Genomic DNA, 576716 nt, shown 5'->3' on the forward strand with positions numbered 1-576716 from the left:
GCAAGGGAGATGAGATATAGAACCAAATAACTATAAATTAAGATGGCCTGTGATAGTTGCTATTAGAGAGATACAATTAAAGTGTTATTAGCATTTAGTGTTTTCCTGGATAAGAGATGAAGGAAAGTGAATATAGTGGTCCATTTGTTCTTTGAAGATTTGTATAGAGGGAGATGTAAGAAGGGAGTCAGATGGGAGATAGAGAGGAGAGAGTTTGGAGCAGTTTAAGTAAAGTAAGAAGTGGGAAAACAAGTCAGTATAGGAAGGTTAAGAGACAAATATCTTATTCTGCGAATGAGGATGAATTCCAAATTTCCACTCCTACACCCTGCTTCTCACTTTAACTTAATGTACGTATCTCCAACCACCTTCTGAACAATTAACTTCATACTGAGTCAGATCCAAGATCATCTCTGCAAACCAACAGAAGGTGGCTGAAGATTTGGAATTTGTTCTCATTCAAATAAATGCTGAAGCCATAGAAGACAGAGATATTGCTCCATAAGCCTGGAGATAAGGAGGATAAGAGTGTCAAGCTCAGAGCACCACGGCAAGTCAATGCTGAGGAGATGGGAGGAAGAGCAGAAACCAATGGTGGACACAGAGAGGACCAGAGGGCTAGGATGAAAACCAGAATGGGCTGCTTCTCCATCATAAGTTTAGGTTAATCTCCATGAGGCTGAAGAACAAGAAAAAAGGGGGGGTTGAATTTTGTAACAAGAAGTTCATTGAAATCTTGCCATAGAATACTTTCAATAGAGTGGTAGTGTGATGCCCAATTTTAAAATTCAGTTCATGAACACTAGATGAGGAAGTAAAAAAAGGAAGACTAGCCTTTTGAGAAGTTTGGAAGTGAAAAAAATAAATGGAGATAGTACATGAATTTGAGAATCTAATTGGATTGAGAGATTTGTTTTTCAAGATTGTTGTAAGATTTGTTTTTAGAGAAGCTACTAGGCAGGTGTGTGTAAGAAATTAAAGATGCAACAGACAGAAGTATTATTGGCTGGAGTGGAACTTAGAAGAGGTTAGAGGGTGGGTGCCAGAGACAGGGAGTGAGGATGGAAAAGATGAATGAGGGCAGAAGAAATTTAAAGTAGAGAGAATTTACATAATAATTCATAAATTAGATATCTTTTCTTAGTAGCATGATAGGAGAGACTGCCTGTTGCAATAGAGTAGATAAAATGATAGGCAAAATGAAAAATAAATTTAACAAACACTTGGAGAATATGACATGGAATTAACATTGGAGAAATAAAAAGATGCCCAAGCTGTGTAGGGTTCTGGTGAGATTAAATGGGTCAAGTTTGTGCTCTTCAGCATCAGTTTAAGACTTTGGAGATGGAAGGAAAGAAGAAGACATTGCTGGTGACAGTACTGTTGATTCGGTGAACATGGGGTTAGACCAAAGAGGGAAGTACATGAAGTCAGAGGATTTTATGAACCAGAACAACAGAGGGAGCTTGAAGGAAAGTTGGTAAGATACAGAAAATGCAAGGTTGTGGCCAGAAAGGGAATTTCATAGTTTTATCTGAAATAATTCTCAAAAGAAGAAATCTAGGGCTGGTCATTATGTGGAAAGCTGAATCTCTGCAGTGTTATTAAAAATAATATAATGGGTAATATCTTGGATGCACACCCTGAAACAAGAAAACATTAAATCTGCATGGATAAATATTCTAATTTATACACAGCTATTTATAGATACATACTACATACATTGAAATATTTTATACTTTTGTGTTCATATATTATATAAACATAATATACGCCATTTTAAAATCTTTTATATTCTTCACAGCACCAGCCCAGGGCATAGTATATTCTCAATAAACATTGGTTTAATTTAACTAACATATTTAACTATGTTAAAGAGCTTTTATTTTTTCCCCTCCTACATAGTATAGGAATCTGCTCCCCTCCCTAAAGTGCAATGCTCAAATAATTACAAATAAAGAGAATTCTGATTTAAAAATGTGGAGTAACAGTTTTATAGTGGGCTTAGTGTTGTGCTTTTAATTTATCCTAACTCTTAGACTGAGTTCCATTTACTTTACCTTTGCCAAAATACAGATTCTATCCACCAGTCTCAAGGCTAAGGGAAATCTGCTCATCCACTCTGCTTTCCACCTTCAGTTCTCATCAGGAGTCCTCACCCTCCAACTTACACTGGCAATTATGTTTAGAAGTATGGAACAGTGCCAGAAACTCTCTCTGATGAGTCTGAGATGGATGCAAATGGCCACACTGGCAGAGAAGGGTTAATGATTTCTAACTTCCTCACTTATTCCAGCACTGCTATCCTAACTCATCACTCTTTGGGCAAAATTCATTTTCCTTGCTTCAGTATTATAAATGAGAGGCCCCAAACTTCACTAACCTACTTCTCTTTCTCCAAGGCATGGAAATAGTACTGACTTTAAGGTGATTTTTTGACAGGGTTCTAGGCCATGAGAATAGATAGATCTATATACTTGAAGTCATAGAACCCATAAGATATGATTGAGCCGTGGCTGTAAAGATATGGAGATGGGATGTATTCTGTTATCATGTGATTATATGTAATACTGGAATCTCCAAATTAGAATGAAATCTTCCATCTAGATTAGTAGCAGTTCTCAGAATGACAAATCTACATTTCAGTAACACCCCAAATATCTGATAGGTCTAAAAAAGAATTGCCCACTGGTAAGTAGCACATGGTAGTCCAGTAGCTCCTTAACAGTTAGTTAAGTGTGTGTTGGGATCATTGGGCACCCTCTTTGGAGTTTGGGAAGTAAAATATACAGAGCAACTCAGCAAAATTGGAAGATTAATTGAACTGGAACAGAGAACAGATAATTACAGTAACTTTTTATTATCATAACATTAATTCAATTGATTTCTCTAGCTGCCCACTCAGTAACCTGTAATGGAGGAGAAGCATCTGTCTTCCATTTTCTGTTGAAAAAGTCATAGTCCTTAACCCACCCTATAAGGTACTGAATTTATAAATTCATAAATTACATATTCATGTGACTGCTTATTGAAAATTATTCCTAGCTAGGAGTCCTAATCCCATGTCACATGAACCTTAAGTAAAAGCAGATGGAAGATGGGAGGGTTTAAATGTGCTTATACTCTAGAACCTATGTCTTTACTCTCTACTCTGTTACTCTCAATGATCTTTGCTCTCTCTGTCTTCTTCTATATCATTAATTTATTCCCAGGAAAATAAATGAGAAACCTAATGCACACTAGGTATTTCAGTGTATAAATCCCTAATATGGCTTAATATATCACCCTTCCTGGTTTCATTTAAATGACAGATGAGCAGCTCAGTGATAAAGGAGTAAATCTGTGTGAGAAGCCAGTATTTGGAGAAGGATGGGGAATGAAAAGTGAAGGTCTTCTCAGGACCTCTGAAATCATACCATGGACCATATACCATTTGTAAGGCCAGACACATTCCAGTATAACTATCTACTCTTAACTGCTTCTCATCCATGTAGAGTTTCTTAGACAGGAAGGATAGTCTCTGACACTCAAGCGAAGAAAGCAAATGCTCTACCAAAGTATTTGGCAGTCTACTGAGCACACATTTTTTATATGGCTTTGGGCTCAGAGAGCACATAATTTATGGCCATAATACCTGGAAACACCGAATGCATTCATCAATAGCACTGCAGCTGCATTATTTATGCACACATCTAAATCATTCCTAACACACCAAGCAGACACATACAGGTGTTAAGCAATGACTAGGATTTTTATAGAGAGTTTGGGATTAAAAGAATAAAGTAATTTTAGAATAGCTTTCTCCAAAGGCTATTGCCCAAACCATCTGGTTATTCTGTCCATAAATCTTGAACTAACTAACTAAACCAACCAACCAAACAAACAACAAACAAAATCCCAAAGAAACTCTAGTTCTTAAATGAGATGCGCAGGTGACCAGCACACTGCAGTTTTGGTTACACATTTCTTCACCTCTCATGCAGAGAGTTTCCCCTTGGGCAACTTTAGATGCAAAGAGAGACTGGGTGAGTGATATTCACTTAATTATAGATGACTCTCATTTAATCACAGTATACATGCATTTTGGCACTACTGACACCACCAACATTTAATGGAATCATTTGGGATTTTCTCCCCCAATCACAACATGGGTGGCTGGCTCAGGGGAATCCACAGCGAGAATGTTTCCTGCACCTGGCTGAGAATACACAGTGAAATACTTTGAAATTACAAGACCCACTAGACATGCATCACTCTGAAGTGTATGCACACTCTTGACTCAGGCAAACTCAAGGGCCAGATTATTTGAGGTCAGTAGAAATGCTGAGATTTAAGCAGCCCACTGAAAGGAATGATACAGGACCATACCCACGAACCCACTGCCACAGTGGAAGGAAATGATAGAGCACACAAAGATGGGAAACATGGACTCTGAAGAAAATTGGAACAACTATTGCTCTAATAGTGTCTGTGGAATCTCACCGTTTTGAATAGACTGGGTCTCTGTCCATCTGTGGAATAGATGAGGTTTACTGCTGAATTCATTCTCATGCATTTTACTGGTTTGTTATTTTGGAATGAAGTAACACCTAGAACTTAACAATGCTTAGCCATCCTTTCTTTATGCTTTCTTGAGCAGGCCATGAAAATTTTACTTGGTCCTAATTCAAACATCCAGTTGGAGAGAGATGACCAACTGGGGCCAAAGAAGGGGTTAAGGAAAATAAAATGACTCAGCTGACAGATTTGATAATAGAAGATAGGAAAAAAAGTAACGTAATATCGCAGGTAAATGGATTTAGAAATTTCACCCTCTGGTAAACAGAGAGAGGCTGCTGTCATTCACAAAGCCAGAAGTCCAGTGAAAGAAATTCAATTTATCTGGCTCTAACCCAAGGTCAGGTTAAGAATACCTGGCTTGAGGCAAACAGCCCCCTCGCAATGGCAGAAATGAGGGTAGACAAATATAAAGTCACTGTTGGCATCATCCTTTACATACGTGCCCTTCTACCTCTAAAACCAACTTCTGCAACCTAAGAGAATGATATGGCCACTGAGTTTTGAGCATATCTGGTAATCCTTTCAGAAAAGCATGTGAATTTGTAAGACAGGCACCCAGTGCTGCCTCCCTGCAACCAGATATCACGTTTTCAAAAGTAGATCTAGTGGGAATTTTCTAGGTATGATTTCCATGGAGGGAGGGAGGGGACAGTGAGAGGGTGGGTGCCCAGGTACTATAAAGAAGAGTCCCAGTGACTGAGATGGTTGTTAAACATCAGAGGGGGCTGCTGGGAGAGTCCTTAGGACTGAGCTTCCTGAAATCTCTCAGCCACACCAGAAATGATAGGTTAACTTGACCTCCATTCTGCTTTAAGCCCTCTTGAGTATCTTCCCTATCCTAGATACTGGCAGGTAAAATATGGTGCCACCAGCTTGACTTTGCATGGAATGCTGGTGATCTACAGTATATCTACCTAGAAGTTAGGAGCTGGACCTGGGGTTTGCTTAGAGCCAAACTGGACCCTGTGCTAAGTAAGCCCAGGCCGACAGGCATGAACACTTCTCACAGACCAATAAGACCGGAGAGGCGGGGAAACATGGACACAAATGACTCTCCCTGGCTTTCTCACCACAGTGGCCTCCACTCGCATTCACTTTTTTCCAGACACCCTGAAGCAAAAGCCATACAAACAATCTCCCCAATGGAAAATGAAAACCCGTAACAGAACACTTTCCCCCTTCATTCCCAGCCCCACCCCACCCCCTCCAGCCCAACACCCTGAATACTCACAAGAGAACACTTTATCTATACAAAATTAATTAGAAAACAAAATATTTACATATGAAATAAACACCATCTTGATTTCTGTCACCAGTGGAGACCAACAGAGCCCCCTTTGTTCTAGATTGCTGTTCGCTAGGTTAGTTGGTTTGGTTTTTGATTTGAACGGGGTGAGGTAAGAGGAAGAGTGAGGGAGGAGCCCCTGACCTTGGACAGAGTCAGGGTGAAGCAATGTTTATATGGCCCTTCTCCTTCTTCCTCCTGGAGACGTCTCACACCCTCTGTCCTCTCTCTCAAAGTCTTTCCTTGAATCTAAAGTAAAGCACTCCGTGCTCCTCTCTCCAAATTTGTGAGAGGTTCAGCCCCTTGCCCCCAGGTTCATTTTAGAAAGAAAACAAAGCTTTACAAGGCCTTCAGTTGGCTTTAAAATGAAAGATACTGAGGTAAAAAATCAAGGAGGAGGGTGGGGATAGCAGTCAAGGATGGGGAATGAGGAAGGGTGGTGAGTCAGGGCAAACAGAAGGCAAAGAGCAGCCCTGGAGGGTGTGACTTGAAGAGACATGGCAGCTTCCTTCCAGAGGAGGATGAGCACCTTTCTGGTTTGTGTGTCCTGTGTGCAACATGGAGGTCCTGCAGTCAAGGTTCCAAACAGACCCGGGCTCTGTGGCTTCCACCTGTGTAAGGGGAAGGTGGCAGGACAGCGGAACCGACCCAGAGTTTCAGGACCGGCAGTGACAAATATTCAGTTCCCTTCTCAAGTTTCCGACTTTCAGTGAAAGGGGCATCACATCTGCCAGTACCCTCATTCTTGGAATTTTTCTACATGTATATATTTTATTCTTGCATGGTATACTCTGGGAGAGAAAGGAGGTGTTGCAAGAAGGTGGAAGGGCTTCTACCGAGAGTGTTCACATTGGGCTCAATGTCACCTTCTCAGGGAGCCAGACCCAATGGCTAGTAGGGGTGTACCCCTCTCCTCCTCACTTCCAAATCTCTTCCCTTCCCTCCATGCCTCCTGAGCTATACTCATGAGCGAGCTCATACCTCTTACCTATTACCTACCAGTTGTGATCGATTCTGAGGGAACAAGCCTGCTCTCCTAGCTCCAGGTTAAGTAAGAAGGGATCAAAGCATTGAAAACATCCCCCTCTCTCACTTACCCTACCACAAACTACTCCCCTATTTTCCAAAGCCTTACTTAGCTCCTCCCCAAGCCCTGACCAGCTGAGGGTCTAAAGCTCAAGAGAGCTTTATAGAATCTTTTGCTCTCTAGAGGATCATGGCTACTTCTACTTCCCTTTAGCCTTCCTGGAAAGTTCTTGGCCAAAACCAGTTGAAAGTATTGGCAGCTGGAGAAATCACTTTTGTACCTTGCTCTTGTAGGATTGTTTACCACCTTTTTGTCTAGACCACAGAATCTTCTCTAACAAGAACTTCCATTCTCTTCATTCAGGAAGGGTGAAGGGAGGAGACAGCCAACATTCAGGTAACATATGACCATCTCTGTTTGTATATAAGCCAAACAAGCACACTGCTGAGAAATATTGAAAGAAACATGAGGCTTGGTTGCCTTCTCTACATTTATAGGCCCCTGACTCTGTGTGTGTACACATCACATATGTGCAAGTGTATTTGCACACACATGCACACGCAGTCAGTCCACCCTCTCTTGCCTCTAAGGCACCATGAAAGATTGCTATGATGTACTTTCCATCATCCACCAATGACCTTTGTTCACCACTAATGAGTCTTATGGAATTGAAGCAAACATTTTGGCTTATATACCAACACACATGGCCTCCCCGCCTCTGTTTGGCACATGATCCCTAAACAGATGCCATCAAAGCCACAAGAATTTAGCAAAAGCCTCTCTTCATGATTCACAGGCAAGTATGCTAAATGGTCTTATTTGAATGCTTTTGCTGCCTCATCTAAACATAAAGATCAGTTTGGGAAGAGCTATCCTGTGCTCCCGTGGCCTCCTTTTGCTTCTCCTTGCTTCACTCGAAGTGGGTGACAGAGTCCTTCCATGCTAGGAGGAAGCTCACAAGCAGCCACTTCCTTTCTCCACTTTGGCCTCCCTTGCTGAGCGAACCTGCTGCATCCTCTCTTGGGAACGGGAATGACTGACAGGTGGGGAAAGGAGGAGCGAACTGGAAAGGGAGGTGAGATGGTGCTGGTCACCAGGGTTGCCCTCCGAAAAATCAGAACTCCAGGATCCCATAAATAAATTAAAACAAGAAAGGAGCAAATGGGAACCAAGTTCACCCCCGTCACCCTCCGTGACATGCCCACCACCGCAGGCCCACAGCCCAACCCTCCCATACCCACCTTAACCTCTCTCTTCCCTCACTCAGACATCAGACTCAATACTAGAAAGTTTCTCATAAACATGACCATTGCTGGAGCCATTGAAAGCCCTGGGGTTTTTGTTGTTAGGCACACAGGGGTTGGACTGGTTCCCTATACAGATGTCTTTCTGGAAACGGCCTGGCACAGCCCCATGAAGGGCCGAGACCACTGGCTTGGTGGTGACAAGGGCGCGGAAGTCCGGCCTGGCTTTTGGCGCCCCTGGCACCGAGGGCTGCCTGAAGAAGTAGGATTTGCTGCCATGGAGCAAGCACTGGTCGTCCCCAAAAGTGGGGATGAAAGGGTTTTGCGTGACCCGGTCAGGGTAGAGCGACTTGCTGAGCATGTAGCCGCCGCCGGGGTTGTTGTGGTGGTGTCCGGCAGTGGGCACTGAGGACTTGTTGTTGGCAAAGGTGCTCTCGCCAGCTGGCATCTCAAACATGTGGGCGTAGGGACTCCCATCCACGAACCGGCCCTTGTCTTTCAGGCTCACACTGCGTGGGGCCAAGGCGGCTTCTTCCTTCTGCAGATCCACGAAGGTGTCGTAGGAGTGCTGCCGGCGGAGCTTGTTCCGGTTCTTCTTCTGGGCCTTGGAGTTGGTGGGGCTCTGGGGGTACTTGGTGGTGGAGGCGTTGGACGTCACGGCCACCGGGGCCGCCGGCTGGTCCAGCTCCTGCAGGGAGTTGTCCTCGCTGATGTCATACAGATTGCCCGCTTTCTTGCAAGCCTCGCAGCGGATGCACGCCTGCCGCCCCGAGTTCTGCCCTCCCACCGACGAGGAGTAGTTGTGCAGCTTCGAGGGGCAGCTGCGGCAGAAGTTGCCCCCGGAGCGGTCCTCCCACTCCACGTTGGTCAGGTTCTTCTCCCAAGGCGCCGGGACCCCGCCGACCACGCCGTGTTTGTCCCCGGCCCCGTGTTTGAGGTGAGACCTGTTGGTACAGGGCCCGCCTCCGCTGACCGAGTCGCTCCGCTCCTTGTAGATGTCGGTCAGGTCCACGTGCTCCCAGTGAGGCGAGTTCTCCTTGGTGCGGAACTGGTCCAGGTAGAAGTCCCGTAGCCCTTCCTTGTCCCTGAAGTAGCGCTTGTGGTCCGGGGAGCGGGGCGGCCGGCGGCGGTAGGCCAGCTCGATCTCGTCGAACTCCCGGCGGGACTTGGCCGAGGCCGGCCGCTTCTTCAGGCTGTCCTTGTACTGCTGCTTGCGCCTCTTGGCCGCGTTGCCCTCGATGTTGCCGTAGGTGACGGTGTGGGTGGAGATGTCGGACACGTCGGAGCGGATCAGGTCGTCGTGGCCACCGTAGCGGTCACCCTTGAAGGAGAACTTGCCGTACAGGTCACTGAGCTGGCTGTGCTTGGAGGAGGGGAGGCCGATGTCCAGGGGCTTCTTGCTGACGGAGCGCGGCTGGGCGGTGAAGGGCGGGTTGTCACAGTCGTAGAGCCCGTCGATGGAGCTGGTGCTGCCGATGCTGTGGGGCCGGTGGTGGTGGTGATAGTGGTCCTGGTACACGTTGCTGTCCTTCAGCTGCAGGTTGCCGAAAGTCCTCTCCACCTCGCTGATGTAGTCGCTGAAGAGGTTCTCCTCGCAGGGCGGGTTGTTGTAGGACTTGCAGTCGGAATGCGTGAAGCTGCGGCGGTGCTCGGAGATGTCGTAGACGGAGGACTCGCGGCGGATGAAGTCCAGGGCGCTCTGCGGCGAGCCGTTCACCCCGGACAGGTTGGCCATGTTCTTGGCCGTGCGAAGCAGGCGCAGGATGTTGGAGTGGGTGTTATTCATGGTCGCGGTCGGGGAATTCATCACGGATTGACGCTCCTCGATAGCCACTCCATGGATGCAGCTGTAGATACCCTGCAGAACAGTCAGGATGGGAAGGATTAGGTCTCCAGTGAGGCTAAAACATGACTGTAAAGAATCCTCCCGCCCCCACTACTAATTGCCCAATGATAAGAAAAGTCAGGGAAAATATGAAACGGATAGCCTTATATACTCGTAAAAAGATGTGGCTAGCTAGAAGCTTGCAAGATTTATCTCCTTGCATTTAGAAGTAGCATATTAGGAGCTAAGCTCGTGGCCTAGCTGGCTATCTGAGAGGGTGCACGACTACAACAAGTGACTTGAGCAAATAGGATAAAATCACAAGACATTCTTGCCCTGACTCCCTCAGTGACTTGCACTGATGTTCCATTTTATGCCCAGGGTTCACATCTTAAAGCTGATACATGGTATTGGTCAATAGCAGAAAATATTGTCAGCCTTCTGGAAATCAGTAGCAACGCTCCACAGATGTTGAGCCTGCTCTGCCCTGGCTGGCCACACTGGCTGGCAGGAAAGCACAGGGGAGCTCAGTAGCTCACAATTGCCTTTCTTTTCCAGCTCTGACAAATTTTGAGCAGCTTTTAGAATTTTGATCACCAAATAACAGCTAAGCAGTTCTCTTCTTGAGCCAAGCATGAACTAAATTCAAAGAGAGAATTAGGCAGCCCTTGGGTCAAAGACAGATTTTTCTCCTGCTGCGTCCCACACCATGGGAGGGAAGAATTGGGACAGAGATCTACTACCAAATAGGAATAAATAATTTCCTTGTTGAATTCTTTTATTTGTTCTCTCTTTAGCTCCTGCTTTTATTCTTATATTTTTTCATTCAATCTTATAAATAATTAATTAATATCTCAGCAAATTAGTATTGATTGAGAACTCCCTGTATGCAGGACCTTAAACACCACTGCCCAGGAGAAGGAATGGGTTGGGTTCAAGTCTAAAAGTCAGGCCAACTTCCTGCTAATATCTTGCTCCCTGCCTTGAAAGGTGGACAAATTTGGAACTTTTCTCCCTGGCAAGGGAATGTATTTGAAGAGGAGGTTGTTTGAATTGTGTCTTTAAAAGAAGGGGGATAATTTGAAAAGGGAAGTTGTCCCAATGGATGGAGATGGGAGGAGAGGAGGTTTTGGAAGGAGGATGATAACTAAATAGCAAAGAAGAAAGGTTTAGATGAGCTGAGCCTCACTGTCCCAGAGGACACAGCAACATAGGTCAAGGTAAGGTTACTCTACTTTCTTTGTCAGGTCTCCTTCTAACCATTTTTAATCATGGCCAGGAGAAAATGCCAAGCATTTTTCCATGACAGAGGCATTGATTATGTAGAAGGGCTATGAATGGGGTTTCTATTCCAGGTTACCAGTTCTGATTGTTTCTGCCATCACCCTATCTAGGACCTTAGGGAAGGGCCACACAAGGAATCAACATGACTCATGGGCCACAAGTTCTGTCATCCTGGTCCAATGTTACTGAATAGCCTGAATCAACTAATAGCCAAGAGGAAATTGTTCTCTATCAGTGAAATACTACGGAAAACGATCAAAAGATGGAACAATTTAATGAGAAGTCCACTTTCCTCCTTTTTTCTTACTCTTCCTTGTGACATGTTCATATTAAAAATGTTATAAATCCTTAGCTTGGACTAGAAACATAGAAGTTTAAATAAAGAGCAACTTCAGAGTTATACTTTGCTCCAATTAAGGACATTTCTGGAATGTAAATTTCTTATGGGTCAGGACTTATTTCTGAAGGTTCTGTTAAGTTCTTTAACTCCCCATAACTCACACATGGTTAAAACACAGAGGGGAACAATAAAACAATAATATACGTATGTATGTTAGAATAAGAGAGACATATTATATTTCTCTATCTGAATAGGAATATCATTTTTTAAAAAGGATTAATTTATTATGGCAGCCTATACAGAATTAACTAATGGTGATGAAAGGCATTTGGTAAAAGGCCAACTTTTTTATTCTGATAGATCTGCCAGTTCTCATTGAAAACCAAATGTCCAAACCCTACACAGAAAGCTGTTTCTTGAAGGAAAAAAAGTAGCAGCACCTGTTTTTTTTTTCTTTTTTAAAAAAATATATTTATTGATTTCAGAAAGAAAGGGAGAAGGAAAGAGAGAGAGAGAGAGAGAGAGAGAGAGAGAGAGAGAGAGAGAGAGAGAGAGAGAGAGAGAGAGAGAGAGAGAGAGAGAGAGAGAGAGAGAGAGAGAGAAACATCCATGATGAGGAGAATCATTGATCAGCTGCCTCCTGCACACCCCCCACTGGGGATCAAGCCCGCAAACCAGGCATGTGCCCTTGGCCGGAATCGAACCGGGGACCCTTCAGTCCGCAGTCTGATGCTCTATCCACTGAGCCAAGCCGGCTAGGGCAGCACCTGTTTTTTAAGCCCCTGGAAATTATGTCATGCAACCCCACTGGGGAGACATACATGATGTGGTTTCTGGCTTCAACAGCACAGGCTGGAGTCAGTGCCCTCCTGGGTCTCTCGGTTTTGCACAATGCTAGACTAAGCTGTCTTTTATAGGCTCCAGGCACCTAAATCAGCCCACTTACTCTGCTGATGGAGAAGACCATGCCAGGCTTGCCGGAACAGACACCCATAAAGCAGTGCCGGAACTGCCAATAGAAAAGGTGTTCACAGATGAAGGTGATAAGGCTGAGAGCCATGGCTGCTCCCAACATGTAGAAGACTCCTGCCATGTTATCAATGTCCAACTGGCTGCTCATGACCTCGTTCTTCTCATTGTGGCAAATGCCAGTGAGCCAGAGAGCTTCCAGCTCCTCCATCTCCCCTGGAAACAGGGCAGGAAGAACAGGTAAAGAGTAAAGAGCAGAAGAGTAAAAACAAGGAAGAAAGAGGGGTGTTGGGGAAGAGAGAGAGAAAAACATGAGAGAGAAAGAGACAGGGAGACATAAAAAAAATTAATAGTTAACAGTAATTTTATTAATACTATTATAGTCAATAAATATTCATTGTATTCAATGAAAACTTAATAAAGGTACCGTAGAAAATACAAAGATATGAGACATTAACTGCTCTCCATTATCTATCCAGTGTAAATTAGTATATACATAATCAATATGATAAACTATATGCAAGTAACAAGAGTTCAAATTAGTGCAAGTAATTTTGTGGGTCAGTGGCCAGTAGGTGTTCATGAGAGAGATAATACTTGGAGGTGGGCATGGTGAGTGGGTGTATTTTAATGTGTATTGTATGAAAATGCACTCCAGGCAGCAAAAATAGCAGGATCAATGGAAGGAAGGTGGAAAATTGAAGGCTTGTTTAGGGAAAGGCATGCGGAACAGTTCAAACAGAGTACAAGTAGGCAAAGAAAGCTGAATAAAAAAGGTTGGTGCAGGATTGCTGAGGGCTTGTGCATCAGACTAAGCATTTGGCACTTTATTTTGTAGACAGTGAGGAATAACATCATCAAACAAGTGATTCAGAAAATTGCTCTTAAACAAATGTGCAAAGCAATTGTGTTAAGAGAGGAAAGACAGAGATTAGCAGAGAGATTGACTGATTCCCTAGGGACCCTCAGACTTACTGGTCTTTTGTTGCCAAGGAAAATACAAACATTAAGAGTAAAGGGAAGTGAGCTTGAATAAAATGAGACCACCAAATTCAGACCTGCCTCCTTTTAACACTGCTTAAAGGAGCTTTGATGGACTCAATTCATGTCAGGTTTCAATAATCTTTATCCATTTCACTACATACTAGGACTCAGAAATGTAGAGAACCTAAACAAAAGGGAAATGAAAGAAACCATGTGCCCTGGAATGCATCTAATTCTAGATGAGCAACATTCTGAAAATCTCATGAAAGGAATTGCCTGTTCCAATAGTTCTGGTTTGGCTAAAAATCTGAACTTTGTGCAATCCGACTAGAGCTTTGGTCACTTTTTCAAATCAGATTTATTGCTGTTCTTCCTCAGAGGTAGATCTCTGTTATTACTAAAATCATAGAAGCTCTCACACCAAAATGTCCAGTTAACAGCCCAGCTGTAATCCCTCCTCTTTCCAACATCAATCAAATCATCTTATATTCATTTCTTTGCCCAAACTGTGATTCTCCTAACTAGTGGAGCAACCACTGCACCTGAGTCTGAAATCCAGTTGTACTCTTCTGCCTCTTATCTCATCCCTAACAGCAAGGATTCTGCAGACATAATTTAGAGAACTGCTTTGCTGATGGCCCGTGGGGCCAAGTAGAGTCAAGTTGCTCAACCGTAACTGGATTAGCTTCTCTGAGACCAATAGGAGGAGGAGGTACTTTGGACAATAAAATGAAAAGGGATGCAGAAAACATGCTATAATGAAATAGGAGATGCAATTTTTTTCAAAGCAAGTTGGCTGCTCAGTCTGCTGCCAGAATGGCACTGGGGAATACCTTATGGTGTCTGCCTCCTACCTCTTCCAGTTGAAAGAACATGATAGGAGAAAGGGAAGAATGAGTAGATGGACACAAGTTGATTTCTCTACCCTTCCTCTGGATACACACAGAGCAGAGACTTTCCAAAGTTCCATCCACTTTGCCCACATGTGAGATAATTGTTTGGGACATCTTATATCAGCCTCTCCTACTCCCTGGAGGTTTGATCATAGCCTGCAATTCTGAAATATACCTCCTTGATCAACTACTTTAATCTTATGTCCTGTCTTTCACCCTGTCATAGCTTGAGTTGTGTCTCCTGAATTCACACATTGAAGACCTAACCCTAGTACCTTGGGATGTGAACTTCATTTGGAAACAGGGTCATTGCAGATGTAATTAGTTAAAATGAGGTCATTCTGGAATAGAGTGGACCCCTAATCTAATGTAACTAATGCTCTGAAAAAGGGGGAAATTGGACACATGCATGTAAAGGAAAAAACATGCACAAAGGGAAAAGCCACCGGAACTTGACAGCAGAAATGCAATAATTCTCCCTGGCAGCCCTCAGAAGAAACCAACGAACACTTTCATCCTGAACTTCTGGCCTCCAGTACTGTAGGTCAATATATTTCTGTTGTTTAAGCCACTCTGTGGTTCTTTGTTATGGCAGCCTTAGGAAACTAATACAAACCCCCAAATCTCATAGTGTATTGTGACATGCTTTCCTGGAGATGCAGGGATTAGCAGAATGGAGAAATCAGGTTGATGTTTTGGACTGGCCATCAGAAGAGGCTAAGAAGGCACTTTCCTTTTGTTAACTTACCATCTCCAAAGAGTTGCAGGATAGCAAGGTCCACCTGGCGTTTCCACCCAGAATCTTTTTGGATGGCAATGCCATACCCAGTGGAAGCAAAGACCTTCCCGCTGCCAATGGTCACCAGCTTGCAGCCTTCGTCTCTGCCTGCCATGTAGTTGAGCACTGCTGCATCATAGATGAAGGCATCCAGTTTCCTGTGCAAGAAAGAAACCCAATACAGTGGAGGAATTTTAGTACAGAACTACCTATGGGGACATTAACATGAAGCAGTAGGGTTCCAGAAAACTGTGGGGAGAATTGGTTCAAAGAAAGGCTCAAGTTGGAACTCAGCCAGAATCTACCCCAGGTTATTCTTTATGTGATTTCAAGTTGAAAGGAGGAGTTCTTTCCCTCCTACTGGGAATGATGAGAATGTAAGTTTGGCCTGAAGCCAACTCATAAGCTGGGTCTGAAAGGAAGAGGAAGTAAAAAGGAATCAATAAAAATAATAACAGAAATAATGAAAAGTAACCATCACAATGATAACAACAAATAGCATGGGTTAGATTTATATAACATTTTTCATTTTCCAGTTCATTACAGTCCAGAGTGGGCATAAGTGTAGGTGTATGTATTTCAATAGATGTGCAGTGCTATTTTTGTGGTCAGAAAGGTCTCAATATTCTGCTTTGCCGCACAAGGAAAAAGGAATAGTTGGGGTGATGGCAGCACAGGCTTGTGTTAAGAGAAAATGTGTGAAATTAACAAGAGATTGCAACATAGAGAACTCAGATCTCTCGAATTCCTAAGCATATATAAGAACCTCCTCTTACAGGGCGGAAAAAAGTAGGTTTGCAGTTGTTTGTATGGTAAATAATACAAGAATAAACAAATAATACAAGAATAAACTCTGTATTTTGTATACTCATAACTATAAACCTACTTTTACCTACCCCTTCATATTGTATTTTGCAAGAAGGGAATATGTAGGGACGTGAGTAGACTAGGAGTAAGAGCGGGAAGGCATAAATCAATATTTGAAAGCAACTTTCAAGCACATAAAAGGTAGAGGAAGAAATTCAGACATAACCATATGGATAATAGAGAGGTCTTCAAGAAAAGCATCCATTATCCTTTACTTATGTAAGAAAAGCTAGCTTTATTACCCCTCAGGAAAAAATAAGCCCTTTCTGGTGTGATAAGCCTTGCATCATATTTAAAAAGGCCCCTGAGGACCCTATAGAAAGCTTTGATATGATTAATAACTGTGGTGTACCAAGGGCCAGACCAATCAACCCAGTCCTATCCCCAAGCTCAAATCCCATCTTCTAAAATCTGCTGTGACTTTATGGTGATAAGATAGAGTCATTTGAAGGTGGGGTAAGTGAGTGGGAAGAGCTTAACCAAAGAACTTATATGCATATATGCATAACCCATGGACACAGACAATAGTGTGGTGAAGGCCTAGGGCAGGGGGCAGGTGAGGGTGGGCTAGAAGGGGTTAATGGGGGGAAAAGGATACATTTGTATTATTTTCAACAATAAAGATAAATTTTTAAAAAGAGAGAGTCATATTATAACATACCAAAATACTTAAATAACAGTATTTAGGTAACCATGCATCTGGTGGCTCTTCCAGAACTGAAGCCACCAGAAGGTCCAACTATTGCTATTTATCATACAATACAGGAAATTAGCTACAGGACCCCTTGACCCCCCAAACCCCAACATCTATAATGCTCAACTGTCTGTCTTATTCGACAGCTGTGGTTTCAGGAGGCCAAATGAGTAAAGAGATCAATGTGGCTGGGATTATGCAAGCCAACACATTTGCAGATCATGAGCTCCTTTTAATGAACAAATATTTCCTAGAGTATAGGGCTGGATCAAAGAATAACAACAACAAAAACAGAATGAGAGATCAGTCAACATATTCTTATTGTTTGTTGTCTAAAAATGTTTACCCTTTTTGTTTTATTTCTCCCTTGTCTATGAGATACTAGAACCATCATTTTCACCTCTTGTTCAACAGGTCTTTATATGATGTGTAACACATGAACCTTATCATTGACTCTTCACTTCTACTTTTATATCTATTCAAATTCTTGTTTCATGGTTACATTGATGCAAATTGTAAAACATACACATAGAAGCAATAATAGCATAGGAATCCTTGTGCACTGGCCTGAATTATACTGTCAAATTTAACTTGGAAATCCATGAAGAGCAAGTGAAGTATTCCCTGCTGTAACTTTGTGTGGCACCCCAACATAGTACATCTGATTCAATGTATGTTTAATAATGTGAGAAACATACCACAGACTCTGAGCTTGGAAGCAGTTCTTACCCTGTTTTCAGGGAGAGCAATGCATCATCCACATCCCTCTGGTTGAACTTTCCCATGTAGGCATGCATTTCTGCGTAGTTATTGCGAATATTCCTCTCTGTGCTGCCATTGGGCACCGTCCCAAAGCGAAAAGGGGGTGAGAAGTCATTAGGTCTCTGGAACTGGAGAGATAGAAAGGGAGAGAAAGAGAAAGAAAATGCTTCAGAAAGTGTGAAGAAATATTGTTAGTATTAGTGGATTTATAAAGGAGCAGACCCAACTACAGTTCACCAAATACACTAACCCTCACCCAGGAGTCACCCAAAAGTGGACTTCAATTCAACTCAATTTGAGAATTATTTGCCTGACTAATCTATAACCCCTGTGTGCTCCTTTTATGCATACTGCACAATACCAATGACAATGGAAACAAGCCGTGGCACACTAATCGCCTTTATTTCTGAACATTGTGTAAAATCTGCTTCCAGGCCTCTTATTTGGGGGCTAAATATATTGTCCCTGCACTATTATGGCCATAGGACCTTGATGAGGCAAGCTGCATAGTATTCCTGAAAATAATTTGCTGGGTATCAAATACATTTTACTAAGGAATTTTCTCTTGACCTTCCCTGATGCATTTAAAGCTCATATTCATCCTACATAAGTTGTAGGATATATTTTAAAATAAAATACAGTTTTAATTAGGTATCCTCCCTTGCTTAAGAACTGAGAGTGGCTCGCTAGTGCCTACCATAATAAAGTGAAATCTCTTGGATTTTCACTCCATGGCATCAGTTTTATTTCTGGCTCTTGCCCTGCAATGACTGAGTCTGTGTGTTGCTCCCTAAACATATCATTTGTTCATTTGTATCTTTATAATAGGTCCCCTAAGCATGAACTCACCTTTCTCTCTAGGCCAACTCATACTCTTCGTCTCAAAATATAACTCAAAGCAATTTCTCAGGGAACCTTGTATGAGTTCTTTTTTCCATTAAGCCTACCCCATCGCAAACCATCAGTCCTCGGTGTTCTTTGTTTAGAAGATCATTCTAATTCATACTACAAATTCTATTACTCTCTAAATGAGCTGGTTAAGTTATGAGAGATAGTTTCTGATGTAGTCACTAAGAATTTAAGCTCCATGACTGATACAGATATAGATTGATGACCAACTTTGCCACTTACTACTGTGTGACCTTGTGCAAGGAACATGAACTCTCTGAGTTTTTGAGATTGTTGGGAGGATTAAATGATATAAAATATAATAAATTCTTCATACAGCACCTTGCATCCAATAAGTGCTCAATAAATAGACTCAATAAGTGTTCCTTTTATTACTAGTATTTTAATTCATAGTTATATTCTGTATTCTCTAGCAAACTTAATGCTCTTGGAGCTTCTCATTCTATTAGTACAGCATGTCCCAAAAATGTATGCACACTTTAACAGCTGATAGTTCAATTTTGAAAATGAAATGTATTTTAATAAACATTGCCGTTATAATTATTCAAAGTGTGTGTATACATTTTTGGGGGCCATCTTATATCGCAATGAACAGATAGGATATGACAAGAGTAGCTCTCTTATGCTTTGGCATAGGAAATGATGTAGATATTTTTTAAAGTCTTCTTGGTTTCAATACTATGTCATGTACTTGGGAGATACATTTGAAACTCTAACCTGCCAATTAAGGAGTACACTGAACCTTTGGAGTAGCCTTGGCTTAGAGTCATTCTCTTAGGGCCATTCTCTTAGAGCCATTCTTTCTCCTTTCCTTAATCTGAGAAGCTAAAGAGCATCTCAGAATATGGGTTTCAAGGACCACAACAGGACACAGTACCAGGAACCATAAATGCCATCCTACTTTCTCAGAGTTGGCCATAGTTAAAAGTAGAATCATGCAGTGGTATTAGGCTATCTGTAATATATCAAATATCACTACTTTCTGACTTAAAAAGCTCCCGGTCTGACTTACCACAGTGCTTTCTGCCATTAAGAGTTTTTGTTTAATTATTTTGAAAAGGATTGCGATTTTTAAGTCAATGAAGTTACTACAAAAAAGTCAAAGAATTATTGGAGTTGGATGAGCCACTCAAGGTTAGCTAATTCAAACCTTTTATTTTACAATGAAGAAACTGAGGCCCAAAGAGAACAAGTAGTTTGCCAACTGTCACACTGTGGCAGTGGTAGCTAACATTATCAGGGATCAATTAATACTACAACTCATTGTCTTCAGCAAATTTAAAGAGAACAAGTATGTTCTTTATTGAAAGCGACGGATACTAAAATGCTATGCACATCACTCTCAATTATAACACTTCAGATATCTGAAAAAAGGTTTCCTCCAAGTCACAAGTAGAATAGATACCATTGCAGGCAGCAATGTAACCAAATAAACTCCCCTTTTTTTTATTTTAAAAATATATTTTATTGATTTTTTACAGAGAGAAAGGGAGAGAGATAGAGAGTCAGAAACATCGAAGAGAGAGAAACATCGATCAGCTGCCTCCTGCACATCTCCCACTGGGGATGTGCCCCTCCTGCACATCTCCTACTGGGGATATGCCCGCAACCCAGGTACATGCCCTTGACCGGAATCGAACCTGGGACCCTTCAGTCTACAGGCCGACGCTCTATCCACTGAGCCAAACCGGTTTTGGCAAATAAACTCCCTTTAATCAGTAATTCTCCACTTTGCCAGGACATCGACAACCAGTGCTCACTGTGACTAAGATACTTTAGGGTCCAAGGTATCTTCTGAAATATTAATTATGATATAAATTTTTATATTCTCTTTTTTAAAATTGGCAATCCACGAAAGGTATATGGAACAATTTTGATTAGCCAAATGGAATCTGGAGTACCTAGAGTACCTCATTTCCTGATGAAGCTGGATTATGGAAAGTTTCCAGATTACTCTTTAATAACTTTGAATTTTAAGTTATGTTTAGATTTCTAGATGCTGTTTTATAACCATATGCCTGAATAACTAAAAGCTAAAGAAATGATAAAGGACCTCAACAGACAATAGAACTTTGGAAAAGAACAAAGCTGGAGGACTTACGTTATCCGACTTCACGACTTATTTTAGTACATGACAGTGTGACATTAGAATAGAAATAGTAAAGAGATCACTGTAAAAGAATAATCCAACACAAGCCTACCAACAGACCAACACATGTATATTGCAAAGGAAATTCAGTGGAGATAGGACAATCTTCAACAAATGGTGTTGGAACAATTGGATACCCATATGCTATAAACAGAACTTCATTCCATACTTCACAAGATATATAGAAATTAACTCAAAGTGGGCTGTATATCTAAATATAATTACTAAAATTATAACATTTTTAGGAGAAAAATCTTTGTAACCTTGAGTTAGACAACGATTTTTTAAATATAATACCATAAGCACAACACACACACACCAAAGATAACCTGGTTTTCATCAAATTAAGGATTTCTCTTTGAGGAACCCAGGATCATGAAAAGAAAAGCCAGTGACTGGGAGAAAATATTTGAAAATGAATTAAAGCAATTAAAACACTGAAGGAATTAAATAAGAACATAGCAAGGCTCTTACAGTTAAAGCACCTTCCCTAAGAAAACAATCAGAGAATCAGTCAGCCCTGGAAGAATGCAAAGGCAAAGTCCTGTGGAAGGCAGACAATTTGGAGGCAGATGACATAGATTTGAATCCCAGCTCTGCTTCTGATCAGCTGTGTGTACAAGGGCAAGTTACTATATTCATGAAGCCCCATTTTCCTCTAAGTATTATTTTTCATGAATAATAAGGTAATGTATAGGAAACCACTTAATACAGTATCTGGCACATGGTGAAGTCTCAAAATTATTAACTGCTTTTACAAGGATGAAGTTCTAATCTTTAAAATTGTCTTATGGTAGGCAATGTTCCCTAAGATTGAAAACTCTTATTCTCTAATTTGTTCCTTAAACTAGGCCAGTCTGGGGACCAACAGGGAGAGAGTGCATCACTCCAGAATTAGCCAAAGCAGAAGCAGAACTGAGTTGGCCTTTTCCTTTGAAAATTCTTGTCCTAGCTTGGTGAGGTTTAAATAAAACAGGTTTTTAAAAATAATATTCCAAATACCTGGTGCTTCCAGTAAATGCCGTGTAATAAAACACCCTAAGCCGTGAGGCATTATGTAGCACTTCTTTAACCTGAGAGGCAATCAATGCTCTCTGGGGCTTGGGAAAGACAAAAATTTAGTACTGTCAAGACCCAGGAGTCTTAAAATATATTTCTTGGACCCCAAGAAACAATTTTTTATAAAAATTTAAAAATCTAATACATCAAGGAGACCAGTATTGGGTTAAAAAGCCCAGTCTTATTTTAAAGTAGGGAATTTTATACAGCACTTCTTCTTTATTTTACTTTATTACATTTATGGGGTGACATTGGTTAATAAGATTATATAAGTGGCCCTAGCTGGTTTGGCTCAGTGGATAGAGTGCTGGCCTGCGGACTGAAGAGTCCCGGGTTCAATTCCAGTCAAGGGCACATGCCTGGTTGCAGGCTCAATCCCCCATGAGGGGTGTGCAGGAGGCAGCTGATTAATGATTCCCATCATTGATGTCTCAATCTCTCTCTCCCTTTCCCTTCCTCTGTGAAATCAATAAAAGTATATTTTTTAAAAGCTTATATAAGTGTATGTTTCTATGATTCATGATCTGAATATTGCATTGTGTGCCCACCACCCAAAGTCAAATCACCTTCTGTCCCATATGTCTGGTCCCCTTCACCCTTTATTGCCTCCTCACCCTCTTCCCTCTGACTCACAGATATATGGAAAGATTCTCAACTTCACTAGCTATTTGCCGGAAGCCGGTCCATCCTTGCTGCTTGACACAGTCGCTGCAGGAAAGAAACATCTGCACAGCATATGTTTCAAGGGACCTGGCGTATATAGCATACTGTTCTTAATATGTTTGCTCCCCTTAACGCTGTGTGTTTTAACCAAGGTCACCTCTCTGAGAAAGGTTGTTTCCCCAGGTAGGAATTTTTCCCTGAAGTCAGGGAGGGGATGCCTCTCCTAGAAAGGTTGTTTCCCCAGGTAGGAATTTTTCCCTGAAGTCAGGGAGGGGATGAAACTCCTTAACTAAGTGCCAGGCGGGTAGTTAATCACTACAAACAATCATGCTTAAGCTACATAATCTTTACTCCCTGGAATGGAGATAAGAAACGCCCTAGCCTTTGTAATAGAAATTGACAGGATTAAAATCAACTGGTATAAATACGGATGTAACAAGACAATAAACAGCAGAACCTCTCTGGAGATCCAGACCAGAACTTGGCTGGAGATCCGGGCTAGAGATCCTGGCTAGGCTGCTGATCAACTGAACGCTGTCTCCGTGTCATTCCTTCTTCGCCGACTCCGTCTACGCCTTTGGGAACCCCTGGACCTGCTGGGGTTGGACCCTGGCAGCTATTAGGGAAATGCAAATGAAAACCACAATTGGATACTACCTCACACCTTTAGAATGGCTATGATAAACAAGACAAGTAATAACAATTGTTGGAGAGGTTGTGGAAAAAAGGAACCCTCATTCACTGCTGGTGGGAATGTAAACTGGCACAGCCAATATGGAAAAGTCTGGAGATCTACCTGAAAATTTTGAAAACATTTATTCACAAAAATATATGCACCCCTATACTCATAGCAGCATTATTCACAGTGGCCAAGACATGGAAACAACCCAAGTGTCCTTTGATGGAGAACTACATAAAGATGTGGTACATATATACAATGGCATACTACTCAGCCATAAGAAAGGAAGAAATAGTGCCATTTGCAACAACATGAATCTTGAAAATAATATCATGCTAAGAGAAATAAGCCAGGCAGAAAAAACTAGGAACCATATGATTTCACTCATATGTGGGATATAAAACTGAAGCTCATATACAATACTTCTTTCTTACTAGTCACCTGTGGTCAAAACAGGGCTTCCTTAAACTTGGAATTTTTTTCTAGAGTTGCCCAGATTAGGATTGTAAAACAAAACAACACACACACACACACACACACCAGTTTCAGATAGGGAAATAAAAACACAAAATGGAAGGTACCTGAAGCCCTGAAGAGTTCAAGTAAATTGTCTGAGGCCATGTGGTGAAGGAGGAGGACTTGTCCCCCAGGAGCTGAGCCTTTTCTAGGCGGGCTCAAACGCTAGCCCACAAGTCCCATTCCTGCTTACTGGGGAGTGATGGCATGTCAAATGCCAACTCCCACTCCCTCTCTGGATCCAACACATGGCTTTCAGTACTTCCTGCAAGCACACACTTGTGCAAGGGCAAAACAATACCAGAATGTTATGAGAGCTGTAATCTCACTTGCTCCTCCTTGAGAGGGTCAAGGAGTCAGAATCCAGCCTTCTGAGCTGTTCAGATCATCATCTCAGCCTCATCGTAATGACCTCAAAGTGAATTAGACTTGGAAGTCATGCAAGGAGAAAGGTGCCAGGAGTAAGGGCCCTGCCCCCACCCAAAGATGATCAGACTGGAAGGTTCTGTTATGGCTGCTGCCTTCTCCCTAGAGAGCCTCTTACACAGCCTGTTACAGAGAGAAAGGGAAAGGGAAGAAGTCAGGGAAGTGGGAATTTGATCCATTTCATTTTTACTTATTAAATAAATATACAAATTGATTTTCCTATGTATAAGGCATTATTAATTCAACACCTATGTATGTGCTTGGAATAAGTCATTTTATCTCCTTTAACGATAATAATTAAAATGCATTAATTCATTTGGCAAATATTTACCGAGCATCTATTAGTGCAGATGACTGTATCAGGAACTGAGGATAAAAGATGAAAAATAAATCAGAATCTGTTTTTTAAGACATTTCCATACCAGAGTGTCAGAAATCTAAATACTTATTCAATTTTTAATCATTTACTTTTTCATTAATTCATTTGCCTATTCATTTATTCTTTCATTTATACAGAAATTCAGCAAGTATCTGTTGGCATCTACCATGTGCAGATACTTTTCTGGGTGCTGAGGATACAGTATTACAGAAGACTAAGATCCTGCCTTCAAAGAATTGACATTGTAAAGAAGTGGGGCAGATAAGCCTATTTTTTCACTTCTTTTTAAAAAATTTAATGTAGTGGACTAATGTTAGCCACAAATTCTTTGCCACTCCTTGCATCAAGAGGTGAGGTCTATGTCCCCTCCCCTTGATTCTGACCTGGCCTTGGTGACTTCTTTGACCAATAGAATGTGCAGAAATAACACGCTGGGACATCTGGGACTAGGTCACATGAAGCTTTGCAGTTTCCACCTGGGCCTCTTGGAACCTCATTGTGAGAGAAGCAATCCCCCCCTCTAAGAAGTTCAACAACTCCAAGGCCACCATGTTGGAGTCACCACATGGAAATCCTTCTGCCTACAGTCCCAGCTGAACCCAGCCTTACAGTCCTTCCAGCTGGGGCACCAGACATTAGAGTGAAGCCATCTTGGACCTTTCAGCCCAGCCCAGCCCAGCCACTAGCTGAACACTGAGTGACCTCAGTTGATGCCACACAAAACTTAGAATCACTCAGTCAAGTTTTGCCCACATATCTGACCCACAAAATTGTGAAATACAATGAAATGGTTCTTGCTTTCAGCAACTAAGTTGGAGTAGTTTGCTGTGCAGCAATAGATAACTGGAACACAGATAATTTCAAGTAGTGAAAATGAAGTGCTATGAAGAAATGGAGACAGCTATTATATGGAATAGAGAGTGATTGGTAGGAGAACAAGTTTAGACTCGCTGTCCTGAAAAGGCCTCTCTGAGAAGGTGACATCTGCACAGAAAGCTGAACAATGAGAAGCAAGCAGACATGCAAAGATCAGGGAATATGTATCGAGCCCAGGGAACAGGAAACACAGAGACCTGACAAGGGGACAAGCTTGGTGTGGCCAGGGCATAACGAATGACGTAATGGGTGCTATGGAGCAACCTGTCCATTCAGCAGTGGGTGCACAGAGCAAAGGGTACTGTCTGGAACAGGGTCACAGAGGCTGTAGCATGGGTATAAGATTTGAAAGGAGAGTTTTCCAGATAGACAAGAGGAGCAAAGAGGTTTCCAGATGGAGGCAACAGTCTGTGCAGACAGAACAGTGAGAGAGCCTGGGCATGATCACAGACCACGAGAGCTTATCATTGCAAGAGCCTAATGAGGCTTAAGAAGGGGGCAGGGCTGGATCATGAAGGGAGATGAATTCTGTACAAATGAGTTCAGCATTCATGCTAGAAGGGATAAGAGACAGCAGAATCTCTGGATCCAACTTCCTGAGATCCAGTTCTAGCCCCCTACTTGAGAGCTGAGTGACCTGAAGCAACACATTTAACTTCCCTTTGCCCCAGTTTCCACATTTGTACATTGAGGCTAATAATAGTGCCTATGTAATAAGGTTCATAGTATTCAACCAGTTAATCTGGGCAAAGAGTTAACACAGTGCTGGGCACATGAAAAGTATACTAGGTTAGCTGTTGTTACTACCATTATCATTATTAATGTCATTGTCAACATCATCATCATCATTATCAGAAGCAAATGAAAAATTCTGGTCCTGTAAAGACTGAGTTTTTGTGTTAGAAAGAGCCTGGAGAAAGAGCAGGTTCTGAAAACAGAACAAAAGCTCTTCTTAACGTTGAGGGCATCCAGAGTCTTGTACTGACCACCAGGTCCTTACGAGGTCAATCAGAGTTAGATCTCGTGAATGACAGCACACAAATGAAAGCAGCTCTACTACAATGAAGAGGGCGAGCAAATGCCTTCATGGGTAGTTGACTTCTCTGAAAAATGGCTCTTCTCATTCAGTCAGAGTCTGATCAGCACATGCAGATTAGGACAAACGAGCACTGTGACCTTGCAGAGATGGATATTGTACGTCCTATTTGCAGGGTCCATCCACATGAGACACTGAATTGGGGGACTTTTGTCTTTAAAGCTTGACAATCCAACACATAAATATTCATTCCATTACTCCTGATTTTACATTTGAATCGCAAAAAGAATCAATGCCCAAATGCCACTCAATTCTCTGAGGCACCCAAGAGAAAAAGGGGGGAGGCTTAGGATGCAAGGCCCGCTTTTGGCCTGTGCTACCAATTATGAGGGGTGGCATAACATCAGAACTCTGAAGGGACCACTTTTTTACCTCCTCAGTACCCTCCCTTATCCCTGTGATCACCGTCAGTACCTTCTGCTTTCAGAGTACTTTTTAAGTATTTGACTTACTATTTTTTTTTTTATTGCTTAAAGGGTATTACATATGTGTCCTTCCCCCCCCCCCCGCCCTTGACAGTCCCCTAGCCTCCCCTATCCCCCAGTGTCTTATGTCCATTGGTTATGCTTATATGCATGCATACAAGTCCTTTGGTTGATCTCTTACCCCCCTCCCTCTTGCCCTCCAACCCTCCCCGGCCTTCCTGCTGCAGTTTGACAATCTGTTTGAGGCAGCTCTGCCTCTGTATCTATTATTGTTCAAAAGTTTATAATAGTCTCTATTATCCATGAATGAGTGAGATCATGTGGTATTTTTCCTTTATTGACTGGCTTATTTCACTTAGCATAATGCTCTTCAGTTCCATCCATGCCATTGCAAATGGTAAGAGTTCCTTCCTTTTTACAGCAGCATAGTATTGACTTACTATTTTTAAAATATATTTTTATTGATTTCAGAGAGGAAGGGAAGGGGAAAGAGAGATAGAAACATCAATTATGAGAGCGAATCATCTATCAGCTGCCTCCTGCATGCCCCCTACTAGGGATTGAGCCTGCAACCCCTGGCATGTGCCCTTGACTGGAATTGACTCTGGGACCCTTCAGTCCGCAGGCCAATGCTCTATCCACTGAGCCAAACCCACTAGGGCTGACTTACTATTTTTTTGTATAGTTCTATGAATTTTGTTATTCTATCTATCTATTCATTCATTTATTCGTTCATTCACTTATTTAAATTGTGATAATGTAAACATAACATAAAATTTACCATTTTAACGATTTTGAAGTATACATCTCTGTGGCATTGAGCACATTCACATTATTATGCAACCATCACTGCTATCCAACTCCAGGACTTTTATCTTCCCCAACTGAACCTATGTATTTATTAAATATGACACCCCCGTCAGTTCTATGAATTTTAACCATATATGGAATCTTGTAACCACTACCACAACCAGGACACAAAACAATTCCTTCACCCCCAAAACTCTCTTAAGCTACTCCTTTTTTTTTTTTTTAAATATATTTTATTGATTTTTTACAGAGAGGAAGGGAGAGAGATAGAGAGTTAGAAACATCAATGAGAGAGAAACATCGATCAGCTGCCTCCTGCACATCTCCTACTGGGGATATGCCCGCAACCCAGGTACATGCCCTTGACCGGAATCGAACCTGGGACCTTTCAGTCCGCAGGGCGACGCTCTATCCACTGAGCCAAACCGGTTTCGGCTTAAGCTACTCCTTTATAATCACCTTCCCCTGACCATTAACCTCTGAGCTGTTCTCTAGCCCCACCATTTTGTCTTTTCCAGAGTGTCATATAAATGAAATTGTGCAGTATGTGACCTTTTGAGATGGCCTTTTTCACTTATAAAGCCTTTGAGATGCATCCATGCTCTGCTTGTATCTGTAGTAAAATCCCATTGTAGGAATGTATCAGTTTGTGTATCCATTTAACTGGCAAGACATTTAGGTTACTTTCAGTTTGGGGTAAATATGAATAGAGCAGCTATAACATTCAGGTATAATGTTTTGTGTGAACATAAATTTTCACTTCCTTAAGGTAATACCCAGGAGTGGGAGTGCTGGGTCATATGTTCCCTACCCCGCCCCAAAGTGCATCGTGTTTTGTATTTCTTCTCTCTTTAGATCTTCTCGTTTTCCCCATGAACTCCAAAGTAAGTACAGCATCTATTATGATTCTGTTTGCTACTCAATCTTCCCATACAATATCCTCAGCCTAACTAGGATGCAGTAGGTATGTGTGTGTGTGACTTCAGACTCTGAGCAATGTCTGAAGACAGGAGGAGGTGGCAGGAGGAAGTGGCCTCCTCCCTCTCCCATCACGATCCCTTATTTGCCCAAAGAGGGAAGAAGAAGGTCAGACCAGGACACAAGAGCAGGCTTTTTGAAGGCAGTATCTTCTTCACTGTTTTATCGCCATAAATGCTTGGAACAGATGGCTAAAAGGAAGCAGTCTATACTTACATTGAAAAGGCAATTTAATGATAAAATAGTGAATAAACACATGAGTTATGGGCTTAAAAGATCTAAGCTCAAATCAAAGCTCCATCATTTATTAAATGAGTGACTTAAACTTTGAAACTGAATGTCAACAATGTTCTAAGAGGAGAAATAAGGTATGGCATTTCATTACAAATCCTCCATTTTAAAACCTGGGGCCAAGTGTAGGCACCCAGAATCCTACCCATGGAACAACCTAGCTGTGAATACAGCAACAGATTAGAAAGTCAGACTCACTTTCATGAAAGTTTTAATTGGGGATGTTGTGCTAGCTAACTGAGCTTTGGTCCCTGAGCTACTAGAGCAAGTGGGTTTATTCCTATATTAACTTTACTAAAATAACCTGTACCTTAAGTCTTAGGTGTTTTTGCAAAGTCTTATGTCTGACCATAAAACATTATCATCAACATATATTTAATGGGTAAAATCTATGCATAAGTTACTGAGCTCTGAAATGAATACCTCAAGTGAAATGAGGCAACAGATATAACCCCTAAGTTACAGTTCAGTTGGAAATAACAATGATAATATAATAACAGCAGCAGCTAACAGGTCTCTGTTAATGTATCACACATTAAGTAACTCATCAATCTTCCCATTAACCCTATGAAGTAGGTATTACTAACTCCATTTAACAGACAAGGAAACTGATGCAGAGAGGTATGCAGTATGAATAAGGCCAAACAGCTAGAAATGAGCAGAGCAAGGATTCAAAGGCAGAATCCTGACACTTAACTGTAAAACACATCAGAGTTCTATGTTCATAGAACAGATGCTCAACCAACATATGTAGAATAGAAAAATCCCACGACTAAATGAGTATGCCAAGTTCCAAATAGGATGTAAGGAAAGTAAAGGCAATGGGAGTCTAGAGGGAGTGGAGATTATCATGGGAGGACGGTGATAGGGAAGCTATAGGGAGGATGCAGAGATGGAGATTGGAGATTATAGAAGCAGAGGTGTGGGCAGGGCACTCAGGGCAAGAAAAATGGCACAAGCTAAGATGCAGAAGGACCCGAGCACCATGTCTTAACCAAAGTTGAAAAGAATGTTTGTACATGTACGTGGAACACAGTTGGTGCATAGAGAGAAGCCATACTATAGAGCATGCTGAATGGTCAGGCTGGGGAAGGATGAGGTGTGCACATCACAACATTTAGGTATCATTACTCAGCTCAAGCATATGGCTTGAAGAATAGAGAGACTAGAGGAGGGAGATTCACTGGGAAATACTAAGGGTCTGGCCTATTTTCAGAAAAAAAATATAATGGGAGGAATATATGAACAAGATATCAAAATGAAAGCCTTGGCAGAATCCAATTCAGAAGAAGACAGGAGAGGAAATGGCAGGGTCAAGTTCATCCCCACCCCTTCATCTCCCACTACGCTCCCTCACCGCCCCTCAGTAGCCACGCTGGCCTCCTCATTCCTAGAAAACACCAGGCAAACTCCTGTCTTAGTCTGTCCTTCTCTCTACTTGGAAAGCCCCAGATACCCATCACTCCTTCACTACCTTCAGGTCAGACTTGATGGTCTTCTCACTGAGGCCTTTGCTGACCACACAATTTATAGTTGCAAGTCCTCTGCTAACACTCACTATATCCCTTCTCTGCTTTACCTCTTTCTGTAGCAATTGTATATAATATTGTATATAATTGCCTTTCTAACTTGTTTTCTTTGTTCCACCTCCTTTAAAATGTAAGTGATATGAAGGACAATATCTTTATCTGTTTTGATCACTGCTGTCTCTCTTTTGCCTAGAATAGTACCTGGCACTTAGTAAGCTCTCAATATGAATGAATGAATGAATGAATGAATGAATGAATGAATGAATTTCATAGCACAAATGTAGATGCATTTATTATATTAAAAAATTCAAGGTATCCTCCTTATTGGTTAATGCATTATCATGCAACACACAGCTGAGCATTAATATTTCTCAGATCTAGTGTTATTCTGGCATCCCTGGTGAATAAGGAGTTAATATGTCTTCATGCCAGCTGAGGACATCTTTCCTGGCACTTTCTCCATTTTCCCTTCAAAAAATATATCAGATCTGAGATCCCAAAAGAGCTTGTCAAATTTAGGACTTGACAAAGCATATGAATATTTCTTTGGCACCAAAAATGTGACAGAGTTGGAGATAATTATGCTAACATGGAGATGGAATGAAACAGAGGCTTAAGGACTAAGGCATCTGAGTTTTATCCTTAAGTCATCCTGTGCATTACAGGTAGCCTTGGGTGTGCTCCCTCAACTTAGCCTTAGGTGAGACTGTTACAAAGATGTGTGGTTGCCACCACTCCACAGACTGACCTGTGAGAATGCAGGGATGGTCACAGGTATTTTATAAAAGCTGTGGGTGCTAGAAAGGAGAAAAGGCCTTAAAAGAAGATTTTAAGTGAAGATTACAGATGGATTCACTATGGAAACTGAGATTCCAGAACTTCACTATAAGCCCCAACAGCTTATATACAGTTTTGAGGGGAATACTGAAGGTGACTTTCAGGGTTTCAATATGCAAGATGACCCAATGAATTTAGGGGTGCTACAGTTGTTAGCATGATAACCTGAGGTTCCTATCACAGTGGCAATATTCTTCAGAGTCGTGAAGCTGGAGTTGGGGTTGGACGGCCAAAGGTCTATGCCAGGCAAGGCCTGGGGTGAGTGAGGATCCAGGGAGAGGCATGTCAGGGCAACAGGCAGAGTTCTGATCTGCTGTCAATCAATTGGATCAGTCAATTCCATCCTGAGAAATGAAAATGCCAGCATGTGCATACACGGTCACATTGTGACCCATTTTCAGCACAGCAGAACTTCCTGCTTTGGTCAATAAAGTCAGCCCTATGTGGGGGCACTCCAACTGACAGAATATCACCCCTGGGAGGGACCCCCCGGGATCCTACTGTGCAAACTGCATCTCCTTTGGGGGCTCACAATGGATCCTCACAGGAGAGGGCCCTGACAAATCCTTTGGGGGAAAAAACAAACTTATTTAACATTGACATAGTATTTCCTCAACAAACTTTACCATACATTTTTCTAAGAATTTTGTGTCTCTAAGATAGTGAAACCAAATTTGAGAAAGCTGATTGATCAAATTCCTCCCTGCATGGAGCAGGAAGCAGAGGCCTGAGCAGTTCATTGGCTATCCAAGCCCAAACAGACATTCTCTGTTCCTGTCCCCTCTATCTCTGCCTCCATCCGGTCACCACATAGGTTCTGAGTACCCACTCGGCACCAGGCACTGCACTAGAGCCAATGGCAAGGGAAGGCAGATGCCTCCACCCCCCACCACTCCTTTTGGGGTCACGAAAGTCCAACGTGCCTATGTCATCCTTAATAGGACTCCAATTACAAAGCTAACATAATTATTACAAAGTGATTGCTACAAAAGTTAAAGATCAACAACCCTATTAGTAGAGGAATGGGACTCAATTTTTCCAGTTGACTAAGTGTAAAGTCCAAAAGCCCTTTTACCTTTAACCCTTCTGTTGGAAATCATTCTAAACTAATTCATATTCCTCTTTAGGGTTACCCTCACCTGCTATATACATTATGATACTTAGATGTGAATACTATGCAGGCATTTAGATACAAAAGATCATAGATGGTTTAAGAGATTGTGTTTAATATGTTCTTATTCCAGGAAGATCTTAAAAACTGTTTTTACTTTTAGTCATTCCTTTATATAAGCTTCTTTTGTTATATCTTTTCCCCTCTGAAAGTGGAAGTGGCATGGTGACAGTTATTCTATCTCTTGTTAAATGAGGGAATGGAAAGGAGAAAGCACTCAGTCAACACTCATTGAGAAGCTGAGGTCTCATTCAGAGAATAGTGCAGGCTTGGCTCATGGACACACATAGGGCCCTACTGTACTCTTCTCACACAAGATAAGGAGCAATCAAGGGCTTCAAAGAAAGCAAGTATCTTGCCAAATAAGCCCTGAAATCACTTTATAATTTAAGATCTGATAAGCTACAATAGTAGTACAGTTGGATACCTCACTCACTATTCTTTTTAAATAACTGCTCAATTTAGATGATTTTATAGCAGAAACTACAAGATGAGCAAATTTTATCTGAGACTATGAATGTAAAATATTTCTTATCTATATTACCTCTCTCTCCCCAACCATTAGTTATGAAACTATCTTTTGTTTGTCAAGTTCAAATGGCTAATAAAGAAAGAAAAGTATCAGTTTATACTATGAATACGATATAAATTATATAACTATCTTCTCATCCAGTCACTTATTCATTCATTGACTAAATGGTTCATTAGTTCATTCTTTAACAAATATCTGAGCACTTATATTTGCCAGTTACTGAAGATACATGAGTAAACAAAGACAAAAATTCTTATCCCAAGTTACAGTCCAGTAGGAAGAGGCAAATAAACATTGTAAATATGTTAAATATTAGTATGTCACACCATATATCAATTTCCATTCATGTAAAACAAGAGAAAAACAGACAGGATGAGATAAAGCTATTTTAGGGCTTCTTCCAGATTTTAGATCAGATGCTTAAACTTTGGCCGTAAGACTTGTCCTGTGTCCTTTCATCTCTTACAGGATGTGCTGAGCTTAGACTGTCTTTAAGGACACGATGCCACTGTTCTCTGGAAACTCTTGTCTCTAACAATGTACTACCTCTACATGCCTTCCTCTTTGAAGCTAGCCCCATTAGCTTGGTCTGATACAAATTTTCAGTGGGACAACTTCAAGTTAGCATCAGATAAACATATTAAAATTTATTTTTCCACTTAAAACAAAAACTAAGGTTTGTTTCATCCCAGGCTTAGAAAAGATACTTTTTCTAGAATAAGGAAATGGCTAAAGAGCTGGGATTACTGGCACACTTAATTTGGAAAATAATCTAGGTAAGTCCATTTCACACTGACATTTTTAAAATCTTTGTCTAGGTGGACATAGTTAGAAGGAAATATGCATACTAATGGGGCTATTTTCTCAGCTACCTAGTAGGGCATTATTCAAAGGCTCCCATAGTGAGCTATATGATGATTGTTTTAAGATACCAGGCTGCTGGATCCTTCTGCTGGTCAAGTACATATGTCATGTTTACTTTGTCAATGGGTTATAAAGAAGTTAGTCTACTTTAGGATAGTTTATAGAATAGAAAACTATTCTATAATTCCAAACCAGGAACCAATTAACAAAATGCAAAAACATCTGTAGCCAATGCCAAAGTAAGATGCAAAGAAAGAAGTGTCTCTTTATCAAACCAGACGCCTCTCTGACGAGGCAGGTGGGACACTTGGTGAAAGGGTGGACATGACCAGCTTGAGTTGGGAGTCTGGGGTAAACTTAAGAAACACACAGGGAAATGCTTCATCTTAAACAATCAGCGGTTCTCAACCTGTGGGTCGCGACCCCTTTGGTGGTCGAACGACCCTTTCACAGGGGTCGCCTAAGACCATCCTGCATATCAGATATTTACATTACGATTCATAACAGTAGCAACATTACAGTTATGAAGTAGCAACGAAATAATTTTATGGTTGGGTCACAACATGAGGAACTATATTTAAAGGGTCATAAGGTTGAGAACCACTGACTTAGATGATAGGATGGAAAACTTTCTCTTTAAATCTGCTTATGACACTAAATTGGATCGGGTAGCTGGCCATTTGGGAAATAGAACTAAACATCAAAACAATAGGTCTAGCATGATGAGGGGAATATTAAGAGGATGAAGTTCATTAGGAAGCATACAAAGTAACTCTCACAGGATGTAACATCACGCAGCCCTAGAGTAAGAAGAGACAGGAACTGACTTTGTCAACAGCATGGTAGAAAGGCTGCGGAGCCTTAGTGGAGCACGGCTGCCCGGGTGAACATTGTGCTGCTGTTTAAACAGGAGCCTCTCAGGGGAAGCTAAGGAGCAACGTGGCAGGTGGGACGGCCGTGGGCAGGCCCGTACCAGTGGGAGGACTTGACATTGACTGTGTTTATTTCACCCTGAAAGGAGCCCTGAGAAAATTCCTCTATCACTGGATCTGCCATCTTACATTTTAAGAACCCTGTCTGCCTCCCGCACTGGACTATGACCCTGAGACCTCCTCAGCACACCTTCAGCACCTCATAGTAGGGTGTCCTTGAAGTTGCAGGACATACTTTATACTAACATTATGTTCATGGTTTATCAGAAATTCAAATTTAAGTGGGTGCTCTCTGTTTTTACTTGTTAAATCTGGCAACCCTACTCACAGGGTAACTAGCAACCATCCAATAAACAGGTGTTGAATTAATTGCCCTTATGTGCTAAGTATTAAGCTAAGTGCAGAAAATATAACAATTTAAATAAAAAGCCAGGCAGATGATACAACAGATGCCTTAATTAATCTAAAGAACTGTGGAGAGAGACAGGATTCTGTAAGGAAGCAGAATCCAAGATGAACAGAGGGTTAACCACAAAGGGCAGGAGGGGGTTTCTGGAGGGACTATTGGTCTTTCTAATCCCAGGGCCTCTAGGCCTTAGCCATGGACAGTGTGGCAGCTGCTAGGACTCTGAGATGAAGTGTGTGGTTGGACTCTGAGTTCAGTGCTGACAGAAAGTTTAGAGATAATGTGCTTGCACAGCATTGTCTGATCTTCCCATCTCCTGTCTTAGTAAATGGTGTATGGTAGCTGTTTATTAAGGCCTATGTGTTGAAAGAATAAATGACGATGAGGTGATGAAACTGAAAAGCAATGAAACTGATTATTCAGAGCAGGGGTGGGGAACATATGGCCTTATACAGCCTGATACATTATTTGGTCTGGTCCTGCCAAGGCATTTAGGATGAATTAATTAAATGTTTGACCAAATATAGTAGGCTAATTTTTAAGTTGATAATCTTGTATGGCCCATGAATGATGATATAAATATCCAAATGGCCTTAGCAGAAAAAAAGATTCCCCACCCCTGATTTAGAGAGTACCATTACATACACAAGTTAAGGCTCTTTAAAATACTGTGTGTTAAGTGGGATTTGGCCAGTAGAGACCCTAAACGGTGTGGAGGATGGAAGAGAGCTCCCTGGGCTGGGCAGCGAACAGAGGAGCTTCAGGGACTGAAACCATCGCATCTCAGGTTCTCCCAAACCCACATCAAACTTGACATTCTTGAAATTTTTCAAGTCATGGGGTCATTAGGGAGCCTCAGTGTTTCCTTCATCAGTGAATAAATGATGACAGAGTAGCAACTATTTATGACAATAACAACATATTTTCTATGGTTAAACTAGTCAAAATGGGCATTAATGATAAACTTGGGAATGTTATAAATTCCCTGATTCATCAATAATTTGCAGCAAAGCTAAAGCTCTTTTCTTTTTTTTAAAAAAGTATATATTTTTATTTCAGAGAGAAAGGGAAAGGGAGAGAGAGAGATAGAAACATCCATGATGAGAATCATTGATCAGCTGCCTCCTGCATGCCTCCTACTGGGGATCGAACCCACAATCCAGGCATGTGCCCTTGACCGGAATCGAACCCAGGACCCTTCAGTCTGCAGGCCAATGCTCTATCCACTGAGACAAACTAGCTAGAGCTAAAGCTCTTTTCTAAGTTTCCAAGAGAGCAGGAGGTAGGAGTAGTTAGGCTTACTTTTCCTGGGAGTCTGAAAGGACAGACAATTCTTTGTCAATACAGACATGAAAGCAGGGAAGACTTTAAGACAAACCCAGTTCTCTATTTTCCCCACTCTTGGAAGAAACTATTTGGGGGAGGACCCAATAGTAGTCCAATAAAAACATAATTAAAGTAATTGTGGTTTTTTAAAAAAATATATTTTTATTGATTTCAGGGAGGAAGGGAGAGGGAGAGAGAGATAGAAACATCAATGATGAGAAAGAATCATCGATCAGCTGCCTGCTGCACACCCCTTATTGAGCCCACAACCCAGGCATGTGCCCTGACCACGGAATTGAACCATGACCTCCTTGTTTATAGGTGGATGCTCAACTACTAAACCACACCAGCTGGGCTGAAGTAATTGTTTCCTATCACAGCAATGAGTGACAGACACAGATTTAGAAACATTAACTAAGCTCTTACTCTGCACCTAGGAGGATGCTAAGTGCTTTCTCTCAAAAGACCCATAAGGATGACTGCAGAGAGGTACCTGGCACCTGGCAGATATCCTTCTTCCAGCATCGTTGGATCCAGAGCTACTTTCGGATAGTCTAAGAACTGAGAGCGACTCTTCCATTCTCCCTTGCACACCTTCACAGCCCTCACATATTCACATTTCTTGTCCTCCACACCCCACCCCTTCCTGGAATCTCACTGAAACAGACAAGTACAGGGAGCAGGGTGGGTGGAGGGAGGACCACATGTGGGCTCTAGAGTAGATTAGTAGCAGTTTTTCCATGGCTTTCAAAGTACATGTTAATCACTAACTAGAAACAGTATGGGCTTTGTGAGAAGGATTTAGGCACAAACCCTGGATCTGCAGAAGGATCTGAGCCCTAACATTTAATGAGGGATTAGTATGCAAGGGAACAGTTTCTAAGCACTGTATGGATATTATAAGTCTTTAATCAGCACAACCTATAACATAAGCAACATATTTATTCCCATGTTATAATTAGGAAACTGAGGCAGTGGAGGGGTTTAGGAGCCCAGCCATCTCATGTACTTTGAAGTGACTGAGTCTTAGAGAAACAGAAATATATTTCCCCAGAGAAACAATACTGTAAATGGTTAGCTCATTAAAGGCAATTTTATCCATAAGAGGGCATAACTTTCATGTCAATATGGTTAGTTCATGTTCTGGGGACATTCATTCACTTAACACACTTCTATGATATAACAGGCACTGTCCCAGGAGCTGAATAGATAGTTATTGAAAGCATGTCTGCTGTCTCAGGGAGCTTACAGTGCACTGAAGGAAATGGACATCTGATCAATGATTCCAGTGGAGGGTGACAGAGGTGGGTTCTGGCTGTTGTAGGAGGACAGGGTGGGTAACTGGAGACCGGGGAGGGGCAGGAGATGGTTGATGAAGTATCGGAGAAAAGGAGAAGGAATTTCCTGGCTTGGGTTTAGGACTGGCCCTTGCACTTCACTCTCCATATTCATACTCTACTTCTGGCCCTTCTCCTTTCCTAAGCTTCTCTCCAGGGCATCCAAACCTGGCAGTCCCTATTTTTTCTACACGATCCATTTTCACAAAATCAAATGCCCCATTTTTCCCATCCAAAGTGATCACATCTATGGATACAACCTTAAAATAAATGTCTCACTGATAGAACCATCATTCAGTGCCCCCAAGATGTATACATTTTAAGAAGAAGATATCTTATTTTTGTTTTTTGTTCTTATATAAATGTTTAAACTAGAAACAGAAGCACAGGAAAGCATCCTAAAAAAGTAGTGGCCATGCAGACCAATCGGCCCAGCTGTGGACTGCCTTGGGAGTCATTTTCTTTCTGTGATTTCTCCTTCTTCACTGAACCACACAACCTTCAGAGGGTGCAAGGAAGTCATATTGTTCCTTTCATGTGTACATAGTAAGCCACCTGGAGTGCTGGTACCAACAACAATGGGGTGGTGTTAGAATGGCCACTCATATCCTGGAGAGACTCATCATGGAGTGTGTTAGGTGATGTGCGATTTCACCACACTCAAACCCAAACTGAAGTCATCATCTGTTGACTCTTCAGGAAGAGCTGGAAAACTGCCTAGCTTCCCAACACTAAACACCTCCTAGCCCTACTCCATGTCACCGAGACCACAGCTGCCAAGCACAAATGCCCACACAGCTATGTGCTCTGTCTGGCTTGCAACATGCCCAGGAGAGAGGACCGGGGTGACAATTACATAATCTTATTAAAAGCTTCTTTTTGATTACTTTAGTTTGAGTCAGAGGCAAGATTGTAATTTAAATTCAAGAGGAGATTTTGAAGTGCTAGGACAAGGTAACAAGGTGGGGCAGGCAAGAGAAAGATAAGTCCTCACAACTGTGATGACTGAGAAGTGAAATAACTCTTTCTCTGTACATAGTAGCTCCTGAATGAACAAATGGCTGAATGTTACAAGTCTTTTCCAAATAAAATAATCTCATAATAAGAAATATCAGTGTTCATTGATTTCTGCCTCTGTGCTTGTGTGTGCATGTGCATGTGTGTTGATTGTTTCTGTGCATGATGGATCATGCTTGTCTGCAGATAGTCTAAGTATGGGTTCATTTATGGCCACACCTGACCCATACTTACAGATGAGAACACAAGGGTATTTAAAGAATCAAGCTATTCTGTCTAGACTATTTGGACTCCAAATCATCCTGAATCTTGCCTGATCTCATGGTGACCTTCCATGTCAGGGCCCAATTCACATCAGGTAACTGGTACTTGGACTCTGCCTCCATCACCACTTGAAGCCCTCTCATCATCATCAGAGAGTTAAACTAACTCCTCTCCCAGCAGCTTCTTCTTAGCATCCCCAAATCACTGCTGTGCTGAAGTCTGCATTGTTCTTCAGCCTTTGAATATCAATTTGCATAATGAAGTAGGTGAGAGCACCTCTTTCCCATCAAACAGGCCTGATTGGCAGACAGAAAGGGATTTGTATGTAATTGGCTGTAATTAATTTGACTTGCTTTTAGATGGAGAAAAGGAGAAAAGCAAAAAAGTGCTCAGTGTTCCCAGTCAGAGCTGCATCTGCACACTCTGTGGTGTGTGCATGTGATTTTGGGAATGGGTGTGTGTGTCATGTAAAGGCCTGTGTGTAGATAACCTTGTGTGTTCAAGTACGATTTTTTTCTGGGAGCAATAAAAGGCTCACTCCCCAGAGGCTCCTCTGCCTGGGAGGTCCGTGGCTGCAGTGTCCTTCATATTGTAATGCTGTTAGGCAGCTTGTTCAATTTGTATTTGAGGCCACTAGGAGACATCAATGGACATCACAGCATTCTTTCTTCAGTGCCAGGATGACACCCAGCTCAACATCTCTTTTGGACTCAGTCCAACAAAGGCTGAGTCCCAGACATCTCAGGGCCTACTGGCAATCAGTTATTGCAAGAAACGGAACTGGCTTATACTTAACTCAGAACGTACTGTGATGCTAGTGATAAGCTGAGAGATGTGTGAGGAAGTTTTAAGGATTTAAGCATTTAGCAAATTTAATATCAAGATGGTTTTTAGATTTAAGCTATGCCTGGTTTCCTTGCCGGAAGTACTTGGAAAATAATCAATACTGTTCTTGCTTTATTTTCCTCCTAAGATGAGATGGAGAGATAGAGTAGGGTGCATTTCCCTCCTCTCCAATTCCTTCCTCTCTGTCTTCCTTACTTTCCCCTTAAGGGAAGGCTCCTGAGAGGCATCTTGTTCTTTCTAGTTGGATTCAGTATAATTCTATTGGTTATTTCCTAGAAGAGAGAAAGCATGGCACCTGACAACATTCCACATCTCTTGGATCCATTCATCCTGTCAACCTTCATTAAATAAGTGGTTTGTAATGTACAGAAATGAAGACAACAGAGCCCTTGTTGAAGATACTCCTAGATTCCAGTGAACAAAAGTCTCTTCTAGGTTCCTGTGCACTCACAGCTGGGTAGAGAGTGGCCTAAGGGCCTATGGGGGTTCATAAGCACTCCCTTGAGAATCCAGAAGCCAGGACAGAGAGAGTCCCTATTGCAGGGGACTTGATTGGGTTCTGCTGCATCAGGCCAATGCCTCTAGAATAGGGGTGGGGAACATTTGGCCCATAGGCCATATAAGGCCCGTGAAATCATTTGGTCTGACCCTGCCAATGCATTAGGGGTGAGTTAATTAAATGTTTGACCAAATGTAGCAGGCTAATTTTTAAGTTGATAATTTCGTGTGGCCCATGAATTATAAGTATCCAAATGCCCCTTGGCAGAAAAAAGATTTCCCACTGCTCTAGAACCATGCACCTCCTTCCTGTGTTCACCTAAAGACACAGGGCTATAGCAGTGCAGTATAACAGGATAGCTGTGGGCTGTGGAGTCAGCTCTCCCGGGATCAAATTCTGTCACCCTCACTTCCTAGTTGTGTGACTTCAGGGAATTTGCTTAACACTTATATGTATCACCTCATCTGTAAAATGAGGTTAATAATATCCATCTCAAAGGATGGGCATGAGGATTAAAAGTAGTAACAGATAGGATGAGTGTAACAGTAGGCCTGGCACATAGTTTATGTTCATTAAATAGTTCAATACATGTTCAATGATAAGGGAAGAGAAAACCGGGCAGATATGGCCCCAAGAATCCCAGTGGCAATCATCTAGCCAAGAAATAAAAACCAAAGTGAAGCTCTTCTAGATTCTGTATTCTAGCTGCTTTCTTCCCATTCTCTGGGGTAGGATGAAAGACCGTGGGGGCAGGACAAGGAGGAGTCATAAGGGGCGGAAAGCACTCATTTGGGTGACACAGTAGTAATCCAGTACTGCTGCTCTCTAGGCATAGCTGGTGTTCAAAGAAGATTCTTCTCCTTGTCAGGCAAGTTCATAGGTTCCCCAGGGTCTCTCAGTTAGAACCTTGGTCTGCACTCTCTCAGTGCAGCTGGTTGCTTACATCAGTCCCTTCAGCTTCTCCATTGAGTGACACCCCTCCAGAAAAATTCCTGTTTCCCACGCCTCATCCTGAGCAGAAAGTCCTTTGGGCAGGGTACCTTTAAAAATGCGTCCCTGCACTCCAGGCTCACACTGACTCCCTCCGTCCCATGTGGCCTAATCTGGTCTTTAAAAACACAGACCTTTCCTGTCACTGGTCATAGTCTGGCCCACCTACTAGGTGATCTGCTCTAGCCAAGAACTGCCAGCCTTGGTTTTCCCAGGTATGGGTCAAATGCTATCCTCTCTCCATTCCAACTGCAGGGGATGAATACTAAGGTTTCCAAATGGTCTCCTCAAAGCCCCTTTGGTAGGTTTTAAGGCAGTGAGAGAAAGGGGGGATGTCACATCCCTTCAATAACCTCCCCTCAAAGTACCAAAAGGATTCTCAAAACACATTTTTTAGTTTGGGTTTTTCTGGCTTCTTCCTGACAGGCCCTGCTTGGTGGGGGTTTTACCACCTGCACCTATATTTCCAGCCAGCTGGACAGAGGCCTATTTAATCTGAAAGGGTTCCCCAAGTGACTTCAATGTCAACACTCTGCTCTACCCCAACCCTTCCTAGGTAGCCACTCCTCCTTGGGTCCCCACAACAGAAAGAACTAGTCATATAGACTAACCCTGTAATTTTTAAAGGGGAGACCTGAGACCCTAATATTCCTCGCCCTGACTCTTCCTCCTGAAAGTTTAAGCTGACTGCATCTGAGGGAGCTTGCCTGCCTGCTTGTTTTTTTCTTCCCACAAGGGCAGCTCTCAGGATACCGTTGGCCTGAAGCTCATGCCCTTGACACTAGAAGCCCCCGAATAGAAGTGGAATAAAATACCAGAGGAGATGTCCAAGACGACAGTGTTTACAGAGTGTGAGTGGCCCTGCCATGGTCCTCGGTGACCTGTGCTGGAAGGGAAAACTTGGTTGCAAATTGCAAACTAAATGGTTGGGTTTCTCCAGGCCTTAGGCACTCTCAGACCCCACTGGCCCTAGCATGTACCCAGCTATGCAGAAAACTTCCAAAAATATAACAGGCTGCACACAATCCACTGAGACCTTTGTCTACTCTTGCCATCATAGCAAGGGGACATTGGAAGGGCAAAAAGGCTGAAATATTCACAAAAGCCCAGATCCAGCCCAGGCCACAATTTTCACTGTAAATATAATTCTGACATCTCCCAAATCTGATTCATTTTAGGCCTGATAGCTTTGGCCACATATAAATTATCTTGGCTGCATTAATGTGTCTCAAAGGACTCAAACTTAGTTGTCCAGAAGGGAAACACTAATTCTTAAAAAAAATCCTTAATCCATAAATCAATATTTAGTGAACATATAAAAGATTAGCCCCCTTAGACTAAACCACTTATTTCTTTTTTAAAAAATATATTTTTATTTATTTCAGATAAGAAGGGAGAAGGAGAGAGAGAGAGAGAGAAACATCGATGATGAGAGGGAATCACTGATCAGCTGCCTCTTGCATGCTCCCCAATGGGGATCAAGCCAACAACCTGAGCATGTGCCCTTGACCGGAACTGAACCTGGGACCCTTCAGTTCACAGGCTGACACTCTATCCACTGAGCCAAACCAGCTAGGGCTAAACCACTTATTTCTAATTTTTGTTTTTAAGGAGAGGAAACGGTGTTGAGGATCTCTCTCTCTCTCTCTCTCTCTCTCTCTCTCTCTCTCTCTCTTTCTCTCTCTCTCTCTCTCTCTCTCTCTCTCTCTCTCTCTCTCTCTCTCTCATGTAAATAAACTTCAGAATTGCCGGGGTCCAACCCCAGCAGGTCCAGGGGTCCCCAAAGGTGTGGACGGAGTCGGCGAAGAAGGAATGACATGGAGACAGCGTTCAGTTGATCAGCAGCCTAGCCAGGATCCCCAGCCAGGATCTCCAGCCAGGATCTCCAGCCAAGTTCTGGTCTGGATCTCCAGAGAGGTTCTGCTTAGGATCTCCAGGGAAGTTCTGTGGCCATGTTCCCTCGCTAGGCTCTCCAGCCAGGCTCTGTCCAGGTTCTCCAGTCAGGTTCAGTGTCCAGGTTCCAGTCAGGTTCTCCTGCCAATCTCTGTAGTCAGGTTCAGTCCAGGATCCCTGCCATGCTCTCTCACCAGGCTCCGCCTCCAGGCTCCGAGGCCAGTCCCTGTCCAGGATCCTCCGGCATGCTCTCTCCAGCGAAGTTCTTCTGTCTCTAGAGAACGTTCTGTGTAGGTTCTGTGCCTAGGCTCTGTCTCTCTTGGTCCTGTCTTCCAAGCCCTGTGTCCTTAGTTCTGTGTTCTGAGTTCTGTGTGTTTCTGTCTTGTTACAACTGTATTTATACCAGTTGATTCAATCCTATCAATCTCTATTACAAAGGTTAGGGCGTTTCTTATCTCCATTCCAGGGAGAAAAGATTATGTAGTTTAAGCATGATTGTTCGTAGTTAAAGGGATTAATTACCCACCTGGCACTTAGTTGAGGGGTTTTATTCCCTCCCTAACTTCAGGGGAAAATCCCTACCTGGGGATTCAACCTTTCTCAGAGAGGTGACCTTGGTTAAAACACAGCACCAAGAAGGTGAGCAAACATATTAAGAACCGTATGCCATATATGCCAGGTCCCTTGAAACAGCAAGGATGGACCGGCTCCCGGTACAGAATGAAGAATCTGCCTTCAATAGTCAGCTAAATGGAATAGCTCTCTTATCTTAAAACCAGAGACTTGGCTGTGAGACTTCGGTGGCAGTTCCCAGAGCCACTTGCCCTTCCTGATATGGGAGAGATGGCCTGGAGGGGAGAGGCCTCATAGGGAAGCCACACAGAAAAGTCCAACAAACTGGCCAGTTTAAAGACAATCTCACCAGCTTCTCCTATTCTCAGAGCATCTGAAGTTCAACTGCACATGCCATGCTATATGTCGTTAATAACAATTATTTGCTGCCTATTGCTGGCTTTCATTTGGGACCCAGGTGGGGGAAATTGTGAATTAATACTCATGCTAGTTTTTATAATTACATTTAAAACTATTTTATGGTTCCATGAAGTTTTCCATTCTGCTGGGGTCCAGCCCCAGCGGGTCCAGGGGTTCCCCAAAGGCGTGGACGGAGTCGGCGAAGAAGGAATGACACGGAGACAGTGTTCAGTTGATCAGCAGCCTAGCCAGGATCTCCAGCCAAGTTCTGGTCTCGATCTCCAGAGAGGTTCTGCTTCCATGTTCTCTTGCTAGGTTCTCCAGCCAGGTTCAGTCACCAGGTTCTAGTCAGGCTCTCTTGCCAACCTCTGCAGTCAGGTTCAGTCCAGGATCCCTTGCCATGTTCTCTCCAGCGAAGTTCTTCTGTCTGTAGGTTCTGTGTAGGTTCTGTCTTCTTGGCTCTGTGTTCTAAGTTCTGTCTCTCTCTGTCTTGTTACATCTGTATTTATACCAGTTTTTTCAATCCCATCAATCTCTATTCCAAAGGTTAGGGCGTTTCTTATCTCCATTCCAGGGAGTAAAGATTATGTAGCTTAAGCATGATTGTTTGTAGTTAAAGTGATTAATTACCCGCCTGGCACTTAGTTAAGGGGTTTTATTCCCTCCCTAACTTCAGGGGAAAATCCCTACCTGGGGAAACAACCTTTCTCAGAGGTGACCTTGGTTAAAACACATAGTGCCAAGAAGGTGAGCAAACATATTAAGAAAAGTATGCCATATATGCCAGGTCCCTTGAAACAGCAAGCATGGACCGGCTCCCGGCACCATTCCCCTAATATTTTGCATAATAGCACCTTTCTAAAAAGAGTTATACAGAGTAGATCAAACCTAGGATTGGGTTTTGATGCTATTCTTTCTTCTTCCCTCCCTTACTTTTCACTTTGTTTTATTTCACAAAGATGGTTCTTCTAGTGTCAGCAGAATGAACCAAAATTTCTTCTTTTTCCAGGTAAGAAAGACAACCTTTCTGAAATCCACTTTGTAAAATTTATGTTCCATGCACATCAGAAACTGGTGTTCCTTACACAGCTTTGCAAGTACCAAGTTCTTAGTTACCCAGTTATCTCATTATCTTTATGTAGTTTTGGAGGATAGAGTTACACGTGCACAGAAGCATATGCTGAGTGTGCATTCCTGTGCAACATGTTCATCTACATGGAGAGGACACCTGGTCGTCTTTGATGACAAAAAGTATCAACTGTGCCTGGTAATCAGCTAAAGTCCCTTCCAGTTCTGTGATTTGAACACCACAGAACAATCCAGAATGTGAAAGGGATGCATTAATAATATTTTCCCCAGAAAAGAGTTATGAAAAAAATACATCTTTTTTTCTGTGTGTGTGTGTGTGTGTGTGTGTGTGTGTGTGTGTGTGTGTGTGTAAGGTTTACTTCTTTTATTATATCCTCAGAGAGTTTGTCTCATTTATTGATTTAGATTCTTTTAAGCTTCTTGGTCACATTTTTATGTCCAAACTTTTTCATGGTTTTGACATCTAATGATTTCTTACTATTATTATTATTACATCAATTTATTTTTTTATTATCTGAAGTTTTACATATGTCTCCTTTTTCCCCAATTGACCCCTCCCCCCAGCCATTCCCACCCCAGGCAAGCCCCCACTGCCCCAGTGTCTGTGTCCATTGGTTATACTAATATGCATGCATTCAAGTCCTTTAGTTGCTCTCTAAACCCTACTCCCCTACCATTTGTCTCTAGATCGATCTATTCTTATAAAAGAAAATCTTAAAAAACATGTTCTTGATCCCCTTGGCCAGCGATATTACTACTAAGAAGTCTAGAAGGTTGTGTGGGAAGTGTGCACACAGATGCCACACTGCATACTCTGAGAAACTATCATTAATCAAGCTCAAGGACAGAGCAGAAGGAGCACACAATGGCATTTAGGTTTTTCACCCTCTCCCTAAAATTAACCTGCATGCAGAAGAATCTTTCTGCATGTAAAACATGTCTCTGCAAATCTTCAGTGTAGATCAGTTCTTCTAAGCAAAGGAGATTAGTGAGGAGAGGAATGGAACTGGATCCTGCTGTAAGAGATACCCACTTTGGAAGGATAGGACTGGGGGGCTGGTGAAGGAGACTGAGATGAGTAGGAGAAGCACCGGGTGCACCAAGTCTAAAGGGTGCACCAAGCTCAAAGTACGGGTTATAAAAGGAGTCAGTATTAGTTAGTGTGCTAGTTTCCTATGGCTGCCACAACAAATCACCACAGACTGGTGGCTATACACATTTATTCTCTCAGAGTTCCGGAGGCCAGAAATCCAAAATCAAGGTGTCGGCAGGGCTGTGCTCCCTCCAGAGGCTAAAGGGCAGAATCCATTCCTTTCTCTCCCAACTTCCAGTGGCTCCAGGCATTCACTGTAGCCACAACAACCCAATCTCTGCTTCTGCCTTCTCAGGGCCTTCTCCTTTTAGATGTCAAATCTCTCTCTGCCTTTCTCTTATAAAGACCCTTGCCACTGATTTAGCATCAACCTAAATAATCCAGGATGATCTTATCTTGAGTCTTTAACTTAAATACATCTGCAAATACCTTTTTTTCCTAATAAGTCCCACATTCAAAGGTTCCAGGGGTCAGGATGTGGATGTATCATTTTGGGGGGGCCATCATTCAACCCACTACTGCCCCCAACAGCATAGGAGAGCTGGGAGGTGAGGAATCCTGTGTGGGAAACATGGAATTTCAGAGAGCAAGGAGAAGAGAACTAAGTGAAGCCGGATGCTGTGAAGGAGGAAAAGAGGACAATGGCATCTGCACAGTAGTCAATGCCAGGGCGTCTGCATCCTGGGACAAGGAGTAACCACTGCTAAGCCATTGGATGCTGAGCCGAGGGTAAGGATTTCCTGCCTTAGTCAAAACAGACTTAGGAATTAGGATCCATAGGGCTTGTTGAAGAGTTATATGCAGTTTTGTTCTCAAATAAAACAGAGAAGAGGTGATAGGTAACCTGATTGACAGACATGGGACTGGCCAAGCACAGGGCTTTGTTCTGGATCTATATGGATGGAGGCCACCTTGGCAAGAATGAAGGAGCCACAGTATGTGGGGCAGAGTCCATGCATAGTGTCAGATTGGCTCTGATAATTAATAGACAAAGGGGCAGGTGTCCCTTGCCCCACCCGTGCATGTAGTGTACTCCATATACTGGCAGGGTTTGGGAAGTTTTCTTCTCTTGTCACTTCCTCCACACCTACTCTTGACCAGCAGTTACGAGATGACCAGTTGCTTGATAGTAACAATGAATCACAGTCTTTCATTTTGCTCAGCTACCAGGAGGTCCTTCCCAGGCCCTCATTTCTAGCTCCCTGGCTAGTTAGTCATGCCTGTCACTTTCCCTAGTAAGCTGTTTTTAGGCCAGTATTGTGTGGTCTGACCAAGATGGTCTGGGCCAAAACCGGGTTGTGACAGATCAGGCGCGAGGTCAGCTGTCTCCCACTGGCTTTCAGCCTAAAGTTAATAGGGTGGAAAGCATGGCCCATTTCCTCACACATGCTCAGACACCATCCCAACATTTCACTGTAGTTGTGGTGTAAAATGCTGATTTTCTTCCAAAAATGCCTCTTTATTTGTTTGCATGTTGACTAATCAAAGCCATACCCTGCCTTTATCCCGAAAGGATAGGAGGTGACTTCCAGATTCTATGGGACTTCTCAGAAACTCTGAATCACCGTTACCTGGAAAAGCCAGGGGGTTCTCATTTAGTTGTTAGTAGGCCATCCTAATCATACCTCCAATGATGCAGGCAGATAATGCTGCCCTCATTAGCCAGATGAGCACCTCTGTGACAAGCTGAAGTTAATAAAGTTCCACTAGTTCCTTATGGAACAGAACTGCAAAATATGATGTGGGTGTACATCAGACTGACAGTAGGAATGTGTGAAGCAGGACAGAGCCACATACCCTCAGGAGCCCGGTGGCCAGATGGCGGCCCCCAGTGACCTTCGCAGCCTTTGCCTCCCTGCAGGCTTTCTTCACCCTTGACTTCATAACCGACCTCTCTCTCCCCTGCTGCCAACCTCTCCCACCCTCCAACAGCGACATAAACCTCAGGGTCACAATGGGACCACACTAAAGTCAATTTGAAGGCCATTAGCTTGCCCAATTACTAGAAATCATCGTTATTGTCTGTTTAAAGTAAAACCTCTGAAAGATATATTATAGAAAGTGCAAATGTTAAAATACTATCTACTTATTATGGACCTGTTAATCAGATAGCTACTTTTTAGGAGAGGAAAAGGATCTAACTTGGTAAACTTGTCATGACAAGGTAGATGGGAGAATAGGAAGGAAGGTGATTAAAACCATGGGTATCTGAACAGGATGGCACACTGTTTAGGGGCTATAGGCAGCCAGGAACATCAGAAGGGCAAATTACCTAACCGCTCCAAGCTTCAGTTTCCTCATGTACAAATGAAGATATTAATAGCACCATTACATAAGGTAATCTATGTAATGTATTTGGCATTATGCCTGACTCATAAAAGCTGAAGAAATGTCAGCAGGGATATTATTGTTGAGGTTATGTTAACTGTTATTATTATTACCAGTCATGGCAGTAGTAGTAGAAGTAGAAATACTAGTCTTGGTAGTGGTAGTGTACTATGCCCTGAGAAGGGTTGGGTTAAGTGGAGCTGATACAGAAAGTCCTTAAAGGAGAGTGTAAGCAATGAAATGAGAAAGTGGGGGTAGGGTTGTCAATCCCAATCCTTAGCTATGTCATAGCTTTGTCTGGGATTAGCTATAAGGGAGACATCCTGGCAAAGTGATTTTAGAGCCAAACACACAGGGGCTCAAACCTTGGCTCTGTCACTTGGTAATGTGTGATTTTAGGGAATTCACTAAACTTCCCAGAGTCTCAGTGTCCTTATTGATAAAATGGGACTAATCATACCTGTATGAAGATTATACATATAACCTATCTGTGACATACTTAATGTGCCCAGTGCCCAGCAAATATGTCTCATCTTTCACCTGGCCAAGCTCTTTCCCCTCCCCACTGTGGCTGGCAGACTGCGAAAGGAGAAATCCATCTAGATAGGCGAGAAACATGAGAATTTGTACTGTGGGCTCTTTGTTAGGAGAAGAAAGATGTCACCAGCTCCCTTCCATTGTCCTCCCACGGGGGAGCTGATGGAATGTACAGCAAGGCTGCTATATGTTAGCACTTGCACCCATATTTAGTTATAGCAAGTAGTGGGTAATTCTGAATTCACTGATGTCATGCGCTATTGCAAAATGGAAGCCATCCAGTAAAAAGAAGCCCCGAAATATATTTTCACGGAAATTTAACTCTGAGCATTCTGACTTTGTGCCTTACCATGCATGGGATATGGGAACATGTCTCTGCCATAAAGTTGAAGATAATTTTAAAAAAATATATAAATGTAATGGCTACAAATATCTTCCCATCATAACCTAAGCTATTTATCATTTGATCTGAGTTAACAGAAGATATGTCATTTGTGATAGAGTAAGTTTAGAAATCTTTCTTCATTTTAACTGTTACTTTCCTTGATGAAACTTTAATTACACTGAAAAAATCTTCAAAATCACCTCATTTCTATTCTGAATATTGTTTTGATGACTTTATTCTTTTCTTTTTCTAAATTCACAGAATACACTTCCTTTCATGCAAAGTTAGTCCCAAGTCTATGTTTTCTTTAGGTGTTCTAAGTAAAAAAACAATAAGAATTTCGACATTTTCAGTGTACTTTCAAAAAACTCTCCAATTTATATTACTGCTCCGGACACCAATATATAGTTATATGTCATTAGTTACTAAATGTTTTCTATAATTATGTAAATTATGTTGACACTTTCTGGTAGGATGCTCACACTTTACTATTTTGTCATTTGCAAAGTTCTGAAATGTATCAGAGATAACCATTTTGCAGCATTTTCAAATTAAACAGCCGTTAAAGGGTTCTGGCTCTCTTGCTGCTTTCTTTGCCTATAATGTTTAGTAACTCGGCTCTGCACAAGAGGCTCTTCTGTAAATATACCCTCTCTCCCTATCTACCTCCCTCCCAACAGACTTAAAAAAATGTTAACCAAGTTATGATCACTGACCTTTTGGAGCTCATGACCAGATAGAAGGAGATACAGTCAAGTACAGACCTGCAGGTTACTACAGTACAATGTGGAAGACAAGAGTTATGATAAAGGTATGAATGCCATGATAGATGAGAACAGATGAGAGAATGAATAACTGCCCAGATGAGCTAAGGAAAGCTCCACAAATGAAGTGATCTCTAATCTGGGTCCTGAAGTTCCAATAGGAGTTTGGTGAATGAAGTGAGGAGAAGAACATTTTAGGCAGATGCATAGATAGAGGCATACTTGGGGAGGATAAGGAGTGGAGTACGCCTAGAATTGTAGGATGCAAGAATCTAAGCATTGGCTAATGAGACACATGGGGAATCATCCGTAAAAGCTTTGAAAGCCACATGTGAAAAAAATCTTCTTTATTCTGTAAGTAGTGGAGCCACTGAAGATCTTTAAGCAAAGAACTGACGAGATCCAACATTTTAGATCATAAACAACATGGTGTGGAAGACAGACAGGTGAAGTCTTTCTGGTTCCAGTAGCCTAGAATGATATGTCTTTCAAAGCCACAGAAGGGAAAACAATCCCCCTCCATCCCAATTATGCTTAGTTCAAATAGATTATTCCATTGCTGGATAGCCCATGAGGGTCTGAGAAAGAAAAATATAGTGTCCTAAGCAATTCTCAGACACTTGAAGAAAACAAGGTGATAAATATGGTGGATTCCCTACTTTACAGCCCAGAGCCCCAGGCGGGTGACCCACCACACCTCTACCATGCTGTCTCCTGCATGGAAACAGGGTGCTGCCATACTCTATGTGGGGACACGATCCACCACATCTCAGCCATATCCTGGTGTGAGGACATGCCGGCCTTACCTCTGAAAAACCCACACATAGACACATGATCTGTCATGCTTCACATCCCCACCCCAGCCACGCCACATCCCAGCATGGAGCCCTGAAGAAGCAGCTGTGTGTAGCCCCACTACTGCCCAGGTTACAGAAAGAGGCACAAAGAGTAGTGGTTGTAACAGGGGATAGGGGAGAAAATGATGAAGGAAGAATGTAGACAAAGGAACAATGAGAAAAAGGTTTAAAAATAAATGAATAAATATATGAATGAATGCATGATAAATCATGAGTTAGAAGAGAGAAGTAAACAAATCTTAAAAATAAGGGAGAAAGAAATACCAGAGAGGAAATATTTTTTTAAAATAAGAAAGAAAAATAAAGTAAAAAGGAAGACTAATCAGAGAATGAAATAACATGATGAAGTAAACATAGTGAAATATATATATATAGTTTTTTTCATTCCCCTAAGAAGCTTATTTATCTTTCTCACATGCTTTTGAATATTCTTAGTGAGTAGTGTTGAGCAGATGGAGAAATCAGAATAGAGCCCCTGAAGAGAATATTTCCTCTTTTCCACTCTTCTCAAACCATTTGCTAAGTGTTTTATCTTTGGGAAACCACACCCATGTGATAAATCATTCACTGTCTGACCTAGCTGGTCTAAACACACATCTCTATATTTCATGACTTCATCATGGTGGAAGGGGTGGGAAATCAACATTTTCCACATTTTAAGACAACAGAGTAGAAAATTTGTTGTAAGTACAAGTCTCCAGAATCATTTTGGGGTCACCCAGGAGCTTTACTGGATACACCGTGAAGGTAACTCCTATTACTGGTCGTGGACCATCTGGTCATCACAGTTTCAGAAGACAGAGCTGCCATGGAAGCTGTGATGCTTCTGGCAGACCTAGAGAGTCAGATGCATTCAGAATGGGTTGTGCACATCTGCACCCAGAAAAGTTGGAAACCAGCAGACACTTTCCTTCCTGTCTCAACTGCACAGGCCAGCAGGGAGGCCTGCAATTGGTATGGGGGCAGCCCATTCATCAGCATCACACAGGGCAATCAAGTTAAATAGAAGTTACTTCTCTTCAGGACACAAGGAGAACAACCCTCCTGCTCAGCCATAGGAACACACGAGTATGCAGGGGAACAAAGAGAGAGCCCCACAGCCAAACCCCACTGGGAGGAAAATGAAGGCCACAATGGGCCAGTGCCCTCAGCGTGGGTGCATGGGGCAGCCCTCTAATAACACCAAACAGAAGCCCCGTGTGGATAGGCCACCCAAGCGTATCCAACAACAAGTACCACGTACTCAGAAAGCTGCTAACGTACCAAGCCCCTTATTTGCAACACCGGGTGTACTTATAACAACAACCTTTCACAAAATCAGAAGGCAAATGTGAAGTAATATTATTTCAGTAGGGATATTGTTTTCTGCTCCCATTTCAGACCTCCTCCAATTGAAGGAAACATAAGAAAGAACTGTAGATTCTAAAGAGTTAGAAAAATTAACAGGTATGTGAAAACTTTGAGTATGGTTCAGAATGAGATTGAGAGAAACATAGAATGTTTTAAATGGTCCTCTTACCTTTTTGTCACTCAGGCCAGAAACCTGGTCTACATACTCCTCTTGGATCATGAAGGCAGCTAAGTTGGCAGTGTAGCTGGCCAGGAAGATGACAGCGAAGAAGGCCCATACTGACACCATGATCTTGGAGGTGGTCCCCTTTGGGTTCTGCACCGGGACGGAGTTGTTAAACACCAGGCCCCACAGTAACCAAATAGCTTTGCCAATGGTAAAAGATGGGCCCCCTGGCTCTGAAATGAACAAAAGACAAAGACAGAAAGTTAAGACAGTGTCACTGGTTCTGTTGAAACCTACAAGCACACAGAGCTGGTAAGTTCCTGCTCAGAGCAGGAAATCCTCCAACCAAGACCCAGCCCTTTCACAGAAAGCTTTTTAAGTAGAGAGCTTGTGTCTCTCTTCTCCTGGGAGGGACCCCCTGAGGGCATAAGAAAGTTTCTGGGAGAAAAAGCAGAGGCTTGGGTGCATATGGGATCTTGCTCCCACTAATGGTCATGACTCAGTCAGAGCACTGGAGGGGCCAGCTTTCTTCCCCTAAGATCAAGACCCTCAAGATCATATCAAATCCGAATAACAAAGGCAACCACCCCATTATCATCACACACATGTCCCTATTCCTGTTGTTCCTAAAATTTACATTACTATCTACCAAGAAAATATTTCAACTTCAAAAAGATCATCAAGAACTGTGTGGGGTCTTTTTCCACCATTGTCATAGACCTCCTCCAATTTTATTCACACTGATGCTAAATGGCTTTCAGTGCACTTTATCCTGGTTTTTTCTTACCGTCTAGCACCAAGCACTGAATGTTTCAAGGACAACTCTGACCCCTCTCCAATGCCAACACTTTCCAAATGGTTTCCTACAGTAGCAGCTCCTGCACGGAAGAATGTCAGGAAGCCCAGGCAGGTAGCCATGAACCCCTAGCTGTGCCACATGTAGCTGTGGGCACTGAGGCAGGCTATCCTCAACCTTCCTTCCCCTGATCTTCACACAGACAGTGTCAGGACTTCTGCTGATAATCTTCTTGTGACTTTACTGCTTTCTCTGCTTGACAATGATGAGATTTTGCCTGATGCCTAGGTCTGCGTGTAGCCCCTCCACTGTAGAAATGAACATCTGTCTGCACAGTTTTACAACACATTAGCTCAGGTCTTACGATATTACCTGTGATCCTACAGCATCTGCTCAGCCAACTAAATCACCGGTGACTACCCATGTCGTGCCTAATATCTAACTGTGCACACACATCTGTGCATACAGACCTGATTTCATGGAACAGATGTGTAACTAAAAAGATGTTTATAAATAAAAGTTTTATACATTGTAAAATGCCTCAAGGAGTCTTAATATTTAAAGTGGCCCCGTGTTGAATGCCTTTGTGAAGACAAAGCATTGTTTGGTAAAGTAATTGTAAAGTAAGTCCTTGTTCTGAATATTATATCTGAATTTTTGCCTCCTTGATTTTCTTCCAGTGTAGGGGAGGAGGCACACTAACTTAAGCTCTTGACATGGTCAACCTATGTATGTAGTCATGTGCTTCTCAGATGTTTCACTTGTTAGCAATGCCCATTGGGATGGGGAGCAGGTCAAGCTTCTGGATGACCCTCTGGCAGAGATGGAAAGCCCGGACTGTACCATGCTGTGGAGGCAGCCAAACTTCCACCCAGAGTTCACACAACAGATAAGAAGGTAGGTCGGCACCTGGAAATACTTCAGTGCAGTGGTGGGTGACAGCACGGACTGTGAAGTCAACAGAAGCACTAGGCAGCTATTTCAGAATACAGCAGCCTAGCACCCATCTCCAGAGATTCTTATTTAACTGGTATGGTCTGGGATTATTATTCTAATATGCAACCAAGGTAAAGAACCACTATTTTGAAACATGCTATGCTCCAAGCCCCACTCTGGACTTAGTGAATCAGAATATTCGAAAATGAGGTCACGCACCTTTGTTTTTTAAGTGTCCCACAGATAATTTTTATGTATATCCAGGGTTAAGAACCTAAGAATCTTTCATCTTGAAGGTCTAACTTCAGGATAAAACTCTCAGAAAAGGTGTAATATTTTCTAACCCTAGAGTGTCAGAAACTTTTAGAAGAGCTATTTATAAGGACCCCATCTCCCCCTTCCTAAATGCTTCAAACACAAAGGCAGCCCTCACATCTCTGGACTTACCTAGCCAGGAAACTGGGCTTCCCCCAGTAGTAGCTATGGGTGAGAACTGTAATCTCCTGGCCATTGTATTTCAAATATCCAACTCTTATATTTCCTGGCAGAGGGATAGAGCAGGACACGTGCTTTGGAGATGTTGTACCTCAGTGGCGGTCCTTTGGCTATGGAGAACTCTTTCAGCCACAACTACTCTCATAGCCTGCTCTTAGCCTAAGGTTATCAAAATAGCTTCCTCTTATATGGCTATGCTACAAGTATCTCCTGCCAGCTTTCCTCTCATTTCCCTTACGAGTGGAACTGGGTTTGGGATCAGACTTGAGCCAGGGTGGGGACATATAGATTCAAACTAACATCTTAATTGGGTTATTTCTAATGAGTCTTCAAGCTGGTGACATAGAAAGCTGAGGGTTCATTTTCAGAAATGGGTAAGTTAAGGAGAAGAAAGCAAATAAAGGGGTCAGAGGTTCGAAATTGAGAGCTAGAAAAATGCAGAAATGCAGCAGTTTTAAAGGACTTACCTCTACCATCAGCGAGGCACCTGTTATAACCCACAGGGCTGAAGTACTCAAAGACAAAGACAGCCACAGCTGAGACAATGAGCAGCATCACAAACATCATCACCCAGACGTCAGCACTGAAGGGCTCTGGGGAAGGAAGAAAAAATCAGTGCTGATGGTTAAAACAGAGAACAAAGAGATTCTAATTAATTTACCTATTTATTCACTTATCAAACATGCACTTTTGGGGGAAAACAAAAGAGAGGTGTGTACATTCCTTCAGACAACCAAGGCCTGGACTGGGAAGAAGTAAGAGGCTATGCCTGACCATCTCCATTTATTTGATGGGCAAGCCAAGGTTTATTTTCTTTCAAGTACATAAAAAGGACAGCATCTTGCCTATGAAATTTTGAGACTACAGAGATAGTTTCTGCATTGGACCAGTATGTGGGTCTTTCAGTAAATGGTACAACTGGAAGACATACCAGATATGGAGTAAATGGATCATATTGGACTGATTCTTGGTTTGTGGTGTCATCTACATGGCCACGCCACACAGTAGAGACCTAGGAAAAGTCTTCACCAATGCTTGCAAGCCTAAGAGCCAAATTCATTCTCAACAGACTTAGCTACTATTTCAGGCTTGAACTGATTCTATAATCATTACATACAACAAATAGCTCCCTCCCCCCACTTCTCTTAAACTTTCATAGACTTACATTTTTTAACCCAATTTGATGTATATATTTTATTAGACATCATTAGGGTGTGAGAATATAAGTCAGTGTTAAAAAACACATCCACATTGAATAGCAGTATCTACAACAGTGGGGATTTAGCAGATGACAAGGAACATGCTTCATCTATAATTAAGCAGACAGCTACAAGCCAGGCTCTATCATCAGGTCACATAGTTGATGGGACAAGGTCAGGCAAGAGGGCAATAATGATCCACTACACTTTCTTTAATCGCTTTTGCTGAGTTTCTTCCAGTTGTATTACATCTTTCTGGCTTACAGGTGTCTAGAAATTGAATACTACCTTCCAGTAGCCGTCTCTCTGAAGGCCTGTAAGAAGGGACACTCTTTGGTCCCATGATACACTGCTCCCTCAATTGTGTCTCAAAATAGTTCTGGCCTTTTTAGCTAACACATCACATTGTAAACTCATAACTATGTGAATTAATATGCTGCTTTCTCCATCTTCCAAATCATTAATAAAGATGAAGTTAAAAAAAGGGAAAAATGGCTGGAAATTAGAAAATATTTTCTTACTTGAAACCTTTACTTGTGAACTCTCAAGGGAATTATAAAAGCCTGGCCACTTAATCAATTTGAAAAGGACTTTTATAAGGGCCATGCCAGCTATGAAATGCAAAACCTTTTTGTGGCAGCCAGAGATGGAGGTAGAAGGTACAATTCAAAGCCTCTAAGCAGTGGAGTAGAGAACATCTCTTCCCATTGGTTCCAATTGATTGCAATACTACCCTGATTTCACTTTTGTTTAAAATTAGGGAATAACTGAGTAAAAAGTACTTTCTCTATGCTTTCTCTGCCCCTCCTCCCCCATTAAGCTTAGGGAAATTTTCTGTATAAAACAACAACAATCATATTTGTATTGGTCTTTACAATTTTTTTTTTAAAAGTTTCTTATGTTACAGTTTTTTTTAAAATATATTTTATTGATTTTTTACAGAGAGGAAGGGAGAGAGATAGAGAGTTAGAAATATCGATGAGAGAGAAACATCGATTAGCTGCCTCCTGCACATCTCCTACTGGGGATGTGCCCACAACCCAGGTACATGCCCTTGACCGGAATCGAACCCGGGACCTTTCAGTCCGCAGGCTGACGCTCTATCCACTGAGCCAAACCGGTTTCGGCAGGTCTTTACAATTTAGAAAGTGATTTCTCCACATACTTTATCCAGTCCTTATAATGGCTCTTTCATTTTGGGTTTACCATATTCATTTTACAGAGCAGTGAACTAGATTCAGAGGTCATGGTCCTCTCAGGACCAGTTTATGAAGTGAGGTCAGTGAGGGCAAAGGTCTGTGCTTTCCCATTGTATTATCTCACATCTTAGTCTCTGGCCACCACATTTTATTTTTTAAATATAGTTTATTGATTTTTTTTTACAGAGAAGAAGGGAGAGGGATAGAGAGTTAAAAACATCGATGAGAGAGAAATATCAATCAGCTGCCTCCTGCATACCCCCCACTGGGGATGTGCCCGCAACCAAGGTACATGCCCTTGACTAGAATGGAACCTGGGACCTTTCAGTCCGCAGGGTGACACTCTATCCACTGAGCCAAACTGGTTAGGGCAGACCACCACATTTTAGAGCTCAAACTGTGTGTTAGAACACAGGCTCTGAAGGCAGCCGTATCTGGATCTGCCCATTACTAGCTGAGAGACTCTTGGAAAATTGCTTTACCTGAGACTCAGTTCTTAAGCCAAAAAAATGGGTATAATGATAGTATCAATGAGATAATATAGTCACAGTTTGTACAATAATTCCTGGCATATCACATAGTAGGTGTTCAATAAATATTGGGTTCTCTCACCGCTGCAATTAACTTACTGCTACCACACACACACACACACACACACACACACACACACACACACACACCCTGTGTGGCATTCCTATGTCATTCTAGGGCTATCCCAATGTATCACTGGCTCTTCTAGTTTAGAAGCTAATTAAGGTTAGTTCTATGCTGACAGGGTTAGAATTAGAATGTGGTGTGTGTTTTTTGTGTGCGTTTGTTTGTTTTTATTGATTTCAGAGAGGAAAGGAGAGGGACAAAGAGATAGAAACATCAATGATGAGAGAGAATCATTGATCGGCTGCCTTCTGCATGCCCCACACTGGGGATAGAGCCCACAACCTGAGCATATGGCCTGACTGGGAACTGAACCTGGACCTCCTAATTCACAGGTCAACACTCAACCACTGAGCTATGCCGGCTGGGCCTAAACTGTAGTTTTGTTTGTATATCTTAATGTTCAAATTATCCTTGTAAAGGAAAAAGCAAATAAAATACATAAAGCTACTATAAGGATTAATGCATACATAGAGTGTGTGCTATCTAATAACATTTCATATAAAATTGGAAGAGCCAGAATTGGCTTGACTGCGAGTAAGAAGGTTGGCTGGGAAACTTGAGTAATTTAGAGAAAAGTATAGAACCTCTAACACCACTTTGCAGTGCCTTAATTGAATACCACTCCTCCCCCATAGATCCTAAGGAAATATTAGTCATGGTTTATTCCAACATCCTCATAAAAAAAGTTGATGTCCATTAGAGAGACCGTGACTTGTCCAAGGGCTTACATCTTATATCCAAACTAGGCTTCCTGTCTCCTATCCCAGTGTTCTGTTTTCAAGGTGACACATTATTTTTCAACCCCTTGTTCTCACAGCTCTTGCCAAAAATATAGGGTATGAGCTCATAAGAGAGTTCATTTAATTGAAACCCTGGTCTTACCTAGTCTTATATCTAAAGCATTTAACACCTAAGTGATGCTGGAGAGTGGGGAAGCACTGAATGCTACGAGGAAGCTTGGAGTGAGATGGGGAGGAGAATCAGATCAGCTTTATATGACAAAGCCTCAGAAAATTCATGTGGAAACAGAAAACCTTTTTAGGTAGCACTGAGCTCAATTCTTGAAGAAAATTTAGAATCATTGGTATTTCATCCTGCTGGGTAGCTCAGTTGGTTAGAGCATCATCCTGATATGGCAAGGTTGCTGTTCAATCCCCAATCAGGGCACATACAAGAACCACCAATGAATGCCTAAATAAGTGGAACAACAAATCTCTCTCTCTCTCTCTCTCTCTCTCTCTCTCTCTCTCTCAATCAATCAATCAATATATTTTTAGAAATAATATGTATTTCAATGATATTCACAATTAGAAATTATTAAAGCAGGAAGCAGCTTCAAGGATCTGCTAGTTGAAATGTCTTCTATGGTTGAGGAAGCTGAGTCCGAGGATAAAGAAAATTTGCTCAAAGTCAAATGATGATTAAGAAGCAGGAATGGGACTAAAGTAGGACCCTTGATTACCACTCCAGCACTGTTATCTTATAACCCTTTCTATTTTTTTTTTGGGGGGGGAGTGTTCTTCAGTTTTCATGTTAGAGAATAATCAATTTTGAAACCCCCCAAAATGAAATCCTGGTTGAGCTAAGCTTCCAGCAAACCACCTCCTGGCTGAAAGAGCCTGGCCACCTGCCCTTCACTGTGCCTCATTCCATCTACCTGCCCTTGTGTCTATATCCTTCACATCAGCAAGCTCATCACCTACCTAAGAAGGCAGATGGTGAGACAGTCCCATTGCTGCGTGACACCATGACACTGATGCCGGTCTCTATGAAGGGCACAGAGAAGTCGACCACCTCAGATCGCTCCTCGTTGATGGTGAGTGACCCCACCGCCATGTAGGCCCTCTTCATGACCACCTGGGAAGAAAGACCCAATGCTCCAATTAGAACATTCAGGAAGGGAACATTCACATGGGAAATAACTCATCACCCATAGTGGTTTTCTTTGTGCAGTGGGAAGAGTATATACTCTATTTACTAGTTTATATTTTCTAAGATTTGTAAAATGAGTGTTTTTGATATCTAAATGAAACAGTGTAAACTGAATCTCCATCAACTGGAGGTCCTAGTCATTGAGATCAGGCAAGGCCAAAGAAACATTAGTACAGTTAGCTGAAATTTTCCCAGGTCATGATCTGGAAATGACTCTTGATTCCTGATACTCACCTCTCCAATCATACCATTCCAGGTTCCATTGATTTTCTTCCCATGCTTGCCATTGGTGACCAGGTAAAGGTCATAGGTGAACTTCACAGATTTGGAAATTTTCTTAAGGATGTCAATACAGAAGCCCTTGCAGCATTTTTTGATGTAACCTGGCTCCTCATCTGTTTTATTCCTAAGCAGTTAAAGAAACAAAGCAACACAAAAACAAGGCTTTATGTAAGAAGCAAAATATTACCCTTTGCCATTACAACCCCAACCCCGTTCATAGCTCAGCACAATTTACATCAGGCCTAAACGAGGGAATGAATCAGACCACAGAGCTGCAATTCGCTCATTAACTCAAGGCAGCAAACTAGATTTTCTGACAATTTTTAATGCTCCTTTGAAGTATAATATACATCAGGGAAGTGCACCTGTCCTAAGGGTTCAGTTGGATGAATTTTCACACAATAAATGCACCAATTTAACCAGCACCCAAATCCAGATACAGAGAAGCTGCCAGCACCTTAGAGGCCTCTTTTATTTTGGGAGTTATATTTTTATTTTCTCCCCCACCCTAATCACCATTTATTCCCCCTATACCCTCTTTCACCTGAACCCAACCCCTTCTCTCCCTACAATCACCACACTGTTGTCCATGTTCATGAGTTCTTTCTCTTTTTTTCTTTATTGCTAAATCCCATTATCTCCCCCCATCCTTACCACCACCAGAGCTGTCTGCCTGCTCTCTTAGAGGCCTCTTATTCTCCCTTTCAGGCACTTCCCACCATCATCAAAGGGAACCATTATCCTGATTTCTAAAATGTTTCTAAATCTCAAAATTTTAGGACTTGTTGGCTCCCCCAAATATATTTCATCATCAATGTAAACTTGAATTTCCACAAACTGGAGATTCTAGTCACTGAGATCAGACAAGGCCAAAAAAACATTAGTATAGCTGGCAGAAATTCTCCCAGGTCATGATCTGGACAGAACCAGACATCAGACCACAGGGCTGCCAGTAATCCTATTGCTCAATGGTAAATGGATATCAGGCATGGTGCTCAATTCATTCTATGCTTCAAGTCCCAGGCAGGCCAAGTGCCAACAGCTGGGTTAAATCTGACTATCCCATGCCATCTGAAGCCACTGGGGAAGGTGCCGTACTCGGAGACGATGCGTTTTTGGCAGGGGACTGTGTTCCTCATGCAGGTTCCACTCAGAGGGTCCACACTCTCCACAATAACAAACGGAGCCTCCTCCAGCGTTACGATGCTCAGATGGTCATCCTCCTGCTCTTCCGTCTCAGGACACATTCGGGGCCACAAATAGTACTTCATCTGCAGGGACTTGTCTTTCCACTTCCCCACCTGCACAGGGATAAACAAAAGACCCAGAAACCATTGGTGGAGACATAGCAATGTCTTCTAGCCTCACCCAGGAAGATTTAAACAAAGGCCATTGTACATAATAGAGAGAAGAATCATCTTTAAGCCATATGCTCAAAATGAGACTACTGTGTCCAAATCTAAGAAAGGTAATCTATTCATTTACTCATCTACTTACCAAACATTACTAGAGGACCTACTATGTGCTGACACCCACTAAGAACTGTGGCTCAAAGGAGCATCATTCTGCTTTTCATTCACCTTACACTGAGTGAAGGAGTCAGACATGTAAATAAATGTTTATGGTGCTGTGGGGGTAAGTGCTAAAACCGAAGCCTGCACCAAGTGCTGGGAAGATGCCAGTTTCCTGCTTATATGACTGTTGTTTTTTTCTATTTAACTATGACAATGCGCATGATAGTGAGAGCAGCAAATCGCTTTGAAAAGGTCAACAGAATGACTGAAACAAATGAGCCAGAAGGATGTGTTTTGGCTTGTAACAGAGGTCCAGTGGGAAGCCATGAGGGAACTGAATAGATCTGAACTGATATAAAATGATAAGTCAGGATTAAAGAATACTGACTCAGCTTGGCTGGGAAGGGAGTGTGGCTAGGCTGGTGATGAATGCCACAGGTCAATGCAGATATGCACCTGCCGGGCTGGGTGAAAGCCCCAGGATGAATCATATAGGCCCCTCTGTGAGCCACCACAGATGGCCACACAGGCTGTGTACCCAACTTCAGGGAGCACCATTCACACATACTCCAATGTGAAATGTTGTTGCCCCCTGGAATCATGCTCTTGGTGGACTTGCTGCCAATCATCAGGAGAAAGGTGTGGGTTCCATTATCTTTTAGAAGTGCCATTCTTTCCTGTTTTCATAATAGAATCTGCACGACTGTGTTGGTGGGTTTTTGTTCTCACTCTGTCATTAAGTTTATTGAAGAAAGAGGGAACACCTTTTAATTTTCTATAACTAAAAATCTTGGATTATCACATGGAATTATGGATTGCAAGCTCTTGCATTTTCCCAAGCTATAATTTCCTCCATACCACAATGCAAATTAGCTGCACAGGTAAAGCGCTAGGACTACAAAACTACTTAATGTATTAACACAATAAGATGCATTAAATCAATAAGGAGCAAAAAAATGGGCAGAGATTCATGAATTTTCAAGCAGGCTTAGATTAATGGATTTAAATGTCCATATTTATACAAAACCCAAATTCTCTCCTTTGTTGCTGCTTGTTCTACACTTTGGTTTTACCTAGTGCCTCCCTAGGTGTGGTTTGTGCTCCCCTCCAACCTGTCTAGAAGGTGCTGCCCACTTCCCGGCACAATTAGGCCTACACAGCCATTGCCCTTGTCTAATTGTGTCACTGTAACATAGGCAACGGCTTACTGTCCTGGGCCATCTTGTTTGGAATGAACCCTACTGCTGGTTAGTTTTCTCCCAATTGTGTTAGCCTTATGTCACTTCTGGGTTCAGAATTAGGCAGAACCAAGGGTTTGCTTTCTTGTATATTTTTAAATCTTATTGGTACTATTGGTCCTCATTTTAATGAAAGTTTGTTTGCCCTCATATTGCTAAGACTACTTATTTCTAAAGCAGAAATGTCCAAATAGCTTCTAAGCCATGTGAAGATATCAATGTCTTCTGCCTGTGGTTGGGGGGTGGGAACTTGAAGGAGAGGGTCTTCTCTGCCCTGCCCTGTAGACCCATGATGTTGGGTCACCTCCAACCAGCCCTATTTACCCCAGTGGCCACTCTGATATTATTTTCTGCACATTCAATGACGTGAAAAAGATTGGGAAGTTCTAAAATACCTATTTTTCTGTCATTTTTTTCTACTGCTAACTTTCTCCTCCAATAATCCTTTAGCATTTTTTCCCTTTTAAATCCACTTTTATTCTCTTCCATCCTTATTGCTACTAGCCCAGTAGCCCAGAAGCTCAATCTGGGATTATTGAAGGCAACTTCAAACATCCCATAAAGCTCCTCCTGGTGTCCATTGTGGACACTGCTGCCGGATGGCTCTTCTTAAACATCACTTCATCATAGGACACCTACTCAAAAACTTCAACAACTTTCCATCACCCTAAGGATTGTGTCTACACTTCTTATCCAGGTATGTGCATTAAGGCCTAATCTACCTTGATAAGGTTAACTTCACTGTTTTGAAACATGGATCCTTTGTTCCTGTTGGAAAAGGCAGTTGTTGGTATTGGGAGCTAACATGGTTTGTAAATCGGGAACAGGCTTCAATAAGCTAGCTGCATTTTCTTTTCCGATAGATTCCCTATATCTGTGACTCAAAAAATGCTGCAGACATAGCATTCTGGTAAACTTTTTCATGGCACCCTTATAAACGAGATGAAATATAATATAGATTATTAAATACTTTGCTAGATTTGAAAGGAATGTAAAATCCATATTTAAAAATATATATTTTAATGAATCAGTGCCAACATTTAAAGAGGTCTCTAGTGACATGTCAGAGAGCTCTGTTCTTAGAAGTGGCCTGTACAGTGATTCAAAAAACAAAATAGAAGTCATAAGGTAGCCATAACACTATAGATACAGAGCTAGACAGAGTAGAAGATACCCTGTATTGGAGAATTAAGGTTGGAAGCAATGTGACTTAATTGGCATAATGGAGTGAAACAAATGGAATGAAATCTAGCAGTATTTATACTTAAAGTCTAGCATTTAGATTTTTTAAAAGCAACTGCACAGTACTGAAAATGAGATACTGAAGTTTACAGCAAACTATATAAGCTATTGCAGTAACAAATGATATGTTTATAGACGGAATATCAAGCACATGGGATGAGGGGAGGGCATAGAGCAGTGGTTCTCAACCTTGGCTGCACATTAGAATCACCTGGGAATCTTTTTTAAATCCTGTTTTCTGAGCCTCATCCTCCGGAAATTCTGTTTCTTTGTTACTAATGTTGTGGCCTCACCCCATAACAAAGAAACAATTTCCAGAGGATGAGGCCCAGAAATCAGGATTTTAAAAAGATTCCCAGGTGATTCTAAAGTGCAGCCAAGGTTGAGAACCACTGGCATAGAGGATCCCACTCTGCTCAGTGTTCATCATGCCACAGCTGGAAAACTAGGTTCTGATCTTAAAATTCTATGATCAGCTGATTCTTGTTTACAATATCATTTTCATTTACCCAACAATAATCTGTTCATCTAGTCCCCTCTAGCACACTCTCTCCCAACTTCCTGTCAAACTAGCTGGGTCACATCCTTGCTTCACTTTAATGAAAGTCAACCACCAACAACTACACACCAATTCTGTGCCACGCACTGGGCAATATGCTAGAGATAACAATAACAGGCAACATTAATTGAAGGTTTAGTATGTGCTAGACACTGAATGCACCTAGTAATCTCCTTAATCATCATAGCATACTTGTCAGATGGAGATCACTGCCTAATTTCCAATTTTTGCAGATGAGAACCGAGGGTGTTGATGACTTGCTCACAGTTTCAAGGTGAGTGAGTGCAGTGTCAGGATTTGAAGCTGAACAGGCTGGCTCCAGAGCTTGGGATCTGACCCACCACACAGTACTGCTTCTCAGGCAATGAAAGAGTAAGAGTCCCTGTCCTCCAAGGACAGTCTAGTGGGGAAATATAACATCCATGGACAATAATATCAAGTTAGGTTTTGGTAATTGCTCTAATAAAAGATTCAGAGTAGAAATGATTATGACAGAAAGGATCAGGGATAAGCTTGGTAAAGATCCTTATCTTTGATCTGGGCCTTGAAATGTAAGTGATGGCTCATCAGGTGAAGGGCTATCACTTTATCCACTGAGACCAAGGCAAGAGCCAGGGTTGCTTTCCCACAGCTGCTTGCTGGAGAGACTAGCGATAGTCCTTCCTAGCTGAAAGATACGCCGTGTGAGGAGGAATGGTCTAGCCCAGTTCTCCTCCTCTTTAAAGGCCTGATCACGCTAGCCAGGCATTATCTATCACTCTCAAGAACCAATTGAATTGCACTTATCTCTTCCCAACTTGTTGCTGTCTGGTGGGTAGTTTCAAATTGGCCCTGGGCAACCTGAAATTGGAAACAGAACGAATCAGGGCTTCCTCTCTCCACCCCTGCCTCCAATTGTTAAACATTCACCAGCTCACCTCTATCCAGAGCAACCACATCATTCATTATTTCATGCTATTTCATACTTTATTTAGTGACTTTAAATTTCAGGTGTCTTGTCTCCTAAACTAAATTGTAAACATGCCCTAAATGTTTCTGTGATTATGGACACATTTTTAACATTCTGTGAGCTCTGTTTCGACATCTGTCAAATAGGAAGTGATTTCTAAGGTGTCTCCCACACACTCTCATGATCCCAGGATCTCTTTAGGACAAAGGCTCTCTACTCTACTTCCCTCTGATTAGGCCCCAGTAAAAAGAAAGGTGTTCATGGTGTTTAATTCCTGAAGGAAGGGGAGTATCTGTTTGTTTATACGAAAGACTAACTTGTCATAAAGTCATTATTCTTCTGTTGTTGTTTCTTCATGGATTTTTGCAGTGAGAAGGCAAGTTAACAAATCCTTTGAGGACTAAAAGGAGAAAACAGTTTGGAAAAATAATCTGCTAGGAATAAGAGATTCACAATGCCAATACACAGTGCTCACATTAAAGAACATGTTTAGCTACTTCAAATGAGTTACTTCATCTTTTTTTAAGTAATAAGATAGAAATAAGAGAATAACTACAATAAAATAGGGACTGTTTATGTAGAAGAATAAGGTGTGTTTTAAGCAATTCTTCTTTTAAGGAGGAAGTAAAGTGAAAATATTATAGATGGCAAAGTTTTTAAGAGTGACAAAGAATAGTAAATAGAAAAAGAGAAGCCTGAGACACTAAAATAAAAAATCTTGATGTTTTTCTAGGATGTCTGAACTGGTGTGAGTATATGATACTGGAAATTCAGAGAGTAGTAGGAAATGAGGTTAATGGGAGAGCTTTCAGAGAAAATCCAATGAGAAAAACTGAATGAAGAAGTTATAGTCACAATTAAAATATGATCAGGAAAAAGATAAACCTTAAGAAATAATGAAGAAAGTGGCTATAAAGTGCCCTGAATTCCTTAGAGATAAGCACTAAACAAACATCATTACCACAAGCACATTTAACAGCAACATCTGTCTATAAAAATGCAGTTCTCAGCCACACTAACGTTTAAAAAGATCTCTTGGGGACCAAAATCATCTTTCTCAAGAGAAACAAAAATATCGCTGATTAGTTTTCTCAGAAAAACATGGAGTCATTTTAGGGTTTCTGGTTTGCTTCTGTCAGTACAAGCTGAGCACCTGCTCGGCTGGGAATTTCTCCTCGGAAGGAAGTCTACCTCGCAAACCCACAGCACATCATTCCAGAAGCCTTCTCTGATGAAAATCCTAGAGAACCAATCTGTGCTGATTTTAGACTCCAAAGTCTCCCTTCTCCTAACAGATTTCCTCCATTAGTGGCAGTGAATTTGGCACCAATTAGCACCCGGACAAGGCCACCCATAAGAAAAGACAACAGGGACAGGAAGCCTGCTGAAAGCCACCGTGTTTGTCCGTCCCTCCCATGACCCTCCCATCACCAAGGAGAGAGAGGGGATCCCAGCAGGGCAAGGGTGCTGTGAATGCCAATGCAGTCCCTGCCCAGAGAGCAAAGGGTGCCCGTCTCCCGGGGCTGCCTCTCTGGTCTGCACAGGAAGTCATGGTTTGAGATCCTGGAACGAAAGCATTTATTAGAGCCTTTTTAGGCATCAAAGGTTATTTTCAAAAATCAAAGCATTTCTGTTTCTTGCTTGAGATGACATCTGAGATCCAACACTAAACACTTGCCGCTTGTTTTAAGCCTTCATCTGGCTTTTAAAATGCAAAATTTAAAACTATGTGCCATTTCCCGGGGCAAACTGAGGGGACAGGCAGTCTCTGCAGGGCATCCGGAGTCTGCATCCCCTTCATCTCAAAGCTGCTAACTCTGGCTGGCATGTGTTGGTCCTTCCCCTGCACAGGCCTGAGACTCCGAACAGCAGAGATCGCAGGATAGGGGGCGCTCCCATCTCTCTTCCCCCAAAGCTGCGCAACTTAGCTCTGAGGACTCTGAAAGGTTGGGGGTCTGATAGTAACTTCATTTTGCTCCATCTTTTTTTTTTTTTTATCCACCCCCACCCCATCCTTTGAATGGCTGATTCTCTATATTCATACAAAATGTGTAAGTGTATATATATGTCTGTTTTCCCAAAATCAGATCGTAATATACATGTCTCTGCAGCTTGCTTTTCCCACTTAAGTGTACATCATAGGCTTTCTTCCAATTCAACAGATGGCAGATCTAACTCTTTTTAAGAGTTGCATGGTAGTCCATAATAATGAGTGTGCCTCAATTTATTTAGTCCTAATCCTATTGATAAATATTTACGATATTTCCAAAAATAATTAACCAAAGTACATAAGACATATCTTGTTATTTCCAATTCCTAATAATGAAAAGGCAGAAAAAGATATTTATGTTTTTAAATGCCCTGGATGTTTCCAGAACACTTCACGAAAGATGGACAGCAACTGAAATTCCTATCAGCAAAGCACGAGAGGGCTCCTTGCTCACATGCTCACACTCTCACCAGCACCAGACGTTTATCACTGTTAAACATATGCCAATCTGAGGAATAAAAGATGGCATGTAATGGCTCTCATTTTCATCTCCTTGACTCGCAGTGAGCTGGAGCACCTTCGCGCATCTGTTCACCACTTAGATTTCCTCTTTTACCCTCTAGTCACATCCCTCACCCATTTTCTATTGAGCTGTTTGTCTTTCTTATCTCCTCCGAGGGAGCTCCTGGTGGAGCATGATAGGAACACTGTACCTGTCAGATATGCTGGAAATATTGTTCTCACTCAGAGATTCATCTCCTGACTATTTTTTTGTATCTTTTATGCACAAAATATTATTTTTACCTCTTTTCTTGTGAAGTAAAATGTCTTTTTATATAGAATATTTGGTTTTCTACCTCACTTTAAAAGAAAGGTCTACCCGTCTCCCAGACTGCTCTTCATTCATACTTGCATGTAGAGCTGTTTCTTACGTGCAGCTTCACTTTCTGGGCGCACAGTCTCCCCTCTGTCAGCCCCTCCCATGTTTTTCAAATGCTCTGCCCTCTGCTCAGTTTCTCTCAGGCCTCATCACCTCCATGATGCCGCCCCTGGTCACTGCTGCCCAGAGAAAAAAGCTCCATTTGCTCTCCTGTAATAATTATGTGGGTCAAGCGCTCCCTTTGGCTCTCATACTAAAATGTTAGTTATACCTAATACACAAATCCTGTCTCTGGATGGCTTTAAGCACTCCAGGGCAGGGACTATATTATTTTACCTCTTTGTGTCCCTTCTATGGGCTTGAACAAGTGTGTTCTCAGTAATTATCGACTGATGTCACTGGAGGGGAAAATACATCATACCCTCCACAAAGTCTCCACTAGACATTGCTCAAGTGTTCTTTCAAGAAGAGGCCACAAGAGGTAAAGTCAGCCTCACTTCCTGCCTCTCGTCATTCTGTCTCTTCAGCCATCCGATGGTAAGTGGCCATGGACGGACTCAGTTCCATGTGGACTGTGTAAGTACAATGGTGCAATCTGCTACACCGATCATCCAACAAGGCCAGTGGAGCAGCCAGATGCTCCTTCTCCTAATCATCGCTAACTCTGTGACCTTTGAAAATAATTTCCATATTCAAATTTGATCCCGGACTGCCTTGGCCTATTTGTGCTTCTGCACTTACTGAGCTGGGGACTTATGGCTCTGGGCTCACAGGCCGAAGGGAGGCCCAGCCAGCCAGCCTGGCACCTGTGTGGCTCTCCCAGTGATGCTAAGACATCGGCTGTCATCTCAGGCCTCAGCTGCTATCTCTGGCTGACCCCTGCCTCTGCAAGAGAGCCTGGGGCTCCCTGGGGACTGTGCATTCCCCACTCAGAGTGATCCCTGTTCTCCACTGTTTCTTCCTCCACACCTCCTGCTCAGCAGAGTGAGGGGATGGGAAAGCGGTGAGTTGGAGTAGGATCTGGTGCCAAGTACCGAAGTGGCTGATTCCCTCGGCACAGAGAAAAGTTACAGTAATTTCAGAAAACACCATGAACTGACCTATGATATTATTAGAGGAGCGGTAGCTATTATGGGCCAGGCTCTGGGCCAGGCATGTCACATAGGATTATGGTATTTCATTGTCACTAACTTCCCAAAAGGTAGATATTGTTATGCCCACAATATAGGCAAATGAAACGGAGGCTCGCTGAGAGCCAGGATTTTATCTCTGATCTGTTTGCCTCTAAAAGCCATCCCATGTTTCTTTCTCACACCATGTTGTTAAGAGAATATTTCTGACCCCTTTATTCCTTAGCTTACTGTGATATGAGAGAGAAAAGCCTGTCTTAGCCATACAGCCTCACACCCTCACCTTAGCCTCCCAGAAACTATGATGGATGATTGTGTCCAAAGGCTGCATGGCAAGTGACAACTGAAGTCCATGTGGGAGCCAGACTGGCGGGGTGCTAGCAGGTGGCAGCAGCAGGCAGGGTGCTGATGAGGTGTGTGACGCAGGTGAGTTATTTCATCTCTGTGCCTGGTAAATATTGCTTTTATGCAGGTTGGTGCTATTTTTTCTCCTCCTTCCCCTCTCCTGGTTATGACCATCACTCCTACCATTGAGAACATCGGTGCAATGCCTATGTGCCTCACTTCCTCCCAGAAACATAGTTTTTTGTTTGCCAGTGGCAAGGGGGAAATACTGAGCAAACTCCAACTCCTCAAACTTTCAACTCAATTTGTTTCAAAATGTCAGGGTAAGCTTCACACAATCCTTTCAGTTTTGTGCCTTCTATCTCCTTTTCTACCCCCATGGACCCCTTCACAAATCCTTTCCCAAGATTAAGAGCTCAGAAGGTTCCTATAAAATCCCCATGTAAGAAGCTCCCCAAGTCAAGCAAGTGATATGAAGCCAGGCAGTGTGACATCAGAGCCTTTGCTTTCTGCCACTCCTCTTATTGCCTCAAATATTAGATAAGACACGTAAGGGCAGTGTCAGGAAAGTAGTAATTCTCAGCAAATGATCCAGAATAGTCCACCTGTCCTGTTCTCCTTAGGCAGCCCCACATGCCTTGGGCCTGCCATAGCACTAGAGATCCATGGATCCAGAGCAGCAGGAGGATGAAAAGCATGAAATGGAAGCAGTGCCACAATCTAGAAGGCACCACGTTATCATGGAAGACCCTTGGGAGCCAGAGACAATCATCTTGCTCCTCAAACAATGCCGACTGGGCTGATCCCAGCTCACTCTGACCTTTGTCTCCTGATGAGTTTCATCACATCCTCCTCACCATCCTCTCTACATTTTAAAGGTATGTAATATGTTTAAAAACAAGGTTATCTCCAAAAATTCAGGAATCTATGTATAAATCTTAAACACACTAGGCTATTATCTCTCAAGTACATCTCAGGACACTAAGAAAAATGATGCCAATGGATGCACATTCAGTAAATCAACCATCCCAACAAGCAAAGTCAGGTTCTCAAGCAAATTTTTAGGAGCTAGAATAACTGGCCAAGCTGGGAGCAGGACCTCATCAGGTGAGATTGTGGAGAGCTGTTTTTAGCATTGCAGGGTGTTCAGGCACAAAGGCCAAACAGAAAAGTAATGGGAGACATTCTGAAAAAGGAACATATTGCGTAACTATAATGACAGTGTTTTCCAGGCCACAAATCTGAATGTAAACTCGAATGATTGTGAATGTGTTTTCAGGGACAACAAAACGGCATAGTTGAGAGCATGATCACTCAGGAAACCCAAGGCATAAGACTGCAAATATATATGAAAAGAAACAAGGCATAAACACTGAAAATACACATAAAAATTACTGAGGCAACTAGGGAGCACAAAAAGAAGAGGTCAAAGTCATTGAAAATACATCATAATTTTAAAAGACTAGACCACAGAGAAAAGAACAAAAATCATAAAAGATCTGATCTGTGTCCAAGAAGGCACCTCATAGAATTCATGACATAGATTCCTCACACCTTGCTAAGGACATGCAAAAGTGCACTAAATCCCTAATAATAACAGTCATTCTAAGATTGGTTGGTATCTACCACTCCTCCTTAGCCAGAAAATTTTATGGACAAGGATACCTGTTAAGTATGTAGTAAATAGTTTTTCTGGAATATTCAAGATTATACTGTCATAAAGTAGGATTACAAAGTCATTCCATTCTTCACTGAAATTCCTTCCCCTAGCCTTGGAGAGTGGAAATGACAGAAAAGAATGGCATGCTGGCTTTTGTTCACAGATATTCTATCTCTTTCCTGGATTTCTCTAATAGGTTTCCCCACCTGCAGTATTATCTTTCTCCAGTTCATCCTCCACTTGGCCTCAAGAATGATCTCTTAAAAATACAAATCTGCCCTGTGCAGTGTGGCTCAGTTGCTTGAGCATCGTCTGATGCCAATTTGATTCCCGGTCAGAGCACATGCCCAATTTTTGGGTTTTGTCCCCAGTCAGGGTGCATACAGGAGGCAACCAATAGATGTTTCTCTCTCATATTGATATTTCTCTCTCCCTCTTTTTCTTCTCCCCGAGTCCTCCATCTCTTATTTTCCTCTCGTCTCTTGTCTTCATGCTTTCTTTTTGTCTTATCTCTTAAGGACTCCTAGACTTTAACTGATAACAACACACTATGCTGTTTCTTCCCTGAATGCCTTAACTCATGCTGGAATTCCCTATTTTAAACCCCTACTCTTCTGGATGACACCCACTCACCCTTTAAGATTAACACATGTAAGATCTATTCCAAGTAGCCTTTCCTCACCTACCCCCAGGCTGGGCTAAGGAGTTAGGTGTCCTTCTTTGGTGCTCTCCAAACACCTTGTGCATAGCTCAGACACTGAACCTGGCATAGTACATGTATTTAACTGCTTATGTGTGTGGTTTCCTCCAATAGACTATGAGCTCCTCAAGGGCAGGAATTGGGTATTATTATCATTTTTTTTTATTCCCAATGACTAGCATTGGGAATAATAGTACCACAGTGGACACTTAGTAAATGTTAAACAAATGAGTGACTAGGGTTTCAAAAGGAGAATCTGCTCTTGGCAGATAATAATATATATAGTGATTCTATTAATAATACCAGCTAGTATTTATTGAACATTTACTATGTGTTTGCCAAGAACCCTGCTAAGCAATACACATACCTTATCAAATTTATCAGAAGTCTTATAAGGCAGATATTAGTTTTATATCCATTGATAGTAGATTATATTAGTGGTACCCAAAGAATCATATATCCCAGTATTCATGCCCTTGTGTAATCCCTTCTTCAGTGGCTCTAGATTTGGCCTTGTGACTTGTTCTGACCAACAGGATAGCAAAAAATGTGACATATGTAGAGACTTGATGAATGACAATGTAATGGACCTGGCCTTCCTGGGATGCTGCTGACAACTCTGAAAAGACTTTGGCCATCCTCTTTGAAGATGAGCAAACATGCTGATGAGGCCCAGCTGATATCCAATACCAGCAGCTAGACACAGGAGTGAGGCCATTTTGGATTACCCACCCTTGGTTGAGCCACCAGATGACTGCAGCAGATGAGTGACCCCATGTGAGATGAACCCAAGAACCACCAAGCTTATCCCAATTCACATTGCCTACCCAAAGAATTATGAATGACAATATGATAGTGGTTTCAAGTCACTAAATTTTGAGGTGGTTTTACATAGCAGAGGTTAACTAAAGTATATACACTTTGGAAAAAGGCTACATATATTGGGCCAAACCAATGAAGAAGATAAGAAGCAAGAAGAAAGACAAACAGAGATAAAATTAATAGACAAAATAGCACCAAGTTCTTTAGAGCTCTTTAATATAAATAAGTACAGTGCTGACATAAGTCCTTCTTAATTGCAATGCTGTTGAAATAGTGCTAAACATAGAGCAAGAGGTTCTATAGTGCAGCCTTGGCCCTACCACTGACAAGCCCTGTGGATGTGACAAATCACTTTACTTCTTGGAATCTGAGTTTATCAGCAAAGAGGGAAGATATATATATATATATATATATATATATATATATATATATATATATATATATGAATGTACTTGTCTATGTATTGTATGTCTGCACATTTTACTACTCCTAGTCTTATAGAGAATCAAATGTACATCACACTGTCCACATATAAGTATTGATGTTATTGATATTGGTTAATAAGTTTGGGTTACAGAATACTAATGATTTACCTATGAACCAACAAAGGCCGATGGATCAGTAAGGGGGATGCTATAGAATGGAGAGCCAGAAGTGACACTGTCACCATGTTTCTGTGTATCAAATCATGTTTCTCTAATAGTTGTTTTAACACCTTTAGCTTCAATTATATTTTATCATTTTCTTTTATAAGATGCTCTTGGGACATCTTGTGTAACTTTTTTTTCAGTGTTTATAATCTATTTTTACATCACCATTAAAGGTCAGGGGAATATCCTGGTCTCAAAACAAGAATACTAAGTCAGGAGTGTGAAGACTAGGTCAGGCTCTGCCTCTAACCCGCCATGGGACCATGTCCCTTAATCTCGATGGACCTGATTCTTTACCTGTAAATCACAAGGGTAACAACATGTACCAAAATTACCCATTAGGGTTCATGAGTGACATGCGGTAATGTATGTGAAAGTATCTTGAAAAGGGAAGTATCTACTCCTTGCACAAATCAAGATAATATAAGTGCTCCCATTCAGCAAAAAATACCCAGTGTTTAGAGGTATTTATTTATTTAGTGGTATTTATACTGATGATGAGTCAGACACTGGGATAAGTGGTAGGTTCTGCAGGGGAAAATGGGGAATGACATTTTGAGATGTGACGCCATTTGCCTGTGGTCATATAATTAATAAATGGCTAAGTTGGATTCAAATCCTTATCTACCTCCCTCCAAAGCCTGAGCTTCTCTTATGATGCTGAGAGGCCTCCAAACGGAACCTCTTCAGGCCATAAGAGAGCAAAATTATTGGCCAGGTAGTTTACCATTAAAAAGGGTCAACAGCTTGTGGCTAAAGAAACAGATGATGAAAAAAGTGCTGGAGGAGAAAATGTCTGTTTATAAACACAGCTTAATTAATTAGTCAACTCAGATGAGGCCGAAAAGGCGGGTTTCCAGATCCCTGACATGGAGAATTAATTAGCAGAAAAGCACCCGTCCCTGGCCTGGGATGCCTCTTCAGACTCATGGTAGAATTAAATTGCTAAATTTCTTCAGTGCCCTCCCCCCCCTCCCCCGCCTTCACTAAATTGCCCCTGAACTTAACTAAAGCCATTTTATTGGGGAAGAGATTAACTAAAACCATATTGAGAATGACAACTGAACTGAAAAGGATCCACCAATGAAAGCTTCAAGTGCAGTCCAGAAAAGAAGGAGAAGAAGATTCCAGTGTTTCTAGCTCAAGTTAGGAAGGGTCAGACTAAAGTGAAAGTGAAGTTAGGTTATAGCCCACTCACACCTGGAAATTACCAATGTGCACCCACTAAGGTAAATGCAGTAGAAAACCCAAGCAACACTCAAATTCCCACCCGGCAGAGCCACCGCGTTCACTCCCATTTTGATCACGGCTGTCGCAAAAGTGTTCTGGAAAGCCAAAGCGTCCATACCACGGCCTCCATTTTCTCATTAATTCTGTTTTTTAATAGATAAAAGGTTATTTAGGAAATAGACAAGCCCTTTCACCTGAGTTACTTGCTATAGATGTGAAGCATGTGCAAAATCTGTAGGCATCATAACAAAATGGGGTTGGGCCAACCTAGGAGAATGAATTACTTGGAGTCAGCATTAAATGAGACGTGTATTGTTCCAGCTCTTGTGTGACTTTGCATCAAAGTGACTCTCCAGGGATGGGTACCTTCTCAGCTTCCACAGTTAACATTTTCAGGGGGTGCTCAGAGTGCTCCTAAATTGCTGTGTAATTTTTTATCTGTGAATTTCCATGTATGCTGCAGTTGTTTGGGACCTGTCCTCTGCCTAATGAAGCAGAGGAAGCTAATGAGGTATGAAGTGACTTTGTGCCACACAGCAAACAGAATACAATGTGCACAGAGAGAAATGAGTGAGGGGTCAGGGCAAAGAGTCAAGTGTGTCTTGAGGGCTGGGGACTGAGGGCTGGGAGCTGGGCAGAGGGTAGAGGGACAGCATACAAGGTCAGATTCCACTAGGGTGGGGGGCCAAACATAGACTCTCAGGTCTGAAGTGATCCAGAGAGCCTCAATGGTTTTCCAACCAGGATTTATACTAGAATCATCTGTAAAGCAACTAGAATGTTCATTCCTGGGCCCTGGGCCAGACTAGTTATGTTGGCATTCCTAAGCAGGATGTAGTATAAACCACAAAATATAGGGATTTATTTGGTGATTATAATGGACAGCAGGATTGAGGACCATTCAGACCCATCTCTTCATTTTACATTTTACTAATGGGAAAATGAGAGAACAGATTTGGTGACACACAAGACAGAGTGTGGGACAATGATGTTAGGTGACATTTCACTGAATGGCCCTGAGCAAATCTACTCTTCATTCGCAGCTGCAAGCTGGCTGTATGGGTAAGGGGATCTCACTGCAGGATCCTTTGCCTTGCCAGGCTTTACACTTGTGCATGCTGGTAGACTCCTCCATCAACGTGGAGTGAGGCTGAAGGGGTTTAGACCAGGGGTGCTCACAGTGTGATCCTAAGACCACCAGCAGCAGCATCCCTGGGAAACTTGTAAGAAATGCAAATTCTCAGGCTTCACTCCAGACTTACTGAATCAGCAACTGTGGGGGTGGAACCCAGAAATCTGGGTTTAACAAGCCTGGTATATGCCAAAGCTTGAGAAGCACTGGTTCAGACCACCATTTTTCAATGGTGGGCCTTCAGAGACAGGGAGCAGAGTGGGAGGTCATGGCAGTAGGAGCTTCATGAGGACACTGGCCCCTGATTCTGAGGGTGAAGGCTGGCAGGGTTTTCTGGAGTAATCAAGGACCACAGGGTAAAAACCATCTATAATGAGGATTTTCGTATTTACCATGTGTCACCTGCCTGACCTACAGCTAGCTGGTGGAAATAAATTGTCTTCGTTCCCTTAAAGGGATCTGGTGCCAAACAGATAAGTGCCTGCTTTGAAAAAGTTCCAGGTTTTTCCTATGATGGGGGTTTATTCGGTACCCTGCCTGGTATTAACTTAACTATTCCTACCATCAACTCTTGGTTATGCCTCAGATAATAAGAAAGATGCATAGAATAGTAAAACAGATAAAATTTTGTTTGCAGAATGTATTCACTACTCATACCCAGGCAGTGACACAAGCACCCACCCCCAAACCCACCCCCACCTGTTCTCATTCTTACTTGGCTCTGGGCCCTTCTCAGTGCCTACCATACAGCTGTTGACTAGAGGACTGTGCCAAAAGGATGGAAGAGTGGGTCACAGCAGATAATACATTTATAGATAACAAAAAATTCATGTCACACTTTGCTGACCATGTCAGTTCTGAGCTGCTACACATACATAAGGAATTCTTCATACTCAAGATGGATTTAAAAGCAAAACGAAAAACCCAAGTATGATTTGGCTATGTTCCTAACTCATCTTTTAACTCACCCTGGAATAGAAGGTAGAAATAAATTCTCTGACCAGTAACTACTATGTGTCCTGTGCTGGACTCTGAGTGAGGCCTGCGGGGGCTACAGAAGGCAGTAACACAGATTATGGTTTCAAGATGCTTATAAGCTAATGGATAAAAAATAAATACACATACTTGAAAACAACTTATAACATCTGATGTATTAATATGACAGGGTACCTGCTGTAAAATGTATTATAATTCCAACACAACAGAATTTCATTTCTAGTTCAAGAAACTGCATGAGATTGGCAGGGCAGCCTCCTCCATGCAATTATTTGGGACCCAGGTCACTGGAGAATTGGTCTCCAAGGAGGTGTCTCCATTCCAGCTACCCAGAAACAAAAGGAGTGTAGTTGAGCTTGTGTGTGGGGTTTTATGGGCCAGGCCTGCAAATGACACCCATCACATTGTATTGGCCATGCCCAACTGAAGAGAAGCTGGAGAATAGAGTCCAGCTATTTACTTAGGAAGAAAAGCAAACACGTTTGGGTAAAAAGCTACAGTCTCTGTCATACCAGGCATAGTTGGGGAGGGTATGTGAGGCCCAGGGGAAAGTCAGTTATTTTGTTTCATTGTTTCCCATTATCATGTATTCTGTAATTTCTGAGAATCCTACTACCTATACTTATATACTCCTTGATTTTTCCTTGAGTTCAGTGGGATACTACACAGTATAGCCCACTCCAGACATTAGTGTTATTGGGAGGTTCTGGAAAAATTCAGCAAAAGAGGGGCCTTCGAATGATGCTCCTTTGGTCTCTTTAAGTCCCACCTTTTAGCCAATATCACTGATTAATACCAATGCATGAAAACCACTTATCAGGAAGTGATCAATTTTGTTCTGCTGCCTGGACCAAGGGAGGATCCAGTAAGGTAGGACACCAACTGGTTTACTTAGTGTGAATACTTGTTCGGGGATCTGATGGGATATTACTACTAACAGAAGGTTTAAAAGAATTTTAGGATGTAGAGGACTATGGGGAGATTCCTCTTCACATTAAGAAGAGCAGGATGGTGAAACAAAGTCAGGAGTACTAAAGAGGGACTGGAAATAGAGAGAGCCATTTGCATTTTTTCCTCTTCTTCTATATAGAAGGGGACTCAAAAAACCCTCTTTAAGAGCTCCCTCTGGGTGAAGAATAGTCACCTATCTCATTTCTTCATTTCACTACCCTGCCAGCACTTTCCCAGACATTTTATTAGTTCAGGGAGGAGCAGGGGAAGATGGAAAAGCATCACACATCTGGGCTTACAACCCCCTGCTGCTTTTCCACAAAGATAACTTTCTAATTGGGATCAACAGACACTCAGTGTCTGTTGGAAACAACAGACATAGGTAGTAATCAAGAAGTTGAGTGTGAGCACAGAAGGATAAGCAAATACGTGAAGCTGGGATCTCTAACTTGGTGCCTGAATCTAGCCATTTGCTTGCCTTAAGCAAGACATTCTACTTCATTTAGGCAGTTGGATGCAGTGAGGAAATGAGTATATGTTTGAGTTTCCACACATTATGCTTGAAAAAGTATTTTACACCTTGGGCATTTTATGGTGGAGGTGTAAGTGCAGGAAGAACTTTCATGTACTGATACCTGTAATTAGAATACAAATTTGTTCTTTAATCCATTCATTTATTCACTCAACAAGTATTATTATTATACACCCATCACTTTTATACACTTTTCTGGGTTCCAGGGATAGAGATGAACAATCCAGGCCCCACCCTCCAGAAGTTTACAGGCTAATGAGGGAGAAAGGGAATAAGAAGATACATATGAAAATGTCAGCTAGTGAGAGCTGCTATTAAGAAAATTAAACATGGGAAAAGAAGGTGTGTGATGGGATTTACTCTGGGTGCTCGGTGAAGTCTTCTCTAAAGAGGGGACAGGAGAGCAGAGATTTGAATGAGGGAGAGTCATGTGAGTATCTGAAGGAGGAAGATTTCAGGCGGAAGACTCTATAAAGGCAAAAATCTTGCTGTGGGACCTTCCTGGGAGTGTGCAAGGAATAGCACGTCATCTAGTAAGGCTGGAGGTGGGAATCTGAGAGAAGAACAGCAGGAGATGAGTCTGGAGAGGGAGGGAGGAGACATGTCATATAGTAAGGCTTTAAATTGTTGTGTTTGCTGGAGGAGCCATTGCAGGATTTTGAGTAAATAACTGACATGAAGAGTTAGTTTTGAAAGTAGCACTTTGGCTGCTACATGAAGAATTGTCTCTGGCAGTGGTCGGCAAACTGCGGCTCGCGAGCCACATGCGGCTCTTTGGCCCCTTGAGTGTGGCTCTTCCACAAAATACCATGTGCGGGCACGCACATACAGTGCAATTGAAACTTCGTGCCCCATGCGCAGCAGTCTGTACTTTGTGGAAGAGCCACACTCAAGGGGCCAAAGAGCCGCATGTGGCTCTCGAGCCACAGTTTGCTGACCACTGATCTATGGGGAGCAAGTGTAGATGCAGAAAGGTGAGTGAGGAGACGGTACTTTGTCCATCATGGTAAGTAATAGGGAAAGTATGAATTTGGTATTTCCAGGATATATTTGGAGGATAAAGATGACAGAATTGCTGGTGATTTTGATATTGAGTGGAGAGAAAAAGAGGAAACAAAGATGAACCTTAGTCACTGGGTGAATGGTGGTGCCATCTACTGAGACCCTGTGCAAAGCAATGAACAGACTGTGGCCAGTGCGAACATGGATGCCAGGCGGTCTGAGGTTGATGCCCAGATATGCTACTTATGAGCCCTGTGACCCCAGGCAAGTTCTCTCTGTATCTCAGTTTCATCCGTTGTGAAGTGGAGATATTAGTAATATCTATCTCACGAAGATGAAAGAAGTTAATAAGTGTAAAGCACTTAGAACAGGGTGTAGGAAGCACTCAGTAAATATTGGCTGAAATGGGGAATGTGGAGAGTGGGAGCAGACCTGCAGAGAAAATCAAGAGCTTGATTTGAAGTAGGCTAAGTCTGAATTGCCTATTGGATATCCCAATAGAAATGTCAATAAGCAGATGGCCATTAATTCAGGGGAGAGTGCCAGACTAGAGATACAGTTTTGGGAAATATCCATACATAAAGATGTTGCAAGTAAAGGGATTGGATAGTATAATCTTGCCTTTATTAAGCAAATACAGACAATGAACAATAAATTTACATAATCTGAAAGCTAAGAAGGAAAGGCAGGGTGGCAGAGCAAGGTAAAGAAGAGCTAACGTAGACTGAAGGACAAGGAGGCTTTCTTGAGCAACTGATGTTTAAATTGAAACCTGAAGGAAGAATTTCCACTCATAGTTATGCTCAGGGCTCCTCTTTGTATATTTTTAGTTATAACACTCATGGCCCATATTGGACACGTTGAAAAATCTGAGTATAGAAAAGGAAAATGAGAAATTAATTGTGCACTGTGTACATTTCCTTAAGAAAGACATCAGTTGGTCTTCTTACATGAGATGCCCTGTCTCCAGTAAAGTTTTGGTATCTACTAGTGAAAGGAAATGTCAGAATTTCCATATATTTTGCATTTTCAAGAATGCAAAGAAATAATGCATGGTTTAGTCAGCATTTTCTCAAAATGATCATAATCATGATACAGGGCCTTACCTAAGCTAACAAATCATTATCCTTCATAACCTAAGTGTTAACACACCCCTGATGAAAAGGTGTTCTTTGGTGTTCAGGACATTAGACCTGTGATCTATACATAGAGGCTGTGTATGTTAAGATGCCTATTCATACAGTCCACCTAATATTTTTACACTCTTTTCCCTTTACCTTCTACTTTGTTTACCAAATAAATAAAGCCCATGCTGCATCAACAAATTGCTGCAATAACTCAAACAGAGCTTGGTTAAGAGTCTAGGCCAAAATGATGCCGCTGAACTGTAAATAAGTGGGCAGGTCTGACTGGCAAAGGGGATTTAAAAAACACAGATTAGATTTCCCACTGAAGTGGAAAGGAAGGTTTCTAATCTTCAGAAAGACCTGCTGTCATTTCTACTGTCCCAGATGGTGAAAGTTCTGCACTCCTTGACCTGAGCCAAAGATAATATAAAAGAAAACAAAGCGACAAATAAGATCTGCTCAATAAACCAAGCAAAAGCCCATTTCCAATGGCTTTAAATACAGAAGATGTAACTTCCCAGACAAGGACACTTCCCCTGGCCTTATTTTTTGCACTATGGTTTGCAAGGTAACTAAAAAGACCTCCTAAGAGACTAGTCCAAGGTATCCCACAATACCTGGACACAACAGTAATATATTTAAAGGACTCTGAATTTTGGGGGGGTTTTTTGCAAGGAGTAAACCCAGGCCAAGATATGTCCATATGCATGCTTAAATGTATGCTAAGCGACGTGAATGGACAAGTACATGCAGGCAGAAGGAGGTTATTAGCAGAGGCAATCACTGGGAACCAGGCACTGAACTGGGGGAAAGTAATATCTGGAGAAAAGCCATGTGTTCCTCCTGAAGAAAGTCAAAATTGGAGTTCATAGTTTTCAGTCTGACTCTCAGTCAAATGCACAAGAAAGGGACTTTTGTTAAATTTGCAAGTTAAACACATCTCCAGAGTGTAGAATTCCGTCTCCATTTATGGGAGGGCACTTGAACTCTCATTTCAAAATGGTCTGTCTTAATAATGTAAGAATCAGAGCACAGATATCAGCCTTTAATGCTGAAGAACCACTTGGCAAATGTGGATGGAGGGGTCTTTTAGCAAGTCAGAACTCTCAGAGAACTGTGTACTCCTAGTGACCTTACTACCACAAGCCCCGTCCTTTTCTGGCTATGAAATGCAAATGGGTCTGAATTTTCTGGACATAGGACATTACCCCTCTTACACCACTCTTGGTTCCTGTACATATGACAACCCATGGTGAAGATGAGACATTCTCTTCACCTTTGTTGTACCCCATGGGAAGGAAAAAGGAAATGAAACATAACATTTAGGGAATACCTCCCATCTTCCAAGCCCTGACGAAGGTCTACATACACAGTGAGATGTTATATTTTCTCCATTATACTGAGGAAGGAATAATGTTCAGGAAAGTTGAGTAACTTGCCCAAGATCATCGAGCCAATAAGTTGCAGTGTCAAAATTGAAACGCAAAGCCATGTGCTTTCCAGGGAAGAGAGTCTGGTTCTGATCATGCCTATCCTACGAAAGGTCCCAGCAAAATTTCAGTAACAATGCTTCTTGATTCATACACTGTGACAACCGGTCAATAGCAGACCTTACTGCAGCTAATGCCTTGGATCACTAAAATAAAAAAGATTTTGCAGTGGTAGAGGCAGTAAAAGCTGTCACAGTGTTCACACATTGAGGTCTATTCTACTACCAGGTAAATTCTGCCATTTTCAGCAGCCAGTGTTAATAGCTTTTTCATACCTGAAGACCATTAATAGGTCACTTCTCAATGTTCAATCTCCCATTTCCTTTAAAGTTCCCACGTGTGCTCCATTTACTGCCCTTTTAATCATTCTCTTGTTATCCAATAGACGCTCACCAGGTTCTCTTTAATTTCTGTGAATTCTGCAATTCTCAAGGAGACCCAGCATTCCAGGAAGATTGGAAAAGTACAGTATGTCTTGGAAGAAAGATGTCTCGATCAACACTCAGAACACTCTTGTCAGAAGCATACTGTGTCCTCTGCTGGGATTTCACAATTCCTTTCCTTCATTTCACTGCAGCCTTTTTATTTCCTCTGTTTCTTACCTAGTACTCCCTGTCATTGTTCCTTCCTTTCTTTCCTTCTATCTTGACTCTACTCATATTGTCTTTTCACCTGTCTCTCCCTTTTACTTCTTAAATTTCCCATGTTATTTTTTTCTTTACACTCTCCATCTCTTATTCTTCATATTTTCTTCCTCTTTTATATTTTAGAGACAAATTGAGTTGAAGTCATCCAACCCTGGTTCCAATACTGACTCTTCCACTTAGTGTGCCCTTAGATGATTAACCATCCTGTTCCTTCCCTCAGTGTTCCCATCCATGAAATATAGATGTCAATTGTATTTATGTTTAGGTTTGAATATTAAATGAGATAACCTGGTATAAATCAGTTCAGGACTTCATATGGAAGTAGAACATCAAAAAAAATCATTGTCCTGCTATTGTTAATCCTACCTTTTCTCTGTTACTCCTCACAGCTGTTGTGTTTGGTTCTGGCTCAGCATCCAGCTTATGTATCCTCACTATGTCATGGTATTAGAATGAATTCACATCACGGCCTATGCTCCTCCATTCCACTTTATGTGGAAATAATTAGACATTACAGCATTTTGGATATAGACAAAATGTTCAAGCATCTCAGTGATGTGCTGATTTTAAAGAGTGGTCACAACAACAAGATAAGGTGTGGCCAAAGCAGGTTTACAGTTGTGAGTACATGAAACACAGCGTTTATTCCTATATTATTATTTATTAATTATTGTATTATTTTTCATATGGACAGCTGTAAACCTCCTTTTGCCCCATCCTGTATTACATACTTCCAGACCATTCTGAACCACCTTTTAAGAATGAAGAGCTTAGGGTCGAGAAATGGCCAGGTTGCCCTGCACCTCCAGGAACAAAATGTGGACTGAGAGGGAGCCTACCTAATAGGTAAGGACCTCACTTGTTACCTACCCAGACAGCCAGAAGATTATGAAGTTTGTTTTAATTGGAAGTTTTAAAAAAATTGTGAGCAATATTAACTACTATCTCTTATACCAGATTAGTTTTTGGTGGACATAATTCAATTATAAGGAAACTATTTAAGAGGGAAACCTTCCACAAAAACTCCAGTAGTTTTCCTTACCATAAAATTTAAGACCCCAAATATATACATTGACCTGCATTGTTGCAAACTGCATCCTCTGCTATATACTTGCCTCATGTTTGCTTTGAAGTCCACTGTAACCCACATATCTCTTGGTAGTTCTCAGCCTGACCTGCCATTTCCATGTCTCAGACTTTTCTTGTCTTTATTTTCTTTGAGTTTTCGACTTCCTATTGCCCTTGTCTTTACTGAACTTCATCCTGTTGGTTTCTGATTACTTGTCCAATTTGTTGAGGTCATTTCCAATTCTAACTGCATCCCCCAAGGCTTTAGCCTCCACTTTAAATTCAGTCTCGTCTATGAACTTAATGAGTATGCTGTTGTGCTATCCTAGTCATTGATGACAATCTCAACAAGAAGTGAATCCAGGACTGAGCCCTGTGCAACACCATTTTTATGTGTTTACTTGTCAAAAGAAATGTATGTGTTTTTAACAAAGTTCAGTTTTGAAAATATATGCCTCTCTCTTCAGAATCTGGAGTCATCCAGGTAGAATTTGTGACATTTTTGGCAATTCAAGGTTGTAGTTCCATACAAATAAAATTAAATAACTTCATTGCTCAACAATGTAACATTCTTTCTTTTAAAATAAAATCTCACTAGTTGGAATGTAAGAATCAGTAACTATTTTCACCTTTCTTCCCTGGGAATCACTCATATGCACACTATGCCCCACTGAGGGGGCACTCGGTGGGGAGAGTAGGGCCCTGGCTTTAAGGTCCACCTCTGCCAGTCAGTGTATGTCCTTGGGTGACTCACCTAACCTCCATGAGCTGAGACCTTAATAAATTAGGGGTCTAATAAGATGATCACAAATGTGCCTTCCAGATCTGAGAGTCTGTGATTCTCTCGATTAAGAACCTAATTATTCTCAGTAGCAAATTACTACATACACTCTCTATTATAAGCTTTTCCCATGATACTTACATTTAATATTATAACTTTGAACACATTTAAGAAGTGACAGTTAGACTAGCTCTGCACACTGCCTAGAATTTATTTGCCAAAAATACATATTCATTTGCTTATGTAATCCTTCTCCATGTATTCCCACATATTTGAATGGTAGCTATGTGCAAGGTGCTCCGATGCATGTCATTCCCTTGTGATAACAATAACAACCAATAATCTATTTCAGAATCTCCCCCCAAAATGAGGAAATAGAGGTCCAGACTGGTTTAGTAACTGCCCCGGGTCACAGAGCTCGCTTGTGGCAGAGTTGGAGCTTGAAGTTCGGTTTCTGGGCACAGAGTTCTGAGCTCTTTCCATGTAGCATGCACCCCTGGCCAACTAACTTATTGTTCAAACTCAGTATAGCATATGCTATAAAAGAAAATACTATCAATGATATCAACAATCAACTAAAGTGCCTAGTCACACAATGAAGGACCATCTCTTTTTTCAATAATGAAGGACCATCAACACTGTCCTTAGAGACAAAAGTAGTTCTAAATTTTCTTACACGGGGATATGTAAATAATTTTCCTTAAGAAATATATAAAGCCTATTTTCTAAAGATACTTGGCTCTAAGTCTGGAAAATAATCATAATTTTGCACAAAAATAAATAATTTCCTCCTCCTTCTCTTGCTTCTCTTGTCTCTCCTCCTTCGCTTCCACCCCCAAGTCTTAATTTTTCATTTTCTTTCCCACTTGATATTGAATTAGGCCTCCAGGTAGGAGGAATGATGTCAAATAGCTCCCTTCCCTGAACTTCCTTAACATCTCTATCCTCCAATTCACTGATTTCTCTTATTCACTTGAATTTTCCTGCAAGGCAAGATCTACACAAATAAATGTTTAAACAGCAGGAGGAAAAAAAGGGCAGAATCTGAAAAGCTAGTTGAGAAATCTGGGGAAGAGTAAAAAGAAAGACATATATTTGAAACAAATGATTTGAAGAAACTCAAAAGCATCATTTCACCTCAGAAATTTGTTTAACAAATTAAGACACTGAAAGCTTTTTTATTTTTTTTCTTTTTAAACTCCCCAGACAATGCTCACTAATAAACAAGGGAACAGTTTGCAATAGCTGCTACATGGAGCAAAAACAAGAACCTGACACAGAGTAAATCATAGGAGGTTAATGATCAGAAGTTCCTCTTCCTGAAATTACAAAAACAAAAAACAAAAAAAAAGGATCCGAAGAGATATATGTAATGTTTCTAATGACATGCTCATGAACTGAACCATCTACCCTCTCCTTCCTGAGTTGTTCCTTTATTACGCATTTGTCTTCCTCCAACTCTAGCCATTGATTTTGTCTCCTTTAATATTCTCAGAACACCTGCCTTAGTGTCTCTTCCAGATAGGAAGAAACTCATATTTGTTATATGTTTTACATAGATTATCTCCTGGAATCCTCCTGTAACTGAACATGGTAGACATTCTTATGGTGAATAAGCCCTACAGTGATCCCCACTGAGTTACTACTACCTTGTACAATCTCCTAACCTTGTGACTTATTTCTAACAAATAGAATATGGCAAAGATGACAGAATGCCACTCCTTAGATTAGGTAATGCTAATAGCAAAGGTGATGTGATTATCACTCGTATGATTATGCTATTTTATAAAATTTCTTAAGATACTGGAGGGAGAAATTATCTTTTTGGCCTTGAAGAAGCAAATAGCCATATTGTCCACTGCATATGGAAAGGGCCACATGGCCAAGAGTTCAATGTGGCCGCTTGCCAACACCCAGTAAGAAGTCAAATAGCTACCAACAAGTGAATTCTGCCAACAAAACAGAATAAGCTTGGAAGTGAAAGTCTTCCTCATCCATGAGAACACAGCATGGCCAACCCTTTCACTGCAACCTTGTAAGACCCTGGGTAGAACACCCAGTTAAAGACATGCCTGAATCCTGACCCCCAGAAACTGTGAGGCAATAAATGTGCACTGCTAAAGCCACCAGGTTTGTGAAAATTAGTTATGTAGAAATAGAAAACTTAAACAACTGTTATCTATATTTCATGGAAGGGGAAAGCAAGCTTTGGAGAACATAAGTGTGCAAGCTTTGGAGAACTTAAGTGACTTTGTTCAAGGTCCCATAACCCATAAGCAAAAGGATGTATGTGTAAACTTAGGTCTCTTTAAAGCACAAAGGTCCAATGCTCTCCAATACATTATGTTGCCTTTCCACATTTCCCTTCTTATTGCCTGACATTATTGATGACATATTACCAGGTATGGGTCACACTATGACTTCTGGCAGTTATGAACCTATACTGTACATGGTCTTGAAGTTAAAAATTGAAGAACTCAAGTCATGTGTTCCTCACCCCCTCCATGGCCATCCTGTTGAAGAAGGCTGCCCACTCCTGACCCTGAAAGAGGGGAGGGAGGACAGGTAAAAGGCAGAGTAGAATGGAGGGAGCCATGTTGGAGAGAGGTTCTCACCCACTCAAAAGGGATATTAAGTGAATGTCCTTCAAAACAGAACTACACCACCTAGGATAAAGTTCTGAGGATATAATAAGACTCCCACCAGGAATACCCAGAGGCAGAAGCCCGAAACTGATTTATATGGCTCCATACTTTGAGTTGATCCTGGGCAACAATTAATCCTGCAGCTTTGCTTCAATACAATTGGTTTGGGTTGGGTGAAAGAACACTGACTTTGAGCTTGAAAAGTTAAGGGTATCTTAGGGGCTTATGTTTGATGTGGCTTATAGAGGCTGAAATTTCTCTGGTTAGGCTTGTCAGCTGTCAGGCAGAGTTGGACTGTTACTTCATATGCGCCTCAGTTAAATTACTGGAACAGAAATAAACTAGGCGTGTCAAAATTTTGACATGCCACTTTACATGGCAGCATATCTAGGAAGTAGTATAAACCTTAGCTCTACTGAGTCCATCATAATTCTCAATTTCTAAAGCACAGCTTCAGAAAAAAATTCAACAAACCGTTGTGACCCTATTCCATGCCAGGCCCAGGGCTAAGAGCTAGGAGGAAAACAGGTAAGATGTAGTCCACAGCCTCCCAGAGTCTATAATCCTCTAAGACAGAGAAGCATGCACATCAATAACTAAACAGCCTCCCAGATATTTGGAGAAGACCAGGCGACAGGTGGAAAAGGCCGAAGAGAAAGATTGTCGTTTGCTCTAAGAATTTCTAGAATTTCAAATCCCTCCCACTGCTTTTCCTTTGATGAAAGACATCATTGCAGTTACCTCCTATGATAACAGGCAGGGTCCAGTGGAAAAGGGGTATGAGATCGATGAACAGTTTTCCACTTAATCATCTTCACCTTCAAGTAAAAGGCATGTATAGACAGTGTGGAATGAGTACTTAAGAATACAGATAACTAGACCCTGTGATCTAGTTAAAGAAAACTAAATTACATGCCAAATTAAATACCTAAGAGGCACAGGAGATGTAGAAGTCTTGTTGCATCTCCTTTAGAGCCCAGTATCTCCTTTAACTTATTAGGATATTGGTTTTAATGTTTATACCTGGTTGGCACTGCAAGGAAGAGAAGGAACAAGGAAAGGGATAAGAAGAAATAACCTGGGGACTATAGCATGAGAGTCAAAAATGCTAGCTTTAATCAAACACTGGTTTGAATCTGGGCTCTGCCACTAATTTCCTTGTTTTATCTTGGGCAAGTTACCTTCTATATCTGAGCTCAGTTTCCTCATTTGGGCCTTCCAGATAGCTGTTAAAAACAAGTAAGATGATATATGTAAAGCATGTATGTGGTCCATAGATAGTGAACACTCAAAGGTTATTTTTTGAAGGAAGGAATGAAGATAGGAAGGCAGGCAGAGAAGACAGAAAACAGAGGGAAGATCACTGGCTCTTCTTTGATTCTCTTATTTTCCTTGATTACCTTAAGGCTTTCCTCTGAAACCTCTCATTTATCTACCTTCCTCTTTTAACAAGAGACCAACTAGTGCTGAGGACTGATTGCTCATGGTTTCCGGAGGCAGTTCCATAGGATTCAAGGTGATTAGTGGAGGGGGACCCCAAAAATAAAAAACCATGACAAAATATGGCATATTTGAAGAAATACTACAGAAAAATTAAACCATTTTCTTTACTATAAGCATTTTTAGGTCCTCTTTCCGCCATTTTTCCATGCTGCCATAATGGTGCACATAAATGTCTTGGCTGAGACTCTCAAGTATCAACAATGCTGAAAATAGAGGGAAATGCCAGGTTCTTATTAGGCTGTGCTCCAAAGTCATCATCTGGTTTCTAACTGTGATGAACACATTGGTAAATGTGAAATTACTGATGACCACAGAGCTGGGAAAATTGTTGTGAACAAGTGTGGAGTAATCAGCCCTAGATTTGATGTGCAACTCTAAGATCTAGAAAAATGGCAGGACAACCTGCCTGCATCCCATCAGTTTGGTTTCATTATACTGACAATCTCAGCAGGCATTATGGACCATGAAGAAGCAAGATGGAAACACACAGGAGGGAAAATACTGGGATTCTTTTTCTAGGGATATAATACATATACGTGCAAATAAAATGCCTCAATGGGCAAAATATTTTTCACTATTTTTTTCCTAATGTACATTTTAACTCTTCCAGATGATAATATAGTAGATAGCATCTCCCAAGTTAACTTGCAAGAAACCAATTTTTCATAGTGTATCACATGAGGCTAGGGTTTCATGGCATACCCTCTTGAGGAATACTGTTGTATGTCAAGATAGAATACCAGTGGGCATCACACTGTCTGTCTGAGGGACAAAGTCCCCAAAAAAGACTGTTAATAAAATAATCTAGAAGAAGAACCCCATGTTCCCCATCAACTAAGCTATACTAATCATTCAAACCTCTCTGGCCCTCTGTTTCTCATTTGTAAAGTAAGAGGTTTAAGATACATATTCTAAGTACCTTTCTCACTTTAATAGTTGAACACTTGCACATGAGCATGAACTACATAATTCAAAAACTGTTCACATTACTATTTTACTTCTTAGATAACCAGCAATTCACTTCTAGGAAGCCTTCATGATGTTCCCTGAGCACCCACCACAATCTGTGCTCTGTGATAGATGCTCCACACTCTTCAGGTTCTTTCAATTGATTACTAATGCAAGGACTCTCCTTATGAACAAGATAGAAATGAAAAAAAAATCACTTTAAATCAGCGGTCAAGACTTTCCAGAGCCTAGCCATTTTATATTCTTCATCTCTCAATAATCCTATGTCAACCTTGGGCACCCAAGGCAGGGGCACTACCCCAGGCCAGGGTGGCATGTGGTAGAAAAGAGAAAGAATGACAAGACCTGATTTTCTTATAAGAAGGAAAGGTAATATGGATCCAGAAATGTGAAAAGGAACCAGACAGTATTCTGAATAGCTAGAAGCACAGCAACTCTGACCTCCATTCAAATGAGGCATATGATCAAGAAAATTAGTCATCAATCATGTGTAAATAGATAGAGCTCCATATTTCCCCAAACCCAGTAGGGAGAGGGACCTAGGAAGAAGTTTAATTTCCTTTGAGAGAAAGATAAAAATTAGAAGAGAGGGGGAAGAAAAATATCCCAACGCAGACTTCTTCAAGAAATAGCTATCCTACCCTAGTCAGTTTGGCTCAGGGATTGATGGGTCCCAGGTTCGATTCTGGTCAAGTGCACATAGCTCAGTTTAGACTTGATCCCTAGCCCTGGTCAAAGCATATGTGGAAGGCAACCAATGGATGTGTCTCTCTCATATTGATGTTTCTCTCTTTGTGTCTCTTCCCCTCTCTTCTACTCTCTTTAAAAATTAATGATAAAATATCTTCCGGTGAGGATTAAGAAAAAAAAAAGGCTATCCTAGTTTTATATTCTCCAAAGCCAAGCATATAATGATGGTTCAATGAATGTTAGCTGATTGTTTGACTAGTGTTGATTTTCTGGCATTTGTAGAAATTCTGGGACAAAAATAGAGGCCAACATAAAATCCGTCTGTTTCATTGGACGTTAGGACCTATTGCTGATTTTCCTGTTGGCCTCATGTTGACCCTACACTTCTTAATATGAACTCTGCCTAACACTTTCCTAACCATGCTTGGCACTGTTCTACATCAGAGGTTGTTTCAGAGTACCAATAGATAAAGTTAGTCCACCAGCCCAACCAAAACCCCATGATGTTCAGATGAACCCATGTTGCTCTGTGACTTAATATTTGTGTGATTCTGAACAAGTTATGTAACCTCTGCAGATCTGGGTTTTCTCATCTATAAAATTGGAATACTGTTTATCCAATGGGAAGTGATGTGGATTAAATAAGAAAATTTAGGGTTTCATTTATTCATTCATTTAACATTTATTGAAACTTCACCATGTTCCAGGCTGCATTATACACTAAGGATATACTAGTAAGTAAAAGACTCAATTTCTACTCTTCCGGAACTCAGAGTCAGGAGAAAAGAGATGTGTAAAAATGAGCATGTACAAGTGTATGGATGAACGTATGTGTTAGTTGTTTCAGGAATACACATACTCAGTTTCTAATTCAATGAGGCCAGGAAAAGCTCACCAAAGCTGGCAACATCTGAACTGAGCCTTGAAGAGTCATTAAGAGTAGCCAAGTAGAAAGGTTAGCGGTGGGAAGACAAAAAGCTGACCATTAGAGACAAAGGGAAAAGCATATATAAATGCAGGGTGGTAAGATATGGTAGATTCAGAGAACCATACAGTTTCCTATGGACAGAACTTTGGGTTTAAGTTGAGGAATGATAGAAAATGAGAATGAAGAGGAAGGCAGGAGTCTTCAGCCAGAAAATAAAAATCAAAGCTCTTTGGTGTGTTTTTTCAGTTTTCATCTTGATATCACTAGAGAGCTATTGCAGATTTTTAGTCAGGTAACTGACATGAATAATTTTATATTCTAGGAGGATCCCTCTGATAGTGTGAAGGACAGATTAGAATAGGGCTAGATCATGGTCAGGGAAAGGAGACAATTGCAGTAATTCACATAATAAATGACAAAGGCAATAAGAGAGGAAATAAAGATAAGTAGGTACATAAAGGAGATAAATGAGAAAGAGAATCACTCCCAGGTTTCTACCTTGGAACACTGGGTAGATGGTGATGGCAAGGTTAATATAAGAAGAGAAGAACATTGAAAAGAGAGGGGAGAAGATGGGAGTTTAGTTTTGAGTTTGGTGAACTTGTGGTATCTTTGGGACATAAAAGTAAAGATTTTAAGAAGGTGGTTGGGCACATCAGTCCAAGGGTCAGGATAAAAATCTGGGTATAGAGATTTGGAAATCATCGCTTTTAGGCATGGATGTTCTATAAAGTCTATGTAGGTGGGTCCTTGAGAAGATCAAGAATGGAACTCTGGAGCACACCAATAAACAAGCGTAGGTGGAGTGAGAAGAAGGGTGAAAGGAAGGAGAGACAAACAAAACTGAGAGGATGCTGCCAGAAGAAAAGAGGGGTCACTCATGTCAACTGTCAAAGAGAGGTCAGGAGGTAATAAATCAATTTCTTGGACTGAGAGCTAGGATGTCACAGTGACAGTAGGAAGGGCAATGATAATGGAAGCACTTTGTACAGTGTTAACAGACAACTTCCATTCTGTTTCTCCAGTATACAGTGTGACCCTATATTAACCACCTGAAATAAGTTTGTCTCTTAAAACCTTTTTAATCTTTAAATTTAAAAAAAAATATTATATTGTGGTAAGAATACTTAACATGAGATCAAGTCTTTTAACACATTTTTAAGTGCACAATACAGTATTGTGAACTATAGGTACCATGTTGCACAGCAGATCTGGAACTTACTCATCCTGCACAACAGAAACTTTACGCCCAATGATTTGCAATTGCTCATTTCCCACTATCCCCTAGCACCTGGCAACCACCATTCCACATTTTGAATCTATGAATTTGACTATTTAAAGTATCTCATATTCGTGGATTCATACAATGTTTGTCCTTCTGTGACTGGCTTATTTTCCTTATCATATGTCCTCCAGGTTTGTACATATTGTTGAATATTGCAGACATTCCTTCGTTTGTAAAGTTGAATAATAATCCATTGTTTCAAGTAAATATGTCTCCATCCATTTACAGTGGCAAGTTGTGTCTCTCACCATTAATTGGTCATCTTTCCCCTTTTCTGCAATAGAGGCCTACGGTTCCTTTACCCCAGAATTTCTATTTGTTGAGCCAGACATAGAACTAAGTATCTGATTTTGTTTAAAAAATTACCTCAAAAATGGTTGCACAACTCTGCTACCTCCCTCCTGTACTCCCCTCTGGCTCTCAAAGTGTATGTTTCCAGTACTTTCCCTTTGTGACCCAAAAGCAGAGGAATGCTACAGGAGACATGGGGTTGCTGACCAGCCCTCACTGCTAGAGGGGCTCAGTGGGAATCCTCAGATAAAAGGCAGGAGAGAAAAGATAGATGTTATTTCTGGAATGATCATGATGAGAGATGTAAAGAGAAGCTTGCTCCAGGGCTAGATAGAAAGGTGAACCAGAAGGTGGCAAGAGAAAGAAAAGCTTCCTTGGTGTCTTTGCAAAGAAGCTGTAGGAAAATATTTAGAATGTGTGAATATTGAGAAGTCCGAAACCGAAGAATGAAAGACCTCAGCGATGGTTAACTAATGCCATGTGCTTGTTTGCATATAAAAGACCAAGTGAGACTCTTTTGCTGACTCATAGGCAGACTGGTGGTTGCCAGAGGGGAGAAGGGTTGAGGGACTGGGTGAAAAAGGTGAAGGGATGAAGAAATGCAAATTGGTAGTTACAAAATAGTCACAGGGATATAAGTACAGCAGAAGGAATATGATTGATGAGATTGTAATAACTATGTATGTGCCAGGTGGGTACTGGAAATATTGGGGGGAACACTTTGTAAAGTATATGATTGTCTAACCATGAAGCTGTACACCTGAAACGAATACAAAATATAAAATGCAATTAAAAAGTAAAATGGAAGTAAAGAAATCTGTTGCTGATGCTTTATATCTGACGGTCTCTGCTTAAACTTTTAGATAATAGCCTTGCAGAGTGATGCCAATTCGAGGATGTACAGGGCATTCCCAGCACTGGCTCCCTGAAACTGCCTGCTGCCAGTGAGTCAACTGGTTCTGTTTCTGACAGTTTATTTTCGTTTTTGCCGAGTTTCTCTATACAAGTGCTGACTCTGTTCTCTTTTGTAGCTGAAACTGTAAAAGATCTGGAATCCAGTTCTGGGCTGGTCCCGTCCAGATAAATAAGGTCCTGACATCTCCTGTCCGCCGTTGGCCATTAAGAGGAGGTACAGCTAGCTTTGCCTCCAGTTCTGCAAAGCCCAGCCAGAGGCTTAAGAAGAGTTCTCAGGTTGAAGATGAATATCTGGCCCCAAGTTCTGGCTACTTCCGTACAAACTAGAGAAACAGAGGCTCCCAGATAGGGTAGGAACAATAAGAAACAATATTTCCACTGAGACATGGAACTGAAACCCTCAGGCTTCCACAGCCTTCCCCTCACCACCCCTGAGTATAAAAAATAAATTGGCAATTACCTAAATTAGGCCAGTTTTATTACTTGTTTAGTTGCACTACACTTTTGAGACATGTGGAAAGATTAGAAATTAGTGGGCAGTTAGTTGCATGTCATTTTGAGGGAATCACCATTCAATCAAGAAAACCACCTGGTACAAGACATCCAAGGTATTCGAATGCCACATAATGCTCGTATCTCTTTCTGCGAACCAGCAAACCTGCAGGCCAAGTGCCACGGCTTTGCTCAGGCTTGTTCTTCTAACCTGCCTCGGCTCAGAGAGAACCACAAATCCTGACCAGCGATGACTGTACTCAACTGCCGGAGGCAAAAGCAAAAAAAGCTGGACACATTTGACAAACACTGTGCATGAAGCTTACATTTCAGAGCAGCAAGAATTGATGGTAAAGGGAAGCAGGCATCAGGACACTCAGGAGCCAGTGCACATGAATCCACACTGCACCCCCTACAGAACCGGCACCGGAGCAGATCTTTCCCTACCCTTCGTTCAGTGGCATGGCGTGGTCAGTAGGGTCTCTGGAATCTGAGTGCGCAGTCTAAATCCTGGATCCTACACCTCCTAGCTGCGTGACCTTCAGAAAACCACTAAACTTCTCTGGTCTTCGTGAGTGAGTGAGTGAGTGAGTGAGTGAGTGAGTGAGGTTTGTTTTTCGTCTTAAATAGCAACACCATAGGGATGTTATGAAAATTACTGTGAGTTAATACAAGTAATCTGCTTAGAACAGTGCCTGACTTATAAACATTGACCCATTGTAAAAGTGGTAGATAGCTATTACTAACACTTTATTATCTGTCAGTCAGGGCTCCCACTGCTTTAGAGAATCTTCTGCAGAAGAAGAATTGGTGCAAACTAGGGTTGTGACTCCCTACATCTTCTGAGGCTTTTCCTTTCCCCTGCTTTCTGCCCTGGGTGGAGTCTTCACTGTTCCTTACCCCCTTTGAGAAATGTCTTCCTTTTATTTTCTAGTTTCTCTTAGAGTATCTAATTTCTAATTTCCCTTTCCTAATTTCTCTCTTTCTTTCTCCATCTATCTGTCAATTTTCCCTCACACTCCTTTCCTGGCAAACAAAATCCAGAACACCGCAGGCACTAATTTAAAACGTGTTGAACAAATGGTAAGCCAGAGCATGAACATACATACAATTTAGCCCCTGAATACAATAATGACTTCAAATTATAAAAAGGAAAAAACAAAGCCCTATAAATCATTTCCAATTTTGAAGAAGGGCACCACAGAGGAAGAGATAAGTAGTCACTTACAAAACAATATCCAGAAACACAGAATAAAATAATAATAATACTTTACAGTGGGGACTTCAGTGGTCTATGTGTGCACCTGTGACACAGTCTCTGACTCCAATCACCAATGTCTCTTTCATGAAGGAGTCACAAATGATCCTATTGTATAAGGGGAAGGCAGTCAGAGGTTTCTCTCTGATTGCTCAGTAGCAAGGTCCCAAAGAAGGCTGCTCTGGGTCCTTAGTGCTGCAAATTACTAAGGCAAGAGGCAAGAGAAGCGTGACAGTGGAGGAATTCAACTTCCTTCCTAACCCCCTTCCTGGAAGGTAGCTGTGAATAAAGCCCAAGGAACCAAATGGCTGAGCTTCCCATCTACAAAAGAAAGTTCTAAAAATAAACAATTCTTATAACTAACTAATGAATAAATAGTAGTCACTAAAAATATGCCATAGAACAGTGTGGCAAATCCAAAAGGGAACTTGTAACTACAGATGGTCTGAACTAGGAGGGACCTTAGGGATTGAACACAACCCTCTTATTTTATACATGGAAACTGAAGCTCAGGGTTAGTAAGTAGCTTGCCCAAGGTCACTCTGTAGATTGATGGCAGAGCCAAGACTTGACAAGCCCAGGGGAATGGACTCCCCATTTCTCCGATACTAGAACCAAATTGAGTTGTGCAGCAGCGAGGGGAGGCAGCACAGAGAAAGAAGGCAGAGAAGGGGATGGGGAACATCCCTGCCAGCAGACTGGTTATAGAGATTTAGTGGAAGTTGAGTCCAAGATTGAAAAAGCAACCCGAAGAGGAAATGGAGCAACAAGACCCACCAGGCAAACCGCTGCTGTCCTGGAGTGCGTGGTTATTAAAATGGTGTCCTGGGGAATTGGGGATGTTCCAAGAATTAGCTCCAAATGGCCAAATAGGCTTTTCATGTTCTAAAAATGGCCTGAGCTCTCCCTGGTGAAGAAGGGCCCAGGTGCTCATCTGTTATTGAGCATGTTTAAAAAGGCATTTGGGAAAGAGCACCCAGAGACAAATTTGCAATGACAACGTCAGTCCCAGGAGAGCTGTGCTTGCTTAGGAAGGGAGCAGAGCTCATGTTCAGCGATATGGGAACAGCCAACACAGCCAGGTGTGCTGGCATCATCCAAAACACCTGTTGGCATCTGTTCCCCCTCCAGCAGTTCCCTGGGAAATGAAAGATACAGACCACAAATGCCAACAATGACAGACCTTCCAATTGTCAACACACTCAGATCAATGAGCCATAGCCAATACTTTACACCTTGTGCATGAGGGTGGGAGTTGGGGGATGAATTTTGTAACTTATATACATACAGATACAGTTTCTAAATAATGGGATAATATATAACACTAACAATTATGTAAAAAATAGATGAAGAGAAATAGATAAATAGGTAGACGCATATTTAATGATACATTTTATGTCCTACTTATATTTTTATATTTTAATGATATATATTTATAATATACCATTCACAGCATATTGTTAAAGGAAATGTAGATTACAAAACAGCATGTATAATACCATCTCAATTTTATAAAAATATACCTTTATATTAATAACGTACATTTATAATGGATATGAAAACAGAAGGAAAAAGACTGAATGATAGGGACCAAAATGTAAACAGAAATTATCTCTAGGTGGTAGACTTTGAGGTGAATTTTATTTTCTTCTTTATGTCATACTGTATTTTATTAGCTTTTCCCTTAATGAAAAATTACTATACTTTTGGAATCAGACACAAATGAAAAATAATTATTACATAAAAGGGAGGTTTATTACTCCAGATGAAAAAGGAGTCCTCTGGTTCTGAAAAAGAGACTCAGAACTTTGTGTGCAATACATTTAAAACCACTGTTTCGTCATAGCTGGTTTGGCTCAGTGAAATACATACTAGTAGATTGCTTGCCTCCTGCATGCATCCTAACCAAGGGCCTGGACTGGGAGGAGTCTGCAACCAAGGTACTTGCCCTTGACTAGAATCAAACCTGGGACCCTTTGGTCCCCAGGCAGATGCTCTATCCACTGAGCCAAACTGGCTAGGGCTATTGTTCTAATGCTTATTGTTGAAAGTATTACATATGTCCCCTTTTTTTCTCCATTGATCCCTTCTAGCCTTCACCATCCTATTGCCTGTGTTCATGAATTATGCATATATGATACAAGTTCTTTGGTTGATCTCTTCCCACCCACTCTCGCCTTCCCTCAGAGATTCAACAGTCTGTGCCCTATTTCTATATCTCTGTATCTATTTTATGTATAAGTTTATTTTGTTCATTAGATTCCACATATGAGTGAGATCATGTGATACTTGTCTCTCTGACTGGCATATTTCGCTTAGCATAATACTCTCTAGGTTCCTCCATGCTGTCTTAAAGGGTAAGAGATCCTTCTTTTGTACTGCTGCATAGTATTCCATGGTGTAAATGTACCAATGTACCACAGCTTTTTTATCCACTCATCTACTGATGGGCACTTAGGCTGTTTTCAGATCTTAGCTATTGTAAATTGCACTCCTATGAATATAGGAGTGCATACATTCTTTCTGATTGGTGTTTCGGGTTTCTTAGGATATATTCCTAGAAATGGGATCACTGGGTCAAATGGCAATCCCATATTTAATTTTTTTGAGGAAACTATACAGTTTTCCATAATGGTTATACCAGTCTGCATTCCCACCAGCAGTGTACTAGGGTTCCCGTTTTTCCATATCCTCATGGTAGTTCTCTGGGTATAGGAAATTCCATTCCGAGATGGAGTGGTTCAAATTAATAGAGTTGGGGTAGCGGGGATTGGGGGGTGGCTGAGATCTAAAATACCTTGTCTTTCGAACAAAAAAAGACCCAGCACTCCCCTTACATCCTTATTAGCATTTGCACAAAGAAAAAGATGCACATGCCATTACTTTCATTATTAACTCTCCTTTCCTTCCATCCTGAATGCTCAAAATCTCATCTGAGTATGGCTCTTCTGCCTGGACAACTTCGACCTCCTCTCTTCTCCCTCTGCTTCTTCCCTTTCTTTCTGCTTTATTTAATCAGACTAGTGTGAATGAAATCATCTTGTCCACTCTCTCCACTCAGACTCTGCCACTATCTCTTTAATTGCTATCAGCAATCAGCTTTCTGTTCCTAAGACGTGGCATTTGTCCTGCCTTCACTTCTAATTTCAGTTTTTCCTACTCCGCGTCTCTTTCCTTTCATTTGCCCACCCCCTTTCTTTCATTTTTCTGATCTCCTGGCTGAGTTTTTCATCTGCTGATGCCTTCCTTTCTTTGCCAGGTAAATGCCCTTGAATCACTGATATTCCCCTTGAAAGCTCATGCCTATGAAGCCTTCCCAGGATATTCCCCCACTAAAGAATAATTTGTTACTTTGTGAAGAAAAAAGACAAATTCACACCCTCCATATGCCAAACACCTTTTAAGGCATGAAATGTTTATATTTCTGTATTTCACTGTCCGACAAATAGAAAGCTCTTTGGATATGTAGTGTCTTTTGCCTTCTACCATTCTAGGGTGAACTGGAGGATTCAGTATAATACAGAACTAATTTCCCTGTGTCCTGATGCATGGAGACAGCACTCAGAACTCTCAGAGGTCTCCTAGAGCAGTGGTTCTCAACCTTCCTAATGCCGCAACCCTTTAATACAGTTCCTCATGTTGTGGTGACCCCCAATTTCATTGTTACAAATTGAACATAATGAAAGCATAGTGATTAATCACAAAAACAATATGTAATTACATATGTGTTTTCTGATGGTCTTAGGCGACCCCTGTGAAAGAGTCGTTCGACCCCCAAAGGGGTCACGACCGACAGGTTGAGAACCGCTGTCCTAGCGGCTCCAAGGTGAACTGCAGCCAGCAATCAAAAGGCTGTGTCAGCTCCATAAATACCCAACTCCCCATGCCTGAATGTACTCATTTCCAAGGTATACATTTTAGATTTTAAGGAGGGACAAAATCTTTCTGAACTCATTGCTATTCTGGGAGTTGCAAAGTCCAGTCTATAAGAACAGGTAGATAATTAACAAAAGGGTTGGGACACCTGGGGTCTGTGTTGAACTGGAGGGCATGTATTCCATCAAAGAAGGCCATCCCTCTCCCCCACGCCCCCCCCCCCCCCGCCCCTCCGCAGCCCCTGCAGAATGTGAGCCAGTGTTGTTGCCACTCTTCTGATTTTCATGAAGTCCAGAAATATGCATTTCTAATGGAATTTCTAAATGTCTAAGTGCTAAATGACAATTTATTCTCAGGCCACATATAACATGTCAATGATCCAAAAGTAGTTTATGCACTGCTAATTATGACTTTTCCTAAACACCCTCACCAGGTCCTTACAGTGTGACTACAGGGTCCAATGGAGACAACTGAGGAAGTACAGTAATTGCCACAATAGCTGCATGTGTCATGCTCACTTAAAACAGCAGGTTAGGGTAGGTAACTTACTAAATGCAGTCAGTTTTTAGTAAATAAATGAAAGTTAATGCTTCTTGATTGTCTGAGAAAATGAAATATAAATATTGGAATGCTCATACCCTGATGTGTCAAGTTATAAAAATCCATATTCCCAAGTTCTAAAACCCAGTAGAAATGGGAAAAATGGAAGATAAAATATACACACATTTCCCCTGTGGCTCAGAAGTAGATCTATCTATGTAAAGTGTAAGCAGAGAACCTATGGGAATAACTTGAAATTTTTTTACCATAAATAAATAAGTTACCAGTTAAAGTTCTAACAGCAGCCATTGGACAAACTCCTTAGAAATTTAACTGGCAACTTATTTAAAACAATAAAGGCATTTCCAAAAGCCCCTGTGGGGGGCTGGCAGGCTGTGGCTGAGAGCCACTGTATCCTATCTGACCACCTTAACAGCACTTGGTACCATCTGAAATGATCATATTTATTTATTTGTTGATATGCTTGTTGTCTGACTCTCCTCACCACTCCTTGAGGGCAGGAAACTTGTTAGTCTTATGCAGTTCTGTTCCTCCAATACCCAGAACAGTACCTAGCACCTCGCAGGGGCTCAGGGGATATTTGCTGGATGAATAAACCCAGACAGTCAGCCTAATCAGAGAGTTTCTATGGCAATTGTCGAAGACCTCAGGTAATTCAGAATCTCCTGTAGTGAGTGGGACAGGCTTTAACTCTTTCTTGCAGGGATTCTGGCTCTGTCCTCCACTTTTGGAGAGAGAAAGATTCAGTTTTATTTTAAAGTCAATGGCTGGGAAATAAAATGAGAACAGAGAACAATGACAGGGTGGCAGTTTTAAATATCCATTAAATAGATACTTCTCTTTGTGAAAGGGAAATGACTGTGATAAACTACCCCTGTGCTTTATATGTCAAAACTCATATTGCTGACCCTCAACCCTAGACTGTCTGGGGTGGGACCGGAGAATTGACTTTTCACATAAATTTCCAGGTATGCTGATGCTGTCAGTCCAGGGATTACACTTTGAGAACCACACACAAACTGTAAAACACTATTTAGATGTCAATTGTTACTATCATTCACTCTCCATTTCACCACCATTTCCTTTAAATTCGACACAGACTGTGACATATCTTTTGGCATAAGCCACTTTCCCTTGTGGAAGGAATTCCTTTAATGGTTATCTGCCAATCTACCAACCACACAATAAGGAAGTAATAAAGGGGAGATGGGCAGTTCTTTATTTTCAACCACAAAGTTGCAGTTTATTAGAATGAAACGAACCCAAGGAGATCGAATGGCATAAGGACGCACTGCAAGGTTTCATAAACTGTCATTATTGCTTAATGTGTGTTTGGTTGATCCTTAATGGTTACTGAGAAACCACAATGTACTAAATCTAAGCTGAGGTTTTTAATTCCCTGATTTCTGGGGGATGGGCCCTAGCACAGACTGCTGTGCTGTGTCATAGACTTTGCCATCATTTTCTTATTAGAAGACTTAATTTTTTTTAATCCAGCTATGCAAAAAGTTGTTCATATATAGAGGAAGAAAGTTTGTTCATTGCCTATTTATCACCAAGCACATCAAGAATTCTATTTGCTGTTCCTAGCTCCTTCCTTTTAGTAGCTTGAGGCCGAACCAATTCTGTTCTATTTTGTTTTGTGGTCCATTTTCCTCCACTTTCTTATTTCTAAACACAATGTTGATTGTATTATCATTGGTTTAAAATACATTCAGGTGAGCTAATTGAACAACTGCATAACACTTGCTACATGCTAGATATTGTACTAAGAGTTTTACATGAATTAAAACGTATTTGATTCTTATAGCAACATTTTGAGGTAGACAGTATTATCCTTCCTATTTTATAGATGAGGAAACTGAGGCACAGAAAGGGAGAGCAACATTTATCTACACTTCTTCAGATAAATCACTGTGTTAAGCAGAGGTGAGTAAGATAGGAAGCCTCTTGGCTTTTAAACTATGCCTCACTGAACAGTTTAATAATCCAAGGTTAAAGGGAGAGCATAAGCCAAGGCCTGTAGGCACAAAAGTACAAGAGGTGTTAGAGAAGGGTTGGTTGCAGTTACACTGGTGTGTTAAGCTAAAAGCAGAGGTGAAGGGGGGAAAGATGGGAGGGTAGGTTTGAATGCCGTGTCTTGAGAGCCTGCGTTGAAAGCACACTTTGTCCTGTGGAAGTATTTTCCAAATTTCACTCATTCAATTTTTTTGTTACCACTGTAACAATTTTTTGCCACATCTGTGTATCACCTGCACTATTTTTTTGTTACTATTTTTATTTTAACATTTATATAGGATTTTACAGAGATTTTAAACTAAAGGTCATGCAAGTAATTTTAGGAAAAAGATTTTAAAATTTTATTTTATTTTTTCCATCACCATTTATCCCCTCTATGCCCTCCTTCACCTCCCTCCGCCCCCACTCAGCCCCTGCAATCACCACACTGTTGTCTGTGTCCATGAGTTCCCTCTTTTTACTTTTTTCTTTTTTGCTCAATCCCTCCACCCCTCCATCCCCCCACCCGCTTCCTTCAGAGCTGTCTGCCTGCTCTCTATCTATGAGTTGGTCTCTATTTTGCTTGGTAGTTCAATTTGTTAATTGAATTTCACATATGAGTAAAATTGTATGGTAGTTGTCATTCTCTGACTGGCGTATTTCACTTAGCATAATTTTCTCCAGGTCTATCGACACAGTTGCAAAGAGTAAATTTCCTTCCTTTTTTTTTTTTACAGCAGAGTAGTATTCCATTCTGTAAATGTACCACACCTTTTTTATCCACTCATCTATTGATAGACACTTGGGCTGCCTCCAAATCTTGATTACTGTAAATAATGCTGCAATGAACATAGAGGTACAGTGCACAATGGTCACTAATCATCAGATAAATATAAATTAAAACCATAATGAGATATCATTTCACACTTATCAGAATCAACAAACCACAAGTGTTGGCTAAGATGTGGGGAAAAGGGAACCCTCATGCACCGTTGGTGGGAATGCAGACTGTGGAAAGCAGTATGGAGTTACTTCAAAAAATTAAAAATGGAACTGCCTTATGACCCAATGATTTACTTCTGGGAATTCATCTAAAGAAACCCAAAATACTAATTAAAAATATATATATATATATACCACCTATACTATTTTTAACTTAATATATGAAATAACCTTCCTTTTAAAAATAAATTTATTTAAAAAATCGCTGTAAATATGAGATGTGACACTAGCCAAAAACAGAAAATAACTATAAAAGTAAATAGATAGTTATTTAAATAAAAGATACGTATCCCTCTTAAATGAACTCATACATCACAGTGAAACCCACAATCACACTTGGAGAAACATGAAGTGACAATGATGAATCGCAGAAGATCAGTGTTCTTATTTGTTGAGTTTTGCTCCTTCTCTATCATAAATATATAAATGAACCTTCACCTAGTTTTATGAAATCCCAAAACTCCTCTCTTTTAGGTAGCTGAGTTCACAAAATATTTGGCTGGTTGTGTTTTATGAAAAACAAAGTTAAAATTTCACATCACTCTCCTCCTCAGATTTAGTGACTGTTTTGTAGGTCAACTATTTTAAATTCCCCCTGGTGATTCCGCATTTCTCTGCACTTCCAGCAGATGTCTGATCAACGGGGCTATATGGCTACAGTGGCTGCCTTGGTGGCTGCATTTTAGAGGAGCTTTAGGACAGAAGATAACTCTTTCCTAGAGTTATTGTTCTGTGCAATCAGGACCTAGACAGCTGTTTTTATAGGTAGTTACGGCCTTTGTTATTGAAAGAAAGATCTTCTTTCCTCACCATTTGAGGAGAGAGGTTCTTGTTCTCAACTGAAAAGAGTGTGTGTGTTTAATAAAAGATAGTGAGGGGTATAGGGTTGTAGGGGATACAGAAAAGCTTTTTTGTTGTCTTTATCTTTCTTGCCTCCCTCCCTCCTTCATTTTCATTTTTGTTAATCTCAGGAAAATGTTACACTGAAACAGCCAATAACTAACTGGGCTAACTACTCCCCTTGCCCTGTCAGGACCATTTCTTAATACAGTGGGGCCTTGACTTACGAGTGTCCCGAATAACGAGTTTTTTGAGATACCAGCTGTCTCTCGGCTGATTTTTTGCATTGAATTGATAAGAGTAATTTGAGTTAACGAGCTTGGTCTCGGAACGAATTAAACTCGTAAGTCAAGGCCCCACTGTACTTAGTTTAAAAACTCTTAAGTGACGGGGCCCACATGTTTCCACGGTGTTTTGTCTTGTAGTCTACAAACTTATTCCACTGAGATTGTTGTACTTTGAGCCCATTAGTCTCGTTGTGCTCTCAGACTCTGTGTGTTAAGGCACAAAGTATCCTGGACTAAAATGGAGCTAGGTGTAAATGACTCCACCCAGCTCTGCCAGCCCTTAGCTAAGTGAATTTCAGCAAATCATGAGAGCTCTCTGAACCTCAGTTTACTTTTGTATACAATATTTCCCAAAGATAGGAATCAAAACAAGATCATATATACTAAAGTTCTTCACCATATTATTAGTAAGGTGTTATATAAATGTCAGATGTGATAATGGCCAAATCCCTTTTAAAATCTCTTAATCTCAAGCTAGATAGACTGTTCTAGAATAGTACCTCTTTCCCAGCTCCTATTGGGAAAACATAATTTTTTTCACTAGTCTATAAAGAGAATGCTGAGGTGGCTTAACTATCCACCAGAAATTCTACCTGAGAGTTGGTATTCTGTTCCTTTGCCAGCAAGTTCCCTTTCCTATGGGCTGAATAAAGAAAACTGGCACACATTATTCCAAGAATAGCCGAAAACAACGATCTTAGGAGATATCTCACCCCAAACTGTTGAAGTAGAAGAATGTGGTAGGATACCTAGAGGAGGCTGGTGTTAACAGCAATGCTGTGCACCTGGCAAGTATGGTATGAAGAATGGTTTCCCTCCCCCTAAAGCAGCGGTTCTCAACCTGTGGGTCATGACCCCTTTGGGGGTCGAACGGCCCTTTCACAGCAGTCGCCTAAGACCATTGAAAAACACATATATAATTACATATTGTTTTTGTGATTAATCACTATGCTTTAATTATGTTCAATTTGTAACAATGAAATTGGGGGTCACCACAACATGAGGAACTGTATTAAAGGGTTGCGGCATTAGGAAAGTTGAGAACCACTGCCCGAAAGTCTCTTACTCTCTGGACCACTGCCCTCTATGTGTGCCCTTCTCCTCTTTATTTGCCTCCCCAGGATCACACTTTCCCTCTCACTGCTCCCTGGCACAGATTCACTCTACATTTAAACCTTCTGAACATTTAGCTGATGGAGCTGTGACCTTAAATGCCTTTAGAAGCAGCAGTGGGATGTCTTCATGGGCAGGGAACACCTAGACCCTGGATCACAGGTGAGGTGAGAGCTTCCAATCTACCTTAAGATTTTCTTTCTTTCTTTCTTTCTTTCTTTCTTTCTTTCTTTCTTTCTTTCTTTCTTTCTTTCTTTCTTTCTTTCTTTCTTTCTTTCTTTCTTTTTCTTTCTTCCTTCCTTCCTTCCTTCCTTCCTTCCTTCCTTCCTTCCTTCCTTCCTTCCTTCCTTCCTTCCTTCCTTCCTTTCTCCCTCCCTCCCTCCCTCCCTCCCTCCTTCTTCTTCTTCTTCTTCTTCTTCTTCTTCTTCTTCTTCTTCTTCTTCTTCTTCTTCTTCTTCTTCTTCTTCTTCTTCTTCTTCTTCTTCTTCTTCTTCTTCTTCTTCTCTCTCTCTCTCTCTCTCTCTCTCTCTCTCTCTCTCTCTCTCTCTCTCTCTCTTTCTCTCGCTCTCTCCTGAATGTGGGGTGGGGTGTGTGTGTGTGTGTGTGTGTGTGTGTGTGTGTTATGAACAGAAGTAAGCTAACAGAGGAAATAATAAAATTGCCCTGAATAATCTGAGATCTATGGTTATTGTGGGAGATTTGTATCCATGTTTTTTATTAATAGCTTTAATTCATAAAGACAATTTATTGTCTTAAGTGGCCAACACTTCCTTTCAAATCTTGTTCTGCGGTCCTATTAACAGAGTTAACATGCCAAGGTCAGAGCCTCTCTCCCTAGTACATGAATTTCTTTTATCCTATTCCTGGCCAGCTCTCATAAACAGGAATTATGGAGACAGACTGTGCATTGACTAGTACAAATCCATCGTCACTGTAGGAAAACCTCACAGTGGGAGATCTCCTGGTGCTAGGTCAACAGAGGCTTGCTTGTATATGAAGGACAGTCAGATATTATACTTTAATGTAAAACTTGAGATCTCAGAAAATGTCAATATTATATTAATATATGCACAGAGTAGCTTGTTTAGTGGGGAATACATAAAGGTATGAAAAGAGTAGTACCTGCTATCAAATCCCAGTCAGTCTTTAGGCACATCAACCTGTGGGTATGTGAGTTAGCCACATGCCATACCCACTGGTGAGAGAAGGGGATTGCTCTCCCTTCTTCCTGAGTCACTTGCAGTAGAAATAATAGAAATAGCATCAGAAAGCCTTGCCACTGTGGCTCAGTGGTTGAGCATCAACCTATGAACAAACCAGGAGGTCACGGTTCAATTCCTGGTCAGGGCACATGCCCGGGTTGTGGGCTTGATCCCCAGTGTGGAGCATGCAGGAGGCAGCTGATCAATGATTCTTTCTCATCATTGATGTTTCTATCTCTCTTTCCCTCTCCCTTCGTCTCTCTGAAGTCAATAAAAAATATTTTTAAAAAGAAAGAAAAAAGAAATAGCACCAGAAGGAATGTCACATCAAACATGAGCCCTACTAGTTTCTTGGGAACACTAGCCTGAATTTTACAAGCCTCTGACCCTCAAGAAAATAGCCCCATATGATAAAAATTGCAGACACAGAACACATAACCAATCCCTTTCTCTGTGTGATGTAACTACCAAAGAGAAAATATTGTTATTAGCGAAGTTAGAGGACAGCACATCCAATCAAAAGATCACAAAGGGAAAACTCTCTGTGACTTCTTGAAGACCAGGAATCACAGAGGAGCGCCTTCCCCACCAACTGCATGTGTCCACTGGTTGCTAGTGACTGAGTATAACCTAAGTAATTATCAAATTAAAGGCTGTCTTTTTAACATTCAGGGCTGTTAGATAACAAAGAAAGTGGCCAAACTTTATTGCCTTGAAAAGCAGTCTTATGGCATCAAAGTTAGACTATCCAAAACTCAGAAATTGTTTTCATATGAGAAGCAGAGTATCTGTTTAACAAACATGTGAATATCTAATAATGAGGGATCAGCTTGGAGAAGCATGATCTATCCTAATAATGGACTGTTAGGTAGTCATTAAGTTTCATGCTTTTGGATAATATTCATAAATGAGGAAAAGGTCTATCATATCATAGTAAGAGAAAAAAAAGCAGATTACAAACTGTTCACATACAGGGTGGGGCAAAAGTAGGTTTATAGCTCTTTGTATAGAAAATAACACAAAAATTAATAAATAATAATACAAGAATAAACTCTGTGTTTCATGTACTCAGAACTCTAAACCTACTTATTCCTCACCTTGTATTACGTTCCCAGTTATATTGCATCACATTGAATTCACACATAAATACAACATGCACAGCCCTAGCTGATTTGGCTCAGTGGATAGAGCATCAACTTGTGGACCAAAGGGTCCCAGGTTTGATTCCAGTTAAGGGAACATACCTTGGTTGCAGGCTCCTCCTTGATCCAGGCCCTGGTCAGGGTTCGTGCAGGAGGCAACCAATCAATATGTCTTTCTTAAATTGATGTTTCTCTCTGTCTTTCCCTCTCTCTTCCTCTCTCTAAAAAATCAAAAAAATATCCTTGGGTGAGGATTAACAACAACAACATGCACAGAAATGAAACACCAGTAAGAAATAGAATAAATGTAAATGCTAATTCTTTGTAGGTGTGTATGCATGTAAATTTTATTTTATCCTTCATAATGTCTTTAATAAGCATCAATTACCTTCGTAATAAGAAAATCATAAATGTGTTTTTTCCTCTATATTAACACAAGAATCCTGTAACCTCTACACTACTATTTCTTTCAATACCACTACTGACAAAACATTATCGCCTAGGAATTAGAAAGATAGTGCAGAGGACTTGGGAGCCAACCATAGACAATTGTCATGAAATAAAAATCTCAATAAAATTTAAACAAGATGGATGAAAGTCATATTTGTGCTCTGGAGACATATTCCTCTTTACCGTGTTTCCTTAAGTCAAGGTTAAGTCAGAACTCCAGTCTCTGGGTTCAACTCTGTTTTTTCTCCCCATCAGCATGTGCAGGTTTCAAAAGTAGAGTCAACCAATATTATCTTGTTGTTTTATTCCTTCATTCAGTGGCTCATGACAAGCATACAAAGACAGCCAGCATTCCTGAAATGACATTTCTGAAGTCTATTCCCTCATTACATGCTGCTCTTCTCTTTGAATTATTTTACAAACGTACATGGGGGTAGAAGCTTCACTTTGTGGATTAAGTCTAACAGCAGTGCTGAAAGTTTGTGGGTTAAGGGCACACCTCCTACTCCCAGGCGGTTGCCCCCAGTTATCTCTTTCTGGCACCCCAAAACCAGAGTAGGCAATGAGGATGGGCTCGGCTCTTGGAGCTCAGGGAACAAGAGAATGGGACTCTTGGATGTGAGAACCTATGATAACCACAACTCAGAAAGATAGCCAAAAATACATTATCTTGTACCCTGTCTGTAAGTCATCATCATAAAGAAAATGTTTATGAGCAGAGCCTTACTAGTCAAACAATATGAAACATCCACCCAATTATTATTTCATACCAAATAATAAAATTCAACAATCAACATAGGTTATAGAAATGTTAAGTGTCACAATAAGCACTCTTCTCCTTGTAGTGTCTTTTCCCCCTGCCCTCAGACACTAGAAAAACTACAACATTAATCTGATGGTGGCTCATGGTAGGAGCTCAATAATTACATGTGAGAAGAAAGGAAATGGAAGGAAAGGGAGGAAGGAAAACTTTCAACGTTGAGTAGTTCATGTATTGGTTTGGGGGCAGGACTGCACATTACAGAGCGGTAAGAACATATTCTGTGTCATTCCTCCTGTTGTTAACAGTTATGATACTCAACACATCTCTCTGTTAAGAAACTTTCCCTACAGTTCACATAAATCCTCTCTGCTTGATCTTAAGTCCACTTACTCTGATTCTGTCTCAGCGGAGAAAGTGAACAGCTGATCCCAACCTTTGGAACAATAATTCTTCATACACTTAAAGAGAGTAAGTCATCACTTCAGTGCCTTTTCTTCTCCCCCTTACGGACCCCAATTCCCACAGACTTTCTCCAAAGATCCTGTTTTCTAATCCCTTAATCCAATGATGCATATTAGTACTCAGTTCTAAATCAGCAAAAATAGCATGTTGTCAAATGGCAGTATCAGGAGATCCAGAACAAACACGTCGAGAAGCTTCTTTTTCACCTCCTCAGACACCTCCCACTGAGTCTGGAGAGAGCAGGGGTATTCTCTGGCCTCTCCTATGAGGCTGGGAGCAAAACATGGCTTGTACAGGTGTGTTTGAGCATCACCAAATACTTACTGGCCTACTTTACAGTCTTGCACTGTGCTGGGCACAGACGCATAGTGGAAAACCAAACAGATGTGGTCCCTGTGTTCATGAGCAGTCTCCATTTGTATATGAGTGAGTCTGTGTTTGTGTGTGTGTGTGTGTGTGTGTGTGTGCAGTCATGTCAGCGCAGATAGAGAGGCTATTTTATTTTGTCAGTCAATGGCTTTCAAGTGGAATATGTCATAGTAGTAATTGACTTCAATTGTATTATCAGCAAATGGGTCACCCTAGGCCTTCGGTGCTAGTATCACAGAGCACCCATACCTAGAGTTAGTGCTGTCTCCTGGGTATCACAAGCCTAAAATGATACCTTGGGCTTGGGGAGCCCAAAGAATGACACAAACATGACCTATGTAAGGAAGGCCATCTTCTGGTAGGTGGAGGCAGGGAAGAGGGAGTGGGCTTCTAAAGTACATACTTTGCCTCTTTGGGGCAAAGACAAGCAGAGATGAAAACCTTCTGCTATTCTGGCCCAGACAGTCCCTTTAAGGCCTGTTTACATCTTATAGTCTGAAAATGCACCATCATCATTTCTTGAAGTCATTACTCAGAACACACCCCTACTGCATTTCATTTTTATTATCCCCATTTTAGGATCATTTAAATGGAAGCAGAGAGCAGTAGCAATGAAGCAAATCATGAGAGGCTCTGATAAAGACAGAAGCCTGAATGCTTGTTGGAACTGCTTCTTGGTGCCAGACTACTTTTAATGCAAGTTTATGAAGCCATTCCCCACTTACAAATGAACCTACCCTGTACACAATTAATTTTCACCACTCCAACTTACCGTGTATGCCTCTGTGTGTGTGTGTGTGTGTGTGTGTGTATACATTCCTTTTTAAATGTTCTTCTCCACATTCTTACATACCAGAGTGAGGTATCCTTACATAGTATCCCATCAAAAGTTCCCAAGAGCAGGTACTACTTGTTTTAAAAAAGGAGGTCAGTGAGTTAATATATAAAATGTGTATGTGCTTGGAGTGTTTTCAGAGTGAATACATGAGACATTGGAAATAATAATTTCCTGGAGGAACCAACAATCACAGATGATAAGAAGACATTATATATATATATGTGTGTGTGTGTGTGTACGTATATATATATATATATATATATATATATATATATATATATATGATTGATGTCAGAGAGGAATGGAGAGGGAGAGGGAGAGAGAGAGAGAGACAGAAACATCAATGATGAGAGAGAATCATCAATTGGCTGCCTCTTGCACACCCCCTACTAGGGATTGAGCTCACAACCTGGAATGTGCTCTGACCGGGAATCAAACTGTGACCTCCTGGTTCATGTGTTAATGCTCAATCACTGAGGCACACCGGTTGGGCCATTTGACTTTTTTTTTTAAATACCATTTGACTTTATACCATGAGCAAATATTACCTTAAAAATTACACTAGGAGGGTAGGAACTACCAAATGATATTTGCTGGATACTGTCTGTATTTCAGTCACTACTAACTGTTGGTTCACTATAAAGTCTCCTTTAATCTTTATAACAGCCTTACATAAAGCCCTATTTTACAAGATGGAAAGAGACTCAGGTAATATCAGTGGCTTGGTTTATACAGCTGATAAATGTCCACATGCACTGGGCTCTTTCTGATTTCCAAAGCCATGCTCAGTCCCATAGACTATGTTGCCAGGACTTCATGTCTTTTGAAAATAAACCACATTTATAATATCGTACCTTTGAGACTACTTTTAAAAATCCTGAAGGAACCCTATGAAATCCCATCGTATGTTTCACCAACAACTCAATGAGCCTTCCTGGACCTGCTTGCTAACCCTGGTCAGGCCTGTGTCCACTGGACAGTGAGCTCACTACAGATTGTCACCAGTCCTCTGTTGGCACTCAGAGCACTCACTCTGAAGGCGGACACTGTACCTGCTCTCACGCTCCCTTAAGTAAACCACTCTATCTAAACGGGAGACTTTCGGGTAGAAGTGAAGTGGCTGGCCAATACTCTAAATCTCCTATGCCTATGGGTTCTTCATCTATTTAACAATTATCTCTCAAGTGTCCACTCTTCTTAGTGTAAGAACTAGAGGAAGCAAAAACAAGGTCCTTGTTCCCATCGAGTGTTCATCCTGGTGTGAAGAGACAGGCAATAAACAAATAGCAATCAAATGAGCAAACATCAGATAATAAGTATATTGAAGAAAATTAAAATAAACTGTTGTGATAGAGTGACTGGGTGGCTACTTTGTCTCAAGCCAACAGGGAAGGCCTTCTGAGGAGGTGATGTTTACTTAAATGGCAAGAATGACACATTTGTCCTCAGAGCTACTGTCCTTAAAAACAGACTCCAGTTTCTTTTGTATGCTCCAGCTCTCACCTGATTTTCATTCCAAGTGCCTGTTTACAATGTGGATTTTTAATCCCAGAAGTTAGAGCTGGAAAGAACCCTACAAATCTTCCTAATCTCATGCCTCAATTTTAGACACCAGGAAAGAAAGATCTAGAAAAGTGAAAAGAGTGGGTCACACAGCCAGTTAGGAACATGACTGAGAGTCCAGTCTCCTAGCCAATATTTCTTCCACAAACCTAGATTCCTTTCCAGCTTATCTTCTCTCCTCCACTTTCTTTGAATTTATTGGAGTGACACTGGTAAACATAACATCTGAACACTGTATTGTGCGTTCACCACCCCAAGTTATCTTCCCAGTATCCATTTCCTCACTGTAAGATTCTACCCTGGTGCCTGCCTCTCTAGAGTCCACAGATACTAAGTCTCCCCTGGACCACAAGGAGGGACCTGCAGGAGTGGTATCAGGAATCCTGAGAATGCAGGATGATGCTGGGGCTTGGGTTACTGTGGAAGAAACAGTACAACTTCCCACAGTGTGATGTGTGATTTCACCACATCTCAGACATGCCCTGGAGCTGTGCCTGGCTCCTGCCACCCCTTCCTGCCCACTAGAGAGCCCTAAGGAGAACTTCCTACTTTAGAAATTGCGTGGCTCTGTGAACTCAGTGAACACTAAAGTTCGTTCTCCAGCAGTGTTCCCTGATTTAACCAAGTCGATATGAAAATGTTCTATTTTGTTATTTCAACCCCTCTCTGAATGCTTTACAAAATGATTAACCACAGAATTTCTTTAAATAATAAGTTCCATTAGTACATTTAAAGTATGATCTATGAAAACTCAGCCTACACACAGATCTTATTTCCCACCACCAGAAACAACAACAACAAAAACCTAGCTACTGTATCAAGGGCAATAGCATAAACTTGGATTCCTAATGATGGATTTTAGACTCTTGTATTATGTAATGGTTCTCATTCATTAGACAAATATTTATTGAACAACTCAGTGTAACACACTCTTCCAGGCTGCTCTGAGGACACAATAAAAGACGCATCCTCTGGCCGCCGGAAGCATGCATGCAGGCACACAGCCCTAACACAGGCTACAACAGAGGTATGGGCAAATGCTACAAGGGATGAGGGAGTAAGATTAAATTTAGGTCAAAGATCAGGGAAGGATACAGCAACATTTTAATTGGGTTTCAAAGGCTGGTTATTATTTGTAGAATTGTACAACTCATCCCAGGAAAAGGAAACCTCATGACATGTTGTATACTCTCAGGACAGAGAGGAGTCCAGTATAGCTTGATGGTGAGACCGAAAACAAAGAAGAGAAAGACAGGAGTTGAAAGGTAGACCAGAGCCTTGAATGAAAGAGTAAAGTTTAGACCCAATCCATAAACCACAGAAAGTTTGAGTGGGTTTTGGGCAAACAAAAAACATAATCAGATTTATGCCTTAGGAAGCCTATTCTGCATCCATGTTTAAGGGCTGATCTGAATGGACAAATGTGGGAATCAAGAGGCAAGAAGGCATACATATCACAGTCACATTGTTCCTGGATAATAGAAAAAGTAAGGAATACATTCAAGAGCTAGAATAAAGGTAGAAGTGATAAAAAAAAAAAAGGGAGAGGATCCAAATTCCAGGGTAGAGAATCTAGTTTTAGAAATGGGTGGGAACCGCAGGCCTCAGATTTCAGCCTAAGGAGGAGAAGTCAGCACCAGTGATAGTAAGTGGTATCTCTTTAAGAAAGTACAGTTTGAGATGCCCCATACTTGAGAGAGTAATCATGAGTTTACCTCACAAAAGCTACCCCAGCTGGACGTCTTCTGATCCATGCCTGAAGCCTCAGTTATTAATAACTCCTCTTCTGGAGATGTACAGAAGTGCCTATTACACACGAGGGTCCCAGCACACTTCTTAAATTATTTTGTCTCTACAGCAGCAGTGAAAATCAGCTTGATTGGGATGAAGAGCAGGAGCCCAGGGAACAACCATTTCTGAACAAATGATAACTCAGAGGAGGGAGGGCAACTTTAATCAAGAACACCAGGCATAATGTAAGCCTTATACTGTGCACTGAAATGAGGAAAAACATGACAGATGGAGGTCTTTCAATTTGAAGAATAAGGTCCTAGGTTCCACTACCTGAGCCACATATGCCCAGTTTCACAGGTGAGCAGTCATATACTATCTGTCCAGGGCTCTCTGTAACAAGACCATGAATTTCAAGTTGAGCTCTGGCCTCTTTTCCTGGCTACTCAGTTGAAATATAGAGTTTGGTTTCCATCCTAGTCAGAGTCACGCTGACATCTTAAAGCCTGTTCTCAGCCAATCAGTCCATGGAGTCTGTAGAAATTGCCTTAAATCAATGTTTCCCAAGGTGTTTCACAGAATATGAATTTCAGGAACAAAAGGGTGTTGTGTTAAAATAATTTTGGGAAATGCCAAGTTAAATAGTAGAAAATATGTGTGTGTTTTTTTGCTAAAAGATACCTCTGAACTTTCAAATGCTAATATGTTCTGAGAATCTCTCAGGGTGAGAAAGAGTAGGTAGCATCTCCCAACCTTATTTATCTGCAGAACCATTTTTCAGTAAAGCATCTCAAGGAACCAGGGTCCTGCAGAACACACTCTGAGAAATACCACTGATGGCATTACTCTCAGGACCCTTTGTATTTGACTAGGAATCAGGAACAATAATAAAAACTAATACCTATGGAGTGCCACCTATGTGCCAGGCACCTTTTCAAGTCATTTACGTATAATAATATTTAATCCTCATAACAACCCTTTAATAATGGTGGGTGCTATTATTATTCCCATTTTACAGATGATGAAGTGGAGGTACAAGTGGTGAAGAGATCTTTACAAGGTCCCTAAGTAGATAAGACGGTTAGTAGAGGGCATGGGAATTAAACCTAGGCCATAATTTCTAATGGTAGAATTTTAGACATTGTGACTAGCTGGCAGAGGGAGAGAGCCTGAGAAAAGACTTGCATGGCAGGCCTCCCAGCACTGTAAATCCACACCTGCCTGCTCATAAATTAGGCCTCCCTAGTGTACCATGTAGGACATGACTTCTAAATTGTACCAGACACAGTTTCTTCACCAAATTGTGTTACATGCATAATCTTCCATTAATACAAAGTCATGATTCATACAGCACTATAACTAATAAAAAGGGAAATCCATAAAGAAAATAATCGTTTGATTAACCAACAGAGCAAGAAAATGAAGATACAAGTTTAAGAAATAGCTTCTTCTGTGTTCTCAAAGTATTGATTTCTTGTTCCCTGCCTCAGAGAGCAAAACCAAGAAACTGCTTTCATTTAATGTTTTGCAAACTTTCCACCCCTTCCTCTCTAGTGTGCTTGAGAATTGCCAAAGACATGTCCTACCCTCTCCCACTTCCTCTCCTTGTTCAGAAGGATTATCACCAGTTTCGGGTGCATCTGGTAGCCATCTTCACTGAAGGACAGATTTCTCCCCTCAAAAGTGACATTGATCAGATACCTGTGAAGATAAAATAAAAGAAAGGTTAAAAGTATGAAGAACGTATGTCAAGAACATGATAGCTAGAAAGAAAGAGACAAAGGTGGATGGAGATAAACACATAGATAGATATATAAATACCATGTGGAAACGTGGTACCCCTGGAACTTTTGATTACTCAATAGAGTCATCAACTTTTCACATCATAGGAATAATACGAGAAGTTAATAATCTGAAATAAGGGCACCATGTTTGAATTTAGTTTATAGCTATGACTTTGAGCAAATCACTTAGCCTTTTGAACATCACTCTTCTTTTTTACCTACAAAAATGGGGTAATAAAGAAATCTACTTTATTAGGTTTACACAGCTTAAATGAGATAACTCACCATGGGACCTGGTGCATAGTGAACCCTCATTATGTTAACAATTATTTTTAAAAGCAGTGGATTAAAGGTGGCAGAAACAAGAAAAGAAAATGGGAATGTGCCATGGCAACTTTCTGCTAAGAAAGGTGGCATATTGGAGCTTAGGCTCTCTCCCCCTACCAGAGATATTCATAGGCTTTTGAACTCCTGCTAAGATCCAGCCTAGCCCATACTTCTAAGAGATGTGAGATGAGTCTAGTAGTCCAGGATCTTGTTCCACAAGATGCACCTGGGGACCAGGGCTATTGTACTGTACACAATGAACAGAAAATGCTGGGGGCAAAGGGGGAATGAGGGAGAGGCATTTCACAGAGAGTTTTAGGCACAGGCTCATAAATTAGCAGAAACTCTGGAAATAACTAGAGTCAGACCAATGAAATTGTCTTTCTCTCCAACACCTGCACCTACACTCACGCCATCTACCCTGTTGGCCACTCTGATCTGTTGAAGAGTTCCCTCATTGGAAATTTCCATAGGCATGCTCATTACAACCAAATTAGTTCAACCGTGCTGACAGTAATTCATGTCCCTTTACCATAAGGGCCCAAGGAATCAATAATGATTAGCTCTGTGTGTCCACAAGACATGCTACTCTGGAGCCTCAGCCTGATGCTACTGTGAGATGTGTCTCTGCTAAGAAGCAAAGAGGGTATCTTATCACTGACATGAGGTCCTAAAGGGCTTTGGAGATATGGCCAACAATGACTTCCTAATATTACACTGAAGGGGAGAAGAAGAAAGCATCAGGAGGCAACTTAAAGTTGTATTAATTGAATTATCTTAAGCCAATGATGTTATAAATATCTAAAGGGTCCTTGGCAGAAAAGAGGTTCCACATCCCTGGCTTAGGCAATGGTAAAGATGATTAGGCATCATAAGCCAAACTCTCATGTATTTCTTCTCACTTTTAGGGCTGCCTGGGATCTTTTAAGCCTCTCATTCTCTGGTCTTGTGTAGCTTCACAATGTAACCAGGAGGAACCCCTAAGATAGATCCTAGAATCTCAGAATTCAAAGAAACATACATCAACTAGCTCACCACTTCTTGCAGTTTATACTTCCTGTGTATAGCATCATAAACTTGGGCCTCACAGCTCTTTTTGAATACTCCCACAGATGGGGAGTTCATCACTACACTCCACCCTCAAGGTAGCCATCTCACTGCTGCCCTGCAAGCCCTTGAGCCTGGTCTCCTCCTTAGATATTATACCATTTTGTTCTACTCCTTCTTTCACATGAGAGCTCTTGAAGTATTTGAAGACATTTCTCATGCATCCCTAATAAAATAATATTAATCTTTGAAGAAAGCTTACGCTCATTTAAGTTGCACACTTTTAATGAGATCGGTAAGAGAGTCTGGATTATTTGTCCAATGTTCCACAGCTAATTGGAAGCAGAAATAACATTTTAAGCCACATTCCCAGTCCCATGTCCTCTCTCCCGTACCATCCTGATTCTCATATGCCACATTGGGTTTAGTATCCCCAGATCCTTCATGTAGTTATCATATGCTATGACTTCAAGTTCCCTCCATTATCCCTTGGCTGCTCTCTCTGGGCATTTCCAATTGATAAAAGTGTAGCACCCCTAATTCAATCCAGTGCTCCACATGGCATGCTTCCCCTCCATACCCTGCACTGCTCCTCATCTCTTACTCAGTGATGCTTGCTCAAGCCCATCACTAGTTAGAAGATAAGAGTCATGTCTCCTAAAGTTTTCAATAATTTCAACCAAATCCCTATATCATTCATTTCAGGGAATATAATTACAAAGGTATAAAATAAAATATTTTAACAAACCAGAATCTGAGTACACAACATAATTTACTTGTGAAATATGTTGTTACTACAACAACACTGCATTGGTTAGAATAATTTCTAGAAATATTCAGAGGTTTATAAGATGTAACAAATTTACTTTCATTTCTTTTTTAGAAGAAAACAATAAAGGGGAAGACAAAGGAGGAAAGAAGAATAGGAAGGAAGAAGGGGAAAGAGAGAAGGGAGGGAGGAAAGGATAACTGGGGGGGAGGGAGAAAGGGAAAGAGGGAATAAGAGAGGGAGGGAGATAAATAAATTACTTCTATCACTCTGATAATTCTGAATTTATCTAAAACAGCACTGAGAGTATTTAAAAGAAAGTGTCCACTTCAGAAGGCAATTATAAAAGTGAAATTCAAGAAAGAATTCAAGTAATAGGCAGCATGAATGGAATAAGTAAATAGCCTCTCATTATAATTTATTTGAAGGGGACAGCATTGAATTCAGTGTATAAGTTGAGAAACTCAAACTTTGAGAAAATAAACCGCTAACAAGCAATATAATTGACCTTCAGTTAAATTTCTTTAGTTATTTTTGCTCCAGATCCTCTGATTTTCCTTATAAATTTTTCTCTTTCTGAGATATTCATCTTCTTCCATCTCAACAGGTTTGTTTTATTTTATCTAGGTATTTCTTGCATATTTTACACTTATCAAAAATATTTAAAATTGTATGATAATATAGAAAATATTCTTCACCAAAGTATTCTTTAATCATTAATATCTGTTAGTACTACTTAGATTAATCATTTACATTGTGTTTTTTCTGAGTAACTCCCTCTGACATGCCAACATTTAGTTATTAGTGAGGAGCTTACAAATATTCACCCGCCTTGCATAAGAATTCCCACTGGTAATGAAAATTGTGGTCATTTCTAGACATGTGACCTTGGCACCTGAACCTCAGCTTTTCTTCTTTAAATGGAAATACCATTTTTACTTCCAGTTTATCAGATACGGCTATTGTGATGATCACATGAAATAGTGAATAAGAAGACTATGTAAAATATGATATAAATAAAGCTTATACAATAAAAAGACATTCAGAAAAAGAATACAGTGGCATGATTTGACTACCTATCTTATTTTAGACTTCAGGAAAAGTGTGATGATTGCATTTAACAAGACTCAATTATCAACGGAACACAGTGGAGGAATGGAGATTGCATTCCACATATGGAAGATACACTAGGTCAAGTGGTGATATTAATCAATTTAACTTTCCATAAAACATGAAATCTCCCATCTTTGCATCTGACTGCACTTTGTCAATTTTGAATATGACTTAAAGCCTTAACAGTTCCAGGTGCAACCCTCGCTAAAGGGCTAAACTATAAGATTTAGAGATACCATTGCTATTTTGTCTTACTTTAAATGTGTTGTCCTCAGTATGCAATCAGAAAGCCTTGCTTCAAGTGGCAGCCAAATTCAGATGCTCTGCCTATAAGACTCTAATCTGCTGAAAGCCTTATCAAGGTTTGGTATTTAAAAACTAGTGCTTGATTTGTCTCCGGGATGTAGTTTGACCAACAAGAACCCTGATGGCCTGTCTCAAAAGTTCGAACATTACATAAATCTCAAATTGCTAGAAATAGAAGAAAACTCAGAAATTATCCATTGATAACTCTACTTTTAGAAAGGAGAAAATAGGTCCTAAGTTGCTACCCAACTTTCCGAGGTGAACTTGACCTGCTTGTTCAGGACTTCTGATAGTCAGTTCATGGTTCTCTCTGCTGCATCACCAAGTGAAGTGAAAGCAGGTTTGCAGAGCCCCAGATGTGCATTTTAGTATTCTCATGTCACATGTGCCCTAGACTAGATAGATCCCTAATATGGATTGCATAAAATAAAATCCATCTCATTTCCCCCTTGACTCCTGCTTGTAAAGAACTTCAGAACCCTGAAGGGCTCAGAGCCAATATATTTGCTTTTTATTGCCAAAGTCATACTCCAGTAGGTTTAACAGGGTCAAGCTGAGGTGAAAAGCCCTTGTGTCTCTTTGACTTTGACCATGACACTCAGAGCTCATCCACTGCACCACGTTGATACCTAAAGCAATGATTTAGCAGTATGCCCCATGTGGGAGGTGTCCCAAAGGGCTCAGCTAGAATTTTCACAGCAAACCAAAGTCCTGGCACCAACAATGCTCATTTTGCCTTCCATTGGTACAAGGCTCTAGATTTTTTGTTGTTGTTAATGTACATTAATGTGATAATAAGATAAGTAAGTTACTTATCTCATCCAATCCTTTCATTTTCAGATAAAGTCCAGAAGTGTTTGGTGGCTTTGCTGGAGACAGGATCCAGGGGTCCTCACCCCCCACTGCAGCACTCTGTCCACTCACCACCATGCCTCAAAAATGTTGAAATCATTCACAGCTCTGAGTTTCCATTCTCCAGTTATTATGAGAGAGCAATAAAGGAACACAGTTCCAAGCAGGAGACTTGAATTCTTGAGCCCTTGTTTATAATGTTCCTGCTCTGAAAAATCTACAACTATAATCATGTCTTTGGTGTGTCACTTACCTTTTAAAGCCATCAGCTCTATCACCTATAAAATACCATAGTACCTACCTGATGAGGGAAGTTCAGGGATGCTCCTTTGACATGCTCTCTGTCTCTACATTTCATCTGATTAATGCTGTGGCTATATATACTAATAAAAGGATAATTAGACCAGGTTGACCGGATGTCTGACTTTCTTCTGGACAAAGCCATGGTGGTGGGGGCTGAGGCAGAGGCAGTTAAGAGTGATCAGGCCAGTAGGGGAGGGCAGTTGGGGCCTCGATCAGGCCATCAGGGGGTTAGGGGCGATCAGGCAGGCAGGGAAGGGCAGTTAGGGGTGGACAGGCAGGTAGGCAGGCAGAGGTGATTAGGGGCAATCAGGCAGGCAGGCAGAGGCAGTAAAGGGTGATCAGGTAGGCAGGCAGAGAGTTTAGGGTGACCAGGCAGACAGGCAGAGGGGTTAGGGGCAGTTAGGCAGGCAGGCAAGTGAGGAGGTAGGAGCCAGCAGTCCAGATTGCAAGAGAAATGTCCAACTGCTGGTTTAAACCAGCAGTCGGACATCCCCTAAGGGGTCCCCAATTGGAGAGGGTACAGGCTAGGCTGAGGGAACCCCCTCCCACTTCACGAATTTCATGCACCAGGCCTCTAGTTACATTATTAAACTCCACCAATGGCAAAACTGCAGATTTTCAAAAACTCTTTCCCTGGTCTCTTTTTAGAAATTACTATTTTTGCCCTGGCTGGGTGGCTCAGTTGGTTGGAGTGACATGCCATACACCAAAAGGTGGTGGCTTCAATTCCAGGTCCAGGCACAATTCCAGGTTTTGGGTTCCATCCCCAGTTGGAGTGCATTCAGGAGGCAACTGGTTGATGTTTCTCTCTCTCCCTTCCTCTGTCTCTAAAATTAATTTTTAAAATAACATATCCTTGGTTGAGTATTGAAAAAATAGAGATTGCCATTTTTGTGGACATGTCTTCTCTTGAAAGAGTAGAAAACAATTTCCAAAAGGATTAGAAATAGTGAACTTTAAATCATTTAAAAGCTCCCTAATTAGAGACCAGTACTGAGAGAAAAAGGTAAGGATATTTAAAAAGTAGATGTTTGATGTTACAGTTTGGTAGACTAAATAGAAATTTCTGACTTTCCCCCCCAACTTGAAAATTCATAATTATTAAAATGAACCCCAAACAACAAATCCAGTGTAATGCTGTCACTGTGGCAGACCACATTCAAGAAACAATTCTCCTCTGGCCTTACCAATGGGACCTTCTGGGTCAAACCCATAGAAATATCTCATTAGTAAGATATCCTAAACTCAAATGACTGACATAGGCAATGCCCCAAAATGCTGGTAGAAAGAAAATAAGGAAAAAATAGTCATTGGAAGAGGAAAGGAATGCAGTATGCAACACACACACACACACACACACACACACACACACACACACACACACACCATCATCCCACCACCACCAGCAGTAGCAACAGTCAGTTCACGGTGGTATTTAAGAACAAGGATAGTGCATTCAGACCATCTCTACTCATATCCTAGATCCACAAGTTCCTAAGTTATGTGTCAGTGTTTTCAAGGCACATGAATTATTCTTGCCAACAATAGTTTTCTTCTTAAGGAAAAGGGATTTGCAGAAGTTTTAAAGGTTTCCTTTCACATATAATGTCATATATAAAAATATTAAATTATGCTGTTCTACAAAATAATTAGAAATAACAGTTTCCTAAGCTGTCAAATTCAGTCCTTTTCTCTTATTTCTGCAAAGTGATACCTAGTAGAGAACCTCAAGAAAAACGATTTTAAAGAGCAGATTGTAATATTAATTTATAATTACTTGAGACAGGTTAAAAATAGTTTGTCTTCCAGTAGATTACAATTTTTCTCTGAAATGCTATTTATACCATTAATTTATTTTGGTATAAAATAATTTATTTCAAATCATAAAAGGTTCAAGTCCAGATAGTCCACATCTTAGTTATTTAAATTCTAAATTCATAGTATTAAATGAATGAGATATTTAAATATCTTGAAGACTGACTTATACATTTAATAAACTTCCTCTCTCCTGCTGGTGGTGAGATTGTGCTTTGGCCTTTTAGCAATCTAGATTGAACTGCTGTCATTGAGGGGGAAATGGTGATGTGTCAATTCACCACCTACTGCAATGGAAAAGTCTTCTCATGCCCCTATGCCTAACAATGAAAAATTTCTGGGAGGTATTACCTGAATTCTGCATCATGACTGAATGCCATAAATTACTTTTTAAGAATGTATTTTTTTTATTGATTTCAGAGAGGAAGGGAGAGGGAGAGAGTTAGAAGCCTCAAGGACGAGAGAAAAGCTTTGACTGGCTGTCTCCTGCACACCCCCTACTGGGGATCGAGCCCGCAACCCCAGCATGTGTCCTGACTGGGAATCAAACCATGACCTCCTGATTCATAGGTCCACCCTCAACCACTGAGCAACACTGTCTGGGCTGAATTACTTTTATCTGAAATGCAAGAACATACAGAAGTATTGTGGGGCAGTGCCCAACAATCTCTGCTCTAATATAAGAAAGTAGAGTACATTAACCTTCCTCCAGAAAGATGGTAATCATTGAGTGGCCCTGCCACCAGCTGTGACAGCCTTGTATCTACCCATTTGTACCCTTTCACCAAATGGACTCAATGTGGAAGGCCACAGCCAGAGGACAATTCTCCTCTGAGCTTACTGATAGGTCCAACTGGTAGTATCAAGCCCAAAAGCTTATTCTCATTCGTAAGATATGTACTACACTGAACTGAATGAAAAGGCCTGGATAATGCCTCAAAATGCTTAGTGGTGAGAAATGAGTAGAAAGAAAATAAAAGCGAAAACAAAATAAGTGAAGCAAGAGGAAAGTAATACAGTATCACTCAGCAACAATAATAATAGGCCATGAAATATGGTAAGTAAGAGCAAGGACACTGCACTCCGATGATCAAGTCTTTCATCTACCAATTTGGAAACTGTGTTACCTAGAAATCATTTAAACTCTCTTTGCCTTTGTTTCTTCACCATAAAAATGTGACATAATAGTACCTATCTCATAGGATTATTGTGAGGATTAAATGATTCTGTACTCAGAAGACTTTGAACTGCACTTATCTGCCCCTGTACACATGAGCCTTATGTTTGAATTGATGTTGTTGTTACTATTATGATTACCTTTTTAATATATCACCTGGATATTAGAGAATGCAACAGTTTGCAGGAACTTTTGAATCACAGTCTAACCTTTCATATTTAGAGCTAAATACACTAAGGCCTGGGGAGATGCTGCCAAATCCTTGGTACATTAAATTCAAGTCTCCCAATTCATGGGCCTCCCAATTCAGGCATTCACAGGGGGTCTTGAAATATATCCCCTGCAGGTAAGGGGGGCCACTGAACCATCAGGATAGTACATGTCCCCTCATTCCCACAATATTCCAAACTACTAAGGCTTGGGAACATTTGTTTTTTCTACCATGATTAGTGACCTCTGTAAGGTATTTTGCAGTGGGGAATCACTTAATCATACTACTTCAATATAAAGCTCACTTCCCAAGGAAGGCAAAAGATGAGCTCATATCCCCATCATTTTAGTCTACAATAAATGACTCCTCAAAATGACCCCCATCTGACCTCCCAGAATCCAGCTTTAACACTATGTAATTCTCTTTAAAATTCCTTTGCAGGAGGCACACTCATCTTGAGTGTTCCTTAGAGAACTTAGCAATGCCACATTTTTATTCCAATTAATTAAGTGTGCTAAAGCTGTTTCTCATTCAGGGAACTGTGTATAGAACTCAGTAATGAAAAAGAAATCCTCCTTGTCCTCACCCACAACCCTTAGACACCTTTGCTATGAGCAAGACCTGCTAAGGTGCTACGGGAAACGCACTTTCTAGAGGCAGACAAGTGCAACTACCCAGTGGGAAGGAACCAAGTAATTCTTCTGGATAATGTTATTGCCGCTGGAGGTTTTTTCCTTTTAAGTTAATATTTCCCTGCTATGCATAAGTTAAAAATCACTTTTTGTTTTAAAAGCACTGAATAAAATTCCTTTCCTATAGATTACGTGTTCAGTATGCTGCAATACAGCCCGGTGCAGGCCATCCAAAGTCAGTGGTGGGACATTCCCAGAGAAAATGCCATAACAGCTCCAAGGCTAGCTGATCACTGAGTACATTGCTATTTCTTTTTTATGCCTAGGAATGATTTTAAGGTAAAGACTTGCCTTTCTGACACCCATTTTAGTTCACGAGCTAGCAATGCTATTCAGGGTCTAAGCCACAACCAGCTGAACAACGACTGGCAAAGAGTTCTCTAGGACATTCAACTTTGCCCTGAAGCCTCTTCCGTCTGGTGAGCTTTCCAACTTATTGAAAGAAACCCTGGGCAGGGAGAGCAAAAGTAGGTTTACAATTGTTCATATGGAAAATAACACAATGATTAATAAATAATAACACAAGAATAAGCTCTGTGTTTTGCATACTTGCAGCTGTAAACCTACTTTTGCCCCTCTATGCCCAAGAAGCCCTTGGTCTAGAATCCAAAGTGACCTGAGCATGATATCAAGGGAAATGAATAAGGAGGCCTTTCTCTTCCTTTTGGCCTTTCTCCAATGTTCTTAATTTGTTCTTCCCTGTACTGGAGTCCCTCTCTACTCTTTCTTATACCTTAAGCGGTCAACAAAATCAACACATTGGCAATACCTCCATACTCTCCCCTCCTACACCCTCTGTAGCTACCATATGCTTAATTTCACAACTCCCTCCAACAGCTCTACTACAGGGTGCAAAAGAGGTGAACAAACAAATTACTGAGAGGGCTTCAGTTGCAGGACTGAGAGTGGATGTTGTGAGGAATTAACATTCATGGGAAAAGGGTGCTATGGGAAAATCCTCCAGTAATTGTTGGCAGGGGATTTCTAGAAAGTCATATAATTGAATGTAAGGGGTAGAGGGTCAAAAGAGGAAGGGTATGCCAGAGACAGTGTATGGTTTCCAATAGACAGTACATGCATGATGCCTGGGTGAAGATTATGTCTTTAAGGGTCATGGGCATTCCATAATTATGTCATGCTACAATGACAAAGAGTGGTGAAGGCTATTGACTCATTCAGAACCACATCTCTGTTTTCAAAAGAGCCAGTTATGAACAACACCTGCCATGGGATAAAGTCCTTTCACATAGGACTTAAAATGATTTTTCCCTGGCCAGTGAGGCTCAGTAGTAGAGCATTAGCCCAAGGACCAAATGGTCTCAGGTTCAATTCCAGGTCAAGGACACAGGCCTGGGTTCTCTGGCCCAAGTCAGAGTACACTAATCAATGTGTTTCTCTCACATCTCTCTCTCTCTGTGTCTTTCTCTCTTTTTCTCTCTCCACCTCACTGCCCTCTACTCTCTCTGAAAATCAGTGGAAAAAATACCCTCAGGTTAAGATTAACTAAAAAATGAATTCTTGAGTCTAGGGTCCAAGGAAAGACCAGCAGAAAAAAACACACCCACATCCCAGCTGCAAAGTGGGATATAATATGGGAGTAGAGAAAGTGAAGTGTCAGGAAAATTAGCAACGAGGAATTTATTAGCGGGACTCCTATACCACAGTTTAAGACACAGCTTTCTGGGGCTAAAGTTAGTGGGAGGAGCCATCCCTAAAAGTATGACTGGGTTTGAAGATGCAGGAAATGTATACTAGTCAATAGTAAAAGGGATATCATAGACCTGAAAACAGTGAGATGAAGTGTGTAAATAAGAAGAATACACCAAGCTGAAACCGGTTTGGCTCAGTGGATAGAGTGTCAGCCTGCGGACTGAGAGGTCCCGGGTTCGATTCCGGTCAAGGGCATGTACCTGGGTTGCGGGCACATCCCCGGTGGGGGATGTGCAAGAGGCAGCTGATCGATGTTTCTCTCTCATCGATGTTTCTAACTCTATCTCTCTCCCTTCCTCTCTGTGAAAAATCAATAAAATATATTTTAAAAAAAGAAAAGAAGAATACACCAAGATGAAAACCATAATGGGAAGGTGCTGGTCAAACACCTGTGTTGTTTAGGAGTTGCTCTAACTCACAATCCTTTATGGCACTGTTTCTAGACCAGGTTAGAATACAGAGGTTGGGGGAAGATCAAACATGTTTAGTTAGTTAGTTAATTTTAGCTAGTGACTTAGTTAGACACCCGTTGGTCTTTTCGAGTATTCTAAAATGGGCTTGACCTTTGAGTCAGGTTTTAAAGCAAGGTGAGATCAAGAATGTTTCAAACCAAACTCATTTCCCTCTTCCCTCATCCTCAACAGGACAGCACCATGAACCCCAACTGCACCTTCCCAGGGAAGCTGAAAGAAACGTGTAATCATCTCTCCCTGCTGTACTGTGTGGGGGACAGAACTCTGCTGTTCCTCCTTTGTCAGGGAATCCTAGCTCTTTCTCTCTCTGTAGGGTGCTGTTTCCATGGAAACAGGATCTTTAATGCCTCTGAAATTACTGTGCATTTATACCATTAACTATTTGTTGACTAGGGCAGGTCACAAAGAGATTTATTTTCCAACCTGTGAAAGGTAATTCCAGTTTTTACATCTTTTTACTGCAATTACTTTTTAAAAAAGTAATTGACACCGATGCCCCTATTTCCTCACCAGAGCCCACTCCTTTTGCTTCTATCATTCTACTAAAACTGTTATTACAATGTATGTCATCAATAATCAAGGAAAAGTCAACAAAAATAAAATCAAATCAGTAGACTTTGCCTCATTGGCATTCTCCTTGACATTATAGAGTTTCTAAGAGTTGACACACCCAAGTTTTCAGCAACCCTTCTTTCACTTGTGTATTCTCTCTCCTTTTTCATATATTTTCACTTGAAACTCCCTAATTTCAGGGCCAAGACTTTTTACTCCTGTTCTCTCCCTCTGAGCATATTATCCATCAACACTCACCTCCACACCAAGGCCTCCAAAGTTGCTATCAGAGGCCCGTTTCTCTCTTGATCTTCAGTCTGATATTTCTGATTAGACCATTCTACCTGAGTGTTCTTATATCAGGTCAGACTTCACATAGCCCACACCAAGCCAGGTTGCTTTGTCTTTTGGCAACAAGTTACCACTCTTAGAGCTTTAAAATTCTGGCATAGCTTTGACTTCGCCCTCTCAGTTATAATTTCATCTTTACAATATGAAAAAGCTGGCTGTTCTTATGAGCTGCATTTTTACAACTAGTCAAATCAGTTAAGATGTCAGGTGTAGGTTAGCATTATATACAAAATAAGCTAATTGATATTTTCCCCCTTTTCAGAGTTTTGTATCCTTGAAGTACATAAATCTCATAGCTTTCTGGCCTATAAGCAATGTGAAACTGTTTGGAAGTCATATTTCTGCTCTGAGTCACTCAAAACCAACAACATAAAACTCTAACAATGTTACCATTCATTGAGCACATGCTAAGCTCTGTTCTAGATGTTTTGCATTATTTTAAATTCTCACAGCAGTGCTACAAAATAGTGGATCATATTATAATGAATGTCTAGGTTGGTGGCACTGGGAGTTGATCCCATTCAATTCTGAGTGAATCTAAAACCCATATTCCTTCTACTGCCTCACACTAAGAATAATGTTGTCCAGAGAAATAGTCAGCAGAGAGGGAAACAAAGAAGTCCAAGACCTCTAACTAGATATAACTAAAATCTAAACCCAGATCTGAATGGTTCCAGAGCCTGGGCTCTTAGTCACTATTTATACCACTAATCAGTAGTCCATCATTTGTTCTTAACTACCCCTAAGGCTAGCATCATAAGAGAGGTCTACAGGGAATAGAGCGAAACACTTAGTTTCTCTACAGACCTAAGAAAGACTAGAGCCACATTGGTGGTAGGAGACACATTCATAGAATAACCATAGAACTCCTGTTTCTAAGGGCTGTCGATCTGTCATATTTCACAAGGACTAACCCCAAAAAAGTGAAGAAATTGAATTAATTTGCCTTATAAGAAAACAGGAGACAAACCATAAAGCAGTCAGCTTGACTAGACTTATGGAGGAATTAATTCTTAGATCATGCTCTGGGAGGAAGTCAGTATAAAGGTCTACGACTATATTCTTGGAATTCTTGTCAGAAGCAGACAAGAGTTAGAATATTTATTTAGCTTAGTTAAGACTGGAAGAAAGTTTATCCTGGTTTGGCATAGAATATCCAAGCTCTCCCTGAACTTAAAATACAGTGTTAAAATATTTCTTTGGAGCTACAATCAACTCTCAATTACCCTCAATAAGGGATGCAGAACCATACTGATGATCTGGACAATCAAATACATAGATTATTCTTGGTGCATATCCCGCTGATCTCTTCATGGGTTTAAATTGTAGAACAGCCCCTTCCTCAGGCAATGCTTTCGTTACAGGTCCCATCAGACTACATTATCTCAGTTATTCTCCTTATCTATGATTTGCCTTCAATGCCTTCTTTGCTGGCTGCTTTTATTTACCTTTTCCCTTCTTTGAGGTGTTTTAGGAAATTCAGTACAGATCTCTATTCATTTCAGCCATTCTCAGGAGACCAACTCTTCCTGGAAGGGGGTGAGTCCCAATTCTATGCCTGTAGCCCTGACCTCTTTCTCATCTCCCACTTCCATCCCATGCTGGCCATTTCTACTTGCATTTCCGTTACAAACTCTTAGTGCTGGGAATGGATTTGTTTCATCCTTCCCCTCAAAACAGATGACTTTCTAATTTCCTCTCTCATTGAGTTAATATTTATCAAGTACATAGTAGAGATTCAAGTACATATTTAGCTTTATTCCTTTAGCTTTGAAATTTCCCAGGTAGCCCTGACATCTTCTTTTTCTTAGTTTCCCACACCCAACAAGTCCTTCCAAACACTCCTGCTTTTATAAAACAATTCTTGCATTTGTCCCTTCCTTCCTAGTCCAACTTTCATCCTCCTAGGTTAGGCCTTTGTCCCTTCATACCCAGATACCTCGGCCGTCTGCCTTATAGCAACTGCCTTCCACATTCTAAATGCCACTTGCACTTCATCTTACTCTAAGACTTCTCATTGCTATGTGACTTTTGTTCAAAAATCTCTAAGATTCAGTTAGATTAAACACCTGCCCTTATTCAAAGCATTCTACATCCTGGCCCCATCTCTGTTTAAGTTCTCTTGTCCTCTATATGAATCCTTGATAAAGACAGGTGGTTTTTCTTCACTGTCCCCTGAACATTACTTGTACTTTCCTGCCTCTTCCATTTTCTCTCAGTTGAGTGTAATTCAAATTTTGCTCATGCCTATGGACTCAGATAAATGTTTAGCCTTTCTCTACACCTTGACCATTCAAGGTCCCTTTCTCCTCTTCTCTACCCCTGCCCTTTCGAGCCTCCAGTCTACATTTCAGCATTTCATTTATTGTTGACCTGTCCTTTTTGCTCCAATTGTTACCTAACATATACTAGTATATGTGTCTGTATCCTGTCTTCCATGCTAGACAATATTCTATTAGAAGGTAAGAATCAAATATTGCCCTTCTATTATCCTTTACAGAATATAAATTAATGCCTTTCTTGTGGTAAGTTTTCAATAAATGCTTACTGATTTGTTTCGAACTTCCAGGAGACTAGTCTTAAAAGCCTTTCCTCTGTTTTCTCACTTCCCATTCCCACATCCACTCTTCTATGTCACTCTTCCTTTCTCTCCTCTCATTCTCTTACATACATATATACACACACACACAACTGACATTGCGAATTGATACCAGCACTGACTATAAATTCCCTGTGAAAAAAATTGACTATTTTGATAATTGATTTTTAAAAATAATAACTTCTAAAGGCTACATACTTATAATCTTTCTCTCTTTTCTAAAAAATGTATAAAACAAAATGTTGGGCTGACTTCAATCTTACAAGAGCTCTTTTTAAATTACTCCCCTTTGAATGTTCTTCTCATTATATTATCTATAAAAACATGTCTGCAACTTATTCAAATCTTATTCTATATGAAAAAAAGAATTAATATTGGTATTTCTGGCAATGATTTTTTTGGTTTGAAAAATAAAAACATTGGGGAATTCTAAAATATATGTAAAAAATAATATTTAGATGTTTTTTTACCCATGTAAATTCACTTTGTAAGTTTAGAAGCAGAGAAAAATAAAACTCATTTTGCTTATAACACTGAAATGAGAATATCTTTTAAAAAGAAACCAGAGAAAAATGGAGATTTAATTTGTTATTTGTTTTCTAGTATTTTTCAATTTAAAAAAAATATTTTTACTGATTTCAGAAAGGAAGGGAGAGGGGGAGAGAGATAGAAACATCAATGATGACACAGAATCATTGACTGGCTATCTCCCGCACGCCCCACACTGGAGATCAAGCCCACAACCTGGACACGTGTCGTGTCCTTACTGGAAACTAAACCATGACCTCCTGATTCACAGGTCAATGCTCAGCCACTGAACCACACCGGCCAGCCATATTTTTTCGATTTTTGAGAAAAATGAAAATATTCTCAGGGAGGGGGAGATACTTTTTCCTCAATGTTCATATGGTTAGGCACACACAAAATCCCTTTCTCACCCTTTCCCATTTTCCAGCTCCCCCCACACACAGCAAGAGCAGAAAACAAGGTCTGGTGAATATCAGATATTCACACTAAGATATTGTCTTCATTTGGCCCAACTCTTGATAACCCAGCATATCAATATCTGCAGAGATGTCTATGGGTCAGTGCAGATAATGAACAACGTGATTATTTCATGGATGGGAAATTAAGGGTTGAGAACAGTTCAGACTCTCTCCTTTGTAAATAACATGAGGACACAAAGGTTTAATCCCTGTGAAAAGCAGAGAGAAGTTAATTTGATTAACAGTTGCCTGAATTCCCTCAAATCATTGAGCACCCTAGCATAAGTTAGAGGAATTTAGTATTTGAGTGAATTTCCTTTCCTCTCTTCCAATTATTACCAGGTTGCTCTGATTATATGAAGTTAATATACATTCAATGTGCCTAGGGGAGAGAAGCAAAACAACTTGAATATGTTTGATTTTTCTATTACAAAAAGGGGGTTAGGGTGGGTGTATAAGACTGGAAAGAAATTGAGAGGAAGAGAAGATGAAACATGCAGCATGCAGGATAACATTTCCATGGCAACCACAGTACATGCATAGGGAACTGCCAAAATAAGTCATGATCCAAGATCCAAGTAAGTAGGTGTTGGTGGGAAGAGGAAATAAGAACTCAGCAATGGTCAGAAAGCTCCTAGAAGAGATGAATTATCTTTTCAAGTTTAACTCTTCTTCCCATTCCTTTTTCTAACCATACCCAAAGCTCCAGTTTAAGTGAGAATGCAACTCAACTGTGTCTGCTGCCAAACTCAAATTTTATCCCGGAGTGTCTTGGGATGATAGGAATGATGCCTAAGAGCCCTTAGTAAAGCCAAAAGAGAAAAATCTTGAGAGAGGTAAATAATTTCCCTGTAGCCATTAGTTTGATTTCCCAACTTTTTTCAGCAATTTTCACAGAAAAAAAATGTTTTAATTTTTTATAGGTGGCTTAAAGGGGGAAAATAAGATTGATGGAAATATTGTGGGATGTATAAAGATAGGTACAAAGTTTCTCTACATCAGTGGTCTAGGCTGCCTACCCATTGGTGAAACACAGGCAGAAGCTATTCGTAGACATAGTAAATATGTCTCTGGAACAATTAGATATTTGAAAAGATCTTTTCCTGAGACATTTAAAATTACCCAGAAAATAATATATAGTTCTTCCTTAACTTTAGGGGGTCACATGTAAGAATGATCAAGAAAGCCAGGATTTTTGTGCCCTCCCACTGCATGTGCACTACACTGGCTTCCCCACAGAGGTCTACATCAGGAGGCTGAACTGGGTCTCTGACACTTACTTGGGGAACCTGTTAACAATAAGGGTCTCTGGGCCACACCTCAGAGACAGGTATTCAGTATGCAGGAAGAGGGCCTGAGAGTATGCATTTTAAAGCTCCGTGGTGGTTATGCCATGAAGACAGACATGGAACTATCCATGAGGCACACTCCCCTCTTCCTGCTCTCTGGGACTCTCTGCCTCACTGAAGAGTGAGGAGGTGGGGAGCCTTTCCTCACTCCCAGGAGTGAAAGAATGATCCAGCCTGGCAGATAGGTGCCCCTCACACACTAACCAGGCCAGGAAAGTGTTATTCTGCAGTGAAAAATGAGTCGGAGGCCAGCACTGGTCACCAACTATTCCTGCTTAGGAGAGTTTGCTCTTAGAATTGCTTTCCTCTAAATGTTGGGGCGAGCAGAGAAAGAGGTGAACCAAGGAGAAAAAGAACATCATTCACCACAGTGAGCATAGATAGTTGTGAGATTAAAGATTATTAAAATAAATAGCAAAATTTTGAGTGAGAAATAAAAGCACTATTTTTTTTTTATTTTCCTATCAATCCACAGAGGTCCTTCCCTGAATTATAACGGTACCACAGAAACAACAGAAGGTTTGAGGCACCCTTGATATCACTGACCTTAAACTTAGTTCTCTTACCTTTCAATAACACCATCCTTCTTCTGATTCAGATTTATGGAACAAATATGAAGAATCTCTTCCCAAACTAACTAAATAATGTCTATAAAAATGTAAAATATACTTAGGCGAGGCATCTCACAAGAACAATGTCAAGTTTATGCAACACGTGATCATTAAGCCCTATTATATGTCAGGTACTGAGACTGGTCATTAAAATTGAGGTCTGTCTGATCTCCAAATTATTTTGTTGTTGTTGTTATTAATTCTCACCTCAGGATACTTTTCTTTCCATTGATTTTTAGAGAGAGTGGAAGGGAGGGAGGATGAGGGGGGGAGAGAGACACACATCAATTGATTGCCTCCTGCACACCCCGCAACCAGGACTGGGATAAAATCTGCAACCCAAGTACTTGCCCTTGACCTGTAATCAAACCTGTGGCCCTTCAGTGCACAGCTGGCACTCTAACCACACTGGCCAGGGCCAAATTATTCTTTTTAAACCTACTATGCTAACTCTTTCCCACAGTTTGGGGTTATTAAAAAATTAATACTGCTGACTACACGTCTTCTCTTGCCCTCTATTTCAATCCCCAAGTAGGCCCCAAGGACACATGGCATTATCACAGGGAAAAAACAAATGTCCTCTTCTGAGAAGATTTGAGAAACTTCTCCATTCCTTTGTCCAGAGGTGGGGAAGTGGGGAAAGTGAAGAAAGCCTTTACATGAGTTCAGTAAAGGATTATCTAATATATATATATATGAAGGGAGGGGGGGAGAGAGAGAGAGAGAGAGAGAGAGAGAGAGAGAGAGAGAGAGAGAGAGATTGCCTTTCCTTTTACTCTTATCCTTTCAAAAGATGTATGGATCCTTTTACTTAAAGAATGAAGAGTCTTTGAAGTGATTTTGAAGGCAAGGAACAAGGAGCTTGGTGTTTTGTGAAAAGCTGCAAAGGGATCTCTGAGATTTCCACATCGACCCCACTCAACTCACCAAGAGGAGACAACAGATAAGAAATAAGCATTTACTAAGAAAATAAAAGAACCTATATTTTCTGGGTGTGTCCCAACAGTCATATACATAGGACAGAAAACCACTGTATGAAATGTACATCACTTCCGCTCACCTATCTGCCCTTCCCTCCTCTCTGCCTTTCCAAATTTTGGCCTGGCACTGATATATCTCTCAGGAACATAACATAGTGAAAGGGGACCCAATATGGGGCACCGCTGAGAAGAGGAACACCCCAAAAATACAACGTGTTAAGTACTCTAACAGTCTTACAAGAAAACAAGAGCACAGAGGACACAAAGAAGCTGTGGGGGAAGGGCTTCACACAGGGGAGCTATTTTAGTGGGGTCTCAAAGAATGAGCTGTTTACTTAGGAGAGAAAAGAGAGATGAAGCTATAGCTGCAGGAGAGGCTGGAGAATAGGGAACAAGGTCACTGGAGTGGGGAAAAGCAGCAGCAAGTTTTAAGGGTGAAGAGAGAGACTGGGCCATTTGTGAATGTCTTAACACGATGCTCTATCCCAGCATTTTTCAACCTTTCTCATCTCATGGCACACATAAACTAATTACTAAAATTCTGCAGCACACCAAGAAAACATTTTTTTCCAATCTGACAAAATAACAGGTATAATTTTGAGTCATTCAGACTGGATGGCTATTGTTGTGTTGGCTATTGTCATTTTTTAATTTGACAATCTGAGGGAAGAGAGGTCAGTGCCCCTAACTAAACAGTCAGGTATTGCCTGTTTTAAAAATTTTTGTGGCACACCAGTGTGCCCTAGCATACTAGTTGAAAATCGCTGCTATATCATATCCTTATGAATACATATCCAAGAAAAGTTTTCAAACAGGGAAGATAAATTATACAATTAGTTTTTCTAATTAATTTTTTTATTATGAAAAAAATAATATTTGGCATGAAGACAAGTTAAAGGGGCCCCAGTATAGATAAGAGAAATAATGTGAATTTGAGACATAGTATTAGAAATGCTGATTGAATGCAGGACAATCTAAGGGACTATTGTGAACAGGGTGGATGGTTATGGAATGTGAAATGCAGTGAATATAACTGCACAAATTGCTCCCTCTCATAACAGGGAGAAGAGGTATAGCTCTGAGTTCTGTATGACACCTTGCATTTCTGACCTTTCTGATTTAACCACAACCTCCTTAGGATTTCGAGGTCAGTGGTGAACTGACTGGTTCTTATTATAACTGGAAGAGGATGGAGAAGGAAGCCTGGGAGAGTCAAGAAGGAAAGCGATCTTGGAGAATTAAGAAACACTTAGATGCAGCATAACCATTTTGTTTGCTTGAAGATCATGCTGGCAGGAGTGTGGAGAATGACCTGAGGGAGCCAGCATCCCAGGAATAACCTTTGACATGTCTGACAGAAGAGTGATTTAATACTTTGGGAACCCTCCTTTCTTTGGGTTTGAGAATTCTAATTCCTTTCACCTCTTGGAGTCCCTTTAACCATATCCGTTATTCTCACTCAGGCACTCTCAGAATCACTGCCATCTCTTTCATCTGGTGGGATATAAAATTACATGGTTGCCTCAGTAATTTTCCCCAAAGTCCACACCCTGACCTCCTTTCAAATGTTATCATGCAGAAATATCTGTGCATATAATTTGAAAACGTTGTCCAGGTGATTCTAAACTCTATCCCACCACACAGCTGCACTCCCACTGAAAATGTCTACTTTAATATGTGCCTGACCTACCCCGAATGAGAAGAAAGATTGCACACCAATTTGACACTTCAATGAACTCATATGGAGTCGGCTCCCTCTCATTACAGCATCATATTACAGGACCATGTTTAAGTCATGGCTCACTGCGATTCTCGGCTCTATTTGCAGTCCCCTTCCACCCTGTTTTTCTGCAAGTCAACTCTTCATTATCAGCACTAATGGAGGACAGGGAGGGCATACGTAACCAAAATCAACAGATAACTCTGAACCGTATTAGAGGCAAAGGGTTCAAAATTCTCCCCCATTGAGTCTTCTGCAGAGCTCCCATGATAAAGCAAAACTTAATAATGCTCTAGTTTTTCTCTTTGCTCCTCCACACCTGCTGATGGAAGTCCTAACAAGCTGCAAAATGACTGAATCTCAGCAGGAGGTAAAAGGGTGAAAAGCAAAAGACCTAGAAACTTCACAAAGTGGGTAATAAGTGACTGAATGACAGGCTCTTGGAAAATCAGGCTCTGGTTGATGAGGCTTATTTTTCCCCCAAAATGCAATGAGGAAGAATCATCAAGCAAGCTTGCTCCATGATGTAAATTCTGAGTTGCCATGAATTACTCGCACAAGTCAGGAGAGAGGCAAAGAATGAGAAAAGCCTCCATTTTCACTTCTTAAATGTGCAACCATAACCTTAAAACTCATCCAATTCAGGAAGCAGCTTGTCTCTAAATGTGAGGGGGGGGAGGGAAATACAGTCTATTGAGTCTATAAGGGCTTCTGACACACTCACAGATGGTGCAGTTAACATTTAGTTGAGCCCATGTCCCTACCCTTTCCCCCTTGTTACTCTACTGGCTTTGGGTAAAACCTGATTGCATCTTTCCTTTTATTCTAACCCGTTTTCTCTTCTGTGGGTGCTGCAGTCAATAGGGGGACTTTGTTTCATTTGACAGTGACATTCTGAGAATAGGAACTAGGGTGGGGAAGCCCTCATCCTCAAGTTTTTTCCCCCCAAGATTGTATTGAGGGTGGATGGTCAATGTTAACATTCATTAAATCTGTGCAGAAAGTATTTTCAGTACTTTCCTGGACATTAAAATAATTTCCTATGTTTCACTCTATAGAACAACAACAACAACAAACAGTTAACCTGCACCAACTCTATTGTTCTATAGTTAATTAAAGAAGTGAATGTTGATCCTAGAAAATGCATTTGGCTATGTTATACAGTATTTACTACTATTGGAAACTAAGAAGCTTCCGTACCCAACTCAACACATGCCTTTGAAATATGCACCAAACTTAACAGGTAAGAATCACTTCTCATCTCACATGTAGGATGATAAATAGACTCTAGCCACTCTCTCTCCTTAGGTATATAACAGTCCTAAACAAGAGCCTGGGGCAATATTCAGAAGTAACTGCAGTTACACAGAATAGCACCATTTCTTCCAGCTTCAGTGTTTAGCTGGAGGTCGCCTCCCCACATCAGTATCAGTCTTGCTCCATGGATTATGAGGCAATGAACGCACAATGTGTGCTGCTAAGTCTGCACATGCATGCTGTTCTGTACTGTTGGGGACTGATATGGGAAGAGGTAATTTTACATCCAGGAATGTCTCAAATTCCCAAAGAATTCCTACCTTGTGGAAACAATGTAACCTCCCAAAAGGAGAGTCTCTGTAGAAAAGCAAGGCATCAGGAAAAGAATTCCTTTGTGGAGACATACAAATAGTAGCTGAGGGCATTGTTTTGATAGCATGATCCTACTTTTGCATACAATAAATGACATGTGTGTCCATATAAAGAAAATATATTTACAACATATCTTTAAGCCTACAAGAAAATACCTCCAAATATTATCTCTGAGTGATAAAAATCTTTATATTCTTCCTATGCTCTATAAATTTCCAAATGTTTCTATAATGTACATGTATTACTTTTATATACAAAAAATTATATTTAAGAAAAAATATCTACTTTGGTCATCTGCACAGAATAATACATTTCAAATAAAAATTATTGTTGTAATATGTAGACACTTGGGAAAATATCTATACATCAAAATGTTGTCTGAAAAATATAATGAAAAATTTGGTACATGTTGTGATGGCAGTTGTATCAAAATAGGTAGGCACTGGTGAAAGGTTACCATAAAATTAAAGTATTTGTGCTATGGTGGTTGAGATATAAATTAATTTTCTTTTGTTTTCAATGTTTCTATCTATCTATCTTTTTTTAAATATATGTTCTATTGATTTTTTTACAGAGTGGAAGGGAGAGGGATAGAGAGTTAGAAACATCGATGAGAGAGAAACATTGATCAGCTGCCTCCTGCACACCCCCTACTGGGAATGTGCCCACAACCAAGGTACATGCCCTTGCCCAGAATCGAACCTGGGACCCTTTAGTCCATAGGCCGACTCTCTATCCACTGAGCCAAACCGGTTAGGGCAGTGGTTCTCAACCTTGGCTGCACATTAGAATCACCTGGGAATCTTTATAAATCCTGATTTCTGGGCCTCATCCTCCGGAAATTCTGTTTCTTTGTTATGGGGTGGGTCCACAACATTAGTAACAAAGAAACAGAATTTCCAGAGGATGAGGCCCAGAAATCAGAATTTTAAAAAGATTCCCAGGTGATTCTAATGTGCAGCCAAGGTTGAGAACCACTGGGTTAGGGCTATCTATCTTCTTTTTTTTTTAATGCAATTGGTACCATGGCTCATTTAGTCAGCTCTTAGAGACTAGAACCAAGTGCCTCAAGGAATGAAGGTAAGTGGCTCTGAGAGGTAAACTGGCAAAATTCAATGTATCATGGCTGACATGGGCTTGCATAGGACAATGAGGAGACAGTAGAGTTAAGAAGACCTAAGCTCAGACCCTACCTGTAGGACAGCACTTATTATGCAAACCTGGGGCAAGCTGGCCCTCTCTCCCAAACACCCATCAGTGCGGTGTTGTGCTAAGGGCTGTGGACAGAGTAACACATATATACTGTCTGGCACTAATAGGTAATTAATAAAAGGTTGCTACTAGGATCTCCTAAGTCTAAGTAGAGTAAGCATAACCTGGAGCTTTTATCAAGGTAATTTTTATGGATAAGAAATCTTTGAAAGAATCAAATAAATTAACATATACGAGTTGTTTAACAAAGAAAACTTTCTGTCTAAAGCCTATAAAAGAATAACAAATGTATATGAAGAACCAGTGACTTTTCTATCACTGTAGAGGTAAGAAATTCACCCGGAAGAACATGAAGAAAAGAAAACAAACAATTTTTTATCCAAATACATTTGGCAGGTAACACTATAGTTGATATCAATAATCATAACTTTAGTGACACCAGTACCTCCAACCACATAATTCACTCCTTTTTCTATGTTTCCAAATGTACCAGGGAATCTGTTTGTAACTGAACGGTGACAGCTCCAGCATTTCAATAGAAGAGCAAGAACAGCAGTCTGCCTGTGGGGCAGGTGGAGGGGGGAGGGATATAGCACACTCAGACTTTTCTTTTTCAATCTCCACCCAAGGTTATGTTTATTGATTTTAGAGAGAGAAAGGGTAGAGGGAGGGAGAGAGAGAGAGAGAGAGAGAGAGAGAGAGAGAGAGAAACATTGATGTGTTGCCTCTCATACATGACCTGATCAGGATAGAACTCACAGCTTAGGTATGTGCACTGACTGGGAATGGAACCCACAACCTTTTGTGTATGGAATGATACCCAACTAACTGAGCCACCCGCCAGGCTGGGACTTTTCTTAAAGTATCATCTGTATAATAAGTACACTGGTTTTACTTAGATTGTATATCAATTTGCTGGGGTTTAGAAGGGAACTGACTGGAATTTCAAGAAAGCCAAATACCATTCCCCTCCTCTTGGCCAATGTAATTTGGCCAACTGTGCAATTTTTTAGAAGGAAAAGAATATAATGAACAATCAACTTCACTGCTACATCTTTTTAATAGATATTTTTTCAGTGAATATTTGGAGTTAGTTGAAACTGGCCAAAAATTCTTTATCACTTCTGCCATCAAGAGGTAATTTATTCTTATACCCCACTCCCTCTCTAAATCAAAGCTGGGCCTGTGTCTGCTTTGACCAGGAGAATACAGTAGAAGTGACACTGTGCCAGGTGAAACCAGCCACCATGCTTTGAGGAAGCCCAAGTAGACAAGAGGCGAGGCCCACTTGAAGGAGAATTGAGTCCTGGTGCCTCCCAGCTGACAGTGAGCACCATTTAGCCAGTCTTATGAGTGAGCCACTTTAATGTGCGATCCTGCAGCTCTAGTCAAACACTAACTGATGTCACTTGGAGCTCAAATAAGCTGCTCCTACCTAGTCCTTTCCAAACTGCAAAACTATTAGCTACATGATTGTTGTTATTTTAAACCAGAAAGTTTGGAGGTGATTTGTTATGGAACCATTGATAACAGAAACTATATTAGTAATTGGCAATAGTTTATACTTCACTCTCTTAGGAGGTTGATTAGGATGGCTTATTGCCTTTATTCTGATCAACTCTGAGGGAAATAAAAAAATTGAGATTTGGGGTCTAAAAATTCACAGGTCACCATAATTCCATCAAAGTAATAACTTCTGTTCACATTCTGCTCAAATACCCCACTGGCCTTCCTCTATAATATTATTTATTTTTTAATTAATATCAAGCAATATTATGTGGGAGGCTCTGGGCATTCAGTGGCAAACAAAATAGATACAGTTTCCCTCCTTGATCTTGAAAGCATCTAAGTTCATCTCTCCAACTGCAGCAGCAGTGCCTGATCTTACTGAATTTACTACAACTGCACTGTCCAGGCCAGATCGCAATGGAGGTTCTGCTTTGGAGGTGAAGGCTAGTCTGCCAAAGAAGCCCAGACAGCACAGCTGAAATGCACATTGAACTGCTGTCACCCATTCCTGTGGCTTTTCCTCAAACCCAGTGTTCAAAGATCTGGCAAGAACTCTTCCTATCCTCCTGATCACAACCTCAGTTCAGTGGTCTGTGGATGAAAGACAAAGCAGAGGTTTACAGGAGCTGTGAGAAGAATCCTTGAAGACTCCTGAAAATTGATATGCAGCTCCTCTACCAAGTAAATGTAGAGTCTTTGCTATACAAACCAATACTGGTCAATTCAAACTCCAAGATTTTTTTTTTCAATTTGAATAATCTCTGCAATAACAGAATCACAGCAATTTGCCAACGAATAATCACATTAATTAAGATTTGTTTAATGAGTGTTTTATAATTCATGGATCTCTTTCATGTGTATCATAGTTCTTCCATTATCCTCAGGAACTATTTCCCATAGGACCTTAGCCCCATTACTCCTCAGCTACAACCATCACACCCAGGGTAATTGTTAAAATGTCTATAAGTTTACTATTTCAAAAATATGTTCCTCAAGATCTTTCCCTTTAAGAGAGAATATCAAGGTATTTTCTTTATATTTGATAACTTTATGTATTGGTAACAATAAGAAATGTTTAGAGCCATCCAGTCAGTATGGCTCAGTGGTTAAATATCAACCTATAAACTAGGAAGTCATGGTTAGATTTCTGGTCAGAGCACATGCCCAGGTTGCTGGCTCAATCTCAGGAGAGGGTGTGCAGGAGGCAGCCGATCAGTGATTCTTATCACTGATGTTTCTATCTCTCTCTCCCTTTCCCTTCCTCTCTGAAATCAATATATGTATATAAATACACTAGAGGCCCGGTGCATGAAATTCATGCACTGGGGGCAGGGGGAGGGGGGATATCCCTCAGCCCAGCCTGCACCCTCTCCAATCTGGGACACCTCGGGGGATGTCCTAAACCTGCAGTTGGACATCCCTCTCACAATCCAGGACTGCTGGCTCCCAACCACTCACCTGCATGCCTGCCTGCCTGATTGCCCTAACCATTTCTGCCTGCCAGCCTGATCACCCCCTAACCACTCCCCTGCAGGCCTGATCGCCCTAACTGCCCTGCTCTGCCAGCCACCTTGTGGTGGCCATCTTGTGACCACATGGGGGAGGCCATCTTGTGCGAGGGCTTGATGGTCAATTTGCGTAGTACCTCTTTATTATATAGGATATAAATGCTTAGAGCCAAGAAGACCTTCATCATATGACAAAACAGCCAGAGCATACAGATAGTGTCTGTTTGCTCAGATTTTTAGCAGTTTCCTGGTCTGCTCTATGCTCTTGACTTCAGTACATCAGAAATGTGTCTGCATCAGTGATAGATGAAAATATCTGGAATGAAAATCATCATAGGTGGCAATAAAATAAACCAAGAAGTACAGCTGTTAAATGATCATTGTGATTTGAACACAGGAATAGATCCCATTAATCTGCCCTCCATAGGGGTCCACACATCATTAGCACAAGTCTATCTGTCCCTGGGAAGCAGCTCCATTATAAACCAGGGATTTAGCTCACTTCTAAGGCCACATGAGGAGGAGCCTCACCAAATTTAAAGGATGGCTTCCCATGTTCTCATTAACACAGGAGACCAAAGGCCAGCATTAAGAATTTGAAGTACAATTTTTGGATTTCCATCTCTTTCCTTTCTACTACTCTCTTATGCTCTGGCCTCTCAGGTTCCTCTTTTCACCTGGTTTGATGCCCTATTATTTCAGCTGCCCCAAGTTTCTGGATTCAGAGCTTTATCAGACATCTTTTGCAAGGTGTTCCAAATTCACTGTTTGCTCCTTCTTTCCTGTCATATCACATAATCAAAATTCCCATTCCTTAGAGCTAAGGTCTAAGCCAGACTAGGAAGAAAGCAACCTACATGCTACTAATTCACACAATGGTAAAGAAATGTTGTTCATGAATGTGCAAGAAGGGCACTGTTCAAATTTAGAGGATCATTATAGTATGAATATTGTTTATTAATGTTTTCATTACAATTTTCCAGCACATAGTAGTATAGTCTTTTGAGGAATGGATGTATTTTTCTAATTTTCCCAAAGGTGACTTGTGGGCTAAAATATTCTGTGCATGATTGGTAAATCTTTGCCCTCCCAGGGTATTTGTTTATTATTTTGAATCAACTTCTATTTTAGCAGAACTTTTAGGAAGAGATTTGTGCAGCGGGTGAGCTTTTCTTTAAGCAATCCTATACACTGAAGACCAGCTGGAGGAGGAGGGAAGAACGGCTAATAGGCCTCAAAACCCTCCCTTCTTTCCTGTGCGTCCACTCTTTGTACTTGTTACTCATAAAACATTGTTGTTGTCTCATAGCTTCATATATTTTTATTATTTACATACAACATGTTCACTGTGGCAAATCAGAAAATGCCGTTTAGAAAACAATTTCACTTTTCAGAGGTAAACACATTATTATTTTAGCAATTTTCTCATTTTTGTGCAAGCATAAATATGTAAATGCATTGAAAAATAAAACATCATACACAACTGCTCTAACCTGTTTTCACTTAATATTTTCATCTCTTTCTCTACACACACATGCAAGAAGTATGCAATATATTTCTGTAACTCATACTATTTCATTAAATGGTTAACCAAAATTTAATCAATCTCTTCAAAATGGAAATTTAGGATATCTGCAATTTACAAAAACTGGATAATCACCCTCCCTTGCATATCTTTTATTAGTTAACCTTTTCTTTATTTTAAGTAAGGTTGACCAGACCATCCTTTTGACTTTAATCACTTTACTCTGGCTGCCTCTTCCAACCCAGGGAACACATATACACATATATAAATGAACACAAATATACTCGTAAATGTGTATGTCCTTTACACTGTCACTTCCATTCACAATCACATTTAGATTCATATAGAAATCCACTGAGTATATAGGTTCATGTATCCACTTGTCTCCGTCATCTGAATAGATGGGGAAGGCAGGATGAGTGAAGATGGGAATGGGTTAAGAAAGACATTCTGAAGGCTTGGGAGAAATGAAAGTCAGGTTGAGATTCATCAGAGACATAAGAAAGTAATAATGGGTTTATGAGAGTGGCATCTCCAGTTATGGGAAAAGAAAAAGGTATTGCAGTCATCAGCTAGGAAAGATAGGAGGCTGAGACTGGGCGGCTGGCAGTGATATTTAAGCTCCAAGGGTACGATGCAGTTAGGAGGATTTGAGCCAGATAGGCAGCTACATCATAGCCTTGCAGAGCCAAGGCTGGGGCTAGGAGTAAACGGTCTCTGAGAGGTCTTAAAGGAGAACAGAATACTAGATGGGAAAAGAGAAAGAATGGGGGAGAAGAGTCCAGGCTGCTGAAGAGAGACAGACCTGATCCCTGTAAGCTACATTGCTCAGATGGCCAATCCCTACACACGCTGCTGCTCCCTAGCATCTCTCCATGACTCAAACCGAATCCTGACACAACCGATATTTCTTATCCTGCACTCACCTATTTTCAGACATGTGCTCTAATAATGTCAGCAGCATCCCAGTCCTTCTTGGTTATCACACCATCCCCCAGTGCCATCCCAACCCCTGAGAAGCATTCATACACCCACCTAATCTAGCTTCTCCAAGTGAACTCCTTCCCTGCCACTGCATGTATCCCCATGAGATTTCTTTTTTTTATTCATCTCTATATCCGTATCTCTGTTAAATGGTGATAAGACAGTGTGTGCCTCGTAGCACTGTTATGAGGGCTAAATGAATGACTACATGTACAAGGACTTAGAACTTTGAGTATAGTAAAAGCTCAAAAATATTAATCATTATTACAATGATTTCCTCATTTATAAATAAAATGCACATCACTGATGCTTCAGGTCTCATCTCTTACTTAGCTCCAAATTTTGAGAAGCCAGTTTCCTCTGCCTGACAAATAGTACCAAGTGTCTAATTTCAATGGGTATCTCCACAACTGAAACCTTCTCAGATTGTTCCTTCTCCAACGCCCAGGTACCCTACAGGGTCATCACATGAACATATCTTGATTTGACCATCCTATCTATTATTTTACCTTTCCCATAATGGTAATATGCTGCCTGTACCCACCTTTATATAATCACAATACCTAGCCTAGTGCTTTACACATGGGAGGTACCTAATGAATGTTGAATTGTATTCTCTTGTTCTCCTACCTTAGCTTATCTCCATTACCTATTTTCTCCTTAACCTCTCCATAAATCACAAAGCCAGTTCATGAGGAAATAAATGCCATATATTCTATTTGTAGTAATCATTGTGTCTGTTATTTTAGCTTCTTTGGACAAAGTACTCTAAAATACATTAAAAAAAACACTCCCAAATTCATCAGACAAAGAAGAAATGGACAATACAAGGCATAGTGCCTTGCCTTCTCTGGGTTTATAATTTAAAAGTAATTTCATGACAGAAAGTCACAGGATGATAAATGTCCATAAATATTCTAAAGGAATGTAGGTAAATCATAGTGATATTAAGTTTGTTGTGGCCAATTGCCCTAAGTAAACCTGATCCTACCACCAGTCATTTTTATTTTCACTGAAAATGGCCCATGACCTTCTTCCAATTGAAAGTCATCAATGAAATCTCCCAACGTTATTATGCACTCAGTTTAAATTTCTGTTCACTATAGCAATTATTTTAAAATAATATAGAGAAACTCAAGAGTTCAGAGAACTTTAATAAAGATAGCTAAGTATATGAAAATAAAACCTTTGGTGAACAGTGTGAAAAACTAGAGTTATTTAGTCTAAAAGGGGTGGGCGGCGTAGAAAGGTGATGAGATTCTGTCTTCAAATTCATGAAGTGTTGTCATTAGTGGGGTACTAATTATTAGCAATACATGCCCCAGTGGATGAAACAGGAGAAAATATATCAAATTACATCAGGAAGAATTTCAATTAGACACAAGGAAGAACCTTCCAGCTTTTTCATTATTAAAATGAACTACTTTGGGGAAGCTGTCAGTCTCCATCTCCAGAGTGCTGCAAGAAGACAAGAAACAACTCTATCTTTGTGGGCTTTGGATAACAGCAACCCATAGGCACAATGACCTCTAGAGGTCCCTTCCAACTATTTGGTTTAATGACTTTCACAGTGTTTACTGGTTATCTCATTTATCACATAAGTATATTGAAACTGGCAAAAGGCTGGGGATCAATAAGGCTGAGGGAAAGGGGGGATTAGCGGTAGAATTAAGCACTGAATAGACATCCGAAGTGCCATCCTCCAATACGATCATATTCTAGCACTAAGATCAAAAGAAAAATGCATAAACTCATACTTTCCCAGTGGGAGACTAAATGGTCAGAAATGAAATAAAGTTTCTTCTAGTGACCTAAGCAGAACTCAATTAGTAGAGAAAATAAAAAAGGTCAAAGTAGACTCATATTTAACCATATTTTCCAATATACCAATATGCCTCCCACAGATCTAAAGCCCAGCATTATGCTATACTGCTATGCGGATAGCTGTATTCCCCAAAGAAGTCTCAAATGTTTCTTCCTCTAGCCTGATCTCAGCATTCCCTCCCCTAAATCCCATGACAGACTATCAAATTTCTAATCACCTTTAATATCCAAACTCAGATGCAACTTCCCTAAGATTTACCAGACCCCCCAAACCAGAATATATCTCCTCTGCATATCACTGCATTTGTATCTGTATCACTGTATCCATCAGAGCTCTGTGATCCCTGCTTGCCTCAACTCCAGATAGCTACAGAGACAAAAGACTGGCAGTTAACTACAGTAAGAAGAAATTTTGGCCAGCCTCTTCCTAGACTCGGACAGCTCCCATGCTGTCTTCTCTCCCTCTGAGGTAGGTTCCTTTCCCCTCCTCTCAGGAGGAACACATTCAGTATTCCTTGTGAAACCTCTTCACTGAAGCCTGGCTAGAGTGGAAATCAGTCTCTCCAACCCTTCGTTTCTTGCTGTTCATGAAGGCCAGAATATAGCTTCTTTCTGTTCAAAGATCTTTTTCTTAGTCACTAGGGGCTTACACATAAGTGGGAATAATTTTTTAAAACACAAGATTATAATAAAAATGAAAATGTTCTTACGGTTTTGCTTTGGCTCCTTAGCCTTAATTCCCTTCTGAGATGGTAAATGGAAGTCTCATTTTGCTTTCATTCCAGAAGACTCTACCAAATATCAATCCTGTCACCTCTCAACCTATTAATGAAGGTTTTGTAGTCCCCTTTTCATCCTACAGAGTCATTCAAAGGAGAGCATCAGATCTATCCCAGGATTGGATGGCATCACAGATCTCCATACCAGATAACACCCAGTTAAGTAGGTCTTCTCACTTTTTAAAGAATATATTTTAAACAATGGCCTGTAACAGTGGAGGAGCATTCGATATCCTTTCATATTCAATCCCTACATCCTCTCCATGAATTCAACAGCTATGATGCCACAGAGCAATAAACAGTGCTGATAATACTCAAAGAGATTCCCATTTTTTATATATTTATATAATTTACAAGATATTAATATCATCTTCCCATAATCTTTAGGATGTTGTGGGAGTCTAAAGAAAAGTTGAAGTGTTGTGTAAATGAGCAATTAATTCGAGGCAGTCAAGGCATATTTTCTGAACACTTACCAGACCTCTTATGTCTGTGCACAGCAGTCATAAAGTCTGTAATTGCCATTTAGCACCAATTTAATGCTGGTCATGGGCTAGATGGAGAATATGAGGATGTATAAAATATTGATGCTTGGTGGATAGTAGAATGAAAAAACTGGACTAATTTACGTTTTTGAAAATGTTATTGAGGAGATTTCTATTCAATTCCTGAACAAAAGAAATGAAAGAGACAAAAACTCTTGGATTGGGAAATGATGCATTGAGAATTAGGAAGAGGTAAAACAGGGTTATTGGGCACCAATGATTAAGAGGAACAAGTTTCTTGGTCTCCCATAGAGCTCTGGTACAGACTTGCTCTGGTGTGAATCCAAGCTGACTTTCCAAGCAAAGCTAGAAGTCTGATGGATGTGGTGTTTTGGTCAGCAGGCACCAAGAAAGTCATAGGCTTTATGCAGTAAGAGTAAGGTGGAGCAGGCTGTGACTCAGCAGACAGAGAGTTGTGTCAAACTTAGCCCAGCTATCCTGGACAAAAAGGTCAACAGAGCAAAAATGATATGGCTGCCAATTTACCATTAGAATTGGTTTGGGAATTGAGCTGGCAGTTATAAGATTCTCTTTTGTTTTTGTTTTGTTTTTAATCCTCACCTAAAGATATTTTTCCATTATTTTTAGAGAGAGTGGAAGGGAGGGGGAGAATCAGAGAGAAAGCTGGGATTGAGCCTGCAACCAAGATACATGCCCTTGACCAGAATCGAACCCAGAGCCCTTCAGTCCACAAGCCAATGTCCTATTCATTGAGCCAACCCAGCTAGGGTTAAAACAAGCAATCTTAAACACTCTTGAAACAAAAGTTAAAGTAGTAAGTAAATGGGAATTTTAGAAATGAAAAATATAATGGCCAAAACAAACAAAAAAATAGAGTCAGTGACTTTAATAAGAGAGACGAGCAGTACCTACTTCTTGGAGCTCTAAGTATCACACCAGATTCATGGGGCACCATAAATACACACGTTCCTTGAATCTTCTAAATTCCGGTAACTAAAGCCCTAGTTTTAGGAATTACAGCTATTCCTGCTGGTATTACTGGTATTTCTCAGTAGTTCTTTTTTGTTCTTCCAGCCTTCCAATTTCCTACATTGCAGTCACTCTTGACGGAAACATTCACACATTTATGGTGAAATGATATAACCACTTTGAAAAATGGCTTGGCCCTAACTTAAAAAGTTAAACATATACCTATTCTATTTCTGGATATTTACCCAAGAGAAATGAAAGTATATACCTACAAAAGAACATGAACAAAAATATTCAAGGCATTTTTATCCATAATAGCCCCAAACTAGAAACAAATCAAATTCTCATCAATAGAAAACAAATTCTAGCATATTCACACAATGGAATATTACTTAAATTTTTATAAAGGAACACACTGATAAATGCAACCACACGGATGAATCTGAAAAAATTATATTGAGCAAGGGAAGTCTGACACAAAATAATACATAATGTATAATTGCACTTAATGAAGTTCTAAAACAGGTATAATAAATCTTTGGGAAATAAATCAGATAGTGGTTACCTTTCAGGGGAGGTAGAGGTAATGGAGGATTGACTGGGAAGAGGCATGAGGCAACATTTGATGACTTGAGCTAACCCATGAAAGCATTTGTCAAAACTCACTGAATACATACCTAAAATATATGTTGAACTGATTAGTGTGCTTTGTTTACATTATAATTTTATATTTCAAGGATATTTTAGAGTGTAAACATCAGTCTAGGCCAATCTTTTCTATCAGCTTTTGAACTATCTATAATAATAAAAGCGTAATGTGCTAATTAGATCAGACGTCTCTGGACGTCCTTCTGGATGACCTTCTGGACAAAGCTGGGGCTGTAAGGGTAGCCCGGGTCCCGGTTGCAGGAGGGAAACCAGTGCTGGCAGCCAGGGGAAGGAAGGCCTACTCTTGCACAAATTTCCTGCATTGGGCCTCTAATCTTTCCATAAAGTATAACTCATTTGTATGTTTTATTGTTTTGTTTGTTTATTGATTTCAGAGAGGGAGAGAGAGATAGAAACATCAACGATGAGACAATCATTGATAGGCTGCCTCCTGCAAGCCCCCTACTTGGGATTAAGCCCACAACCTGGGCATGTGCCCTGACCAGGAATGCAATTGTGACCTCCTGGTTCATAGATCGACGCTCAACCACTGAGCCACACTGGCCAGGCAAGTCATGCGTTTTTTAACTTCAAAATTTTAAAGCCTAATCTAATACAGTCAATATCTCCTAAGGGTCCAGTCACCTTCACATCTCCAAGGAGTTCTTGAACATAGCTTCTCTTGGTGCTTAATTAAAATTTAGACTATGTTACAGTGTAAATATTTCTTCATTTCAATGTATTCATTTCAATAATATTAACTAAGCATATCTGTAAGTCAAGGTGCTAAACAATATAAGAAATCTAAGACAGATAGCATATAGTCCTCCCTTTAAGATACCATGTAGAGTAAAGTAATGAAATACCAAACAACTAAAACAGATAGAATATAGGTAATTTTAAAAAGTATAAGAGGTAACAGGAAGTCAACAAGATATGAAACTTCTATAACATTTGAGAAATGTTAGGTACTTCTTTTAACATCCTTGGTTGAAAGCCATTCAAAGTTAATGACATGACTTTTTACTACCACTCCTCATTCATTTGATATGTTACTTTTATGATCCTAGCAAACATATAATTAGCAGACATTGATGATTTTATTGCACCAAAACCTCCATTCCCATTAGTCCTAATAATTTTAGCAAGTAATCTTCAAAGAACATTGGTCTTAGTGGCTTAAACCTCACACATCCAAGAGATCCCCAATTACACAAGACAGCCAGTGTGATTTTCTCCTAAAGAAGCACCAACTTCTTCCCAAACAAATGACAAAATCTAAATGTCCTGAAAATTATCTAGGCAGAAATCAGTATTCATATTTTTCCAAAGAAAGAGCAGCCATCAATTACTTCTTTCCTAGGACTGAGCCATCAGTGTTTCTAACAGAAGAAGAAAGCACATGCATTTATATTTCATTCCACAAGTGAACAACTCAGAACCTGATTATAGTTTTGCCTTGTTTGTTTGTTTGTTTGTTTGTAATAAGTGTCATAAATGCTTAAGAAATAACGGCAGGGAGAGGATAGGACAAAGTTGCTACTATATAGCTTACATATTTGGATAGGTAGCTTTATAAGATCTCTCCTTCTTCTGAATAAAAGCTTGCCATCATTACCCATAACATAGGGCTGTCAGGATGCCTGGCTTAGAAAAATACAGAGTGTTTAAGATGCTCTGTCACTAGTGTTTTGTAAGGATATTTTTTTTCCTTCCTCCAGATAATCCATACTTACAGCTCCTTTGTGACCTAAAGGGCATGTAATTTTTAGTTTCTGTCTAGCACTGACAAGGTGGGTATTGTTTCTAGCCTTATATTCCAAAAGCAAAATGGCTGAAACTCCGACTCAGAAATGAAATCGATTTCTAAAAATGGACCCTACATCACTCGTCCAAAGTCTGCCTCTCAAAATGTGGGTGGGAATAAGATTCTCTCCTTCCCATTGTCCCTCCCCACCCATCACTGTTGATGGATAAGAGATGTCAGCTTGTCAAGTCTTATTGGGTGCTACCTGATGTAAGTCCACACTGAGACAGTAAAAATCTGTTTGTAGTCAGCTCTTTTAATAAGCCCCAGTAACAGGAGAAAAGCAGATCTATTCAGTAAGATGTTTCTTCTGGTATAATGTGTGTGTGTGGGGGGGGGGGCAGTCTTGATATGGAGGAGAGTTTTAAACAACGAACAGTTCTTTCTTTAGAGCAACTGTGGAGAAATAGCTTCCCTAGGTATTTTGTGATTCTAATAAATATTGTTTCCATGCTTATGACTTAAACCTAACCTAGACTCCAAGCTCTTTATAAAGGAAGTCAGACCTTCTCTGTAAAATGCCTCCATCCACAGAGTCCTGCTGGGTTCTAAGCATTCTGTGGGTTCTGAACTTTAATGAATAATATTGATGCTGCCTCTTAATCACAAGCTCCAGGGAAAACTCTAGAAGGGTGCCCAACCTTCCACCTATCCCAAAAACGATAGAGTGAAAAGATCAAATGTTCTGAGAATATATTTTATGAAACAAAGTAATTCTTTAGAGAACCAAAGTAAACAGTTTTGCCAAGGGAATTCAGAATTCTAAGAAATATGTTTCTATGCATTATAACCACATTATTAAGATAAATTGGTTGCCAAGTGCCTGAAGACAGTGATCCAGACTTTCCTATTCATAGTATCTAGTGCATTGCTGGTGTGCCATGAGCCTCATGGATGATGGTCGAGGTGGAGGTTATGATAGTAACTAGAGGCCCAGTGCACAAAATTCATGCACAGAGGTGGGGGGTGGTTCCCTCACCCCAAACTGCACCCACTCCAATTGGGGATCCCTTGGAGGATGTCCGACCACCGGTTGGACACCCCTCTCACAATCTGGGACCGTTGGCTCCTAACCACTCACCTGCCTGACTGCCTGATTGCCCCTAACCCCTCTACCTGCCTGCCTGATTGTCCTTAACTACCTCTGCCTGCCTGATCACCCCTAACTGCCCTCCCCTGCTGGCCTGATCTCACCCCCAACTGCCTTCCTCCCCTGGCCAATTTGGTTCTGATTGGTCAGTTTCTATGCCAGTCAGCGTCAAAAGCTCCACCTCCTAGGCAGCCATTGGCTCCTCACAGTTGACCCAGATTTGGTTCTGATTGGTCAGTTTCTATGCCAGTCAGTGTCAAAAGCTCCACCTCCTAGGAAGCCATTGGCTCCTTACATTCACCCAGATTTGGTTCTGATTGGTCAGTTTCTATGCCAGTCAGCGTCTTTGGGTCTATCAACTGGGCCTAATCAGAAAGGCACAGCTAATCAGCAGCCCTGGTGGAGGCCTGGAGAGAAATGGAGGCGGGGCTGTTGGCCAGGCAGCGAGAAAAAGAGAGGCAAGTTATGATCAGTGACTGCCACAGAGTCTACAGATCAGACCCTGCCTCTCTCTCTCTCTGCAGGCCTCTCTCTGTGCCTGATCCACAGCCCCCTAGGCTTGTGGTCGGCAAACTGCAGCTCGCGAGCCACATGCGGCTCTTTGGCCCCTTGAGTGTGGCTCTCCCACAAAATACTACAAAATACCATGTGCGGGCAGGCACATACAGTGCGATTGAAACTTCTTCGCTCATGCGCAGAAGTCGGTATTTTGTGGAAGAGCCAAACTCAAGGGACCAAAGAGCAACATGTGGCTCGCGTGGAGCAGTTTGCCGAGCCGCAGTTTGCTGACCACTGCCCTAGGAAGTCAGTGCTGGGTCCAGGGCCTGCAGAGGCCCCAGTCAGTGCTGGGTCACCACGGCAACCCAGCAGGGCCAATCAGGGGGTTGGGGCACCACACCCTGTCACACACAGAGCCGCAGGGTGATCAGGGGGTTGGGGCGCTCCCCCCTATCATGCTGATCCCGGTGCCGGGAGGCATATTACCCTTTTACTATATAGGGTAGAGGCCTGGTGCATGGGTGGGGCCGGCTGGTTTGCCCTGAAGGGTGTCCTGGATCAGGGTGGGGGTCCCCACTGGGGTGCCTGGCCAGCCTGGGTGAGGGGATGATGGCTGTTTGCAGCTGGTCACACACCCTTCAGGGTGGGGGTCCCCACTGGGGTGCCTGGCCAGTCTGGGTGAGGGGCTGAGGGCTGTTTTCAGGCTGGGACTGAAGCTCCCAACTGCTCCTTTTTTTCTTTTTTTTTTTTTTATTCTGGGCCAGCTTTAGCCTGGCTCCAGCTCTGAGGCCTCAGCTGCTGAAAGCAGGTATCTGGTTTGTTTAGGTTTTATAATCGAAACTCTGTATCAACTCCAGCTCTGAGATCCCAGCTCGCTGAAAGCTGGTTTCTGGGGTTTTGTTTAGTTTCTATATTTGTAACTATGTTTCAAACTGCAGGCTCAGAGGCCGGCAAGGCAGGCGGGGAACGTTGCAGTCCTCCGTCACTGAAGCAAGCAAGCCTCATGTTCAGTTTAAGCTGCCTAGCTGCCGGCAGCCATCTTGGCTGGCAATTAATTTGCATATCGCCCTGATTAGCCAATGGGAAGGGTAGCGGTCGTACGCCAATTACCATGTTTCTCTTTTATTAGATAGGATAGTAATGAGAAAGACAATGATGCTCAGTAACAAGACTGAGCCAAAATGTTACAAAATAATCTGACAAGGTAAACTATTCTGAAAATAATTATTATGTGTGCATTCATTCAGTTTTCTGAAGCCTCTCAGTTATCATCCTCCATGTCATACTCCCTTCTCCTAAAATAATACAAATAAGGCAGAAAGTGAATTCCAGGAGTCTGGCTAACAGCATTTAGGTTAAATTTATTCATTGTTAGACTGAGGAATAGTTTTCTTCCTGGTTGGAATTAATAAAATAATAATGATAAGGGTTCTTAGTTGTTATTTTTAGGTTCTTTTTAGGGATAGTCCTGCATAGAAAGTTAAAGAATTGTCTCTAATCCCCACCCTCTAAAACAAGCAATATGCAATAAATACCTAGTAAATGTTTAGAATGAATGAATGCATGCTTGTAAAATGAATGAATAAATGCATGACTGAGTAAATTAATAAATGCTTCTGAAACTGTATTTCTATGATTATTAGAATACTTACTTATTGTACATTTCTTATTGTTTTAAGAAATGTGGGACGTGCTCTGTAAGAATGATCTCAGGGAAGCTGACTCTGATATTGCAAATGAACAATTCAAGATTATATCATCTCCAAAAGCATATTGCAAAACATGACCCCTTGGTGACAAAGCAAAACAAAACGGTCATAATGATGTTATAAGAGCAAGTTCTTTTTTAAGCCATTATAATATTTCATGTCAATATCCACAGAATTTGAAGCAGAAGATATGTAGAAGCAAAATAATTTGATTCCCCCTGCAAAACGGTAACAAAGGTGTAATTCTTCCCATATTTGCTTACTTCCTTCATAATACTTATTCCCAAATAATTACACCGTCTATAATTTTCTGAGTTCAAAATGACTGAGCTAACAAGCACAAAATCCTTTCTGTAGGATTAAATAAAAACACTTTATAACTAAAATATCAATGAATAGTTGATTAGCTAAACCATGACCTGATTGAAAAACCCTTGAGGATAATAATATATCTAATTTACCTCTGTAACTACAGGAAACTTAATATAAAGTTTTAAATGAAACTACCTTTTTAATGAACATGCATTGATTAAATGTGGAAGTGGGACTAGGGTGATACAACAGGCAATAAATACAGTGTAAGTTTAGAGATAGGAGAGCACAGTGTGGGGAGGTGAAGTCAGAGCTGACTTCATGGAGGACAAAGGACCTAAATAATATATTGAAATTAATGGCTATGCCATGATCCAGCGCCTACTATGAAAAAGCCCTTAGCTCTCATGGTCCATAGCAGTCTCATAGTGGCACCTTACCCAAGGTTTTACTGATGATCAATATCTCTCACTCTTTCATGAGGACCTTGCGTTACTGGGTCATCGACTTCATTGTCGCAGTGGACCATGGCAGACGAAGTGCGAGATGTGTTTGAAACAATGCAGTGAGACGCATCATCATATAAGAGATTGACGCTGACTTTTTCAAGAAGGATAAAAGGTAGGGTGGGATGAAGATGAAAAAGAAAAGGAGAAAGACATGTAGAAAGAAATAAATGCTTTCAATGACAGAAATTCTCTCCTCTCCCCTCCCCCCCAATTTCAGTTGAAGGATTAATCTGCCCTTTTGGAATAAATATCATAATATTCTTCAGGAGAGCACAGAATAAGGGGATTTAGACTGCCAAGTATCCCTGTCACTATTTCTGCCCTGTCCACACATTGTGGTTTTAGTTCTACAATCTTTGGTCTCTGTGACTGACAAACTCCTATTCATCACCTCTGTATACTACACCTACCCTGTTATAACTAAATATATAATGGCTTGGTTCTTCTGACATAAGAATAAGAACTATAGAAAACCACTAAATTTTGTGCAACCACATAAAATAAGAAGAATGGATTCTCAACAGAAAGGGGAATAAAGAAAAGAGGACTAGTATTTCCTAATCAATAAGTGTGTTATGCACTAGGTGATCTATCTATCTATCTATCTATCTATCTATCTATCTATCTATCTATCTATCTATCATCTATATCTATCTATCTATCTATCTATCTATCTATCTATCTATCTATCTATCTATCTACTCATTCATCACAGAAACCCTAAAAATTAGGCATTAATATCTCCTCTATATAGTTGGTAAAGGTGAAGTGCAGACAGTTTTTACAAATTATTATTTTTTATTAAATTCCTTGGGGTGGCATTGGTTTCCAGGATCATTTGGGTTTCAAGTATACATTTCTATGATACAAGATATGTATATTGCATTGTGTGCCCAGCACCAATAGCCAAACCATCTTCCTACGCAAATTAAATAGCTAGGTGTGCTGGTATATTGGGATTCATAACCAGGTTTGGCTAACTCCAAAATATATTGCAGTTTAAAAATCAAGCAGAGCATAGCAATTCCAGGTTTTAAAACAAAATTTTGATTTGAAATAAAAGCAAGGCAGTGGGGAAAAAAAGAGAAGATAACTAGACTGAAACTCAGAAAGACCTGCTTGGAATACTATCTCTATTACCAACCATTGAACACATGACTCTGTTAACCTCAGTTTTCTGTTCTGTACAATGATATAGTAACAACTGCCCAACAATATGGTGTCACAAACTCAGTATGTTATGGTACCTCTGTAAACGTGCCCAACTCTGTGGCTGGTAGAGTAGGATTCCTGGCACAGAATCTTTGCCCAGTAAAAACTTGTTGAATGATAAGAAAGTAAAAGTCAAAAAACCCACCAGAGCCATCTCCTTTTTGCCAACCATAACAAATGGTCACCTTATTCTTAAGGATTTCCAATGCCTCACCACCCTCAAACCACTCTACCTATGCCTTCACTGTCATAAATCAAAAGTGAAAAATAGCAAAGCAATGGAGCTAGAGGTGAAAGCATAGCCTAAGGATGAATGGGGGCGGGGGGGTGTTCAAAATGGAAAACCGTCTCCTCTTTTTTCTGCAAATCACAATACCTTTTTCTCTTTGTCCCCTGAGGTAGCTTCCTATGGCCACAGTTTCCCTTAGAAGAAGAAACAGGCAAACAAACTCTAGAGGGAGCACAGGAGCTTATGGTCAGATACAGAGGCACCGCCCTCAACCAGGGAGGACACACCTGGGCACTTCTCTCCCATTTCTTCTGTAACACCCTTCCCCTTCTCTCTCCTCCATGATCCCCTTTGTCTCTTGAATCTATAATAATGAATTTTTGCTTCTCCTTATGGTGGAAAGAAACTCTTTGCCTGTTATGAGCAACTAGTTCTTAATTTTGCTTGACATGGTAACCCCAGCCTCCTCTCCTGGGACTCCCCCAGAACACACACACACACACACACACACACACACACACACACACACACACACACACACACACACACACACACACACTATCTCTGCCCTTTAGTGGGGATTCAGCTGCAGCAGCTCCTGTACAATTGTCCAGAAGGGTGTGGGAGAACTTCAGTTCCCAGAACAGCACCCTGTTGCCTGTGTGCCACATACAGTGCTACTCCTCCTCTTCCTTTTCCCCTTCTAAGAGGAGGAGACAAAATCCCTCAGGCTGATCATTCAAGAAATTCAACTGAGAGTATTTTAAAAGAGAATCACAGCTGTGAAAGTCCACACAAGTGCTCACATGCTAGGAAGAATGTTCCAAGGAAAGAAGGGCAAACACCTGGACTGAGGCAGTTTCACAGATGAATGGGTGGGGAGAGGGGGAGAGCAGGCGTTGTTGCTGGCTTATACCCAAGTGTAAATTGCTTGCTTTGCCCTACAGCAGTTTATGGTGTTGGGAAGCTTCTCCAGGAAACTCCTGTGGGACTGGAGATGATAAAAATGTAAATAAGAGAAACTATAATGCTGCCTCACACAGCAGCTTCTAAAGGGGGACTGGAAGTCCCTTTAGCCAATCACGTGATTTCCCTGGTAGGCAAACTCTGTTACATGAGGTTAAGCTTAGTGGAGATGAGAAAGTTAATTCGCCATGGGGCTATCACTGATGATGTGGCTTCGGTGTATTTAATTTTCAAAAAGGTACAATTACTGGTTTCCTTCAGCCATTGATGGAAACACAGAGGAGAAAATATGCCTCAATGAGTACCTCTCTCCAACTAGCCACATGAATAATGACTAAAGATGCCCTTCTCTACCAAGGCTCCTATTCTAAAATATACAAGAGCACTGCCCCTACCTACTCAGACACATGTTAAGTCTTAACTAAGTCACAGTGTTGGCTAGAGGCCACCATCCACCCACCCACCCACATACCTGCTCTCAAACACAAATCCTTCCCTACAGCCCCTCTCACACTGGAATTGCTTACATACACTCACCCCCACCCATCATCGCTCACCTTCTTCCATTTCCAGAGGCCAGAAGCTGACCTATGCCCACCACCCAATAGCAGAGACTGCTGCTCCTGCATACAACCCAACACTCATACCTCCCTCCTGCACTGATCCACCCATCCCTTCCTGGATCAATCCCCTGTATAAATACGTGCACAGGGTATCCTGTCACTCATTTGTGTTTGTTTTTTCCCATTTGAATGAATGTTCAAGTGTAGACCTACTCCTTATTTCACTTACGCACACTAATTAGACAAATGTCAATAAATCACTCCTGTACTTCATTGTAAATTCCAAAGCATGCACATAGTTTCTGTTCAGGAAAATGTTGACATTCACCAATAAATTTTAACAAATAATTGTTCTGTATGGAATGTCAGCCAAGGGACATCCTTCCAAAACAAGAGTCTGGAACTCCAGGTTACTACAAGAAGCTACACAGAGGCACCTGAACAGGATACTGTCACTGTACAGTGTGCAGGGATTTCAGTAAAGCCACACCAACATTTCTATTCATTGTCACAGGGTTTCTTTTTCACGCATAAAAACTTGTGATAAGTCCAAATCATAGACATCAAGTTCACATGGCTGCTTTTGACACGTTTACATCACATCTGTTTCAAAAATCCATTCTCGTGCTAACCTGTCCCTTTTGACATGTTGCTGTCTTAGGGCCACAGAGTGAGAGACAATTCTTTTGTTACTCCATGTAAGTGAAGACAGTTTGATAGGGCACTCACTCTCATAACTGAGGCTCCTGTCCATTAAAATGCTACAGCCTCTGTGTGCAAGTACTCTAACTGGTTAATCACAACTCTACCTCATGAGCTGTGGAGAAGTTCCAGTTCAACTCCCTTCTGCACCTTTGAATGGACAGAAAGGACCATTAACCCAAACCATGGGTTCCCATGTGATGCTGGGAAAGAGCCAGCCACAAGGATGGTGTAATTCATTTATAGTGTGGAGGAAGAAGCGACAAAGGAAGGAAGGAAGGAAGGAAGGAAGGAAGGAAGGAAGGAAGGAAGGAAGGAAGGAAGGAAGGAAGGAAGGAAGACAAGTCTGAGTCTCAGTCCCTGAGATTAATGGAGATATAGGTAAATGTTGAGTGAGGCTGTTTTATCTAATTTATAAAATGACCTTCTCATGTGGATAATCCCGACTTATGTCACTTCCCAGGCACCTATGGCCTGGCATCTGTCACAGAGCATCTGGCTCCTCAGTGCTGGCATAGTTAACTGAGCAGTTTCTTTTCTTACATCACCAATACAAACTGGCATGCCCTTTCTACTGTGTCAGACTGTCTACACCAGTGAACAGGACTTACACCAGAAAAAGGGAGAGGCACTAAGGTACCTGAAAAGTAAAATAGACTATAGCCAAAGTCATCCTGAAGGTCTTTAAGAAAAGCATTTAATTTGGGGCAGAATTATTTGCTTGTGAATATTCACCAACAGGACAATTAAAGTTTCACACTGTTGTCAGAAAGTAAGTTGTTGAAGGAAAGACAAGTCCCTGATTCCCTTCCTTCCACCAGCAGATTTCTGAAGGGCTAGAAAAACCTGGGATAAGCCCTCAACATTATGGCAATTCTATTACTGTTCTTCAAAGACCCTTTATCCCCTGAAGTTTGTTTTGGTAAAGTAATAAATAAACACACACACACACACACACACACACACACACACACACACACACACACACACACTGAACAACTTACTCAGAGTAAGGGCTCCCAGAATTTCCACATAAGAAGAGCAGCAATCTGGTCATAAGGAGAAAGACTAAAGGATTTGTCTTAAAGTTGCCCTTGCTAAGTAACTGCACAATTTTTACCTATTTACTCTTTAACATGTATTGTCTATGTATTGAGATAAGTGCTTCAGAAACAGATATAATCAAATTAGACATGGACCGTGGACTCATGAAAATAAAGTCTAAAGAGACAGACAGATAATAAATAAACAACCCCCATAAAATTGAGACAATAAAATAGTAACTAATGAGAGAAGCTATTTGGAGAATTGAAGCCATACTATAGAGTGAACAGAGTAGGCGGGAAAGGTCACTGAGCAAATAACAGTTAAGCTGAGCTCTCAATGGCAGGAGTGAGCTGACTAAATGAAAATACCAAGAGGAGGCAGCGTGTTCAAGAACTCTCAGGCAAAGAAGCCTGACGTATATGAGGAAAAGAAAGGAAGCTGTGGAGCAGGAACACACCAACCAAAGAATGAGAGTAACAGACAAAGTACTCAAGGTAAGGTGTTGGATTTTTAACGCCTTATTATATGTGTCAAAGGAGGTCATGGAAGGATTTTTAAATGACATCATCTGGTTTCTTGTTAAAATTCATTCTGGATGCTGTGTGGAGAGGGTGACTAGGAGTCTCTTGCAGTAATCCAGGAAAAGGATGCTGGCATCTTGCAGAGGGTGATTGGTGGGAAGGAGAGCAGAGCCATTTATATGATGAGAGGCAGGCTCAACAGCTGCTGCTTATGTGTGGATGTGGGAGTGAGAAAAAGTAGTAGTTTAAGGAAACCTTGAGCACTGGGATGTACTTGGCTGCCCATTTACTGATGTGGAAGAAGACTAAAGAGAGAGCAGTTTGTAAGGGGAGAGAGATTTGTGTTTTGGCCATGTGAAGTTTGAGGTGCATTCCAGACACAGTGAAGAAATGTCTGGTAGGTAACTATATAGTCTTGTTTACAGTTCTGAGTAGTCTGAGTTGAAGATGAATATTTGAAAGTCATTGTGTATAGAGTACATATAAAGTCGTCAACTTCATGAAGTCACCAATGAAACCTATGTACATTTAAAGATAAAAAATTAAATAACAATAATAAGGGAGTCCCAAACAGGGCCCTTTGGACAGCCAACAATATAGGCTGGGAGTTAACAAAGAAGATCAAAAGGAACTAGCCATTGAGATGGGAGGAAAATCACAAGGGTGGCTTCATGAAAAACAAGGAAAGTATTTCAAAAAGAGGGCTTCATTTGCGTCACATGTTGCCGAGAGGACAAGATGACAATGAACTAATAACTGTATTTGGCAACATGGTGATCACTGGTGACTCTGGCAAGAGCCTCAGGAGCCATTCCAATAGTGGGGTATGAATGGAAACCCAAATGGAATGAATTCGGAGAGCATGGGAGGAAAGGAAGTAGAGAGTGGAGAGAGGGATTACAGACAACTCTTTCAATAGGTTTTGCTATTAAGGGGAACAGAAAAATGAGGAGGTAGACAGAAGCAGATGCGTTGTCAAGAATTTTGGTTTTGTTTTATTTTAATACTAGAGGCCCGGTGCACAAAAATTTGTGCACTGGGGGGGGGGGGGGAGGGGGGTTTCCTCAGCCCGGCCTGTGCCCTCTCTCAGTCTGGGACCCCTCAGGAGATAACGACCTGCTGGCTTAGGCCTGCTCCCGGGTGGCAGAGAGCAGGCCCAATCCCTAGGTGCAGCCCCTGGTCGGGCTCAGAGCAGGGCCGATTGGGGAGTTGGGGCGCCGCCCTGTCATGCACAGAGCAGGGAGATTGGGAGGTTGTGATGCCACCCTCAGTCATGATCAGGGTAGGGCCGATTGGGGTGTTGGAGCACCGTCCCCTATCACACTCAAGGCAGGGTCGATGGGGATGTTGCGGCGCCACCCCCTGTCATGCACAGAGCAGGCCCATCAGGGGGTTGGGGCACTGCCTCCTGTCACTCACAGAGCAGGGCCCATCAGAGGGTTGGGGTGCCGCCACTCTCACACTCAGGGCAGGGCCGATGGGGAGGTTATGGCTCTACCCGTCACATACAGAGCAGGGCCCGTGGGGGGGGGGGAGTTCCCCCCTATCAGGCACAGAGCAGGGCTGCTCAGGGGGTTGGAGCGCCTTCCCCTGTCACGAACAGAGCAGGATGGATAGGGAGGTTGTGGCCCCGCCCCCTGTCACACACAGAGCCACAGGGCGATCAGGGGGTTTGGGCGCTGCCCCCTGTCACGCTGATCCCGGTGCCGGGAGGCATATTACCCTTTTACTATATAGGGTAGAGGCCTGGTGCATGGGTGGGGCCAGCTGGTTTGCCCTGAAGGGTGTCCTGGATCAGGGTGGGGGTCCCCACTGGGGTGCCTGGCCAGTCTGGGTGAGGGGATGATGGCTGTTTGCAGCTGGTCACACACCCTTCAGGGTGGGGGTCCCCACTGGGGTGCCTGGCCAGTCTGGGTGAGGGGCTGAGGGCTGTTTTCAGGCTGGGACTGAAGTTCCCAACCGCTCCTTTTTTTCTTTTTATTCTGGGCCAGCTTTAGCTTGAGGCTTGGCTGAAAGTAGGTTTCTGGCCTTTGCATACAATGTTGCGAATCTGCTGGCTAAAGTCCCGTGTTATCTGTTACAATGTTTGAAACTGCAGGCTCAGAGGCCAGCAGCTGCAGGCGGGGAACGTTGGTTTCCTCCATCACTGAAGCAAGTAAGCCTCATGTTAGTTTCAAGCTGCCTGGCTGCCGGCCGCCATCTTGGCTGACAGTTAATTTGCATATCTCGCTGATTAGCCAATGAAAAGGATAGCGGTCGTACGCCAATTACCATGTTTCTCTTTTATTAGTGTAGATAGGAGGTATTTTAGCTTGTTTGTGCCTTGTGAAAATAGTATAGTAGAGAGGGAGAAATAACAAAGCCCTTGAGAAAACAAAAGGCTAAGAATTCCAGAGATCTGAATTCAAGCTCTTTTGCTTTCTCAAAACTATGCTACCTGTAAAGAGTCGGTCTCTAATAGACAGAGGGATGTCATCCACAGTGCCTGAGATGAAGGCAGAGGGCATGGATACTGATGCGGGTAGGCTGGTAGGTCTGGTGGTACCAAAATGAGGAAATTCCCGGCAGAATAATTCCATTATCTCAATGAATGATGAGGCAGATTTATCAGCAGAAAGTGCCAGTTAGAGAAAGAGGAGGTGTCATAGGTTTAACGTGAGAATTAAGAGTGTGCAGTGACTTTGGAGTGGAAGAAAGTGAAAATGATAGGAAGCTCAGCAGCAGTGCTTGGCAGGACAAGTCACAGCTTGAGACCTGTGGCTCTGTCATCATGGTTGTGCCTCCCCAGCTTGGAGGAGAAGCTACAGGTGGTCAACCGCTTCAACTCAGGCATGAAATAGGCAGTTTGTTTAACGGGCTGTGTATCAAATACCACTTGGTGCACCCCTTCCAATCGTCTCACCTGCCCTGCTCTGGGGACGTGGTAACCATTTGTGCCCAGGCTTCAGCCAGCTTCCTGAAGTACCTCCTCTCAGGCACATCCTGTCCTGCTCTGGCTTCTTGCCCTCAGGCCTCTCTGCTACCATGATGTGCTATATTAGTCAAGGAACTGCTATATGCAACCCGGAAGTGTGGGAGAGTGAATGGGAGCCTATAAATAAATGTTTCCTTCTTTTGTTTTTCAGCACACAGTTCTAAGGCACATTTTTTAAGACTCCCGAGAGGATTCAGGCTGGATAAAGAACCACTTGCCCTCAGCAATGCTCAAACCAAGTATGACTGCATCAATTTTCTCTCCTCCCCTATCTCATTCTTCTGGTCCCTACTTCCTGCTTCCTGGAATCACTTTTTAAAAAACTGCCTACATATAAGTCTTTCCCTAAGGATCTGCCTTAAAGGGAACTCAAGGTAAGATTACTGGTGTCAGGAGTGGCTCCTGATGGATTTGTGGCATTCAACAAAGACCCCACTGCTGGGGGTAAGTGGGGTAGTGGAACTATTGGCATACACTAGCATCACAAATACTAAGATTCTCACCTGTGGCCCAGCCGGGTGTGACTCAGTGGTTGAGCGTCGACCCAGGAACCAAGAGGTCACTGGTTCGATTCCCGGTCAGGGCATATGCCCGGGTTGCAGACTTGATCCCCAATGTGGGGCGTGCAGGAGGCAGCCAATCAATGATTCTCTCATCATTGATGTGCCTGTCTCTCTCTTCCTCTCCCTTCCTCTCTGAAATCAATAAAAATATATTTAAAAAAAGATTCTCACCTGTGGTGGGTTGGGATAAGGTGGAGGTAGAGGGTGACGTATTGGGTTGTATGGTGGCTCTAGTATTTGAGCAACATGTGGGCAGTTGACTGGCTCTGTCAACATATTTGTAAGTATTAAAAAAAGAAACTGGAAGGGTCAAGTCAGCCAACTAGCCACTCAAGGTAATCTGTGAAATATAGAAAGCCTTTCAGGCCATTGGTGGTTTTTGTTGCTGTTGTTTTAATCCTCACCCAAGCATACGTTTTTAATGATTTTAGAGAAAAAGAGAGAGAAAGAACATCGATCTGTTGCCTCCTGTGCATGCCTGACTGGGGGTCAAACCCGCAAAATAGCTATGTGCCCTGAATGGGAATCAAATCCACAACCTTTTGGTGCATGAGACAATGCTCCAACCAACTGAGCCACCTGGCCAGGGCCAGGCCATATTTAAGGAGACTCGCATCTCCTGTAGCCACAGGGCAGACACCTAAAAATCATACCAGGAACTAACTGTAACAGTGACAATGCTATAAGAGAGACTAAATGCAAAACCCTGGAATGTCTCCTATGTGAAAATTCTAATACAAAAGAATGGGACCCTGAGACCCACATGGAGACATTTGGGTGGAGAGTGAGGGAGGATTTTCCTGAAGCCTTAGAAGGCAAGAGAAGCTCCTGTCCTCTGCCCTCATCCCCCACATGCCCCGCCATTGCCAGAAGAAGGAAACCTGACCTTGAAGACTCTCATCTAAGGCAGGTGCCTTTCAATAGGATGCATGTCCTCCCAGATATGTGCCCCTGTCTGCCTCCATCCCTTACAGGCCAAAAACTAGAGTCAGGCCATGCACAAGTACAGCTGGAAAACACAGTTCCTAGATAGGGTTGATAGCTAAGAGGAAACAGCTTACATCCTGCAGGAACTGTAGTATGTAATACAGATCTTCAGAAAGCAAGGAACACAAGTGGGAGTGGATTGGGGAGCAGGGAGAGTTAGAGTGGGTAAGGGAAGAATGTAGAATTTACTGACATGGCAGCACTCCTGGTAAAAACCCCAAGAGGCACCCATAATATGCCCCTGAGCTGGTGACCTAGTGAATGAAGTATTAGATAATGAAATGACTTTGGCAAGATATTGAAAAAGGGGTCCGAAGATTAGGGAGGTGGGTATGCTACACTGGAAGGACTATTGATAATTGACTATTAGACTCTGTTCTGATATGCATTTCATAAGGCTCTCCTAGAAAGTGCTGGTGGGATCAAGCTGCAGCCACCAGAGGCGTTATCAGCTCCATAAAGCTCTTTTTAGTGGATTTCCCTCCTGCCCTCTCACTCTTCTAGTCCTTAATTTCTGCTCCAAAAGATTGTTTGCCACATAAACTCTGCACAGAGGCTCAGACAAGTTGCTTCTGAGGAGCAGAAATGAAAGCAAGCTAAAGAATCCTGAGGCTGCGCCTGGCCCTACCACTGAGTCCAAAAATCATTGCCTGATGCTTTCTAACATAGTGTCTAGGACACAGTGGGTCCTTAAGAGATGATAATTCCTCCTTTCCTTCTTCGTCTCCCTTCACTTCAATCAGTAAATTCACATGGCAGTTAAGGGCAAACAAATCCCTGAGACAGAACTATAATGCACTTATATCAGTTGCAATCTCTTGTTCTGTGCCTACCAAAGCCCCTTCTGAACCCACTCTTCCTTGGGCATGACTCTGTTTCTCATTTTCTAGAACACTGGTTTCCTCTCTTGACACGATCTAGCCTCAGGATAATTCCCCTGGAGGAATGATCTCTCCTTCTGGGGAAATCAAAGGCAGGTCAGAAATTAGTCACCAGACTATGACTTTGAATACAACAGAAGAAAAGAAGAATGAGAGGGAGGAGGGTGATAGGGGAAGGGTGAAGGAGGGTGGGCAGGTGAGAGGGAAGGGGAGGTATAAGGCAGGAGATTGGGAGTGCTGTAGTTAGTGAGTTCACACACTTTATTTTATTCAAGCATCACAATACACATGCAAGGTGCTCTTGTGTCACACAGATCAGGAGGCCAAGGAAGGCTTAGGAACTCTGTTTTAAACAACTGATTCTTCAGTTAAACTAGCAGCTAGGAATTGCAGGTTGCACGATAGGATGAGCAAGAGACAGGGTTTGATCAAGGAGGAAGAAAGCCAAGATCACAGACACAGATACCATTAGGCTTCTGCCTCCATATAGTGTGGACTTATTTACATATACCAGTTTATGGGGGAACTTCATAGAACTGGAATGCAGGCAACCAGACTATTTTCTTTTTCCCTCTGCTGAACAAGTAAGAGTTACCAAACAAGTATATGCGGAACAATTTCCAAGGAAGAAGGACCAAAGGTTTGTGAGAAGAAGCACCAACTTTTGTGACAGTGCCAGGATGAGGGAACCCAGAACCAGGGCAGCTATGGGAACAGGTAGAGGAGCAAGCCAGGTGCTATTAACCAAAAAATGAACTTGACAATGACACCCCAGGCAACTGGACCAGACCCAAATTCCCAGCACATCTTCAATTGTTCTGCTTTGTCTCTGGAAGGTCCAAAGCATTACGCCACCTCCCTTTGCTTCCCTATTAAGATCTTTGCCCATTAATTTCCACCTGTACCAATGAAACAGCTGATTTCTTATTATACTATATCCTTTTCTCCAGTTTCCTGCTGAAGTCATCATAACTCTTTGCCATTTCAGTATTCATTCTTTAAACCAGGTCCTTTGTATTTTGTACCTTCTTTCTCCATTCCAGTAATAACTAAGCTTCAAAGACTCATAACACCCTAGAGTGGAAGAGACCAATTTTTTTTAAATTCAAGAAACAATTATATAGTATTTACCCTAAGTCACACCTGTCAAATCACCTAAAATTATTAACTTATTTAATATTCATAACAATTCTATAAGTTAAGTACTATAGTTCTATAGTTAGTTATTATCCTAATTTTTTTCAAATGAGAAAACTGAGGCTCAAAAAAAAAAAAAAAAGAAATAACTTGCTTCAAGCCACACAACTAGAGAGCAGCAGAGCCATGATTTGAATCAAGCAACCCAGCTCCACAATCTGTGCTCTTAACCATAGGGACCATTTGAACACATTTCCTTCATTATACAGAGGAGAAAACTAAGACAACAAGTAGCTACATGACCCAAGTAAGGGCTGGTATGCAGGTCTTTTGATTTCCAGTTCAATGTTTCTGTTGCTATAGACAGATCATGGCCATGGTTCCACAAAGCAGTCTTCACATCTAGGCTATATTTTAATGGTAGCTCCCCATGAATTCTTCAAATGATCTGTCAATTTATTCATAATATCAAAGCAGATCTTGAATTACCAAGGCTGTATAGAAAAACATTTGAGTTATAAGGATCTACACCTAGTCCTTTGGGGCTTTAGGATTGGATGACCCAGGTTCCAGGGCTTCCTCATTCTCTGTGAGGCCACAGCATGCTCCTTCACCTCTCTGAAAGATCTAGTTGGTTAATGGGAGGCAGTGTCCTGCAAACTATAAGAAGCATATAAATCCTATATTGCAATAATAATGATGATTAATCCTCATCAAAACTGTGAAAAGAACACAGTTTTACCCATTATTTCTGCGGAGGTTGTGGAATAGTGATAAGGATATAGGCTCAGATGGTCATTGTTTCTCCAGGTGGGAGGAGCTGGTGCTGAGATCACTGCTGGATAGGGGAAGCTATGGGTGAACCTAGGAGATGCAAACCACGCTCTTATTATTAACATCTCTGGATAATAGTTTTGTGGGACAAAATGTAAGGCTGTTGCCCTAACCAGTTTGGCTCAGTGGATAGAGCGTCGGCCTGTGGAGTGAAGGGTCCCAGGTTCAATTCCGGTCAAGGGCATGTACCTTGGTTGTGGGCACATCCCCAGTAGGGGGTGTGCAAAAGGCAGTTGATCAATTTTTCTCTCTCATCAATGTTTCTAACTCTCTATCCCTCTCCCTTCCTCTCTGTAAAAAATCAATAAAATATATTTTTTTAAAAAGTAAGGCTGTTAACAATGGAGAAACTGGGGATCATGGAAACATAACTCCAAATGTTCCCCCTTTCCCTGGGCATAGAGAAGCATGCCTTCACCTACTCTTTCACATCAGCCCTTACTGTAGCATCACAGTCAAATCTCATGCAAAATGATCATATCTGGTATTTTGGCTGTTTTCTCAGTCACCTCTGTCACTGGAAATTGTGAGCTTTTCAAGAGCAGTAACCCCTGTCTTATGTCTCAATATTCGCAAAGCCAGTATCATGGTTGGCACTCAGAAAATGGTGACTGAATAGTGAATGAGTAAATGACTTTGCCATCTCCTTGAACTACAATCATTTTTCTTTCATTCAGGAGCCTGGGACTCAGGTTGTCCTCTAATAACGACACAGTAAGTAGCCCTCTCAGGATTGTGTTTTGAGCAGGACAGTTACTAAAGTACAGAAGTCTCTGCAATTTTTGGGAAGAGTGGGAAGAGATACTAAAGGCTGGAGCTTTTTTAGATATAATTTTTGAGAACCACTGTCTGATAGTTCTCCAACGTTTTATCACCCACAACTTCCTATGCACTAGAATGTTTTCTACTACATATTAAAAAATACAAACTAAATCAAAATTTTAAGAATCTCAAGCAAACATTTCTTGTGGAACTTTAATCCCCAAGAAGACACCCAGAGAGCTATAGTTTTTAATTCAAAGATAAGTTTAAGAAAGGGAGCATAGATAAATGGCCCAAAATGAGATGCTGATTCATACATTCTTTGTGTGTGCTTCAATATTGAGAATATTGAGAATTCTTTAACGGCAGGAAGCAAGTGTAAATTTGGTAAATTTTCACAGCCCCTAGCATTGGTTATGTACACAGCAAATGCTCAATAAAAATTAGGTAGATGAATAAATGAATGGACAGAATACAATGTTCTATTGCCACCTTTAGCAACAGTCACCTATAAACTAGTGTTACTCTGATCAGATTATCAAAATAACCTACCACATTCTTACCTATGAATTCTCTCTTTGGACTCTTCTTTGCACAAAACTTATTTTCAATTCTTTATTCAGTCATTCAGAATAAAACCCTGTCTCCCTCATCATCTCATAGTAAACTGCTCTCCATACACAAGTGTCTTCTCACACAAATCAAACAGCATAATACAATGGTATTTTCATTCAGGGCATTCATTGTGTCTCCATCTGAGAAAGAGATGAAGTCAGAGATGTAGTTAAAGTCTAAGACAGATGTTTTGTCTTTTTCTGTAATTTATTTGGCACTAGCTTCTCTGTGCTTCAAAACAAGGAACCAAAATATGCTAACAATAACCTAACATTCACTCCCTGCATCAGGGTGGGGATGGGGCCTAATGTAAATTAGTCCCTGTGAGTCATGTCATCTATCATTATTCCTTGTGCCAAATAATTTGCTGCCATCCCTCTAGCTGCATCTCGCTGTTCCAGTAATCTTTATCCATGTCCAAACTTATTCTCAGAGACATTTATTTCTTCTGTCCCTCCCATTTCTGTGTAGTTCTCTGTCTGCCCTAGCTTTTGAATGATGGAGATAAGGCCAGATAAGTCTTGAGCTGGGAAGGGCAGATTCACAAGAGAAAGTCTTGGAGGAGGAGGAAGGAAGAGCTCTTGGGGATGAAACTTGGGGAAGATGGAGAGAGAAGATGATGTCCAGTGAGTTGTCAGAGGAAAAAGAAAGATGGGAGAAACACAATAGAATTATGCAAAGAAGACTCTTTCCCAGATAGCTAGCTCATTGCAGAACTTTCAGAAAAGCGATAGAGGAAGTGATGGAGAGTGGGTTTGGAAAGCAATCCTCTGGTCTATCACAGGATTCATTTTGTTATTGAAGGGAAACAACCTGCAAGAGAAGAGAGAGACAGAAAGAAACCAGGAGTAGGGTGGGCGCCACAAAAAGGAAGACATATGGGGAGGGGGGTGGGAGGAGAAGAGAGAGGAGGATAGAACATGGTATGCAGTGGGAACACTGTTGGAAACATAAGAACCGCCCCCAGAAAGAAAATGCCAGCATCTCTGGGCAAAAATCTAAATTGTCAGCACATGTATCTTTGCTTTCAGAAATATACACTTTTTTTTTCTCTTTCAGGATGATTCTTCATTCCGACATCAGAACACTTCAAACTGAGAGACTAAGAGAATTTCATTCCTCTACCATGCGGCATTTCCAGGCCCCTTTCCCAGCATTCCACACAAATGTGCTATCACCACGCTTTAGACAAACCAATCCTGGGAGCCCATGGCAGAGAAGAGTCAGGAGCAAATAATTAGATTTTATTAGATTTGTGTCTTACAAAACTAGAGTGCAGCAAATCTGTCCTTCTTGGAAAAATAAGGAAAAAAATACAATGTTTAATGCTTACACTTTCTAAATACAGTTTTCTATTTAATTCTAGTTGTTAGTGTCAATATGAGCAGAAAGAGTCCCCAACCCCACCCCCCCTAAAGTAAGTAAAATAAGATAATAGTAACAAAACAATTACCATGTTTTTTGAGCACTTTCTTTGTATTCAGCCTCTGCTAAACACTTTGTCTACATTGCCATTTAAGCAGCATGAAAACAATAGAACACAGTTACTGTTATCTCCGTTTTTATAGATGAAGATGTAAACTCAGAGAGGTTGGGTAACTGGGTCAAGGCAACTCAGTTAACAAGCATAGGATGTTAAGAGACCCCTCTGGTTTCCAATATTGTGCAAAGGGCCAAAATTTTACTTTACCAACAGTGAGTATTAAGGTCCTTCCCCATTAACCTTTTCCTATACCTTGTAATAGGGAGCAAAAATGATGGAATCTTCCCTTCCCTTTAATTATTTCCCTATGCTGTTTAAAAATAATAATACAATGATGAAATAATTAGGCAACTGACCTGAATAATAAACAAAATTAAGTAACCAACTCCTGATCAATGGTAGTTAATGGTATAAAAGAAAAAATAAAGATATGCATGGTCTACCAATGTCTGCCCTCTCTACTATATTTGACACTATTTACTCCTTTTCTTTTCTTAAAAGTCATTTCTTTTCAGCTTTAATCCCCTGGCTCTTATAGAGCTGAATACCACACGCTTTCTCCCTGTCTCTTCCAGGGGGGAACCTGGGACCTGGGCTGAATATTCTGCCTCCTCCAACTGAGTGTTCAAGGCTCAGTCTACATCGCAGTTAACTTTTCTCCATACACTCTTTTCCTGAGAGAACTGATATTTTCTCAGCTGGTCACTGACAGTTGCATCACTGATGAATTTCAAATCTGTAACTTTACATTCCACACTGTATAATAGGCACTTCAAGAAATCCTCACTAACATGGCCAGCCCTCAGCTCAGAATTTAATGCAGATTCTGTGACAAACAGGTTCCCATTTCAACTTCTCAATTTCTATTGATCCATTATCATCTTTGCCATCTCAAAACCTAGAATCCAGTCCTATTTTATTTTCCATATTATCTCTATATAGGACATCACCATATCCTAAAGAAGTATTCTTCAAAATTATCTTGCAATACTGGAGACCACCAAAATTTTGGCTCTTGTAACCCTGCATTTAGAGTAGGTCCCACTTGTCTTCCCATCTTGTGTAATTTTCCCCCCATTCTCTTATACAGTGGTACAAGATTAATCTTCTTAAAATAACCATTTCATCAAATCTCTCCTATGGCTACCTCCCAGGATAAACTCCAGCGATGTTAGTATACTTGTCAAGGTATACTAATGACCTATTAGTTGGCAGTGACACTTATCAGCCCCAGCCAGAGACTGAAGAACTAAACAGACTATTCCATACACAGAAGATTACAAAGCAGAAAGGTATCTCAGTGGTGTCTATTTCAACTCCTTTATAGAAACATAACATTTACTAGCTAAAAGTTGATGTAATCCTACCTTTTCTGCTGCATGCTCTTTACCACACTTTTAAAATGAGATTTGGACAGAGTCAATGACTTGATTAAGTTTGCACAATGAGATGCCAACTCAATATGGTGCCTTTCCAACTATAGCATGTTGCCTTTAAAAAAACAACCATCTCACTGTAACTCCACACTTATTTCCCATTACTTACCTAAAATTCCATTCAGATTAAGTTGATCCCAATATAACCCATATCTGAACATTCAGTGTCAAGTGTCAAATCCAAATCTTTGTTCATCCTATCACTGCCACTTAGATAAATGTCACCTTGGACCTCTCATTCTTTATTCTTTAAAGTCTAGGTCAAGTTTCACTGCCTCCAATCCCTCCACGATGTTTCAAGGCTGCAACTTCAGCCTACAGAGCCAGCACTCCTTGACTATAGCATATAAATTGCACTACCCATTTGAGGAACTTACTCATATTCTGTTTCATACTTCTACTCAATATTTTTGTATGTGCAGGCTTTGCTTCTTCAACTGAACTCAAGTTCTGGAAAATATTAGAACATGTATTTTCTGTTTTGTTGTCCCTCACACCAAGTACAACTTTGTGCACTGATCAGGAGCTGAACTATTTATTGAAAATATAAAGAATCAAAGAACAGAACCTGAAACAAAGTCTTAAACAGATAATCCAAAGGCCCAGAGGAAATCAAGTCCGCAGATAATTCAAAGCTTCATTTTACAGTTAGCTTAAGTTAATTCACTCATTCAACAAATATTAATTGAGTACCTGCTCTGAGCCTATTAAAGTGCTAAAACTAAAATGCAATGGTAAGTAAAACAGACACATCACTGGCAACATGGAGTTAATAGTCTAGCCAGAGGTAGACACAAACATTAAACAAGTAATCACATATATATTTTACGTGTGTGTGCAAGTGGCGTATATGTAATTTAACTAGGACTGTAGAGAAAATTAAAAAAAGAGGTGGATAGGTTTAAAATATATTTTGCTAGGGAACTAGTAAAATTAGAAAAGCGATTAGGTGAAGGGAATGAGGGAGAGAAAAGAATCCAGGATGACTTGCAAATTTCTGACACATGCAACCAGAAGGATAACTATGACGTTTTCGTAAAATGGAGAAGCGTAGTAGAGGGCAAGGTTTATGGAATATTATCATGAAAATCCAACCTCGGGCATGCTGAGCAATTCCATTAGTAGAACCCTATCAAATAAAAGTTGACAAGAAGCAGTTTGAGGCTCACATCCTGACCTTTATTCTTGTTCATCTTCAGGTGGTATTTCTGAAAAAGCAAATGCTCTACCAAAAACTGGGCCTGAGAAGAGGAAAACAGAATCAAGGAACTCAGCCCAGAATTGGGTAACTAGACTGTGAATAACAGCAGGTTAGTGTTCGCTGAGGCAGGAGAAATATAAAATAAATCTTTTCAATCAAAGAAAATCAAATCTGACCCATTTATTTTCCTTTATTAAGTGAATCAAAAGCTTGGCTGAATGAAAAACTAAAACTTACCTGAAAAAGGACGGCCTCGGGTGTTGTATATATCCATATAAAAGGCAGGCTTAACATAGAGGTCCTTACTCTTCATACCCTTTTTGGTGCGTGGTCAGCTGCTGTATAATAGTGTGCTAGTAATGAGGCCACGGTTCTGGATTCAAAACCTACTCATGCTACTTCAGTCATTATTGGGTTGGAAGGGATCATAGAAGTTTAATACCTCATAAAATCAAAGAATCAAAGAACTTTAGAATCAGAAGGAATATAGGGCTCATCTCTTCCAAATTCTTTCTAAGCAAGCATCTTTCCCGAGACATCATTTTGCAGATGAGAAAATGAAAGTCTGAAAATGTAAAGTGAGCTATACCACAGGTGATAGTAACAAAGCTTGGAACTGAACCATGCTCTCTGCCTCTCAGTAGAGTACCCCTTCCACTCTACACTCCACATTGTCTGGGGTATTGAGAGAGGTGTGGCTAGAAAAGAAATTCCTGTTGTAAAGTAATTTGAGAACCAGTTTTGAGATCAGTAAGTTAATATTTGGGGAGGATGACTACCATGCTAGTTTTCAATTTGGCTAAAATAAGTCTCCCTAGAGCATAATCACGAGTGAAATGTTCCAAACGATATTTTAAAAATACAAACCTGATAAGTAGGTAATATAATATTTGTGATATTAAAGATTAGGAACACAGATCAGCTTACTATAGAAATCTAGACACAAGCTAACAGACAGTGACTATGCAAGTAGAGAGGAGAGCATGGCTTAACTTAGAGAAACAGTACAAGAATTGCTAGAGTCTGACAGTATATAAAAGGAGTGAAGAGCAGCAAGGAATTATTTCTAAGTACATTGCTGATTAAAAGGCAAAAGTGACCATGTGAACATTCTCTGAACATAAAGCAAATGTGGAAAACTAGTTGAAAGCCCACATTTTACTGCCAATTAATCAGAAAAATTACCTTCACACATGAAGGATGGCATATTTAATTTTTAAAAGAATAATCACTTTCCATTCCACATGCCTAAGCCCCACCTTTCATCTTTACTGATTCACTCAGATTTTCATTCAATAAAAAAAATGTGTGAGTGTTCTGTGCAATGAGTCCTGGGGTGGCTACAAAAATGAATGAGACATTTCCAGCCTTAGACACTCCCAGATATACTTTTAATTTAAAGTGTTTGTACTTGTAAGTGTTATAATAGAGGTATGAGCGCAGGCTGTGCAAGGACAAAGACAGGAATGACTAATTCTGCCTGGAACTGTTAGAGAAAGCCTCATAGAGGAGGTGACATTCATATGTTCACCTAGGGAACTGAAAGAGGAGCATCAGAGAGTGCAGCCCTTGCAGAGGTTTGGAGTAGTAAAACAAAAAAATAACTGTCATATTTAGAGAATGCCAGTCATGCCATTTGACATTACTAGATCATAGTATATATTAAGGGCAAAGTGGGGAGTTGGAAGAGGGAGGCAGATAAGACAGGCTCAAATCATGAAAGTGAGGCCCAGTTATATGCAAGGGTCTTTTATAGCTTGCTGACCAGTGGGAAAAAGGGAGCCATCAGAGATTTGTGGGGAAATTACCTTTCTGCTCTAGACAGCCAATCCTTATTATTTTCAGCATCGTGAAATCTCATTTAATCCAATAAGGCATGATAGGTTACAATTTCCTCCTCATCCCCCACTTAATTTGAGAAAGACTACGTAAGCCACTTTGAGGTCTTCAAATGACAATGTCTCCATCTAAAAAAAGTAGCGACAGATGCCAAGGCAACGGATTTTTCATCATCCAGTGGAAGATGCTTGCTGAGGCCTTCGTCATGCTTTTGGAATTGATGTGTGATCAGGCCCTGATTCTTTCTCTTTTGTGAAGGACAGCACAATATATTGGAGGAATCTTGAGCACACACCCCTCCAGGGGGACCACCTCTTCACCCCTGAATTAGATTCGCAGAAGCAGGGTTTTCATTTTCTCATCAATGCATGATGCTATGGTAAGGCAGACTACTCTCCTGCCATGATGCCGCCCCTCCTTCAGCAGCATCTGCTGTATCACCACGGGCCAATGCAGCCTGGACCAACAGCATCCTGCGGGGTGCTGTGACCCAGGGCTCAGTACCTAGGCATTATAGGATCATGCCCTACTGTTATTGCTCCAGTGTCTTTTCCCTCAGATCTGTCCTGTGCCTTCTTTTTATCTACTGTCAATTTCTTTTTTTACAGACATATTTCCTTGATGCTCACTAATAACCAGAGTGACTCACTCGACAGCTGGTACAACCAAGTATGGAGAAGTAGGATTCTTTCCCAGTGCTCAGAAGAAATGAAGAGACAGGCATTTTTTTTTTTTTTTGGAAGAAAAAATAAGCCTCACAATCTGAAGCACGTGTCATCACCAGGGCTGACAGACTTAGCATGTGTGTCCTTTACACGGGACCAAAAGACTTCAAAGGCTGAATCAAATGCTGCACTTGCTTTCTTTTCCCACTTTCCAATCTTACCTTTGAAACAGAAAAAGAAATACATTTCAATCTTCCTACCCTGAGATATATGAACTATCATCTCCCACAGAAAAAGGGGTAAAACACCAGGCAGCCACTCAACTCTCGCATATACCTTCGGCTCCTCCAGGAGAGCGTGTGGAGTTTCTAGGTCACCTGTTTTAGACAACGTGTAAGTATGGTGGACAGCACGGTGAGGTGTGCTGTGAAGATGAACTATGCACGCCTTTCTCTTAAGACAATACTAAATATATAGGATGAAATGAAGTCAATATCACTTCAGGAAAGAGGAAAACAATGCCAGCAATGGAAAGGAAATCCCTATACAGTACAAGGGACATTAAGAATGGCTACAGCTCTCAGTCGCTAAGATTCACAAGTCCATAATTATTTGAGGTTTGCAGTGTAGTAGTTACACTTTCTTTCACCTCCAGACCCCAATGTTGTCTTGTCCCTGATATTAAATCTGGAAAAATCTATATATACGTAAAAACAAACAACTAAACACATAATCCTTCTTAAAGCACCAGTTATTGACATATGCAAAATAAGGATTTGACTGCCTGAATAGGCATTTTCATTTCAACCTTGAGGAGCCAACTCAATATTAGAACATGCCTGGTTGAGCCCCAAAGCAGAACACACATGGTGTGGCAATGAATAAATGCTTATTTACAGCAATTTAGTTCCTCCCTTATGTTATGCTATTGGTGAACAAATACCAGAAAGTTCCATGCCATAGCCTAGATCTGGAACCTGAATTTTGGGGAAGAACAAGTGTCCTGGATTCATTCCTTCCTGCTCCCTCAAGGAAGCCCAAGTCTGAAGGCCCTACAGCACCTTCATGAGAAGTGCAGGGGAGATAGCTGGGTGGGTGGAAGATAGGAGTTAAAGGCAATGATAGCAATCACCTAGTAATCAAATACTGTACATGGTAAATGTTTCTGGAGACTGTCATGGTTCTCGCATACAAATCACAAAAAGCTTTAACAATAATGTAGTGTTTCCTTCTCTTATTATTCCTTAGGACAAACATAAGGTTTCCTGTGCCAGGCAGTCTTTAATCAAATAGATAGCATTACTCTATTTTGAAATATTATGCCCTCCCTTAATACAATTCCAAAGCTATGCCTTGACCCAGCTTTCTTGTTTGCTCATAACAGTCAGAACCACAATAATGCCACACATTATGAAATCACCTGCAAACTCCTGCCAGAACATTGTCAAGCCCGACTTAATCGATTTCCCTATAGGTCTCTCCCAGACTTCAGGTAAGAGTTGTGAGATCAAGATGGCCCACCATTAATGTTTTTACTTTGGCCCTCACCCCATGTCTTCCAGATTCTAAACTCTGTTTTTCCTTTCATTCTGTAATGCCTTAGGGGCAATTTCATTAAATGTAATAACAGTGTAGTAATACAAAGAACATCATTTCCTAGTGCTAATAACTTTCATTTCAAAACCACTTGTGCACTCCAAAATTTAGCAAAGCATAAATTACTCATCAGGGTCAGCAGACACTGAATCTAAAGCTTTTAAAATTCTGTTTCTTTTGGGTTTGTAATCGGTCTATGTATAGGGGAATTAAAAATGCCATTTAAAGTCAGATTTCTTTTGATGCTCATGCTGCCAGCCTTACTGACAAAAACTCATCACTCTGCATAGAATAGACACGTGGAGTGCCAGCAAATGGACTGAAATCCATGTTAGAACATCCTGACCACCCAAAAGAGGATCACCACTGCTGAAATATCCACATCCTGTATCCATTACAGAATTTGAATTTCATAGCACTAACAGGGTTCACAGTTTTTAGACTGGTCATCAAGAGAGAATCAAAGGAAGGAATTGTTTCATTAGCACCAAGTTCAAATTCATACAAATTATATCATTGCCCTTCACCTTATTGTGATCACTGGGCCCACAAAAATGACAGCAGAGTTGAGCATAGTGATGGGCAACTCTGGCTGCCCTTGAAGATCAATTTGGGAGGTTTCAATGCATGTTTGTTCCCAGGACCCTATCCCCTTCCTATCCAACTAAATCTGCATTTCTCAGGGTGGGACCTTGAGCTCCGTATATGGTTTCTTAAGGCTTCCAAGGAAATTCTAAAACACAGTCAGTACTGAGAAGCACAGACACAAGGAACTCAAAACACAGGGAACTAAAGATAATATGGGAACAAGTCACAAATCAACTCTTCCCTGAGGCTGTGGAATCAGCATCAGGTGATACATTTGAGAAGACTCCTTTATCTGAAGAAGGAAAATGTTAACTTTTGATGATCAGAGCACACATATTTCATTTGAATTACTTCATTCGCCATTGTACTTCCACCACCCAGTTTCCCTGCTGTCTCTCTCCGTGTTTTGGGGGCGCAGGTCTCATTTCCACAGCAACACAGTGAACTCCTGGATGGTTGGCCAGAGTTTTGAGTACACAGTAAGTACCACCTAGTTTGTTACTCATAGTCGATGAGAAAGATTCTGCAAAAAGCTGATCACGTGGAGAGAACAGTTCATTACACGGAAGTGTTCAACTTGGCTGGTATGGGTTAATTTTGGAATTGGGCTGAATATTCCAGGAAGGAAGAACTTCCCTAAGGATTGAGCCGCTAGAGGCCGCTCTGAGCCAGGTCCTTGCTAAATCGTGTTCAGAAGTGAAATCACATCCAAGGGAAAGAGAGGCTGCAGAGTAGCACTGGGAGTCATGGCAACACTATGGTTCCTATTTTTAAACTTGTTGGTGAGTGAGCACACAGAGTGCGTGTGTGCACGTGGGGGAGGGAATTCTGATGTATTTCAAAAGAATATTCTTTTATGAGGTTTTTTGAGTTTGGGGGTGGCTAATAATCTGTGACAATGAGATCACAAAGAATTAAGCTAGAATCAGCTGTATCAGAATGGAGAATGGTCCTTTTCTCCTTAAGTCCACTGTCTTGTTCTCCATTAGAAGGGACCCTTCATGGCCTTCTGTCAGATGTACCAGGAAATTCTAGGTACTTTTAACCAATGTATTCTGAAATTCTGATCTTCATTTCTTAGGCTCATTCTGCTAGCCTCTTAGGCAATTTGCTTTGGATTACAAGAAAAATAAGTCCAAATTAGAAAATCAGAAGAACTTTCTGTGGATGCCACACTCCTCATAAAGCCAACTAAATGGATGATGTGTATTGTCTATATGCCCAACATCTAATACAGGGGTCAATATCTCATAGGGGATCAAAATACCAACTGAATGTGTCACCAAGTCAACCATCGGTAAATATAATATTGTGAGGTACAGAAAAGCAGCCCTCTACACATCACATTTTCTTTACTTTCAATAACACCATTTTTACTTTTCTCCGATCTCTGGCCGAGTGTCAGCCTTAAACAAATCCATACTCATCCAACCTGTCACAAAGGAACAGTGGCCCTGGAGGACCTTTGCAAATCATGATGGAGACCAAGGTCTTGTTTAGTTTTATGACATGTCCCTGACATTATTTCCAGTATCTCCGTAACCTCCAGGAGCTTCCACAAATTTTAGAACAGAAAGCCTGCTCTCACTTCAGTTCCAAGGACTCTCAGGTCTACAGAAACAACAAGTTGTTATTTTTCCCTGTGTAAGCTAAAGGATTTTTGGAATGTACAGGAATAAAATAAGAAAAAATAATCATCCTTTCCAAACAGAAAAGGAAGTATAGTGAGATTACAGCTGGGCCAGTAACTAGAGATGAGACACACTTCAGGACGGAGGGGGAAATGAAGAGGCTCAGTTTGGGACATCCCTAACATGGGTGCACTGATGCTGCTCCTGGGCTGGACTTACCATGGCTTCAGAACAAGAATTCAGCACAGAGGCTAAGAAAAGAAATCCTTCACTAAAACCACTTTGTCCGCAAATTAATAATGTCTTCATACACATCAGAGTTATGCCTAATTGACTCAGCTACAGAGATAGTTCTCAAAAGATGGACAATGGGGGCAAAGTACACCTGGAATTCATGAAAACGTGGATTTGAAACCCAGCTTTATCTGTAAGTAAAGTAGGCAAGTGACTTAACCATTCTGGATCTGTTTCTTCCCCCTGAGAAATGGAAGTAATAATGCCTCTGGACAGTACTTTTTGAGATTAAATAAGGCTCTATAAAGAACTTGGCACAAAGTAGTCACTTAATAACCTTTCTTAAGATAAATTTTCTAAATTGCTGAAGTTTAGTATTTTTAAGTACCAAGCTTTTTCTTGATTATAGGAAGCATTTTAAATGGAAATTTTCAGAAAGTTATTGTGGAGTTCTTTGACTTCTTAAATCAAAATTGTCAATAAAATTTAAGCTCTTACTGATGACCTAACAATGACTATGTTATCTTGCCTTGAGGGAGGCTTTAAAAGGGATATAGGCTTTGTGGGGAGAATATGGAAGTTTGCTTAAATGGTCTTAGATGAATGTTCCCTTCAAGGTATTTTGCTAGGTTTTCCTAGTACTTTCTGCACTTTACCATTCTGTTTGTTATTTCTTAATGCTGTCAGTTTACCTACCCATTTCCCATCATGTTTGTTATTTCTAAGCTGTTGTCATCTGGAAAATCAGATAAGCAAGTATCTTAGACACTACTGGCTGCCTACCAAAGATACAGCCTTGACTCTCACTAGCTAACAGAACTTTGATTTTTAACTGGGCATATTACTGCCCCCATCAAAAACTAAAATAAAATCAATTTCCAGCTTCCCTTGCAGCTAGCTGTGGCCATGGACTGATTTCTGATTAACGGGCTATAAGCAAAGTGTGGGATTTCTGGGTAATTTCCTTAAAAGGAAAAGTGTTTGTCTTCCTTTCTTTCTAACTTCAATTTGCTGCTTGACACTGGCGTCCAGCAGCCCTCTTGAGCTTGGGGATATAGGCTACACCTTATAAACAAAAAAGTAGAAAGCTAGCAGAAGTCTGGGTCCTAATGATCATGCAGGTACCAAGCCAACTGTAGACAGACCACTTAAATATGTTTATGTATCATGTTTAAACTGAGTTACTAATTCTCTATGCCATATACACTCCAACTGTCCACAAACTTCTTAGAAATATGTGTAAAATTAGAATAGATGAACTCTTAGTTCAAATAAACTACGTTCATTTTAGGACAAGACTTTTGTGTCAGTGATTTTTGTTCAAAGCCCTTTTCCGCTTTCTTCGTGGTTCTTGGCTATGTTCCAGATACATCAGACTGTTGAATATGTGACCTCCCCTCTTCCAGGTAAAACAAGGAAGTCTGTGTTGTGAACACACTTGAGATGTGGCAACAGAGCAGTGAGAATAATGACACGGTGTGGCCTGTGGTTACTCATAATTTTGAGTTACAGTCTATAACATATACCTGGCTTTTCCTCTATATTCAAAAATGAGAGAAATTTGACATGGTAAAGTCTACGTTAATAAACTATATTCTACTGTTGATTAAACAAAAGTTCCTAGATTGTTGTTCAAGGAGGGGGAAAATGGGTGTGAGTGTCTGGAAATGCTGCTGAAAAATTAAAGGAAGAAAGAATCTAAGTTTTCTCTGATGATATCTAGAACCAATCCATACAGTGAATAGAAGTCCTCACGAGTCTGTTGTAATGTCTCAGTGAGATGACAGACATGAGGATTCCCTGTATGAAAATGGCCACTTTTATTATCCTCTTTATTAGCCCTAATACTGACCAACTTGAAGTTTTTGATCATCGACTTTTATGTCAAACACTAAATGTATTTTGACACATATCCTCATCTGGACTCCATCTGTGATCCTTTTAGGGGAATTCTGAAAAAGACCACTTAGAATGAATATGATATTATTTTATGATATGATACGATATGATATGATATTCACAGTGTGGTTTCCATGGATATTTCTGTTGTGTTGACACAGAAAATCTTTCCTTTAGAAAAAGAAAACATTAAGGGATTCTTGAAAGTATATAGAACAACTTGACTGCTGTGCCTTCCTCTTTTGCCCAAACAATAAATGTGATAGGGTTACTTAGCAACCATCCTTACAGCCATCAAGACTTTAAAAATGGAATCAGATTGGAAGGAAATACCTTGTGGATAATCACCAAAGCTAATTCCAGACAAGCCATTTTAAAGGATTCCTCCCAACTTTTATCCCACACTCAACTTTTCTCGTGCCATCAAATTTAATATGGAAAAGTGTTTTAATCCAGTTCTGTCAATAATGCTCTACACAATTTGACAAATGTAAATGTACATACATAAAGACGTGCTGTATGGATATATACTGCATGCACACATGAGTATGTATATGTGCAAGAATCCCACACATGGTCATTTATGAACACAGCTAAAATCAGGAAAATTTTAAATAAAAACTGGTGAAGAGAGGAAAGGGGCAGCAAAAGATCAATGAACAAAACACCCTATAGGGAAAGAGATGGGAGAGAAGAAAGAAAAAAGGTGGGGGCGGCGGGGAGGGCGGTGTGAATCAGTAATGAATGAGAAACAGAAAAGGCCTGAGCAGCGAGGGAGGCAGCAGGCAGCCCCCGGCCGGCTGCTGCTGCTGGAAGCTGGACAAGAGGGAACAGATTTCAGCAGCAGGGAGCTCTAATCTGTCAGCAGCAGTTCCTTCATGTGTGACCAGCCAGCCCAGCTTGGGGACCAGTGCCAGTCTGGGCGCACTAACCCCACCAGGGCCTCCCGGAAGAGAATGAGCCACTGATAAAAGCCTGAAAGTCAAGGGACGGTTCCTCTACCCAGATCCTGCTGCCACCCTCTTGCCAGCTTCTACATGTGCCTCTGTCTGCAGTGCTGGTTCAGATCCCTTAGCAACCACTTCTGAAAACCAGGCAGGCTGAAACCCTGCTTCTTCCAAATCTTTATCAGCCACATCAGGTCTTGGAGATTCCTTCCAGCAGACGACCACCTATGCACCCCTGACGGATCCAGTGGAGAGGAAACAAAGAGAAAGGTTGAAACCATTATTTATTTAAAATATGTGAGGTCGTATATGTAGGTGCAAAAGCCAGAACACCATCTCTGCTCTCAAGAAGCTCCTGTTAGTTAAGCTGACCTTGGCCGGTGGCGGTCCAGCCCTCACTCAAGCTTCCAGCCCATGTCAGTAACCATAAATGACAGCACTCTAGCTTCTTGGCAGCTCGCCCCCACTCCTATCCCCACCCAGCCAGCCTTTATCCTCTGGTGGGAAGAGAGAGCAGATGGAGAAATGATCCCACTCAATTCCTAAATAACACCACCTTCAATTCCTATTAACTGTGAAATTGCACCCTTGTCTGGGTAAGAACCAAGGGAGCAAGAATCATGGGGACATTGCCAGACCAGAGCAAAGGCTAACAGGAAAACCCTGGCTGCCTGCCAGTCCTTCTGAGGACATGGTCAAGTCGTTAAGAGGCAGCATGCTCTGTGAGAACACTGCTCCTGCCATAAGGACACCTGGTTCTGTGCCCACCCAGCCTTGAACAGATGAGTGACCACTCTGAGGTTTTGCTTTCAAAAAGTTATAAATCCATTCATCATTCTATCGTCTATTCTGTGAAAGGGTTGGATGAGGTGAGCAGCAAAAGACTCTTCCAACTCTGATGCTTTGATTTTAAAGGAAGCCTAGATTTCTTTACTTTTAAAATATTTTTATTGATTTCAGACAGGGAGAGGAGAGAGAGAGATAGAAACATCAATGATGAGAGGAGAATCACTGATCAGCTGCCTCCTACATGCCCCACACTGAGGATCAAGCCCACAACCCGGACACATGACCAGGAATTGAACCATGAACTCCCAGTTCATAGGTCGATGCTCAACCACTGAGCCACACCAGCCAGGCTTATATTTCTTTAAAGCTTGGCTAATATGCAGCCCAGTAAGGGACTGAAATCCTGGTTCCCCAGGCTGACCCAGGCCAAATCCTGACACCATCACACAGCCTAAGCTAGAGGGTCTCAGTTTTCTTAGAAACATATAAATGGGATAATGATTCCTATCTTCACTTATGCTTTTATCAAACAAATATTTATCAAGGTTCTACAACCTATCAGTCACTGTGCTGGGAACACAAAGGTTAAAAAATGTCCTGCTCTCATGGAGCTTGAATTCAACCAAGAGGAGTGAGCCAACAATGTATTTAAAAGTAAAATATATGCAGTGTGTCACATAAGAGGTACAGAGAAAATAAAGCAGGGGGTGGGCATAGGGCGTGCTTTGGAGGGAGGGATCAGGGAATCCTGAGGACATTTGCATGGATCAGGATTTTTGCAAGGATCAAATTAGATCACTCACAATTCTGGTGTGCGGTGAGTATTCAGAAAGGTAACTAATGCCGGAGTTAATAACTTCCTCTGACTGCTGACAAAGGGGCTGCTTCTGAGCATACACCTCATGACCCTCTTCGTCACCCTTCCCATTGCCACCGACCCACATCCTTTGTGACCTGTCTGCTTTCTCCACTGAGAGTCACTGATCTACTCTGATCTTGCTTCTTTCCTCTTTGAGACCATCCTATCCCTACAGACAATGCACCACCTGTGTCTTCTCTCCCAGCACTATGTACCTCTCCCTCTCCCAAAAAGTTATTCTAAGTGAAACAGAATTCTTTTCCCACTTACTCCCCCTCTTTGTCATCTGCCCTCTCCTCCAAATTGTAAATATTTTTAAAGAAAGAAGAAGAAGGGGATGTAAAAAAGTGGGGAGGAAGTAGAAGAGACAGAAAATGGAAGAAAAAACCCCACCAAATATGGCATGGATAACTTTAAAATTCTACAATTCAGCCACAGAATTAAATAGCAATTAAAGAAAGAATCATGTAGGGCTCTCTGCGTTAAACATTGAGAATGCTCTTCACGGGTTTGAATTTAAAGGAAAGAAGCAAAGACTACTTAATGAAATGACCATCTATGTATCTGATATGGAAAATGTGAAAGATTGGAAGAAAACAGAAGAGTTTGAAAATCCTTACATTCTGTCATTCTTCCATGCACAGTTAAAGCTTTCTTTGCCTGAATTACAATAAGCATTGAATATGTCTTTTAGGATAGTGATTAGATTCTCTGGTTATTTCCCCCAATTTATATTTCCTTCCACACATCTCTCTCTATATATATATATAAACAGGTGTGTCTTTACATTTCGTATGAAAACATAGCTTTCATTAGATTCCAATGGACTTCTTTAATCAGATGAAGGGCCACTGTGCCTGATGGTCTCCTTATAACTATGCATTCACAGAGCCTTTGATTGGTTCACATGTAAATTACATTAAGTTCACCTATAATATATATTTGTCTTACCGTAAGTCTGCCTATGCTGGGCATTCCATGAACATTAATAACAACCAGAGATGGGTACTAACCAAGCAAATTTTGCCCATAGTGTCTAAAAACTAATGGACTCAATTCCTCATTTATTTCTTACCTTCTCAGCACTTTCCAGGCCAAGAGAGTCAAGTGGGCACCCCATGGGAGCAATCCAGCTGATCCAACTGTTCCAAGGATGGCAAGGCTGCCTCAAGGATAATGAAAGATCTGTTCATCACAGCTCCTTTAATGAGAACCTAGAAAGCACCTTTCTTCATATCACTTATCCCCATCTCTCAAAAGCTAGGCCAGGGGAGGATTCTGGCCTCTTGAGATGGTCACTTCAAAGGGGAAGGAAGAATTGGGATGGGTGGGTGCAAAGCATGTGCTGAGGAGAAAAACTGAGGACACTGGGGAAAATAATTAGGCAAGACTCATAAGAGGTTCTATGTTTACGATCCAGCCATTTGAAAGAGCATCTGCTTTTTCTACAAGTTCAAAAGTTGTGCTGAATGAAGAGCAGGAACACTGGGTCCTCAGGACAGAAAGAGAGCCTAGAGGTGAGCGGCAGGTGCACCATCACCTGAGTGACAGAAACAGACCAGCGGGGTGCTGAAGAGCACATTGCAAAGGAAAATAACCATTAACTACCACCCACCCCAGGGAGTGATAAAGGAAAAATATAGATGTATGCCTACTAACAGCTAACAATTCTTCTCTAGCTCAGGGAGATAAAGAAGGGTTTGGACGACTGGCCAAATCCCTTTCTCAACCCTTTCAGATCATCTGAAACCAAAGGGTTTTCAGATTTTTCTCAGAAACTAAGAAAGTCCTTCACTTAGAGAATGCACACATAAGAAAGTCTCTAACTCTTTCAATCAAATCAAGTTCCCAGTTGGAATAAAACTCCCTCAGCATGTCTCAGGCTATGGTATAGGGCAGTCATTTTCAACCAGTGTGCTGTAAGAATGTTTAAAACATGCAATACCTGACTATTTAGTCAGGGTAGACTGTTAAATAAAAATAAAAAAAATGTCAACAGCCAATACAACAATAGCTGTCCAGTGTGAATGAATCAAAATTATGCCCTTTTTTTTTTTATCAGATCAACAAAAAATATATTTTGTGTGCCACAGAATTTTATAAGGGTTGAAAATTGCTAGTATAGAACACTGCAGTCCATTTACCAATAAGGCATAAGTGAAAGCTACAAAATTCCAACAGCAAGTTCATTTTTATTAGTGTACAAAATAGGGTTGTTATATTTAGCAACAAATACAGGAGCCCTGTTAAATCTGGATTTCAGATGAACAACAAATTATCCTTTAGTATCAGCATGACCCATGCAATATTTGTGACAGATGCTAAAAAAAAAAAAATGATCTATTGTTTATCTGAAATTTAAATTTAACTGAATTTCTGTATTTTTCTTGTTACTCAGGTCAAAAGCCTTGGCCAGCAGTCTAAGGCCTATCTGGAAACAGTCACCACGTCTAGCCGAAGGAGCTTCAAGAGCTAAGAAATAACCAGTAAGGAATTTGGATTGACGTGTGATAAATAACATTTATTTAATAGTGAACTAAAATAGCCCATTTTAAGGATCCTCTCTGAGAATGCTTACATGTCATTAAAAAAAAAAAAAGTCTTCCTTCAGTAACAAGTGAATCACTTCAAATATGTGTCTCTTTTTGGCACTCAGGGGTATCACAGGGCCTCCTGTCCCTGTTCCCTAAGTCTAGACTTAGGAACTTGCCTCACGTGAAAGGAACGCCACAGGCTGGTCAGGTATAAAGGAAGGCTTTACCTCCCCTTATAGTGCTTCTGAGAGGACAGGCCTGTTGATGCTTCTGGGTGTTCAGAAGGTCAGAGGACAACAGTAACCCTTTCCCAAATCTGTCTTCCTAGGGCCGGGTCACTCCCAGATACCTCCTGAGGGGCTTCCTCCCACTGCTGTTACAGGGGGGTGAGCAGCAGGCCCACAGGGGCCCATCCTCACAAAACAACCAACCATTTGCAACAATATTATTTTGCAAAGATTTCCTGCTGTGCCTAAATGGTGTGGCTGCTTGGTTTGTTATTTAAAAGAGTAACCCTAGTGAGACCAAACTCTGAAGGGAGGAAGAGTCTGATTTCAGACCAGGATAAGTAGAAGGAATAAGTAGATGATTTTGAGTGCTGTGCCTGGTGATAACAGCTCAGACTTTAAGAATAGCACCTTCTTGTCCCTGTTAGTCAGCATCAATCCTTTCTGGATCCTGATAGAAAAACAGATTAATATATTTCTAAGAGAGGCTAGGGATTGGATTCAAGAACCATGAGAAGCTGCATTTGGGAGGAAGGGAAGAAAAAGACAGTGGAAATGAGTGAGGGATGCAGGGATAAGGACAGGGAGAGAGCACAGAGAAGATGTCCCACATTGTTAGATACAGACCTCTAGAGAAATCATGGAACTAGGGCAGGAGAGAGAGTTCACAGAGGAAATGCCTCAGTAGAGAAGGATGTTGAAAAGTCGGAAGACACGGGAAATTAAGTGATGGTGGACCTTTTCTCTCTCCTCCACACTGGGACTCAAGGAATTTATGAATAACCTGCACGGTGTAGACTGCTGTACTTGAGAAGATGGAGGCGGGCATGTGTGGCTATCTTGACAATAATCTCTAAGGAAGAAGCATAGAGAACCCAGGAGAGCTACCTTCCCAGTGGCCAGAAGAGACGGTAACAAAGGTTCAAACCAACTATGGTTTTAGTATAGTGGTTAGAGGCCAGGCTTGAGAAATCACATTTACATTCTAATGTAAAGAAGCCAAATGGGAAATAATATGTACAGATCCCTGTTTATACAGAGGAGCTTTTAAGATAAAAGCAGACATTCCTGGACCATATTTATGGACTTTAAGGTAACACCCACTTGATTGCTTTGTGCTGTTTAGCAAATGTTTTATTCACTCATTGTTAGCATTTTTTTAAAGAACAAACATTTGGTAAAATAATCTAAATCAGATTTAAATTTAACACTAAAAACAATGGGACAAAACATGAATATAAAGAAAAGAATACACAGGGAGTTTTTATTATCTTGCAGAGAGGAGCAGAATGAGAAAGCTCCTGTAGGGTGGGTATGCACTGGACAGCTCAGCATCTTGGAGGATGTCACTCATTCACTCCAAGTGTCTTCCTTGGGACTCACACTATGCTAGGAGTGGGTGACATAGACATGAGTAAGACAGAAAGGTCACCGCTTTCCCAGAATTACAGGGAGGAGAGATAATAAAGCATGTAATTATAACATTCTGAAGAGTGGCTTTATTGGAAAAGCACAAGATGCAGTGAAGGCATGTTACAGGCTGATGTTAGTCCAGGGCTCAGGAAAGCCTTCCCAGTGGAAGCGATGCCAAGACTGAAACCTGAAGCATGGAGAATCTGAGACAGGTAAAGGAGCATCTGCATTTGTGTATTGGTAGGAAGGGATTACACAGAGCACACTGACTGGAAGTGAGGGAGAAGAGGGTATTCTCAAAGAACTGAAGTAAGGCCAGTATTGTGGGAATGCAGTGCTTAAGGCACAGAGCAGCATGGGACCATTTTGGAAAGACAGGAGGGACCATGCTGTGGATGACTCTGTAAACCATATTACGGAGATGGGACTTTATCACAGGGGCAATAAAGACCTTTTGAAAGGTAGTGAGCAGGAGAGGGATGACATCACATATTCACTTCAGACCACTTGGCTACAATGCAGATTGAAAAGAGGCAGAATGGGGAGCCAGAGGATATTTAAGAGGCCCTGCAGCAATGCAGGTAAGAAGAGATGGGCTGGGGTATGGTATGAATATGAAAATAAGGGAAAGCACTCCAGAAAAAATCCACAGAAAATGGCATGATTGGCTATTAGGTGTCAGGGATATAGAATCAAGGACACTGAAAATATTTATTTTAGGCAACTGGGCAATAGGATGCCCCCTTTATAGGTGGTGCAGATTTGGCTCTAAGAAGTAGGAGGAGAAAGCAGGACAGCTTCGGCTATGGCATGTTCTCAAGAAACATATCTAGTCACAGTTAGAGATACAGACTTGGGGCTCAAGTGAAAGATTGCAGCCAGAGATTTGGGGGGACTTATAGACATTAAGTGTATCTTTGGCAATGGATAAGAAAAGAAAGGGTTTAGGACAGAGTCCTGAGAAGCACTAGTATTTAAGAGACGTGTAAAGGAAGAAGAGCATGCCAATGAGCCTGAGACAGAATTACCAGAGGTAGAAAGAAAACTAAGACAGTCACTACCGACAGTAGTGATAACTAGGGAGGCAGGAAGAGCAAAGTTCAAGGTGAGAGAATATTGGGACTGGATCACAGATGCAGCTACATTAATACCAGTTTTAGTTTCAACTCTAAATTTAGGAGTTTAGCTAAAAGGCAACAGTCCAACTCCCTTCCAAGGATAAGCAGGTACACATTCAACCACCACTAAATGTATGTCAACCTCCCCAGATACACTTTCTAATATTTTATTTCTTAAGCTGAATGGTGGGTACCTGAGCATGTATTAAGCTTTTCTGAATACCTTGCTATGTGTCTGATATAACTGATAAATTTACAATGGATGCCCAAAACATATTGTTGAGTAAAAGAAAGTTGGGTTATTGAAGAGCATGTATACATTTCCATTTATATAAAATTATAGATTTATATCCATATAGGTATCCATGCACAGGGAGATGTCTAGAATGATGGTCACTAATTCTTTCAACCATGCTTATCTCTCATTAGTTGGATTTAAGGTAATTTTTACTTTCTTCTTTGTGCTCTTCTATGTTGCTTGATTTTTTTTATAATTGCACATGTAACAGTTTTATACAAATAACTAAACCATAAAAGCATCCTATAGAGTTTTCTGCCCTACATCGTTACATAATTACCCTTTGAGAATAGGCTGCAGTTATGCCTGTGTTATGAGGTGAGGTCAGGGGAGCAGAACTCCACCACCCTTATGTTCTTACTGAATAAATCAGACTAAGAGACACCATAAAAGACACCTCTATTGCAGCATCCTCACTCTTAAAGGTAGAGAGAGGAGAAGCAAAGGAGAGAAAAACCAAGGAAAGCATCCTCTTCATGTCCTACACACCCATTAACTCATTCTCCATTTCCTCCCAGTACAGCAGCACTCCAGGGGTAAGTGGGCTGGTCCTCCCTTGTCTCGGTGCCTGTGGTGTCTTTCAGAGTGATCAAGTATGTGGTGACCAGAGAGGGTTCAACTCCAAACAAATCTCTCGCTTGGATAATTTACACCTACAGGCCTTATTTTCTTATATTGTAAAATGAAAACAATTTTTAAAACCTGCTTCCTAAAGTTGTTGCTTTGAGTATTAAATGAGGTAAAAAATGCAATACACGTAGAGTAATACCTATCACATAGCAAATGCTCAATAAGTGAGAGCAGTTTTATATTTCTCAGAACAAAAACACAGAAACAGCCAGCTTTGGATCGGAAACACTCACACCGTCATGAATAACTGCCATCCACTGGCTAGCCTTCAACACTGATAGCTTGAACTGTTTTTCCTACTGTTTCTGAATGTCCAGCCCCAGCTTTGGAAGCTAAACTCTGACCTCCACTGACAGTGTGTGCTCTGTGCCATACTCACCTATTCAGCATATTGGACTGGTAGATCCTCTTCTCATGGGTGTTGTAACAACTGCTCTTGGGCTCCGGGATGAAGCTGTGCTCAGACAGCATGTCAGAAGCAGCGGTGGTGATTATGGCAATTCCATCCCTCACTCTGGCAGGGAGGCCATAGTCCCATTCATCATAGGACACAGAGATGAGCCCGGTGGGGAACTCCGAGGGCACTGTGTCTGTATCCCCTGCCACCAGACTAGGCACAATCCACGTGTAGCCACAGCCAGTCAGCCCTACTGAGTTAGCCACTTCAAAGATGTAGGTGGCCTCTTCCTTAGTACAATAAAGAAGAATGATGGGGCTTTGAAGTTTCTTGAGCTGGTTCTGAATCTTGGAATCTCCATCATCCAGGGACATGTCCAGCAAGAGGACTTCCTCTAGCTCCCAGCCCACAAAGCTGTTCTCAATGGTGCTGCGAATCTTGTTCACAAAGTCCTGGTAGCCAGGGAAGTAGGTGGTGACGATAGAAAAGATGTACCAGTCATACTCCTCCATGATGTTGAGCATCACGGAAGCTTGCTGTTCAATAGATGGGCCAAACTGGAAGAACATGGAGGATTCATCCTAGAATAGTAAAAATGTAAAAAAGAGAGAGAGAGAGAGAGAAATCAAACCAAAGATGGTAAGGGAAAATTTGAATCAACTGGACAGAAATGTTTGTGTCCATTGTTTTACTTTTTAAAATTAAATATGTTTAAATTGTAAACATTTTTAATACCTTTCTTCCTAAAACTATGTCCTAAACTCCAGAGAAATTCAACATTGGTCTATACCAGGGGTGGGCAAACTTTTTGACTCAAGGGCCACAATGGGTTCTTAAACTGGACCGGAGGGCCGGAACAAAAGCATGGATGGAGTGTTTGTGTGAACTAATATAAATTCAAAGTAAACATCATTACATAAAAGGGTACAGTCTTTGTTTTTTTTTAGTTTTATTCATTTCAAACGGGCCGGATCCGGCCTGCGGGCCGTAGTTTGCCCACGGCTGGTCTATACTCTCCTTGTCTGAAATATTTTAGGGCTATTGCCAGGGCCCAAGGCAGCTTCCTAAAATCAAATATGAAGTGGGGTAGACTATAAATGGGGGGCAGGGGTGGGCTATAAGGGGTCAATGGGAGAAAAAGGGGGGACATATGTAATACTTTCAATAATAAAGATATTGTTAAGCCTATAAATGGCCTCATTTCAGCTCAGGTCAGGTTTATGTTCATGCACACACACTTCCCACTTTTCAAGCCTCTTGGGCTCTCAGTTGTGGATGTGTATCACTCAGTCAGAGTGAATGGTCCAAAAGCCCATCTATCTACACGTAAGCCTACCTATGAAGGTGGGATAGGCACCCTCAGTGTGGGTATTAGGGAGAAGCACGTATAGTACAAGATTTGCTCAGTATATTTTCTATAAAGATATATCTGCTAAATCAATTGCACAGTTAGTTTTCTCTCTATCTTCTACTCTGATCATGAGACATGCAAGTTAGAGGAAGGCTCAAACAGTATATCTAAGACACAAGTTAGAATGACTTGTATTCACGCTCCTATGTGATTAAGCTTTATTTAGAGCAACATACAGAAGATTACTCTTTCTCTTACAGATATAACGCTGCAGGTCTTGGTCTGACCTATGCATCACACACACAGCCCTCTGTCAATTCTGAGCATCTTCTTTCTTGCCTTTTGAGGAAGAAGCCACTTTAAATGTCTGCCATCTAAAGCTGTATTTCTCTTGTCCTGAGATGTCAAGCCCTGCATTTTATCCACCTTTCAGCTGGAAGAATCTGAACCCACAAAACGAAGACCCCTGTCCTCCTCTGTCAGTCCATTCTCCTCTGACCTCCTCCTGAGTGGTGGCATCCCTTTTCTTGGTCAGTGGCCCTAACATCCCTTCTATCTGATGGCTCGTTTCCATTTTATAACAATCCAGGCTAACAAAACAGTCTTTGTCAAAGTGGCAGTTTTTTACCTCCCAGACTAGAGCTTCCAAGTGCAATTACAAGAGACCAGGCTTTTAATATATATATATATATATATATATATATATATATATATATATATATATATATATATATATTTCTTAGTTTGGGAACATATTGTTGTACAGCTGAGAGATTGCTGAGAATTTTGGCAGCACCCACTACTGAAAGAAAAATGCAGGTGAGAAAGATCTACCTGGTGTCCAAAGACCCTGGTTTGGCAATGAAATCTGCCAGCTCCTCTGCTCTGCTAGCACTCCTGATGCTTTGTGTGGCATGAACTTTTCACATTTCACACAGGCTATCCAGAATGAAACAGTAGATGCTTAGTCATTGGGCGCGATTCTTTCTGCTAAGGGTGAAATGATGCTTATCATGGCTTTCTCCCCTGGCTTAACCATGTGGTCAAAGAGGAACCCCACTGGACCCTATAATTCAGAAATGTAGAGAGTGTGGGCACCAAGATTGGGTGGATAGGAGAGTGGGAATAATATGGAATAAAGTAATAATATCATGTGTGTACATTCCAAACTGTGGCCAGCCCTTGCTCCTGGTTTTCTCCCACTGCAATACAAGAATTGCTCTTCTGGTGAAGCTGACCTTATCCTTAGTTACAGAATATGCTAGGGGCCCGGTGCACGAAGATTCGTCAACGGGCAGGGGGTGGGGGGGAGGGTTCCCCTCAGCCCGACCTGCACCCTCTCCAATCTGGGAGCCCTCAGGGGAGCCATCTCCAATCCGGGAGTTTCTGTCTGTCTTTGCAATCATATGAGCGAATTGTCTGAGACCCCCCAACCCAGTTTGGTTTGTTGCTCACAAAATAATAGAGGTTTTTTTTTTTTTTGCTTTGCTTCATTGGTGGAGATTTCCTGGAAGTTTTAGGATATTTTCCCTTTAATTTTTCCTAGACACTCTGATTTTACTTATGTCTCTCACCTTTGCTTTCCTTCCATCCCCCACCGCAACAGTAACTTGCTCCAGGCTTACTTTGCTCTAGTGTCTAGGAGATCCACCTGCCACCAGAACTATGATTCCCAGCATTCCTGGTGCTCCCCGCTCTCTGGGCTTCCATTTCCGGTCCTGGGGCTGCCATCAGAACTACTATTCCCAGAATTCCTGGTGCTCCCCACACTGGGAGCAACCCAGGGAGCCACAGCCCCCCAAGCCTCCTGCTCTCCTGCTCTGCTCTCCGCCTGGCAACCGAGGTAGCCACAGCCCTCCAAGGGAGCAACTGAGGGAGCAACCGAGGGAGTCACGTCCGTCCCCCCAAGCTGCTGGCTCTCCACTTCTGCTCTCCACCTGGCGCCTGTGTATGCAAATTAACCCACAATCTTTGTCAGGTTAATTTGCATATTAACCCTGATTGGTTGGTGAGCATAGCGAAGGGATGGTCAATTTACATGTTTCTCTTTTATTATATACGATTGGGAATCCAAAACAATAATGCTTAATTATTCCAAGACTTGTCAGGGGGCTTACAGAGATGCACAACAACATGACAGGAAGGAGACTAAGAGAACAACCCTTCCAGAATGACTATCACTTTAAAAAAGTAGCCACTTGTTTTTCCTGTTATTCTCTCAGCTCAAGGGAATTCGGGTGATTCTCAAATGAGATACATTATCACTTGAGTTTTCACAAGCCTAGTAGATATAACAAAGTGGCAAAGGCTTCCAAATATACCTTAAAATGTACAGGCTTAGGATGAAAGGGATCCCACTGTAAACAAAGTCTATCCATTCTATGATAAATGAACATGTCCTATCACCAACATAGTTCCATCTACAGTGAAACCATTGCTGGTTCAAATACACATGGAGAGTTAGCCTTGAGAGTAAATGTCCATAGTAAATGAGCCTATGCTAATGAGATTGAATTGAAAAGAAAACCAATCTATTACATACCAACCTGGCCCTCTCCTCTCTTAGTCTTCTGTTAAAACTCTCTCACAATTATAAATGAGTTCCTAAAGAAACTGCCAGCTACTATGTGAAGAAAGCCAATGTACGGGGAAAGTAAGAAAAGAGAAAAAATAATGTAGCTCCATCTCACCCCTACCACGTCTTCACCTTACTTCTTTCTAATTCTATCATCCTCTACAATCATCCTTTTTCTGAATCTTCTGTTCCCATCAATGTCCAGTTCCACCATTTTATCTTGACAATCTTCATTAAATAAGAATTATTTATTATGACAATGTTATCTGTAGCATCAAGAGGAGATGAATGAAGCCAAACAGAAATCAAGAGACAGAGTTATAGCTTGGGAAAATGTTTCCTGGTGTAATACGTGGCCCCTTGTTATTAACACATTGTTTGCGGGTAGCTTTTATCGCGCGCTAACAGGTGGCGCAGGCCATTTTTGCTAATTTTTTACACAAATGGCAACATTCAGTAAAATTATGATAACTTTAGTTTACATATTTATACGTTACCCGCATTCTACCGCTAGTCTATAAAAAACGTATTAATACATGTCCCGCGCCGCTCTACTACCAGTCAACATAAAACGTATAAATACATTTCCTGCATACAATGTGTTAATTTAGTTGACACAGCAATCTGGTGTACAATAATCTGGAATGGGACAGCCCTTTTTAAACAAAGCTTTGGGCTAACTATAACTTGCAAGCAGTGACAAGCTTTGCAAATTATGGCCACAGCCACAAATCAAACAGCAATCTTCATGTATGCAGGGAGTGGAAAGGACTGCTGGTCACACATCCATCTTTGCAGACATCCAGCATGCATTGTGATCACCACGGGAAGTGTCATCTTCTGGGATGAAGGACAAGAATATAATTCAGTTTGCAGCTCACTATGCTTCCCCACTTACATTTTATCTCCTAATATTACAAAACTAGAGGCCCAGTGCATGAATTTCGTGCATGGGAGGGGTCCCTCAGCCCAGCCTGCACCCTCTCAATCCGGGACCCCTTGGGTTATGTCCAACTGCCTTTCGCAATCCAGGACCGCTGGCTCCTAACCACTCACCTTCCTGCCTGCCTGATAGCCCCTAACCATCTCTGCTTGCCTGCCTGATTGCCCCTAACTGCTCCCCTACCAGCCTGATCGCCCCTAACCACCTCTGCCTCACCCCACATCTGGAACCCGGGATTCCCTCCTCAGACTGGTCGCAGGCACCCTGGACCTGGGCTTCTCTCCCTCTGGCTGGCTACAGGCACCCAGAACCCAGGCCAGCTTTGCCCGGGCCAGCAGCAGCCACAGGGGAACTTGGGCAGGCGGCTTTGCCCAGGCCACAGCCGCAGGCACCCGGGACCATGGGGCGGGCGGCTTGTCCCTCTCCCGGGCCACAGGTGCAGGCACAGCCACTGGTGCCTGGGACCATGGGGCGGGTGGATTGTCCCTCTCCCAGGCCACAGGCGCAGGCACAGCTGCTGGTGCCTGGGACCACGGGGCATGCAGCTTGTTCCTCTCCGGGCCACAGCCTGGCTGATCCCCAGTCCTCTCTCACGAGCTCATTTGTGCCTGGCTGGTCCCCATTCTTCTCTCCCCAGTGTTGAGTGTCTGAGACGTTACAGCATGATTGTGTGAGGGCATGACAACAATTTGCATATTAGCTCTTTATTACATAGGATGGTGTGTGCTTGAATCCTAGTCATATTTTTTACATAGATGTACTTCAACTTGCCTTGAGAGTACTTTAAAAGCATCTACACTAATAAAAGACAAAGATGCAAATTGACCTACCTTTGCTATGCCTTAAGCCACGCCCACCAGCCAATCAGAGCAACTGTATGCAAATTAACCAAACCAAGATGGCGGCCGGCAGCCATGGAGCTGGAGTGAGCAGGAGAGTTGGTTGCCCCAATGATGGAAGAAGCCAAGCTTCCCGGCCGGCTGCTGCCTCCTCTCAAGGCAACAAAGTTTCAAGTATAGAAGGTAAATAAACCCCAGATACCTGCTTCCAGTCACCACGGCCATGGAGCTGGAGCGAATAAAAACAAAAACAAAATATGGAAAGACTGGGAGCTTCAGTCGCTGGGGGGCTTGGTCAGTCTGAAAACAGCCATCAGCCCCTCACCCAGGCTGGCCAGGCACCCCAGTAGGGACCCCCACCCTGAAGTGTGTTTGGGCAGCCTGAAAATGGCCCTCAGCCCCTCACCCAGGCTGGCCAAACCTCCATGGGGTGAGGGTCCCCACTGGGGGGGCTTGACCAGCCTGCAAACACCATCAGCCCCTCACCCAGGCTGGCCAGGCACCCCAGCGGGACCCCCACCCTGATCCAGGACACCCTTCAGGGCAAACCAGTCGGGCCCCACCCATGCACCAGGCCTCTATTGTATATAATAAAAGGGTAATATGCAAATTGACCCTAACAGCAGAATGACTGGGAATGACTGGTCACTAGGACACACATTGATCACCAGGGGGCAGATGCTCAATGCAGGAGCTTCCCTCTGGTGGTAAGTGCGCTCCCACAGGGGGAGTTCTGCTCAGCCACAAGCCAGGCTGATGGCTGCCAGCACAGTGGTGGTGGCAGGAGCCTCTCCTGCCTCCTCAGCAGCACTAAGGATGTCTGACTGCAGCTTAGGTCTGCTCCCTGCTGGTAAGTGGACATCCCCCAAGGGCTGCCAGGCTGCCAGAGGGATGTCTGACTGCCAACTTGGGCCTGCTCCCCCAGGCAGCAGGTCTAAGCCAGCAGGTGGACATCCTCCGAGAGGTCCCAGGCTGCAAGAGGGCATAGGCCGGGCTGAGGGACTCCCCCGAGTGTACAAATTTTTGTGCACTGGGCCTCTAGTTCCTGCATAAAGGGCCATCATGACTGAGATGAGCAATTGGCACAGGAAAGGTTCAATTGCACAATTAGACCTCATCATTCTGGAACCATTATCTTGAACCCCCATCGCTTTGATGTTCATGGTGTTTGATTTCTAATAAGAAGAAACAAAAAGTACAGGTACCTTTTCATTGTATTATCTGTTTCAGAAAATGAGCACCAAAAGAATTAGCAGTACATTATATTCTTTTTCTGCATCACCCAAATCCCTTAAAGACCCACTTCAGAAATAAAGGACTAATGATTCCAGCTGCTAAGAATGTCCTGGCAATGGGTTTCAGCCACCAGCCCACTTTGGGGACTGCATCAGCAGAGAGAACCATCTTGCCCAAAATCATGCCTTCAGGCTGGAGTAAACTAGCCCAATGACTGGTTGTCATGGAATTAAAGACCTGGTCCTTGCTCTAACTCTGGACAGCTCTGAAGGATGAGTCTATCCTCAGAACTCCCATCAGGGTTGGCTTGAGCTCCCATTAAAACTGCACTGCTTCTCCACCTTTCCTCTGCCCACTCCTGCCCATCTTCCCTTCTCTTTCATAGCACTGATCTCAAATGCACTCCCTAATGAACTACCTGTCCACCCACCTCGGTCCCAGAGTCTCCTTCCCAGGGAACCCAACCTCAGACTATTCATTTCCCTTTTTTCAACATGGAAAGAGATGACTGAAAAGAGAACATAATATCTATTTTCAAATACAGAAATGATCTATATGGAGAAAGGTAAGTCTTTGACCATCAATTCCAGAGGAGGACACTGTGACTAATGAGTAGGAATATTGGAAAGCATTATTTGGCTCAATATAAGAAATGGATTTGCAACTACTATAGCTATTTAAAATGGAATTGGCCTCATAATGTAGTGAGCTCTCTGTAGCTATAAGCATTCAAACAGAAGCTAGATTATCATCTAAGAAAGGGATTCTCTCCAGCACTCTGTCTGGAAAATGTCAGCTCATCTTTAATATCTAGTTTAGATGTCAGCTTTTTATGCATATTGTCTTTCCTAACTTTCCCAAGTCAAGTTCGTTTTCTTTCCCCTGTGCTTTCAAAATATTTTGCATGTGCCTCTATCATAACATGTATCACACAGGAAGCATATATGCCTGCTTCCTCCCACTAAAAATATATGTTTCTCAGGAGCAGGAATCATGCTTTATTCATCTCTGGGTCCCTAAATAGTATATAAAAAGTGTTTTATTAGTATTATGAGCAAGATTCCTTTATTAGGTGGAAGATTAACTGAAATGACCTTGACAATCTCATCTGGTTCCAAAGTTCTATGCTGATAGTACAAATCTACTTCATAAAAATACAGTATGCCTGAATAGTTATATTTTAACTGCACTTGTATAAAATGCGAGGGGCTTCTCCTTGAAGCCAGCCAGAGAGGCAGAAAATGGTACTGGCCGCTCCTCGACTCTTCTTTGTAGCAAATCCCTTAGAAGAATCATTTGTACTTACTTCCTCTTCTCCCATTCTCTCTTACACTAATTTTAACCACACTTATGACCCCACTACTCCACTAAAACTCCTCTTGTGAAAGGCAAGGTTACCCTGACGCTGCCAGCTCCAGCACCCTTCTGCAGTCCTTACCTATAAGCAGCATTTGGCACGGCTGAAGCATCGCACCTAGGTATGCTTTCTTCCCCCGGTTTCCAGGGCTTCCCATTTCTTGACTTTCCTCCTACCTTACTGGCCGCTGTCCCTCTGTCTTCTTTGCTGGTTTCTCCTCTTCCTTCTAAGCTTTTGAAGCTAGAGTGCCCAGGGCCAATCCTTGGCCCTGAAATTGTTCCTATCCACATTCACCTCCTCAAATATCTCATCCAGTCTCCTCATTTGAATCCTATTTATATGCCAAACACTTCCATGCTTTCTCCAAAACTTCAGACTTCTATATCACACTGCCTATTCTGCGTGCCCACTCAGATATCTTTAGAAACATGTCCAACATTTCCAAGACGGAACTCGGCCTTTCCCATTGCAGTTAAAGGCAATGCTCTCCCTCCAGTTCCAACTCCTCTCTTTCTCTGGAACCCTCTATCCAATCACTTAACCTTGACTACTGACCTTCAGAATGTATCTAGAATTCAACCTTTTTTCACAAAACTTTGTCTGAGCCACCGTCATCCTTTACCCAACCACTACAAGAGCCTCCTAACTGTCCTCCCTGCCTCAGCCCCAGCCCCCTACAGTCCATGTCAACAAAGAAGCAGGATGATCCTTTTAAAACTTAAGTCATAAGATGTTATTCTCTGCCTTGATGGTTGCCCACTTCACTAAAAAGAAAAGCCAGGGCCCTTCCTTTGGACCCCCATTGCCCCACAGAGCCCACATCCTCCCTCTCTCCCCTGCCCCCCTCTGCTCCATGCACTCTGACCTCTATTGAACATATTCACACATTCCTGCTCCAAACCTTTAGTCTAGCAATTTCCTCCCTCTGAAACACTCTTCCTCCAGCTAGCCAGGAATCCTCAGGGCTAATATGTGCACCTGCTTCAAGTCTTTGCTAAAACCTCGCCTTCTCAGCAAAGACAAACCCTGACCCTGCAGTGGAATACTAATGCCCTTAACCTGGTCCACTTTTTCTTATTGCCATAGTAGTTATCACTATCTAACCGACTACACAAGTACGTATTTGATAATTTATTATGAACATACTGCTTCTCCCCAAATAGAGCTTAAACACCAAGAGGGCAGGGATCATTATTTGTTTGCACATTATTATATCTCAGCACCTAGAATGAGGCCTGGCCTGGCCCATAGTGGGCTCTCAGCAGCAATTAAATAATGTGGTAATTGATGTTGCAACTAGATAATCCTCAAATCTGATTTATCTTGGTTATCCAATTGAGATTATATCTTTCCAGTATCATAAAGTCTTTCACATTATTCAAATGTTGGTACTTTATAACATCAGAGGGATTATGATCCTGCTAGGACATTGATGTAGATTTAGATGAAATAAATCTGGTTTTCTTTCTAGACTCTTCTCTTAGTACATGAGTAAAGAAAATCCGTGTGTTCTTCTAACTTCAGTTAGAGGAGGATCTGTGTGTCTGATTCAAGGCTAGAACTGATAGGCTTTTGCTGAAAACTTTCTCCACTACCACCAGATTCAGAAGACAAGTGTGGAAATGATGGGGTGAGAGGGCAGGGTTACCCTGGCTGCCCTCAGAGAAGTCCTGCGTACTTCTTTAGTTCTCTCACACTGAGCACAGAGTAGAAGCAGAATATGGAAGACAAAATCTTTTTCCTCTCCCCAAATAAGGAAAGGTTTTTCCCTCCCCACTTAATTCCAAGAGACTCCCTTTTTGGTAATTATAAATCCTCACTCCACACGGTCACTTTTCCAGGTGACTAAGGCTGGTGTTAGCTATTTCTGCTGGTTTTGAATCGTGTCTGACTTTTGTAAGCAATGCTTTGCAAGACAGAGAAAATGCCTGATGTTCTCCAGCCTCGTCATTAATCAGAAATATCCTGACTGAAACACTCAATGGAAGCTTCCTGGTGGAGAATCGTGATCTTTCCTACCTGTTAAATGCCAGACCCTTTAAAAAAAATACACCTTTAAATACAAAGGAAAACACACTGGATTTTCAAAAGCCCATGAACAGAAATTCAAGCAGATTGGGCTAGTTTAAGAGCCATTCTGGGATGACTAACAAACTCCCAGCAGAAGCCAGCATTCCTTTTCATATTTGTTCTTTCAGAAGATAAATTTGCTTTCTCCTTGAATTTGCCCCATTTTCCTCGCTGACTGAGTCTCCCTTTTGGATGTGCTTCAATCACCAACTTTAAGCCACAGCTGAGAAACAATCTAAAGGTATTCACTTTGAGAATGCCTACAAGGCTCTTCCTATTCTGGGTCTCAGAGACAATTTTACAGCAAGAAGAAAGCTTATAAGTAACAGGGCAGTAAGAGGGGAAGAATAAAAAGGCAGATCCCCTCTCACTAGGATACCCAAATGAATTATAGAATTAAAGTCAGGGAACAAAGGGCCGAGAAAATACCAAGAGAACTTCTGAAATGAGTTTGTGCTCCTCTGTAAGGTACTGGGACTGCCAAAACCCTAACAAGGCTATTTCATTTCATCTTAAATTAAATGGCCCGCTCCATTATGCATATCAAAACAACTCTCAGAAGGATTGACTTGTATTTTCATTAAGAGGTTCTTTTCTATAAAACAGCAAGCTGTCAAGTTCACCAACAATCAAGTCTGTGACTGAATAAATGTATTTTTAAGTAAACACAAGGGAACAAGGTAGGGGAATAGAGGCAGCTGGGAAAAAATGAAATGGATCGAGAAAAATAATGTAAAAATGAAACTAGCAGAATTAATTAGGCCGTAGGATTATCAACATCAAATCAAGTTTATTTAGACAAGTTTACAAAGTTGAGTGTCTTCAACACTAATACAGATCTGGGCATTTTCTAGGATAAAAAGAAAGCCATCATAAAATTAAACCATATCATCTAGGGACAACAAAACTTTTTTTTTTTTGCTGTGTGTGAAATATGAAATCCAAAACTGCTTATGCCATAAAAAATACTTCCATTTAACTTAGGCTGAGAGGGTAGAGATTACAGAAGAATGGTGATAATTATCAAGGAACAGGGTTAAATACAAGCTCGTGATGGGACTTGATGTACTAGCAGCATGTTTCAAAGTAGAGATGTTTATATTTGTCTCCAATAAATTAACCTTCCCATCTCTTCATACGTATTTGATCAGAACATCACGTTCATATACCGATGGGAATAGAGAAGTGAGGAGGTGCCAGCAGAAAGGGTAGAAAAGGCACTTTATATTTGATTAACTATGAGTGCTAGCACCTCATTTGCTGCTAAAAATAACAAAAGCCCTGTTTCTAGATACTGATTCATATACATGGGTCTCCGGAAAACAAAGATCTCTTTGTCGTTCTGTTCCTGCTCTACACAGAAAGACGAAGCATCACTGAATTTTTACAGTTTGGATCAATCCTGCTCGGGGGGGCGGGGGGGGGGGGCACAGGTTAACAAGCCATTGTCTTCAATAGCAAAAGGAAGTTTCTAAGAAGGTTTTTCTCACCAAACATGCAGGGGTCGGTTTTCCTAAGTCCCTAGACTGGAAAACTGATCACTACTTCCCCACAGACAGCAAAGTGTGGCTGTTACAATCAGCACGGCTTTGAATGTATTCATATGTCCTAAACCAATTTTGGTCCTCAGTTAAAAGAGGCAACACATTTTGAAGGACTCCAGAAATGAAAACAAAATTGCACACAGGCAGATGAAAAACACACATATACACATCTTCAAGAGCTTGTTAGCCCTGCCTGTCTTGGCCTCGCACCATTGTAGGACTTAGAACTGGCATGCCCTCCAATCTTTAAACCAGGACTGGCCAGGACTCACCAACAACATCCAAAGCTGGATTTCCTCCTATCCTATAAAATGCCCACATCTCTATTAGTGTTTATCTAAGCCCAGTATTTGATATACCTGCTATGAGTCTGGCTGGTGCAAACATGCCCACCCAGAACCCTTCCTTCCTAACAGCCTGGCCATGTGCCCAATCCAAAGGACTAAGGTTCCTCCTCACGTCCTGTTTCATTCCATCTGTCGGATGGATGAGGAACCCTACTCAAAACTTGTAACTATTCCGCACAGTCTCTGACAAACTGCGAGCACCCTTGATGCAGGGTCCTGCCTCCCTATATCTGCAGGTGCCAGCTGAGACCTGACACTCCTTTCCTGCCTTATCTATGAGGTGATTAGCATGTTACTAGTGCCAACTGGTTTATGTTGCTTTGTCCACTAGTATATCAAACTCCAATCTGAATCATGCCAAGTGGGTCACCTGGTTTAAAATTGGTTTCTCATAGCTTGCTGGCCCCCGCTTTGTGGCAGGCAGCCTCATGGCAAGGTTACGTCCAGTCTTCCCCAGCCTTCTGACCCCCGCTATGCTCACTGTTAGATATCACTATGCCTCCAGTATTTGACTGGTTGCATCCAAGGTTGATATTTTCTTTGTTCATTTTATACTGAAAATTGATCCCCTTTTTCAGAATTATTAAACTCTTACTTTTGCTATGTTTCACTTATGGCTGTTGGCTATTAGCACTAGAAATGAATCTTCAAGAGTTCAGAGTTCCCATTGTTTACCCTTTGTTTTCTCTCCCTGACGCTCTGGGGTCATGAGTGGGTGAAGTCTCATTATTGAGAGTAAAATACAATCTACTAGAACTGCTACCCAGCTCCTAGCCTGACACAGGGAAACACTAAAACTATTTTTATCATACAATTTTGACCATATTCCTAGAAAACAGCATATTCATTTCTTTATCCATACAAAGAAGGAATAGTTGGTTTAGAACAGGTGTGAGGAAGCTTTTTTCTGCCAAGGGCCATTTGAATATTTATAACATCATTCGAAGGCCATCCAACATTATCAACTTAAACAGAGCCTGCCATATTTGGTCAAACATTTATTTAATTTGCCCCTAATGCCTTGGCCAGGCCAGACCAAATGATTTTGCAGGCCATATATGACCTGCAGCCAGGAAGTTCCCACCCCTGGTTTAGAAGGTACAGAATACCAGGGATCAAGCTTCTAACACAGTCAAGGCTCTCTCTGAGGCCCGGCCTGTCCCCTCTGACTTAGCAGTACCAACCCCACCAACATTCCTGGGAAGCGTGTGCTCACTGCTGTCATCAGCCCTGCAGCCCAGGCTTGGGCTTCTTCCTTCTGTCCTCCCTTTTCCCATAGTCCTCATTCCACAGATAAAGACCCCATTGGAATGTCCTAACTGGCCTCCACCCTTAGCCCAACCAGTGTTTCCATTCTCCCCTCTGGGGCTTGGGGAACTGAAATACTGTCAATATCTCAGCTTGATTCTGGAAACAGCCAAGCAGGGATGAGCAATGGCCATCACTCAAGGGAGATATCAAAGTTGGCAAGATCTTTCCTGCAAATAAGAACATGACAAGTTAAGGGATGACCCATGTATTCTTTCTTATTTTGAAGTTTGTTTAAGTATTTGTTTTTAAACCACATTCAGTAGTCTCCAACACTTCTATAGCTCACAGAATTTCCCTTCAATATTTTTCCTCTGATGGAAGCATGCAAGCAGAAAAAAAGAGCTCTTTAAAGGGAAATGCCAATTGGCATTTCAAACACAAAGGAGCTCAGCGCTTATCCTTTCGCCCACCTTCAGCAGACTCTCTGGAGGACAGAGCTACGTTACAATCAGATGTAGCATTTATTAATCTCTAATCTGGATCCTTCACAGCGGGGCCTCTGCCTGTAGATGAATCATCCCAGACAAGTATGTGTCTTAGACACAGTCTCATTCTGTTTAGGACTGGTGGTAAAAACGCAGCTGAAGCTATCAGACTCACATTAGCTGGCTGGGAATTCTGATCTCTGCTAACTGAACAAAATGGGGGCATCCTTATGGCTCAGCAATGACATTTTGATGTTAGCTGGTTATTACTGAAAAGTGCCGATATGTTGATCTTTCATAGGCACAGTTTAAACCAGGGGTGGGCAAACTTTTTGACTTGAGGGCCACAATGGGTTCTTAAACTGGACCGGAGGGCCGGAACAAAAGCATGGATGGAGTGTTTGTGTGAACTAATATAAATTCAAAGTAAACATCATTACATAAAAGGATACAGTCCTTTTTTTTTTTTTTTTTAGTTTTATTCATTTCAAACAGGCCGGATCCGGCCAGCGGGCCGTAGTTTGCCCACGGCTGGTTTAAACTGTTAAGTAATGACAGCTCAAGATCTCAAAGAATAGACAGTACCCAGAGGGTCTTGAGATGATACCGATCTAGTTCATAACAGCACAACAATTAAACACGTTTGGGAGAATGTGAGGTGGAACTAGGTTATTTTCCAAGTCCTCGAGGAAAATTCCACAACTTTCCTCAGACACATAGGCCAATGGGTCCAGCAATCCTGACTTGTAGGAACCCTTCCCTGTGTGCATCTTGATTCCATTAATGCCCTTTAGCCCTCTTGATTTCCTTCGTGAAAGACACATAATAGGCACTCAAAACTTTTATGGAACTAAACCAAACTGATGGTTTGTCATAATCTTGTGTAAAACAACTCCCCTTTTTCCTCATTCAGTATGCTTCCTATTACAATATTAAGTTGCTTAAAGCATGCAAGGTGCTATAGATGCATTATGTCAATTGATTCTCATATCCCTATGAAGTAAACCCTATTACTCCATTTCACCAATAGAGAAAGTGAGCTTTAGAGAAGTTAAGCAACTCACAGGAGGTCACTGCTGGTTTGAGAATCTAGCTAGGTCTGACTTCAGAGTGCACACACTCAGCCACTGTATACCACACACCCTCAAGCTTCCTTTGGTCACCGCCACAGCTCCCATCTGAACCATCTACTCCTCCTGTTCAATTGTGAACCACAGTCATCTAGTAAAAGTCGAACCCCTGCCTAGTAGTACAGAGATCATTTCCATGAGTTCCTTAAGCTTCACTCCTGAAGCATCCCTCCATTAGCACACTGGCGCAGCTAACTAGTAATGGACTTGGTACATACTGTTGCAATACAGTATTTTTCTATTGGACATCATACAACCAGTTCTTTATGATCTTATTGATTGCTTATTAATCAATCAAATAGTTATTAAATGCCTATCAGGTGCTATAGGAGGTAGAGATGAAGTGTAAGTCATCCTCAGGCTGAGCTAATTGGAAAATAAGACCAAATTATACAAAGTAATTGATGACTTTTCTAAGTTAAATGATAAGATGAGGTTTAGAATATGTGTCATAGAAATGATGAGAACAAAGGGAAGTATGGCTGGGAAGCTATATATTTGAAGCTGCTTTCTTTGCTGGTTCTCTCATCAGCTCTATGCAGTGAGCAAATGAAGCTCCCATGCATTTCAATCCAAGTATCAGGCTTTGGATAGAAATATAAGTGATACTGGTCTTGAACTCAGACTGATATCTGTCCTCAGGTGGACAATGAGCCGTTGATGCCCACTATCTCAGGCATTCCACAGTCTAAATGAAATTATATATAAATCTTTCTTCTTGATATACCCAGGCTTTCATTTTCATCTCAAAGGATTAGATTAGTAGGACAGGACTGTCCTTTATGAAGTCAAACTACCCAGTTAAAAAACCTTCTCTTCAAGTGATTGCAAATTGATTTTGTTAAGATTTCTTTTCCATGTTCCCTCAGAAAAGCTAGGGGAATGACAATTCCTAGTCTTTCCCTTCTCTCAATTTATTTGATTTCTTTACATTGGCCTTTTCACTTTGGCCCTCCAACAGTTTTCAATAATGGGACAGGAGATCAATCAATTATTTTAGCACTCTTATAAAGAGATGACCTGGGATTGCAATGTCAACCCAAGCATCTCACAAAAATGGCCTGATGCCACATTTTATCCAGCCCAATGTATTAGTCCCACTGCCCCATTTATTAAAATACTAGAGGCCCGGTGCACAAAAATTTGTGCACTCGGGGGGGGGGGGGGAGGGAGGGGTCCCTCAGCCAGGCCTGTGCCCTCTCCCAGTCTGGGACCCCTCGGGAGATAACAACCTGCTGGCTTGGGCCTGCTCCCGGGTGGCAGAGGGCAGGCCTAATCCCTAGGTGCAGCCCCTGGTCGGGCTCAGAGCAGGGCCAATTGGGGAGTTGGGGCGCTGCCCCCTGTCATGCACAGAGCAGGGCAGATTGGGAGGTTGCGATGCCACCCTCAGTCATGCTCAGGGTAGGGTCGATTGGGGGGTTGGGGCACTGCCCCCTGTCACACTCAAGGCAGGGTCGATGGGGAGGTTGTGGCGCCACCCCGTCACGCACACAGCAGGGCCCATCAGGGGGTTGGAGAGCTCCCCCCTGTCACTCACAGAGTAGGGCCGATCAGGGGGTTGGGGCGCCGCCCTCTATCACCCACAGAGCAGGGCCAATCAGGGGGTTGGGGAGCTCCCCCCTGTCATGCACAGAGCAGGGCCCATTAGGGGGTTGGGGAGCTCCCCCGTCACTCACAGAGTAGGGCCAATAGGGGAGTTGGGGCACCGTCCCCTGTCACACACAGAGCAGGGCGGATCAGGGGGTTGGGGCGCCACCCTCTATCACCCACAGAGCAGGGCCGATGGGGAGGTTATGGTTCTACCCCGTCACACACAGAGCAGGGCCCGTGGGGGGGGGGGGCGGGGGGTGTTGGGGCACCGCCCTCTATCACCCACAGAGCAGGGCCGATCAGGGGGTTGGGGCGCCGCCACTCTCACACTCAGGGCAGGGCCGATGGGGAGGTTATGGCTCTACCCTGTCACACACAGAGCAGGGCCCGTGGGGGGGGGGGTGTTGGGGCACCGCCCTCTATCACCCACAGAGCAGGGCCGATCAGGGGGTTGGGGCGCCGAAACTCTCACACTCAGGGCAGGGCCGATGGGGAGGTTATGGCTCTACCCCGTCACACACAGAGCGGGGCCTGGGGGGGCGGGGGTTGGGGTGCCGCACCCTGTCACACACAGAGCAGGGCCGATCAGGGGGTTTGGGTGCTGCCCCCTGTCACGCTAATCCCAGTTCCGGGAGGCCTCGCGGCTCCGCTGATCCCAGTGCTGGGAGGCATATTACCCTTTTACTATATAGAATAGAGGCCTGGTGCATGGGTGGGGCCAGCTGGTTTGCCCTGAAGGGTGTCCTGGATCAGGGTGGGGGTCCCCACTGGGGCGCCTGGCCAGTCTGGGTGAGGGTCTGAGGGCTGTTTTCAGGCTGGGGGTGACTGAAGCTCCCAACTGCTCCTTTTTTCCTTTTTTTTATTTTTATTTTGCTCCAGCTTTAGCTTGAGGCTTGGCTCCAGCTCTTAGGCCTCAGGCTGAAAGTAGGTTTCTGGCCTTTGCTTACAATGTTGCGAATCTGCTGGCTGAAGTCCAGTGGTATTCGTTACAATGTTTCTTAAACTGCCTGCTCAGAGGCCTGCAGCCTCAGACGGGAACGTTGGTTTCCTCCGTCACTGAGGCAAGCAAGCCTCATGTTAGTTTCAAGCTGCCTGGCTGCCGGCCGCCATCTTGGCTGACAGTTAATTTGCATATCTCGCTGATTAGCCAATGAAAAGGGTAGCGGTCGTACGCCAATTACCATGTTTCTCTTTTATTAGTGTAGATATATATATATATAGATAACTACCTAAATACTATCAGTTCTCAAAACTGCAGCCGTGTATATTAAAGAAACATAATGTTCTTCCTTTCTTATTTTCTTACTGAAAAATCAAGGGTATAGTTTAAGATCTGTTTATATTCTTGGCCCCATGAAATTAAGTTACCATATAGTAGCAATGAACTCCCTGAGTATTAACACAGTAACACAGTTTCTCACATTTTGCCCAAGAAAAGCAGACACTATCTGAACCAGAGGTGCTTCCAGGTGTAAATGGGGTGGGACACAATATCTGTGTCTGTATGTTGATGCCTATGTTAGTGACACATATAACAACTTACTAACAAAGTTAGTCAAATCAGTCACCTTTTTACAGCAAATTTTTAATATTCAGATTTTCAGTCACAAAGGATAAGTTCATATCCTTAATTCTCTCAACTTCTTAATTCTTTTCTACTGTAAGGTAGAATAACTCCCAGATCTGCCCCTCATTTCCCTCATGAATACAGGTCAAGGTTCTCCTGCTTTGGCCACAGTAAAAATCTTCAGATACCAAATTGGCTTTATTTATTAAATATGTTCTGGAAGAGGGTTTCCATCTTGCTCAGTGAATGATTTCTAAAGGCAGAATCAGTTAAGCTTCCTTCTTTGAGATGTCAAATAATCACATCCATCATGCCCAATTTTCTCTTAGATTAACCTCCCCTGCCCACAGGCTCAGCCCCTTTTTGCACAGCACAGGTACTGTTACCCACCAGTAGGCACCTAAACAAAGCAGCTATCCTTAAACTGGCTAGTGCCTGAACTCTGGGCCAACTAGAAAAAAGAGAGCCCAGCTCATCAAACCTCTCTCAGGAATCTGAACCAAAAACAATGAAAGGATGGGCAGGTCTTTCTTCTATAATGTGAAACTGACTGGAGGCCATGGCAACCCAATGTCATGAACACTGTGAAATAATGATAAAGCAGGAGCTACGGGATGGCAGACAAAGCCTAACGTAGAAGTCTTCAGAGGTACAGGAAACATGGAAGGGCTTTAAAATACGACCAAGATATCCTTGAGAAAGACCAGCAGGTAGCCAGCCGTGGGGCCCGCGGAAGGGTCTTAGTTCCTCCTCACAGCTTTCTAGCTCTCTCCAGACACATCTCATAATAAATTGCCTGGTATTTTGTTTTTGTTTTGTGGTTTGTTTGTTTGTAACAACTTAGTTGGTGTTTGCTCCTACCAAGAAAAAGAGCCTAATAAAGCCCAGCTGATGTGGCATAGTGGCTGAGTATCGACCTATGAACCAGGAGGTCACGGTTCGATTCCCGGTTGGGGGTTGGGGGCTCAATTCCCAGTGTGGAGCATGCAGGAGACAGTCAATCAATGATTCTCTCTCATCATTGATGTTTCTATTTCTCGCTCCCTCTACCCTTCCTCTCTGAAATCAATAAAAATATATACATACTAGAGGCCCGGAGCACGGGATTCATGCACTGGTGGGGGGTGGGGGGGCCTGCGGGGATCAGCCCGCTATGGGAGTGCTGCTCATCCTGCGGCTGTAGACCTGCCTTCTGAGCAGCTGCTCCCTGGTCCAGCATCTTCCATGGAGCCAGAGCACACGCCTCTCCAGGGGACCCGGTTGGAGCCAGGCCCAGGGACAATAGCACTGAGAGGTGACAGATTAGGCCTCAGTCCTGCAGCAACCATGAACTTGCCTCCCAGCCTCTGGGGTCAGCTCTGCAAGCCCAGCAGCAGCAGCAGCACTGCACAGCCTGTGGGCATCCAGACAAGGTGGCACGGAGTGAGGAGGAGGAGCCTGGGGTAAGGAGGCTACATTCACAGCCAGGGTTCCTGCCTGTTGGCCCAGGGTTCGCAGCAGGAGCAGCCGCTCATCCTGGTCAGTTGAGCGCGCTCCCACTGTGGTAGTGCACTGACCACCAGGGGGCAGCTCCAGTGTTGAGCATCTGCCCCCTGGTGGTCAATGTGCATCATAGTGACTGGTCAACTGGTCATTCTGATCATTCCACTGTAAGGTCACTGGGCTTTTATTATATAGGATTTTTAAAAGAGCCTAATAAAAATAAAAAGGCTACCATGAGTTGCCTGTACTATTTTCTTGATTTATAGCATCATCATTGGAAATTACTCTACAGCTCCCAGTTTTCATGAGGAAAATGTCCTCTTAGATTGATTTCACCTTGGAGAGTATCGGGCTCCGTCCCTGGCCAGAGACTGTTGGGGCAAAAGGGTGGCTGGACCAATCCTTTCAAGTAACACAAAGCCATTCACACAAGACCCTCTCTGCCAAGGCCCTTCACTTATTTCCCATTCAGTTCTCATCCACTAGCTGATTGTGATATTCATTCAAGTGTGGCTTGTTTTCAAGCAGTCCTAAAGATGGATGGCAAGCTGGCTGCACTGATACCCCAGAACTCAGGACACACCGTCCCATGTTCTCAGGCACATCCCGAAAGGGCAAGATTACACACTGACAGCAGCCCTCCATCTGTCCTTCCGTCTATCCAGCCATCGGTATTTATTCAGTACACAACCCTGGTTAACGCAGAACTGGGCACGGCAAGTAGGTACACTTTACTTGGAGATAACATCAAATAATTTACTTGATGATTTACAGTTTACCTGGAGAAAAGCCTGTTTGCTTTAGCAAGCTATGTCATAGATGCTAACAAAACCACATCCCTTTCACAGGCATTAATCTGAAGATGCTGGCAATTGTGTGCCAAAGTAAAATAAATAAATAAATAAATAAATAAATAAATAAATAAATAAATAAATAAATAAATAAATAAAGCTGGTGGATGACGTCAGGTATCTCAGATTGCACGCGGACTGCACATGTACAGGAAATAATGAGAAGCAGAGCCACGTAACACACAGTAATGAGACAGCTGCGTCCATGTGCTCTGAGGCTCCCAGAACCCACACCAACCTCTATTCAGCCCTGAGGAAGGTTGTTCCTGTAGCATGAGGCCAACATCGAACAGTGCAGAAAGTGAGCAATTTGTTTTTTCTGAACGCCTATTTTGTTTGAATTTCTGCTATTCTAAATGTGGACACCAGTTTCTAAAATTTTTAACTAGTATTCATTGTCCACAATGAAAGAATGAATGGGCAGGTACTTCATCTACAATGTGAAACTGACTGGCAGCCATGGCAAACCAATGCCATGAGCACTGTGATACAACGATGAACAGAACTGGATGGCAGAGGACGCCGAAAGTAGAAGTCTTCAGATGTGCAGGAAACACGAAGGACTTTAACATACAGACCAAGATATCCTTGAGAGAGACCCAGTTGCAAGAAATAAAATTTCTCCCATCCTGTTCTGCTATTTCAAGTACTTTATCAATATGCCCTGAACGAAGCCAAATTCATTCCAGTCTTCAACTTTTTCAAGTTGCACATAATGCTGATCTGCATCTGTTCAAATCGTTTCCCCTATTCTTCAGAATTAGGATGGGAAAACTGGCTCTGCCCGTCAAAGTGAGAGTTCTGTTTCTTCTGAATTGCCAGGCATTTCACACTGACCTGTTTGTCCTCCAAAAGAACTTAATGTATCTGAATATAAAAAGGTAAAATATTAAGTGTACTCTCTGTAAAATGGTGGCTGAGTGGTTGTCAAAAGGTTAGATTTAGAGTATTTAATAGATTTCACTGAAATTTGGTATGTAGAAGGAGCTTACATAAAATTATTTGTTAGTATAAAAAAGTAAAAGTCAAAGAAAAATTTAGCCCTTGGGATTAGCACATACCAAACACTCCCCTATTTTAACCACACACAGAGGTAGATATGTGTTATTGATTCCTGAGAATGGTCTAAAGAAATTCTGTGATGGGTTTCTGTCTGATAAAAATAAGGGGCACTGGCCTCGAGACATTTATACAAACTTTTACTCACTGAGTTTCATCCTCAGGTGCCTCAACCTTCTTTGTGATTTTGATAAGTTGTTTCCTTTAGCCACTTCATAATGGCCGCCAAGTAAAAATCTAAAATTTAGATTTGGCTCTTTATAAACTCACATGGTTTTTAAAGAAAGATTTATAAGATAGCAAAATAGTAAGCATTAAAAAAGAAGAATACTATGGTTATGGAAGAAGAACTGGATTTGGAATCAGAAACTAAATTCAAATCTGAACATTTTTTAGCGGTGTGATTTTCAGACAAGTTATTTAAATTAACCCTTATTTTTCTTTAGAAAACAAAAGTGCTAATTCTTAATATTTATAGTTGTAAAGAGGATCCGATGAGAAAACAATATGAGGGTGCCAAATACAGTGCCTGACACACAGTAAATTCTGAGATTCATTAAGTGTGAATCTACTTACTACATATTATGACCAAATATATAAGCAAGGAAAAGTTTTATTTTATACATATTTATAAACTGGTTAAGCTGACAAATTCACCATCATTTTTATGGTCCTCACTGTTGAAACATCTGTTGTATTTGATCAAACATAGCTTTCAAGTTGGGCTCCCAAGATGTCGCTTTCTGAGTATGTGAAAACACTCTACCTTCTGAGGTCTTGACATGGTTCCCACTGATTTTTCCCATGACAAAATGTCATTCACTTAATTGAATAGTTGCTACAATTTCAGGCCTAAGAGGCATATGCTTGCCTCCTTCATCTTTCCTACTGTCCAATCATATGTCTGAAGAACATTCACCAACTCAGCATTACCTCATTATTGATGATACTGGTTCTATTGTCTCAAAAATGTCATCTTCTTCAGTTATTGTTCCCAGCCACCATCAGGTCTCAGATGCAAGAGTTTCCATTGAGTCTGTTTGGAAGGTGCCATTTTGATGGCTCTTTACCATCAAGCTACCTTACTTTACCAGACACAATTCCTCTTCATTATGTTAGGGAAAACCAATCCTTTCTTCCCATGTAATTATCATGAATATTTTTATCTAGGCTAACCCCAATCTGAGTTCTTCTCCCAAATTTAGGAATACCATTAGCTTTTGGCTCATCCTATATAATAAAAGCCTAATATGCAAATCTACCAAACAGTGGAACAACTGGAGGAATGACCAGTTGCTATGACATACATTGACCACCAGGGGACAATGCAGGAGCTTCCTCCAGCCCGTAGGCCCCAGGCCAGCCAAGGTGTGTGCCAGCAGGGCACCCCCCGCCCCCGATCTCCCTGTGGGTCACCCCACAGATCAGCCCTGATTGCCAGCCAGGCCTAGAGACCCTACCTGTGCACAAATTTTGCGCACTGGGCCTCTAGTTTGCATATAATGGTTTTTTCTGAGCATTAAAAGAGACTAAAGCTACCCAACTCTCACTCCAATTTATGTCCAGGCCACTAGCCCCGCCCACTTTCCATAATTCTCTTTGTTGACTCATCAGCCAGTGTGTACCCACTTAAGTATCCATTTAATGTCAGCAATCAAAATTTTAGGATATAAAATTCTCTAGGTACACATACAGAGTATGCAAAATAATTCTTACTGAGAAAGAAGCAGTATTTAAACCATGTCTGCACAGAGTAAATGCCTTAAGTAAGAGCAAGAAGTAATAAGGCAGAAGTAATCCTATCTAATAAAAGAGAAACATGGTAATTGGCGTACGACCGATACCCTTTTCATTGGCTAATCAGCGAGTTATGCAAATTAACTGACAGCCAAGATGGCGGCCGGCAGCCAGGCAGCTTGAAACTAACATGAGGCTTGGTTGCCTCAGTGACGGAGGAAACCAACGTTCCCCGCCTGCCGCTGCAGGCCTCTGAGCTGGCAGTTTAAGAAACTCTGTAACAAATACGCCCAACTTCAGCCAGCAGATTTGCAACATTGTAAGCAAAGGCCAGAAACCTACTTTCAGCCAGAGGCCTAAGAGCTGGAGCCAAGCCTCAAGGTAAAGCTGGCCCAGAATTAAAAAAAAAAAAAAAAAAAAAAAAAAAAAAGGAAAAAAGGAGCGTTTGGGAGTTCAGTCACCCCCAGCCTGAAAACAGCCCTCAGCCCCTCACCCAGGCTGGCCAGGCGCCCCAGTGGGGACCCCCACCCTGATCCAGAACACCCTTCAGGGCAAACCAGCCGGCCCCACCCATGCACCAGGCCTCTACCCTATATAGTAAAAGGGTAATATGCCTCCCAGCACCGGGATCAGCGGAGCCGTGAGGCCTCCCGGCACTGGAATCAACGTGACAGGGGGAAGCACCCAAACCCCCTGATCGCCCTGCGGCTCTGTGTGTGACAGGGGGCGGGGCCACAACCTCCCTATCCACCCTGCTCTGTGCCTGATAGGGGGGAGCTCCCCCCCCCCCACGGGCCCTGCTCTGTGTGTGACGGGGTAGAGCCATAACCTCCCCATCAGCCCTGCCCTGAGTGTGAGAGTGGCGGCGCCCCAACCCCCTGATCCGCCCTGCTTTGTGGGTGATAGAGGGCAACACCCCAACCCCCTGATGGGCCCTGCTCTGTGCGTGACAGGGTACAGAGCCCCAACCCCCCTGATGGGCCCTGCTGTGTGTGTGACAGGGGGTTGCTCCACAACCTCCCCATCGACCCTGCCTTGAGTGTGACAGGGGGCGGCGCCCCAACTCCCCAGTCGGCCCTGCTCTGAGCCCGACCAGGGGCTGCACCTAGGGATTGGGCCTGCCCTCTGCCACCCGGGAGCAGGCCTAAGCCAGCAGGTCGTTATCTCCCGAGGGGTCCCAGACTGCTAGAGGGCACAGGCCAGGCTGAGGGATCCCCCCTCCCCCCCGAGTGCACAAATTTTTGTGCACCGGGCCTCTAGTCTCTATATATATAAAAGGCTAAGTGATCGGCTGACCATCCAGTAGCTATGACACACACTGACCACCAGGGCCAGATGCTCAGAAACCACAGGCATGTAAACATGGAGCAGACTGATGAATCTCAGAGGTAAGGGGGAGGGTGGAAGGTTGAAAGAGATTAACCAAGGATCTTATATACATACTAGAGGCTTGGTACATGGATTCTGCATTAGTGGGGTCCTTGGCCTGGCCTGCACCCTTTCACAATCCAGGACCCCTCAGGGGATGTTGGACTGACGATTTCAGCCTGATCCCCACAGGCCAGACCGAGGGACCCCACCGGTGCACAAATCCATGCACTGGGCCTCTAGTAAATTATAATTCTAAATGTCTGAATCACTTAAAACACAGTACATTTCTATCACAGGCAACAAAATGGCCTTGAAACAGATAGATTTTCCTTTGACAAATCAAATATCTTCACAGATGTATAAAAATAATCAAATTTTCCAATGCTGTTCCTCAACATCAAAGCCACCCCCAGTTCTCTAACGTTTTCTCATTTAGCAATGTTTCAACTTTTATTCTTACCTACACCACTCAATGGTGTAATACATGCTCTAAGGTCTGTTCTCTGGAAGGGCCTAGTTATGCCATGGTTACAGTTGTGGGTAAATTTCATACTCAAATACTCTTGAACAACTAGAGTCCACTGGATGTTAGGTTGAAAGGGATGTTTAGAACTTCAGAAGTGACCAGTGCCCATCCAAGGGCTTACAGACACAGACTTGGTGAGTTCCTTCCAAACCAGCCATGTAGAAACTATATAGTTCTATTGAAGAGACAAATGTTTCTCTATTTACTAGTAGAGGCCTATATTTTCCTTATTTTTCTACAATTTTATTTTTATATTATCTAAAATAGCTAACGATGGCTTGTAAATACACACACTTGCACAGAAAGATCTACTAGTATACATTCAGAGTACCCATCTGTTAAATACACATGAGGAGTGTCATGGTGACATGGAATATAACATTGTTTAGTAAAAGAGAAACATTGGGGGGAAAATCTGCTTCTTCCCAGAAATTCCCAAAAGCATTACGTCTCTTCGGGGAGACGTAAAAGAAGACTTTAGGAGCATACAAAAGTATCCTCTTGATATGAACAACATTGATCCCTGGAGAAGAAGTGGGGGAAAGTAATGCGTCAAGGATTCTATTGAGAGAAAAGAGATCGATGCCCCCAAACTCCTTCAAAATTACTAGAAACTCTTCTGTAGTTTTATATAGAAAAAAGGGAAATGGTAGGTCACTCCATGAGACCATGGGGAATCTGCTACATGAACCTAGCTCCACATAAGGAACTAGAGGTCATGGAGGAGGACCAGTTTCAACACATTAAGTTAAATATGGAGGTACTTCCAGATGTACATCCTGGAGCAATGGTCCTATCTTGAGAACAGTGGATGAGCAAATGAATGTAACCTGAAACATTACAAGCTCAAAACAATCTAGAAAAAAAGTCAGTGTCTACTAGTACAGATGCTGTACTAGTTTTATTTTATACATATTTATAAACTGGTTAAACCAGAGAGACTCCTGGTTCTCTCTCCATCTGAGGTCTAGAAATCAGGCTGATCCATGTCTTAAGTAAACTTCAAGAATTATTGAATAATCTAGCATGGATATTAGAAAGACCTTCAGAGGGTGACACTGCTTTTCCTGCTATATGGGTAGAACAGAGATTTTTAATAGTAAATTTTTAAAAAAGTATAACCCTCCTTTTTACCTCAGCTGACTACTGGTATAAATGGGTATAAAACCAGTGATACATATTAGATAAAGACAGAACTGCTTTGGGTCCAATTTAGTTAGCTTTGCCAGAGGTTTTGTATTTAAAAATAGGGGAGTGGGGTGTGTAATGAGGTGAAAGGTGAAAATCCAGATAGTTAATTATAACTCATTTGCCCAATACTCAGAAACCGATATGATTCCAAGCCAACTTTATCAGAGACGCTCATCCCAGGGATGTAAAGTAGAGTAATATGAATGGGAGTAGTAGATTTGTTGAGTCTAGAACAGACATTTAATCTGCTCTTGTTACAGGCCTTAACTGGAACATAGCAAAATGGATTAACAGCCTCCGGGTTACTATTCTTGCCCATTCAAATGCAGAAAGTAAGAGTAAATAGAATTTTTTAAATGGTGCCATAATAGTGCAGAGCTTTACTAAAGTTTTTTTGTTGTGTTTTGTTCATATCAAGAATTCAAGTTGGGAGACATATGTTGTGAATATCCTAGCCTTATACAGGGTATCCCAAAAAAATGTATACACACTTCAACAGCCGATAGCTCAATTTTGAAAATGAAATGTATTTTAACAAACACTACCTTTATACCGGGAATTACTCAAAGTGTATATATATATTTTTTGGGACACCCTATATTTACCTCTACAAACATAACATGCATTTAATCACTTCTGAGCACACACCACATGAAAGACCCTGTCCTAGGCACTAAGGAGGATGCAAAAAATAATGGGAAATTATCCCTAATCAAAAAGAGTCTATAGTTCTGACACCCAGAATATACATGTGACAATAATTTGATTATCACAAAATGAATGAAAAAAAGTTATGGGGCTTAGAGGGAGAAAATGGGATCATACATGATCAGTAATCAGAAATTTTCATGGAGAAGTAAGATGATGGTGGCAATGGTAGGGGTGGTGTTGGTGATTATTATTGCCAGGTATTAAAAAGGTGAGAGGCCAATTGGAGTGGTGGGAGCAGTTCAAAAGAAGTGAGGAGTTGGTTTAGATGATAATAAAGGGTTAAACTATTCCTTCAGCAGATATTTAGGAAGTACCTAAATAACACCAGACACTGGGTTTGGAAAATGGGAACAGATACAGAAGATTCTTGCCTATGCTTTCATGGGGTCTAGCAGAGGAGCAATAGGTAAACAAACAAAAAATGATACACTAGGTAAGCACTATACTGCACTGAGCATGGCAGGTTAAGAGCAGGAGCTCTGTGGTAAGACTGTCTATGTTGGAATGGACTTTACTTACCATCGATAGGCTGTTTGTTACCTTAGACAAGTTACTTAGCCTCTCTGGGTCACTACAATGTGTAAGTCATGCACCTGTCTCACGGGGTAAATGAGATGATGCCTGAGAAGTACTTAGTGTAGTGGTGGAGTAAGTGCTCTGAAAATAGTATATATATATTTGTTTGCACTTCTCTGTCTGCACATCTGATGTCACAAAGACAGTCTCTTAGAAGTAGAATTAGAGGAGAATCAGTCAAGGATAACTTTTTAAAGTTATTAATACATTCTTACACATTGTTTCCCAAAAAATGTCAGATCATTTCAGGTCTTATAGCAGTGTAAGAAAGTGCTGATCTCACTACACTCCATAGTTAATATAGTCTTTAAAATTTTTGCCAATTCAGTAGGTGAAAACTGTAATGTCATTGTTTTAATTTCCATATCTTTCATTATGGTGATGCCAAACATCTTTCATGTTTATTCTCCATGTATATTTTTCTTCCCATTTTGAAAATGGGAAAACTGGGGATTTTGGTTGCCAAAATTTGGACTTAAACAGGTGGGAAGTGTGAAATTACTGAGAGGGAACAAATTAATACAAGCTTAAACTACTGTGCACATGTGCTACTTCATTTCTTGTCATTTTATTGGGAAAGAACTAAAATGAACTAGACTAATACTAATAAAGGTTTATGGTTTGGGGAGCAGGAATTAATATATAGTAAACTAGGGAGAAGAAAATAAACAGAAAACTTAAGGTTAGAAAGATGAATGGGGAACAACATAAAGAGAAGTAAAAGACAATGAGAGCAACAAGATTATCAAAGCAAGAAAAGGAGATGACAAATGAGACCCCCAAACTTCTTAAAATTGACATATTCAGTTTCATATACTTTCATCCCCTACCTGTGTACTTGAACAAATAGGGCTTTAGTTCTACTGTTTGTTCTGCAAGATGCATGATGATGTGGAGGGCAGGGTGGGGGAGGTAAGAATGGAAGGAGAGAGCAAGGGTACACTAATGGGAGCCCCAAAGGGGACTCAAAGCCAAGATCACCCTGAGCCCCATTCCATTAACCTAGTGGCCCTGTCTCTGCCCTGACCTGGAGGGAGAGGAGAAGAACCTGAGTGAGAATGGCTTCTGGGTATGGGTGCGTCAGCCCCAGTCACCTCTGGAATGCCCCCTTTAGTTCAAAGAATAGGGAATCAACACAGAGATAACCGACTAAAAAATGAGGCCAAGAATAGGAGTGAAGTGGAGCCAACAGCTTCCTCTCATCAACTTTGTTAAGAACGCTTCTTTTTCTCAAGTGATCACCTACCACACGTTTGTCCACATCCTGGCCACTCAATAGTTTCCAGCCTCCTTTCTTTTCCATGCCAATGTTGGCCCACCTCACCTGTGCCAGGACACTGCAGGAATGGCAAGTCAAGTTGGGAAAAGGAAAGGTGGAAGTCACTATCCCAGTGACTCGAACAGTTCCACAATACCCTCAGCCCTCTGCAGAACAAGAACAATCATGGCTGCAAGATCCACGGTGACTGGGATAAAAGACCCCTAAATAAGAGATGGTACCGCATCATTTGTTATCTTTCTATCACTAGCACCTGGGGCAATTTCTCTTCTAAAACCTTAGGATTCATTAGCCTTTCTCCTTTGTTCCTCTTCTAAAGAACACTGATACTCAGAACATATGTAATGGGTACTTAAGGTGCTTAGTATGTGTGTATAGCCTCATGTCAGGTTGTACTCCCCACTCCTGGGCAGTACCATTAATTTTGGTCCAAATAGCAATTCTTTATTGATTTCAGAGAGGAAGGGAGAGGGAGAGAAAGATAGAAACATCAATGATGAGAGTGAATCATTGATTGGCTGCCTCCTGCACGCCCCCAACTGGGGATCGAGCCCGCAACCCAAGCATGTGCCCTTAACCAGAATCAAACCTGGGACCCTTCAGTCCAAAGGCTGATGCTCTATCCACTGAGCAAAACTGGCTAGGGCTTAGACTGACAGAGTCAAAAATCTTTCCTAAACTTTTTACAACTTCTGTGTTTCTTTCTCTTAGTCTCTCTCTGAGTCCTTATGTTTGCCCTGATTGCTACTATTCTACCCAGATAATTAAAATTTGAAGTCTAGCCATGACTTCCACCTGTCCATTTATCCTGCAGACCTAGAAATTGTATATATGATTTGAGCAGGGGCCACATTATAGATGTAGTGGACCTGGACCATCTCCATGGCTGTTGTACAACCTTGTTCTTCCCCCTCTTCCTTATGGTCCTCCTATTCTTGAACACTAGATAGATGATAGATAGATAGATAGATAGATAGATAGATAGATAGATAGATAGATAGATAGATGATAGATATAGATAGATGATAGATAATAGATAGATAATAGATGATTGATAGATGTATACAGATGTGTATAGATGCATATAGACATATGGGTATATGTTTTTATTTATACCTTACTCATGTAATTCTTCCTATATCAGCAGAATAGTTTCTACTATACTGAAGTCCCTCAAACTCAGCTTCTACCCCAGGTGGATTTTTCAAGTTGTTTCTTCTGAAGAATATCTTACTCTCTCTGAAAGGTATTCTGGAGAATACAACTCTCTCTATTCACAGTACATGACAGCGCAAATTATATAAAATTAGAGAAGTTATAAGTTATAGTTTCATGTAAGCATGGATAATGTGCAAAATATTTAATAACTGGCACCTTTGCCAGCCAATCAGAACTGATGGTATGGAGCAAGGTCTCAGACACCTGTTCTGTTAGGCATTAGCCCTTTAGGTCCTGACTCATGGGAAAGCCTGGAGGAAAGACTGGGTGTACTCACCAGCTTCAGAGCAGCCACTATTTACTGACTAGTATAAAAGTACAGTTGGCCCTTAAACAATGCAGAGGTTAGGGGTACTGACCCCCTGTCCAATAAAAAAATCTAAGAATGGCTCAGCCAGCATGGCTCAGTGATTGAGCATCCACCTGAGGGTAGAGTTGTCCCTAAGTACCCTCGGAGCATTGACTCTAGCACTCCCTGTGGACACCAAAATCTGTGGATGCTCAAGTCCCTTATATAAAACAGAACAATGCAGACAGTGGCCCTCTGCATCCATGTTTTCCCAACCACGGGAGAAATACCGGTTTTTGACCCATGATTGGTTGAATCCATGGATGTGAAATGGGGACTACAATTGGCCAACCATTAATTTATTGAAAAAAAATCCAAGTATAAGTGGACCCATGCAATGCACACCCATGTTGTTCAAGGGCCAACTGTAGTTTAACAACTACATAACCACACTGTGCTCACCTGATGAACCTCAGGCTGGCATTTCATCAGGAATGATTTTACTTGATCCCATTTACTTGATTAAAAATATCTTTCCATCTTTCCCCAGTCCTCCCTGTTGTGAAATCACCTAAAACCCATTATTTTAAGTCATCCTTTACTTGACTATTCACTTTTGGTTTTAAATATTGGCCCAAGATCAATGCTCTGAGATTTCTGTTGATCTCTAGAAAACCAACTCATCATTGATCAAATATTTTTCTCTTAATTTCCAGTAGAAATGAATGACTTCAAAGTTGCCCCAAATTGACTCTGTGGCTTTTTAAGGTTCCAGGTGTTACATACCCTATAAATAGGCTCCTTTCCTTACCCAGCTCAGTTCACCAAGCTGCTCTGTTCTGTAACTTTCTTCATTGCTTTTTAACTTTATGGATGTTACCAAAACTGAAGTTTGCTTGTCTGTTTGTTTCCAAACAAGAAGTTAATCTCTAGAATAGCACTATCCAACAGAAATAGAATGTGAACCAGTTATGTAATTTTAAATTGTCGAGCAAAACATTAAAATAAATAGAAAAATAGGTGACCTAATTTTTATATTTTATTTAACTCAATATATTCAAAATATCAATGTATAATCAATATAAAAATTATTAATGGGATGATTCACAGTCTTCTGTTCATATGAAATCTTCAGTTCCCAGTATGTATTTTGTACTTATAACACACCTCAATTCAGACTAGTAACATTTAAAGTGCTCAATTGCCACATGTGGTCAGTGGCTACTGTACTGGCCAGTGCATCTCTAGAGCCAGACTCCCTAACTCAGCTACTTATAGCTCTACCACTTCTTAGCTGCTTGATCTTGAGTAAATAACCTCGCTGTGCCTCAGTTTCTCATCTGTCAAAGGGTGATAATAACAGTACACACCTCATAAGATTGTTAGGAAAATTTAATGAGAAAGCACAACTCCTAGAATATAATAAGACTTAAATAAACATTAGCTATTGTCATCAACAGCATTATTTTGCCATTTTATCTCTCAATACTAGTATCTGTTTTCAATTTTTTGTTCAGTATCTAAAAAGAACTGATGTTATCACATCAAAAAACTTCTCTTTCTAGGAACTTGTTGCCCAGCCACTGCCTTTACTCACTTGGAGAAAGAATGACCTAGAACAGTCCTGGATCTTTAACTAATTAGATAATGCCTATCCTGGTCTAGACGGATCAAAGATAACACACAAATGTGCATTTAGCCAAGTACAGCCCAAGTACATACACAATGAGAAGTACAATTTTTATCTACCTGGTGTCTAATTCCTTATTCACCAAAGAGCTATTTTTTAAAAAACTAGTCTCCTCATTTATGTAACTTCTATCTATACGCCTGAATTCTAGCCAATATTTCATAAAGGTTCAGTCAAAGAAAAGCATTCACCATGACTTACCCCTCCAAATATTACAGAACGTTATTTATATGACCTTTAAGCAGGTGTGTATCCATCCCCAGTCATAGCTTCATTTCAACTACAAGAAATAGCAGTTGCACCATGGTTCCCAAAACTCCTTTCAAAAAAACCCTGTAGATACTGGGAGAACTGGGAATATTAAGGACTGGAGAGAGGGAATTAATGGATGATGCAGAATGGTTCTATTAAGAATAAAATTGTTTACAGAGCACAAGAATTTACACAGCTACATGGCAGGAGAATTTATAGAGAACAAAGTCAAGAGTCAGAAATAATCTAAGAGCAAAAATATTTTCAGAGCTACGTTGTATAATATTATCTGTAGAGGAAAATAAATTTTTAGAGCTCAGAAAAGGTGTTCTAAGAGCAGGTTTTACCAAGAAATATAAGTGGCACAGTGCATGAAACTTGCAAAAAAAGAGGGGGAAAAAGCAATTTTGTGCACATAGTGTATGCCTATATTTTATTTTTCTCAGAGAAGAATATTTTCTGATCACAGATGTGGCCAAATATTTCAGCAGGATGCTCAACAAAGATCCTTATGAAATCCTGATGAAAGGGTGGGAAAAAAAAGAAAACCTTAATCCTGACTAAATCCTGTTTAATTCAGCATTTTTATCAACAACATAGAAAAGAAGAGTTCAACCAATTTACAAAATATGAACATGAAAGAAAGTTGGGAAGAATAGCAAAGATGTTGGGAGGGAGTTGGAAATCAAACTTCAAAAATATATGGAAAGGCTAGAAAGATTAAATCAGCCTAAACAAATACTGAACTGGGTTAAATTCAATGCCAATTGCACAAGGAGAGTACAGAGAAGGCTTGGATTACTTTGGATCTTAGATAATTGTAAACTTGGGAAACCAGTTGCCAAAGCAGCGAATGCAAACTTAACCTACTTTAATAGAAGGATATCATGCTCAACAAGGGAGATGATAATTCTATTGCATTCAACAGTAAACAGAACACAACGATAAACTGATCATTGGTAGCTTGATCAAATATCTGAAAACCACTGAACTGGAGAACCAGCTGAAGAAATTTAGGCTGCTTCGTTTGAAAAAGAAAACTCAAGAACTTCCTGAGAGTCATCATAATGCACCTGGAGGCAGTCACAGGAAGAACAAAATAGTTAAAAATAAAATCAGAGTATAGAATATGACTCTCACAGTGGCAGCTATAGCACAGTAGGTTTTGTCTCAATATAAAGACAACCTTTCACAATCTGAATGGAATGGATTCTCTTGGCCATCCAAGAAAGTTCCCTGTCACCAGAAATGTTCCGACAGAATGGGTCTCAGGGCCACGAGTCAGGGATTCCTGTGATGAGTGAGATGTTGAACTAAACGACCTCTAAGGTTCCCTCTAAGACCCTATCAATATGATATTTGTGTAATAAAATATGAACAACGTGAATCAGTTCTCCCTACACTCTAACATAAATCTGAGATGACTACACGTACATTCCCCCCTCACGGAGTATGTGTGTTATTACTAGAGTCAAACCTTAGCTCTTCAGTGCCTGTAGATCAATTATGTCAACAGAGCTATGTGCTGGAGTTTGATCTAGTGAGGAGAACATAAAATAGGATCAGAATTTATTTGAGTTGATAAAATAGGCTTCACTTTTTCTATAATTAGAAAACATAGTCAATCAGCAGGCCTGTCAAGGGAAGGAAACAGACTACAAAGAAAAAATGAACAGTTTTCAGCTCTTCTGGCTATTTTGGTGACACAGGGGAAAAGGAAGGGAAAGCTGATTCATATTTTCTCTCTCTCTCTCTCTCTCTCTCTCTCTCTCTCTCTCTCTCTCTCTCTTTCTAATACACATACACCCCTCCCTCTTGCTCTCTCCTGGAAGCAGCCAGAGACTAGGCTTTTATGACTGTCACCATCTCTCAGCAGCTTGAGAGCAAATATTCCTCTTCTATATCCAGATTATCTTTGCCATTGAGGTTAAGAACAGTATTATACTTTTCCTCTTCTCGAAGGATACATTTGTCAGATTGTAAGATATCACTTTTGTCTTTGACTTGAGGCTACAATAAAATACAGAAAGATTTCCAGATTACTTCTCAGCTCTTCTTGCATTAAAACTTATGATTCAATATGGCTCCCTTTCTGACAATAACATAATGAAACAATAACATAATGAGACTTATTTCTTGCAGATCTGATAAAAGAAAGAACTCTAACTACTTTATAGTTCTACTTTGTGCATCATCCTTGAGCTATCTTTCATTTTGGTGGATCAAACTTAGGAGGCTCTTTGCTCAAGCATGTCAAACTCAAAGGCTAACACGGGCCAAATAAACAAGGTTTAAGTTTATGTGGGCCACAAAAAACAAAAGCTTCAATTTTCAAAGAAACGTAGGCTTATTTCGATAGAGACATGCTGAATACAAAGGGTTGTAATAAATGAGCAATTGTTAACATAAAAATAATAGAACACTTTAATAAAAATTAGTATTTTTTGAACATTAACTTACCAGACACTGAATAACTGCACAAATTAATAAGCATAACGCAAATAAACCTATTTTTCTTGTTCTCTGAAAGCGAAATATTTCCTGTTGTGCACACCAAACAAGTCAGTGCATGATTAATGATGTGGCAATCGGCTGCTAAAATATTATCTGCTAGTATTAGTGGAGAGAAATGGTGCCCCTGCACGTAAGGCGCATAAGGGAAATGAATACCACACAATTATAGTAATCAGTCATTAATGAATGTTGTAGTTCGTTATTAATAATTATGTATAGCAGGATATTGTAAAAATTAAGTTATGGAATTTTTATTAAAATGTTTCTTACATATCGCTATATTGGCTAGGCCACAAAAATATTTATTGTGGGCCACATGCCACCCGCAGGCCACGAGTTTGACATGCTTGCTCTACCAGGGGTGGGCAAACTTTTTGACTCGAAGGCCACAATGGGTTCTTAAACTAGACCGGAGGGCCGGAACAAAAGCATGGATAGAGTGTTTGTGTGAACTAATATAAATTCAAAGTAAACATCATTACATAAAAGGGTACGGTCTTTTTTTTTTTTTTTTTTAGTTTTATTCATTTCAAACGGGCCGGATCCGGCCCGCAAGCCGTAGTTTGTCCACGGCTGCTCTATACCCATCTATATATTTTACCTCCCATCACACTCTAGCTTCACCTTGCCTCTCCACTAAAGGTCAAACCTTCAGCTCAGCAGTGGGTCAGGAATTCTGAAGGTAGAGATATGGAAGGAGTTCGTTCTTTAGTCTATGGAGATGTGGAGGATCTGTCCAGTCTTCATCAGAAGGGGCATATACTGTGTGAGGACCCAGAGTCCTCCCACATTTAGAGAGTATCAATGATTTGACCCAAGGGTACTGTTGTCCCCAAAAGAAATCCAATTTTTCCAAAGACCAAGTAGGAAATTTTTTAAATCTACTAACATAAAGAACTATAATTTATATACTCAAGGTCAAGTTTACGTAATACAAAGGTGAAAAATAGGAATAGCTTCACTTTACTCAATACCTTTACTGAAAATGCATTTAGGTCTTCCATAATCAAAGGGCTTTTACACCAGTGATAAAGAAGAAAATAAGTTGGTAATTCCATGTACAATATCTACTTTCTGCTTATAAGCAACAGGATTCCCATGTATGAGTTGCAAACATTCTGTTGATTTCCAAAATGTAGGACAAGAGGAATACTAATATGAATGGATTTTTAGAAAACCACAGGCAGTAGGTTGAAATGTAGCTCTTTGTTCCAAGCAAAAGGCAGAGTTAGGTGGGTGTTAACAGGAAATATTTCAAAAGCTAAAACAGCATGGTACTAAAGACACCATGATTTAGGCATTAAAAATCTGGGGCACATGGACAAAGGTAGCTGACTGAAGATTGTGAATACCTGAAGTGACTGATGAAGGATTTTGAACTCTTCCCTGGGACAAAATATTTCCCATTGTAATGAAGTAAATGATCAGAGAAAAAGAGTAAAATGAAATTATTTTAAATAAACAAAGAGGCCCATTCCACGTAGCAGAACTCTAGAAACTTCCTGCTGCACAGAATTGATATAGATTAGTTCAAAGATGAGGAGAGGCTGAGTCTGAGGGTTCAGTGTCTTTACTGAAGGTCAGGGGAAGGCAGGAATGAATGTATAACTAACGTAGAACATATTCCTTTGTGTCCTAGTTAGCTAGCTACAGGTGTCTGTCTCCCTACTTAATAGGAAGCTTCTTAGAGGCAAAAAAATACTTGGAATAGTGACTTGAGTATAGTTAGTGCAGAATAAATACTTGTCAAGTGAATAAGTAGTTCAATATGAGCTGTCCCCATGTGATAGACTACATGTGTTCATGACTTTGATCGATAGCCTCTCTGGATTGACTTCTTTGCAATGTGACTTTGCAGTTCCTCCCATCAAGAGGTATAGTCTATTTCCCTACCCCTGGATATGAACTTGCCTAACTTATTTTAGCCAATATGATGCAGCAGAAGTGACACTGGGCTAGTTTCAAGTTTAGGCCTCAAGAGCAATCTCTCGTGGAAACCTGTCATGATTTGATAATAAGCCCAGGCTTATTATAATGAAAAGCACAGCTCTCCCAGCTGAGGTCATCCTAGATCAGCCTATAGCCAGCCAACACTCAAAAATGAGAGAACTCAGCCAAGCTGTTCAGAAAGGCCAACCAAAGCCTACCACAGATGCATGAGTGAGTCCAGCTAAGTCCAGAACTGTCCAGTTGACTCCAAGGCTCATGAGAAATTAAAATGGGTACTGTTTTAAGCCACTAAGTCCTAGATATTGGTATTAATACCAAAATAGAAAACTGACATACTTCACTAAATGATGGTTTTATGTTCTTTATTATGACCTTATATTTAAATGTTATGATGTATTTTAGCTTCTACTAATTTAATTAAAAATTTCAAAAAAAACCTCATAAATTCAGTAATAATTTATGGCTAAATGCATCCTTTTTCTTTTCCCTTTACTTGCCACTACTTCTTTAAGTCTTTGTTTATGCCCCAGTTTTTCTATTAAAATCAATCCCTAGATGGTCCTCAAGCATCTCTCTTTGTTCTAACTCATCTGTATAATATGTAAGAGTTATCATCATAAAACATATATGTGATCCTGTCACTCCCCTCGTCAAAACGTTTAAAGCTTTCACATGTGCACAGAACAGAATAAAGTGTGAACCACTCCTATGGTCAATCATACCTGTCATACTTTTACCTGAACACTCCTTCCCAGTCTGGCCTCAAATCACAATCCCACATGTCTTATGTCCCAGCCACACAAGCCTGCCTCCTCCATACACCAAACATACCTTCATATTTCTGTCCAATTTGTTTCATATGCTTGCAATTTCCCACCAATCAAAATCTTATTTGGGTGTCAGATTGGTGTGAGATTTATCAGGATGATCACTTAGTAAGTTATGTAATGTCTAATCCTTGGGGTATAGACCTGAAACTAATATAATAACGTGTTTCAACTCTAATTGAAAAACAAAAATGATTTTTTAAAAATCTCATTCAAAACCACCCACTCTAGGAAGTGATCCTAATCCTCCACTATATTTTTGTGTAATAAAAATGATAAAATAACAATACCACCATCAATAATAATATTCATTAAGCATGTACTATTTTAAGTACAATTTTAAGTACTCTACGTGCATTCTTTTTTAATTACACATCAATCCTATGTCATAGGTAGTACTACTATTCACATGTTACAAATGAGTCAACTGAGATTCAGAAAGGTAACCAGTCTAGTGTCAAATATCTATTAAGTGGCCAAGCTAAAATGTGAATCTAGTCTCCAGGAGTAAATATATAGTAAGCTATGTTATGTTTTAATTTGAATTTCCTATATTTATTGTAATAAATTAAACTAGAGCACAAAGTAGTTAAATGATTTGCCCAACATCACAGTTATCAGCAGTACTATATCATAAATCAAATATTTGAATGTTCCAATTTTATGCTACTTTTGTGCCACCCAGGAAAATATAATTGCTGAGAGTTTTGCCTTTGCCCATTTTTGTCAGTAAGAATGGCTAAACGAAACAAAGTAAGTAAATTTCATTTTCTCCTTCTGCTGTAATCATCCATAGCTATTCAGCCAATATGCCAAGATTAGAGGAAGAAAATATGTCTAAAACCAAATAAATTTTTGGCTTCATTTGATTCAAATGTCATGAAAAGTCCACCTACTTTTAATATACAACTGAACTAAATTCCTCATACTTCCAACTGTGTTCAATTCAGTTGGGACCACATATGTAGAACTGATGCTTTAAACATACTAATCTCATTCTGCTCTATTTTATGGACTTGTCTCCCAAAGAGCACCATATAGCTGAACTCACTTGCTTTTGAAAAACTGCACGCCCCCTTAATTACATACAACGTCAACCAGGGTAGACCCTAGTCCTGGTGGACCCACTTACACACTTAAGAAAGCAGGCCTGCAATCGGCCTGTGTTTATTAGTCTCAGAAGCTAGGGGCAAAGAAAGGAATAGTGAGCCAGGAATAGACCAGATTTGCCCACAAGTATCAGGGATGGGAGAAAAGAAAAAAAAAAAAGAAAGAATTCCCTGGTTGAATACAAACCCAGGTAAACCGTGTAAGCTTAGAAATAGCTCTTTTACTAACTCAAAGGGAAAGAGAGGGAAACTGACACAGCTTGTCTTGCCGCTGTGCCTGTTGTCCATTCCCTTTCTTTGTCGATTCAGCTGCGCAGTGGGTGGGGGCCATCACGGAGAGCAGCAGGGGCTGCAGAGGGAGCTAGAGAAAGGGCCTATTCAAGAGCCCTTAGTTCTCCCAGTTTGAGACTCTCCACAAAAGACAGATAACAAATACAGACTTCAAAGGAGAAAAGAAACTGTTACAGTGATCCACCTCCTCCAAGAAACCTTTGATAGACAGCTCTTCCCTGCTGCTTTATGTTCATCCGCTACCTCCCCAAATTCTGATTCATCTAAGAGGTGTTATTTTTAAGATCTATAAGACAGGCATAACAAGTAATTGGATGAAACACAAGGTCAGGCCTGACCTAAGCTGGAAAAGTATCCATCCCTGACTATTATTTGAAAAACTTTCTTGAGTTTATGAGAAGCCCCTTGTATAAAAGTTGAATCCCTCACTACTTATCTCACATGTGTCACAAGAAAAGGTAAAGATGCTATTTTATACAATCTAGGAGAGAGGGAGGTAATACAACTAAGATGGGTCTTTGTTGCTAGAAATGCCCTTAAATAAAAGAAGTCTTCAAATTCTAGGGCTGTGCATCTACTGGCCAGAAACATCTGTATTATTTTAGACTAGAGGCCCGGTGCATGGATTCGTGCACAGGTGGGATCTCTCAGCCTGGCCTGTGCCCTCTAGCAACCGGGGACCCCTTGGGGAATGTAGCAGTGTGCGAAACAGGCAGGAGGCCAGAGAGGAGCCTGAGCCAGGCCAGGCGCCACGCCACTTCCGCTCATCCCAGCCCTCCTGCGCAGCTTGATAGCGCTGCCATGGAGGTGGGAGAGGCTTGCACCGCTTCAGCTGCACTCACAATTGTGAGCCCAGTGGTGCTCCCACTGTGGGAGCACAATGACTACCAGGGGGCAGCTCCTACATTGAGCATCTGACCCCTGATGGTCAGTGCGCGTCATAGTGACCAGTTTCGGTTGACCGATCCTTGGTTGCTTAGGCTTTTATATATATAGACTAGTGGCCCGGTGCATGAAACTTGTGCATAGTGGGGGGTCCCCCTTGGCCTGGCCTGCACCCTCTCCAATCTGAGACCCCTTGGGGGATGTCTGACTGCCGGATGTCTAAACCGGCAGTTGGACATCCCTCTCGCAATCCAGGACTGCTGGCTCCTAACCGCTCACTTCCTGCCTGATTGCCCCTAACCATTCTGCCTGCCTGCCTGATCATCCCTAACTGCCTCTGCCTGCCTGCCTGATCGCCTCTAACTGTCTCTGCCTGCCTGCCTGATTGCCTCTGCCTCTGCCTGCCTGCCTGATCACCACCAACCGCCTCTGCCTGCCTGCGTGATGGCCTCTGTCTCTGCCTGCCTACCTGCCTGATTGCCCCTAACTGCTCTGCCTGCATGCCTGATTGCCCCCTAACTGCCTCTGCCTTGGCCCCTGCCACTGTGGCTTTGTCTGAAAGGATGTCCTGTCTATCCAGTCTAATTAGCATATTACCCTTTTATTAGTATAGATCAGCCGTGGGCAAACTACGGCCTGGGGGCAGGATCCAGCCCGTTTGAAATGAATAAAACTAAAAAAAAAAAAAGACCATACCCTTTTATGTAATGATGTTTACTTTGAATTTATATTAGTTCACACAAACACTCCATCCATGCTTTTGTTCCGGCCCTCCGGTCCAGTTTAAGAACCCACTGTGGCCCTCGAGTCAAAAAGTTTGCCCACCCCTGGTATAGATGCTCTTCCCCCAAAGGCTGACTGAGAGCCATTGCTTCTGTCTCAGCCCTTACCCACTGTACACCTCTGCCAAAGGGAAGTCAGTATCAGTGAAATTAAACACAAATAATAGCCAACTCAGTTAGAAAAAGATCTCTGGGGAAGGGGAAAGAGCAAGAAATATGAGCTTTTGTAACACTTGCAAATTATCTAAGGATTTCATATATCCTATTATTCCCCTAAGGCCTATCACTAAGACTACTAACTCTAACACATGTAACAGAACCATAAACATATTTGAAGATACAATTTAGGCTGGTGGGAGCAATCTTTGTAAGTAAGGTGACAAACATCCTTTAATTTGCTCTAGATATGAAAGAGAAAAGGGGAAGGTGGACAATTGGGATAAACACATTTCTAACAATAAAGATCTCACCTTCTAGGTTGATCAGTCCCCAATTTACAAATAAATCACATTCTAAAAAATCAACTCGTAAGTTATCACTTAGAATTCCAAAACCATTCTCCAAATGACCCAGGGTAATAAGTGGGGATTGCAATCTCAGGCCAGCCAGAAAATAAGAACTTATCACATTACACTAGAAAGAGTCCTGCCCCAGGCCTATCTAAGCTATACGCCCTTGGAGTCCCCTTGAATCTTAAGTCCTCTTGGGACTAATAGCCTGACTTCTCAGAGCCAAGGGAAGTGAAGGTTGCCTCTGGGTCATTGTTGAGGCAGTTTGGCAGCTGGAAAGAGGCTCAGGTAGAAGAGGTGAAAAGATAATATTTCTCCCAAAGTCAGGGGACATGAGAGGAAGGAAGATGGTGTGTGATGAAGCTTTCTACTTTGTTCCTAAGAAAAAATGCTGAATTTAGAGGACAGAACTGCATTCTTTGTGATGCTGTTGTAATAATTGGTTATTATTTAACAGGAAAGGAGTGAAAGGGAAGACCAAATAATATAGGTGTGCCATTTACACAGCTTTGCCAAAAAGCTGCATTTAACACTCTTCAAATCTATTCCCCACTGAATAATGGGGAAGGGACTTACTAGACAAAGGCAGTTTAGATGCATGCCCAGTAAGATCCCAGGGACATGGAAAATGCTTGCCCACCAATCACACCTGGAAACAGGACAGGATGGGCATGGCCACTGCAAGAACTTGAAATCTAAATACATAAACTTCTAGACAAAGGGGCCACTCTCTCTTGGCTCCAGGGCACTGGGCTCCTGTGAATCCCGTTGCAGGGCATGTTCTCCCCACACCCACCTGGCTCATGGTTATGCAGAGCTCCACACATGTACTAATGGACTTTAACCTGACATGAATGCTGAACAACACCACAGCTGCAACATGGAGTGGAAGCTCTGGACACTGGCCTCGTTTCTGGCTTCTGCTAAACTCCCAGCTGCCCCTCTTTCAGTACTGGCTTGGGGGAAATGGGGCATTGACACTAGAGAAATGTAACTCCACACCAGTAAAATTTAAAGGAGTTTTTAGGGGTAAAATAGGCAGGTTTTAGGAAATTTTAGGAATTAAGGGGTCTATGAAAAAAACATAGGGCTACAGAGCTGTACATATAATAAGGAGCTGGGAACTGCAGAAGGTACATTTCCATAGAATAAGGGAGCTGAGAGCAGAAGGTACACATTTCCAAAGAATAAGGGAGCTGAGAGCTGCAAAAGGTATACATTTACAGAATAAAGGGAAGGAAGCCCCTCAATCAGAGAGGGAAGAGGAAAGCCCAAAGGGAATAGGAGAACAATAAGGGAGAAGAAGAGGACAACCTCCTGTACCTCAAGTGAGTTTTGAGCTCTGAAGTTGCTATAGTGATCAAATCAGAGGGGACAGTGACTTATCAGAGGGGATGTGAGGGCACAAAGAATTGCAGCCTTTATAAACCGTGGAAGAAGGGGACTTAGTGGGACTCTCTCCCCATCCCCATGTGGGAGTCTGTGCTTGTTTCTCAATAAATTTCCATCTTTTACTATACCACCTTTTGTCTGTGGTTTCCTTCTTCAACTACACCAGACACCGACTCAGGAATCATCCTGCCCAGAGGAACATCACGCATTCCAGTTCACGTTTCAAAATCTTCCACTACCATCCTCCTTTGGGGGCTTCTGAAAATGATTCTTTCAGAGGTGCCCCAAGAACCTCCACCTCACTCTCACGAGTGACCCGATAACATTAGAAAGACCATTATAGTGTTCAAAAATGTTAACCCTGCGCAGAATCCTGGAGGAAAGGTGGGGGAGGGTGGGTGGGTGGGAGGTGATTAACCAAAGAACACATATACCCAACTATGGACCCAGACAATAGAGTGGTGAAGGCCTGGGGTGGATGGCAGGGCGGACTGGAAGAGGTCAGTGGGGAAACAAGGGAGCCGTATGTATTATTTTCAACAATAAAGTTGTGTTGTTGTTCTTCCAATCAAGGAGAAAAAAATAGCATTTAAATTTAAATAAATAAAATGTTAACTGTGTAGAAAAGAAAAATTTTCAACCCAAAATGTGCATCATTGACAAAGAAAATATTTTCAGCTGAAAAGAAGCAAGGTTCCAAAGACTCAGAAAGAACCTTTGACTTTCCCTCTCACTGCCTAAATGAATTTAGATAGAGGATCTGCTCGAGGAAGGGAGTGATCATCACAGGTAACTATAGTTTAAAATGAACTAGTGTGTGATAGGGAATAACGAGTAAACCCAGTTTGATCAAAGTCCTCTCTGTGTCCCATTGTTTATGTATGGCCCAGCAAACATTAGTTTACCAAACATTAACTCTTTTCATCTTCCTGTGAATTGCCTTACTTCCCTCTGAAGTTCCAAACTTCATCCTCCTTCTTCTTAGTCTAGAATGACATATATACCTTATTTTGCCTGTCTTCCAGATCTTTCTCATTTTCCCGTATGTATGCAATTACATTGGTTTTTTATTTCTCCTATTAATCTGTCTCATATCAATTTAATTCTTAGACCAGACAGAAGAACTTAGAAGGGTAGAGGAAATGGTTTTTCTCCTTGACAGTTGCAAATATAACTATTTTAATCCAATATAACTATTAAAATAATAATGCATTTCTATGAATTATAACCATTATACTAGTATACTAATTTCAGAAAGATATAATTTTTAAATCTTAGTATAAAAACTTTATCAATACAATCACTCTTGCCAAAAATTTTCTAGAACCATAGAGTTTCTGCACTTAAAAACCTTTGAAATCATCTACCCTCTAACACCTTCATTTTAAAAATGAGGTCACAAAGGGATAGGAAAGTTGAGTGATTTCCAGAAAGCACTCAGCATTTTAGAAACAGAAATCTCCTGGTGCCCATTGGAAACACTATTTCATGTGCCTCTTCTAAAACTTTGGTTTCCCTTCTTTGAGGGGCCTTTAATTTCTCTGTATTGATGCTTCCTGTGAGAGTCAAACCCTTCTCCCAGCCAGAGAGGCTGTTTATCTGAGGGAAAGTATCCATAGCTTCATCCCCATCATCTCCCTTTGAACTCTGAGGACTCTGCTGGAACTCACTTCGCTGCCAGGAGAGACCATTTCCCTTCTCTCCAAGGAAGGCTGTCCTTGGCCCTATCAGGCCTTTTGTGCTCCCTTTCTTCAAGCAAGTGGAAGATGAAACTGACAACAGAGCAATAAACCTTCTGCAAATGTTGAACTCATTTCATTTGCTGGCCAACTGATTAATAGCTCATCTTCGCATTTCAAGTCAGTCCCAGCTCAACCTCTGGAGCTTCTTGCCAAAGGCTTCTTAAAGAGTCGTGATTTCCCCCCCTTTATACATTTAAAATCCTCATTAAACAAGAGAGAATGTTTTTAAAACAGTCAAATAGTGTTTTATTCAGAGTCTCACATGCCGAACTCCTATAATCAACAACAGCCTCTATAACCAGGGTAACAGGAGATAAACCACTGACAGCAATGCAATAATGGTATCTTGTAATTGAGATCTTAAGTGGCAATAACTGAAAAGGATGTTACTATTAAATTAAGTGTGCACCTTCCTTCCATATTCAAGCAAAAGGATTTTGGAAGACGGCTAAAGCTCAAAGTAGTTGGTGAGGACAGCTTAGGATGTCCACTTCCTTGCATCCCCTGGCCCTGTCCTTCTCAAATCTCAAGAGACCCTAAAGTGAAAAAGAATATTTTGATGGTAAATACCTTGGTGTGATCATGTGTGTCAGCCAAGAACAGCTTTTTAGCTGCTCTGAATATTTGAAGAAATTGACCACTATTAGCCTGAGTTCCCTCAGTTGTAAACTGGTGATAATAATAATAATAATAATAATCCTATATAAAAAAGGGTAATATGCAAATTGACCCTAAAGGTGGAATGATCAGAATGACTGCTGGACCAGTCACTATGAGGCACACTGACTACCTCTCGGTTCCTTTCCCCCGGCCAGCAGGCTCCAATCGTCTGATAGCGAACGGGGAGCCAGGGGTGGGTGGCAGGGGATGCTGGCAGTGCCAGGCCAAGGCCTCTGCCCCGCTGGTCACCTCACATACAGAGGGCAATCCATGATGTGGGCGGGGCCGGCGAGTGGATGGTAACAGCCAACCTCTCAGTCCCTTCCCCTGGCCATCAGGCACTTGATCACCCTATGGCGAAAAGGGAATGGGGTAGGTGGCAGCGTGGGGCGGGGCGGCTGTGGGCAGCTGGGGAAGATGGCCCTGATCACAGGCCAGGCCCAGGAACCGTACCTGCGCACAAATTTCATAAGCCGAGCCTCTAGTAATAAAAATAATAATTCCTTGTTCAAGAATTAAATAGTTCTGGGCTATGCCTTAGAGTTTGACAAAGCAATGAATACAAGTAAGTGCTCAATAAATCTTAGCTATTATTTTTTAAATCTGATTAAACAGGATGCCTTTCAGCATTCCCCAAAACCAGTGGTATCAATTGAAATCAACTTGCTATTACTATCACCCAGAAGTAAAATCAGGGAGAGGGGTCCCAGTGGCGGCTGGGGAGGCTGTAAGTGAGAGAAGCTATCTTTCTCCTCTTCCACAGAACTCATTCCATCTTCAGGCCACAGAGCTCCTGATGCAATGCATTTATGTGCACAACTGTTACTTTTTTCTAAAATGTGGAGGGGCACCAGAACACACATGACCATAGAGGCAAATCAGAAGTAGAGTTTCATTTAGTTAGTTTGTCATGAGTTTCAATCGTGAAGATGCCCTCCATTCTCTTCACAGAGTGCCTGATACACTCAGTACTTCAGGTATCAGCTGGGGACAGCTCCTCATTTGAGACATCTGCCCAGCTTTCAAATTTCTGAGCTCACATGGAACTGGGCCTTGCAAAGTACTGTCGAGTCCAGGTGCAAATCTATCTTCAGCTCTACTGGCTTCCACCTACCTGCCCATCACAGACAGTCCCTCTGCAGTAAATCTCTCTAACCTGCAGCTTGCAGGGCCTCTGATCCCTTGTTCATTATCCCTGCAGGGATCTGCCCCCTTGGCTGCACCCCCAATTTTCTGAACTAACCTTTGCCCCTCCTCTGTCTTCCTGTCTCCTCTAGTCCTGGCTCCTCAGGCCTTGCTATCCTATTCATCCTCAACCCCTTCTGATATGAATTATTTATCTCTGAGACTTAATTTTTAACACTGTTCCCTAATTACAAGTCCTCCTGAACCAGATGAAAATGTTTTTATTTCCATTTTGAAAGATCCACACAGATATCTACAGTTAAAGACAGCACCAGCAGGGCCACAGAGGTCTCCCATTCTTTTTGCCATAATTTGCAGGGTTATTACATTCTATAATGTCATCTCCCATTAACTCTCTGTGGAGAATCATTTCGTTTTCTTTATTTTTTTTTTTCCCTTTGGAAAGGGGTGGCATGGTCACTTCCCATCTTTGCTAGGCAGTGATTTTACTAAATATGTAGTAGGAGCTTTGGACCTAGAGAAGATGCCAGCTCCTATTCAAGCTGATAAAGTGAAATTAGAACCGTTCTTAGGACTCTAGTCAGTGCTGAAAGCAGGACCTAAGGTGGGCAGTTTGGTCTGGGCAAGGCTAAAGTTGAAATAAGGACCCAGAGACGGGGGGGCCAAGGAGCAAAAGCAGAGCAAAGCCAGGGGTTGGTGCTGCAGCAGGAGTGGCAAGGCTAGAGCTCCGGCCCCAGACACAGAAACCGGCTCCAAAAGGACATAGGGGTTAGAGCCCGGGCCCCACGTCAAGGAAGGAGAAGGTGGCTCGGGGGCACCCTTTATAATAGGTACAGAAAAATCACGACAGTGCAGAGAGGATGAAGGGACTTCATGGACTCTGTTCACGACAATAGGGGTAACATTGCACCTCTTGTGAAAGAATCACAGATTTTTTTTTTTTTTTTTTTTTTTTTTTAAATCTTTTACTTTACTTTTGGTCATTCATATTCTTATGTATTTATTTATTTATTTATTTATTTTTTTAATTAAATCTTTATTGTTCAGATTATTACATTTGTTCCTTTTTTTTCCCCCCCATAACTCCCCTCCTCCCAGTTCCCGCCCCACCCTCCGCCCTCACTCCCCACCCACTGTCCTCATCCATAGGTGCACGATTTTTGTCCAGTCTCTTCCCACATCTCCCACATCCCTTTCCCCCCCAAGAATAGTCAGTCCATTCCCTTTCTATGTCCCTGATTCTATTATAATCAACAGTTCATTCTGTTCATCAGATTATTTATTCACTTGATTCTTAGATTCACTTGTTGATAGATGCATATTTGTTGTTCATAATTTGTATCTTTACCTTTTTCTTCCTCTTCCTCTTCTTAAAGGATACCTTTCAGCATTTCATATAATCCTGGTTTGGTGGTGATGAACTCCTTTAGCTTTTCCTTATCTGTGAAGCTCTTTATCTGACCTTCAATTCTGAATGATAGCTTTGCTGGATAAAGTAATCTTGGTTGTAGGTTCTTGGTATTCATCACTTTGAATATTTCTTGCCACTCCCTTCTGGCCTGCAAAGTTTCTGTTGGGAAATCAGCTGACAGTCCTATGGGTATTCCCTTGTAGGTAACTGAGTTTCTTTCTCTTGCTGTTTTTAAGATTCTCTCTTTATCTTTTGCTCTTGGCATTTTAATGATGATGTGTCTTGGTGTGGTCCTCTTTGGATTCCTTTTGTTTGGGGTTCTCCGAGCTTCTTGGACCTGTAAGTCCATTTCTTTCACCAGGTGGGGGAAGTTTTCTGTCATTATTTCTTCAAATAGGTTTTCAATATCTTGCTCTCTCTCATCTTCTGGCACCCCTATAATTCTGATGTTGGTACGTTTGAAGCTGTCCCAGAGGCTCCTTACACTATCCTCGCATTTTTGGATTCTTTTTTCATTTTGCTTTTCCGGTTGGATGTTTTTTGCTTCCTCGCATTTCAAATCATTGACTTGATTCTTGCGCTCCTCTGGTCTGCTGTCGGGCGTCTGTATAATATTCGTTATTTCAGTCTGTGTGTGCTTAATTTCTAGTTGGTTCCCCAATATAAGATCGAGGGTCTTATTAGTTTTCGTGTAGATCTCATTAAGTTTATCGGCAGCTTCTAAACAGTTCTTGAGAGACCTTAAAAGTGTGGTTCTGAACTCTATTTCTTCCATTGACAATTTTGTCCTGTTTCTTTGTCTCCGCATTTTGTTATGCTTCCTTGGTGCACCCCCTAGTGGTCTTTGTTCGCAGTCTTATAGATAAATCTTGATTGTTGTAGCTAATTCCAGGGAGGGTTTGACCTCCAGGCCAAGTGGCTATGAGAATCAGCTGTGTCAGCAGTGAGAGAACTTCTGTCCTCTAGGGAGGTGCTAATCTAGCCTTTGCCTGCGGCTATCCGGCAAATGCCTCTATGCAGGGCTTGGGCGGGGCGGGTCGCACAGGATCAACAGGGTGGGCCGGAGAGAGCAGTTATGGCGGCTCTCAGTCCTGTCCCCAGGGGCTCTGCCTCTCTGAGTCCCAGCACCCGCTGCAAAGCTCGGAGAGAAAGCTGCACTCGCTCTGACCGAAGCCAGACAGTCCCGCCTCTCCGGTCTGAGTCTGGGTCCCTAAAGGCTCGCCGGGATCTGGAGCTCAGAGTCTGCGACTCCCTCCCGATTGAAAACGCCAACCGCGCCCTCCGCCGCCAGCCCGCTCCGCGCACTCCGCACCTCAGAATTTGATTTCACCACTGCGCCTCCTCTGAGTGTCCGTATGCGTTTCTCTTTCCTCCTAGTTGTAGGACTTCCACTCAGCCAGCGTTCCTGTGGTTCTGGGTGATGTCCCTTCCGTTTTTTGGTTTCACTTTTGAAGTAGTTGTTCAAAGCAGCAAACTCCGGCGTTAACCTATGCCGCCATCTTGGTTCTCCTTGAATCACAGATTTTTTAATGACAAAATGAACCACAAGATTGTACTATGAACTCTATACTGCACTCTCTTTCCTATTAGGGAGCCTATAATTTTCTTACAATTGTCTGAGTTAACTATAAGAATACCACTCTTGCCCTTGCTGGTTTGGCTCAGTGGATAGAGCACTGGACTGCGGACTAGAAGGTCCCATGTTCGATTCGGGTCAGGGCACTTGCTCAGTTGCGGGCTCATCCCCAGTAGGGGGCGTGCAGGATACTTTCTCATCATTGATGTTTCTCTCTTTCCCTCTCCCTTCCTGTCTGAAATCAATAAAAAAAACAAATTTTTTTAAAAAAATACCACTATTAGCTTTTTCATTTTCTCAACAGCTTTGTGAGGTAGAAGTTTTTAACTAAAATATAAAGATGAGGAAACTGAAGCCCATGCTGATAGAGTTGGTAGGTGTCAGAGTTGCGATTAGAACGTACATTCTGACTCCATCCTGGTGCTCTTTTCAATGAGTCCCAGCTGCCCACCACAATTGAAGGCAAACTCTCACTTCCTGAGCGAGAGCCATTGGCCTGGACCCCTGAAGGTTATGTCCCAGAGGGAGCCAGCACTGGCGTTTGCAATGCTTGGGCATTTCTTGGAAACTGAAGGGGTGGGCTCTGCAGAAGACTATTTTCATGAAAAATAAAGGAACAGCCTGGGGGAGAATTTATCACAAGGAAAGAAGGGATCAAGTAAGTTCAATCCATTAACAAAGCCATAGTCAGAGGATGGGAGGAGCCAGTGGTTTAAACCTCTTCCCAGCTTGACCTGTGGATCCCTCAGAGAATGAGGAAGAAGGGGATGGAAGTAAATATTGAAAAGCTGTTTCATTCTATTCCCAGTCTGGGCACATGCTCAAGTTGCAGGCCTGATTCCCAGCCGGTCAATGATTCTGTCTCATCATTGATGTTTCTGTCTCTCTCTACCTCTCCCTTCCTCTCTGGCATCAATAAAAATACATTTTTAAAACTTTTGAAGAAATTATGTCACAAAACCCAGCCTTGGTATCAGTGAGTAACATAATGGAGAATAAGAATCTGCCTCTCAGACATTTCACACAGATCATATTGAAGTTTTAGCATCATGATGGCTCCAGTGCACTTGAGGCAGGTGCTTACTGGGAAACTGTAATAGACAGAGTGAGACTGTGGTCTCAATGGGAGAAGACAACATGAAAAAAAAAAAGAGGAAATAACAGTGATACTGAAGTAAAACCCAAAAACTCACCAAGTGGCAGCCATTCCAGCAAATATGGCTCCAGAACTGATTGTGAACCTGTGGCACACCCACCTGAAAATTCCCCAGATGATGACTTTGTCAGGTATTGTGATCTTAAATCAGGAGAAGGAAGCAAGTGCCAATGTGATCTGGACTCTTTCTGATATTACACATGCACAAAGTGGTGAGGCCTGGGGAAATCAGTGTTAGGTGTAATATTTCTAACTGCATTTGTGACATCTATAACACAAATGAATCCCAAAGTGCACCTGAATACTCTGGATCGAGTTATAAAACACATATCTTTAGTTCTCAAGAAAATTTCAGGGCATAATTGTCCTCCAATAAAAAATGTCTGGTACCCTCCCTCCTTTCTAAACAAAATGAACTTCGCAACGAGGACCTTGCCAACTGTGGTTCTGTTTCGCTCACACTCTTCTTTGGCTCATATTTTCTTATGTGAATCCACTCCTCACCAATCCCAAGGACTCCAGTTACCAGCCTTGGCACCTTTCCTCCTTGACAACAGCAGGTTGGATAAGCCCTTTCTGACCTTAGCTTTCTCCATGGTTTGACCCCTTATTTGACTGGAGTGTTCCAATGAATGGCCTCTTCAAAACCCATCATAGCATCCCAGCACAATCAGTAAGTTCCTCTTCACCATCAGACTTTTTGGGAGGTGGAAATGGAGGGAGGCCGTTTTTTTAATTCCTCTGAAGTCTATGCCTTCAGCTCCTTAATGAAAGTGGGGAAAAGATAAAGCAAAGGAAAGGAGAGCAGTTTACATACTTATATGTCCCTAAGTAGAGACCCCTCCGTTTCTATGGCAACAGGCCAGTAGATGCCTCTACAGCAGCAGGTCCATTTCAGTGCATCTGCAAAGGAAACTCTCTACTAAATTAAACACTGAACTAGGATGAGCTATCACCAGAACAAACTATCATCTCTTAGCAAATTCCATTATTGTGACACCTCCCCCTCCCAAACCCAAGAGGTCACACAGATTCGGTGGCATCCAGGAAAATGAAATATTTTTATATCAGTACAGCTCCAGCAAGAAATTCCTCTATAACAGTCTGACAGAGATGTCATTTTTCTCACGAAGTTGTTCAAGACAATTGAGTAATCAGAAGAAATGAGGCTAAAAATAAATAATGTTATCCATGGAGTAGGAAGATATAACTCAGCAAAATGCTGGCAAGTGCTTCTCTAGTCGCCACGCCTCAGAATACACAAGTGCCTTTTTCTGTTCAGCAGTGACAAGCTAATTCAGGCTCTGTCCTCCCAGGAGGTGATCACTGAGTCCAGATGGACACTAAGCCACCTCGTCTTCTTGGGCACAGAAGCCAGACTGCACTGCAGGTACACACTCCACTTCTCCACTGCCAGCTCGCCTGGCCAGGAGCGGAGCCACCCTAAGCCTGGAGCCAGCTCCTGGGAGGGCTGGGTAAGGCCACAGAGCCCTAGAATTCCTTGGGCCATTCTGATGTTTTTGGACTTAAAGGAGCAATTAGAATTCATCTCTACTCACCCACCAGAATTCGAAATGACTGTAGCACATAATCATGACATGGCTAGAACCAAGAGAATGAAGTTAACAGAAACAAGTACTGTTTAGTACAAAGAAGCTGAGCCAATATGTATCGAACAGAGAAAAAATATATAGGAACATTTAGTGGATAATAAGCTAAGTTAGTGATGTAACAAGGTGATATCTAAATTTAAGAATGCAAGGTGGACATAAGGAGTTGGTTATCATCATTAAAACATGGATTGGAACTTTTCATGAGAAAGAAATCAGGTTGGTGCAGTAGCAAAAAAATAAAATAAACAAACACAAAACTAAAAAAAACACACAGAGGTTTTACACTCAGAAGAACTGGATTTGACCTTCCTATGTACTTCCACTATACCCCCTAGCATAAACTCTCTGAACCCCAATTTTCCCCCCTGTAAAATGAACATAACAATATATAATCCATTAGGTAAGGATTTAATGAGATAATGCATATAAAGTATTTTACAGTACAGGACAAGGATTAAGAATTCAATAAATGTTAGCTATTAATGGAACGTCTATTTCTGATATTGCCAAAGAAAGATAAATGGGAATGTAGAAGTTCTTGGGGCACAATAAATGGTTTAAATGTAAAATTGTCCTTTTCTAAAAACTTGACCAGCTAGACCAGAAGGTAAGGACCAGAACCTAAGACTTTGAGTCCCAACCCCATTTGTTCCAGAGTCTTCTGGAAATCCTCGAGGAGTCCTCAGCCAGACTCCTTGGCTTTCTTTCTCTTTAACTTCACTTTGTTAGTGGAGGAAATAAGGCCAAAGGGGAGCATAATTGTGACCACAGGGCACAGGCATGGATCAACTGCAGCTGGGCTTGCAAATGACCAGACAAGCCCTTCCCTAATTCAGAAAAGCTTTTAGGGACAATTTGAAATTGAAATGTCCATTAACCTTGAAAGCAGGCAATTAGTAATGCAAATATTAAGTCACCTATAAAGGAAAAGAAAGATCAATTTATTTTAAAAACTTGTGAGATAAATAGGCTTTCTGCAGCAGTCCAGTCTCTCCCATTTGGTCAGCTACTCCTTCCCACCCATCACTCTACCATGAGATTGGCCATTTCCCCTGCAGGTGTGGAAGCAGGAACCAGAAAGACCTGAAAGTCCTCCCAGTCCAAACTCCTCATTTTCACAGATGAGGAACTGAGACCTGAAGAAACTGAGGTGTTTTCCAAGAACACAAGTTTAGTGGCAAAACTGGTACAAAAAGACCCTAGTTTTCCTAATTACCTGTCATACCTGTCTAGTTCACTCGCTCCTCAAAGATGTTATTATGACAAGGCATATGATGTCTTCACTCCTCTCTATTTAGACAGCAAGCTCCTTAAAGGAGGATTCAGCAGCCAGCTTTTGTATTTCTCACTTGCAGACATAAATAGATGATTAAAAATAGGTATCAATTGTACCTTTCCTAAAATGACAGCAAAAAGTAGAAACCAGTTGCCATTTGGACAAGGATTGGTTTAGTCTGCTACACTCATGTTAGACATAATTATACCAATAATTTTTTAAAAATCCCTAATGGTCCCCAGAATATGGGTAGGACCTATCTAGCCATTTCCAAATAAGCTCAGAGCCATGCAGGAAGGTAGAAAACTATATATTATGAGTGAAGTGACAGATGATTGGTCTCTATCCCATAGAGCATTAAAAGCTATTAAATAAACTGAAATGACAGTTTCATGACACAGAGGTAATGTCCTTTCTTAATGGGCATGAAATGGTAAAATAAATGACTTGGTGTGATCTTTATTCTTAGAAATCTTATAAAATAATGCTGTCCAACTTGAATGGTTTAGCTGCACTCCCGCATGAAGGCACAAGCTGGATATAAGCCCTCCTGTGATCCTTTCTGTCCTCTCTGACTTTCTGCTACTTTATTACAACAATATTCTGGCAGTGCTTAATTCTTTACCATCATCCTATCTCCTACCTCCAACAACTTTCAGATTTCAGTTGGTAAAATGTCTCCCTACTCAAACACATCCAACTCATCCTTTAAGGCATAGCTATGATTCAGAAGGTCTGGCATGGAGCCCAAGATTTTACATTTCTAACAAGTTCCCTGAAAATATTGATGCTACGATCAACTCCAACCTTGACCTGGGATGTCTCCCATATTCCCAGTTGTGACTACTATGACTTGGGATGAATCTCTAATGACCAAGGTATGTCTAACTTCTTCCTTTAATAGCACACATGTATCGACTGTAACCCACTAAGTCTACGTAGTAACCCATGTTATTCCTAACTCACCCCCCTTCCTCAGTAACTTCTCTACTAAAATGTTTAAAATGCTTTTTGTGTGTTTATTGTAAAATGAATATATGAGCCCTGGCCTGGTGGCTCAATTGGTTGGAGCATCATCCCCTATACCAAAAATTTGCGGGATCCATTCCCAGTTAGGGCACATACCTAGGTTGTGGGTTAAATTCCAGTTGGGGCACATATGGGAGGCAAGCAATTGATGTTTCTCACATCAATGTTTCCCTCTTTCCATTCCCCTCTCTCTAAAACTCAATAAAAACATATTCTTGGGTGAGAGTTTAAGTAAATAAATAAAATTAATATCTTATTGCAATGTTATGGAAAAGAATGAATGGTGTTTTTCATTCATTCAGTTAAAAAAGAGTATCAATTTTGCAATGTGGCATGCATCATACCAGCCCATAGGGATTCAAAGATGAAAAATACACAATCTTATTTAGAGATAGATATCTTGGTTCCACCATTTACTACATGGTTGATTCTGGGAAAACTACTAAATCTGTTTGCGTTAGTTTTTTGTTTGTTTGTTTGTGTGTGTTTTTTGTTTTGTTTTGTTTACAAAATGAGGATAACAATGTCCATCGCACAGGGTGGTATAAGTATAAAATAGAACTATGTATGTGAATGCCCAACAAACTCCAACATATACTATAAAAATATTTGATGGGCTTATTATTATCTGTTCAAGCTCCCCTCTTATACTGTAAACTATCTTAAGATAATAATTATCACCTTATTTTTTCTACCTAAACTAAGAGGTCAGCATAGTTCTTTACAATTTATGAAATTTAAATTCGCTTTCATTAACTGACTTCCCTGTTTTATTCCCATCTGGGATGAGGAGTACAACCTAGACCAGGGGTGGGCAAACTTTTTGACTCGAGGGCCACAATGGGTTCTTAAACTGGACCGGAGGGCCGGAACAAAAGCATGGATGGAGTGTTTGTGTGAACTAATATAAATTCAAAGTAAACATCATTACATAAAAGGGTACGGTCTTTTTTTTTTTTTTTTAGTTTTATTCATTTCAAACGGGCCGTAGTTTGCCCATGGCTGACCTAGAATATTTCAATAGGAAAAAAACTGAACCAGATCGCTATTAGGACACATACTGCAAAAAACCTCAATTTTTAACAGTTTATCATTCCAATAATAAGGTCTTCATTGCTAGCCCCTTTCTTCCATTGATCTCAGAACATTCCCACAATCACTGGTATTCAATAAATATTGACTGAATGACCGAATTAGTATTAGGGTTTGACATTTGTTAAATCCAAGAAGATATTGACAAATGTGGGGACTGGAGCCAGAATCTGTAGCTTTCTTTCCTTCATGAACAACTTCATCACCTTGGGTCAGGGCAGCCACCCCATCACATCCCCTGGAAGTTGTCTGAGGCCTGTATACTGTGCTTGGAAGCGCCTATGACTTAGACACCTGTTCCTTAAGAATCATGGCCACTCAAGTAATTGACACTAATTAGCCCTTCCCACTTCAGGTTTCCCACACAGGGCAGAAGCTAAAGAAGACCAAACACATTCTGCCTCTGAGGGTGGGGAGGGTGAGTGACCTGGGCAGAGTGGGAGAGGAATTTCAGGCTTTTGCCATGGTTTGCCCAGTCTCTTTCCCTCTGGTATTACACTGTGCTTACATTTCTAGGGACTGTCAATCCAGCACCAAATCCACTTAGGCTGAGGTATAGCCACCATGAGGCTGAGTCCAAAAGCTTTCAGATCTTAGGGCACCTGAGAGATTGCTAAACCGTGATCTCAGGGTAGACCCAGAGCATCTCTAGCCCATTGCCTTCTCCAGGTGCTGTCCTGTTGCTGCACAGACAAGATTAACAAGAAGGTTATATTTAAACTTCCAAGAGGAGCTGCTGTGCCATTATGGGTCTATTTAAAATCCTTAGGGCAGCTGCAGTACATAATAACAAATCAGCAGGAGGGAGGGAGGAAAGGGAGGAGATGGGAAGGAGGAGGGGCAGTGGTCAGGAGCATCCTGGATTGTTTTTTCGAAAAGTTAACTATCAAAAGATGGAAGAGGGTGCAAGCAAGTTAAAAATCCACCCTCCCCCCCCCCACCCCCGTGGTGAGAGAGCTAGAATAAGCATGCATCAGGGGAATGTGCTAAGCAGGGATGGGAAGGAAGTTAGGATCCTAATAAAAAAATCTGCCAGACCTGAGAACTTGCTGTCGCCTCCAGAACACTTATTTCTCCCAGGGAACCCTACTGAACAATACTAGCCATTCATTCAATGGTGATGAAAGATCACCATCAGAATATAAGAGTTCTGATAACAGGAACACAAAGCAGCTCCCTCAAACTAACCAATCATGCCATTTTGCTCCTCGATTCAGCCTTCAATACTTCACCCAGTGGAAGGTCCAAGTTATGGTCCCTTAAAGAACATTTCACTATTGCAACAACTTTAGGACCAAATGACTTACCTACAGCTGGGCTCAATTTGACCTTGAAGACCCACCCCACTTTCTGCTGCCTTTTTAGCCTCTACTTTCCTTCTTCTGTCAAAGTCCTGTCGGTACAATGGTATATTTACAATATTCATTGAGCACAATAATATACATTTTCTTATCCCAGCTCTATCTTCATCAATGGTATTTGTTAACCTTAGTTTGACTCACATTATCCAGACATATGATCATTTTATATCAGTCTTTGCTAAAGCTGCTTCAAAGTTGCCCTGGCAGGATGGCTCAGTTGGTTGGAGTATTGTCCCGTACACCAAAAGGTTGCAAGTTTGATTTCTGGTCAGGGAACATACCTAGTTGTGCATTCAATCCCTGGTTGGGGCACATATGGAGGTAACTAATGGATGTTTCTCTCTCACACTGATGTTTCTCTCTCTCTCTCTCCTCTCTCTAAAATAAAATTTATAAGCAAAACATGTTTTTGGGTGAGGTTTTTTAAAAAATAAAAATAAAGTTGCTTCAAAGTTATTAATATTTGTCCTGACATTTCTTCATGTACAAGTTTATTTAAATCTCCACTAATTGTCTAAACTATCACTCTATGCCCACTCCTGGGGCCTCCATATGGTATAAACATCTCTGGTGTCAAAAGCACAGAAATCACAAGATGAAACCAACATGGTATTCCTGAGCATCACATTCTTAAACTGAAAAAATAAACAGTTATTACCTAATGAATTGTGCTTCTATGGGTGACCAAACTGGATGTCACAGGTTCAAAAAACATTTACCATGAACATAAGTCATAAGACTTGGAAGTCCACAATGATCCAATAAATTAAATGGCAAAAATTCACTTGGTACTGCATAGGCATATTTTAAATGACTTGTTATATTCTGGTGTAAATATGTAATTAAATGATGTAAGATGGTAAGGTCTCTAAATACTATTTATCTCAAAGAGAATATTCTAATAGATCTGCAAATGTTAACAGTTAATACAAATTAAGAATGCATTCCTCAAGGGACTTGATCTTTTTCTTTTGTTTCTGGTTGAATGCCTAAAATAAGTGGGAGATTTATAAAATGATATGTCCCTACTTAAGTAACAATTGGCAAAAAATACATACAATTTGTAATAAACCAAAATCTGTCATGCCAACATATGCTTGATAGCAAATACAGATTCAGAACTAAGTTCTATATAAAAATGTAGTCAATGTTTATTAAGCACCAGTGGAATATATTGTGCAAATATTACCAACATACAAAAAACTGTACAAAACACTCTTCCATAATATGTTCAGAACACAATTTGTGACCCATATATCAAAACTCTATAAGAATCTATAAATGACTCATTATCTAGAGTCATTGTCCTTCCTTCTTTTCACTCCTATAACTTTTCCTATAAATATGGGGAGCTCCAAAGACTTCCAAGAGAGAAGCAAGAAACCAAGTGAATACCACTAGGAGGTACTACACAACCAGGTCCAGCCCCTCAAATGACTAAAGGGACAACATCCCAGTGAAGCATGTAGAAATAGCTCCACCATCCAACATGAAAACAAATGGTCTTGGCCAAATGAAAATGACCTTTTCAATTATAAATACAGCACAGACCCTTTATACTCTGAAGAGTTCCTTCTGGGTGAGATTATCAATGAGGAAATCAGATATAACAATCTGAAGGTGTCATACATATAAAACATTGACAAAACAAAGGAAAAGTAGCCCTGATGACAAGTTGTCCCTCATTCGACCTCCCCCTGAACCTGCACTGACCACTCTGCCCATTATCAGAATTCCTGTCCTCTTTATCTTATATGTCATTTACTTTTTGTCAGAGAAAGCCTTTTAGTCTGGTCCCTGGAAGCAGCTCTGAGCTTTGCTCAGGAGCATGGCTTAGACAAGACCGGTTACCTACACTTGCTGACTCCGCTGAGTCTGGGTGACCATACAGGGAGGGCTCAGCTCAGTTTCATATAGTTCCATCTACCCTTCCATTTGCTTGACCCATCTATTCACTAATGCCTACTAGATGCTTACTGAGCCCTGCTTAGACTGGGTGCTCAGGACAGAAGAAAAATAAGATATGATGCTGCCCTGAAAGAGCTTGAAGTCTAGCTGAAAACACAAACATGTAAACAAAGAATAATACTTGAAATAAAAATCATGAAGACAGACACAGGGAGGGCAAAAAAGCTGCCATTTTAATGTACCCATCAGAATAACAGACAATTCAAAAAAGCAAACTAAAAATCAAGTGGCTAGAAAGCATATTTTAAAAGTTCAACTTCACTAATAAATCAACAAAATATAAATTTAAACAATAACATTTTACCTTCTTAAATATGCCCAAATGTTTTCTTCATTGCAGAAGTCAGAGCAATGGATATTCTTCATACATCCATACATATACAAGCACAGGTACTAGTTTAAAATTTCTAGAGATCAATTTGATAAAATATATCCAAACTAAAAAAATATATGCTGATATTATTTGACCAAGTAAATCCAGTTCTACAAATTTATACTAAAGAAATAATTAAGGATAGACAAGAGGATTTATCTGCAAGGATACCCATCATTGTATTATTTGTAAAATCCTTCAATTTGAAAATAATGTAAAATGTTGGATAGGGAATTAAATTAAGAATTCTACATAGCCATAATTTAGAAATGATGTAGAGGGATGTGTTGACAGGAAAGAATGATCATTTTATATTAATAAACAGAAAAAAACTGGATACAAAACAATATGCATAGTGTGACCTCATTTTTATTTCACATAACACACATTAGGAGATGTTTATAGTGCTACTATCTGGAGAGATGATGTCTGCTTTAATTTTTCCCTTCTCTTTCAGTTTTTCACTGCTGTGCATGTATTGCTTTTATAATAAAAAACAATTAAAGTTGCACTTAATTTCAGAAGAAAATAAGGTGCATGTCCTGTGCTAGACATGGGGCTGGTTGGGCTCTGTTCATACACCATCTCTAATTGTCATGTTCTTGCAGAGGATGATAGATTAAGTGGCTCGCCTTGTCCAAAACACTAGTAACTAGCTAAATTGAGATTAGAAACCATTTCCAAAACCCTTGTAGCCCTCCCTATTGTCTAGTCCCGTGGTCGGCAAACTGGCTCGCGAGCCACATGCTACTCTTTGGCCCTTTGAGTGTGGCTCTTCCTAAGCCTTAGGAGTGCCCTAATTAAGTTAATAACAATGTACCTATCTATATAGTTTAAGTTTAAAAAATTTGGCTCTCAAAAGAAATTTCAATCGTCGTACTGTTGATATTTGGCTCTGTTGACTAATGAGTTTGCCGACCACTGGTCTAGTCCATAATGTGCCTGTTCTCTAAAATTAGACTTTTTTTAAAAATCAATCTTATTATGCTATTTTAAAAAAAGAAAAAAGGAAGGCAGGGGAGGGTGGAGGGTGGGTGGGTGGGAAGAGATCAACCAAAGAACTTGTATGCATATATGCATAACCCATGGACACAGACAATAAGGAGTGAGGGTAGAGGCGGGCTGGAAGAGGTTAATGGGGGAAAGTGGGGAACACGTGTAATACTTCCAACAATAAAGATTAAATAAATAAATAAATAAATTCTTCATTTATGAACCAAACCAAAATATTTTTGAACCAATGCAAAAATTGAAATAAAACTTGAGAGATTGTGAACAGGTACAAAAATACTTTTAAACATTTCTTTCACTCTGTATCTGAGTACACAGTAAAGCACCCTAAAACCTAATGAGAGAGGAAGGGGGTAGGGACACTGGGGAGCCAAAAATGAAGACACACTCATATGGGAACAACAATTCACACAGGATTACCCTCTGCCAAGTCTCAACTGAGAGAAAAAGTAAAGCCAGATGGGCCTTTGCCTTGCTGCTTGTGAACCTACAGTTATGTTTGTCCCAACCAGTCATTTATGTCCTCTGCATCTGTGTAAAGTACAGTACATGGAATTACATTGTGCTCAATACGACCTGTCATTTCACTAAGTGCTTTATTCATTATTTACCCATTTTCTTCTTTCTCTGAACCTGCAAATTATATCTTTTTACTGGAACATGCATTCAAGTATGAACCTGTCAAACTTCTGCCTCTTCTTTTTAATCTCACTGTATCTTATAGTTTCTTCAGATTGTTTTTTATTAGAGACATATTATATTTAGACTAGAGGCTCAGTGCATGAAATTCGTGCACTTGGGGAGGTCCCTCAGCCCAGCCTGCACCTTCTCACAGTCCATGAGCCCTCAGGGGAGCTGACAGGGGAAAAGGCACGGAGAGCGGGCCTAAGCCGTCAGACATCCTTAGCAGTTCCGCGGAGGCAGGAGAGGCTCCCACCGCCACCACCGCACTCACCAGTCATAAGCCTGGCTCAGGACTTCTGGCTGAGCAGCGCTCCCCCTGTGGAAGCGCACTGACCACCAGGGTGCAGCTCCTACATTGACGATCTTCCCCCTGGTGGTCAGTGCACATCATAGAGACTGGTCATTCCACCATTCAGTCAATTTGCATATTAGCCTTTTATTGTATAGGACACGACATCTTAAATGCTGCTTTAATCCTCAATAGCCTATTCTGTCCAACCTATACTGTGCATTACTTAGATTTTATTAAATAGATTCTCACTCTCTGCTGTTATCACATCCCAGGAAAATCAGTGCTTTGTTAGAGTTTGGGGTTATTATTCCTAAACTTTTTACTTTTATATATGCTTATGCCTTTAAAACTCTCCACAATCAGGTAGCGTTTTCCACAATCTACTCCCACCTATTTTTTAGTCCTTTCTCTTCCACCCTTCAACACAAACTCAAAGAAAGACATCTGAACTCCTCATTCTTGAAGATGATTACACTTCATATTTGGTCATGCTGGTCCCTCCACCTAGCCTGCCTTCCTCCTTGCCTTTGCCCTTACCAATGGAAACCCCTGGAATTCAAATACCACCTCCTTCAGTGTGCTTTCTCCAATCACACTAACACTTCCCCCTGCATTCATATATAACATTTAGTTTCACAGCACCTACAGTGTTTCTCCTACCTAGAGACTAACATATATACTCTTGGATAGTTCTTATCACCTTCAATAAGTTCTAAACTCAATGAGGTCTTGTACAGTGTCTTGAAGAAATAATGCTTTGCTTATAATAGGCGCTCAGTAAAAATTTTTAAATGAATGAATAAATGAACCCAATCACGTTCCTCTAAAATACTGGTCATAAAGGCTAGAGCTCAGTGCACAGCAGTGTCTCCATCCATGAGCACCTCACTGTGCTAAGCTAGTGTTCATGGGTTTACAGGGCGTTAAGATTCCCCCTCTCTTATTCCCAACACACACAGCCTTGCGTCTTGCGGTGAGTTTCAGTCTCTTCTGGCCTTGATTTTATTTTCCCTATATACATGTTATTTAGGTGTCAACTGATCTCACCTTTTAGTATTTATTTAGTACTTTGTGTTTGGGAAGAGCATTATATACATTTGTTAGCTATTCTTCTGTGAGGCAGATCAGTATTAGAATCTTTATTTTACGATTAAGAAACTGAAGCCTAGAAAGATTCAAGGACTCACAGAGGATTAAAGGCAATGTCGATGTTAAATCCACAGCTAATTTAGCTTCTTGCCAACAGATTTGCCCACCTGGCCACATTTACCACCAGAAACCAGGCTCATGGATCAGCATACAATAACCTCATAACCTAAACAAGATTGGATCTAGAAAAGCCTAAAGGTAAGAATTCCAAACCGCTACCCCAAAATACAGGATTGGTGCATTTTTTTTTCTTCCTTGAAAGTAATACTCTCTTGCTCAGCCAGGGTGGGTCAGTGGTTGAGCACTGACCTATGAACCAGGAGGTCATAGTTCAATTCCCAGTCAGGGCACATGCCTGGGTTGCAGACTCGATCCCCAGTGTGAGGCATGCAGGAGGCAGCCTATCAATGATGCTCTCTCATCATTGATGTTTCTATCTCTCTTCCCCTTCCTCCCTCTCTAAAATCAATGAAAATATATTTTTTAAAAGGAAAGTAATACTTTTCAATGCTAACTACAGCACAAGAGAAAAAAAGATGCTTGAATTCCCATTGTGAGGTGTTTGCTTTACTAAGAAACAATAAGCATTCAGGTCATTATCATATGTTATTAAAAGTCTAAAAATAACTTTAAGTAATAAAAATAAATAAATAAATAAATAAACAAACAAACATAGAGACAAGTAAAAAAAAAAATGTCTAAAAATATTCAGTTCAAACTCTAATTTGAGCAATATAGGCCTGTCACTTAAATGTGCTAAAGGTGCCCTCATCTCCTCTCTGACCACAGTCACCTTGCCTCCCCTCTTCTAGCCCCAGTAAGTAAGCTTTCCTAGGCCAGGATAGAGTCTCACCACAGCAAAATTTGCCTCAATTTCAATCAGCAACACAGAGGGGGGAAAATGTCCAAACGTCTAAATTAAGCTGCTTGATTACGGAAATTAATCTTGTCATTTAGCGTCCCTGTTCTGCAGAACAGGGCCTTTGATTAGCCTCCTTGTTTCAGAATATTACAAGCAGACGTTTATTAAGCAGAAGGCTTCTTTTTTTTCTTTTCTTTTTTTTTGTAGTCAGGCAAGTCAGATGGAAAGTAAAGATGCCAAGAGGCACCTGAAACAAGGCACCAAGCCGAGGACCCCCAGCCTGCTTCCTCACCCATGTCCTCCCAGAGAAAGACAGCCATAGAATAAGGGCTTCCACCAATTCACCCAGTGGAGGACTGCTCCTCTTGTTACAGGGTAGGAGACGGGGTCGTCTCCCTTGGTTGCTCATGGAAGTGGGGTTCTTAGGGTATTGCTGGAATAAGCATTTCTGGAGGCCCCCATGGGAGGATGACATGGTGGAAAGTTTTATTTCCATGGAATTACAGCCCTGGGTTTCCAGTCCCATTTCCCAGTCATAAAAAAAAAAGTGCAGCTGGCGTTTCAGTAGAGCTAAGCAGAGCCAGTGTCTAGTTTCCTTTCCATGTTGGAGGTGGTTCCAGTCCACCGTGGCTAACTTAGCTTGTGTTTCCCCACTACAGTCCATTAGTCCATTGCATGTGGGGTCCATAGGGACGAATGCAAGAAAGCAGGAGCAAAGGAGCCCCATAAACCGAGAGTCAAGCACAAAAGCCCAAGACCTCAAACTCCAAACTTTAGGGGATTATGTATTCCCAGATGTTCCAGTGCTTGCAGTGGACACGCCCATTCTGGCCGACCATCTCTGCTCCCAGGTGTGATTCACAGGCAAGTACCTCCCCTATGTCGCCCCAGCTTTACTGGAGATATGTCTATCTTTCCTATATAATTCCCTGGGGAATACAAAATTACAGCTTTCTGCTGCAACTGCCCAAATGACATGTCTGTCTATGATGTCTGGCCTTTCCTTTGTTCCTTTTCTATTATTAATAACTAGCTAATTGAAATAATATCATTCTGATAGGAAGATTAGGAAGCAGAAAAAAATAATGTATAATATTTTATCTGTTAAGTATTTAATGAGCCTCTTGACCCAGTGAGACAAATAATGCCTATGGATGACTTTATATATAGTAAAGTTAAAATCAAATGTGTGGAGAACTTGCTACTTATGTAGGACCATACACTGCAGCAGCTCTTAACTATGGTAGTGTCTAGATTGAGAAAGCCATAAAAATTGTATGTGCACTTTTGGGGGAGGAGCATGGGGACAGTCTGTCCTCCTATCAGTGTGCATCATCATTTTTAAACTTTGATGGCATGCTATCTGGTAGGAGACTATTTGCTTAGTAGACCATGTTCCAAATCTCAGAGCTATTAGGCTCACTTTGAGTTTGGTAGCATGGGGGAGTTCGGGTTGAGCTGCTCCCAATTCCCACAACATTCTGGTAGAAGGCTTTTTCCAGTGCTGATATCCTGACCTACCCCGCTCCAAAGGAAGCCCAGCAGGAAGCAGTGTGGTAGTTCAGTGCAGAAGCCAGAATTCCACTAGACTGGAATCAGAGCCTAGGCTACCATCAGCCAGTAGATAAAATGGTGCTAGGAGACAACAATTCACTGTCCAAAAAAGAAAAAAGAAAAAAACAACTTGACAACAGAAGTCTTTCTTTTTTAGTTGGATCCTAATTTCTCCTTAGAACAACAGCAAAAGTATATATATATATAATTTGAGTGATGATTGATGACCTAGGAGATGTATACTAATTAAAGTTATGGACAGATCAGAAATGCAGAAAAATAACTCTAGAACAGGATTTCTGACTCTTGGCACTGCTGGCATTTTGGGCAAGATCATTCATTCATTCATCTGGGGGCTGTCCTGTGGACTGTAGATGCTAAGCAGTATCCCTGGCTACTACCCACAAGATGCCAGTAGCACTCCCTACCCCAACTTGTAACAACCAAAAATGTCACCAGATGTTTCCAAATGTTGCCTAGATACAAAGTCACCCTCCATTGAGAACAACTGCTCTTAAATAACACCAGTCTCAGAAAAACCAATTTCCTAACTTTCCCAAACATGCTCCTCATGTCCTTCAACTCTAAGACACAGCATGATGTGGTAGAAAGACCATGAGATTTGAGGCCAAGAGGGCTATGATCAATTCCCAGCAACCACGTACTAGTGTGTGGCAATGACTGAGGCACTTCATCTCTCTGAACTTTAGTGTCCTCATTTGTCAAATAAGAGTAATAATAATCTCATTACAGAACCCTTTTTGTAAGTGTTAAAACAGATAATAATATATGCCTGGCATCTGGTTATATAGGAGATATTTTAAAATAGTGACAATTATTACTCAAAAATCCTAAAATCCTAATTTTATTTTATTTTATTTATTTATTTTTTTTTATTGCTTAAAGTATTACAAAGGGTATTACATATGTATCCATTTTATCCCCTGCCCTAGACAGTCCCCTAGCCTCCCCTATCACCCAGTGTCTTATGTCCATTGGTTATGCTTATATGCATGCATACAAGTCCTTTAGTTGATCTCTTACCCCACTACCCCCTGCCCCCCAACCCTCCCCGGCCTTCCCGCTGCAGTTTGACAATCTGTTTGAGGCAGCTCTGCCTCTGTATCTATTATTGTTCAAAAGTTTATAATGGTCTCTATTGTCCATGAATAAGTGAGATCATGTGGTATTTTTCCTTTATTGACTGGCTTATTTCACTTAGCATAATGCTCTCCAGTTCCATCCATGAAGTTGCAAATGGTAAGAGTTCCTTCCTTCTAAAATCCTAATTTTAGAGGGAACCACGTGCCAAAGATGAAGAAAGAGTTCATAAGGTAAAATATCAGCCACCATAGTTGGTCACCATAAAGGTTTGTTTAAAAAGGGTTTAAGGAGAGAAAGAAGAGAGAAATAAGCAAGGCCCACTAGCAGTTGAAACCTCAAATACAAGGGATCAGTTATGATGTAGTCATACTACAGGAATCCTGAATCAATGAGTGAATTTGCCTAATTTGGCCATCTATTCTACTGTTTGTGCCCCCACCTTCACCACCTAGTATTCATCCAGCACTCAGAGTACTTTTTTAACAACGTAAAGCCCTCCACTTCTTTCTCTGTACACTTAGAACACGATGCAGGCTTTTTGATCTGGTCTGTGGGCCCAGCCTACCTCCCTGACCTTATCCCCTAACCCCTCCCCCGCTTTGCTCCAGCCAAGAGGTCTTCTCAGTCTTTTTCCAACTGCCAAACTCATTCCCGCTTCAGGGTTTCTCTTAACTTAGAAAGCTCCTCATTTCTTCTCACTTCTGAGGTCTTTGCTCAAATGCCATCTCTTCAAAGAGACCTTCCTTACCCATCTTCTCTAAATGAATTCCCTCCCCATCCTCCATTATTCTTTATCCTTTAGCTTGCTTTAATTTCTTCATAATACTTAATCCTGTCACAGATTATATTGTTGTATTGTCTGTTTTCTGTCTGTCCCCCTCATGAAAATGTAACTTTCATCAATTCGGTATTATCCAGTCAGTAGCCCCAAGGTGTAGCCTACAATGGGCACTCAGTACATATTTGTTGAATAATTATAGTTGAATGAACATATGGTCATTCTAGAGGGTTTTCTTATTGGAGTGTGGAGCCTGCATACTTTTCCAGCACCCTGCTCCCTTCACACTGGCCCTTGGGAAATGAAATAATCCTCCTTACTACTAAATAAACAATCTGTTTGTATGTCTTTATCCCATTCTTGGCTATAAGAACCTGAAAGGCAAATTCTGTGGCTTTATTAAGAGTTTTTATTTTCCTAACTCTTGTACAGTGGCTGGCACACAGTAAACACTCAAAAATATCGATTGTTCCAACTACCAGATGAAATCAGAGGAACAAAAAATAATACTCTTTTTCTGAAGTGCCAATATATCCAAATTCTTGGCCATTTGCTCATACTGTATGAGAAAGTCTGTCTTCTCCTTCCCAGAACCCCTAAAACATTTCCACAAATAACAGTCTCCTGATGTATAGGGAAGTCTGACTACATAAACTGGATTAAGGTACCAGTGGGCAACAAAACATTAGCTATCTGTCACACTGAGTAGGGTAATTTATCAGATCCAGCAGTAAGATATATTTATATAATCATTAGCCATTGCCAGCTACAGTAATGTGCCAAAAACAGTGGCCTAACTTCAGTAAATGGAAATTGGACATGTATAACTAGAGAAGGAGATAATGAGGAATATGTAGAAGAAAAATAGAGCTGGCAGTATAAAAAGCAAATCCTCCCTGTTGCCCCACTCCCATTTACAGATAACCCACTTCTTTAAAAAAAATATGGTCAATATTGCTACAGAAACATCGAGTCTCCTTATGCCTGCACAATGACATTCTAGACCAGGGGTCCTCAAACGTTTTAAACAGGGGGCCAGTTCACTGTCCCTCAGACCGTTGGCGGGCTGGACTATAGTTTTAAAAAAAGCTATGAACAAATTCCTATGCACACTGCACATCTCTTATTTTGAAGTAAAAAACAAAACGGGAACAAATACAATATTTATATTTGCATGTGGCCGTAGTTTGAGGACCCCTGTTCTAGACAATATTACTTACCTGAGTGCTACAACAGGCATTTTCCTTCATAAAATATGTGAAGCTGCAAGATCTTGGAACTAGAACACTAGCCTGCCTGGAGGACAGAGAGTGGATAATGACACTAAGACTTCTGGTTTGGAATCAGGCACTGAGGTCATCTTTGAATGAAGAAAAGGTGGGAAGACCATCAAGGAAAATATATAAATACTAGAGGCCCAGTGCACGAAATTCGTGCACTTGGGATGGGGGGTCCCTCAGCCCGGCCTGCGCTCTCTCGCAGTCTGGGAACCCTTGGGGGATGTCTGACTGACAGCTTAGGCCCACTCAGGGAGCAGGTCTAAGCTGTCAGACATCCTTAGCGTTGCTGCGAAGGTGGAAGAGGCTCCCACTACCGCAGCTGCACTCGCCAGCTGTGAGCCTGGCTCAGGGCTTCTGGCTGAGTGGTACTCCCCTGCGGGAGCACACTAACCACCAGGGGGCAACTCCTGCATTGAGCATCTGCCCCCTAGTGGTCAGTACACGTCATAGTGGCTGGTTGTTCCACTGTACAGTTGATTTGCATATTAGCCTTTTATTATATAGGATGGAGTGGGGATGCTAAACCTGGGATTCATGAATGAGCCTCAAAGGGATCCATGAATTTCCTAAAACTGGGTGCAGAATTTGGTATGTGGGTACTTTTCTGAATACAGGATATACAGCGTTCTTTAGATTCTTTAAAGACTCCATGAGTCATGGCCACTGTTTTATAGAAGTCTTAACAGAAAAAAGCAAATATGTCTTGTGACTCTTAAGCTACAGTGGTATTCATAGTCAGAGTTAAATTTTTCAGTTAATCAACCTGTCCAACCATAAATATCAATTCAGCAAATATCTGCTAAGCCTCAAACTGTGTGCAAGACACTGTAGCACCATTTTGAGAGGTCTGCTCAGCAGAAGAAATTACAAGACAATGTTAGCATTCTTTTCTTCTATGTGGGGACAAAATTCTTAGCAAAAAATGATGACTGAAATAATCTCTGGGGTCAGGCACTTGTATTGAATTTTATTCATCTATTATATTGCATTTCCCTCTACTTACTCTTCCCAAGCTCTATTATTATCTGTACATATCTTTTCTTTTTCACTTTTCCCCTTCTTACCTGCTACTAAATCTATTTCAACTTAGCACATTTTCCATGAGCAAAATTCTTCTACAATGGTTTTCATTCAATAAAAGAAGAGTATAGAATCCAACAAATAAAAAGTGCCAATAAAATAAAGAATTCTGTGTTTTCTCTATTAAATCCACGGCAGCTGCAAGAGATTAAATCACACTGTCTGAAAGAAATGGAAGTGAGGAAGCAAACTAAGGAAATTAATAGTAAGATAGATATGCTGATCAAGGTGTCCATCATGGACACTTGGTATTTAAAACCATGAACCCATTTGCATTAGACATGGAAAGATAATGTGCTTGCCCTGAAAGTGACCATGGTGGAGATTAATAAAGGCATTTCTTGAAGCATGGAAAACTGGGATCCAGACTATGAGGTAAGCAATTGAGAAGTTTGGGGAAATTTTATGTAAAACTGGAAATCAAGAAAAGTAAAAACCAAGCAATAAAGCTATTTAAAGAGTCATCCATTTGAATACTGAATATAAGAATTATGATATAAGGATAGAGTAAGAGTGGGCAAAAATGAGAACCAGATGGCAAAACAAGCATGTGAGAATGTTGTAGATCCCAAACATTACTATATTCCTGGGACTCTGGGTATCAGGAATTGGAAATTAGGTGAGGACAAAAAGTTTGGTGGCAGCAATAACAACAACAGCAGCAACAAAATAAGAGTAATAAGAATAGCTAAAATTAAATAGAACCTATTATTTCTAGTGCTTTACACATATTCTTACTTCATTCTAATGACCACTCTACAAGTTTCCATAACAAATGAGGAAACTGAAAGTCATAAATAATAAGGCACTTACCAGAGGTCATATATAAGACTTAGACCCAAACCTGCCTAACTCCAAAATGCCAATTTATTTAATAAGGTATACAGTAAATGGAGTAAAGAATTTAGAATGTATTGCTTTTTTAAAATATATATTTTATTGATTTTTTACAGGGAGGAAGGGAGAGGGATAGAGAGTTAGAAACATCTATGAGAGAGAAACATTAATCAGCTGCCTCCTGCACACCCCCTACTGGGGATGCACCCACAACCAAGGTACATACTCTTGACTGGAATTGAACCCAGGATCCTTCAGTCTGCAGGCCAACGCTCTATCCACTGAGCCAAACCGGTCTGGGAATGTATTGCTTTTTTAAAAATATTTTTTTCATTGATTTCAGAGAGGCAGAGAGAGATAGAAACATCCTATCTAATAAAGACAGGATATGCAAATTGACCATCACTTCGCAACAAAGATGGCAGCACCCACAGTCAAAAAGGAGGGAATATGCAAATTAACGCAACAAAGATGAAGGCTCCCGGCCCCAGAGCGAAGGCGGGAGGCAGCAGCCAGAGCAAAGGCCCAGGTCCTGGGTGCTGAAGGGAAACCAAGGCCAGCAGCCAGGGGAAGGAAGGCCTATTCTTACACAAATCTTCGTGCATTGGGCCGCTAGTCAAAGATAAGAAAGAATCATTGATCAGCTGCCTCCTGCACGCCCCACACTGGGGATCGAGCAAACAACGCAGGCATGTGCCCTGATCGGGAATTGCCTGGGAATCAAACCATGACCTCCTGGTTCATAGGTCAAAGCGCTCAACCACTGAGCCACGCCATACTGGCCAAATATATTTCTTTTTTTCTTTTAAGTTAATCCTCAACCGAGGATATTTTTCCATAGACTTTTAGGGAGAGTAGAAGAGAGAGAGAAAGGAAGAGAGAAACGTCAATGTGAGAGAAACACATCCATTGGTTGCCTCCTGCCTGAGCGCGACCAGGGCCCAGGCTAGAGAGGAGCCTGCAACCAAGGCATGTGCCCTTGACCGGAATCAAACCTAGGACCCTTTGGTCTACAGGCTGATGCTCTATCCACTGAGAAAAACTGGCTAGGGTTATATTCCTTTTTTGATGTGATTACATCCAATTTAGTAAAGGTGTGTCTAATTTCATAGAATAGGTAACGACATCTTCTCAAGATGTTTTCTGTTTTTTCTCAGCCTTGCTCTAATTAAGTGGTACAGCCTCACTTTTGGGGATATTTGAAAATGACGAGGTTGACAGTGTTTTTGCTTCTGTCTACATGTGTTCTCATGCACCATCAGTTGACTCAGAGTCGAAAATGATGGAATGTGTCACCATTTGAGGATTCCCCAAAATGGTTCTTTTCAGATGAAATAAGAAACCTACCACAGATAAATATCACAAGAAAGGAGACAGCCAAGATACAGAGCTGGGATCAAACATTTGAGTTTCTAGGCATCCTGGGAAGTGTTTAGATTTAGAAACTTAATGCCTAAAGTACAAAACTCTTTCAAAAGATGATTGCAAATGACAGCTTTCTTCTTCTGCGCATTCCTCGGTGTGCACTAACGCTCAGCTAGAGGGACAATAAGGAGAGCCAAGAGCCAAGCCAGACCACCAATGTTACATTTAGCCATATAAAATAAGCGTCATATTAAAGAAAACACTTGCCTTGTAGTAATTCTCTCCTTGCTGGCCATTTCAGCCATTTTATATGTTCTGGGATTTGTGACCAATTTCACTGGGGCCACTAACAGTTATGTAACAGCCACAAGGCTTAATACCTAAGAAGAGAACTAATGAATTTCAGTGAATAACCAGAGCCTCCCCCAAGTCACCAAACCTTTTCCCTATCATTACAGATATTAATTCCTAAGGAAGTTTACGTTCTCTCAATCTCTTTTTTTCTTCCATGATCAATTTCCTCTCTGCCTTGCAGCACTGTTCAATAGAATTTTGGGTGATGACAGGAATGTTCTCTATCTGTGCTGTCCAGTATGATAAACACTAGCCACATGTGACTATTGAGCACTCAAAACATGGCTCATATTTCTAAGGAACTGAATTTTTAATTTTATTTAATTTTAACTAATTGAAATTGAAATAGCCACATGTGACAAACTGAGAAGGTCGGGACTCTTATTTTTTAGTTCCTCCTGTCTCTGAACATTATTTTCAACTCTTCTGTTAACCTTCACCTCTTTGATTTTTTTTTTTTTTGTAAATCTATCTTTAAATGTCAGTCTTGTTTTTCTAACTCTTTTTATACTGTACCTTTATCTTAGGTTAAAGTATATAAACTTGCCCTTTTCCAGGTCAAACACAGTACTAGACTTTCAGAAACCTCATATGGTTCAGCTTGATATAAGGTATCTTCGGCTTCTTTGGTATGACTGATACATGGCACAATGCTATGCACAGCAAAGCCAGCTGTGGTTGAGTGAATGAGAAAGGATCAATGAGTGAACAAACAAATGAACGAATACTGGTTGAATAAATGAGGGATAACGTTAGGTGGGCAGCAAATATTTAAGCATTACTCAAGGTACCGTTCCTCAGATCAATGAGCAAATATAGTGATACTGATGTTAAACCACAAAGCAAAAATCTCTCAAACAAAAAACACATGACAAGAATATTTCAGCACTGATCTAATATTAGGCACGATACAGAACAGAGATATATATATATATATATATATATATATATATATATATATATATATATATATATAAACTTCTGACACCATAAGAATAAAACAAACACAGTATCCAGAGATTCACAAATTCCTTGAGCAGAAAATGATTAAAAATGATTAAGGGTGGATTGTTTATTAGGAGGGAAGTGGAGTCATTAGAGAAGGGAGATTTGGGGATATGTACTAGAAAAATTTAAAGATGTTGTAGAAAAGACGTATTCAGTCTAGTAATGGGCCTTTGAGAATATTTCTGTATAATCTGAGAGCTGGAGAAGTAAAGCAAACAAACAAACAAAAAAAAGCCTTTTTTTAAAAGTCTAACAAAACAAGCTCTCATTGCAAACCACCTTGCCCGGTGGTGTTCATTAAAGTCCACTATGCCTGTGTGTGAAGCAGAAAGGTGGTTTAAAATAGTCGTGTATTTTCTGTCTTCTCTTCTAAAAATGGTCTGTAGATGTTAGCATTTTTTCTTTGCTACTTGGATTCATGGGCTTCATTTGACGTCACTCCTTACACAATAATCTTTCCATTAAACGAACACAAGCAGGTGATAATTGAAAGTATAAATCAACAACCTATGTCAGGAGACCCAACTCACATTCAAACACACACACTCACACACTGCAGTTCTCCATGTATGAAATGATGCCACAAACCCACTGCCAGGAGTGCACATACTCCAGAGGTGCTTGCAGAGTAAAGAATCATCATCCATGTCTTTCATCTGCTCACCACTTGTGATAATCAGCACATACCTACAAGTCGTATGAAGGATAAGACCACCATGTGTTCTTAATATAAGAGCTGTCTGGTCCCTTAAGGGTCGGATGCTGTACCCTTAGTCCTACAGATTATGGAGGAAAAAATGGTACAAGAAACTGGGATCTTTAATACTATGGGATTTGACAATGCTATGAAATGAAACCCAGAAAAATGGATACATATGGAAATGACAATTGATATACAGTAAAACTAATTTCTCTCTCCATCCTACTGGAAAATGCACAGAAAGATTTAAGGTTTAGAGTTCCTACCAGGGTTTTGAAGTAGGTTCCTATTTTTTTTTCCATTTCCTCCCACTTATAAGAGGCCAGGATGATAGGTTACAATGAGGTCACGACAATAAAGTCCTAGTTCATATAAAACACCAGCAGGCTTTTTGAGAGCCCATGCTATACAAAGCATGGAAATTCTACTCTGGGAAAGAGTGAGCAGCAGAACCTGGTTTCCATAGCACTGCCATGGAAACAGCTCTCTGTGACTGCCTCCAGGCCCTCTGAAACTGAAGCATCTCTCCCTTTTTCACTCTCACACCCACCTCCACATCACATGCCCCCAACCCCTCACAAATGATTAAAGGCTATGTCAAGAAAGTTGGGCCCTAACCAGGCTTTTGCCTGTTTATATTAATATACATTAATGTCCGGGAAAGAAGGGGGGATAAAATCAAATGTTTGTTCTTCTTTGACTGAGGGTGGGAGAGAGGTAGTGGATAAAGAGAAAAATAAAAATATAAAGGCCCCAAACCCTAAACTTGAAATTGCAAAAATAAAAACCTTGCCACATAGTATATTAAAGAGATGAGCCTACTAACCCCATGCATGGATTCTTTTATCCTCTTTTGTCTTCCTGGAATGCCATTATACAAATATGAAGAATTTAATTAATCATTAGAATGTACAAGAAATTCTTCCCTCATCCTTATCATTGATGGCCAATTGGAGGTTTGATTAAAAAAAAAAATTCTATCAATTTCCAATCCTTGGTCATGATTTTGAAAGTAGAATAAAAGTTTGGAAATGGCCTCAAATCAGGTAGAAAATTCCAACTGAAGGAAGCGTGTGTTATTTAGCAAGCTGTGTACCCCCAGTGCCTCTTTCTCAAATCCCTCCAAGGGGATGAGTGACAGCCAGCCAGTGGTGTACTTGTACTGGCTCTGCATCGTACACTCGAGCCAAGCTGGAGCCATGCCCACTGACTGGGAGCAAGCAAAAGGTCAGGAAGCCTGTTAGCCAAGAGATGCCCGAGAATTTGACAGGGTGTATCAGAAAGGCTCCTGGTGCAGCCAGGGAATTGCTGTTAGGACCCTCAGAATCCCATTCCTGCTTTCAAATAGAATGAATTCAGGATGTTGACCCTACCACATATGTAATGCACAAATGCACAATAGCATTAGACATGAGAAGAACCTGAAGCTACAGTTGCTGGTTAAATTGTTGAGGAAAAAAATAATAATAAAGGGGGCTTCAAAAACTGCTGATTAGAAAAATGACTGTGGTTTTTTAGCCTCCTCAGAATAATGTGATGATGGATAGAGAGTAAGTAGAGCCCACATATATAAGCAAAGTGAATTAAAGTCAGCCCAAGAGTTTCTGGCAGTTCAGGAATGGGTTGTTCTGGGGCAAACAACTAAAATTCTCCATGTCTTTATTTCTATACCTGAAAATTCTCCTCTGCTTGCCTTACTGAGCACTGTGAAATGGAAATCAACGTCGGATCAGTCAGTCAGACAGGGGGAGGAAAATAAGACAGGCATTCTGAATTATTCATTTTTATTTTTATATTGTAGTGGCAATTGTTACAGTTTTTGTTTCTCCTGGATGTCAAAATTGTAAAAAAAAGACTGAATAATGCAGCATGACTCAAGAAAACATAAATGGAGTACTGTCTGGGCAGTGAATGCCTGTGAAACAGATACATTTTGTAGTTATTCTTAACATCTGTGTGCGGCACTGGTTTATAATGTCATTAACAACCGAAGGCAGCTCTAATGAATATGATGATGTTTGGAAAGCATTTCAATGTTCTAAACATGAAAGGGACTGAATATCCCCACTCCCTTCATGTTTACCAAAGAGCAGGAAGGAGCAAGGGGCCCAGTGGGAAAGAGGGGACGTGCTGGAACCACAGGCCGTTCCAGGAAGAGCCCATACCTGCCCGAGGCACATTTCTGGGTACTAATTTGTGCCCTGGTTGTTTGAGTTCTTGTCTCAGCTCTGCATGCAATTTTATTTCATACCACTGTAAGCCTGGAGGCAAGGCAGGATTTATTTTTAAAAGGGGGTGTTATTTTAGTCAAAGAGTCTAAGGTGAGTTGGGGAAACATCGAAAGTGTAAATTTCTCAATTTTCCTAGAGACTGAGGAGCCAGAACTCCAATGCAAACCTCATGTACTTAAATCTATTTTTTTATTACATCTGCTTCACAGAGTCCAGGAATGCTGCCTGAGGGAACTAACTGAAAAGTGAGTGAAGAGGGAGAGTGGGAAGTTGCTTTAAGAAGAGAACATTCATTACCTAAATATCGCCAGGCCTCAGCTTTCCATCAAAGACGGACCATCATGACAAACCCCATGCCCAGGACTGTTCTAAGTCCTTTGGATGCTCCCTCTGGGTTTCACACCAGAGGAATTATTGGCCTTCAGGGCAGACCATTCTTTAGCATGCAGGGCTCACTCTTACACTACAGACTAGCAACTCTGGCCCCTATCCATCAAGTGAGAGTAACACTCTCAACAGTCGTTAGAACCTCTAAAAAATACATTCACATGTTTTCAATTGTGTCCCTCTAAAACTCATATGTTGAAGCCCTAATCCCAGAACTTCAGAGTGAGACTATTTGGAGGTAGGGCCTTTAAAGATTGAGTTAAAATGAGGCCCTTTGAGTGGGCCTTAATCCAATCTGACCAGTGTCCTTTCAGGAAGAGAATAGTTGGACACACAGAGACACCAGGGGCATGCACAAACATGAGGGGCATGCACAGACAGAGGAAATACCATGGGAGGACACAGCAAGAAGGCAGCCTTCTGCAAGACAGGAAGAAGCCTCAAGAAAAACCAAAAATGCCGACACCTTGATCTTGGTTTTCTAACCTCCAGAATTTTCATTAAAAAAAAATTTCTGGCCCAGACAGCACGGCTCAGTGGTTGAGCACTGACCTATGAACCAAGAGGTCATGGTTCAATTCCTGGTCAGGGCACATGCCTGGGTTGCAGGCTCGATCCCCAGTAGGGGGCATGCAGGAGGCAGCCAATTATTGATTCTCTCTCATCATTGATGCTTCTATCTCTTTCTCCCTCTTCCTTCCTCTCTGAAATAAATAAAAATATATTTTCAAATTTTCCTGTTGTTTAGGCCACCCAGTCAGTGGCATTTACTATATCAGTCCTAGCAAACTAATACAGGGGATAATACTACCTCCAGCTGGGAAGCAAAATAAAATTCTATGCATCCTCAAAACTGAACTCCCACCTATCTTGTTCAAAAGCCTTTACTCATCTCTGAAAGAAAATATAAATCTACAATCCTTTACCCACAACTCTAGGAGAAGGGATATGCCTGATAATTTTAAAATTTTCAGATTTAAAAAAGTAATATGGGGTGCATAATATTTAGTAAATGCACCCGAGGGATGTCTCTATAATCAAACACATAAATGTTTCTCTGACAAAACAAAAAAAATAGAAACGCTTTTATGATTACATTAAGACTATTAAGTAGTTTCACATCCCTTTAGGTCAGATTTTGCTGCCAAATGAATTCATATTAAGTCAGTTTTTAACAATAATTGAACAACAACAAAATGTTTGGTTTATCAGAATTTGCTGGACTTCTTAGTTGCAATTAAGAGACAATGGACTCAATATACCTCCCTTAATAAAATGAAGTCCAGAACTTCTAGCGTTGATAATTAAATGGAGATTCTTCCGGTGAACTGGACAAATCAATAAGCAACATAAACAACCTGCCCTGAAATTTCACCTTCCTCATAGGATTCTCCTACTTAGGTTTCTGGTCCTGGGTAGATACTTCACTCCTTAATCTCTAGCCCATATTTGGACACAGCCTCTCCCTTAGAGAGTCCTTATCTTTTATACAATAAGCAGGAACGTTCCAAACCACTAGCTAAATCCCAAAGGCTAACAAAGGGGAAACAAATAGTTATTCTGACCCTACTCTGGGGAGCTAGCTACAACCCCCAATATAATCCACACAAGACCCAAGATAAAAGAGAAAACAAGATACATAACCAAGTACCTACTGCTATCCTAAGCCTCACCACCTAGAGACAATCCTATATACATATATTTTTAATTTATTTATTAAATTGATTGGGATGATACTGGTCAATATGAACATATAGGTTTCAGGTGTTGGTTTCTATGTTACAAGATCTGTATATTGCACTGTGTGCCCACCACCCAAAGTCAAATCTTCTCCTGTCACCTTATATTAGACCCCTTCCCTCTGGCAATCACCACATTGCTTTTTGTATTTATGAGTTTCAATTTTATATCCCATATAGGAATAAAATCATATAATTCTTAGTTTTATCTGACTGACTTATTTCACTCAGCATAATGTTCTCAAGGTCCATCCATGTTGTTCCAATGGCAGTATTTCATCCTTCCTTGTGGCTGAGTAGTATTCCATTGCATATATGTACCACATCTTCTTTATCCTATATATTTTGAACCATCCATTTTCAAAAAACAAGAGAAAGATTCCTTCTCTAATATACAATAAAGTGAAAAAACTGCCATTCTCCTGCCTTTATGCCCGCCTACCCAAGCTCAAATATTTATTCAATACATTTTCATTAAGCACCTGGTAGATTCCTTAACTCTACTACATGATAGGGATGTAACCATGAGTTCAACACTGAATTTACCTTCATAGAGCTTCTTAGAACCTTTTTTTCCCTCTGTAATTTAACAGCACACATTGCTTATCTCTACTATAGTACACACTGCATTGCATTTCAATTATTAATTGTCAATTTTCTTTACTAAACTTTGAGCTTGTTATGGAAAGGAGCCATGCCTTTTTTGTTTCTCAAGTATTTTGTACAACGGTTGGCCTACATTGAGAGCCAGATAAATGATGATTGAATTAATGAATAAATGAGCTGGTATGAGGATGAGAACTTGGTCACTAAATGCTATCCATTCTATATTTTAGTTATCTAAAAGGCAATCGCTTTTTCCCTTTTTCCTCATTACTATGCCTTTACTATCTCTTGGCTGATTAATAAACTGGTAACTGGTCTCCTTGCCCACAAAAATGGACTGAGTAGTATTCTATTGTATATATGTACCACATCTTCACTGGAAAAACTCATTGTTCACATTCAGGGCCCAGCCCAAATGTCGTTTCTTACATGGAGCTTATCCCACTCCTCAAGCAAACCATCCTCTTTCTCTGAAACCAAGCACTAAAGTAAAGAAGGAAAGGATCTGCCCATCCTTATACACTTTACCATACAGCGTATACTTGGTGAAGGCCATTCCTGGCCTCAAACTTGAACTTTGAATTACATCCCTCTGGCCTCAAGAGGATGTTGTTAAAATGCAAACATCTGAAAGATGCATCACATCCAAAGACTAACCTAATGATCAGTTCATTGTTATCAAGGATTAGTTAATGGCCCTGAGCAACTGGAAGGGACTGTGCCAGGGAAGAAAGCAGACTTCAGAAAAGAAGAAAGATGCTACATGAAAAGAGTGGAAGGAAGGAGCATAAAATCAACGTTCCCTTGTTTTATCATTTGCCTGGGATCAATGCTGGCCCCTATAGTAACCAGAGACCCTTAATTATTTCACTATTTAAGAAAAATTTAGTGCACACCACTGTGAAATGTTTCTTTGGAGCCATATATGACTAAGAGATAGCCACTAGCCTCAAACAGCTTACAATCAAGTGAGCTATTGAATCCACGGGAATTGTAAGCCTACCATCCTCTTCAGAGCCAGATTTTCTCTACTAACTAAACTTAACATGAAGGAAATATATTCCTTGGAGTTTCCAAGACTTCTAAGTGTTCCTAACTTTCTCCATTACACTGAATAAATATGGGAGGCAATGAAGCAGTTAGGAGCTGCCCATAAATATTGTCAATCCTAGGTATGAAATATGTCTTAACTCGTAATATGTATAAGATAACAAGTCAAATGAAAATTGGGGTATGAGATTCAATTAAATTAACTGTTTTTTGTCTCTCTATTTTTCTTTCAGTATTATATTTCTTAAAGGGCTAAGCCTAAAATCTTATGAATTATTAACACAGGAGCTTCAGAAGGGAATTTGGATGTGCAAAAAGAGAGGAGGGAAAAACACTTGTAACATATTTGGTTAAAAATAATGGTACCACCCTTCTAACATATTTGGTCAAAAGGAGCCAATCTAATAGATTCTGAAAGATGTATGTAAGGTAGTTCCACCCTTTCAGTCAGTCAAGCAGTAGTCAAAGCTCTAAATCAGGGTTGGGTAACTTTTTTCTGCCAAGGGCCATTTGGATATTTATACATTTTGTAAGATTTCAATCAGTTTAAGTTTTTTGAGACTTGTTTCATGGCCCAGAATATTGTCCATTTTGTAAATATTACATATGTACTAGAAAATAATGTATTTTCCACTATTATTGAACTAAATATTCTATAATCAATTAGGTAAAGGTGGTAGATAAGTCACCTGTATCTTAAATACGTTTTGCCATACTTCTTTTATAAGTGGCTGAAGAGGACTGTTGAAATTTCACATAAATATAGATCTGTTTACTTACTTACTTACTTTTCTTTTCCATCAGTGTTCCATCAGTTTTCACTTCATGTATTTTGAAGTGATTAGATGTATGCCTTTTTGAAAAAAATAGGCCATTTTCATTATGACCTATTCCTCTTCATACCTAGTAATATTCCTTGTCCTGAAGTCTACTTTGTCTGATATTAGTATAGCCTATTCAAATTTCATTTGATTAGCACTTACATAGTATATCTTGTTCATCTTTTTACTTTTATCTAAATCTTTATATTTAAATTGGGTTTCTTATAGATAGCATATAGTTGGGTCTTAGATTTTATCCAATATGACAAGTTGTGCCTTTCAATGGAGTATTTAGATCTTTTACATTTAGTATTATCACTAATATTTCTGGATCTAAATCTATCATCTTTCTATTTGTTTTCTATTTTTTATGTCTATTCTTTGCTTCTTTTTTGTTTTAGACTTTTCTTGGATTTACTGTTTTTTATAATGCTGTGTTATCTCCACCATTGGCTTATTAGCTATATTCTTTGCCATTGTTTTGATGGTTTCTTTAGGATTTACTATATACATCTTTAAATCATTACACTCTTTCTCCAAATCATGTTATATCACTACACAGTATAAGAAGTTTACAACAGTAACTTTCACCCTTCTCCATTCCTAAGGCTATTGTTATCATATTTTTTTGTTTCAACGTATATCATAAACTCCATAACACATTATTTTTGCTTTACACAATCAAATATATTCTTAAATATATACTATTTATAATGTTTTTCACAAATTTCTATTTATAATGTTCTTCAATCCATTGTCTAGATTCACATTCCATCTGATACTATTTTTCTTTTGTCTGAAAAACTTTCTTTAATATCTCTTAAGAACAAGTATCCCACTGATTAATTACCCCAGCTTTTGTTTCTGTAAAAGTCATTATTTTAAAGATATTTAAAAGATATTTTTAATTAGTATTGGATTCTTAGGTGAGGATTTTCAATCAGCATTTTAAAGTCATTGATCTATCTCTCCTGGCTTGCATACTTCTGATGAAAAGTTGCTATTACTCATATTTGTTCCTCTGAGTGTAATACGCCTTTTTTCTCTGATTGTGTCTAAAATTTTTTCCTTTATCACTAGTTTTCAGAAATTTTATTATGATGTAGCTTATTGTGGTTTTCTTCTTGTTTATTCTGTTTGAGATTTACTGAAACACTTGAGTCTTTGGATTTATAACTTTCATAAATTATGTTAATCAAATACTTTCATATAGTTTTTATCAAATATGAAATTCTATTTTAGGCATTAATTCTGTCAATATCTTTTCTTTGATTTTCTCTTCTAGACCTCAAATTATATACATGTTGGACTGAGTGATATGATATAAATCACTGAAACTTTTCATATTTTTCTCTTTTTTCTCTCTGTGCTTAATTTTGAATAGTTTCTATTCCCATTTCTTCTAGTTCCTTTATATTTTGTTACAATGTCTATTCTACTGTTAATCCCAACCAGTTTATTTTTTAATTCAAATATTAAGAATTCCCCCCTCTCAATTCCATTGCGTCTTTTAAATATATCTTCCATTTTTTCTTCCTCACTATGTTCATGTCTTCCTTTACAACTTTGAACATATTTATAATAGCTCTTTTAGTATCCTCTACTTATATTTTGAACATCTTTGTTACTTCTGCATCTGTTTCTACCATTTTATTGTAGGGTTTTTTTTCTGTGTATAGTATATATGTCCCTGTTATATATATAGTAATTATTTTAAAATTCTTTTAAAATGTAGGATTTTTTATAGCAAGGAGTTACTTGCAGGTTAGTTTGTTTCTTTTATAGCATTTTTGGATAACCTTTATTTTAGCACTAATTTAACCTTGCTTCTAAGACACAGCCCTTCTGAGATCTCTATTGAATGCCCCATGTATTCAACGAAAAGAAGACAGGAAGAAAATTAAGCCCTAAAGGATGCTGAAATCCTTTCTCTCCAATTGTTCTTTCAATACTCCCACTCCTGCTTCATTATCTGCAGTCCTGACCTATGACAAATTTGAGAGAAGACCTAATGATAATGCAGATTTTACCAAGTTTTGATTCAATATTTGAGACTTAATCTTTATCCAAATCAAAATTTACATCCTCTGTGATGTCAGTCTCTAAGAGGGATGTGTAGGAGGTAAGAGAATGCCAGCCCTGATAACCTGTTCAGATTTCAGAAACCTTTCTCTTTGTTTCTCAGATGAGGATACCCCTACATTCAGTGGGCAGAATAGGAAGATCACCTTTACAGAAGTAGCTGTTCCATGCTTATACTGTGGAGTCCCTGTGACATAGCTCTCCATCTTGAAGAAAGGAGCCACCTCAAATAAAGTGTCTTCTCCTTCTCTTCCCAATATGTTGTGAGAAGGTAAAGGAATGAGAAAGTGGTGTTGTGTGCTGGTGGGTGAGGGGGTGAGGGGGTGAGGTGAGAGATGAGACAAGACTATGGGTGACAGTTCTAATTGAGTCTATAAAGCACCTGAGACCCACTATCTGGACAACAAAGATGGTGAAACTGTCACTGTGTCATAAAAAATGTTTGAGGTCTATCAACAAGCCAGTCCTTTTAAACTCCAAAAAACAAGGCATTTGACAAAAGGAGAGGCCCTTGTAGAGGGAAGTATCTAATAATATAAGGGATTATCTAATAATAACTTAGGGAGAGGTCCAAAATCAAAGCAGGACAAAGCAAGTAAACTCATTCTTATACCTTCTCTTATGAGCAAATTATATTATTTTTGTGACTTGGATTATAACTCATTAAGACTATCAGCATTGCAAAAACTAACATAAGTAAGGTTAACTTACTCATGTTCTATCTTAAGGAATAATTTTGTTTTGGTTGTTTTTTTGACATATGGCTTCTAGCTTTATGATGCTATAAAACACCCAAAGATACCACTTCTTTCATTTTCTAATAAAAATGAGAACTGTAGAGAAACTACAGAGAATATCATTGGAGAAAAAAAAAATGCCCTAATCTTCTCTGAAGCAAATAGAAGCATTAGCTCATCTTCACAACATCTTATCAAAGAAAGAAGGTGAAAGAATTTAAATATAAATATAATATAGTATGTTATATGTAATAGATTGTTATATAATACTAGAGGCCCGGTGCACAGGTTCGTGCACCGGTGGGGTCTCTCAGCATAGCCTGCAGGGATCTGGCCAAAACTGGCAGTACAACGCTACCTGCCACTCCTGCCTGCCGCTCCTTTTCATCCTGGTCCTGCTGAGCCTGCCCTGCATTGAGTGTCTGCCCCCTGGTGGTCAGTGCGCATCATAGTGACCGGTCGACGGGTCCTTTGGTCCTTCAGTCATTTAGGCTTTTATATAGAGAGATATGTAATATATACTACATAATATATATAACAAGCATTACATATTCTATCCCCCCCGGCTAAGGAACTAAGCCTCAGGACAGTATAAATCCTATAGATTGAAAGCCTCTTCCCTATTGAGGCAGGCTTAAATGAATGTCCCTTTTAGAGAATCTTTCCTTTTCTTTCTTTTCTTTTTTTTTTTTTTAGCAAGAGGAGGAGAATGAGACCTAGCAGGGAAGTCCTAATGCATATAACACTGTGGTCATCACCACCTCCACACCCACCCATCACAGCTCTATAGTGAAAAACACAGGTAAGTAAGTTGATTTTCTGGTTCCCTGTCAAGCCAGTGCATGTAAATTCTAAATAGTCCCAATGACAATGTCAGAGGTGGGAGAATTCTGTATTTGCTAATTGTTGGTGATCCTCTCTCTCTTCTAGATCAGGAGCCATACGTCTTCTGGCCACTGGAGATGCCAGTTCAGGCCCAACAGATATGAAAGCACAGAAGAGGTAAGCAAAGCCAGGGATGGGGAGAGCTAAAACTTACAATATGTTGAAGCACAGCAACACTTGATAAATGGGATAGATTTAAAAGAATTGAAATTGAGTAGGTGAAAGACAACAAACTGCAAACAGGCAAGGAGAAGAGAAAGGGAAAAAAGAGACTCATATGGGGGAACCCGGTGGCTGCTCCCCACAATTCCTTCTAGACCCAGTCAGCAGACCAATATAATAAGCCCCTCTCTCTGCACAAGGCCAGGCAAGGACACGCCATTTCCTTGATTAAATATTTTTAGTCGTTTTTCTTAGTCAACATTATAAAGACTGTGTGCTGACATATCCAGAAACAAAACGTAATCTGACTGGGCTTAAGAGAAACAAGTCAGCAGGCCCCAAATAAATTTAATAAGCAATACTCTGCTTTTCATTTGATTTTTATAAGGTTTTCAGGAGAATCTGTCTTTTTTGGAAAAGGCTTTCATGCATTGCTTCTAAAATATAGGCTTCTATATAAAGAGGTGGGGTATTTTTTGAGGGGGGACATGTTTTTGTTAGCTTATTTTTATTTGTGTGGCCAGTAGATGCAGAAGGACAAACTTAAAAAGAGGTAGTGTTACAAATGAAAATGAAGTCCATAAAAATTTAGCAATTTTCCTAAGATCTTTGTGTTCCTTTTTTATAACTTTTATCCTTGTAAGAGTCTTACAATATCTAGTAATTATGGGAACTTGGGGAATTATAAAGAATATACAGAACACTTAAAACATCTGTATTACCTTCATTCAGGCATAATAACTTTCCGCTTTTGTTGTCTATAGATCAACCTTTTTAAATGTTCATATCTCCACAGTATTCATTTTTACAAACACACACTGCACTGGGTATCATCTTGCAGAGTGTATACCCCACCACAACTACTACTGGATAAAACCTTCAGATTGCACCCCCCCCCCCATCTCTACTGGATATATAAGCTTCTAGAGTAGAGTCTATCAATCTATTTATACTGACCCTAGTACCTAAAACAATGTTCTAACCATAGTAGAAACTCAATAAGCATTTGTTGACTAATTATTATACTGCTCTTTTCATGTATTTATAGAATGATATTTTCCCATTTAATTATTCTTTTCTTCTGTAATGTGATTTTTAGTGGCTATTTATCTTCCATACCATAATTTAATCGAAGCAGTCCATCACTGAACATGTAAAAATGTTTCAAATTACTCACTATGATAAATAATATTATGATGGCCATCTTTCAGATAAATCTTTTGGCAATGTCATAGGATCAGTTTCCTTAAGTAGAATAGCTGTAATGGGTATACATATTTTTGAGGCTTTTATTGTCAAACTGTCTTACACAAAGGTTATTCCAATTTATATTTTTATCCTGAATTTATGAGAGTGTCTATTTCCCCATACTCTCACCAACACTTAGTATTTTAATTTTAAAAAATTGTCATTCTGATGGATAAAATATAGTCTCTCATTATTGTATGAATTTAGATTTTTTTGATGTCAGTGAAATTAAGCTTTCTGCATTCTTCTGCAAAGGTTGGAAAATGCACTGCTGCCCAAAGAATAAAGTCAATTCTCCACCTTATCATCTTTATAATCTGTTACTACCCCATATCTAACTTACAAGAGAGCCAAAATGGATAGCTGCTGACCCTCCCAGGCTTTGTAGCCTCTACTCCTCCTTCTGCCTGTTTCCCCTCCACTCCATCTCCACTTACAGAAAGCCTATCCCTCCTTCAACGCCCTTCTTCAAAAATACTACGTTTATCCACTCAAGTGGCACTCAAGAAGAGGTTCCTTGCTGTTCTCCACCAGCTGGGGTCTCTCCATCACAGAACTCTGAAAGCACTCTGCAGGTAGTGATCACCTCCTGCTCTGTGCTGTGGTTACTTGTATCCTTGATTTCCGGCTCCAGCCACACTGGCCTTCTTCGAACTCTCATGCTTGACCTCCTATGCACCCTCCCCCAACATGTCCACTGCACATACTATTTCTTCTGTCTAGAACAGCCGTGGGCAAACTACGGCCCACGGGCCGGATCCGGCCCGTTTGAAATGAATAAAACTAAAAAAAAAAAGACCGTATCCTTTTATGTAATGATGTTTACTTTGAATTTATATTAGTTCACACAAACACTCCATCCATGCTTTTGTTCCGGCTCTCCGGTCCAGTTTAAGAACCCATTGTGGCCCTCGAGTCAAAAAGTTTGCCCACCCCTGGTCTAGAATGTTCTTTTCTCTTCTCTGTGACCAGCTGGCACTACTCATCCTGACACCTCTTGACCTTTGTGACTAGGTCATCCTATCCCTCCCATTCCTAGTTCTTATTTCAGTTGAAATTTTAGGTTTACTGGTGATTCTCTAATGACCTGCTCAGCTGCAAACTACATTAAGAAAGTGACTTTTTGCATTCACTATTGTGGTGCCTGAGCACTCATAACAGGCGCTCAGTGAATAATTATTACATGAATGACTGGATAGTATGGGGAACAAATGGAAAAATTGCCTTTTTTCTACTATATGGTGTATAAATGGTCATTGTTAATGTTGTAGTTATTAGTGGAAAAAATGCCTAGCAAAGTATTTTGCATATGGTATGGTGTTAAAAATTATCTCTTGAACTGAAAGTAGAGAGGAAATGTGGATCTATATTGACCCATGAGCATAATACCATAAACCTGGACTTGGAAGATGGCTGACTGCTAATATATCTCACAATTTCAATCAATCCATTCAAAGAGTTGTAGGCACTCAAATATAAGAATTACTAGAGGCCCTTTGTCCAGGCCTGCTCCTCACAAGAGGATAAATACACTAGAACCTACCTTAGGACAGCCATAATGGGCCTGGGAAACTTCTATCTTTCTTTTCAGATCCTTGTCCTTTTTTACCCTAATTTTACTCTACAGCTTTTCCCTGATTCCTAGGTCTGGTTCGTAAGCTAACAGAGAATGTGTTCTGTATAAATTGAGTTTTCTTAAATAACTGCTGAACCCAAGAGTCTCCAAATTGGGAATCCTCTCATTTGGTTTATCTCCAATCCTGATCTGAACAGGGGCTGCCACTATGTTACCACCTGTTAGGTAACTTACAACAAACGGTAGGAAATAACATCCTTACAACTAAAGAGACCCCAGTGGCTCCACGGCATCCCATTCCCACTCCATTTTATAGATGAAGGAATGACGTTCTGACAAAGCAGGTATCAGGCCCTCCCTACATCTCCGTGATTCCTCCCTCATGGAAATCATAAAGAAAAAAAATAACAGATGGTCATTCTAGTGATGTTTCCTCAATGTGATCAAAACTCTATTATTTGAAGGTTCACTACCTTTGGCTATGCCTGTTCCCACTTCCCACAGGAAAAGGCAAGAAAAAAGCAACTGAAAATAGACCTTCCCTATCGGATAATATCTAGAACTAGAAAATACCCTCCTTAGGAAGTTCCATCACAGCTTTAGGTCAAGCTCCAGAAGCAAATAAAAAATTCCAAGTCTTGTTTCTTTCAGGCTTACCACTAAGGGCATCGTCTTTTGACCTCAGTGTGACTACAACAGCACTTATTTCCCTCTGCTTGCCCTCAAGTTAACCACCCTGACACTGCCTGGGTCCCCACCCCCCATCTGCTGGTAGACCTTGGCCCTGTGACAGTGCCCACCTATATACCTAGTTAAATGTGTGATGACCTCCCTTCACCTTTCACAGGTCAAAGAACGGTCATGTTCATGAGGACCTCTCATTCTCTAAAACTGATATGCAGGCAAGGGAGGGGGAGGTCTGAACTAACAAAATCTGAGAATTATGTACCCCTCTTCCCCAAGGACTTCAGAGATGGCTACTCTATAGCCAAGTGTGTAGAAGCCATGATTACTACCTTCCAAAACCAATCGCCACCTAAGCCAGTAAACCTCAACTTCCCTTTACATTATCATCACTCAGAGAGCTTTTTGTTTTAAAAAAAATTACAATTGAGTGCATCCAAGAAAAATTACATCAGTCTTTCTGTGGGTGGGACCCAGGCATCTGCATTTTTAACTCCTCACATGATTCATAAACAAATGTACCTCTGCTTAAAGCCCGGGCCAAAGGAACGCTTTCTAATTGACCTTCATGTGCCAAGGACAGAGCACCAGGAATAAAAGTGAGAGAAAGGAGAGTTGAATCTGTCTCATTCTTTATTCTCTTTCTTCCTCCATTTTCATCACAGACTATAATTCAAGTGGCTCAAAGCTATCTATAACCTAGAAAACAGAAATAATCCTGAAGGAAGGGAACACCTCCAACTCCTACCCTATTTTTCTTTTTTAAGCACTGAAAAATTTCTGTCCTTAAACTCAGATTATAGAGCTTTCTTGACTTGAAGCTCCTATTTTCCTAAGACCCTAAAATGAGTTGTAAGGGAAAAGGCAAGGTGCATGCACCCTCGTTTATCATATGCACATACCCCTAAATGGCTATACCTAAGATGTTTCTGAGAAATAATACTTAACATCCAAGCAATAGCCATCCCTCCCTTCCTCTTCCTTCCTTCCTTCCTTCCTTCCTTCCTTCCTTCCTTCCTTCCTTCCTTCCTTCCTTCCACTCACAACAGGTTTTCCTGTAAAACATAAGTTCATGTGCTATTAGCCCCACCCAGACAGAAGAGCAGACAGGAGCAAACCTAGCAGAAAGGTCTTTCTGAAGACCTTTCAAACAGCACCTGTGCAAGCACAGTCCCACAGGGAGGGGACAGGGGAGCGAGTGTGCAGGTGAACCCTCAGGAAAGTGCCTCCTTAGGCTGAGGAACTGTCCAGTTCTAGGGACAAGCACTTAAATTAGCATTCGGGGAGAGGGGTGGGAGAAGAAAGACAAGGATTTAAAGAGGTAAAGGAATTACGTGAGAGAGAAAACAGATCACATTTTTTAAAAAAAGGCAGCAGGAATATGTCCTAATTTGGAGAAACAGGCCACATTACCATGGCAACTCTGAATCTCCATAAGGCAGCCATGCATGCCTTTAAACATCATGTTAAATAGTTCAACTATGAAGAAGAAGAAAGAAGACTATAGGGCAGTGACGGTAAACCTTTTGAGCTTGGCGTGTCAGCATTTTGAAAAACCCTAACTTAACTCTTGTGCCGTGTCACATATAGAAATTTTTTGATATTTGCAACCATAGTAAAACAAAGACTTAAATTTTTGATATTTATTTTATAGATTTAAATGCCATTTAACAAAGAAAAATCAACCAAAAAAATGAGTTCGCGTGTCATCTCTGACACGCATGTCATAGGTTCGCCATCACTGATATAGGGGCTTGAGAGAGAAAGAGGAGACCTGGAGCTTGCCCTGGGCCACAGGTAGATGCTGCCCAAGGCCTGGCCATTCTTCAAGGGGGATTTCAAACAGCGAAGCTGCAAGTTCTGAACTGGATCATTCCTCTCTGATTGGGGCAGGTTGGCGACTGTATTTGCATATAGTTAACCTGTATCTTAAGAAATATTGTCCCAAAGGCATACAGATGCTAACCCAGTACTTCTCCACCTTCTTCCTCAGCTCTGCCTGCCAGCCCAACATCAAACCTGCCTGCTGTGAAAGGCCTCCTCCCAGGACCCCAGCGGGATGTGGGCTTGTGACACAGGGCAGCTCTGAGTGATGAGGAGAATGATAATTTGGCCACACCTGTAACCCACTGGATGGGAATTCTGACCTAAATAAAACTTCTTAAGAAAACAAAACATTTCATTTATAAACAAGTTTAAAAGCCACCTGGAAACCATGTCTAAATGAAGTTATACCATGTGCTGTACTTTGGGATCAAGCCAGTGATGACAGGAATTCAGGAAACAGTTTACTGAGTAGCTCTGAACCTTTGAAGAATATGAATAAGAATGTAAAACTGTTCTCCCATCTGGACCATTAATTACTCAAATTATGCACTTAATGTTCAGCATTTATTTTACCTTGCAACTAATTTTCAACCATATTGCCTCCCACATTACTTTGCATCCTTTCCTTTTAAAAAGTCTCTCTCCTGATCTCTGTGGCCTTCCTGACCACCCTGCCTGTGCCCAGTCCTCCTCTGTTAGGGCTACAGGCTCTCCTTAGACAACAGAGTTCCTGCAGGCGAGGGTCAAGCCAAAAAGGGGGAAGGAGAAGTGAATGGTCCATGCCCCAGGTCCACCCAGAGGCCAAGGTGGGAGTGGTGTGTGTCACAGGTAACCTGATCAGAATGCATTTTCCTCCTAACTTAACAACAATAAAAATATAAAAGCAGATGTATATTGTTATTCTCAGGCCTACCCTCTTTCCCTTTTTAGTTTAGCAGCTTACATTAAATCACTGTCTCTAGATTTATTCTCAGCCTATGAAGCTCAAATTTCCACTTGCTCTCCTGAGCCCTATCAAAAAGTTTCCTATTCCATATACACCCCACAGCCCCAAATGGGCTCCACCTTGTATGGCCATGCCTCAAGGCAGAGGCCTCGAAGTCCTTACAAGGTATCACTAGATCCCAAGATCAAGGAAACCATGCCTCTCCCATTATAAGCACCCTCTCCCCACCCTGCCCCTCCACCTTAGAACATATCTTTCTCTGAGATATGTCCTCCTCCACAATTCACACATGCATGGCCTGGCTCTAGCCACACTCCCTGAGGCCTAAATCTCTTCACTTGTACGATCATCTCCACCTCTCAGGATTATGAGGACTGAAGGAGATATATGTGGAGGAGTGAGGGCCTGGCCCATCAGCAGGCTGAAATTAAAAGGGTTTCCATCTGTCCGGCCAACATGGCTTAGTGGTTGAGCGTCAACCTATGAACCAGGAGATCACAGTTCAATTCTCAGTCAGGGCACATGCCCGGGTTGTGGGCTCAATCCCCAGTGTGGGGCATGCAGGAGGCAGCCAATCAATGATTCTTTCTCATCATTGATGCTCTCCCTCTCTCTTCCCCTTTGAAATCAATAAAAATATATTGGGGGATAGGGGGAAGAACTATGAGCCATTTCCTCTCTGTCAACCCCACAAGGTTGGTATTATTACCCTGATTTAAAATGAGGAGCCTGAGGTTGAGCGGTTGTGTAACTGCCTAACTTCCAAAGGCAGAACCCAGTTTTGATTTCAAAGTCACCACACATAAGCACCAGCCTCCTCCCAAGGGCGGCTCAGGATTTCCACACAAAGGGGCTAGGGCTGGCAGTCTGGCTGGAAGGCAGGGCTCGGTGCTGAGTGTGCTGAGGATGTGCTTCAGAGCAAACAGTTTCTGCATTTATTATGTATGCCTATTTGGGGGAAGCTATTTGCAGTGAGGGGGTGTAGCTGATGGAGATCAGCTCACCCTAGTCTCTCCTGGTGCTGCTGCGAGCACTGCCTTTCTCACAATGTAAGTATTTATTTAATGGAAGACACACCATGTATTCCTTGACTGTAATTCTGCTTTTTTTCCAGCTGAATCTCCATGAATTACCAAGGGATTTAAAAATTTAGGAGGAGGATACAAGAGGAGAACTGAAACCATTCATTTTTATGAAAATTAAACAAGTTAAAGGTGCATATCAGAGGGGTGAGAATAGGAAAGAATGAGATAAATGTTAAATGCGAGGGGGAAAAAAGAAAAATCAGAAGTGTTTAACAAATTCACTAAATTCCACTTAGAAGCAAACCTGAACATAGCCAGCGCCTGTGTGGTACATTGTCCACCCTTAAAACCCCTGATATTCCTTCCTTCCCTCAGGTGCCTCCCTCTCTGAGAAAAAGACTCCCAGTCTGAGTCCATCTGATCCAGAGAATTTCCATATCAGGAACACCCAGCCCCCCAGACCTCAGACTGTTCTTCTTACCTGACTCTTATTCTTCCTTTCTTACCTTTCTAGATCTCTCTCCATTCCTCCGTTGAAATGAGCTGCATTTTTAAACTAATTGAATTATCCATGCATTGTTTCATCACAGCACTCAAACGGCCTCTTGTGATTGCACTTCCACCCTTTGGCCCCCACACTCTGTGAGGTTCATGCCTGTCTCTTCTCCCTCCTACCTATTCCCTCTCCTGTCACCTCTTTAAGAATTAATAGGGTCAACACACTCTTTCAACCAGTCGTCACTGATGAGCGAGTGTGACACAGGAGAATTTCTAACATGGCCTCAATGCTGTGTAACAGACAAGACGTGGAGGGGGGGGGTGGTTGGAGAAGCCAGATGTTATGCTCAGGAGAGGAGTCTATTTCAGGGGAGTCATATGGAGGGAGATGCCAGCTTGCTCCTGGCACACTGCTCAGGCAAGGAGGCATAAAGCCTGTCTCTTTGCCCCCTTCGGTGTTATTCCAGGGACCCCAGCACTCACATATTCTCCTTCATTGACAACCTGACTTTCTAGGAGGCACCCCTCTGGAGAGCTCATCGAATCTGCAGTCACTTAGCAAGGCCCGCAAATGCCTGAGCCACGTTTTTGTCAGCCTTTCACCCATCAACTCTGCCAATTGTGGCAGAAAAGGTGCCACCAAGGGCTCTGTTCATAACATTTACTCATCGCACTCCGAGGTGAAGTCAGCTCTGGCACGGTAAAGCATGCACGTGCAAAACGGTGAATGAATCTACAAAAGAAGCAACAAAAAATCCAGCAGTTTATACAGTAACTGGATCTTCCATCCTTTAAAGTTAATTACATGGCATAATAGGCACAGACATCCATGAAACAAGAGACACAGATTGGATAAGGGCTAAGAAGTAACTGCGTGAGAGTGACAGGCCCAGGAGCAGCTTTACCATGATTTATTAACTCAGAGGAAAGGTGTGGGCTAAAGCCATTTCCAGATGATGAAAATATGAAAGTGGTTCAACCAGGCAAAATAGAACCAAGCGTATAATCATCACGGTGAATGTCCCTGAGTCTTTCCAATTCTTTCTAATGACAGTAATAACATCTAGACCTCATAGAGTGCTTGCAACTACAAAGCATCCTCATGTATATTATATCATTTTAATTACTGCATCATTCATTATCGTTTTATGAACAAAGAAACCTTGGCTCAGAGAGATTCAGTGATCTGCTCAAGGTCATGCAGCTGGCGAGAAGCAGAGCCAAATGGAACACCCAGGTGTCAGACAAAGGTCTTTTGACGACATGCCTCAGATTTATGCCACTGTTGTCCACTCTCCTCAGAGAAACAAGGACAGGCAAAATAAAAGCCTAAGAACCAAGAATAATGTGCTTACTAAAAGCCACCCAACAACATCAATTAGCTATTGGAAATTCACCTTCTTTGGTGAGTAACAACCAGGACAAAGCTTTGACTTTATTGAATGAACCAGTACAGCTCATTCAATGAATATAAAACATAAAAAATCTAAAGTGAAGGAGATGGGGGGCGGGGGTGGATATCTGCATATATAGGTATATATATTATATAGAAATCATGGAATATTTTTACACTTGAATCTATGTAAGAAATGTAATTCATCTCCCCATCTCGCCAGAGAAAGAACTCATTTTTCCTCTAATCAAGGACCAGACCACTTATAATTCAAATAGCGAGGTATGTTTCACTTCAGTTCTGAGAGGACATTCTGAAAGCTACCATAATGCATAGCGCACACCTCTATTTCATTCAGAACCTTCAGTTATGCCCACTTCACACACCCCCAACCCCCTCGTTACGAAACCTGCTCCCTCTGGAACCTGCTCATTTGGTAAGAATCTAGGCATTCTAGAAAAATACAGCTGGAAAGGAACTCAAGATCATGTCATTGGAAAGGAGAAAGAAAAAAGCAGAGTAAGATAGGTAGGGAATTCTAGGGCTAAGAAAAGTGCCCTGGACATTTCCTCTGCATTGGGAAGTGGCAGTAAGAGAATGTGTCAATGAGGGGCAGTCTTGTGACTGGGAGTCAAAGATGCCTGGTTAAATCTCGGCTGTACCTCTTTCCTGATGTGCAACCTTGACAACCACTTAATATTTCTTGGCCTGTCTTCTCCAGTAGAAACTATGGGTAATAATATCTCATAGGATAACAGTAAAATTAAAGTGATGTAATAAGGTAATATGTTAAATAATATCTACACTAATAAAAGAGAAACATGGTAATTGGCATACGACCACTACACTTTTCATTGGCTAATCAGGGAGATATGCAAATTAACTGTCAGCCAAGATGGCGGCCGGCAGCCAGGCAGCTTGAAACTAACATGAGGCTTGCTTGCCTCAGTGATGGAGGATCACTGGAGGAAACCAACGTTCCCCGCCTGCGGCTGCAGGCCTCTGAGCAGACAGTTTAAGAAACATTGTAACAAATACCGCCGGACTTCAGCCACCAGATTCGCAACATTGTAAGCAAAGGCCAGAAACCTACTTTCAGCGGCGGAGGCCTAAGAGATGGAGCCAAGCCTCAAGGTAAAGCTGGCCCAGAATAAAAAAAAAAAAAAAAAAAAAAAGGAGCGGTTGGGAACTTCAGTCACTCCCAGCTGAAAACAGCCCTCAGCGCCTCACCCAGACTGTCCAGGCACCCCAGTGGGGACCCCCACCCTGATTCAGGACACCCTTCAGGGCAAACCAGCCAGCCCCACACATGCACCAGGCCTCTACCCTATATAGTAAAAGGGTAATATGCCTCCCGGCACCAGGATCAGCGTGACAGGGGGCAGCGCCCAAACCCCCTGATTGCCCTGCGGCTCTGTGTGTGACAGGGGGCGGGGCCCCAACCCCCTGAGCAGCCCTGCCCTGTGCCTGATAGGGGGGAGCTTCCCAACCCTCTCCCCCATGGGCCCTGCTCTGTGTGTGATGGGGTAGAGCCATAACCTCCCCATCGGCCCTGCCCTGAGTGTGAGAGTGGCGGCGCCCCAACCCCCTGATCGGCCCTGCTCTGTGGTGATAGAGGGCGGTGCCCCAACCCCCTGATGGGCTCTGCTCTGTGTGTGACGGGGGCAGCGCCCCAGCCCCGATTGGCCCTGCTCTGTGCATGACAGGGGGTGGCGCCGCAACCTCCCCATCGACCCTACCTTGAGTGTGACAGGGGATGGTGCCCCAACCCCCCAATTGGCCCTACCCTGAGCGTGACTGAGGGTGGCATCGCAACCTCCCAATCTGCCCTGCTCTGTGCATAATGGGGCAGTGCCCCAACTCCCCAATCGGCCCTGCTCTGAGCCCGACCAGGGGCTGCACCTAGGGATTGGGCCTGCCCTCTGCCACCCTTGAGCAGGCCTAAGCCAGCAGGTCGTTATCTCCCGAGGGGTCCCAGACTGCGAGAGGGCACAGGCCGGGCTGAGGGGCCCCCTTCTCCCCCCCGAGTGCACAAATTTTTGTGCACCGAGCCTCTAGTAGTATAATGAAATAATATAATCAGATGTAGTAAAATAAAATATAAAGCAACCGGCAAAGTCCCTGTTCAGTTCAAGTGAGATCATTTTCCACCTCTGTCTACAAATTACTGGGTATTTCTGAGGTAATTTAATTTTAAAATAATACTACATAGCTCCTTGTATCTTCAATATATTACATTTTCTGTTTTATGGGGGTTTTTCCCTCTCTGAGACTTGAATTGTTTGTCCTGTCATTTTTTTAGACCTTTCTAAAAAAAGTAAATCTATGATTAACCCCTTGATTCTTTAGGGGCCAGAAGCAGGAAAAAGTAAAGGAAAATCATTCCTCACTATGTGTATGACATAATACCCTATATCCAGGTGTTAAGTCATCATAGTTTTCCTCTTTTTATTAATAGGTATGGGAGCAGCATGAGATAACCCTACATCAATGAGCTGATGTAATGTTAACTCAAAGCAAAGAAACCTATTTTTCTTAACCTAAGCTGTCAGTTGTGGGTAAATGGAAAGTTACTATTGGTTGTGTGAACAGAAAAGATAACTTGGTGAGTCCCAGGGGATATAATTCTCATTGTATGTATGAGGAAACTAGACCCAATGAAGGACGCGACTAGTCCTAGAGCACACAGCTGGCCGGGACAGAGCCAGAACTCTAACTCAAAATGTCCCTTTCTCCTCTACCCCACAATTTTGAAGTAACCTTCCAACCAGAAAACTGTGTATAGATTGTATTTTCCCAGATTATTGATGAATATGTCACACAGGATAGAAATAAAAGGCTTGCTAAAGTGAAGACAGAATACATCGATCACTCTCCCCAGTGCCTTGGCTTCATCAGTCAGTCACCAAAGGGGATTATGATATCCCAGGGAACCTCCTTGCAACACTCTTTGTTGCAATTTCTGTCAGAAAGACAGGATGTGAGCCGAACCCCCAACCTGTCAGGCTCCAGACCAACAGTTCAGGGCACGTGTCTAGAGCCACAGCTCTTAGAAGTCATTTCCTTGGCAACGCTGCCTCAAGCAATAATATCTGCACCAGTGCTTCCTAAATACTGGTCTGCAGATCAATGACAATCCATGATCAAGTTATCATGGGCCCACACAGCAATGAGAAGAATAAGAATAATGCGGTGATTGTTTATACAGCTAAATATATTCAATTTAAAGGACTGTCCTTTATTTCCTACTTTTGTTTAGTTTTCAATGTCCATGTCCTTTCTTTTTGTTTAAAAAAATGTGGTATTGCCTTTTTAAATATATTTGACTGGGAAAATAAAAATTCACCATGCTACATCATGCCACCGCTGAAATCAAGGAATCAGGAAACTGGATTTGAAGATGGCGGCTTAGGTAAACGCCTATACTCGCCACCTCCCACAACCACATCAAATTACAACTAAAATACAGAAATCCACCATCCAGAACTGCTGGAAAGCTGGATGAATGGAAGTCCTACAACTAGAGAAGTAAAGAAGAAAGCACACTGAGACTGGTAGGAGGTTCGGAGGGACAGCACAGGTGGGAACTGTGTAGAGGAGGGCAAAGGGAGGGAAAAAGAGGTACATCTGTAATAATCTCAACAATAAAGATTTTTTTAAAATGAAACCTCTCCTCTAAGCAATAGGAACCAGAGGCTCCGGATGGACTGTCACTGGGGGAGTTTCATAAAATCATACTCCAACACGACACTCACCACTCAAGTATATTCTAAATTCAGTCACATTCAATTTTCACACTGTTATACTTGAGATTTTTGTTTTCATTTTTTGCTTCTTTTTTCATATCCAACTAACATTGGTGGTAACCACCTACTAAGTGCCAACATCTATATCAGCAGTTTTACAGACATTGTTTTTCTTAACCCTGTGCTGCAAGCCTTAAAGTGATCTAGCCCTTACTGCGCCTGGTTTTTGTAGCTTGCTGCTGCACACTTTTCATGATAGCCTCTCAGTTTAGTCTCTCAAAATCTGTCTTCCTCACCTAATTTTTGTGCCATTTTATCCTTTGGTAAAACATCCTGCATGTTACTATTGATTAAAATCCTACCAATGTCCATGTATTCCTTCAACTTCACTACTGTACTCTTGGTGATTTGTATGAGGTCTGACACATAGTGGAGGCTCAATTATATTTATTGAATGAATAAATTAATCCTAGACCACTTTCCAAGAGCTAAACATTAGGTAATTAGATAAAACTATCAAAGTGTTAACATTTTTTGTGAAAATGGACCTTGAAAGAAAGCTAGCTTCTTCTACAGTGCCCTATGGAAATATGGTAAAAGTGAGGCCTGGGGAAGCGATGGGTTTTTACCAGCAAAAATAATTAAGAGAATTACAATAAGATAATACATATAAAGCTCTTACACATACCAAGTGTTCCATAAATGTTAATTTTCCTTTTCCAACACCTCTTCTGATTGGTGACATTTTTCCTTTTATAGGAAACTAGAGGCCCGGTGCACAAAAATTTGTGCACTCAGGGGGTCCCTCAGATGGCCTGTGCCCTCTTGCAGTCTGGGACCCCTCGGGGGATTTCCACATGCTGGCTTAGGCCCTCTCCCAGGGGGATAAGGCCTAAGTTGGCAGTCAGACATCCCTCTGGCAGCCTGGGAGCTCTCAGGGGATGTCCACTTGCCAGCGGGGAGCAGGTCTAAACTGCAGTTGGACATCCGTAGTGCTGCTGAGGAGGCAGAAGAGGTTCCCACCACCACCGCTGTGCTGGCAGCCATCAGCCTGGCTTGTGGCTGAGCAGAGCTCCCCCTGTGGGAGCGCACTGACCACCACGGGGCAGCTCCTGCATTAAGCGTCTGCCCCCTGGTGGTCAGTGTGTGTCCTAGTGACCAGTCATTCCCAGTCATTCTGCTGTTAGGGTCAATTTGCATATTACCCTTTTATTATATAGGATAGAGGCCTGGTGCACAGGTGGGGGCTGGTTGGTTTGCTCTGAAGGGTGTCCTGAATCAGGGTGGGGGTCCCGCTGGGGTGCCTGGCCAGCCTGGGTGAGGGGCTGAGGACTGTTTTCAGGCTGGCCACACCCCCTTCAGGGTGGGGGTCCCCACTGGGGTGCCTGGCCAGCCTGAGTGAGGGGCTGATGGCTGTTTTTAGGCTGGCCACAGCCCCGGGCTGGAAGCAGGTATCTGGGATTTAGTTAACTTCTATAATTGAAACTTTGTAGCCTTGAGAAGAGCCCAGGTCCTGGAAGCCTGGGTTGCCCCTGGCAACTGAGGCTCTCAGTCCCTCCTTGAGTGGAGGCCACAGCAGCTGGAAGCAGGTATTATCTTCTATAATTGAAACTTTGTAGCCTAGAGTGGAGCTCAGGGCCGGCAGGGCAGGTGGGAAGCTTGGCTTCCTCCATTGCCGGGGGCAATGCTCCAGCTCCATGGTCACCACCATCTTAGTTGGGTTAATTTGCATATTTTCTCCTGATTGGCTGGTGGATGTGGCTTGTGGGCATGGCTTGTGGTGTAGTGGAGGTATGGTCAATTTGCATGTTTCTCTTTTATTAGACTAGATTTTTTTTTTTTTTTTAGTCACACACTGTTTTTTTTTTTTTTTTTACAAAACTACATAGTATCAACACTGGGCCAAGTAAAAACACCTTGAAAACACCATATTACATTATCCAGCACACACACACACACACACACACACACACACACACACACACACCAGTTTGCTGATTACTCTGAGTATAATCATCCAGCTAACTGGGTCCACATCAGATATTTCCAGAGGCTATTCACATTTAATCCAGTTTTTACATTTTTCCAATTTTTTGGAGCTCATCAAATCAAACGTTTCTTCAAAGTAAAGATTAAATATACGTGTTTCTTTCCTCTTAAATTGTCTGCACTGTCAGGCTTTCATAATACATTAAATCAGTGTGACAGGACTTTTAGGAACACTAGGAAGCTATTAGAAAGTGAGCACTATTTAATTCTAAGAACACACTGTACTTAATAAATAGTAAATAGCCAGAAGACATCGATTAGGGCCAGAAGCACCAGTTTCCCGAGAGAGTCACAGAGATTATTATGTCTGTTTTTGAAAGAGGCATTTTTTAAAGATAATAGGTATAAGCTGCAAATCTATGGAGAGCCTATCATTTTTGAAATCCAACACATCTCGGATTTTTATCATCCATTTGCAGCAAATCACCAAATCTCTCTGAAATGTGTCATGTTATACTGACGTACATATCTCTTTCCATTTGTGCCTATGTATTCTGTTTACACTGCTCAGCATAAAATGATGTTTAATATCCATTTTACAGCCAATGTTATCAAATATATTTTAGTCTACATTCAACAACTCTGGAGTAGGCCAGAACCGAGTACATTTTCTCCTCATTATCACCTCGGTGAGAGTACCTTGCCAGGATCTGGCTAGGAGGCTTGTATCTGACAAAGCTTAATGAAGTGTTAATGAAGGGAAAATGTCCCAACATACTCTGGTTTATGTGTACCCTGGTAAGAAACTTTAATAGTGGCTCTTTTTCTCCCCAGGAGAGGGTAGATAAGGTAAGAGGTTGTAGAGTTGGGATTACCATCTTTTACTTGAATAGTGTTGCCTTTTGCTCACTAATGCTGAGCTTTAATTCTCATGTCCTTAATTAAAAATTCCTCTATATGGGTCTTTACCTATGAATTTCCCAGCCTACGTTCTTCAGCATATAGACTTAATACAACCACAGCCCCTTTTCCTTCCCTATAAGTAACTTCTTGATCTCCAGTCCCATGGGAGCTCTTCAGTCAACTTAAATGTCATCAGCCAATATCTACAAAGAATTTCCGTGGCTAAACCCTCTGCAGTCTGTTTGACTTCCCTGACCTGACCTGACACCATAGATTGCTCATTGCCCCTAAACCCTCTTCAGGGTGCTTTACCTGGTTCTCTCTTATAGATTAGGGACCAGAAGACCTAGACTCTATACTTAGACCTGCCACTCATAATTTCTCAGTCTTTGACATGTCATTTAACTTCTCAGAGTCTTTGTTTTCTTATCTGGAGAATGGGGAAGATAATTACAATTACCTTCACTTTTCAGAGAGACAATCTCAGGCTCTATTTCCCATCTTGCACAGTTATATTGAATTAAGACAGAGTACATAAATTCACTTTAAAAACTGCCAAACATCATAGAAGTTGAGGCTTGGTTACATACATTTTTTATCTCCAACCACATATACTGTGGTGTTTCTTTCTGATCTCTCTCCTGCATCCCCTCTCTGTTCTTTCTGGAAGCCTTCTGCTCTTCCAGTATGAATCCCCAGTTGCAGACAAATTTCCATGCGTAACTGAGTCCTTCTGAACTCAGCATCTCAGTTAGAGAAATGCATCAAGATAAGAGGTAAAAGGGGTCATCTCAGGGCATTTTTGGAGAAAAGGAAAGACTTGTCTGTAGCCTGTAGGTAGGTGGGAGACACTAGTTTCTAAAGCTTTTTTTGATCACTGTAGAGTCTCAACCAGATAGAATTTACTTTATCCAAATCTGCTTTCCATCTGCCTGCCTGTGATTATCATAAATTCATATAACCGCCAATATATAGGTCTTCTATCTTATATAGTCCAAAAATTCACCTAATGATATTTACTTTTATCCATATCTAACAGATTTATTAAAATGCTTTAAACCCATTATCTCAGACCACATTTAATGTTAGTACAAGAGAACCAGGTTTTTGTTTTTGTTTTTTAAAAAAGCATTCTCTCCCTCTCCACCTAATTTCAATTAGCTCCTGTCACTCACCTCTAGTCAAAAGAGAGGAGAGATAGCAATTCATTATATCATATTATCTGTTGGACTGTGAACTACTACACAGAATTGGTATTTTGTTGAGGTGAAAGTCCTACCAGAAACTGACCTGGAAATCTGGAAAATTAGGCCAACTCCAGGAGAGAAATGAGGTGTGGCTTCAGGCAAATCACTTAATCTTTCTTGGCCTTGGTGTCCTCTACCATGAAATAAGAGCATTACATTCATCTCTGTGACCCATTCCAGGCCGAATGGTCTTTGACAGGTATAACAAGGTCACACATTCATCGGACTTCTGTGAAGAGGTAAGGACTCAGATAGGGCGAGGATGAGAGTAGGGTGAGGTGCTCCTTCTCAGGAATTCCCAATCCCTTCTTCGCTGCATGTGAAGAGCTACAACATTCTCTCAGCAACCCACTGCATGCCAAGCCTCACAATTTGTCAGAAAGGATGTAGCTTAAAAACTCAAAATTTGACGAACATTTTCACACTGTGCTACTGTTCCTCATTTGCTTTGTTTACTTTTAATCTACTCCTGTACCTTTCTTTGGCTTCCTCTTATCCAATTGCTCACCTTACCTCAATCAATACCTTTTTTGCTTAGACATCATATAAGAAAATTCTAGAATGGATTGCCTACAAAAGCTCATTGCTGCAAACTTTCCATGATGGCCTCCCATATCTTGTTCTTCCTCATCTGATTTATCTGCCATTTTCTCTTTCGGTGAAGTATTCTTCATGTTATAAATCCCAATCCCTTCACTTTTTAGATGAATAAAGTGAAACTCAGAGAGATTAAGGGACTAGACCAGTCAAACAGCTATGGTTGGTTATAAAGCAAGGATGAGCACAGGCTTCCTGACATTGTAGTTCAACCTCGGTGCTATCGTGACCCCAGTTGATACTAAATGAGTATCTCCATTCAATACCTAGAGTAGCCAAAAGAAGAATAAAGTCTCTCCCTACCTCCACCGCCAAAATTAGCAGCAGTATTCCATCATAATACTATCTATGTGATCCAAACTAATTTTTTTTTTACTTAGTACTATCCCTCTTCCTTGATTCTGATATTGGTGACATGTAGCTCCCATTTTATATAATCATAGCTGTATATAATTGTCTGTTGTGGGTGTGTTTTTTTAATTTAACAAATGAGATTAAATCTTCTGTATACTCTATAGTTGCATCCCCACCTCAAACCCACTCAATCCAACCTCATATCAAATGTTCCTGCTTTTATGCTCCAAATTCACCATTATCTAGCCCAGCCAGTGTTGTTAGGATCTATGTTTAAAAAGTAATTAAATCATTTCTGTAATTATTCTCTCATGCTTATAAATAATTAAGAGCTGCACATTCTCCCAGAAGCCACCAAAGGCCCAGGAACAGTGAGTGGCAGGGGGAAATGGATCAGGAAACGTGCCTTGGGAAGGAAGTAAAAATTCAATGAGAGGCTGATAAAAAAAAAAAAAAAAAAAAAAAAAAAGCAAGAAACTAAGAATGAGTGACAGGCTAAGAGTCACAAAAACGTTTAGAGAAGCACAAAACAGGGAGAAGAGAGAATGGGAGGGGAGGAGAAGAGAGAAAGGAGGGTGGATTTCTAGAGACATTGGTAAAAATAAAAGGACTATTAACAAGAAAACAGTGTAACAGAATAGACCTAGTAACTAAAGAGAAAGAGAAAGGAGTGCAGGCAAAGAGAGACGGAAAGAAACCAAACCTGTGTTGTGTTGTGTTGTGTTGTGTTGTGTTGTTATTCTTGCTTCACACTAAGGAAACAAAGGCACAGAAAAACTAACTAACCAGGCTAGGGCCACAGAATTAATAAGCAAAAGAGCAAGAATTAAGTGGTGGTGACTGTAGTGGCTTCAAAAATTTTGGTGGTCACAGGGATTATGGACCCATACCAAATGCTGATTAAGAATCTGATAATTCAGATAACAAACACAATCTTTGGGCACAGATTTGGGGAGGGTGTGTCTACAGATCAAGTAGGGGAGTTCTTTATGAATAGGAATTATCAAGACAAAAAAGAAGACCTAAACAGATGATAAATCTGTACACAGACAAGGAAACAGGGAAGCCAAAAGAGGAGAAAACAGAGTATTTGATAACTCTCCTTCAGCTAAGGCGGCCATTAACCTGTCTGATGGAAAAGAATTTCATGGTAACATCATTAAAGTGTCCTGCCACCAGAAGACCTGAATTTATGAGAGAAGGTGGAAGTGGAAGTGGGTGGTAAGGCCATGGGGGATATAGAGGTCTGGAGGCTTTTAGGGAGAGGTGGAGACCCCAAAAGTGGGGACTGGGTTTGCCCTAATCAGTCATATGGAAATATGAACTTCGAAAGAATTCCTCCAATCAGTGCAATGAGCCCAGACCAGAGGATGCTTGTCCCTCAGTAGGAGATTTCAGCAATATTGAGATCAAACTTTTTAAACCTTTAAAAGTATAAAACGTGAATCTATGATAATCTCAAAATAAAATTTTAACAAAAAATATGTATAATGTTAATGCTGATGTCCCTTATCAATAAGCTAGCATTGTTCCAGCCACAGCTCCTTAGCCACACCCCTCGTGACCAAGGGCTGGAGGTCATCTCTGCCATGAGATGGAAGAGAACTAGCAGGGTCCTACAGAATGAGGACATATATCCTTGATTGGCCTCATTCAATGTCAGTTCTAACCAACTGAACCAACATGCCGCAGACTATAAAGCTAATGTGTGATAGCCCCAAAAGTCAAGAGCAGACCACCTGGGAACTTTTAACTATGCCAGGTCCAAAGGTAGGCCATTGCGGGACCTCAAACTGACAAGATGGAGCATGAAGATGCCTGCATGTACCACATAAAGTGTAAGTCACAGCGAAGAGTAGGTCACAGGAGACAAGGGAGAGGACAAGGTGAAAGAAGAAGAGAGAAATGTGAACCAGAAATGAGATGATGTGGGAGCAGCAAGTAGGGACAGAAGGGAATGGAGGACAGAGAGGAGAAATCAGGGAACCTAAGAGAGGGAGTAAACCAAGGACCTAGACACAGACAGGTTAGGAGTTGAGTCTCTGTGGGCAGTAAAAGGCAGCTAAGAGTTCTTAGTTCAGAAAGCAGGATTTGAGCCCTCTCTATATTACGGAAAATTAAAGCAGTCTAGAGTGCATTAATTAATCTAGAATTCCCACTTCTACTTGATTCTGTTCTACTCCCAAAAGGAGCTCCAAAAGGCCTCTGCCTGAGTAGCTGTAATTGTTAGGTTTGATCCAGCAATTGAGTTGATACCCCTACCCCAGGAAATGGCTTTTCAGGTCACTTCACTATGGACATTCCCTTTGCTGAAGACCACATTTCACTTGCGGTGACTACATTCCATTCTCTCCCTTCTGGGTATGCATAAAGAAGTCTCCACCCAGGGGAAAGCCCGCCAAAAGTCCTTTAACAGCCGCTGACTCCCCTCACTGGTGCTGGAGCCATCCAGGCTCAGCCACCTGGTCTGCGGATGATCGAATAAATTCGTAATCCCTCACCACTCTGGCCTTTGTGTTCCTCCTTTAGCGACCTAACAGTAATAGTCTCCAAGACTCCAGGGCAGGTCCTGTGATGTCCCTTGCTTGGCCAGAAATAACCAAGACCCTTCTTAAGTGGCTGCCCTCCAGTGTTTCTGTTTACAGCAAGGTCTTCCAGTGGACCCTAGCCTCAAGCTAGGACTGATTGAGGCTCCCTGTGAATGGTATGATTTGTGGGAGTCAGGAAACTACCTTCTGTTTTAAATATATATTTCCCTTATGGCCCAATGCGGTATCTAAAATTCCACCAGTACAAATTTCTCCCTCTGAGTTAAAATATAAATGCCCTAGGAAGCGGTCAAATAGTTACTCTTGTCTTATTTAGATTCTTGCAGGACTTAATTTTATAAACTGTCTCCCAATTTGAAATGAAACAGGGACATGTAAGGAGGACATACTGGGGGGGGGGGGGAGCGAGGGGAGGGGAAGTGAGGGGGGTTTCTATGGAGGACAAACCCAGGATTGAATCACATAGTGCTTCTTCAGGAAGTCCCATCACTGGGTAATGCAGGAGGTTGGGTAAAGTCAAGAGGCAGAAAAAAAGAGCTCTGGAAGACTAAAGCATGTGGCAGTTGTCAAATAGAAGACAGCAATATAAGGAAAAGGAATTTTTTAAAAAATTAAAAATACATTCTTTTCCAATTGCATAACTTTTCCCAGGACTAATCATAGAGATCAGGATGGCAAAGGTGTCCATGGTTGCTGCTTGGAAGTCCCAGAAACACAGAGGGAAAATCCTATTCAAGTGCTAATGCTAACTCCCAGCAACAGGAAACCAGCTCCAGATAATCTGCAATTCCTAGAAGCTCAGAGGCCTCTACAGTAATGACTGGGAGCCTCTCAACTGGATCAAAAGGAGCACAAGAGTGGAATATGTGGAAGAGGAAGTGCCCTTCCACTAGAGCAGTGGTTCTCAACCTTCCTAATGCTGCAACCCTTTAATACAGTTCCTCATGTTGTGGTGACCCCCCAACCATAAAATTATTTTCATTGCTACTTCATAACTGTAATTTTGCTACTGTTATGAATCATAATGTAAATAACTGATATGCAGGATGTATTTTCATTGTTACAAATTGAACATAATTAAAGCATAGTGATTAATCACAAAAACAATATGTAATTATATATGTGTTTTCCGATGGTCTTAGGAGACCCCTGTGAAAGGGTCGTTTGACCCCCAAGGGAGTCACGACCCACAGGTTGAGAACCACTGCACTAGAGCATGTAGAGAGCTAAACCATGTCTGAGTCCCCCTCTCTGCATAACAGGCTAGTTTTCATAATAATCACTGAACTGGTCTCCAAAAAGAACAGGAATGATACCTTCACTACTCTATGTTAGGTCCCTCTCATTGACCAATGAGACTTCTGCTTGGGCACAGAAACTACAAGGACAAATGGGAGAAATTAGAGAACCCTAAAGGCCACATTACTTTCCCTGGTAAAAGTAGCCCCCAATTTAGTCTGAGAGAGCAATAACAATCAGAGACCACGGCATTCACCAGCAAAATATTTCTCTCTCTTAGCTTGTCTCTGGGAAAAGGCTGCTGCCCTCATTCTCTACCCTGCAGAGCAGCCCTGTCCTGGGTCCTGCTGCTCAGCCTGTGCCCCTATTTGGCCTGAGAAAAGCTTCCAGGGGCTACCTCAGTACAACTGGAGCTGTTGTTCTTGCTGCTTTGGACAACTTCAGCTGATGTGGGTCTGAGCCATTCCCTACTCCTCTCCCACCCAGTTCTGAGAATTGTTCACTCACACTTTCCACCCAAATTCCCATATCCCTGTCTCCAAGCCCAGGATACAGATCTTCTTTCCTGCTTTCAATATCAACTTTGGCTTCCAGAGCTATCCATCCAGAGAAGAAGACCCTCTGTGATCTCCATTCAGAGGAGCTGGGGCAGAGGAGGTGTCTGGCAGAGATTCCAGGCAAGCGGCCAGCTGGGGCCACGGGGAGGGAATTATTCACAGGATCACAGATGTTACAGATAAAAAGAACTTGCAAAAACACATCTCACTCATCCATCCCACCTTGCAATGTAGGCCCTTTTCCAAGAGCATATGGTATATTCCCATCTGATTTCAAAGGATCTATCATTACCAACAAATATGTACTGAGTGTGCCGTGTGCGCTCTGTGCTGTCCCAATCACGAGAGGAGGAAACAAAGGGGCTCTCTTCCTTTGGAAAGGGCTCTCACAATGGGAGATAAATTTGCCTCTCACATTCATTGCCTGAGTCCATCTAGATATCTGTCCCTCTACCCTGACACAGAAAACTTTCACACACCTGAACACCATGCTTGCACATAAACAAGCCTCTGATCATCTGGTCATTGGGGAAACTGACAAGGAGAGTAAGTGCTTAAGGCCCAGTAACAAGAGAAGTATGAGCAGGAAAGGGCGGAGGAGGGGGCCAGTTGAAGCAGCCTTTGGGTACTACCTCTAGGAACTGATAAGTGGGCAAGCTAATGACAGTTACAGCTGATTTTCTGAGACTCTTCAAGAAGTAAAAAGAGACAGTGTGCTCCAAGAGCTACAACCATCGGGACCATGAGGCAAGGATACTATTCCTTCTTTGTCAACTGCTCAACTGAGATGTAATCTTAGATTGAAGTATAATTGATTCCACTTTCTCTGAAACTAGGAAAAAATATCCCCCTAACTCCAGAAATGTGACTGAAGAGTTTGTTCTAATCCAGGAATCAAACTCAGGGCAACTACCTGGATGGGGACAATACTGGAAGTAGAGGGCCTTGGGGGTGTTAGGTCCATTCTTGGACCTTGGGAAGGAATTAGAGCTTCTGTGCAGCTTCAGTCCAGACCCCCCCCCCCAGACTAGGAATCAGCCCCACAGTTCTGCTCACACCCCTGTGTCCTTTTCTCTTCAAATGCTCTTTCCCTTTCTACTTCTTGTCTCTCATCTCACTCTCTTTTCTCCTTCAGAGCTGTGATCTTGTGCTGAATATTTAGGTCCTTTTCAAGATCCACTGGGAGAGGGAGGAATCCACTTCACTCAAGGCCAGTTGGCCACTGTTTGAACAGTTGGGATATTCCCTTCCCAGGCTAAGTGAGATGCCCCCAAGAAGACCATGTAAATGAAAGTGTTCAAGAGGAAGTGCGTACTGCTGAAGTCCATGGATATTACTGTCGTCACACAAGGGCTCCCACTTCCACACTGCCACTACTGGTATGTGGGCCATAACTTCCCCTTCCAAGCTTCAGCTTCCTCATCTATAAAAGAATGTTCCTACTGCCCACATCTGGGCTCCTTGGAGGGTTACATTGGCTAAGGGCAGATAAAGCAATGTCCCACATAAAGTGTAGAACTACCACATAGAGGGCACTTGTTTTTTTAAGGGGATAACAGAATAGCCCTAACTAATTCTAAAATCCTAGATCTAAGCCACCCTGATCTCTCAGGAACCTGGAAACTCAGGATTCAAAAGACAACAAAAAGAGCATGCTAATCTACTCTATGCCAAGACTCTTAGCCTGCATTCCAACTGCAAGTCACAGCCAACACGGTCCTTGAACCTGACATCTGGTGGTTGACTGTCCCCATCCCCAACTCTATGGCCTCTAGTTATTATCACACTACCCCCTCCCTTCTGGTTTCCTTTGCTCTCTTCTGCATTGCCTTTAGCTTCTTCTCATCTCTCTCCTACTCCTTTTCCACCTTCTTAATCATTCTTAAGCAGCCACATGAATGCACTGCACTGGGGACCATAAAAAGAAAGCCCAACAAATAAATCTTCAGAATCCCTTGGGAGAACTTTGTGAAAACAGCAATTGCTGGGGCTTTACTCCCAACCTATCAAATTAGAATCCTTGATAATGGGACCAGAGGATCTATATTTTTAAAAAAATAATAATAATTTTAAACTTCTCTGATGATTCTAAGGTCCACTCAATTTAAGAACCACAGCCATACAACCCAACTATAGAAACTATATCAAGCTCCTTTCACCCTTTCTTGATGTTTTTGAACTCCTTCATTCTCATCATCCCTTCAATTTATTATGTCATGAAGCTTCATTATTTGAGAATTTACAGTATTTGCTTTTATATAAGCAATGAGAACACTAGAATGGTAAAAGAATTAAAGGCAAAGGAGTTGGAAGGAGCTGAAAGTTTTATACTCAAATGGATCTATGGAGTCAAAAGAAGAAAGGATACAGATGGAAGGCAGTTGGAATAAGGATAGGCAGGAGGAGGAGTAGGAGAGAGGGGTGGGTGGCAACAGCATACAGAAACTGCATACAGAAAGTACAGTGAAGCCTGGCTTCCCATGGAGTCTGTTGTCCTAGCAACGTGATATTGAAAAGTTGAAGGCTGCTACTCGCTACAATTCTGGATCTCATGTTGTCAAGGCAACAGAATACATCCAAGACACATGGTGGCAGGCCATGAGGACCTGAAGGTATGCCAGGAATTTTCAGTTCAAGGCAGGCTACACTGACTGGCTGTACCATTACACTACCTCCCACTGTCAATGCCCACACCCCTCACCCCAAAAGCTTACCCCAGCTGCTCCATTCCCTCTGCAGTCTTCTCAATGCAATCACCCCCTTTTGGAAAGAGGGGAAATTGTAACAGGCTGCAACTATGTAGACATAGGTCTGGGAACTGGCCACCAGACCCTAGTGCCTGGGAATTCCAAGAACTCAAAAGGAAAGGAAGATATTTAGTTAGAGTAATGTCAATCACATTGCCTCTACCTTCCTATATTGCTTTGCTAATTTGTTTGCAAGTTTATGAACAAATTTTGTAAAACCAACAAAGTCAAAAAACTGCATAGTTCATAGACATATAAAAGGAAATGATGCCTGATTCAAGAGGAATTTGTATTTCAACACTACTAGAAATAATAATGGCAGCCATTTATTCAAACCCAGATATGTGCCTGAAAGAGTAATGAGTCCCTACAAGGTTATTTCATTTTATCTCCTAATAGTTCTCCAAGGTTGAAGAGTATTGACCCCATCATATAAATGAGGAAAAAACAGATCACACAATTCACACAACATGGCAAGAGGTTATCCAGCTGCTAAAAGGTGGAGCCAAGAGTCAAAATGGCTCCACAGTATATATTCCATCAACTATACTAACTTCCATCTAAAGAGATGCTAAATCAAGTTACATCACTTAGGCCTTCTAGGATGAAATTTTAAAATGTCCAATTCTGCAAGACTCACAGGCTCCACCTGACCTGGCCCTAGAGTACCTTTCCACCTTACCTTCTGTCATTGCCCACATGGCCCGCCACACTCCAACTCTACTGACCTTCCTGCTACTCATCAAAAACAACATACATGCCCCCACTTCAAGGCCTTAGCATTGCTGTTCTCTCTGACAAGATGCTGCTGCTCCTCAGATCTTCACAAGTCTTGATCCTTCTCATCGTACAAATCTCAAGTGCTACCTCCTCTGAGACCATCCCTGAAGGCCTTATCTAAGATAGTGGCTTCCTGCTCTTTTTATTAAAGCATTTACCACCACCTCAAATAATACTGTTTGATTTATGTGTTCCTTTATTGTCAGTCAAGGCACCACGAGGACATGCCTCTCATATTGACTACAACTCCAGGACCTTAAGCAATTCCTGACACCCAGGAGATGCATAATAGATATTTTTGAATAAATGAATATGTAAATGAGCAGGAATGTTGTTTGCTAAAGCAAGTTTCAAAATCTCTTTCTACTACCTTTGGAAACTTAATTGCATTGATTAAATTAGTTGGTGATATCTTGCTAATTAGCATGTGGATAAATTGCATATTTTGTCTTTTAAAATTTTTGTAAAAGTTTCTTTCTTTCTGCTTCCTCCTTGGAAAGAGGGCTAATGAAGTCAAGATTATCACTGGCGCCCGAGTGCTTTGCATGAAAGAAATTTCTTTTGCTGCCTCAGACTGCACTCCTAACCTGAGATAGCTCTTTTGCCATTTCTGCCTGCTAGAAAGTGGACCTGAGATATGAGTGTTGCTGACTGCTGGTATCAGGCAGGTGTGAAGAAGGAAAGGGTTATAGAGATAGGAGACTAGAGGGAGATAAGGAATATATTTGCCTATAACCAAAGAGAAAGCCTACCAACCATTTTTATTTGAGATTAAAGTACTATTCTCTTCATTGCAACTGACATGTGCTGACATGTGAAAGAATTAATCCATGTACACATTTAATAAATATATAGTAAGGGCTCACTATGTGCCAAGCTATATGTTAGGATCTAAGGGAACAAAAATGAAAAAGACATAGTCCCTGCCCTATGAAACTTGGAGTCTAGTGGGGCAGACAGCTAGTAAATAACCTATTATGATTAATTTCAGTGGTGACAAGAACTCTGAAAAGTATGGAATGAAAGGGAATAGAAGAAAAATGAACAGAAGTTCTGCTCTGAGAGTGAAGAAAAAACCCTGACAGCATGAGAACTCTGGATCGGGAGGGCAGCCTCAGGACTGGGAGAGGCACCATCCTGGGCACTGGAAAGGATAAAGGTACTGACAACCACATGTGAAAACACATGCATATGCACACAAAACAAAGAAGCAAACACAAAACAAGGATAGAAAAGTGCAGAAAGGGAAGAACTAGCACTAAAGACAGACTTCACTACACGGTAATTCCATAGAACAGCTAAACAGAACATCAACACTTCCCCTTTCAGCATGTCCCAGGCCTGGGCGGGGCCAGAATTTCAGAGCACCTGCCATCTTTGCAGAGAGCTCCCAAAGAGCAGGCCCAATTACCACAGAACCAGGTGACATGAGATCATCCTGTTGATGGCCTGTGTTTCTGTTTACATCACCCTCCTCATCCATTCCTTTATCCACTGAGACTTACTGAATACCTCCCACAGATGCACACTTACTGATTCCTACTATTTGCCAGGCCTTTTCTAAGCACTTTTAGTAACTTTACTTCATAACCCTAAGAAATAGAGTCTACTTTTATCACTATTTTATAGATGAGGAACCTAAGGCTCAGAGAAGGTAAGTAATTTGCCAAAGGTCACACAGTAAATGGTGGAGCCCGGAAACAACCTAGTCAGTGAGATCCCAGAGATCCTCCTCTTAACTCTGATGTGTATGTTATGTTCCTAGGGCTGCCATAACAAATTACCACACATTTGGTGGCTTAAGATAACAGAAGTTTATTTTCTCACAGGTCTGGAGGCCAGAAGCCTGAAATCCAGGTTGGTGGAATCCTGTTTCCTCTGAAGGCTCTAAGGGAGAATCTTTGATTCTTCTAGCTTCTGGTGGCTTCCTTGGCTTGTGGCTAAATAACTCCCACCGCTGCCTCTGCAAGGACTTCTTTTATGTCTATGTCTTCCCCTGTTCTATCTCTTATAAGGACATTTGGATTTAAGGTCCACCCAGCCAAGCTGGCTAATCTAAGATGACCTCAACCTAAAATCCTTAATTTAATTCCATCTACAAAGACCCTTTTTCCAAATAAAGTCCCATCTATGAGTTCTGGTTCTTGGTTTCTATACTGCCCTCTCTCCTGCTTCTTGGTTTCTATACTGCCCTCTCTCCTGCTTCTTGGTTTCTATACTGCCCTCTCTCCTGCTTCTTGGTTTCTATACTGCCCTCTCTCCTGCTTCTTGGTTTCTATACTGCCCTCTCTCCTGCTTCTTGGTTTCTATACTGCCCCTCTTTCCTGTTTCTTCTGGTTCTCTTCTTACCTCTCTAATAATTCCATCTGAGCTCCTTTATTCTCTCCACTTCCTCTGGCCATCCCTCAATTGATGGGGTTTGATTTTATGGTTTAGAATAAAAAAATAGGTTTTGTCCTTGACACACTTTTCTCCTCAATTCACATGTCAGTTCTGAGGCATCTCACCCACCCTCCTTGTTTCAACTACCCCCTCCTTGCTAAATGAGGCTCATATCTTTATTTCTAGCCCAAATCACTCTCTTCCAGGCTCAAATCCAACTGCTTACTTAGACAGTTCCACTTATATGACCCACCCATATTCTAAATTTTACTTTTTCTCATTCTCACTGTCACCAAATTTGTGACAAATATAATTACTCTTGTCATCAAAATTGTTAGAATAGCACTAAAAGGGTCATCAGTGTTCAATGCTACAGGAGGTCAAGAAAGACTTAAAAAGTCCATTGGATTTGGAATTTTGTAAAAAATGAGAGATGAGGAAGTGAAAACAGCAATTTCAGACTACCTTTTAAACAGCTGAACTGTGAAATGAAGGAGAGGAAGGAGGGAGAACCCACATCAAGGAAAGCTTTTGTGTTTGTTTGTTTGTTTGCCTATTAACTCAGAGAGATTTGAGCATGTTTAGTAGGGCAAAATTGATATTTTGGGTAAAACTACTCTTGACTGTTAAGTACTATCACACATACTGCAAGACACTTAACATGCCTGATTTACAGGCTCCAAGTGCCAGTAGCACACAAACAGACACACAGACACACATGCAAAACCAGTCATTATGACATAAAAGGGGGGAAAAAAGACCTTCCCAATACATTCCAAACATCTCCTGTGGACCACTAAGCTAGAGAGAAGATGCCAGCAGGGAGGAATAAATTGATAATTAAGGGAAAAAAGCAAAAAGTGAATGAATCAAGTTCTGGAGGACCCGTGAGGAGATTGGGGCAAGGGCACAAAAGCAGGGTTTGGTGTGAAGCAGGGCAAGTAAGAGATGAGAGATATGTGGAATTTAGAATCACATGAATATTGATTGAATTTCCAAGCTGCCACTTACTTCCTTTGAGAGACACTGCTTACTAACCCCTGTTCCAAACCCTTGCCCACTTTCTGCCTCCACCAGAAAGCCCCGCACCCTCTCTCTCCAGGGTTGGCCACCTAAATACTGAGCTCATGCAATCAAAGATATGGGGAAGACTTTTCTGATCTAATACCCAGCCCCAGGCGTGACCTTCTTTGAGTGTTGACAGGATGTCTAGAGCTAGGCAGACACCATGACAAAAATGCCAAGAGAACCCTAGAAGTCAGGCTTGACATCATTGCATCACTGAACTACCCCAGGAGTCTCCATCTCCAGGCACCTTGTTCTGAGATATCAATAAGCACCTATTTGTTTAAGCTGCTGTGAGTGAATCACTACCTAAATGCCGGGAGCCGGTCCATCCTTGCTGTTTCAAGGGACCTGGCATATATGGCATACGGTTCTTGATATGTTTGCTCACCTTCTTGGCGCTGTGTTTTAGCCAAGGTCACCTCTCCGAGAAGGGTTGAATCCCCAGGTAGGGATTTTCCCCTGAAGTTAGGGAGGGAATAAAGCCCCTCAACTGGGTGCCAGGCGGGTAATTAATCCCTTTAACTACGAACAATCATGCTTAAACTACATAATCTTTTCTCCCTGGAATGGAGATAAGAAACGCCCTAACCTTTGTAATAGAGATTGATAGGATTGAATCAACTGGTATAAATACAGTTGTAACAAGACAGAAAGACTCAGAACTCAGGAGACAGAATTCAGAAGACAGAACCTACACGGAGCCTAGAGACAGAAGAACTTCGCTGGCGAGAGCATGCCAGAGGATCCTGGACCAGGACTGGCCTCGGAGCCTAGAGACAGAGCCTAGCGGGAGAACATGGCAAGGGATCCTGGACTGAACCTGACTACAGAGATTGGCAGGAGAACCTGACTGGAACCTGGACACTGAACCTGACTGGAGAGCCTGGACAGAACCTGGCTGGAGAACCTAGCGAGGGAACATGGCTACAGAACCTCGCTGGAGATCCGAAGCAGAACCTCTCTGGAGATCCGGGCTGGAGATCCTGGCTAGGCTGCTGATCAACTGAACGCTGTCTCCATGTCATTCCTTCTTCACCGACTCCGTCCACACCTTTGGGGACCCCTGGACCCGCTGGGGCTGGACCCCGGCACCTAAAGATCTTGGGCAAAACACTTAACGTCTCTGATCTACAATTTCCTCATCTGCAAAATGGAGGCAAAATACATGCCTCATAAATTCGATGAAAGAATTGAATGAAACAACATATGTAAGCTCATGTAAAATGACTAGCTCAGAGCTTGACAAAAATAAATGATCAATCAATGTTAGTTCCCTTTCTCATTTTAACTTTATAATGGCCCATGATAATTTGGGTATTCTTTGTCCCTGTAAAGCAGAACAGCATCAATAAACTATTTTTGTCCTCAAAAAAAATGAAATAAAAATTGGCTCCAATATTACTCTCATGCATGCTGGATGCTTAGAATCAAATATAATTTTTTGAGATTTTATTTGTTTCCTTTTGATTGAATTTATTGAGGTGACACTGGTTAACAAAATTATACAGGTTTCGGGTGCACAATTTTATAACACATCATCTGTGCACTGCACTGTGTGTTCACCACTTCAAGTCCAGTTTCCTTTTATCACCATTTATCCCCTCTATACCCTCTCCTACCTCCCTTCACCCGCTCTGCCTCTGGAAATCAAGTGTTGTCTGTGTCCATGAGTTTTTTTCTCTATTTTTTCTTCTTTGCTCAATCCCTCTACCCCGCCCACCTAGCTCCTCTCCCCCCGACAGCTGTCAGCCTACTCTATCTAAGAGTCTGTAACTATTTTGCTTGTTAGTTCATTTTGTTCATTAGATTCCACATCTGAGTGAAATCATATGGCACTTATCTTTCTCTGACTTGCATATTTCACTTAGCATAATGTTCTCCAAGTCCATCCATGCTGTCGCAAAGGGTAAGATTTCCTTCTTTTTTACAAATCATCTACTGATGGACATTTGGGCTGCTTCCAAATCTTGGCTATTGTAAATAATGCTACAATGAACATAGGGAATGCAGATTGGTGCAGCCACTATGGAAAAAAGTATGGAATTACCTCAAAAAATTCAAAATGGAACTGTCTTATGACCGAGCGATTCATTCCACTTCTGGGAACTTATCCAAAAAACCCAAAACACTAATTCAAAAAAATATATGCACCACTGTGTTCAAATATAATTGTGATGCCATATTTTTAAGTCTATCACAAAATAAAAACATAATTTTGAATAAAATAACAATATCTAATATTTTATTCTAAACCATAAAATCAAAATATAATTTTGAATAAACTGTAGATCTAATATCTATAAATAAGGCAAAAGAATCACAGAAGTCTCAGAAAGGGGAATAAAAATATACTAGTGGCATAGAAATCATAATCCATCGAGTTTTTCAACATCAGAGTCATCTATTAAAAATTGGCTGATGACATTTAACAAATTAACTGCCTTCCCATGCCTATAATATAGTACCACTTCTTACCTAGAACCTTCATATCTCTCTCATTTAATAGTTCACTTTTTCTTATATATCAACACTTCCAAATCTATGAGTGACCTGGATTCAGACACTATTTTACTTTGCTATGCTTTCTTTGCTAATCCTCTTGACTTATCTTCATTGCTTATACCCTATGTGGATCCGTTTATTGAAATCACTGTATGTCTCTGCTTTGAGAACCTCCATAAGTCCTGATCATGTGACCATCAGTAATTGCATCATCATAGAGGTGAAACCCACTGAGCCGCTATTCATGCATCAGGCCTAATATATGGGTATTATCATCACAAACTCTTCTCTTTCAGTCAACAGGAAAACATTAGGACACCATTTTCCTCAGTCTGGTATATGAAAATATAAGATAGTGTGCACTAAGGGCCCACTGCTTGCCAAGCTCTGGAGACAATGTTTCATAAGGCTCACTACAAACCAGGTGTTATTTTGTCCCCATTTTACAAATGAAAAATTTGAGGCTAAATGTTTAAAAGCACAACTAAGGTCACATGGCTGGGAATGCATGTAGCTCAAGCCTATTGGCTTCAAGGCTGCCTGTTCTTCCCACTGTGCCACAACCTTCCTCTTCACCTTCCTGGGGGATGCATGAGAAGTGACGGCTCAGGTGTTACTTTCTAGCATCAAGCATCCTTATTTCTATGAATGCCTAAAGCAATTTCTGGGGCCTTAGTTTTTTTAAGCATTAAAACTGTACCTGAACTTCAAGTAGCCAGTCTCTTGAAAGCAACCCTGGCTGCAATTTTAAAAGAAAGGAGATGTTGGCCAAGGAGAAACACATTCCACAGAAGCAGGTGGAAAGACTGAAATTCAGGCCGACTTGAGGGCTGCAGCACTGCAATGTCTACAGCCTGTTAGAGAGAACTGCCCACCCATCTTCCCCCAAAGTACAGTTCAAGGAAGTAGGGACAATGGGTGAGGAGTACCAGACCTCCAGGCAGGCCATTCTATCCTAGGTTTTTCTGATTGCCTCAGGGTGTGGACTGGGACGTGAAAAGTCAACCAAAAAAGTTTTAAGGTCAAACATCCCTGGAATCAGATCCTAGTCCCACACTAACTCTAGCTATGTGACTTTGGCCAGGTACATAAACTCTCTGATTTAGTTTCCCCATCAACCAAAGAAATACTACTACTTACCTCACAGCATTGCATAAGAATTAAAATGGTCATTAACATCGTGCCTGGCACAATTTGAGAATAAGTGTTTTAAGTTGGCATACTTTATTAGCTTCTTTATCCTCTTGCCTTTCCCACCTCTATGTCTTAACTCTCTTCATCCAAGAAATACCCAAACACCACAGTTTGTCCCAAGGAATACCATCTGACAAACAACTAAAAGCATGGTAATCCTAAAAACACCAAAATTGGCCCAGAGGCACAGAGTAACGTATGAGTAGCACAGCTCTCTTGGTTTCAAGATTGTGTTGGAGGAAACCCACATGAGCAATGAGAAGGCCAGAGACTATTTACAGTGTCACACACTACTGCTAGCTCTTCTACTCTCTGCAAATACTTTGCCACTTGGTGTGTGTGAGGTGAAGGGTGGGGAGAGAGATGTGGGGAGGTCAGGAAAAGATGGGGTCAGTTGGATTCCAAAATATGGCTCTCTGCACAGTGCTATTCAAAGCAGCAAGTCTCAGTCAAGCAAGTGAGAATCAGAGCAATAGATTTTTTGAGTAAGATTATTTTAACATGTCCATCAATGAGGAACAAGGTTTGGAGTCTGGTGGGTATTTTAGCTACTGTACTGCACTCTAATCTAGTTCCAGGCCCTGACTCCTACTCAGCATGCCCTTTCCTCTCCCATTCTTGCAGGTTATTTTTCTTTAATCTTTATTGTTGGAAGTATTACATAGGTCCTCCTTTTTCTCCCATTAAACTTTTCCAGCCCTCTCCCGCCCTCCCCCCACCCCCAGGCCCTCTTTTAAAAATGGTTCTTATATCCTGTTGTCTAATCCCGTGGTTGGCAAACTGCGGATTGCGAGCCACATGCGGCTCTTTGGCCCCTTGAGTGTGGCACTTCCACAAAATACCACGTGCGGGCGCGCGTACAGTGTGATTGAAACTTCGTGGCCCATGCGCAGAAGTTGTTTTTCGGCTTGGGTGAGTCTATTTTGAAGAAGTACTGTTGATATTTGGCTCTGTTGACTAATGAGTTTGCCGACCACTGGTCTAATCCTACTGTACCTTCCACTTTCTGTTTTCCTGCCTACCTCCTGCCCAAGCCATTTTCATTGGTCTTAATACCAGTAACAATGAAAGGTCAATAAGCCAACCTTTCTCCATCACCATTCCTTATTTCTCTCACCGAAAGTATATGTTTGAACAGTGTTTCTCCATAATTTTTTCACATATTTTATTTCATTTTCTCTTCAAAATGTTGTGAAGTGGGTAGAGCAGAAAACAAAATTTAAATCTTATAAACTGTAAACTAAGTATCATGTAGCTTAAGTGCTTTGTTTACCTAAATTTCCAAAGTTCATGAAATTGGAATCTAAAACTCAGGACTTACAATACTTATTATAATGTTTTTGAGGCAGAATTATATAAATAGAAAGCACAGGCTTCAAAATGGGTACTCTGGGATTCGATTCCCAGTCCCATTGCTCATAAGCTGTGATATCCCAGATTAGTTACTTAACCTCTCTGAGCTAAAATCTGAAAACCCAAGAAAAACTTCAGCAAGTCAGCAAGGAACCTCCTGGAAAGAAATGGAAATACGTCCAGCTTTAGTTTGTTACTTGGATTCAGATAGGCATCCTAAGTCCAGAATCTCAGGAAGAATAGAAACAATTATAACAAGAAAAATAAAACAGACTCCCTATATTCAGGTGAGGAACTGTCAAAAATCACCTCATTCATTTATAAACCGTCTCTGTTACTACTGAAAAAGTCTTTTTGTTACAAACGGCAGCAGTTCGTTCTTCATTAGAGCTTGTCTCTAACGGAACATGTCCTTGGGGTAGCAGTGTGGCTGTATCACCGATGAGCCTCAGCTGCCCTGGCGGGGCAGGCCCATGGCTCCCACCCATACTTCACAGCCATTGTAGGAGACAGGTAGTTGATCTCCAGTTCAGAAATGTCTCTACAGTTGGCTGTGATGCTGTTCAATTCCCATTATTTTCCTGTATCATGAAACCTTCTCCCTTTCTTCAAACTGCTCCATACAACCTTCAGCTTAGCCTACTGAATGTTATGCTGGATACTTAGTGAAGCATTTACTATGCACTTACTATGTATTATCTCATTAAATCTTCACAAACCCTATGATGAATATGTTATTATCCTCATTATACAGGCAAGGAAACCGTTTACAGTGGTTGGTGAATAGTCCAGATCCCCACATCTAGGAAGTGATGGTTGAAACCCACGGACTACAAATTCTGAGCTTTGAACAGCTCTGCTCTCTGGTTCCCATGCTTCTTCTGGCCATGGCAGAAGGTGTGCTTCCTCTTCGGGAAAGCAGAGCATTAATCAACGTTTGTACAGATTCATCAACATATACGAAAAAGTGGGCACATGCTATTTGACCAGATGCTGAACCTGTGTCTCACTATTTTTGTCAAAAAGCTTTATAATCATGCTGTCTTTCTTCCATCACCAATCCCTTGAATCAGGGACTTCATCCCTGTAATGCAATCTTCCGCAAGGACACTTAATAAGTGCATACTACCTCAGACAAACAAACAAACAAATGAACAAACAAAAGCTAAGTTAAAATGGAGAGGTAAGCCTTGGCCAGTGTTGCTCAGCAGTTAGAGTGCCAACCCACACACTGAAGGGTCCCAGGTTCAACTGCCATTCAAGGGCATGCACCTTGGTTGCAGGTTAGAGCCCAGCCCCATCAGGGTGCATGTGTGAGGAAACCAATCGATGTCTCTCTCACATTGATGTTTCTCTCTCTCTTCTGTCTCTTTCCCCCCTCCCTCTTTCCCACTCTCTCTGAAAAGCAATGGGAAAATATCCGCTGATGAGGATTAACAACAAAAAAAATGGAGAGGCAATTACCTATCTTCTAGAAGGGGGAAGCAAAATGGAAGGCTGACTTCTCATCTTTTGGATGGCAGCTATACCTTAAAGTAAACTGTGTTTCTCAGAATTTCTGCATCAGTTCCACTTTCAAATGTTTTATCCTGTTGCCTCATAGTTGATTCATAGTTGTGGAACTCTGTGTCCTCATTCTATGTTTGTGGAATGTGGTCACGGTACTTAAAAATAAACTTCTATTTTTAAAAACTGACCTTAGAATTTGAGGTGTTTCATTTTTGAAACTTGACCCAAAACCTTATTTCTCTGAAATCTGGGAGGTACTTTTTATTACCTTCATGCAAATTGCTTGAGCATGCGAACGTTCCTTAGCACAGCTCCCTGGAATCGTGGCCCCACTGCCTTCTCGGGCCGGGGGTTCCTGCTGCGCCCTTCTCTGCAGCCACCAGCCACCCCGTCAGGCATGTGACCCCTTGTGACTGAGCCTTCAGCTTTCTGGCTTCCATGCTATCGGACCTTCTCCCTTCTTCTTTTTCCTCTTCCTACCTATTTTTCAGAAACTCTTCTTGTTAGGTCAAAAATCAGACATTATTTAGGCTCTTTTAGGAAACTGCCTAAAAATCGTTGCCTATCTCCCTTTTATGATGGAGAAAAAAGATAAGGCGGGCTATTTGGGTTGGTTGCAAAGGTGGGAGGGCTCAGGGGAAAGAGATCAGAGGGGGATCTCACTACAGTGACCTGAAAGAATCCACCTCTGGACCCTGGCCTCACTCCTCCCTTTCCCCCTAGAAGGAGTAACCAATGGGCCCTCAATGGAAGTGTGCTACCCCTAAGTGCTAGTCACATTCTCACTCATTCTCTCCTCTAGTCAGATTCCACTATTGCCATTATGAATCAAGGGGTGAATTGCATGTAGGCAGATAACATCCACCACAGAGGAGAAAGTAAAGAGTAGGACGTTATGTGAGATGCTAATCAACCTCTCCATTTTCTTGAGAGGAGACGGAGCACTTGAAGTCAGCAACTGATTTACAGTCCTGGCTGCCAGTTACTAGCTATGTCATTTTGGATATGTTAGGTAACCTCTCTGAGCCTCAGTTTCCCCAGGTGTCATATGGAGATAAATAATACCATTTAGCTCACTGGGTTATAAGAATATTAAATAAAATAATGCATGCAAAGCACTATGTGCCCAGCATATGATAGATATTCTAAAGCACCTAGGATACATCAGTGGACAAAAGAGCCCAGTCTGTCCCCATGATCTGCATCTTAGTTCATATTATCATGTTATTATTAAGCATTTGTAGGAGACACAATGGAGAAGCAACCAATTGATTTAACCAATAACCACTTTTGCTAGGGCTGGGGGTGAGGTGAGGTGGACCTAAAATAACATAGGTTGCACAATAGCCCATGTAAGAAAAAAAATCATTTTTACCTTCTTGCTCTCAAAATAAATGAGCACTTATTTATGTTTCAAAAATTTGGATCATTCACCTTGGCATTATTCAGTGCCATATTGTGCCCTCAAAATGCTACTGCTAATAATATATTACATATGTAATACTTTCAACAATAAAAATTTAATTTCAAAAAAATAAGAAGACGAAACACTGCTGCAAAAATATAACTTGCTGAGGAAAATGTTAACAAAACATTCTACCTGAAGCAAAAACTCAGTAGGTTTTGCCATAGTCAGTCTATATTTTCCATTCTGCTTAAGTTTATCTCCATTCTCTTACCAAGGGCATCTCTTGCCAGCATTTGAATCTAACATCTTTCCCTTTCAATGTCTTTCTCAGATACCACCGAAGTTCCTCCACTTAGTGCTTTCCACTTGACCTTTCCTGGATTGAATAAAGGAAGCTCCAAACAGATGCTCATCATCTATGCCTGCTGCCAACAGATGGCAATAGTGATCATGCAAGATTACTTTACTCTGGTAAGCCCTGCACTGTAATGGGTCTCAACTGGCCAAGGAGCACACTTGTGCTAGGTGTCTGTGCTAGGTTTCAAGGTGTTTGCAAATATCATTAACGTTACAGCATGTCTTTTAAGTAAAAAACTAATGGCGGTTTTGAAAGTGATTTTAAAAAGTGTAAATGACAACGAAAAGGTAGAAACAATTTAAAAAACCCCAAATGATAAAAAATATATATATATTGTACTTGTAAAATGAATCCACCTGAGATAGAGATAACTGTGAAGGACAATATATAGTGAGAAGTGCTGTACCTCAGCAATAAGCAATCAAGGAAGGGAAAAAATAACTGAATAAGTTTAAAATTTGAAAACAAAACATAACCACAACAAAACTTGTGGTTAGAGAATAAGCGTCAATGTCAGAGAACAATATCATATGACAATCCAGTATTAATGTAGGAGCAACTAGATATATTTGAGGCCTGAAAGCAGTGGTCCTCAGCCTTAGTCAACAGGGGAGCTTTTAAAAATCCTAAACCTCAGGCAGTACCCGAGGCCAATAATCAGAATTTTGGGGGCGGAACCAGGCATTGGTGGTGTTTAAGGCTGTTTAGGTGATTCCAACGTGCAAGCAAGGTTACAGACCTATTGCCTTCAAATGTAAGCATGAGGAAATGAAGCTGCTACTGGTTCCATGGGTTAAAATCCACTCAAATACATAGACTGATGTGTGATGAGCATGGACACCTTAGCAAGAAGTACTTCTCTATGATATTTTTATCCTCAAGGAAAATAACTACCCACCTCAAAGGAGATTTTGTTTCATATTCTTGAAACTGATATGGGTAAACAATATGTATTATGAAGGAAGAATGGAGCACACCTTATTTTAAAATTTTGAAGGAGCACCCCAGCCTGTTTGGCTCAGTAGCTAGAGTGTTGGCCTGCAGACCCAAGGGTCCTGGGTTCAATTCTGGTCAAGGGCACATACCTCGGTTGCAGGCTCCTCCCCGGCCCAAGCCCTGGTAGGGGCGCATGTAGGAGGCAACCAATTGATGCATTTCTCTCACATTGATATTTCCCTCTGTCTTTCCCTCTCTCTTCTATTTTCTCTAAAAATCAATGGAAAAAATATCTTCAGGTGAAGATTTAAAAAATAAAATTTTGAAGGAGCTATTCATATACGTATTTGAAGAAAATGGATCACAGAGCTACAAGTTTCTCTATCTCCTTTTACAAAGAAATGGACACACAAAGCTGTGCAAAACTCTATGCATAACTAGATGACATCATCTTTCCCTCCCTTTCATCTCCAAGCAATTAGACTAATCCCTGGTCTATCTACTCAGTGCATTCTGGTTAACAACCTTCCATCTTTCATAACTCAGTTTTGCATCAAAACAAATGGATCATTTAGTTCTTCATTCAAACCAGCCAGACTCTTCTCACTGCAGCCCGCTTTTACCTTGTCTGCCATGATCATAGAGGATCCCCCGTGGATGCCCAGGATGGGGGTGAGAGTCTGGGCTGAAATGAAGTCAAGGATCTGGGCGATGGCTTCCTGGTCAGTGTCGTCAGCAAACACCACCCCCTGGATCTTTCGGTCCGACATGAGGTCACAGATACGGGTGATGATGCTCTTTGGATCGGTCTCATTCATGGCTACTAGCTCCACACGGGGCACCACAGAGAGATGATGGAAGTCATCTTTCTCGTGGGCATCCTTGATGGCCACCTCGTCTGAAGTGCCCACGAGGATGACAGCGATGCCAATGCTGGGGGGGCTCTTCTGAGAACGCGCTCTGCTGCCTGACACGGCCAGGACAGCCAACACCAGCCAAAACTTGGGTGAACAGCACTCTGCTCTGGGCTTCATCTTCAACTCGTCGACTCCCTGGAAATGCAAAGACAGCGTGGTTAAGTCACAACCCACACCACAGGACCTGTCTTTGAAGAGACTGGATACTGCAAGTCGAGGGCCTTTGCTGGTCATCAAACCCTACTTCTGTCTTTTCGCCTAGTCTCTTGAAATCTCATGTTTTCTCAGCAGCGTGAGAGAAAAAAGCTTTCAGAAGCATCTGACATCCCTGAGCAAGAAAATAAAAGATGCTATTGCTAGAGCCATTAGCAGCAAACAGACAGAGACAAATGAGGCAACGAGGATGCAAGTGGTCCAGGCAGTAATGCCAAGTGCACAAACGCAGGAGTCTCCAAGAGGGGGGTCTTGCTGTTGCTGCATGATCCTTGGCACTCCTATCCCAATTCACCCTTGAACTGCTCTTGGGCTGAGGGGATGGTGTAGGCCAGGCAAAGGGAGCAGTAAAATGGGCTTAGCAGAGGCTAGCAGAAAAACATGGTCTGGATAAGCTAGATATAGAGAGCTGCACATACATAAACCCCATATTCTTGCTGCCTTTACTCCATGTTCACCTCAAAGAGGACAAGAGCCTGAAAATTCTTCAGCAACACTTTTAGTATCTGGCTCTTAATACTAAATAAATAATAATAAAAAAAACAGCCAATATGTAGGCAGTACTTTAAAAAAATCTCAGTTAATCCTTACAATAAACCAGTGGGAGGAAAATAAGAAAGGTACTGTTTCCCCATTTTATAGATGCTGAAGCTAAGGCTCAAAAAAGCTCAGAAATCCAAAACCATGAACCACTTCTGTGAAACAAATATGAATCCAGATCTTCTGATTTCTAGGCCAATTGTATTCCATTGTATTACATCACACTGCTTCTCAAATCACCCATTACCACAAGAAGTCATTTTATTTTGATTTGTTCATGCATCAAAGTACTATGATTTCAACAAATACTACTGATAACTGCTATAGTGTTAGAGCCACTATTTTTTTCTTCACCCAAGGTATTTTTCAGAGAGAGAGGAAGGGCGGGGGGGGGGGGGAGAGAGAGAGAGAGAGAGAGAGAGGAAGAGAAAGAAAGAATGATCAGTTGCCTCCCATACACATCACATTGAACCCATAACCTAAGTATGTGCCCTGACCAGAAATTGAACACCCAACCTTTTGGTGTATGGGACAACACTCCAACCAACTGTGCACCAGGCCCAGGGCGGGCAAGTTAGAGGCACTTCTGAAAAATTTTTCATGCCATCCTATAGTAGTGACTTCCCTGAAATGACTTCCCATGTTTCCATACAATTCACCACCTTTTACCTACAACAAACTCCTACTTTTTACTTCCCTATTTGCCCCTAAATCTTACACTGTGCACAAGACTGAGGACACAGTTCTATATACAGCTTTGCGATTTATCTTTATATTTCTCACTGTTTTCCAACAGCTCCTTTTATTTCAGTAGAACTGGTCCTGCTTCAGTTGTTTTGCTTTGTTTTAAATAATAATTTATTGTACCTCTATTATGTCCTGTGTACTGTGTTAGGCATTTCCTCATATGGAGTCTCTTTGGTCCTCACTGAAACCCTATAAACTAGTCATTTTATCCCCATTTATCAAATGGAGAAACTGAAGCTTAAAACAGTTATGTAATGTTCCCAAGGTCAATAAATGCCAGCATGCCAATACATAAACTTAGCATTTTTATACACCAAGGAAATATTCTACAAACTGCACCCAAAACCAGAATCAGCAATTCTCATTCTTCTCCAAAGAGAGAGAGGGAGTGTAATCAAGGATAAAAATGCCACCTAATATCTCTTACTTGTTTGGAAAAAAAAAAACATTAATATATTAGGGATCTATAAACTTTGAGAGTTTAGCTAGCAAAAGAAAACAATAATGATGGTGCTGAGTAAAGAGAGATAAGGATGTTCAGGCTGAGCAGACTGACTGCAAAGGGCATTAATGATTTGGGAGTAAGATGCTGGGGACATTTTGTGGCTGAAGAAGCACAAAATTCAATCCAGTTCTTGGCAGAAAGAACCTTGGAACTCTTGTCATTGTAGCCATCCTTCCACACTGCCAAGATGGAGACCTGTATCTATCGCCTTGTCTATCTCTTGCAAATAAGATGAATAGCTCAGTGGTTCACACCTGAGCAAAGTTGACTCCTGACAGTTTTCTGGTCTATGTGTCTCTGTGGAAACAGGGAATGACCACAGGAGCCCTGGAAGCCTATGCTGATTAGCTGGTCCCAATCAAGCATTAGAGCCAGGGCCTGAATTCCTCCTCCTCAACTCTATGTATCAGAGCAGTGCTATACAGTGTTGAGCAGCACTGAATATTCAAAGTAAGACCAATGGGTTTAACAGCCGTGAGCAAACTACGGCCCGCAGGCCGGACCGTACTCTTTTATGTAATGATGTTTACTTTGAATTTATATTAGTTCACACAAACACTCCATCCATGCTTTTGTTCCGGCCCTCCAGTCCAGTTTAAGAACCCATTGTGGCCCTCGAGTCAAAAAGTTTGCCCACCCCTTTAGCATCTCAAAGATTTATTGACAAAATAATAATAATAATCTGTTCAATTTCAAGGACTGGTTCTCAAAGAACACTAAAAGATTTAGAATTTGGCAAGACTAGCAGTGGGAGGAAAATAAGAAAGGTACTGGCAAAGGGAGCAGTAAATGGGCTTAGCAGCTAACTTCATTCCAGTGGATTCTAATCATTTAGATACCAGTCGCTAAATCAGCTTCCTTCACATTGAAAAGTGGTCCACTCTGCCATGACAATTCATTAACTTTAATGCACTCTACACACTCCCGTTTTGATGTTTTATTTATTCTCTTTAAAACATCTCTGTGTTCCTCTATTTCTTCTCACACAATGTATTGCACTTTGTTATGCAATGGCTAGTTGTGACACTCAGAGAATAGAATCAGGTTTTCCTGAGCATCTCTTTTATACTCAGAATAGAGCAAAGCACTTTACAAAGCAATACATTATGGGAGATACCAGTAAGAGAGGGACTGTGAGACAAACAAAGAAGCTTCTTTGAATACAAACTCAATTGCACACGTTAGAAGGGGCTTCTTTGAGAGAAAGTATGTAGTTCAAGATAAGCAAATTGGTTTTGCTTCTTTCCACAGACAGACCACGGTTAATCACGGCACCTGCTCTATGATGCTTTGCCCCCTCCTCTCCACTGTGCTTCACACTCCCCCAGTAGAATTGAGCATTGTTTCATTTTCACTATTACCACAGCCTGTATGTGTCTATCTAAATACCTGTAAAAGTTTTCTATAATTATATGACTATGTAATTAACTAGTTGGTAATCTCCTGGTAGGCAGGGAACTTTTCACTTCAGAAAGCGTTTATTGAGCACCCACTACCTAGCAGACATTGTTGTTAGTGTTGGGGATGCTACTAAAACAGGCTCTACCCTCCACAACCACAGTCTAGTACAGTGATGGCGAACCTATGACATGCATGTCAGAGGTGACACATGAACTCATTTTTTGGTTGATTTTTCTTTGTTAAATGGCATTTAAATATATGAAATAAATATCAAAAATATAAGTCTTTGTTTTACTATGGTTGCAAATATCAAAAAATTTCTATATGTGACACGGCACCAGAGGTAAGTTAGGGTTTTTCAAAATGCTGACAAGCTGAGCTCAAAAGGTTCACCATCACTGGTCTAATAGAAGATACAGAAACACAAAGACCTTGTCTCATTTCTATTTGCATTTTGGGGGTATAGCTGGGCCTCATATACAAAAGGGAAGGACTCAATAAATTGTAGCCACTGAGTTTCTACCATTATAAAATTGTCAATATTTGACCATTTTTAAACTATAATAACCTATTTTACATATTATATACTTACAGTAACATTTTACCTATAGCCTACAATATGCCAGATGCTATGATTGCTAGGTAATTTTCATGCAGTGCTAAATCACATATAAAGATTATAAGTCATAATTTTTCCTTATATTACAAAGAAGAAAACAACTTCTGAGAGGGTAAGTATATGACCAAGGTCACCCAGCTAATAAGAGATGTCATCAAGTTTCAAACCAAAGTTTGTCTGTCTCCAAAACCCTTGATCTTTCCATTTTGCTGCCTCTCACTATGAATATATAAATGAACAAAAGAAATTAAGAAAAGAATGAATGAAATCACCAACAAAAACAAACTGTGTCCTAATACCAGTTCCACTTTAACTAAGCGCCTGAGGATGGGCAAATCACTTAATCACTGTCTCTATCTCTTCGCTGATGAAATCAGGATAATGTACTAACCTACATACCTGAAAGACTTTTTGTGAGGATCAAATAATAATATGGAAGTGCTTTGAAGAAAAGGATGTTACCTTTAAGCTTTTATAGAAGTTGTTCAAGGATGCTAGCTATTTATGAAAGCACAAAGTCAGCATGTGGGAGGTGGGGGTGATGGAATGGTAGACAGAGGCTAAGAGAAATGTAAAGAGGAGCCTCACAGGAGGAAGAGATATCAGCTCCCTGATGGTTATAACGCCCTAGAGAATATGTCATATAATGGCCTCAGAGTAGCAGCAAACTCTACTGACAGTTTTCCAGTTTTGTAGCAGAATTGAATAGTCATTCAGGCCAGGGTCTATAATGGGAATCAGTGAAGCTCAAGACCCCCAAACCAGGCCTTGAATTCAGGTATTAGGGTGTACAAACAGAGCCAAGAACAAAGCAGCCAGATCAGAGAGTCAGATGTTCACCTCCCGGCCCTCTGCCTCCTTGAGGCTTGAGCTGAGTGGGCCCCAGATCTACAGCAAGCAAAAGACCACAGTAGCCTACATTCATGCCTATAGTTGGTGCATGGTAACTATAGCAGGAACCAGTCTACACTTTGCTGTCCACAGTAGATTCCAAAGGAAGACATATCTGAATGAGAATCTGAACCAACCCTGTCCTCAGGAAAAACAAACAAACAAACAAAACAAAAAAACACTGAGTCCTGGGGCAACCCCAACAGAAAGAATAAAATGTGATTTAAATGGATGATTAAGTGAAATTTTCCAAGTACTACCTTTTCATGCAGTCAGGACACCATTTGGAGTAACACAATTAAGGAGATTGTGGTTAAGATATGATAGGCAGTGAGTAAAATGAAGATTAAAAGTTCCAGAACTATGCATTAGGTCCAGTTCCCCAAGTTACCAATAAAGACAGAAAGCTAGGATGCAAAGGCCTAAAATTTATCACTTCAGAAAATAGGGGAAAACAAGGAGTCTCATATAGTATATGTTAAGTGAAGTAGAAAGAGCATAACCTTTTTGGAGGACAATGTAGGAATATCTATCAAATTTTTAATATTAAGACAATATAAATTCAAAGGTAAAAACATCAAAAGTGACAATGAGCCCTAACCAGTTTGGCTCAGTGGATAGAGCATCAGTCTGCAGACTGAAGGGTCCCAGATTCGATTCCGGTCAAGGGCATGTACTTTGGTTGCGGGCATATCCCCAATGGGGGGTGTGCAGGAGGCAGCTGATTGATGTTTCTCTCTCATCGATGTTTCTAACTCTCTATCCTTCTCCCTTTCTCTCTGTAAAAAATCAATAAAATATATATATTTTTAAGAAGTGACAATGAGAGATGTCAAATTTAGTACCAAGAAGACACAAAAATCATACTAATAATAGCATAGGTGGTTGTCACGCCCTCATGCATCACGCCCTAATGTCATCACAAGATGGCCATCACAAGATGAAGGCAGGGCCCAGTGGAGGAGGCAGGTCACGGCAGGGGAGGGCAGTTGCAGGCCATCAGGCTGGCAGGAGAGGGCAGTTGCAGGCCATCAGACCAGCAGGGGAGGGCAGTTGGGGGTTATCAGGGGAGGGCAGTTGGGGGTGATCAGGCCAACAGGGGAAGGGAGTTGGGGGTGATCAGGCCAGTAGGGGAGGGCAGTTGGGGGTGATCAGGCCAGTAGGGGAGGGCAGTTGGGGGTGATCAGGCCAGCAGGGGAGGGCAGTTGGGGGTTATCAGGGGAGGGCAGTTGGGGGCGATCAGGCCAACAGGGGAAGGGAGTTGGGGGTGATCAGGTCAGTAAGGGAGGGCAGTTGGGGGTGATCAGGCCAGCAGGGGAGGGCAGTTGGGGGCGATCAGGCTGGCAGGGGAGCAGTTAGGCATCAATCAGGCTGGCAGGGGAGCGGTTAGGGGGTGATCAGGTTGGCAGGCCGAGGTGGTCAGGGGCAATCAGGCAGGCAGGCAGGCAAATGGTTAGGAGCCAGCGGTCCTGAATTGTGAGATCAGGCCTAAACCGGCAGTTGGACATCCCCCGAGGAGTCCCAGATTGTAAGAGGTTGCAGGATGGGCTGAGGGACACCCCCACCCCTGTGCATGAATTTCATGCACCAGGCCTCTAGTATGAATATAAAAATATAGGCTTAATGTGTGTAAAGCAATACTTAAAATTACCATGGGAAGTAACAAATAAATCCAATAGACAAAATATAAACAAAGGCATAAATAATTTTTTAAAAAACACAGCATGAGTAATAAGTTTGAACTAGTTCAGATATCTAGAAATTCACATACAATACAGACTACATATTCTTTTAAGTATGTAAAAAAATACTGTATATACAAAAATGCCTCAGTAAATTCCAAAGAATCAATATAAAACAATTGTCATTTTTTATAACGTAATTAAATCACAAATAAATTTTTTAAAGTAGCTAAAAATATCACATATCCAAAACTTTTAAAAAAACCTTTCTATTAAACAACCAAGGTTAAGAAAGGAATCAAAAGAGAAACTAAAACATCCTTTGAAAGAAAGACAATAAAATATTAAATATGAAAATGTCTAGTGTACAACTAAAACAGTTTAAAAAGAAATCTATGCCTTTAAATTCACTTATACGAAAAATTTTAAATACAAAATAATTAATTGTAACTAAATTTTCACTTATTGAACAATTAACAGAGTCAACCCTAATAAGGAATTAAATAATGAAGTACAGAAATTAATGAAACAGAAGGCAAAGAAGGGAAGAAAAAAGGTGATTCTTTGAAAGACTACAATAGCCCTAACCCATTTGGCTAGGTGGATAGAGTGTCGGCCTGCGGACTGAAGGGTCCCAAGTTCTATTCCAGTCAAGGGCATGTACCTTGGTTGTAGGCACATCCCCAATAGGGGGTGTGCAGGAGGCAGCTGATTGATGTTTCTCTCTCATCGATGTTTCTAACTCTCTGTCCCTCTCCCTTCCTCTTTGTAAAAAAATAAAATATATATATTTTAAAAAACTACAATAAAGTTCTGACAAGATGACTCAAGGTAAAACAGAAAAAATGCAAATGAAATTCATAATAAAAACGGAAAAATAGCATCGTATACAATAAGATTTTTAAAATAAAATAATATCATGAAAAATTGTTACTTTTTAAAGTGATGTATAAATATACAATAAAAATAGCAAAAAGGGGTTCAAAAGAAAATTTGAATATAACATTAACCATTAAAGAAAATAAAATGGTTATTCAAGGCCCCCAATCCTAATCCACCAATAACCACCTCCCATCTCTACTCCCCACTCAACCAACCCACCTCTGTCAAAATAAAAGGAAGTAAAACAAGTGCACATAGTTTTATAAAGGAAATCCTAACTTTTAAGAGAAGAAATATGCCTTGCTCATACAAGTTGAATAAAATAGAAAAAGAAGAAGATCCAGATAACTGTAGTACAAGAAAAGATTACCATAGTTCCCCTTCACTTATGAACATAAAGAGGGGGGGAAACCTAAAAAAAAAAATATTGGCTAGTCAAAATAAACAGCATCTTTTAAAAATAACATGATCAAATATGACATACCAGGAATGCAAGGATGGCTGAATTGTAGACTATACATCAAAATAAATCACCACATTAATGAACTAAAGGAGATATTTACACAGATATCTCAAAAACATGACAGAAACACATTTAATTAAGGGGGAAAATATCTATTCATGATGTAAACGTTTTTTTAAAAAATGCAATAACAGGAAATGAAGGAGATCATCAGTCTTTACCTGGTTTAGAGTATACACCAAAAACTCCTGATCACATTCTTTTTGACATTGAGAAAAAGGCAAGGTTTGTGCTGCCACTGCTATTGGAGGCTATGGTAAATAAAATAAGTCAAGAAAATAAAAGTTTTAAGAATGGGAAGAAAACTGGAGAGCATTATGCTAAGTGAAATAAGCCAGTCAATGAAGGAAAAATACCACATAATCTCACTCATTCGTGGATAATAGAGACCATTATAAACTTTTAAACAATAATAGATACAGAGGCAGAGCTGCCTCAAACAGATTGTCAAACTGCAGCGGGAAGGCCGGGGAGGGGTGGGGGGCAGGAGGTAGGGGGTAAGAGATCAACCGAAGGACTTGTATGCATGCATATAAGCATAACCAATGGACATAGGACACTGGGGGATAGGGGAGGCTAGGGGACTGTCTAGGGCGGGGGGGGGGGGGAGAATGGACACATATGTAATACCCTTTGTAATACTTTAAGCAATAAAAAATAAATAAAATAAAATAAAAAGAATGGGAAGAAAAAAGAAAACAACTAGCATTATCTGAAGATAATATGGTTATCTACATAGAAAATCCAATAGAATTTAAAAACAATTAGTATTCTCTTTTTTAATACTTTTTACTGATAATAAATAAGGAATTAAATAATAAGGAATTAAATAATGAAGTGCAGAAATTAATGAAACAGATGGCAAAGAAAGGAAGAAAAAAGCTGATTCTTTAAAAGAATCATAGAGGAAGGGAGAGGAAGAGACAGATAGAAACATCAATGATGAGTTTCCTGAATGCCCCTACTGGGGATCAAGCCGCAACAGGGCATGTGCCCTTGACTGTAATCGAACCTGGGACCCTTCAGTCCCCAGGCCAACACTTAGTATTAATATGAGTGGAGCAAGGTTGCTAGATAAATGATACTCTTAGAAAACATTAATAGCTCTCTTTTAACCAACTAAAAAATATAAACTCATAATAGCACAAGCAACTAAAGAATGCATAAGACATCTAACAGAGCAAATATGAAACTCCATTAAAGGCTATGAAAGAAGACCTGAACAATGTAATCATATACCACATTCACAGGTATGATAACATAGTATCTTAGAGTTCTATTTTCCTCTGAATTCATCTATAACTTCAAGGCAATTGCTGTCATTAATAATAGCTGGATGTTTAAAAGAATTTTATTAACTTATTCTAAAATGCATACAGAAGAATAAAGATACACAAAGAACTAAATCAATAAACAAGATGTCCTTATGTGAACCAATAATGAAAATGTGCCATGAACTAAGAAGTATGATGAACTCAACTCCGCATAACAGATCCAAAGTACATTTTTTAATTAACTTTTTTTTTAATTTTAAGTTCCATGTCAATTTTGGGTTTTAAGTTATACTTTCTAAATTAAAATTTATAGGCTCAGAGCAAATGTTGAACCGAAGAAGTGCTTTTAAGTCATAATGCTTAGCTTAGGCAACGCATGTGTTCAACAACCACTTGAAGCAGGAGGGTATTACAGATGTCAAACATCTACTATTTAATGTCATTTTGATGTATAAGACCAATATCTATTTCTAGCAAATGAAATACATCTATACATGCAGGATTTTTGGAAACCCAATTTCACTCCTCCAAATGCACTGAGGATATGCTAAACATCATCTCAATATTATCTAAATCTGTAAAAATAACATATAAAAGGTACCAACCTTTCATTTCAGTTGACTTAGAACCTAAAACTTCTCTCTGCACTGTTATTCTCCTCCTTCTTATAATATTACCATCATCCATTACTCTTTTAGAGCTCTGAGCTCCCTTGCCCCTGCTCTTTCTTCAGAAAGGAACAAAGAAATCCTGGGAGTGTGGGGAGTGAAGGCAGGTGCTGAGCCTGTGTACCTATAAAACCAGTAAAGAAAGAAAAGTCCACCTGGACATCTTACAAACATGCTAACTCCATTTTTAATGTAGTGATTGACATGGCAATAAACAGTGCTCCTTGGTCCTGCTGGGGCATTTACTTATCTAAATGCACTCTTGTGCAAGGCCAACCACAAATGCATTTCAACATACCACAGCCACAACAAATAATGTCAAGACAAGGTCAAAGAAAACAGAGCCTTAGTTAAGGCACTTATGGCAAAGTATCTGATCAGAGAAGAATAGGTGAAATGGGAGAGAGGGAAAAGATACAGGTAAAAATGATCCAAACCCTTGACCATCAAGTCCTCCTATGCGGTGCAGGTAGAGATGCCCTTCCAATGACCATAGTCCTTTAGACGCCTAGAAGCTGCTGCAAAGGTCAATGGGGCATTTAATTTCTTGACTTAGAACCTAAAACTTATTTCAGCAGATAAATTATTCTGCTGAAATAAGAGCCTTCTGTTTATACTGGGTCCACACAGACCTGAACTCCTTCCTTGTTCTACACTTCCAGTGGTAAAAGCAGTCTGTTCTCTCTCACTTGTTCTTTTCTGCCGTCTGTGAAAAGCAGAAATATCACTTCTACAGTCACCCAAGTTCCTGATACAAGAGCTGTACAGATAACTAGTAAAGGATTATGAAATCACTTCATATGTGTACACTTTAATAGAAGTTTGCAATACAAACATCAATGATTATCTGTATTCTCACCAGGAACAGCCACTCATGTTTCCCTTAATATCTGCAAGAGCAGACACCAAAATTGTTCAAAGTTTCTCTCCTAACATCTGCACACGGTTCTTAATTACAATTAATTTATATGCCTCAAAGGACAGTGTGGGCAGCCCTGCTGAAATCCAAACCTTTTGAAACCAGATTCTGATTATCGCCATTTGGCAGCAGATTAGGGCAATTTATTGGTTTAACAGCAAAATAACAATTTCAAGTGTTAACAAAAATTATTGGCTTGACTCTGATTATTAAGTGGGGGAGGGTGAGTAGTGAAAATGGGTGGTGGGTCAGAAAAAGAGAAGCACAGGAACAGAGCAGCAGGAAAATCTCACCTGGGGAAAAGGCACAACAAGGAAGATATTGGGAGGGCAACAGTAAGCCAAGGATGGGACAGGGACCACCAGAGCTACCCATAAAACACTGGTGTTCTGAGTAAAAGGCCATGTCCAAGTCCCCCCAAGTAATCTGCTCTACTGCCTAAGTATACTCCAAGCCACTGCAACCATCCACGAAACCTCTTCTGCAGATCCAACAATGATTATCGTGCTGTGTTTGGTGGAGAGAGCAAAGCTTTGGAGTTGAAAACACGGGCTTTATATTTACTCTTAATTTGCTGTGTGATCTTAGATTAGTTTCTTTACTTCTCTGACCCTCAGGCCCCTCTTCTGTAAAACAGGAGATAATAACTGCTTTCACAGGATTGCTGTGAAGATTGACTCACTTGATAAATGTTTATTGACTGTTTTCCATGTGCCAGGGAATGTGATAGGAGGTGGGATCCAACACTGAACTGGATCCAATCTACAAGCAGCCTTGAACCTAGTGGCCAAGGCAGACAAACAGGAAATTACAGTACGAAGTGATGCATTATAACAGAGCATGCCCAGTGCTCCATAGGAGGCCCCCTAATCCTGTCTGGGAGAGAAGGAGAGTAACAAGTAAGTGCTAATAGATGAGCACGAAATGTAATGAAAACGATAGACTGAAATTGTCACAATGATAAATTATTAATTACAGTAAAGGAGGCAAGGACCTAGAAGTCAAAAGACCTAGGATTGAAACTTGACTTTAACACTTACTTCCATTAAAGAGAGGGGAGCCAGTAACTTAAATTATCTGGACCTCATTTTCTTCATTATAAAATGCAGATTATTATCCTCACCTCACAGAATTAAACAATTTATTTGAAAGCATCTAGCAAATAGCAAGGACCTGATATTTTTTCGTTGAATGTGAACAGACTTTGTCCAAAGGCAGATAAGGAGCTCCTCTTGCCTCAAATTACTTAGAAGAGTCAGACTCCTTCCCTCTCATCTCCATCTCTAACTTTAGTACCATTCTACTGACCTTAGAAATTAGTTGTTTTAAAAAGTTAGTCTATAAGTAACAACCTGATATTCAATATAAACAATTATTAAAATAGATTTTAAATCCTAAAGCCAGCCAGCATCTACTCACCTTTCCCCCCTTTCCCCACTAGCCACCAAATTTGCCCTGGCCAGTGTGCTCAATTGTTAGTGTCTGGAAGGGTCCCAGGTTCAATTTCCAGTCAAGGGCACATCTGTGCTGCAGATTTGATCCCTGGCCCATTTGGGGTGTGGCAGAAGGCAACCAATTGATGTGTATCTCTCACATCAATGTTTCTCTCTCTTCTCTCTTCTTTCTTCTCTTCTATCTTCTCTCTCTCTTCCCTCTCTTTCTCTCTCTCTCCCTCTGCTTCCCCCCGTCCCTTCCACTCTCTCTAAAAATAAAAATCAATGGAAAAAAATGCCATCGGGGAGGATTAACAAACAACAACAAATAGTAGGTGCTGGCTGAATTTAGGATTTAAAATCTATTTTAATAATTTTGTGCAAAGTAATATGACAACTTCAATTACATCAAAATAGTCATTTATTATCTTTGAAATCCACATCTTCACTCACCAATTGTGATTCTCCCTGCATGGAATATAAGAAAGGAGAACCCACCCTCACTATGTTGGCTAGTAAGATAGCTTTTCTTGGAAACTCTGATGAAGGGCAAGGATTACATCTGTTTTCTTTATCTCAAGTACTTAGCAGAGTGTCTGGCATATGATAGGTACTCAATGAACATTTCTTGGTGACATTAGTGAATGAACCAATGATTAAGTACCTCAGAAGACCAATAATGAGCTACCTCTCTCCATCTCTGTTGACACATAAATGAAGGTATTGTTTTAGGTCCTTCACTCCCAAGGGTTATAACATAAAGGGAAATACCATAAACAGCAAAGCCATTTCCAATTTCTTGATATTATGTAGGGATCATTCCTATGTCAATGTTATTAGCTGATAATTGCCTGTATATCTGAGTATTTATTTGCACCTGTACATATGTGTGTAAATCAATGCCTATACAAGTGACATATGTTAATGTGTACAAATTAGCCCTCTTTCCCTTGGTCTCTGAGTTCTAAGGAGGTTCTGATGATGAAGCATAAACATGATTCAACCTTCAACTCAGAGCCTAGATCTATAACAAGATTCTGAGGCCATAAGAGACCTCACAGAGAGCATGGTAGCAAGGCCAGAATCAATAGGGAACAAAAGCCACACCATTTGAGCTGCCTGGTTATCAGGCCAAGTCTAGATGCAGTCATGCATTCCTTGCTATAAAATGCCATCTTTATTATTGCCATCAATATGCATATCTGTTCATCACAAACCAATCCTACCTGAATTCTGAACTCACTTAAACCCTGCTAAGAACACATGTGAAATTGAGCACCTACTCAGAGAATTAATCACAAGTTGAAACATAACCTCGTTAATTTCCTTGCCCTTCCTCCTCTCCCCCCCCTTCTCTCATATCCTCCTATCTAATAAAAGAGAAACATGGTAATTGGCGTACGACCACTACCCTTCCCATTGGCTAATCAAGGCGATATGCAAATTAACTGCCAGCCAAGATGGCTGCCAGCAGCCAGGCAGCTGGAAGCTAACATGAGGCTTACTTGCTTCAGTGACTGAGGACTACAACATTCCCCCCTGCCGCTGCCGGCCTCTGAGTTGCAACTCTAAGCAACTATGTTACAAATATAGAAGCTAAACAAAACTCCAGAAACCTGCTTTAGTCGCCGGGCTTCAGCCAGCAGGATCGCAACATTTTTTCAAATACAGAAGGTAAACAAAGGCCAGAAACCAGCTTTCAGCAGCGGAGGCCTAAGAGCTGGAGCCTCAGAGCTAAAGCTGGCCCAGAATTAAAAAAGAAAAAAAGAAAAAAAGGAGTGGTTGGGAGCTTCAGTCACCTGCCAGGCTGAAAACAGCCCTCAGCCCCTCACCCAGACTGGCCAGGCACCCCAGTGGGGACCCCCACCCTGATCCAGGACACCCTTCAGGGCAAACCAGCCGGCCCCACCCATGCACCAGGCCTCTACCCTATATAGTAAAAGGGTAATATGCCTCCCGGCACCGGGATCAGCATGACAGGGGGCAGCGCCCAAACCCCCTGATCGCCCTGTGGCTCTGTGTGTGACAGGGGGCGGGGCCACAACCTCCCTATCGGCCCTGTTCTGTTCGTGACAGGGGAAGGTGCCCCAACCCCCTGATCAGCCCTGCCCTGTGCCTGATAGGGGGGAGCTCCCCAACCCCCTGATCGCCCTGCGGCTCTGTGTGTGACAGGGTGCGGCACCCCAACCCCCTGATCGGCCCTGCTCTGTGTGTGACAGGGTGTGGCACCCCAAACCCCCCGCCCCCACAGGCCCTGCTCTGTGTGTGATGGGGTAGAGCCATAACCTCCCCATCTGCCCTGCCCTGAGTGTGAGAGTGGCGGCACCCCAACCCCTGATCGGCCCTGCTCTGTGGGTGATAGAGGGCGACGCCCCAACCACCCCCCACGGGCCCTGCTCTGTGTGTGATGGGGTAGAGCCATAACTTCCCCATCGGCCCTGCCCTGAGTGTGACAGGGTGCGGTGCCCCAACCCCCTGATCTTCCCTGCTCTGTGTGTGACAGAGGGCGGTGCCCCAACTCCCCTATCGGCCCTACTCTGAGTGACAGGGGGGAGCTCCCCAACCCCCTGATTGGCCCTGCTCTGTGCATGACAGGGGGAGCTCCCCAACCCCCTGATGGGCCCTGCTCTGTGCGTGACAGGGGGGAGCTCCCCAACCCCCTAATGGGCCCTGCTCTGTGGGTGACAGGGGAGAGCTCCCCAACCCCCTGATGGGCCCTGCTCTGTGCGTGACAGGGTAAGGAGCCCCAACCCCCCTGATGGGCCCTGCTCTGTGAGTGACAGGGGGCAGCGCCCCAACCCCCTGATTGGCCCTGCTCTGTGCGTGACAGAGGGTGGCACCACAACCTCCCCATCGACCCTGCCTTGAGTGTGACAGGGGGCGATGCCCCAACCCCCCAATCAGCCGTACCCTGAGCGTGACTGAGGGTGGCATCGCAACCTCCCAATCCGCCCTGCTCTGTGCATGACAGGGGCGGTGCCCCAACTCCCCTATCGGCCCTGCTCTGAGCCCAACCAGGGACTGCACCCTAGGGATTGGGCCTGCCCTCTGCCACCCGGGAGCAGACCTAAGCCAGCAGGTTGTTATCTTCCGATGGGTCCCAGACTGCAAGAGGGCACAGGCCGGGCTGAGGGACCCCCTCTTCCCCCCGAGTGCACAAATTTTTGTGCACTGGGCCTCTAGTTACTATACAAGAAGACAAGGGACAGAACTGAGGGCCAGGAAACCTCCGGCCCTGTTACATCCCCACACTGACAAGCCACAGGACTCAGAATTACTCAACCTCTCTGTGGCTGTGAAATAAGAGCAATGAACTGGTTGTTCTCAAAGTTTCTTCCAACTTTAAAATTCTGTGGATCTTTCTGTCTTCCGTTCCCCACTCCAGATCACCTCTCTCCTCTACTCTGAATGCCAGGAGGCAAGTCTGTTTGGAGCACATCAATGGACTTCCTAGTCCTTTGGCCTCCAGGTGGGTTTGACTAATAAAGAGCATAAGAAGGAGCTCAGAGGGAACAAGAAGGCTGAGACTGGGGTATCTACTCTCCGTGCTTCCTCCCTGTGGGTCCACTACAGGTTGGATGTATCGCTTGACTAAAGATCATAGCTTCCATGAAACATCCCTCTCCTTGCTCTCTCCACAGAGTTCCGCCTACAGATTCCAAAAATTGCTCCCACTTTCCTCCTCTGTTACTATAGGTGGTGGTGACTCCACCAAGTTGCTTCTAGCTCCAGGACACCTCTACTTGTGGTTTCTATACATTGCCCACAACCTGGTAGTCTTTTTTCTAAACTTTCTTCAAGTTAAACAAATTGAGGGTGCCATCTGTTTCCTGCTCTGACCATAAATGATACAGATTCCTCCTGCATTCCACAATAATGCCTAGGAGCCTCTGGGGTTCCCAATGGCAAAAGCAGGACCTGAATTCTACCACCACTCGCCACTGAATAAGGTATGGCCCCTCCTGACAATGCTCCCTGCTTGTCCTCAGATCCTGGTGAGCAGCATTATAAGGAGTGATGCTCTCCAGGTGCCCGGCCCTCTGCAAAGAAGGAATTAACGTCGGTATCATACTTCAAGAGAAAAGCTTTGGGAAGCCAGCATTTTGAGAGTGAGGAATGTAGTATTGGGGATCAGAAAAAATACACCAAGCAATTATCAGAATGACTACAAAGCACAATCCAGAGAAAGGCAGAGCATTTCATGAAGGAAATGTGTTCACTAAATAGGACTTTAGATGGCCAAAGAAACAAACTGGCAACAAAGCCCTTATTTCCTTTGTCTTTTCTCTTTGATATGGGCAGAACCCGCTTCAGGAAAAAATAAAGTTTTAGAATCAATTTTCACTATCAAATTATAAGCCAAAGTATAAATGAAGAAATACAGCAGCACAAGAAAGCATAAAAGTTACATTTCTAGGAAATAATATGACAATTAACTTTGTATTTTTTTAATATGTGGAAAAAATTATGCCTTGGCTGGTGTTCTCAGTGGTTAGAGCACCAACCTTCATACCGAGGGGTCTCAGGTTTGATTCCCGGTCAAGGGCACATATCTGGGTTGCGGGTTCCATCCCCAGCTCTGGGCCTCTAGTCAGGGCACATGCGGGAGGCAACCAATCAATGTGTCTCTCTCACATTGATGTTTCTCTCCCTTTCATTCTCTCTCTAAAAAGCGATAAAAAAAAATATCCTCAGGTGAGGATTAACAACAACAAAAAAGTAGTGAAAAAGGATGAAAAAATATTTGTGAACCCCTTGCTGTAGTGATAATAATATAGTTACAGTTTGGCCATCCTTTACATTTTATATTGTTTTTAAAAAGCAAGTAGCTGCTCTCTGAACCCAGCATGCTTACATTGTTAGAAGAGAATGTACATCAGGCCTAAATTGCCATGTTCATATCACCAAAGAAATGGCAGGGCAGGGGGCAGCTGGCACAGCCTGCACCTCCTTCCCATGCCCCACGGGGGGGGGGCGGGGAGCAGATGAAGCTCCTCCCCAACTCAGTTCAGCCCCAGGCCAGGCCAGCACACAGGGCAGGGATCTGCACTTCCAGCTGCAGAAAGTACACTCAAGGGCTCTGCAACTTTCCTACTTTAAGTTAGAGTTTGATATTTGAAATGATGGATGTTAACTTATGTGGTAATCATTTTGCAATATAAGTGAAGTCATTATGCTATACATCTTAAATGTATACAGGGCTGTATGTCAATTATATCTCAGTAAACCTGGGAAAAAATTACATTTTGAAAGCAAAAAACCCAAGCTACAACCTCACACCAGCTCCTATCCCTTTCCTCTCAGAAGTCCAAATCCTTACTGAGGTCCCATCATGCAAATCACAGCCAAGTGTCCCAGGGAGAGAAGGTCAGGCATCTGTCCACAGGACTGTCCACTCAGCATGGAGAGAGGGCATCCGCACCCAATGCTGGACCTTCAGATGGCATGAAGGAGCTCAAGGGTATGTAGACGCTCAGAGAGAAACTGCTCTGAGCTTGAAAGTGAGGACAACTTTATCTGGGCTAAAAGCTCTGAGGGCATCTAAGGTGAAGGCGCTGGTTTGAGCAGAGGCTCAGAAATGACAGCACTAAGGTGGAAAAGCAGTGAGGCACAACGCTGATTTAAAAAAATGGTACACAGCGCGGCCCGCCCAAAGTAAGAGTTCATGGAAAGGGTAGCTGTGAGATAAAGCTGAAAAGATACGCAGAGGAATCTGGGTGCTTAGCTAAGGCACTTGGACAGTGAGTGGTGACAAGAAATGATGGAAGGACGGGAGGGGAAGGAACAGATCTCTGACCACTAAATCCCATTATTTTCAACTTCCAAGGTGAATGAGACGGCAGCTGTCTTCAAAAGCTGTTTGGGAAATCAACAAGGCTAGCTGATTACAGCAGGGAAATTCCTTGTCTACCTCCTGATAACAGCTGCCACTGCTGGGAAGTTAAGACCCCAGTTTTATAATGATAAAGAAACAGAAGTGCTTATGAAACACCATTCACAGAAGTGTTTTTGATTGAAATAGTATTCATGAAGACCATGCTCTTCGCAATGTGAACATTTCCCAGTGGTAATGAACCTAAATACAATGACCCTGGACTCCTGCCTGTCTCCTCTCAGCTCTATCTTAAGTCTACTCCCGCGCTCTTCCTGTTTATTACTTTCACTTGCTCATTCAAAGGGTGTCCCTTCTAACAGCGGTCAGTCTGTTCTCTGTATCAGAGACTAGACTTTGGGTCGTAGCACACAATAAAATATACAGGTGATGCATTATAGCATTATACACTTGAATCCTATATCATTTTATTAACCAATGCAACCCCAATAAATTCAATAAAAATATATTTTTTAAGAAAACAAAGGTTATACCAAAGCCTCATTGAAAACCTTCATCCTTAGGTAGCCTTTTTCCAATTTTCAAATTCTTCCTTGCCTCACTTTGCCTAATGAATAAGTATAAGGTTTTGTGTGAGTATGGATGGGTACACACATGCATGTGCGTGTGTGTGTGTGTGTGTGTGTGTGTGTGTGTGTATTAAAGACAAAGAGAACATATCTCATTTTCATTCATTTTGCCTCTTGTACTCTATCCTCTTCATTCCATTCCTCACCTTGCTTCTTAAACCTATCTTCTCCTTTCCTGAAAATTTCCTCTTCTAGAATTCCCTTTGAGTGACTTCACACTTTCATCCATGCCATCTTACTCAAACTACCTTGACACAAGTCACTAACAATATGTTCATGAACAGCTCCAGTTGCCTCCCTTTTTCTGCTGCTCTAATCTTTCCTGGCTGTGCTTGACAAGATTTATCACCTATTTCTTTCCCATTTTACCATCTCTCTCAACGCTTAACCTCTCTGCATTTCCTTGGTCTTGGGGCCTCTTCATCTATTCTCTCACTTTCTCTGGACCATTCTTTTTCTTTCCTCATCTTATCTCTTCAGAGGGTTTCATTTATGCCCAGAATTTAACCACAACCCCTACACTTTCCTGTCCCCCAACTGAGCCAGTGATTCAAATCTTATTCATCCCTAACCTTTAAAGAAAGGTCTAGTTTTACACTTTTATGCATCTGTTTAGTTGTCTAGTGTCACTTCAAGGTTAACATGTCTTAACATTTTCACAGCTCTTCATGTGCCCTTGTCATTTTCCTTTGTCCAATTTACATTCAGGTCTAAGTCACACCCACAACTCCCTCTATTTTAGCACCAAATTCTTTCTGTATCAACTGATGCAAAGTCCTAATGTTTTTATACAACCATCTTCCCTCTGGCTTTTTCTCTGATTCCCACATTAAAATATTCCCCATCAGAAATTTCTTCTCCTGCACCAAACTACATTTTTCTTTCTTTAAAACCTGACATATTCATTCCTAGTCTCCTCTTCCCTTAAGGTTCTACATAGAGCCCTAGCTGGTTTAGCTCAGTGGATAAAGCATTGGCCTGTGGACTGAAGGGTCCGAGGTTCAGTTCTGGTCAAGGGCATGTACCTGGGTTGTAGGCACATCTCCAGTACAGGGTGTGTAGGAGGCAGCTGATCAATGTTTCTCTCTCATTGATGTTTCTAACTCTCTATTCCTCTCCCTTTCTTGATTTAAAAAATCAATAAAATATATTTTTTTAAAATAAGAATCTACATAGAGCTCTGCAGTAATGGCTCATTTGGGTGAGTGTCGACCTATGCTCCAAAGGATTGCTTGTTCAGTTCCCGGTCAGGGCACATTCCTGGTTTGTGGGTTTGATCCCTGGTTGGGGTGCAGATAGAAGACAACCAATCCATGTTTCTCTCTCTCACATTAGTGATGTAATTTGACAGAAACATAACTGATCCACTTTGAGTTACACAGAGATTAATGAAAGGAGATGCTAAACCTTTACCCCTGCACCTAATTAATCCTTCACACCTTGAAATTCACTCATTCTTCTACCAGCCACACTCTCCTTGATTCCCATACCAATTCCACAAATTTCCATTTGTCTCCTCATCCAAAGTCAATGCTTTCTTACACAAATCTCTCCAACAGTTTGATGAAAAAAAATGTAGAGATCAACTAGTTACATACAACACAAACTATAGGATGTATAACATTTGCCAGGAGGAAGGAGACATAATGAGTAGCCTAGGTGATTCTGGGCTTGTCAAGAGCATATTCCCAGGAGAGCTATACTTTGGAGAAAATGGAACAGCTCTGGCAGAGGGTATGTAAGGGGGCAGGGACTGCGTGAAGCACCAGGAAGCTCCCAGGAATTGTTCTGGACCAAAGCAGGAACTCCCTGCTAAACAAGGGGAAGAAAGAGCACCCAAGTCATCCATAAGCAAAATCAACAATTTTTTTTTTCAAAATTGGCAAATGTAATCTATTTTTTAAAGGTGTTAACAATGGAAAAAGCCCTGGATTTCTAGAGTGCAGAAGAGCCAACTGCTCCCCAGTCCAATCCCCAGTACACACATATCTCAGAGCAGTGTTTTCCAAACCACGGTCACAACTAGCATATTTTAAGGGAATAAAACAGAATAGATCAGTTCATCTCATGCACAACTCTTCTTTTTACACGTGTTCAATTTTATTAGATTTTAAATCTAACTTTTTACTTTCACATGAATAACAAAATCAGGTTAGTTTATATATGCTGCCCTAAGAGCTAAAAGACTTCTACTTTAACAAAGCCTAATGAACTGTACATTCGTATCAAAACAAGGATAGGTTATAACTTAAAGCACTAAATTTTTATGTTTTACAGATCTCTGCTTCCCACAAATAGAAGTTTAGAGTGTTGTTGTTGTTTTTTTCATGCAGAACTCTTCAAAATCAGTTCATCTCATGGCTTTGAAAAGCCACAGAGAAATTCGTATTGACGCTGCCTCAGAAGAAACACACAATATATCACCTCTCCCCACAGCACCACAGCACCATGCTTACTCGGCTCACTGGACCAGGGCTGGATCCCTGACCAATTATGAAACTTGCCTTGAGGCAAAAGACAAAGGGAGAATCTTAAAAGCAGTAAGAGAAAAGCAGTTAGTTACCTACAAGGGAGTGCCCATACAACTGTCTGCTGATGTCACAACAGAAACTATGCAGGCCAAAAGGGAGTGGCAAGAAATATTCAAAGTGATGAATAGCAAGAACCTACAACCAACCTTACTTTACCCAGCATAGCTATCATTTAGAATTGAAGGTCAGGTAAAGGGCTTCACAAACAAGAAAAAGCTAAAGGAGTTCATCACCACCAAACCAGTATTATATGAAATGCTGAAGGGTATTCTTTAAGAAGAGGAAGAAAATGAAAAAGGCAAAGATAAAAAATATGAACAACAAAGTGGCAACAAATACCTATCTATCAACAATTGTATCTAAAACTCAGACGAATAAAGAATCTGATGAACAGAAAAAAAAATATTCAAATTGGAAAATTATTACCAAAAAAGTTAAAATGCTTTTGAAAAATCTTTCAGGGCTACAGAAGAAATAAAAATACGAATAGATAAGAAAACATTAAAGAATTTGAATAAGTCACTTTTTAAAAACTATTTTAAAAAAACAGGTAACATTTACACAGACACATAAATACATTATAAGTGTATATGCAGCTCAATGAACTTTGATAAAATAAATTACTGATGTTTTAAATGCCTTCATAATTAAGTACAGAGAAATCTTCATGAAAATAAAAAGAGTGCTTATTCTCTCTAAAACTAAATTTTTAAATAAACTAACATATAAGGGCACAAGGCACAGAATTTAAAAGAACTCTTAAAAAATATCAGCAAAAGATAGCATGAATGGAAGCAGAAAAAATAATTAAATAAAAAGAGTAATTCAATTCTTAGTCAATGTGACCTGTTTCAAAAACACTTTGGGGATTTATTTCAGTCTTACTTACACTTACCCACTCATCTAGGACAAGTAATAATTATGCAAAATGAGTAATGATTATCAAAGTGAGTAATGAAGACTGGGGGTTTGTAGAACTCATGTATTTTATATCTTTGGAGCAATCTTGAAAAGGAGAGAGGGCCAATAAATGCTTCCCTGGACCAATAGCTCTTAGGCATTTACTTCTGAAGCCTGCTTTGTGGCTCAGTATCATATTTATATAGCACCTTCTCTCTGAAATGTGAAGGAAATCATGTCATGTCCTCAAATGCCTGATGTCTTTGGCCCTCTGAGTGACTGTGGACATAGCCTCTGACTGATGAAGTTCACAGTCCATCTTCATTCACTTTTACAAGCCTGTTAACTCCATTGTCCCAATTCCAAGTCAGTTGAGCAAACAATAAAACAGCTGAATTGGCATTGGAAAGAAAAGGCAGACAAAAGAGAGAGGAAGAGGAAATAAGTAAAATGAATATAAAAAGAGATCCAAAATGAATCTATATAACATCTCTAGCAAAGAAAAGGGTATGAAAAACCTTTGGTATTTGAGTCTGCTGAGGAAATTTTAGGTAAGCACAGTGTAATTACCCAACTTAACATTTCATGTATCTTCCAACTACTTTATAACCTTTACCTAATTAATTTTCACAAAACTGTGTAAAATATATATATATAAAACATCCATTTTATAAATGGACAAACCAAGAGAAGAGGGTAAGTGACTTAGCTAAAAATGAAGAGAGAGGCTGGAATGTGAAACTGGAATGTGAATAGCAATTAAGTATTTCTATTCCCCAAGACCATGCCAATCCCGTATTTTCCAAATTGCTTATGTTATCAACCTCCTGGAGCTTATGGAATAGCACCAAGGATGGATTTGGACACTGGCAAATGGGAATACACCTAGCTTTCATTCACAGGACAAAAAAAGAAGTGCATTTCTCACAATATGAGCCTGGGAAGCTAAAACACTCAGCAGTAACAGGCACAAAGATGTACAATCAGGAGAACAAAGCTCACCATCACTCACTGTCATTCTTCAGCCTTGTTGGTCAGCAGACTTCATCCTTTCCAAGCTTCTAAGTAAAGCCTGATTAAGGCAATAGTCTGGGACTCTCCATTTAGCACTGAAATGGTCCTCCTACCCTAACTCTGTACTCGCAGCCTGACAGGAACTGAGACCCTGCAGTCCACCAGCAGCCCCTGCTGGGCTGATCCTGACCATATGGCTGGCCTACCTTGACTTTCTGATCTTTATTCTCCTACTACAACTGGAAGCTTGCCTTAAACCCCAGGCCACCAACTAGATCCCTGATCCTCTGCTTGACTCTTGCCAGTTTTCTCCTTCTAAGAGGACACAAGGCTCTCCAAATTCTCAGTAAGGGACAGGTCCAGACCTGAGTTCCTTGTACCTATTTGGATCCTGTGATTTGGTGCATCCTCTATCCCATCTCTTTATGAAACTACCTCTACGGCTGGATTGGTTCTACTTTCCCTGACCTTACCCACCATCTTCATCCCCCATTTTACTCAATGCCTACTCCACTAAGATCCTATGACATCTTAAAGTCAATTTTCAAGGACTATGGACATTAAACATTAAGGACATTGTTTCAATACTGATTAAGAATGGATGTCCTTTCCTGGATATTTTGCCATTCCTTGTCACCAGTGTATCCCTGCCTCTTCCAGTAACTTCCTCTTGTCCCATCTGTCTGTTCAGACCCTTTTGGTTTTAACATCCTGTGAAGTTTGCCCACCTGCCTATCACTTCTAGAAAGCAAAATATGTCAGGAACTTGTGCACTCTGAATCTCCTACACATTACTCTATAGCTGCTGAAGGCCTTATTGGGGATTTGTAAACTGCAGATCCTAAACTGGGTCTTTTAATCTAACTGTCTGTTACTAACTAGTTGGTGGGTGCCATCACTGCCACTCCATCTGCCCAGCGGCAGCATCAGAATGTCCATTTAGGAGAAGCTGAGGGGCACCAATCTGGTTGGGAAAGAAGCTAAGGGAACTTGTCATAAAGAAACATTTATATAGCAAACACTGGAGTACTTAGTATTTTACCTAGAGTACATGTTTATTGAAGAGAGGGGCACTGTAGGAAGGCTTGTATATATTACGGGATTTTGTTTCCCCCACATCACTCCTTATCTCATTGGTGTCACCTGAATCAGCTTAAGTATTTAGGTCTCTCTAACTTAACTGGAAGAGCTGGTGAAATCCAGTGAATGGCGGGTGTCTGGTGTACAGCCCTGCTCACCAATACCCTATACACAATGTGACCCCTACCCAGCTCTATTAGTGTTTAAGAGAAGATAGTGCTATTTAAGCACCATGAAGATTTTCCAATATGGCAGGGAGGCAGTGCCCTGGGCAGTACCCTGGGCACCATCGTCTCTAAAGCTGCAAACTCCATGGGTCTAGTCCCCACCCAAGCAGGCTTCCTCCGTAGGTGAGGACACGAGGGCAGTGGCTTTCCCAATCTTGCAATGTAGCCAAGCCAGACAACCTCTGCTCCCTGTCAATATTACTGATGTGCAGTCACCTGTAGCTGATTGACATCTTTTATCTTCTGAAATGTGATTTTAAACATGTTATGTATTTTACTTGCGCAATGCCCTGGAGACTGGATTGGAACCACACAATTGCAGCAGATTACACTATTTATTTTACATACTTGAAGACAGCCTCTTGAACCCAATATGCAAATGCATGTGAATAATATGCAAATCAGTGTTTTCTGCCAAGACTCTGGCATTTTTCTTTTTTTAAACATATTTTTTATTGATTACAGAGAGGAAAGGAGAAGGCAGAGAGAGATAGAAACATCCATGATGAGAGAGAATCATTGATCAGCTGCCTCTTGTATGCCCACCCCCCACCCCACTGGGGATCAGGCCCACAACCTAGGCATGTGCCCTTGACCAAAATCGAACCCAGGACCCTTCAGTCGACAGGCTGATACTCCATCCACTGAGCCAAACTGGCTACGGCTGGTGTTTTTCTTTTAATGGGACTGTGATTCCTATTCAAGAAGGAAAAATAGGAATCACAGTCCTTGCATCCCCTGCATCCATGCTCTCCACTTCCTCCATTCAAGGTCCTGACCAGCTTGTAACTTCACTAAGCTTCAAAGCCCTGAGAAAATTACTGGCTCCACTGAATTGCATTTAAACTTATAATGGTCATTCCAAAACATTATGTAGTGCCTTTCAACAGGTGTGTTACAAATGCAATGAGGGTCGCACTACTTCACTGCCAATTTGAATTTTATCCTTAACCTCATGGAATCTGACAGTCTCTTTAGTAATTCAAATTTAAACGTTATCATGTACTGTGCAGACAGATGTAGCCACACAACCTTTCTAAAGAAAAAAATGCAGTTTACGAAGCTTTGTAAAGTAAAAGGTATCAGACTGGCTCCTGAAAAATAGGATCCTCTATTTAGCCTCAGAATAGTAAATTACATGTATCTTACACATGTGGCCAGAGCCAACACCATCATCACCATAATCATCAGTTACAAGGAAAGACATACTTGGACCCAAGACAACCTAATTAAGAAACTAAATCAAACCCAATTATTGGCCTACCATGTACAAGGAAAGGAAGCCATACCTCCCATTCTCTCTACTCTGCAACAATTTTTTCATCCCTCTTGGTTCTGCAGAAGTGGTAGAGGCAAGGCAGAGAGCACCACGTTGGATGAAGATATTTCTCTTGGTAAACACAACACACTCTCAAAAGCCTTGTGGTACATGAAAATATAGTGGGGCACCAGAGCTTCCAACAAGAGTTCCAACTATGGCCCACACTAATCATAGAGTTAGTCATCTTGAAGACCCTATGTGAGTGAAGGTTATCTCATTAGATCCCCAGGAAGACATAATATGGCTAAAATTTAAGAGGATGAACCCTAAAACTTGATCCAAACTATTCGCTTAACATTCTGAAAGTATATTCTCTTTCATGTAACTAGTGGATTCAACGCTCAGAGCAACAGCCATCAGGGATCAGTGAGTCGAGCTGTGACCTGACCAAAACCACCCCATCCCCATCCCCTGAGAATCATTCAAGTTTGTTCTAGGCTTTGTTCAATATTCAAATGACCTGATCAACCTTGATCAATGACTAGCACTTGGCACATATCTAAGTGCTTTTGTACAAATAAACTTGATGAAATTGTTTCAAACAGCTTTTGAATTACATCTGAGCAGCCATATTTGAAAAGAGTGAGCACACTCTATTTCACCACTATTATCAATAAAATATTCATGCAGCCTGTGCACACACTGATTTCTAATCACATGGCCAACTACCAAAGAAATATGTGCTCTTGTTTTTCCTATGCTGGTGAAGAATGCACAGAAAAAAGGTGGTGGAAGATGGAAAGTGGGAACAGAACCATTAAAAATTATATTTCCAAAGAGTGTTTAGTAACATGGAAAAATCCTTAACTTGTGAGGTTAATGAAAGAAGCAACATGAAATTTCAAATCAAATAATCCATAGAAATAAAGAAATATAAGAAATTAGTAGATAATTAAATTATTTGTTTAATCATTATTAATTAATGCTAACTTGCAAAAACTTAAGAAAGTTTCAGACTCCAAACATGAGCCTACCTGGAAATCTGTGAAATGAGCTGCATAAGCATATCTCACTTTATTTAGTAGACATGTACCTGGAAATCTACACATAAAACTCAGTTCTATAATTTATTCCACAAATATCTGAAAGCCATCTACTCAGAAGCACATCATGACAGCTTGCTATTTAAAACTATGATTTTGAGAAACTAATGATCAATCAAAAAAATCAACAAGAACAAACAAAAAAAGCAGCTTAATATGACATTTTTAAAGGAAGAAGGAAGTTTGCATCATCTGATTTATATACTGATAACACAAAATTATGTTCATATATATAATAAACTTAAAATATACTACAGATGTGAGCACAAATTTCACAAAAGAGAGGCTACAGATGATTAACAAGCATGAAAATTTACTAATATCACCAGTAATTACAGAAATAAAAATTAACACTGCAGTGGGGTACAATTTTTATCTACCAAGAAGAGTTTTTATTTAGCGTTTAGAGAGGATATGATAGAAAAAGGCACTCTCACATATTGCTACAGGGAGTGTAAAGTGATTTAAAAAAACATTTTAGAAAAGTCATTTGGCATTATAGATCAAGAGCCTTAAAAATGTTGATACCTTTGACCCTGTAATTCAATTTCTGGGAATCTATCCTAAAGAAATAATGTAAAATACAGACAGAAATGCTTTATACACCAGAATGTTCACTGCAGAATCATTTATAATGTGAAAAATTAAAAATAATTAAGTGGCTGACAGTAAGAAGGTGGTTAAGTAAATTATGCTATAGTTACATGACAGAATGCTACATAATCTAAAAAATTATGTTTACCAATAATTTTAATAACTTAGAAACACTCTTGTGCTGTAATGTTCAATAAAAAAGCAACACAAAGAATGGTATGATTCCATCTATATAAAAATGCACAGAAAAATGCTGGAAGGAACTATACCAAATTGTTAACAGCAGTTACTGTTAGTATTTGAGTGATATTTTTTTCTTCCTCCTGCCAACTTTTCCATTTCTTTCCAAACATTCCACAATGAGCATATTACTGTAATAATCAGAAAAAAAATCAGTTATATATTACATATATTTCAAGTATTTATACCAGTAGTTTATAGAAAAAGATTAAAACAATTGAAGGCAGAGAAGCAGATTAATGGAGTATCAGCCTCTTCCTGTCCCCTTTTAGGTATTGCCATTAAATTTTTTAAGACCATGTTGTGATTTATCGATTGCAAGAATATGAAATATTTACTCCATTAGCTGAATAAAATTAAGTTGCATGCATAAATATTATCTAGAGTTACATGTTTCCTATTTCTGACTTAAAGAAATCACATAATGAATAATTTTGGAAAGACTCATTTCTGTAAAGTGAGAATTAAGATCTAATTCTGAGTTATCAAGTTTATTTAAAGTGCTGCATCCTGACTGGTGCAGCCACTATGGAAGACAGTATGGAGTTTCCTCAAAAAACTGAAAATGGAACTCCCATTTGACCCTGTGATCCCACTTCTAGGAATATATCCCAAGAAACCAGAAACACCAATCAGAAAGGATATATGCACCCCTATGTTCATAGCAGCACAATTCACCATAGCTAAGATCTGGAAACAGCCTAAGTGCCCATCAGTAGATGAATGGATTAGAAAACTGTGGTACATCTACACGATGGAATACTATGCTGCTGTAAAAAGGAAGGAACTCTTACCATTTGCAACGTCATGGATGGAACTGGAGAGCATTATGCTAAGTGAAACAAGCCAGTCAATGAAGGAAAAATACCACATGATCTCACTCATTCATGAATAATAGAGACCATTATAAACTTTTGAACAATAATAGATACAGAGGCAGAGCTGCCTCAAACAGATTGTCAAAATGCAGCGGGAAGGCCGGGGAGGGTTGGGGGACAGGAGGTAGGGGGGTAAGAGATCAACCAAAGGACTTGTATGCATGCATATAAGCATAACCAATGGACATAAGACACTGGGGGATAGGGGAGGCTAGGGGACTGTCTAGGGCGGGGGGGGGAAAAATGGACACATATGTAATACCCTTTGTATTACTTTAAGCAATAAAAAAAAATAAAGTGATGCATCCTCATTTGTGTGCATATAAAGGCATGTGTATGCTATGTAAGTATCATGAATGTGCGTATATCATGTAGACACATACTAAAAAATATAAGAGCAACTAAGAGTCATTTAGGTGGGTTTAGTTCAATCCTCTCTCTTGCCTGATGAAGAAAGTGAGGCCCAAGGAAATTATAAGGCTAAAAAATATGCTCAGGGTCACTTAGCCAGCCAGTAGCAATGCCAGTGTGGTCGGAATACCTGCTTGGAGATTTTCCATTAATTTGCATTGCCAAGTTTATATGCCCATGCTATGACTGTAAGAAACTGGGAAGCTGTTTTTTTTTTTCATCTTTATTGTTGGAAGTATTACATATGTCCCCCCTTTTTCCCATTGACCCATTCTAGCCTGTACCTGTTCCCTCTCCCCTGCCCCAGGCCTTCACCACCCTATTGTCTGTGTCAAATAAAGCTGAATTAACACTCAACCCTTACTCTATTCAGGAAATGATCACTCCAACTTTAACCATTTTGCATTATGAAGGGACTTCAAAAGCTGTTGGAAGTGTGTAGCAGAGCTTTTGGAATTGTATATAACTGCCCTGATTGGTCCCTAATCACTCAATTAGCAGAAAAAATTGAAAGTAGAGGCTAAAGCAGTGTTTGCTTTGTTGGTATTCTAATATCAAAGCAGCTCTTTCCAAATCTGAAAGGTCAAAAATTTCAGTAGTTCTTGAGAAATGAGAGAAAAGTGGGTTAATAATGTAAACTGAACTCTGCAGATAATTAATATTTTACTATCCCTGCTTTGTGATTCTTGGTGGCTACAATTAGCATATGTAAAGTGTTTCAAGGTCACTTATTAAGCGTGTTATCTGAGGGCTTCAGAAAAATGTAGATCTTTAGATCTTTTTATGCGCTCTCAGTTCCTCTTAACTTTGGAAAGAGGTGTCTTTTGGCTTAAGGTCCTTGTGCCTATTAATTAGGGTATAACTGTATGTAGCAGAGGTTGACTAAATCATGAGTTTAAACACTTTGGCAGGATACCTAAACTCCCTTTGTACCCAATAGGCATTTATTAAATACTGGAGGCCCAGTGCATGAAATTCGTACACAGGTAGGGTCCCTAAGCCTGGCTGGTGATCAGGGCAGATCGGGGCCTTCCAGCTGCAGGCTGGGGCCTTCCTTCCCCAGCTGCCGGCTGCCAGCTGGGGCCTTGTTCCACACCACCCCCTGTTGGTCAGCACACATCATAGTCAGTGATCAAACTGCCTATCTCCTGGTCCAACTCCCTAGGGGACACTTTGCATATTGGCCTTTTATATATATAGATATGTATGCAAATTATGGTACATATTCTATATTTCATCTATACTATTTAGGCAAATTTCACATGCCAATATTTCCTACATATAGAAAATACTGATAACACAATAGAAAGTAATGTATGCAAACAGAGAATCATAGTGTGATTTCAGAGGACAGGTGAAGTTTGTAACAGAGAGTTCTACCAATGCAAAGGCTCTTTTAACTGGCAATAAACTCAGAGCTGAGAACAGCGGGATCTTGTCAAGGGAAATGAGTAATAGTGAGGAATATTGGGACAGAAGTACAGAACTGATGAAGTATGGTGCAGGATGAGCTTGGCTATGGCAAGCCCATGGAGGACAATAACTAAAGATCAGGGCAGACATTTGGAACAGAATCAAGAAGAGGATAGGGTGTTCAATCAAAAAAGCAAAGCAATGGAGTTAGTCCTTCAGAAGGTCCACAATATTACCACAGACAAGTGAGGGCATGCAAAGAATCCAAAGGTATGAAAATACAGATAATTTAAGAGAACTATCATTACAACAATAGTAACATGTGTAAAATTTGAAACACACCTCCAAAATAAGTGTAATGTAAAAGTATATGGCAATGATTTCCATAAGTCATACTAAAAAAAGCCATTCCATTATTTTATTATACTCACATGGTGATCTCATGGCTCTGTGGACAAGTGAAGTCCTTGAAAAAGAAAAGTCCAGAATATAAAATGTGTTTGGGGGAGCTATTATTGCTTTATGGGCAAGTTGAGTTATATACCACATATATCACTATTTAGCAAGGACTATGAACAGAGCTAGCCTGGCTTTGACATAAACTAGCTGAGTGACCTGAGTAAGCTGTTTAAATCTTCTGAGCCAAGGTTTTCTCATCTCTTAAATGGAACTAATAATATCTACCTTGTAGAACTCATGTGAGATTTAAATGAGAAATGTATGTGAACTACCCAAAAAGATGTCTGGCACCTCTGCCCCATAACACATAGTATTTATGTTAATGATTATGATCATGAGGGTGTTATTTAAAATATTACAGACATTTAAATTTTTCCTTCCCATGTTCTTTGCGTTCTTCTCAATTGCCCTAAAAAGAGGCATTGCCAAAACTGGTTTGGCTCAGTGGATAGAGCGTCGGCCTGCGGACTGAGAGGTCCCGGGTTCGATTCCGGTCAAGGGCATGTACCTGGGTTGCGGACACATCCCCAGTGGGGGATGTGCAAGAGGCAGCTGATCGATGTTTCTCTCTCATCAATGTTTCTAACTCTCTCTATCTCTCTCCTTTCCTCTCTGAAAAATCAATAAAATATATTTTTTTAAAAAAAGAGGCATCATTTCGAGGCCTCTCCTCCTCCCCCAAACTCTCTGAGATATGAACAAGAACTAGGAAAGGCCTGATGTGTTTAAGTGCCTGACCGCCAGAGCTTGTTTCCTCAGAGCTTCTCACATAAACTGCATTCACACCTCTCTCATACAGGCAAACCACAGCCACAAACCAGCTGAAATTATTAAAAGGCTCCTTACCCATAATCCCAGTGCCCTGGTATAGCCAAAAGTTAAAAATGAGCAGGCACGGAGGAGAGAAACAGCATTGTGTAATACTGAAGAGTACAACTAAAAGACCCCCAAATCTTGAATATTTGACAAGAGTACAATATTAAAATATGAATCTCCTTACCTATCATTTCCCAAGAAAGGTCTCCTAACACCTTCTGCATTCTAATTCTGTTTTCAGTCTATAGCATTCATAGGCTCACCCATTAAGTCAGGAACCTTTAGCCCAGCGGTTCACAACCTGTGGGTCGCGACCCCTTTGGGGGTCAAACGACCCTTTCACAGGGGTCGCCTAAGACCATCGGAAAACACATATATAATTACATATTGTTTTTGTGATTAATCACTATGTTTTAATTATGTTCAATTTGTAACACTGAAAAGACATCCTGCATATCAGATATTTACATTACGATTCATAACAGTAGCAAAATTACAGTTATGAAGTAGCAACGAAAATAATTTTATGGTTGGGGGTCACCACAACATGAGGAACTGTATTAAAGGGTCGCGGCATTAGGAAGATTGAGAACCACTGCTTTAGCCCCTTGCAAGTAATTGGCTATAAGATACAAGCAAGATGCTAATCTCTCTGGGCCTGGAATCCCCCTCTAGAAAACAAGAATGTAATATTGGGTAATCTTAAAAAACCAAGATAGATGGATGGATAGATAGATAGATAGATAGATAGATAGATAGATATTTAGATAGATGATGGATATATAATGAGCACATTTTTATGGGAAAATCACTACAGTTGAGTATGGCTTATTTTTTTATTTTTATTTTTTTTTAGTTCTATTAGAGAATCAGTCCTGGGCCCACCCAGATTATTTTAATAATTTTGTCCTTCTTAAAAAAGAAAATACCACATGCAAAAACTTAAAGGATGCATCAAAAGCAGTACTAAGGGGGAAGTTTATTGTTATAAACACTTAGATTAAAAAGGGAGAAAGATATAAAATAAACAACCCAATGTTATACCTCCAGGAACTAGAAAAGAAGAAACTAAACCCAGTTAGCAAACAAAAGAAAGTAATAAAAACTGGAGCAGAAACTAATGAAATAGAGAATATAAGAACAGGGGAAAAAAATCAATAAAACTAAGTTTTTTTTAAAGACCAATAAAATTAGAAACCCTTAGCTAGCCTAAGAAAAAAGAAAGAAAACCTAAAATATAAAATAACAAAAATCAAATGAAAGAGGAGACATTGTAACTGATATCACAGAAATAAAAATAATATTTAAAGACTACTATGAATAATTGTACACTAACAAATTGGGTAATCTAGAAAAAATGGATAAATTACTAGTAACACACAACCTACCAAGACTGAATAATAAAGAAATAAAATAATCTGAACAGACCTTTAACTAGTAATGAGACTGAGTCAGAAGTGAAAAACCTCCAGATGGCTTCACTGGAGAATTCTACCAAACATTTAAAGAAGAACTAATACTAAAACTTCTTCCAAAAAAATTGAATATGGAACACTTCCAAACTCATTTTGTGAGGCCAATACCAGACAAAGATACTGCAAGAAAATAAACCTACAAACCAATATCCCTGATGAATATTGATGTAAAAATCTTTAACAAAATACTAGCAAACTGATTTAGCACATTAAAGGGAATATACACCATGATCAAGTGGGGTTTATTCCTGTAATTCAAGAATGGGGAGAACCAAGATGGCGACATAGGTTAACGCCAGAGTTTGCTGCCTCGAACAACCACTTCAAAAAAAAAACAACTAAAAGACAAAATGGACATCACCCAGAACCACAGGAACGCTGGCTGAGTGGAAGTCCTACAACTAGGAGGAAAGAGAAACGCATACCAACACTCAGAGGAGGCGCAGTGCTGAAGTCAAATACTGAGGTGCGGAGTGCATGCAGAGCGGGCTGGTGGCTGAGGGCGCAGTTGGCGTTTTCAATCGGGAGGGAGTCGCACACTCTGAGCTCCAGATCCGGGCGAGTCTTTAGGGACCCAGACTCAAACGGGAGAAGTGGGACTGTCTGGCTTCGGTCGGAACTCGAAGGCAGCTTTCTCTCCGAAGTTTGCAGCAGTTGCTGGGACTCAGAGAGGCAGAGCCCCTGGGGACAGGACTGAGAGCAGCCATAACTGCTCGCTTCGGCCCACCCTGTTGATCCTGTGCGACCCACCCTGCCCAAGCCCTGCACAGAGGCATTTGCCGGATAGACTCAGGCAAAGGTTAGATTAGCATCTCCCTAGAGGACAGAAGTTCTCTCACTGCAGACACAGCTGATTCTCACAGCCACTTGGCCTAGAGGTCAAATCCCCGCCAGTATTACCTACAACAATCTAGGCTTAACTACAACAAGACTGCGCATAAAGACCACTAGGGGTTGCACCAAGAAAACATAAAAAATGTGGAGACAAAGAAACAGGATGCAGATGTCAGAAATGGAAGATATACAGCTCAAAACCACACTTTTAAGGTCTCTCAAGAACTGTTTAGAAGCTGCCGATAAATGTAGTGAGATCCACAAGAAATCTAATGAGACCCTCAATGTTGTGATAAAGAACCAACTAGAAATTAAGCATACACTGACTGAAATAAAAAATATTATACAGACACCTAACAGCACACCAGAGGAGCGCAAGAATCAAGTCAAAGATTTGAAATGTGAAGAAGCAAAAAACACTCAACTGGAAAAGCGAAATGAAAAAAGAATCTGAAAATACGAAGATAGTGTAAGGAGCCTCTGGGACAGCTTCAAGCGTACCAATATCAGAATTATAGGGGTGCCAGAAGATGAGAGAGAGCAAGATATTGAAAACCTATTTGAAGAAATAATGACAGAAAACTTCCCCCAGCTGGTGAAAGAAATAGACTTACAGGTTCAAGAAGCGCAGAGAACCCCAAACAAAAGGAATCCAAAGAGGACCACACCAAGACACATCATAATTAAAATGCCAAGTGCAAAAGACAAAGAGAGAATCTTAAAAGCAGCAAGAGAAAGAAACTCAGTTACCTACAAGGGAATACCCATACGACTGTCAGCTGATTTCTCAACAGAAACTTTGCAGGCCAGAAGGGAGTGGCAAGAAATTTTCAAAGTGATGAATACCAAGAACCTACAACCAAGATTACTTTATCCAGCAAAGCTATCATTCAGATTTGAAGGTCAGATAAAGAGCTTCACAGATAAGGAAAAGCTAAAGGAGTTCATCACCACCAAACCAGGATTATATGAAATGCTGAAAGGTATCCTTTAAGAAGAGGAAGAAGAAGAAAAAGGTAAAGATACAAATTATGAACAACAAATATGCATCTATCAACAAGTGAATCTAAGAATCAAGTGAATAAATAATCTGATGAACAGAATGAACTGGTGATTATAATAGAATCAGGGACATAGAAAGGGAATGGACTGACTATTCTTGGCGGGGGAAGGGGTGTGGGAGATGCGGGAAGAGACTGGACAAAAATCGTGCACTATGGATGAGGACAGTGGGTGGGGAGTGAGGGCGGAGGGTGGGGCGGGAACTGGGAGGAGGGGAGTTATGGGGGGGAAAAAGAGGAACAAATGTAATAATCTGAACAATAAAGATTTAATTTAAAAAAAAAAGAATGGTTCAACATACAAAGGTCAATAAATGTACTCACCATGTTAACAGAATAAAGGACAAAAAACATATGATCATCTCAACTAATGCAGAAACACATTTGACAAAATTCAACATTCTTTCATGATAAACACACTCAATAAACTATAGAGATAGAAAGTATTTCAACAATAATAAAAGCATATATGGAAAACTCAGCTAACTTTAAACTCAATGGTAAAAAAACTGGAAGCTTTTCTTCTAAGATAAAGAATAGGATGCCTATTCCTACCACGTCTATTCAATATAGTGCTAGAAGTTCTAGCCAGAGCAATTAAGCAAGAAAAATAAATACTAGGCAATAAACAACCGAGGAGGCAAAAAGAGCTATACACTGAAAACTACAAAATATTGATAAAAGAAATTAAAGAAAAAAAACAAGTAAATGGAAAGGCATCCATGTTCATGGATTGGAAGATTTTATATCGTTAAACTATCCATACTATCCAAAGCAATCCACAGATTCAATGCAATCCCTATCAGAATCCCAATAGTGTTGTTTGTTTTTTGCAGAAATAGGAAAACCATCCTAAAATTCATATGGAATTTCAAATGACTCTAAATAGCCAAAACAATCTTGAGGGGAAGAGAAAAAAAGCTGAAGCCCTCATAATTCATGATTTTGAAACACATTACACAGCTGCAGTAACCAAAACAGTATGCCACTGGCATAAAAAAAGACATATAGACCCCAAAAACAGAATAGAAACCCTAGATATAAATCCTCACATAGATGGCCAAATGACCTCAGACAAGGATGCCAACACTACACAATGGAGAAAGGATAGTCTCTTTAACAAATACTGGGGAAACTAAATATTCACATGCAAAAGAATGAAGTAATACCCTTACCTTACACCATCTACAAAATTAACTCAAAATGGATTAAAGACCTAAATACAAGACCTGAAACCATAAAACTCTTACTAAAAAAAAAAAAAAAAAAAAAAAAAAAAAAACATAGGTAGAAAGCTTTACATCATTACATTTAGCAATGATTTCTTGGATATGACACGAATAGTACAGTCAACAAAGAGTAAATGATATTACATGAAACTTAAAAAACTTCTGTGCAACAAATGAAATAATCAACAAAATGAAAAGCAACCTATAAAATGGGGAAAATATTTACTAATCCTATATAATAAAAGCCTAATATGCTAAGTGTCCAACCATTCGTTCAATTAGTCACTATGATGCGCACTGACTACCAGGGGGCAGACGCTCTGACTAGTAGGTTAGCTTGCTGCTGGGGTCCAGCAGATCGGGACTGGGCGAGATGGGGCGGACATGCCCTGGAGTCCTCTTGCAATCCCTCCCCAGCCCTGATCGTGCACCGGTGGGGTCCCTCAGCCTAGCCTGTGGGGATCAGGCCGAAACCGGCTCTCCGACATCCCCCAAGGGGTCCCGCATTGTGAGAGGGTGCAGACCAGGCTGAGGGACCCCACCAGTGCATGAATCCGTGCACCAGGCCTCTAGTATATATCGTAAAAGGGTGAATAAGTAGAATCTCTTGAACTCAAAAACAAAAACAAAAAATAACCCAAAGAATGGAGAAAGAGCTTGAATAGATACTTCTTCAAAGAAGATATAAAAATGACCAACAGCATAAGAAAAAATGCTCAACATCACTAATCATCAGGGAAATACAAGTCAAATCTATGAGATATATACTCACACCCACTGGGATAGCCATTACAAAAATTAAGGGATGGATAGATAGATGATAGATAGATAGATGATAGATAGATAGATAGATAGATAGATAGATAGATAGATAGATAGATAGATAGATGATAGATAGAATATAAGTAGTGTTGGCAAGCATGTGGAGAAATTAGGGCCCTTATGCACTGCTGAGCACTTTTGGTAAGAATGTAGAACAGTATAGCCTTTATGAAAACAGTATATAAGTTCCTCAAAAAATTAAAAATAGACCTACCAAACTAAGAAAATCCTATATAATAAAAGGGTAGTATTGTCCTTTTATTATATAGGATTGTGCCCTCAACCAGGAGTTCATCTGGGAGTTCGAACAGGGGGCAGAGGCAGCCAGGGGAAGGGAGAAAGGCCCCGGCTAGTGGCAGCAGCAGCAGGAAGCCCTGGCTGGTGGTGGCATCAGCAGGCAGCTGGGGGAAGGAGGGAGGCCCCAGCTGGCAGCCAGCAGCTGCTACGGATCCTACCAGTGCAAAATTTTGTGCATTGGGCCTCTAGTCCTATCATATACTGTAATATGGATGAACCTTGAGGACATTATAGATGAATGTTAAGGACAATAAGCCAGTTGAAAAAGACAAATATTGCATGATTCCACTTATACGAGGTATCTAAAGTAAGGAGATTCTTAGAAACAGAAAACAGAATGGTAGTTGCCGTGGGTTGAGGGGTGTGAAGAAAGGAGAGTTGTTTAATGGGTATAGTATTATTTTTACAAGAAAAGTTGTAGAGATCTGTTATATACTGTCATATGATTAACACTACTGTAGTACAAACTTAAAAATGATGAAGGTGATAAATTTCATATTGCGTGCTTTTATCACAATATAACTTATCTTTATTGTCTATTCTCCTACCTTCCACCTTTCACTGCTATCCTCTTCATAATAAACAAAGAGTTACCTTAAACTAGCGCTGGCTCCACCAACAAGGCTTGTTTTTAATAAGGAGAAGAGATGAGAAAGAAATAAAAAACAATAAGAATACACAGACTAGAGGCCCAATGCACGAAATTCATACAAGAGTAGGCCTGGGGAGAACCAAGATGGCGGCATAGGTTAACGCCAGAGTTTGCTGCCTCGAACAACCACTTAAAAAGTGAAACTAAAAGACGGAACGGACATCACCCAGAACCACAGGAATGCTGGCTGAGTGGAAGTCCTACAACTAGGAGGAAAGAGAAACGCATACCGACACTCAGAGGAGGCGCAGTGCTGAAGTCAAATACTGAGGTGTGGAGTGCATGCAGAGCGGGCTGGTGGCTGAGGGCGCGGTTGGCGTTTTCAATCGGGAGGGAGTCGCAGACTCTGAGCTCCAGATCCGGGCGAGTCTTTAGGGACCCAGACTCAAACGGGAGAAGTGGGACTGTCTGGCTTCGGTCGGAGCGAGTGCAGCTTTCTCTCCGAGGTTTGCAGCGGTTGCTGGGACTCAGAGAGGCAGAGCCCCTGGGGACAGGACTGAGAGCAGCCATAACTGCTCTCTCCGGCCCACCCTGTTGATCCCGTGCGACCCACCCTGCCCAAGCCCTGCACAAAGGCATTTGCCGGATAGACTCAGGCAAATGCCAGATTAGCACCTCCCTAGAGGACAGAAGTTCTCTCACTGCAGACACAGCTGATTCTCACAGCCACTTGGCCTGGAGGTCAAATCCCTCCTAGTATTAGCTACAACAATCAAGGCTTAACTACAAGAGTGCGCACAAAGACCACTAGGGGGTGCACCAAGAAAGCATAACAAAATGCAGAGACAAAGAAACAGGACAAAATTGTCAATGGAAGATATAGAGTTCAGAACCACACTTTTAAGGTCTCTCAAGAACTGTCTAGAAGCCGCCGATAAACTTAATGAGATCCTCGAGAAATCTAATGAGACCCTCGATGTTGTGATAAAGAACCAACTAGAAATTAAGCATACACCGACTGAAATAAAGAATACTATACAGACTCCCAACAGCAGACCAGAGGAGCGCAAGAATCAAGTCAAAGATTTGAAATGTGAAGAAGCAAAAAACACCCAACCGGAAAAGCAAAATGAAAAAAGAATACGAAAATAGTGTAAGGAGCCTCTGGGACAGCTTCAAGCATACCAACATCAGAATTATAGGGGTGCCAGAAGATGAGAGAGAGCAAGATATTGAAAACCTATTTGAAGAAATAATGACAGAAAACTTCCCCCAGCTGGTGAAAGAAATAGACTTATAGGTCCAAGAAGCGCAGAGAACCCCAAGCAAAAGGAATCCAAAGAGGACCACACCAAGACACATCATAATTAAAATGCCAAGCGCAAAAGACAAAGAGAGAATCTTAAAAGCAGCAAGAGAAAGAAACTCAGTTACCTACAAGGGAATACCCATACGACTGTCAGCTGATTTCTCAACAGAAACTTTGCAGGCCAGAAGGGAGTGGCAAGAAATTTTCAAAGTGATGAATACCAAGAATCTACAACCAAGATTACTTTATCCAGCAAAGCTATCATTCAGAATTGAAGGTCAGATAAAGAGCTTCACAGATAAGGAAAAGCTAAAGGAGTTCATCACCACCAAACCAGAATTATATGAAATGCTGAAAGGTATCCTTTAAGAAGAGGAAGAAGAAAAAGGTAAAGATACAAATTATGAACAACAAATATGCATCTATCAACAGGTGAATCTAAGAATCAAGTGAATAAATAATCTGATGAACAGAATGAACTGGTGATTATAATAGAATCAGGGACATAGAAAGGGAATGGACTGACTATTCTTGGGGGGAAAAGGGGTGTGGGAGATGCGGGAAGAGACTGGACAAAAATCGTGCACCTATGGATGAGGACAGTGGGTGGGGAGTGAGGGCGGAGGGTGGGGCGGGAACTGGGAGGAGGGGAGTTATGGGGGGGAAAAAGAGGAACAAATGTAATAATCTGAACAATAAAGATTTAATTAAAAAGAAAATTAAAAAAAAGAGTAGACCTTCCTTCCCCCAGCTGCTGGCAGCAGCTTCCCTCCAGCACCTGGGACCTGGGCTTCCCTCACAGAGGAAGGCCCTGACCACTTGCTGCAGCCTGCCAGTTGGTGGCCTGGGCCTCCCTCTGCAGGGCAATTGTGGGGCGATGGCCAGACCCCCACATCGCACCTGCTTTGGCTGGCCTGGTGCCAGTAGTTGTCATAGCATGGTCCCGGATGGTCGTCTTGATAGTCGTTCCACTGTTCGGCCGTTCGGTCTATTTGCATATTACGCTTTTATTGTATAGGATGTTAATTATGTTACTCTTATCTCCTTTCTGAGCTAACCAAACCCACAGGCTGCAAATGGGACCCATCCCTCAAGGTCAGGTACTGAAACTGAGGGATTTTCCAGGTTATTATTCCTAGGTCCTTATATTCTTGATTAATAGAACTATTTTCAGGGAAAATAATAATAAATAAACATTTATTGAATAATTAATTATATGCCAGCCACTATGATGTGTCATTTATGCATATGATATTCATTTAATAGTCAAAGCTTTTTAGAGATTGGTTAGGTTACTTGCCAAAAGTTGCACAGCTAATAAAAGTCGGAGTAAGGATTTGAAGCAAAACCTGTCTGATTCCTAGGCTGGTGCTTTTAACCACAGAGAACTTCTCTTTGTTTTCATTTTATAGTCACAGTGTGGCCAGATCATCCTGTTTGCTAGAGGTGGGGAGGAGTCACCACACGGAGCACAACAAGAGTCCTTCTTTAACTGCCCCTTGCATTTCCTGGCATATTCCCTGATGCAAACAATAGCAGCCACTATTAGTACCACTTATTACTACTACCACCACTTACTGATAATTATGTTTTGTGAAATACTGCGCCAGGCTTATGTAAGAATTATTTTTCTTCATTTTATAGATGAGAAAACTTGAAATTCAGAGAATTCAATAATTTGCCTCAGGTTAAATTCACTTATATGGTGGAGAAAAACTTAGAACCAACATTGTCTGACTCACCTAAAATATGTTATCAAAGATTTGGATGCTGGAATCAAGACCACATTAATTAAATTTATATATGACTAACTTATGCAGGGCCCCTAACTCTTTCAAAGTAAAAAAATAATAATGATAAAATAATATAAATAAAATAGTAGCTTCCTTAAAATGGATAAACATCCCTAAAAAAAAAAAGCATGAATAATGTTCAGTAGAAATAAGACAAGACACTATGACCTCACGGAAGTAAGTGGATCAATGCCAAGTCGAAGAGCATTTAGTCACAGGACAATGGGGAGGTGCCTTACATAAGCCATGTTCAATCCAAATGAAAATGGACAGGTGTAAATTCTTTGGCTCCAAGCCGCTCTGTTAGGCAACGTAGCTTAGTGATTAAAAGTATCAGATACACATTTAGAAATCTATAAGTATTTGATATGATTCATTTCTATGACAAAATAATTCATGTATAATTAAATAAATCAAATAGGTAAACTGCACACTACCTACTTCCTGTTAGGTGTTGTAAAAGAATAGCATTTTAAGATACTGAAAACTTCTCTTATTCTGTCTGATGGCAATGGGGATATAGCTATCATCATGTTTTGTTTCAAGAAAAATACAGATGTGCTTTGTAGAAAATGATGCATCTGCAAAGAGGTTTCTTTTTTTAAATTGAAAAATAATTTCAAAACAGTTCTGAATCTAGGAAGATCTCACATGATATATCCCTAACCTATACAATTGCCTTATTTTCCTCCAATTCATGACCTTCTCCTAAAGAATACAGGTACTACTGATGGGTTTCAAATAGGCATGTCTCCCCACTTTCATGCTGACTTCATGATGTTCCAACACCAGAATGATCTTTCCCTGTTTCTGTTTGTTGAATCAATCCATACCACTCTTAAGTATCATTAGACTATTTATTTTCATATATACTAAAAATGCTAACAGCCTAGGGCAGAGGTCCTCAAACTTTTTAAACAGGGGGCCAGTTCACTGTCCCTCAGACATCCCACACATGCACACTGAGGGCCTGGGACAAGTCGGCTGCTAGCAGGACCAGCAGCGGCGGCAAAAACACCCGGCAGGCCGGATAAATGTTTTCGGCAGGCCGCATGTGGCCCGCGGGCCATAGTTTGAGGACGCCTGGCCTAGGGCTTCCTTTCTTTATTATTGTGGAATACATATACAAGAAGTTCACAGAATGTTTATGTACACTATTCCAAATAATCCTAGGACAAACACCTCCTATATTACCATCACCCAGATTGAAAATTTGTAAATCATGCTTATTAAAACTACCCCGAAAGGCCCTTGGGTGCCCTTCCCTTGTTATAACCTTCTCCCTAACCAATGAAGGAAACCATCAGTCTACTGAGTATTACAACAATCATGTTCTCCCTTTTCCTTATAATTTTCACTTAATGACAATCCCTAAGTAGTATGGTTTACTTGTTTGTTTTATATAATTACTTAAATAGAATAACATATGTATTATTTCATATTTTGCTTCTTTTGCTCTATCACAGTTGGGAGACTTAGCAACATTGTTGGGTGCAGTTGTGATACATTGACCCTAATTGCTATTTACTGTTCCCTTCTATGAATATACTTCTATTTATTTATCTACATTAGAATGTAGATAAGACCTTTGAGCTGATTCCAACTTGGAGCTATTCTGTTATGTCAATTCTTATCCAAGAACCCTGGACAATAATGCATGAAGTTCTTCAAGATCTTTACCTACATGTGGGATTTATAGGGGATATATATACATATATCCCCACTATCTATATATATAAAACCCTAAGCGACAGGTCAAGCATTCCACTGGTCAATAGTGACAAGTCACTAAGATGCGCACTGACCACCAGGGGTCATATGCTCAACACAGGAGCTGCCCCCTGGTAGTCAGTGTGCTCCCACAGCGGGAGTGCTGCTCCGCTGAATGATGGGCACCAGACGCTGGGCTCATGGCTGGTGAGCGCAGCTGCGGTGGAGCGAGCCTCTTCATACCTTTGATGCTCGATCCCCGCAGGGCTGAAACCAGCAGTCCAACATCCCCGAGGGGTCCCAGATTTGCAAAGGACCCCATCAGTGGACGAATCCATGCACCAGGCCTCTAGTTACATATATAATTGAAAATCAAGCCCAACCATCTTCGTTATCACTTCTGTATTATGACCATGCATTTTCCCAGAAAAGAAAGGTGGTTCAATAGTATAACATCAATTACTTAATTCTCAATATTAGCAGTTTAAGTGAGAAGTTTATATGATCACACACAAAATTAGGGATTGTCATCTCTTCTTAGAGTGAAATTTTACTTCCCTTAAGTGTTGACAAAATTGCCAATGAAGCCATCTAAGCCTGGCATTTTCTTTAATAATTTCTTTAACTACCACTTAAATATATTAAAGGTTATCATAATATTAAGGTTTTCTACTTATTTGTGAATCAGCCAATCAATGATGTTTCTCATTTATGTTTCTAACTCTATATCTCTCCCTTCCTCTCTCTCTGAAAATCTAAAAATCAATAAAAAACACATTTAAAAAAGATTTAGTCTGGCAAAATCAATTCCATTTTGTTATACATAGGGCTTTGTGATTTGTATAAATTGACATGATGGCAATAATTTCCTTATCTGGACAATCAGAATAAACTGTTTAAAAAATGTCATTGTCAAAATGTATATGCAATCCAAGAAGCCAGTCCAATAATGAATAGGATTAATTTGTATTCAGTCATTTGAAATTTTAAATAATTTACATTTTGTATCTATAATTCAGACACTATGTTTATGGCTCTTACTGAGAATAATGTTTTCAATAGATCTGTCTCCACAAAGATATTACAGTCCATGGTACTTGGCCATTAGTTAACTTTGCAAGTTAATAAGTTAATATATTTTAGTGTCAGATGATTCATTTGTAAATCAAAGCACATGGACATAAAGCTGAGTAAGACTTCTTCCAGCTTCACATTTCTCCCAAAGATGTATTGTGACATGGAAAACCATTTTAAAATGAGAAGCTTTTTGCATACACTAGTTATATGCCACAACACAAAAGATTCTCACAGACAAGATGTTAAGCAAAACTTATCTAAGGTTGACAGAAGTCTAAATAGTGGTTACATCAGAACAGGGTGGGACTAGAAGGAGACATGAGGGAACTCTCTGGCTTGTTGAGAATGTTTTATATCTTTATCTGTGGTGGTTGTGTGTAAAAATACATTAAGCTGTATTCTTTATTCAGATTTGTTCACTTACTGTGTGTTAAACCTCATTTTTAAGAGGATAAACATGGACTCAAACAATTTTAAATGATACTTTATCATTTCAATATTTCTTAAAATTCAAGATCAAATAATTCTTCCTATTCTTTAAAACTGTGTGCATGAATGGCATTTTACTTATCACTGCCTATGAATGCCTGGGTAGGAAATGTCACATTTAAAAATCCTAAAACTTCTTTAAAAAAAAAAAATCCTATTTCAACTTTCACCAAGTCAGAATGGCATTCTAACCCATCTTATCCCATGTTCCAGTTATTTTGAATTCATGGTGCTATATACTTTCCTTTTCCTAAATATCACAGGAATTTCTATACCATTTAAATTGTTCGGGAAACTAAACCTTCCCAGTTCTCCACCAACCCTCCTCAGCCAAGGGAAAAATAAGAAAACCACACAAATATTCCAAAGGATTCTAAATCTGAAAAATCAAGTTTTAATGCTCAATTGTAACAGGAAATGCTGGAAATCGTTGATTATACCCACATACTATGTTGAGGCAATTGAGACTGTCAATACTTGCCAGCACTATCGAGCATTCACTGGCATAACCAAAACAATTTATGAGGTATATATGAATATGACTCCCATCTTATGGATGAGGAAACTAAGGATTAGAAAAGTTAAAATTTTTACCCAAATTGCTATGGCTAGTAACTGGCAAGTGGTGGATTTCAACTCACTAAGTTTGATTCCAATGCAAAAATTATTTTTTTTAATTGTTTGAAGTATTACATATGTCTCCTTTTTCCCAATTGACCCCCCCCCCCACCCTGCCCACTCACACACCTGAGGACAAGCCCCCACCGCCCCAGTGTCCGTGTCCATTGGTTATGCTAATATGCATGCATACAAGTCCTTTGGTTGATCTCTAGCCCCCCTCCATGCCCCTTGTCTCTGGATCTATTTTTGTTCATCAGTTTATGTTGATCATTATATCCCACAAATGAGTGAGATCATGTGATATTTATCTTTCTCCGACTGGCTTCTTTCACTTAGCATAATGCTCTCCAGTTCCATCCATGCTGTTGCAAATGGTAAAAGTTCCTTCTTTTTTATAGTGGCATAGTATTTCATTTTGTAGATGTACCAGTTTTTTTAATCCACTCATCTGCTGAAGGGCACTTAGGCTGTTTCCAAACCTTAGCTATTGTAAATTGTGCTGCTATGAACATATCCAATGCAAAAATTCTTAATTATCACCCTCAAAGTCCTGCCATACAATGAACTGAACTCTATCTTTCTTTACCTTGTTCTTAGTTCTGTCCTTGGGGAAACATAAAATAACTTTAATCCTCTGCCGTATGACAACATATCAAATGCATAAAGAAAACTGTCAAGTCCTGCTCTGACCTTCTCTCCTACACATTAAATACTCCCACTTCCTTCTACAGTTTTTTTATATGACTTGTTTTAAGTCATATCCTCTTGCATGAGACTTCTCACAAAATGCACCCCAGTGTATTCAGTGATTGCCTAGAATTGAAGAAAGTGCATTCAAAATGCTCTGATAAGCAAACAACACAAAGCACACCAGACCACTCCGAAGGAGAAGGGCCACTCTTATGGAGTCAGGAAACACTTGGCAAATAGTGGGAGTGATCCGGATGAGGAGCCCTGGGATCATGTGCACACAGTGCTTAGGATAAACAGGCATGGGCACCAGGGCCTTCTCTCCTTCCCTCTTCCAGAAGCTGGATCCAAGCACTGATCCTCGGGCAGCATAAAAGGCAAAATGTTGGAGCTCCAGCCCTGGCCGGTTTGGCTCCGTGGATAGAGCAGTGATGGCGAACCTATGACACACGAACTCATTTTCTTGGTTGATTTTTCTTTGTTAAATGGCATTTAAATATATAAATAAATATCAAAAATATAAATCTTTGTTTTACTATGGTTGCAAATATCAAAAAATTTCTATATGTGACATAGCACCAGAGTTAAGTTAGGGTTTTTCAAAATACTGACACGCTGAGATCACAAGGTTCACCCTCACTGGGATAGAGTGTCAGCCTGTGGACTGAGGGTCCTGGGTTCAATTCTGGCCAAGGGCATATGCCCAGATTGTGGGCTTGGTCCCCAGTGGGGAGCATGGGGGATCAATGATTCTCTCTCATAATTGATGTTTCTATCTCTCTCTCCCCCTCTCCCTTCCTCTCTGAAATCAACAAAAGTATATTTTAAAAATAAATGTTAGAGCTCCAAATGCCATGGCACAGGCAGGCCATGGTAAATAATGCTTCATATAAACTTGACTTACAGCTTCTGGTAGTTGTAGAAGTCCATATGAAAACCGTGGACTGGCTGTGAGAACAACCCATGTACATAAAAATGAACACTGCACACTCATGAGCACTTATTTTTGATAAGGACTACCTGGATTCAACAAAGAGAGGTCAAAGCACATTGTTCATATGGCAATGCTTAGTAATAAAACCCCCGGTTTATGTGTTACATGCTGGATATGTTATATGTCCTAGAGATATGGTGCCCAGATGTAGGAGAGAGCAGGAAAAATTGAGCTTTTGATCTTAAATCCAGTAAAACTTTCTGATTAAGCTTATCAAAGTCTTGGGGAGCCTGACCAGCGTGGCTCAGTGGTTGAGCGTCGACCTATGAACCAGGAGGTCACGGTTCAAGTCCCAGTCAGGGCACAGGCCCAGGTTACAGGCTCAATCCCCCAGTGGAGGGTGTGCAGGAGGCAACCGATCAATGACTCTTTCTCATCATTGATGTTTCCAGCTCTCTCTAACTCTCCCTTCCTCCTGAAATCAATAAAAATATTTTTTTAAACAAGTATTGGGAAAAGATAGGGATTGGACGCATCATAACAGACAGTGGCTTGGAACAATCAGGTGCCCAGTAATGACACGTTGAAAAAATACAGTGCATGCAGCAGCCTACTGGCTGACACTTTCCTGGTCATTAAAGTGGGATTGAGACTAGAAAGACTCGGGAAGAAAAAGGAGAAGAGGGTCGTGAGGTGTAGAGGAAGACCCAGGAGTAATAAAGGTAAATGCGACAAGGAAGTGAGTACGAAGGGTGCTGCAAATGAGAGACAAACTGATGGTGGCTATTTTGATTTATGTAAATATCCAAAAAGAATAAAGGTACCTGAATTAGAAAATCAAAAATCTTTGTAAAAAGCTCTGTTTCTAAAGACACGTTGGTTGGCCGTCGGAGATTACTGAGCAAAAAGAAAACCACCTTCTATATTTTAAGAAACAATCTTCAATGAGTCCAACTAAAATATTTACCTAGAAAAACCAAGAGTAGATGCTATATTATATTTTAGAAATGGGCTTTAATATGTTCAACAGTTCAAATAATGGAGATTTTTTTCTTATAAAAGTTAAACTTACACAAACAGCTTCCAAAGCTACTTATTCCTTCACTGACAAATATAAGAATGCTCCCGGGGCTCAGATCTTATTATTATTAAATACTTATTAAGCATCCCTGGTGTGCTGACTGCTGCACATAACAGATGGATAAATTACATTGTGTGCCCTCCCTGGAAGATCTTGGAGTCTTATAAAGCTGACAGGACACACAAATAAACACCTTGAATTTCTTCCAGAGAGTGTTTACAAGAGTCAATGCCATTATAATGGCTTGGTATTAGGTGCAAGGATGAAAATTGAATTGGATGAAATGGGAAAAACGTGTGGACACAATTATTCTAGCAAATGCAGTCTCTTCTCTTCCTTCTCTCTGCCCACACCTTGTCCCTTTACCCAAGTCCTCCCTCGACCTCATCTCCCTGCTGCTGCTCTGGCTCACACCTTCGTGTTCTGTGTCTGGGATCACTGGGAAGGCCTCTCAATGAGCTGGGCCAGTTGTTCACACCACTCTGAGCAACCCCTCTGCACGCTGATTCCCAAGGAAGTGTTTCTGTAAAATGGTCACCTCACTGTGTCACTCCTCTGTTTCAGGATTCTTCAGTGGAGTCCCCACAGCTCTCGGGATGTAGTTCAAAGTAATCCCTTAGCATGCCAGACAATGATCTTGGTGATTTGCATCTTCCTTAGATTTTCACTTCCCTCTCACAGCATGGCCCCCAGGAACCCATCCACTCATCACCCATAACCCCTTACTTGAAAGATCCCAAAGTTGCTGTGTACTCTGACATCTCTATGCCTTAACTCATACTTCCCTTCTCTCCTTGTCTAGCCTGTATAAGCATCCCCTATATCCAATAGGCTTTTCCAACCTGCCCTGCACTTCTCTAGGTCCCTATAGGTGGATTAATTACATTGTGTGTCCTCCCTGGAAGAGCTTAGAGTCTTATAAAGCTGACAGGACACACACCTCGAATTTCTTTCAGAGAGTATTTACACAAGTCAGTGCCATTCTAATGCCTTGGTATTAGGCGCAAGGATGAAAATTGAATTGGACACTGCTATGACACATGGTACCGTGTTGAGTCTTGTCTCCTCAACTAGACCAGGAACAACTCCAGAAAACAACTCTGTCCCATTCCTTTTTCTATCTCTAGCATTTAGCACAGAATTTATTAGAAAAATATTTAAGAGGTAATGAGACAAAATAAAATGATATTTTTGAATAAAGGAATGAATGGAGGATCACATAGGTGATCCAGCTTCAAGGGGGCCTTAAGAAAGGATCAGATTCTCTAGTAGACATTGAAGGGGAGAGAGGGGGAACCCCAAGAAGTGAGCTGCAAGGGGACCTCAGCCAGGAAAGTGAATTCTTCCCAAAAGTCTGCCCTGACCTCACAGCGTGGGAAACAGGAACCGACTCACAACCTTTGTGGAGTTTGTGTCAATATTTATTATTTTTTACACAGCTCTCCTTGGCTACTTGCTTACCTCAGACAATAAATCAAAATCCTATCTCCTGCTTCTTAGAGGGTCCCTTGCCTTCCTGGCATTGAAATAAGATGACCTCCTCTCTCCCTTTGTCAGGATTCTGAGTCTGGGCCTGAGGCTCCTCATTCCCCACACCCACGCAAGGCACGCACACACAATGACAGGATGGTGGCAGAGATTTCCCACAGGATGGCGGGAGTCATCGCTGTGGTCTCTCCCTTGCAGGAGGTGGGGGAGCTGCAAACACACTGAGTAAGGTATTCAGGCTCCTTCATTCTCCTTATTCTCTGTTTCCTTCCATCTCCTCATGAAGAAAGTGGCAGACCTGACTGCCCATGCTCGGCCATGACGTGTGGGGAAGGCAGGCAGAGAGGACAACAGCCCTGCTTGGAAGGCCGGGGTAAGGGCCACTAAGGGGGCAGGGAGGTACCACGACCCACATGGTCTGCTGCCCACCTCTCCCTTCAGCAACTGCACATGACCTGGGAGGGCACCTGCTGTGGATGGCTCCTGGGAAGCATGGGTGTCATGAGCATAGAGCTGATGCTGCAGCTCTTCCATCACAAGCTGATGTTCACTCTGGATGCAATTTAACAATGCATGTGGCGAATAATAACCACCTGGGGTCTCTTGCCACTCACAGAGAAACAGGAGAAAGAGAAAAGCAAAAGAGAGGGATATAATCAGAAAGGAGAAATGAGTGGTATATGAATAAGAAAGGAGAAATGAGTGGTATATGAAGTGAGAGGGGCAGTGAGTTACTTTTCACATGTTTAGCATATACAGGAAATGGTGTGTAGGAATTAATAATCCTATTGAAGCTGTGTATTTAATATGACTGGCAGGAAACCACCTTTCAGGTTTCAGAGAGGAACAGGCTCGCCTGAGCCTCCTGCTCAGACTACAAACTTGTAGGCAAGGGATGAGGACGTGGCCAAATTAGGGTAGCCCGGATCTGTCTGAATTCTCACTGCCCTCCACAAGAGTGAAGGTGACTACAGGGTAGAAGGAGCATGGCCTTAAGATTTGGGGGTACTGGGTTCAAATTACTTAGATGACGTGGCATCTAAGAGTCTCTGTTTCCTCATCTGTGAAATATGCTGACTATAATATCCTTCCCAGATTTATTTGGGAGGAATCAATGCATGTACATTTTGTAAAGTGCAATCTAAGCATCAGTTTGGGTGTCTCCCAAAATGGAGAAGGAAAAAGCAGAAGATAAAGAGGGTCAGGGATGGGCATTATAAATCCCGGGGTCCCTCCTCCTGGCCTCTGCTTAGCAGAGGAGGCAGGCAGGCTCCCACTCCACTCGGCTGAATCAAAGCCCTATGCCTCGGTGGGTTTGATATTCACCTCGCTCCTCAATCCTCCCATCAGAAAGAAATGACAGCCCTCCAAACCAGCCCTCCAATCCAGCCCTCAGCTTTCCACCAGAGCTGAGAGCAACAGTAGCAGTGGGTGTCTAAAAGCCCAGGTAAAAAGAGTACAAACTCAATGCCCAGAGCCCACGGCCTGGACAGAGGATCCCAGCTATAGCTTAGTCCTGAGGGAGCCCTGTTTGCCACATATCTTTTTCTTTTCTAAAACAAATGTCTTTCTCAAGCACAGGGAGAAACCAGCATGAAGACATGGTTTTAAAGACTAGATTCTCCTAGTCAACACCCTCGATGCCGTTCTTATGGCAACCCTACTCCACACCACCCGAGACACACATGAAATGGAGGACAGGAGATGGTGTTCAGACTCTGACTGGCACGAGTGCCTCAGAGACTTCTAGGCAGTGTCCCCTTTCAGAACTAGCTGTCCCAGGAAGGGGTGGGAACTGCAGAGGCAGGGGAGGGTTTACAAAGGTACTGGACTGCTGGTGCTGCCCTTATTCTGCAAGGCACATTTAGGCCTCTGCTTTGATGTGGGACAAACGAACAGTTGCAAACTCTCCGCCTGTCCACAGTATGCCACCTGCAGGGGAGTGCTGGCTGGGCCCCACAGAGGTGCTGCTATTGCTGTGTAATGTGAATATGAAACACTAGTCTGAACATACACTCCAACTTGCCACTGTCCCTACAGCATTACATTCAGTGACTTGGGGCATGTCTATCCCCGCCATGCCCCAAGGCCATCTGAGTCGGCCACAAGTGGACATAATGATTTCTAAGGTGCCACTTCCTCACTGTGTGATCTTGGACAATTTCCTTTATCTCTCCAAACTTCAGTTTCTTCATCTATAAAATGAGGTAATAAACAGCATCTACCTCATAGGGTAGTTAGGGGGACTAAATCAGTTAACTTATACAAAATGCTTAGAACAATATCTGGCATAATTAACAGTACCTACTACGTAATAATTATCATTAGTGCTATTATATTTTATCTTCAAATCTAGATTCAGCAGATGTTCATTTGATTCATTACCCTTCCCATGGAAAAAAAAATCCACGTCAGCATCAGCCCAGGACAACAGACCATTAGCAGGTAGCTGAGCACTAAGTAGGCTCCAAGGGACTACTGGGTAAGGCAACCAGGTTGGTTTCTTCAAATTAACACCTCCTCTTTTAACCACTGGTCCTTTGCCCACCTGCACTCTGCTCCTTCCCCTCCCCTTAAAGCCAAAGAAGCACTGTAGTTCAGAAGCATGAGGTTGCAATTTGGGCATGCCACTGTGTGGCCTTTTCCTTTTACTAGTACTTGATGTCTCTGAACCTCAGTTTTTTCATCTGTATAAAGCAGGCAAGTAGCCACTATCCTAGAGACAGAAATAAACTAACAAAGGTTAAAGCAACCAGCACAGGTCCTGGCACACATTAGTCACAAAATAACTTAGTTAGATTTCAATTTGAGTCTATACCACACCATTTCCTCCCTCTCCAATAACCATGTTTCAAATCTGCTAGCTGTACCCAAGGGCATCACTCAACCCCTGGCCACAAGCAAACCAATACTACTCCTCACCTCCCTCTCTATTTTAAGCTGTGCCTCCCGGACTGCTCCTGGCCATTCTGGAAATGTCGGGCATCTTGCAGACGCAATGTTAGAGGCTTCCAGGTCCTTGGAGCAGCACAACCCAAGAGGACTTTTCTGCAATGATGGCAATTTATGTCTGCGGTGTCCAACACATGTAGCCATGGAGCACTTGAAATGCAGCTCAGCCACTAAGAAACCAAATTTCTATTCCATTTCATTTTAATTAATTTAAATGCAAATAGCCAGATGTGACCTGTGGCTACTGTATCCTGTACCAAACAACACAGCTTTAGAGCCACCCCCAGTTGTTGCCAAAGTGCTCACTCCAGCCACTCTTCAGAGCAAGACACCTGAACCTTCCAACCAGCTGGCTGGTGTCTGCATTGGGACTTCCATCCAGGCCAGCTTGGTGGAGCAGGAAAAGTAGGTCACGCAAAGGCTGTGTCCATTGTCCCCTCAATCACTAGGCAATTAGAAGACTCGTTTTTAACATACAGGTGAAATCAATATTCCCTCTGGCTCACCGCATTGGGGGGAATGCATGTACATTGCAAGTATTTTTTTAACGGTCTTTGAGGGTTTTCCCTGAGGTGGGATTACTTTGTGGGATATCTCACCAAAGGGCAGAGCTTTCAAGCCATCAACTAAAAGCCTGTGCACTGACTGACGATGAGGGGCAAGACGCTGGGGACCTTTTTGAAAATAAGATCCCTGGCATTTCAATTCCGTTCAGTCAAAATTTCACAAGAATTACCTTACTTCACAATATTTTGTACAGTAATATTGCCAAGATCAGATTCCAAGAAGCAATAAAGAATATTAAGTTATCTTTTACTTTAAATCAGAAAGTTCATTAGGTTTGAAATCATACACAAATTATCATCTTTGCCAAACTGAAACTGGCCCGAAGGGACTGAGAGAGAAGACTCATCCTCTCATTTGATATTCTTGAGTCTTGCGTAGTTTTATGACTTTCATCCCAGGGTGTAAAATGTGCTGTGTGGATTGTTCTCAGCCATGTACCCTAGACAAAAACAAAAACAACAACAACAACAAAAAACCCTGGCCCAAGTAGGAGAACGTTGGGGACTGGAGGGAAGCCCATCTGCTGATTTGATAACTATCAAGTCTTTACTTCGCTCCAGGAAGGCACAGATGACAATGGGGTGCCAAGCTCAGCCAGAAACAAATCTGTAAACAAGTAATTACTACATACAAGGTACATAGTCCACAAAAGCTGTCTGGGAACACTGAGAATGGAGCAGCATGTGCCACAAGAAAGTCAAGGAGCCTGGCCGGCATGACTCAGTGGTTGAGGATCAACCTATGAACCAAGAGGTAACGATTCAATTCCTAAGGGGGTGGGGGATCGGGGGGAGGGGGCATGAAGGAGGCAGCCAATCAATTATCCTCTCTCATCATTGATGTTTCTATTTCTCTCTCCCTCTCCTTTGCTCTCTGAAATCAATAAAAACATATTTTTTTAAAAAACAAAGTCAAGGAAGTCTTTCCAAGGGAAGCTTCTAAGCTGAGACTAAAGAATAGACAGAACTATGACAGGTGAATATAGGAAAGGGGGGAGGGGCGTGCAAAAGCACAGAAGGTGAAATTAGCCTTATACCATGGGGGCAAGCCTGAAAACTGGCCCCATCTCATTTTGGAGCCTCTCAGTCTCCTGGTCTTTCCTAGCACCCTTGGTCCTCTTCCCAATCCATGCAGCCAGGCTGAGAACATCATGTTTCTCTGAGTCACACCCATTATTAAAAGGCTCCAAATCAGACCCTGTAAACAAAATCCCATAATCCTACTAATGGAGGCTGCTGCTTCCTTTACAAAGGCCCAGCAACCCACCGTGTACATGAACAGCGTTGGCTGTTTCTTGGAAGAGACCCTACGATGCTACTGCCGGTAGCCAGCTCGTCAAGGGATGATGATGGAAAGATTTCAGAGGGAGCTAGTGGCCATTAGAGTGGGCTGGCTGTGCTGGGAATTGTTGCAGTACTTAAAAAAGAGAAGAGATGCTAAATGACAGTTAATTTAATGAGAGGACTGTCAGGAGGCTAAAAGCGGCTGTAAAGTACAGTACAATAGAGTGATGTAGAAGAAAAAGGAGACAGGGATGATCAAGGTAAATGTGGGCTGGCGTAAGTTTTTCTGACATGCCATTAGATTCTTAACACTGATCTTCTAAGCCAGGGGTGGGGAGCCTTTATTCTGCCAAGGGCCATTTGGATATTTATAACGTCATCCTCAGGCCATACAAAATTATCAACTTAAAAATCAGCCTGCTATATTTGGTCAAGCATTTAGTTAACTCACCCCTACTGCCTTGGCAGGCCAGACCAAATGATTTTGTGGGCTTTATATGGCCCACGGGCCAGACATTTCCCACCCCTATTACAGGCTATGCTTAGGGATCAAGTTTTAATCCAAAAGTGCAGAAAGAAGCTAGAATATTCATGGGAAACTAATATTCCAGATAATTATATATTCAAAACTAGCCTATAATTATTGCATGAAAAACATTTGTTCCATCATGTGAAAATATCTCATTTTAAGTGACAATTGCAAAATATACAAAAATGCTTCTTTCTGTTTTCTTATTATTCTATATGCTAGAAAAATATCAGGTTATTGGTAAGGTTTTTTATATCTTTTTTTAAATTAGGTCACCTCACCAGGATTTTTTGGACATGCTGGGTGGATTTTCCCAAATAAAGACATCAAAGTGGTCAGCTGGCAATATCAATGATAAAATTCAAGTCCCCAGAAACTGGAACCAAGTAGGGCAGCACTGTGAAAACAGTATTGGACTTACCACCAGACATCATCCAATTTAGCTTTTGATATCAGGTCTACCCTTTTCTCCTTATGTGCACTTAAAAAGACAAATATGTTAACTCCTCTGGACCTCAGTTTTCTAATCTGTAAAAGGGGTATAGCAATACATCAGGGGATTGCTGGAAAGATTAAATACAATGATATAAGTGAACGCATATGAAAAAGAGTAGTTGATAAACCTTAGTTTAAGTGAAACTGATAAATATCATGCCTTTATTCATTAGTAGGAGTTTGATGGACTGAAATCTGAACATGTTAAGTAAAATGTCCACACAGCTATCAACACTGACCAACCCCAGTTCCCTTTCATTTTCTCTTCATTTCACATTTGAGATGCTGATTACGGGGAAAGGAAATGTATTTAAAGAATGGTTACACTTACTCCCTCCCCTAAACGCCTGTGTGTTATGGATTGATAGGCCACCTATTATAAAGTTGGGATCTCCTTTTATATACAGGATTTGTAGTTCCAAAATGACTGACTTTATCAAAATAAAGCTGGAAGAGGATTCCTTAGTTCCCCCTTCCTGTGGTATCTTTTTGGAACAAGTGGCTTGAAAGTCAGCTTTCTTTCTCCAGGATCCTTCTCAATCTCTCCACCCACTCAAAGCTATCGGCTGTCTGTCCAACTTATTTTTATTTATTTCACTTCCTTAATACTTAACTTATTCTCAAAAGGAATAAAGACTTCTTTTTTTCACACATGCCAAGATTTTATTTAGAAAATTAGATTGATGTAGATGTCATATAAATTATATTAACCGCTCATATTAACAGCCTCAATAGTTATGTAATTCAACAGAAGAAAGTTAAAGACATTTTTGGTTGTTCCTAGGAAGTGTTTTTATTTTTTAATTTATCTTTATTTTTGAAAGTATTACAGATGTTCCCTTTTTCCCCCATTGACCCCTTCTAGCCCGCACCTGCCCCCACCCCCATCCCAGGCCTTCACCACACTATTGTCTAAGACCATGGGTTATGCAAATATGCATATAACTCCAGCTCAGAACAGAGATTCACCTGTTTTCAAATCTCCATTCTGGGAAATTCCTAGAATGAGCCTAAGTCCCTTTCCCTCCACAAGCAAAACCCAAAAGCTCTACATCTCCCTGATGTTAACATATTGACACACATATAAACAAATCTTCAGACAAATGGGCATGTAGACCTGGATGTCCTGACCTCCAACCTTCTGAGTCAGAGTGTCTAAGTTGGGTACTTAGCAGAGGGAGAGAGGGATAGAAACATCAATGATGAAAGAGAAACATCATTGACCAGCTGCCTCCTGTATGCCCCCTACTGGGGATTGAGCCTGAAACCTGGGCATGTGCCCTGACGGGGAATCGAACCATGACCTCCTGGTTTATGGGTTGACACAACCACTGAGCTACACCGGCTGGGTTAAACTATTCTTCATAGGTTCTATTCCAACCATTATAATGAAACACCCATGTAAATTCAATCACTTTTTTCCTCTCGCAATTTCTCTAAATTTCACAGCCTTTTATAAACTAACTAGAGGCCCGGTGCACAAAAATTTGTGCACTCGGTGGGGAGAGGGGGTGTCTCAGCCTGGCCTGTGCCATCCCACAGTCTGGGACCCCTCAGGGGATAACGACCTGCTGGCTTAGGCCTGCTCCCGGGTGGCAGAGGGCAGGCCCAATCCCTAGGTGCAGCCCCTGGTCAGGTTCAGAGCAGGGCCAATTGGGGAGTTGGGGTGGCGCCCTCTGTCATGCACAGAACAGAGCAGATCAGGAAGTTGCGATGCCACCCTCAGTCACGCTCAGGGTAGGGCCGATTGGGGGATTGGGGAACCGCCCCCTGTCACACTCAAGGCAGAGTCGATAGGGAGGTTGCGGTGCCACCCCGTCACGCACAGAGCAGGGCCAATCAGGAGGTTGGGGTGCCGCCCTCTATCACCCACAGAGCAGGGCCAATCAGGGGGTTGGGGCGCCACCACTGTCACACTCAGGGCAGGGCCGATGGGGAGGTTATGGCTCTACCTCGTCACACACAGAGCAGGGCCCGTGGGGGGGCAGGGGGGAACGCCGCACCCTGTCACACACAGAGCAGGGCCAATCAGGAGGTTGGGGCGCCGTACCCTGTCACACACAGAGCCACAGGGCGATCAGGGGGTTGGGGAGCTCCCCCCTATCAGGCACAGAGCAGGGCTGAGCAGGGCTGATCGGGGGTTGGGGCGCCTTCCCCTGTCACGAACAGAGCAGGGCAGATAGGGAGGTTGTGGCCCCGCCCCCTGTCACACACAGAGCCACAGGGCGATCAGGGGGTTTGGGCGCTGCCCCCTGTCACACTGATCCTGGTGCCGGGAGGCCTCTCAGCTCTGCTGATCCCGGTGCTGGGAGGCCTCACGGCTCCGCTGATCCCGGTGCTGGGAGGCATATTACCCTTTTACTATACAGGATAGAGGCCTGGTGCACAGGTGGGGGCCAGCTGGTTTGCCCTGAAGGGTGTCCTGGATCAGGGTGGGGGGTCCCCACTGGGGTGCCTGGCCAGCCTGGGTAAGGGGATGATGGCTGTTTGCAGCTGGTCACACACCCTTCATGGTGGGGGTCCCCACTGGGGTGCCTGGCCAGTCTGGGTGAGGGGCTGAGGGCTGTTTTCAGGCTGGCGGGCAACTGAAGCTCCCAACTGCTCCTTTTTTTCTTTTTCTTTTTATTCTGGGCCAGCTTTAGCTCTGGCTCCAGCTCTGAGGCCTCTGCTGCTGAAAGCAGGTATCTGGTTTGTTTGGGTTCTATAATCGAAACACTGTATCAACTCCAGCTCTGAGATCCCAGCAGGCTGAAATCAGGTTTCTGGGTTTTGTTTAGCTTCTATATTTGTAACAATGTTTCAAACTGCAAGCTCAGAGGCCGGCAAGGCAGGCAGGGAACGTTGGTTTCCTCCGTCGCTGAAGCAAGCAAGCCTCATGTTAGTTTCAAGCTGCCTGGCTGCCGGCCACCATCTTGGCTGGCAGTTAATTTGCATATCTCGCTGATTAGCCAATGGGAAGGGTAGCGGACGTACATTAATTACCATGTTTCTCTTTTATTAGATAGGACTAGAGGCCCAGTGCATGAAATTCATGCATGGAGGGGGAAGTCCCTCAGCCTAGCCTGCACCCTCTCCAATCTGGGACCCCTCATGGGATGTCCGACTGCTGGTTTAGGCGCTATCCCGCAGTTGGACATCCCTCTCACAACCCAGGACCACTGGCTCCTAACCGTTCACCTGCCTGCCTGCCTGATTGCCCCTAACCATTCTGCCTGCCTGCCTGATCACCCCTAACTGCTCTCCCCTGCCAGCCTGATCGCCTCTAACTGCCTCTGCCTCGGCCCTCGCCACCATGGCTTTGTCCAGAAGGATGTCTGGAAGGATGTCCAGAAGACATCCAGTCTAATTAGCATATTACCCTTTTATTAGTATAGATATTGCCTAATACACACTTTTGGAATGATCCCAACATTCTGGAATTAATAGCCTTGTCTGACATGAAAGATACCAGTAGAGGCCATTTTTTTTTCTTACAGGCTTAATAACAACCCTAACAATAACAAAAAGGGTATGATACAGTCTTTTAAGATGGTCCATCAACTGAAACTAATTCGAGTAAAAAGTGGTGATGTCCATCTACAAAAAGGTAGGGATGCACCAAAATGAACCAAAGAAAGCTTTGGGTCAAAATCTTGCTTGAAAACTGGGAGCTGAAGAAGAGAGTCTTCTTGGTAAAGGTCCCCCATTCTGAGGGCTGATGGGATTCAGGAACTAAAAAAAAATAAATAGAAGACCTTCTTTGTGTTCATATCAGAAGCAATCTTGTAAATGAGATCAGTGATGTAGCAGATGACCTGGCTGGAGCTTTTAATTCCCTTTACCACCAGAGGAAGATCACATTCCCACAGAGGAATCACTACAAATCCTTTCAGTCAATTCGGCTTTCCACCCTGAGTCTCCCCTAAAGAGCTTATCTCCGAAGATGCTTAGGATGATAAAAAGACCCCTCATGCATCTCCTGAGAATCACCCACTTTGCTTCACTGCAGTCCCTGCACTTATTTTTTTTTTCCTGAACGGGGCTTCGCTGGCCTTCACTCCCCCCAGCCTTCCAAAGGTTTTGAAAGCCTTGAATTCTTGCTATTAAACCACTTCTTATTCAAAATACCTGTGGTGGCTTCTGTGACTTCTGACTGATCCATTGGCATATTGCATGTTTCTCAATCAAAGGACATGTCCCAACCCCTGAGGACACTGGGTTTATAAAAGCACAGAGAAACCTGGTACATGAACTTGAGCCATACTACTTGAGCCATCCTTTTAGAGTATCTACTTTTAGGAATTTATTTAAAATAATCATTGGAATATTATTGAGGAAAGGACATTTAAAAAAAATTTAGCATAAAATACAAAATTTAAGAGCAAGTAACTCTTGCAGAACTTTACACAGCACTCTCAGAACCTGCAGATGTTTCCATCCTCTGCAATTATGAGTATCTTGGTGGAAGAGTTAGAGACAAAGGCACACCTGTCTATATGTCTATCTATCTATGTCCCTACTTAGAACACCTAAGTTTCTCCTATGTTCCCGTTCCAAAAGGGATTGTAGATGGTACAGAAGCCGGGCAGGTTGAAAGTCTACACCCTCTGTGAACAGGACCGTCAGGGGATACAGTGCTCAATGAACTGAGTTTCCACAGATACCATGTCTTACCTACTAGAAGGCAAGCTCCCACATGGCAGGAAGGTAACATGTCTAATCAGCTGTGTCTTCTGCACCACGTGCCTTCCCCAGCGCCTGGCCCACAGTTAGCACTCAATACATATCTTAGTCACTGAATTGAAAAATCACTGACTATCAGTGGTTCTCAACCTTCCTTATGCCGCGACCCTTTAATACAGTTCCTCATGTTGTGGTGACCCCAACCATAAAATTATTTTCGTTGCTACTTCATAACTGTAATTTTGCTACTGTTATGAATCTTAATGTAAATATCTGATATGCTATATGTGTTTTCCAATGGTCGTGACCCACAGGTTGAGAACTGCTGGGTCACTAGGTGGATAGGTGGGTAAGTATTTACCAAGCATGAGTGGCATCATAGCATAGAAGTTAAAATACATAAAATATATATTAGTAAAGTAACCTTGGACAAGTTATTTTGCCTCTAAGCTTTAAGTTGTGCATCAGGAAAATGAGGATAATTATACTTACTTCGGAGGGTTGTTAGGATGCAGGTTCGAGAGAGATGATACAGGCAAAGCACAAGTTGTCTGGCACGTAGTAAGTGCCTCATAAATATTAGCTGTTATCTTTACCAATTTTCCCTGAATCTGAATAGCCAAAAACATGCTTAGATTATACAACCATATTGAGTCTAATTCAGTCTTTCCTCAGTGGTTCAGCAGATCATCTGAAATAGAAACTGTGCCTCCAGTTCATTAGCCAAAATGTCAGGGAGCAGGGTGCCCTGCTAGCCCTAGGTCAGGCCCTCACTCACACAATGGAAGCTGACTAGGAAAACTGATGTTTGGGCCATGTGGCAGTCTTCCAAACTGAACTGTTATGTGGGGTAGGATTACAAGATTAGTAGAGAGGAGCACACAATCAATGAAATAATACATTTTGACTCTAGAAAGGAAACTGATACAGCAGCTCATGAAAGTTTAGCCCTTTACATGAAATTCAAACTGGCAAGAGTGTGAAGCTGGTCACAGAGCTAAAACCTGACTGAAGGCGAATGAACAGTTCTCGATGATAATGTACATAGTCAGAGGAACGCCTGGTGGGGAGCCTGTGGCACCCGTGGTAAGTCCAGTTTTATTTAACATCTTAGTTAATGATCTGGAAGAGAGATAAACAGAAGACTAAAGAGGGATGCTAAAGTGGACATCTGTTGGCTTTGCCTGCCAGGCACCCATTCTCCTGTGGGTGGTAACAACACCCACGTGGTGTTCTGAGGAACAGCCCCTCCCTTCTCCCGGTGGATAAACTCTCCAAGGGACTGGCAAACAAGGTGGCTCATGCTAGACCATAAAGGTGCCCTCTCCCTGTAATTTGAATCTTAAGCAGAGTATCATGAAGACTTTAAAAACCAAAGCACCATCCAGCATCATTTGTTCTAGTAGTATATCCCTGGGAGAGAAAAAGAGTATTTATTAATCCCTGCTACCAGATCCTTAGAAGCACTATGGCTTTTTCCCATCTTTCTTTCCCTTCAAATCTATTATATTTCTTTGTCTTTCCCCCTTAAATTAGGCAAAATCATCTTCTCTGGACCGCAATCAAAAAGCCCAACCGATAGAGATGCAGTTTCTACTAAGTCTGGTGCACACATTATTTACCTGACCTTCAGCAATTCTCAAAATACTTTTTAGACATTAGTATAAGAAACAAAGCAAGTGATTTAAAAATCAGCGTTTTGGTTCAACTTGAATAAAATACACATTAGCCTTTTTTCTGAGAAGAAGAAATGATTCTAATACTCACACAACAGAACAAGTTACCTCACCTTAGAACTGAAGTGAGAGCAGAGAATCAGGCATGAGACTGCAATGAGATGAGGCACTTTTCATGCCATTAAAATTCTGTATTGCTTAAAGTACACACATTAGATATTATCAAAGTACAACCATGTTCAATGACCTCTATGGTACATTGTCTAAATGATTCGGTACATACTTGCTTTAAAGAGCGAGAGTAGGGAGAGAATAAACCCAATGGAGTTTGGAGAGGTGTAATAAAAATGAATCAGACTATCCAGGGCAAGGGATGATGAATTTTAAAGATACACTAGCTTTGTTTTCCAACAGCCCTGCTCTCCTGAGGGAAGGGCATGTACGGAGACCACTGTCTTTGCTTGAGGCTAAGAGTCTCTTCAGTGCCATACCTCAACCGCCCAGGCTCAAAAGAGGAAGTGAAGACCAAAGTGATGTCTGTTTAACCTTGGCTCAACTGGATGTTCTCTGTCACCCCCAAAACTTCATACTGCCTCCGTGACAACTTGCCTACACTGCTTTGGGGCCAGGAGAGAAGCTGCCCTGTCAACAACTGAAAAGGCCACTCTCTTGCAGGGAGAATTTGGAAAAGAAGGTGCAATTTCCTTCTCAGTATTGGAGAGAATTAAGATCTGCTCCCCAGCCTACAAAAAATGGGAAATCTGAACCCTATTTTTCTTTCCTCACAGAATGTCCGATCAATGCCTCTGGGGGAACTTGCTAGTGCCATGTCACGGTTAATGTTTTAGAAAGACTTTAGGTATACACTGCATACAGCATATAAAAGCGGTATCTGGCAGTAGGTATGTTATAAGGTATCTAGTGTTGTATTAGTCAGTGTCCCAATAGGAAAAAGATGGAAATCCCAAAGGGGAGATTGAGGAGAGTTTAGCAAAGAAACTGTTTCTAAGGCGTGGGCAGAGTCAAGGAAAATCAAACAGGGGTGGGGAAACACCCTGGGTCTGGCAACGCCAGGAGCTGTCACTAGCCCTTGGATCCCTGCAGAGGCAGAGTAAGGGAGCTAATAATGGAACCCAGCCAGAGCTGGGCCTGTGAGAGGGGACCCCCATAAGGGAGCTGTGGTCTTTGGGAGAAGAATGCAACCATTCTCAACCCACAGCACAGGAGGAACGAAGGAAACTGGGGGAATGGTCATCCAGCCTCACTCTCCTGATGCTCTCTCTTGCCAAGCATCCCAGAGGCCAATCCTAACCAGATCCGCAGGGGGCCCACTGCTCTGGTTAACCAGGTTCAGCCTCATAATGGTCCAAGGAGAGTGAAAGGATAGGGAGGGGCAAACAGAGAGTATATCCAGCTCTGTATCTCTACTGTTATCTACATCTAATCTCTCACATCATGACAATTTTCCACATATTCCTCCAAAGCACATGATGTTCCTCTTAACCCTTCTATTTCTGTGGCAAGTTTCTCTAAATGCTAACCTATATTTTTCTTAATTTCCTCCATTTTATAGAGCTAGGGGCAAGGATACAAAAGTAATATTTCCATCCATAGATGGGACAAAACCTTCCTTAAGATGATAATGATCAAGGAAAATGAAGATAATAATAGAAATGCTAACCCCCCACCCTAATACCTCAAAGTAAAATAGAAATCTTTGCTTTGACAACATATGAAGGGCAGAATCCAGGTTTCCTCTAATGTACACCTGAAGCAAGCCCACCCCTACACTGAGAGGACATTTTTGTGTAATGGCCGAAACAGCAGCATTGCCTTTGACTAGCGTGCCCCAGTTTTTCTGCCTGGCTCCACATCAGCCACAGCGCTCAGCACCTCCCAGTCTCTGACTATAAACTAAGTTCAAGGCCTCATGTGTGACTTACCCATCCAGGACTCTGGCTTCTGCAAAACCCTCTTACATGGCCTGTGATAGAGCAGGCATAAGGGGAAGAAATTTAGGGGTAATTTAGGAGTATGTTGTTAGAAAAGGCTCTAACAAAACGAGAGCTGTTATGTCATAAAAGGACTGCAAAAGAAAGTAGGACAGCTGTCATTTTTGAGGTATTTGCTGACAGAATCTTCAAAGCAAGGCTCCTTTCTGATTCCCACCATTCTTAAAAGGAGCATGTTCATGGCTCAGCAGGTCATATTTCATCCACTTTGTCCTGCCCTGGCAGCGGCAACAGGAGCTCTTTTATGAGCAAACTCAATTCACCGCCCTCCACAACATTAGCCTCCCACTTTTGGGAAGGAGCCCAAACACCCCAAACTTGCCTTGGTACCTTAAAACCAAGGGACCCCAATAGCCATTTGCTCCACCTTTAATTCCTGACTGAGGAGAGCATTCTGGAACATTTTCTAAAGCTATTAATAGTGAGATTTTGATGAGCTGGTTCAACACTAATGACCTGTTGATGACTTTAATGGTTCTTACAATAAGTACTGTGAATGAATGACCTATTGTTAAATACTGAATGGCTGGCTTTGCCATTAATCCATTAACTCTTTTTTCCCCCATCATTCTTTTCCTGACTGGAATGTTTTCTTCTCTCAGTTTGAAAGGTTCATGGATAAAGAAAACTGAGGTACACAAAAAGCATAAATTTTAATCACTGAGAATCAGAGGAGGTGATGAAAAAGAGACAAGAATAAGCAAGCTTCCAGCTTCCTGTTTGAGAGGAGACAAATCCAGTTAGGGCATACTCGGAGGGAAGGGGGAAAGGGAGGTGTGCGATCAGAAGACAGAAAGTGGGAGCTGATGGGAATGGAACAATTGGGTCAGAGAACAGCTAGGATCTAGCATTTTTAAGAAGCCATGTCAACTGCTAAAAGCACTATCCAACCCTGGTTTGCATGTGTTAACTTCCAGGGTCATCTCTCTTGTTCTGGACCTTGCTTAAGTCTTAGACTACTGATTCCTGCCTGTTGGTGTTCTCTTAAGCCACCTCAACGGTTTACCCTACCCTTTCTTTCCAGGTAGCAAAAGCAGATGCTCTCCTAGCTAGTTTTTTCCTTCTCCAGTTGATACACTCAGAGACCACCTTGTGCAAGGACCCTCTTGCTCCAGCTCCTCCCCAATACCATCCTGCCCCATGGGTGGAACCTGGATGAGAATAAGGAAGATTGTACAACAACTGAAGCAACAAGGAGAAGAGCAAGGCTGTGGCAAATGAACAAAGTCAAGGGCTTTACCTCCTACCTGGCTCTGCTTGCATTTAAAATAAGACAAACTTGCCCTGGCCAGTTTTATTCAGTGGTTAGAGTGTCAGCCTGTGGACTGAAAAGTCACAGGTTCGATTCCAGTCAAGGGAATGTATAGGAGGCAACCAATCAATATGTCTCTCTCACATCAATGTTTCTTTCTGTCTCTCGCCCTTCCCTTCCACTCTCTCTAAAAATCAATGGAAAAATACCCTCTGGTGAGGATTGATACACACAAAAAGACAAAATTGAACAGAAGGCATTTAAAGAGGTGTAGATTTGTATGGAAACCTACGAACCAGGATACATGGCTGAGAGCATTTGGATGGGAGATTTTAAAAGACAGAAAATAGTATCACAATAAGAGCAGACCACTGAGCACTATAGCCTGACAGAGGATACTAAAACTATTTCCTGGAAGAGATCACAAAACTGGCAGAAAGGCAAGATGTTCGCAAACAAGATTTCAATTATTTAGACATGTCAGTAGATAAGCTCTTTTAAAATGGGGCACCTGATTTTTCCTTCTGACAGCAGTATTTCCCAGAAGGTTACAAATCTTTGAGGAGAGCTACCACAGGTGGTTAAATGTTCCTCCTCAAGGAAGCCCTAGTAATGGGCCAGCCAATTTTCTTTTTGTAAAGGGACAATAGTAAATATTTTACACTTTGTCTCTGCCTGGGTCACTGCTATTCCATTTTGTCCCTGCAGTGCAAAAACACCCAAAGACAATATGTAAACAAATGGATATAGCTGTGTTCCAACAAAACTTTATTTACAAAAACAAATAGCAGACCAGCTTGGCCTGCAGGCTGTAATTTGTCTGTCCTTGTCCTACTTATGTAGATAGAATTGATGATATTGCTGTGAGAAAATGACCACATCCCACTGGGGTTTATACTAGCTTAGAAAGAGGATGCTGTCGAGAATAAGATGTATAATTTAGTAACATGATTCCTGAAGAAAAATTAAAAGTTGAAAGTGACCAATTTAAGCCTATGGACATTTCTAAAACATCAATGTGATTCCAAAGAAATGTGCTACTTTCAATGGTTTGCTTCTGGCTGCATAATAGCTAATAATCCCAATGCAGAATATATTTCAAAGAGACATATGGATACCCTGAAAGTTCTGTGATTAAATCAGATTACATAAGAAAATGTATAGAAGACTGTACTCATAATATATAAAAACATGACAGTTATAAAAAACATAAGAATAAACTTGTAAGAAAAGTACCTAAGGTTGATAAAAAATGGTAAAAAGACTTGTCAAGGCTGTGTTAAAAAGAGAACGATCCAGGAAGCGATAGAAATAACTTTGTATGATGATGTAAAGTTAAAAGATGATAGAGAGAAGGCCGAGGAACTCCACTTTTATCTTGCTTTTTATCTCCTCTACCAAGGAGAATGCTCTTTAAACTGAAAAGGGTAAGGCAAGCATAGCTAAGATGAAACTGAATCCTTGTATGGTTGGCGGGGGCGGGGGGGGGGAGTGAGGGGGGGAAAGACAGTAAAGAAGCATCCAATGATTTAAACTAATACATCAGGTACTGACCCAGAACAACTCAACAACAACAGCTAATGTCTATTGATGTCTTAGGATGCGTCAGGCCCTGTACTAAATACTTGCTATGCGTGAACTATTTTAGTCCCCACGACAATGTTATATATAGTATGCCTTATCATTTCCCCCATTTTTATGGATGAATAAATAGGAGGTTAAACAACTTGTCCACTTTTCCAGATAGTAAATAAAGAGTTAGGTCTTGAACTCAAGTCTGACTAATACCAAAGTCTTAATTTTAAGGATATTTAAATAACCTGAATATTTGTTCAAGAATCACTATCACTAATTCTTCAGAGGACTGAACATCTAAATTGAACACTGGGATATGACCAACTCTAACTTGCACAGATTCACAGAAAAGCTCTAAAACAGATTGCTACACAAATGGTGTAGTTGCTTTGAGAAGGAAGGAAGGAAGGAAGGAAGGAAGGAAGGAAGGAAGGAAGGAAGGAAGGAAGGAAGGAAGGAAGGAAGGAAGGAAGGAAAGGAAGGAAGGGAGGGAGCAAAGGAGGGAGGGAGGGAGGGAGGGAGGGAGGGAGAAAGGGAGAAAGGGAGAAAGGGAGAAAGGGAGAAAGGGAGAAAGGGGAGGGCAGAGCAGGGCAGGGAAGGGCAGGGAGAAAGAAATGATCCAAAATTCACCATTGGTCTATTTTGGCCCTAGCCCCACGCATTTGCCAGTAATAACAGCCTCATAACAGCATATCCTCTGCTGGCTCTAACTTTGAGTCTGAGAAAGTCAGGCCCATGACATGCTAAAGAAGAGATTCTCCACTAGTGACAGATACCTGAGAGCAGTCTTCTGCCACATACCTGGTGTGACTATGCTAGGTCTGAACAAAGCCCTGGGTATCCACAGAAGCATCAAGCTTCAGCTTTCCTCTACTTCCATCACCTATGACCATCAGACTGCTTCAATGACCTGCCTAGGTCCCAATTCCCATGTCAGAGGTCTGCATCCTAGTGTTGCCATTATAAGCATTCATGAAAACTAGAATAAGCTACTTAACTTCTTTGATGACCAATTTTTTTATCTGCAAAATGAAGCATCCTAGGTAACACTAGATTATTGTAAAGGTTAATTGAGAAAACATACATTAAAGCACTCTGAACACCAGAATATGGTAAATACATATTAATGATTATAAATTATTATTAACCTTATTTTTAAAATACAACCTTATAACCCTTATTAATAAGATTACTACACTGTTGGTTCAGAGGAATGTAAATATAAGGAATCTTGATTTCAAAGGGGCATTTGGCCAAGTTCCCATGAGATCGATGAGGTGATGACAGAGAATGGTGGACAAAATAATGGTGTATCAGGGAGGTTCACAACTGGATCATAGGAGTGGGCCAGTGCACCCTGGAGAGAGCTGTGGGGAGCTGCGCAGACACATCCAGGGACGGCAGCGTCCATCTGACTCAGATCTTAAGAACTGGACCCTCGGACGCTGTGGGGCCTTCCTCACTGTTGAGCTGTATTTAAAAACAGCCTTTGCCCTGTCAACATTTATACTTATCAGTAACATAATTACATCCATCCACTTCTACAAAATATGTGAAACAACTAACATTTATTAATGATTTGTATGAAGGCAAAGGAACCTGCTTATAAAAGGATGACATCAACCCATGAGTGACAGAATTTGGACCCAAAGTAGACCATGGAAAGCTAAATCAAACACAATTAAGTGCCACTAAGTGACAACCATCAGGTCCAGTGCTTGAATTATTTTAAGTCTATATAATAATAGAATAGAGAAGTACTTTTGAAATAGTACATGTGTTAAAAATTTAGAGCACTTAGGTGATAATTTAATATCAATCAAAAGTTCAATGTGGCCATCAAAAAAAAGAAATGCAATCTATCTTAGGCTGCAATAATAGACATATACATTGACTACTTAGAGTGAAGGAAATCATTTTCCTGATATATTCTACATGGGACAGACCATATGCAGAGTACTTTATCCAGTCTGGGCATTACCTAGAAACACTTGAGCTCATTTAGACCAGGAGGAATTTTAAAAAATATACTATGTTAGGCCAAGAGGCATATGAAAAAATGCTCAAAGACACTAATCATCTGAGAGATGCAGATCAAAACAACAATGAGGTATCACCTTACTCCTGTCAGAATGACTATCATCAACACATCAACAAACGACAAGTGCTGGTGAAGATGTGGAGATAAAGGAACCCTCGTACACTGCTGGTAGGAATGCAGACTGGTGCAGCCACTGTGGAAAACAGTATGAAGTTTCCTCAAAAAATTAAAAATGGAACTCTCATTTGACTCAGTGATCCCCCTTCTAGGAATATATCCCAAGAAACCAGAAACACCAATCAGAAAGGATGTATGTACCCCTATGTTCATAGCAGCACAATTTACAATAGCTAAGATTTGTAAACAGTCTAAGTGTCCATCAGCAAATAAGTGGATTAAAAACCTGTGGTACATCTACACAATGGAATATTACGCTGCTGTAAAAAAAAGAACTCTTGCCATTTGCAACAGCATGGATGGACCTGGGGAACATTATGCTAAGCGAAATAAGCCAGTCAGAGAAAGATAAGTATCACATGATCTCACTCATTTGTGAAATATAATGAACAATATAACTAATGAACAAAGATAGATTCAGAGACATAGAAGCATCGAACAGACTGTCAAACCCGAGGAAAGGCAGGGGGGTGGTAGGGAGTAAAAGATCAACCAAAGGATTTGTATGCATTCATATAAGAATAACCAGTGGGCACAGACAACGGGGTGGGGATGGGGGGAATGGCCTGTACTGGGGAGGGGGAAGTGCGGGTACAGGCTGGGAGAGGTCAATGAGGGGGAAAGGAGACATATGTAATACTTTCAACAATAAAGAATTTAAAAAAATAATAAATCCCCCCCAAAAAGTATACCATGTTAAGAACAAGTGAAAAACCCAGTATGGCCCTGGCCAGTGTGCTCAGTGGTTAGAACATCAGCCCATGCACCAAAAGGTTGCTGGTTTGATTCCTGGTCAAGGGCTAGGTTGCAGGTTGGATCTCCCACCCCTGTAAGAGCACATGCAGGAGGCTACCAATCTATGTGTCTCTCTCACATCAATGTTTCTCTCTCTCCCCCTCTCTTCCTCCCTTCCACTCTCTCTAAAAAAATCAATGAGAAAAATATCCTCAGTGAGGAGGGAGGGAGGGAGGAAGGGAGGGAGGGAGGGAGGGAGGGAGGGAGGGAGGGAGGGAGGGAGGAAGGAAGGAAGGAAGGAAGGAAGGAAGGAAGGAAGGAAGGAAGGAAGGAAGGAAGGAAGGAAGGGAGGGTGAAGAAGAAAAAGGGGGGGAGGGAGGGAGGCGGGGAGGAAGGCAGGGAGAAAGACCCAGTATATGTAGTATGTACAAAAGAGGATGGGGACTGTAGCATTCATGTCTTAATACTTGCAGAACCATTTACTCACATTCCATTCTTCCTTTAACCCTCTACTGAAACTGCTTGTTTAAAGGTCACCAATGATTCCCATATTACTAAACTCAATGGTCAATTTACCATTTCATCTTCCCCTCTCATCTGCATTCAACAGTGTTGGTTATCCCCATATTTGGGAAACACTTCTGTTGCTATCTTCAATGACACTGCAGTACCCTGGTTTCCCTCCCTTACGGTCAGCCTTTGCTGTCTCCTGTCTGCCACGCCTCCTTTCCATAACTTCCACAGGTATCATGCACCAGGATTTACTACCTAATATTTTTCTCCCAGCTACTTAGGCTCACTCCTTAAATGATCACATTCAAATTCCTGGCTTTAAATACCATCTTTTTATGCTGATGGTTCTCAAATTTATATCTCTAGTCCTGACCTCTTCCAACCTCCAGACACAAATAGATTTCTAAATCAGAAATACCTCAAAATAATTTGGACAAAAAAAATACTGCATTTTTTTCTACACCAGATTTACTACTCCATAAGGCTTCCATATCTCAGTAAATGGCACCACCGTTTCCCCAACTGCTTCGTCATCCACAACTCCTCTCCTTCCCTCACCCCACCCCCATATGCAATCCCTTTGTGAGTTAAGTTAGCTCTGTAATGAATATATATCTAGAATCCAACACTGCCCACCATCTCCACATCTACTACATTAATCCCCATCATTTCTCACCTAGGCTTCGAAACAGCCACCTAAATGTCTCTTGCCCCTTACAGACTATTCACACTGTAGCTAGATTAAAATATGAATCAGAGCATATCCTCCAATGACTTTTCATCACACAGAACAAAAATCTAAGCCTCTCCAATCTCAACTTTTAATTTTCTATGTTCATTTCACTCCAGTCACATTGACCTTGCTACTACCCAAATGTGCTAAGCATTTGCCCTTGCTATTGTTTCCCTCATGGACCACTCCCTCTGATTTGGCAGGTATCTATGCAAATGCCACCTCCTCTAAGAGGCCTTCTATGACTACATTATCCAAAAGAACCCTGAGCACCCCCCCCCACCTTTATTTTATTTGAGGAAGTCAACATTTCCTAAAATTATATAATGTTTTCACATGATTAACCTCTATGCCCTCCGCTAGAAAATCAGTTCTACAGAACAGAACTTTTGCTTCTTTTCTTCATTGCTGTATCCTCGGTACCTAGAACATCATTTAGTAAGCAGTAATAAATGTCTGTTTGATGAATGATTACCATATAAAAAATGAATCAAACTAGCTCATAAACTGAGGGACCAAATACATTCATTGGTAACTTCTGATCATCTTACCCAAACTTTGAGCCAATTGCTTCCTTATTTATCTTTCTTCTTTTTGAAAGAATCTAAAAAGTCCTATTTGGAATCTTGGTATTTATGCTTCTTCAAGCACACGGCCTATTATATACAAAAGGCACTCAATGTTTGTTAAAGTGAACTGAACTGAATTGAATAAATAACATATTATATGTAAAGGGAGAGAGTGGAACAAGGATTAATGAATAAAGAAGTTGGAAGGAGGCTGTTTTGGCTCCATATAAGGAAGAACATTCAAGCAATTACTATTACCTCGCCAAGTACTGATCATCCTTGGAATTATTTGAGTGGAGGCTGAATGACCATCTATAAGAAGTATATACAAAGGGTTCTTACTAGGAGAAAGGTGATACTAGGTGATGTCTAACATCCAAGTTGACCACTGCTTAATTCTCTGTAGGATGGAGACAGAGAGGTGGAGGAGAATGAACATTAAAATAGTGCCAATGAGACCTGGAGAAGAAGATGACAACAATGACAGTGAATTCTGTTTCAACAAACTGATAGGCACTGTGGCTCCATCATAAGTGATTAACAGGTAAGTAGATACTAAGGACATAAATGCAGCCAAAGTAGATGTCTGTTGGTAAGGAAAAAAAGTGACTGCTCAGAAGGCAAGGTCAGGTTTCCGGGAGGTTTTTAGAAGGAGATGTACGCATGTTCAGAAGCAGCAGAAAGAGGAAACTGGTGAAAAGAAACAGCAAGAAATGCAAGAAGGAGCATGGTTGCAGAACTTCTAGCCAAGGACTGGCCCAGAGAAGCCTGGACTCTGAGACCGGGATTTCCAGAGATGGGGTGTGTTGAACTGAGAAGAAAACGGAAAGCCCCCATTATGAATCTCTGTAAAGGTTTTCTTTGTTTATTTTTCATTGTGTTTTATTTTAATGAAAGTCCCTATTGTAGAGATATTCATTCAAAAAGTGGTTGGGAACATGGAAGAGATGCCCTGAGAGAGGGAAGGCAGACACGCCTGTCTTGAATGCCTATTCTAAGCTTCTACCAGAAAGAGTAAGACTAGTTTAGGGAGATTTCTACACTGGGAAAGATCTGGAGAAATCTAAGTCAAGAATCAAAGGGTTGGCAGAACTTTGGTTTTAGATGCGGTAGGAAAAATCAGGATGAAGTAGAAAGTAGCCAGGCATTAGACTATGAAAGCCTAATTTCTGTGCTATCTGATCCAGGAGCAAGTGACTGCATTTAAAACTATTGATGTTTGTTTGCTGGTACTCCAAGATGATAGTAAAGTGGTGTTTGAGGGCAAACACCCTCAAAGGGGCTGTGTTGGGGGGAGGGGGGCACGCTGGGCAGCCTCTTTCCTATAGCTACAGCTCTCACCAGGTTCTTGAACATATTTCCCTCCCCTTCTGCCTTCAGCAGAGGGGGGACGGGGAGGAAAGTGTGATTTCAGCTTTCAGCTATTGGTAGTCCCTGGACCGTTACTCATCAGTTCATGTGGAGTCCCTTATTTCTTCCTATGCCTGCATGAATAGCCCCTTTATCAAACTCTTTTCGGTTAAACACTTTGAGTATGTCATGCTCTTCCTGCCATAATCCTGACTGAAACACTAAGTAAAGCCTGAAAGACGGCTCCCTTCCTGGGGAGCACTTTGTAGCCATTCAATTTAATGTGACGGCCATTTATCCCCTTTACTGGTCACTATTTCAACTTCAAGACCAGCACGTTACTTTAACAACAATCTGGTTTTGTTTCCAGATAATTACCCATGGAATCACTATTTCCCTAGGCATCTAACCTAAAATAACACCAGCAAATATCCTTACGTTTATAATTCATCCTAATTTCACCGCCCACCTACCTTAACTCCCCAAATGCAGCTACAGTTGACCCTTGAACAGTGCAGGGGTTAAGGGTCTGACTCCCATGCATTCAAAATCCATATATAATGTTTACTCCCCTGAAACCTAACTACTAATAGCCTCTATTGACCAGAAACCTTACTCATAACATAAACAATCAATTCACACATATTTTGTATGTTGTATGTATTATATATTGTATTTTTGCAATAAAGTAAGCTATAGAAAAGAAAAAGTTATTAAGAAAAACATAAGGAAGACAAAATACATTGACAGTTCTATATGTATTTATTGAAAACAATTCACATATTGTTTAAAGGTCAACTGTATATCCATTCCCTAGCATAGCTCAGATATTGTTGGTACCTCTGCAGAGATGGTATCAACCTAGCCAATCAGCTAAGGTACGGAGATGGGCTCCTGGCCCTGTAGAAGAAGTGGAAAGTCAAGAAAGCAAAGTAGAGGCCCCATGGTAGGACTGGACAGTAGATGCTGAAGGAAGGATATAGGTGTTTGACCCAAGTCCACTCAGTTTGTCAGACTACAACCTGGAGCAACCCAATTTGTGCCAGATCCTACCAGCTAGTAGGTATAGAACTACCTACATTAGAAAAGCCCAGCTTGGGAGAGAAACTGATTTAACCTGACAGAATGAGGTTCACCCTGCCTGAAGGTGAACAGGACTGGTAAAGGTAATTTAATATTTATCTCCTCCTCAAACCTTCCCTTTATCCCTCAAGAGCTCCTAGTTACCAACCTACTCAAATTGCTGACTCTCCGGAAACATCTGTTACCATCATCCAGTCTTACCTCTTGAAGAGACTATATGCCCAAAGAGGGTATAAACTCTGCCTTCTGTTTCTGCCAACTTCTCCACAGCTTCTGGCACAGTGCTGAGCACCAGGGGGACTTCAGGAAAGGTCTGTTAACTCATTGCCTCCTCTCGGCAGCCTATTTCAGTTACTCTCACAGACTCATATCCAAATACTCCTTGACACTCCATGCTGGCCCGTGCTCTTCCTTTGTGATGTCTTAATTTCCCCAGGCCACTGATTTCATTTGTATTGTTTCCCCCAAATTGGAAAGTGCACTATAACTAAACTTCCCAAAGTTTCATGCCACTGACTCTCTTACTCTCATAAAATTACTTACAAACAACTTTAGATCATATAGTTTTCATATATATTATTTCATTTTCAATAATCCTGAAGGTTAGAAATAACAGACATACTTCCCATTTTAGAATGAATGAAACCAAAGCTCAATAAGGTCATTTACCCAAGATGACAGGGCTTATAAGGGATTTTTAACTCAGATTAGAATCCAGGTCTCTGTCTGCTACCCCACACTGCTTCTCTGTTAGCACATCTCTCCCCCCAGGTTAACACTCCCTATCCTCCAAAGACTACTAAATGGTTATAACATGATGGGGAGACATAACAGGGCATCTGGCCATAATTCACAGCTGTGCCACTAGTGCTGAGCCAAGACCCAATACACATGGCTGAGTCCTAAATCCTGGCTGCCCCTTGCTGCTGCACACACTTGGGAATAATGCTCACCAGTACTCTGTATGAAAAGCATGGCTCTCATTTTGTTTTGTTTTTTAATATGGTTTTGTTTGGTTTTTTTATTTCAGAGAGGAAGGGAGAGGGAGAGGGAGATAGAAACATCAATGAGGAGAGAGAATCATTGATTGGCTGCCTCCTACCTGTCCTCTACTGGGGATCAAGCCCGCAACCCAAGCATGTGCCCTTGACCAGAATCGCACCCGGGACTCTTCAGTCCACAGGCCAATGCTCTATCCACTGAGCCAAACTGGCTAAGGCAACTCTCAGTTCTGATGTAACCAAGCCCCACATGCTCACCCATCCCCATCCCCTGGTCATCTGTCAAGGCAGGTGTAAACAAGCAGTCAGAAAACAGTGTCTACTCTGGTTCTGGTATTCTCTGGGGTTGCCAGCTTTAAAAGACACACACACACACACACACACACACAACCACAAGCAGCAGCTTAATACCTTTTTCCTTCCTCTTCTCCTTGCTTCACCTGAATAGATGAAATGTTTATTCCCATTTCCCCTCTAAAAGAAAACCCAAGATATCTAAGAATGGACAGCCAAGAATTCCTAGGACTTTAAAACAGAGGTGACTAAAGAAAGAGGTGGTCCACAGATAAGAAAAGCATATGAATACACAAGATAACGCTTGGGATTCGCAAGGGCCATGGTTGAGTGAGTCTGGCTCTGCTTTAGCTATTCAAAAAGATTCGAGTGTTTGCTAGTAAGAAATTATAAGCCCCTGTATCATACAAATCGTGAGTATAAGCAATCATTAGTAATTGTTATGCTAAAATAGGACTCACAAAACTACTTGAGGAACGTCAACTTCAGAATATGGCATGGCAACATCTTCTTTTAGGGTTCCCATATAAATAATTCATTCTATATATGAAGCGCTTCATCTCCTCCTTAGAGGAGTCTATGTGGTAACAATGGCACTGAGAGATATTCCCAAAGCACTGGCTGTTGTCAAGACAGGGAATATATGGTTTAAAAGTATGAACTATTGAGTCAGATTGTCTGTATTTTAGTCCAGATTCTGACACTTGCTAGATTTCTTGCCATGAGTAAATTAACCCTCTGTACATTAGTTTTCTCACTTATAAATCTGTGATACCTATTTCATGGCACTATAGAGATAATTAAAGAGATAATGCATATAAAATAAACAGAAGAAAAACCTACAAAAGGTACATATTCAATAAATACTAGCTATTATTAAAGGTAACAGTTTAGGGTTTCTGCTTTTTTTTTAATCCTCACCCAAGGATATGTTGTACTAATTTTGAGAGAGAAACAGAGAGAAACAGAGAGAGAACATTGATGTGATAGGGACATTGATCCTGTTACACGCCAGGTATGTGCCTTAACTGGGAATCGACTCAGCAACCCTTCAGTAGAGGGGACGACACTCCAACCAACTGAGCCACTAGCCCGGACAACGGTTTCTGCTTTTTGATGATGGAATACTCGGTGTCGGCCTAGTCCTCCTACTGGAAACAAGTACAAAACTGGAGAAAATATATGTGTCAACTATTTCCAGGTGTGGACAAAAAGCAGCATAGGACTTCAATTCCTGCAAAAAGGGAAACTCATGAGATCAGCCTGTGATCACACTGGCTCTTTGCCTAGAGCAGCGATTTTCAACCGGTGTGCTGCAGGATTTTTAAAATATTCAATACCTGACTATTTAGTCAGGGAACTGACCTCTTTTCCCTTAGATTGTCAAATTTAAAAAATGACAACAGCCAAAACAATACCCATCTGGTGTGAATGAATCAAAATTATACCTATTTTTTTGGTTCAAATCAGCACAAAATATATATTTGGTGTTGCAGAATTTTAGTAATTAGTTTATGTGTGCCATGAGATGAAAATGATAGAAAACTGCTGGCCTAGGGACAATTTCCTGTCTAAAGTACAGAGAGTTGAAGTCCAAGCACAGCACAGTGGTCATACTATGCTGAGAAGGCAGAGGTGAGAATTCTTGGCAACTAAAGAGGCTGGAATTTGCAGCGTGAAGTATCACAGCTAAATGTACATAGAGAAACCCTGTAAGTTCAATTTGAGATCCTCTACGAATCCACGGTTGAAGACTAGGTAAATATCTCAAGGTAAGACACTCAAAGTTTTCTAAATAGCTACTACGGGGTTGAAAGTAAAACATACGTCCTAGAAGCTGAGTACTGGTGGGACAAAGATGTGCTGGAGCTTGTTTGAGTTCCAGCCCTGCCAAAGTGAAGATTCCACAAATGTTTAGGAATAATGACCACACCCTAAAATAAGAATTACTCTAGTCTCACCTTAATAAAGACTAAATTCAAACCCCAAGGAGATCCACAAGGAGACAGAATATAGAGACTGAGTTTGAAAAAAAAATAATCCAGAATAACATGTTATTCACAGTATCCAACATTCAATTAAAGAATTACTTACAGCCCTGGCCAATGCTTCTCAGTGGTTAGAGCAGGGGTCCTCAAACTACGACCCACCGAAAACATTTATCCGGCCCGCCGGGTGTTTTTGCCGCCGCTGTGTGCATAGGAATTTGTTCATAGTTTTTTTTTTAAACTATAGTCCGGCCCTCCAATGGTCTGAGGGACAGTGAACTGGCCCCCTGTTTAAAAAGTTTGAGGACCCCTGGGTTAGAGCATCGGCCCACACACCAAAACGTCGAGGGTTCGGTTCTGGTCAAAGGCACGTACCTAGGTTGCAGGTTCAATCCCCAAAGAAGATTGGGAGAGGCAACCAATTGATGTGTCTCTTTCACATCGATGAGGATTAACACAAAAAATTTAAAAGAAAAAGAATCACTTACACATACAAAAAAAATTAAAATGTGATCTAGATTGTGATCCAAAAGCAGCTATTATGAAAGTATTAAAACAAATAAAGAAAAATATGTTCAAATAATTAAAGGAAAATATGGCCTTCATGAGTGCACAGATAGGGAATCTCAGTAGGAAAATAGAAATTACAAAAAGATGCAAATGAAAGTTCTAGAACTAAAAAGTACAATAACTGAAATGTAAAAAAAAAATCACTGTATAAGCTTAACAGAAGATTGGCGGTGGCAGAGAGTTGGTGAACTTGAAGACAGATTAATAACAACATTGATTTGATTCATTATTTCCCTTTTTTTCACCCTGGCTCTCTGCCTGGAGACAATTTCCTGATGCATTAAAGAGATCTAGAGTCCAAGCACAGCACAAAAATAAAGAAGTTGGGGCGGGGGGGGGGGAATTGAATAAAAATGAAAGAGTTGCATATTGATATTTGGCATAATATCAAATGATCTAGCATATATATAATTGGATTCTCAAAAAATAAAGAGAATGAGCTTGAAGCAGAAAAATATCTGAAGAAATAATAGCTAAACACTTCCAAATATAGTCATGTGCCATATAACATTTCAGTCAATAATGGCCCACTTATACAGTGGTGATACCATCTATAATAATAAAAGCGTAATATGCTAATTAGACCAGACATCCTTCCAGATGACCTTCTGGACAAGCAGTAGTGGTGGGGGCCGAGGCAGAGGCAGCCACTGCGCAGCAGGGGCTAAGTCCCTTGCATGAATTTCGTGCACCAGGCCTCTAGTAAGATTATAATTGAGCTGAAAAATTCTATGGCCTAGTGACATTGTAGCCATAGTAATATCAGAGAGTAACACATTATAAAAGTGCTTGTGGTAATGCTGGTGTAAACAAACCTACTGTATTCCCAATCATATGAAAGTATAGCCCATTTAATTATGTACAGTACATAATACTTAATAATGATAAATGACTATGCTGCTGGTTTATATATTTACTATACTATAATTTTATCATTATTTTAGAGTGTATCCCTACTTAAAGTTTTCTGTAAAACAATATGCTGTATTAGGCTAACAGCACCCTCATGTTGAGTTTACCATGTGTCTTGATTGCATCATTTTCTCTTGTGCTTGACTTAATCTTGTATAGTTTTGTATATAGTAACATGCTGTGTAAGGTTATGGTCTAGGACAGGGGTGGGCAAACTTTTTGACTCGAGGGCCACAATGGGTTCTTAAACTGGACCGGAGGGCCGGAACAAAAGCATGGATGGAGTGTTTGTGTGAACTAATATAAATTCAAAGTAAACATCATTACATAAAAGGGTACGGTCTTTTTTTTTTTTTTTTTTTTTTTAGTTTTATTCATTTCAAACGGGCCAGATCCGGCCCGCGGGCCGTAGTTTGCCCATGGCTGGTCTAGGATCAAACAGGCTATACCATACAGCATAGATGTGTAATAGGCCAGACCATCTAGGTTCATGTAAGTACACTTAAGATATTCACACAATGACAAAATAGCCTAACAATACATTGCTCAGAGGTATCCCCATTGTTAAGCGGCACATGCCTGTATAATGGAAAACACTGATTTGTACTTCCAGAGAAGCTCAACAAACTCCAAAAGGGAATCACATATAGATAAATCATCATCAAACTTCCGAAGACCAAGCTAAAGAAAATGACTGCCGACCAGAAGACAATGGAATGACAGCTCTAAAGTACTAAAAGGAAGAGGGGAAACTGTCAACTCAGAATTATATTACAAAAATATCCCTCAAGAATAAAGTTACAATAAAGATGTTTTCAGATACATTAAAGTAGAATGAAAGGATGGTCTTCAGGCTGAAGGAAAATACCAGATGAAACAACTCAGATCTGCAGGAGACATAAAGAGCTCGAAAAGTGGAAAATAAATTAGTAAATATAAAAGATTTTGTTGTCATTCTTCACCTAATTTACATAAAATACCACTGTTTGTTTAAGAAATAATGATCACAGTATAAGGCAAGGTTTATAGAATATGTAGAAGTAAAAAAAAAAAATAGGACAACAATCTTACAAAGGACAAAGTGGGCAGTTAAATAAAATTTTGTTTCTGTGAGGTTATTACATTGTGAAGTGGGAAGCATGTGATGGATTTACCTCAGAGTGCTTTATGATTTATGGAACAAATCAGGGAGTGAAAATTAGGAAGTGACAGGCATGCAATGTTATAGGTGAGGTGTAAAGAGATACATACTACTCTAAGTCAACTACCATAATTAAAAATGCTTAATTTTAGCCCACTAAAAAGTATAATAAGCAAAGGCATAAATTAAAAGTCAACAGAGGAAATAAAATTGAAAGTACTAAATAATCTATTAAGTTTAAGGAAGACTGGAAAGAAGCAATAGAGAAACAAAGAAGAAGAGACCAATGAAATCCAAATTGCATGACAATAGACATAAACTCAACATCAATAATTACATTAAATATAAAAATACTAACCCTTCAATTAAAGGGCAGAGACTTTCATGCTAGATAAAAAAAGCAAAACCCAACTATATAGTGTTTATATGAAATGCACTTTAAATGTAAGGGCATATTTATGTTGAAAGTAAAAGGAAAACATATATATCATGCCACTATATGACTGGCATTTCTACTCCTAGACCAGCAATTTCCAATCTTTTTCATCCTATGGCATACATAAACTAATTATTAAAATTCTGTGGCACATCAAAAATATATATTTTTGTCAATCTGACAAAAAAAAGAATTTTAATTCATTCACACCGGGCAGCTATTGTTGTATTGGCTGTTGTCATTTTTTTATTTGACAATCTAAGAGAAAAGAAGTCAGTGTCCCTGACTAAATACTCATGTACTGCATGTTTTAAAAAACCTAGAGGCACACCAGTTGAAAATCGTTATCCTAGGCACATACCCATAACAAGATTTGTACATGAATGTTCTTACAGATTTACACATAATAGCCAAAAACTAGAAATAATCCATATGTTCACAAACAGGTGAATAGGTAAATTTGGTATATTCATGTATATACTGGTAGTCAATATAAAGGAACTAACAGTATGTGCAATAACATCGATAAATCTCAGAGATACAGTATTTTGCTGGGAAGGGGGAAAAAAGTAGATTTTGATTACATAATGCCTGATTCTATTTATATGAAATTCTAGAACAGAAAAAACTAATCTGTAGGGATTAGGAATCAGATTGGCAGTTGCCTTAGATGGGGAGGCGGGGAGTGAACGGACTGCTGAGGGGCACAGGGGACTTTCTGGGGAGACGGAAATATTCTAGATCTTGATTAGAGTGGCTACCTGGTTGCATATATTTGTCAAAAACTCTCCACCTAAAATGTGTGAATTTTATGTAAATTTTACTTCAATAAGGTTGATTTAAATATAGGTAATGAAATGTTTCTCTGCTCTTTTTGCCATCACCATCACACCTGACCAACTCCATGCAGGAGAGAAGACAGAAGTAGAAGATTAGAATAAAATAAAAACCCAACCCACCTCAAAACAGTTGGACTGTTCCCTGTACCCTCTCTACTCTGAATGTAGTCTTTGAATTACTAACTAATATTATTATTACTAGAGGCCCATTGCTGACATTCGTGCACTGGAGGTGTGTGTGTGGGGGGGGGGGGGGGGTCCCTCAGCCCGGCCTGTGCCCTCTCACAGTCCAGGAGCCCTCAGGGGGGTGTCTGACTGACAGCTTAGGCCCACTCCCCACGGTCGGACATCCTTAGTGCTAGCGTGGAGGTGGGGGAGGCTCCCACCACTGCTGCTGCGCTCAACAGCCATTAGCCCAGCTTCTGGCTGAGCAGCACTCCCACTGTAGGAGTGCACTGACCACCAGGGGGCAGCTCCTGCGTTGAGTGTCTGCCCCCTGGTGGTCAGTGCACATCATAGCAGCCAGTTGATTCGCATAAAGTAGGTCCCGGGTTACTTCAGAGATTGGTTCCTATGGCACGATGTAAAGCGATTTTTGCCGTAAGTTGGAACCCACCTACATAAGCACCTACGTCACTCACATGGAGCACATACACAGCAGTAATGAAGTGAAACAGTAAAAAAATTTAAAAGAAAGAACAATTCCTGACTTTGTGGTAAATAAATAATAAAAAACATAAAGCACATATGTATATACATCAAAATGATAAACTTTTTTTTTTATAAATAAATGGGAGATGGCGACGTAACCACGGAACGACATATGTCACGTCCAATATAACTCGAGGACTGCCTGTATTACCCCTTTTATTATATAGGATTATTACCACTGATCAAAGTTATTAATTTACAGTAGAGCATAGTTGCCAAAAATGTAGTTTCTATTAAAATTCACTTGTGGCCCTAGCCAGTTTGGCTCAGTAAATAGAGCGTCAGCCTGAAGATTGAAGGGTCCCAGGTTCGAATCCAGTTGGGAGCACATGCCTGGATTGCAGGCTTGATCCCCAGAAGGGGGCATGCAGGAGGCAGCCAATCGATGATTCTCTCTCATCATTGATGTTTCTATCTCTCTCCTTCTCCCTTCTTCTCTGAAATCAATAAAATAAAATATATATTTTAAATTCACTTGTGGATACAAGGCAGTTAAAAAACACAGAACCTGCTCTTAATTTAAGAACTATTCCCACCCCACATGGGGTGCACACAATACAAAACTAGAAAGGGTCCAGGGTGCCTTTGGGTTAGCACCAGCCTTGAGGCAGCAATGATAGTGGCCTAAAAACCCAGGAACACAGGCTTATGTCTGGTACAATGTTCATTGCAAGCATATGAATCTGTGGAGAAAGAGCTTGAAATCCACAGATCTTATCACTAACTTTCACCAGTCCCCTGCAATAGTTACAGTTCCACAAATGAAACCTAGACTTAGATCACTTGCAATAGGGCCCAATTTCAGAGCTGTTCCACTCTGTTCACCTCTCAGTTCCCTGAGCCCCTCACACCCACCGCATCTGCAGGGAGGCGGCACTGTCACTCAGACCCACTGTGATAGATTTATCTCAGGCTGCTTCATGGTTCATGGAAGAGCAGAACTCCATGGAGCACAGCCGGAGGCATTGCTCCCCAGAGTGTGTGTGTTTCCCCGCCTTCCCATTTACCCCCCTCACACAGAAGCAGGTAAGGCTCCAAACTAGGTGAAATGATGAACTGGGAAAAGAGATGACTGATGAGGGTAATACAAGGGGGTATAACTAGGAGAAAATGAGGTGAAATTGAGCAAAAGGAAGTGTAGGCTGAGTATTAAAAAAAAAAATCTGAAACTCAACAGTGTGTGTAGCAAGCTCCCAGGAGAAACCAGGGAAGCCTTATGGCTGGAAATCATTACACACTCAACAATGGGAAATAATGGCTTGTGACCTGGCTTGGTGGAAAGAAGGAAGCAGAGATGAAATTCACATTTCATAATATCCTAGAAATATCCTTTGCTACATAAGTTATTCTGTGACAAGAGATTTTTTTTTACACACATTCACACACATACACATGCCCAGATCACATACACCCATACTCTCCACACATGACTGAAGCCAGGTGACTCACAATGCAGCTTACATGTCCTGTGAGGTTCCAATTCACAGATTCTTTCTCTCCTAACCATCTACCACGTCATCAACAGCCTCACCTCCCACCACTCGTCCTGCCTTCCCACTCTTTCTCACAGTTTTCCTTCATTTCTCATGTTTTATTTCATGAACCATTGCAATTATGCTGATGCCCCTCTGTGGGACCCACTGGGCCACACACACCCACAAGCAAACGGGTTAGAAAGGGTTAAGTAGGGAAGAGATTCATATTCTTAATTCTGTGACTCTTGGATAAAGCTAAGCCATTCTCCAAGAATGATCAGCACAGTGTTGCTAGATATGGAGGATTAACTTATATTCCAATGCCTCCTCCTGTTTTCAGTCATTTTAGACTACATTATGTTCTCATATTGAGCCTGGGCAAAGTTAACAATGCCTACAACTAGCACACAGCTTCCACTTGTGGTCCAAAAGTTCTCCCAAAGAAAAGCCAATAACCTTAGTCATATGCATGATAAGGCTGGGCAAATCTTCCTGCTGTAAACGTGGAGGAAGGAACAGGTGAAATGAAAATGAGGCACAACTGTGACTGATTCTACATTGGTTCTTGCAGTGTCTATTAAGGACAATTGGGAAAGCTTGAATGTTAGCATGTTACTGCCCTCTCCTGGGCAAAAGGTCAAAGATGGTACAGATGTGTGAGTCACAACTGGTTCAAGTTTCTGTGCCATAAAGTAGTCCATCTTTAACCCACTCTTTTATAAACCGTTGAAAAAGTGCTGCCTTTTGCCATCTTCCACGTGCAAACCTCTCTCCCCATCTACCACCATTTTATCTTTGCCACTGGAACCAAAGGCTTCTGAGATCACAGACATCATTAGTGGAGCATAGGTGGTTGTGCAGAAGGACTGGAATTGCCCACTGGAACAACGACAATAAGGGATAAGGAGGACAGCCCAGAAATTCAGAAAGTCATACTCATCTAATTATTAAGCATCAACCCCTTTCCCTGTTTATTGTCCTGGAATTGTTTACCTGGACCTGAGAAAAACTCTTTTCCAAACCTCACTCCACCACCTACCTGTCTGTCAGCTCTTCAGCTATATGCCCAAGTACTTACTATTTTGGAACCTAACTTGTAAAACTGAATAATGTAATTAAATCTAATTCATCTGCAATTTTTAAGGGCTAGACTATCTTATCAAAATTAATGAAAACTCAAATCTTTTGGAAATAATTATTTTATGACTTTTAATGACAGTACAAATAACATTTTAAATGAAGATACATATAAATAACAAGTAAAATGAAGTAAGGCAAATTAATTAACAATGTCCTGATAAGCCTAAATCAGGTAGTCGTTTATTTTTTATAAAGTTCCGAGCTTAGTCACTTACTTCCAACTCCTCATTTCAGACAAAGGATAAAGATCAGATCCGAAGTTATATAAAATCAAGGAATTCAAATTAACAGGAATTTATAAGATAGTATCTTTCAACTGAGATGATAATCACTTTACAGGATTCTCATCCTCGACAAATATTTATCCAGGGCCTGCTGCGCACACAGCACTGTACTTGGGGAGAGAGCATAGTCTCATTATCGTATCTCCCTGTGAGGCTAAATCAGAGGATCCTGAGAGCCACTGTGGGAGTCACCTTCTTAGCTCACACTTTGATCAGGCCCCCCAAACCCTCGGGTCCCTGCAGAGGCCCTTCCCACCACCACCCATGGTTTGGCTCAGTAGATAGAGCGTCAGCTCTATCATTGATGTTTCTATCACAAAGTGTGAGTCTGTCTGGTCTTAAACACAAATGCATTGGCTGCCTCCTGCATGCCCCCTTCTGGGGATCAAGCCTGCAATCCAGGCATGTGCTCCCAACTGAATTGGAACCCGGGACCCTTCAATCTTCAGGCTGACGCTCTATCTACTGAGCCAAACCATGGGTGGTGGTGGGAAGGGCCTCTGCAGGGACCCAATGCATGGCCAGCATCTCCTCAGTGGCAGGCGGAATGGGGTGGTGGTGTAGGAGGCATAAGGAGGCCTGATTTCTAGTCTTAGAGCTGCTATGTCTCCTCTCTGATAAGAGCAATGTCCACCAAGCATTGAACACTGCTCCATGCATGGACCTGGCCATGCGCCAGCACGATATTTCTTCATTTGATCCCCAAAACAGGCATGTAGGTAAATATTAGTACTATTGTTCCATTTTAAGAATGAGAAAAGAGAAGTGTATGCCTGGCTGGTGTTGCTCAGTGGTTGAGTGCCAACCCATGCACCAAGAGGTTACCTGTTCCATTCCTGATCAGGCACATGCCTGAGTTGTGGGCTCATTCCCCAGCAGGAGGCATGCAAGAGGCAGCCAATCGATGTTGATGCTTCTCTTTCATTGATATTTCTATCTCTCTCTCCCTCTCCCTTCTTCTCTCTCTAAAATTCAAATTTTTTTTTTAAAAAAAAAAGCATGTTTTTTATAAAAAGAGAAGTATACCAAATTCAAGCATTTTGCCCAAAGTTACAAAACCTTAAAGAGTAGATTCAGGATTCAAGTGTGAGTCTGTCTGGACTTAAAGGCCGGACCAGCACCTGCTGGACTCTATTACTTCCTTCATGCCTAAAATGGAACCAACCCGTCAGGCTTGCTATGCAAACCAAATGATCATTTATAAGATGGCACTTTCTGTATGATAACTTGCTTACATAAAGGATCATTAAGTCAGATCATGTTATGCCCTGCTCAAAATTCTCCACTGGTTCCCTACTGAATTTAGAATAAAATGCCAAGTTCTTGCCATGGCCCACAAACCCCTACATAGAACTGGCCTCGACCACTTCTGTAACCTCCTTCCCTATGCCCTGTCCTCTCAGCACAGCTTCCTTGCTTTTTCTTAAACACAAATGCATGTTTCTGCTTCCAGGTCTTTGCATTTATTATTCACTCTGCCTGACATGCACTCGGCCCAGAAGTCTATGTGACCCATCTCCTCACTCGCTTCAATTCTCTGCTCAAGGTCACCTTATCCAAAAGGCCTCTCCGGCCCAATCTATCTCAAATAGAACTTCCTTCACTTCCTGCCCCCTCATCTGTCTTCAGTTTTACTGACAACCTTCATCACTCTCTAATATCATTATATTCACACCTGTTTATTATCTCTCCCTTTCACAGAGAAAGCTTCGTGAGGGCAGGGACCTGGCCTCGCCTGCTCACCGTAGTATGCTGGCACTGTAAACACTCATAGCACACAGCAGACAATGAATATCTGTTGACTAAATGCATATATGAATGAACATCAATTCCTTTATCAATATATCCAGAATTGCTTATTTTTTAAAATGTTTCATTTGTAAAACAAATTCTATGCAGATGGGTCTATTAATTACCTGCTTTACTTAATTTGCTCCCTTCCCATCTAGGTCTTCTCACATCCTTCCTCAAAGCCAACACATGTTCTGAACTGCCACACACCCCTTTCCCATAAGTGCCTTCAATAATCTAAACCTTCCCGAACCACATGCTGCTGAGGAGAGTGACCATTTCAAGGCCATTATCTCAGTCACACAACCCAACCATTTCACAGGCTGAATAACCCAATGACTACCATGTGCTGCTACAGGTGGAATGCTTGCCCCATCACAGCTTCCCAGCAGCAGTAGAGCTGTGTAGGCCAACTTTAACTTCATGTAGCTGGCTGGGAGACTGTCCACCTCTGTGTGCCAGCTCCTAGCACGGCCCCAGGTACAGGTACTCATTAAGATGCCTTGCAGGAAAATGGTAATAATCTCTCAGCTCCTACTTTGCATTTCACACACTCTCTCTCTAGTCCTTTCAACTGTAAGGGTAGACTTTGTATTCTTCATGTTATGATAAAAGTGAGTATCAGGAAGATAAAACAACTTGCAAGGTCACAGAGTTAGTTAGGGGCAGTGATAGGAACGCAGATCTGACTTAAGTCCAAGGAAGAAACATTTCTTTTAGTTTTAAGAGATAAAGAGTAAGGCTTTTAATTATTCAAGCATGTTTAATGCAGCTACTATGTGTCTTAGACCAGGACTAGGTAATCTAGAAAACAAAAGAAATGTATAGGTTCCCAGCTGAGAGGGAGAGTTGTGGGGCTATTGGTTCAGTTACCTATTTTCTTACATGCTCATAGCTTTAATTTTCCCAAGGTCTGGATTTTTTGGCTAAGTTAATGTGGATGGTTCTTGTAAACTGCAAATTGTTTATCATATATTGCTGCATTTATCAGCAATGTGGTTAGTATGACTGTTTTTTAAAAATAGAGGAATTCAATATAAGTTCCTAAATTGACATATTAGTAATAAATATGGGCTTAGCGGTCTAAGGTCTGAAACAAATTGGCACAGGCCAAAAAAAAAACAAACAAACAAAAAAAAACGACTACCAGCCCACCGAATAAAATGCAACCAAGTGCCTGCTAATCTTCCTGTTCCAGCTGCTTAATCCATTGACGGTACCATTATTATGACATAAGAAAGAGTGAGAAGTGGCAGAGTAAGCATTTTTGTGAGGTGTTACAATTTTTAACTAACCTACACTCCTTTCTGAAGGCTGTTTTCTGTCCCACCACAGATTCGTAGCGTGTTCCTGGGTGTTGTTGCTTCCGTCTGGCCCTGCCTGAATGATCCTGGAGAAGCTTCTTTAGGAACTAACGACAGGTGCTACCACTGGAGCCTTTGTCTTTCCTGCTAGAACAGCGCCAAGTTCCTGTAAACCCAGTGTATACCGCCTTCACGTTCTCTCCAGAATTCCCTTTCCCCAAAACACAGCAGACAGCACCAGTACCTACAGGTGTGGCAGAACTACAGTCAGACAGGCTGTGTGAGAGTGAGGGTGAGGGTACAGACTCCCATGAGTGCTGCAATAAACTATTTCATCAAAGGAACAGAATCAACGGTATAAGGGCGGTGGTAAGACAGGTCAGTCCAACCCCAACTGAAGTCTGTGAGATTGGGTGACATAGACAATTGACTCTGATTTCAAAAGCATACTATGCGGCACTCCTGCTTGAAAGTAAACGTTCTATCACTAGACTTAATTCCAAGGAATGACTGGGCAGACGCCAAACCACCGCCCATATATAATAACACAGAAATGCCAGGAGGTGGATGAATATGGCTAATTTGGGGATGGAGGCAACTAGCTCTGTGGAACCTTCCAGAGAGTGATGCAGACCACTCTGTGGAAATGCTGCATAAAAATACTGGTGGGTCACAAGAGAAAATAAGAAAAATCAGGTTTTGAAGTTAATATAAATACACAAAAACTGGGGGGAAGGGGTTTGTGTGAATAGTATCTTCTAACTTTTTTGTTCAGTTACTCACTGAAAGGATTCTTAAAAATTATGTACCCCTGTGCCTATTTTTTTTAAGTGTTTTTATTGATTTTTTTTTTAAGAGAGAGAGGAAGGGAGAGGGATAGAGAAGTAGAAACATCAATGAGAGAGAAACATTGATCGGCTGCCTCCTGCACACCCCCTACCGGAGGTTGAGCCTGCAACCCAGGCATGTGCCCTGACTTGGAATTGAACCGTGACCTCCTGGTTCATGGGTTGACGCTCAACCACTGAATCACACCAGCCAGGCGCCCCTGTGCTTATTTTTAAACTAATATTTAAAAAATTTTCACCATGATCTAAGCAGTTGCAGAGGCTTAAATTTCTGGCATATAGTAAATATTAAAATTTTAAAATAAACTGTAACATGACTCTTTTATATGTGTTCAATGGAATATAAATACCACACTAACTTAATATCTACCATCATTTACTTTTTAAATATAAGATTAAGCTCTTCTTTAAATGTCATAAATTTCATATCATTTCTTTATTCCCTGAGATTGTATTTCTCTCTAATTTCTGCCACAAGACGCTGTGGTGATCTAACAGATATGCTTGAAAACTACCTTAATAATCACTTTCTATCATACTTCTCCACAACCAAAATATGTACATAAATGAAAGTTTATGATTTCTTTATATTACCTGTAATCATAGGCTCTAAGTGTTCAACTGTTCGTTTCTAGATTGTGATAGTATTTCAATTATTATTTGTAAACCTTTGATGAAAATATTTTACAATTTTGACAGATAAGCATTACACATAAGTAGTAAAATATTTATTAGACTTTATATTCTGTGTATTTTACCACAATTTTAAAAATAAATATAAAAATTTTATTAGAGCCCTGTCTGGTGTGGCTAGGTTGGTTGGAGCATCACCCTGTACACCAAAATTATGGGTTCCAGGGCACATACCTGGGTTGTGGTTTGATTCCCAGTCGTAGGCACCTATGGGAGGCAGTTGATTGGTGTTTTTCTCTCATATCTCTCTCTCTCTCTCTCTCTCTCTCTCTCTCTCTCTCTCTCTCTCTCTCTCTCTCCTTCTTCTCTCCTTCCCTCTCTAAAAAAATATCAATGAAAACATATCCTTGGGTGAGGATTTTTAAAAATCTTATTAGAAGTACATTTCTTAATAAGCTGGATACAGGGGTAGTTTATGTTGTCTTAAATAAAAGAAATTTCCCCTAATACAAATATTTCTAATGATCCCTTTATGTGGCCCCCCTATAAGTTCTTTTTTTTTTCAGCCTGGAGCAATTTATACAATAAAATTCTGGGTAAATGAGAGATATGCCTTTCTTTTGCAAAGTGAGAAAAGGGCAACCATGAGAGGGGAAGTAGCATTTTCTCAAGCAGATTGATTTTAGGAAAGAATACACTAGAAAATTGAGCCGAAACCGGTTTGGCTCAGTGGATAGAGCGTCGGCCTGTGGACTGAAAGGTCCCAGGTTCGATTCCAGTCAAGGGTATGTACCTGGGTTGCGGGCACATCCCCAGTGGGAGATGTGCAGGAGGCAGCTGATTGATGTTTCTCTCTCATCGATGTTTCTAACTCTCTATCTCTCTCCCTTCCTCTCTGTAAAAAATCAATAAAATATATTAAAAAAGAAAAGAAAATTGAAGATCTGGAAATCAAGTGCCTTAAAATTTTCCTTGGGAAGTCTTCATGGACTCACAGAAGCATCTGTTCTCCAATTGAAAGGATGCTATTTGAGAACCTCTGGACCACTGCAGACCTATGCTTTTCCCACTATGGTCTGGTCAGTGTAGCTAATAAATCATCGAGTTATATACACATATCCCCTTGATGTCTATATCCCCACAAAGAAGGAAAAGGCTGAGGCTCACTACATGAATTAACCTGGGATTATACCATTCCCAGGATGTTTCTGTCTTCTCCTTATTATCTCCCAACACGGGAAAGTCAACAGCTTGGTCCAGCAAATAGCAAAGCCCATGAACCAGCCTTTGTTAGGGCAGTTGTGACAGCTCAAAAATTATACTTCCCCTCATTGGAGGATGGTGGTCAATGACAGGTACATGACAGCCACAACCCCAGGCACATTTTCCCACACATCCAAGAGCAATCCCATCCCACATCCTGCAACATAATATTTCACTGTCTTCTTGAATAGTCTCCCCCCTGCATTGTGCATTTTTAATAATCTGGTCTATCTGTCCTTCTCAACTTGAAACCCTAGCATAGAAAGTGGCCATTGATCCTATAGGACCCCACCTGTGGCTATGGCTCAACTCCCAGCTGCAGCCCAAATCCTCTGCTGATGACATCAAAAATATCACCATGGCAACGATCACTGACACCCAGCATAAGGCTGAGGATGAAGCATGAATCCTTCTCTGAATCGCTTCCATAATGTTAAACTCATGTCATCTATCACCCTCTAGGCTTACTGGCCAGTCTCAGAGCCAAGAAAGCAGCACATTTTAAATTTATATTGTTCCTTCACTCTCCTCAGCACACCCCTACAAAAATACTATGGCAAAAGTTGCCATAGTTCCACTTAGATCCTGAAAACATGGCATTTATTCATTCAAAAGCCAACAATCAGTTGAATATAGAAAAAAAAGTGGTATTAGGGGAGCAGATACTCAAAACCAGCACATGGGCAAATCTACACTAATAAAAGAGAAACATGCAAATTGGTGTCACTCTGCTACACCCACCAGCCAATCAGAGCAACTATGCAAATTAACCCAACAAAGATGGTGGTTAATTTGCATACACAGGTGCGGAGCGAAGACTGAAGGCTCTGGCCGGAGTGAACACTGAAGACTGAAGACTGAAGACCGAAGAGGCTTGGCTTCTCCGCTGCAGCCACAGCAGAGAAGCCAAGCCTTGCTGTGGCCAGAGGGGAGAAGACTAGCCTTGAGGCTTGGCTTTTCTGCTGTGGCCGGACCTAAGGCCTGGGTCCCGGGTGCTGGAGGAAAACTGGTGCCGGCAGCCAGGGAAAGGAAGGCCTATTGCACGAATCTTTGTGCAACGGGCTTCTAGTATCATATGAAATGCCAAACTGTTGTTGAATGGAAACAAAAAAGAAGTTTCTGGGGCAAATATAGCCATATTGCCTCATAGCAAAAGCCTAAAGAAATTCTCTACCAGGGGGGATCCTTTGGGAAAATGCTTTCTTTTCATAAGGATCAATCCAACCCTGCCCTACATGTCTAAATGCTAAATTTGAAAATGTACTGTGATGAAAGAGCAACAAACCTTTGCTAGCCCTCATTGGGGACTAAAGATGTGAAATGTGTGCCTTGCTGAGTCAACACTGTAAACAGCAAAGAAGTCCTACCTTTCTTTGTTCACAAAGCACAGTCCTACAGATTTGGGATATATATATATATATCCTCTCAAATTCATTTTTGCCAGAGTCATCTGGTTCTGCTCTGATGCCAAAGACTGTAACACAGTTGGTGGTAGCACAGCCAACACTGGTGACTTAACAAAGGCTGTTCATTCAAAAGCCACGTCTCTGAAAGGAAGAGGAGTTCAGACTTAAGAGACCTGGATTCTGTGAGGAACAACTGTATCTCCAGTTATGAAATTTTAAATGCCTTTTAATGTAGGTTGCATCGATCCCATCAGCATACCAATGATACTGCATCTTGACACAATAAAAACTCAGGAAGTGTGGTTCTCAGGCATCCTGAATTTAAGAAAGGCAGTCAGGGACAAATGGGAATTTTGTGGACCGATGGACCATTTGGAATCACTGGCATTTTGTCCCTCTAAACTAATAGGCAGGTACCCAGGAAACTCAAGGACTATCAAACTCACCAGACCACTTTTTCTTTGAAGGAACTAAGTGCCTAGGAAAGGAGCATCAGGTCCAAAGTAGTAGGACCTGAGGGCACCCTGAGGTCCTACTATGTTGCCTATATCTCAGGTTCCCAGTGGGGCAAGCCATTAAGTCCTTGCAGCAGATGATGGTAGACATATCTGTATGGTTGGGAGATCCTTGCTTCAACCCCAAAGTACTCAGGAATACAAGTCAGGGCTGAGCCACTGGCTAAAGAATCCAGAGCTCTTGGAGATAAATCAGATGCTGGTCTGCATTTCAGCCTGGATTGCAAGTAAGCCCCAGGTAAGTGAGTTCTTGGAGACATCTCAGCTCCTGGATAATATGGAGAAATCTCAAAGCAAGAGTTTCCAACTGCCTCAACTCCAAGACTCTCCCACAACCTCCAGACCCGCTGGGGTCAATGGCAGGAACCTTTCCTCTCCTTTTTCCTGTCTTTTTTCCCAAAGCTGCAACAGGTTTCCAAGACCTCCCAGTTGAACACTTAACCAGAGGGACACCAGAGCTTCCTAAAGTCTGTAAAGGACTACAAGTGTGAAAGCTGCATGGGGCATTCTGCAATCAGCTCAAAGCCACTGACAAGGGGTATTTCCACTTTGAGGAGCTCTCTGGTCTTATGATCACACTTCATATGACATCTGTCTGTCATTGTCCTCTATACCAGAGAGAGGCATCCCATAATGGATACAGCATGACGAACAAACCCTTTTACTCATGGTATTATTGAGTAAGATCATAACCACAACATCAAGAAGTTACATGCAATATAGTGCATATTGATGGGCATTAAGGCAAATGAAAGAGGAATATTCCTCAAAGGAAATCAGCAAACAATACCCACCTGAGTTTGTAGCACAGAAGCCTGCAAAAAGCAGGCCAATCAAATCCATGTGCATTATGCACTTACTGCATGTAATTGAGGAGGAATTCAAAAGAGAGCACAAAGAGTAATAAACATTAGGAAATAGGTACTTGAATTATCTCTGATCATGATGCTGATCACAGAACCTCAGAGGACAGACTGAGAGATGACAGGAGGAGAAAGAGAAGTCACCACTTTTTATAGAAGATTATTAGGTTGCTCTTTCCACTGAAGCTGAGGAATGGTTTTATACTACAGAAGAAAACCATTATATTAATATATGGAAGAGTAGCCTTTCAAAATGGGACATCACACCCTAGAACAGTTATTTGAGAGGTTGGAAAGGATCCTTCTTTGTTAGAAATCTTTAAAACAGAGTAGACTAATCAAATCCCAAGTGTTTACTGACATCCCCCAGCCCAAGTCCACCCCTGTGCAGTGCAGCATTGTGGCTGAAAGTGGGAGCTTTATCATCAGACTGACCTGGGCTCAAATCCCAGTTTAGCCACCTACTGGCTAGATGACCGTAGGCAAACTATTTAACCTCTTCAAGCCTGTTTCAAAATGAGAGTGATGAGAGTACTTACCTCTTTGAAGTATTGTGAGGATTAAGTGAGGACATGTATGGAAAGCATTTAGCATGGTGTCTGACAGATATGGCGTGCTCGATAAATTGTTATTGTTGTTCTTATTTCTGACACCTTGCATATCTGGAACTTGCTCGCCCAGGGATCTAGTTTACCAGATCACAGTCCACAAGGAAGAACTAAACAAAATGGATTTCTGATCTGTCCTGCTGCTGCCTGGTGACAGTGAATGCCCTTTGTTCCCTGAGCCCACCTACACTCCTGCCTCTGACTCAGACTTTAGGCACAATTCCTTATAAAGAGTTTCCACTTCAAAATTTTAACACTGCCAGAGTCCATGGCAGAAATAAGCTGAGCACAGTGGCTCTGATTGACAGGCCTAGCCACGTGCAACATGGGGAAAAATTAAGCTTAACCAGGAGAGAGGAAGACGAAGGACAAAATCTCCACTCCAGAGCGGTGCTTCTAGAGATAAAAGTAGCAAACACTTCCCACTCCCTTGCAAACATTCCAAGAGGGAAGCCAAAAGAGAGTGCTGACCTGGCTTCCAGACCAAATACAGAACACCCAGTTAAATGTGAATGTCCTTTACTTTTCTAAAAACAAACACACACACACACACACACACACACACACACACACACACACGAGGGCGAGAGAGATAGAAACATCAATGATGAGAGAGAATCATTGATCAGTTGCCTCCTGCACACCCCACAGTGGGGATCAAGCCAGCAACCTGAAATTGTGCCCTGACCTGGAGTCAAAACCTGACCTCCTGGTTCATAGGTTGATGGTCAACCACTGAGCCATGCCAGTTGAGCAAAATAGCTTATTTTTCATGGTTTTTTATTGTGCCAGGTGGAATTTCCCTTTCTTGCACTTTTTTTTACTTTATTTTTTCTTGTCACCATTTATCCCTGCTGTGCCCTCTTCTGCTCCACTCAACCCCCTTCTCCTCCCCACAATCACCACACTGTTGTCCATGGCCATGAGTTAGCTCTCTTTTTTTTTTCTCTTTTGCTCAATCCCTCCACCCCCCCCCCATAAACAACAAATATTTTCAGTATTTATATTGCAATACTTGAAACCTACTTACACTAAAAAGTTATTGTTTATTAGAAATTCAAATCTAACCGAGTATTCCATTCTTTAATTTGCTAAATCTGACAACCCTGGACACAGTATAGGGGACCTCCTGCACGCAGACTGGCCAAAGCCAGAAATGAACTAGACATACTGAAAACCTGAGTGAGAGCCCCAGTCTCTCTGCTTAGTAGGCAGGCTAGAGAGAATTCATTCCGGGGAAGGACAGGAACAGTGTGACTGGGATAAGAAAACCCAATGTGGAAAGCATTTATCCTAAATGTAAGGGGTGAAGAGGTCCCCTTGGGCAAATTAGCTTGTCTCGTTAACAGGATACTCAAGGCAAATAATCCAGTCTGTTTGCAGAAAGCTTACCACATCCAAAGCCAAGCACACGCAATTTGGTTGGGAGAGCTGTGTAATTGCCCCCATTTGTCAAAACTCTGGGAAGACTTCGTGGAAACTAAGTGTCCACTCCACATGCTCCCGAGCTCACTATAGCTACTTCCCTCACAGCACCCACCACACAGAACATAATTACCCACTCATCTGTCCATCTCTCCCTAAGACTGTGAGTTCCCCAAGGGCAGGAACAGAATCTGATTGATCGGTGAATCCACACCACTCACAGTGGATGCCCACCCCACAACACAGCTGGCTGGCTTGCAGGGTTCCTGTAAGGGAATTCATAGTAAGAAGGTGATAAATAGACTTTATTAGGAATAAGTCAGAAAAGAAAAGAGGGGGGAAGAAATCTGTTTTTTAAATTAATTCTCCTCAATACTCTCAATAGATAGATATGTTTATTTGCACAGGTGTTCTATATAAATACACTTCATGTTAACAGTAGGTCTGTAAACATAAAGAAGTAAGGAGAAAACTCCAAAGACCTTTGTTGAGTGGGGTTTTTTTTGGGGGGGGGGGGGGCGGGGAGGGAAGGAAATGAAGGGAAAAATCTACCTGTATATAATGATGCAAGAATTAAAATGTACCTAAGGACCTATATGTGTCCATATGTGCATATCATGTGCACACATGAAATACACTAGAGGTCCCTTAAAGAGAGCAAGAGATGTTAGAAAAAATCTCAACCAGATCCCTTCCTAAAAATACTCAGATCTCTGTAGCACTCAATTCTAGAATCAGTTCCCATTAATGAAACTGTGGCAAAATGTCCCTGTCCACTAACCATTATACAGTATCCACACGACTCCACACTGGGGGTGTGATGGTCCTCGCAAATGGCATCCCAGCAATGAAAGGAAATACTCTCAAAGTCTAACACTGCTTCAGGGCAAATCTCCACCCTGTCTAGAAGCCCTGTTTTTCATCTCACAGAAGCTGTCCCTCACCTACATTTCCCTGCCTCTCTCTCCTGACTACACTCCTTCCCTGGGCGCCTCCCCAATATGTTCTTCCCTCGCTATCACTGTCCCCCAAATTTTTCCTCCTCAGAGATTGCTGAAGTAGTCACTGGCTATTTAGAAGACCAGAAATATTGTAATGCATCCTCTTCTGGCCATGTATATGATAGAGAATAATGTGTGGTCTCCAACACCCCAGGAGCTGGACAAGACCCTTCACTAGGTATGGGAAGAAAATGTTAGACTTCTATTTACATTTAATTTTATCTCACCCATTTTTAATTTCTGGTTGTCTGTGTGCTTTATAATGAACTCAACATATTAGATAATATACACATATAATTATGTACTAAATAAACATCTTGGTCACTTGTGTTCCAGTTATACATGGCTACATAACAAACCACTCCAAAATTGAGTGCCATAAAATAACAGCCATTTTATTTGCTCAGAAATCTGAGGGTGAGGAGTATGGCAGGATTCTTGCCTTAGCGCCACAACTTTCGGGGCTAGTTGGGAAGACTCAAACAGAGAGATGTGACTCTAAGGGCTGGGTGCTGGAATCATCTGGAACTTCTTAGCTTGCATAGCTGGCTCTGGGCTCAGCTGGGACTGTCAACTGCAGCACCCACACACGGTTTCTCCACATGGCCTCTCATGGCATGGCAGTTGGGAGGTGCAGAGAGCAACATACCAAGAGAACAACGTGGAAGCTGTGTGGCCATGTGATCTAGCCTCAGAAGTCACTTCGAGTCACTTTCTCCACAGTCGATTGGTGGAAGTGGAAATAACGCTGCCCACGTGCAAGGGGACGAGACTAGGCTCCACCCTGTGATGTGAAGTGGCCAGGACACATTGCAGAAGAACATGTGGGATGAGAAATACTGTTACAGTCATCTTTGGGAAATAATCTGCCTCAATTTCCCTGTTTACTCTAAGATCTGTACCCCACCTCAGCCCACCCCCTCTTTACTGCTCTGTATTGTAGGAGGCAAAACACTGCAGACCCATTTCCCAGGCTCTGTCATCAAATAGACTCTTGCTAGATTTAAACAATGAAGGTACTGCCAAGAAAGGGAGAGGATGCCAAAGAGAGGAGAAGCTAGGCTGTTCTGCTCTGGTCAGCATCTTCCCAGTGGCTGTATCTCCTCCATGGTTTCCATTCTCTGCTAAGCAGCCACCATTTGTTCCAGTTTGTTCCCAATGGACAACTGTGACCTAAAGGCCAATACTGACTTCCTGCTTTGCTGACCTGGGGGAGCATATGGGTTTGGCTTATGCCCTGTTTAGCTATTCAGCTCTTCCAATCCCTCTGTAACTAATTCCCATTGTACAATTCTCCCATTCAGACTAACCGATATGGACTCTGGTTTCCTGACTGTGCAGTAAATCTACACATATTGGGGTAAGTATTCCAAATTGTTTTCATAATCAAAATGTGGGATCAATAACGTATGTAGACATTTGATACAGTTTAAAAGCCTTAGAACAAGAGTCAGGGTGCCTGAGTTCTGGCACTGGATCAGGCACCCCTAGATACTTCGACATTCACTTAGTCCAAGGCCTTGGTGTTCTCAGCCTCACAATGAGCTGTCCCATCCAGCAATAACATCTGATAATTCTATCTTTTGGATAGAATCTTCCCACTAGGTCCAGGCCTAAACCACACTGACAGTGAATTCAGAATGTCTCACCTCAACACTTTAAAAAAGGTCAGCACGTGTGTGTGCACACACACACTATACACACATATGTATACACACACACACACACACATAATTCTGCACATAATTCTGCTCCACGACTCAACAAAGGGAAGTGGCCAGGCCAGCCAGTAGTAGAGCCAGGCCCATGGCAATCACCAGTCCCTGATGTTGCACTGAGGGTGAGACAGGGAGGGTGGAGGCAGGCATCGAGTTTGACACCATGAGCTCCGTTATCATGCTCAGGGCAATTCTGGCCCCTCGACGCTACGTAACGGCATGACCGTGTCCGTAAGTGGATCCTTAAAAGGAAGCCTGGCCATCAGCAGACTGAGCCCCATCCACCTTCAGGGGAACAACTTGGGGACATTTAAACCATATGAAAAAAAACATGACTTTTTCTTCTTTGAAGGGAAAAAAATCCTTATGAAATAAAAGACACAGAGTTTGTTGCAATAACGGAGAAAAATTGCAACTGAGCCTGCGAAGTACCCCATCACAGGGAAAGGCTTCTATTTTACAGAAATCCCTCCAGGACAGAGCTGATAGAGAGAGGGCCAGCGGCAGACTGTTGCCCTTTTTCTCTTGCAGGTGCATGTGAATGACTCTTTCTCCCAACTTACCCATCCCAGAAGAGGATTTAACAAAAGTGATTATAGATTTAAAATATTTGAAGGAAATAAAGTACTGCAATAAACTAAGTGATTTGGCCATTAATTTTAAATCCAAAAATTCTTTCAATTGAAAGGTATTTGCAAAAAAAAAAAAAATGAGTTAGATGTTTAAAACAAACATTGTTTGGTAGTAGAGAGATTTTCATTTTCAAGCTACTTCTTCTAACAGGATTTGACCTGGAAATAAATCTAAATACTATTCAGGAACATGAGTGAGGAAAATGCACATTCAAAACCAATACCCAGAAGTAACCTTGAAAATGCTGAAGGCTAACAACAAAAACTGAAGTCTCGCCACGTGTCTGCGGCCAGCTTAGAATCTGGCCCGAATCGCTACCCTGGTTCTGTGGAAACAGAGTAGAACCTGTGAGACATTTGAGTCTGAAACTTACTTTGATGATTTGAAAGATTGAGAAACAAGTTGAACCAGTTTGAACTAAAGCAAAATGGATTTATTCTTCTTAGCTAAAATTCCTTCTGCATCTGAATAATTTTGAGAAGAACTAGGCAAGATCTATCATATACACAGGGGCAGCTTTTCTCCTGGGCCTTTACAGAGTATACAATATTTCAAAAGGATGACCCAGGTATAAAAAGCAAATGAAGAGCCTAGCCAGGCGCTCAGTTGGTTGGAGCATCTCCTGTACACCAAAAAGGTTGTGGGTTAGATTCCGGACTGGGACATTCCTAGGGTGCGTTCCAACCTGGGTCCAGGTATGTTTCTCTCTCACATCAACGTTTCTTTCTCTTTCTAAAAATCAGTAAAATAACCTCAGGTGAGGATTTAAAAAAAAAAAAAAAAAGCAAGTGAAAAGATAAAGGTAAGCAGACAGCAGTTCCAGTTAAGAAATAAAGAACAATTCCATTCAACATGCCTATTGTAGGCAATGCACTTCTCTAGATTCCGTGCAGAATATGAAAATGAACAAGATGCAGCCAGGGACCCACCATCTAGGGTGGCGTCAGACATATACATTAATACCTGAAGCAAGATTTGGCACTGACCAGCGCTGCGGAGAATACAGAGTGATGCATAAAAATGCAGGAGGGAGAGCATGCCAGCTGTTTGAAGGCTATGGGAAGACATCCTGGAGGAGGTGTGATTGCAAAGGGACAATGAAGAAGGGCTAGAATTCTGACAAAGCCAGGAGCAGCGCGGAGGATGCACCTGACTGAAGAACGAAGGAATGGTTTGAGCAAAGCCAAGAAAGTCTGTGAGGGGCGAGTGCCGAGTACACAGCGGACGAGAGTAGAGAGTGGAGAAAGTGGTGAGGTAGGTGGGCGGAGGCCACACAAGCTGTGGGAGTCAAACCTCGGGTGACCGTGACTGCAAGCGGAGGACAGCAAGGACTTCATTCTGCATGCAATAATGAGCCATTAAAGGTTTTGGAGAAGGCAGATATGATTAGATCTCTGATTTAAAAGACAATTCATGGCAATTTGAGTTATGTTCTTAAAAATCCATATTCCTCGGAGAAAATTTTGTCAAAATCTCTTATCAGCCCAATAAGTCTTTCTCCCTCTCACAGCTGCCCTGAATGCTCCTACCCTGGCTCTGTTTTAAAAGCCTCCGTCTGAAAACAAGTGCTGTGTTCTCCAAGTCACTGCCTCCAACTGTTCCTTCCGTATGGACCCCAGGTGCCCTGGGTGGTGTCACATCTGTCTGCCCAACAAGGAGCTGTGACATCATGAGCAAAACCTGAAGAGTCTCCTGAGGGTTCACCAGCAAGCCCATGAGCTGCAAAAGAGCAGACTTCTGTGTTCCTAGGAAACGTGTGTGGCAATAAAGAGCCAACGGATACATTGCTACGTGGATGAATAGCATCTGTGTCCCTTAACCAGCTAATGTTAAGGTTATCCAGTTCCACAATTTCTCTGGACTCAAAGAATCACAGCTCACCATGCTCTCTCTGCTCCTATAATTAAAGACTTACTTTCTAAGGAAAGTTCTTTCTTCCTCTAGCCTTCATTTCCATGTGGAAACATACTCAACTTATCTAGGATGAGAGCTCCCAGGGCCTTATATCCAGAGGTTAGAGAGTTCGGGATTTTTTTGTCTTGTTGGCATCAATAATAAATTAGATTAAAATTCAAGTTGAACAGAATACTAGTATGTGAACAAGAAAGGGGGAAGGAACAGGCAAAGAGAAGGTCAGGCCATATCATCAACCTACCCCTTTCATTAGCTGTGTACTCTGGGGTTTGTCCTTTTCTGATGCAAGCACTGGACTCAGCAGTAATGTGCATCACTGGGAGCCTGCCCTGGGGGTCAGTAAAGATAGTAACTAGTACTTTATTCTTTAAATTGATTTCACAGAGGTAGCTGAGAGGGAGAGGGGGAGACGAAAACATAAATATTGAGAGAGAATCATTGATCGGCTACCTCCTGCACAACCCCTACTGGGGATTGAGCCTGCAACCTAGGCATGTGCCCTAACTGGAATCAAACTGTGACCTCCTGATTCACAGGTCGACACTCAACCACTGAGCCACACTGGCCAGGCAGTAACTAGTACTTTTGAAGCAATGCATGATACGGTAAGAACGAGGTGTACTAGTATGTACCCACACTGTCACATACACATACACAAGAAACAGAGATGGAGAGAGAACTGTAAAAAGATGCTTTGACCATACCGCACTTCTGAGATGTTTCTCAGTGGAAATCAAAGACAGAAGCACCAAATGAACTCACTCACATTTCCTTAACAACCTCCCCCTGGACCACATGGAGAAGACGCCATGTCAGAGCCCCGTCCGTGCCAACCTGAGAAGCAGTTTGGCCTCTTCCTCAGTCTGTCTCCTGTGGGAAGAGGCTGAAACCCCACAGGTTGAGTGTTGGACTCTCATGAGGCTGCTGGGAGGGAAGAGACCCAGGAACTAGTTGTTTGTCTTCCACAAATGCTTCCCCCCTGGACCAGAGTCAGCTTTCCTCATCTCCCTTCTCGGTCTTGCAGATGCCCCAGACTCTGATGATGCCAGTCTCCAGTGAGCTAGCTCCCACAGCTGGTTCCTCCGGGTTTACTGTGACCTCCCAGTGAGAAGGGAAGGGAGATGAGGGGAAAACCCAGATTAGGCAAACTACTCCTTCTGACAAGTATAAGCAAACAGGGAGTCTAAAGCTGTGGTGTCCAATGTGGAGACCACCAGCAATACTGACTATTTAAATTCTCCAGGCTCATAACCACATGTGGCTGGTGGCTATTGCATTGGAAAGCAAAGATATAGAACGTGTCCACCATGGCAGAGGGTTCTACTGGACAGCACTGGTCTTGAGGTTATTGTGAAAAGGTCTATTTGCACCTCGGATTAGGAATAAAGTGTAATGTTGGCAATAAAGAAAAAGAACACTAATTGGGAGTTGATTTGAGGCCCAGCTTTACATATCATGGGCTTTAATGCCATCAGGAAATCACTTAGCAGTCCAATCTGTAAAACAAGGATATTGAATGGGATAGGTGCCCCTTAAAACCTTACCTTACAGAGCCAGATGGAGGAAGCAGGGGGCAATGAGGAGATCCCTGAATTCAATAGTCATGAGTTCCAGGGGCAAATTCCCTAACTTACCTCCTGGCCTTAGTTTCCTCGGCTACAAAATGGAATATCATCATCCACCTCATAAATCAAGTGAGATCAGAGATTTAAGATCACCCCGTTTGCTGAAAAGTGCTAACTAATACCTGGATGTTACCCTCATAAATAAAACCACCCAGAATGCACAGAGTTTTAAGACTCCTAGTTCTCTCCTTTAACCCCATGAAGGATTTCCATTAGCAAGCGGCTGGGCCGTGGCCCTGGAGTCTTCTCACATCATCTCCTTGCTCTTGCTGCAGCCTCTTGAGCAGAGCCACTTTGTTACCTGTGTTTGGCAAACCAGATCTACTTCCTCCTCCTCCCACCCACCACCAACACACCACATAAAGAGCAGGTCAGGCATAAACTATGCCCTTGGGCTCCTCTTGGGCTTTTAGGAGGGGAGAGGGGGCCCAGTTACAGAGACATCATCTATTGAAATCCTGCTCTAACCAGTGAACTTTATTTGGGCTGTGTGTTAGCTTTTTCCTTTTTTTAATATATTTTATTATTGATTTCAGAGAGGAAGGGAGGGGGAGAGAGAGATAGAAAAATCAATGAGGAGAGAGAATCATTGATCAGCTGCCTCCTGCAGACCCCCTACTGGGGATCGAGCCTGCAAACTGGGCATGTGCCCTGACGGGGCAAAGATATAAAACATGTCCACCATGGCAGAGGGTTCTACTGGAAAGCACTGGTCTGTCCAGCACATGACCTCCCAGCATTTTCTTTTTTAAAGAGATACCAGCAAAAGAAAAGGTAGGGAGTGAAATATATATGTATTTGGAAAAACTTTTAAAATACTTATGTATTCTTTATACACATCAGCAGGTGGAAATTCATGTAGGGTAGGTCTAATAAGTACTTAAAACCAAAATGAGATGTTGAGTAATAGGACAAGGAGAATCTGATGTGTATTCAGGAAGGTTTCCTGGGGGAGTTCAAAACTGAGCCAGCTTTTGAAAGAGGTGACAGACATAGTTTGGCAAAAAGAAGAGAAGAAGGCTTTCCAGGGAAGGAAATTATAACACCCCAAGGTGTAGAGACGAGGACAAGAGGAGCTCAGACAGGTAAGCGCCCAGAGACCTGGAGGGAGTGATTCAGAGGCTGGTGATTGCTGGGGTGGGGGACCCATAGGGGCAGGGAGGTCAGGCCATAAAGGGCTTCATGGGGAATTTCCTTTTGCTAATAAGTGCTAATGGAGAGCCACTGTGGATTCTTGAGCAGAGTAAAACAGTGTTTAATGAAGACAATTCCAGCAGCTGTGTGGAGGATGGAGGCGAGGAGGGGAGCCGGGGGAGCCGGGGAAGCCAGCCAGAGTCCTGCACTGAGCAGCAGCCATGGAGATGGAAATGAGGAGGAAAGGGAACAATGCAGAGCGAGAACTGGCAGCAACTGGTGGAGACTGGAGATGTGGCTTGGAGTCAGAGCCAGGGAACCAGCGCCAGGACAGTGTGCCATGAGGAACAATGGAAGTGCTGGGAAAGGGTGGCCACTTGAATGGAGAAGGGAGAGAAACACTGGTTCTTTCCCCGCCCGCGCCCCCCACACTTAACAGTTTCCAATTTCAAGAGAATGCGCCTGGGGGAAGCCACTGGAGACATAATCAGGAGGCTGGAAATGTAGATTTGAGAACCATTGATATCCTTGCATAACTGAAACCATGTGATAAAAAGAGCCCTCCGAAGAGTTGAGAACTGAGGGAAATAGAAATGGGCACTAGATAACACCTTGAGAGAGTGGTGGCAGTTTCTGGGGCCAAGAGGTAGTGCAGTGTTTCTCAATCTCGACGCCACTGACGGTTGGGCTGGGTAACTGTGTCCTGGGGCTGCTCTGTGTACCATCGATTGGTTGTTCAGCAGAATCCCTGGCCTCCACCCACCACATGATAGCAACCTCCCTTCCCCCTAGTCCTGAAAGTCAGAAATGCCTCCAGACATTGCCAAATGTCCTCTGAGAGGCAAAATTTTCCAGTTGAGAACCACTCCTGTATTGGCAATAATAACATCTAACACTGAATGAACGCTCACAGGGTGCCAGGCACTGTTCTAAGGATTTCGTCGGCATTCATTCATTAAGCCTCAGAAGAACATTTTGAACCAGCTGTACTATTATTATCCCCATTATACAAAGCAGGAAACCAAGACTCTGAGTGGTCTGTGGTTTTTCAAACGTCCCCTCTAGGAACTGACACCTTCGGGCAGTCTGGCTCCGGGGTCCGTAATATTTACCAAGAGGCAATACTGACACTTTGTGGGAAGGTGGAATCATATGCAAAAGTCATTTTGCATACGATCCCATGGAATCCTCCAGGGACTGGGAGAGAGGATCAGGAAGATATACAAGATCCTGAATGCCAGGTCTGAGGCACTGGGAGAATGCTGGTACCAGCCAGAAAACAGGGACCGCAGAAAGAGGGGTGGGTTGGGTTATGACCACACTGAAAGCAGCAGCGAAAAAGCGGTGGGAAGACAGAGCTCATGATGTCAGGAAAGGCGAGGGGCCTCAAGAGTGACAGCACAACGCCTCATGAAAAGATAACTGGGTCCGAAACAAAGGCTGTCAGCGTTGTGGAAGATGAAACAAAGGTCCCTCTGAAGTTTCCAGCAAACAATGAATGTTTATATAGAAAAAAAGAATGGTTATGAACATTGACATCAGAGAGTGTTGATTTTCTTAGGCAAGTGTAATGAGAGCATCAACTGTGAGCCGAAGTGCGGAGGAGAAAATGCATTGGCTCAGGGAGGCAATATCTGAAAAATGGGCAAGCATGGAATTCTGGGGACCCTTAGCAAAGGCTAGTCACCCGGTCCTTTGGCGATGATGCCGTTCTGGAAGGAGGGAAGCTAACGCAGACCACCTGAGCTCCCTTTTGGGACTTTCTTCATCTGCCCTAGGAGCAGGAGTGACAGAACAGAAAAGCAGATGTGACCGTAAGTTGATGGGCCAGTGATGGAGAAATTAAATTAGAATGTGATGAAACATAAAGCAGCAGAGCAGGGAGGGGAGGGACGCAACAAGGGATTCCATGTCAACAGGTCAAGGGTCGGTGATCTAAAGGAAGCAGAGGAAGCAAAGCCTGGAGGTCCCAGGAGGGCGAGTCAGGTCTTCAGGGGAGAGGCTGAGAAAGACACCATAATCATTTGGGGAAGGAAAGTTGCTGGTGATCTGAATGGAAGTGAGTGCAGACAAAGTGAAGGGTGTATTTTCTCTGGGAAGTGGTTGATGTACAATGGAAATTCATAAGAACTCATGATCCCAGCATATTAAAAAGTTTCTTTAGTGCATATTTTAAAATATCGTAGAAAAGGGAATAAAGGGTGAAAATGTTGACTATTTTAACTGAATAGCTAAATAAACACTTGTTATATTAAAATTAGAGAAAGTTCTTTCCCTCTGGGCAATCTGAATAATCCACTCACAATGAAAATTCTAAGAACCGTTATTTCCACAGCATGAGGAGCTGTGTGCTTAAAATTACAGGGTTAAGAGCATTTATTTAATCAATCCACCATGTCTTCTAGAAACACGGGTCCATTGGTAGGCACACAAGAATGGCCAGGAGTCTCAAGAAACCGGGGGCTGCCTTCCTCTCTTCGAGTGGCTGTTGGGAGCAGCATGGCCAGCAGTGAAGCATACTCTGCGCCATGAGACAAAGGAGCAGGTGTGGGAGGGCTGGCGGGGCAGAGGGTCTGGAATAGCAGCGCTGGAGCCCGGTGGTACGTGAGAACCGCCTGGCAGCATTTCAAATCTGCTGGTGCCGAGCAGCGAAGCACGATCAGTGCCCTTTGAACATTCTCTCCAGTTCCCTGCACCCTGCAAAGGCATGGTGTCTCATTCACATTCTCATGTCCTCTGTCGCTTTCTCTCTCTTATGCACACACAAAACACACACAGGCACACACACGTGCGCTGAGCTGGCTCTTCCTCGCAGTGAGCAGCAGGGAGCACGGCTTTTCTTGGCAGCGGCTTCGTCCTCCAGCTGCATCTGGGCTGGAGCCCAACTGCACCGAGGAACCCGCGGGAGCCGAGGGAGGCTCTCCTTGCCTCCACACCCACCTCGTTCCCACCCTGATTTCCACAGCAAAGGGACACCAGGACCCCGTGCCCTAAGTAGAGCTCATCCCTTCTTCGACAGAAATGGAAGCCTTCCCACAAAGACCACATATCCCACCAGCCTGCAGTTCTTAAACTCGGATTTTAGCAAGCCGCATTCATTCTCTACAAAATTAACCCCAAATTGCTGCTGGTAGGCACCATGGTACGAATGGCATAAAATCCAGGTAAATTCAAAATTAATTTCTATTTGCCATGTCAATGCTTGACATTCTGTGAACTCGTAATGCTTAATTCCTTCCCAAAATGTCTGTTTGCCACCATTTAGAGGCAGGAACCAGACAGAGATGTACACAGAGCAAGTTACCAACAGCACATATCTGCCGGGCGGTGGACAGGGTTATTACAGGGACTGTGACACCCACGTGAGCCGGGAGGGGCTGGCCAGCCAGCGGGCAGGCTGCCTTCCACAGAGAGGTTGCAAACACTCCCCGGAGTCCAGACAGAACTTCCCAGGGTGGCAGAGCAACTGTGGCTCTCAGAAGTGTGTCAGAACTACTGATGACTCTGTGTCAGGCAGGCGGGGAAGGTGGATGGGCCAGCCCCTCCCTGGACCACGTTAGACAGGCTCTCTGCTAGCACTATCCGCTCCCCATTGTCCCGGAGGTGGAAACCTCCTGTCAGCCCACTCTCCCGCTACCCTTTCCTTTCCACCCTCCCGCTGCCTTTTTCTCCCCCTCCCAGCTATTTTCCTCCACCATACAAAGTGGAGGAAAGCCAAAGAACCTGACAAGTTGAGTCCTGGGTAAGGCACTTGACTGTCTTCATCAATTTCTCTTTCTCGCTCTCTCCCTTTTCTTTGCTACTGCCCTTGTCTCTAATAACACAAGGCTCTTAGCCCCCTAGACATACGTCATTTGGGGACTTATTTCAAAACACTCCCCATCCCCTGAGGTCATCCTGGGCCACTGGGTTTCATACCCTTCACTTTGTCTCCATCATAGGCAGACACAAACATATGCAGCTCCTGTATTTCTTCTCCCCTTCACACTACAGCCATGGTGATGGATTGCTGAGGAATAGGGTGGGGTGGGCATTTATGCGGAAGCAACAGAAGATGGAGACAGCCAGCAGGGACCATCACTTTTTCTTTCTCCTGACCTTCCGAGAACTCACTAGCATTGCTCACAGGATGTGGACGGGAGAGGTAAGGGAGCTATGTTCCAGGCACTTTATATACTTTACCTCATCTGACTTTCACACAACATGCATTTTCCAGAAGAGGAAAGCTGAGGGCCAAAGCATAAGATGCCTTACCCAAGGTTATTGGTGGCAAGCAGCAAACTTGGGATTCTGAACTCAAGTCTCTTTGACATCCAAGACTTGGCTGCTCCTGTGGGTGGTGGCACTGGGCTTCCGTCTGTATTTCCAGACTGACACCATTCAAAATCTAGATTTGCTTTGGCTTAAAAGCCACAGCAGTTCCAGCCTAGAAATCCAAGGATGCTGGGACCTGGGCACCCTGGGAAGGCTTGGCCTGACACCCAGCAGAAAGAAGACACCAAGCTCCCATTGTGAGCAGGGTAAGGAGGGGACCCAAAAAGATCCTCTCCACCACTGCCCACTCTTTGGGAAGAGGAGGGGGATCCTAATGGAAATCTAAGAAATTCTCTCTCTGGGGTCCCATATGAAAATTCATCTCAGCTAAATTTGTTCTCAGGGCCTTAGTCAAGAGTCAAGGAGTCAGCTGGGGTAGATTGGGAGAGAATGGGCATTATAGAGAAAGTAACAAAAGGAATGTTCTCTTATGCCAGTTTCATCTGAATTACATCCACCCCTTTAAAGCACTTGAATCTCCCCGCTCCTGAGCAGCTGAGCTGGCTGGCTCCAGCTCACATCCAGGCCAGATAGCCAGTGTGCCTCCAGCACTGAGTATAGACCACCTTAAGGTCACTCCCAGTCTGTCTCCTTCTCCAGCCTTTTATGCCCAAGTTTCAGCTCCTGGTCTGTTGGCTCTTGGAGGACAAACATTATGCCTAATTCCACAGCAAAGAGGTCCCAGAGCCCTGAAGTTGGTAGCAAGCCTTCATACACATTCTGTAAGTGAAACCAGAGGGCTGGCTAATGCTGGAAGAACGAAGGAGTTTGGACACCAAGGAAAATCCCTCCCCATGGCCCCCACCTTCCAGAGACAAATAACAGGAGGAAGATGGCCAGGTTGTGCCCTAGACACATGGTCTAGTGTAAGGGGTCTTAACCTGACGTCCATGGATGGGCTTCAGAGATCCTAAGCCTTGTAATGCTTTGGGTGGGATTTGGGGAATTTGCATAAATGTGAGCGCACATTTTAGGAAGGTACTCGGGGTGGGAGGGGTGGCAGCATGGCCTGCGGGTGCTGCAAACTGGGCTGTTCTCCTGTCCCACATCTGCAAAGCCAACTCTGGCAGAACAGCTCCTCACCCCTCAGCCAGTAGCCAGCCCTTCTCCCCTTCGATGAGAGGCAGGCATAGTCCCTCACTGTGCCTACCTTGTGGGGAATGTTAGTGGAGGCTGAGTTCAAGTCCCCTCCACCCAGCCCACCCACCCCCCAAGAATCAATCACACTTCAATGTCATCATCCTTGCGGGCAGCCACTGCCCGCCATTCTGTTTTGAGCACCTGCTATTTAACCCACCATTTTCCCATTTAAAAGGTAGAATCTCAGAAGAAGTCAGATCTAAATCTTACATCACTTTTTTCTTAATTACATATATTGGTTTTCTACAGCCTGCCAAGCCTATCCTCCTCCCAAAACCACAGATCTAATAGGGTTTGTTTTCCTAAAAGCCATTTTGACAGTTTCTATGCCCTGGTCTCTTCAAGGGGTGGGTAACTGACTATTAGGCTCAATATTTTTTTCCAACTTAACACTTATGCTTATGAGTTTGTAATTTCCAGCCATCATCTCTTTTTAGAAAAGGTTATTAGCTGGCCCTCGGATTTCTTTCCAGTCCTCTGTGATTCCCTCAAATGGCAGCCTTTGGCCCGGCAGCACCCACTTCCATGTTGAAGGCATTTTAGAATCTATCATTAAGACTGAGGTTATGTATTCTACTCTTCCTAATGAATGTTTCAAAAACCTCTCCAATGCTAACTTGGTTTTGTGTTCCTTAACCTATGCTAGAAGCAGATTATACACACACATAGATACATAGGTACATGTACCCACAAACACACATGTAACTGTATGTTAGTAATTGGTTCTCAGTTATATTTCTAAGAAAGTAAGGAGACACCTTGAGCTCCTTATGGAGATAACTTTAACCCTTTCACCTTTATCTAATTCCTGACATAATTAAAGTTCTTTTTTTATTTCTTACTTGCCTTTTCTGAATATGAAAATAAGGCAATTTATTGTGAAAATGTAGGAATGTAAAAAGAAATATGGAGAAAATAATAATAATCCTATTGCCCAAAACCTTTATATCTTTTGCATAATATGTTGACCTTGCCTTTTCAGGTTTCACAACCTTTACTATTTCTAAATATGCTCACCTGCCCACCAAATGCATTTTTGGAGTAAATTCTTTATCAATTAAGGCTTCCTCTAAGCTTTCTCCAGCAATATAAACTGCTCTTCTAAGCTCTCTCAAAGCAGAGGCAAAGAAAAAAGAGTCTGGACTTGAGATTCAGAAAAGCTATGATTGAGTTCCATCTCTTTCTTCTTCTTGACTATACAATTTTTTGCAATCATTCAAGTTATCTGTACCTCAATTTTTTTATCTGTAAAAAAGGGATAATAGTTTCTGCCCCAAATTCCCCCTAGTGGGGCCTTAGCTATTTAGAATACATGTTGGGAAGAAAACACACGAGATAGCCCTTGGTAAATTACACAGTACTCCAGAAATGAAGTAATTATTATTACATCATAATTATTATTGCCTCAGTATCCTCATCCATAAAATAGGTGATAATGTTACACACCTCCGAGGGTGATTGGGACGTTCGATTCATTAATACACGTAAATCCCTGACCACAGGGCTGGCAGGTGCACAGACCATGTCAGCAGCTGTTTATTACATGTCCACCATGTGCCAGCACTCTGTTAGGCATACACAGAGCCCAGGGCAGAGGCTGTTTCTGCCCTTGAAACTTTCACATCATGGAGTGGGCAGCACAAAGATACAACAAGAGTCATTTCAAACCAAGGCTATGGGAGCAGGAAGAGGGCAGTGCCTCCAGCCTGGTGGGACCAGGAGGACCTGGAGCAGAGGATCCCTGAGCTGAATCTTGAAGGCAGCATAGGAATGAAGCAGGAGAAGTAAGGTGAGGAAGGCCCTACAGACAGAGCAAAGGCCTGGGGTGCAAAACAGCCTTTCACATTATTCTTTCCTTGGCTTGGTAGCCATGCCATCTCCATCTCTATTCTTCTTGGATCATGTAAAGATATGAGATAAGCCTGGAAAAAATAGTTCTATACATAAAGCTAGAAAGATTAGTCTTGCTCTCCTTTCTCCTGGAAAACTAGATAAATACTGCACAAGAGAACCTGAGAAGGAGACACAGACCACAGATTAAAAATCATAGGCCACAGTGCCTGGATGCTGCTCTGCGTCCTGAACCCTGGTGACTTTGCTACCCGTCATCCCTTCAATTATTTTCTACTAGAGGCCTGGTGCACGAAGTTGTGCACGGGTGGGGTCCCTCAGCCTAGCTGGCAATCAGGGCTGATGGGGGTATCTCACCCAGTCCTGATCGAGGACGATTGGGGCCAGCCAGGGGGGCGGAGGGGGAGGGTAGTGAGGGAGGAAGGGGCCACGGGAGGTTGGCCAGCCTGGGGGAGGGGCTGCAAGAGGTTCCGATTGGGGCAATCGGGGCCAGCCGGCCTGGGGAAGGGGCTGCGGGAGGTTGGCTGGCTGCGGGAGGTTGGCAGTGGGAGCTCACTGACCACCAAGGGGAAGCTCCTACATTGAGCATCTGCCCCCTGGTGGTCAGTGCACATCATAGCGACTGGTCAACCGGTAGTTCTGGTTGTTCCAGGCATTTGGTCGTAACAATCGCTTAGGCTTTTATATATATATAGATTCTCTTGCCCACTGGGAGTAGATGTCCTGCGTTGACAGCCATTGGAAACCTGTTATTTTGAGCAGGATGGAGTTATTAATAATAATGCTGTCTGTGTGTATATTAAACATACATTTCGGGAGGGACTCTTTAAGTTTCCTCATTTGTTCCACAACACAATTGTCTCTGCTAAATACCTGATTGTACACATGAGGCAGTAAGTTCCACAAGGTTGCGGACCTTGCCTGGATCACACAGAGCAGAGGCAGCACTGAGATTGGACCTGGTTTCCTGGCACCTTGGCCAGCTCCTTTCTCTTTGCTTCAAATTACTGAAAAGTGGTTTTAAAATATGCACATGGGAAAAAGCTAAGGCACCTGAACTCTAAGGGACACCAAGAGATGGTCTCTTTTCTTAGAAAACTAAAGACAGAAATTTGACCATTGTATTAGATGTTTATTTTATGAGACAATAGATGATGCAGATATTTGAAACAAAACTAGCTCCCTCAAGGGAAGGGAGGGTGGGAAGAGATCAACCAATGAACTTGTATGCATATATGAGTAACAGGAGGACACAGACAATGAAATGGTGAGGGCCTGGGAGGAGGGGGAGAAGGCTGAAAGAGGTTAATGGGGGGAAAGAAGGACCTATGTAATACTTTCAAGGATAAAGATTTTTTAAGAAATTAGCTCCCTCATATTTTTCTTGGAATGAGGCGAGTATAACCTAGAGCAGTGATGGCGAACCTATGACACGCGTGTCAGGGGTGACACGCGAACTCATTTTTTTGGTTGATTTTTCTTTGTTAAATGGCATTTAAATATATAAAATAAATATCAAAAATATAAGTCTTTGTTTTACTATGGTTGCAAATATCAAAAAATTTCTATATGTGACATGGCACCAGAGTTAAGTTAGGGTTTTTCAAAATGCTGACACACCGAGCTCAAAATGTTCGCCATCACTGACCTAGAGCAATAACAATGATTCCACTTAGTGATAAAACCCAACACCAAAGCAGTATTTCTGACTACCATTCTCTTACTCCAACCATTAGTCTCCACTCAAAGTAGTAGTTTATAAATGAGTTTAAGAAAGAGGTACAAGAAAATGAATAATCTTCAAAATGGCCAAGATTAGTGAGTAGAGAAGAGGACTGTCTCCTCCTAAAGGAAGGGGAGTCTTCAGTTTGGAGAGGAAGTTTATTTACAGAATGGTGGGAATAGGCTGAAAAAGAGGATGCCCACACCTTAACCATCATGTGAAATGGAAGAGATGCTGATTGCCAGTGCCATGAATTTCTCACCTTTTGTCTCACTGAATTAAATTAAGGTCACCAAATTTGCTATTTTGTAGGCATGCATTTTTCCACTTGAAAAGAAGTTTATCTTTTGCCAAGAGCAAAGCCCAAAGAAAAGGAATCTGGAGGAAAGTCGCTTTCGCTGAAGTTTCAAAGTACATGCTGTTTATGGGTTCCTCTACATAACACAGAAACCCTTATCTTCCTTTACATGGAGGCGGCTCTGTATAATTTAAAGAGTCAGGGGTTAGAATCAGAGGACATTGAGTTGAAATCCTGGCTCACTGCTTACAGCAGTGTGACCTTGAGCTCTCTAATTCTTACTCTGTTCATCTGAGAAACAAAATAATAACGCCAGCCTTGTGGTAAAGATTAAATGAGATAGCATACGTTAACATAACCCAAAATACAATGGGCATACCACAAATATCTATTGCCACTTCAAGGTCCAACTTCAATAAGCAAAAGCAAAGCAATTCCTTTTTGATAACTATTATATTTGGATTGGCAACAATAATTCTTAGTATTTTTATGCCACAATTCATTTCTAAAGCGATCTACAAATTCTGGCTACATAATTGCAGGACTTTCTCACTCCCTTCTCTAACTCCTGTCTCAGTTGTATAAATGCAGATTTATCAATAAACTAGATTCCCTGCTATGGTGACCATTCATACATTTAGAGTCAACCTTGAGTTTTATGTTGAAATCAAAGCATCATTATAAATAGGTACACAATAAAAAGGAGAGGTTGAGAAGGTGAGTAATCATTATCCTATTTATTTCAGAAAGCCCAGCCCAGTGAAGGTGATTGGGGAATACAAGATAAAAGCCCTTAAAGAATCTGTCCCAAAAGTCAGGATCAGGGAAGTGCTACAAACAAAGGTAAAGTGAAAACAGTATATGGACGAATAACTTGAGGGGGCTTATTTCTGCTTGAGAAGATCAAGCAAGACTTTGTGGGTGAGACAGTCTTTGAGATGAATGGACCTTGAGGAATGACCAGTATTTACAAGGAATTTGAAGGGAATGAGAAAAACACAATTAGTAATGAATGAGAGCTTTTGAAGAAATACCCTTTTTGAACACAATGTAAAATGAAGCTCAAAGAAGTGAGACACTAAGAAATGGGTATATTTTAATTCTGCCAGCCTATAGCTAGCACTAAAGATACTCTCACCACTTCAACTCTAGTAAAATTCAGCCAAAGCATCAGTAGGTGTTTAGCCCTGGCCAGTCGCTCAGTGGTTAGAGCATTGGACCGTGGACTGAAGGCTTCCAGGTTCAATTCCGGTCAATGGACACATAACTCAGTTGTGCAGGAGGCAGCCAATCATTGTATCGCTCTCACACAGAGGTTTCTCTCTGTGTGTCTCTCGCCCTCCCTTTCACTCTCTCCAAAAATCAATGGAAAAAATCCTCAGTGAGGGTTAACAAAAAAGAGGTATTTAGATGGCAAAGAAGTGGAAATATAAAAGGCATAAATATGTCCAGTTTATCCTATATGCACATTCATTTCCATTATCATCTTTATCAACAACCAGCATTTTCTGAGCACTGCCCATATGCAGAGAGCGTTCTGCTAAGCACTGAGGACATAAAGTGACATAACGATGAATTTTGTTCACATGGAAAAATGACAAGTTAATCAACAAACAAATTACTTCTCTTATATATGCAGTCTCTAAGGAAACACATCCAGTATTTTTTTTTCTTCAAAAAACCACGGGGTCAATGTTCTCCCACCCAAGGAAACCTTCTAAATCTGAGTGCTGATATCTGGTCAGGGTAGGATTTCTTATGCAATTCTTCCTCCTCTGGGGCCAACTAAGATATTTGGAAACTCAAATCAATGAATACACTTCCTAGGTTTCTCCTAAATATTTAGTGCCTCACACCTCTGCATATCCTACCAAACACCAGTGCGAGCCCAAACCACACTCATAACCTTTCTTTCCTTTTTCCAACTGCTATTAGCAGATGTCCAAAAAAGAGCTAGTATTTTTACTTTCTTATGATTTGTCTTCTTAAGAGAACACAGATCCATAACTGATTTTTTTTCTCACCTCTGTACATTTGGGTTCATGTTTATTTTAAAAAATGGGGAAGGGAGGGAGCCAAAAAGGAAGGATATGAGAAAATGACTAACCCGGCCAGCCTAATAATCAGTGATTAAAGTTACAGTCAGAAAAGAACGAAGCTTAATGCCTCCTACCCTCTTCCTCCTCTTCGAGCCTTTAATATTCCACCTCAGGCACTGAGAGGGAGGGTAACATGGTTAGTGAATCCCTACCAGCACTAAGATAATTGCACCATCCACACCCCTCACCAGTCAATCAGGGTCTGCTTACCAGCCCCATTTATTAATAGTCTTCCCACATTTTCAGTGTTACAAAGGGGTGAAATGAGGCTTCCTCTCCAAAACAAGAAATGGGTGCCCTCAGGAAAGACTAAGAACAGAGGATGTTTGCAGAACCGAGGGCTACTCGCCCTGTTTCATAGCCACACCTGTCTCCAGGCTGTCAAGGAAAGGAGTCCCTGATTTTCCTAACCTTCAACACCAGGCCTGTGTGAGTGTTGATGGAGCTCAGGAACAGGGCAAACTCAGCTCTGCTCTTCATTCAACACCGGTTCCAACCTTGTGTGCACTCCATCCACTGAATCCCCTCATATTCCAATTCCTCTGACCTCCCGCTCAGGGACCCACTGTTAGTCATGTAACAGTTTAACAGTGAGAGGGTCTTGCTCTACATGTTCAAATGCTAGGACTGCATGATGTTTAGGGCTAATAGGTGCCTTGTCAATCATCTTGCCCAGCAGTTCTCGAATATGGCCACACATTAGAATCCCCTGGGGAATTTCTAAATGACCACTGCCTGGATCCCTCCCCGAGAGGTTTTAATTTAACTGTTTGGGGTACAGCCTGGGCAAAGACATCATTGTTTTAGTTGTTGCTACTGTCATTTAGCGGGGGGTGTATTTTTGCTGAAGTTCTGCAGGTGATTTTTGTCACTGAACTTGGGGAAGGAGCACTGCTTTCACCTGCCTATCTCAGAAACGAGAAAATCAAGGCCCACCATCCATGCATGCATATGGTCACAAAGTAAAATAACACAAGCAGAAACAAAGAAGCTTCTGACTGCCAAGACCAGACCACCACCTCCTCCATTATCAGAGAGGCAGCTCCTGGCTACCCTGGAAAACCGAACATTGTTAAAGACACATTACATATCACCGGGGTAGCCTGGGCTCTGAAGACATGTGGAGGAGCACACCCCCATCCTGGCTGATGTCAGGGACATGCATTCCACGGGCACTCGTGGGGCAGGGCTGTGGCTGGGAGGTTCAGCGGACGTGGCTCTGACACATGTATGTAGATTTAGACCATGTGGCTAAGCTCGGAACTGTTTTCGCAGCTTTCAAATGATGTTTGCGAAAGAGAATAATCTTCAAGGTGCCTGTCAGCATTGATATTCTTTTTTTAAAAATATATTTTATTGATTTTTTTACAGAGAGGAAGGGAGAGAGATAGAGAGTTGGAAACATCGATGAGAGAGAAACATCGATCAGCTGCCTCCTGCACACTCCCTACTGGGAATGTGCCTGCAACCAAGGTACATGCCCTTGACTGGAATCGAACCTGGGACCCTTCAGTTCGCAGGCCAACACTCTATCCACTGAGCCAAACTGGGTCAGGGCAGCATTGATATTCTTATTATCCTCTCTCTCTCTCTCTCTCTCTCTCTCCCTCTCTCCCCCCTCCCTCCCTCCCTCCCTCCCTCCCTCCCTCCCTCCCTCACACACACACACACACACACCACATGAATTACTGTACTTAAATTGTACAAACACATTTAATGCATTTAAGATTACTTCTGGCTACTGTACTTGGTAGGTAAGTGACTACACAAACATCCACATCCACACACATCCATAGTGTGTGGGGTGCATGTGTTGTGTATTTGGATGCGCACAGAATACACTGATCTATAACCCAAAGACACAAGTTACCATGATAGCTGAGTGACCAATCTAAGACCCCCCAGAAGGTGGGAGCTTTGCTTCAGAACCTCTCGGCATTTTCAGAGTACAATTAGCTTTGGGGAAAGGACTGTGGCATCACCTAAGCTTCAGGTTTCTTCTCAGAGTCTCCTCCCCTACTTTAACAATGTGGCGCTTTCATCCAGCCACTGTTTTTAGGTCCAAATTCTCTCCCAAAAATAATAATAAGATGCGATTTCCTAAGAAATTCTAACCAGTTGAAGCCCTGATAGGGGCTTTATACAATCTTAAATAAAGATTAATGAGAAATTTAAACCCGAATTTCTTTCTGAAGAAGGAAATGCATGCTCTGAGTGAGGCAACAAGCAAAGTGGTGGAGGATGGCACGTGGAGAACACAGTTTGGCTTTTAGGAGTCAGGTGAGTTAATAGGTCTAAACCAGCCGTGGGCAAAGTACGGATGAATAAAACTAAAAAAAAAAAAAAAAGACCGTACCCTTTTATGTAATGATGTTTACTCTGAATTTATATTAGTTCACACAAACACTCCATCCATGCTTTTGTTCCGGCCCTCCTGTCCAGTTTAAGAACCCATTGTGGCCCTCGAGTGAAAAAGTTTGCCCACCCCTTCTAAACCTTAAATTGTCCTCATTTAGGAAGCTGTCTACTGCTTACAAAAATGGGTTCCAAGCAGGGTCAAAGCCTGTAGCCTCTCTCTTTCCAGGTCTGCCACTCCCTCAGGTCTGGCTTTGCTCCTCCTTCTCTCCCTTCTGCTCAACCTCTAGGCACAGCCTTGTCCCTTTGCCTCCGCCACCCTGCCCCTAACATCACCTTGGAATAAATGTCCTTCAAGTCAGCCAGTAGCGGCATTTGCTAATCCACATATCTTAATACCCAAGATACTCTCTTCATATATGTGGATCTTTAAAAAGTCTTCAGGCCAAACTTAGGTTCCTTTTGCTAATAAAATGAATATAAACCACAGTGTGCAGAGAAATGGTAAAAGTATAGGGGAAAAGGGGAAGGATGGAGAGCAGAAAATGATACAAATAACATTTAGAGGAACGTGGATTTCAAACCCTTCTTCCCTTAGGCACCAAGGCTACCGTTTAATCAAGTAGTGGTTACGCTTTCTTTTCATCATCTCTAGACTTGAGCATCCCCATGAAGAATACTTCTGAAACATCAGGCCATCTAAAAAAAAGGCTACCAGGAAGAATTCTGTGAATACCCTGGGAATAATTGAGCCCCTCTTCTTCTGTCACTCCCCTTGCCATTAAAAAAAAAAGCAGCGAGGGTCTGAGTGGCTCGCCACTCTAGAAACACATGGGGCTAAGCTGGTCCTTCATTCTGAGTAGCTTGGCTTGGGCTAGGATCCAGCTCTCTCCTTGGCTACACACCCAGTAGCAGCTGTCCCTTTCTTTCTAATACCCATCAACAAAGTCAGTAGCAATCCAGTGGTCTAAAATGAAAACTGTGTCATTTGTTCATTCTAGAGGCAAGCCTAATAAACAGGGTGAGGAGTCATTAAGGGTAGCATCACTAAAGCTAAAGCAGAAAGCAGAGCCTCTTCCCTCTCCTTTTAAGAAGACCCTGACTTTATTCTCTGCCTCAGCATCTGGAATCTGAAATTCCTATTAAAGGAACCTGTCCTTTCCCGTGTCACTCTTCTCCCCAAGTTAAAGGAAGCAAGGGAGACCAGCACACCTCTCCCCCTGCTCTCTGTCCTCCTGAAATGACCATTCTCTCTTTCTGCAAAATTCACATTTATTCTTAAGATACAGTTTAACTGTCAACCCCTCCATGAAGCCCACCTCATTCTCCCCAGTTTCCACCTCTCCCTCATTAAGTCATGAGCTGCCGCCAAGTACAGACCAGAGTTAATTCTTTTTCATAACACAGTCTTTGACAAATATTGGTTCTTAATAAACGTTTGTTAAATAATTGAGCAGAAAAAAAAGGCATAAAATAAAGTTTTAAAAAAAGATAATGTAAAAGAAAAGAAACTAAGAGACAATAAATAGATAAGCCCAGAAGCAGGAGGAAATCATCAGTTATGAGAAGGGCCATAATAAGAATGAGGAGAGGATGGAAGGGAAAGAGGCAAAAGATGGACATGGTGGGGGAGTGATTGTAGAAAGGAGAGGGGTAATCGTAAATACATAGGTTCCTTTCTGATTTTTCTCTTTTTACTTTTAAGAACAAAGCAGATAATGCTGGAAGTCCCAAAAGTAGAATATATATGTGGAACTGCCAATGTTAAGCATGATATGGAATTAGGTGCAGGAATGATATAGGCCTGTAATGCATGCTCCAGCCACCTGGGAGATTGCCAGAAATCCAGAATCTTGGGTACCACGTCAGCCACCTGAATCAGAATGTACAGTTTAACAAGGTCCCCAGGTGACTCCTATAGACAATCAAATTTGAGAAGTGCTAATGCAGGTATTTGAAATCCATGGAGAACCTCAACACATCACTGTAGTCAATTATGTGGTGCACATAGTGCTGACACTAAGCAGCTACACAACCATAAGCAGAAAACTCGATGTCCCTGAATCTCGACTTCTTCATCTGTTAAATGAGAAGGTCAGAGTACACGCCTTCTAATGGGTCACAGAGCTCTGATATTGTTGATCTCATCTAGCATCATAACTTCAAACTGTCCTTGTACCCATGAGAACAAACAACAAATAGCATCATCTACTAATTTAATATTTATCCATTCGTTTAATATTTTAACTATCTTTTATGTGCCAGTCACTGTGCAATGATTCCAACTGATAACACATCCATACCTGCCCTTGAGGGGCTCACAAACTTCTTAAAGAAACAGAGCATGTTAACAAAATTAGGATAATGTGTACTATTAACTGCAAACAGGTGCTGGCGGTGCACAGAAGGCAGAGCAATTATTCTGCTTGGGGCAGTCAGGGAGGATTTCAACAAGGGATCAGCATATGCTCTGTCTAGGTCCCTTCTCTGACAATTTCAGCTGAAAGTACTAGAAAGTGAAAAGACAGAAATAAGGTAGTTGGAGAGTAATAAGGAACCAACCAAAGGTTCCTGAACACACCTCTCTTGGGTTCACAGGACCCCAAGACCACATCCACCTAATGAATCTTGTGTAATAGCCGCAGACATACCATGGACAGCCACAGGTAAAGCTCAGAAACCTGCCTCCTTTGAGTGATGGCTGCTCCCTCATCAGTTCTTCTATGCTCTGCGTCCCTCCAAAAGACAATATCAATTCAACCGCTAATCTACTCTCCCTGGAGACTTCTTGTGGTTGCAAAGAGGGGATGCTCTTTAATAAATGCAAACAATTCATTAGACCAGTAACTCTTTTGATCTATACTTATCTACAGAGATCCGATTGTATGCACAGTGCCAGAGACTGGAAATGTAGTTGACAGAAAGGACGAAATTTCTAGAATGCTTAAGGAGGGTGTAGGGTAGTAGTGAGGAAAAGGAGCTTGTTCACTCCTGACCCCAGCAAGTTACAGGAGGTGAGGTGTTGTGTCAGCCCCAGGTTTCACCGTTAAGGAGAGAAGACTATCATTCAGAACAATAGTTTTCCAACCTTTAAATCACGTTTCACCCTCGCTCCCTCCTGGTCCCTGGCTTCTATAGGCAGATTTGTTTGCTATGGTTCCTTTCTCCGGACTCCTTCTGTATTTCATAGTCCATAAATATTAATGGAATTTTTGCTTTAACCTGTTAGTAGTAGTGGACATGTCACCTTCATTTTTATGTTTTTAAACAAGAAAATAGGGGATGAAGTGGGGAATCCTGCATCCTGAATTCATCATATCCATGGAGGAGATGGGAGAATGTTTTCCAAGTTTACGGTGATGTGGCCAAGGGCTGGATCAGCTGGGTCCTTTCTCCCTATCAAGAGCCACTCATCCCACCAAACAATTCCAGTCCATGTTTCCACCTCCCAGGTGCCCACTGTCTCTCCACACACAGGCTGGGTGCATGTACATGAAGGTCAAGGAAGATGGTCAGTCTGAAGCCATCTTTCTGGAGGTGAAGCAAGAATACAAAATCAAGGTGCCTGCTGTTCCTTCCTTCACCAGAGGAAGTCGCTCTTCTCACTCAGCCTAAATAGAAAGGCACTGGGTGTGCAAAGTAGTGACTAGAGACAATTTTTTCCTCCTTTTCCTCTTCTGTCATTTTGTTTCCTTATTATTCTTCTTGCCTACATTCACCTCTGTCATAAATTGCACACATATCGTGGCAAAGCAAGACTTTTCAGACAAGCAGGCTTCCTAGGGATGGAACCAAAGGAGAGAAGAAATTACACAATCCAGGGGTACACATCCTGCCCTTTCTTTGCATGCTAGCAGCTACCTCTCAGAGGCCATACTGTTCTGTGTTCACCGGTCCACCTTGCTTTGCTACACCTGAAACACGGAGATAGAAGACAACCATGCTGTTCTGATTTCCTTGAAATCACCAATCTAACCTCCTCAACCGTGCTTTCCTGGGAAATCTTTATTTCCCATTAATTTTTTTCTTAATTGTACATCTTGAAAGTTCCTCAATTAATATTAAATGTTCTCTCTATCCCTCCCACCAGCAACCACATCTCTTCCCCTTGTAACCCACACTGTAGGGGAGGGGGCGTGTGAAGGAGAGAAGACAAAATAGAACCCAATTAGCTCTTTGTGCTATGAGGAAAAAAGATAGAACAATGGTCCCGAGACACCCCAGAACACCACTGAGTCACACAAAATCTGCTCGGGAGGACAGGAACACCTTCCTCCTCTCCAGGGTCCCCAAAATGGCTTTGGGTGTGGAAAAGGTACAGACTACCTGTGGGGATTCCTCCTAGGATCCTCAGAAGCCCTTTCCAGTAGGAATTCCATTCTTTTCTCTTTGTAGCTTTCTCATCTCTTGGTCCTCCTCTTCCTCAGCACCCTCTCCTTTTCACCTCTTGTCCTTTGCCTAGTCTTGGGGCTGACTAATGCTGCCCCAGAACCTGGCTTCATCTCATTAACAACCAAGGCAAATGTGGCTGAGACCCTGTCAAAAGGACTTCTGTCAACCTCATCACCAACTAATGTGACGAAAGACCTACTCAGTGCAAAGCACTGTCGTCGGCACCAAGAATGCAGAAGAGGGCATGTGTCCTTTGATACCCACCTCACCTTGCCCACCTGCACCTATGAGATCAACACACCTGGAGCTGCGTTTCTCACCCATACCTCTATTGTATTTTGAAGTAATTTTTAGAGTTCATCCTCCCACTTGAAGGAGTAGAAACAGATGCAGAACCAGCCCAGGTGTCTCTAAGGTGAGCACACATCAGATAACCTCAGCTATTTGTGGACATGACAAGAACATGGTTCAAAGCGGGATCCCACCCTCGCACTCTGATGACACCATGGTTACAGATTAATGGTTAAGCAATCAAGGTTCAAAGGAATAAAACCAGGGGCAGGGGAGTAGCACATTTGGATCACATCCACCCTTTTTGGACAATGAAGAACTATCTTCTACTGTGATGCTGAGAAACAAGGACCTTCCGCTACTTCCCCCACACCCCTTCAGTAGTTCAGATTAATGCTAAGTATTGTTATAAAAAAATACCAAAAAAAAAAGATTTTTGGGGGGGTGGGCGAGAATACTTTAAGAAAGATTATTGATGCTAATGATTCTACTACATTATTTTGAGGATCTTTATGTCGACCGAGTGCTGCATTTGGTGCCTTCAGAGTTTGGGGATATATAGCCAGTGGACCAAGGAGAGGAGCAGCCAGCTCACTATCAAGGCCCTTCGGCACATGGATATTCTGATTTCCTCAGGAGTTGTCTTGGATTACATGAGTGACTAGCTGAGGAGTCACTAGCTAAGTCTTTTCCATTTCTCCTGCTATTTCTCTTTTCAAGTGCATGCAAATACTGCCAAACCCCATTTCACATATCGTAAAAAATGACGAGAGGAGGAAAAATTAAAGTATGAACTCTGTTCTGAGGGTACAAGACTCACACATGCAAACGGCACATCTCTTTGTTTAACACAAAGGCTCACGTGTCGAATCCTGCACCCCTTCCACATGCACAGCATTTTAGAACTCTGCAAGATAGCCATTTTGCAAGAGTGTGGAAGTAACAGTTTGCTTGGAGGATGTGTGGGTATAAATAGATGTGTAGACAGAAGGAGAAATTTATAGCTCAAAAATAATAGCACATGGAAAAAAATACAAATTAAAAGCAGAATATTGACAGAATTCCTTCTTTCCAAGCTTCAGATTTAAGTCCTCTTAACCTGCAGCAGTCTTCAATTCCAGGTGATCTTAGACCATCCGGATTCCCCACCTAGACTTGCCCCTCTGCAGTAGGCCTCCCAGGATCTCTGGGCCTAATGTCAACCCCTTAGACAGCAAGTGGACTTCGGGGCAATAACCACAGTGATCTCAGTCATTATCTTCATGTTTAAAGGGCACAGAAAGGAGGCCCTGGAAGACAGGGTCAGGAGATAGAGAGAGAAGCATGGAAGTGGCAAGGGGGAAAGCCGGGGGGGAAGGGGGGGATTTCTAGATTCCCATAAAATCAGAGCTTTAGCACTGGATGAATAAAATGACATTTAACTTGAAAATCACACAGGTTTCCCAGTCGTGACTGCATAAAAAAAAAAAAGAAGAAGAAGAAAAGAAAAACCCTTATGCCATTCAACATCCTCTGTTTCTATAGACATCCACCCCCACTGCCTCCAAAAAACCCAAAACCTGTTTGATAAGGAAGGAAAAGAAAAGACATGGGAGTTTTCCCCCTTTGTAATAAGCCTGTCTCCCCAGACCAGCATTATTTTATCGTCGTGTTACCTTTTCTTCCAAAAAAAAAAAAAATCCACTTGAGGGCTTTGAAGAGAGATAAACAAAGAATCTCTTACCCCAGGTGAGAAGAAAATACAATAGAAGGTGCCTTACCTTGGTTTGTAGAAGCCAAACCTCTAGACGATCGGATTAAGGGAGTGAGCATGTTGGGAATGTCCAAGCTCCTCTTCTCGCTTGCATATCCACATAAGAAAGATGAAGGATAAATGAAAGGAAGGTAATTTAAAATCCAATTTATCGTGAATTTTGTTTGAATCTTGTGTCTTGAAGAGATGCAAATTCAAAGGGAAAAAAAAAAAGATTGAATTCAAAGGTAAGTCAGTGGATGGAGAGCAGCTCACGATGCAGGATCCAGAGTAATTATTCCCTTTGCATGTGAGGTTGGTGGCTGGACTATTTTTTTTTTAAATGATTCCTCTGGCAATTACGGTTTTTTGATTTTTGGAGCGTTAGTGGAGGAGGCTGTGTGTAGAGAAGCTGGGGGCCAGCTCTGTCCCTCCTCGGAGCATGGTCATTCCCAAAGCGTCCCCTTCCTAAGGGGGAAAAAGAGGCTGTTAGAGGGTTTTATTCCAGGGTCCCCCGGAGGGTGAGAAAAATGCATTCTGAAAAAGATATCAATTCGTTTTCAGGAAAATGGGGTTGGAAACCCCGCATTTCCCACAGAGTGCACACGAGAGGAATTGAAAACAGCTGGCACCGGTCTATAAATAATTCAGAAAAGGTCTGGCTATACCATTCCTGGGACAGGCATGGATGAGAGGTGGGAAAGCCAGGCTGAATGGAAGCGGAGAGAGGGCGGGAGGGAGGAAGCGAAGGAGGGAAGTGGGAAGGCAGGAGGCAGAGAGGGAGAAGCAGTACCACATAGCAACGCACACGCACACGCACACACACGCAGGAACACCATCCCCACTTAACTCGCCAGCGAGTGCGGCCCCCAGCCCCATCTGCATTGCTGCTGACACGTCTGTCTCGCTCTGCCCATCGCTTCCAGCAGCAGTGCCTCCTCCCACCCCGGGCTGGTGCTGAATGGGTTCTGCTTGTGCATAGGGTGCACACTGGGCATTTCTTGGAAGGGGCACACTGACACGCGCGCACACACACGCCCCCGGCCGCGCACGCGCCCCGCGCGCGCTCGCACCCCCCCCCCCCCCCCCCCCCCCCCGCGCACACTCACGCCGCCGCACCGATGTGCAGCACGCGGGGCTTCACCTGCAACGTGTCGATTGTACTGATGGTCACGGCGCGTGGCTCCGGCCCGGGGCACCGATGCCCAGCCTCTCCTCTCAGTGAAAGGTTTACCCCCTCCCCCCGCCCCCCCCAAAAAAGACCACAGGGAGCGCTACCCTTTCATTCTAAAAAGAAATCTTTTTTGTTTAAGCCACGTCCAAATTAGCAATTACCGGGTTCTGCTGGATTGTAGAGCTTTACCTAATACCAGGTTGGTTATCGGTTCCACTGCTTCGACCCTTTATCTTCCCGACACCCCAAACCCCCAAATTAAGACAAGAGACTCCAAAGCCAATGCTTACATACCGGCTCTGAGCACCTCGGCGATTGCAGAGTCTCGGGAGAGGGGTGGCCGGTGGCGGGGGATGGAGGGTTTTCCTTGCCTACCAGGCAGGATTAAAAATCCGTCTTGAGGGTTTTTAAGTTCATGGCTCTTCTTTGCACAGCAGACGAAAATGCATTCGGACGCCAGCACTTCGGGTTGGGGTGATCAGAAATCACCCTGGCGAGCACTTGCGATAGAGCAAAGCCCCGAGATTTCCTAGAGGTGAAGAGACAGAAGGAAGCGGTTTTGAAAGGGGGTGGGGGACCTTCCTTTCTAAAAAAAAAAAAAAAAAAAAAAAAAAAGGCGGGGGGGGGGGGAGGTAGAGAGGCAGGAGCAGAGATCCCAGTTGGTGAGGATTGGAGCCGGGGGAGGGGAAGCGGGCGGGGGCAGGCTGTGCAAGTCAAGCGCGGCAGCAGCGGAGAGGAAAGGGAGGAAGGTGGAGGGGAGAGTAAGAAAAATGGGTATTAATCACGGGGATGGTGAGGAGGGCGCGAGATCACAGGTCGCCTGGTCTGGATTAGGGTCTCGCACTCAAAAACATGTCCCCCCCCCCCATCACTCTACACACACACACACACACACACACACACACACACACGCACGCACACACACACGCACACACACCTACCTCTCACACACTGGCTCTGGTGGGAAGAGAAACCCACGAAGCCATGGAAGATGTTTCTGCTCCCAGGGTGTGTGTGTGCGCACGTGTCCTCATTCTCCACACCCCCCACCCCACCCCACCCCCAAACCCCTGCACCCCCTCACTCCTATTGCTAAGACTCTGGCAGTGGCAGCTTCCCCACCTCAGGTGCTGGGGGAAATGGGGTAGGAAGCGGGAGGAAGGCTTAACCCGAGGCCGTGGCGCCTCCTGCTGGCCTCAGTGGGAACAGTAATGAGGACGGGCTGCTAAGGGGTGGGGGGAGGAGTCAGTGCCCGGGAGGGCTGCCACTGGGCTGCCCAGAGCATCACAAAGGCGGAGCTGCAGTTTAAATTTAAGACTCCCTTTATGTTCCATAAATCTGCCTTTGCTCCGTACGCACATCCAGTGTTTAAAGTTTAAAGCCAGGTTCTTGCCTTCAAGGAGCTTAAGATCTATTTTGAGTACATGAGGCTGAAGCTTAAAACAAGGGAAACAAAGCAAGGCAGATGTAATTAAGAGCTACATTGTATGGTACAGATCGTAAGGGTGCTTTGCCGCCTGCTAGTGAAGGTTTGAGGAGCTAGGGATTTTTTATTAAAGTACGTTCTGTTATTTAAAGAACCTGAAAAGATGAGACAGATGAATAATCCCTAAATAAAACTAGATTTCATGACATTTACAACCCCACCCTCTTATAAAAGGCAAACATCCATTCCTTTCTCTCCCTCTTAAGCTGTTTTCTATTTTAACAGCACTTACCACCACCTGTAGTATTGTTTATTGTCTACATTAATATCATTGTTCATGCATCATTTTTATGTTGCTGCATTGTCTCTTCAAAGATCCAGAATATTATAGGGGTGGAGCCTTTTCAGATGGGTTACATCATGAGTTTCTCATCAACATACCTGAGAAGCAGCCATTTAGATACACAGGTAACAATCCTAGTCAACTGGGATACATGAGATGTGTATTGCAGTCCTGACAGCAGCTACAATACATCTGAACTAATCCTTTCATGTTTTCTAGTTTTTGTTAGTCTTAATCTTTGAGTCAAAATTTTTAAGACACACACAGATACATTAGCATTACACAAAAACACAAATATAGCTCTGGCTGGGTAGCTCAGCTGGTTAGAGTATTGTCTGGATATGCCAAGGTTGTGGGTTTGATACCCCATCCTGATCCCACATACAAAAAGCAACCAATGAATGTATAAATAAGTGGAACAACAAATTGATGTTTCTCTCACCACCACCACTCTCTTTTTTTCTCTCTCTCTCTCTCTCTCTCTCTCTCTCTCTCTCTCTCTCTCTCTCTCTCTCTCTCTCTCTCTCTCTCTCTCTCTCTCCAATAAAAATTAAAATTCAGCCCAGTGGGCATGGCTCAATGGTTGAGCATCAGCCTATGAACCAGGAGGTCACTGTTAGATTCCTGGTCTGGGCACATGCCGGGTTGCGAATCTCCAGTGTGGGACATGCAGGAGGCAGATGATCAATGATTCTCTCTCATCATTAATGTTGCTATCTCTCTCTCCCTCTCCCTTCCTCTCTGAAATCAATAAAAAATATTTTTTATTTTTTTTATTTTAAATTTAAAAAAAACACACACAAATAGAGTGTTCATCTGAAAATTAGTCCATCTCAGTAACGGTACTGCTACTGCTGTTCTTCCACCTCTTTGGAGAACTGCAGAATCACCCAAGTTTCTGTGCCCCTTGGTACACAACAGCCAACCCAAGGCCCTGTCTGTGCAGGTTTCTAGTGATTCCAGGAGGAGCATAGGATGCAGAGAGCAAGGGCCCATGTTTCCTGAAACACTTTTTCCTGAGTCTTCCAGGAATGCCCATGACCTTGGGAATAGAATCCAAGTTCCCTCAAGGGTCCACCTTTAATCCACTTTTTAAATTAATCCCCTAGCTCACATTTCCCTTCCTATCCCCAATTACCTTCACCAAGACTGGACCCTTCTTTGCTGTTTTCTTTTGCTTCCCTTCCTGGACCCAGCAATTCCATTCCAGCCTATTCCCTTTTGTAGAGGGAAGAATGAACTCTCAGATCCCTCTCCCTAATTAAGTACACACACTCCTTTAGTTTCTAGCTCAGTCCCACTTTCTTGAGGATATTTTTTAGTCAACCACGCCTGAATTGATTTCTTTGACAATTTCAAGGATTTTTAAAGGAGGTATGGCACTCACCACCACCTCCCTGATTCCTACCCCGTGTGTTTGGAAATCATGATCAGTTATCAAATGACTGGGTGATGCTACTGGCGTGTACTAGTATGATCCAGGCACTAGAGATGCAACACATACACATCTGCATTATGAAGAACTGGCCAAAAGGAACACAACACTTTCATAAGTTGTTCATGTTGACCCATATGAAACTACTGGTAGCCAATCATATGAAATTTCCAATCTTATAAAGTAACTACATTGGCCTATAATAAAAAGGCAATTTTTATAAACTTAAAATTGTATTCTTATGAATTTAAGATATATAAATAGACCTGCTATGTTATCTATGTATATATTTCCAGCATCTGGCTGTTGGTTCACAACCTCTGAAGTTCCCAGGTTGAAATGTGAAATTGGCCCCCATACACAAAGGGCAAGTAGAGACCCAAGAAAGAAGGCAGGCCACTCCAAATTGGTAGGTGGCAGTGTGAGTAAGCAAGGGAGCTTATAGACAAGGCTTGTCTCGGGCGGTTGCAAGACAAGTAGATCTCTACACCCACCCACAAGAATCTCAGGAGTTTATACAGACGCCTTAACAGGGTTCAGTTACACATACAGTCAGATGGTCTCAACCATACTTTACTCTCTCAGGGCTGCATCCTTGAATCTTCTCCTAGAGTAGAAACACTGGGCAAAATGTACACTCCAAAGACAGGGAAGGGGATAGGGATTGTCTGGGTCCAGCTTCCCTGTCAACAGGTAGCCACGTCTTTTCAATGACCTCCTCCAAAACAGGCACAATTCCAGACACGCTGTGGAGGCTCAGTAAATGTTAAGGGTTTGTTTGTTTCTTTGTTTGGGGGTTTTGTTTTTTTGTGTTTTAAGGTTTTAAAATGACTATTAGACACCACTTTCCCAAGCAGTCTTGCTGATTCTAGAAGAGCTCATTCTTGGAACCATGCAGCTTGTGAGTGGAAGGTGGTAGCTTTTCTCCATGGGATCCATTGCCCGCTGTCCATTCTCACCTTGCTTCTCAGGCTCCTGAAACTCACTTGCACTTCTTGTGAACAACCTTTGCCTCCAAGGACCACAAACGTTACAATAAAATTATTTTTAAGGATCACCCATATTCATGAAATCAGAAACACCATTTCTCAATATTGCAAATGTTTTCTAACTTCTAGTCCGGCACAGGAAACAAGATTCTAACAAGATAGATGATGGATTATATTTCACACCATTATTTATCAGCAGTGCTGCTTACCCAGGCTGCTGATGACATATGGAGGTATTCTGCTATCTCAATGACCAAAGAGAGGCTCCAGGAGAAGCAAACACTCCTGTCAATGGCCCAATCTGCAGTTGCAAAGTCCATGTCTTGACCTGCAAGAAAATAATAAAATTATATATGTAACTTCACAATATCTTTCAGATCAAACACTGGTACCAAAGAATAGAGCCTGAAATTTACAGTTTGGGGCCTCTCTTTAAGGCAAAGAGTAGAAAATTTGATGTAAACATGAATATTTACTTAAAACTAGAAATAAATCACAACAATTTAAGTCTTTGATACTTATAAATGCTACAAACTTTTAAAATTAAATCATAAGACCAGGCGGCATGGCTCAGTGGTTGAGCATCAATGTATGAACCAGAAGGTCATAGTTCAATTCCCAGTCAGGGCATATGCCTGGGGTTGCAGGCTCAATCTGTGGGGGGCATGCAGGAGGCAGCTGATCAATGATCCTCTCTCATTTCATCTATATCTCTCTCCCTCTCTGAAATCAATAAAAATATATTTTTTAAATTAAATAAAATTTTTGTTAGTTACTGGCTCTTCTGTAATATTTGTTTCCTATATTTTTTTACTTCATACTCTTTAAGCAACTCTTCACATTAAGATTAAAAATATAATTGTCTATGGAAATAACAGAAAGAATCTGGTCTGTTTTTTACCATGGTTGTTTGAAATTGTTTTTCATTTTTGATCATCTAGAAGAATGTCTTACTTATTGGTAATAGTGCAATGTTCATTTTTTTAGAATTGTCAAATTAGGGGAAACCATTATCAAATTTCTCCTATATATAAGCAGTAAGGTTTCAAGGAATTCATGTTTTCTTGTGTAGTGACTAATCTTAAACATCCCTTGTATTGAGAGCAGTCATTAACCAGTTTGCAATGTATTTCTAAGTTTTACTTCATCAATGTCAGTATTTTGTCTCAAGCCAGAAATTTAAATCTTTTCCCAACATGTTCATATGATTCACTCCTCTTCATTAACTGGATTATCAAACAATCAGAAGCCTATTCATTACTTCTATTCAAAATTTCTCTTTTCTTCTTAAAGAATATTAGTTTTGGTATAATTTGAAAAAAAATGTTGCAATTTGCCCCTGGATGTCAGATTGATTTCTGTTGATGTCAGTGTTACTCTTTTTCTCTTTTTGTTTCATGTCCCATTAACTATTCTCTGAATCTCCTCTTGGTTTTTTAATACATAAATGTAGATAATAAAAGAAGGGACTCTTCAAATATGTTTCAAGCAACAGTCTGTAATGTCTCATTTGTTTTATGAAAAAGTCCCAAAATGTTTTTTTTCAAATTGCTCATAATGTCACAATCAAGCTTTATCAATTCTTTGAATAGACCTGTTCACACCTCTATGTTTGGGTATCTCTTCCCAGCCTATGAGAAATTTCAGAACCTTAATATTTTTTGTATCATATTATTCTTTTATTTTTCCATTGCCATTTATCCCCCCTCTATGCTCTTCCACCTCCACCTACCTCCCTCCCCCACAATCACCACACTGTTGTCAATGTCCATGAGTTCTTTTTTTTTCCCCCCGTTCTTTTTGGCACAATCCCTCCACACACACCCAACACCCCTCTCCTACCACCACCAGAGCTGTCTGCCTATGAATCTGTTTCTATTTGGCTTGTTAGTTCAGTTTGTTCAGAACCTTGACTTTGATTCTTTAAAGAACATTCTAAATTGTCATGTATTCTACCTATGAGACAAGTCTGAAAGGGAGAAAAGGCATTACAAAATACAAAAGTGGTCAACAGGCTCAGGTAAGTTGAAGGCCGCTTTTACTCCAACTAGAATCAGGGGATGGCCCACAGAGGACATGTTCTGGGATACCTTTGTGTCACAGTGCTGGGTGAGTAGGCACATGGGGCAGGTGGAGTTTATCGGGAGCTTTCCCTTCCTTGGGTCAGCTGGTGATAACTCCACTGCACGGGAAGCTGACTGAAATACAAAAATATGCCTCACTAAACCCAAGTTAAATTATTCCCAACTCAACTTCCACTTAGCTTCATCGCAAAAATGTTCACCACCACTCCAACAATGCCCAGTGTGAGGGGAAATCAGATGGAGAAAGATGGAGTGGAAAGAGACAGCAATCTTAAATGATGGCAATTAAAATATGCTACTTCTGCAGATTTTACTAAAACACTTGGACACATTATTAGGGCCTCTTCCACAGCCTTAGAAAGGGCCTCCAGTGAGGGGTTAGTAATCTGAAGCTGCATTAGTGTCAAAATCATTCTACCTCTGCTTTTTCTTCATGTAAAACAGGCCTCCTGGTTTCCAGAGAAAATATTTGAATGTTTTTATCTTTGAAAAAATAATTCATTAAAGGCTCAGTTGACAACATGCATATTAATGCCTTCTGCTGTATCCAATCCATCTTCTTTTGCTTGCAATTCCTGGAGTGTACAGGAAACACAGGCAGAGCATTCAATTTTAATAACTTTCACGAGCATGCTAAGACTCTACCATCATTACTCTTTTAAAAGAATCTCTATTTTGTTCTTATCATAATGACATTAATTATTCAACTTGGACAGCCTTTTTTCAAAGTTAAACAACCTCCATCCCCTTGTCTGAAGACCTGTCTATCCTCCAACAATGAAAAAGTCATCATTCCCACTTCATCTTATTGAGCCTGTTGTGTATGTCGTAACAATATACTTCTAGACATTTACTTAGTGTACTCAGAGAGTCATTTCTTTAAGACTTCCCTAGATGTGCCCCCTTTTTTTCAAAATTATAGAGTGGGGACAGAAGGAAGGAGAGAGAAAGATGAGAGGAGTAAGTAAGACTTTCAGAAGGAAGAATTATTGAATCTAGAAAATAAGAAATATAAGATGTGATGTAATAGGAAGTGTTCTCTGTAACAGAGAAAAGGAAGAATTTGCATGATGTTATTTCTAGCATCACTCAGCTCCTGCAAGACCACACCCTGAATAGAAATAACCCCTATGAAACACAGATAGCGTTGGCACTGCCTTATTGGTTTGTTTTTTTCCTCCTCCAACATTGCAGACATAGACAACATGTACCTGACCCAACTGTTTTGTTTTAAAAGGAAATCTTTAGAATCTTGATTTTTATCTACCTGAATAGGTCTTCTTTGTCTTGCCACCTCCCCCCACATCTAAACACTTTGGGCGGGGGGGGGGGGGGCGGGGGGGGCGATGGACAGGACTATCTCTAGTCTCACCATTGTGATGTAGGGAAAATGAACTCTTCTCATGTTTCACTACAAAGTTTTTGAGCTTCTTGAGAAATGTGCCCTAATTTCTTTGACTATGGGGAACGTGGAGGAGAGACTCTAGCTCTATCTGAAAGCATTTTGAAACCTCTTATTACTAGAAGCAGTCGGATAATGATTCAGATGATAAAACAAAATGGAGATCAATTTTGTATCTCTTCTCTCAGTAGTTCCCTTCTCTCTCATCACTTCATGCCCAGCTCTGAGTTTTTTTAAGGTTTTTCTTCGTGAGCCATGTATCTGTGCCCCCAATATTATTCTTCCACTTTAGTATCTTCCTTCTTCCACGTGGGCCTTTGCTCCAGAACAGTCACTGCCACCATCCAGGCAGATACAGCCTTTTTTCTTTTTTTAATATATTTTTACTATAGTCCCAATGCTTGGGTTCTTGCACCAGTGGGTCCCTTGACCTGGCCTGCAGGGATCGGGCCAAAACCAGCTCTCCTACATCCCCCACGGGCTCCTGGATTGCAAGAGGGCGGTTCTCAGGTGACACACCCCAGAATCAGGCTCCCTCCTCTATGGTTCTGGGTGTGCCACACGAAAACTGCAGCTATCAAGTCACCGCAGCTTGGCAACTCCTATGTTGAGCGTCTGACCCCTGATGGTCATTGCACGTCATAGCTACCAGTCAAATGGTTGGACGATCACTTAGGCTTTTATATATAGAGATTGATTTCAGAGAGGCAGGGAGAGGGAGAGAGATAGAAACATCAATGATGAGAGAGAATCATTGATCAACTGCCTCCTGCACGCCTCACACTAGAGATGGAGCCTGGGCCGGAAATCGAACGATGACCTCCTGGTTCATAAGTTGATGCTCAACCACTGAGCCATGCTGGCCAGGCAGACACCACCTTTGTTCATACTCCCTTCAGAGAGCCCCTTTGCCTTCCAGAGCAACTGTTATTGATAGTGACTTCTGCCCACTGCACAGGGCCCCTCTGCTCCCATCACCCTGCACCCTCCCCATTGACAGCCAAGAGACCTTATGTGGATTCAGTTAAAGGAATAAGAAAAAAAAATCAGCTTAGAGTTTTCCTGCCTAAGTTGAGGAAAAGTAAGAGCGGGCAGAGACCTGGGCAGGCTGCTGAGAGAACATGGAGTCACAGGAATGTGTCACAGTTATGCGTGGAGACAGTGGTCCCACAAACTAAATGTGAAACTGTGTGAATTAAACTATATTTCATTAGGGCAGCAGTTTTCAACCAGTGTTCTGCAAGAACTTTTTAAAACATGCAATACCTGACTATTTAGTCAGGGGCACTGACCTCTTCTCTCTTTGACTGCCAAATAAAAAAAAATGACAACAGCCAACACAACAACTGCCATGCGGTCTGAATGAATCAAAATTATACCTTTTTTTGGTCAGAATTTTAGAAATTGGTTTGTATGTGCCATGAGATGAAAAGGTTGAAAATCACTACATTAGAATGCACACGCACACACGCACACACGCACACACACACGCACACATGCACATGCACATGAGCTTTGAGAGAATTTTAAGACACCCACCTGAGACAAGGGGTGGTTATTCCTCACATATCCCAATCCACACAATTGCCCTGAGAGGTATGTAACGTAAACTCCCTGAGGGCAACAGCCTGGTCTGCTTTGTTCACTGCTACACCCAGAGCAGTGCCTGGATGAATAAATGAATGAATGACTTCTAAGAGGACCTAAAGAATGTGGTCAGTAGGTGTTTAAAGAAGGATGTCCCCTGGCTCTAGAGCTGCATTATGAAGACCCTGCTTGAACTCAACAGGATCCCCACTAACGGGGTTCAGTTCCCTCTCCCCGACAAGCTGCTTCCTTCAGTCTGGCCCCCAACTTCCCTCGCCTCTGTATCTCTTCATAACCTGCATCATTGTTTCATTTTGTTTTTAAATTGAGGTTTATTTTTTAATTAAGATGTTAGCTTTATCAAAGTTATGTAAGCAAAGAGTTTAAAATAGTCAAACAGTTCAACAGCAGTACCCTGGCTTCCCACCACCATTTCTGACCCCCTCCCCCTCCCCCCGCCCCCCAAGGGCCACCTTTATCAGCTCTTTACATTGAAGTGGCTGGCACTCACCTCACAGCTCAAAATGACACACATTGCTACTTTTCAATTTTCCAGCTCATTCATTATCTTTTGACATCCTGCTACTGAAGATAAGGGTTTGCCTCTCTTTTACACACACACACACACACACACACACACACACACACACACACACAAAACAGACAAACAAGCCAAAAAACTAGTGTACCATATATGCACATTTCTACCCTCATACCCTTTGATAGACATCATCATAATTATGTTTAAATCAATTTTACATTTGTACCATGAATGTCCTTTATCAGGCATTCGGTTATTTTTGTCTCTTTAGTCTCCTTTAAAGAGACTGACTTTGTCTTTCATGACATTGACATTTTTTTTAAGAGCCTGGGCTAGTTATCTTATAGTATATTTCACAATCTGAATTTGTCTTATTTTTTTCCCCTCACAAACAGATTAAGTATAAATATGTTTGGCAAGGTGATACCTTGAACTTCTCCAGGGCATTCTGTCAGGAGGCACATAATGCCAGTTTGTCCCATTATTAATAATGCCCAATTTGATCATTGATTTGGGGGTTATCTAACAGGTCTCTCAAGTGTAACGGTATAGCCCTTGTTGGTTTGGCTCAGTGGATAAAAACATCAGTCTGTGGACTGAAGGGTCCCAGGTTTGATTCCGGTCAAGGGCACATGCCCAGATTGCAGGCTCGATCCCCAGTAGGGAGAGTGCAGGAGGCAGCTGATCAATGATTCTCTCTCATCGTTGATGTTTCTATCTCTCTCCCCCTCTCCCTTCCTCTCTGAAATAAATAAAAATATATTAAAGGTATATTTTCTAATTACTAAATAATCTGTTGGGTGATAATTTGATACTATGTGGCCATCTTCCTATTTTCAAATAACTTAAGGACAAAGAGTATTTTAAAAATCTGAAATTTCTACTAGAGTGCTTGTTGTTCATAGGTGTTAGTATAGTAATTGAGTACAGAAAATTAAAATTATGTATATCATATATATGATCTATATGTGCTCTCTATATTATATATAAATTTATAGTTATGTAACATATATATATGTGTGTGTGTGTGTGTGTGTGTGTATATATGCTTTATCCACTAAGAGGGTCTAATAGCCATGACATCCCAGTAACAATGACCACATCTAGCACCCAGATCCTGGTTTCTAAATATCATTTTCCACTGAAAGGAACCAGGAGTCCTTGGAGAAATGGCTGATTCCAGGGCTGAGTTGGGGAAAATGCAAGGTGAGCCAGTTCCACAGGTAGGTCTCAAGAAGCCTGAATATTTCTGCTTACACTCTCAAACCTCTGTCATCGCCACAAGAAGAGCAGGTCTAGGCTAACGTGCTGTCCTCCAAATAGAAAGAGACATGCAGAGCAAGGTGGAGCTGCCCCAACTGAGCCCAGCCTACTTGAAACAATCTTTACTCAATTTGTAGATCTATGAGAATAAATGCTTGGTGCTCTAAGTCACTGAGTTTTAGGGTGGTATACTGGGCAGCAACTTTATGCAGTAGCTAAATGGTATACAAAGGAATGAAGGAAATCTTGTACCTCAGAGGATGTGGTACTAATTCTGAACTTAGTAGTAGACATTTTAATTGAGATATAATTGACATATAAAATTATATTACTTTCAGGAGTACAACATAATCCTATATAATAAAAGGCTAATATGCAAATTGACCAAATGGCACAACTGCCCCCTGGTGGTCAGTGCACTCCCACAGGGGGAGAGCCACTCAGCCAGAAGCCGGTCTCATGGCTGGCGAGCGCAGCGGTGGTGGTGGGAGACTCTCCCGCCTCCGTGGCAGTGCTAAGGATGTCTGACTGAATGCTGCTGAGGGGCCTGTGAGAGGCGCAGGCCGGGTGGAGGGACACCCCCCTCCCCCAAGTGCACAAATTTTGTGCACCAGGCCTCTAGTGATTCTATATTTGTATATATTGCAAAATGATCATCACAATAAGTCTAGTTTATATCCATCACCACCCATAGTTACAATTTTTTTTCTTGTGATGAGAAGTTTTAAGATCTACTGTCTTAGGAACAGTCAAATAAACAATCAGTACAATTAACTATAGTCACCATGGAGTTAGACCTTTCTAAGCTGAAGGAAAAGCATAGGCAGAATCTCAGAGACACAGTCAAGTAATAGCAAACACTGATATACAGAGTCTAGGGAGGAATGTAATACAAGTACTAAAGGAGGTTCTGGAAGAAACTGAATTCCACATGAAGGGATTTGTGTTTTATTTAATACTCCGTGGTTCTGGAGGAGAAGAGGCATTTGGTCTGGCCTTTACTTCTGGAAAATAATGCTGGCAACAATTTGGGCCAAGTGCAATGGAGAAAAAGGAGTCAAATTAAGAATGGTTGATTCCTGACTATGTACCAAGTACTTTACCTTAATTATCTTATATAAATCTTTCAACAATTCTATGAAGTAAATGTTGGTGTCTCCTTAGATATATGAAGAAAAAACATGGTGAGATTAAGTAACTTTCCCAAAATCCCACAGCTGGCAAGAGGTAGAGCTAGGGTTCAAGGCATGACAAAAATACAGGATGTCCCAAAAAAATGTATACACAACTTTTTTCTGATAGCCCAATTACTGTTTCTTTCCTTTCAGATTTAATCCATTGGAATTAATAATTATTCAAAGTGTGTATACATTTGGGGGACACACTATATATGCTACTTCTATTATGACCATTCTGCCTCCAAAATACTGGGTACAGGCAGACAAATTCGAAGACTATTGCTATACTCTAGGCAGTGCTAATGAATTAGAACAGTGGCAGTGAGAACAGAGAAGAAGGAAATTATTTTAGAAAAAATATATAGTTGTATTTATTTATTTATATTACCAAAGTAAAACTGGCAGGATACGGCAACTGGCTGAATATGTGTGGGGAGAGAGCATGATAAGAAGATTCCATATTTGTGAAAATGACTAACTGAATTGTTTGAATCCCACTAATAGGGATTCAGGACACAGGAACACAGGAAAAACAGGTTTGGGACACAGGATAAACAGGTTTGGTAATGAAAAACCACAAACACTAATTTTTATCATAGCCTTGAAAAACTTTTCTTCTTACTACTACTAATAATAATAACTCTCACTGGGCACTGTCCTAAGGCACTATCCTTAGTGCTTTGCATTAATTAATTTATTCATCCACACAATAACCTTATGAGGTGGGTGTTATTATTATCCCACATCATTGACCAGGAAACCGAGGAGCAGAGAGGTTAAGGAACTTGCAATGGTGCTTGAATAGGGACATAGGCAATCAGGCTCTTGGACTACACTCTGGACAACCACACTCTTAAATCAGTCAATAAAGGTTCTTCTAACGTGTCAGGCCCTCATCCCAATAATGGCGTTAATCAGGATAGTCAAGGTTACAATGAAAAGCCCCCAAACTGCAGAGACTTAACACAGCCAAATATTACTTCTTTCTCTCTCAAATCCACTGTAGATCCAAGCAACTCGTCAAGACATAGTTCTCCCATGTGTTGATAAAACAGTCTTTATTGCCTCAATCTCACATCATTCCCACAGTAACATGTGCTACCAAGATAGCAGCCACAAAGGAAGCAGAGGGATGGTATTTCTTGAGCTGGCACTTAAATGTTTTGTCCTAAAAAAGATACAACTCTGCCGTAACAGGTTTGGCTCAGTGGATAGAGCGTCGGCCTGCAGAGTGAAAGGTCCGAGGTTCAATTCTGGTCAAGGGCATGTACCTTGGTTGTGGGCACATCTCTAGTAAGAGGCAGCTGATCGATGTTTCTCTCTCATCAATGTTTCTAACTCTCTATCTCTCTCCCTTCCTCTCTGTAAAAAATCAATAAAATATATTTTTTTTAAAAAAAAAAAGATACAACTCATTCATGCTCACAACGCACCTGTCAGAGCTAGTGACCAAGCCCAACCTCATGGGAGCAAGGAAGCACAATCCTATCTAGTCTAGAAGGGGATCTATAAATATTGTTGAGCAGCAGTGACATCTAATTCCACAACTAGATGGCTGATCATAGCATACCAGTAATTAAATATTTTGGTCTTAAAGCTCAAAGTCAATGCACTATTTGAAATGTTTTTGGATAAGCATATGTATACTTACATATCCTAATCTCTACTTTCCTTCTCCGGATCCAGGGTCTTCCTATTCTGTTTCTTGTCACCACTCATATTCCTGTCCAGGGGGATTGAAAGATCAAATGACATAATCCTTATGATTTGCAAACTTCAAGGCAACCCTGATCATTCTATTTGCTATGAGAATCTTTCTTTAACTTCAGTTATATATTAGCTGGTCATTCAATAGCACTGCGGAAAATACAAAATTATTTCATACCTATCCCTGACCTCAAGGAGGTGCAGTTTAATTAAGAAACCAGCTATGTCAGTGAAGTGTTAATAAACATAAGCAAAGCAGCAGAACACATGTGACAACGAGCACTTCTGATAGGAAACATTATTCCAGAGATCATTGAAGAAAAAAGTGTAGAATGTTTTGAAATGGTTTTATGAGAGTATTTTAACAGTTAAAGAATTGGTGAACTCAAATATATAGCCAGATATAAGAACAGTGGGTCCTGTGGTGAACTTAAAAGCATATACTCGAGAAAACCAGGATGGCGGCATAGGTAAACACTGGAGATTGCTGCCTCACACAACCACTTCAAAAATACAACTAAAAGACGGAACGGACATCACCCAGAACCACAGGAAAGCTGGCTGAGGGGAAATTCTACAACTAGAAGGAAAGAGAAAAGCATACTGAGACTCAGAGGAGGCGCAGTACGGAAGTAAAATACTAAGGTGCGGAGGTACGTGCGGAGCGGGATGGCAGCTGAGGGCGCGGTTGTTGTTTTCAATCGGGAGGGAGGCTCAGGCTCTGGGCTCCAGTTCCGGGCGAGTCTCTGGGGACCCAGACTCAAACGGGAGAAGCGGGACTGTCTGGCATCGGTCGGAACTCAAGGGCAGCTTTCTCTCCGAGGTACTTGTAGGGGGTGGTGGAACACTGAGAGGGAGAGCCCCCGGGGACGGGACTGAGAGCAGCCATAACTGCTCGCTCGGCCCACCCTGTTGATCCCCTGGGACCCACCCTGCCCAAGCCCTGCATAGAGGCATTTGCTGGTTAGCCTCAGGCAAAGGCTAGATTAGCACCTCCCTAGAGGTCAGAAGTTCTCCCCCTGCAGACACAGCTGATTCTCACAGCCAGTTGGCCTGGAGGTCAAATCCCCCCCAGTGTTACCTACAACAATCAAGGCTTAACTACAACAAGACGGCGCACAAAGACCACTAGGAGTGCACCAAGAAAGCATAAAAAATGTGGAGACAAAGAAACAGGACAGAAATAGAGGAAGGCAAAATGCTAGATATAGAGCTCAAAACCACACTTTTAAGGTCTCTCAAGAACTGTCTAGAAGCAGCCGATAAATTTAGTAAGGCCTTCGAAAAGACTGGTGAGACCGCCAATAAATTTAGTAAGGCCCTCGAAAAGACTGGTGAGACCACCGATAAATATAGTGAGATCCTCAAGAAATCTAATAAGACCCTCGATGTTGTGATAAAGGACCAACTAGAAATTAAGCATACACTGACTGAAATAAAGAACATTATACAGACTCCCAACAGCAGACCAGAGAAGCCCAAGAATCAAGTCAAAGATTTGAAATGCGAAGAAGCAAAAAACACCCAACCAGAAAAGCAAAATGAAAAAAGAATCCGAAAATACGAAGATAGTGTAAGGAGCCCCTGGGACAGCTTCAAGCGTACCAACATCCGAATTATAGGTGTGCCAGAAGATGAGAGAGAGCAAGATATTGAAAACCTATTTGAAGAAATAATGACACAAACTTCCCCTACCTGGTGAAAGAAATAGACTTACAAGTCCAGGAAGCGCGGAGAACCCCAAACAAAAGAAATCCAAAGAGGACCACACCAAGACACATCATAATTAAAATGCCAAGAGCAAAGACAAAGAGAGAATCTAAAAAGCAGCAAGAGAAAGAAACTCAGTTACCTACAAGGGAATACCCATACGACTGTCAGCTGATTTCTCAACAGAAACTTTGCAGGCCAGAAGGGAGTGGCAAAAAATATTCAAAGTGATGAATAGCAAGAACCCACAACCAAGATTACTTTATCCAGCAAAGCTATCATTCAGAATTGAAGGTCAGATAAAGAGCTTCACAGATAAGGAAAAGCTAAAGGAGTTCATCACCACCAAACCAGTATTATATGAAATGCTGAAAGGTGTCCTTTAAGAAGAGGAAGAAGAAGAAAAAGGTAAAGATACAAATTATGAACAACAAATATGCATCTATCAACAAGTGAATCTAAGAATCATGGATGTGAGGGCGATCTGGCTGCGACATCTGTCACCCCATTGATCGCCAGGGTTGATTCGGCTGATCTGGCTGGCTAGGCGGGTGTCCCCCTTCTCCCTCACCGATCCATGTGCGTCCCTCCCGAAGCTGCGCGCTCGGTCGAAGAGGACGACCTTCCCGCCCCCCCCCCCCCCCAGGAGAGGATCGGTCTTCGGTCAAGGGTATACGAGTAGCTGCGCTCCCCTGCTAGAACCTCCAAACAAGCTAAGAATCAAGTGAATAAATAATCTGATGAACAGAATGAACTGGTGATTATAATAGAATCAGGGACATAGAAAGGGAATGGACTGACTATTCTTGGGGTGGGGGGGGGAAGGGGTGTGGGGGATGCGGGAAGAGACTGGACAAAAATAGTGCACCTATGGATGAGGACAGTGGGTGGGGAGTGAGGGCGGAGGGTGGGGTGGGAACTGGGAGGAGGGGAGTTATGGGGGGAAAAAAGAGGAACAAATGTAATAATCTGAACAATAAAGATTTCATTTTTAAAAAAAAAAGCATATACTCTATTTGTCCTGGTTGGTGTTGCTCAGTCGTTAGAGTGTCAGCCCACACACCGAAATGTCGGGTGTTCGATTCCCAGTCAAGAGCACTACCTGGGTTGCAGGTTTGATCCCCAGCCCTGGTTGGAGTGTGTGCAGAAGGCAACCAATCAATGTGTGTCTCTCTCATGTCGATCTCTCTCTTTCTCTCTCTCTCTCTCTCTCTCTCTCTCTCTCTCTCTCTCCCTCCCTCCCTCCCTCCCTCCCTCCCTCCCTCCCTTAAAATCAATGGAAAAAATATTCTCAGGTGAGAATTAACAACAAAAAGTATATACTCTATCAAAAGACTTTCAAATTCAAGGGGAGAAACACGAACATTGTACTGCTTAAACTAAACACAACTTCTTGGTGGTGTGAGCTGTGGTTTAGTTAGAGTTCTTCTCTCCGATATATTTTTGTGTTAATTGATAGCAAAGTCTTACATAAAAAAGGTAAATTTCAGACAATGACAGTTTGTGTGGACACACAAGGGATAGGAAGATTGGAGAGGTGAGGTCTTCAGAATCTGCCCACTGTCCTGAGAAACCTTGCCATGGGAGAGTTTGCCTGATCTAGTAAAACTGGTGAGTACAGTGCTGCTGTGCAGAGAACTGAAACACATCTTGTCGAAATTATCACAAACTTCAACTTAAGTCAAAATTAATGAGGTCTTCCTGTACTTTGAAATCATATTTGATGGCATGATAAATGTTAGAACTAAAAACTTAACAACTATCTGATAATGTCAACCTCTACAGGAAGAACAGAGAAGAACAATTAACGAACATGATTGCAGAAAGAACAATAAAGCTTGGCTTAATTAAGACCTTCCAAAGAAACATGCTATCACACTATAGATTTTCTTGGTTTTTAAAAGAGTGTACGTTTACCCTTGACACCAAGATTCTTAGAATTTGCTTAAGTGGAACATCTACTTTTATGTCTTATCTTGCCCTCTGATTCCTAAAAATACTGGCAATCCCATTTAATTGGAAAGAAACTTTCATTTAATAGAGTTCAAAAATATTTTCTTCTGTATTAGTTAATTACTTTCACATTTAATAAAGAATTCTGTAGCCTAATCTTGATTTTAAAACACTAGCTATCATTTATTTTGGTTTTTATAACTATGTATATATTTAAATTTTATGTAGTTGTAATATATGTGATTGTGTAACTTGTATCCATTTTTTCATTTAAATCTGCCTTTCATATAATTTTCTAGGTATCTACATAGGTCATATATTTATCAAGATAAAGGTTGTAATTTGGTAATCCATCCCTTAAATTTTGTTTCCAATTTTTCAAGATGATGAATAATTTGATACTAATATATTTTTTATTAGAAATATTTACTTGGGATGCATTCCCTAAAGTGGGATTACTGATCATTACTGATTATTGGTCATATTTATTGCTTCAATTTCCAATGTTCTTTTCTAAGACGATTTTATGAGTTTGCAAAATCTTACTTTCACCTCTTTCTCTACTGCAAATTTGGTTTTTATTTTTATATTTATATTTTGTTTATATAGCATGTCAGAAGGAGCACCTCTTGGGGTCTTTAGTGTGTTTTTATAGCTATCATCAACTTTGATTTACTTGTTCATTTGTTCTTGGGTGCAGATAGTTTGCTCCTCTTCTTTGACCAACCATTCTGTGGTAAAGAAATATAATTATTTTCTTTATATTTGTATATTCAAATTATATCTATCACATTTATTGTACAGATTTCCCCTAGTATTAAATCTTAATTTTGAAGATTTTTTTATTAAAAATATTTTAAAATTTTTATCACACAAGCACTCACAGAAACTCCTAACTACCATACTCTAAACTCCCAGGGACTTGATTCATATTGGCCTAAGTTGGTCTCAATTTAGTGCTGAAAGTTTGACCAGTTCCAACTTTTCTTGCAATGTGATTTTAGCATTTAACTTCGTGGATTACCCAGGCAGATGAGTATTATAGATGTTGAGTAATGTTGGACCTGATACATAGTCAGGGTTTATACTTTTGTAACATTGGCAAATATAGTGTTGAAAAGGCATGCCTATGGTAGCTTTCCAAGGAGCAGAGTTCACAGGATTTATGATATCAAAAATAACCTAAATTCACACAGTTATTCCAGGAATACATTGTTGGGCAATACTTTCAGGAGCCATTTTATTTTTTTAAAATATATTTTTATTGATTTCAGAGAGGAAGGGAGAGGGAGAGAGAAACATCAATGATGAGAGAGAATCATGGACTGGCTGCCTCCTGCACGCCCCCTCCTGGGGATTGAGCCCACAACCCGGGCATATGCCCTTGACCAGAACTGAACCTGGACCCTTCAGTCCACAGGGTGACGCTCTATCCACTGAACCAAACCAGCTAGGGCTCAGACACCAATTTAGAAGCAACCTGGACAAGATCTCAGTAGAAGTATAAATAAGTATAAATTTACAATGATTTAGCACTGTTGAAGAAAGGGCCACATTTCTTCTTGCAACAATGTTAACTATCCCGCTTTATTTTCTTACAGTAATAGTCATCTACCACTTCAAAGTTAAAAGAATAATGGCCTCATCTTGAGAAATTCCCTGTGCTTTCTGAAGCTTCATCCTTATTAGGGATAAAAATGCTGCATTAGGAAATTCACTTAAATTATACTACCACCTTTGCAGAATTCACTTCTTATTCATCTCATCTACTCCCATAGTTGCAAACACCAACTGTACAAAAATAATTTCCAAACCTATATCCTAGGCCAAACCTTTCTTCAGGATTTGAGATCCACATTTCCAAGTGCACTGGAAGTTTCTGCCTAGATGGTACTTATGTCTTTTAGACACTGCACACTCAACATGACCCAAACTTATCCATATTCTCCTCTTCCAAATCTGCTTCCTCTACTATAGTCCCTAACTTTGAATAATATCAACATTTACCCACTTGTCCAAGCCAAAATTTTGAGGATGAATCTGATTTGTTACTCTCTCACACTTATCAAACTAATTCATTCCTCCTGTAAATATCTCTTGAATCCATCTCATCCTTTGCTTCCTTATCCTCACTATTTCATTCCAAGCTCTCCATAGATTTTCCCTGAGTTATTGCAACAGACTCTTGTTCTTCCAACTCCCAGACTCAAGTCCCTCCCATCCAACCTGCACACTACATCAGAGGGACCTTTTAGGAGTACATATAGGTCAAGACAATTCTCACTTTAAAATCCTTTAAATATTTCTCACTTATAGCATAAAGTCTAAGCTGCTTAGCATGGCATCAATTTATGTAGGATGTTTCTTATTTGCAAAATCCCTCTTCAGTTTATCACCAAGGGTCCACTCTCCTTCCCCTCCCCTTCATGGAATCCTGTTTCCTGAGAAGTCTAAGAATTTTCAGCAAAATCTTTCTGCAACATTTTCTTCAACTCATATTTCACTCTCTAAATGGTGACTTAAGGCTCAATTTTTTAAATAAAGATATAATACAAAATTGTATACAGACCTGGAGGCATCTTTGTCATATTTCCATTAAATAATGTCATATTTCCATTAAAAAGTGTATAAAGGTGCACTTAGAGTGTTAGAATTACCTGTTGGTCCTGAACATTATTCTCTGAAACTTCAAAAAAAGTATTATCTCAAGTCTAAGGATATCATCTTCCTGGTAATTTGTACCACAACACAGATGTGAAGAATAACTAATGTGAAATGCTATAACATACTAATGGCCCAGTGCACAAAATTTGTGCAGGGGTGAGGGGGCCCAGTGCACCCTCTCCAATCTGGGACTGCTTGGGGGATGTCTGACTGCCGGTTTAGGTCTGATCCCTGTGGGATCAGACCTAAACCGGCAGTCAGACATCCCTCTCGCAATCCAGGATCACTGGCTCCTAACCGCTCACCTACCTGCCTGCCTGATTTCCCCTAACCACTCTTGCCCCCAACTGCCCCCCCCTGCCAGCCCGATCACCCCTATCTGCCCCCCCACTAGCCTGCTCGCCCCCAACTGCCCCCCTCACTGGCCTGCTCACCCCCAACTGCCCCCCTACTGGCTTGATTGCCCCCAACTGCCTCCCCGCCAGCCTGCTTGCCCCCAATTGCCCCCCCCCACTAGCCTGCTCACCCCCAACTGGCCCCCCCTGCCGGCCTGATCATCCCCAACTGCCTTCCCCTCCTGGCCTGATCACCCCTAACCACCTCTGCCTTGGCCCTGCCACTATGGCTTTGTCAGAAGGACGTCCAGAAGGTCTCCCGGAAGGTCTCCTGGTCTAATTAGCATATTACCCTTTTATTAGTATAGATTTTATAAGCACACATACTCTACATATGCTTAATAATAACATAATTACTGAGTGAAAGAGTTTATAGTGAGAAATGAAACACACATGCTTTCATGCAATCCTAATTTGAAACCCAAGTTATTACTTAAATGTAATCAAGGCCAACAGAAATATTAATTCACACAATAAATGCCGGGAGCCGGTCCATCCTTGCTGTTTCAAGGGACCTGGCATATATGGCATACTGTTCTTAGTATGTTTGCTCACCTTCTTGGCACTATGTGTTTTAACCAAGGTCACCTCTCTGAGAAAGGTTGTTTCCCCAGGTAGGGATTTTCCCCTGAAGTTAGGGAGGGAATAAAACCCCTCAACTAAGTGCCAGGCGGGTAATTAATCACTTTAACTATGAACAATCATGCTTAAGCTACATAATCTTTACTCCCTGGAATGGAGATAAGAAACGCCCTAACCTTTGGAATAGAGACTGATAGGATTAGAATCAAATGGTATAAATACAGATGTAACAAGACAACAGGACACAGAACCTAGACACAGAACCTACACAGAACCTAGAGACAGAAGAACTTCTCTGGAGAGAACATGGCAAAAGATCCTGGACAGAAACTGGCCTCAGAACCTAGAGACAGAACCTGCTACTTTTTTATTGAATTTATTGGGGTGACATTAATTAACAGAATTATATATATTTCGGGTATACAATTCTATAATACATCATCTATATATTGTATGTGTGTTCACCACCTCAAGCCTGTTAAAATATTTTAAATTGTTTTTAAAATCCTCAAATGACACCTGGCATGTAAAATGGTATTAGTATTATTGCTGTAATCCCCTACTGGAGATTGAGCCAGGTCCAGGGCAGACGGTGGCTCAGTGGAGAGCGGTGTCTCCATGCATGGTGCCCAGGGGTGGCTGTGAGCTGCTGCAACCCTTCCCCACGCTTCAGGGAGGGGGAGAATGCTTGCGGCCACCAGCACCCTAGGCTGCACTGCCTGTGCCTCAGCCTGCCAGGTTGGCAGGGTCCAGAGCAGGTGAGCTGCTCCCTTCCCCCAGTGGTAGAACAGGGAGGAGAGCGCTGGGTGCAGGGAGGGGACCTCAGCTGGGATCCTCCTGGTGTGGGGAAGGGGCCCAGCCTGGGCCCGGAGGGGAGCTTAGGAAGTCTGGCTAAGCAGGCGCTGGTTCATACCAACTCTTACTCTGCCATCTTCCTCCAGCTCTTCAAGCTAGCCCCCCTGCCCCACCTGTCCGGGGGAACGGGCTCTGGGTGACCTCCCTGAGCTCAGACTGTGGACCCAGAGACCTCAAGGAAAAGTGCCCGGCTGGGCCCAGGCAGGGGCCGGTGCAGAACTACCAGGGCAGAGTTGCTTCAGTGTCTCGGTGAAGTTTGCAACTGACCCAAGGAGGAAACCCGAGAGGGGAAAGGCCGGGAGGCATGACTTGCCAGCACTTTAGCCACTTGAAAACAGCTCCACTTGTAATGTGAGGCAGTTGTATGTTCAGCTGAGAAGTGAGGGGGCTGAACTCCACTGTCGCTGGGCTCCTGTCAGTCCGAGGCCCAAGTGTCCACCATGACAAGGAAAGAACAGAGCGAGGGGCCCAGAGGAAGAGAGGACAATTGAAGAAAACGGTGTCTAGAATTCCCCCAGCCCTCTCCTTCTTTCTGCTGCCTACAAGAGCCCCAGGCCCGGCCACAGTTCTGTCTCCACCTTTTAGTACCCTGTTCTCCAACCACAGAGGAAAGAAATAAGGAAGGAGTCTGTGCTGCCTTCAGAAAGTATCTATATACCTGATTGGCCAGTTGCCTTCCACAGAGGGAGGCCAGACTGCGGCTTAGGCCCGCTCCCCACAGGGACATCTGTAGGACATCCTGTGAGGGCTCCCAGACTGTTAGAGGGGTCAGGCTGGGCTGAGGGATGCCCCCCCCCCGAGTGCACAAATTTTGTGCACCGGGCCTCTAGTTCTAATATAAAGGTAGACTACAAGGAAATAAAAGTGCCATCTTCTTAGAGTCCCAAGGAAATACTTTGTTTTGATGTTTTGTAATCTCAATCTTTTTTGAGTAACTATGTTATTTCCTCAAACTATTCAGGATACAGTACTTTTTATATTTCTTCTCATGTATCATTCTTCCTCAATCTTCTAATGGTGCCATGAATTGAGGTAAAGACTAGAACAGAAGCAAAACTACAAAGAAAAAGGAGGCAGAGTTTATAAGAGAAAAATAAGTTCTGTTTTAATATTTTTTAAAATATATTTTATTAGTTTTTTACAGAGAGGAAGGGAGAGGGATAGAGAGTTAGAAACATCGATGAGAGAGAAACATCGATCAGCTGCCTCCTGCACACCCCCTACTGGGGATATGCCCACAACCAAGGTACATGCTCTTGACCAGAATAGAACCCGGGACCCTTTAGTCCTCAGGCCAACACTCTATCCACTGAGCCAAACCGGTTAGGGCAATTTTTTCTTTTATTTGGCAGAAATTCCTTATGCAACCAAGCATAAATACTGCACTCGGGAAAAACTGTCAAATACATATCTAATTAAAAATTTTTCAACACTTAAAAACAGTTCTCAACATAATAGGATCTAGTCTTGACCATGGAATCAATTACTTTTAATTTGTTTATGATATATGCATAACTGTGGTTCTACTGAGAAATTAAGATATCTTTTAAAAATGTCTCTATCTACAAGCCTTTTAAGAAATACGAGCTCTACTGTCGGCCCTTATAAAGCCAACTGCTCAAAACATTGGTCTATCATACCACTGAAATTATATTAAGACCATGATTGCTAATTTTATTAAGCATTAAAAATATCTTCTTAAAAATAGTATTAAATAAATCCGCGAGGCAAGCACACTTTCTGCCCCATCTGCATTTCCGTAGTAAAACTCCGCCTTAAAACCCCACCCCTGAAATTCTGTTTTAATATTTTTAATGTGAGTTGCTTGTGGGACACTCATCAAGTTGTAGCTCAGGGAAAAGATGGATTTTAGGACAACCCTAGAAAATCTCATGTCAGCAAAACGAAAGCCCTAATGCTGCACCTCTACATCTCTCTTGAGAATGAGAGAGTGCTCCTCTTTGTTAATCCTCTTTGAGTTCCACACAAGGAGCTCCAAAGCCTGGTGGAGTTTACTATTTTGCCTCTTTTATTTCACACACAAATCCACTTGCTCTCAGAGTACACCCACCTCTCAAAGAACCTAAGTGTGATCATTAATATGTCAATTTAGCCAGGCTACAGAACCCAGTTATTCAATTAAACATTAATCTAGATATTGCTGTGAAAGTATATTATAGATGTAGTTAATATCTACAATCAGTTGACTTTTAAGTAAAGGTGATTATTCTCAATAATTGAGGGCTGGGGGCTCCTCCAATTAGTTGGAAGTCCATATAAGCAAAACTAAGCCATAGCCAATATCATACATAGTGGTAAAAGACAAGATACTTCCCCTTAAGTTCAGGAACAAGACAGGATGTCTGCTCTCATCAGTTCCATTCAACATATTACTTGAGCTTCTAGCTATGAGAATAAAGGAAGAAAAGGAAATAACTAGTATCCTGATTGGAAAGAAATAAAACCATCTCTATTCACAAACAACATGATTTTATATGTAGAAAAGTCTTAAGGAATTCACTAAGTAAAATCTGTTAGAACTAATAAATGCATTAAAGGCTGTAGAATACAAAAGTAATACACAAAAATAAATTTCATTACTATACACCTGTAATGATCAATCTGAATATGAAATTAAGAAAACAATTCCACTCACAATAACATCAAAAAGAATATAATACTAAGAAATAACTTTTACAAAAGAAGCACAAAATTTATACTCTGAAAACTGTAAAACATTGTAGAGAGAAATTAAAGATTTAAATAAATAACATAACATCCCATGTTTATGAATTGGAAGATTTATCATTGTTAAAATGGCAGTATCCAACCCCAAACTAAACTACAGATTCAATGCAATCTCTATCACAATCCCAGCTGACTTGGTACAAACAGACAAGCTGATTTTAAAATTGATAAGTAATTGCAAAGGATTCAGAATGGCAAACCAATATTGAAAAAGAATAATAAAGGAGAACTAACACCTTGCAATTTCAAAATATACTTACAAAACAATGACATATAGTACCGTATAGACAAAGATAAACATATAGGTCAATGGGATAGAAGTGAGAGCCCCAGAATAAACTTACACACCCATGATAAACTGATTTTTGACAAGGGAGCCAACATCATTCAATAGGAAATAACTGTTTTCTCAAGAAATGAATAGCCACATGAAAAAAAATTAAGTTGAACTTCATCTCACACAATATACAAAAATTAACTCAAAATGAATCAAAGACCTAACTGTAAGGGCAAAAAAACTATACTTCTTAGAAGAAAATATAGGAAAAATATTCATGACCTTGCATTTATCAAAGGATTATTAGATATAACATCAAAAGGAAACAAAATAAAAATAAATTGGACTTCATCAAATTTTAAAACTTTTGTGCTTCAAAGGACACTATCAAGAAAGTGAAAAACTCCATATAATGGGAGAAAATATTTGCAAGTCACATTGCTAATAAGATACTTTATATGATTCATAAAGAACCCTTACAACTCAATAATAAGATAAATAATCAAAAACAAATGGGCAAGATTTCCAAATAATCATTTCTCTAAAGAAGATATCAGTGGCCAATAAGCATGTGAAAAAATGCTCAACATCATAAGGAAATTAAAACCACAATAAAATACTATTTCACATATACTAAGATGGCTAGAATAAAAAAAGTCAGAAAACCAGCAAGTGATCAGAATGTGGAGAAATCGGAACCCTCATACAGTGCTGGTGAGGATGTAAAATGGCCCCGGCCACTTTGGAAGACAGCTTGGCAGTTCTTCAAATGATTAAAAATGAGTTACCATATGATCCAGCAATTCCACTCTGAGGCATATACCCAAGAGAAATGAAAACATATGTCAACAGAGAACACTGAACACAAATGTTTATAGCAGCATGATTTATAATAGCCAAAATGTAGAATCAACCCAAATGTCCATCAACAGATGAATGGATAATTCATTTGATAATCTGACAATCCATTCAATGAAATATTACTCAGCCATAAAAAGGAGTGAGGTATTGATACATGCTACAGAATAGGTAAACCTTAAAAATATATGCTAAATGAAAGAAGCCAGTCACAAAAGACCACATACTATATGAGTCTAAGTATGTAAATATCCAAAATAGATAAATTCATAGAGACAGAAAGTAGATAAGTGTTTCCTTCGGGTTGCGGATCAGAGAAAGTAAATTCAGGGAATTGGAGAATGGAAAGTGATAGTTAAAGAATATGGGGTTTCTCCCTAGTCATTTTGGCTCAGTGGATAGAGCATCTGTCTGTGGACTGGAGGGTCCCAGGTTCAATTCCGGTCCAGGGCACATACCTGGGTTTCGGGCTCAAAAAAAAAAAAAAAAAAAGGTAAACAGGTGAGGTGATGCATGTGTTAATTAACTCCATGGGGGGAAATCCTTTCACAATGTATATGTATATTAAATCATCATGTTTTACACTTAAATATAGTACAATTTTGTCAATTATACCTCTACACCTGAAAAAAAATCTTAGTCGAGATCTATAAAATAGAATAGATGGTGGTTTTAGTGATGTAAAGGATACCTTCTGGCCTAGCCAGTGTGGCTCAGCAGTTGAGCATCGACCCAGATCCCAGTAGGGGGTGTGCAAAAGGCAGCTGATCAATGATGTTCCTGTCTCATCAATGTGTCTATCTCTTTCCCTTCCTCTCTCTCTCAAAACCAATTTTAAAAAGTATTTTTTAAAAAAAGGATACCTTCCATCCTATTACTATTTGAATTTCTTATTTTATGGATTACATTTTAACAAATAAGTAGCCATTCCTTAGGGGCAGAAGAATAAAGACAATTGACATATGGCAATATGGGGTCCATTTTGTGGACCAGACTTGCGGTTTATTTAGCATTGTTCTTAAGAAAGGCCCCAGAAGACACACTATGGGAAACAGAATTGTGCTCTCTGACTTCAATCTGAGAGGTCTGATATTTATCCCAGCTTCATTTCAGAGCCATTTATGACTGTGATTCACAAACATAAACATTTATTTTTAACTAATATTTGAAATGCTTCAGATAAACTGGATGCTATAACAGCTGCTCTTTTGAAATGTTTCATAATGGGAACCATTCCTGCATCAATAGAAAATAATCAGGTGCTTTATTCTTCTGCCACAAGGAATATTTCATCTTCCTCTTGTGCTTATCTAATGTGTTTGGGGGTTTTTTTTAGAAATAATAGTTAGTTATGTATTCCAGGAAAAACAATAAGTTAAAACTATATAGAACTTTCCTTCTTTCTTAAACTAAAAGAAAGTGTATGTGGCAGACCAGAGCACCATGGAACCTCTCAAAGTCCTTAGAGACCCACACTCATGGCATCTTTCCTCTCAACCCTCCTAATGCATGGCTCCATTCTTAAGGCTTATTTTGCAATTCCAATATGGTGGGTTAATTCCAGCAATCACATCCTCATGAAAAAGGAATGGGAGAAAAGAATGCTCATTCTCTCACTTTTAAGGGGTCTTCCTAAGGTCTTCCACTTAGGTCTCATTGGCCACATCAATGTGCAAGGGAGGCTGGGAAATGAAGTTCTCAGATGAGTCCATTGCAAGGAGTTGGTTACTAAGAAACCAAGGGATAATAGACTTGGGAAAGCAAATAACAGCCTGTGACAGCAGAGTTTCCACAAATGCCATCGGTCAGTTTCTGACTGTCAGACTTAGAGTCATAATGACTGTGCAAAAGATCTCTCTCAGTGTGACACAAATTTATGTTCTGTTCATCATATTGCTTATGAGGCCACAATCCAGAAAAAGAGGAGTTCTTCTACTATCAAAATTGTAAATAGTATTTTATAAAATAATTTTAAATCTCTGATATTTAAATAAAGATAATTCTAACAAGGTACATCGAAACAATAGGTCCAAGAGTTAAAAACAAAAACAAAACAAAACAAAAACTCCATTGTCCAGAGAGCTGTATTCAAGAGCCTTCTCAATAACCATAGTCAGGTTTCAAATATAGTAAAGATCATTACTGAGCATCATCCGCTGCTTCATGCTCAGGCATAGCTGAATGTGCTTGTCAAACTGAGGAGATAGCCTGATGAAAGTCTGTTTTCAGGAGGTCCTGATTTAGTGGCAAGGAAGGATGCAGGCATGATAAGACTTACCTCTCAAGTCAGAGGGGAGTAAGAATTCTGATAACAGCATGACTGAGATTATGCAAATATGTTCCAAACACGGCTCCCTCTGTGCAAGTATGGAGCCTAAGGAAAAAGAAAGTTCTGAGTAAAACTAAAAATCTCTCCCTAAACTCTCCACCCCTTTGGGACCCAAGCAGCCCTGCCTGAGGACACATCTAACACAATGCCACCCTAAAGGTAGAAAGGCATCTTTTCCATTTCCACAGTAGGGCAGCCCAGAGCTTTGTTGTGCAGAGAACTCGCTGTAGACACCACTGCAGGACTGATAAGGCCACCTCCCGTGGTGGAGAGCACAGACTGACACAGAACTTCCTTGTGGCCACTCTGCCTGGCTCAGTTGTTTGATGACACAGATTTGTGGCTCTTGCTAACAGTGTGACAGAGGGCCAAGTGAGAAGAAGCACCATCTCTCATACCTGGAAGAGTGAGAATAGTCACAGGCAAGGGAACGACTGGCCATAAGGGAGATGAGAAGATTAGAGGGACAAACAGTGCTTGAGCACATGGGCTGCTGGGACTTGACAGAGGACGAGAGACTACAGGACTACATAAGGGTCTATCAGTGGTTCTCAACCTTCCTAATGCCGTGACCCTTTAATACAGTTCATCATGTTGTGGTGACCCCCAATTTCATTGTTACAAATTGAATATAATTAAAGTATAGTGATTAATCACAAAAACAATATGTAATTATATATGTGTTTTCCGATGGTCTTAGGTGACCCCTGTGAAAAGGTCGTTTGACCCCCAAAGGGGTCACGACCCACAGGTTGAGAACCACTGGTCTAGATACTTACATGGTTAGTGGTCCACAGCTAGGATAATTATAATTATATATATATGTATTTTTCCTGGCAAGAATACACAAACATCAAAACTGAAAGGTAAAATTTAAGAGAATATTGGCGGGAGGGGAGCAGGATGATTGAGAAAGAAAAAGAGAGAGAGAACTCATGGACATGGACAACAATGTGATGATTGCCTGGGGGAGTGGAGTGGGTGGAGGTGGAAGAGGGCATATAGGGGATAAATGATGATGGAAAAAATAAAATGAATTTTTTAATAATAAAACAAAATGAAACATTTTTAAATTGCAATGCAACTGAAAAATGGAATGTGGCTTCTGCTGCATAATAGATAACAAAAATATAGAGTTTCAAGATACCCTTACTTCATGGTATTTGTATAGTTTGATATTGTATCCTCCCTACATGTATAATAAAATTTACTAGCGAGGTCTTCTGTGTCTGGGCTTTTCTTTGTAGGCAGATATTTCATTACTAATTCAATCTCTTCAGGCATTTCAGGTCTATTCAGGTTTCTTTTTTTTTTTGAGACAGTTTTGTAATTTTATTTTTCCAAGATATTAACCACTTCATCAAAGTTGTCTAATTAGTTGGCATAAAGTGATCATACTATTCCCTTAGAATCCCTTTAATTTCTGGAAAGTTTGTAGTGATATTCTCCCTTTTATTCCGGATTTTGATAATTTATCTTTTCTCTCTCTTTTTATCCCTCCTTGTTAGTCTAGTTAAATGTTTACTGATTTTGTTGATAATTTGAATGAATCAATTTTTAGTTTTAATGGATTTTCTCTATTGTTTCTCTTGTTTTTTATTTCCCTTATTTCATGTCTGGTCTTTATTCGGTCCCTCTATCTATTTACTTGAGGTTTGATATACTCTTCTCTCTTTTAATTTTTAATTTATCTACTGTTGAAAGTATTACAGATGGCCCCCATTTTTTCCCTATTGACCTCCTCCATTCCACCTCCCCCCAGGCCTTCACTACACTATTGTCTGTGTCCATGGGTTATCCATATCTATGGATATGCACATATATATATGCATTTATATATATTTATCCTATCTAATAATAGACAAACATGGTAATTGACCATACCTTCGCTATGCCTCCCATTCGCTAATCAGCGAGATATGCAAATTAACTGCCAACAAAGATGGCAGTTAATTTGCATACATAGGCACGAAGTGGCGGGGTGAAGACTGAAGGCGGCTCTGGCCAGAGCAGCAAAGGCTTGAAGGCAGCTCCGGCCGGAGCGATGGCCTGGGTCCCAGGTGCCGGAGGAAAACCGGTGCCGGCAGCCAAGAGAAGGGAAGGCCTAATGCATGAATCTTTTCGTGCAACAGGCCTCTAGTCCTATCTAATAATAGACAAACATGGTAATTGACCATACCTTCGCTACGCCTCCCATTGGCTAATCAGTAGTATATGCAAATTAACCACCAACAAAGATGGCGGTTAATTTACATACATAGACACAAAGCGGCAGAGCAAAGACTGAAGGCGGCTCCGACCAAAGCAAAGACCTGGGTCCCGGGTGCCAGAGGAAAACTGGTGCCAGCAGCCAGGGGAAGGGAAGGCCTATTGCACGAATCTTTTCGTGCAACAGGCCTCTAGTCCTATCTAATAAAAGAGAAACATGGTAATTGGCATATGACCGCTACCCTTCCCATTGGCTAATCAGCGAGATATGCAAATTAACTGCCAGCCAAGATGGAAGCCGGCAGCCAGGCAGCTTGAAACTAACATGAGGCTTGCTTGCTTCAGTGATGGAGGACTCCAACGTTCCCTGCCTGACTTGCCGGCCTCTGAGCTTGCAGTTTAAGAAACACTGTAACAAATATAGAAGCTAAACAAAACCCCAGAAACCTGCTTTCAGCGAGCCCGGGATCTCAGAGCTGGAGTTATTCATTGTTTCGATTATAGAACCGAAACAAACCAGATACCTTCTTTCAGCAGCAGAGGCCTCAGAGCTGGAGCCAGAGCTAAAGCTGGCCCAGAATAAAAAAGAAAAAGAAAAAAAGGAGCAGTTGGGAGCTTCAGTCGGCCTGGAAACAGCCCTCAGCCCCTCACCCAGACTGGCCAGGCACCCCAGTGGGGACCCCCACCCTGATCCAGGACACCCTTCAGGGCAAACCAGCCAGCCCCACCCATGCACCAGGCCTCTATCCTATATAGTAAAAGGGTAATATGCCTCCCAGCACCGGGATCAGCGTGACAGGGGGCAGCGCCCAAACCCCCTGATCGCCCTGCGGCTCTGTGTGTGACGGGGGGGGGGGGGGGGGCCACAACCTCCCTATCCGCCCTGCTCTGTTCGTGACAGGGGAAGGTGCCCCAACCCCCTGGTCAGCCCTGCTCTGTGCCTGATAGGGAGGAGCTCCCCAACCCCCTGATCACCCTGTGGCTCTGTGTGTGACAGGGTGCGGCGCACCAACGCCCCCCCCACGGGCCCTGCTCTGTGTGTGACGGGGTAGAGCCATAACCTCCCCATTGGCCCTGCCCTGAGTGTGAGAGTGGCGGCGCCCCAACCCCATGATCGGCCCTGCTCTGTGTGTGACGGGGCGGTGCCCCAACTCCTCTATCGGCCCTGCTCTGTGCGTGACAGGGGGAGCTCCCCAACCCCATGATGGGCCCTGCTCTGTGCGTGACAGGGGGGAGCTCCCCAACCCCCTGATTGACCCTGCTCTGTGCGTGACAGGGTACGGAGCCCCAACCCCCCTGATGGGCCCTGCTCTGTGAGTGACGGGGCAGTGCCCCAACCCCCTGATTGGCCCTGCTCTGTGCGTGACAGGGGGTGGCACCGCAACCTCCCCATCGACCCTGCTTTGAGTGTGATGGGGGGTGGTACCCCAACCCCCCCAATCGGCCCTACCCTGAGCGTGACTAAGGGTGGCATCACAACCTCCCCATCCGCCCTGCTCTGTGCATGACAGGGGGAGGCGCCCCAACTCCCCAATCGGCCCTGCTCTGAGCCCGACCAGGGGTGCACCTAGGGATTGGGCCTGCCCTCTGCCACCCAGGAGCAGGCCTAAGCCAGCAGGTCGTTATCTCCCGAGGGGTCCCAGACTGCGAGAGGGCACAGGCCAGGCTGAGGGACCCCGCCCTCCCCTCCCGAGTGCACAAATTTTTGTGCACCAGGCCTCTAGTCAACACTAATAAAAGGGAAAAATGGTAATTGGCGTACGAGCTACCGTTTTCATTGGCTAATCAGGGCTATATGCAAATTAACTGCCAACTAAGATTGGCAGTTAACTGCCAACAAGATGGCGGTTAATTTGCATATGTAGGCACAATGCAGGGAGGCGAAAGGGAAAGCAGGAAGAGCCCCCTGCCACTGACAGTGATTGGAAACCCAAGGGGGAGCTAAGAGCTGGGGGGCAGGGCAAAGGCGGCCCTGGGGCTGCCTTTGCCCTGCCCCCCAGCCATGATCAGAGAATCAGGCGCCTTTTCCGCCCTGGCCAGTGATAGCAGGAAGTAGGGGTGGAGCCAGTGATGGGAGCTGGGCACGGTCGAAGCTGGCAGTCCCGGGAGCTAGGGGTCCCTTGCCTGGGCCTAAAGAGGAGCCCACAATCGCAGGGCCGCTGCAGCTGCGGGTCCCCGCTGCCCGGGCCGGACGCCTAGGCCAGAGGTGTTAGGCCTGGGCAGGGGCGGAGCCTGCAACCGCGGGGAGCTGGGGGTCCCCTGCCCAGGCCTGACACCTCTGCCGGAGGCCTCAGGCCTGGTCAAGGGGCCGATCCGGTGATTGGTGATCGGAGGGTGATGAGGGTCAACTCCTCTGGCCGAGGTATCAGGCCTGGGTGGGGGGCGGAGCCGGGGATTGGGGGGATATGATGGTCCCCTTGCCCAGGCCTGAAGCCTGGGTCAGAGGCGTCAGGCTTGGGTGGGGGGTGGAGCAAGCGATCAGAGGGAGATGGGGGTCCCCTGCCCAGGCATGATTCCTGGGCCAGAGGCCTCAGGCCTGGGCGGGGGCCAGAGCCAGTGATCGGGGGGAGATGGGGGTCCCCTGTCCAAGCCTGACACCTCTGGCGGAGGCGTCAGGCCTGGGCAAGGGGCCGATCAGGTGATCAGAGGGTGATGGGGGTATACGCCTCTGGCTGAGGCATCAGGCCTGGGCAAGGGGCAGAGCCAGCAATCGGAGGGGTCTGGGGGTCCCCTGCCCAGGCCTGATGCCTGGGCCAGAGGCATCAGGCCTGGGCTGGGGGCAGAACCAGTGATGGGGGGAAATGAGGGTCCCCTGCCCAGGCCTGACACCTCTGTCAGAGGAGTCAGGCCTGGGCAAGGGGCCGATCTGCGATTGGAGGGTGATGGGGGTCAACGCCTGAGGGCTCCCAGTATGTGAGAGGGGGCAGGCTGGGCTGAGGGACACTCCCCCCCACACACACACCCAGTGCACGAATTTCGTGCACCGGGCCCCTAGTATATATATAAAAGCCTAAGCAACCAGTTGACAATTGGCTGGAAGCTATGACATGCACTGACCACCAGGAGGCAGATGCTCAATGCAGGATCTGCACCCTGGTGTCACTCAGCTAACTGACAGGCACACTGGGCTCATGGCTGGCAAGTGCAGCTGCGGCGGCACGAGCCTCTCCCACTTCCGTGGCAGCGCTACCGAGCAGCAGCAGCAGGCACAGTGGGGCCAGGATAAGCAGGAGCGGCACCCCAGCCACCTGCCACTTCATGCACTACTACATCCCTCAGGGAATTTCAGACTGCTGGCATCCCCCGAGGGGTCACAGATTATGAGAGGGCACAGGCCAGGCTGAGGGAACCCACCGGTGCATGAATCTGTGCACCAGGCCTCTAGTATGCATATAAGTTCTTTGGTTAATCTCTTCCCACCACCCCCATCTCTACCCCCTACCTTTCCTCTGAGATTCATCAATCTGTTCCATGTTTCTATGTCTCTGGATCTATTTTGGTTATTCGATTCCACATGTGAGTGAGATCATGTAATACTTGTCTTTCTCTGACTGGCTTATTTTGCTTAGCATAATACTATCCAGGTCCTTCCATGCTGTTTCAAAGGGTAAAAGATCCTTCTTTTTACAGCTGCATAGTATTCCATTGTTTAAATGCACCACAGCTTTTTTATCCATTCATTTACTGATGAGCACTTGGGCTGTTTCATCTTAGCTATTGTAAGTTGCACTGCTATGAACATAGGAGTGCATACATTCTTTCTCATTGGTGTTTCAGGTTTCTTAGGATATATTCCTATAAGTGGGATCACTGGGTCAAATGATATGCTCTTCTTTATCTACCTTGAAGTGGAAGCTTATTATTGGCTTTAGATCTCTTCTAATATAAGCACTTAAATAAATTCCCCTCTAAGACTGCTTTAGCTATATTTCATAAATTTTCATGTTAGGGTTTCATTTTTATTCAATTCAGAATATTATGTAATGTACCCTGTGATTTCACCTTTGACTCATTGTTTTCACAAAACTATATTTTGAAATTCAAAATATTGCAAAGTCTCAAATTACTTTCTGTTGTTGAGTTCCTATTTAATTGTTTTATAAGTCAGAAAACATGCTTTAAGACTCATTTCATGCAGAGTTCCATGTGTACTTGAAAAGAATGTATACTTAGCATTTGTTGGATGGAATGCTTTGTGTTATGTCAAGTTGGTTGCATGTACAAGTGTTGTTCAAGCCTAGATTATCCTTATTGATATTCTGTCTAGTCTGTCAATTACTGAGAGGGGAATATTGACATTTTCAACTACTATAATATTGAGTTGTCTATTTATCCTATAATTCTGGCTATCTTTGCTGTCTGTATTTTGGGCTCTGCTATTAGATACTTATACATTTACTAAAGGCCCGGTGCATGAATTCATACACGGGTGAGGTCCCTCAGCCTGGCCAGTGATCAGGGCCGATCGGTGGGGGCCAGCTGGCCAGGGGAGGGACCAAAGGAGGTTGGCTGGCCAGCCAGGGGGATGGACCGTGGGAGGTTGGCCAGCAGAGGGAGGGACCACGGGAGGTTGGCTGGCCCAGGGGGAGGGACTGCAGGAGGTTGGCCAGCCACAGGAGGTTGGCTGTGGGAGCGCACTAACCACCGGGGGCAGCTCCTGCATTGAGCAACTGTCCCCTGGTGGTCAGTGTGCATCATAGCAACCAGTCGTTTGGTCGTTCAGTCTTTCGGTTGCTTAGGCTTTTATATATATAGATTAGGGGCCCAGTGCATGAATTTGTGCACCTTGAAAGGAACTGTGGGCCGTGAGGCTGTGGTGGGCACAGGGGCGGGTCTTGGCCCATCCTCCGCACACTTGCCCAGCCCCTCCCACCACGGCTCCGGTCCTCTCTCTGCTAGCAACCCCGCTCCCGCTGCTGCAGCTCCCACGCACTGACGGCTCTGGCCCCACTCACACCTGCTGACAGCGTGGAGCAATTGGGGCCAGCGCCAGCAGCAGGTGCAAGCAGGGCCGGCACTGGCAGCAGGTGCAAGTGGCAGCTCCAGCACTGGCAGCGGGTGTGAGCAGGGCTGGTGCCAGTAAGCAGGTGCGAGTGCCGGGCAGGACTATGGTACACGGGAGCAAAGAATTTTCAGTAACCACCAGAGGCTTGCCCCAATGACAGCAACTGGCACCCTGCCTTGGTCTGATGCCCCCGCTCACCTGCTCCACCATCCCTCCGTGGCCAACACCTGTCATGTTCCATGCTCTGCTGTCTGCTGCCACCAACCACCATGTTCCGCACGTGCCCCATGGTGGTCAGCACATGTCATAGCAACCAGTTGTTCAGTTGTTCCACCGTTCAGTATATTTGTTTATTAGGGTTTTATATGTAGAGATAATTGCTATTTCTTCCTGATACATGGAAAACTTTATCATTATGAAATACTTCCTTTATTTTTTATCTTAAAGTCTATTTTGTATATTAATAAAGCTACAGAGTTCTTTAATGGAAACTATTTGCTTTTCCAACCTTTTATTACAACTACTTGTGTCTCTTATGGACAGCCCATAGTTGGATCTTGCTCTTTCTTATTACTAGCTTAGCTATATTTTTTAAAAGTTATTTTCTTAATAGTTCATCTAAGGATTACAATATACATCTTCCATTTATCACAATCTGCTTCAGGATAGTAAAAAAAAATAATAATAATACAAAATACAGCAACTTGCTCTAATATATTTTAGTGCTGGTATTGTCATACATGCACATCTATAAATTCAGCAAACCATCCCCCTCAAAAAAATATCCTATAGAATAAAAGGCTAAGGTGCAAATCGATTGACCAATGGAACGACCGGTCACTATGACTCACACTGACCACCAGGGGGCAGATGCTCAATGCAGAGGCTGCCCTCTGGTGGTCAGTGCACTCCCACAGGAGGAGCTCCGCTCAGCCAGAGGCTGGGCTCCTGGCTGGCAAGCGGCGGTGGCGAGAGCCTCTCCTGCCTCCACAGGAGACTAAGGATGTCCGACTGATGGCTCCTGGACTATGGGAGGGCACACACCGGGCTGAGGGACCACCCCCGCAAAGTGCACAGATCTCGTGCACCAGGCCTCTAGTAGCATTATAATTGTTGCTTCAAGTAGTTTTTGTTTTTTAAAGAAATTAACAGGGACAAAAGAAAATATTACGTGTAGTTCCTAATGCTTCTACTTGGGTTTTAAAATAGTGGGTTTTTTAAATTAATTTTTAGCATGCCTTATTAGGGCTTACCCTTGTGTCACTAAAACCTTAGTGGGAAACTAATGATTTATGCAGAGGTTTGCTGAAACACCTCAAGTCCAAAGCACTTCCACCCCCTGCTAATAAAAATGTGTGTAGATTGGAAAATGCATTCAAAACTCAGCTAGTTCTCAAATATGGCCTGGCTATTACTTTCCACTAGATTCCTTTTGGTCTTTTCTGGGCATGTGTATAGTTCATAGTCCCAGTCAGCCAGGAATGTGTGGAAAGATTATTTCATGCTTTTATGCCTCTCTCACTTCCAAGATCTCCCCATTAAGTTACTAGGTAGTCTGCCAGTTTGCCTAAGTAGAATCAGGCGGCAAAGCTGTAGGTTTTTCTCACTTGTTTCCTACTAAGTTTGTCTCTTTAGAAGACATTGCCATGGGTTTTTGTCTCTACCTCCAAGCTGAGTCTGCCCACTCCAGAAGCAAACCTGCTGGAGTTCATGACCAGTGCTACCCTGGCAAAAGTACAGCCTCCACCAACCAGCCTGGGCTGGGGGAGGCATGGAATCAACTCCAAGCAAAAAGGCTGCATATTCCCACAGTGCTTACCAAAAATTCTTGCCGTTGTTTCAAGAATAAATACTTCTCAATTATTACTTGCTTTTGGTCATTTTCCATGCTCTGAAATGGTTGTTCTTAATATTTTGTCCAGTTTTATATTTGCTTTGATTTAGCAGAGAGGATTCGCTGACCACAGTACAATTAACTGGAACCATCTGTATCATGTGGCTCTGGAGTAACTCTCCCTAAAGTAATAGGGGTATATTTCTTTGCCTCATTGATGTTGGGCTTGGCCATATGACTTACTTTACCCAGTGATATATTAGCAGGGCTTTAAATGTATTCTCATGATTTGGCTTGGTTTTTGCATTCCTGGTCCATCATCAGAAGAGCATAACTCAGATAATCACTGTTCCTAAAATAAAGAAACATAAAGTGGATCTATATCCAATCTTGAGCCTAGAGCCAAGCCCAGCTTAGTTTAGCCAAGATCATCCAAATCCCAGCTGAAACCCACCTGTCCTACAGACACATGAATGAGAAAATAAATATCAACACTAATAAAAGAGAAAAATGGTAATTGGCGTACGAGCTCCCCTTTTCATTGGCTAATCAGGGCTATATGCAAATTAACTGCCAACTAAGATTGGCAGTTAACTGCCAACTAAGATTGGCAGTTAACTGCCAACAAGATGGTGGTTAATTTGCATATGTAGGCACAATGCAGGGAGGCGAAAGGGAAAGCAGGAAGAAGCCCCCTGCCACTGACAGTGATCGGAAACCCAGGGGGGAGCTAAGAGCTGGGGGGCAGGCCCTGCCCCCCAGCCATGATCGGAGAATCAGGTGCCTTTTCCGCCCTGGCCAGTGATAGCAGGAAGTAGGGGTGGAGCCAGCGATGGGAGCTGGGCATGGTCGAAGCTGGCAGTCCCAGGAGCTAGGGGTCCCTTGCCTGGGCCTAAAGCAAAGCCCACGATCGCTGGGCCGCTGCAGCTGTGGGTCCCCGCTGCCCGGGCCGGACGCCTCAGCCAGAGGCATCCTGCAGGGGCAGGGGCGGAGCCCGCGTGATCACAGCGCCCCCCGCTGCCACTGCAGGTCCCCGCTGCCCGGGCTGGACACCTAGGCCAGAGGCATCAGGCCTGGGCAAGGGGCCGATGCTGCGATTGGAGGGTGATGGGGGTCAACGCCTGAGGGCTCCCAGTATGTGAGAGGGGGCAGGCTGGGCTGAGGGACACTCCCCCCACACACACACCCAGTGCACGAATTTCGTGCACCGGGCCCCTAGTTTAATATAATAAGCAACTGAGTTTGCGACATTGTTTGTTACACAACAATGTTGACTTATAGAGTCACCTAACCATGGATGGTGTCCTATCTCACCTGATCCACATTACCAATAAAACAAAGTAGTACCATACTCGACTTTGTACAACCTTTTCAGTGGATCCAGGCTGAAGGGAAATATCTAAGTTACAGCCTCATCAAGTGCCATGGAGAGATAATGAAGCAATTGGCATGGATTTAGCATTAAAATTCTTTAGAGTCAAGAGAGAGCAATAGACTGATGTATGCCTAAAAAAGCCATTTACTTCTGAGAGTTATTGACAAAGAAGAGAAGTAACATGAAAAATGCCAGTGTGTCTTTTATGAGTCTGACAGACCAAGTGCAGAGCTAATTCAGCATTACTCTTTTATTCTAGCATTACAAAATGAGGGTCCATAAGCAAGAATACATTCTAAATTTCTGTTTTGCTGAAAGCTCTGCATCTTTTGCACACACCACACACAGCTTTTTAAGCAGTTTCATCATGATGTTCAGTCAACATCTACAACAGAATGACTACATTACATCGGCAGCACAGGACATCCTAGAATCCCTCACTCAAATGATAGAACTTACCAATAAATAGATATGTATAAGGCAATATTCCATCTATTATAATGCATCATCATAGATGCCTATGTGTTAGGGAACAATAACACCTTCCAGATCTAAGAATGTTAACTTAAAAATTGAATTTCTCACCAGCATCATAAGGAATATTGTCAGTGTTGGCATTGAAATCATCCTCATGTGGATGTTCCCCAGGAACTGTGTATGCAGAGAATAGAAGACAGCAGGACACTCAAGGAGCTATTGTATAAGAAAGCCGATGTCAGAAAAGTCGCAAGCAAGGAGAGCAGGATAAATGCTATAAGAACATATCAATGCACAGCATCAAGCAGTGCCACAGAGCTTTGGACTGCTGGGAAATAGCAGCAGTACACAAGCTAGCCCTCACTGCAACTGTGAAGGAAAGTGAAGACAACCATCAGGGGAATCGCTAAACAACAATAGACTATCCCTGCTAACCCAGGTTCACATTGCACATGTACATAGTTAATTCCACATTTCCTTTGTTTAGCCTGAACATAGCAGTTGTGGCTTAGATCCACAGCATTGTCTTTAAAAAATGAAATCAACAGAATAATTTTAGCTATTGCCTATTAATTCCTTATGTATTTTAATGTGGTTTTTCTCAACAACTGTATACATGAATTCTAATGTCATTGAAAATGCCACACACTGGCAGCCACAAATATCTCATTCATGACCACTAATCTAGAAGCCTAAAAGGTGTCTGCCTTGCAAGAAAACCAGCTAAAATAAGGCCCATGGACTTTATTCACAGAAGAAGCAAAGCCTGCCATGGGCTCTAAGACCTACAGTTTGAAAAAAGCTTACAGAATTCATAAGTGCTTGTCTGCTTTATCTAGAAAATTGTTAGGTTTTCTGAAATTATAAAGGACATACGGGTTGCATTCATTGGAAAGGGCATAAAAGTATGCTTAACAAGAAATAAAAACACATTGGGAGAGCCCTAGCTGGTTTAGCTCAGTGGGAAGAAAGTCAGCTAGGGGACTGAAGGGTCCTGGGTTTGATTCCGGCCAAGGTTGCAGGCTCAATCCCTGGCCCTGGTTACAACCAACTGATGTGTATCTCACATTGATATTTCTCTCTCTCTCTCTGTCTCTCCCCGTCCCTCCCACTCTCTCTGAAAATCAATGGAAAAAATACCCTCAGTTGAGGATTTTAAAAAAAAAAAAGTTGGGGAAAATATAGTCAACCTCCTAACTATAATCACACACCACTCAGGGGCCATTTTATATGACAGCAATAACCCTATGAGCTTTTAACTCATGAGAACATCAATAAAACACAATATTTTAAAAATTGAGCTTCAGACCGATGACATTGTCCTATCAAGAAAATGCTACATTGAGTTGCTTTCTCTGATAAAGAAGATGCAGAAGTATAGCAAATTTAACAAGACTTTCACAAAAATAATTGACACAGTGAACATTTTAGTGTTTAAATGTATCTGGAAAATATAAACATGTAAAATGCTTCATTGCACAATAGTTCTACATCACCACTGTTAAATAGAAACATAAATGTGAGCCACAAATAGAAGCACATATGTAATTTCAAGTGTTCCAGCAGACACTAAAAACAGTTTTTGAAAGAGCAAAATGAATTCCAATAATAAATGTTTTAATGCAATATAATAAAAAATCTAATCATTTCAATATGTAATCAACACATTAATTACTAATAGGATTATTACCATTTAGCTGTACTAAGTCTATGAAATCTGGAATGATTTACACTACAGCACATCTCAGTTCAGTAACTAGCCACACATCAAGTGCTCAATAGACAGAGCTGATTGATGACTACCATATTGGACAGCACAGGTGTCAATAAAGGAAGCTTAATCAATGTGTTTCTCTCATATCCATGTTTCTCTCTGTCTTTCCCTCTCTCTTCCACTCTCCTTAAAAATCAATGGAAAAATATCACCTGGCAAGGATTAACAAAAACTAAAAATAAAGAAGGAAAGGAAAGAAAGAAGGAAGGAAGGATGGAAGGAAGGGAAGGAGGGAGGAAGGGAGGGAGGGAGGGAGGGAGAGAGGGAGGGAGGGAGGGAGGGAGGGAGGGAGGTTGGTTTACAAAAGAGCTGAAATTAATGCAATATGTGACCACAGCATTCCAACCCAATGCTCAGAACTACCAGAAGAAATGCAGATATCAAGCCACATATGTTTCCTGGGTTTCCCTGAAAGCTTGGTAAACAAGGATGAAAAAATTTAATATATATGTCTGATGACCATAACCAAGGCAGTAAGGTTGGTACTAATTCCTGGTGAGGGAAAGGGGAGAGTTGTAAGATTTTCAGAAATTTAGATTGAGGAAGAAATTTTCTCTGTAAAATTTTCTTGAGCACTCAGAAATGAAGGATAGCCACTGATACCATAGTTCTTTTCTTATTTGCAGAAGAGAAAGGAGAAGAATGAGCACTTAAAACCATATATATGGTTGCCTAACCAGTTTGGCTCAGTGAATAGAGTGTAGGCCTGTGGACTGAAAGGTCCCAGGTTCGATTCCAGTCAAGGGCATGTACCTTGGTTGCGGGCACATTCCTAGTGGGAGGTGTGCAGCAAGCCGCTGATCGATGTTTCTAACTCTCTATCCCTCTCCCTTCCACTCTGTAAAAAATCAATAAAGTATATATTTAAAAAATAAATTAAATAAAACCATATATATGGTCACTTCTGAGATTAATAAGAAGTTTAATTTTCAAAACTATAATTCTAAAATTACCAAACTTTCAAGAATAAGCTTCAATCAATGTCTAGATCACAGCAAGAAAAACTCTACTAAATAAAATAACGCTTTTTTAATTTTTTACATCAAACATCTACTTATTTGACTGTATAATTTTGAAATTTTGTGAAAACCTGATGTTAATATTTAATAATTATAATTTGGGGTTATTAAAATTACATGTGGATTTCCTTCTGTTTAATTGTACTCTTTCAAAACTAATAATAAAGGATAAAATCTTATTAATGCAACATTAAAATTAAACATTTTACGCACAAAGGACAGAAAATGTAAACAAAATGTTTCTTAGACAAGTATGCTTTCTCTTTGAGATGAGTGTATCTAATTCAGATCTTGTGTCATTCCAAGTTTTTTCTGCAAGTCCTGGTCTTACTGAGAACTGTGCCTATGGAATTCATTGCTCAGCCTCCTCTCCTCTCCAAAACCCCCCAAAAGGGGTGGGGAAATCCCTTCTTTCTCACTGCATGAGAACTAGGATGAAGTTAAACAAGAATAAGACAAAGAACATCTGTGGGCCTAGGCCAAGATAGACTGTGGGAAGAAAAATTCTTAAATGTCAGGTCCTAAGAAGCAGATGGAGAACAAATCTGGAATCTTACTCCATGGGGTGGTAATTAAGAACCATTGGAAAATGGAGAGGTTCTGGGAGGTAAAAACTGGAGACAAAGCACTTTATAGAGAAAAACTTTCTGAGTAAATGGATGACCCAAAGAAACCTACAAGGCTACAAGGCAAGAATGAAGCCTACAAGGCTATTACAAAGTTTATTTACCATGTCTAAATGTATTCATGTTTAATGAATTATGGAAGTTTGTTCAATATTTCTATGATAATAATTATATTTTATATTTTTTAAGGCTAAGTAATTGTATATCTTTTCATTTTTCTCCATGATTCTCATAGTACAGTGATGGCAAACCTATGACACACGTGTCAGAGGTGACACGCGAACTCATTTTTTTGGTTGATTTTTCTTTGTTAAATGGCATCTACACTAATAAAAGACAAACATGCAAATTGACCATATCTTTGCTATGCTTGAAGTCATGCCTATCAGCCAATCAGAGCGACTATATGCAAATTAACCCAACCAAAATGGTGGCCGGCAGCCACGGAGCTGGAGCAAGCAGGAGGCTTGGTTGCTCCAATGATGGAGGAAGCCAAGCTTCCCGCCTGCTGCAGCTGGCTCTGAGCTTCACTCAAGGCAACAAAGTTTCAATTATAGAAGATAAATAAACCCCAGATACCTGCTATCAGCAGGCCGTGGCCATGGAGCTGGAGCGGGCAGGAGGCTTGGGTTGCCCCTGGCGATGGAGGAAGACAAGCTTCTCACACGCCCTGGCCAGCTCTGAGCTCCACTCAAGGCTACAAAGTTTCAATTATAGAAGGTAAATAAATCCCAGAATAAAAAAGAAAAAAAGTAGAGGCTGGGAGCTTCCGTCACCAGGGGGCTTATCCAGCCTGAAAATGGCCCTCAGCCCCTCACCCACGCTGGCCAGGCTCCCCAGTGGAGACCCCCACCTTGAAGGGGGTGTGACCAGCCTGCAAACAGCCATCAGCCCCTCACCCAGGCTGGCTAGGCACCCTAGTGGGACCCCCACCCTGATCTGGGACACCCTTCAGGGCAAACCAGCCGGCCCCCACCCGTGCACCAGGCCTCTATCCTATATAATAAAAGGGTAATATGCAAACTGACCCTAACAGCAGAACGACTGGGAATGATTGGTCACTATGACACACACTGACCACCAGGGGGCAGATGCTCAATGCAGGAACTGTCCCCTGGTGGTCAGTGCGCTCCCACATGGGGAGCTGTGCTCAGCCACAAGCCATGCTGATGGCTGCCAGCACAGCGGTGGTGGCGGGAGCCTCTCCCGCCTCCTCAGCAGCACTAAGGATGTCCGACTGCAGCTTAGGTCCACTCCCTGCTGGTAAGTGGACATCCCCCGAGGGCTGCTGGGCTGCCAGAGGGATGCCTAACTGCCAGCCTGGGCCTGATCCCCCAAGGAGCAGGCCTAAGCCAGCAGATAGACATCCTCCAAGGGGTCCCAGACTGCAAGAGGGCATAGGCCGGGTTGAGGGAACCTCCCCCCCCCCCGAGTGCACAAATTTTTGTGCACCGGGCCTCTAGTTTAAATATATAAAATAAATATCAAAAATATAAATCTTTGTTTTACTATGGTTGCAAATGTCAAAAAATTTCTATATGCCGAAACCGGTTTGGCTCAGTGGATAGAGCGTTGGCCTGTGGACTGAGGGGTCCCAGGTTCGATTCCGGTCAAGGGCATGTACCTGGGCTGCGGGCACATCCCCAGTGGGAGATGTGCAGGAGGCGGCTGATCGATGTTTCTCTCCCATCGATGTTTCTAACTCTCTATCTCTCTCCCTTCCTCTCTGTAAAAAATCAATAAAACATATTTTAAAAAAAAATTTCTATATGTGACATGGCACCAGAGTTAAGTTAGGGTTTTTCAAAATGCTGACACACCGAGCTCAAAAGGTTCGCCATCACTGTCATAGTACAATACCTGATTACTCTAATTTGAACCTTCTCTTTGGAGTTGTTGAGGATTTTAGTACAAATCACATACATATTGAAGTCTAGCTATAGTTGAGTGCAAGAAGAGGGAAACCCAATGGTTCTAACACTAACTTGCTCTTACAAAAGATCTTTGTGTTATAGGTTAATTTTTAACATAAAACTGGAACATGCTACTTTAGATCTGTTTTGGGGCCTCCTTAACCCCATGTTCTCTGTAAGCTTTGGAGGACCCTTTTATGATCACTAGTATGAATACACTTCATAGTAACCATTGTACTAGATTGATGCTATTATCCATCAGTTAGTTAATAGGGAAAAAAATACTAAATGATTGCCTAGGGACACAGAAATATGTGGCAATCTTCGGTCTTTGTTTTGATGTTTAGCTTCAAGATCCACTTATCTCTCAAGTAGTCCAGGCTACCCCCATCATTATCAGGACACCAGGACAAGTATTTGGAGTCCAGAACTCATCATTATTTTCTACCTGTCTGTCACTCAATAAAAAGTTCTGGCTGCCCTTCCTTTTGGAGGTATTAGTGAGTAGACAGGCATTTGAAAGTAAATGGAAGTTGGGTGATAAAAAGATCAACTCACACTAACTAACTAAAAGGCATATGAGACAAAAGCAAACATCAAAAAGCTGGTGTGTTAATTTACAGTGAGAAATATAACACCATACACACAGGAAATATCATGTTGGCTTGATCAAAGCTTTTCTTTTTCTCTTGTGGTCCAACCACATGTAAATCAAAAGCTCATTTTGTGAGCAGGACTCAAAACAATGGGAGGTAGATAAATCAAATCTTTAAGGCATCATTCCCGAAAATGTGTTATGTGTTGTGAGATATTTCAATAGATTGTTCAACAACAACAAAAGGTTCAGTAATCAAAAAAATTAGGAAAACACTGGATTAAACTGAGTTAAACAGCTTTCATAACTGCACATTTCCCTTGGTCTGCAGATGCATCTCATGAATCCCCAAGGGCTTAGATAGGCAGCTTTTCTAGAATGAAGATGACCCTTGTCTGTAGAGAACGCCTAACAATATGTCATGAAACAATATTATTCTCAGACATAGTTTAGAATTCACTGTCCAAATTCCTTAGCCTGATATACAATCTTATCATCAGGATGGACTTGCCAGGGGGCCTAACGTACTTCAAATGCAAGGACTAAAGCCTGGCAGCATTTACTCTTGAGGGGCATGTTTACCATGAGAACTGAAATGGTCAAAGTCCAGTATCTGAATATCCTTTCCCTTCTAGTGTTTCAGTGAACTCTGCTAGCATGTACCTATCCTATTCCCCCTTTTCTTTCATTTGAATTACACCAGTGATAGAGTGAATACTAGCTTGGCTACAAGTAATCTCATCTTCTTCAGATGATTTTGTGTCCCTTTATTGTAAATTAGGTGTTGATTTTCAAATGTGACTTTAATGAATCTATTTTTTTTTTCAATTTTTAGAGTCCTGCCACCGTAGATCTTATTAAAAGTAAGTAACTGTGGTGGACAGAATACTGCCTCCACCCAAAAGTCTACATCCTGATCTCCAGAACCTGTAAATATGTTAACTTAAATGACAAAAGGGACCTTGCAGGTGAGATTAAATTAAGGATTTTTAAATGGGAAAATTATTCTGGATTATCTGGAGGAGCCAATGTAATTGCAAAGGTCCTCACAAGTAATAGAGGAAGGCAGGAGTGTCCGAATGGGAGAAGGAGATGTGGCAATGGAAGCAGAGTTCAGAGGGGGCTAGGAGCCAAGACATGTGGGCAGCCTCTGGAAAGGGCAAGCAAAGGAATTCTCCCCTAGAGTCTTCAGAAGGAATGCGGCCCTGCTGACACCTTGACCTTAGACCAGTGGTTCTCAACCTTCCTAATGCCGTGACCTTTTAATACAGTTCCTCATGTTGTGGTGACCCCAATTTCATTGTCACAAATTGAATATAATTAAAGCATAGCGATTAATCACAAAAACAGTATGTAATTATATATGTGTTTTCCGATGGTCTTAGGCAACTCCTGTGAAAGGGTCATTCGACCCCCAAAGGGGTCGCAACCCATAGGTTGAGAACCGCTGCTTTAGACCCATGAGACCCATTTCAGACTTCTGACCTTCAGAACTGAAAGATAATAAATTTGTGTTGTTCTAAGCCACTAACTGTGGTAATTCATTAAAGCAATAATGGGAGAGGAATACAATAACCACAACTTCAGGAGACACCTGCTCCCTATCAACCTGGTCTGTTGCTACACATCTCCAAAATATACCCCTCAGGGTCCATCCTTAATTAACATCCTGAGCTACAGTATCTCTCTGTCCTTTAAGACCTATCTAGAGATTCATGTGACTTACTTTACAGAGCTATGTAAGCTTAAATCTAAGAACCTCAAGAAGTTTCAATAAACATTAAATAAAATTATTGAATGTCTTGGAAAGAGATTAACATAGTTAAAGAGCAAAAATATGAAAACTATTAACTGAAGATGACAGCTACTTGAGAAATGTGAGTTTTTAGAGCCCTTATAGAGTAGAATAAATTCAGGAGAACAGACATCTGCTAAACACTCTCAGGAGAGACTTGACATAAACTGGATTAATCAAGGTTATCCAGGGAAACAGAACCAACAGGATGCGTGTAAGCCAGTCAGAGAAAGACAAGTATCACCTTATCTCACTTGTAGGTAGAATCTAATGAACAAAATAAACTGACAAACAAAAAAGATCCAGAGATATTGAAGCATGCAACAGACCAAAGTATTCCAGACTGGAAGGTGGAGAGAGATTAACCAATGAATTTATGTGCATATATGCATAGCCTATGGACAGACACTAGTTCAGGGAAGACCTGGGGAGGAGGGAGGAGCAGAGTGGAAGGGTTCAATGGGGGGAAAAGGGAGATATCTGTAATGCTTTCAACAATAAAGATAATTTTTTTAAAAATGGCCCATGTGATTGTGAAGGCAATCTACAGAGTGGGCTCTCAGGCTGGAGACCCATGGAAGAGCCAGTGTGGGAATTCAAGTCTGAAATCTATGTACTGACAGAACTCCTTGCTTGGGGAAAGGTCAGTCTTTTGTTCTATCAGGGCCTTCAACTGATTAGATGAGGCCCACACACATTATGAGGGCAATCTGCTTCATTCAACCAATTTAAATATAAATATCATCCAAAAACATCCTGAAACATCCTCCCAGAAACATCCTGAAAATTTTTCAACCAAACATCTGGAAACCAAGGTCCAGATAAGTTGACATATAAAATTAACCACCACATAAACCAAAATGTCAATTTATTAATTTGTGTTTAGGATATTTCTTCCCAGTAAGTAAAGTATCTATGTCTACTAGCCAGGAAACTTTAGTAATCAGAGCATCTGTTAGATTAAGTTAATAAGCCTTAAGCTATTTGATGAGTATGAATCAGAATAGACTTGTGGGCAATAATTCACTGTACTGGTCTGATTCTACTAGGTGCTGCCAATTTTACCACCCTCCAAAGAAGGCTCTAAGGCAGTGGTTCTCAATCTTCCTAATGCCACCACCCTTTAATACAGTTCCTCATGTTATGGTGACCCCCAATTTCATTGAACATAATTAAAGCATAGTGATTAATCATAAAAACAATATGTAATTATATATGTGTTTTCCGATGGTCTTAGGTGACCCCTGTGAAGGGGTCGCGACGCACAGGTTGAGAACCGCTGCTCTAAGGTCTTGCTTTTTAAAATTTCCTCTAAAGGTAGATGTTCATCCTTCATTTCACTTGATCCTACAGAGAGAGGCCACCAGCTAAAGGTCTAGGATTTTTCCCTGTATTAGATAGCAACTAATCTTTGGAATTTTAAATATAAAACATATGGAGAGAGAGAATAAGCAAAAGCCGTAAGACCTACCAAAAAATGTTTTAGAAGAAGCAACGATACATTTAAAAAAAAAAAAAAAAAAACGGAAACAATTTAGTTTGGCTGTGAAGAACAAGAAGCAAAGGTACAAAAAGAAGCAGAGCCAGAAGCACTGAATGCACCTGGTGGATTGAGAAGCCTCAAGCCGTGAGACTCATTCTGATGGCCTGAGCATAAACTACCTACCAGTTTTCCCATGTATCTGATAACAAATCCCATTGGCTGAGATAAACTGTTACAATCTCCTCTATATCTTGTACTCAAAAAATCAAACACATTCACAAAGGCTCTAGGAAACACAGGTAAACGTTTGCTACCCCACCAGAAAATGCTCCTCTCCCAATAACCAAAATGTTCCTATGCCCTATATCCAGTGTCTAGATCAGCCGTGGGCAAACTATGGCCCACAGGCCGGATCTGGCCCGTTTGAAATGAATAAAACTAAAAAAAAAAAAAAGACCGTACCCTTTTTGTAATGATGTTTACTTTGAATTTATATTAGTTCACACAAACACTCCATCCATGCTTTTGTTCCAGCCCTCCGGTCCAGTTTAAGAACCCATTGTGGCCCTCGAGTCAAAAAGTTTGCCCACCCCTGGTCTAGATCCTAGATTCTTTGAACATTATTGCAGACTTCAACTCCTTCTGTGAGGTTTTATCCACCTCTCAATACCATATAATTACAACATATAACATATTTAGGTCCAAACAGGACAGGAGGCAATTGGTCAGGAGGCAATTGGAATAGGATCATCTGTTTCCTGGAACAGTTGGGGTTACACTTTCAAAAATGGTGGTACATTTCATCTTCTTAAGGCTATACTCTCGTCTTGCTATTATATATATACACTAGGGGCCCGGTGCACGAAATTCGTGCACTGGGTGTGGGGGGGGGGGGGGGAGTGTCCCTCAGCCCAGCCTGCCCCCTCTCACATACTGGGAGCCCTCAGGCGTTGACCCCCATCACCCTCCAATCGCAGGATCGGCCCCTTGCCCAGGCCTGACGCCTCTGACAGAGGTGTCAGGCCTGGGCAGGGGACCCTCATTTCCCCCATCACTGGTTCTGCCCCCAGCCCAGGCCTGATGCCTCTGGCCCAGGCATCAGGCCTGGGCAGGGGACCCCCAGACCCCTCTGATTGCTGGCTCTGCCCCTTGCCCAGGCCTGATGCCTCAGCCAGAGGCGTAGACCCCCATCACCCTCTGATCACCTGATCGGCCCCTTGCCCAGGCCTGACGCCTCCGCCAGAGGTGTCAGGCTTGGACAGGGGACCCCCATCTCCCCCCGATCACTGGCTCTGGCCCCCGCCCAGACCTGAGGCCTCTGGCCCAGGAATCATGCCTGGGCAGGGGACCCCCATCTCCCTCTGATCGCTTGCTCCACCCCCCACCCAAGCCTGACGCCTCTGACCCAGGCTTCAGGCCTGGGCAAGGGGACCATCATATCCCCCCAATCCCCGGCTCAGGCCCCCGCCCAGGCCTGATGCCTCGGCCAGAGGAGTTGACCCTCATCACCCCCTGATCACCAATCACCGGATCGGCCCCTTGACCAGGCCTGAGGCCTCCGGCAGAGGTGTCAGGCCTGGGCAGGGGACCCCTAGCTCCCCGTGGTTGCAGGCTCCGCCCCTGCCCCTGCAGGATGCCTCTGGCCTAGGCGTCCGGCCCGGGCAGCGGGGACCCGCAGCTGCAGCGGCCCCGCGATCGTGGGCTCCGCTTTAGGCCCAGGCAAGGGACCCCTAGCTCCCGGGACTGCCAGCTTCGACCATGTCCAGCTCCCATCGCTGGCTCCACCCCTACTTCCTGCTATCACTGGCCAGGGCGGCAAAGGCGCCTGATTCTCCAATCATGGCTCTGGAGCAGGGCAAAGGCGGCCCCAGGGCCGCCTTTGCCCTGCCCCCCAGCTCTTAGCTCCCCCCGGGGTTTCTGATCACTGTCAGTGGCAGAGGGCTTCTTCCTGCTTTCCCTTTCGCCTCCCTGCATTGTGCCTACATATGCAAATTAACCGCCATCTTGTTGGCAGTTAACTGCCAATCTTAGTTGGCAGTTAACTGCCAATCATAGTTAGCAGTTAATTTGCATATAGCCCTGATTAGCCAATGAAAAGGGTATCGTCGTACGCCAATTACCATTTTTCTCTTTTATTAGTGTAGATACCACAGTGTTGTCCTCTAGGCTCCAATTTCTCGATTATCCCAAGGTATGCACACTTTAAAAATAGCTGATCTCATCCACTACGTGTGGATTTTTTTTAGTTTTATTGTCATAAGTTAACCTTATTTTCCAGTTCCCATTCCATATCCCTCATTTTCCCTTTTTGTGCTGACAACAGTATCATGTGAATTCAAATCTATCACTGAAAAATTAAGAGCTTTAAGATTAATTACATAATAAATGTTAGGGCCGAATTATAATGTAAAAATCCAGGCTTATTCAATCAATTTTAGTGTGTTCATATCGAGGGAGGAACAAGAAATCTAAGAGCTGATATCAAGGAATTCTCTGACCTTTTTCATATCTATTGCTTTGCAAATAGGTGAGCAACAACAGAATACAGAGGCTGGGTGAGCCAGAATTGGCGTTTCTAAGTTGATGGGATCTGGCTGCTGCTTCTGGCCAAGGCCAGCACACCCTTCAGACCTAGTATCAAGTCACAGAGGGAGGACTCAGCAGACACTGTGGGCTCAGGCAGTGAAGAGGAATTCTGCCTGAGAAGAGAATGAGAGCCATGTGTCAAGATAAATTATAGCCTGGCCGGTAGGGCACAGTGGTTGAGAATCAACCCAAGAGCCAAGAGGTCACGAGTTAGATTCCTGGTCAGGGCACATGCCTGGGTTGCGGGCTTGATCCCCAGTAGGGGGTGTGCAGGAGGCAGACTATAGATGATATTTATCTCTCATCGATGTTTCTACCTCTCATCCCTCTCCCTTCCTCTCCGTCTAAAAATCAATAAAAACACATTTATTAAAAAAAAAGAACAAGACTATAGGGGAGTTCTGGTCCAGCCCTGGGGCCCTTGTCCCCTGCCCTGCCTTAGGGCTGGTTCATAGAGTGTAGGAGACCCTGAACTTCTGGGGGTTGTTTCTCACTAGGAAGAAAGTGTTGGTCTGCAGTGAGCACTGTTCCTGGGGACACCTGGGAGTTCAGCGTGCCCCACTTTCTTGTCACAGGAAGCAAGCTGCCACAAAAATTCTTTAGAACAGTAATTCTTTTCCTAATGCTTAGCAAAAGAACCTTTTTCAAGTGAAATTTTTTTGTGTGTGCAATGTCAAATATATAAAAATAGTTGAAAGCCTATCAGCCCTGAACAGCCCAGAGCCCAAACGCAAGGCCTCCCACTGTGCCCACCCCCATTGGCAGCCTGGCCCCTCCGTGGAGCTCTGGGATTTGTGGGACACATGTGAAAGCCACTGCTTCCGAACGCCAGGCAGTGTGCCTGTGAAAGCCTGAACGCATAAAGTCAGGGAAACATGGAAAATATAAATCACGCAGCACGCCAACTACTTAAAACACCTATCAAAGTTGAATCAACTGGCCCCTTGGAAACACTAAGGCCAAAGGCATCCTTGAATCCTACCACATTAGCAGTGGAGTGCTAGGAATGCTCTTATTGGAAGGACACCTGAAAGCCACGCACGGCCTTAGAACATGTCATTTCCAATCCTAAGCCCTGAATTTGAATCATGACTCTCTTACTTACCAGCTGGGTAAACCTGAGAAAACATCTTAAACAATCTGAGCCCTGACCTTCTCACAGGAAGGGAAGGGTAATAGGTTTCTTACTCACTTTACATGGCTGTGAGGATCTAATGAAAGAATGCAATAAAGAGGCATATAAACTTTAGAGCTCTGTACGTATGAAAGGTGTTGACATTATTAAAAAAATCAGCTGTCTGCAATGTCTTTCATTCACTCTGTAAAGTTTTACTAAATAATACTCCATCTACTATAAGATTAATAAATTGAGCTGATTTGGATGTGATTGATCTGTATCCCACTGAACAAGGCAACAGTAAAGGGTAGCAGCCCGATCCTACTTCCTGCCTGAGCTCCCCGACCTGCTACTGCAGCTTCCTCAATGGCAGAGGCTACTCCTCTCAGTCACTGCCACACTCCATCATCTCCCTCAAAGTTGGGGCCCAGAGGTTCCCTGGTCCCCACATCTATGCAGAAATTTCAGAGCAAGATGACCTGCTCATTCATTCCATGATGGATAAACCTAACTTTCCCCACTACCGAGATTCTGGCAGCACTGCCCTGCGGAACTTCCTGCAATGACGGAAATGTCCCATCTTGCACTGCTTTGTATGTAGCCACTAACCACTGTGGCTATTGACCCCTTGAAATGTGACTAGTATACCTGAGGAATTAATGTAGTTAATTTCATTTCAATAGCCACGTGGGGCTGGTGGACAGCACAGCTCTACAGGAATGGAACAGATCTCAAGACTAACCTTTTCAGTGAAATTCGGGAAAATACATTATAGGAACATCTGTAGCATTTTTAAATATAAAAACAGTGTTAAGTAAAAAATGATGGTTACACATTCAAATGTCTTGAATTAACAAATTTGTTAAGAGTAGGTTGAGCCCTAGTAGGTATGGCTCAGTTGGCTGGGTGCTATCCTGTGCACTGAAAGGTTGTGAGTTTGATTCCCCCCTATCAGGGCACATGCCTGGGTTGCACACTCTATCCCCTGTAGGGAGGGGGTGCGCAGGAGGCAGCTGATGGATGTTTCTCTCTCTCCCTCTCGATTCCTGTCTAAAAAGAAGAGAAGAAAGGGGAGGGGAGGGGAGGGGAGTGGAGGGGAGGGGAGGGAAGGGAAGGAAAGAAAAAAGGAAAGGAAAGAAAAAAGGGAAGGGAAGGGAAGGGAAGGGAAGGGAAGGGAAGGGAAGGGAAGGGAAGGGAAGGGAAGGGAAGGGAAGGAAAGGGAAGGAAAGGAAAGGGGAAGGAAAGGGGAAGGAAAGGGAAGGAAAGGGAAGGAAAGGGAAGGAAAGGGAAGGGAAGGAAAGGGAAGGAAAGGGAAGGAAAGGGAAGGAAAGGGAAGGAAAGGGAAGGAAAGGGGAAGGGGAAGGGGAAGGGGAAGGGGAAGGGGAAGGGGAAGGGGAAGGGAAGGGGAAGGGGAAGGGAAGGGAAGGGAAGGAAAGGAAAGGAAAGGAAAGGAAAGGAAAGGAAAGGAAAGGAAAGGAAAGGAAAGGAAAGGAGAGCAGGTTGAGTTCTCTATCATAATTCAGTCTCCAATCATGCTTCTGATTACTGAGAGCTGTGAGCCGAAGCCAATGTCAGACAAGAAGACGGAACATGCATCTAAGGATTTTTACATTGTGATCAAATAAAACTTACAATAACATTAATCTGACACCTATTAATGATGACTATAATCGCTATAGTACATGTTGCAATTAGTTATAAAGGATAAGTCATTTTCATACATTATACAATTAACATAATTTTTATAATGTTTGTTCTCTGGCATTAACAAATTACACCCATAATCCTAGTTTTTCTATACTATTTGTAAACATTCATACCCAGCCCATGTCCAACATAATTAAAAGATCAGAATCCTGGCTCCTGAGCTATTGCTCCATGTTGTTCTATCTCAGCCTTTATTCCCTACCTAATACAGCCCACGGTTGAGGTGTTTGGTGCTCCTGGCCATATTGCCAAGCTCTCCCTGTCCCACCCTTGAGATATCACTGAGCAGGGCAATTTTCACTCCTCCTTTCTTGAAATTTCTGCCTGTGGGGCCAGTGGCAGAAACTTTGAGGCAAATTATGAATAGACAGCTCTGCCTGATCACCATGTAGCAAAGAAAAGGGAGGGGAGGGAAGAAGGGAAAAGGGGCCGGAAGGAGGTTAGATGCTAGGTAAAGGTAGCCATTTGAAGTTGCCACAGGAAGTGCTGAAGACAGATTCTGCAGAATGGACAGAGGGCATTTGGGGGGCAGAGGGGCACAGGAGTAAAAGAAGACTGAGGCAGGGCGATGGAGGACCTGCACTCTGAAGAATGGGGTCCTGGTCCAGAAGCCACACCTGACAAGGCTCAGGGCACATGGGCCAAGCTGGCCTCTGGACACCTCTGTTGTTCTGAGCTGTCCCTGGTAATATGCTTCTAGTGGCTCTCGCTCTGACACAGTGTTCACAGTGAAGAACAAAAAACAAATAACATCATTACAGTCTTGGTCTATGGCAGTGGTTCTCAACCTTCTGGCCCTTTAAATACAGTTCCTCATGTTGTGACCCAACCATAAAATTATTTTTATTGCTACTTCATAACTGTAATGTTGCTACTGTTATGAATCGTAATGTAAATATCTGATATGCAGGATGGTCTTAGGCGACCCCTGTGAAAGGGTCGTTCAACTGCCAAAGGGGTCGCGACCCACAGGTTGAGAACCGCTAGTCTATGGGAAGACAAGAGAAAGCACAGGGCAATAAGTCCCCGAAAATAAGTAGAAGATAGGATGGCGGGGGGGCGGGGAGCTGGAAAGCCCAGGAAAAAGAAAGTTCATGGTTCCCTTGACTGGAAAAACTGCAGATATTCTGCCGCACTTTTAGAAAATATTAATTCCCTGGCAAGTGTGGGGATAAAGATACCTCAAGTCGAACCTGAGCAACCCTATAGGCAGATGACATGCTTTCCAAGCTTTCCAAGTTAAGGAGGTCAGGGCTTTGAGGTTAAATAAATGGTGCTGTTCCCTCACTGAATTTTCTACACAAAGGGTACAGGCATGCCCTGTTCAGGATATGCTTTTGCTAAGGTAGAAGCTGTCAAGTTTTGGTTTATTACTCCAAGGTCCAAAATAATAAAATAAAGAAGGAGGAGTTCAGCAAGGTTGTACTAACCACAACCTTTTCTCTTCAAGGACCCTGTCTATCTCCACAGTTTTCAAAATACCAGTAACAACAAAACACATCCATAGAAGGATTTGTATAAGGTGTACTAAACATTCTTACCTCTCCTCAGTCTCTCTCTCTGTCATCCTCTCCTTCTATCCCTCTAACCTTCCCTTCTTCTCTCCCTCTCCCCCTTCTCCATCTGACTCCCTCCCAGCCCCTGCATGACTACTGTACAACTCTTGACATCTTCTCCATTTGCAGAACCAGCTCAGACAGAAATGGTCATTTCTTGGTCTCATGATAAACTCACTGGGAGAATTATTCAGCCCAACTTGAATTAAAAATCAACCATGTTTAATTCAATGGATACTAGAAGTCTAGGTAGTTTTGGAACAAGTGTGAATAGTGGGGCCCACCTGAGGGAGAAGAAGGATGCCAGCCCTCAGAGAAAAGAGGTGTGAGCTGGAAAGACACTTGGAAATGTGTGTACTGCAGTGCAATACTTCAGTGTTGTCAGCATGGACTTTCCTTGACGTTGGGGAAGAGTGGTCATCCCTGGAGGTGAGGAGAATGCTGAAACAAGGACTGGGCACGATTTTCATGGTCGCACCTAAGCCTGTCTCAGTTTCCTCCCACTGACCCTAACAAATAAAGGCCGTGTGCAGAGGAATTTGGCTCTGTCTGATCATATGCACACAGGGCCGTAGAGTCAGGGTCTCTTTTTGATAAAGTGCTACTTTTAATTCCTCAGAAGCTAAGAGATCTGCTAGGAGATGCTCCTGATATCAAAGTCCTTGAGCTAAGAGATTATTGTGCTCCCTTCCTTTCAGAGAATCAGAAAATTTGGTGGGAAGAAATGGCCCAGAAGGCAGCATGTGGAACAACTGTTTTAGAGATTATATAGAGGGCCTATGAGCTTATGATCTCCCAGTGGGTCTACTGTTAGGTTCCTGTCCTAATGACAGGTGATTAAATAACTAAATTGTCTATTGCAATTAGTATTATTAGTTACCTTTATTAGGGCTTCAGCACAGACAGGAAGGACCAAAGACCAGATGACTGGGCCATCCCGGGCAGCTGCAGATGAAAGGCAATTCCACGCTGCTTCTCTGATGGTGAACTCCTTATGACTAAGAAGACAGCAGTACAGAAATCTTTCCGTGGAAAAACTCTAAAAAACTGAGCCTTATCTCCTAGGAAACCAATGTACTCCTCCTCATTCTCTGTTCAGAAAGATGGCCAGCTTTCCTTTTCCCATCCCTAACCCCATTACCATTTGCCTCTCCACAAGCTCACAGCCTAACAAAGGAAGTAGGCATTCTGGATGAGTATGCCTTTTTTAAAGCTGAACTATGTCTAGCCGAGATCCAACACCATTTCCAAAATCAGAATCCATTTGAAAAGATATTTGGGATGTGGAAATACAGGCAGCTGCTGAATAATCCGTTGATATGACAAGGAATACAGGTTGAACCGAAATACAGCTGGAACCTACCTACATAACCCTGTTTTCTATAGTGCAGAGTTAAGCAAATAGCATCCCTGTTATAAAATGTCTGGTTCCTCATATCTTTTGTAAGCAGTTTCACTGGTACTAGGGCCTCAAGGCACAGTGTCTTACAGAAGCTTTCATCTACTCAGTTATTCCATGTGAACTGAGCACCCATGATAAGCCAAACACTAGGCAGGGCACTAGGGGGATAAAGGGAAAGAAGAAACTATTAAGGAGCTCAACACATAGCAGAAGAGGCAGGCAAATAAATGAATATTGTAGCTACTAAATAAAAAAGTGAGTGCAGTCCTAGCTGGTTTGGCTCAGTGGATAGAGCATTGGTCTGTGGACTGAAGGGTCCCAGGTTCAATTCCAGCCAAGGGCACATGCCAGGGTTGTGGGCTCGATCCCCCACCCTACCCCACCCCACCCCCACCCCGTAGGAGCATGCAGGAGGCAGCCAGTCAATGATTCTCTCTCATCATTGATGTTTCTCTCTCTCTATCCTTCTCCCTTCCTCTCTGAAATCAATAAAAATATTTTTTTAAAAAAAAGTGGGTACAAGACACAGTGCTGGTACAAGAGAGGGTCAATTCTACTAGGGAATAAGAAATTTCACAAAAGAGGAAAGTTTTGCATTGGAGTCTTAAGAATAAATAGAAGTTTGTCAAGAGGCCACTGTGGGAAGGTAGGAGGACTTCCAGACCTGGGAAACAGTAATATGCCAAGGTACTGAAGCATGAAACTATAAAGTGCAATCACAAAACGGCACGAAAGAAATTCAATGAGAATGACACAAAGGAAGAAAGAGGAGCAGAGAGAGGGGATTAGAGAAGTAGGAAGTCCCTGGCTCATGAAGCATGTGGTTTGTCATGAGTTGAGCAGTTTGGATTTTATCCCACCAGTGATCAAGAGAGAATGTATCAGATTACCTGAGGTCCTCGGAGCCATTCCCACTCCTCTGTGCCCTATCCATTCCTCAGATCTCTTGTCACAGTATTCCAGTTTAAAGTCCATGAATTTAGAATCCTGCCAGATTGAGAAGGTACAAGAAGGAAATCAAAGGCCACCATTACTCTACCAATAGTGGTGGGCAAACGTGTGAGCTTCAGCGGACATTAGGTTGTTCTCAGAGCTCTACTGTGGGTGAAGCACCCACTTTGGTGCTACCAACAGCTATGAACTTCAGCAGTGTTTTCATGAAGTCCTTAACCAGGGAAACAATAGCCACTTTCTCATTCCTGGAAAGTTTACTATCCCTACTATTGTAGACCTACTGGCAAACTTCAGAGCCATTAACAACCTTCTCTGACCTAGAGTCCTACAACTTTCCAGTGTTTCATAAGCACCATTTAGCAGTACTAACTCCATCCTTCCTTAAAATACTCCATGTGGTTTCTGTTTCCCTGATCAAAACCTGGACTGGGATTTTAGAAGATGACCCTAGTGGCTTTGTAAAGAAAGAACTGAATGCAGAGAAACTATGGGGCAGGGAGACTAATAGATGAATTATTTCAATAATACAAAGGAGAGATGATGAAACTCAAAATTAGGACAATGTCACTATAAATAGAAGAGAAGAATGACTTCAAAAATGTTTGGGGCACATGACCATTTAGATGGAGGAGAAAAATACAAGGAGTTTAGAAATGTTCCCAGAGTTCTAGGCTGGGTGATTGTACTGATGGTGAAAAAGAATACAACACAGAGAAAGGAAGAAAGAGACCTGGTGGACCTTATACATGATGAGCTCAATTTTACCTGACCAGGTAAAATATTAAATTTATGGTGTAGATCAGTGGTCGGCAAACTCATTAGTCAACAGAGCCAAATATCAACAGTATAATGATTGAAATTTCTTTTGAGAGCCAAATTTTTTTAACTTAAACTATAGGTAGGTACATTGTTATTAACTTAATTAGGGTACTCCTAAGGATTAGGAAGAGCCACACTCAAGGGGCCAGAAAGCCACATGTGGCTCGTGAGCTGCAGTTTGACGACCACGGGTCTAGATATTAAGTAGGCACTTGTGTAAGTAAATCTGGGGGCAAAAGATTTAGTGTGAAAGGATTCATACTTTGTAGACCCGGAGCATAAAAATGGTGGTTAAACCATGAGAGTGGGTAAAATTTAAAGGGAAGTATGTATGTAGCACGGGGGGAGCTGGTAATAAAGAGCTAAGGAACAATCCCTGGAAAACATAACAGTTAAGAGCAAATACTGGAAGGGAATCCAGCAAAAGAGACCAAGAGCAACCAAGAGACCAAGAGCAGGAGGTGGTCATTTAAAACCTTGGGTAAACATATGAAGACAACATAAATTGTTACTGATGGAGGACATCAAATTTTTGTTGCTTTTACACATGGATGCAGTTTTATGCAACGTGAAGTAGAGGGACATTCTGTAGTTCTTAGCATCTTCATCGTCTCAGTGGGTTTTATCTCTTCTCTGTCTTCCTCCTTCATCATAAAGGCAATCTTCCCTTTCCTCATTACTTCACTCCCTCATCTCATTCCCTTGTTCTTCTCCAAATGGAGCCAATGCATTTCTGCCTTTACAAATAAGTGTTCCTGCTCACATCTCCCAGATACTTAATCTGCCTCTCTTTAGCCAGGCAATCTGGATCAAACCCCTGTGAACCTTATGCCCATGCATTTAGCTTGTGGTCACACACAGACCCATGGGTTCAGAAACTGGCAAACAGACCTAGGGCTGTGCTGAAATCAATTCAATAGGTCATAACCAGACTATTTTTAAATGAAATATAAGAGGGTAAAAAGGGGATAGAAATATAAGCATATATACTGACAGCAAAAATAAATATGATTTCAGAAAACATTTGTTTCAGTGATAGGTTATATGTATGTTTCCATTTTTATGCATGTATGAGTGATGAGTCACAAAGTAAAATAATGGAGCAAAGTTACATACATGTAACATGAAAAAGAAATACCAAGGAGGATTGAGTTCTATATTAGTTTGTACTTGGAAAGTGATCCTAGGAAACAAAGGTGAGGGAGTAGGGAATGACAGAAAGAAACAGCAAAAGTCAATAGAGTATGCATTAATGTGATGTTTACCACTGTGGGTAACTGGCTCTCAAAATTATTGGGGACACTCTGAGGAACCTCATAGAGTGTGCCTCAGAATTGTCCCACTAGAGTAGAGGTGAGCAAATATTTTCTGTAAAGGGCCAGATAATAAATATTTTCCTCTTTGCAGGCCATGCAGTCTATGTCATAACTACTCAACTCTGCCATTGTAACATAGACAATATGCAAACAAATGGGCAATGGTTGTGTTCCAATAAAACTTTATTTACAAAAACAGGTGGGCTGAATTTGCCCCATGGGCCAACAATTATCCACCTTGCACTAGAGCACAGGGAGGCTGGGCATTTCTTTTTCCACCAGTTCCCATGCCCAATGGTTGGGGATTGCCCTAGGGAATGATAATAGTCCCCTCACTTCTGAGTGGGCATAGACACTAAGAAAGCAGCACAAATGTACATCCAGTGAGAGTTTGATGAAGGATATGGAAGTGTACTGGAGTCAGATGGACTAAGGGAGTGTGATAAAATGCATCACAGATATCTGCTTAAAAAGCCATGTGAGAAGTTAGTAGCCAAAAAAAAAAAAAAAGGACTCTTAAAAGTTTTGTAATTCACAGGATAGTTGTGACCAATGCACATCCAAAAGCATGCTGGATTGAGAGAAGGGGGATTAGATTATAGACTCAGTTTTGTTACCAACTTTTCTGTAAATTTTATAAGACACTTAACCTCTGAGCCTCAGTTTTCTTATGGATCAAATAAGAAAATGTATAAATTACACAACTTTCATGAGAAAGAGCTCTGTGAGATGTAAAAATTTGATACAGATGGAAAGTCATTAAAAAGAATTCAAATTGTGATACCTTGTTTCCTTCCTCTCCTCTAGTGATGTGATTCAAAACAAGGGACCACCTGAGGTTACAGAATTCCGGAAAATATATTCACATTCACATTTGCTTGCTAAAATGACCTCACAAGGCTCTTTTAAGTCCTCAGTAATTCTGCCCATACCACCTTTTTTCTCTGGGAACACTAAAATCTGGTGTTTTATATTCATCACGATCCATTCCCTAAAGAAATTAGTCTTTGTATTTTAGAGAAGTTTTTCCTTTTACATCTTCAAAGTTAACTGTATATTCAGCTCTCATTCCCAGCTTGGCGCACACTCTACCATTTTAAATCATTTTCTCTTAAAACTGTCCACACAGAGGATCTCATCTAATTATTCTTACACAGTCTAAAAGACACAGCCTCTGTTATGCTTTTAAGCTCATTTTCTTTGCCACATACTTTCCTTTTTTCCCCAAATGGATGCATCCAATTACTCTCCTCTTGGGTGTTTTAATTTCACACATTTTTGTACATTTAGAAAAACCATAGATTATGCTACATTCACTGGCAAATCATCCAAAAGCATTTAGATAAAAGAAAATTTTTGTAAAAACACATCTTCTGTAGCCACATAAGCCTGAGATCATTCCTTATTTTGAATCACATCACTAGAGGAGAGGAAGGAAACAAGGTATCACAATTTGAATTCTTTTTAATGACTTTCCATCTGTATCAAATTTTTACATCTCACAGAGCTCTTTCTCATGAAAGTTGTGTAATTTATACATTTTCTTATTTGATCCATAAGAAAACTGAGGCTCAGAGGTTAAGTGTCTTATAAAATTTACAGAAAAAGTTGGTAACAAAACTGAGTCTATAATCTAATCCCCCTTCTCTCAATCCAGCATGCTTTTGGATGTGCATTGGTCACAACTATCCTGTGAATTACAAAACTTTTAAGAGTCTTTTTTGTTTTTTGTTTTTTTGGCTACTAACTTCTCACATGGCTTTATAATACCGTGCATTCATCTTTTTTTTATGGCTGGATATTGGCTCTAAATGCTGAGTGTTGTTATTGTTTTGGTTTTGGTTTTAATGCCATAGTTCCCAAGTATGGTAGACTATTTACAAAAATAATCATAATAATTTCATATCCCTGTATACTCATGACTTTGCTATTCTTCTTATCGAGAGATAGCATCTATTTTCCCCACCCTTGTGTCTGGGCTGCCCTTGTGACTTGCTTTGAATAGAAGAATGCAGCAGATGTGATACAATGGAACTTCCAAGTCCAGGCCTCAAGATGCCTCTTTAAACATGATGATGCCATGTGAGGAAGCCTGGCTCTCCTACTTGAGGATGAAGGACCATGGGAAGAGGGGCCCAGTCAAAAGCCAATGCCAAATGGCAGGTAAATGAAGCCACCTTGGACTACCTAGCCCCATTCAAGCCTCCATGTGATTGAGCCACGTGAGTCACTAAATGATACCAGGAAAAGAACTGCCCAGGTAAGCTCATGCCAAACGGCTGACCCATGGAAACTTCTCACAGCACTGCTCAAGCTCTCCATAGAGGGGTTTCTGGTAGTCATCTTTCTGTTTCTTTCTTTCTTTTTTTTATTTCAGAGAGGAAAAGAGAATCGAGAGACAGAGATAGAAACATCAATGATGAGGGAGAATCATTGATCAGTTGCTGCCTATTGCACGCCCCCACTGGGGACTGAGCCCACAACCCAGGCATGTGCCCTGACCAGGAATCAAACTGTGCCCTCCTGGTTCATAATAGGTTGACACTCATCCACTGAGCCACACCGGCTGGGCCATCTTTCTGTTTTTTTATTCTGCCCCAATGGCCATATTATAACTAACTAGCACTAATTATAATAAATACCTAGTACAAATTGGGCAATGAGAGTCTCTCTGTGGTGAATATGAAATAGTGAGTGGAGACTCAGATCCTGGAAATCTTTGAGAGCTGAGTCTGTTTAACAGTAGGGCCCTGTAAGGAAGCCTTATCAAGACTCTGAGGCTGGTCCCAGAACTGTACTGGTCCTCACCCTTACTAAAAAGTGGGCGTTCAATTCTTCACTAAACCCTGTGACATATTCTAGTATTCATCCAATTAAATCCCCTTTCCCACATAAGCTACCTGAAGTAGGTTGTTGTTCCTGGCTGCTAAAAAAAAAAAAATCTGTATCAATGCAAGTCCTATTCCCACCTTTGGCTGAATGAAAGCCCACAGCTGGCTCCTCAGGGATCTTCGGGGTTCACTTGCCCTTCCCTGTTCTTCTGTTGTCTGGGGGCCAGAAGGAAGCTGCTACCCAGGAAGATAATCTCATTTTAAAGTGAGATCAAGGAAGCTGGTGCCCTAAATTTATTCATGGTTTCACCTACTGTACAGATCAGTACTCACATCAGATATATAAGCAAGTCTCTGTCAATACTGATTTCACTGATGAAAGCTCTCCCTGTCCCTACCTCACTGTGCTCTTATCACATGGATATCAACCCTGTGCTGTCAGGACCAGCTGCTGATGGCCCTAGGAGGAATAGAAAGTGTAGATGACGATACCTGTAATTGACTCCTCAGGAAACTGGGTATTTGGTGGTCTATGGCACCGGGTACAAGGTTTTTTTCCGACTGTCCACCAGGGCAGCTTTAGCTATTATATAACCTTGTTCCCTGTGTCATCAAAAATCTATAATCCTCTAAGAATTACTATACTATCCTAATTTATATGAGCACTCTTAGTTAGAAGAGGTGGAATACTGCATAATTACCACAATGCAGGACCCAGAAAAACACTGCAGGTAATAAAGTCATTTTTTGTTATATGTGCACAGGGAAAGGTAATGCTGCAAACAGCTCCTGAGAGCACCTTGTTGTGAGTAAGAGCTCATGCAGTCATGTGGCTGAATTCCACCTATTTCATTCAGGACAAGTCTGGGAATTGATTCTGTTTTGTTACTAAAAAGGAAAAGTGATTTTAGAAAATGTCCAGCAAATAAGGATCCTAGAACTTTACAATGTCATGAGATTTTTCAGTGCCAGATGTCATTGTGCCTGGGTCTCTTTTTGGTTCTCTAAAAAAAATATGAACAAGGCCTCTGAGTGAATTTAAATCTAAAGCAGTTGGCATATTTTAGTAAACAGATTTGGTTTGTAACTTGCAGATTGGTAGTGAATATTTATCTTTGGATAAAAGCAAAATCCCTAGTTCTGATCATATTAGAATTTCTTCCTCCATTTTCAGAAACCAAAAAGTTGAGTTTTTCACAAAAGTTACTGATCTAAAGAAACAAATACTTTCATTCTGATTTCTTGTGAAATGGAAAAAAAAGGGACAGAATTATAGAAATGTAAAAATATAAATGGTCTCTTAATCCTACCCTGTAAGTCTTGAAGTTTACAAGAAATTCTTGAAATTGAATAAGAACTTGCATAGATGTTAGTTTTAATAATCCTAAAGAGAGGATATTGTATATGTAAAATATATTCCAGTTTTAAAACAAAATCAAACAAAAATCCCTAAACTAAAGCTATTTCTTTAGCTACAATTATTAAACTTAGAACCATTTCCTCAAATAGGAGCAATGACATACTGATATAAAAACCTTGTATATATCAGTATTTAAATGTCTGTGCTTCATCAGAGGAACTGTGCACACGCTCCCACCACCTCAAGCATCTGAAGCAGACAACTGAGGGACCAGATCAGTGGGAGAAGGTGATACAACTCAGAGCAGAGACAATAAAGGTGTGAGACTTAAGGAAGACCCAACCTCTGGGCCAACGATTTCCAGACCATTGCCCCGATCGAGTCTTCAACCTCTCAAACCCCAAGCAGGGTGCCCAGGGCCAGAAAGAGACAGCAAAAATGGGGAGACAAAGAAACAAACACACACACACCCCCCCCAGGAAAGAAAAGGCGGACTTGCCCACAAAATGAGCTAAATGAAACAGAGGCATGTAATATGTCAGAAAAAGAATTCAGAGTGAGGATCATACAGTTTATAAACCAGATGGATGAGAAAATCAACAACTTATATAAGAATCAAAAGGAAATAAAAAATGATATAGCTACAATAAAAAACACAATGGAAGTTTTCAACAGTAGACTAGAAGAAGCAGAGGACAGAATTAGTGAATTAGAAGATAGGGCAGAGAAACACACCCAATCTGAACAGCAATTGGAGAAAAAATTAGAAAGCAGGAGGAGAGCCTAAGGGAGCTTTGGGAAAACATGAAAGGAAGTAACATATGTATAAATGTCTGTGCTTAAGTGTCATGAACAAAGAGTACACAGATATCAAAATATTCCAAGAAAGGAGAAATTTGGTCAATGGCAATGGCCATTCTTTCAACAACCTATACTTATAGTCTAGGAGTCTTTTTCTTTCATTTATTTATTCATTCACTCACTCATTAATTCACTCCTTTATTCACTCATTCATTCAAAACATTTATGCAATATACCAGGCAATGTGCCTAAGAGAATTAAAATACAGCTCCTGTCCTCAAGAAGCTTACACTCTGATGTAAGAACTTTCCAGTCTTTTATCCCTTATATCCAATCATGAAAATTGACATAAATGTCTTTTCTTTCCATCTCTTCCTTGCCTCTGTCATGATCAAGGTCATTACTTGACAGCTAAATGAATAAAGTTGTTTCCTAGTTAGAATTCCTACACCTAGCCTCTTCTCTCTCCACAATTTCTTTATGTCATTCATCTTCCAAAAAGATTGCTTTGGTTGTGTCACATCCCCGCTGAAGATGTCTTCAACAGCTTCCCATTTTCCCCAGAAATAAGATAAATTCCACAACTTGACTGTTACTATTGGGATTATTAATAATTACTACCACTTACTGAGGGTTTACTATGTGCCAGGCACTGTGCCAAGGGCTTATCTCATTTATTCCTCATGGCATCACTTCTAGGCAAAACTAGTACCTTCATTTTATAAAAGAGAAAAAAGACACTAAGAGGTAATCACTTACTTTCCCAAGGGCACACAGATAGTGAGTAGCAGACTGACTCCAAAGCCCATATTCTGAACCACTGCACTGGTTCACTATTCTGCTCTTGAGGTACCTCCAACCTATCCAGTCTGCCTCTGTCCCTTAACTCCTGTTGGATCCTCCACACCTTCAGATCCTACTCATATTTATTCAAAGCCCAATTTAAGTCTCCTCTCATCTGTGAACTCTTCCTAGATCGTGCTAGTATGTATGGATCGCCTTGTCCTCTGAGCTCTTATATTGCTTTTCTCTAGATTTATTGAGAGATATCCTGTATCATATTTTCATAGAAATATGTCTCAGGAACAACAGTGAAAAGCCCTTGAGAGCATGTAGCCCTCATAAATACTTAATAAATATTTGTTGGTTTTGTGGGGCTATGCATATAATAGGCACTCAATAAATTAATGTTGTATGAGTGACTGAGAGCTTCAACATTAAACAATAAGGGATGTCTGTCACTAACTACTCAGTCATTATGATGCGCAAATATTCCCCTGCCATGACTGGTGAAAAGAGATCATGTCGGGGGTGCTATGTCTCCCTCAAAGCATGCCAGGGAGAGCAGAAATCCACAGGGAGTTACAGGGGTTCCCCAAATCTTGCCTGAGTAGTCAGACTAAGGAGCATTATGAAAATTACACTGATCCTCAATATGAATAAGATCTATATATGTGGAACTTTACCCCCAGAGCCTTAAAAAGCTCCAGGGCAAAAATGGTGGACCTCCCAAACATTGGTCAGCAACACAAGCTGACTAATACTACGTAGGTTCCTGTAAAAAAAAATGGTTTTAATTATAGCTACAATCAAGACCTCGAGTGATCACAGAGCTCTACAGCAACCTAGCCAAATCCTTCCATACTGACCCCCACCCCACCCAATACATGGCCAAAAGGGATGACCACCCTACATGTCATGCATGGGGTTGGCCAGAGAGAGATTGTCAACTGGACAGCAATCTCCAGTGAAAAAGCCTGGCTGCAGGCAAGTTGTGATCAATTACTTGATACTGTCTTCATCTTTGGGAATTAATGGCAGAGCAGGGTCCTTCTTAGCTAAGCACTAAATGGCATATGACTTGAAAATAGAACATTCGGAGCAAAACCTCGGATGCCTTAACGTAAGCACTGTATTTTTTTAATAATTTTTATTTCTTTTTCTTTTTATTGACTTTATTGGGGTAACATTGGAAGTAAGCACTATACTTTCAGAGGAAGGGGAGAAAATCAAGGCATGTTGGATATCCATTTCTCTGGAAAAGAACTGACAATATATCATGTTTGGAATTAGCCATTTCCGCTTTTAAAGTGTTTTCTTATAACTTCAGCCTCTCACCAACCCTAGCAGATGGATTGGGCAGCTGAAAGTAGCCCCCATTGTCCATAGGTGGTAAGAACAGCCCAAGCCTTGCTGGATACCCACAGCTAGTGATTGGCTCGGGCACCCCAGAACTTCTCTCCCTGCAGCAGGGCCCCTACCAGTGCACTGTTCTTTTTTTAAAATTGTTTTCAGAGAGGAAAGGAGAGAGAAAGAGAGAGAGAGAGAGAGAGAGAGAGAGAGAGAGAGAGAGAGAAACCAATGAAAGAGAATCATTGATCAGCTGCTTTCTGCACACCCCCCACTGGAGATCAGGCCTGCAACTTGGGCATATGCCCTGACCAGGAATTGAACTGTGACCTCCTGGTTCATAGGTTGATGTTCAGCCACTGAGCCACACTGGTGGGCGACAGAATTCTTTCCCACGCTGAAGGAATTGGAATATAGAACTGCTTGCTTTGATTTCATTGGCTTATTTCCCTTCGCTTCCATTCCTGTTTTGAAATTGTCACTTTTTATCCCTTCCTTCCCACCCTCCTATACTTCCTTCCCCGCCACAGCCTCTCTCCTAACTTGTTTCAGATGCTGCTTCACTGAAAACTTCCCAGCTTCACAGAAACACTCACAGATTACCGAGCTGTGTCCTGGGGTTCCCTGCTACTGCTTCTCGGGGTTGGAAGAATAATTTTTAGAGGAGGAGGGGTGTTCGAGGAGGGGAGGGAAAGAATTGAATAATTACAGAAAGAACAGTGATTGCTCACCTAGTTACCCCATTAAGATCCCAAATGATCTCAGTCTAGCTCTCCAGGTTTGTGATAGATAATTTAGAGACATTTTAGGGGTAAATATCCCAGGAATAAATGCTCCCAGTGTTACAGCACTTTGATCTCCCTGACAGTCAACATCTTGGCATCTAATAATCGAAAAGATTATACAGGGAACTCTCAAGTGGCTCCCTCATGTACTGCCACGATGTGAGTGACGGACATCAGACAAAGGGCAAGGTGTCTGGGAGCTGGGAGTCCATCCGGCCTCTCTGCTCAGCACTGAGTTCACCATTGCACACAAAGCACAGATGAGGAGCGAAAAGGGAATGAGGGGAAAGCTGAAGGCTAAATTGTCATTTTGCTCAGAGAAAAAAGAATTCTGAGATTGTCAAAGTGCAGGTCTAGCCCAGTCCTCCCTTTTCTCCACAGCAACATTGTTCAGGCAGTTCTCGTCATGACACATTTCCACTGAGCCTCTCCAGGGGCAGCAGTAACGATTTTTACCAGCTGCATGGCTGTTGCTGAGGAATCCAACTATTGCTGTCAGGCTAATAAGAGAAAAGGTTCACTGTTGTGAATCAAGTAAATAAACATGCCTGGGAAACACTGAGGCAGCACATAACACTGAGAAAAATGAAACATGGTGCTATTTTTAGTGCTCGCTTTCTGATTATAATTGTACTTGAAGAGCAACTAGCATGAACAATGTAAAGGCAAAGTTAATTTCAGATCCTGAGCTTGCTGCACAGTTCTTAGGTTATTTGAAATGCAATGTGATCTACAGTCATTTTTCCAACCATGTGACAAGGAAACTTAAGGATATCTAAGTAGCTGCCGGGAGCCTCAGGGGCAAATGGAAGTTGAGGAACGTTTATTACAGAGAGATTTTTTATTTTTTTTTACTTTTTAAAAATCTTACATAGTGCACCCCATTTTCCCTATCAAGCTAACATTTACTGAAGACTCATAATGTGCCAGGTATTGTGTTCCTCTTTCCAGTGGGAATAATCTCATTTAATTGTCGCAACAACCTGTGGGGAAGCTACTGTTACTGTTTTCATCGAATGGAAGCCATACAACTTGAAAAGATGGAGCTAGAATTGGAACCCGGTCTCTCTGATGAGAGAGCCAAATCATTGTGATATTGTAGATGAAGAGAGGAAATAAGTCACAGCTGGGACCCTCTCCCATGCTGCTTCCCTGGTGACTTTGGCTGCAAACCTCCCAGCTTCACAGTTAGCGCTTGGAGTTCACAGATTACAGAGCTGTGTCCTGTGTAGAAGATCAGGAGAGAGAAGGAGAGCAGGAACAAGCTGTGTCCCTTAACCAAAGGTCATAATGCCTATCAAGGAAGCCCTTTCTTCATAACTATCCCTCTGAAAGTTCCAGCAATTGTTCCCTCCTCTTGCCTCTTCAGGCCTGGGGCTGGTAAGGGAGCCTTTAGCCATTGTGGCTCCCCTATGCCTTCTCACACCTTTGTAAATAGTCCTTTTATTAAACTCTCCTCTAATGTTCCTAATTTGAAGGTGTCATCTATTTTTTACAGGGACCCCGATTAATACAGTCTGTAAAACTTGATGGAGAAGGGGAGCAGGAAGGAATAGAAATGGTGACCAGGGACTACATATCAAGTAGACAATTAATTACCTGACAAACAACAAAATACTATAAATGGCTCCAACCAATTTCATGTTGGTATTAATTTATTTGTCATTTCAACAAATCCTTTAAACCCCCCACATTAAAGATGGAAACCACAAGACTAATATCAATAATCATTGAAAGTTTCCCACCTCCAGCAGTTTTAGCACACACCTATTCACAAATCTCTTAGCTACAAATTTGATGAACCAGAGAGGTGAAAGGAATGAGATAACAATCCAGGAAAATACTAGGGAAAACAGAAGGTTTTGTTTTTGAATTCTTCCTTTCTGCTGGCTTCTTTCACAACAAGTACCATTCACAGCTCCCACTTTCATTCCCAACTCTGAGGAACCAGCTGTTTCTATCAGAATAATTAATGTTTTTCAGAGTGTTTGTTTCCATTGCCAGTGTTCACACATGATTGTGATTGCAAGGAAAGGGGCCGTAAGAGAAAAGAGAAAATTCTAGAGGAATAGAAGAGGGTTGAGATGAAGTTAAGAATGAAAAGATGGGGGGCATGAGACCACACATGAGTGGTGGGCACTGAGAGAACCTGATGGCAGATGGGAGTGAGGCTCTGAGAAGATGGAATAGACAAGAGAGAGAAGCAAAGGGACCAGATGCTTAAATAACTGGATATTATGTAAGGAGATTAATTTGAAGGGGAGGGGACTGGCAAAACTTCATGGTTGTTCAGTAGCCAGAGAATAATAACCAAGAAGCTATTTAGCCTACATTCCATTGAAAACCAGGACCATGGTACAGTATGGTTTGGTGAATGCACTCTTAGAAGGGCTGACTTACCCATACTGGTCTGCTCTTTGCCAGATCAAAAGACATTTTCTGTTTCTAAACAGAGGGAGTGGGACTGATGCCTTATGATCTAATGAACAACAAAAATGGGATAAAGGGGGGAAATCAGAGTTTAGCTTTAAACCCCCCATGCCTTTAACTTGCAACAACTTTTCTGTCCCTTTGCCTTAGGCTGAGGAATTACCTAGAAAGTGGAATCCATTATGCTTACCCTACTCTGCAAATCTCTGCTGCTGCTGACATTTGTTTCTTTCTTTGTTTTCAGTTCTTTTTTAAAGATATTGGGTAAGAGAGCCAAGGAGTGAGAGAACATATTCACTTCTTACCATTTGTTGGCCTTTCTTAAATCTATTATTTTATTTTTTCTGTTCCCATCAATGGCGGCTGTTTTAGTTGCCCAATTGAGTCTGCATTTTTATCCTCTTCCTATTCAGTTTAGGATAATTGTTACCCAGTTAAATCATTATAATTAAATTTTACTTAAAAGTGAGAACCCACCTGCAACCATATGTTAAGACTACCTTTGGATAAGAAATTTGGTATTTTCATTTTGTACTAAATGCAAAGTTGTGTAATTTTCAGTGAAGATGGTTAAAGAGACTTGCCTCTTTTTTTAAATGATTAATTATAATTCAGATGTGTCTGAAAGGAAATTACCTGACTCTTAGAAAAACGTTTTCATTAAATACAACTACCACTGAGCTGAGTTCTATCAAGCACATTTGGAATTGATGCAAAGAAATAAAATAACTGAGATGAGAAAAAATAATAAGGTGCTTTCAGTAGATATATGAAATGAAACTGAAACATAGAGGTTCCTCTAGAGAAAAATTGACATAGTTTGCCTCCTCGATATCCTTCCACATTCTTGAAAGTGTTCTGAATTTCCTCTGAAAAGCTATTTTCTCATTTTCACCCAGCATTTGAAAGAATTACACCCTTCCACACCAGGGGCTGGTGTGACTTAAGCCAATCAGCATATTCCATTCCCCCTGGCCACCATGATCTGATTAGGGATCAGAGTCAATGAGATGTTTGCTAGAACTTCTGGGAAGAAGAAAATTCTCTTCTTCAGGAACTACAGACATTCTTTCCTTGAGATGTACTAGTATAACTTGAAGATGCAAGATCTATAACTGCTGTAGCCATTTTGCAATCTGGAAGGGAAATCTAGAGTGGCAGGGAGCCCTGGGCATGAAGCTTTACCTAAGAGGGCAGAGCAGTGTGATCACCTTGGTGACATCATTTGAGCCATTAGATCAAGCTAGCGCTTACCCTGGATTTCTTAGCCATGTATACCCACCTTATGGCTAGAGCTAATTTGAGTTTTCTGTTACCTGCAACCAGGAGAATCCTGGAGGAGTGAGTTCCCTACCTGTATTGAGGCAAGGTCAGTTGACCCTCAGTCTGTGATGCAGCAGGAGAAATACCAATACCTGCATTACTGGGACATTGTATTAGATCTTCGGTTCCTGGGACTGGCTTACCATCTGAATTACTGGGAAACTTGGCAAAAATTCTTATAAAAACTTGAAGATCAATAAGTTTAGGAAATTCCCTTTAAGAAATAGGTAATAGGGAACTAAGATAAACATAATGAGTTATATCTAACAGAGGAGGGAGAAAATGTTAGAAGATATAGGCAAATTTCATTTTCTTATTCAACTGTTATTCATTTAGAGTCATTTAAAAAAAGTACTATGATAGAACTTGATAGAGATCATTAAAAAACTATATAAGAAAAAATTCCAACTACTTAAAGAATTTTTTAACTTGAGAGAAGGCTAAACATGTATGCTTATAAGCCCATTGCAACTCAGTACAGGCAAGTGCTGAGAAATACTTGCTTTAGCTTTAGCAGCTTACTAAGCATATTCACACTCATTATATCATTTGATTCTCACAACAACCCTTTGAGATAGGCAGTTGCACTTCCCTATTTGGCATACATAAAGAAACTGAGACTTAAAGTGTGCAAAGATAAATGTAAATGAATGTCACTGTGGCATTATTTGAAAAAGGAGAAAACTGAAAACTGCCTAAATATCCATCAATAATGGAGTAGCTAACCACATTATATTCCTCCGTGCAAGGGAATGGTAGGCAGCTGTTAAAAATAATGAGGCAAAGTTCCTGTTCTGGGTAGGATGGGGTAAGTACACTCTACCCTGTCTCCCACCAAATTAGGATTATATCATTTAGCAAATAAAAATACAGAATATCCATCTGTATTTGCTTTTCAGATAAGCAATATGTTTTTTAAAGTATAAGTATGTTGTAAACAATATTTGTGATAAACTTATACTAAAAAATTACAGTATGTCTTGTATTTTATATGATAAGCTTAAACTGATTCAAGTAAAAACCTAGACAAAATGCAGGGAGAAGTTACATGAAGACTGAAAAGTGGATGGTAGCAGGCAGATTGAGGAAAGAGAACTTAATTATGAATGATTTGATGGTGAATTTCCTAGGTTGGTTTGCTGTTTTACTCCCTCATCTCCCACCCTGAACTGAAAAGTGACCCAAATCCAGAGCTGTGGACCCAGCACAGAGAGCAACAGCCCCAAGAGAAGCTCTCTTTCTGGTCTGAGGGGAGAGGTGGGGCACTAGGACAGAATGGAAAAGATCCTCTGGTTTCCTTCCTTCCTCCCTCACTCGCTTCTTTCTTTTTTTCTCTTTCTTTGTTTCCTTTTTCCTTTCTTTTTTCCCATTGAAGACTTCAAGTCAAGCCACAGTCCCAAAGCAACTGAGTGATAGCTGGACAGTGGCAGCAGCAGTAGCCAAGCAGGAACCTAAAACTCTGAGAAGAATTCCTCCTCTCTGGCAAGAGATTTTATGATCTTAAGAATTTAGGGGGAAAGCCCATTGTTTTTTCCTTTATGCATCTTTCCTCTCTTGGGACATGGAGGCAGACTCGGCTTCAGGACCCACGGTGCCTGCGTGGAGTGATCAAAAGCTCTGCTTTCTAGACAAAGGACCAGAAAGAGGCACTCAGAGGTGATGTTTTTTTGAGCTTCCTCTACTCAACCTCAAAGAGTGTCAGGAGATTGAGTAGAGGAAGTTAAAAAAAAACAAAATCCCAAGTAGCACTGGTGAAATCCTAGGCTCATCCTTGAAATGTGAAATGACCCTAAACTGTATACCAAAGCTTAAGAACTGAACTATGCGGTAGACCACCTCCTAGGACCCAGATTGCCCACTGAGTGATACACCATGGGATGGGTTAAAATAGTAGTGCAAAGGCTTTGAATATTGAACTAAATTGGAAACACAGTCCACGGAAAGCATAAACACAACTGTACTGAATGCCTACTATGATAGGTAGCCAGCTTCCAGTATGGCCCCTAATGACCCCACATCATAGTATTCACTGTGTTGTTCTCCCTCTCACTGTACCAAGGTTGGTCTGTGTGACAATAAATATGGCAGCAGAAGTGATTATTTGCCTCTTTTGAGGTTATAAGGACTGTGGTTTCAGTCTTGGGTTCACTCTTTCTTGGATCATTCTACCTGAGGGAAGCTATGTCATGAGCAACCCCAAGAAGTAGAAAGGAACTGAAGTCTCCTGTCAACATCCATGTGAGTTGGAAGTGGATCAAGACCCAATCAAGCCTCCAATGACTGTAGCCCAGGCTAACACTTTGATTGCAGCACCATGAGAGGTCCTAAACCAGAACCATGCAACTAAATCACTCCCAGATTTCTAACACCCAGAAACTGTGAGTTTGCTGTTTTAAACTACTGGGTTTGGCCCTAGCCAGTTTTCTCAGTGGGTAGAGCATCGACCCTCAGACTGAAGTGCCCCAAGTTCTATCCGGGTCAAGGCGCATGTGGGAGGCATCCAATCAATGTGTCTCACATTGACAATTCTCTTTCTCTGTCTCTCCTCCTCTCTTCCACTCTCTAAAAAAGTCAATGGAAAAATATCCTCGGGTGAGGAGTTACCAAAAAAACTACTGAGTTTGAGGTAATTTGTTATATAGCAGTATATGACTAATATGTCTACCAAAACAAGCAAAAAAAAAAAAAAGGCAACATTTTCCATAGGATTTAAACAAGATAGAAATTCTCATAACAGGCAAAATGTTAATGATGTAACCTAAATTACTTGACATATGAAGGATTGAGAAAAGAACTTACATACATATATGCATAACCAATGGACATAGACAATAACGTGGTGAAGGCCTGGAATGTGTAGGACAGGGGCTAGAATGAGAGGGGGCTAAAGCAGGGGAAGGAAATTAGGGGACATCTGTAATACTGTCAACAATTTTTTAAAAAAGAATAATTTGCAAGGGAAAATATAATTAACAATAAGAGACAAACAACACAATTTTGAAGTGCTGGTAAGTATGCTAGATTTATACCTAAGTATTTCATTTTCTTATGGAACTATTGTAAATTATATTTTTCATTTCATTTTCCAATTGCTCATTGATAGGATATAATTATATGATTTTTTTTTATGTTGAACATGTATCCTATAATTTTGTTAAATTCAGGTATTAGTTTTAGATGCTGTTTAGTAGAATCCTGAAGATTTTCTGAATAGATGCAATGATGTGGAGTAAAAGAATCCAGGCTCAATATCACATACTGCATGATTCCATTTATATGATAGTCTAAAAAAGGCTTAATTTTAGGCACAGCTGCCAAGGTTATGGGTGGCAAGAGGATTTACCTACAAAGGGGCAGCAGAAGGGAATTTTTGTAGTGATGTAAATGTTTTCTAAATATGCTATTGGTTATACAAATCTGTGTTAAAACCCATAGAACTGTATACCCCCAAAAAACTCAATGTGTGCATTTTATTTAAAGTAATAAAAGCCATTGAAAAATTAGAAATGTCTGTAATATTTATCGCTTACTATAAAAATTCACAAAAGCTGTATAATATGAATTCATTGTTACAGGGGAAATGTTTGTATGAATGTGTTGGTGTGTATAGAAATATATTATTTATTTTCTAATTTTAGAAATATCTTTTTAATTTTTAATAAAAATGAGTATAGAAATATCTTTTAAATATCTGAAGCAAAACCTTAATAGAAGTAAAATTATGGAGGAACAGGAAATTTTATTTATATAGAGTGCATTTTTTTGTTATTTTCAGTGGAAATGAGATAGACCTGCTTTCAATATTTGTATTAAAATGAGCATGAATGTCACAAGACAAATTAAGACCCTCTGCTCTCCTGAGTTTCTATAATTAAATAGAGCCTAAAATGAGATCTGAGGGATAGTAAGAGTTACAAGGAGGTCAAGGTCATTAATAAATAACTGAAGTTCTGTCAATTAAATTTTAACTTCCTCTTGGTTTGACTTAATCTCTAATGAGCCATTTACTATCTAGTTAGTCTGAGGATGGACAGTGGCTAGCTGTAATTTCAAGAATAGTTAGTTATCCATTTCTCAATGACTTTTTACACTTACTAGTAGGGCTCAAGGGCTGTCAGTGAATAATTAGTGAAATCCCTTCATTTTCCAAGTGAAGAAATGGAGGGAAAATCCTAGGCCAACACTCTTTCTACTCTGACTTACAACCTCCATCCCTTGGGTTTCCAGCTTTCTGGACACCATGTTGTAAGAGAGAAGGATGGGGCAGAGATGGCTCCACTCAGGGCGGGTCCAGCTCCATGAGGTCTAGACAACCTTTCCATGCTTTTCTAGATCAGAGCCAGTCTCACACTGCTGCTAGGCTTCTCAGGGAAAGAAGTCAGGTTTCAATTTATTGATAGTCTCCTGTCAAGGGAAATAGGGAGTGTCTCCCACTATTTTGTGATTGGCTTCTTCAAAGCTCATGCCTCAAGAGGAGCCAGATGTCAGGAAGCCCTATCTCTGCACCCATGGAGCTCGTTCTGCTCCTTATAAAGGAAGCAGATATATAGTGTATCCTGGAGTCAGAAGGAGTCCTGGAAATTCGACTCAGAGCACAGTACCACTCAGAATCCTACGGTATCATTGGAAGCATGACGGGATTAAAGAAAGATGTATGTACCAAGACTCCTCTAAGGAAGTATGGCTGGAAGGAAGACTCAGTAAGCCAGGTAGGGTGGGGTAGAAACAACAGATGGCCCCCACCCTGCCTTAGAGAATGTTGGGTATGATTATCTGAACAACTTCTGCAGTGCTGGGAAAGGAAGCAGTGTGGGGCTGAACTGTTGTGGACAAAGGGGAGGCTCATCAGCCACCCAAGGGCTCATGAACAAACTCCTTGACTACAAAATGGATCTCTAAAATGTAGTAAACTCTGTAAACAATTGTAACTATTGTGAGAATAAATAAGTAATTTTTTCTATCAAAGAGGGGATTTTAGGCAGCTGCCATTTTGGCCCATGAGATGTACAGCTCCCTGTGGGTGGCCATTTTGAAACGACAAAGGTCAACCTTTCCCTTTAAATTAGCCAAACCTGAAAGAGTGTGAGCCTAAGCTCTTCCAATCAAGAGTGAGGGACAGATCACATGCATCAGAAATAAAAGCCCGGGCAGATGCTGTTCAGTATGCATGCTGCCAGATTCTGTGTTGGTATGGACACCTTCTATACAAGTAAAGATATTTGCCTTGCAAAAAAAAAAAAAGAATAGTTATTTCCCAAAAATGTATTTTAAAGTTTTGCAGGGTTTATTTGCAGAGAAGCTTATGTTTAGCCGATTTAAAGAGCAAGTTTTACATGTTTAGTAAATAATCTTTGGCATTCTGACAATCAAGAAGTGTCCTGACATTGTTCTCATCAGTTACTTAACAATAAACTCAGCTGTTCTGGAATTCTTATTTCCAGCGCCTCCTAGTGCATAATAGTAACCTTTGGCCCACACTATGCAATATATTAACTAAAGATAAATGGTGCTCTTTAATCATGGGTCTGTAAGTTGTTTGGCGGCAGATTGCACCAGCCTATGAGCACTGTTTACTAATTATAATTGGATTTATGGTTTTGACCTGGTTTTAGTGGAGCCAGGCAGATTTGATAATTAAGTCTGACCACATAATGTGACTATATAACCAGCTAACTACAAGTGACCAAGCCAAGAACAGTCTTTTGGCTTCGTAGTATATACAATATTGGTGGTTTAAGACCTGGAGACAAAGCATGTCTTATTCCACCCAGCAATGGGTATACAAAGAAACATGGATGTGAAATCTTCAGACAATTTAAATGCATATTCTTTTTCTTGATGTTGTTGTATTGTATCCTTTGCCTGTAATAAAACTGTTCCATGAGTATAAATGATTTGAGTCATGTGAGTTTTTTCAGAAATCAGTATTAGAACTCCTAAAGTAATTAATGAACAGAGCGAAGAGGATTGGAAGGAAAGAAGAAGATTTCTGAGGGAAAAACTCATTTTTTTTTAATTAAATCTTTATTGTTCAGATTATTACATTTGTTCCTCTTTTTTTTTCCCCCCATAACTCCCCTCCTCCCAGTTCCCGCCCCACCCTCCGCCCTCACTCCCCACCCACTGTCCTCATCCATAGGTGCACGATTTTTGTCCAGTCTCTTCCCACATCTCCCACACCCCTTTCCCCCCCAAGAATAGTCAGTCCATTCCCTTTCTATGTCCCTGATTCTATTATAATCAACAGTTCATTCTGTTCATCAGATTATTTATTCACTTGATTCTTAGATTCACTTGTTGATAGATGCATATTTGTTGTTCATAATTTGTATCTTTACCTTTTTCTTCCTCTTCCTCTTCTTAAAGGATACCTTTCAGCATTTCATATAATCCTGGTTTGGTGGTGATGAACTCCTTTAGCTTTTCCTTATCTGTGAAGCTCTTTATCTGACCTTCAATTCTGAATGATAGCTTTGCTGGATAAAGTAATCTTGGTTGTAGGTTCTTGGTATTCATCACTTTGAATATTTCTTGCCACTCCCTTCTGGCCTGCATAGTTTCTGTTGAGAAATCAGCTGACAGTCGTATGGGTATTCCCTTGTAGGTAACTGAGTTTCTTTCTCTTGCTGTTTTTAAGATTCTTTCTTTATCTTTTGCTCTTGGCATTTTAATTATGATGTGTCTTGGTGTGGTCCTCTTTGGATTCCTTTTGTTTGGGGTTCTCCGCGCTTCTTGGACCTGTAAGTCCATTTCTTTCACCAGGTGGGGGAAGTTTTCTGTCATTATTTCTTCAAATAGGTTTTCAATATCTTGCTCTCTCTCATCTTCTGGCACCCCTATAATTCTGATGTTGGTACGCTTGAAGCTGTCCCAGAGGCTCCTTACACTATCCTCGCATTTTTGGATTCTTTTTTCATTTTGCTTTTCCGGTTGGATGTTTTTTGCTTCCTCGCATTTCAAATCATTGACTTGATTCTTGCGCTCCTCTGGTCTGCTGTCGGGCGTCTGTACAATATTCGTTATTTCAGTCTGTGTATGCTTAATTTCTAGTTGGTTCCCCAATATAAGATCGAGGGTCTTATTAGTTTTCGTGTAGATCTCATTAAGTTTATCGGCAGCTTCTAAACAGTTCTTGAGAGACCTTAAAAGTGTGGTTCTGAACTCTATATCTTCCTTTGACAATTTTGTCCTGTTTCTTTGTCTTCGCATTTTGTTATGCTTCCTTGGTGCACCCCCTAGTGGTCTTTGTTCGCAGTCTTATAGTTAAACCTTGATTGTTGTAGCTAATTCCAGGGAGGGTTTGACCTCCAGGCCAAGTGGCTATGAGAATCAGCTGTGTCAGCAGTGAGAGAACTTCTGTCCTCTAGGGAGGTGCTAATCTAGCCTTTGCCTGAGGCTATCCGGCAAATGCCTCTGTGCAGGGCTTGGGCAGGGCGGGTCGCACAGGATCAACAGGGTGGGCCGGAGATAGCAGTTATGGCGGCTCTCAGTCCTGTCCCCAGGGGCTCTGCCTCTCTGAGTCCCAGCACCCGCTGCAAAGCTGGGAGAGAAAGCTGCACTCGCTCTGACTGAAGCCAGACAGTCCCGCTTCTCCCGTTTGAGTCTAGGTCCCTAAAGACTCGCCCGGATCTGGTGCTCAGAGTCTGCGACTCCCTCCCGATTGAAAACAACAACCGCGCCCTCCGCCGCCAGCCCGCTCCGCGCACTCCGCACCTCAGAATTTGACTTCACCACTGCGCCTCCTCTGGGTGTCCGTGTGCATTTCTCTTTCCTCCTAGTTGTAGGACTTCCACTCAGCCAGCGTTCCTGTGGTTCTGGGTGATGTCCCTTCCGTTTTTTGGTTTCACTTTTGAAGTAGTTGTTCAAAGCAGCAAACTCCGGCGTTAACCTATGCCGCCATCTTGGTTTCCCGATGATTCTCTCTTATCATTGATGTTTCTCTCTCTCCCTTCCTCTTTGAGCGCAGGAGCTAGCAGAGCAAGTCCAGAATCTGCAGGACGGCTGTCAGGAAGAGCGGCTGGAACACGAGGGCAGGAGTCCTGAGGTGAAACTCAAAAACTCATTTATATTCAGCTTTTATTGAATATTTACGGTTCCAAAAATCTCAATAGGCAATTGGCAGACAAAAATGACTCAAGCATGACCTTTGATCATAAGATGCTCATATTGTGAAGAAAAATATAGTTTTTCAAACAAAAGATCATAACCATTTGTAATAACTGAAAAAATAGGGGTATGTAAAATCAATAAGGGAAAAAGTAAAAGTTTGTGAGAGACTTTATTAGAACTTTGTATTTAAGCTTAGTCATAAAAAATGGGCATGAGTTATCAAGAAGTTAAAAAAAGAGAGACACGCAAAGGAGAAATATGTTCAAATACAGAGGTATAACATTGTTTATAAATTTTCATCAATACAGAGCTATATCAATAAATTTTATCAATACTTATGCTATTAAATACTATATAGCCACTAAAACAGTAAGAAAATTCTCTAGATACTAATAAAGAAAAATATCCACTACAATGTAGTATACATCTTTACACTCAGAGTCCTATAAGAAGAATATGTCCAAGACATAATCAAAATCATGTCTTTATGATCAAGACAATGAGGCAGAAGAAATAGTTGAAGAAACACTGATGGTAATTTTCCAAAATGAATTAAAGATATAAAGCCACAAATTTAAAAGTCTTCTAAATACCAATCAGAATAAATATAAAGAAAACCGCACTTAAGATCATGGCAATAAAATTAATGAAAATTGTAAAAAAGAAAAATCTTAAAGTAAGATATATGGGGGATAAATGGTGATGGACAGAGACTTGATTTGGGATGGTGAACACACAATACAGAGTACAGATGAAGTGTAGTAGAATTGTGCACCTGAAACCTGTATAATTGTGTTAACCAGTATCACTCCAATATTCAATTTTTTAAAAATCTTAAAAGCAGCCAAAGAAATAAGGCTATCTTCAAAGGAGTAATTATTTGACTTTTGCATGACTTCCCAAGAGAGATAATAGAAGCCAGAAGATGATAGAGTTCCATCTTCAAAGTGTTGAAAGGAATAAACAGCAACCAGTAATTATATAGCCAAGAAAATTATCCTTCTAGAATTCAGATGCAATAAACTCATTAATAAGAACTCAGAAATAATAAAATATAACCAAGCTAATAGATCGGAGGAGGCAGAAAAATAGTAAGTATTCAATACAAAAGAAGTCAAGAAAGAAAAGATAAAGGAATATAGGATAAGTGAAATAAGTAGAAAAGTAATAACATCTACACTAATAAAAGACAAACATGCAAATTGACCATACCTTAGCTACACCTTAAGCCACGCCCACCAGCCAATCAGAGCGACTATATGCAAATTAACCCAACCAAGATGGCAGCCCGCAGCCACGGAGCTAGAGTGAGCAGGAGGCTTGGTTGCCTCAATGATGGAGGAAGCCAAGCTTCCCACTTGCCACAGCGGCTCTGAGCTCCACTCAAAGCAACAAAGTTTCAACTATAGAAGGTAAATAAACCCCAGATACCTGCTTTCAGCCAGCTGTGGCCTCAGAGCTGGAGCAAGCAGGAGCCTTCCCTCCTGCCCGCCCTGGCCGGCTCTGAGCTCCTGTCAAGGCTACAAAGTTTCAATTATAGAAGGTAAATAAATCCCAGAATTAAAAAAAAGAAAAGAAAAAAGGAAAGGCTGGGAGCTTCTGTCGCCGAGGGGCTTGGCCAGCCTGAAAACGGTCCTCAGCCCCTCACCCAGACTGACCAGGCACCCCAGTGGACCCCCCACCCTAAAGGGGATGTGGCCAGCCTGAAAACAGCCCTCAGCCCCTCACCCAGACTGGTCAAACCTCCATGGGGTGAGGGTCCCCACTGTGGGGGAGGGAGGGGCTTGACCCACCTGCAAACAGCCATCAGCCCCTCACCCAGGCTGGCCAGGCACCCCAGTGGGGACCCCCACCCTGAAGGGAATGTGACCAGCTGCAAACAGCCATCAGCCCCTCACCCAGGCTGGCCAGACACCCCAGCAGGACCCCCACCCTGATCCGGGACACCCTTCAGGGCAAACCAGCCGGCCCCCACCCGTGCACCAGGTCTCTATCCTATATAATAAAAGGGTAATATGCAAACTGACCCTAACAGCAGAATGACTGGGAATGACTGGTCACTATGACACACACTGACCACCAGGGGGCAGGTGTTCAATGCAGGAGTTGTCCCCTGGTGGTCAGTGCGCTCCCACAGGGGAGCTCTGCTTAGCCACAAGCCAGGCTGATGGCTGCCAGTACAGCAGTGGTGGTGGGAGCCTTTCCCGCCTCCTCAGCAGCGCTAAGGATGTCCGACTGCAGCTTAGGCCCGCTCTTCGCTGGCACGTAGACATCCCCCGGGGAGTGGGCCTAAGCCAGCAGGTGGACATCCTCCAAGGGGTCCCAGACTGCAAGAGGTCACAGGCCAGGCTGAGGGACCCCACCAAGTGCACAAATTTTTGTGCACCGGGCCTCTAGTTGAATAATAAAACACAATATATAACCATAATTAGATTAAATATGAATGGCTTATATGTTTTAATTTTTTAAAGAACAGTTTTTTTAGGATGGATTTAAAATTAACAACTATATGTTACTTACAACTAACACATGTAAAATATAAGGTTATGTGGTAACTAGCCACCAAAAATATCCACCACCACCACCACCCCCCCAAGTGATTCCCACCTCCCAGTATATGGCCTTTTGTAGTCCCCTTCCCTTGAATTCGAGATAAATTTGTGGCTGGCTTTGGACCAAGAAAATATAAGTGCTGCTTTGTGACTTTCAAGGGTATATCAAAACAAGTCTTGTACTATGCACCTTAATTTCTTGGAAATGTGTTCTGGGGGAAAACAGTCACCATTTTAGAAGAACAAATACACTAAAATTACCATGCTCTCAGAAATATCAATTTTAAAACATTATAACCAAGTAAAGTACCCTACAAGCCTCATCTGTACACAGACATAATTCAGATGATGAGATCCTAGACTTTAAGATAGAACCTAATGCCACAAAGAAATGAGACTCTGGGGACCCTGTTAGAGGGGGATAAAAACAATTGAAGGCCAGAGAGCAAATTGTGATCTCTAGGTTTTCAAAAATAGCCTTCTCTGGTGAATCATACCTTCCAGTATTTATACTCCTGTGTAGTCCCTTCCTCCTTGAATCTGAGCCAGCCCTCAAGCTCACTTTGGACTAATTGAATATGGCAAAGGGGTACTAACTACATGACTTCCACTGCCACATCACAAGAAGCCTGTAGTTTCTGTGTTACTCTTTTGGAATATGCACCTGGGGAATATACTCTGAGCTTGACATGCTGTGAAGAACCCCAAGATACCCATGTAGAGAAGTCCTATGAAGAAAGAGACATGACTGATCATCCCTCATCTACTTCAGCCATTTGAGCTGATATGCCAGAAAGGTGAAGAAAAAAGTATTTTGAACAAGCAGCCAAATCAAGCTCACACATGATTCCAGCATCAGCTACCACATGATTGCAACTGTATGAGGAATTAATTCCCCTTCCAAAATGAGAGCTACTGAGCTGAGCCAAAGAAAACCACAGGATCATGAGAGATGATAACACGTCCTTTTAAGCCACTAAGTTTGGGAGTGATTTATTATGCATTAGTACATAACTGAAACAGAATTAAAAGGTTTAAAATTAAAGGATGCAAAATAAATATGCTACATGAACACTAGCCAGAAGAAAGTTGTTTAACTATATTAATATCAAACTAGACAAAAGGTAAAAAGTATTATTATAGATTAAAGAGGCAACTTTCACAATGACAAAATATTTAATTCACTAAGAAAATAAAAATTTCAAATGTGTATAGATCTGATAACAGATCCTCAAAATATATAAAGCTAAAAGTAATATAACTCTAAGGAGAAATAGACAAATCCATAATCCCTTTTTGTGACTTGAACAATTTCTCTCATTAACTGATAGATTAAGCAGAAGAAAATAATATTAAGGATAGAAGGTTAGAACAATACAATTAACAAATCTGACATACTAGATATATAGAACAACACTGCACTCAGCAACTATAAAATACATATTCCTTACAACTGTGCATAAAACACTTTTTAAAAGAATAGGTTATAAACTGGAACACAAAAATAACAGATCTCAAAAGAATAATATGGTATAAAATAGGTCCAGTATCACAGTGCAATTAAGCTAGACATCAACAAGATAATGAAAGATCTTTGGAAAGCATAGCTTTGGAAATTAAGACATATACTACAAGTAAGTGTTAAAACGTAATAGAAGATACTTGAGCTAAATAACAAGTCTATATTTTAAAATTTTTAAGATGCAGCTAAATCATGCTTTAGTAGATATTCATAGGTTTAAATGTAAGAAAGGGAAAATCCTAAAAATCAATTATCTAAGTATCCATTTCAGGAATTAGAAAAATGGCTATCATTTACTCCTGAAAAGAGCTGAAGAGAAGAAATAGTACAAGACAGAAAATTAATTAAATAAATTTAAAATGTACAATAAATGAATCCACAAAGCCAAAAATTTGTTTTCAGAAGAGGTTAAAAAAAAGGTCAAAAGCTTTGTAAGATCAGCAATGTTGCAAGATACCAGGTCAATATACGAAAATATGTTCTATTTCTATAAAGCAGTTATAAACACTGAAAGTTTAAGAAAATCAATTTATAATAGCATTAAATAATAAAATACTTAGGAGTAAACAAAGAAATACAAAACTTGCACACTGGAAACTACAAATTTAAAGCAGCCTTAAATAAATGGAAAGATATTCCATCTATTTCACTTTGCCAGGTGACTGCATTTCTCAGGGTTTTAGCCATGTGACTTGCTTTGGCTAAGGGGATTTAGCAGATGTGACATAGGCATAACCATGAAAAAGTGCTTCTGCCCTTATGCTTCTGAGGTTGACACAAGAATATACCTAGGCTGTAGTATGAGAGCCTAGTAGCCCAGGGGCCTCTGTGACCAGTCAGCTAACCCCCTGGCAGGCAAGGGAAACCAGCTGAGACCAGCAGAACTGCCCTAACACACAGTCTCTGTCTTGTGGACTCCCGAGGTAGGTAAGTGAATGATCATTATTTTAGGCCACAGGGTTTGGGGTAGTTTGTTATTGTGGCAAGAGTTAACTGACACAACGAGAGGAAAGGAATACTAACTCTGGGAAAGTGTCCAGTTAGTCAATAAACAGACGCCTTCAGAACACAAAATGGATCCCCCGACCACATTTAAGAACAATTAGAAAATAATCTCTACACTTAAAGCAAATTAAAACAAAAAAAAAAAGAAAAGAAAAATATCTACAAACTACACCATTTCCGCACCTTCTAACATTTTCTTGAACAATGAAGATGGTGTAAAGACCAGTTTCCACTCTTATCACTAAAAATGAGCCCCTCGCCGAAACCGGTTTGGCTCAGTAGATAGAGCGTTGGCCTGCGGACTGAAAGGTCCCAGGTTCGATTCCTGTCAAGGGTATGTACCTGGGTTGCGGGCACATCCCCACTGGGGGATGTGCAGGAGGCAGCTGATCAATGTATCTCTCTCATCGATGTTTCTGACTCTCTATCCCTCTCCCTTCTTCTCTGTAAAAAATCAATAAAATATATTTTTTTTTAAAAATCAGCCCCTCGATTTAAATTCCTACCCTATTCTAAAAAAATGAAAAAAATACCCATTTCATAAAACTCTGTGCTATTTTTTATCACAATTAAATATGAAATTATCAGTAGCTTCTCAAAGACCTGGGAGCATCATCTATTTTGGTGACAACTGCTACCTTTGATAGCAGCCAGAGTGCACACAGTACACTTTCCTTCTTTCACAATAACAAGATCACAAAGTTTTCAATTTGTCCTGGGGGGGGAAGCGTACATAGTCCACATGTTTTAATTAATGCTGTGTGAATGTCTGCCATGGGTCAAGCATAAGGAGGACACATGGGATGGAGGACCCTAGAGATCAGTGAGCCATTGTTCTAAAGCACAGGGATGCAGAGTCTAAGAAGGAAGACAGATGTGTAAACTGCCAACTGTAACATAAGGTCAAATGCAGCGAGTATTGTGTCAGATTACAAGCGGTAGAAGATATAGAACAATTGACCAAATCTATAAGGCAGTGGTTCGAGGCCCAGAAATCAGGATTTTAAAAAGATTCCCAGGTTATTCTAATGTGCAGCCAAGGTTGAGAACCACTGCTATAAGGGTATCAAAAGGGAGAAAAAAAGAGGGGAACTATTTTAAATTTTTTAAATAAAAAAATGTCCAATTTGTTTAAATGACACATTGCTTCTTCATTGCATTATGTATAACTTGGTTTCTACAAAAGTAAAACATAACACATTAAGAATAACTCTAAATTATCATTATTTCCTTGCTTCGGTCTCCTTATAATGGAATTACATAAAGTTGTGGGTAAGAAATCATTTCTTTTCCATTTTTCAGGAGACAAATGGCAATCTAATCTTTCCTCTCCCCTAGATTGTGCACTCTTTTTATTTTGTATTTCCCAAGTGCCAACAGTCTACATATGAACAATTTTGAGTTCCTAATGAGAGATTAATATTATATACTAGGGGCCCGGTGCACGAAATTCGTGCACTGGGTGTGTGTGGGGGGGGGTGGAGGAGTGTCCCTCAGCCCAGCCTGCCCCCTCTCACATACTGGGAGCCCTCAGGCATTGACCCCCATCACCCTCCAATCGCAGGATTGGCCCCTTGCTCAGGCCTGATGCCTCGGCCAGAGGCGTAGACCCCCATCACCCTCCGATCACCTGATCGGCCCCTTGCCCAGGCCTGACGCCTCCGCCAGAGGTGTCAGGCTTGGACAGGGGACCCCCATCTTCCCCTGATCACTGGCTCTGGCCCCCGCCCAGGCCTGAGGCCTCTGGCCCAGGAATCATGCCTGGGCAGGGGACCCCCATCTCCCTCTGATCGCTTGCTTCACCCCCCGCCCAAGCCTGACGCCTCTGACCCAAGCTTCAGGCCTGGGCAAGGGGACCATCATATCCCCCCAATCCCCGGCTCCGCCCCCCACCCAGGCCTGATGCCTCGGCCAGAGGTGTTGACCCTCATCACCCTCCGATCACCAATCACCAGATCAGCCCCTTCACCAGGCCTGAGGCCTCTGGCAGAGGCGTCAGGCCTGGGCAGGGGACCCCCAGCTCCCCGCGGTTGCAGGCTCCGCCCCTGCCCAGGCCTAACACCTCTGGCTGAGGCGTCCGGCTCGGGCAGCGAGGACCCGCAGCTGCAGCGGCCCCGCGATCGTGGGCTCCGCTTTAGGCCCAGGCAAGGGACCCCTAGCTCCTGGGACTGCCAGCTTCGACCGTGCCCAGCTCCCATTGCTGGCTCCACCCCTACTTCCTGCTATCACTGGCCAGGGCGGCAAAGGCACCTGATTCTCCGATCATGGCTGGGGGGCAGGGCAAAGGCGGCCCCAGGGCCGCCTTTGCCCTGCCCCCCAGCTCTTAGCTCCCCCCTGGGTTTCCGATCACTGTCAGTGGCAGGGGGCTTCTTCCTGCTTTCCCTTTCGCCTCCCTGCATTGTGCCTACATATGCAAATTAACCGCCATCTTGTTGGCAGTTAACTGCCAATCTTAGTTGGCAGTTAACTGCCAATCATAGTTGGCAGTTAACTGCCAATCATAGTTGGCAGTTAACTGCCAATCATAGTTGGCAGTTAATTTGCATATAGCCCTGATTAGCCAATGAAAAGGGTATCGTCGTACGCCAATTACCATTTTTCTCTTTTATTAGATAGGATAGACATGCCCTAACTCAGTGGTTCTCAACCTGTGGGTCGCGACCTCTTTGGCAGTCGAACGACCCTTTCACAGGGGTCGCCTAAGACCATCCTGCATATCAGATATTTACATTACGATTCATAACAGTAGCAACATTACAGTTATGAAGTAGCAACGAAAATAATTTTATGGTTGGGTCACAACATGAGGAACTGTATTGAAAGGGCCAGAAGGTTGAGAACCACTGCCCTAACTTATAAATTAGATGGTTTAAGGTGCTGTTTAAAGTCTGTGGTTTTAAACTCGGAATGCATTTTCCCATGGAAGCACACTATAATTGACAATAATTTCTAGGTTAGACTCTCCCTCGCCCCCCATTGCCGGGGTCCAGCCCCAGCAGGTCCAGGGGTCCCCAAAGGTGTGGACGGAGTCGGCGAAGAAGGAATGACACGGAGACAACGTTCAGTTGATCAGTAGCCTAGCCAGGATCTCCAGCCAAGTTCTGGTCTGGATCTCCAGAGAGGTTCTGTGTCCATGTTCTCTTGCTAGGTTCTCCAGCCAGGTTCAGTCACCAGGTTCTAGTCAGGCTCTCTTGCCAACCTCTGCAGTCAGGTTCAGTCCAGGATCCCTTGCCATGTTCTCTCCAGCGAAGCTCCTCCATCTCCAGGTTCCGTGTAGGTTCTGTCTTCTTAAGTTCTGTCTCTATCTTGTTACATCTGTATTTATACCAGTTGATTCAATCCTATCAATCTCTATTACAAAGGTTAGGGCGTTTCTTATCTCCATTCCAGGTAGTAAAGATTATGCAGCTTAAGCATGATTGTTTGTAGTTAAAGTGATTAATTACCCGCCTGGCACTTAGTTAAGGGGTTTTATTCCCTCCCTAACTTCAGGGGAAAATCCCTACCTGGGGAAACAACCTTTCTCAGAGACCTTGGTTAAAACACATAGTGCCAAGAAGGTGAGCAAACATATTAAGAACAGTATGCCATATATGCCAGGTCCCTTGAAACAGCAAGCATGGACCAGCTCCCAGCACCCCATACACATACACAACCCATCACTGTAGTTACAGCATATCCTTGCATTGGACAAGGAGCACCATGAAAAGTATCCACTTGAGAATCGACATCTGAATCTTTGTGCTAGTATTTGGATCAGATGCCTCCCTGCCACTTTCCTTCCCCCAGTTCCACCTACTGAGAAGTACAGATGCACAACTCTGCTAAATCCAAGCCACTCTTAGCAGGTTCCAGGGTATAGGACAGTGATGGCGAACCTTTTAAGCTTGGCGTGTCAGCATTTTGAAAAACCCTAACTTAACTCTAGTGCCGTATCACATATAGAAATTTTTTGATATTTGCAATCATAGTAAAACAAAGACTTATATTTTTGATATTTATTTTATATATTTAAATGCCATTTAACAAAGAAAAATCAACCAAAAAATGAGTTTGCATGTCACCTCTGACACGCGTGTCATAGGTTTGCCATCACTAGTATAGGACAAGGGGGTAACATGAGGCCTAGGCCTCATTCATTTTCTCACTTATTTACTGAACAAATATTCTTGAGCACATAGCATGTGTGATTCACTCTTATGGCTGGGGGTAAAACAGTAAATAAAACAGATATGGTTCTTGCCTCATAGAGAAGGGTTTTTAAGTAAATGAAAAATTGCAGCCCTGGCCAGCTTGGCTCAGTGGTAGAGCATCGGCCTGTGCACTGGAGGATCTCAGGTTCAATTCCCAGTCAAGGGCACGTACCTGACTTCTGGACTCCTCCCCGGCCCCCAACCCCGAGTCAGGGCACATGTGGGAGGCAACCAATCCATGTGTCTCTCTCACATGGATGTTTCTCCTCTCTCTCTCTCTCTCCCCCTTCTCCCTCCTTTCCACGCTATAAAAAAAAATCCATTGAAAAAAATATCCTCACTCTTCAGGTGAGGATTAAAAACAAACAAAAATTGCAAGTTGTGGTAAGAACTATAAAAGAGGCTAGTAAGGGACCTGAGGCTAAAAGTGGGGACTTGCCTGAGGAAAAGTCTCTCTAAGAAGGTGGCATTTAAGGTGAGTCTACAAAAGTATCTCCCAGGTGAGGGTCACCTGCATGGGAAACATGTGGGATCTAAGGGATACACTATGAGCCCCAACTCTGATCACATTATGGGGCCTAGTTCTTCCTGTCCCGTGGGCAAGTCTAGGACATACCCATGACTTCCAATCTCATCCAAATAATTAAACTTTCTTCAGTCTCTTAAAGCACTTCAAGTTATACTCTATTCCCATTTCAGTAATTAATGCAACTATTGCTAACACTTACTGCATATTTTTTGTGCCAAGCCCTGGGCAGGATGCTAAAGGTACTAAAATGAATAAGAAATGGTCATGTCACCCAAAATATTCCTATTCTCATTGACAAACAACTAATGGGAAATTGTAATTGTGTCATTACTTACCAGATCTATATTCTTGACTAAGCTAATCTTTCTGTGCCTTATTTTCCTCATCTATAAAATGGGGATACTAAGAATGCCTACTGCACAGGCTTGTGAAGATTTAAAAAGAAAATATTTAAAAGGTCCTAAAATATATGGAGTGCTCAGTAAAAAATTTTTAAAAATTTGCCCTGGCCAGTGTGGCTCAGTCATTGGAGGGTCATCCCATACACCAAAAGGTGGCGGGTTCAATCCGAGGTCAGGGCACACACCCAGGAGGCGTGTGGATGGCAACCAATCAATGTTTCTTTCTCTCTCTTTCTCTCTCTCCTCCCTCCCTCTCTCTCTCTCTTCCTCTATCTAAGGTCAATAAAATAAAAACTAGTCCTATGTGATTGTCAAAATTCTATGTTTCAAGAATATATATAAGAAAGAAAAATCCAATAACCACTTTATATCCATTGCCTAGATTTAAAAGAATTCAACAACCAGTATGACTACTAATACACTAGTGGGGTTAAAGCTGAATGACAGTGGGTCCTACATCCAGGTTGAAGGATGGGGAGTGGGAGGGAAACAGTGAGGCAGAGGTTATTCTCATTAAATATTCCCTGTGCTCCTCCAGCCTATCTTACAGCTAGGTTTGACCCCTATGACTTATTCTAGCCAGTGAGAAGTGTCAGCAGAAATGACATGCCACTTGTGGATAAGGCAGTTGAGAGTCTGTGCCTCCTCCCTCCCTGGGTGCCCTGCCATGGGATGCAGGAGGGCACCTCGGCTGCATAGATTTGGTGTAAATAAAAATAAAAACATTATTGCTTAAGCCATTGAGATGTAGGGGTTAATGTGTTAGCAGAGCTGGCCTGGCCAGCTGCACCACAGACAGAGAAGGTCTGATGGGACTGGCAGAGCTATAAGCTGGCAGCACTTGCACTCTGGGACTGGCAGGTGTTTGAGACATTTCCTCTCCTGGCATTTTCACATGCGCATCAGAAATGCTCCCACACACCACTGGGAATGGCTTATCTGCAATTCCTTTGAGGCAAAAAACTGCATCTCCTCAGATAGGTCACTAACGTTTCCTCCTTCAACAACTGGACACCTGATGTCACACTTTCCACTGTGGGTTCCTGCCCTTTGTAGGGAGCCTGTCAGGCAGTGTAAAAGAGAAACCCCCGCCAGCCTTCTTGCTCAGCAAGGCCCACATCTGTGTACATATGAGCCACAGAAACTCTGCTTCCCTCTCCCACCAAGCTCCTCATGAGCCACCTCTCCTTCCTCAACCAGCCCAGCAAGCACCTGCAGCCTCAGCCACTTGCCTTTATGTTTCACAGGGAGGGGGCAGACAAATCCTTAGTGTTTCCAATGAAGCCCCCTACCTGGGTTCTGAGTGAAGAGGAAGTGCCCTTACTCCTCCGCACTGGCCAGGTGTGTGAGTGGCTATTAAGGTGCAGAACACCAGTTTTTCAACCCCTACTTAGGCAGCTCAACACTTCCTGTTAGAATGTGGAGATACTTTTGACCTATTCTATTTTCAAGGCTGTTATTGACCTACTTTTTTAGGCCTTGGGTAAAAGAGACATTAAGAGAGTCCCATTTTTACATCCTATTCTACCAGGATAGTCAAGAATACACCTCTCTAGGTTGGTACTAGATCAAGTTTGGAAAAAGAGACTAGGTCTTGTGGTGAAGAAGGCAAGGCAATATTCATGAGACAGAAGGTGGGTACAGAAGGGTAATAAAGCAGACAAGGTACAGTGGGGCCTTGACTTACAAGTGTCCCGACTAACGAGTTTTTCGAGATACAAGCCGTCCCTCGGCCAATTTTTTGCTTTGAGTTGCGAGCTAAAATTCGGGTTACGAGCCAGCTTCAGATACGCCACCGCTAGTTGGCTCAGCGAACGTCACAGTGAACACCACAACATCAGCCCAGCATCATGTGTCTCACTCATTCACTTTTTGATTTGACATACGAGTAATTTGAGTTACGAGCTCCGTCACGGAACGAATTAAACTCGTAAGTCAAGGCCCCGCTGTACCACTGCTTTCACATTCCTTTAAGGAAATGGGAGAGATCAACACTAATAAAAGAGAAAAATGGTAATTGGCGTACGAGCTACCGTTTTCATTGGCTAATCAGGGCTATATGCAAATTAACTGCCAACTAAGATTGGCAGTTAACTGCCAAGAAGATGGCGGTTAATTTGCATATGTAGGCACAATACAGGGAGGCGAAAGGGAAAGCAGGAAGAAGCCCCCTGCCACTGACAGTGATCGGAAACCCAGGGGGAGCTAAGAGCTGGGGGGCAGGGCAAAGGGCCACCTTTGCCCTGCCCCCCAGCCATGATCGGAGAATCAGGTGCCTTTTCCGCCCTGGCCAGTGATAGCAGGAAGTAGGGGTGGAGCCAGTGATGGGAGCTGGGCACGGTCGAAGCTGGCAGTCCCGGGAGCTAGGGGTCCCTTGCCTGGGCCTAAAGCGAAGCCCACGATCACGGGGCCGCTGCAGCTGCGGGTCCCCGCTGCCCAGGCCAGACGCCTAGGCCAGAGGCGTCAGGCCTGGGCAAGGGGCAGATCCTGCGATTGGAGGGTGATGGGGGTCAACGCCTGAGGGCTCCCAGTATGTGAGAGGGGGCAGGCTGGGCTGAGGGACACTCCCCCCCACACACACCCAGTGCACGAATTTCGTGCACCAGGCCCCTAGTAAATAATAAACAAGCAAATGACCAAGAGAGATGAGTTACACAAAGAAAACAAAAGCAAGGCTATTCTGAACATTGGCCCTAAAGAGTGACCTGGGGAAGAACTAATAGAGAGCAGCAAGTCAGATGAGCTGTCACCGAGTGTGTAGGTCAGGGTTCTCCAAGGAAACAGCAGAGAAATAGACCAGAGAGAGGACACACACACACACACACACACACACACACACACACACACACAGATTTATTGATCTATTTCAAGGAATTGCCTTATGTGGTTGTTCAAAACCTGTAAGGCTGGCCAGCAGGCTGGAGCTCTCAGGCAGGAGCTGATGCTGCAATCTTGAGGCAAAATTTCTTCTCCCTCAGGAAAACCTGTTTCCTTTTTAAGGTCTTTCAACTGATTAGATGAGGCCCACCCACATTACTAAAGAAAATCTCCTTTAATTAAAGTCAATTATTATAAATGTTAACTCTACCTACAAAATACCTTCACAGAAACGCCTGTATTGGTGTTTGACTGACTAACTGGGCACCATAGCCTAGCCAAGTTGACACATAAACTAACCATCACACTGAAGATGTACAAATTAAACTGAGGTTTGGTTGACAAGATAGTGCCAGCCATGTAAAGAATGGGGAGGTTCATTTCAAGCAGTGGGAAGAGCTAATGTTAAGGCCCTAAGGATGATATGATCTTAGCACATTGTTATGGACTAAATGTTTATATCTCTGCAAAATTCCTATGTTGAAATCTGATCTCTAATGTAATGGTATTTGGAGGTGATTATGTCATGCGAGTAGAGACCTTATGAATGGGATTAGTGCCCTTATAAGAAGAGGCCAGAGAGCCTTGCCAGGTGTGGCTCAGTGGATGAACATTGGCCCATGAACTATACAGATCACAGTTTGATTCCTGGTCAAGGCTCGATCCCCATTAGGGGGTGTGCAGGAGGCAGCCAATATATGTTTCTCTCTTATCAATGTTTCTATCACTCTATCCCCCTCCCTTCCTCTCTCTAAAATCAATAAAAATATATTTTAACAACAGGCCAGAGAGCTAGCTCACTCTCTCTTCACCATGTAAGGATACAATGAGAAGAAAGCCATCTGGAATCAGGAAAAGGGCCTTCACCAGAACCTGACCATGCTGGCACCCTGATCTTGCACTTCCAAACTCCATAACTGTGAGAAATAAACGTTTGTTTGTCACCCAGTCTATGGTAATGTTTTATGGCATCCCCAGCTGCTAAGAAACACATCAAAATGCAAACACAAGGCCTATACTAGAGTGAAGTGGCTGAGGAAGTAGAGATGAATTCAGAGAATCAGGCAGGGCTATATCACATAGGGTCTTGTGGAACATTATTTTTAAATGCATTTTAGGCCGTTACTGATGTGGCTCAGTTGGTTGGATGTTATCCTGTGCACAGAGAGGTTGCTGGTTCAATTCCCAGTCAAGGGCACAGCTCAGGTTGCAGGCTCAATCCCCACTGGGGAGCATGCAGGAGGTGGCCAATGGATGTTTCGCTCTCACATCGATGTTTCTTTCTCTCTGTCTCTCCTTTCTTCTTTCTCTAAAAATCAAACTATTTTTCATGCATTTTATTTTAAGTACAAAGGGAAGCCTTGGCATTTCTAAAGGGTAGTTATACCTGGTTTTTATTTTATTTTATTATTATTACTTTTTAATCCTCACCTGAGGATATTTTTCCATTAATTTTAAGAGAAAGTGGAAGAGAAAGGGAAAGACAAAGAGAAATATCGATGTGAGAGAAACACATTGATTGGTTGCCTCCTGCACGCACCCCAACCAGGGCCCAGGCTAGAGAGAAGCCTGCAACAGAGGTATGTGCCCTTGACTAGAATCAAACCGGGGAACCTTTGGTCCCCAGGCCAATGCTCTATCCACTGAGCCAAAACAGCTAGGACTCTGGTTTTATTTTAAAGATCACTCAAATTGCAATGGAAAATTGCAGAATAGAAGAGCCAGGCGATAATTTAGAAAACGATTGAAGTTATTTAGGCAAAAGATAATGCTGGATTAAATAGCAGTCAAAGTGGGAAAGAAGTAGATGGATTCAGCTGTGTGTTGGTGGTAGAACCCACAAGACTCACTGATGGTTGGGATACGGGAGTGGTGGTGGTGGGCGGCAGCTGCATATGTGAGCCTGAAGTTCTGGTCTCTGGCCCAGCATGTAAGGGGCTTGGAAGTCATTACTATCTTCTAACAACAAGCAAAAACCTGAACTAACTGAAAAATCAACCACTCTTCTTATATCCATTAGAGAAGTGAGGTCACAGGGCAAACTGCTGCTCCTTAAATTGGAGAGATAGGTGAATACAGACAATCACAACTAACCAGAGCCAAAGCTCACGAGCAGAAACTTTCACAAGAACCAGTGCTATAATCAACAATTTGCTGGAGGGTCAGTGTAGACAAGTCTGATAGTTAAAAACACCAGGGGGGCCAGTCATGTGGGGGCCCTAAATTTTGTGAGCTTCACCTCTAGGAGTTCTACCAGATTTTTGGAATGAATATTGGGGGGAAATCCCCTTGTGCTTCTGACAGTGGGAGGGGAATACTCCAGAAGGTTCTGTTCTTGACAAGGCCTGCCTCCAAGAGAAATTATCCAACCTGCTAGAGTTTTATCAGAGTCTAGCCAACCTGAAAGAAGGGACATACTCAACTCTATCCCACTCTAGCCACCTTGGAAGGGAGGCGGGGAGTTGGGGGGAGCTGAGAAGCACTGCTGAAAAGTTCACAGTTCAGGAGCATAAGCTCCCTAAAAGACTGAGACATTATCATAGGATGAGAGAACACTTCCAACCCATCTCCTACCTTAGGCCTGTTTACTGCAGTTCTTTTTACTCAGTACATCACATCCAGCTATCAAAAATAAACTGCAAAGTGTACTAAAATGTAAAAGCACAATTTGAACAGACAGAGCAAACAACAGAACCAGACCAATATGGCAGCAGTGTTGGAATTATCAGACAGGGAATTTAAAACAGCTATGATTAATATGTTAAGGTTATAGTGGATAAAACAGACAGCATGCAAGAATTTGTCAACCAAGAACAGATTGGCAGAGAGATTTTGAAGATGGTGGCATAGGTAAACACCTGTACTTGCAACCTCCCACAACCACATCAAAATTACAACTAAAATACAGAAAAACCATTATCCAGAACCACTGGAAAGCTGGCTGAATGGAAGTCCTACTTCTAGAGAAGTAAAGAAGAAAGCACACTGAGACTTGTAGGAGGTGCGGAGGCCCAGAATGGGCTGGTGCCACTTTTTTAATCAGGAGGAAGATCATCTCTGCAGAGGCCACCTGAAGGAGAAAAGCATCCCAGTCCCACACCAAACTCCCAGTCTAGGGTCCCAGAGATGGGAAAAGATGTCCCTACAGGCAGTAAGAACTATGGGCTGTAAAAACTAGTGCAGATTGGGGCTCAGTGACACAGAGGCTGCCAGAGACCCAGCTGTTCCTCTTAAAAAATCCAGCACCATGAACTGAACTTACAAGGTCCTGCTTCCTCTGAGCTCCAGCACCAGGGCAAGGCTCTGGGGAACACAGACACATATGAGGAAGAACTAGATTGTCTGGCATCAGGGCAGGAACTCAGGGGCAGCGTTCTCCAAGATGGAAATGCTCATAGGGATCATTGTTCCTATGCTGGGACTTCCCCAGTCACAGGGCTGACTGACAGCCATTTCTTTTTGCTCTGCCATGGTGATTCTTTAAGATCCCGCCTCATCCAATTTACAGCCCGACCCAAGCTATGAGCAGTAGCTTTTGCATATGAATGGCCTGTCCTTCCTCAGGCTAAAATCTCTCAAGTAAGCTACAGCTGTGTCAGGGAGCCCCAAACCTATCAATAAAAGGCCCTGGCACCAGAATCAGCCTACCTAGCTTCACAGCTGGGCCTCATCTGGGTTTACTTTCAAATCCAATATAAAGAGGAGGAATCCACAGATCTCTCTATAACTCCTGCTGGGTGGCCCCAGGCAGTAGCTGACTTTGCACCTCCCTGGAGATCCAAGAGCCAGTGTCCCCAGTGGTTAGTGTCAGACCATACCAGATTACAACTCTTCACATCCATAAGCAACACACTCAAAGGGCAGACTCAGTGAGCACCAAAGCCCCACTGAAGCAAGACCTGCTCCATAGGGGTGTCAGCAGCTCTCCCACTGTAGTTGCAGCTGGTCCTCACAGCCATTTGGCCTGGAGGTCAATTACTCCCAGTGACACCAAAAGCAATCAAGTCTCAATTACAACAAGACCGTGCACACAGCCCACAAAGGGGTGCACCTAGAGTGCCCAGCTCAGGTGATTGGGGAGGCTGAGCCACTGGGCCCTTTAGAACACTGGTGGTCTGGGAGGTCCAAAAGGTTGGTGACCACTGGTTTAAGGAAACCTTTGGAGCAGTGGTCACCAACCGGTGGTCCGTGGACCACTGGTGGTCCATGAGGTCCGAAAGGTTGGTGACCACTGCTTTAGAACACCTACTATACAAGGCCACTCTACCAACACAGAGAGACATAGCAGCTCTACCCAATACATAGAAACATACACAGGGAAGCAAAATGTAGAGACAAAGAAACATGTCACAAATGAAAGAAATCGAAGAAAGCAAAATACTGGATATAGAGTTCAAAACCACAGTTATAAGGTTGCTCAAAAATCTTCTAGAAATCTCAAAAAAATAGAAAAGGACTAGTCAGAAATTAAGCATACACTGAATGAAATAAAGAATAATATACAGGGATTCAATAGTAGACTAGAGGATTCTGAGAATCAAATCAACAAATTTGAAATACAAGGAAGCAAAAAACACCCAACCAGAAGAGCAAAAATAAAAAAGAACCCAAAAATATGAAGATAGTGTAAGGAGCCTCTGGACAACTTCAAGCATACCAACATTCACATTATGGGGGTGCCAGAAGAAGGGAGAGAACAAGATATTGAAAACCTGTTTGAAGAAATAATGACAGAAAACTTCCCCTACCTGGTGACTTTTTCTTGTTTAAATTAATAAAACTGACAAATCTCTAGCAAGACTGACAAAGAAAAAAACAGAGAAGATACAAATTACAAGAATCAGGAATTAAACTAGGGATATTATTACAGACTCTGCCAACATCAAAAGGATAACAAGAAAATGTTGCAAACAACTCAACACCCATACATTTAACAACTTAGTTGAAATGGACCAATTCCTTTAACAACAACAAAAAAAAAAGTACTAACTACCACAACTCACTCAAAATAAATAAATTATGTGACTAGCCTTATAATCAGGAGCAGGGCCGGCTGGGGGGAGGGGCTGCAGGAGGTTGACCACAGTAGGCGTCATAGCTACTGGTCATTACAGCGTTCTGGTTGCTGGCTTTATATATATATAGACAGTGTTTGAAATTCTAATCAATGTAAATAAGCAAGAAATAAAAAGCATACAGATAGAGAGAAAGAAAGAAAATTGTCCCTATTTGCAGAAGTCATGATTATGTGCATAGAAAAACCCAAGTAATTTACAAAAAATCCACACAGAACAAATAAGTGAATTAAGCAAGGTCACAGGATACAAGTTAAACACATAAAATTCACATGTATTTATATATACTAACAATGAACACATAGATATCAAAATTAAAAATAAGTATCATTTATAAGTGCTAAAGAAAGAAATACTCATGTATAGATCTAATAAAACATGTATAGAGCTTGTATGCTGAAAACTAAAAATATTGATATAAGAAATCAAAGACCTAAATAAATGGAGAGATATATTATGTTTCTGGGTGGAAAGACTCAACATGGTGGAGATGTTAATTCTCCCCAAATTAATATAAAAGTTTAAAGTAATTCCTATCCATATCCCAGCAAGATCTTTTATAGTTGTAGACAAGATTATCCTAAAATGTGTATTAAAAGGCAAAGAAAAATCATTAAAACAGACTTGACTAAAAAGTTTATGTATTGAATTTTTTTTAATTAGTGTATTAGTCTGCTAGGGCTTCTGTAACAAAATAACACATACTTGGTTCCTTAAACAACAGATATTTATTTTCTCATAGTTCTAGAAGCTGAAAAGCCCAATATCAAGATTCCGGCAAGGTTCAGTTTCTGGCTTGCAGACAGTGGCCTTCTCACTGCATCCTTACATGGCCCTTCCTCTGAGTGTGCCTGAGAGAAAGAGAGCTCTCTTTCTATAAGGACACTAATCCTGAAAGGACAGAATAGGACTGATAGCTGCGTCCCTAACCCCTCTTCCAAGAAAAAGCCGCAGAATGTATCAGTTACTCAGCCTGCCCTTATCTCGGCCAATGGGAAAGTGGGGGAAACTAGCCCAAGGCCAAAAGTATGCTAGCCACCCCCCTGTCTCTGTGTAACCAGACCCTAGCTGCACCCTGCCCTTGCGTCACTAGCCCCCCGCCCTCACTCAACCAACAGGAATCGGCCAAATCAGTGGTCAGAGTGTGCCCCCACCCCCCGACCCCAAGCCCTATAAATTCTTTGTTCTCTTGGAACTCCGGGCTCTCTTTCTCGCACCCTATTGCTGCGTCGGTAGGGAGGCAGAGGAACCAAGCCCCGGGCTTGAATAAAGACTCTATGCTTTTGCATCGGACTCGGTGCTCCCTAGTGATGTCCTTTGGGGGATCTTGAAATCTGGGCATAACAATCCTATCATATCAGGCCCCATAATAATGACCTCATTTAACCTCAGTTATCTCCAGTTAGGCTCTGTCTCCAAATACAGCCACACTGGAGGACTAGGGCCTCAACATAAGAATTTGGTGGGAGGCAGATACAAATATTCAGTCCAAAACAGTAGAAGAAGTCAATATCTAATTTCAATACTTATTCTCCAACTATGGTAGCAAAGACTGTGTGGTATTGGCAGACAGACACATAGATCAGGAGAACAGAATAGAGAATGCAGAAATAGACCCACACAAATTTGCCCAACATATTTGTTACAAAGGTGCAAAACAGTGCAAGGGAGAAAAGATAGCTTTTAAAAAAATGGTGCTGGAAGGCAGGGGTGGGTGGGGGAAAGGGGGAGAGATCAACCAAAGGACTTGCATGCATACATATAAGCATAACCAATGGACACAGACACTAGGGGGATGAGGGCATGAGCAGGGGTTGGGGAGGCAATGGGGGGATAAGGACACATATGTAATACCTTAATGAATAAAGAAAAAATGGTGCTGTAACAAATAGACATCCACAGGTAAAATAATAATAATAAAGTCTGACCCAAGTTTCACACCTTATACAAAATTAACTCAGAATGAATCACAGACTGCCCAGCCTGTGTGGTTCAGTGGCTGAGCATCAACCCATGAACCAGGAGGTCACAGTTCAATTCCTGGTCAGGGCACATGCCTGGGTTACTGGCTCAGTCCCCAGTAAGGGGCATGCAGAAGGCAGCCAATCAATGATTCTCTCTCATCATTGATGTTTCTATTTCTCTCTCCCTCTCCCTTCCTCTCTCTGAAATCAATAAAATCATTTTAAAAAATGAATCACAGACTTAAATCTAAAACATAGAACTATAAAACTTTCAGGAAAAAACATAAGGGAAAATCTCCAGGATCTAGGGCTAGGCAAAGAGTTCTTATACTTGACAACAACAGTATAATTCATAACAGGAAAAATTGATAAGTTTGGCTTTATCAGAATCAAAAATTTAGTCTGTGAAAGACCCTGTTAATAAGATAGGAAAAAAGATATTAAACTATAAGAAAATATGCGCAAACTACATATCCAACACAGGACTAGTAGCTAGAACATAAAGAACTCTCAAAAATTAAACACACAAGTACCCTATGATCTAAGCAATTGCAGTCTGGGTATTTATATTTTTAAAAAATACCTTATATTCACCCAAAATATGTACATGAATGTTTATTGCAGCTTTATTCATAATAGTCCCAAAATGAAAACAAACAAGATGTCCTTTAATGGATAAGTGGTAACATACCTCAGAATACTATTCAGCAATAAACAGGAACAAACTAACTGTTGGTGCACATAATTCTCCAGAGAATTATGATGTGTAAAAGTGGACAACCCCAAAGGGGTTCCATCTATATGATTCCATCTATATAACATTCTTGAAATGGCAAAATTATAAAAATGGAGAATAGATTAATGGTTTCCAGGAATTACAGAGTGGGTGGGACAGAAGGAAAGGAAGCATGGCTATAACAGGGCAACATGAACAGTTTTGTGGTTATGAAAATAGTCGGTGTCTTGATGTCAATAACCTGATGGTCATAGTCTAGAATTGTTTTTGCAACATGTTACCATTAAGGTTACCATTAAGGGAAACTCAGTGAAGGGTACACAGGATTTTTCAGAATTATTTCTTGCAACTGCAGGTGAATCTACAATTTTCTTCAATTTGAAAGTTTAATTTAAAAAGAGTGTTCAGACATTTCTAAAGGTCCTTCTGAATCTGACATTTTAATTGTTACCACGATTTATCTCTATGAGAGTATTTTCAAAAATATTATCTATGGAACATGGGTCCACCTCAAAATGCTAGTAAACAGTCTGTGGTTAAGAAGACTGGTTCTGTGGTCAAACAAGAGTGGACTGAGCATGAACATAATAAAGAAAACAATTTGAATCATGTTCTTCTGGTGGCTCCCCATCACAGACTATGACCTCCCTAACCTGAGACACAACATGGTCAGGGACAGTATCCCATTCTCATGACCGAAGTGATTGGTCCAGGGTGAGCATAAGACCCAACCCAAGCTAACCAAAAGCTTTCTGCCCCTGGAACTCTCCAATTTGGAGTTGGAAGAGACTCTTGCCCCTTAAGTCATGGAGGTTGGAAAGATGTACATCAGAAACCATGTCACCAATTTCTTGTCTGTGGTAAGCAAGGATAAAGCCGCTCAGAGACAAGCAGAGCTGAGGAACAGAAAGTTCTGATGCTAGCCACTGAACCTCCAGAATCTCTGTGGAAAATCCACTCCTGACTTCCCCTTTACTTTAGCTCACGTATTCTTTCTTGCTTAGATGAATTCAGATTGGATTTTGATCACTGCAACTAAAAAATGATTTCTAATATACTCCCATTCAGCTTCTCATTCATATCTGATCACCCTAATAAGCAGCCAAAATTGGAGCTTTTCATGTATCCTTTTAACCCATGTGGATACACTGAACACATTTTTACATTTTCATTTAAACTGATTAGCTCTCCAGGCACCTACTGGGCTCTTTATGAATGGAAGAGATGAAAGATGTATTGTGATGAGAAGGAGTCGTGAAAGGTCTGAAGCATGGAGGGGTGCCATGCGAGGACACAGGCCGCCTTGTGGAGAATGTGGACTGTGGGGAGTTGAGGAGAATGAGGATGAGAATTGGGCAGAAAAAGATCCTGGAAACTGGATATGCATCCATCCATATCAGAGCATAAAGAGCACTGACTTGGGAGGCTAATAGATCTGGACTTGAATCCTGAACCCACCACCTTGGGCTAATAATTACCTGACATTTCTGAGCGGGCACTGTGGCTGTTAAGAGCTAACATACCGAAAGCAGCCAGCACAGTGCCTGGCAGGGAGCAGGCACTGAACAAATGTTCATCCTTTGCACTTCTTCCTAAATCTGCTTGTCCATCCATGCCTCCTCCTGCCCCTGCCCCTGGCCCTGCCCCTGCCCCTGCCTGCTATTGCAGGCTCACTCTCAAATAGCATTTTGAAAGAGCTACTATATATTTAAGGGGTTACCCTCTCCTGTACCTTTTTTAAGGTCATAGCAGCGGAACCAGGTCATCTTCAGAGTGACTTAGCAGACTCCACCCACACAAGGGCTGCCTTTCTCTTCTCTGGAACACAGGGAAGCCCAGTGGTCTCCTGAGCGGGGGGGAGCAGGCTGCAGGAGCCTGGACCATTTGGGGACCTGATTGAATTTGGGGGGGAAATATATCTATGAGGCCAGGGTGTCAACTGTTAGGGAAGTGTTGCCTAATATTAGCGGGTGTAGCTCAGTTGGATGGAGTGTCATCCCATGCACAGAAGGGTCTTGGGTGTGATTCCCCATCAGGGCACATACTCAGGTTCCAGATTTCATCCCCAGTGGGGGGCACTTATGGGAGGCAACTGATCCATAGCTCTCTCTCTCTCTCTCTCTCTCTCTGCCCCCCCCCCACACACACACACACCCTGCTTCCCTCCCTTCTTCTTCTCCTTTCTCTCTCAAATCAATTTAAAAAAATATCCTCAGGCAAGGGTTTTTAAAAATTTTGGGAAAGTGTTCAAGAAAGGCAGTACTGTACATAGAGATGGGTGTGATCATAATCTTTTCTCAAGGTCCCCAGCAAAGTCAATGACCCTAGGCTGTTCGCAGGGAGGAGAGGGCAGGATTAAAAGGGAAGGGCATTTTCATACAGAATGGTTGACTCCGGAAGGAATGTGGTTCCATATTATATAATCTAAAAATGCCCCCACCACCTACCCCCACCCCCACGCACATGAGAAGGAAAGGGGGGAAAATCCTCCCAGATACCACACACTCAAGGCAAATGCAGCGAAATGGCTCATTGGTTACTGTGGCAACCGACTCTTCCCTGCTCCGGCTGCTTATCCCACGATCCCTCTGTCACCCTATTTTTAGACTAAAGACAACGAATGAAAAATGGCTTTAGAATATTTTGTTTCCTTTCTGTATGTTTAAGACATGCTTAACCTTTGAAAAGGGCTCCGACGCCCACGCTCCAGTGTAAGGGCCAGACCCCTAGTCCTGATGTGAACTGACGCTTCTCTGAGGCCCCAATTCCTGAGCAAGGAGGTTGCAGGTTTCTTATGAGTTCGGGGGCAACAAGTAAAGATAAGAAACCTGGAGATCCAGGCATAGAGAGCAGGGTTACACATGCAAAGTAAGGTGAAGACCAAAATCATTAAAAATAAATAAAATAACCATTTTTTGAGAAAGAAGTGTTTTGAATTCTTTGGCTAAAAGTGACTATGTGCCTCATCTCACCTTCAGATTTAATTTTCCTCATCTGTAAAATAAAGGGAATGATGGTCTTTCAGAATTTTTAGGACCCCCAAGATTCTTTCAATTTTAAATGCCGGTTTCACCAATCTTACAGAGGAACCATATTGGAAGAATCTACTAGGGTTTTTCTGAGAAACAGCCCCAAATCTTGCTTCAAAATTATGATATTTGGAAAACGTTATTGTGGACCATCTCTGTCTTTTATTCTGAAGGAAAGATACTTTACAATAATGCCTTTTTGTACTGATGAAGATGAGAAATGAAAAAATATCCACCTTTTCTTTATACAACACAATGAATGAGTGCAACATACATTAAAGATGTTTTCTAAGAAAAGCAGCAAGAAGGTAAGAAAGGAACGACAGTGGTACCAAATAGGCAGGAAATAATAAAATGGCATTAGTAAGTCCTTATCTATTTTTTAAATGATGTTTTCAAGAGAAAAATAGCCTTCCACAATTCAATGGCAAACGAATTATCCACTAACATGCAAAGCAATAGGCTTGCTATGTGACAGAAAATAGAGCAGGGTTGGGGGAAGGGAAAAGTTGGAGAATGCCCACTGAAGGAGGAGAAAAATCTAAATTTGATATAAGCAACATGTTTTATTTAGGTGATTGCACACAGCAGTGGAAAGGGGGTCCATGTGTCCAAATGGGAGGCTCAGTACTAAGGGGACTCCCCACCTTGCCTCAGTTCACAGGGTTGAGTGGGAGAGCAGAGGGAGAGAGGTCTTCCCCACAATTGATGGGGAGAATGGGGTCCATTTAGGGTCAGCTGAGTCCCCAGAGCAACGATTCTCAAAGTCCATCATGCATGAGCAACACCAAAGCGCTTGTTAAAGTGAAAATTCTCATACACAGCACTAGGTGGTATAACCTGGTCTCTATACTCTGCACCTGGCTAATATCTATTGGCTGTTTGATTTCAGCTTAGATGTTCCTTCCACAAGGAGACCTTTTGAACTACCCTCCAACCACCTCAGATGGTTTAGATCTCTTCTCATGCAATATCATTGCCTTCAGTGTTTCCCCTTTCATAATTTTTATTGTACTAATAACCATCTGTTTAGTATTTGTCTGGGCTATAAGGACGGTAAACTTCATATAGGACATAAGCCATATCTGTCTTGTTCATCACTCTATCCCTAATAACTAACACAGGGCCTAGCACACAGGTACTCAATAGGTACTTGTTAAATGAATGAACACTATGAACCATATAGAATAATGCCCCCCCCCAAAAAAAAAAATCATGTCTACCCAGAACTTCAGAATGTGACCTTACCCAATTGGGCAGGTCCTAAAGCCAATGGCTGGTGTCAGAGGAAGGCCATGTAAGAAACACAGGGAAGAAGGCCACATGGAGACAGAGGCAGAGATGGAAGTTATGCATTTACAAGCTGAGGAACACCAAGCATTGCTGGCAACCACCAGGCATGGAACAGATTCTCGCTCAGAGCTCCAGAAGGAATTAACCCTGCTGACATCTGAACTGTGAGAGTATAAATTTCTGTTGCTTTAAGTCACCTGGTTTGTGGGAATTTGTTACGGCAACCACAGGAAACTAGGAAATATTCTAGGATAGCAGCACAGGTAATACCTGTACTTGCTGCCTCTCACAACAACATCAAAATTACAACTAAAAGACAGAACAACTATCATCCAGAACCATAGGAAAGCTGAGTGGAAGAATTACAACCAGAGAGGTGAAGAAAGAGCACTGAGACTGGTAGGAGGTACAGAGGCGCGGAACAGACTGGCACCCAGGTGTGCTGCTTTTTTAATCGGGAGGGAGACACAAGCTCCCACTTGCTCTGAACTCAAGTTCTAGGTGAGACTCTGGAGGACCCAGACACATACGGGGAGAAACTGGACTGTCTGGCATCAGGGCAGGAATGCGAGGGAGGCTTTCTTTCAGACGGAAGTCCTCACAGCAGTCATTGTTCCTGTGCTGGGACCTCTCCTGTGCAGGGCTGAGTGGCAGCCATTGCTGTTTGCTCCACCCTGGTGATTGCCTGAGACCCGCCCCACCCAATTTATAACCCCACCCAAGCTGTGCCCAGAAGCTTTTGCATATGAATGGCCTGTCCCTTTCAAGCCTAAATAAAACATATCAAACAGGCAGCAGCTGGGTCAGGGAGCCCCAAAGCTACTAAAAGAAGGCCCAAGGTTGGCAGCAGCAGCCTGCCTTGCTTCACAGCTGGGCCTTGTCTGGGCAATTCCAAACCCAATACAAAGAAGAGTAATCTGATGATCTCTCTGTAGCTCCTGCTAGGTGGCAGCAGGCAGTGGCTGACTTTGCACCTCCTTGGAGATCCAAGAGCCAGTGCACCCAGTGGTCAGTGTCAGACAATACCAGATTACAACTCTTCACATCCATAAGTGACATACTCAAGGGGCAGACTCAGTGAGCACCAAAGCCCTACTGAAGTAAGTCCTGCCCCATAAGGGTATCTCCTGCATAGCAGCTCTTCCATTATAGACACAGCTGGTCTTCACAGCCAATTGGCCTGGAGGCCTATTCCTCCCAGTGATACCAGCAGCAATCAAGGCTTAACTACAACAAGACTATGCACACAGCCCACAAAGGGGTGCACGTCCTAGAGTGTCTACCTCAGGTGATTGGGGAGGCTGAGCCACTGGGCCCTATAAGGCACCTAACACACAAGTCCACTCTATCAACTCAAGGAGACTTAGCAGCTACCCAATACATACAAACATAGGGAAGCACCCAAAATGCAGAGACAAAGAACCATGTCACAAATGAAAGAAATGGAAGAAAGTAAAATACTGGATAGAGAATTCAAAACCACAGTTAAAAAGTTACTCAAGAATCTTCTAGAAACCTCCGAGGAACTTAGTGAGACCTTCAAGGATCTTAGTGAGAATGCCAAAAAAAAAAGAAAGAAAAAGGACCATTCATTAATTAAGCATACATTGACTGAAATAAAGAATAATATACAGAGATTCAACAGCAGACTAGAGGATCCCAAGAATCAAGTCAAAGATTTGAAATATGAGAAAGCAAAAAACACCCAACTGGAAGAGAAAAAAGAATCCAAAAATATGAAGATAGTGTAAGGAGCCTCTGGGACAACTTCAAAGGTACCAACATCTGAATTATGGGGGTTCCAGAAGAAGAGAGAGAGCAAGATATTGAAAACCTATTTGAAGAAATAATGACAGAAAACTTCCCCTACTTGGTGAAAGAAATAGGCTTACAGGTCCAGGAAGCGCAGAGAACCCCAAACAAGAGAAATCCAAAGAGGACCACACCAAGACGCATCATAATTAAAATGCCAAGGGCAATAAAAACAAAGAGAGAATCTTAAAAGCAGCAAGAGAAAAACAGTTAGTTACCTACAAGGGAGTACCCATACGACTGTCAGCTGATTTCTCAACAGAAACTATGAAGACCAGAAGGGAGTGGCAAGAAATATTCAGAGTGATGAATAGCAAGGACCTACAACCAAGATTACTCTACCCAGCAAAGCTATCATTTAGAATTAAGATAAAGAGCTTCACAGCCAAAACCGGTTTGGCTCAGTGGATAGAGCGTCGGCCTGCGGACTGAAAGGTCCCAGGTTCGATTCCGGTTAAGGGCATGTACCTGGGTTGCGGGCACATCCCCAGTAGGAGATGTGCAGGAGGCAGCTGATCGATGTTTCTCTCATCATCGATGTTTCTAACTCTCTATCTCTCTCCCTTCCTCTCTGTAAAAAATCAATAAAATATATTTAAAAAAAAAAAAAAGAGCTTCACAGACAAGAAAAAGCTAAAGGAGTTCAGCACCAGCAAACCAGTATTATATGAAATGCTGAAAAGTATTCTTTAAGAAGAGGAAGAAGAAGAAAACAGTAAAGATAAAAAATTATGAACAACAAAGTGATAACAAATACATAGTTATCAACAAGTGAATCTAAAAATCAAGTGAATAAAAAAATCTGATGAACAGAATAAACTGGTGAATGTAACAGAATCAGAGGCATGAAAAGGGAGCAGACTGACCATTCTCGGGGTTAAGGGGGTATGGGGGTGGGGGGAAAGACTGGACAAGGATCTTACACCTATGGATGAGGACAATGGGGGGGGGAGGGGGGCGCAAGGGCCTGGTGGGGGGTGGGAACCGGATAGAGGGGAGCTATGAGGGTAAAAAGAGGAATATCTGTAATAATCTGAACAATAAAGATTTAAAAAAAAAAAAAGAAATATTCTAATAAGAAAGTGAGCCTTGAGGAGGATGCAGCACAGACATGATCCCAGGAACAAGATGGAATTACAACTGAAATACGGAAAGGCTTTCTGAATAATCAATGGAAAACTCACAGGATTGAACCCTGATACCCAAGGACCAAAGGTAGAGACCGCATAGAGACTGGTAGAAGGGGTGGAGGCACGAAAGGGCTGGCCCAGCACCCACAGACAGAGATATCTCAGCTGGGGCGGGGGGGGGGGGGGGAGAGGAGCGGGTAGAGGTTGCCACTGAGAATTCTGAGATCTAATCCTGAAGCTGGGCTCCCCAGCAGAGAGCACTGAACTGAGGAGGGTATCCACATAACAACTAGCTGTGAATAGCAGTGGGGTGCTATCTGCCAAGGAGTGGCAGCTGAAAGTTCAGGCACTCTCTTAAAGGGCCAATGCACAAAATTCCCTGTGGAGCCACCCACCTTGTGCTCTGGCAGAGGGAGGATGAAGTAGACTTGAGCTGTGAGAGCAGAACCCAGGACTGGGTACTTGGGGGCTAGAGCTCAGAAGGCAGACACCCCAAGTTTCTTGGGTTGAGTCATTCCCTCACACAGCAGAGGACTTCTTTCCCATATAGACATCTGCCTTGCCTGGGGAGGAAGACAGTCGACACACCCTATTGGAAAACACCTTGCCCTGAGGCCACTTAAGAGATTAGCCTCCAGGCAGAAGCAACTGCCCCACCCTATTGAAAAAACTCTCACCCCAAGCTGAAATCCTAATAGTCTATAGACAGAGGCTGTCTCTGGAGGCTGAGTCATTGCCTGATCCAATTAGTCAGAAACAGCCTTTAACACTGTCCTGCACTAGAGATTGAGAAGTATAGAGGACCTACCTAAAACATAGTTACAAATCCAAACAGACAACCAAAATGCGGAAACAAATGAACAACCCCCAATGAAAGACAAGCACTGAAAGCCTGTCAAAAGCTGGAGGATCACTCCCAAGGTAGCTAGCAAATTCTCCAGAAGAGAAATGAAATAAAGATAAGAAATTTATCTGAAAGAGTTCAGAGTAATGATGTTAAAAATGCTCAACAGTATGAAAAAAGATATAGTAACTATGAAAAAAAGAACAGTCTGAGATAAAGAATGACATAATACAAATAAAGAACACATTGGAAGGAATACACAGCAGATTAGGGGAAGCTGAGGGTTGAATCAGTGAATTAGAAGACAGAGTTGAAAATATCACTCAATTAGAGAACCAAAAAGAAAAAAACAATTAAAAACAGGAGGACAGCTTAAGGGAGCTGTGGGACAATGTGAAACATAACAATATTAGAATAGCAGGTGTGCCAGAAGAGGCAGAAAGGGAGGAAGGAATAGAGAAGGTGTTTGAAGAAATAATGGCAGAAAACTTCCCTAGCCTGGTAAAGGAAAAAGTCACACAAGTTCAGGAAGCACAGAGAACCCCAAACAAGAAGTACCCAAACAGACCCACGCCCAGACACATCATAATTAAAATGCCAAAAATTAAAGAGAGAATATTAAAGGTAGCAAAGGAAATAAAACTGTTACCTACAAAGGAGCTCCCGTAAGGCTCACACCTGATTTCTCATCAGAAACTCTACAGGCCAGAAGGGAATGGCATGAAGTACTCAAGGTAATGGAACACAAAGATCTAAGACCAAGATTACTATATCCAGCAAGGCTATCATTCAAAATAGTCAAATAAAGAGCTTCCACACAAAAAAAGGCCAAAAGAGTTCATCACCACCAAGCCAGCATTATAAGAAATGCTAAAGGGATTGCTGAGAAGAAACAGAGAGAGAAACCTAGCCATACAGAATTAAAATGGCTATAAATAAGTACCTCTCAATAATAACCCTAAATGTAAATGGATTAAATGTTCCAATCAAAAGGTGTAGGGTAACTGAATAGATACAAAAACATGACCCAACTATATGCTATCTACAAGAAACCCACCTCGCCCTAACCGGTTTGGCTCAGTGGATAGAGCGTCGGCCTGCGGACTCAAGGGTCCCAGGTTCGATTCCGGTCAAGGGCATGTACCTTGCTTGCGGGCACATCCCCTGTGGGGAGTGTGCAGAAGGCAGCTGATCAATGTTTCTAACTCTCTATCCCTCTCCCTTCCTCTCTGTAAAAAATCAATAAAAAAATTTTTTTTTTAAAGAAACCCACCTCAAAACAAAAGACACACACAGGATGAAAGTGAAGAGATGGGAAAAAATACAAATGGAAAAGAAAAAAAAGCTGGAATAGCAATACTCATATCCAACAAAATAGACTTTAAAAGCATCATGCTAAGTGAAATAAGCAAGTCGCAGAGAAAGATAAATATCATATGATCTCACTCATTTGTGGAATATAATGAACAACATAAACTGATGAATAAAAATAGAGCCAGGGGGGGAAAAATATTCTAGAATATAATAGAAGTAATCCTGTTATTTGCAGATTTTTAATATTTCCTACAACTTTGGTGCTATCATACTATGTTAGTACAGTTTAGATAATATTATTATACTTAAAATCCTTTTATTCTTGAAATATTAATGTTTATTGCATGTAATAATATTATATGTAAGATCATTTTTCTTGAATAATTGGTGTCTATTGCATGTAACATTATCATATTTAAGATCATTTTTCTTGAAATATTAAGGTTCATTGCATATAACATTATTATATTTAAAATCATTTTTCTTGAAATAAAAGGAAACTTTAAAAAAAGAAAAAGAAATATGCTACCTATTCAGTAACCCTTTCCACTTATTCTCCTTTTGTTTATTCTTATGCTCTCCCTATATCCCATTCAAAACACCAAAATTCTACATTTCCTATCTCCTAACATAGTACTTTTTAAAAAGCAATAATCATTTATTATCTCTTGAATTTAATATGAGTGTGAACTTCTGGAGGGATTTGGTTGTGGGATTCTGGTTAGGCGTCTCTGATGAAGTTGCAATCAGATATGAGCTTAAGTTACAGGCACTGAAAGCCTGTCAAAAGCTGGAGGATCACTCCCAAGGTGGCTTGTTCACACGGCTGATAGACCAATGCTGGCAAGTTGGTTCCTCTTCATGTGGGCTTCTCCATGGGGCTTTCAGGGAGCTTCATGACATGGAGCTAGCTTTCTTCAGAGCAAAAATCCAAGAGAAAAAGAAACTACAATGCCGCTAGCCTCAAAATTCACACAAATAGCCCTAACCAGTTTGGCTCAGTGGATAGAGAATCAGCCTGAGGACTGAAGGTCCAGGGTTTGATTCCCATCAAGGGCATGTACCTTGGTTGCAGGCTCAATCCCCAGTAGGGGGTGTGAAGCAGGCAGTTGATCAATGTTTCTAATTTCCTATCCCGCTCCCTTCCTCTCTATAAAATCAATCAATATATATATACTTCTCCAGTATTTTATTGTTCATACAAGTCAGCCCTGACTCATTGTGGAACAAGAATACACAAGGCCATGGATACCAGGAGGCCATCTGAGAGACTGGCTACTACATCTATGTTATAGAAAAGGAAGTTTGAGTTGTCCTGGGGTTTGGTCAGAAGAACAAGGAAACTTATTTCCTAGAAATCTCCAGAAAACTTTCTCCCTGTCTAATTGGACCATCCTCAAGCTAGAAAGTGTAGCTAGGACTTGGGATTGAGCTAAATTAAGCCCAAGCTATATGCCCCACTATTTGGGCTGCATAGGATAGGATAGAAGGGTATAAACTCAGATGAGTATCTAGACACCAGGAGAACGGAGAATGTGTTAAAGAGGCGCTATAATGTTCACTCACTTCAGTGGCTTGACCCTAGGAACTTTTATTTCAGTAAATACTCTAGTATATATGGCTGAACAAATAAGGACTTTTTATTGTTGTTGTTCTTAAGTTCTTTATTGTTTAAAGTATTATATATGTCTCATTTTCCCCATTGATCTCTCTCCAGCCGTTCCTACCCGCTCAGCACATTCTCTCACCCCCCTACTGTCTGTGTCCATGGGTTATGCTTATATGCATGTATACAAGTCCTTCGGTTGATCTCTTACCGCCCCCCGCCTCCCCTGCCTTCCCTCTGAAGTTTGATGGTCTGTTCAATACTTCTCTGTCTCTGGATCTATTTTTGTTCATCAGTTTACATTGGTCATTATATTCCACAAATGAGTGAGATCATGTGATATTTATCTTTCTTCGATTGGCTTATTTCGCTTAGCATAATGTTCTCCAGGTCCATCCATGCTGTTGTGAATGGTAAGAGTTTTCTTTTTTATACCAGACTAGAGGCCTAGTACACAAAAATTTGTGCACTCAGGGGGGTCCTTCAGCCTGGCCTATGCCCTCTTGCAGTCTGGGACCCCTCAGAGGTTGTCCACATGCTGGCTTAGGCCCTCTCCCTGGGGGGATTTGGCCCAAGCTGGCAGTCAGACATCTCTCTGGCAGCCCGGCAGCCCTCAGGGGATGTCCACTTACCAGCAGGGAGCAGACCTAAGCTGCAGTTGGACATCCTTAATGCTGCTGAGGCGGGAGAGGCTCCCGCCACCACCGCTGTGCTGGCAGCCATCAGCCTGGCTTGTGGCTGAGCAGAGCTCCCTCTGTGGTAGCGCACTGACCAGCAGGGGACAGCTCCTGCATTGAGCGTCTGCCCTCTGGTGGTCAGGGTGTGTCATAGTGACCAGTCATTCCCAGTCACTCTGCTGTTAGGGTCAATTTGCATATTATCCTTTTACTAGGGGCCCGGTGCACGAAATTCGTGCACTGGGGGGGGGGAAGTGTCCCTCAGCCCAGCCTGCCCCCTCTCACATAGTGGGAGCCCTCAGGCGTTGACCCCCATCACCCTCCAAACGCAGGATCGGCCCCTTGCCCAGTCCTGACGCCTCTGGCCTAGGCGTCCGGCCCGGGCAGTGGGGACCTGCAGTGGCAGCGGGGGGGTGCCGCAATCGCGCGGGCTCCGCCCCTGCCCCTGCAGGACGCCTCTGCCTGAGGCGTCTGGCCCGGGAAGCAGGGACCCGCAGCTGCAGCGGCCCCACGATCGTGGGCTTCGCTTTAGGCCCCGGCAAGGGACCCCTAGCTCCCGGGACTGCTAGCTTCGACCGTGCCCAGCTCCCATCGCTGGCTCCACCCCTACCTCCTTCTATCACTGGCCAGGGCGGAAAAGGCACCTGATTCTCCGATCATGGCTGGGGGGCAGGGCAAAGGCGGGCCCAGGGCCGCCTTTGCCCTGCCCCCCAGCTCTTAGCTCCCCCCTGGGTTTCCGATCACTGTCAGTGGCAAGGGGCTTCTTCCTGCTTTCCCTTTCGCCTCCCTGCATTGTGCCTACATATGCAAATTAACTGCCATCTTCTTGGCAGTTAACTGCCAATCTTAGTTGGCAGTTAACTGCCAATCTTAGTTGGCAGTTAATTTGCATATAGCCCTGATTAGCCAATGAAAACGGTAGCTCGTACGCCAATTACCATTTTTCTCTTTTATTAGTGTAGATTATATAGGACTAGAGGCCCGGTGCACAAAAATTTGTGCACTCGGGAGGAAGAGCGTTCCCTCAGCCTGGCCTGTGCCCTCTCGCAGTCTGGGACCCTTCAGGAGATAACGACCTGCTGGCTTAGGCCTGCTACCGGGTGGCAGAGGACAGGCCCAATCCCTAGGTGCAGCCCCTGGTCGGGCTCAGAGTAGGCCTGATTGGGGAGTTGGGGTGCCACCCCCTCTCATGCACAGAGCAGGGCGGATCGGGAGGTTGCGATGCCACCCTATCACGATCAGTGTAGGGCTGATTGGGGGGTTGGGGCACCGCCCCCTGTAACTCTCAAGGCAGGGTCGATGGGGAGGTTGCGGCGCCACCCCCTGTCACGCACAGAGCAGGGCCCATCAGGGGGGTTGGGGCTCCTTACCCTGTCACGCACAGAGCAGGGCCCATCAGGGGGTTGGGGAGCTCTCCCCTGTCACGCACAGAGCAGGGCCCATCAGGGGGTTGGGGAGCTCCCCCCTGTCATGCACAGAGCAGAGCCCATCAGGGGGTTGAGGAGCTCCCCCTGTCACTCACAGAGTAGGGGCGATAGGGGAGTTGGGGCACCGCCCCGTGTCACACACAGAGCAGGGCCTGTGGGGGGAGCGGGGGTTGGGGCACCGCCCTCTATTACCCACAGAGCAGGGCCGATCAGGGGGTTGGGGCACCGCCACTCTCACACTCAGGGCAGGGCCGATGGGGAGGTATGGCTCTACCCCATCACACACAGAGCAGGGCCCGTGGGGGCGGGGGGCCACCGCACCCTGTCACACACAGAGCAGGGCCAATCAGGGGGTTGGGGCGCCGCACCCTGTCACACACAGAGCCGCAGGGCGATCAGGGGGTTGGGGAGCTCCCCCGTATCAGGCACAGAGCAGGGCTGATCAGGAGGTTGAGGGGCCTTCCCCTGTCACGAACAGAGCAGGGCCGATAGGGAGGTTGTGGCCCTGCCCCTGTCAAACACAGAGCCGCAGGGCGATCAGGGGATTTGGGCACTGCCCCCTGTCACGCTGATCCCGCTGCCGGGAGGCCTCGCGGATCCACTGATCCCAGTGCTGGGAGGCATATTACCCTTTTACTATATAGAATAGAGGCCTGGTGCATGGGTGGGGCTGGCTGCTTTGCCCTGAAGGGTGTCCTGGATCAGGGTGGGGGTCCCCACTGGGGTGCCTGGCCAGCCTGGGTGAGGGGATGATGGCTGTTTGCAGCTGGTCACACACCCTTCAGGGTGGGGGTCCCCACTGGGGTGCCTGGCCAGTCTGGGTGAGGGGCTGAGGGCTGTTTTCAGGCCGACTGAAGCTCCCAACTGCTCCTTTCTTTCTTTTTTTTTTTAATTCTGGGCCAGCTTTGGCTCTGGCTCTAGCTCTGAGGCTTCTGCTGCTGAAAGAAGGTATCTGGTTTGTTTTGGTTCTATAATCGAAACAATGTATAACTCCAGCTCTGAGATCCCAGGCTCGCTGAAAGCAGGTTTCTGGGGTTTTGTTTAGCTTCTATATTTGTTACAATGGTTCTTAAACTGCAAGCTCAGAGGCCGGCAGCGGCAGGCGGGGAACGCTGGAGTCCTCCGTCACTGAAGCAAGCAAGCCTCATGTTAGTTTCAAGCTGCCTAGCTGCCAGCGCCATCTTAGCTGGCAGTTAATTTGCATATCGCCCTGATTAGCCAATGGGAAGGGTAGCGGTCGTACGCTAATTACCATGTTTCTCTTTTATTAGATAGGATAGTATTCCATTGTGTAGATGTACCACAGCTTTTTAATCCACTCATCTACTGAGGAAGAATAAGGACTTTTTTAAATTGAATTTTAGAATGACAAAAAAGGAGAGGAAAAGAGAGAAATATCGATGTGAGAGAGAAACATAGATCAATTGCCTCCTGTATGCATCCCAACTGGAGATCAAACCCACAATCTGGGTATGTGTCCTGAACAGGAATCAAACCGGCAACCTTTCAGTGTATGGGGGGACAGTCAACTAACTATGCCACACTGGCCAGGGTGAAATAAGAATTTTTTTAAAAGCATAATTATAATACCATGATCATAGCTTTAAAAATTAACATTAATTCCTTATCACCGCCTAATGTCCAATGAGCACGTAAATGTACCCAAATATCTGATTGTCCTATATAATGTTTACATTATTTGTTTTATTATTTTTTAATCAGGATCCTAATGAAGTCCAAACACTGCATTTTGGTTGATGTCTTCACAGTCTTGTTTAAACCTGTACATTTTTCCTTTAAACCTTTTTTCCTTAGAATTTATTTGTTGAAGAAACAAGCTCAACCCTGTAGAATTTCTCACAGCTTGGATTTTACTGAATGCATTCCCATGGTGTCATTTACCATGTTCCTCTGTCCCCTATATTCCCCATAAACTGACAATTAGACCTAGAGGATTCATCAGACTCCACCTTTTTCTCTTGCCAAATATATTTTATAAAGAGTGTTGTGGAGAAACCAAGATGGCAGCATAGGTAAACACCAGAGAATGCTGCCTCCCACAATCACTTCAAAAATACAACTAAAAGATGAAACGGACATCACCCAGAACCACAGGAAGGCTGGCTGAGGGGAAATTCTACAACTAGAAGGAAAGAGAAAAGCATACCGAGACTCAAAGGAGGCGCAGTGCTGAAGTAAAATACTAAGGTGCGGAGGTGCGTGGGGAGCAGGATGGCGGCTGAGAGCACAGTTGTCTGTTTCAATCCGGAGGGAGTCTCAGGCTCTGAGTTCCAGTTCCAGGCGAGTCTCCAGGGACCCAGACTCAAACGGGAGAACTGGCACTGTCTGGCACCGGTCGGAACTCAAGGGCAGCTTTCTCTTCCAGGTTTGCAGCGGTTGCTGGGACACTGAGAGGCAGAGCCTCTAGGGACAGGACTGAGAGCAGCCATAACTGCTCGCTTGGCCCACCCTGTTGATCCCCTGGGACCCTCCTTACCCAAGCCTTGCACAGAGGAATTTGCTGGTTAGCCTCAGGCAAAGGCTAGATTAGCACCTCCCTAGTGGACAGAAGTTCTCCCACTGCAGACACAGCTGATTCTCACAGCCAATTGGCCTGGAGGTCAAATCCCCCCCCCCCCCCAGTGTTACCTACAACAATCAAGGCTTAACTACAACGAGACTGCGCACAAAGGCCACTAGGGGGTGCACCAAGAAAGCATAAAAAATGCAGAGACAAAGAAACAGGACACAACCGACAGAAATGGAGGATATAGAGTTCAAAACCACACTTTTACGGTCTCTCAAGAACTGTCTAGAAGCCGCCGATAAATTTAGTAAGGCCCTCAAAAAGACTAGTGAGACCGCCGATAAATATAGTGAGATCCTGAAGAAATCTAATGAGACCCTCGATGTTGTGATAAAGAACCAACTAGAAATTTTTTTTTTTATTTATCTGAGAATATTCATATAATTTCTTTTTTTTAATTAAATCTTTATTGTTCAGATTATTACATTTGTTCCTCTTTTTTTTTCCCCCCCATATCTCCCCTCCTCCCAGTTCCCGCCCCACCCTCCGCCCTCACTCCCCACCCACTGTCCTCATCCATAGGTGCACGATTTTTGTCCAGTCTCTTCCCACATCTCCCACACCCCTTTCCCCCCCAAGAATAGTCAGTCCATTCCCTTTCTGTGTCCCTGATTCTATTATAATCAACAGTTCATTCTGTTCATCAGATTATTAATTCACTTGATTCTTAGATTCACTTGTTGATAGATGCATATTTGTTGTTCATAATGTGTGTCTTTACCTTTTTCTTCCTCTTCCTCTTCTTAAAGGATACCTTTCAGCATTTCATATAATCCTGGTTTGGTGGTGATGAACTCCTTTAGCTTTTCCTTATCTGTGAAGCTCTTTATCTGACCTTCAATTCTGAATGATAGCTTTGCTGGATAAAGTAATCTTGGTTGTAGGTTCTTGGTATTCATCACTTTGAATATTTCTTGCCACTCCCTTCTGGCCTGCAAAGTTTCTGTTGAGAAATCAGCTGACAGTCGTATGGGTATTCCCTTGTAGGTAACTCGGTATCTTTCTCTTGCTGCTTTTAAGATTCTCTCTTTGTCTTTTGCTCTTGGCATTTTAATTATGATGTGTCTTGGTGTGGTCCTCTTTGGATTCCTTTTGTTTGGGGTTCTCTGTGCTTCTTGGACCTGTAAGTCCATTTCTTTCACCAGGTGGGGGAAGTTTTCTGTCATTATTTCTTCAAATAGGTTTTCAATATCTTGCTCTCTCTCATCTTCTGGCACCCCTATAATTCTGATGTTGGTACGCTTGAAGCTGTCCCAGAGGCTCCTTACACTATCCTCGCATTTTTGGATTCTTTTTTCATTTTGCTTTTCCGGTTGGATGTTTTTTGCTTCCTCGCAGTTCAAATCATTGACTTGATTCTTGCGCTCCTCTGGTCTGCTGTCGGGCGTCTGTATAATATTCGTTATTTCAGTCCGTGTATGCTTAATTTCTCGTTGGTTCCCCAATATAAGATCGAGGGTCTTATTAGTTTTTGTGTAGATCTCATTAAGTTTATCGACAGCTTCTAAACAGTTCTTGAGAGACCTTAAAAGTGTGGTTCTGAACTCTATATCTTCCATTGACAATTTTGTCCTGTTTCTTTGTCTCCGCATTTTGTTATGCTTCCTTGGTGTACCCCCTAGTGGTCTTTGTTCCCCAACTAGAAATTAAGCACACACTGACTGAAATAAAGAATATTATACAGACTCCCAACAGCAGACCAGAGGAGCGCAAGAATCAAGTCAAAGATTTGAAATGCGAAGAAGCAAAAAACACCCAGCCAGAAAAGCAAAATGAAAAAAGAATCCGAAAATATGAAGGTAGTGTAAGGAGCCTCTAGGACAACTTCAAGCGTACCAACATCTGAATTATAGGGGTGCCAGAAGATGAGAGAGAGCAAGATATTGAAAACCTATTTGAAGAAATAATGACAGAGAAAACTTCCCCTACCTGGTGAAAGAAATAGACTTACAAATCCAGGAAGTGCAGAGAACCCCAAACAAAAGGAATCCAAAGAGGACCACACCAAGACACATCATAATTAAAATGCCAAGAGCAAAAGACCAAGAGAGAATCTTAAAAGCAGCAAGAGAAAGAAACTCAGTTACCTACAGGGGAATACCCATACGACTGTCAGCTGATTTCTCAACAGAAACTTTGCAAGCCAGAAGGGAGTGGCAAGAAATATTCAAAGTGATGAATACCAAGAACCTACAACCAAGAGTATTTTATCCAGCAAAGCTATCATTCAGAATTGAAGGTCAGATAAAGAGCTTCACAGATAAGGAAAAGCTAAAGGAGTTCATCACCACCAAAGCAGTATTATATGAAATGCTGAAAGGTATCCTTTATGAGGAAGAAGAAGAAAAAGGTAAAGATACAAATTATGAATAACAAATACGCATCTATCAACAAGTGAATCTAAGAATCAAGTGAATAAATAATCTGATGAAAAGAATGAACTGGTGATTATAATAGAATCAGGGACATAGAAAGGGAATGGACTGACTATTCTTGGGGGGAAGGAGTGTGGGAGATGCAGGAAGAGACTGGACAAAAATAGTGCACCTATGGATTAGGACAGTGGGTGGGGAGTGAGGGCAGAGGGTGGGGTGGGAACTGGGAGGAGGGGAGTTATGGGGGGAAAAAAGAACAAATGTAATAATCTGAACAATAAAGATTTAATTTAAAAAAAATAAAAATTTTCAAAAAAGAGTGTTGTGTGTGGCAATACGCAGTTTAACAAATTCATAGTTAGCAAATATGCCCTTTTTAAGTAAGTTATTTGTTATTATTAATATTAGATATTTATAGGAGAGGAGAAAGCTTCTGAGTGTGATTGTAAAAGTCTAGCATAGATCAGAATCAACTGGGAAGACTTATTTAGATCACTGGGCGCCTTGCAAGAGTGTTTTATTCAGTAGATATGAGATAAGGCTAGAAATCTATATTAGTGTCCAGGTCCCAGGTGCTGAGTCACATGTTGTGAACCTCTTATTTAAAACGTAGTGGGACCTGGATGAGTGGTTCAGATGGTTGGAGTGTCATCCTGTATACCAAAAGGTTGTGCATTCAATTCCCAGTCTGGGGATATTCCTAGGTTCAAATCCCCACAGAAGCATGTATGAGAGGCAACCAATCAATGTTTCTCTCTTCCTTCCTCTCGCTAAAAAAAAAAAATCAACAAAACAACAAGAATGCCCACTGCATGGGAGAACATATTTGCCAATGTTATCACCGATAGGGTTTAATTGCCAACATTTACAGGGAACTCATACAATTAAACGAAAGGAAGATAAACAACCCAATCAAAAAATGGGCAATGGACCTAAATAGAAACTTTTCAAAAGAAGACAGAAGGAAGGCCAAGAGACATATGAAAACATGCTCAAAGTCACTAATCATCCGAGAGATGCAAATCAAAACGACAATGTGGTTCCATCTCACACCTGTCAGATGACTATCATCAACAAATCAACAAATGACAAGTGCTGGCAAGGATGTGGAGAAAAAGGAACCCTTGTGCACTGCGGGTGGGAATGCAGACTGGTGCAACCACTGTGGAGAACAGTATGGAGTTTCCTCAAAAAACTAAAAGTGGAACTCCCATTGGACCCAGTGATCCCACTTCTAGGAATATATCCCAAGAAACTAGAAACACCAATTAGAGAGGATATCTGCACCCCTTTGTTCATAGCAGCACAATTCACCATAGCTAAGATTTGGAAACAGCCTAAGTGCCCATCAGTAGATGAGTGGATTAAAAAACTGTGGTACATCTATACAATGGAATACTACGCTGCAGTAAAAATGAAGGAGTTCTTACCATTTGCAACAGCATGGATGGAACTGGAAAGCATTATGCTAAGTGAAATAAGCCAGTCAGAGAAGGATAAATACCACATGATCTCACTCATTTGTAGAATATAATGAACAACATAAACTGATGAACCAGGACAGATCAGGAGATGGAGAGGCATCAAACGGACCGTCGGGCCTTGGAGGGAAGGTAGGGGAGGGGAGGGATTAGGGGGAGAGATCAACCAAAGGACTTATATGCAAGCATATAGGCCTAACCAACTGACACGGAAAACAGGGGGGTGAGGGCATGAGTGGGGGGGATAGGAGGTAATGTGGGGATAAGGACACATATGTAATAACTTAATCAATAAAAAAATTTTAAAAATAAAAATATTAAAATAAATAAAAAGAAAAATCAATAAAAACATATCCTCGGGTAAGAATTCTTTTCAAAAAACTTTTTTTTAATGGTTTAGAGAGGAGACTCCGACATCTGAACACCTAAGATGGAATTCTGGTTCTGCCATGTACCAGCTGAACAATATTAGAAAACTACTTAACCTGAGTCTCATCTGTAAAATGGGGCTAATAACAATAGATACAGTGTTAATAAGATTAAATGAGATAATACATGTAAACATTAGATTGAGCCTTTTGAATCATCCATATTCAATAACTTGTGTTAGTGGTAGTATAATAATTATAACTATTATTATCAATATCAATATTATTATTACTTTGCTAGTTTTATACCTGCAGTCAGGCATAAGAAAGAAATTATTGCATTATAGTGGTAATGACAAATCTGCCTGCAGCCCTGGAGACAAGAGTCTTTGGTCAAATTTGGCTGTGAATTATTTCAAAGTAGGGAGTAGGAAGGACAATGGATGAACAGTCTGTTTCTATGTAGCATCAGAGATGTTCTTCCAAGTGAAGCAGTCCTGCCTGCCACAAACATCAGGCCCACCATGTAGATGGCTCAGTAACTTTTCTCAGTACCACAGTTAAAGGGACTCATCTCTCAAACATGAGCAGAATAGTTTTAACATTGTGCAAGGTGTGCAGACACAAAGGCAAGTAAACTAAAAATAAAAAATAAATCAAAGATATTTAAGAGAAATTAATAAGAGAATCACAATGAATATTTTGGAGTTAGGATTAAGCATGTTTTGTTAACTTCACCAGCCATTATGAACAAAGCTAAGGATTCCCTGGGTCACTGTAACCTCCTTAGTTCTATCCATCACTTGAATAGACTGTCAACCCAAAGCAGACTGTAGGGGACTCAGGCCGATTTGGGTGAGGAAAGCACTGAAGAAGGAAGATGATACAGGAACAGTTGTGAGACTTGAGCTGAGATTAAAAAGAAGTGCTGTGTGGCTCAATTGGTTGGGTATGGTTCTGTGCACTGAAAGGTTGCTGGTTTTATTCCCAATCAGGGCACATGCCCGGATTTCTGGCCCCATCCCTGTGTAGGAGGCGGTCAATCAATGTTTCACTCTCACATCGATCTTTCTCTCTCTGTGTCTCTTCCCCTTCCTCTCGCTCTAAAAAAAAATAAAATAAAATAAAAATAAAAATATTTTTTAACTTAAGTAATACTTTCAACAATAAAGATTTATTTAAAAATATTTTTTTAAAAAAGGTTGCTGATCTCTAGCAAGAAGGTACAAGAGGCCAAAATAAGAATTATATATATGAATGAAATTGATTGGCAACTCTTGTTGGGGAAGTAATCCTAATATATAAAAACCCAGGGTCTGTAATGTCCAAAACAACCAAAGGCTCAACCAACCGAAAGTCAGTCCTGCAGTCAGTGCTGGGTTGCTGTGGTAACCCAGCACTGACTGCCACCGCTGTTAGCACAGCGACCCAGCACTGGCTGCTGAGGGGGCTGCGGATCAGGCCCAGAGAGAGGCCTGCAGAGAAAAGCAGGGTCTGATCCATAACCTCTGTGGCAGCTGTTGATCAGCCTTTGCCTCTCTCTTTCTCTCCCGGCCTGGCCAGCAGCCATGCCTCTTTCTCTCTGGGCCTCAGCCCCACCTCTCTGATCAGGCCTGGAGATAGGCCTGGAGGTGCTGACTAGCACAGAAACTGACCAATCAGAACCAAATCTGGGTGAACTGTGAGGAGCCAATGGCTGCCTAAGAGGCAGAGCTTTTGACACTGACTGGCATAGGAACTGACCAATCAAAACCAAATCTGGGTGAAGTGCAATGAGCCAATGACTGCCTAGGAGGCAGAGCTTTTGACACTGACTGGCATAGAAACCAACCAATCAGAACCTAATCTGGGTGAACTGCAAGGGCAGAACCTAAGGTAGAGGCTGAGGAGGAGTTTTAAGGGCAACAGCTGTTTGGTGTAAGGTGTAAGAAAGCAGTTCAATTTTTTAATGACCACTTTGGCAGTATAGTGCATATGGCTGGCCATCAGTCCAGATATAAGGATTATTATTTTTTTCTGCTAAGAGCATCTCCTCCTGCTGAAAAAGCCCCCCCCCCCACTTAAGCAATCCTATCCTATATAATCTATCTATACTAACAAAAGTGTAATATGTTAATTAGACCGGGTTGACCAGCCATCTTCTGGATGTCCGACTTCCTTCCAGACAAAGCCATGGTGGTGGGGGCTGAGGCAGAGGCAATTAGGGGTGATCAGGCCAGCAGGGGAGGGCAGTTCGGGGCAACCAGGCTGGCAGGGGAGGGCAGTTGGGGCAAGACCAGGCAGGCAGGGGGGGGGTAGTTGGGGGTGAGATCAAGCCTGCAGGGGAGGGCAGTTGGGGGCAAGATCAGGCCGGCAGGGGAGGGCAGTCAGGGGAAATCAGGCAGGCAGAGGCAGTTAAGGGTGATCAGGCAGGCAGAGGCAGTTGGGGGCGAGATCAGGCCGGCAGGGGAGGGCATATAGGGTCAATCAGGAAGGCAGGCAGAGGTAGTTAGGGGCAATCAGGCAGGCAGGTGAGCAGTTAGGAGCCAGCGGCCCCAGGTTGCAAGAAGGATGTCCAACTGCCTCCAAGGGGTCCCCAATTAGAAAGGGTGAAGGCTGGGCTGAGGGAACCCCGCCCCATGCACGAATTCCGTGCACCAGGCCACTAGTATGGAATAATGATGGCTAAGAATCAGCAGGCCTAGGTTTCAATTATGTCCCTGATGCTCCTGAGCTGTGTGACCTTGGAAAAGCGGCACAATCTTTCTGTGTCTCAATGTCTTCATATATAATGATGATGAAAAGATTACTTGTTATTAGTATTATTAGTATTATCATTTTTGACAGGAATATTTGTGGACTATATATCCTGTCCAGGCTCTCCTATACAATCACAATTCTCACTCAAGGTGAGAAATAGAACTCTCGGTCATTGTGGCTGTGAATAAGTAAAAGGAAAGTAAGCTTGCCAGTTGGAGGAAACACTCTTAGAGGTAATGAGGATAATCAATCTTCCTCTAAGGAGCAGTCTACAGAAAAAAGGAAGATTAAGGCATGATGGCAGGGGAAAGCTGTCAAAAGCTGTCAAGAGTCTGAAATTTTCCCCTACCTGTGAGCTACACAGGTAGTCTACAAGCCATGGTTTCACAGACAGAAGACAAAAGATTTCTGGGTCAGAGTCAAAGGGCTTTATCTCCACAGCACAGTGGGCAACATGAGCATCAGTTCACCTTGCCCTCAAGTTCAGCAGGGGTGACATGATGGACCAAAAGGTAATTTCACACACAGTGGGTTGCTTAACAGGAGAGGAACCCAAAGCCTAAGGCCCAGAACTTTTTGATCGGACAGCAAACATTGCAGCAAGCAGAAAAATAAAGATATTTAGAATAATGGGAGCAGCAATGTGTATGTTAAAGTTAATCTCCTTCCATCTGGAGAGCAAGCAGTCAGAGTAGTCACACTATAGTCACCTAGACCTACCTAGGTGCCTGTGTGACTAATCATAAAATTGTTCAGTACCAGGAGATGGAGATGGAGAAGCCTTGCAATGTGGCACTCTCGGCACAAATGTATAGGAATGCTCGAGGCCCAGGGAGGCTTACTTCTACCGACTGAGCACTCACTTACTGACTGCCTTTTAAGTCCCAATCAGTCTGCTAAGTACTTTATTAATATTTTTGCAGGTACTTTTTCATTTATTCAGAGTTACAATGGTTCACCATTAGGATAGGAAGACAAATCAGAGTATTTAAAATGTAGGATAAAACATCGACTCACCATATCGGAAAGGACATGAACATTATTTCAAACAATGCAGGACACCTGGAGTTGAGGTTCCCACCAGTAACCTCAATTCTGAAGTGTCTTTTATACGTTCCTGACCAAAACCCAGTGAAGACTGATGCTCAAGAAAAATAGCGATGTTTACTTTTCATTCTCCTTGAATTTCTTTCAGATTTCTAAGCTATATTACATCATCTCAGCAGAAAGTTATGTACTGAATACTGCTCTAGTTCTTTTTAGTTTCACAAACTAGAATTTAATACCATGTCCTCATTTTTTAAAATAAATACAGAAGATTTTTAAAAAATTTTTATCAGGAGAAACCAAGATGGCAGCATAGATAAACACCGGGAAATTGCTGCCTCCCACAACAACTTCAAAAATACAACAAAAAGACAAAACAGACATCATCCAGAACTACAAGAAGGCTGGCTGAGTGGAAATTCTACAACTAGAAGGAAAGAAAAGCACACTGAGAGCCAGAGGAGCTGCGGAAGTAAAGTGCAGAGGTACGGAGGCTCGCACGCGCACGGAAAGGGGCTGGTACCTGAGGACGCGGCTGTCTTTTTGAATCAGGAGGGAGTCACAAGCTCCTGACTGCTCTGAAATCCAGTTCCAGGAAGTCTCTGGGGACCCAGGACTCATACGGGGAGAAACTGGACTGTCTGGCAGCGGGCAGAACTCGGAACTTGAGGGCGGCTTTCCCTCAGAGGTGCTTGCAGCAATTACCGGGACACTGAGAAGCATGGCCCCTTAGGGCAGGGCTGAGAACCCACCATAGCTACTTGCTCCGCCCTTTGATTCCCTGAGACCCCGCCCCACCCAGGCTGCGGCAGAGGCTTTTGCATATGAATGCCCCAGCCCTTTGCAACCTGAAAATTATCTAACTGCAGCTGGGCCAGACAGACCCAGAACTTCCAAGAGAAGGCCCAAGGCCACACAGCGGCTTGCATTGCTTCACAGCTGGGCCTCATCAGGGCACCTCCAAACTCCAAAAAAGGAAGGGGAATCTGCAGTTCTCTTTGTAGCTCCTGCTGTGTAACCTCAGGCAGAGGCTAAATTAGCACCTCCTTAGATCCAAGAGCCAGTGTACCCAATGATCAGAGGGGGACCATCCAGATTACAACTCCTCAGATCCATAAGGGACACACTCAGGGTGCAGACTCAGTGAGCACCAAAGCCCCACTGAAGCAAGTCTTACCCCAGAAGGGTGTCTTCAGCACAGAAGTTCTCCCACTGCAGACATAGCTGATTCTCACTGCCAATTGGCCTGGAGGTCAATTCCTCCCAGTGATCCTACAACAATCAAGGCATAACTACAATAAGACTGTGCAAAAAGCCCACAAGGGGGTGCACCAAGAGTGTCCACCTCAGGTAACTGGGGAGACTGAGCCACTGGGCCCTACAGGACACCTAGCACACAAAACCACTCTACCAACACAGGGAAGCATAAAAAATGCAGAGACAAAGAAAGAGGTCACAAATGACAGAAATGGAGGAAAGCAAACGACTGGATATAGAATTCAAGGCCACGTTTATAAGGTTTTTCAAGAATTTTATGGAAACCGCCGATAAATTTAGTGAGACCCTTGAGGATATGAAAAAAGACCAACTAGAAATTAAGCATACACTGACTGAAATAAAGAATAATATACAGAGATCCAACAGCAGACAAGAGGATCCCAAGAATCAAGTCAAAGATTTGAAATACAAAGAAACAAAAAATACCCAACCGAAAAAGAAAAAAGAAAAAAGATTCCAAAAATATGAAGATAGTGTAAGGAGCCTCTGGGACAACTCAAGCAAACCAACATCAGAATTATAGGGGTACCAGAAGAAGAGAGAGGGCAAGATATTGCAAACCTATTTGAAGAAATAATGACAGAGAAAACTTCCCCTACCTGGTGAAAGAAATAGACTTACAAATCCAGGAAGCGCAGAGAACCCCAAACAAAAGGAATCCAAAGAGGACCACACCAAGACACATCATAGTTAAAATGCCAAGAGCAAAAGACAAAGAGAGAATCTTAAAAGCAGCAAGAGAAAGACAGTCGGTTACCTACAAGGGAGTACCCATATGACTGTCAGCTGATTTCTCAACAGAAACCATGCAAGCCAGAAGAGAGTGGCAAGAAATATTCAAAGTGATGAATACCAAGAACCTACAACCAAGATTACTTTATCCAGCAAAGCTATCATTCAGAATTGAAGGTCAGATAAAGAGCTTCACAGATAAGAAAAAGCTAAAGGAGTTCATCACCACCAAACCAGCATTATATGAAATGCTGAAAGGTATTCTTTAAGAAGAGGAAGAAGAAAAAGGAACTCTTACCATTTGCCACAGCATGGATGGAACTGGAGAGCAGATAAATACCACATGATCTCACTCATTTGTGGAATATAATGAACAACATAAACTGATGAACAAGGACTGATCCAGAGATGGAGAGGCATTGATTAGACTGTCGGGCCTTGGAGGGAAGGTAGGGGAGGGTGGGGGTAAGGGGGAAAAATCAACCAAAGGACTTATATGCAAGCATATAGGCCTAACCAATGGACACGGACAATGGGGGGGTGAGGGCATGAGCGGGGCGGGGAGGGGGGTAGAGGGTAACGTGGGGATAAGGACACATATGTAATATCTTAATCAATAAAAAATATATTTAAAAAAATTTTTACTGATTTGAGAAAAAACACACATTGATTTGTTGTCCCACTTATTTATGCATTCATTGGTTGATTCTTTTATGTGCCCTGACCAGAGATCAAACCCTCACTCTTGGCGTATGGGGATGGCGCTAATTAACTAAGCTACTTGGCCTACCATGCCCTCATTCTTACGTTAAAAGTTGGCATTACTTATGTTCACAGCAGCAAAATTCACCATAGCTAAGATCTGGAAACAGCCTAAGTGCCCATCTGTAGATGAATGGATTAGAAAACTGTGGTACATCTACATGATGGAATACTATGCTGCTGTAAAAAAGAAGGAACTCTTACCATTTGCAACGGCATGGATGGAACTGGAGAGCATTATGCTAAGTGAAATAAGCCAGTCAATGAAGGAAAAATACCACATGATCTCACTCATTCAGGGATAATAAAGACCATTATAAACTTATGAACAATAATAGATACAGAGGCAGAGCTGCCTCAAACTGATTGTCAAACTGCAGCAGGAATGCCAGGGAGGGTTTGGGGGGCAGGAGGGAGGGGGGTAAGAGATCAACCGAAGGACTTGTATGCATGCATATAAGCATAACCAATGGACATAAGACACTGGGGGGTAGGGGAGGCCAGGGGATTGTCAAGGGCGGGGAAAAAAAAGAACACATATGTAATACCCTTTGTAATACTTTAAGCAATAAAACAATAAAAAAAAGTTGGCATTACTGTAACGTATATAAATGATGAATTACTATGTTACATACTTGAAATATAATATTGTATGCCAACTATACTTTAATAAATTTTTTTAAGTTTGTATAGTTAATACTAAATAAAGAGCATCTTATTTAGTTGAAGATGTGCCCAACATCTTGATCAGCATCCCCAAAGATGAACAACATAAATATTTTTTTTTAGAAATTAGCTCCAGGAAGACATTTGTCCAATATTCTTATTCCTGTTAGCTGAGAGCTTTGTAACCCATTGTGCTTCTCTTTCTGCTGTGGCTTTGGGAAAACCTGGAAATAAGTCTTGGACTTGAAAGTTGACATTTCCCTCGGTCCAAGTTTTCTAGAATAATTATTCAATGCTCGTCATTGCCTTGACTTCATCCTTGTATTTTTATTTCAGTGCTTTTAAAGAATTACGATACATTGTCAAATCATTTTTTGAAAGTAGCCAAAGTAATGAATAAGTGAACAAAACAACCCATGTTTTGGGTCTTTTAAAAATGTGTTATTGTTAATATTTTGCCAAAGTAGCCATAAAGCTTTTAAGTTTAAGGCATAATCCTCGAATTAGTTTAAGACTTACAAAATGTAAATTAAGCTTCCAAGAGTTAGTTAGCATGCCTTATATTATGAATTTTCCTGACTGTGCTTTTATTGTGGTTTAATGAGACCATTATAAGAAATTCTAATCTGGGTTCTAAGCATTTGACATTGTTAAACAGCTGAATGAAAGAGAACATAAGCGTTGCAAAGTAGAAAATACATTTATTTTTAAATTGAATAACATTATGAATGTAACAACATTGAAATGCTAAGAAGCATTAGGCAGCTCCATCAGTTCCTGCTTCATAAGGTCTAAATGAATTGGAGAGCAATTTCTGAGAAGCCAAGGGGGTAAGCATCTGGCATCCATCCTGGGTCACTTCCCAGGAATAACAGGGCGGAAGTTCCAATGTACAAGTAAAAGACTGTCTGAGGTTATGCTGCTGGCTGCTGGGTTTGCCCCAGGCACACCAGGGCTAAATGGTTGGTCAGGGACCAGGTGTTGCACAGACATTCATCACCTTGGTAAGGCCTAGAGCAGTGATGGCGAACCTTTTGAGCTCGGCGTGTCAGCATTTTGAAAAACCCTAACTTAACTCAGGTGCCGTGTCACATATAGAAATTTTTTTATATTTGCAACCATAGTAAAACAAAGATTTATATTTTTGACATTTATTTTATATATTTAAATGCCATTTAACAAAGAAAAATCAACCAAAAAAATGAGTTCGCGTGTCATAGGTTCGCCATCACTGGCCTAGAGTGTGCCTGGAACTACTGAGGTGGGCCATTAAGGCCCCCTTGGAGGACCACATCTGGCCCAGTACATATGAGCTAGGCTCTTCATGAAGCCCAGAGGAATGGAGTATCATGAGCTCAGCCAGAGAACCCCCAAATCCTTAAAGACATACACTTTCTACCTGGAACCCCAACTCCACCCCATCTCTGTGGGTGGCCTAAAAGAGGGTGAAGATTCAGCTGTCCGTCTAAAGGGCAGCAAACACATCTAGTTGCTACAAGGAGAGCAGTCAACCTCCACTGCTGTTTTGTGGGTCTTTAACTCCACTTGTGGATTTGGGGGGTATTAATTTATTAATACTAATTTTAATAAGTTTAACCTTTAATTTATAAAATAAACATTTTTCATCCAGTAGTATATGGCACTGTGTGACAAACCAGAAAAAATAACTTTTTTTTTTACCAACAGTTTACTTGAGAATGGTTGAAAATGACCAACCTCTACAGTGAGGCAGGTGTCCAGCACAGCACCCTCTTGTTGAGCAAAAGGGGTCCCTACAACCCTTTCAGCACCGCCAGCACTGTGTGCAGAAGAGTGACCCTCCACTGATTTGGTCATCCACACAGCCTAGCCAGTGGCAACCTCATGGCTGATTTCCCAGCTTTGGGTATAAACTCAACCAATACACATGAGAAAAAGAATACCAGGAAGCCAGAGCCATTTCAAGGGAAGAAACGCATTATTCTGCTTCTCGCTGCCCTGCTTGTACCAACTACTAAGTGCTGGACGAGTGAGGGGGGCAGACCTGCAGTGTGTATTTGCTCTTCTCACCTCTCCTTCCATCGCCCCTCTTCCCTACCTCCACTCCACACTGAGGGTTTCATCCTAACAGTAATCTGCCTGCTCCTCTGGCTCTTCCTACTGAAATGTTAATCTGGCTAAGGTGCCAGCAGATGAGAGACAAGGTACAGCCTCTCCTTGAGCCATCTGGATTCAAAGCTGTTAGGTCTGATCAAATAATTGAATTGATACCTCTTCCCCTGGGAACTGACTTTTAGGCCACTTCACAATGGACATTCCACTTGCTTAGACCACATTCCACTTGCTAAGACCATTATCTCTCCCCTCCGGAGTTTCCCAGAATCCAGACCTGCACAGAGACTTCTCCGCCCAGAACAAGCCTGCCTCCAGTCCTTTAAAAACCTCTGATTCTCGAATGGATAGAGCACCGGCCTGCGGACTGGGGGGGGGGGGTCCCAGGTTCGATCGCAGTCAAGGGCATATGCCTGGTTACAGGCTCAATCCCCAGTGGGGAGCGTGCAGGAGGCAGCCGATCAATGATTATCTCTCATCATTGATGTTTCTATCTCTCTCCCTTTCCCTTCCTCTCCGAAATTAATAAAAATATAATTGAAAAATAATAATAATAAAATAAAATAAAAACCTGACTCCCCATCTTTGGGTGCTGGCGCCATTTGGGGGCTCAGCCCATCTGGGTATCCAGATGACTTAATAAATTCATAATTCTTTACCTCTGTTGGCCTCGTGCATTCCTCCTTCAGCGATCCTAGCAAAAGCTAAGTCTAAAATCTCTAATGAGAAAGGGTTTGGATCTCTCTGAAAAGGGCCACACCTGTGAGGGAGAGGTTTTCCAGGCACAACTCAAATTACATTGCCCTGGGCAGGAGGGCTTTCAGATGGCTCCGTTCTGGTCAGACTTAGGAATACAGAATCCTCCAGGGATAGCATACGATAGCCCGAACAAATGAGAGTCCCTGTCTCTAACTCACAGAAGTATAAGATCTTATGTAAGAATGATCACTATTGGGAAGAGGATACTTTTATCTAATATTCCAAATGACATGAAGAGTTTGTCGATTTAACTTGACAAATGTGTCTGGAGTTCCTCTTAGGAGCTGTACTGAGATACTGGAGTGTACAAAAGAGTAAGACACAAGGCCCACCCTCAAGGTGCTCAGTTTAATCAGGGAGGTAGACATGTAACGAATGCAATGTGGTGTGTGCTGTAATAGCTTTGTGTGCAAAGTGCCCTCATCAGAGAGGGAAACGTGGAGAAGGCTGCTTCAAATATTAGCAAGTGTGTGTGAAAGAGACATCTTCATTTTAGAAACGCTGAGATCTCAAATAATTTTTTTAATGAGACTAGAACCAAATAAGGGAAAGAAATGGAGAGATAATGCAAAAATGAGGTCTGTGTTTAAAAAGGACCTATTGAGAAAGGACTTTTACTTGTACCTTTTAAAACCAGAAGTCATTTCAGACACATGATTATAAACTGTATTACCAAATAAAAAATAAACAGAGCATGGAAGATGATAGTGCAAGTTTGTATTAGAACTTAATATCCATGAAACCTTGCCCATCAGTACACTTAGGACTAGGGTCAGGGAACCAGAAGGTGAACAGAAAAAGGAGAGAGAGAGAGAGAGAGAGAGAGAGAGAGAGAGAGAGAGAGAGAGAGAGAGAGAGAGAGAGAGAGAGAGAGAAAGGAAGGAAGGAAGGAAGGAAGGAAGGAAGGAAGGAAGGAAGGAAGGAAGGAAGGAAGGAAGGAAGGAAGGAAGGAAGGAAGGAAGATTGGCTATAATACAGAAGTAAAACTAGATGAAAGCATTACTGAATATTTCAATAGAAGTGGAACTCAGGCAATGACACAAAAGGCAGAGCTGCAGAGACAGATGATTTATTAACAGAGCTACTAAATTCTGTGTCAAGGATAATTCCAAGTTGCAAAGACTCAAGTTAAGAGAGGAAGTGGAAAGTACAGAGAATGGGGAGTTTAGATGCCAGAGTCTAGTCTTAGCTCCACTGCTAACAAATCAGGAGTCCTTTATATGTAAAGAGTTTCCATATGCTAGACGCTCTCTAAGTGTCCTACCATCTCTTAGGGCTGATACATGAATAAAAAAATAGTTCTCATTCATTCATTTCATTTCGACAAATGTTGAGCACATGGCATGTGCCAGGCACATGGGGATGTAGTGGAGAATAAGGATTTCATACTCTGGCACGGAAGGCAGTCAGAAGAGATGACAAAGGGTAGGAAGAGTACTTGAGAATACTCTTAATTCTTCTGTTGAACACTGTGGTACCCAACCTCCAAAATGGTCTCCAAGGATACCTGTTTTGGATATTCACGCCCTTGTGAAATTTGTTCTCACACTGTGTCAGGGTTGGTCTATGAGACTGCAGCTTCGGTCTTGGGCACCCACTTCTTCCTCCCTCACTGATCTGTATCTCTAGCTCCAGCTGTCTTGGATCTCTTGCTCTGGGGGAAGCCAGATGCCAGGTTGTGAGCAGCCCTGTGGTGAAGAACTGAAGCCTCCAGCCACGAGCCACTGAGGAACTGAAGCCTGTGATAATCACCTGAATCAACTTAGAAGCTCAAGCTTTTCCAGCCCCAACAGAACCTTGAGAGGATTGTAGTCCTGGCTCAACAGCTTGATGGCAACCTTATGAGAGATTCTGAGCCAGAAACTGCATGAGATCATAAACCTTTGTTCTTTGAAGCTGCTAAATTTTAGGGTAATTTGTTACACAGCAATAGATAACTAATCCAAGTACTGCCTCCCCCGCCCATAAACACTTGCACATATAACATACATGGTTTGGGTTTGAATTATTTAAGAGTTAATACTGGTACACACAGAATTATACAGCTGAGGCTTTAAGAGGTCAAGATGACACTGCTAACTGACAATAGAGCAGGGACTGGAACCAATGCCCTGATTTATGTTCAATGATCCTTTCACTATATTGTGCTGACTCTCCATAATGGATTAATTTCATAATGTTTAAATGGATTAAGGAATTTACTCAAAATTCTACAAGCAAGTAGCTGAGCCTCTGCACTAACCTATTGAACATGATTCCATTCTTTATAATAATCTTTCCTACTCTCAAGCTTTGCTGACCTTGATTAAGATAATTAGCTGAGTGAAGATTTTTAAAAAAAACAGAACTGTCCTTAAAAGGTAGTCTGGGGTGTTTGTCTCAAGCCTTTCCATTCAAAGAGAGCTTTATATTGGTGATTTGTACTTAGCTAGCAATATATTCATCCATTTACTCAACAAGTATTTTTTTAAATATGTCTTTATTGATTTTTTTTTTTTTAGAGAGAGAGAAGGGAGACAGACAGACAGACAGACAGAGACATCAATGTGAGAGAGAAACATCTATCGGTTGCCTCCTGTAAACACCCCAGCGGGGGATCAAACTGAAACCTGGGTATATGCCCTGACTGGGAATAGAACCGGCAACGTTTTGGTGCATGAGACAAATGCTCAGCCAACTGAGTCACACCGGCCAGGGCTCAACAAGTTTTGGGGGTTTTGTTTTTCTTTACACCAACTTTAAGCATAGCATAATCTATGGGTTATAAGGAATACAAAATGCTAGGACTTAAAAATCTAATTAGGAAGAAAAGACAAATATGAAAAATCACTGTAAAATCAGTATTTGTTCGCCTGCTGAATGAACAGTAGGAACAATATGTGCAATCGCATTTTAAATCATAAACTAAAATAATAGAATAAAGGAACGTCACTGTTCCTGGTAAAATCTATCCTACCCTCAGGCAATGTAATCTAGTCCCAGAAATGCCTACTTTTATTCCTTAAAAGTCCCTTCCTCCACTGGGAATAGTCCACTAATTACCATTACAAATGCCACCAGGCCTCTGAAGATACTGCTTCCTTCTTCATGGTTTTGAGTGTGACTTGGTTGTCAAGCTAAGAAATTTAAACTCCATTTCTAGAATTGTTGAAGGTTTTTGAGCTAAGGGTACATCAGAGATGAGAACTGAAGGGGTGTGAGAGGCAGGGGGATTAACGTCAACACCCACAGTTGTATAAGGGGTCAGTTGGGCAGGACTGCCACCTTGTGACAGGTATGGGCAGCATGCCCTCTGAAGTGGAGGCCAGAAACTAGGAGTTGTGGGAGCTTATCAGTGCTTGACTGGCGGGCAGCTAAAGGCTTTTTCAAGCCTGGTTTAAAGGGATCTTGTTTTCACATGATAAAGAGAGAATAGAGATGCATGTGTGCCTTTTAAGAAGATCAATATGGCCCTAGGTTCTGGGTATTTTTAATTATCTGGCTTTCTTGTCACAAAGTCACAGTAAAGATATCAGAAACTATATATTTTCCCACGTAGGCATACATTTATTTTCCAAGATGACTGTGAGAGAAGGACTGGAAGAAGTAAAGAGTGCAACTCCTGAGCAGCAGTCAGGGGCTTTGAGCTATGCATGTTCTTCAGGTCAGTAAATGAGCAAGAGCCTCTCTCTACTCCCCAAGGCACCACAGGCACCTTGAAAGATATCAAAAATATATAAATATATAAAAAATATACCCGGGTATACTTTTTTTATATTTCCCATAGTAAATGTTCTTCCTTCTTTATTCTGTAATTTGGTGAATGACACCTGGGCCCAAAGCCAAGGAGCCAAGCTAGATGCTGTCTTCCTCCCCACAGTCCTATCAGTCATTGCACTCCCAATTCTCCTTCCTGAGCACCTCTCCGGTCGGTGTCCTCTTTATATTTACTATGCCAGCCTTGGTTCAAGCTCTCGTTTCCACTGCCCCAGATTCAGAACAGTCCTTGAAACAGACAGACATTTTTCAATGAGAAAGCTTCACAATTGTATTAGTCAGGGTCCCAGCAAGAAACAACCACACTCCAAAGTGGTAACTGGAGATACTCAAATGAAGATATTATAAAAGTGTGAGCAGGCTAAGGGAACTAGCAAGGATGGTGATGGTGATTCTCCTCTTCTAGGTCAGCAATAGAAGGAAGTCATTGCCATTGCTGGGTCTGAAGGAACAAAGGGAGAGAGAAGACTGTAGCTCCAGAGCCCAGAGTGAGCTGTGACTATAGGGACCGCCAAACTAAAACTGTACCTCAGAGAGAGCCACTGGCCAACTGAGGCCCAGTGGAGGGGGTTAAAAGTTTCCTGCCCTGTCTCTTTGCCACCCTGTAATCTCCTGCTGGTTCCTTCCATTGGCTGATCCCAAAAAGCCAATGTGCCAGGGACATTTTCAGAAGGTCAGCCTCCTCCAGTCAGGGTAGAAAGTGAATCTAGAGGAGCAAAGGGAGAATACCCACAACAAAGGCACTCACAGTATTCATCTGACATGAAAATCCTATCTAATAAAAGAGAAAAATGGTAATTGGCGTATGACGATACCCTTTTCATTGGCTAATCAGGGCTATATGCAAATTAACTGCCAACTAAGATTGGCAGTTAACTGCCAACAAGATGGCGGTTAATTTGCATATGTAGGCACAATGCAGGGAGGCGAAAGGGAAAGCAGGAAGAAGCCCCCTGCCACTGACAGTGATCGGAAACCCAGGGGGGAGCTAAGAGCTGGGGGGCAGGGCAAAGGCGGCCCTGGGGCTGCCTTTGCCCTGCCCCCCAGCCATGATCGGAGAATCAGGTGCCTTTGCCGCCCTGGCCAGTGATAGCAGGAAGTAGGGGTGGAGCCAGCGATGGGAGCTGGGCACGGTCGAAGCTGGCAGTCCCAGGAGCTAGGGGTCCCTTGCCTGGGCCTAAAGCAAAGCCCACGATCGCGGGGCCGCTGCAGCTGCGGGTCCCTGCTGCCCGGGCCGGACGCCTCAGCCAGAGGTGTTAGGCCTGGGCAGGGGAGGAGCCTGCAACCACGGGGAGCTGGGGGTCCCCTGCCCAGGCCTGACACCTCTGCCGGAGGCCTCAGGCCTGGTCAAGGGGCCGATCCGGTGATTGGTGATCGGAGGGTGATGAGGGTCAACTCCTCTGGCCGAGGCATCAGGCCTGGGTGGGGGGAGGAGCCAGGGATTGGGGGGATATGATGGTCCCCTTGCCCAGGCCTGAAGCCTGGGTCAGAGGTGTCAGGCTTGGGTGGGGGGTGGAGCAAGCGATCAGAGGGAGATGGGGGTCCCCTGCCCAGGCATGATTCCTGGGCCAGAGGCCTCAGGCCTGGGCGGGGGCCAGAGCCAGTGATCGGGGGGAGATGGGGGTCCCCTGTCCAAGCCTGACACCTCTGGCGGAGGCGTCAGGCCTGGGCAAGGGGCCGATCAGGTGATCGGAGGGTGATGGGGGTCTACGCCTCTGGCTGAGGCATCAGGCCTGGGCAAGGGGCAGAGCCAGTAATCGGAGGGGTCTGGGGGTCCCCTGCCCAGGCCTGATGCCTGGGCCAGAGGCATCAGGCCTGGGCTGGGGGCAGAACCAGTGATGGGGGAAAATGAGGGTCCCCTGCCCAGGCCTGATGCCTCTGTCAGAGGCATCAGGCCTGGGCAAGGGGCTGATCCTGCGATTGGAGGGTGATGGGGGTCAATGCCTGAGAGCTCCCAGTATGTGAGATGGGGCAGGCTGGGCTGAGGGACACTCCCCCACACACACACCCAGTGCACGAATTTCGTGCACCGGGCCCCTAGTATTTTAATAGAGCCCTAGAAAAGAAATCTCCTCAAAGTTGTTTTACCCAGTGTTTTCCTATCTTTCTGCATCTAATCTTGCCCAGCTATATCTACTTCTAATTGCCACCAGAAGTGGCTTCTTAAAGCACAAATCTTAGCAGATTACTCTCTTATAAATCTGTCAGGGGGTCCATCATCCATAGAATGAACATCCCTCCTAACCTTATACCATAACTCCACTTCCAACATACACAGAGAGCACACCATCACTGACTCCTACCTGTCTCTCCAACTTCATCTCCCCCCAAAAAATCCATACTCCAGGCTTACAGAATTGCTGTGTTTCCATGATCCCATGCTGTCCTTCCAATTGGAAGGCACCCAATGATCCTGAGTCCTGCATTAATGTGATCAAGTGAGTTCTCTTCCAAAAAACCTTTTGTGATGCACCAGACTGGATGGCACCTATTTTTGTGCTCCTGCTGAACTTAAAGCCTATATCTGTTATAACACTCATTCATCACATAGTATTAACTATTTGTATGATATCTGTCTCCTCAATTAGGTTTAAGAATTTCTTGAGGTCAGGGGTCATGATGATACAGCTCTGTACCGCTGGTACTCTGTACAATGACCAGCACACAATTGGTACCCAGTGAATATTAGTTGAATTAAATTCCTCCTCTCTGTACGAATCACATGGGTGGCCAGCAATCAAGGTGGGACCTTTCTATGACACCCCTCCCCCCAAAAATCCTAATCAGAGAGCTAAGCATTCTGAAGAAAAAGAAATGCCTGCAACTTGGGTTCCTTGCATTTGGTTCTTTTCTTCTTGCTTATAGACACTGAGGCAACTACTAATAAAAGGCAAAGGATTGAAGTAAATGTCTCAATTCCCAGGGAACTTATTTCTTGAGTAACTTCAAAGTAGTTATTTTCAATCATCAAACCAGGAATTATGGCAGAAACTCTCCACAAATAGGTCAGAACACAAGTGCCCTGAGGAGAAACTGGGTCTTCATAATCTCGGCCTTTCTCTGATTGTCTTGTACTAGACGAGCGGTTCTCAACCTTCTGGCCCTTTAAATACAGTTCCTCATGTTGTGACCCAACCATAAAATTAGTTTCGTTGCAACTTCATAACTGTAATGTTGCTACTGTTATGAATCGTAATGTAAATATCTGATATGCAGGATGGTCTTAGGCGACCCTGTGAAAGGGTCATTCAACTGCCAAAGGGGTCGCGACCCACAGGTTGAGAACTGCTGCACTAGACTAATCATGAATTCAGATTTTCTCAGGTAACTCTGTGCCATGACACAATCAGTCTATAGGGTCAGAGATGGGTATGCATCTTTTCACAGATGTTCTGGAAGTATGGCTAGCTTGTTACAGACACAATTCCAGACATGTTCCGAAGGGGCAAGAGTTGTTGCTCCATCAGTTACAGGCCTACTGCAGTGAAAAGTGATGAGAAATGCACAGGCAGACAGAAATAGTATGGAGGAAATGTTTCAATCCTAAATCTGCCCCTAATTGGCTGGGTGACTTTGGCCAACTTACTCTGTGCTTCTACGTATGTTTCCCCATTTACAAAACAGGAGTAAGACCTATCCCACATAGTTATCTTCAGGATTAAATGAGATAACACCAGAAACAGATTGTTAGTAAGAACTCAGTAAATTTTTATTTTTTACTACCTGAATTATCTCCTCCTTTAAGGGGCTGCCTTTCTCATTTTAAAAGAGGCAGGTGACTTGGATAGGTACAGTAAAGTACACTAACTTGTTTAAATTTTTTAAATGCTTAATTGCTGATGGGCACACAATGCAATATACAGATCATGTATCATAGAAGTGTATATTTGAAACCTATATGAACTTATTAATCAATGTCATCCCAATAAATTTAATAAAAAATAAAATAAGATAAAATAAAATAATTTCAAAGCTTCCTTATGGCAATACTGTGACAGAAATAAAACTAGGCAGTTGTTGCTATGCAACATCAGTAGTTTGCCGAGAGACTAGATATATCTTTGCTGTTACTTATCTTTAGTTGAATTTTGAGCAACATTTTTCTGACTACACAATGTTATCCTGTTCTTATTATGTAAGGGGGAACTGTTGA

General features: G+C 41.9%; 1 protein-coding gene and 1 pseudogene across 1 annotated transcript; one reads left to right on the forward strand and one right to left on the reverse strand.

The window, feature by feature from the left end:
- Positions 1-8135: 8135 nt before the first annotated feature.
- GRIN2B (glutamate ionotropic receptor NMDA type subunit 2B) lies at positions 8136-437268 on the reverse strand. The gene is made up of 13 exons (XM_059682258.1): positions 437135-437268; positions 313754-314182; positions 190561-191159; positions 115643-115757; positions 61347-61549; positions 60201-60372; positions 59738-59891; positions 55447-55572; positions 52756-52985; positions 17480-17640; positions 15160-15347; positions 12512-12750; positions 8136-9974 (listed from the first exon to the last, which is right to left on the reverse strand). The coding sequence occupies exons 2-13, from the start codon at positions 314162-314164 to the stop codon at positions 8136-8138; spliced, it is 4437 nt and encodes a 1478-aa protein (XP_059538241.1). The 5' UTR covers positions 314165-314182; positions 437135-437268.
- On the forward strand, positions 89185-89550 carry LOC132226051 (small ribosomal subunit protein uS8-like; annotated as a pseudogene).
- Positions 437269-576716: the final 139448 nt, after the last annotated feature.

The sequence above is a fragment of the Myotis daubentonii genome, chromosome 2, assembly GCF_963259705.1.
Source record: "Myotis daubentonii chromosome 2, mMyoDau2.1, whole genome shotgun sequence".
NCBI lineage: Eukaryota > Metazoa > Chordata > Mammalia > Chiroptera > Vespertilionidae > Myotis > Myotis daubentonii.

Bases quoted from the DNA above. Each gene is read 5' to 3' on its own strand.
- GRIN2B (XM_059682258.1), bottom strand. From the start codon at position 314,164: ATGAAGCCCAGAGCAGAGTGCTGTTCACCCAAGTTTTGGCTGGTGTTG. The intron at 61,550-115,642 runs GTAGGACATGTC...ATCCCTGTGCAG, and splicing joins AGGAGAGGAAGTGGGAGAGG to GTGGGGAAGTGGAAAGACAA. The intron at 9,975-12,511 runs GTAAGTGGGCTG...ACTGTTCTGCAG, and splicing joins TGGTCTTCTCCATCAGCAGA to GGTATCTACAGCTGCATCCA.